This window comes from Xenopus tropicalis, chromosome 3, assembly GCF_000004195.4.
Source record: "Xenopus tropicalis strain Nigerian chromosome 3, UCB_Xtro_10.0, whole genome shotgun sequence".
NCBI classification, from domain to species: Eukaryota; Metazoa; Chordata; class Amphibia; order Anura; family Pipidae; genus Xenopus; species Xenopus tropicalis.
Genome location: NC_030679.2, coordinates 62,184,676 through 62,714,366, shown reverse-complemented (window position 1 = coordinate 62,714,366; position 529,691 = coordinate 62,184,676). Strand labels below are relative to the sequence as shown.

Below are 529,691 nucleotides of genomic sequence, written 5' to 3'. Positions count from 1 at the left end.
TGCTGTACGATAGAAGGGTGCATACACTGAAAGTATAGGTTACATACAAAACTACAGACAAGGGCCCTGTTAAGCATACATTCTACACAACCACCTGCTAATATGTAGCTGCTCTTACATGCAGAAATGAAAGCATTAAGGCTAAGCTTAATCATTTTTATTCATTTCATTCATATTCATTGCAAGAGGTGGATGTAGTAAATGTAACAATTAGGAGGTGGGCGGGCAGGGGGGCTATTGGCCTACTGCATGGAAAGGAGCTGATCACTCACCCTTCCCATTATTTGTGAATTATATTACCATTCCATTATAATTATAGCCTCCTGCTATCATGTCTGTGTCTTTCCAGTGGCTTATCCATAACCAGTCATTGGTTTCATTAGCATTTAAATTTTAAAATTTTTCTTTATATCAGGTAGTTACAATTGTATTGCCCCACGTGACACAAGACAAGACCCGTGGTTGTCACACATGCAGAGGATATTATAGCACATGGGCAGTTTAGAATCTTTCAGTTCATGTGACTGGGAAAAAATGAAACAAGGATTTACTTTTTTGTTGACCACCAGCTGCAGGGTCTGCAATAGTCCATTCAAATGATTGGGAAGCAGCTGTTATTTGGATTGCTGAGGACCATGTTGATTTAAAATGCTTGTATGCCATTGCAATTACAATTAATTTAGAATTCCAGTAATAGGCAGACATTGCCCCTTCTGGTGTCAGGTAAGACATGTTAATTAGCCTTTTCCATTCCGCAGGATTTACTTAAAACCAGATCAGTTATTCATGTTTGATTGCATACAAGTTGTGAGAGCCTTATGCAAAGAACAACATAGATATGATACAGGACTTAGAATAACATGTCCATCTGATTTCTATGTGACTTATTATTGGGGATGCAACTATTGGTCCAACTGCAGGGGTGTTAAAAGAAAACTATACCCCCAGAATAAATATTTAACCAGCAGATTGTTTATACTATAATAATTGGCCTCTTAAAGAATCTCGCCAAACTGTTGTATGTATATCAGTAAATATTGCCTTTTTACATCCTTTTCTGGAACCCCCATTTAGTGATGGGCTGTGTGTTCCCTCAGAGATCACCTAACAGGAAATAATGCAGCTCTAACTGTAACAGGAAAAAGTGTGGAAGCAAAAAGCAGAACTCTGTCCATTAATTGGCTGATGGGGCCTAGCATGTATGTGTGCCTTGGCTTGTTTGTGTGCACTGTGAATCCTGTTTCCAGGAGGCGGCCCTTAATTCTAGAAATGGCAGTTTTCTATTCAGGAGTACCCAATAGCACATACAGGTATGGGATCCCTTATCCGAAAACCCGTTATCCAGGGTTTTTTTTAAATAATTTTTAAAAATAATTTCCTTTTTCTCTGTAACAATAAAACAGTACCTGTACTTGATCCCAACTAAGATATAATTAATCCTTATTGTAAGGAAAACAAGCCTATTGGGTTTATTCAATATTTAAATGATTTTTAGCACACTTAAATTATGGAAATCCAAATTATGGAAAGATCCCTTATCTGTATTCTGCATAACAGGTCCCATAGCTGTACTACTAAAAAAGTACATTTTTATAGGGACCTACATTTTTGGGGGGTATAGTTTACCTTTAATTATCCCCACATTGTTTAGGTGATAATTATCCACTCCATGCATGTTTGAGACCTTATTTCATGGTACCAATTAAAATGAGAGAATTAGGTTTTAAGACATTAGAATTGTATAAACTCTAATGACATCTCTGAAGTTGTTTTGGGTTGGCTGACAGTTCCAATGTGCTGTGACTTGGATCCATATCCACCCTGATTGGCAGCTATATTCAGCACCTTTTATTATATAACCCCCTTATAATCCCTTGGCAAAGTGTGCCTAATAGTACAGTGAGATTCCAAAAGGAAAATGCAGGATGTTTGGGGTATATTGTAGAGGCAACAGAATCAAAGAAAACATACTTTACTACAAGCAAATGGCATAGCTGCCAGTGAATAAATGACTTTTTTTCAGGGAGTGTACACTAACGAATATTTTGGAAGCATGTTGTGGGAAAATTGTTTGCTTTTGTGACACTCGTTGTCCCTTGCATGGCCAAGGGCTTGGGAACTGCACGTGTTTGAGTGTTTATTTATTATGTATCGCTATAAACAGTACACTGGGGAGCAGTAAACTGTATTTGCAGAATATTCAGAAGGAAAGGGTATTGAGGCCACTTCTGGATTTCCTTTTGTTGGATGGGTTGTTTAACCCCTGAAGGGCCACTGCCTCCATGACATTTGTCAATTCCAACCAATTTACCATAATATGTGCTGAACAGCTACTGAATGCTCCTAGAGGGTCAGTATGTTAATATCTTATAGAAATGTATAGATTATATATCTGTTGGACAATCAGCTGTGGCTAAAATATTTCTTGATAGCAATAGTTGTTTATTTTGAATTAGAAAATATTCATCCTATATGTTACAGACTACAGAGCCATGAATAACATTCAACTCCTGCTTGTCATGAATTAGAGGGCAAATATACCCTATACCACTTGCTGCAAATCTTTTCTGTTTGCTCAGCAACAATATTCCCAGATTTATGTTTAAATCAGCTAAGCTGCATTCAGATCTGTGACCTTTGTTTGTTCCATTTGCAACCATTATGTTTTCCTTTACATGGAAATCACGATTCAAGTAATTACATCCCTTGGTCATCTGGGTGGAATGCTTTTTGGACCATGTGTGCTATTAATAAGTCTTTGTTTAGAGCTTTTGATAATAGTATTTTAAAGTCACCTGTTTGGAAATCATTCATCTTGTCTAGGAAAATGCTCTCAGGGATCCCACAGAGCAGATTTTAATCCACCTCAATCGTTTTTTATGTATGGTACAGTTTTACTGATCTGTCAACCTCCTACTGAGCATTTACTAAAACAGGAGTCCCCAACCTTTTTTACCCATGAGCAACTTTCAAATATACAAAGGGTTGAGGACAGGCCCGGATTTGTGGCGAGCATGCATAAAGTTCCTGGAGATGCCAAATAAGGGCTGCAATTGGCTATTTGGTAGCCTCTATATTGATTGGCAGCCTATGGGAGGTTCTGTTTGGCAGTACAAGCATGCATTAAGTTCCTGGAGATGCCAAATAAGGGCTGCTATTGGCAATTTGGTAGCCTCTATATTGATTGGCAGCCTACAGGAGGTTCTGTTTGGCAGTACACCTGGTTTTTGTAAAACCAAAATGTACATCCAGGCCAGGAATAACTTAAATTCCCCACTGGGATCAACAGTGTGTAGATCACTGTACTAGAGCATTGCAAGGCTCTGCAGACTAATACTTTATACGTGAGGTGTGTTTCCCTTGTTCTACAAGTTCATCAAGATCGGTGATTACAACCGTGGTGGGCAAGTGATTTTGAAGGTTTTTTTAAGGGATCACATTCAAGGTTATGTTCTGGAGAATGCCAATATGAGCAGTAATCAGCATGGCTGTATGAAAGACAGGTCATGTCAGACAAATTTGATTCCTTTTTATGATGAGGTGAGTAAGAAGCTGGACAGTGGGGCCGCAGTAAATGTGATCTATTTGGATTTTGCCAAAGCATTTGATACCGTGTCTCATAAGCCACTCTAATTTTTAAGAACATTTCAGCATTCTTCTGTTTAGTTCTCACCAGAAGGGGGCAGCATCCTACCACTTGTGTGCTCCATGTATGAGACATGCATTCATTTTAGTGTTAAGAACTGTGGAACATAAAGTTTGCAAGTAAGCAACCCACTGCCAGAAAGGCAGATGCCTTGATCATTTGATATTTTCTTCTAGTCTGTAAGCTCTTGTGAGCAGCAGGCTCTCTGAACTGATTTTTTATTCTATAGCCATGTTAAGTTAATGTAAGACTCTGTTATAAATTAATAATTATTAAAAAGTGCTGCATAACTTGTTGGCAATGTATAAACAAATGATGAACTTCTGCACAGCAGCATTCATCACAGAGATGTTTTTTCAGTGGGATATATTGGGACTGCATCTCAAATGCTGCCTTCAAATTCAGATTTTCAGTTTGGATCATTAGGGGGCAGTGTTCCATCCCCTACTGTCTAGGGCTATAATCTCCTATTCAAATAAACATTTTCTTACTGACAATAAGGAAAGAAGTGATTTCCTCTGCACTAAATGAAAGACCATGTTTATAAATACAGTTGCAATAATTACTGATGCTTTCTTTCAGCATTGGAAACATTTGTGGACAGAGCTGTTTCATAATGTTACTGAAAACATATGATAATCATAGCATTTGAATTATGGATAGTAAAATACTGACCGATGATATGATGATCAGCACAGTACATGTGTTCAATATTCTGCAATACAGTAAGCAATTGCAGTATAAGGCTAATGTCCCACTCAGAGATAAGTCACTGCGGGCAATTAAATCACTCCTAAATGTCTAAATGACCAGCAGAAAAGGAAATTGCCAGTGGAAAAGCCTACATATCACTTTGGTTTTCCACCAAGTCGCACCAAGTTGCCTGCAGGAGTAAACTTCGCAAAACTTCAGAAAACCAAAACGATGCGTAGGCATTTCCACCAGCAATTCTCTTTGTTAATGGTGGAAAGGCATTTCAGAGAGATTAATGACCAACAATAGCAGAGATCTATTGTGGGCGACTAAACTCTGCATGGGACATTAGCCTTAAACTAGTGTATTTTAACTTCAATATATAGGTATTAAGGCTTTGCTAAATTGTCTGTTAGAATGATGTTTTGGGCCTCTATGTCCACCAGTGTTCCAAAAGTATTTGTTGATCTGGTGGTTCTGGCTGCAATTTGTTCACAATTTCCTGTAGTGGTGCTGTTATTATAGCATTTGAGTTAATGGGGGTGTCAAGTTGAATTTTCAAACATAGGCATTAGAATGTGCCTATAATAGGAAGTAAAAGCTGTTCTTTAATACAGAGGACTGTTAAGCACTTCTTGAAAAAAAAACCTATTAATTTACTATCTGTTAGCTTCATTGTGGTTAGCTGCTAGCAAAATATGTGACCCTGACTAAATGGGCCCCTTCTAGAAGGAGAAACCAAAAATCACTCTGAAAGACCGAAGCAGTTCTGGCAATTACACTCTTTTTGGCCAGAAAGGAAGAATTTCCTTCCGGACAATCTTGCTTTATATACTGGATTATCCAAGAGATCATAGGATTTCCAAGAAAGATTAGCAAGGCCAAATGCCAGGTTATTAACATGGCACCCAAAAACATTTTCTTGCAGTTCAGAGAGCATTCAGTCTCATGGCCATTATGTCTATCTGGGAAGACCCTAGACATGCACAAATTGAAGAAAAAGTTTCTGACTTAGGGACCATTCCCCCTGTTTGAACTTTTACCTGCTTAGTTGGTCTGCCAAGACATTGGTTTTACCTTTCATATGTATTACAGACAGGATCAGACTGGCCTGCATGCCAGAGAATCTCCTGGTGGGCTCAAGTGCTACTGGATGCCTGCCAATGACAATTCCCGTCAGCCATCTTTTATTGCCACCATAGACAAATATGCATCTATTACATTTAGCACTGTCATGGTGTCATGTTTTCTAGTGGACCCTAAGATGCCCAGTCTGACACTGACATCAGATAAGATTGTCAAGGTATTAAAGAGATATCAAATGTGCAGCAACCACTGAAGAGATGTCCAAATTTATCCAGGTAGTTTGAATTTCTGGTCAGTAGTTTTCTTCCATTAGGCAACATTTTTTGTTGTGAAAGTATACGTGCCTGACCTGCATTATGACCCACAGAACATGAGAAAGTAAGCAAAGCTAAAGTCTGCATTTCTTGCCAAACTACCACATAACAAGGAGCTAGAACCAACCCATATCAACTTGTTAGTTTTACATTATGGTAGCTGCCACAGTAATGATAGATTGTAAATACTCTTGTAGCAGATACAATACAGAAGAGGATCCTTGAAGTGGACACAGACCACAGAGTGATTCTTTTAAACAGCTGTTGGGAAAAACTTTCTGCTGCAAAAATGAATAGGAATGTAAACGTAAGCTTTTGAAAGGCCTGTTGTAAATATTATGGGAACATTTCTCAACGTTTGAGGTTTTTAAGTGCAAAAAAACCCAAGTTATGTTTCAAAAACTTGATTGGCTGGTGTTAAGTGTAAAAAAACCTGAAAAACCTAAAAGATTGCGAGTTTCTCTAGAAGTCAATGGGAGTTGTCCTAAACAAAGTCAAGCCATATTTGCAAACTCAAGTTTTTTATGTTTATAAACTTGAAAAATTTGAGTTTTCCTTATTAATGAATAAGCAAGCATACACTATGCGAGTTTACTTAATTTAAAAAATCAAACTCGAAAATTGCTAAATAAGCCCATTAGTGTTGTAGGGTCCAGCTTCATGCTGAAGTTAGGTGTCTAGGATAATCCTCAAACTTCCCCATATTCTAGCCCTAAGAGAGTAAACAATATGGCCCCTTTCTGAAAGTGAAATGTGCCTAAAATTTCCTTCTGTAGCATTGATAATAGAAATGTTCTAACCTGCTGCGTACAGATTCTTGTTGCTTTTAAGTAAGTCTGACTTGGACTGAGATGCAGAGAATCTAGATTTTCTGTTGCATCTTTCAGGCCCTGTCTATATCCCTGAATATCAGTCTTCATCTGTTCTTGTTGGTAGAGCATAGCCTTCTTGATAAGGAACTAAAGGGCAATCTTTTGGATTGTGGGTACAGTAGGTAGGTGGTTGGTAGGTCTTTGTTATGTTGTTGTCTGATGCTTCTTGTTGATTGAAACACCTTTGTGAGTCACCTCAGAAAACTTTTCTAAACTTTGTCTTCATACATAGGGTAAGTACATAGGCAAATAAAAGCGGCAACATTTGCTTCTGCGCCACTAGAGAACAGAGAATGGAAACACCTCTTTGTTCCTTAAATAAATGTTAATTCCTTATTTATTTCAAGAGGAATGAAACATAAGTGGCATCAGAAGCACATAATACAACATAGAGCTCTATAAATATCTTTGCTAGCAGCTTATCTTAGAATGACAGTACATATAAATAGCTCATATTCTCACACCTCTCCTATTTAACTGTCTCAACCCTCCTCGGGAAATTCAATTCGACTGCTCTGTTCTGAGTTATTTTTCAAAGGGATATTTACAGCGTTACACAGCGTTAATAGAAGCTGCAGGTTTTGGACAAGTTTTAATGAGCTCGTGTTGTATCTTTTCTGGTAACCACAACATCAGATCTGCTTCCAACTCCTGGACTTAACCTGTGGCTACAGTTGGCCACAGGTTTTTAAAAATAATTTTGAAAGTTTAAAAATAGCAGAATGTTAAAATTTCAGAATCATTTAACTTATGTTGGTAACTGGAGGATAAAATATTAACAATAAGGATCAGTGGTAGCTACTTGCCATAAAATGATCAGTAGACTTGAGAGCATTGCCAAAACATCAGTGGAAAAATTTAAAAAAGTAAAATACAGGTACAACCTTTAGATTGTAAACTCTTGCTAGTAGGGCCCTCTAATCCAATTTAAATAATGTATAAATTAATGTAAAGTGCTGCATAATTTGTACTATATAAATAATAGATGATGATGATGATGATGATGAATATATGCTTCTCACATTCTTGTACTATATTACATTTAAGTCACTTATAAGTGCACCATTACTGGGCCAGCTCACTCAGGTATGCCCAAGCAAACACCACAAAAGAGGGGATGTGAGGATTTGGGGGAAAAGTTGTATAGGGCAGGTACAATATCTTAATTTAAATTAATTAATTAATTATCTTTAATTTAAAAATAATTGGAATTCAATATGGTTGATCAATTCTTCAGTAAAGTGGTCTGATTTGTAGGTAGACTTTTTCTAAGAGAAACTTGTGTCGCTAAATCAGCAAATGATACAATATTCCAACAGGTTTACTAGGATTCTATCATAATATTGATTTGAAAAGCATACATTTTCTAATAATGTCAGTCTATTGGAAAGTCTAAATCAGGACAAAAATTCAGACAAGGACTTCAGGTTCAGACAATAAGTCTTATGATTGGTTACTTAAATTCAAGTTCTTTGCTTTGAAAAGACTTCATACTGGATATGGGATTCTGTTGTCACTTCCCCTAACCTCAAAGAATATTTAATATGTACATTTGGCTTTATGATAGATATTATGTTTACAATTTCAATTTCTGATTATTACTTTGGAGTTTGCGATATATGTTATAGTACAATACTGAGTGACAGACAGATAAGGCAACTTGAGCTAAAATAGTGAGTAAATAAAACTTTGTATTCCCTTTGCTGTCTAATCTGTGTGATAGAAGAGCTAAAATTAAACTCAGACAACCCTCTGGGATTACTCGGCCTTTGTGTGAGTGGTTGACTGTGATATTCCAGTCTCTAAGGTGTCTAGGAAAGAGAAGATTCCAGATCTCCTAGGTTACACTGAGAGGTCATAGTATGACTTACCTGGTATACTGAACTCCATAGCTGTATCAAGGGACCCTTAAGCATTACATATTCATGATTATATGTGAATGTAGTCATTTAGTGAATTTACCCCCTGAAGCATAAAGACAGGTTAGTGCAAAGCTGCCATTGCTTAGGAAAATGTGATGCTTGTATGATTAATGAAAAAGTGAATGTTTAATGGAAGGTGTACACCTTCCATTAACCATTCACTTTTTCATTAATCAATTTTGCTAAAGTGTTAAAATTGAGATCTGCATTTAAGTAATTGGTTGGCTGATGATTTCTTCTGTTTCCTCAACAGCCTTTTACAAAGGAAAATGCAATGAAATGGCTACCATTTGCTACTGAGGAAAGGATTTGAGCTTAATACTGAGATAGGAAGCCTTATTTAGGTTGTATGACCGCAAGTGAAAAGGTATTTGAACCCAGGGCCACCATCAGTATGTGGCCCCCATACTTCTAGGTTAATTGGATCCTACCCAATGTGGGCCCAGCCACCAGTCACATTGGACCCAGTCAAGCAGAATGGGGTTCCAATGAAAACAAAATGTCCTGGGCATGCACAATTATGTCCCTAATCTAGAAGTGGTTTAATTCCCTCTGTGAAAAGGCTAGATGCAACTCTGCACATGATTCAGGAATTCTAAGAAAAAAATTCTAAGAAAAAAATTATGGGCAAAAAACATGGCAAATTGCATCTGAAAACTGCACATTGCACAAAGCTTCAAGTTTCCCTTTTAAGTAAAATGCATCATACTAATATATGATAGCTATAGTAAGCTATATCGTAAGCCGGATTTACAATTTCGGCGCCCAGTCTGATTTGTTTTTCTTATCTGATCAGCTCTGATCCCAGCAGAATTCTATTCAAATTGCAATGAAACCTCAGCTACTACTAACAGAAAAAATATCACAATTAGGTTTAATGAAACCGTTTAAACCAGTGGAGAAATTCAGTGTAATTTATACTGGTCTAACAATGTTTATTATTATTATTTTGAGTGTCACTCTTTGGAACTCAGCTGAGTATGGATTAATAATGCCGTTTGGTTACTATGGAGGTGGCAAGTTGGGAGCCGTGGAGAAAAGGAATGGAACAGGCTGACTAAACCTAACAGCTGAATATTTGTAATGCTTTATATATAGCCAATTTAATTAATCTTGTGAGGTCAGAATAGACTAGACATATGGAAACATTCTTCAGTATTTTTGTATGGAGCTTTAAATATCAAGGTTTCCTGCAGCCATGAATAATTATTATAAAAAAAAAAATCTAAACGTATCTTTTCTGTGACCAATTTAACACCAGCACTTCAAAGTAAGCAATAAACAGCTAGTTGTGTGCATTTTGCGTAGACAGGCGTATAATGATTCATTCAAATCTGTGCTGAGATTTTTGCAGACTGTTTACTTTGCTGATATCCTAGTCTCCATTGAGAGTCGTTTAATGGGAATCTGCACAGTTTTTCATGATGAAAGAAAATGCAATTCTAAGTAACTTTCAAATTTATATTAATGCAATATGTTTAATAATTTAAAGTAGGGATGCACCGAATCCCGGATTCGGTTCAGGATTCGGCCGAATCCTTCTGGGTGGGTTCGGGGGTTTGGTGCATCCCTACTTTAAATTATTAAACATTATTAAGTTATTTTTGATGTACTTACCATTTAGGATAATTTCCTGAATTGATATTAATGCATGATGTTAGGGCATCAATGTATTTGCTATTTATTAAGTCAAGTTAAAGAACACATGCATATCTTCCAAAAATCCAGTATAAAGAAATAGAGAAATGCCATGTGTTACATTTCCCACACTCTCCCTCTTTATTCTCATCATTATTCTGTGCCCATGCCTCCTCCTTTTCACTTTTTCAAACATTCACTGTCAAATTAAGCATTTAATTTGTACTGTAAGTGGGTGGAAACCTGCTGTGCTCTCACCCACTCACTCCCTTCTGTACAGCACTGAGAAATGGCTTGTACCTGCCCTGTAAAAAAAGGAATAATACATTTTAGGCATGCGTGTACTGTATTGGATTAATGCATTGCTAACAAAAGACGTGTGTACAGAATTTGCCACTGATGTGTGTTGGTATCATTATATGAGAAGTATATTGACCTTTCAATAGGTCAGCATTGATAATTGTAGAGTGTTTGTGTTGATAGGACAGTATTATCCACTGACAAAGATCTCATAAGGGTGCCAGCAGGGACTTTTATGGTATTCTTTATGCATAGCATGAAACATACAAAGCTGACTGAAAGGCTTTCGCATATACTTACTTGGGTCTGTTGCCTTTGTCTTAGCATGAGCCCAGAGGCTACCATCAGTTGTTCTGCTCAGCTATGTGCACTTAAATAGAAAGTAGCAGTAGGGTCACTGCACTTCACTTATCTGGCTTGTGTAATTCTGGCCAGTCCTCCATACTATAAACATTTGCTTCAACTTCTAGATATCATACCATTATGTTGAAAATGTGTCTGTTGTTGTTGTTAGACTACTAAATTAAAGCCTTTTTAATTGCCTTAAACGCATGTTGAAGAGTACTTTGTGCCCATCTTTGAATCCCCTGTGACTAATAAGTAAATCTACGAAAAGTTACCCACACCTGAGTAAATTGTTTGCTAACTGGGAGCAAGAGCTGTGTATAGAACTTAAGTGGAAAAGAAAGGCAGTCTGTGAAACCGTCTTGTGGAATGTCCATAGGTGGATTGTTTCTTTGGAAGAATGACAACCACAATAATATTTTGGCCAGTCTTTACATGTTTTGGTAGATTCTGGTTCAGAAAGACATACAGACTTGTGGAGTTCCAACCTAGAGACCAGCAACCAAAATACCTGCCTTTTTCTAGCTAGGCCAAGATTAGTATAATTCTCCAAAGCTTCACTATGGCCCCAAAGATGTTTCCTTTAAGACACTGGTCTTCATGGACCCATAGGCATGTTATGATCAACAGTACTAAATACATAGAAGTGGAGAGATCTGGATAAATACCTTTCTTGTGGAATCAGGTGCTATCTGGAGGACCCATGCCAGCACAAGGATCATGAATATATGCAGTAATCATACCACCAGCACACCATAGCAGTCGACGTATTGCTAAAGTGTATTTAGTCCAAACACATAAAAGTACGGCCTTTCTCAACCCTTATAACTTAATAAACAGGACTGGCAGAGAAAGACTGGGACTTCAGATAAAGAAAGTTATTGCAAGGTAATAAATGGAGAAGCAAAGGTTCAATCAATGGCGAACAACAATATTGTGTTCTGACTCCCCCCAAAAAAAGGAAAGTTGCATTATGTGTTAAAAGATAAATTGTGGGATCACAGGTTTACCATCTGAACACATTAGTCCATTAGGACGCACTTGAAAAATTTGTGGCCACTAAGAAGAGTGCATGAGAAAAGGTTCCTTTGAAATCAGTGTCTACCTCTGGAATGAGGAGATTTTCATGGTACATTTGTCTACCTTACCTTTTGCCTAGATCTTTTCCCTGTGTGAGTGAGTTCCTCAAAAAGGCCCATGACACCTGCCACAACATGTTCTTGCTACTCCATAAATTTATATACAGTCTCTTTTAATTAAATGCAATGCAAGGTTATCTCTTTCAAACTATTCAGGCAACAAATAAGGTCTATTAAATATTATAGTAGTTTCTTCTAAAGGGTTTCTTCCCTCTGGCTTTTTTTCTAGAGTATCCAGTATTTGTTGGTGCCCACACAAAAGCTTGGAAAAACTGTAGATGCTTACATGTTATAGGAAGCTAATGCCTCAACAAGGACAAGATTTGGAATATCTGACAAATTTTCTATAAAACACAGGACTTGCATGAGAAGCGGAAAGTAAGTGTAAAGTCTAAAAGCGAATGGCACAGCCCAATGGTTTTCATAGAAGGTTTTTACATGACAGAGGAAGAGTTATCGAAGAATTTTACAACCCTCATTTCATTTCAACTGCCAATGGTGTGTTTTCCAATAGGTCAAATTTTCATCACATTCTTAAAAAAAAAATAGTCTTATTTACTTGAACATTTTTCAAGTTTCATTATTATTCTTTACAAAAATTGTTAACCATGTCCAAAAAATCTTCCGGATAACTGCTCACAGTGGGTGCCTATAAGAAATAATTCATACTTGGCAAGAATCTCAAGCACCTTAAGAAAAAAAATGTTACGAATATACAGTAAATCCATACACAATGCATATACAGTTGTGCCCAGTGGAAAAATGCTAAAAACATGGTAGAATTGTTCTCTTTCTTATATCTGCCCCAATGTTATTATATATTGTGACATGCTGACTGCCTGTACACATAGTTTTTGGGGGAATTAGCTATGGTAGGCAGGTATGCAGAGGATCAGGAGCATAAGAGACAGGGACACAACATGTGGAGCAAACTCCTCCCAACATAAACATACCAGTTTACAATTCATCAACAAACAGTTCATCAAACTTGTTCAAAACTTACATCCTCTCTGGGACTTTCACCTTCCAGGGTAACTTCCACACTCTGGAACCTTTTTGGGTTTCTCACTATCCCCAGTGACTTTCACACATCAACAGTGACTCTCACACTCGTAAACACTCAGGCTTCAACTTAAGCCCTGCTGACTCTCCCCTCCTGGGATACCAGCTTACCAGCCTCTGGCACACTTTGGCTTCATACTAAGCCTTGCTGACTCTTCTCAGCTCTCTTACACTGGGTCACGACTCCCTCTGCTCCTTGCAGTGACAGGCATCCTCCCTGCCCTGTACCCTGCTCTGAGAGTGGACACCTTTCTGAGTGACCCCTCACTCTCAATGACTCCTTCACACTGAGCGGGCCCCAGGTGTGGGAGCACACACCTTTTTACCTCTCCAGGCAGCTCCTCTCTCAGCTGCCTCTTAATTAGCCAACTGAGAGGGATTATTAACCCTATCTGCACAAGGAATCCCCCTGCAGTCCCCATCACACACCTCAAATGTACACTTTGGGATTTGGGATTACTGTCATTTAAAGTAAGCACTCTGGAGCACGCTATAGTAGGTGGAACATTGTATAATGATAGTATAATGATTACTGAAAGATGAAGTCCTTACTGCTAAGTTGAAAAGTCAAAGCAGGCAGGTTAAAGGCCAAGTAGTGTTATTCTCTGCATAATGGAAAGTTGAAATACCTAGCTAGTATCATTACAGCTTTAACAGTCCCAACACAAAAAACAGTATCCTTATACTATGTATAAGGATCAGAATAACAGAAAACACAAGGCCTAAAACCACCCAAAACACAGCAACTGAGCATCCATTTTTCTACTAGTACTTTATTCTATATCAAACTTAGGGGCAGATTTATTATGCCTAGGGTTGCCACCCTTTTTCTCTATAATACTGCCTTTGGTTTAGGGGCAGGCTGTGAAGTCATTTGGGGCGGGGGCTATGATGTATGGGTGAGAAAATGGGCAGACCAGGCAGGGAAATGGCCAGAGTGGGTGGGGAAATGGCCAGGGGAAAGTTGTGCCAGTAAGTATAAAGGCTGATCAGCGTGGAGAGGAAAGGGGTGGATTTATAGGTTACTACACATTTACCGGCAAGTACATTGCCGGTAAATTTGTAATATTGGTGCCAGTCCAAGCTGGCGATTTACCAGCTAGGCTGGTTAAATACCAACAAGGTGGCCATGTAAACAATGGTGACAAGATTTGCCAGGCTTCGCTGCGTAAAAACAGCATAATTTTTTTGAATGCTTTTGCTTCGAGCAACTTCTGCTGGAACTTACTTACACAAGCTCTAAAATAGCATAAAATAATAGTGTAAAATCTCGCATTTGGCCATTGTAAAATAAAACACAACTTGATAAATTTGCCATTTATTTTACACAAATTTTTACATTGGCAAATTTTGTTTTACACAGCATAATGCATAGCCCCCTTGCTGTATTCCACTGTGCTAGGTGTTTTCAGGTTGCTGCTAGCTAGTAGAGTTTCCTAATACTCATACACATTGCAGCAGCATACTCTCCTCTTAAACTGCAGATTCTTCTGTCAGTGCAGGGCTGCCATATTCTTTGGGCTGCCCAGCATGTATGTTATGTGTGGTCAATTGATCATGGCTAAGCATGGTTATGGCTATGAAACCATGTGACTCACTAGCAGGGTTTATTTTTTAGCTATAGCAGTCACATTATCTTTGCTAAATATCTGTATCACAATTTATTACTGACTACCTTCTGTGGAGGTAAGGTTTTCCCTCATGGATACCCCTTCCACCAAAAAGTTGGATTCCCTCAGACTTCCTGTTATCTGGTGGAGTGCCCAGATAAAATGAAAAGGCGCTTAACACAAAGTAAAATGTTTTCATATATGCCCTAAAGCTGGATTTAATAATAAGTAAAGTTCAAAAGTGTTGGAGGAATGTATTGTTACCAGAACAGATCTAAGCAGGCCGTGCAATTCCAGGGCAAATCTATTATGGTCACTGGTGTGAAAACTGATCAGTTGTTTTGCATGAAAGTGGTAGCCACCTGCTTCTCCCAGCTGCTGTTGCACTCACAGGCATATTGGTAACCTGGCTCCCAAGGGATAACAAAAGAAATTTACATTGTGAACTTACCCTTCATACAATGAAGAGAAAGAGATAAAAGAAGATAAATATAAAAATATATGGGAAATTCGGTGATGACCATATATATGTATTTAAGCAGAGGAAGTGCCTTAACTGTTTATTCAGTCTGAAATAAGAAAGTGTTCAGGCTAGCTCACATCAAAGAAACATACTGTATGTGATCCAGGGAGCCTTTGATGTTTTTAGGAGATATCATTGGCTATCTTTTACTATAAACTACTAGTAATATTTAAGGGTGAAGACACAAGGGGCGATTAGTCGCAGCAACTTTTTAAAAAGCCTTCTATCCAACTTCTATTCTATGTGAACAGTCCCTGCAACAAATTTACTTAAAAGTCGCGCCAACTAATCACCACGTGTGTGTTCACCCTAAGGGCTCTGGCACACAGGGAGATTAGTCGCCGCGACAAAATGTAAATCGCCGGTGGGATGGCATACGCGGCGGCGCGATTTCATTACATTTTCGCCGGTGGGATGGCAATCCGGGGAGATTAGTCACCCACGAACAGGGAGTTTTGTCGCGGAAGACTAATCTCCCCGTGTACCAGAGCCCTAAGAAATTAGACTATTTGACTAAACACATTTGGCCCCATATCACTGATAAATAGAGGCAGTATATTGGATCAGTCACACATACGTATTACAAAATGGCAACAGGGAATCTCGAACTGGTCACAAAGAGAAAAGGGAATCACCAAGAAAGAAATGAAAGAAAATGTAATTCTAAGCAACGTTTTATATGTTAGTTACATATTTTCAATGGTTTTTAAAATTTGTGAATGTAATTACTACTGAAAGAGATAACTCTTTTTAAGCTCTGGTTCTGACTCACAATGAAGAAGTCAGATTCCCTCCTTTGGTTATTCAAAAAAAAATTTGGGGGCAGAGGTCCCCTTTAAATCATAAAAACAAATATGGCACATATTTTAAATTTTATATACTAAGTTTACTCTACCAGCAAAAAAACATTAAGCAGAACATAAGTGATCTTGTTTGGGGAGTCAGTGACTGTGGCACAAATGAGGCATAAAATATAACGTATAACATTACTAGTCTGTGTAATTGTTGAGCTTTATTTCTTTTTTCATAGAAACACCAGGAACTATGAAATTAAAGAATACGTATAATACAACATTGTTTACCCCACCAGAGGTGTTCGCTAACCAGGCTGAAAACAAATTGTATTTACTCAGTTTTTTATTTGGGAATTATGTGGTACACTTTACATTTTTTCCAACTGAGGCAAGTGGGTGGTAAAGTGGCCTCTACTCCATTTATCTTCATTATAACCTGTACCTGCTCTGCTAAATAGGGACCTTCTTCAATATGTTGCATTTATCATCTTCTCTGGTACCATTGTAACCGCATCATACTTTTATATCTTAGTGGGTCTCACCTAACATTTGCCTGATTAATTCCAATGGAACCACTGTCACTGGATTTTAGTGATTGCATTACTGTTAATGGTTAATAATGCTGGGGAAATCTCTACATCTCAGTTGAACTAAACAAGTTGCTAGGATCAGTGGTGGAACTTTTTTCAACAAGTCCAGTTGGTTTAGACTTATCTCCAGTATATGCTGTATTTCACAACCTAGATGAATGAAAACCTTTATAGACTTGTTGCATTTATTTGGCAATCAACATAATATGCAGATCTGCCTCTGACCTGCCTACATAAAAATGCCTTTAATATACAAAGGCAGCTACAGTATATAAAAGAATGTGCCCTGTAGAAATGTAATGTTCCATTTGAAATGCATGGAAGCTGGTTATGCAATTAGCAAGGCCGTCCTTCTCAGTTTGTAGATGTTTTTATTACATGACTCATATAACTTGGTAGAGATTAGTTCCAAAAGATATGCCGTGAGATACTAATTTATTTGCACTGTATTTTGGTAAAACGCCATGTTCCAGACTTGGCATTGAAACATATCTTAGCTTTGTGTTTACAATGTGGGAGAATAATATCACATCACACAATTTTGTTTTTTTTGGTTAAAACCAAATGTTTTTGTGACATAGCAAAAACAAATAGTGAAAATGATTCTCCATGGACCAGTTCCATATATAGTACATGAGAAAAAAGCAGCAACTCAACCAAGAGGTTAAAGTGCAACTAAAAGCTAAAAAAATATGATAGACAAAAGAGCTCATGTAATAACAACAAACAGCCATATCACTTTATTTCTCAACATATTGGGGCATATACCTTAGAAATTCATCTGTTCCACCAGCCAAATAGGATACAGGCAAAGATCTATGCATGTCTTGCCTAAGTTCCAGCTCCATTTTGATACATAGATGCACATATTGAATTCCAACAATAATAATGGTTTGTGGGCATCCTCACAAATTGTGGGTTTAAAAAACAATGGAAATATCTAATAGGCCTCCTTGGTAATACAGGTATAAAACCTGTTTTCAAGAATGCTTGGGACCTGGGGTTTTCTGGATACAGGGCCTTTCTGTAATTTGTGTCTCCATACCCCAAGTCTACTAAAATATAATTTAAACATTAATTAAACTCATTAAGAATGTTTTGCCTTTAATAACGATTAATTATACATTAGCTGGGATCAAGTACAAGATACAGTTTTATTATTACAGAGAAAATGAAATCATTTTTAATAAGTCTTATAATGGAGATTACATCTTATCACTTTTGGAGATGGCCTTCCTGTAATTTGAAACTTTCTGGATAATGGGTTTTTAGGTAATGGATCCCATACCTGTACATGTGAATTATAAGTATATTAGAAAGGATCAAGGAGTAGCATGAACATAAACAGACGTTGTCTTTTAAAAACTATGAACAATCCTGTTAAGTAAAAACTATAAAACTTAGGGGCTGTTTTATATTTGTGTTTTTTCAAATGTACAGTAGAATGGTTAATGCTTGATAACAAAATAAAAATCCCTTGAGATTGAGCTCTTTACCACACTAGAATGGTTGGTTTCACTGCAGGAAAAATGTTTCAGAATCATTAAATACCCCCATAAACTTGCATTGTGTTTATTTTAACACAGTGCTGATTAATTTCCTGTGGCGTAAAGATTCGGTGGCCACTGCCGCTGATATTTAATACCCCATAGAATACAATGGAGTTAAATATACAGGTATAGGATCTATTTTCTAGAATTCTCGGGACCTGAAGTTTTCCTCATATGGGTTCTTGCTGAAATTTGAATCTACATAACATTAATCTGCTACAAATTACTTAAATATTAACATTACTGTATACAGTGATATATGCATGGTGTTTGTTATTTTGCCACCTGCTGCCTCCTCTTGACAGGTTTAAAGAATAAGTAAATCTTTTTTTTCTATTATTAAAATTACTCTAAACAGCTTCCCAGATTGAGTGGAGAGCCCTACTGAGCATGCCTGGAGGCAGCAGGAGCCTGTGTATGAGCAGGCTTTTTATTCCAGGAAGGTGGGGGCTTCCGCTCCATCTGAAGAACTTTCAAACATGGCACATGTGACTGCAAAACACCAGGGGGAAGTGCTGGACACGGTGGATTAAGGTAGTCTTATATTAAAAATTAAGGTAGTGTAAAGTGTAGAGAATAGTAGTCTAAGGCTAAATATATGATTTGTTTTTTTAACATTTACATCTCCTTTAAGGTGGCAGAAACTGCCTGGTCCTGCTTGCTCTCCGCCCAATTATTTGCCAAGCAAAAGCTCCACTGGGTATACATTAGCACAGTGCTGTCCAACTGGCAGCCCGCGACCCCCCTCTGTGTGGCCCCCCACCTGTCTGGCTGCTTTGATGGCTTACCTTTGAGTAAGCATTAAATGGTATCAGTACTGAGATTAACTGGACCCCTGCATGGTTCTCACCTCAGATTCAGGCTGTAATCCCTCTGTATTGTTTAAATATGTAATTCCCTGTGTTTTTCCACACCTTTTAATACCTGCATTGTTCACCCCCTGCAGTGTTCACACCTCAGGCTCAGACTGTAATCACCCCCATTGTTCACTTCTTCACACCTCAGACATAGGTACTGTAGGCAGAGTATGGCACATACAGCCAGCATAGGGCAGATAGAGTATGGCACACACAGGCAGCATAGGTCAGGGAGGGTATGGCACACACAGGAAGGGTAGGGCAGGCAGAGTATGGCACACACAGTCAGGGTAGGGCAGGCAGAGTATGGCACACACAGGCAGGGTAGGGCAGGCAGAGTATGGTACACAGAGGCAGCATAGGGAAGGCAGAGTATGGCACACACAGGCAGGGTAGGACAGGCAGAGTATGGCACACACAGACAGCATAGGACAGGCAGAGTGCTGCCTGTGTGTGCCATACTCTGCTTGCCCTATGCTGCTTGTGGGAGGTGAACCTGGCAGGGGTTTGTTGTGGGAGTTTGTTAGCAGTTGGAAATAGCCATTAAATGGTCCCTAAGGTGTGTAATTATGTACTGGGGGTTGCTGTGCTATCCACAGGGGAGGAGGAGGCATATGGAATTTAAGGGTATATCTTAATATGACATAATTCTTTCACATATGAATGATGGTTGATATCCCCACAGTAAGGACCAAGCATTTGGGATTTTGCTGTTCTACCACCATTGTGATAAAATAGGTGTAGTATGAAGTGGGTTTGGTTTAAAAAAGGGGAGTGGTCAAAACTGGCTTCCATTAGCGGCCCTCCACCATGTATGCTAGAGAAATTCCAGCCATCGGCACCGTAGAAGTTGGACAGCACTGCATTAGCACTTTCACGATCTGATATTGTCAGGTCATGCAGGAGCTGTAGCTTTAGTAAAGGTCTTCACTTTACTTGGCTACTCATTGCTGTCTCTAAATATTATTCAACTAAAGTTTCTCCTCAGTGCACAAGCCCACATTCTCATTTGGCCAGGCAAATGTTTCCAACATTAGGATTAGAACACCATTTATATTTTATATTATATATATACAGGTATGGGATCTACTATCCAGAATGCTTGAGACCTTGGGTCTTTCTGTAATTTGAATCTCCATACCTTAAAGAAGAAGGAAAGGTAAAAACTAAGTAAGCTTTATCAGAAAGGTCTATGTAAATACAGCCATAAGCACTCACAGAAACGCTGTGCTGAGTCCTCTATCAAAAGAAAAAGGATTTCTTGTCTCTTTTTTTTCCTGTGCCAGAGTCTGCGCAGCTCTCTCCTCTTTTTTACAGAGCTCAGTGGGATTTTTTTCCTATGACACTTATGATCAGCTAAACAGGCAAAATATGGGGAGACTTAAGGGCACTATTGAGAGAACTGAAGGTATGCCTGTATCTTGAGATTAACACTTTATTAGCTTTTCCTTCTCCTTTCAGTCTACTGAAAAATCAGTTAAACAATAAAAACCCAATAGGATGTTTTGCCTCCAGTAAGGATTAATTATATCTTAGTTGGAATTAAATACAAGGTACTGTTTTATTACTACAAAGAAAAATAATATACTGTATGTTTTAACATTTTGAATTATTTGTTTAAAACTCAAGGTCAAGAGGCGAAGACAAGGCCAAGGCAGGAAGAACAGTTTTTAGGCTGGGAGGCAGGCAGACCTCACAACTGGCCTATAAAAGAAAAGGCCTTGCTCAAACATTTAAGAGCAGAAGCGCAGCTTGCACCAACACAGTGATGGTTACAATAGTGTGCTAGCATACAGTGCAAATGCACAGAGCGTTTCACAAAGCCAACTGTGTGTCCATTTTAAAACCAGAGCTCAGGGGTAGAAAGGTGAATTAGTACACAAATATCCCTAATCCCAGGCAATAACATCACAGAGAAACGTCTAAATCCTGGTTACTGCATATATACAGTTGACCACAATCCCTTGTCAGAGTAACCTGATCATCTACTGACTGAGCTACACATGTACTGTTTGGCCTGGACTTTAATATCAAACAACTGAGCCACATCATTCCAAGCTTCTTATCTGCAGAGAATGTAATACAAAATTCACTTTCAACATTGCAATTCAGCATCAGAGATGATTAGATCACTGAATAATGTATATTTCATAAAAGAAGGTTTCAAAAAGTGTTCCTGCATTCAAAATAATTCATTTCAGAATAACCTAAGGGAAGCTAAATTGAACCTGAATTTAAAAAGAAGGTATTTGTGTTTATTTGTGGGGCATATACTATGCATGAGAGCAAAGCAGTGCTACTCAGCACATTGAAAGCAGGGAGAGTGTTACGCCTGTGTTCCAGAAATAAATGTGTGGAAGTGAGTGATAACCTGAGGGAGCTGACAAATGACAGTCTTGTTTTATCTCTTGCCAGATGGCAATTAATTGAGAAACGTGGATAAAAAGTTATTTTTGCTAGGATAGAATTCTATATAAAGTAATCACAACCTTGTTATCTGCAAGAGATCACTGTGCTATGACTACAAATGATTTCTGTAGTGTTTTTAGGAAGGTTCTTCTACACGGTTACAGAGCAGATGAAGATGAAAAAAAAAAGGGCTATCACGTTCAGTTTTTTCTTCAAGAGAAACATGAGACACTTGGGAATGATCCAAATGGGGGTGAAAATCTCACCTGAATTCATCCCCAATTTGTCCCAGAAGAGGAAAAAGTTTTTCTTAACACCAAAAAATGAAATTGCACCCTGCATCAACTCTGTACTAGGATTTATTTCAATAACATTGGGTATCCAACCCTTTATTGAAACTAACCAGAATCTGCCAGTAGAACCCAGGGCTGCCATCAGAAATCATGGGGCCCAACTGGGTCTGGGTTTGTCCCTAAATAAACCGTGGCAAAAGTCAAAAATAATACACGGGAGCACTTACCGGGATGCCACAAAACGCGTAAAGCGTAGGTCCGTGAGATGTACATATGCTCTTTTAATATGATTGAATAAAGACTGTTTTTACTTTTTATCACGTGGTGCTCCGCTTTTTCTGAGGATTCATTCCTAAATAAACCATGGCCTTACTCTGCTTGGCCAACTGGCCAAAATTTATTTATAAGTGACAGCTTCCATGCTCTTTACCAGTTTCACTATCATCTTTAAGTTACAAAAAATAAATATGTGTGATTGATTTACCACTGCCATTCTGGAGGGACATTGTGGATTAATGCAAAACTTTCATTAAAAATACATTTTGTATTTGTGTGTATAAACAGCATGTCTGAAGCACATGTAAAAGTGACAGATAGACTTATGCATGTTGTGTAATTAAATGCACTTTGCAGTAATCCTGCTTTGGCTTTTACTTCAGTGCAAAGTATTGACTGCCACAGTTTAGTGACTGGTGTCCTGTATGGCATTAGTCTTACATTTTGAACAAATTATATTTACATCAAAATTTATCTTCATTTTAAAGTAGAAAAATGGCATGGTCTATATTTGTGGTATAGACTCAGTCTCTTTCCTTGTTTGCATGGCACTGTGTTATGTTGTGTTATGTTGTAGGTGCATTAGTTCTTGTAACTACCATCTTAGCTGCCTATGACAGACTTTTTTCTTCCTTATTAGAAGCCTACTGATGAGCCTTCCCACGTGTTTTATATGTCAACACACAGCTTAGTACTGCAGAAAGCCTTTGGCTTGAAGCAACTGCACATACTCCAAGCTGAGAGCTTAGATGGATAGGAAAATGGCACGAGGCAGCTGATATCACTCTAGACCAAGAGGATTGTGTGGGGGGAAAATCCCATTCTACACTGTGATCTGCATATCACTGACCCACCATCTAATGTCACTGCCCAGCGTTTTCCATCATTGCTCAGCACCCATCAAGGTTAGCCAATAAAAGACCCTAGGAAAGTTGGCAACACTAGTCCCACCCTACCCCTGCTGCCTCCCACTGTGACAAGGGACAGAAACAGGAATGTATTAGAACAGAGTAAAACAACAGTAGTAATTGCATTTTTAGAAAGTAGCATAACAGTAATATACCCATAATTTGGAATGTGTCTGATCATAACCAAATGTTTTAGTTTTATTGGGGGGGAGAGTGGTAAAACATATGAACTGAACTTTGTTATACCCCAACCTAAGGTGACTTTAATGTGAAACTATCACAAGTTAAAATTCTTCTGTTTGACATAGGAAATTTTCCAAATATAATCTATTAACAATCATCATTATCATTTATTTATATAGCGCCAGCAAATTACACAGCGCTTCACAATAAAAAACAAACCGGGATCTTAAAAGGTTTAACACAATGGGTGGAGTCCAGTTTTGATTGACAGTTAGGTCTAATACATCCTTTTGTGGGGCTGCACCCTTTGCCTAAAGGAGGTATTAGAGCTCATTCTTTTAAAATAACTGACTCTGACAGAAATACTGTCTCTCTACATGCAGGATTTGTGCCAGTTATTTTGTTTGTGCTGGAGTTGGTTGGAGTTGACTTTAACACATCTGTTAAGAAAAGATTCCCCCCTAAAACATGTATTAGACTTACCTGTCAAAATCTGACCCACACTCATAAAGATAGAAAGAAGAAAGATAGGTTGCTAAAGGGAATAATTAAAAGTAACTTAGTCATTTCAGAAATGGTGCAGAATTTTCAGTTGATTATATTTAGAAAGTTTCATATTTCCATAAGACAAAGCTTATGTTCGCAAAAGTTCCCCTTTAAAGAATGTGAATTTGAAAACATTGACCTTGCCAGGCAACATTCCTAGCTTAGAAAGTAGCAGATACATTTGAAAAATGTGAGCTACGTAATTCATTTCAAAACATGAAAACTGAGAAGCTCGACCAACAGCAATTTAAACCAAAAATCTACAGCAAATGAGTTAAATGACACTTGTGATTGTGCAAAAGCAGACATCAATAGATACCAGTGAGGCCTTAGCTAACTTACACATTGTACCTGACACCATTAAGGTATACGATTTCTAAGAACTATTCAGCCCCTAAAAGCTTAGGTCCAATGCATGCTTACTCTGTACCCTTTGTGCCACCAGTCATTCACATGGATTTTACCAAAAACACATAATTTTCAAAGAGAAACTACCTCTTTAAGGGCACAAGTACCTTTTTGAATGGCGGCAATAGTGCATGTGCTATTGTAAATAAGCCTTTAATTCTCCAAATCATATGCCCCCTTAAAAATGGGCATCAGAAGACTGCTCCTTGGGCAGTTTGAGTTTGTCAGTTGGTGCCAAAGTTCCTTCTGTAGTTATATTTTAGGCTGAATCGTCACCAGGGCCGCCGCTCCCTATAAGCAGAGTACTCAGTCTGCATAGGGCACCAACTCCCAGGGGGACATCATCCCAGCTGCTCCAAAAAAAACATTTTTATATATTATCACATACCCCCAACACTGTCCCGCCGGGTTTTATAGCGCATCCCGCTGTCCCGGATAGTTAACTCAATCTATGGGGGCTATTGGGGGCACTTACTATGGGGGCATTGTCTATGGGGGCACTGTGTGTGGGGCCCCTATAGTAGGTGTTTTTTTTTATTATTTTACTTCTGTAATATTTGGGGGAGGGGGCACAAAAGTAAATTTCAGCTTAGGGCACCCATTTGGCCAGCAGCGGCCCTGATCGTCACCACAATTTTCACAAATAAAACCAGCAAATAGTGCCAAATTAAATGCAGGGTGTCAGTGGAAGTAAGAGTAGCATATTGTAAAATAAATGAAAAAGATTCAGAAATTATATTTTTACTGTTTTATAAGCAATACATACACATCCATTCTTAAATATCAATATATGACAATGTTTTAATGGATACAGACTTTCCATTCTTGTAATACATTGGATGATCTCATACTTATGGATGCCATAAAAATGTAAATGCCTAAATGTTGCAACAGGTCTCTGCACCCCATTTCCTTCATGTATTCATGATTGGCTGGGGGGGGAGTAGGCAAATAGGCATACCCCCTGCCCATCCCATAACTTGCACACCATTCAGACTAATTCAGTCATATAGTGGTGACAGCTACAGGCCACAATGGGGCACTGCAGTTACCACCTGCACTACAGCAGGCGGTAAGGAAAAGGCTGACTTAATGCATTGCTGCCTGGGGTTGCTATAAATGAGACCAGTCGTGTGGTTGTGAGCCATTTGCAAGATTGTATTGAAGAAAGTGCACATGTAGCATTAAAACATTTTTAATAAAATAGAATTTTATGTAGCTCTATTGCAATGGTATTTTCATTTTTTTGGGGGGGAAGTCATGTTAGAAATTACTCTCCTTACTAACATACTTAGTGTTTTCACTGGATGTCAAGTGACAAAGGACTAATGATAAGTGAGTATCAACATAAGTGGGATATTTTATTGCCTGATGGGCAAGAAACAGTGATCCTAAAAGGGAGCCATTTTTGTGATGTGTGTTGAGCTGATCATGGCAAGTTACACTGAGAAGCTCAGCACCCAGGCTGAAACAGCAAGTAGCATGTCCGTGTTGAGGTGCTACTCAAAATAACTTCTCACAATCAGCACTTCCTCCTGTGCAATCATCATTTCAACACTCTTCCTGCAGCCTGCCTCCCGCAATAGCAAACTTGCTACATGCAGCTAATGTAAGTCTCAAGTTTAGGAACCTGTGGTAAAGTCTGATGCAAAGTGAGAGCTTCTTTGGGCGGCCACAGGCTTTTTAATCATCCTCTGGTCCATATAAGATTCAATGATTTAGGACAAATGCACTCCAATGTGAATTACAACAGTATATCTGCCAAATAATAAAAAAAAACAGGTTTGCAAAGTACCCAGCTGTGAGTGAATGGGTCACTAGCCAACCCAAAACTGTATGGGAATACACTGATAATCCAGATTATCAGCATGCAGGTTACTTTGTCAGATGAGTGCACTCTGGCCGTAGGCATGTGGCTAATATGCATACATCTTACTGGATAGCCTACATTCTAATTAGTCTGATATGCAAAAAAAAATGCCATGTGTGTAATGAGACAAAAGGCATCATTTGCCACGCAGTGTGCAAAGTGCAAAAAAAGTTACATTTGTGCCCTTTAGTGCTCTAGCACTTGCACCTGGTGTAAAGTATATGACCCCTAATGCGTAGAAAAAAAGATCATCTGGCAGATTGTAATAAAGTCAATTTCTTGGCCGTAATTAAAGCATGAGACTGATCAGTTTGCTAGATCCAATCTATGCTAGAATGAGTTAAAACATTTCTAAATTTCAGCATTATTTGTCAGATACTGGCTGTCTTTAGATGGGAATAGTAGTGCAGCCCTAGCTCAAGGATTACCTGCTGCTTTATATGTGTCCTTTAAAAAAGAATATTAATCTACCCACCCTTTCCTCACAGTAAGATGGTGCTTTACATGTCCTATAAATAAAATGCCTGTTCTCAGCCCTATCTAGGATATATACTGTAACTTTTTTAAAACTAATGGCATGGGGGTCAGAAATTGGTTTGATAATATTTTCAATTTTGCCTATGACCTCTCAGTTAAAGGGATGGCTATTCATCAGTCTAATAGGAAACCATAATAGTCTCTATGTGCTCCCTGGCAGTAATTCCTCACCCCCCTTAGGCTTAGAGTGTAATGAAACCAAGACCTCACTTTGCTTCACTGTGAAGTGATGGATTCTGGGACTTGAATTCCCTCTGCTTTTTATGATGCACAGATTCTCTGAAAACCAGAGGGACTTCAAGTCCTCTAATCCATCACTTTACAAAACAACAAGGTAAGGGAAGGATTACATTACACTTGCTCTGGCTCAGAATGAGTGGGAGAAACTGTTACCACAGATAGACTATCATGGTTTCCTTTCAATCTGTGTATTCAGGCATATCTGTGTAAATGTATACTTATCTCTGGCAGGTCAGATTATGTTTATGCACCTCTTATACACAAGCCCAAGTGAATGAGCTTATGTCAAAAAGGAGGGTAAAAATACAGTTTTTAAGTTTTTTTTAAGTTCTTCATCACTTCATATATTTAGCAAAATGTGCCATATCAGCCTGAGTTGAATTGTGCCATTGTAAAATATTGAACAGCAAAATCTTATAAAAGGAGACAATGTAACATTTTGGGTCTGATTTGAATCCTGTCATAGTCCAATCATTTGGATGCCAGAACTGCAACTGTTAAAGCATTCATCCATGAAGTATAGGATGGCAACAATGCTCATGTAAAAACTTGGCTTTCCCTTATTTTTTCTAGTTCTCCATCGAGGCAGCAGTTTGACCATGACATCATTATTTCCAGGAACAAGTCCAAGACACCAGACTGCCTTTTATTCTTTCCAACTGACTTAAACCCTTTTTCGTTCCACAGTAGAGGGATAAAAAAAGAACTCAGCAAAGAAGCAATTGCACATTAATGTTTTCTTCTGCCTAATGTAAGATATCACCATATTCTGTTCAAGAAGTAGTCACTAAATGTTATGAAGGAAGGCTCTTCTAATGTAGCAAATTACCCCAATGTTGTTTAAAACCAGAGCAAGCATATTCAGCATAATTTTTTATATATTTGCACATATTAAAAGCATAAAAAAATATAAACAAGTCTATAAACACTATAAAAGTGGGGAAAGCAATGGGCAGAACTACAACAATTTCAGCAAGCAGTTGACAAATTAGTTTCCCTTAAGGTTGTGATAAGGTTGTGATAAGCCTGATAAAGCCTGAGAGGTAAGGTCCCAGCCTACCTGTACAAATTAAGAAAGCAACAGCACATTGTACATTAGGTCAGGAAGATGTTTTTGTACTCTATTCTACATAATTTGTAAAATTTGCTTTTACTGACAGACCATTTAGTCATTTACTGCTACCTCTGTCTCCTGTAACTTACCGGTATATTTGATCTTTTAACTTCTTATCTAATACATAGAAGGAGCATTGGCAGAAGCTAGCGGCTTCACATTCCGGTTGGCTACTGGCCAGAATAAACAGATCAGTGTTACTTGCCCGTTTATTTTGTTGGCCAAACCTGACAATATCTGACCACAAGCAGACAGTATAATAATCCATATATCCATACAGTATATGGGCACCTTTAAACTTTTTCATCTTTCCCAACTTTAAAACTATAAAAGATAGAGCATTACACCTAATACCATTCAAAAGATAGAGCATTACACCTAATACCATTCAAAGAAAATACCATTCAAACTAGTTATAACTTATTAACTTATAAACCTTATTGAAAACAAACATAAGGCAGTTTTATGAGTACTAATAGCTCCACTTAGACATACAATTATTAGAGAAGTCCACATTTTTGATAAATGCAACCATTCAAGTTTAATTCTTAAATTGTTAAATCAGAAAGTTCATAGTCATGAGATGCAGGGTTGGAATAGGCAGGCTGAGGCCCCGTGAAACCAGAGTGTGATTTTTCTATACTATAGCTATACTAGCTATTCATACTGACCAGGAATCAGAGCATGTGGCATGCAAATAACTAAGTCAATAACACTAGCCAAGATTCAGGGCAGGCAGCAAGATATTAGCAATGTTCAATAGTCAGGCCAAAGGACAGGTACAGGTTTGAAACAAAAATCCACTGAACAGTCAAGATGTCAAACCAGGTAGAATTCAGGCACACATCAAGGTGAGAACCAAATAAATGAAAGGACAAGGCAGGAATTTAGAATCAGGCTACATCTTTGTCAAAGAGCTAAAAACTGCCAAGCCATACAATGAGGAGGGATAAGGAACATCTACTCAGAATCTTCAACTTTTTCAGATTACATTTTAAAGCAAGCTCCAGATTATAAGAAAAGCAAGCTCTTTATTTTATTCCTTTTGTGGCCTGGCCTGAAAAAAGCTATAGGAAGAAGCCTATTTCTTCTGGCTTTACTGAAGGCATATTTAAGATATTTGTTTCCAATTCCTTAAGATATCTGGATAATATAATAGGAATCCACCCTGAAGGTGCATACATGCATCTGCCTAGCTCTATAGAGACTGCTCAGTTTCCTCCCCAGTTTTTAGACATGTTCATCCTGTTGCTATGCCCCGAAACAAGGGTCCTCCAACCTGTTGCTGTTTCACTGAGAGAAGGATATATCTGAATTGGGGGACTTGGGAGAATATGTCTGATGAGGGGGAATGGGAGGACATATGTTATGCGAAAGACTAGAAGTATTCAACAAAAGATTAAAAGATGTCCACTGCTGATATTCCCTACTAAGGATTTTTGCTGAATATGCATAGGAAAACACGGGTTGCCTAATACTAAGACAATGAAGACAGGCAGCACTGTACTCATGGGTGGTGGACATAGGTCTTTGTGCTCAGTTTTGCAGCACAGAGACCAGTGGCAGTTCATTTCATGTGCAGGGCAGGGTGTTGGGTTGCACCCATCTTTTGCACTTTGCACCCTGACTTACATATAAAGTACCCCACAGGTCTTTATAATTTTTGGGACTCGATGCAAAGGGAAAACTAGCGAAAGCAGATCTAGTGACTGGTGGATGCCCAGGAATGTAAAGGTTTCATGTACATTTTTATATGTTTGCAAAAGTGGTCATGTACCAACAGTTTTGAGGAACCTCAAAAACTTATTCTCTGGGGCTCCATAACATTTTTGTGATATCATTTTTTTAAATTGTTTACATATGGCAGGGGGAATGAGGGTGCTCTGTTCTAATCATAGTGCTAAAGGCAGGAAGGATAACACTCTTTGCCCAAGACAGGACACATCTCAGCAATATCATTATTGCCATCCACTGGCATTCTCTGTCAGTAGTAAAGTGGTCTAGAATGTCTATCTCCCTAGTGTGCTAAAAACATTAAAAAAACTGTTTGCATTACTATCTGTTAATAAAAGGTTTTTAGTCTTATCCACTTTTTCAAGCATGCCAGAAAACCCCTAAATAATATTAGCAAAGACAACTGATGTGGTACCCTGACATATAGCACTTTAACATATAACTAGCAACTAAAATGCTTTGTATATAGTATTATATACAACATATATTGTATTATATAGTAGTTTTCATTGCCCTACAGGGTTTCATGCTCCAGACATTGCATAATGCTAGCAGAAGTGTCAGGATGCCTAGAATGTGTTTCTAAAGTTATTTCCAGAGTAAAGTAATAAACTATGCTTGGCTCCTCATACTTTGTTCTGTTTATGGGCGTGAGCAGAGTAGAGCATTTGATTACTCTGTACTGAGAGCCAAAAATTATACAAGCTAGCTGACCCAAAAAGATGGGCTTACCCTGATGCAAGGGCATCTGTTGGTGTAAGGAAACCTTCCAGCTACTGCCACCTCTAAGCAGTAATTCCAGGGTTCCATCTGCTCACAAACTTTTGATGCTATTGTGTATAATTGGATTGTGTTTGTCTTAATGCATCCAGTGCAACTGTGGTGTGAAGAACATGACAAATTGCACCAGAAATTGCACTGTGCAGATTGCACTGGCCTTTGTCAGTGAGCCCTCATATTTCACACCACAGTGATTAAACTGATTGGGACTCCAGTCCTATGCCATTAGTACATTAGGAAAGCTATACCTTTAGAATGAATACTTAGCCAACTGATAGTTTATGTGTAAAAGAATCTTACTAAACTGGAATGTATATATCAGTAAATACTGCCTTTTTACATCACTTTCTTACCGTGAGCCACCATTTAGTGATGGGCTGTGTGCTCCCTCAGAGATCACCAGGAAATAATGCAGCTCTTACTGTAACAGGAAGAAGTGTGGGAGTAAAATGCAGAAATGTCATATGTGCCCCATGAATCATATGATCCCAGAGGGCCACCTAAAATGTATGTACCTGTACCTAAATGGCAATTTTCTATTTAGGATTACCCAGTGGCACATACTACTAAAAAAGAATATTTTTTGATGAAAATGATATACGGTAATTTTATAGAAACCTAAATTGTTTGTGGGGTATAGTTTTCATTTAATAAGGCATTTACAAAGCAAGTGCAGCTTGCAAGGTGAAACATTGTACACATACACATAATGCACAGTTAACTTCCAGAATTTCAGGGTAATTGTGCATGCCTGTAAAGTAGTGGGTGCACAGTTTAGAATAGGGGGATATATTTGCACCCCTACTGATAAACTGAGCGCAAGTTGTAAAACTTGAAAACTTGGCTCTTTTGGCGGAGAGAGCACAACTGTACCTAAAAAATATGAATGAGAAATTGCATTTTGCAATGTTATAATGTTCAAAGGCCATAATTCTAGCAGACAAGTTGGGATGTGCATTTTTAGGTCCTCTTGATTATGTATTTTTTTGAAAAAAAAACTTGTTTTTTTTTAGTACGCTGGTGCAAATAACACAATGTTCATAAAAACATATGGAATATGCACAAAAGAAAATAATGTTTGCATTTCACAAATTTTTGTTCCATTAACACCAAAGCTGTGACAACTTGTAAGCATTAACAATGATATACCAATAAAATATTAGTTACAGAATAAAATAGTATTAAAAATAAATAGCAGGACTAATATATTGTTTGGACAATGTAAGATTATTTTTTTGCTTTTATATGTAAGCCCATCAGTTTTACTTTAACTCTATATTTATCCTGGTGACAGAACTCAGCACAGTTCTTCATAGGGCCGAGGTAAAGTTTTACATGGGTATTTCAGGAAGCCAATCTCGATGACAGAATAAATGATGAGCGGCTTATTCACTAATCTGAAGAAGTGGAATCTAGTTCCTGTGGTGTGTGAGGCTTTTTACACTATATTCAGCTGCCTCCATCAATAGTGAGTGCAATAGGCAGTGAATACTTGTGCTTGAAAAATAATCTGTACACAGTTGCAATGAATAATTAGCTCTGTGTATGAAAAACAATGCATCAGTTTTCCTTCATAGAGAAGAACAAGCCTGAGTTAATTCTACGGGCAAAAAATTAAGCAACACAGAATAAAGCACTGCTGGTTTAGACCTGGTAATAACTAATAATACTGAACTCATCTCTAACATTTGCATGGATGAGCTTTTAGTGAACAGTGATCATAACATGGTCTCCTTTGAGATTTTGTTGCAGAGACAACTCTTTAAGGCAGTATCTATAACACTAAGAAGGCATTTACTAACACTCAATTTTTTTTCAAGCCAAAATATGATTTTGTCATGGAAAAAAACTAATTTTCTTTGCAGTTTATTATGCAACAAAACCACAACAAATACAAAAGCAAAAATACACATACAAAACCTGTTGAGATAGTGTAGAGTCAACGGCAGATGTCCCTTTTACAAGTGGAAGATCTCTCTTTGCTTCATGGTTTTAGAGGTATTTTAAGGTTTTTTGACGCTGTCATTTGTGTGATAATACGAAAAAGTCACGGTTTGCGTCTTTTTTTGTTCATGCTTTTTCAATTCGGATCTTTTGATAAATGATTGACATTAGTGGAAATAAGTTTAGTTGCAAAACAAAAACCATTATTTATCTGAAGAGTTAAGGTGGCCATACACTTTAAGATCTGCTCGTTTGGTGGGGTCGCCAAGCGAGTAGATCTTCTCCCAATATGCCCACGCTAGGGCCAAACAATTGGATTAAATTGGCAGACATAGACACCTTTGGATTAGGGGCCATCAGGTGGTCAGGGGTACTAGTTAGAGACCACTGTTGAATAAGTTAAGCAGGCTACAATACCTGTTGAATTGGGATGCAGGTGTGGTGTGGGTGGGAGTGGAGATAAGCTCCTGAGGGGACAACTGTGATCTGATCAACTTTGGATGAGAAAAGCAGATCCGCTCCTTTCCTCAGCTCTGCTTATCCGTACTTAAAAGCACAGCTTCCACTTGCATGCAGGCACATGCATTATTGGGCCGACCTCTGCTACACTCAGGTGAGGGTAGTGAGGTTGTGGAAAGCCCTGCTGGGTGATGTTGTGGTGGTATTTTCTTTTAATTCTTGTAAGAGTGGCTTCTTGAACAAGCATAATATCAAAGGCTATTGTGATACTAAAATTAGTTTATATATGTGAGTATATAGATATGTCTGTATGGGAGGATTAAACTTGGGCTTTGGTCTTTTTTCAACCCAACTTAACTATGCAACTATATGCATTGCAGGAACTGTACAAAACATGTGAACACCATAAAGATATTGTACTTTAATGAAAATTGCAAGCAAATTGGGTTCATATTCAGCATCTGTCATTAGCATGGCTATACTGAACAATGTAAAAATCCAATTTAGTTCTGTTCTGTGGTTACAAATTGCATCTAGATTAATCCAAGGTCTGGAGAAACTTGGGTATCACATTTCTGAATCTGCAATAAAACTACATGTATGGAGTTGACCAAGCTATGAATTAGGCTAACTGAATGAATCCATATTTGTGGCAAAACAATCCTATTGGGTTTATGTAATGTTTAAATGTTTTCAAAAGGTGATGATTCCAAAAAGAGGTGAGTACCTAAAACACTCATTAGCCATCATTCAGTGTGAAACTTTAAGTAAAATAATACTCTTGACCTTTCTTGCAGGTATGTGCCCCTCTTGTGTTTTTAGACGCTTTCTCTCAGTAGCAGATCTTTCTGGTATTTAAAAAAACCTGCTTCCGTTTCTTCAGGAAATACCTTTAGTGTTTCTGCATTTTAACTATTCAACGTCAAAGGAATGCACACCTAGTGTCCTTGACAACTCATTGCTTGGCTGAAAATCTGTGTCACTATACACAGGAATGCTTCTTTGTTAAAGCAATGTAATTGTTCCAGTAGATAAATAGTCTATGGCAAGCGATGCACAACACATTATATTGGCTTTGTGGTTATTATTAGGCTCTCACATTTGACATCCCTTTTTTATTTTGTGAATACTAGCCTCTGTCCCTTAGCAGAACAGATAAAAACCAGAGTGATTTACATATTTATAGTTTTAATTCCTTATCACGTCTCCTCATAGCTATTTTATAAGTAAAATAGTATATATTGGGGCCGATTCTCTAAAGGTCGATAACTTTTTTGGGTTAAAAAGCATGTGATAAATAATTACCGTTTCATCAATGTTATTTTGCATGCATTATCACTCATATTGCATGCGTTAAAAAGCACATTATCGCAATGCGTTATTTTTATTGCATTCCGGTATTTATCACATAGAAATAATACTAACGCATGATTCACAAACACATATGAAGTGTTAAACGCATGAAATGTGGCGATAAATACTGTGAAACTTATCGCCAGATAATTAACGCCAAGAACATTGCTTTTTTAAATTATGGCAAGTGTCCTTTTAGTGAATCGATTAACTTTAAAAAAATAAGAAGTGATACAATTTTTAATGCATGCTATAAATAGCACTCGTTTTATCGACCTTTAGTGAATTGGCCCCATTGTATTTATATGTTTCACCAAATCTAAAGCTTAAGCTCTAAGAACTTGTGAAACTTTTAAATGCTCATTATCACTCTTGCAGTTATGAAATGCACAGCTCTATGACTTTCTCGCATTAGAAAAGGTCAGTAGAGAATGACAGTGTCCTAAAGGCATTTCAAGATCATATCACAAAACTCTGCTCTCATTGCTCGTGGCATTGTCATATGGCCTTTGGTATTCAGCTTGCTCAGTGGAATGCTCGTGTCTGTCTGACAGGCTAAAAAAGCATTGACATTTCTCAACCAACTATTTATTAAAAATTTCCTCTAATCACTTTTTACATTTTGTTCTTCATCTGTACTTTTGCAAAAAAAAAAAAGTAGTAATAGTAATTGGCTTAATTGTACAATTGAACACAATCATGAGCCAGAGGCACTTACCCTGCATGTGACCCATACAGCTTTCTTCTAATCTATGGAAAGAAAGTTGTGACTCATTTGGGTTTTAGTGCCAAATAGCATGTGTCAAGATAATATGTTCTAATCCCACTGCTTATGGTCGCAACACTAATAGTACGAAATAATTTAGCTGGATACCATTTTAGTTAAAACCACAAAATGCACTTGAGCAACCGCAGCATAATCACAACAGATTTAAATATACAGAAACAGCAGCATAAGGTAAAAATATGAAACACTTTAGACACTAGTAGATTTGCTAAAATTCTAACTCTAATTTCTCATTTTTTTCCTTTTTAAAAATTCAAATAAACTAATTTCCATTAATGTCTGACATTTACTAAAAAGTCTGAACTAAAAAAGTCGCAGAAATGTCACTGCACCCTTTACGTCTGCTGCCCCCTTTAAGTTTAGAAAACACCCATTAGATATATGATGTCTTCATTCTATGGTTGAATACTAGTTCACAGTCCATGTACAATTCAAACTGGCACAATGGCAACCATAGACTACATTAAGGGGCCTATTTATTAAAGTATGACAGGTACGAAATACAAAAAATTCGTATTTGATTGTACTGTGCATATTTTCTGCGACTTTTTCGTGTTTTGCGCGACTTTTCCCTACTTTGCGACAAAAGTTACGCGACAAAATCGTATTGTCGAGTACGAGTATGAAAGTTTCGGATTCATCCAAGCTTCGGTATGGTGACTTTCCTTGGGCCAGGTTGGAGCTGCAGAGTGCCATTGATTCCTATGGGAGGCTTTCCTTGGGCCGGGTTGGAGCTACAGAGTGCCATTGAGCCCTATGGGAGGCTTTCCTTGGGCCGGGTTGGAGCTGCAGAGTGCCATTGAGCCCTATGGGAGACTTTCCTTGGGCCGGGTTGGAGCTGCAGAGTGCCATTGAGCCCTATGGGAGACTTTCCTTGGGCCGGGTTGGAGCTGCAGAGTGCCATTGAGCCCTATGGGAGACTTTCCTTGGGCCAGGTTGGAGCTGCAGAGTGCCATTGAGTCCTATGGGAGACTTTCCTTGGGCCAGGTTGGAGCTGCAGAGTGCCATTGAGCCCTATGGGAGACTTTCCTTGGGCCGGGTTGGAGCTGCAGGGTGCCATTGAGCCCTATGGGAGACTTTCCTTGGGCCAGGTTGGAGCTGCAGAGTGCCATTGAGCCCTATGGGAGACTTTCCTTGGGCCGGGTTGGAGCTGCAGAGTGCCATTGAGCCCTATGGGAGACTTTCCTTGGGCCAGGTTGGAGCTGCAGAGTGCCATTGAGCCCTATGGGAGACTTTCCTTGGGCCAGGTTGGAGCTGCAGAGTGCCATTGAGTCCTATGGGAGGCTTCCAAAAACAAGCACAGAAGGATCAAAGTCAGAAAGGTTTTCCTGCCATTTACGATCGTTTGGATACAAAAATGTTGTGACTTTATACGATATTATCATGACTAATGCGTTTTTTTGTAAGCATTTTCATGATATTTGCGATCATCAGAAATTATCATATTTAATCCAAATTTTTCCCAATTCGGGATTTGAACTCGTACTTTGATGAATAGACCCCTAACTGTGTGAATTCCATCAAGGAAATGTAATTGTGCTGGTTGCATATCTATTTTTCATAAGTAAACTCCTGATTTGATTAACTAGATTGAAACTATCAAGGGATATAGATCTTCAGTTTCCTAATCCCCCAAAAGGAAAAGGAAATTCTAGATTTCTTCTTCTTGGAGGGCACTCTCTTACAACATAAGAGTTGCTTATACTAAAGACATTTAAACCACAAACAGGAATATATGGCAGTCTGGATATTGTTTTCACATACATTTACAGAAAATATAACTAATACAAATTCCATCTAGCAAGATCCTGCATTAATTTCTAATCAATAAGTAAAGTACTTTCTACTTGCTTTACCAGAGCCATTAACCATTAAACTTCTCAGTATGTAGAGGTGTCAGTCTCAAGCCTAGAACATCATTCTTGAAGATACTGTATTAAATCCTTTAGTAATGTTTTTGGAGCTGCCCTTATTTAGCCCACGTGGTATATATAAGTAGGGGTGCACAAATCCCAGATACGGTTTGAAATTTGGCCAAACCTTTTGCAGAATTTGTCCAAAGTACCTGCCAAACCAAACCCTAATTATGATGTGACTTTGGACCGAAAAGAGATGATTTTCCATGTGCTTTTGCTAATTTCATATGCAAATCTTGGTTCAGAGCTAAGTTCTCCTTAATTTCTTTTTTGCAATGTACAAAAACAAAATCTTTGGACCATGCACACTTTGAGAAATTTGCAATCTGTGTTCCCTGCAGAGTAAGAGAAACCAGTGTTGGTGAGAGTCTCCTGCTTTAGCTTAAATTCCCAGAGCAAAGGGAAGCTTTAATTCACTGGGAAGCTGCTGAACTATTTTTTTTGCACGTGACTGAAATACATATATACTAAAGTTCGAAGAAAGGTGTCTTTGCCAACGCTAACACCTGAAATAATAGTCAGATCTTCACAATATACTGTATATATAATTATTTAATATGTTTGCAGTTATTGTATTTATTACTTCAAGACTGGCTACTGCTTTGATAACAGGCCAAGCTAAGAGTTTAAGGGTTTTTTTCAATAAAAGGCACTAAGTTTGCATGTGAGCAGTGTCCCATTGCAATGAATCAACAGGAAGCATTTACTGGTCACCTGTTTAAAAGCAATCATCGTATTGGTTGCTATTGGTTACTGCTCCTGGGCAAACTCAGTGCCTTTTTATTTCATATGGGGGTTTGTGCCTATGACTTTCATTTGTATTCTCCATTACCAGTACTGTTTCTTCTATAATCCAAGGTCTTTTTTCCTATCACTGCATCTCCTATATTTCACCCACAGCCAGCGCTGGAATTCAAATCCTGGCGCCCTGAGGCCACCCCCATTCGCGACCCCCCCCCGCGTGCAAACAATCCTCTAACCCCCCCCACCACCTGCCACGCAGCTGCAAGCTCGCATGCGCGTGCTTTTCAACTCTCATACGGAGCAGTGGGGAGAAGTCCCCATTGCTCCGTATGGGAGCAAGATGGGAATTTTCGTTGTGGCGGGGCGGCATGCCGCCCGTAAATTTGTGTGGCCTTGCCACAAATCCGGGCCTGCCCACAGCTCTAATCGCTAGCACATTTATGGAAAAACTTGATTGCCTTGTTATGGAACTAGAATGTGCAGAATGTGGAACTAGAAGAAGAACTGCAAAGAGTTGATGGTAAGACTAGAGAATGTTGGATTTGAAAGTTTCTATCTGGTAGATATCATTAGGCCGATTCATCAATTTAAGTTTTTTAATGCCCAGTCGTGAAAAAATAACACAAACTCAATCTCTGAAGTGAAATTTGGGAAAGTAGATTACAACAAAAATTGCATTGTCCATAGATTCTAAATTCATTTAAATGTTGGAAATACTGTATACCACCCATTAATTTCTATAGAAGCACACAGGGTTTTTTTTTTATTCTTATTTTTGATATTTTTTTGATTGATAGAATTCAAATTTGAGTTTGAAACCTCAAATAAGAAAAAAATCAAGATTGCTTTAGCTTTGTTTCTCATAATTTTTTTAAAAGCAAAAAATAAAAAAAGCAATCTCAAAATGTAATAGATTTGATCCCATGTGGCAGTAACTAAGAGGTCTGATTTCAAATGTAAAGATGCAACTTAAATATAATATTCTAATTCACTGTATTAATCCATTCATCTTTAACATTCTCTTATATCCCATCGTTGTTATCATTATCTACATTCCTAGTTTTTACCTATGATGAACATCTGCAAAGGAAAATTAATGTAATAGAACTGGGCCTAAACAGAAGACAGCAATTGTCAGAGACAGAATAGACAGGAGTCAAGGCGTTGTAAATAGTTTAAATAAATAGCCTGATGCTGGATACATTCCCATACCATTCCCACTTTAGCAATGGCTCTGGTATGCAAGCAGTTCCTTAATCAATAAACAGTAACTAAATACTTAGAAGCAATTTCATATCTAAAAACATACACAAGGACACTGCTTAACAGCAATAAAACACTAAGGGGCACATTTGCCGTTTGCAATTGCTCAATACGAAAAATCAAGCAAGATACGATAAATTTGTGATGGCAACGGAAAAATTTTGCAAAATACGAAAAAACTGCGACGGCGACGAAAAAGTCCAATCCAATTTTTCCCCATTCAGATTCGTGGATTAGTAAATGTGCCCCTTAGTATCAATTTTAAGTAATGCTCACAGTGCAGAATAAGATATTGTATTAATAAATTATATTAAGATATTTGTCATCCACAGAATAACAGAATGAATCATTGCTGCTTACTGGTTGGCTCAAATCAATACATATAATAAGGCAGTCACTCTGCAACTCTCATGTCTAACTCAGCTTATGCATATTTGGAAGGCATAATACAGCAGTTTATGTTACTATGCATAAGCTTATATTACATATGCTTAATATATTTTCATGTGTTTCTAGAAATCCTCATTATTTCTCTAAGCATGATCACCAGTGCTTGCAGACAAGGCATTGTTTTACTCATCAGTCCAATTCTCTATCATTGCATCACTGCACTGCCTCACATTCTAAGTGACTCCTAACCACAAGATAGATTCAAGCTACAGAAAACCCATTAAAATTTTAAGGTACATACTGTAGGTCCTATCATCCTGCCCACTATCTGCCTATGAGTATGAGCTGCTTCAGTAGAATAATGCACTGAAAGTATACATGAACTGTAACATTATAGATAAGTGAACCAAGCAATCAGGCCCAAAGCCATGTATTTGGCCCCTTTGGCAATGCTAGAGTGGTCCGCAGGTACTAGTATTCAAACTTTCTTGGGCCCAAGGTTGCCTGTGACCTTACAGTGGTTGCTGCACATAACAAAATCTATGCCAAGGGACAAGGCAGACTGCAAACTGCAATCTGAACAACAATCAGAAGTCAGAACTGGTAGAAAACAAGTAAAGTACAAGTTCCTGGCAAATGCCAGCTTGGCTGACAATTTTCTAAATCTTGTTAAAGGCTCTTTGGCACCAGGTAGTAATGCAGGTGGAGTAAGTTTAATACAAAGCACACTCACTTTTTCCTAGCATGATTTTATGCACCATGTGTCTTCTTTCCTTGATACAAAGTATGTTTTATTTTCTAAACAAGGTACTAGGGATAAAAGATTGTATATCATGACTTAGGGGCTGATTTACTAACCCACGAATCCGACCCGAATTGGAAAAGTTCCGACTTGAAAACGAACATTTTGCGACTTTTTCGTATGTTTTGCGATTTTTTCGGATTCTTTACGAATTTTTCGTTACCAATACGATTTTTGCGTAAAAACGCGAGTTTTTCGTATCCATTACGAAAGTTGCGTAAAAAGTTGCGCATTTTTCGTAGCGTTAAAACTTACGCGAAAAGTTGCGCATTTTTCGCGTAAGTTTTAACGCTACGAAAAATGCGCAACTTTTCACGTAAGTTTTAACGCTACGAAAAATGCGCAACTTTTTACGCAACTTTCGTAATGGATACGAAAAACTCGCGTTTTTACGCAAAAATCGTATTGGTAACGAAAAATTCGTAAAGAATCCGAAAAAATCGCAAAACATACGAAAAAATCGCAAAATACCGATCATTACGAAAAAAACGCAATCGGACTCATTTCGACCCGTTCGTGGGTAAGTAAATCAGCCCCTTAGTTTAACAAGAATCCTGGAAAAAACTTTTAAGGTATGAGTTTAGCCAAAAAAAAAAAGAAAAAACAACAGGAATTTCTCTTTAGGCATAGAGTCAGTGGCTTGATCGGTTATAAGGGAATTCACATTGCAAAGTTGTCTACGTTTTGCATCATGCCGCTGTAGGATGTGACTGCCTGATATGTGCTCGGAAGTGTGACTTTTGTAAGTATTTTAGGTTTTAAAACATTTCAGTTTTTCTCCATGAGCACTGTCCCTGAATTTGAACATTTTTACAGAAAGAAAGAGAGAGAAAATCCTGGAGCTACTGGCCTTCAGAGGTAGCGGTAGCACATTTTGATGTAGCACATTTTAATGCAAGTCCTTTTACTCCACTTTTAACATGTTCAACTCAATGAGATCAGGTGATGGATGTAATGATAAATCCTTAAAAGCTCAATTAACATTTATACCGAAACCATGGAAAGATTATTTTGAATGTTCGAATTACAGGCCAATATCTATCATAGTTACATAGGGTTGAAAAAAGATCCATCAAGTTCAACCCTTCCAAGTAAACCCAGCACACACAAACCTATACTGACCTATCTATACACTCACATACATAAACCATATATACCAACATGAATACAAAGGGGCAGATTTATCAAAGCACGATTTTTGGATTGTTAAAAGTACAATTGGAAAAAATTTGGACCAACCAAGATAATTTCTGATGTGCGAAAATTGCACGAAAATTCTTGTCGTACGAAAATATCATGGTTGCGATAAGTAATTTCCGAAATCTTCGTATCCGAACAATTGTAAACGGCGCAAAAACCTTCCCAAACAGCGACTTACATGTTCGCCGGCGGGATGGCGGGTCATGGCAACTCGGGGAGATTAGTCGCCCGTGAACAGGGAGTTTTGTCGCGGGCGACTAATCTCCCCCGTGTGCCAGAGCCCTAAAAGTTGTGTGTTTACTTCAGAAAGTCTACTATAATTTATATAAATAAGCTGCTATGTAGCCATGGAGGCAGCCATTCAAAGGAGAAAAGGCACAGGCACTTAGCAGATAACAGATAAAACACTATTGTATTCTACAGAACTTATCTGTTATCTGCTATGTAACCTGTGCCTTTTCTCCTTTTTTCCAGCTTGAATGGCTGCCCCCATGGCTACACAGCAGCTTATTATATAAATTATAGTAGTGTTACTGTAGCAAACACACCAGTTTTACCAGTGCAGGGCAACAGTGCATTATATTTTTATTACTTGAAAGCTCTTTCATTTTTTGGTGTTACTGTTCCTTTAAGATTCTGAAAACACTATATCGCTTTTCCACAGCAATACCCAAACTGGCTCATATATGGCAAACCCGTTTTTCTCTTTCTTCGGCCTTGTTACCCTGGTGAAAATGGGCTATTGTTTCCTCTCTTCTTTATCTTCCTTTAAAGACTCCAGATAATTACAAAGTTTTATTGTTATCATTGATTATCTGTCTTAAATTTGTTAAGAAAAAGCAAATAAAAATCATTAAAAGAAAGTGATTTTAAGCATAACTCACTGCAGGGAAAAGTGCAGGGGCTGAAGCTGCACTTGCAGATGTAAAGAAGCCCCATTATCTTGATTTGGTGATCCAGTGGAGAAACTGTGAAAAAGATTGACAAAGGATACATTCTGGGGGTTTATATTCCCTTTAATCTTACAATTTTCTGAACCAAATACAAACCCTAATTTTCATATTATTATTTGAATTTACAGATTTACTAAAACTCCATAATTTCTCATTTTTTTATTTTCAAATTTGACTAAATTTGTTTTCCAAATGTCTGATATTTACTAAATACAGTCACAAGGAAAAGTCTTTTTCAAATTGATGCTGCGAAAATTGATTATTGTTTAGACAAATCAAAAAAAGTCGTGATTTTCAGACAAAACCCAGTGAAATCTCTAACGTTTTGAGACAAAAGAATGAACTTCAAGGAAAGGGAAGGGACCTCTGCTATTGACTTCTACATGAACTCGGCAAGTTTTTTTTTTGTACCTTTTATTTTTATTGAGTTTAAAAATGTCGATTATAGATTAGATAATGGTGAAAAATAAACATATATATAACAACAATGCAGTGTAGTAGAGTTATTAAAGATATATGTAAGTTTTCATGGTGGTATATTCAATAATATCCATAGTTTCAGAGAAAGATAGGTAAATAGTAAAACACATGTTAAGTAGGTACATTTCAAAGGTGTATTGGAATTTCAGCCTTCCTTGGCAAACAGTTTCTAGGGTGTCCAAATTTTACGGAAGTGGGGGGTTCTATTGGTTAATCTAGCGATTCCAGCTTCAAATGCCTTATTTGACTCCACTCTTCGCTTAATCTCGACTAGAGTGGGGGGGGGGGGCTGGAAATTTCCAGCATGCAGCTATTGAAATTCAGGTGGCTGTTAAAACATCATTGATCAATGCTTGGTGGTTTACCTAGCAAAAAGGTCGTTATACCAAGTGGTATAGGGTTTTGTAATAACTTGCTCAGTAGTCCTGAGATTTCTGACCATAATGGGGATATCATTGGGCAGAACCAGAAAATATGTGGAAGAGTGCCGATATCCCCACAGTTCCTCCAGCATGATGGGGAATGATTGGGGAACAGAGTATGCAATTTAGCTGGAGTATGGCACCAAAGTATAAGGATCTTATAAATATGTTCTTTCTGTCTTGAACAGGTTATCATTTTTTTTAGCATTTCCCCAAATGAGAGACCAGTCTTCCTCCGGTAGGGACTGGGGGAGGTAGGAGTCGCATTTATTCATATATGAGTGAGTACGCCAGCCTTAGGTTCAGAGAGGATCTGATAGATTTTGGAAATTAGACCCTTCTGTGGGAGGCCCTTCTTAGCGATTGACTCAAATGGGGTGAGAGTATTCAGTTTAGCCTTATCGCTGTAGGGTTTGTCAAAATGTCTCAGTTGGAGATATTCATAGAGTTTTAAGGCATTCTGGTTAGATTTTTGCATAAGTTCTTCCTATGTTTTGACCTCTTTAGTAAATGGGTTTAGTAAATCAGCTACAGTCTGGAATCCCAAGTCTGACAATTTACTAATGAAATGAGAATGCATTCCAGGCTGGAAGTCAGGGTTGCTTAAGAATAATGTTACAAGTGATTTTAGCCGTTTAGATGCATAGTAAATCTCGTAAAAGACACAGCATTTTTTCTCTGCAACCTTTTAAAAAAATTTGAATTGAGTTTGAAATTAAAAATTGATGATTAGTAAATAAGCTCCTAACTTAGGACTTTTCGGAAACAGATATAGAAAAAAAAGTGCTGAGAATCCTGGACTGTTGTATTCCTAATGTTTATCTCGGTTTACTTTAGGTATCTGTTCTTTTAATAATGTCATAAATGTAACGTAAATACAAAAAATGTAGGTAATGTCATAAAACACTTCCCTTTCAACTTGTGTTACACAATGTTTTATTATATTTCTTCGGGCTGGGCATCATCTAGCTGGACAGTGATGGTGCCTATTTAATTGCTATTTATATGCTAGTGCTAAGATGCCTATATATTTCACAGTGGAGAATGATTGATAAAGTCAAAACAACTTTGTCAATAAATATTGAGTGATGCGCACATACCACAAATAGTTGCAGTGATTTAAACGACAATGCCCCAAGTAGGAACAAAAAATGAAAATTGGTTGCAAAGTAAAATAAAAGTATGACCCCCCCCTCAACATAATAGAAAACCTAAAGAAACTACAGATGTCTTATTAGCAAACTACATAAATAAATATGCTGGGATTTGTTTATTTGTGTGTAGTTTCCACAACAGACATACATATACGACATTACATACTGTATATTTATTTATATGCTGCTAATGTAAAACGAGTTTTGTTGAAGCATGAGTTTTACTGCAGTGTGTAAAAAATAAAAATAAAAAAAGCTTTTCATTGCAAAGCAAGGTGCAAGGCTACTAGCTGGTTTCTGTTGCTAGCAACAGAAAGTTCATGGCCAAAGCCCTTCCTTAGATGTGGCAATTACCACTACACTACACACCCAGTCATTTATTGCAGTAAGCAAATGGATGTCATGTTTAAAAGAAAATAATTGTTATAAGAGTTGTTCCCCTGTTTAAAGGGGAAGTATAAAACCCCTTTATCAATGTGAGTTCAATGAATAGGGTTTGTGCCGAATTTACATTTTGTCTTTTGTTTTTTCTTCAGCTACACAGGGCAAAAAGAACTGAAGCTACTCCATGTTTGGTCCTTGCAAGGAGATAATAGATTAGTAGAGCACACATAAAGGTGAAGACACATAAAGCTGGGCAAACATGCACCAATTATTATTGTATTAAACAAAGTTTTGTTCGCTATTTGGTGCATGTATGGTAGATCGACGAGACAACGGATATCGGCAAAAGCCTTGGATTTCAGTCTTCTCACTGATCGGGCGGGACAAAAGATTTTAATCAGGCTCGTAAAAATACTGAAATTTTGTTGTAGACATCTTTTGTAAAAGAGTTCCACAAAAAAATAATTGTCGAAAACTATCTGTTCTCTAAGCTGTAAACATATTAGAATGAGCAGACAAGTAGAATATTAAAATATGATTGACATTGACACTGCACTCTATTATAATCATTGTTTGCATGGAGACACATTTGTTGGGCCTCATTTATCTACAAACAATTCACTGGACTGTCATCACCTGACCTAAAATGTCACTTCTCTCCTTTGCCGAATGCATGCATTGTACTAAACAGTTCTCTGCAACTTGTTTCTTTAATTTCCAAAATTATATTCACAGTCCTCATTTTCAGTAATTAAATTAATATTACCAATATAAAGGTTTTACATTTAATTTTAACTGTATATATAGGATAGATATGGGCAGCCATTACAGGTGATGCCTTATTTAAGGTTTTACCCAGAACTTTACATGGTGCTTTTAATTGGTCAGCCCTGGAATTTCCATCAACTTCCTTATTTCTTTCACAGAGTCATGTAATAAATATACATTAGAACAATTTAGGAAGTCTAATCTGGTAGCACGTGCATAGCTTGCCAAGCTTATATGTCAGCCATTTCTGCTTGCACATCAGGACTCTTTTCATGAACGGGTCCCAATACAAAATAAATATTTAAATAAAACCCTTAATTTCTAAATCTCTTCTCCCAAAGGCAGGATTGTGTTGTGGGTAAGAATGGAGTGACAAACTGAATAAATACATTAATAAAAAAAAACTTAATAAATACATAAATACATTAATAAAAAAAACATGTCCAACTGTTATGATGCCCACCACATAGTCAATTAATGCCTTTGATCCTTTCTTCACCCAACCCTCCCCAAAAGGTTAATTACCAATACAATTATTAAAACTTTTTTTTTTACAGATAAAAGAGAGTTAATTGATTCAAATAACATTATATCAAAGAAATATTGCATGTCATTAGCAGTAATGTTTGAAAATGTTTGCGGCAAAAATGGGAATCAGCTAAATTTCGTTTAATGATAACTTATCCGGAAGGTTCCATTTCTTGCACACAGATTCTACTGTAGAGCTTCTATTGACATGCACTATCCAATAACTGGGAAAAGCCACCCATCAGGTGTATAATCCTTTGCACCTTTCCCATTGTCAGTTGTCTAAAGAACCTAGGTAAACCCTGGGGAAGGGGGCTGAGAAACAATAACTCAATATAGGTAAAAAAGTTAGGCTTAAAACTTGATGGGTCACCCTGTGCCCTTTATATGGTGCTACATAATTTTGATATTGTGCGTTGCTAAGTGAGTTTCAGCACCTTGTAGCATGTAAAAGCAAAGCCAAAAAATGCTTTATTATTAATTTAAACATTTTCACATTGAAAAGGCTTGCTGAAGTAACAGTTTCAGGTCCACTGCCATTTCTAGCACCAGATGAACAGGGTTGCATGTGAAATGTGACTTTTTAACTAAAATCTTTACATTTTATGAAGATAATATTTCCTTTAAGAGTTAATATGCTAATGTTTGCTAATCTACAGTTCATTTTTAATATAGAATCTGAGCCACCAGACAAGTTAGTAATGAAATATCTTTGTTTGTAGCACAGTATCACACAGGCTTTTGAACAGTGTCATCATTCAATCTGTAATAGCAGACAGGATCTGCAAGTAACCACAGCATCAGACTGGGACAGCAGTGGCCCACCAGGCTGCAACTTTAAGGGCCCCAATCACAATCTCCAGGGCCCCATCCCAAGGTACGCTAACCCTCCCCCACAAGCATGCACATGTTGCATAGATAACTTTTGCCTGATTACACCCAAATCTTTGATAGGCAGCTCAAGCAGGGCAGAGGGCTAGGCCGGCAGGCCCTGAGTATGTTACATTATTATTATATGCCAACAATTATATAATAATGATTACAAATACATCAAAATTATATGTATAATTCTTTTCCACCATCATATAAGGAATAACAGCCATATGCACCTAAAATTATTAATGTGAGTACGCACAAAGAATTAATATGTAACAAATAATCCAGCCAAGTCAGTCTTACAAAGTTACTAGTGTCACTAGTATGTGACTAGTTAAAGGATCGATTGTCATCACACTTCTGTTATAGAAACCAAATGACATATAATAACACTTATGAAAAATTCTGTAAGACAAATTAGTCAGCAAAAATATGATTAGATAAATTATGCTTAGAAATCAATCATTTGCAAATGTCCATTTATGGTATCCTTTAAAAGCAGGTATATAAATTCAAAGCACTAACTACTTTCCTACGGCATGTTTACACTTGCACTGCTCATGGCTAATATTTTATAAAAATGATTTGTGCTCTGCTTGCAAAAACAAATCGTAATTTGGACAGTTTTTGCAAAAACAAGAAGACATTGTAAAGGGGAACTCCACCCAAACACAACTTGAGCTTTTTAAAAAGTAAACATTATTACAAGCAACTTTCCAATATACATCAATAAAAAAAAATATTGATGATTTTATTGTAATAATATGGTTTGCCTCCTGTTCTCCAGCTAATCTGGCTATTTTGAGATTTAAAAAAAATGGACAGTAATCTACTGTCCTCAGCCTGCCTTCAGAAAGTATCCTCCAAATCCCACAATTCCCTGCACATGTGATGCCAATAAGGAAAGTAACATCACAGTACAATGCACTGCATTGTGGGTTATGAAATTTCTGTGTGCTGTTTGTAAGCTGTGGAGAATTTGTAACATCAATGTTTTAGTCCCTCCTCCCCTGCCAGCATTTCAAATAATGCAGAAAGAGAAGAACAATTTTACTGCTGGATATCAGCATATAAAAATAGCATTTATTCATACTTTTTAAAGAGACAACCTAGAGCAATGTTTGCACTTCAAGGATTAAAAAGAAATCATCAAATTGCTGATGTTGCTAATTTACAGTTTGGTCACATCACACTGCACAGACCCCTAGGGATTGTTATCTAAACCCTGCCAACATACTGTGGAAGCCCAACTAATCTAACCCCAGTGTTCAGAAAGTTCACTGGAGTTTTTGAGTCATCCCAGAATTCCATATGAAAAATGTATGAAGGCACAGCTTACATCAGCTGCACAGTCAAAGCAATATATACTGTATATACTAAATTGAAGCCATTGTATACCTCAGACTTTGGGAAAGAAAGAAAGATTGTTTTGACAATAGTGCTAGAGAAGAACAAATGAGCCTTTACCCCAGGACATTGGCAAGTTTATTACCCACAAAGCTGCATTTCCCAGAGTTCCAGAGCAATTGCAGGTGCATGCTACATAACAATCATCGCAACTTAGGCACAGTGCACCAGTATGGATACTATACTTGCCATGGATACTACTCCACTTTGTGTTAAAGGGGTGTTACTTCCGCTGTTTTTGTGAATGTCATTACATTAGCATCTGATTTACTTGGCAAAAGTCAGAAACACTGATTGATCCAATGCATCCAATGGATCAATACACACAGCTGTGCGAAATTATCACAACAGGACGGGTGCATCAGTGCTGTCACATGTTTATTGTAGGACCAAGTACCTTGTGAATATTGACAAGTGCTTGGTGGTGAAACAGTAGCAAATTAATATCTAGTATAAATAAATTTAAAGCAACTGGACTTGTTAAGTAATCATTGAAGACGTTTCACTACTCATCCGAGCAAATTAATATTGGTTCCTTGCAAATAAATGACAAAACTGAGTAGAAAAAAATACAAACATGCAATCCTAATAACTCCAGCTATAACAAAATGTAGGCACATGGTACACACCACTACTATTAGGGCCAGTTGCTTGCATTTACTATAATTACTACCATTTTAAAGAACAGCTGCATGCATTTAGTACTAAGATTTGCTCCTTGCGATCAAAATATAATCGAAGAATAGACACAGCACCCACAGGACTTTGTAGTGAAAAAAATGATCCTTTGTGCAAAATTGACGTTTCGGTCCCAACACCTGGACCCTTCTCAAGATTATATATATCTTCCTGATCTGGTATTTTGTTGACTGTCCAAAGATAATATGCAAACAAATATAAATATAGTCAACTTCAATGATACCAAGAAAGTGCATAAAAAGGAGATGGGAATGGGATGTCCATTCCCTACCCCCAAGAAAAAATAGCTTACTGCTGTACAACAAGTGTTTGAATATTATTAACATTTATTTATAAAGCACCAACATATTCCGCATCACTGTGTGTTAAAGAAAAAAAGAGTAATTTATGAATTTGTGGTGTGCAAAGTGGAATTTAGGATGTATTTGTCATATTTTATATCCATAATACAGTATTCTCTCCATAATTCCAGCACAATCAGATTTCTAAGTTGCTTCCACCACAACTGTAGATGATGTGGCAAAGTGGATGTAATTACACTTGCATTTAGAGACAAACTGGAGCATGCTTTCAAAATAGAAATTGCATTTTATTCACTGGGTGCAAGTCTCTGGTGTGCCTATTGATACAACCAGATGTGGGAACACTGGAGCAACCTCCAAGTCAAGGATGGTGGAAGACAAACAGAAGAGGGCCCGAGTACAAAGGTGATTAATAAAGACATTGCTGTCTCATAGAGGAATAGTTTTGGCTGCTGGGGTCATCTGAAATTTTCGAGAAAAATAGAAGAATGCAAATAATAAAAAAAAGAATAAAATAGCAAATAAAAAATTAAGATCAAATGAAAAGTTGCTAAGAAGAGGCCATTTTAAAAGTTAACTTAAATGTGAATTACCTCTTTCACAACTTTACTGAGGCCTGTTTATAAAAGTATGTGGATTAAAATGCGCCAAAAAATATTTTTGCATTTTTATAAAATGTATGTTTTGGCCATATGGGATCCATTATCTGGACCCTATAGACTAATTCTGTGTTTTTTTATCATTTTTATTGAAAAAAGGAATTAACAATATTCTGTACATTTAGGCCTGATGGCCCCTGTAATCAAACAGTTACAGTTTTGTCATGGGATTTTATGTAGAATAAAATATAAAAAGAAGATAACAATAAATCAATGCAGGTACTTTTGTTCGTCATCATTGGATTATATCTAGATGTCATTGAATGTAGCAAAGTAAACATGTTTACTTCAAACGAGGTTGGGTAAAGGTAACATAAAATATGGTCCTCAAGTTTAATTGCATCGAGAGTAAAATATTAGATGATGGATCCAGGTATCTATATTGCATCCAGGGGCCCCGAGTTTTCAGAAATGTGTCATGTTCATTAAGAAAACAGGTTAATTTTTCATTCATTATAATCCAGTCTACTTTACGTTTGAATGCTAGGAACGGTATTGTTTTTATTTTCCATGCCACGCAAGGAAATATTGGTGAGTAGCTTATGTTGGATTTTTCTAACTGCAACTCGTGATCTGAAACAAAGGGAAGATGATGTTGTACACCTAGATTAAAAATCTAGTGACAACAGGGCAGGTCCACCAGATATTATACTGCTTGTAAACATCCTCGAAAACAATTGGGGTTGGCGCTCTCAACATATTTGGATATCCTTTGAATCAAGGCCAGGAATAAAGGAGGAGTACTTGAAAATGGGTGCTGCTGGAAACCATGAGTCATTAGACCCGATAACTACTTCATTCTATCCCATATCTTCAAAGTTCTTTCCAGAAAGGGGCTACATTTACATTTAACTTCATTTGTACCTAGTAAAAGCAAAGATGGGGTGCTAATAGCGTGGAGCATTTTTTATAATACCGATTACTAAATCTGTCGAGCCAGTGGCCTTTACAGATTTCAAATTTGTTATGGCCTTTCGAATGTCTTCAACTGTTATTTCTGAAATTATGGTGGCTTTTTGTTCTGCTGTCAGTGTTGGCAGTGGTAGATCATGAAAAAGGCGCTCATATTGAGAAGTGCTTGGACTGTAGCTATATAGAGGACATAAAATAGACAAGTAAAAGGTATTATTGGCAACTGGAGGAATGGGAACTTCTATAACATGCAGATACAAAAAAATTCCCAGAAGGATTGCTGAAAAATCAGATCTGTGAGCAATTTTGCCACATGTGTGCATGGGCTAATGTGATCACTGGAGTACAAATTTACCAATGCTTGTAGTCAAAATCCATTTAATCTGATCACATACAAAATATTACACTGGGTTTAATGATAATATTGGTCTGTTCATATGGTAATTTTACTTTCATTATACATTTTGTGCTATTTAGTAAACAAGATTTTGTATTGTTTTCAGGGTTTGTGATACATTTTGATGACTTTGTACTTCAGCATCAGGGTGCTGTATAATTATTAGGTTTATTGCAAAGAAACATGTGGATTTAAATATGACTATATGTAAGAGGAAGTTATGCTTTACACCTTCTTATGTAAGGATAAATCACCTATAATCCCAACACATACACAAAAGAAGTAAGTAAACTGCACATGATCCTCCACACTGCTAGAATATTCCTATAAAACATGCTGTATATAATTACACAGTAGTTGTTGAATAAATCATCATAAATGCAATGTTTAATCCATGCTAATAAACATTAGTACTAACACCGAAGTTAAGCTGTTAAGACTGTGGTTACACCAACATGTCCTCCATACCAGAACTAAAGCTTTGGATATTATATATACATATATATATTATATACCAGTGCTGTACAACTGGTGGTCCGCGGCCCCCCCCCTGTGTGGCCCCCCACCTGTCTGGCTGCTGTGACTGCTTACCTTTGTGTAAGCTTTAAACTGTATCAGTACTAGGATTAAGTGTTTTAAAATGTAATCCTCTGTACACACCTTTTAGTCCCTGCATTGTTCACCCACTGCATTGTTCACAACTCAGACAAGGTGTAGGAGCACTGCCTGCATTGTATCACTGTATGTACTATCTGCCCTATGCTGTCTGTGTATGGCACACACACAGGCAGCATAGGGCAGGCAGAGTATGGCACACACAAACAGCATAGGCAGGCATAATATGGCACACACTTTCTGGGCCTCGGCACCACAGAAGTTGGACAGCACTGCTATATATTATACAATATATACACATTCATTGGTAATGTTGCTCGTCCTACAATTCATGGGACAAGTTTGGGTGCACAAGACCTGATTAAATGACATACATTTAAACTTTCTCAGCACTCCTGAAATATAAAATGGCATAAATGCATGCAAAGACAAAAAGTGAATTAACAAACCTACAGGCATCGAGGGGAAATTACCTGCACTCAATTGAAAACAGGACACATTTGGTCACATCATTTTGTGCCTTGAGAGGAAACTTCTGCGATTTTGGGAAATTGTGTCGCCGCATATGCCATCCCACCGGCGATATACATTCACGCCAGTGGGATGGCATATCGGGGAGATTAGTCGCCCGCAACAAGGGAGATTTGTCGCGGGCGACTAATCTCCCCGTCTACCACGGCCCTAAGCTGACACACCGCGTCAAGGCAATGCCCATCGCATCAGTCCTAAACTAGTTTAAAAGCGAAGCATCCACATCTTGCTATTTAACCCTTTTACATGCTGAGCTATTGGACAGTCCTTAAAGGGGTGGGAGTAATGGGAAAGCTAACATTAAAGAAGCAACCACCTCCATAAATTATACTATACAGACAAATTCAATGTTAATGTTGCTCATCCTACAATTCAAGGGACAAGTTTGGGTGCACGAGACCTGGTAGAGTTGTTTATTCACTTTCTTCTTTACATGCATTTATGCCTTTTTATATTTCAGGAGTGCTGAGAAAGTTTAAATGTATATAGTTTAACCAGGTCTTGTGCACCCAAACTTGTCCCTTGAATTGTAGGATGAGAGACATAACATGCTCCGTTCCACCTGCTTTTGGCACTTTAATGCACCTGTGTGAGGAAGAATAGGATGCATTTGTTTCTGTGCTGGGAAACGCAATGGAGGGAAGCCCAGAAGCAAACGTTCGTGAGTACGAACCCTCACAATGTATAACATATTTTTGGGAATAAAGTTTTAGCCAAGGATTTGGGATTCAGTTGCAGATTTGTTGTTCCATATATTAGATGAACGAAGCAGCATACTCACAAAAAATATATGGAGGGGGCCCGTTGTGCACCTGCAGGCCCCCAAGCCCCTACTGCTCCCCACCTTGGGATGGAGAACTACTATACAGCACCCGTGGGGTCTGCTGTATGGAAGTTATCCAATTCTTATTGGAAAACATCACTTTTGTGTTGTTCACTCTAAAGGAATGATCTGTTTTTTTAACAGTTAAAACAATATTATAAATAAATGTAGGTATCTTGTGTCACCAACACATAAATTTTTTGCTAGGGGCCATGTTAAAGGGTCTATCAATTTCTAGGAACATTAATTATTGATTATTCAGATAATTTTAAACAATTCTGAAGTTGACTTTTTTGTCAGTAGGAACTCATTGAGAAAAATTACTTTTTTCATTTAGGATCAAGATTACTTCATTCCTTGCAGGGAAAGATTGACTTTCCTGCCTACAGACCTGCCCTGTAGCCACAGAGAGTGGTAGTAATGGTAGTTATTTTATAGACAATATTCAAAATGTAAAATACTAAAATGATTTCAGTGAACTTAAAGTTTATTCCAGGATACAGTTTGGTTTTCTATAAAGGTCTTATAAAAGGTCTAAAAAGGTCTTATAAAAGTCACGTCAGTATAATTCCTACCGTGACTGAGCAAAACCAAATGTTCAATATTTGGTGGATTATGCCTAATGTTTATATTGAGCCACTCTATTACTTGGCAGTTTAGGTGATCAGATACCTAATTAGTAAATATCTTGCCTTATATATGTCACCTCAGCATAAACGAAAATGAAAAGTAATGTACACAAGGCATACCTGTTATTCCACTGTATGGAGATCAATTTTGCAGAAAAAAGTGTAAGTAGCTGATTAATGCCTGCTTTCTAGTAATGTAGTGCCCTTAAACAATAATGAGAAAAAAACAATCCTCTCAGAACACACATAGGATAATGGATTAATTGGGTGTCAATAATGTAAAAAGGTGATCAAAATGGGCCTGTGATAGATTTCATTGTTTTCCTGTGATGTGAATTTACACATTTAGCATTCTGAAAGAATAACATTTTGAAGAAAATTAACTACTTGCAGTTATGTCACTGGAAATGGGCATTTCATATATTTTTGAAATATGATGCCAATTCACTTAATGAAATCCCACATTAGACGATTTCAAGGTGGAAGAAGAGGTAAAAGGGGCCAGTTGCTTGGCATAAACACATACAGAATAAAGAAGTATATACACAGATACTATAGTTTTTTTATATGAAAATAACCTCTATTTATAGGCTGCCCTAGCTATTTTTTCATTTAAAGGTGTCTGTGGCCAGAAATAAAAAGATTGCTCTGAAAAACCAAAAGGTGCGATAAAAAAGAATATTTTCGATTTCCCAGATGTATAAAATCCAGGTTTTACTGTTGGCACAATACATAGATTGATTCATGCTGTTTGTATATTAAATTTTTTGTAAAGTCCCACTTGTATCCAAAATGTCTTGTGACTTCAAGGATCACTAACCAATACTTATGGTTTAGGGGTTGCAAATGTTGCTTAACAATATTTAATAATTATTATACTACCACTGCCCATGCCTCATTTTCTCCTCTACAGGGTATGACACACCACACCAATACTTATATTGGCTTAAAAATAACACCTTCCCATTACAAAACATATGCATGACATAGACTTAGAAAAGGAAATTTGTGTAGCGTCATGCTAATTCAGTCTGGACATACTGTTACTACTGTTGGATCAAACTGCCTTAAAAATGGAAAGGTTATCTTTTTATGACTTGATGTAAGGAATATATTATATATTAATGTAAGGAATTTAGTAAACTTCAGAAATGTGAAGAGGTTACAATTGCTAAATATGCCTAAAAGTTCAAAGTTCTATAAACATATATGATGAACACAATGCTTTGCACCTTAATAGGTGGATGGTCTACTCTATTGGAACTGTTGAGTGGAGCTACCAAAGGGCATATCATGTTGAACTCTTTCACTGGTGGAATCATGCTGTCGCTGAAAAATAAATTCCAAGGACAGTCAAGCAAAGGTAAAAGGTTCTTTTGGGCACAGAAAAACTCCAGTTTTTCTGACCACTGAAAAACTCCAGTTTTTCTGACCACTACAAATCATTGGATTGCAATGCCTACTAAGAAAGCAAGAATTGAGATGCCTGACTGGACATTTCTCTCTTCCTCTCAACTCTTTCTGCCAGCGTCCAAGTCTCATTCACTCGCTTCCTCCCACAAAGTGCCAAAGCTTTAGTAAAGATGTGATGTAATTTACTGGTGTAAAAAGAGGTGCTTGATCAGTTCCGGGGGCTAATTTACAAGTGTCTACTTTAATTATTCTTTTTTCGCATAGAAGCAGATTTACTGTTGATTGGTATGGAAGATTGCTCAATATTTTTACATTTAAAAGATTCATAGCAAATATAATTTGTTATGGATTTAATGAATTCAAAGAATATTGATTTTTCCTGAAAGTGTGGTCATGCTGCCAGGAAGGGGGTTTTAATTAATATCTTGGGGAGAACAGAACTAATGGATCTATGTTTAAGTTACCAGACATACTATAGAAGACCTGTGTAACAGGCACAGCTCTACAATGTATATCCATCTTTGGTAGGGTTGCCACCTTTTCTGGAAAAAAATACCTCCTTCCTAAGTTTTTATGTTCCTTCCCCATTAATAACAGTGGCAACAAGTGTAAGAATATTGTGAAATTTGTGCAAGGACAGGTATTGCTGTATATGCTCTAAAACAGTGCTGTCCAACTGGTGGCCCGCGACCCCCTCTGTGTGGCCCCCCACCTGTCTGGCTGCTTTGATGGCTTACCTTTGTGTAAAATTTAAATAGTATCAATACTGAGATTAACTGGCCCCCTGCATTGCTCACACCTCAGATTCAGGCTGTAACCCCCTCTGCATTGTTTAAACATGTAATCCCCTGTGTTGTTCACACCTTTTAATCCCTGCATTGTTCACCCCCTGCAGTGTTCACACCTCAGACTCAGGATGTAACACCCCCATTGTTCACCTGTTCAGACATTGTATGTACTGCCTGGACTATGCTGCCTGTGTGTATGGCACACACAGGGACCATAGGGTAGCCAGATTATGGCAGATAGACAGCATAGGGCAGGGAGGGTATGGCACAAACAGGTAGGGCAGGCAGAGTATGGCACACACAGGCAGCATAGGGCAGAGAGGGTATGGCAGGCAGAGCATGACACATACAGGCAGCTAAGGGCAGGCAGAGTATGGCACGCACAAGCAGGGTAGGGCAGGCAGAGTATGGGGCACACAAGCAGGGTAGGGCAGGCAGAGTATGGCACACACAGGCAGCATAGGGCAGGTAGAGTATGGCACACACAGGCAGCATAGGCCAGGTAGAGTATGGCACACACAGGCAGCATAGGGCAGGCAGAGTGCTGCCTGTGTGTGCCATACTCTGCCTGCCCTATGCTGCCTGTGGGAGGTGAACCTGGCAGGGGTTTGTTGTGGGTTTGTTAGCAGTTGGAAATAGCCACTAAATGGTCCCTAAGGTGTGTAATTATGTGCTGGGGGTTGCTGTGCCATCCATGGATTTAGAGGTATATCTTAATATGACATAATATAATTCTTTCACATATGAATGACAGTTGATATCCAAGGACAAGCATTTGGGATTTTGCTGTGCTACCACCATTGTGATAAAATGGGTGTGGTTTGAAGTGGGTGTGGTTTAAAAAAGGGGAGTGGGCAAAACTTTCTTCCATTAGCGGCCCTCCACCATGTATTCTAGAGAAATTCCGGCTCTCGGCACCACAGAAGTTGGACAGCACTGCTCTAAAAGAACAATGCAGAGAGGCCTAGCTAGGATAAGAGGTGTTAGCGTCCTGGTGAAATGCTGCTAGGGATCTGAGGGAGTTGAACAGGTTCAGACTGGCAATCAGTGGATTCTGGCAAATGCCAGAGGGGCTGCTGTAAGATGCCATAGACAGTCACTATTTATTAGGCTGGTGCGGGGAGCTGTTTCGGTATCTGTGTAGTTGAAATGCCAGGGCCTATTTTGAATCCCAGTCTGAACCTGGAAATGAAGAACAAATACACACGAATGTGATACATCTACACCCACAAGTGACCCATGTATGTGTAAGAGGTTTTATTTTCCAGGTTACTCATGGCTTCTGCATACAAAAATATTATTTTGTTTATAACAGGCACATTACCAAGAGAGTGGGTGAACGGGGTCGAGTTTGCATTGTAAAAACTTTTGGATCAAAGCGCCAGAAACAATAATACAATGAAGCATTAAAATTTGACACTTCTATTTATTGGGCCCACACCTACAAATAAAATATCTCTTGGCAGAATCAGCAGTCCTGTTTTATTAGTGAAAAGATGTTCATCCCTAAAGCAGGGTGCGAGCCATGAATACCTCCTCTGAAGGCTTGCAGCTCTCTCTCCCTGTATATACACTCATTGGGTAGATGACAAGAGCAGTTTACAGGCGCCTATGAAACAACTGCTTCCTTACCCCTAAAGTTGCGAACTAAATCTCCCATATTGGACAAACTGTGCCTATGTGACGTAACACGGTCCAATAACCAATTAGATTTCATTCCAGCACCTGGTGCGAGCTCAGCAATGGGCGCGGCAGCGGCTTGTATAGAGCGGCGTCCTCTCGCGAGATTATGCAGTCAAGTAGCGTGAGCGCGCGTTGTGTGTGCGCAGCCGGTCGGGGCCTGCAGCCGTCTGAGTGTCAGTGAGAGAGCAGCAGGCAAAGAGTGGGAGGGAGAAGGGTGTGGGCCCCCGGAGCAGAGTAGGAGCTACGCCGACGACTCTTGTCACTCGAACACCGGAGTGGTGGTTGGGACCAAGAAGCATAAGGGATAGGAAGGTGCCCGGGGCTGGGAGGGGGGAGGGAATGAAGATGGCGGACGCCAAGCAGAAGAGGAACGAGCAGCTGAAGCGCTGGATCGGCTCAGAGACTGACCTGGAGCCGCACGTCATCAAGAGAAAGAAGACTAAGGTGAAGTTCGATGATGGCGCTGTCTTTCTGGCCGCTTGTTCCAGCGGGGACACAGACGAGGTTCTCAAGTTGCTTGACCGTGGAGCTGACATCAACTACGCCAATGTGGACGGGCTCACTGCGCTGCACCAGGTACCTACATTCTGGGCCCGCTCCCCTCTGCCCACACCTTTCCACTCTCCCCAGCATTCTACTGCAGGATTTATACCTTCTCGTCCGAAAGGAATGCTGGGAGCTGTGGCTCAACAACCCTTTGTAGGGCCTGGGTTTGCGCTTTTCTGGTTCCCAGATTCCTACAGCTGATGTAGGGTCACAGCATCCCCTGAGCGACGAAGTTCACCAGCAGCTGAAGGAACACCAGGCTGAAGGCCACACACGGTGGTGTCTTGTTATTTTTGGGATTAAACGTACCTCAGGCTGCTGTCAATTCTGACATACCCAGAGAGACCTAGGTAGTGTGCTGATGGGCAGCTTTTCTGGCTGCTGTGCCCACTCTATTCTTCCTTTCAGCTGCACACCAGGAAGGGCCACACCATCACTCACACAGCCATGCACTTCACTAGCTCCTTTACTTTTGTTGTTTTTATCATGGCAGTAGCAAGTTGAATTCCACAAATACTTTTAGGCTTGTTTCACACTGCAGGCCATCTGATTGCCTCTGTCTAATTCTGGCAGCACAGGCGGTATTCTATTAAGTAACACTCACCCCAAGCAAAATTGTTTCCGCATGTAAATATAGAATTATTTGCATTATTAAATTATTATTATTAAGTTTTTAAGTAGAGGCATCTACTGCAGGAAAGAAAATAGTTTAAAATAAATGTGCACTGATATTTTGACACTTCTTAGAAAGCAGATCCTGCTCTAGGTAGATGGTCCTATCATAATGCTGTATGACTTCAATGTCATTCGGTATAATATGATGTTATGGAACTAGCTGTTGTTAATGGAACAGGTCCATGAGAAAAGTCTACATAAAGCTCCTTAGATATATCTTCTACTAATTGTGGCTTGCAAAAACTGCAGCAACTCCCACCTGGCTATTAAAAGTTGATATGTTAATTATAATATTTGGGTGCTGCTGCAAACTATCATGTTGGTCCAGCTCACTCTTGCTAAATCAGCTAAACTTTAAGCAGTTTAATTTTATTTCTTGCATTAAGATTTTTTCAGGCAAACGACATCGGAAAGATAAAGGCAGTTTAAACCACTTCTACCCTTTGCTAGTGTTTATTCATGGGTTTCCAACTTGTGGTCCTCCGGTTGTAGTATGAACTACAATTATCAGGATCTCAGCTGTCACGGGACATGGACTTCTAGTTCAGCGACAGCTGGGTCGGCTATTCCTTGCAAGTGATTGGGACTAGGCGTAGGTCATTGAAAATATTTGTTTTTATGCCATCACAATGCTTTGTTATAGTTATTTTTCCCAGTGGGCCTAAAGGGGTAGCTCACATTATAATTAACTTTTAGTATGAGGTAGACAGTGGCATTTAAAGACAATTCCTAATTGGGCTATTTATGTTATTTTACATACATTTTATGTTGTGCAGATGTCAGACTTGGTATTTTAAGAGCTATCTGTAGTTGGGAAGGCAAAAAGAAAGATGAATAGCAAAAAAAAAAAAAAACAATGAAACTTTCTTCACTGGCAGTCTTCTGGGTGTAGGGGTCAGTGACCCTAGCAACCAGGAAGCATTTTAATTTGAGGCCGGAAAGAGGCAGATTAGAAAGGCTAATAATTCTAAAATTCTACAAAATGAAGACCAAATGAAAAAATAACTTACATTACATCCATCTTTAAGGCGTTAAAAGTTTGTAGGAACTTCCCTTTTACAACCTTGACAAAAGTGCTGTGGCTTATAGAGGCAGGGAAGTCAAACCTGCTACAGTGGTTGTGTGTGTGAACGCTGTATTTCTGGACCATTGTTGGCAGCTGCCTAAATCATGCACATTAATGTCATTCGATATATATTCTTACAGATTGATGTCATTTTTCTTTGCATTACATATAAAAAATTATCTTTCAAATGCTGTTTGCCAATATTTCGAAAGAATTTATGAAAGCACAATCAAACACAAAGGAGAAATTGTCAGTAAAGTTATTCAGTAGCCCAGATGGCTATTGAAATTTTTTTTTTATTTGATTGCAGGTTTTTTAGAGAAGACAGAACAGAATTCACGGTATCAGACTAGTTTGCAGTGTTTTGTGGCTTAGCTTTTTTCTCTTCATTCTGTCGCTGTTGTCTGTAATGTTCATAGAAACAGTTTCTAGGATGATAAATGACACTGCTGTTGTCATTCAAGTTAAGAATTTTAAGCCATCCCTCTAAAGAATATATTTGTGGAAAGCGTCTTCTGTTGGTCGTTACGTACAAGTTTGTGCATCGCAGCTAATTCTTAGTTTAAAATTTCTGGTTTAATTTGTTGAAGAGAAGATAAAGGAGTGCAGTGGGCTGTTGGCATGCAGTGCTTTTAAAAATGTATGCTTTGTGCATGTTCTGTTTGTAGCCGACTGATTGGAATCTCTGTTGGCCAAATAAGGGCAGGTTAGCAATGGGAGATAATGCAGGCGGTGGTGGCGAGCACCAGCATGAAACAGGCTCTTGCTGCAGTACAACTGCATAGCAAAGTTCAAAGGCTTTTTCTGGAAAACCATTTTATCAGAGCTAAATGCGTGTACATTTAAAGATATTTCTTCCAAAGTAGTAATGTAGCAATGTAAATACTAACTCCCTTTCTAAGAATAAGTATTCCTTTGAGAAAGTTATGAACAAGTTGACAGTTTGTCATTTATAGTCATACTTTTAAGGCTTTTGCCTAACAATGAAATTGACCACAGTGTGTGTTGAATTAGTTTGTAAGCACAGTATTCATGTGTGTATATGAGTTACTTGCATTGCTACTACTGCTCTTTGCTATACACCTTTCTAAGTTATTTTATACCTTGGTTGTGTACTGCACCTTACTTCAAAATATAGTTTGTTTTTAAAACAAAGCAGCATACCTGAATAAAACAATGTGCATCTGCAGCTGCCTCGCTGTGCCACCTTGTTCTTTATAGAAGTTGATGTAAAACTGTTGTACATGGAAAACAACTCATCACTGAGAATTCTGACCAAAACCTTCATTTTTATACAAGATAATTCACAAATGAGAGCTCTGATTACTACTACTATATTGGTCACCTTGCTTTTACATATGGAAATTGTCATTTTGGTTTCTTTATATTACATTGTAATTCAACAAAGAGTTAAAGAAAACACTTAAGTTCTGGTAATCCGTGCTTACTGCTTCCACTGAGGCCAGTGGAAGAAACATTAAAGTGATCAACATGTTGCTCATTAGCCACTGGTTGGGCATCAGCGCACCAAGGTGTCTTTTGACAACTGGAACTCACTGATGAGTTCTAAACTACAATTAACACCAGCACAAGAACTATTTGTCAGGAACATGTTCTGCAATCTTTTCTGCGGCCATTGTTAATGAAAGGCTAACTAAAGAACTAGGCTAGAAATGTTGTGATTATGATTTGGTCTTCTGTACCAGTCCAAGGCAAGCCCAGCTCTTTTAGCAAGGCTGATTATTGGTATTATATTTAGATTCTCATTACATTGCATCCCTGAAAACCTATGCAATTTGCATCAGAACTTGATAATCAGTCCTGTAGCTTCAACAGGCAAACCTTATTTTTTGATTGATATTTTGCTGCAACCTCTGTTAAGCTTCTCAACAGCTGCCCAGAGCACACTGAGCATGCGAGGGTCACTGTCTCTTGTAACAAAATTCAAGATGGTGAGCTCTTGTGACAAGTTTTAAGGCTTGGCTCATTACTGCTATAGAAATGCTAAAACTGGACATTAAGTTTAGTATATAAAATATGGTATTTATAACTATATCCATTTAAGGTTTTTTAGTTTAAATTGGAGTCTCCTCAGCAGCCAAAAAACATGGGGTGATTAGTTGCTGTGACTTTTTCTAAAAAGTCTGTAGCAGTGACTAATTGAGCATGTTTTTTCACTGCGCAGATTAGTGAGTGCAGCTTTATAAAAAGTTGTGCCGACTAATCGTGTGTGTCTTCACCCTAAGGCTGATGCAACACATAGCGTATGGCGTATATTTTCGAAAAACGCTTGCCGAAAATATGCGCCATTCGCTCCTACCTGTGCCTGCACCAGAATGAATGGAATACGCTCCTGTAGCCGAAATATGCAGAAAAAAAGAGACTGCGTTCTCTCGCGTTTTTATGCAGATATCCGCTACATGTGCCTGCACCCGAGCGTATTTCATTCATTCCTGTGCAGGCACAGGTAGGGGACATATGGTGCATATTTTTGGCAAGCGTTTTTCAGCTTGCCGAAGATATACGCAATACGCCTGGTTAACAGTCTGTTCTCCTCTAGGTGATTTAATTAGTTATCAGGCTTGCAACATCCTAAGCCAGAGCCAAGAGAATGCAAACAACCAAATAGATGCTGCTTTTAAAGGAATACTCTTATGGCTAGTATTGCGTATGCTTTAATAATGGTGTGTGGGTTACCATCTTAGTTAATTTTGTATGATCCCTTTGCTTGTAGAAACATCCAACAGTGCACAATGCAAGCAACGTTGGCTGTGTGTTCCTACTGAATACACATTTTGGTTTTTCACTAAAAATCTCTATCGCCCTAAAGGTCGATCGAATTATAACGACAGGTATAGGCAAAGTTACTCCGATTAGATTTTCAAACCTGCCCGATCGAGATCTGGCCGATTTTAGGCCAGATATCGGTCGGGCAGTCCCGTCGGTAGTGCCCATACACGGGCAGATTAGCTGCTGAATCAGTCTAAGGGACCGATATTGGCAGCTAGAATCGGCACGTGTATGGGGACCTTTAGAATAGATGTCAGGGAGCTGTTTGTTATCTTAGCTGCCCATCTGTTGATAGACTGGCCAGATTTGCATGATATTCATTTCTGTGTAGTAAGGGGTGGGTTTAAAGAAGAACGAAACTCTAAAAATGTCATATGAGTCTTTAGGGCAGTGACACATGGGGAGATTAGTCACTGCGCGACAAATCTTCGCTGTTGCGGGGGCGACTAATCTCCCTGCAATGGCATCCCACCGGCTGGAATGTAAATTTGCTGGTGGGATGGCATATTCTGCGCCGCGATTTGTCACCTGAAGTTTCCTCTCAAGGCAACTTCGGCAAATATCGGAGCTGCGTATGATACCCACTGGCGATTTACATTCTAGCTGGTGGGATGGCATTGCAGGGAGATTAGCTGCCCATGGTAATGGAGATTTGTCGCAGCAGAACTAATCTCCCTGTGTACCCCTGCCCTAAGAATACAAGGCTGAGAGGTCTTGGGGAAAAGTAAGAAAATGGCCTGCCATACAAATACACAGGTTGCATTTTGGATAATGCTGTCATCATCTAAAATAGTTGGGATCTGGGGTTATCCACATTTTGGGTTTTTCTTTTCCTATAAAATTGTCAGGAATCGGCGACGCTCCCTACCTGGCGTGCGGCGGCGTCCTTCCTCCCGGCGCGGCGAATCCAAGATGGCGGCGCCCAGGGCTCCACGTGGGCGCAAGGACGCCGGCGCGATGACGTCACGCGCTATGGCGCCAAATTCAAACTTAAAAGAACGCCAGAGACCCAGGTTCAATGCCCGAGTATAGCTCAATTTACCTATTGTGTTCCTGGGCTTCTAATATTCCTATCTGCTTTACTGTTGCTGTCTATTTGCCTGTTCCTGACCTTGAACCTTGCTGCCTGCCTTAAGTGACCTTTGCCTGAACCGGACCTCGCTATTGGGTTATCCTGCATCTGTACTTCGCTCGGACTCGCTGGAAGCGGCCTTCCTCCTTGATCCTGACTTCTCCCCTCCCGTGGGTGCCGGAGGCCCCCGTTGACATTATACTCGGGCCATGGATCCCGAGGAAGCGGTACCGGACGTCGGAAGAGCCCTTCGCGGGCTGGCGTCCCGTATGGAGGCGTATGAATCCCAGCAAGTCAGAATTGGGCAAGTACTTGATTCCATTTTGTCCCGTTTGCCCGTTACCCCCGCTGTCGCGGAAATTCCTCCTGCTGTGGTGGTTCCTCTGCCAGCGATGCCGCCAGCTCGTGAGCCACGAATACCTCCTCCTCCGCGCTACAGTGGCAATCCGCAGGCCTGCAGGGGATTCGTGACTCAATGCCAGATTCAGTTTGAGTTCCAACCTTCCCAATTCTCCTGTGAGCGAGCGAAGGTGGGCTACGTTATGTCTCGTCTGGAGGGCAAACCACTGGAATGGGCAACTTCTCTCTGGGAGAGTCAGTCACCCCTGACATTTGATGTGAAGGAATTTCTTCTGATGTTCAGAACCATCTTTGATGCCCCTGGTCGGGTCGCTACTGCCTCTTCACGCCTGCTGCAAATCCGCCAGGGCACTCTCGGTGCCAGTGAGTATGCCATAGACTTTAGAACCCTCATGGCGGAAACTTCCTGGAATGAGGAGGCTTATAAGGCAGTCTTCTATCAAGGCCTATCGTCCCGTCTGAAGGATGACCTGGTATCCAGAGATCTACCTGACTCCCTTGAAGATTTGATTGCTCTCGCTATTAAGGTAGACACTCGCCTTAAAGAACATCAGGCTGATAAAGAGCGGAGTAAAAAGTCTCATCCAGTCCTGGCTCCGCGCTTCCAGAACCCTATGATGCCACCGTCTTCCCCGCAGTTTACCTCTTCCCCTTCGGAGGAACCCATGCAACTTGGGAAGGCTCGACTATCTGCACAAGAGAAGCTTCGGAGACGCCTTTCCGGCCTATGTCTATACTGCGGCGGACAATCCCACTTAGCAGTTTCCTGCCCTGTCAAGCTGGGGAATACTCCTGCTTCAAGTAAGACTATTGTTTCTTTTGCTGGTAGTATTGTTCCTAAGTCAGCGGAACAATCTCACCAATTTCATGTTCCTGTGCAGATCCGGTTGCCCTCCCAGGCAATTCCAGTCTCAGCTTTCCTTGATTCCGGAGCTGCAGGAAACTTTATGGACTTGGCATTCGCGAAAAAGGTTGGCATTTCCCTCTTTCCAGTGACTCCTCCTATTCGGGTCCTCGCCATCGATGACAGACCTCTCTCCACGGACACCATTACTTTAACCACCGGTGAACTATCTGTCCAGATTGGAGCACTACATCTGGAAAAGATGTCATTCCTGATCATTCCATGTCCTTCGTCTCCTGTTGTGCTGGGGTTGCCATGGCTACGACTCCATAACCCCTCCATTGACTGGTCATCGGGTCAAATCTCCCGTTGGAGTCAGTATTGCCAAAGACATTGTTTAATTCTTCGGCCACTCCAGTGGGTTACAGTCTCCTCTACGAGTCTTTCAGCTCTGCCCTCCGTCTACAGGGACTTCTCTGATGTCTTTTGTAAAAAATCAGCAGAGTTTCTTCCCCCGCATCGGCGGTATGACTGCCCTATTGATCTCCTTCCTGGAATCATGCCACCCCGTGGGCGGACCTATCCCTTATCCCCTGCAGAGACGGCTGCCATGAAGGAGTATATCTCTGAGAATCTCCAGCGTGGATTTATCCGTCCTTCTACCTCTCCAGCAGGAGCTGGCTTCTTTTTTGTCGAAAAGAAGGACGGTGGACTCCGCCCCTGTATTGACTACCGGGGTCTCAATAAAATAACTGTTAAGAACAGATACCCTTTACCCCTTATTTCAGAACTTTTTGACCAACTAAAAGGGGCCAAGATTTTCTCTAAGTTGGATCTCCGTGGGGCCTATAATCTCATCAGGATCCGAGAGGGCGATGAGTGGAAGACGGCTTTCAATACCCGTGATGGGCATTACGAGTACCTCGTGATGCCCTTCGGCCTCTGCAACGCTCCAGCCGTCTTCCAAGAGTTCGTAAACGATATTTTTCGGGACCTCCTGGGGAAGTCTGTTGTCGTGTACCTGGATGACATCCTTATCTTCTCTCAGGATTTGGAGACCCATCGCTCCCAAGTCAAAGAAGCCCTTTCTCGCCTTAGAGAAAATTCTCTTTTCGCCAAGTTGGATAAATGCACTTTTGAAGTACCAAAGATCTCCTTCCTGGGCTACATTATCTCGTCTAGGGGCTTCGAAATGGATCCTGCCAAGGTATCTGCTATCCAGAAGTGGCCACTCCCCCAGAGTACTAAAGCAATCCAGAGGTTTATAGGATTTGCGAACTATTACCGCCAGTTCATTAAAGGCTTTTCTTCACGCATTGCTCCTATCCTTTCCCTCATCCGCAAAGGAGGGAGACCCAATTGTTGGCCTCCTGTGGCCCTTGAAGCCTTTCAGTCCCTGAAGGATGCCTTCATTTCGGCCTCTGTTCTTCGACACCCAGAGCCTCATCTACCCTTCTTTATTGAAGTCGACGCCTCTGATGTAGGAGCAGGTGCTATTCTTTCCCAGAGACATTCTGCAGATGGTAAGCTCCATCCATGTGCATACTTCTCCAAGAAGTTTTCCTCCGCCGAGCAGAATTACGACATTGGGAATCGTGAACTCCTGGCTGTCAAACTCGCCCTCGAGGAATGGCGACACCTCTTAGAGGGAGCATCTCATCCGGTCACGATCTATACCGATCATAAGAACCTAGAATTTCTACAGTCTCTAAAGAGACAGAATCCCCGTCAGGCGAGGTGGTCGCTTTTCTTCTCCCGTTTCCATTTTGTCCTGACGTATCGTCCTGGGACCAAGAATCGGAAGGCAGACGCCCTGTCCCGAAGTTTCTCCCCAGAGGATCGTCTACCTATAGAGCGAGAGCCTATCATTCCTCCATCCAGGATCATTGCCTCTGTATTGCCCCAATTCGCTGAACAAATATTGCTAAGCCAGTCTGCCGCTCCTCCAGATACTCCCATAGGGATGGCATTTGTACCTCCTGAGTTACGCCTTCCCATTCTCCAGCAGACTCATAGCTCCAAACAAGCTGGCCACCCTGGTTCTGAAAAAACTCTTGAACTTCTTCAACGCCTAGTTTGGTGGCCGACCATCCGTAAGGATGTCCGAGACTTTGTCGCAGCTTGTACTGTATGTGCCACCACTAAAGCCAGCCACTCCCGACCCTGCGGTCTTCTGCATCCATTGCCAGTACCCTCTCGCCCATGGACGCATTTGGGTATGGACTTTATTGTGGAGTTGCCGCCCTCCTGTGGTAACACTGTCATTTGGGTAGTGATAGACCGCTTCAGCAAGATGGCACACTTCGTACCCCTGAGGAAACTCCCCTCGGCTGTAGAACTGGCTCAACTCTTCATACAGCATATCTTTCGTTTGCATGGTTTCCCTGTGGAAATTGTCTCCGATAGGGGGTCTCAGTTTGTGTCCAGATTTTGGCGCTCCTTGTGCAAGTCTCTGGGAGTGTCTCTTCAGTTCTCCTCAGCCTATCACCCTCAGACCAATGGGGCAGCAGAGCGTGTAAACCAAGCTCTTGAACAATTTCTGCGAAACCATGTTTCCCTTTGCCAAGACGACTGGTCAGGTTTACTCCCGTGGGCAGAATTCGCTCACAACAATGCCAGTCATTCCTCCACTGGAAGATCTCCTTTTTTGTCAGTGTATGGTCAACATCCTTTGGCCTTCCCTCAAGATTTTCTCCTCTCCAAAGTTCCCGCTGCAGATGACTTGGCGGCTCACATGTCTGTTATCTGGGCTGCCACCAAGTCTAATTTGGAGAAAAGTTCCCTGGTACACAAAACCTTCGCTGATCGTCGGAGGAAGCCTTCCCCTCCATACAAGGTTGGTGAAAAAGTCTGGCTTTCTTCCAAGAACATCCGCTTGAAGGTACCTTCTCCGAAACTGGGTCCCAAGTTCCTGGGTCCCTTCTCCATCTCTGAGGTGATCAATCCCGTGGCAGTCCGGCTACAACTTCCCCCAGAGATGCGGATTCCTAACGTGTTCCACGTCTCCTTGTTGAAACCAGTGGTGCTCAATCACTTCTCTTCTGCTCAGTCCCCTCCTTCTGCCGTCCTCGTGGATGGTCAGCAAGAGTACGAAGTTGAAAAGATTCTGGATTCTAGGCTCTCCAGGGGATCACTTCAATACCTCGTCCAATGGAAGGGATTCGGCCCTGAGGAATGCTCCTGGGAGAAAGACTCTGATGTACATGCTTCTCGTCTTGTGAAGGCATTCCATGGTCAATTTCCTCAGAAGCCTCGGCCTAGTGGTCCAGTGGCCCCCCGTGGGGGGGGGGGTACTGTCAGGAATCGGCGACGCTCCCTACCTGGCGTGCGGCGGCGTCCTTCCTCCCGGCGCGGCGAATCCAAGATGGCGGCGCCCAGGGCTCCACGTGGGCGCAAGGACGCCGGCGCGATGACGTCACGCGCTATGGCGCCAAATTCAAACTTAAAAGAACGCCAGAGACCCAGGTTCAATGCCCGAGTATAGCTCAATTTACCTATTGTGTTCCTGGGCTTCTAATATTCCTATCTGCTTTACTGTTGCTGTCTATTTGCCTGTTCCTGACCTTGAACCTTGCTGCCTGCCTTAAGTGACCTTTGCCTGAACCGGACCTCGCTATTGGGTTATCCTGCATCTGTACTTCGCTCGGACTCGCTGGAAGCGGCCTTCCTCCTTGATCCTGACTTCTCCCCTCCCGTGGGTGCCGGAGGCCCCCGTTGACAAAAATGGATTAACATACCGTATATACTCGAGTATAAGCAGAGTTTTTCAGCACCCAAAATGTGTTGAAAAATTAACCCTCGGCTTATACTTGAATCCCTCCAGCTAGGAACCTCTGCTACCTGATTCCCTGTGCGCCGCTCCTTGCGTGTGACGAAGTGACATCACACGTTCTCTGCTCCGTTATCTATTTGTGCACTGGGGAGAGTGGAGGTAGAGCCCTTAGCCCCGGTGTCTAGTTGGGGATGTAGAAGTGGCTGCAGTTGACACGGAAGTGCAACAGGCAGCCCCCTTGTTGATAGACGGCATCAGCGGTGGGGTGGCGGTCAGGGAGAGGAGCTTGCGCGCCAGGACTTAAATCAGCAACAGCATTGGATTAAGGGTACGTCCCGCATCCTTTGAGTCTCTTCTCTCCTAATGATCGAGTGCACTATGTTTATGTGCACAATTTATCCATGAATTGGCACAGCTCTGCCAAATATTTTTTGTTTTATAACTATGTTAACTGTAAAGTATGAGTTGCTTTCACTGTTTTATTACAGTGAAAAGTGAAATCAAGAAATGCCCATTCAGCTTTACATGTTCCATAGAGCGCAACAAAAATGCAATGAGAGCTGGCAGAGCTTCTTTCTGCTATACCAGGGGTCCCCAGACTTTGTCACACTGTGATCTACTTTTGCTATCTGGCCTTCGTCATGAGATCTACCACAGTTAAAGTAGTGTGACGTCTATCAAGGAAGAAAAAGTATCAATCTGTGTTTAACAAATACACATAGCAATATACAAATTCACTGCCAAATTCACATTATTCAAGTGCCAACTTCAAGTTTAATGTGAAAGGATTGTAGTAGTTTTTACTTCCCTTCTTCATGGCTCACATTGTACTCTGCTCACAGAAACGTATATTAAAAATGGGAACAAAAATATACAGCAGTCCGGTGGGGACAATCTTCTATACTGGGATGAAACTACAAAGACGGATGGCTTGAGCAGCCGCACCCAAAAACTCCAGTATGCTGGGGGGAAAAAAGAAGTCGTGTGATGTCATCCCACTGCATTCCACCTTGAGGTCTACCAAAAACTTTAAAGTGATCTACTGGTAGACCGCGATCTACCTTTTGGGCACCCCTGTGCTATACTTTTACCTGATTTATAGGCCTACCATCTGACCAATAGGATGGCACTATTCCACAGAAGGAGAATGGAGAACTGTTTAATAGCACAAGAAGCACATTGTGGGGGTTTTTAAGGCCGCTAAGCTCGTGGACTATTTGCCCTTAAACCTTATTGGCTTATTTTGGTATGAACTTCTGTATATTGGCACATATTTTTCACCCTTAAATTCTTTTAAGTGTAACATAAGACATTTGTGTGAAATAGAGCTTGGATACAGAAAAGCAAAAGCGCCAGCTGTAACAGCAAACTGAATGTTACCCTGGTAACTAGTGGAGAATATTCATTAAGTGCATCAGACGTCCCTTTTGTGACCTCATTGCGGGGCAGGGAATGCGCGCGTCTATAAAGGGGAAAAGCCAAGTCGGGTAGGGTTAGGATTGGGAGCGGGAGAGGCGGGTCGAGTATTTCTTGACCCATGAACCAAATATGGGGGCTTCCTGAGCCACCAACATCTATTGTAAAAATGTCATAACTCATATAATGCACCCAGCAGAACTGAAGTTGCTGCCACCATCGACATCATTGCACAATGTTTGCTAGTTATAAATCAATCCATTACTAATAAAGAGGTACTTATTTTCACGACAGATTTATAATATTTACTAGCAGCGTAGGCATTCTTGTTTGTATCTTAGGTTGCTTGAGACTTGAAATATTCCTTAGCAGTAACATACATAATCACCTTTTTCAGTTTGTTGTCTTAAATAACCTGTTTTATGATTCTATGACTCATAATATGGTTACTTTCTTTCTGATGCACTTAATGAATATTCTCCACTTGTTACCAGGGTAACATTCAGTTTGCTGTTACAGCTGGTGCTTTTGCTTTTCTGTATGCAAGCTCTATTTCACACAAATGTCTTATGTTACACTTAAAAGAATTTAAGGGTGAAAAATATGTGCCAATATACAGAAGTTCATACCAATAATAAGCCAATCAGGTTTGAGGGCAAATAGTCCACGAGCTTAGCGGCCTTAAAAACCCCCACAATGTGCTTCTTGTGCTATTAAACAGTTCTCCATTCTCCTTCTGTGGAATAGTGCCATCCTATTGGTCAGATGGTAGGCCTATAAATCAGGTAAAAGTATAGCACAGGGGTGCCCAAAAGGTAGATCGCGGTCTACCAGTAGATCACTTTAAAGTTTCTGGTAGACCTCAAGGTGGAATGCAGTGGGATGACATCACACAACTTCTTTTTTTCCCCCCAGCATACTGGAGTTTTTGGGTGCGGCTGCTCAAGCCATCCGTCATCCCAGTATAGAAGATTGTCCCCACCGGGGTATGGTGGGGTAAGGGTATGTTGGGCGCACGCCTATAAATTCTCAATCCGGCAGTGTCGGGTCTCAGAGGGTGAGAAGAAGGGTTCAGCCTGAGCCCACGGGTCCTGCATGGTCCCCAGCCAAACAAATGGCCATAAAGACAGCTCCTAAGACAATGCATGTCTAGGCAGGGTGGCAAAACCTAGATATTCCTCAGTCTTCCAGCATTCTTGACAGGCACAGTATGGCCTCCAAGTTGTCATGACCGAAACAGCACAGCCCTCAGCATTTCAAGACAGAATAAATGATAGATCAATTTATTTGATTTAGCTCAGTGTCAAAAGTTTTGTGTGAGTTCTGACTTATACAGTCTAAAGTGGAGCAGGTACAGTATGGTGCCAATGATGTGATTGGCAGTATACACAGACATACTTTATTCATCCATCCAATACTAATATATATTTTGCTTTTTAACTGTATATGTGTGTAGAACAATGACATAATAGTGTGGCCAATGGCAAAATATAATGCAGACATGTTAATGACTGTACTATAGTTTGGGTAAATACAGACTATATCAGATAAATCACAGCGAGCAAAAAAACCCCTGCAATTGAGGCAAATAAAAATCCAGTTGCACCAAATAATCGCTGCAACGATACATTCTCTCAAATACAAGTCGTTGCACGAAATACTGTGCAGTACAAGTTGACATTACTTTTCAGTGTAACAATTAGTCGCTTCGACTGCATTTTAAGAATCACTGCAACTAAATTGTCCCATCGGTCTTCTCCCTTTCAGTGCCCTGAAACTTTTCTTGAAGTGCCAACCTCTTATTTCTTCTGTAGCCTTCAAACCCCACACTGTCCCCTAATATCATACTCCATAACTTTTTATCTCTAAGGCAAAGAGCTGGAGGAAATGGTTCCCAATGAACAAGTAAAATGAAAGCTATAGAAAATATCACCCAGACTGTGTGTCTGAGATATCACAGCCTGTTCCGGTACAATCTGTGTAACCAATACACAGTCATTGTCAGGGAAACATTTACCTGGCAGGTGACTATAAACACGGGGAAATTTATGTAAGTTGATATTAATAAATGTGTTTTTGTTTTTTTTTTTGTTTTTTCTTTACATATCACTAGAAACACATATGGAAAGTAGATGACATGCAAGAAGATTAGTCGCTCGGCGATTAATCTCCTCTAGCAGTGGCAACTAATCTCGGGATGCTACAATGTAAATCAGTGGTAGGAAAACATAGGTGTTGCTTCGGTTTTCCAAAGTTGTCTGAAATTTTCTCACAAGGCAATTTCAGAAAGCGACATTTTTTCCTTCTGACAATTTGCATTCTTGTAAAAAAAAAAAAAATGGGTGCAGCACCCCAGTTCTTTTTCACTCTCCAAAAGCCATTTACTTGATGCTGACACCCAATAAAGGTCTTAAAACTTAATTTATTTTCTGTACCCATGTGGTTCCCCATGTCTCAATTATGTACCTTCCTTTTCTACTGACCGTGTGTCTTTATCTGCCTCCTTTTTTCTTTACCCTTGACCCCAATTCTTTGAGGTGGTCTGTCTTTTAAAGCTATTTCACTTCTACATGTCTCCATATATCATTTTATGTAGCCAGTTTGAATACCTTTTCAATGCACTATTCACCTTTATTTCCTATTGAGCATCCTCGACCCCTGCTCTTTTCCTACTTATGCCTAACAAAACGCTGCTGTAAAAAAGTTAGTCCAGCTCTTTTGTCTCTCGCATCATGCACCATTGTTCGCAGGAAAGTTCATTTGTTCCCTCCATTGACGTTCAGGGCTGAATTGTCAGATATGGAGGTAGAAACAATAGGGATTCAGCCTAAAATGCAGATTTTGCTCAAAATATTTTGATCCGCCCGATCGTCGAGATGACCAATATCTGAAGCTTTTGCAATATCAGTTATCTTGTCGATCTACCATACACGCACTGAAACCTAGTTTTCTTTGATACTATTGGTGCCTGTATAGCCAGCTTTACTGAGGATGAAATACTTTTCACTACAATGACTTGTTGCAGATTTGTTTTTTCATCTTGTTCTCTGTAGTACATTCCATCCTATATACCTGCATATGAATGGAGCAGGCTTTGAGGCATTATATGTAATAGATTAATATATATATATATATATATATATATATATATATATATATATATATAATATATATATATATATACCAAAGTTGCAAAAGACAGCATATTGAGTTTTAATCACCAGTGTACTGTCACCTTCACAGAAAACTATGATATATCTCTTATTGTTTTTTATGGGAAATTTTTCTTATCTCTGTTTAAAAATGATTTCTGGTAAAGTCATGCTTAGAACCTTGCAGAGATGGCAATCAGTGGGGATCCAGACTGCTGTCATTTTGAAATGGTTGCTAGAATCCTAACCATAAGGCTGATGTCAGACGAGGCGTAGGGCGGATATTTTCGGTTAGGAAAAACGATTGCCGAGAATTCCGCCCTACGCCTCCTACTTGTGCCTACATCTGAATGTATAGAATATGCTTGGGTGCAGGCACATGTAGCAGAAACACGCATAAAAACGCTAGAGTTTGAAAGTCTTGCGTTTTTATGCATATTTCGGCTACATGTGCCTGCACCTGAGCGGTTTCTATTAATTCGGGTGAATGCACAAGTAGGAGGCGTAGGCCGGTATTTTCTGCAAGCTCTTTTCTGCAACCCCCCCACCACTGTTAAGGGCTCTGGCACACGGGGAGATTAGTCGCCCGCGGCAAAACTCCCTGTTCGCGGGCGACTAATCTCCCCGAGTTGCCTACCCCTGCCATCCCACCGGCGAACATGTAAGTTGCCGGCGGGATGGCAGACGCGGCGGGGCGATTTGCCCTAAGTGCTGCCTGGCCATTCTCAGGCAGTGGAAACAGACAATGGTGTAACCATGCAATGAAGGCTTTTGCCTGCTGTCTGTGATTTCCCACACACATCTTGCTGAATGCATATAGAAATCTGTGCAAGTGTGATTACATATATATCAAGTTTGCCACTTTGTGGCACATACCACAATATACACAACAGGGCAATTATGTCTGCCAGTGGCTCCAGATAAAATGTTTGGCTATTTGTGCCACTGTCAGTGGTTAGTATTCTTTTTGCAAGTGTACGGTCACCCCTAAGCTTTGGGGCAGTAAGCATTTTTGTTTCTTTACAATATCCCATTCTGTTAAAAAAAAAATTAAATCTTACATTTTCAGTTTTTGGTACATTTTCCCAAAAGTGATGGTTCCAAGCACAATACTGTATTTTTCTTGATGGCATTATATTGTGTCCCACTGCATGAGACAGAAAATGTCCTCTTGACTACCACCTTTTGTAGCTAAAACATAATTTCTTATTTGCCTTGCAGAGTTGGTGTCCTGAGTTTCATTCCAGCCAGGGCACTATCTTCTTGGAGTTTATATGTTCTCCCCATGCTTGTGTGCGTTTCCTCCAGTTTGTCTGGCTCCTGATAAAATTGACTGCAGTGTGTATGAATGTGATGAGGACCTTAGATTTGTAAGCTCATACTGTAGATATAGTGCTCAAGGAGCATTATTTATGTGCATAAAACATGAAGATGCTTCTTTTATAAGTTGGCTCTGGAAGTTGCTGTGTCGTTTTGTTTCTTGTTCTGTTGGTTCTATGTGGTAGGCTTAATGACGTGCCTAGGTATTTCTTCATACCTCTTTGACACATGTGTCCCTAATGAGTAAAATATAAAAGTCTTGAATCTGTCTCTCAGGGTTTCATGAGATAAGCTCCGTTTTTTTTGGATCTCTGACCAATGTGTTCAAGCACTTGACAGTAGGCCACAATGTCTGCCGCCTAAATCTTCTCTTTTCACGTTATTAAGGCGATTAAGCATTTAAGGTGGTTATGAAGCTGCTTTAAAGTTTTGACAGTCTCCTAGATTAGAGGAAATGTACACGCCAGTTGCAACTTCTACTGCTACTTTGAGCTGCGTGGCCTTGTACTCCACCAATGTCTTCTGGGGTTATTTTAACTGTTTCTAAACAGGAATAGAGTATTTTTCTAGTTCCTAGTTTCACCTTGAGTTTACCTTTAGCTAATCTTGTTTCTGGTATTCTGGGCTCAAAAAACAATGCGTAGGGCAGTAAGCAGTTTTATGAAATCCGTTGTTTCTGAAAGAATTTTTTTAAGAGTGTTTGATATTGGAGCTTTTTAGAGGTAAAGGTAGCTGGGAACCTGTGTTAAACTTTGTGCGTCTTTGAAAAGCTGAAGTGATGCCTAGGCCTTTGTTGCCGGGGGGGGGGGGGGGGGGGGGGGGGGGGGGGGGGAAGGCATTTCAGAGTGATTAGTTGCCTGCGGTAGCAGAGATCTATCACAGGCGACTAATGTGGCTTTAAATCTAGTTCTGCTTTAGAGACTAAATTTGCCCAGTTCTCTGCATCTACCCTCACCTGATAAACAAACAAGCAGCATCAACTGCCTTCTGTAAAGATGCAAACCAGCATGTGGGCTCACTGGGGAGCTAAAGAGAGGAAGTAAGGATGGCACTGAGTGAAATGTCCTGCCCTTTCAGTTGTGGTAAATGTGCCACATCTCTTTATTATAGGTATAAATATCTTTCTACAGCACTACCGTACAATTTTACAGTACTGTCATTAAAAAAAAAAAAATGTTAGTAGTTTACATGGTATCAAAAATAAATATGGACACAGAGGAGAGAATGCCCCTGTCCCATAGGGCTTACATACCAACAGCTCCTTTGCAGCTAAAGCACCTAACGTTTGTCATTGCAAGATAGTTTCATATAAAATGGATTTATGTTAACATTTGGGAAAAGAAACATTCTTCACTTTTTAAATTCTTTTTATATATGAAGTAGTACCAGTATTTTGATAACTTTGTTTGGGTAAAGCATTAGCAAAACAGGTGGGACTGCGCACTAGCTAACAAAAACCAGTCTCTCCAGTTCATCAACAGTATCGGCTCTAGTGATGAAATATAGATCCTGCAGGTTTTTTTTTTTTCCTTAACTGAACAATGGCCACCTAGGCTGATGTTAAAGGACCAGAAACATAAAAGAATTCAAATTGCTTTTTTGCCATCTAAATGTAATGTATATTTTCTTTACCCTTGTGGTAAAGGGAATCTAAAGGCTTGTCTAAAAAATATAATGCAGTAAATTTTACCTTCAACATTTTCCTGGAATTTAGATTTTTTTTTCACAAGCTCATAACGGGCATACTGCGTTTATTTGATCCCTGAAATCTCTCCTGTATTAAGAAAGTGCTCCTCCTACCTTTTTTGCAGCATACTTCCATTTTTTAGAAATACGCTTTAAAGAGGCAACACCTGAACGGGGCATATATTCCCTTTTAGAACTGTAATTTGGCAGCAATGGGTTCTGGAGGTTTTGGGCAGGATCCAGAGCCCAGCATAGTATTTTACAGCTACTGAGACTCTAATGGTCTTCTGTCAAATAAATGATAATGATAAAGTAGCCTGACATTGTCTGTTATTTATATAACACTAGCAAGTTTCTTTGTGCTATACAGTAATTTATTACAGGTTGTTTAAAAAAAAAAAATAATAATAATGAATCGGCATTAAAGGAGAAGGAAAAGCTAAGTCACTGGTGGGGGTGCCAAAATGTTGGGCACCCCCAGTGCCTTTAATTGCTTACCCTTTACCCTGGGCTGGTGCTCCCGTGAGAACAAAACCGCACCAGCCCAGGGTAGCTGTGAGCGAGTGTGTCTTATTTCTTCTGTCTTCCTGCGCTTGCATATGCGCAGTAGAGTGAAAGGCCGAAGTTTAACAAAAAAGCCAGCTTTTTCACTCTAAGGCACATGCGTTGGCCCCGGGATTCAGAAGACAGAACGAAGCGGAAACACTCGCTGCAGGTACCCCAGGCTGGGTGCATTTTTCTCCTAAAAGGAGCACCAGCCCGTGGTAAAAGATGAGCGCTTAAAGTCACTGGGGGGTGTCTAATATTTGCAACCCCCCCAGTGATTTTTACCTTTCATTCTTCTTTAAAGTATGCTACCGGCTGGCATATAGGGTCTGCAACACCTGCATAGTGAATGCTTCCCTGCTGGGAGTTTTGGGTGGGAGTTCTACCAATGGTTATGGTAGAATGAGAAAGGCTTGGAAGTTTTGGGCTGTTATATTTAAGTTTGATAATTCAGGCATAATTTGTTGTCTTTCATTTTAGAGAGCGATATGCTCTGTGTACACAGTTGGCAACAGTGGGGCTCACTAACATTGCCTAGTTTTCATGTCGATTAAGCTTGTTAGCTAAAATACTGGATGCCTGAATTACCTTATTAAGAGAAAGCATGTGCTAGGTTATCCAATGAAACTTTTTTTATTTTATTTTTTTACGAGAAACCACATCTTGTGGTGCTTAAGGTTGTATCACTGAACAGAACCTGGGTGGGGTGTCATGGCCTCTCCACTCATACTGATACGTCTGGGGTCCTTTTATACTGGGTGAAGTGCGGCTAGACCCAGCTGAATGGTTAATTTTCCTTTTATGGGTTTATCCTACAATAATAACAAAGTTGCCCTCGCCCTAATTGCAGCAGAACATTTTACTTGCAGATTTTAAAAACTTTTTCTTCTTGGGGTTGACAGATGCTTGGTGACTTCTTACAAGTAGACAATTCTCCTGTTCTCATCCTTGCATCTGATTTTATTCCAATTAAACATAGCCATCCTCAGTAGCAAGGCCCTCCCATCATTTATTTATTACATGGCTCCAGGGGGATTTCAGATCACTCACCAGTGTAATGCCAAGTTTGTTTGGATAACTCCCACCCCAGCACCTGATGTTCCCTTAATCAAATAAAGTAGAATGTACTAGATAACCAGAAGCGACTGCATGAATAGCAATTTTTTTTTTTCAGGTAGGCCAAGATGCAACTATTTACTTATGTGGGATTCCTTAAACTAATTCCTTAGGGAGACTTTAAATGCTGAAGTCATAGCCTTTAAGAGGCAGTAAAGGGCCGCACAGGTACCACTAGAAAGTAAAACCATCCGCCTAAAACAAGATGTAGCCTCAACTTCCCCCAGGCCCTCTCCCCAAAGGTCTTTCTGACAGAAATAATTGACAATATCAAACCCCAAGAACCATGTTCCTAGCCTTTCTGTTCTATGCGAAGAAACTTATATCTAAAAAGATATGTAATACAACTCCAGTGTAGAGAAACGGTGATGACAGGATTACCCCTGATCAAATTTACCTCTCCAGGAGTTGCCTCCAAAAATCTGAAAATGTTTGGCAGCCAAGGGTGATTTGCTGGAATCGCCTGCGCCTTGCCTGTGGCAACAGCCGTTTGCTCAAGCAGTCAAGAGGAATATCCAGGTATTTCCAATAAACCCATCTCTAGCACCATCTAGAAATGTGAGAGTGTGAAGGGGGCAACACAAAACACAGTGCTTAGCTGCTAAATTGCATTATTTTGGCAAAATGGTTTGGTTCACAAGGACTCGCACTTGAGAACAATAATAATAAAAAATTCTTACCGTATTATATGCAGTTTTGTATATACTGTATGTATGCAACTGGTTATTACTGGACTTGTAGCATTACATGCTGCTTCTTTTTTATGTCACGGACTTGTCTTCCAATTTTTTATTTTTTTTTTACATTTTCAGCTCTTTCTTCCATGTAGTGTAGTACTTGCTTACTTGCAACACATTGGGGGTAATTGACAAAAATGTTGGTAAAGGAAAATGTTGTAAAAATGAGGTAGAAAAATTGTTTGTGTGCCAACTTATTCGCAGACCTTTTTTTCCGCAATTTTTCTAGCTCTACCAAGAATTCATAGACATTTTTACAGACATTTTTTATGCCAAAATGTTTCCACCATAAATAAAAAAATTGACTGGTTAATTTAGCTTCTGTATAAATTTTTTGGCACACACACAACATTTTTACAGTCAACACTTATTTAAAATTTGCCAGCATTACGACATATACCGTATATACTTGAGTATAAGCCGATCCGAATATAAGCCGAGGTACCTAATTTTACCTAAGAAAACTGGAAAAACTTATTGACTCGAGTATAAGCCTAGGGTGGGAAATGCAGCAGCTACTGTTAAGTTATAATAATAAAAATAAATACCAATAAAATGACATTAAATGAGGCATCAGTGGTGGTATATGTTTTTCAATATTTATTTCAAAGAAAAACAGTAAACTAGCTCTGTAAGCGGAGAAGAGGGTCAACAAAAACAACGAGTACTACCCCACGCTCATTGCACATTGGCAAACTGGCAGCAGACCTGGTCCCGGAGGAGATGTAAGGGGAAATAATTGTTGCTAGTGGGAGCCTAGGCCAGGGCACTGGAGGGTCTGGTTGCGGGTGGCCTAATTTGCACACAAAGGAGAGAGGGTGCTAGCCTAGAGGGACCCATGGCACCCTACTAGAGTATAAGCCGAGGGTGACTTTTTCAGCACATTTTGGGTGCTGAAAAACTAGGCTTATACTCGAGTATATACAGTACATAAAACTATAAGATACCTTCTGTGAATTTGTTGTGTTTACAACATTTTTTATCTGTTTTAATTAAAAAATATTTTGGCCCTTATTTCCAGGCCTTTGTCAAGCATCTACAACTTTTATGAGCAAGGCATTGGTATCTAGTTGAAATAAGATAAAGAATGGATGGTGTGAAATACAGGTTTGCGATCTATTATTCATAAAGCTCAGAATTACGGAAGCCCATCTCCCATAGATTCCATTGTTAACAAATAATTCTAATTTTTAAAAAGGGCTTTTCACTGTAATACTAAAACAGTACTGTGTACTTGATCCTACTTTTTTCATAGTCTTGTGGTGTGGAGATCTAAATAAGAGAAAACCCTGTGTCCCTAGCATTCTGCATAATGGGTCCCATATCTGTATTAGAAGATGTGACAGGAGAACCTGTTTGCCCTTCTGAAAAGCATACCATGGCCCAGACAATGATCCTAAACACACGGTCATAGTAACAATAGAGTGGCTCAAACACAATGCAATGTCCTGATATTAAGCCAATTAAGGGTCTGTGGCACTATGTACAGATCAAGGTGCACGAGCATCATCTGATCATCCTGGACAACCTGGAGCAAGTCTGCCTTCCAAAATGGATCAAAATAACTGAACCCTGCAGGTATTCACATGAATTATTTAGCTTTCATCTGAATAATTGGATTGCATAATTAAAAATCTCATCTAAATTTACGCATAATTCTATGGGTACCATTGTTCTTACCTGAACAGTTGCATGTGATTTACACCGCAGACAGTTTCTCTGCTATTGCATCATAGTGTTAATAAACCCTTTGATTAGCTGCATTTGTCCAGGTTGCAATATTACCTGCACTTTAACTTCAAAGGCATAATGTTGTACCATGTTCACCACTGGTCAGAGTAGGGAAAAAAAATGAAAAGGAGTAAACTTACTAAATAGGAGGTAATTGCTTTCAGAAAATTATATTTTCTCAATACATGTAGACTGTGACACAGATTCACAGTTAGTTGAAGGAACCCAAGAAGTCCCCAAAGCCTGTAACTGGAAATCTGATCTTTTTTTGCCTCACATGAGGTGCATACATCCCGATGGTACATACCATAAAGTAATATGTAGCCTCTGTCAAAACTTCTATAATGGCAGGCATTTCATAACCTTTTTGCCATAATTTATATGCTAGATTTCACTTTAACTGTTTTTAAATGTGCCGCTATTTGTTTTTTACTGTTTGTCTATCCTTTTGTGTCCCAGAAGCCTACTGAAACTGAAGGGCAGTGTGTTGTGTAGATTTTGTGCAAAGACCAAACCACAGTTTCCTTATCAGGAGGAAGCTGAACTATTGCAATTCTTCTTGGCTCAATAAAAATTTAAACTATACAAGTTGAGAATGAATGCCTACAAAGAGATATAGCAAGAAATGCATTACTTTATATACTTAGTGCACCAACCCAGAGGCTCTGCAGTAGAAATGACCCATGTCTACAGCAGCTCCTCATCTACTGACGCAAGGCCTGTATGAGAAGGGGGGGAGAGTACAGAGTTGTATTTTTTTTTTTAATTTAAATGCAAATTTATTTTTGAACTGTATAATATGCAATAATTGTTTGCCTAGTCTTACCCTACTGATTTAAATTTCTGAATCTTAAAGAGGACAGTTTACTGAAGAGAAAAAAAAATGGTAGCTTCCATTAAAATAGGAGTACATTTGGATTGGACATCATCTTTAACTTTTTATTCTAATCTGCAAAAGAGTAACATTTTGTTTTCTTTCCTTCTCAGGCCTGCATTGATGATAACATAGATATGGTCAAATTTCTTGTGGAACATGGAGCCGGTATAAATCAACCAGATAATGAAGGCTGGATACCACTACATGCTGCTTCATCCTGTGGATACCTTGACATAGCAGAGTAAGTCTCTTACAGAATTCTAATTCAGCATTGAGAGCTGACTGTTCTTACAAGCTTTCCTTCTTTTTGATACACTATCATGATTCCCAGGAATTAGCCTTTTGTATTACCTACATCACACATTGAACCATTAATCTAACAAAGTAAATAGCACAGCTATAGTTGCCCAAAATGGGCATAAATTCATATTCTACCTCCAAAAGAGCCCTATGACTCCACAGTCTGTTGTTAAGGGTTTCTGGAAGTTATAGTTCAGCTAGCTGTTGAGGATTGCAAGGGCCTTAAGGGGTTGCACATAAAAACAGAATAAATCTCATTATAATACCTGCTGCCAAGCTTTACTCTGCTCCTTTGCATTTTCCCCATTTTTTGTGCTCTTCCCTCTCTTCATTCCTCTTACATTTGTGTTTGCTTTTGTCCTTTCTTCCCTGGTCTCCTTATAATGTATTCCCTTCTTCCTTGTCTTTTGCTTTTACATATGCACTTTTATTTACCTTTGCTGCCTACTTTTAAGAAGTCTTTTCTAAGTTATGTCTTCTGCTTTCTCTGGTGCTTTGGAGTTTCCCACTGCCCTTTAATTCATTCTTCCCTATACTTATGCTTATGTTTTTCCACTTCCCTCCTGGCTCTCCTCAAGATGGGTTCTCAATTCAACCCTCCACCGTCACCAGGGTACACTCCTTGCAGCAGTGTACCCTGGTTAATTAAGTTGTGTGATAGCCTTTACTTGTACCTGCTATTGAGATGATTTTGTGGCACATAGCAACTAGCTAATTACAGCAAAAAATGAATATGGTAGTTTAAAGGAGTAGGAAAGGCTAAGTCACTTGGGGGTGCCAAAATGTTAGGCACCCCCAAGTGACTTTAATCGCTTACCTTGTACCTCAGGCTGGTGCCCCTGTTAAGAGAGAACCGCACCAGCCTGGGGTACCTGCGAGCGCTTCCTTCTTCCACGTTGGCGCGCTTGCGCATGTGAAAAGCCGAACTTTAACAACAAAGTCGGCTTTTGACTCTAATGCGCATGCGCCGGCCCAGGGTTTTAGCCGTGGAAGAAGGAAGTGATCGCTACAGGTACCCCGGGCAGGTGAGGTTTTCTCCTAACAGGGGCACCAGCCCGGGGTACAAGGTAACCGATTAAAGTTACATGGGGGTGCCTAACATTTTGGCACCCTCAAGTAACTTAGCCTTTCCTTCTTCTTTAAAACTAAGTGGTCACTTTTTAGAGGATAATAAAATCTAGTGGTTGCATTTTTTTTAATAGTTAATTTCCCACCATAGTCAACAGAAGTAATCTGATCTGCCTTGCACATAGAGCCAGGCACCCATGGCAAAGCTTAAATTGGTACCCCCATTGTCCCTGCCAAGCCCACACCTGCAACCTTGCAGAACAGCAAGCTGAAAAATCCAAACAGAGGTCTGAGTGAGCAGGGGCAACTCCCTTCCCCACCCTCATCAACCCTGAATAGCCTGTTACCTCTGTAACTCAATGTTGGGCCAGCCAGCTAGAGCCACACCATTTCTTTTCTGCATACTACCACAAGGTGCTTATTTTACCTTTCCCATCTGACTTGTGAGTGGCACAAAATATTGAATGACCGGACAGTTTAAAGGAGAAGGAAAGGCTGTCACTTGGGGTGCCAAAATGTTAGGCACCCCCAAGTGACTTAAATCGCTTACCTTGTACCCTGTGCTGGTGCCCCTGTTAAAACAGAACAGCAGCAGCCCGGGGTAGCTGTGAGCGCTTCCTTCTTCCACGTTGGCACGCTGTGTATGCACATTAGAGTGAAAAGCCGAACTTTAACAGTCGGCTTTTCACTCTAATGCACATGCGCCGGCCCAGGGAATTCGCCGAAGAAGAACACGAAAGAAGGAAGCGGTCACTACAGGTACCCCAGGCTGGTTCAGTTTTCTTCTAACAGGGGCACCAGCCCGGGGTACAAGGTAAGCAATTTAAGTCACTTGGGGGTGCCTAACATTTTGGCACCCCCAAGTGACTTGGCCTTTCCTTCTCCTTTTAAAGTGTAATTCTTGAAGGTATGGTATTGATAGATAATGGTGTGTGTATATTTCTGTTTAATTCCAATTGTGTCCCAGAAACATGCCTCTTCTGCCTACTCGTAGTTTCGGCCCTGCATGCACATAGACTGACTCCTCTATAAATTAATTATTCAGTGGCACGTTTCTTATTTCATCTGATGTATATGACCATACTATTTTCACAAATCCCAACAAACCTTGAGGCAAGAATTTAACTGTAATAGGAAGACGTCTAGGGTCTTACTTTTTGGCCAGTTGCTTCCCATGAAATGAATTATTTGGATGTGATTAGACAAATAAATGGGTTAGTTTCTTTCATGGTGCTATTAGTTTTCAGAAGTATTACATTGAATTTTAATTTATTTTTAATCTAATGAGTGTAAGCATGATAAGTCTGAAAGTCTATTTTTGTTAACTTTTTTTATGTGGTATATTATTGTCGACAAAGCACAATAATATACCAAATAAAAAACTCAAAGAAAAAATAAGACTGGTAAACTCCATTCCCCTCCTGATTTTTTGTTAACATCGGATATTGAACAATCTGAGCAGCTCACCGTCAAATTATCTTTTAGTATGATGTTGACATTTAGTATGATGTCAGACATTTGTCTGAGACAAACTCAGAATTCAACAGTTTTCCAGTTTGGTATTTCAGAAGTTATCTGGTTGTTATGGTCTAGTTTACCATGGCAACCAAGCAGTAAATTGAGTGAGATACTGGAAGATGGAAAAGAGAGACCTTAAATAGAAAGATTAGCAAGAAGATAAGTTAGTGTGTACTGTTCACACCTTTTAATCCTTGCATTGTTCACACCTCAAGCTCAGGCTGTAATGACCCACATTGTTTACTTCTTCACACTTCAGACAGACTATAGTGCCAGCATTGTGTCACTGTATGTACTGTGTATGGCAGGCAGAGTATGGCACACACAGGCAGCATAGGTCAGGCAGAGTACTGCCTGTGTGTGCCATACTCTGCCTGCCCTTAGCTGCCTGTGTGTGCCATGCTCTGTCTGCCCTATGCTGCCTGTAGGAGGTGAACCTGGCAGAGGTTTTCTCTGGGAGTTTGTTAGTAGTCGGAAATAGCCATTAAATGGTCCCTAAGGTGTGTAATTATGTGCTGGGGGTTGCTGTGCTATCCACAGGGGAGGAGGAGACATGTCATATTAAGACACACCCTTAAATCCATAAGATAATTCTTTCACATATGAATGATGGTTGATAGCCCCTCAGTGAGCACCAACCATTTGGGTTTTTGCTGAAGTGGGGACCACTTTAAGGAAAGTGGTCAAAACTTGCTTCCTTTAGTGGCCCTCCACTATATGTTATATAAAATGTACACAAACTGATTGAGTGACACTAATTTGAAAGATACTTTAAGGGTAATGTCCCATGGAGAGTAGTCTCCCATGATATCACAAGGAAAAATGAATCTTAACATATTCTACTGAACTGTAGTAAATGGGTGTATACACTGAACATACAAATTACGTACAAAAATATAACCATTACAAGAGCTGAGGACCCTGCTGAAAAGAGCATACAACCTAAAGTTATTTAGAACAATAATATCACAGATGTCAAATATGTTACATGAGGTTAGGTGATCTTTTAAATGGTGGTATCTCTTCGTTAAATGAAAAACTAAGGCTTGCTGCTCAATCTTAATCCAGTTCTTACTCATAACCTGATGCAGCTAATTACATTTTCTATTTAGAATAGCTGCATTGTACTTTAGTATCATTTTCAATATGGGAGAGCCAATTAATCTTCTTTCATTAACTTTTCCAGTCCACAAGATGCCTTTTAGAAAACTTGACTGAGGCAGCTTGAAATTTGTTAATATATTTCCAAGGTTTGTTATTGATCATTTCACACAGCTATATACAGAAACTTTTAAAAGTTGCTGAATTTTTTGGCCTGATGGATCCAGTTCAAAGGAGTTATGTTTTAAAATTAGGCTATAGCACCTGCTGTGTTTTGCCGCGGCTATAAAATACGAGACAATACATTTCCGTAGGGTATACTGAAAATTGTCATTGCTGAAATACTTAAATTGCATAATTGCTCAAAAATGCCTTGTATGCAGTTTTGAGTGATTACAAAGTTTGAATGGTTTAGGAACAATTTTCAGTATGCTCTATGGAAAGGTGGTTTCTGAAATCCAAACTGATCTGTTGTGACTACAAAATTCCAAACGCGTACACGTGATTCACGGCAAAAAATAGTTTTAAATAGACTTCTTAAAATTAAATTCTTATACAGATTTCTGCTGTACACCAAAAATATTTTATTTATCATGTGTTGTGTAGTCCATCTGTGTAAGGTTCTATTTCATTATGTATACTAAAGTACACACTCTGTATAAAAAAATAACGACATATATTATAACCTTTGATATAATTTGTACTAAAACATTTTTATCTGTTTAAGGTATTTAATTAGTAAAGGAGCCAGCGTAGGAGTAGTAAATAGTGAAGGTGATACTCCACTGGATATTGCAGAGGAAGAAGCCATGGAGGATCTCCTTCAAAATGAAGTTAATCGTCAAGGTAAAATCAAAGTACTTAAGCTTTTAAAATATTTTAATACTCTTATGTTAACTGGGACTTTGTATATTTATTGTATGTTAGTCTTAATTTGTGTTAAATCCATTTGGACCTTTAAGTTTCTTCTTCTTTAAAATTTCTAGATGCATCAGAATAGCATTACATGTTAATTATCAATGTTAAAATGTTGACATTTGAAATATGGTGTTCATTAATAAATATTTTAAAGAAGTGCTTTGAATACAGCATGTTACTTTTCATACACACAGAATAATTTTTATATCGTTTTAAATTTGGCTTTTTTATTTTTCTTCTATTTTCCATTTTCAATGTTGTGTATTTTGCATCTGTCACACAGGTATCGATGTTGAGGCCGCTAGGAAAGAAGAGGAAAGGATAATGCTTCGAGATGCAAGACAATGGCTAAACAGTGGGCAAATAAATGATATCCGGCATTCAAAATCTGGAGGTACAGCACTTCATGTAGCTGCAGCTAAAGGTTATACAGAAGTGTTAAAGTAAGTATTTTAGGGTTAAATCAGAATTCTGACCTATTTTTTGTCTTATCTGATCACCAATACTGCAGATATAGTCTTTTGTATTTCTTATTGTCCATTCCCTCTGGATTGTAAGCAAGATAGATCAACTGTGTATCTATTCCTTTTCTGCTTGGCTGAATAATAAGTTGTCAGTTTAAATGCAAAGCCCCAGACAAAATGCAGAATATAGAAGACAGACTGCTGACAGTTAAATGACTGAAGAGGGAAATTTGCCTGAGCCTATTTGAACATGCTTTAGATATTTGTTTAATCGTATTTTTGAGCAATGTGTATGAATACTTTATTTTTAAGTGAATTTTAAATGGGCAAGAAGACAACATTCTGTAGATTGTGTCACTTAATTCCATAGATTTGAAATCTGCCATTAAAGGTGGTTCACCTTTATGTTAACTTTTAGGGCTGTGATAGATGAGATAAGTCGCCGCGCAACAAATCTCCCCGATATGCCACCCCACTGGCTAGAATTTATATCGTTGGTTGGATGGCATACACGGTGCGGCAATTTTCCGAAATCCCCAAAGTTGCCTTGAGAGGAAACTTCGGAGATGTCGGCACCACGTATGCCATCCCACCGGCGATTTACATTCTAGCTGGTGGGATGGCCTATTGGGGAGTTATGTCGTGATGTGACTAATTTCCCGTCTGTCACAGCCCTTAATGTTGTTAAATGTCCTATGCAACTTTGCAAATGGTCTTCATGACTTTTTATAGTTGTGAATTAGTTCAAAAACTATAAAAACATCTTTCCAGCTTTCAAATGGAGGTCACTGACACACCGGCAGGTTAAAACTTGCTTTGTGAGCTTACAATTTTGTTATTTATTTCCATTCCTTATCTTTCTATTCATGTCTTCTATTCACGTTCCAGTCTGTCATTTAAACTACTGCCTGGTTGCTAATGTAAACAAGACTCTAGCAACCAAATAGCTGCTGAACAAAAAGCCAAATAACAGAAAAAACACAAACAATAAAACATGAATACCAATTGTAAATTCTAAGAAGATTACAATCCTTTTAAAGCAGTAATAAGCCCAAAATTACACTAAAAATTTAATTCTAAGTAACTTTTTAATTTCTTAATTACAGATTGCCAGTTCTGTGAAAATTGTTTGTACATGTAATTGCTGGTGAAAGCAGTATCTGTAATTTGCAATTTTCAGCATTGCTATTTATCACAATTCAATAGAAGAAGTGCTTATTAAAGGAGTGTAACCCCTGTTTTTACAAAATACATTGCGTTTTAAATTTAAGTTTCAAAAATATGTTGCAATATTAAAACATAAAGTAAGTAAGGCTAATAGTAGTAGTACTATTGGAATTTAACAATTTATCCAGTTGCACTGCTGCTGGTTAAAGCAAATGACCAGTTTACTTACTACCCTTGAGGTAAGGAGCAGATCATTATACAAAAGGCTTCTCAGACTGGTAATTATGTTGGGTTGAAAAACCCCAACATACTGTTCTTCGACTTCAGCTTATTCTTCCGCTTTTTCTTCTTATTCTTAGCACCCCCCATTTTCTAAATGCTGCTACTCCTACAGTTTTTTTGTGGCGCCGCTCCGAACGCCCCAATTTTCCCATTGACTTTGACAGGGAAGATTTTCAAACTGCTGCCACTCTTACAGCTTTGAAGCTACACCCTCAAACTTGAATAACATAATAATGGGGTCACCCTGAATGAAACAGCACCATTTGTTGGATGACCCCAAAGGGGGAGGGGCCAACAACAGCCAATCAAATTTCACCCATTATCTTTTATGGGGAAATTGAAACTGCTGGCAATGTTACAGCTTTGAGGCTACACTCCCCAAACTTGAATCACATAGTCATGGGGTCAGCCTGAATGAAAATTTCATGATTGTTGGTTGCCCAAAAGTGGGCAGAGCTGTGAACAGCCAATCATATTTGACCTATTAACTTTGCGGAAATTCAACCTGCTGCCGTTCTCACAGTAACGCCAGGGTAACTGCAGTTCAAGCCAATCGGATTTTCAACCTACTGCCATTCTTACAGAATTAACACCAGGGTCCCCAAATTTTTCACAGTTGGTCACTAGGGGATTGCAATTTTAGTTTTTAAAAAGTGGATGGAGCCACCAACAGCCAATCGGATTTTACCTATTGAATTTTATTGGTTTGATGCCAGGGTTCCCAAACTTTGCACAGTTAGTCACTGGGTGACTTCATACTCAAGCTTAGAAAAGGTGGGGCCACCAAAAACCAATCACATTTCTTTCATTGTTTTCAGTGGGGAAATTTTAACTGCTGCCATTCTCACATGTATGTCAGGGTCCCCAAACTTTGCACAGTTTGTCACTGGGTGACTATGTTCCAAATTTAGAAAAGTGGGCAGGGCCAACAACAGCCAATCGGATTTCACCTATAGACGTCATATGTTTAAATTTAAGTTGCTGCTATTTAAATATTAATACTAAGGTCCCCAAACTTTGCAGAGCTAGTCACCAGGTAACTGCGGTTCAGAGTTAGAAAAGTGGGTGGTGCCACCAACAGCCAATCAGATTTTAACTTGATTTTCAATGGGGAAATTCAACCTGCTGCCATTCTCACAGTATTAACACAAGGGTCACTAGGGGACTGCATTTTTAGGTTTTAAAAAGTGGGTGGAGCCACCAACAGCCAATCAGACATCACCTATTGATTTTTTTTTTTTTTGTTTAAATTTAAAATGCTGCCTTTCTCACACTGTCAAGGTTCCCAAACTTTGCTCAGTAAGTCACTGGCTGACTTCATATTCAGGGTTAGAACAAGTGGGCCTAGGGTCCCTAAACTTTGCAGAGTTAGTCCCTGGGTAACTGCAGTTCCAGGTTAGAAAAAGGATGGGGGGGGGCCTCCAACATCAGATGTCACTCCTTGACTTTCAGTGGGGAAATTTTAATTGCTGCCATTCAGACACTAATAAAACCAGGATCCCCAAACTTTACACAGTGGTTTTTACTATATAACTGTCATCCAAATTTTGAAAATGTGGGCAGGGCCAACAACAGATCAGATTTTATTAAGTAATTTCACTTGTTTGTAAGAACGAGGAAGTTGAAATGTTTAGTGCAAGAAATAACAAACCATATATTTCTTAATTTAAAACAATAGGCTATTCTTTCCCTTTACTAGATCTATGAAGAAGCATGCAAGACTTTGTGGTCATTGGAATCTTTGCTGTACAGAAAGCAATAGAATAAATACAGCTTTCAGTTCCAATTACAAGCCATTAAAACACATTTTGTGACTGTTTGTAATTACGTATGTAATAAGGTGCCTCTAACTTCTGTTCGACACACATGTCCCAGAATGAGAAGCAAAGTACTTGATATTGAGTGGCTTTTCTGTTCTTTTTCTGGTTTTCACTGTTCCCCATCCAGTGTTCAGGTTCTGTTAGCCTGCAACTCCAGTGGAGGAAACAATATATGTGATAAGTGATTGTGAACAAAAATATTGCTTAGGATATGCAAAATCGAATCTACATTGAGTCTAATCTTACAGTGCTTGCCTTAATACACATCTCTTTTTATAGACTTTTACTTCAGGCAGGATATGATGTTAATGTAAAAGATTTTGACGGCTGGACTCCACTACATGCAGCAGCTCACTGGGGTAAAGAAGAAGCTTGTAAAATCCTTGTAGAAAATTTTTGCAACGTTGAGGCTGTCAACAAAGTGGTAAGTTGCTTCTAGAGACACCGTAATAACATGTTGCTTGTTGCAAATGTTTTATTATAACTTTCTAAATATATTACTGTAAAAAGAATTTCCAAACTGTCAGCATTGTTCCCATCCTCATTGGCTTTCCATGTGTATTTTATGTAGTACAACCTGCCTGCTGTCATTTATGGCAGCCTTAAAATGTTTAAAAACACCTTTAAAAGCACTGTTCAATTTTGGGGAGAGTTGTAGTTCACCAATTTTTTATGTTAATTTCATGAAGCACAATAATCACTACAGTATTAAATTCAAATATTTTCTATTGAAGTTGTGATCACATTTTCTAAGTTGCTTGGTACATAATTATTTAAAATAGCACGTTGTCACTTTAATAGCACAGTTAACACTTTGTGAGTTGCAGTTCACCAATACGTATCTAACAAAGGAGTAAACCAATCTAGCATTTTCATTCAGCAATCAGAGAAGGGGTTGTCTTTTATTTATTATAAATCATCTTCTCAGGAACTTGAAATAATAACACTTTATTTAGATGGCTATATCACTGGGCTGTCTTTACAGTATTGCCCCACAGGTTAAACAAATGGATACTGTACACGTGTTTAAATAGATGTATCCATCATGTAACCCATCTTCCCATTGCAGAGAGCCATGTCTATTAGAACAGTTTGCTAATATGACATGCACTTTGCAATATTGCAATAAAAGCGCCACAACCTGGCATACACTCCTACATAGCAGTATGGTTGCAATCTGTGAAATTGTCACAATTCTGGAAATGCATGGCCTAGTGTGCAGTTCTATTTAAAAAAAAAAGGGACATTTGAACTTTTTTTTGCTGTTACCTATGACACCTAAAAAGATTAATATTTTCAACTTTATACCTGTGATCTGGTTCAAAGCAATGTAAAAAAAAAAAAAACAAACAAAAAAAACCCCCATTGTGTTCGAATAAGGGTTTTACCACCACAAAACTTTGCATAATGGAAGAAATTTAATTCTAAGCAATATTCTAATGTACAGTTAAACATTTTTAATGATTTTAATGTTATTCGTGTGTGTATTTACTCTTGAAAGCAGTTAGAAAAGCTTTAAATTCTGTTGGGCAGTGCACATAGGTGTGCCTTCTCTGTTCATGTAGAACATGTGTTTGCAGTCATGCAATTATGTCTGCTAGCAAATGCAGTGTTTATTTCCTGCTTTGGCTGTTCTATGGAGTGGCAGTAATTTGAGAAATTCTCTTAAAGGAGAACAGTCACTATTACACTATAGATGTTGCTTTAATTATTCCTCCTCACAACTAATTGTTTAAAGTTTTTACAGCTGTTCAAGACCCTGCATGGATTTTTGCAAAACAAATTATGAATTATATTGAAACATCTCAAGCAAAGGCATACTATTTGCATGTTTAAGATAGTACATATAAACATCGCTGAAAGTATTTAATTTCACTTCATTCCATCATGTGCAAAGGAAAAGGGATCTTGAAACTCTTCTGAGTGGGACTTTGAACCAGCCTAGACCTTTATAATCCAACTATGCTGTACAATGCTACACAAACTGGCAAAAGTTATTTGTAGTGAGTGTATGAAGAATAAAAGTTCACAGTTGTGGCAGGTGCTTAAAGCCTCTGTCTTGGTGACTATTTTCAGTTCATAGCTCCAGACCTGTAAATCTGGATCACTTTCTGGCCACAAGTATAGTTCTTTGTAATCACCATTGAGCTGTATGGGAGAGGCCTATGCTAACCGCTTTGTGTTTGTCTTTGGTAGACAGTTTATTATAATGACAATTTTTAATCGCTTTTGGCTCACCCCCCACAAATGTGACAGGCCCAGTGGAACAATGCACATAAATGTGCATTAGCTAAGATGCCCTTTTGTGGCTGTATTCCATTGTAATGATGATTTGAAAAGTGATTGCTTTATCAGTCTTGTAAGTTGGCGGATGAAAAAGCAAATTATGCTGCCACTCTGACAATTTCTGGTCTAAAGGTAGTTAAATATTAATAACGGTTACCATTGATTCTCTTGCAGGGTCAAACTGCATTGGATGTTGCAGATGAAGATATCTTAAGCTATTTGGAAGAACTCCAAAAGAAGCAAAATCTGGTTGGTTACATGTGTATAGAATGTTTTACTAGTCATTTTATTTTGCCAGCCATAACTACATCAGTTATCGGTCTTTTTGTCCTTTTGCTGATAGAGGATGCTAAGATGCATCACACTGTATCTTGGCATTTTTTCCCTCATATTAAATAAAAGCCACCAAGTTTGCCCAGGAGCAGTGACCCATAGCAAACCAATAAGATATTTGCTTTTAAACAGGTGACCAGTAAATGATTTCAGCGGGTTGGTTCCTATGGGTTACTGCTCCTGGGCAAACTTAATGCCTTTTATTACATAACCCCATTTGTGCCTTAATACAATTTTTTTCCCTTGAAAGGCAAGAAAAATATGAAAAGAAAATTCATGTCCTAATAAAATTGTCATGGTTAGAAAAAAATGAATTTAGCTTTTAAGTTAAGAGGAATACCCTTTCTTTTTAGAAGGCATTAATGCTTGTTCCTATAGGAAACCCCTGTACTGTTGGTGCATGCACATTGCACCACACTGACTGTTTGTTACTGTCTGCCTTTCCAAGGCTGATTTTTAGTTTTCTTTGATGAACAAGTCACATGGGAGGCCTGCATGTCATCACTTTGCTGGCAATGCCAACCCACTTTTTCTTTCCAATCTTTGCTGCTCTATGCTCTTTTTTTTCCCCATCACTGTTTAGTAGGACCAGCTGCTCAATTATACACTGAAAATCAAAGATGGCCACTATATTGTTGCTCAAAGAAACCATGGATAGCTGTATTTTAAGGGGAATTAATGTGTTGTCTGTGAAGATTAGTGCTGGGGTGTCCATTTAATGCTAGTCAGTAATTTCTTCTGCATCTACCGAAATTTAAAAAGTGTATACTCTACTGCCAATTGTAATTCTACTGTCAAAAACCATGTTACCTGATAAAATGATTTTAATGTTTCTGAATTGTATAATTCTGTCATGCAGTCTATTTCAGTATTTATAATCTTCATTTCCAGCTGCTTAGTGAAAAACAGGAAAAGAAGTCACCATTAATTGAATCTTCAACTACCGAAAACAATCAGTCCTTGAAAACGCTAAAAAAGTAAGTGTTAGGATAAATTCTTCATAAGACTCCTACATGTAGGGGATCTGTTATCTGGAAACACATTGTCCAGTGTCCTATTTAAATAAACTATTTTTCATCAACATTCTTTTTCTCTGTATAAGCAAGATAGTTACCATCATGTTACATTTTTCCACTTACAGAACCTTAATTGGAAAAATAAGTTTCTCATACGTCCTGGGGGGACACAGGGACCATGGGGTTAAATCCCCTCCCATCAGGAGGCAGGACACTTCATAAACAAAGACCTTCCCCCCTTCCATCAACAGATATTCCAGTTTTTAATGTGTCCTCGCAAACTCAGGAGGTAGACAATCAAGGCCTCCAGGAAGGCCCTACGCTAATTCAATCTTCAACGACTGGAGAATAAATCCAGTAACCGGGGTAGGACCTGAACCAGCGTGCTGGGCTCAATGAGTCATCCCCCATCGCGGGACTTGTGCTACGGTCTGGGGTGTCTCCCCTCTAGGGCAACACCACCATGCCAGACCGAACACTTGGTCAAACAGACCAGTAGAGGTGAGCACGAGCTATGCTCTAGTCTCCCTCACAACACTGGGGGGGGGGGGGGACAGAGCTCCAAGATTACTTTTTTCTCGTGCAATAAATGTAAAAATAAACTTAAGACAGGCCAAAAGGAACCACTTTGTCCAACATGCTCTGCAGCAACCGCCACAGATTCCATCCCTCCAGCACTACACACAAATCCTGTATCAGTGGCTGTGGGGAGAAATAACCCGGAGGAAGCTCCCACTCCATCAGGCTCTGGGACTTCTGGAACCTCTGAGGCACCAGCATGGGCAGTGTCCCTTTCAAATTCCCTTCAGGGAATACCAATGCTGGCCTCGTCTCTAGATAAAATTCTAGAAAGATTGAGTTCCCCACCTGAAAGTAGAAAACCGGTAAAACGCAGGGTAACTACACCCTCAGGGCCTACCATCCCAATAGTCTCCCCTTCAGATTCAGAGGATGATCCTCTTAGCGAAGGGGAATTATCCCATCTGGATCTGAAGGAGAAGAATCCTCGTTTCCATCTGATCACTCTAGAAAGGTGGAGGATTTAATTTTGGCAGTACTAGAGGTACTTAAGATTGATGAATCAGCCCCTTCGTCTAAGAAACCAAAGGGTTTATTTCGCAGGGCAACAGAACATTCCATTTCCTTTCCGGTCCATAAGCAACTACGGGCTATTGTCCAGGAGGATTGGAATGCTCCAGAGCACAAATTACAGATAACTAAGAAATTTGCTAAGCTGTATCCATTTCCTAAGGAGGAAATAGAAAAATGGAGCACACCACCGCTGGTGGATGCTCCAGTGTCACGCCTTTCAAAGAAAACTGCCTTACCAGTGCCAGACGCGTCAGCATTTAAAGATGCAGCAGATAAGAAACTGGAAGGCTTTCGTAAAGCCATATTCACTTACACAGGTGCAGCATTCAGGCCCATTCTTGCAACCGCCTGGGTTGGACGGGCTTTAGAGGCATGGTCTGACATCCTTTTAACAGGAAACGGAGAAGAAATGTCCTTTGAAGACATGGAGAGCATCATTTCACGGATTCAAGAGGCAAGCTCCTTTCTTTGTGACGCCTCTTTGGATATCCTAAAAGCCGTAGCTCGCTCATCAGCTCTATCTGTGGCAGCACGCCGAGCATTATGGCTGCGTCTTTGGTCGGTGGATTTAAGCTCCAAGAAGTCCCTTACATCCCTACCATTTAAGGGTTCGCGTTTGTTTGGTGAGGAGCTAGAGAAAATAATTTCACAAGCAACGGGAGGAAAAAGCACACTGCTTCCACAACCTAAAACCAGAGGAAATCAGATTACAAATAAGAAACCAAGATATTTTCTTGGACAAGGATTTCGCCACTCCAAGACATCTTCACCACCGAGACAATCATCCTCTAGGGGACGATATGCCTACAAGAGTAAGAACAGCTGGCAGACCAGAAAGAACCCTCCAACGACAAACAGTCGTCAGCATGACTGGCCGAGGTCAACCCAATTGGACCTTCCGGTGGGCGGCAAACTAAAACACTTTGCACATAGATGGCACGAACACCTGGACGACCCATGGGTAGCCAACACCATCAAGATAGGATACCAGTTAGAATTCCACCACCTTCCCCCACCAAGATTTTTCATGTCCAGAGTACCGAAAGACCCTCAAAAGAGGACAGCCTTTCTTTCCATTGTGGAGGAACTGATTCAGGCAGATGTAATAATTCCGGTGCCTCCAGATCAGCGATTCACAGGATTTTACTCAAACCTATTTGTGGTACCCAAAAAGAATGGATCATTTCGCCCGGTACTAGACCTCAAGTTTCTCAACAAATGGATAATTTACCGACGATTCAAGATGGAATCAGTATGTTCGGTCATTCGGGCCATGGAACCAGGGGAATTTCTGACATCTCTGGACATGAAGGATGCTTACCTTCATGTCCCAATTTTTCCAGCTCATCAAGCCTACCTTCGATTTGCCTTTCAGAACGACTTTCAATTCACAGCGTTGCCCTTCAGGCTATCGTCAGCACCACGCATCTTTAAAAAAATAATGGCAGCTCACCTCCCAGTCCAAGGAGTTTGTATAACTCCATATTTAGACGACCTACTGTTCAAGGCGAGATCGTCACATCAAGCAGTGAAGAATAGATTGCAATCTATACAAACGCTGCAACAGTTCAGTTGGACGATAAACAGACACATCCTCATTAATACCGACCCAGCGGATGCCCTTTCTGGGATTCATCTTCGATACAAAACAGGGAAAGGTGTTTCTACCGGAGGACAAGATTCAGAAACTGATATAATTGGTCAGAAGACTCAAGGCGGAGCGGAATTCATCCATCCGATTTTGTATGAAAGTGCTGGGAATGATGGTATCCTCCACTGAAGCAGTCAGATTTGCACAATTTCATCTCAGACATCTACAGAAGAATATTCTATCAGCATGGAAAAATCACAAGCGACTCTCCAAGAGAATCAAACTATCACACCAGACAATGAGTTCCCTGAATTGGTGGTTAGTGCGACCACACCTGTCTCAAGGACGGTCGTTTGTGGAACCAACGTGGCAGGTGATAGCCACCGATGCAAGTCTCTCGGGTTGGGGAGCAACATTCAAAAATCGGACAGCGCAGGGTCTCTGGTTGGAAGCAGAAACCAAAATGCCGATAAATATACTGGAAATCAGAGCAATATTCAAGGCTCTACTGCATTGGGAGAACCAATTACTAGACCTAGACATTCGAATTCAATCAGACAATGCCACAGCAGTGGCATATATCAATCGGCAAGGGGGGACGAGAAGTCCCACAGCCTCAAGCGAAGTAAGCAGAATCTTGAGCTGGGCGGAGACTCATGTGTATCAGATTTCAGCGATACACATACCAGGAGTAGCAAATTGGGAAGCCGTTTTCCTAAGTCGCCACCAGTTAGATCCAACCGAGTGGGAACTAAACTCCGAAGTCTTCGAGTACATAGTAGCCATCTGGGGTCAACCAGAAATGGACCTCAAGGCATCGTGTCACAACTGGAAGACAGAGAGATTCATTGCAAAGACAAGAGATCCATTAGCGACAGCAGTCGACGCTCTGACAGCAAAATGGGTAGCAACATTGGCGTACGTATTTCCTCCCATAGCTATGCTGCCTCGTATACTCAAGAGAATAAAACAGGAAAGAAGTACGTTTATCGTAATAGCTCCCTGCTGGCCGAGAAGGTCATGGTTCTCGGACCTAAAGGAAATGTCAGTCGAACAACCGTTGAAGCTACCCAGTCGGGTAGACCTTCTACATCAAGGTCCAATAGTGCACTCCAAACCAGAGATGTTCTGTTTGATGGCATGGCTGTTGAGAAGTCCATTTTAATTAGAAAAGGGTTCTCACCTGAAGTGGCTCAAACCATGATCAGAGCTAGGAAGAACGTCTCTTCTAAATCATACAAAAATATGGAAATTATTCATTAACTGGTGTTCATCCCGAAGAATGGACTATGAGGAAGCAGACATTGCTTTAATCCTACAAATTCTTCAGGAAGGCTTAGACAAAGGACTGGGTCTAAGTTCTCTAAAAGTGCAAGTGTCCTCTTTATCGGTCTTGTTACAATCAAGATTAGCATTACAGGAAGATGTAAGGGTATTCCTACAAGGAGTGGCTCATGTAGTTCCTCCTTGGGATCTGAATATTGTTTTGGTAGCACTGACCAATCCTCCTTTAGAACCAATTTCTACCATTGAAATGCAGTGGCTCACTTGGAAAGCGGTTTTCCTAGTCGCGATATCATCGGCACGAAGGGTATCGGAACTAGGAGCATTATCTTGTAATTCTCCTTACTTAATTTTTCATAGGGAAAAAGCAGTCTTAAGGACCAGACCTTCCTTTCTGCCCAAAGTAGTTCACTTAAACGAGGAAATAGTAATTCCTTCTTTTTGTAGCATGCCCAAGAATGCCAAAGAAGAGAAGTTACACAACCTAGATGTGGTACGTGTCCTACACACGTACGTGGAACGAACAGCCTCATTTAGAAAATCGGATGCATTATTCGTAATTCCGTCAGGCAGCTGAAAGGGATTTCCAGCTTCCAAAGCCACCATTGCCAGGTGGATCAGGGAGGCAGTCCGTCGGGCATATATTTCCCTCCAGAAGCCTCCTCCATTTCGAATAAAGGCACACTCCACTAGGGCAATGGGTGCCTCGTGGGCTTGCAGAAACATGGCATCTGCGGAACAGTTGTGCAGAGCAGCAACGTGGGCTTCAGTTCACACTTTCACTAAGCATTACAGGTTTGATACCTTTGCATCTGCAGAAGCGGCATTTGGTCGCAAAGTTTTACAATCAGTAGTATTGTAATAGTTATTAATAGTTAATCTGTTTTCTTCCTCACCCTATCGAGGGACCATGGTCCCTGTGTCCCCCAGGACGTATGAGAAAAAGGGATTTCTTTACTTACCGTAAAATGCTTTTCTCTCTAGTCCTATGGGGGACACAGGGCCTCCCTCCCTGAAAACAATGGGAGGTAGCTCCTTCTACTCAGCCAGTTATGTTACGAGTTAAGTTATCAGTTGGAATAGTTTGCTCAGTTCTTTGAAACAACTGGAATATCTGTTGGTGGAAGGGGGGTTATATAGGGGGGAAGGTCTTTGTTTATGAAGTGTCCTGCCTCCTGATGGGAGGGGATTTAACCCCATGGTCCCTGTGCCCCCCATAGGACTAGAGAGAAAAGGATTTTACGGTAAGTAAAGAAATCCCTTATTTCCAGACAACAGATTCCATACCTGTAGTTTAATTTTTACATTTAACCCTTTAAAGTACTGTTTACTCTTTTTTTAGTTTTTCTTTATCAGAAAAGATAAAAATGCACTATTCAAGCAAATCTATGGTGTGTTCCCTTTGCCTAGACAATGTATTAGAGCTAACTTTTTTAGCTAAATGACCTACACTGACACAAAGATCTGTTTGCACACTCTTTCAAAAATGACCTTTGTGTGCACCTAAAGGTAAGAACAAAGCTAAGAATAAGTACTAAATCATTTGTTATTCGTGCACAACAGTTTGTTGTGTAAGCTGGCTTCAAAATTTGCACAGCTTAAGGGGAACACTGTTGGAGAGACAGATTGCTAAGAGCAGGATAGTGAAGAATAAATTGATAAACTGTACATAAATATTTGGATGTTTTCTGTAAAATCAAGCCAATTTAAATTTTAATCATTTTCCCTTTTAACTGTAAAACCTGTTTTATCACCAAAATCTGTACCCCTCCCAACTGAAATTTAGGCAGGGCTGCTGCTGGATACTAAACTGGTATCCAGCTAAACTGGTGTATAAAAGGCACCAGAGTCACCTTTAACCCCATTTCTGTTTGAGATGATTGTGCTATAGAAATAATATTAATATAAGATATTAATATGCCTGCAAAGTACATCTGGAGAAAGCACAAGATTGCTTTAAAACTTGACGTTGCTTGATTCATAATAATTTGGCCAGCCATGTCATCTGAGTGAGGCTTTCTGCAAATTGTTCTTTATGCTTTTTAATGGATAAAGAATCAAGAATGTGAAGTAACTTTCCAGAACAGGTGCACTTTTGTAAGGTGCACTGTTCCTTGTAATTGCCTTTAACCACCCTGCTAATCAAATTCATAAGTGGTTTTGAAAATAATGTCAAAAGGCTTACGATGGCCCACATATAATTTTCAGATTTAGTAAACCTTCATGAGAGGCACTTAGCGTAAAGTAGAATTTGTTCTTGAATAGTGTTCCATACCCATCTGCAAACTTTTCAGGGCTTGTATGACACTTGCTAAAAGCACAAAGTTGCATGTATGTTTGTGTTTATGCTTTTTAAAAAAAGAAAGCCTTGCAAGGTAGGATTAATCCATTTCTGGATTCAGTAGCCCTGCATGCATAAATAGCTATACAATCTAAATTTCTTTAACAGGTCTGTGGGACACAGAAATGGGGTATAATATACACCCCTAGGAGGCAGGACACTGTAAAAAAGAAGACTCCTCTCTCTGATACTGTATCACCCACAGGGCCGCCATCAGGGGGGCACAGGGGGTACAGTTGTCCCGGGCCCGGACGATCGTCTCTTTAAAGGGGCCCGGCTGTAAAACAGTTTTTAAGGTCGGGCCCCCTTTAAAGAATTACTGGACCTGTCATTGGTGGTCAGCGGGTAATTTGATTGGTTGCGCCCCGTGTGTACGTGTGATGCCAGTACGCACGGGGTGCAAACTTAGAAAAGAGTCTTATGGCTAAAAGTTCTAGTCCTGATCCAACAGCTCAGGATCAGCTGCGGTACGTCCACCACCTCTACTTCCGTAGCCATCTTCCTCAGCAGCCCAAACCAATCGACACCGGTTCTAGGCTTTCCATCACACCAAAGGATTCTGTCTGACATGTTAGCCAACTTCAGCGCTTGTATAACAGGCCAGCGCGGTCACAAGTCCAGCTGCAGTGATACATTGTATTTGGCAGGATGATTGATGTTCGCTTCCGCCTATCATTCAGCTTAGTGTCCTATTCGGCTGTAAGTTAACTTTATGGCTATATTTATATCCTGTCTGCCCCAGGCTATTCTTCTACTTGTTGGGGTTCTGTAATTGGCAGCCATTAGGGAAAATATGTGTAACTGTTGTTATTATAATCATTATTTATATAGTTCAAGTGAGTTACACATCAGTTTATATTAATTTGTAACCTGCTATTTGTTAAATTATTTTAAGTACCTTTGTACTTAAAATAATTTAACAAATATCAGTTACAGAATACAAGTAAGATTATCGGAGTTTTTGATCTAAGATGCCTAATAACCCATAGCAATTGATTAGTCCGCTATTATCAACCAATCAGTATTGATTAGTCGGCTATTATCAACCAATCATCATTTTTCAATGTGTTACTAAATGTAGGTAAGACTTCTTATTATATTTCCTTGTTAAAGACTCATGATTTGAAGGGTCCTGTCATTTGTGGTCAGCGGGGAGCCAGGGGACGTAGCTCGAGGAAGCAGGTGGACGCTGGGGGGGGAGCTGGAGGATGCTGGGGGGGGAGCAGGGGAGCCACAGGAAGCAGGAGGATGCTGGGGGGAGCAGGGGGAGCCACAGGAAGCAGGCGGACACTGGGGTGGGAGCTGGAGGATGCTGGGGGGAGTAGGGGGAGCCACAGGAAGCAGGCGTACGCTGGTGTGGGAGCTGGAGGATGCTGGGGGGAGTAGGGGGAGCCACAGGAAGCAGGTGGATGCTGGAGGGTGCTGGGGGGGAGCAGGGGGAGCCACAGGACGCAGGAGGACGCTGGAGTGGGAGCTGGAGAACGCTGGGGGGGGCAGGGGGAGCCAAAGAAAGCAGGAGAACGCTGGGTGGGAGCTGGAGGACACTAGGGGGAGCAGGGCGATGTAGGGGGAGCTGGATGCAGTGGGGAGTGGGCCATAGTATGAGGACACTGGGGGAGGACCAGCAACATTTTAGTGGGTGCTGGGCTGGCTAGCAACATTTTAGGGGGGCACTGGCTACCAATGTTTTTCGGGGGCCCTGGCTACCAATGTTTTAGGGGTCCCTGGCTGCTAATGTCTGTTTTTCCGTTGTACTGATGGAAGGGACCGCTGGGGGCGGGGCATGGGAGAAGGGGGGCCGAGAAAATGTTGTTGTGAGGGGCCCCGTGATTTCTGATGGCAGCCCTGATCACCCACTGGACACCAGTGAAGCTCATTTTTCCTCCCCCTCGAGATGACCATTATCTGTGGTCAATCCTGGCAGCAAAGGTTGACCCAGAGCTCTCCTCTTTGGAGCTACTCAACGTAGGGCATGTGCTGCTGGGGCTAATACGTTTCACTGAGCAAGTCATAAAGTGCTATCCTGCTACACTATCCAGGGTTTTTGGTCTGTCCAGCAATCATGCACTGCCTCCCTTCTTATGGTAGCTGGGGCCTTCTACTCCAACTGTCCCTTTACAGTAAGTATCGCCAATTCCCAACTTGGTGTCAGACGCTTTCCTGCTTGGAACATCCAGTTCCCCCTGCAAACATTTTTGCACTAACAGGGCAGGATTTCTGTTCCGGGATCTCCTGCCTGCTTGTGTCACCATCCTTCAGGTGACATGAACAGTGGCCACAATTTGTTGTGCTCTCTACATGCCATCCTGTCCTGTACGGCTTCTGAAAGGCACACAACTGATGCAAGCAGCACATATTCCACTTTCTATCCTGAACGCTGAGACTCCTGCTGACCAAACAAAGCACATACTAACTGGGAGGCAGGCACTGGAGACAGGAGATCCACAACTACTCAGACATTAAGGGAGGTAAAAGGGGTTAACCCTCAGTTATATAACTCAGTATATGCCTACTTTAGGCATATACTGTGACTGAGGGTAAGAGAGCCCCTTCGTAGGCCCACACAGTCAAAAGTATATAAAAAAAAAAAAAGGACCCTTTGTACTCCTTTTCCAGGACTTGTTCCCCTACCGCAGGGGGCTCAAACTCAATTTACCTGGGGGCTGCAGGAGGCAAAGTCAGGATGAGGCTGGGCCGCATAAGGGATTTCACAAAAAATTGGCTTTCAAGGGATAATGCGAGGCACGGCGGGCGGGAGCTGCTGATTGCGGAAATGACGTTATGCCATCAGTGAGCAGAGGGATCCCTCTTGCAGCCCTCACTGATGCTCCTGCTCAGCCCTCTAAATCCACCAAGACCCCCCCCCCCCCCCATAAGGGCCTTACACCTGTCCACTAGCACCCATAAATTGACAGCATGCCTGCACAAGTTACTTTATTAGCTCGACCGCGAGACAGACTCCCATTCTAAATCTTCTAAATGCTCTACCCACAAAGAATTATCTGATAAGATCCCCCCTTCACTAAAATATCTGATCATGCTGAAGTTGGCTAAGACTTAATGATTCCTCACAATCTCTTTGCAAGGGACAAAAGAAGTCCTTATGTTTTCATGCTGTGCACCGCAGGATACTATATAATCAACTCTGAATAGGTTTGTCTATAAAAATGAATTCAGGTCAATCCATTATCTCAAGGAGTTCTGGACACATGGTCTGCCCATCCTTCGTTGATGCCCCTGTGTTCCAACTTCCCTAAAATACCACACCATACACTCTGTTTCAGGTGCTTCTTCATTCAAAGGCTCAGTGGACTAGAAATGGCAGGGTTTCCTTTGATGGGGTTTCACTATGCTGGCCAAGTCCGTATGCCCTATTCTAGCTTGGCCTTACAAATCAAGAGACACATAGTCCATTGCAGTCATTTTGGGCTTTCTGCAGTAGGGCCTCACTAAAGGCATCTCTCTACTTTCTCTCAAGTCCCAGGTCTTATCCGTCCTCTTTCAGAGGAAGTTTGCCAACCTTCTGGATATTCATACCTTACTTTAAGTGGTGGCACAGTTTGTTCCCCTTTACAGAGCACGTTACCTCAATGGGACCTTAACATGTTTCTCAAGGCATTGCAGAGTGATCCTTTTGACCTATTGGCCACTGTACTGCTTTTGTGGATTACAGGCGATCACCTCTGAAAGCAGAATTTTAGTGCTTGGTACTCTGTCCTGCCCAATTTTCTTTTCTAGTTTTTTATTCTGATATGGTTGTACTTCTGTTCTGCGCCTCCCCTTTTCCAGAAAATCGTGTTTGACATCAACCAGGATATCATTATTCCAACCTTCTGCCTCCATCCCAATACACCTAAAGAGGTAGCTATTCATTTCAGGTCTGGTCTGGGATTCAAATTATTCCCCAATATTTCAAGTACACAGAAGCCTACACAATAAATGCTTCCTCACCTCTGTTTTACCAACAGGACCTTACAAATGCTCCCCTGTCTCTACTCCCAGGTGGTTTAGGGAAGTTATTTACAGGGCAAACTTGGCCATGGGAAAGTCTCCCCCTTTTTGTGTTTGAGCACATTTGACTAGGGGACTTCAGGACCTGAGCTATTCGGAAAGGTACCTTTTGTGGAGCAGCTGTGTAAGGCCACTACTTAACCCTCTATCTATTTCTTAACCAAATTCTACAAACTTAAGGACTTTGCGGCAGCTGACGCACATTTTGGCAAGAAAGTACTGTAGTTCACAGTTGTTAAATTCAGGGCCTTGCTTCCTTTGTCCCTCGTTATTTGGCAACAGCTTTTGGCCTTTTTCGTCAGGATTTAGATTTAGCCAAATTAATGTGCATGGCTTAACTGAATCATTTAAATCACGTGAGTTTTTGTCACAAAAAAACGGAAGTTGAAAATCTTTCACTGCGTGCTTTGCATGCAGTTCTTTCACCATTCCACGACCCTATTCGCATATGCAGATTAGTATTCATACGAATCTTTCATGTAGGATTCAGGGTTTGGCTAAATCTCAAAATAGTGGATTCAATGCATCCTTATTCCCCATGGTTTCTGTATGTTGCCATTAAATCTTTCCCTCCCTGTAAACTGACGTTTCTAGATTAATCGTATTTCTTTCTCTCTCTCTGTATATAGTTTGTATCACTACTTGGGGTATCACAGTTTGCATTTGTTGGACAAACCGCATACACCTGGTTCTCATATGCCATACCAGAAATTATTTTACAGTTCTCCGTGCCGATTGCCTTGAAGGCGTGTGCAGAGATGTGGCTAGAGTTACCAGTTAAAAAAAAAAAAAAAAAAAAAAAAAAAAGTTACCGGTTAAATGCATTGCAGGGAGTGCCAACAAGGATTGGTCCAGCCTTTGCCTGCAAGCATGGAGATCCTACATGCTTGCATGCAAAGGGTTAAAATAACACTGATGGTGGCCCATACATGTCAGTAGTATATAGGATCCAAGAAATCTGGATTGGATGCTTTTGTCAGGCTTAAGCTATTTGTTGGTGAGTAGGGTTTTAGGCAGCTTGGCAATTGCTGCTTCCTTTTTTAAGGGAGTTCTTATAATAGTTTGCCGGTATCTTTAGAATTTATTGTTTTCTCCTATTTAGTAAAGAAACCCTAATTATTGAGCAAGAGAAGACTGTGTCAGCTATTGATTCTCTTGAAGAAGAGAAGGCTGATGAGGAAGATGAAGGCAAAAAAGATGAATCAAGTTGTTCTAGTGAGGAAGAGGAGGAGGAAGATTCAGAGTCTGAAGCAGAGACAGGTAAGATTTACCCTCTGAGATGACTACACTGAAACCTAAGTTTCTCTTTCAGCAAGTATTTATATCTATTGTACCAGCAGTGATCCCCAACCAGTGGTTCCTGAACATGTTGCTTACCACCCCCTTTAATGTTGCTCCCAGTGGCCTCAAGTGCTATTTTCTTAATTTCTAACTTGGAAGCAAGTTTTGGAGGCATAAAGACTGTACTGTACTGCACTGCCAAACAGAGTCTCCTGTATTCTGCCAGTTTACATTGGGCTACGAAATAACCAATAACCACAGCCCTTATTAGTCACTCCATGGAAACTTTTTTCATGTTTGTGTTGCTCCCCAACTTTTTATATGCTTAAATGTTGCTCATGGGTAAAAAAAGGTTGGGGACCTCTGTTCAAGAGCATGATCAATCTCTGTTGGTGTACAAGGGCAATGTCATGCAGTAAGATTTTGTCAACCACAGTACATCTGCACTACTACACATGAGAAATTCCCTAAAATCCTTTCCTTTTGCCATACATTTAGATCACAGTAAGTTAAACATATTACTTGCAGCGCCCCAGTTTAATCGTGGGGATTGATCATCTTAAGTATTTTCCCACAATTAAGCTGGATCACGGCAAGTAATATGTATAACTTGCTTCAATCTAAATGTTTGGCTATAGGAAGGCATTTCGGGAGACATGTTGCCTGTGGTAGCGCAGATTTATTGTCAGCAGCATTTATTGCTTTGTGCCATTGCTTTAAAAAGTGTTAAAATGACAAGGCAACACAAAATATAATTTTTTGCCTAATATAAGAAAACAAAATTCTAAGCAGCTTTGCAATATACATTTATTACACATTTGTAATGATTTTTGAGTTATTTGTATATATTACTGCTATTAAAAGCAGTGTTTGCCTGTCTTTTTCTATTCTCTGCCCTGGGGGCTCAGATTGTTGAAACACTGTAACACAAGGCAGCAGATTGTTCGTTTTCAAACATGACCACTCTTCCTAACTACTCATACCATTTCAGCCTTGTAAAAAGGAGTATAACAGAAGTGTGCTTGGCATTGTGGGAACTGGAGTTTCAGCTGAACGAGAGTTGATTTCTGTTACTTTGTTTCTATAGTCCCACCTGTAACCTTTCATACCATTTATAATTTACCGTATATACTATGGTATAAGCCGATCCGAATATAAGCCGTGGTACCTAATTTTACCTAAGAAAACTGGAAAATCTTATTGACTTGAGTATAAGCCTAGGGTGGGAAATGCAGCCGCTACTGCTAAGTTTCAATAATCAAATGATTTAATAAAAGGACACTCACAAAAAGTGTGTAAGTAACAGGAATGATACTGAGAGTTCTACAGTGTATTAAAGCTCTCAAAGATATATACATGTTAAATTATAGAGAACCATACACAAAGAAACAGGCATCTTACACTTCTTATTTGTGTATTTACATGACTCCACTACGAATTGCCAGTTGACTCTTTTTGTACACATCGAAAAGCAAAACTGATAGCATAAGAAATTCCAATTATCAAAACTTATTTTCTTATCTCTATGTATTACCGCGCGCAAATCCACCCCCCCCTTCCCCCGCGCGCACGACGAGTATAAGCCGAGGATTCCTTTTTTAGCACATTTTCAGTGCCGGAAAACTCCGCTTATACTCGAGTATATACGGTAACTTCTTAAAGAGATTGTTGTAATTTTAGAATAGCAGTAACATATGATAGAAACCCTGGCCTATTTGATGTACTCAGTCTGAAACTATCTTGAAATGGTAACAGGTGCTGTCATGAACCCCATACCTGATTATAATAATTACAGAATTATATATCTCCTAATATTCTTGACTTACATAGATTATGAGTATATCTTATTTTAAAGCTAATCGGGCAACAGGCTGTTTCTCCACCTACATAGAAACACAAAGCAAAACCCAAGTGGATCCACTTGGATGTCAGGCATATGGAGGGGATTCCAGCAAGAAAGTGAATCTTTCACATTTGCTATCGAACCTGCCCCGTGCATGTTCCTCAGTGATTTTTACAGCAAAGAACGGGGTGGGAGTGGGAGTGGATCTGCTTGGATCGCGTTTTTCTCCATCTCCAGTTCTGTGCAGGTTAAGTAACAGCCTGATGTACCATTGGCTTCAAAATGTGCGTTTTATTTTTTTGCAACCTCCCCAAACAAGCAAATGTTACGGTGTATGGCCATTTTTAGAAAGGCATTTGTTTTTTGCAGTGTAGTAGTTTAGCCTTGTCGGATTCATTGAGTGATTCCTGTGCTGTTTTTTTTTTTTATATAAGTAATCCTTGCAATAATTCAAATTAAATTCATAACATAAAATTATTTTTCATGTTTATTTTAAGTCTCTAAACTTAACTTGATATTTAAACCTGCAGACAAAACGAAATCTTTGTCATCTGTGAACAGCATAAACAGTAACAGTATACCACAGGCAAGTGTTACTGCAGTGTCATCTACAGTGCATTCTGGGCAAGTCACACCTACATCACCAGTCAAAAAGGTAATGGAAATAAATGTGGTGATACATATATTCAAAAACTAGTTTAATTTTATAACCTGGTATCCGTTATCCGGAAATCCAATATCCAGAAAGCTGAGTAATGGGAAGGCCTTCTCTTAGGTTTTAATTAAATTCAAATGAACAGTGCCTTGTACTGATCCCAACTAAGATATAATTAATCTTTATTGGAGGCTAAACAATCTTACTGGGTTTATTTAACGTTTTAACGTTTTGTTTTTTTTTGTTAGACTTAAAAAATTATGGAAAGAAAGATCCCTTATCTGGAAAACCCCAGGCCCCAAGCTTTTTGGATAACAGGTCCCATACCTGTATTTGTATAATATCTTTATACATGCCCTGAACAGATGATGTATTCTATATATTTTACACCTAATATTGGGTGATGCATTACACACCCTACCCTTCTATAGAAGATTTACTAGTTCCTCAGGCTGTCCTGTGTAATTGACCCACCAGTTAACCAAGGCTTATTATTTGTTTACTTATATACTTATTTTTCTTTCTGAAAATAAGAAATTGATATCAAATATACAGTTACTAAAGATTCATTGCCATGGTTTGAAGTGCATGACATAAATTTGTAGAAGTATGATTTCTCAATTTTGTTTACAGAGCTTAGACTGTTTTCTTGTTTGCTTTTCTGCCTTTAGCACACAGTTTTAACAAACTGATTTATGTTTATGTAATCAAATTAGTTTTGTTTTAGTAAATCTTTGCCTGGATTGTACTCCTTAAATTCTGAGTTTTTGTTGCTTGCAAATTTTTCAAGTCTTGGGCTAATTTGCACACTGTGTTTTCTGCTGCAGGGAAACTACAGCTTTGACTTCCTTTCTCCCCAAATGTGTTCACGTTGGTAATTAGTTGGTTGACCTGCAGCCAACAAATTTACCCGCGGGTTGGGCACGTTTGGCTTGAAATTTGGGTGACCATTGCGGATTCGGGTTGGGTGCGGGTCAAAGTGGGGAAGTACACTCCTTCTCTGCTCCTGAAGATTTTCTGTCTTGGAATCAGAGCTGCGTGCGGAAGTGGTGTATTAATTGGACAGATGTGGGTGCTGCTCCTACAGTGGCAACATTTTGTCAGTTGGGTGCGGGTTAAGGTTTTGCAGGTCAGAGTCTTGTGTGTATGGGTTCAGTTTTTCCTAACCCACATATCATTAGTGCATGCAAACTCAGTCAGTGCTCACAAAAATGAAATGCAAGGGGGCAGAGCCTGCCTCTCCTTTGTTAGCTAAGACGTAGCATGTGACGTTAAATGTGCGAGCAGTGTACAAGCATTGTGTTGAAAGGCTGTAGAAATGCTTACAAAAGTAGGTTATATATATGATTCTATGTGGTGGTCCATTTTTTGGTGGCAGCATATATTAACTAATGGAACTTGTTGAACATGTGCGTTTCTCATTTTTCTGTTTTATTTTGTCTTATTCTGCTTGGGTTCAGTATGAATTCATTGCACCTTTTATGCCAGTGGTGGAAACCATGCATCCTACATCATGGAGACAGGGCTTGCGCAAAACTGGCATTGTACTTGTACCAAGTAAAGGTGACAAGTCTCTGGTGAGAAAATGGTGTGCACACTTGTGATTTCAGAATGTAAATTCACAACGCACGTTTTTATTTATTTTTAAAATTTATATTCCAGTGGTGCAGATTTCATATTTTGGGGAGTTTTTCTAACACTGACTGATTATAAACCTTTGCATATTTTTATAATATTAACAATTTTTCTGTGTGCTGATTGTTTTCTACAACTTTAGGATAACCCCATGAAGTTTTACTCTTGGAGCATGTGTTGTAAATTCTACTATACTTAAAGGGTGCTAAGCTAATTGAGATAAATGATTATCATTTGATTCTGTTTGGTTCTGGATATGTGTGAAAAAACTTTCACATAAATTACTAAAACATTTTTTTTTTTTTTTAAATCTTTTTGCAGTTTCCAACTCCACCAGGCAAAACTTCTCCAAAAGAAGAAGACAGAAAAGATGAATCTCCGGCCTCCTGGAGACTAGGTCTTCGTAAGACTGGAAGCTATGGTGCATTATCTGAAATTACAGCTTCAAAAGAGGCACAAAAAGAGAGAGATTTCACTGGTGTTATGCGCTCCGCTTCAAGCCCAAGACTTTCCTCCACCCTAGACAACAAAGAAAAGGTAATATCCATATAACCGAGTTTAAACATAGCATTCAACTAGCCCCAAGCTGGAGCAATTTGGATAGCTGGGACTAACTTTCAAGACCAACATACATTAAAGTCTAAGACTACCTTTGAAGAGAACATTTTGTAATTATTTCTAACCTCCACAGAATAAAATAGAATGCATTTTGGAAGGAGGCTTTTAAAAGTATTTTAAAGTGCTTATTTTCTAAACATTTTAGCAAACACATACTATTTTGGGGCCATGTTTATATAGTTTCTTCATAGATCTAAGAAGGAACCATACCCATACCAGCTGTAAGCAAAACCCCCATGATGTTACTCCATCCCACACATATTCATGTTTTTTTTGCACATATAACAGTTCTCCATCAACTGAGATGTGCCTAAATACCATTCTGTTCCATTCAAATAAATGAGCACAGGCAGGTGGTTTCCATTTATAAAAAAAAAAAAAAGTGCTTTCTGTATCACGGTAAATCAACCATATAAGATTAGTTCCTATCACATGTAACCTTTCTGCTAATATTGTTTAACAGCATCTCAATAATGGAAATTGTGGCATTTCCACTTTTTTCCCCCTTGTATCCAGGAAAAAGATGGTAGAGGAGCCAGACTTGCATATGTTGCTCCAACCATTCCAAGGCGTCTTGCAAGTACTTCAGATATTGAAGAAAAAGAAAATAGGTAACCCCCCTCCCATTTTGTATAAAATTATATTTTTCAGATATGATTAGGTTGGTTGAAAAGTTAAAACTATTGGGAACATTTTAAATTCATTTAGGTATTTTGCCTATCAATCTAATAGGACATTAGTACAGGTATTTTTTTACTTTGGTGTTTATGTAACCAAAAGTCACATGATTTTCATACTCAGTTCAGCCAGGTGCTTGGATCTGGCCGAATCCTGCTGAAAAAGACTTTGCCAAAATCCCAAGCACAGATTTTGAGCAGACCTAGTGGAGTTTTCTGTTGATATTGTCAATGAAGAACCATTAACTGCTGGCCATACATTGAAGTATGTAAGATTATATCCCCTGTCCGTTTCTAAGTCCGTTTTAATATCCTGCAGCTTTCCACACACTATTAAATTCTGTTGGGCTAGCCCTTTTTTTAAGAGAGTTGTAACACTACATGGGCACTGTGGGAGGCTATCAAGAAGGTTTAGGGCGATTAGTCACTGCAACTTCTAAAAACTCTGTTGCTGCAACTAATTGTGGTTATTTAGCTGCCATAGGTTAACACATGAAATGCGGCAACCAATCATGCCCAGTTGTAGCTTGGAAATCTTTAAAAAGCCACAGCTACTAATTGCCTTGTCTGTCTTTGCTCTTAGGCAAGTGGCCTAGATAAAATGCAAACTTAACTGAGACAGTAGCAGGTATAACAAGCAAACACTGTAGCTGAATAAAAGTGATGCTGACACCAACAAAGACACTTAAGGCAGCTCGGCAGCTTATCTGCCCGTGTAGGGGCAGAAACGAGCGGGCTGGCCGACCGATATCTGGCCTGAAATTGGCCAGATATCGATCGGGCAGGTTAAAAGATTCAGTCGGATCGTGGGCCGCATCGGCTCGTTGATGCGGTCCCCGAACCGACTGCCCCATTGCCACCTACATAATGCGGTCGTTTGGCCCCAGGGCCAAACGATCGGATTATTTATTTATTTATTTTTTTTAACTTCAAGCTCCCCGATATCGCCCACCCGTAGGTGGGGATATCGGGAGAAGATCCGCTCACTTGGCGATCTCGCCAAGCGAGTGGATCTTACCGTGTATGGGGAACTTTAGGCCTTGTTTTTGCTCTCTTTGGCTAAAACATCAAAACCATACAAATGCATGCTAAAGCATATAACCATGTCTGCCGAGGTGGAAGTCTGCAGAACTTCACTTACAGGGAATAATGTACCCCCTTGTTGTAAAATACAACATTTCTGGTAAGCCTGACCATTCGAGTCTGTGAGTCTTTATTATCCCACCTAAATAGGTAGAACCTTTTAGTATTTACCATCTCCAAATGTGTCTGTCTTTTTAAATTAAAACTGATATACATTTGAAAGTATGTGTGGTGGTCTTATATTTTGCATACTATACAGATATAAAAGGAGTGCTTTACTGGGATCACTGTTCTGCAGTATTTTAAGAAATGTGACCCTCATTTGCTAACAGTTATTCTGTTGAACCATCCAGTAATACATAGCAATCAGTTTTCATTAGTTGAAATAACAAAAGTCATTTAATGCCTTTTGATTATTAAACTAATGCAAAATGTCACCTAAAATATAAAGGACTTGTGTGGGATTTTCATTGCAGCATTTTAAAATTAAAAATGTTTTTGTTTTAGAGACTCATCTTTGGGCTTTTTACGTGGCAGTAGCTCTTATACAAGAAGAAAATGGGATGAGGACTTCAAGAAAAATACTTCTGTTAATGAACTACTAAACACTAGTTATCAGAGAAGGTACACACAGAAATGTTTGTTTGCCTCTGTTGCTGTCTGTCTGTCTATCTGGCCCAGACTGGGATTTAAAATAGGCATTTCAAGTACAAATTTTTCTGTGGATCTTTCAGTGGTTGTCTGAATCCAAAAACTATGGATTTGGTGCATCCCTTTTTTAATACTTTTTGTAGAACAGAATAATAGCTTGAAAAGGGCATGTTGCCTTATCGAAGCAGAATAAAATATCTGTGTGAAAAATAGTAGTAATAATTAAAACTTCAACAATCACACATGTAAAATTGATTTTGATAAAGAATTGCATTTTTATTTTTATGTGTGACTTTAGTTTACTGATTTTAATCTGATCTTAAACCTAATGGCATACAGTGCCAGTGCTCAGGCTACCCTATATTTTAAATCTGAGTATCTGCAAGTAGTATTGTTTACACAGACCTAAAGGTGGCCATTCATGGGTCGATAATAGGTGCTGATGATAACTGTGCCAATTTTCATCTAGCTATCAGTTGGACCTATTTGATTTTTCCCGTCTGGACAAGGGCTGCATTGGCGACCATTGTTGATGTTTAGGTGTAAGGCCAGCTTAAAGGAAAAGTAACACTAAAAATTTTTAAGTAAAAAAAATCTATTCTACCCTGCCCCAATAATTGCCCTATCCTACAAACCATTTATTATTTTGAATGCTGTAGTACAAAATACCTGTTAAAAGTTGGCTTCCGGTCATTTGAAGAAAGGCGATACGGCGATGCAGAGGAAGTATCAGGGGAAGCGTCCACTATGTGGCGATCGATTGATCGAGCCTAGCCTGCCTTCTGTATAGGAAGGAGTCAGGCTAGGCTCGATCAGTCGATCGCCACATAGTGGACGCTTCCCCTGCATCGCTATATCGCCTTTCTTCAAATGACCGGAAGCCAACTTTTAACAGGTATTTTGTACTATAGCATTCAAAATAATAAATGGTTTTTAGGATAGGGCAATTATTGGGGCAGGGTAGAATAGATGTTTTACTTAAAAATTTTTAGTGTTACTTTTCCTTTAAGGCTCCTGACATATGATGCATTTTCTTTGCTGTGTATCTGTTGCTTTTAGTGTTCAGTCAGCAAAGCACAGAGACAGTTAAAAACTGTAAGTGCATGCCATACTAAGCTAGGAGGTCAAAATGTAAAGTAGTAGTAATTCAACTCTTATCATAAAAATAAATAATAAAAAACTTGTTTTTATTTTTTGGCGAGTGTGCCTTGTCATCAATAGTAGTCTGCAGCTTATTAAAGTTAGGGTAAGCTCATTCCATCTCCTCAACCAACATTTACAACAGATGCGTTTACAATCCCAAACTCTCAAGTATGTATTTCATTCTAACATTTTGATCATGTTGATTCTCAGCTCCTCATTTGGTCGGCGACAAGATGATCTTGTTTCAAGTATACCTCCAGGGTCTACAGCAACTGTTACCTCTAGTGGACTTGCCCGAAGTTACTCTAGCACTATTAATAGTGGCAGATCTACAGTGAGCTCTTCTTCAGGCTTACCTAGCAGGTAGGTAATCTACCTTTCCATATAACCATAGTCACAGTTTCTCATTCATTGTTCTCATTCATCTCTGGGGGACACAGGCACTGAAGGGTTAACACTGTCTTCTGGGAGGATAGGACACTAAAAGAATTAAAATTGTTGGCAGTCCTCCCATGGGCCAGCCTAGGTAGTCCCCTAAACTACATCCCCTCCAGGAGGCTGCCACTACCCAGTTTCTTTAAGTGTCCTCATGGGAGGAGGACAAAGCTTCCCTCATGGAGCTCTATTTTCTACCTTAAACTTTCTTTTTACTTTTATTTTACTTTCATTTTATCTCTTTCCCTTACAGGGGCTGAAAGGAACTCCGGTTCAGATTCAGCCAGACTTCAGAGCACACGCAGGGACAGGAACTTCGGTTCAGCTCCCTATGCTCTACAGACAGATCTGGGCAGGAGGCATGGCTCTGTCCCTGGTAGGCCAGCGCGGCAGCCTACTGCCCACAGACACGCACACTCCAGTTCTCGCAGGGCGCACACTGTGAATTCAGGTGTGCAACGTCTGACGTTCACTGTGCCTGCACTTGGTGTCGTGGAAGCACCTTCTGTCGTGCATTTCTACCCTGCCTTTCGGCTGGATGCACAGATCTCCTGCTTAGACAAGACCATTCTCCTGAGACACCTCCCCCAGGACTCCCCAGGGAGGGCCCTAAACTGCGCTCTGCTCATGTGGCTGCCAAGACCTCCTCCACTTCCCAGGTCTCCTTTTTAGTCTGCACCATTGCTGCACTATACTTGCTCTACACCACAATGAGCCTCTCTGCACCTCCTGCTTGCACCCGCCTTCACAGGCTGCTTATGTCTCCATAGTCACCCCAGGTGCCTCAGCTTCCATACCAGAGTCCCCCTGTGCCTGCAACCTTGCCCATTGCATCTCCTGCCTACAGGGTCTGTCTAGACTGCCTGAATCCTTAGACAAGCTTATTTCTCAGCTTACCAACCAGATTAGTCCTCCAGGGGTACCTTGCAAATGCAAAGCTGGTAGCATGCCTAATATTCCGGACTCCGATGAGGAGTCGGAACTGGCAGAGGTGGGGCAAATCTTCAAGGGTTCCTCCGACGAAGGCCTTTCAGGACTCGGACTCTTCTCCTCCTGCTGACATTGGTGGTTTGATCACACCACCAATGTCAGCAGGAGGAGAAGAGTGTGAGTTCTGAAAGGCCTTTGTCGGAGGAACCCTTGAAGATTTGCCCCACCTCTGCCAGTCCTAGCTTCAATTCTAGCCTTCCATTGTTCTCAAGATGGCTGGATTATCAACTTTAAAGTCAGCCCTGGCACCTGCTTAGAGGATGACCATTCTAGGGACCATCTTTGACACCATTCTCTGCCACACCTTTCTTTTCCTGGACAAGGTCTAGACGCTCCTGGTGCTCCATCGGCCCCTAGCCTCCCACCCACACTCCGCCATCGGGTCTTGCATGCAATTTCTGGGCTCTATTGTCTCCACCATAGACTCAGTCCTGTTTGCTCAGCTGCACATTTGCCCTCTTCAGTGGGCCATTCTGTCTCAATGGGATCAGAGAACACCTCCCTGGACTCCCAGATCCATCTCCCTCTCCAGACGAGATCCTCCCTCTCTTGGTGGATGCACCCTACCCACCTAGCAAAAGGCAAGCCCTTAGCAATCCTCAACTGGACCGTCCTAACCATGGCCATGGACTGGTGTTCCACCCAAATACTCAACTGTTCTGTTTGACGGCCTGGCTGATGTCTGACATGTTCCTTTTCTCCTCATCACTTTAAGACTGCACGCATCCTTGCATTCCTTCAGCAGGGTCTGGACAAGGGCCTCTGACTGGCCTCCCTTAAGACCCAGATCTCTGCCCTCTCTTTGCTGTTTCAATGCCAGATTTCACAGGATCCTCACGTTAGGAAGTTTCTTCAAGGGGTTGCTAACCCCATTCTTCCTCCCGCCCCTAGCTGGGACCTCAACTTGGTGCTCTCTGCCCTCCAGGGACCCCCCCTTCGAGCCCCTGGCAGAGGCTTTTAGACATGCTCTTCACCTGGAAGACCGGTGTCCTCCTAGCGATCACTTCAGCCAGACTGGTCTCTGATCTGGCAGCCCTCACCTACTGTTCCCCCTACCTGGTCTTCCACTAGGACAAAGCTGTCCTGCGCCCACTGCCCTATTTTCTGTTGAATTTGGTCTTGTCATTTCATTTGAACCAGGACATTGCGATTCCTTCCTTTTGTCCTCAGCCTAAGAATCCCAAGGAAACAGCCCTCCATTTATACTACGTTCACAGGTCCCAATCCTTCCAGAGGTCGGAAGTCCTCTTTGTCATCCCAACAGGCCCCCACAAAGGGCTCAAAGCCTCCAAGACCACCCTTGCCAGGTGGATCAGAGGTACAATCTCTAAGGCCTATCGAATTGCTCAGGCTTGAAGTATTTCCACCCTAATTTTATTTTGGGACTGCTTTTGGACGTCCCTCCAGTGCCTGTGTCCCCCTGAGATGAATGAGAGAGGGATTTTTGTCTTACCTGTAAAATCCTTTTCTCTCTATCAAAAGGGGTTCACAGGCATGTCCTCCCTTTTGGTCACTCAAGCCTGGTCGGGCGAGGAAGCCTTCTCTGCTGAAGACCTGCTCGGAGCAGCAGTCTTAGATCATCTTGACGGAATCCACATTTGCCCCCTTCCATTGTAAGGGGAAATTCTACTTCTCTGCCCTTCAGGGAAGAAAGCTATACTTAGCCCAGTGGGGCTCAGTTTGGACAAGTGTTGTCCAGTTGCTTCATAGTTCGTTTTTACTTGGTTACATTCTGGGTAGTGGCAGCCTCCCGGAAGGGGGGGGGGGGGGGGGTAGCCTGGGGGGCTAGCTAGGCCTGCCCCCTGGTAGGACTTGCCAACACCTTTGGTTCTTTTAGTGTCCTATCCTCCCAGAAGGCAGTATTAACCCTCCAGTGCCTGTGTCCCCCCTTTGATGAAGAGAGAAAAGGAGTTTTTAAACCCGTTTTTGCTTCTATCCTTATTTCATATTTTACCTGTGGTGGTATGTTTTTACTTTAACAGTAAATTGCTACATTGGATGATAATTTGCTTGAAAACGAGTTGTTATTTAGGAAAAATTATCTATTGGTTTTCTTATTTTTCTGTGTTTCTTCCTATGATGCTTCAGTACCTCAAATCGTTTTTGGGCAGATGATAGTTCTGAGAAGGATAAGGACACTGTCTCTACTGCAGTCACCATCCCTGTTGCACCAACCATTTTAAATACCACTTCTACTTCTACAACAATGACCACAACCTCTACTGGTACTGTCCCTTCCTCAGCAGAAGTCAGAGAAAGACGAAGGTTTGTAGATTATTTGATAAGTTACTATTTTAATAAAATAGTGCTTCCTTACATACCGGTAACATAAATATTCTGTGGTTATGTTCATTGCTCTGTCCTCTGTATGCTGTGCATTGCATAGAGATTTTTTAGACAATTGCACTAGTCTGGTCAGCAAGTACTTGATATCAGAACCTTAAAAGTATCAGCCACATTCATAGTATCACATAACTGACTAGATGCCATATCACAATTAAAGTATAAGTATGGAACATGTTATCCAGAGTGCTTGGGACCTGGGTTTTTCCAGATGAGGTCTTTTTGTAATTTGGATTTTCACTGAAAATTAATGAATTAATGAATGAACCCAACAGGATTGTTTTGCCTCCAAATTGGATTAATTCTACAAGGTACTGTTTAACTATTACAGAGTAAATACTTTTCAAAACTTGACTTATTTAAAGTGGAGTCTATAGGAGATGTCTTCCCGCAGTTTGGAGCTTTCTTGATAACGAATCCCATAGCAAGTATTAAAGGATCATTAGAGTTAGGCTACAATTATTATTTCTCTGTTATGTCTGTGGGACACAGGGACCATGGGGGTATAGCTTCCACCACTAGGAGGCAGGACACTGTAAGGAAAAAGCTCCTCCCTCTAGTGCTATACCCCTCTGCCTAGGCACCTAAGGCTCAGTTTTTTCAGTGTCCTCAAGGAGACAGGATCTCATCACTATCACACATTGATTGATTACTACAGCCAGCATTACACTGGCACCAGGGGTCGACCCAGAGCTCTCCTACACGGAGTGCCTCTTATGTGGCTTCCACCGACGTGGGATTGCGGTGCAGGGGCTAATAAGTCTCTTAGGAGCCAGCCACACAGCCAAACACCCGCGCCTCACTATGGAACGGGGGGGGGGCTGGCTGCCCAGCACACGCACGCTGCCCGTCTGCTTACTGCAGAGATACCCAGCGCAGACATTGGTGAGTGGCATCTGAAGCCCTAACCCTTCATGCGCCCTGCCTCTCCCCCACTGACCGATTACAAGCGCCATTTCACTAGCGCCAAAGACGCGCGCGCACACAAGGGGGCGGGACCGGCTACCGAGACCCGCACTTCCGCTTCCTCTCTCTCACTTCGCGCCAAGTTGTGTATCTAACAAGGCGCACATCCCGCTATCGCGCGCCAGAGAGAGAGGACACGGGGAAGAGAGCACCGCATACGCTCCGGGTCAGACGATCACGCTGCACTACTGGGAGGCAGGAGCTGGTAATAGCAGCACCTGCTGCACTATAGAGGGAAGCGCTTAAGAGAAGCGCTTAGGTTATTGTTGGGCTAAGTACTGGGCGCACTAAGGGTACTATTATTACTATATTAGGTCCATTTTTACCGCGTCAGGAGAGTCCCTCCGACCAGTCTTAGCATCAGCCTGGGTAAGCAGAGCTGTCCAATCATGGTCGGCATCCCTCCTGGAAGGGATCAGCTCCGGTATGCACAGACAAGACCTCCTTAACTTAGCCTCACAGATTAAGGAGGACAATGACTATATATGCGAGGCGTCACTCGACGCAACCCAGGTAATTAGCCGAACATCAGCTCTTTCGGTAGCCGCTCGCCGCACACTCTGGCTCAAACTCTGGTCCGCAGACCTGTCATCAAAAAAGTCACTAACAACCCTTCCCTTTAAAGGGAAGCTTCTCTTTGGCCCCGAACTTGACAAAATCATAAGTCAGGCCACAGGGGGGAAAAGCACATTGCTCCCACAACCACGGTCGCGCGCCCCCTTCCGCAGAGGCCGTTCCTTTCGTCCCTCCAAGACATCCAAGGCCTCCACTTCCGGCAGAGATTTCTCCTCGCAAAACTCGGGCAAAATACCGCACTCAGAACCGCTTCAAGTCTAATTGGCAAAACCGCCGCTCCCAAACCAAGTCATCGGACAAACCTACTTCCACATGACTATCCTCTTCAGTCATCCACCCCATCCCCAGTGGGCGGTCGACTACGCCTGTTCAGGGAGGCTTGGTTCCATCTTACTCCAGACCCTTGGATACGAGAAATCGTGTCCTCAGGCTACCACCTAGAGTTCGAAACCACTCCCCCACCGCGTTTCTTTATGTCCAGAGTCCCCCAGGAGTACTCCAAACAACTCGCCTTCCTGGATCTGGTACAACACATGCTTGCCGAACGGGTCATCAAGGTTTCGGGGATTTTACTCCAACCTTTCATCAGATTCACTCGCTTCAAGATGGAGTCACTACGGTCGGTTATAGCAGCCATGAATCCATACGAGTACATGACAGCCGTAGACATCAAGGATGCATACTTACACATTCCCATTTTCCAACCGCATCAGAGATTCTTGCGGTTTGCCTTCAAAAATCAACACTGTCAATTCCAGGCCCTTCCCTTTGGCCTGACCACAGCCCCACGCATCTTTACAAAAGTTATGGCAGCAGTCACGGCAGACCTGCGGCAACAGGCTCTATTCGTCACGCCATACCTGGACGACATTCTCATCAAGGCCCCTTCTCGCGCAGTGGCGCAATCCAGCCTAGACACAGTACTAAGAACTCTCTCGGACCTAGGCTGGACCATAAACTATTCAAAGTCCACCCTTTCTCCTACTCAGAGAATCACATTCTTGGGAATGACCTTCGACACGAGAATCCAACGTGTATTTCTCCCACCAGAAAAGATCAGCCCAGTCGCCTCAGCCTTCTGTCAGATTTGCCATGAGGACCCTGGGGTCAATGGTCGCCTCCATAGAGGCAGTCCCATTCTCTCAATTCCACCTCAGAGAACTTCAATGGAATATCCTGGACCAATGGACGTGCAAATCCCTAACGCAGCCAATTGTCCTACGCCCCAGAACCAAAGCGTCCCTCCACTGGTGGCTCAACTATACACATTTATCGACAGGCAAGTCCCTGACCGACCCCCACTGGACTATCTTGACGACGGATGCCAGTCTCCAAGGATGGGGGGCAGTCCTCCAGACACAAACAGCACAAGGCCTTTGGTCTCCTGCGGAGACACAGCTCCCAATAAACATCTTGGAAATCAGGGCGGACAGCCTGGCACTCCAACACTGGCAGAACCAGCTCCGCGGACAGGCGATCAGGGTGCAATCCGACAACGCTACCACGGTAGCGTACCTGAATCACCAGGGGGGCACCAAGAGCCGCGCGGCACTAAAGGAGGTAGGCCTAATACTGTCCTGGGCAGAAGCCCACAGCGTCACCCTGTCCTCAATATACATCCCGGGTCTAGAAAACTGGCAGGCCGACTATCTCAGTCGACAAACTGTCGACCCGGGAGAGTGGTCCTTGAAACACCAAGTCTTTCAGAGCATTACACAAAGGTGGGGTCAACCAAACGTAGACCTCATGGCCTCACGGCACAACCGCAAAGCGGACACCTTCATGGCACGATGCAGGGACCCACTAGCCATAGCAGCGGACGCCATGACAACCCCCTGGGACTTCCCCCTCTCCTACGTGTTCCCACCCTTCCCTCTACTACCCAGGGTCATCAAAAAGATCAAAAGGGAACACTGCACAGCGATACTCATAGCTCCGCACTGGCCCAGACGGGCTTGGTTCTCGGACTTAGTCAGCCTGAGCAAAGGGAACACTTGGCCACTACCACTAACACCGGACCTGCTCTCGCAGGGCCCTATCCTGCACCCCAACCCGGGAGTACTACATTTGGCGGCGTGGCTACTGAATCCCTAATCCTTCTCCGTAAGGGTTTCTCACCAAACGTTATCCACACCATGATCGCGGCACGGAAAACGGTTTCCGCAAAAAGCTACCATAGGATATGGAAACGCTACAAGGAGTGGTGCGATCAAGGGCACCTACCATGGGATCAGTTTTCCCTGGTATCCTTACTCGAGTTCCTGCAATCAGGAATGACTAAGGGTCTCTCCCTTGCCTCCCTTAAATCGCAAATATCCGCACTTTCGGTACTATTCCAAACAAAAATAGCAGAAATTCAGGACGTACGTACGTTCCTTCAGGGAGTAGCACACATAGTACCCCCTTACAGAGCGCCAACACCCTCCTGGGACCTCAACTTGGTCCTCCGTTCACTACAGGAAGCCCCATTTGAACCCCTAGCCACCATCCCATTGCTGTGGCTGACGTGGAAGACCATATTCCTCGTTGCTATCGCATCAGCCAGACGAGTTTCAGAACTCAGCGCTCTATCATGCCAACGACCATTCTTGACCTTCCACAACGACAGGGCGGTCCTCCGCACGGTGCCTACCTTTCTCCTGAAGGTGGTAACCAAGTTTCACCTAAACCAGGAGATCACTCTCCCTACGTTCTGCCCACAACCACAGAACCCCAAGGAGAAAGCACTTCACTCCCTAGACCCAGTCAGAGCTCTAAAGTTCTACCTCGAACGCACAAATCACATCCGCACCACACAGTCCCTGTTCATCCTACCAAGAGGCCCACACAAGGGCTCCCCTGCATCCAAGGTCACAATTTCCAGGTGGATAAAAGAGGCCATACGCAGAGCATACCTAGCCAAGGGAAAGCCATCTCCCCTCCAAGTGAGGGCACACTCTACCAGGGCGGTCAGTACTTCCTGGGCATTTAGGAATCGTGCCTCTGCAGAGCAGCTGTGCAAGGCTGCCACTTGGTCCTCTATCCACTCCTTCACCAAATTTTACAATTTCGAGGTATTTGCGGCAGACAGCGCACATTTTGGAAGGAAGGTATTGCAGGCAGCAGTTGCTCACAAATAAGCCTCGCTTCCTCCCTCCCTATCATACAGGGGACAGCTCTGGTATGTCCCCATGGTCCCTGTGTCCCACAGACATAACAGAGAAAAGGGGATTTTGTATTACTTACCGTAAAATCCCTTTCTCTCTGAAGTCTGTGGGACACAGGGCCTCCCTCCCTGGAAGCGAACTTCTGGTTTTCCTGATTCCAGATATTCTGTATATAGTTACTTCCGTTGAGTTACAGTTACCTCTCGTTGCTAGACAAAACTGAGCCTTAGGTGCCTAGGCAGAGGGGTATAGCACTAGAGGGAGGAGCTTTTTCCTTACAGTGTCCTGCCTCCTAGTGGTGGAAGCTATACCCCCATGGTCCCTGTGTCCCACAGACTTCAGAGAGAAAGGGATTTTACGGTAAGTAATACAAAATCCCCTTTTTTCGGCTCTTATTCCAGACATTTAGCAGTGGAAATGGGGGCATGTTCAGAAGCACCGAATAGTAACGCATCTCCTTTTCTGCTTATTTATAGCACATTCACAATATATATTTCATATACAATGATAAATGTACTAAAATAAGCTTGATTAGTAGTTAGCTCAATTTACATGACAAGCCTAATTTACTACATATACGGGAAAAGTGCAAATATTGGTGGTAAGTTTATTTTTAAACATTATTCAGCCCCTCCAGTAAGAGAAATGGTCCTTTCTAATGAATACAGCAATGCATGCATTTAGCAGTGCTTTATTCATGAGTGGTACAAGGTGGCATGATACCCTCTAGCTTGTGCCTCATTCATGCATGCAACCTAGGGGATGATAAGTGCAAGGTACAGAGCACAGACTGCTAAAACCATTGTCCTAGCTGTGGCAAGTAAGTGCATGGCCCCAAGAGGCCCCTTAGTGTTCATGCCCCTGAGGCAATGGCAAATGATCCCTGATACATAATAGAAAAAAGTGAGCACAGCATCAGATATCTCTACTAAACTAGTTTTGATGATTTCCAATGCCAAAAATCAGCACAGGGCACACTGCCAGTAACACTGCACACATTCAGACAGAATATAACATCAAAAATTGTTGTGCTTTTTTGGACAAATTAAGGTACAAGGTTCCTTGGTACATTAAATAAACCCAATAGATTTGTTTTGTCTCCCATATGGATTAATGCAGCTTAGTTACCCTCAAGTCCAAGATACTGTTTTATTATTACTGGGAATATTTAATTTTTGTAAACATTAGAATCATTTTCTTAAAATGGGCTCTACAAATGAGGACCTTGATGTAATTCTAAATCTTCTGGATAATGGGTTCCTGGATAAGGCATCCCATACCTGTACCACAAAAACAAAATTATAAAAAAAAAATGGTTTGCTTTTCATACTTTGGACCTCTCTGCATAATTTTTTATGTGTAATACCTCCTGTGCTATTGTTGAACCTCTTGGCTGGTACAGTAAGTTCAGTATATAAAATACAGCAATTCTTATATTCTTTCTTAGGGGTTAGTTTTTCGTGATTACTAAAATTTCTAAAAGTTTTACTGTAATTAATATAGAAGATATACTGTTCAGTATTAATTATTTTTTTGTGGTCCTAGGTCATACCTCACTCCAGTTCGTGATGAGGAGTCTGAATCCCAAAGAAAGGCTAGGTCAAGGCAAGCCAGGCAATCAAGAAGATCTACACAGGTAACTGTGTCATGAGAGTACAAATGCAGTTCAAAAATCCTGAATTATTTATTTTTGTATTATTCTGGTCTTCAAACAAAACACTCTCCCCAGATTTGAGGCAGTTTGACATACTTAACTGCCCTTTCCTACTACCCTAAGCCGGCAGCACAATGGCATTATTTATACATCCAGTGATCCTGCCACTACTTTGTATGCATCTTCTCTAACTAGCTCATAACAAGCTGCAGAAACTTGTATATGTTTGCCATTTACTTGCCTGTATTATAAATTTAGATTTATCAGGCAACCAAATCTTCTACTTTGAACTTACTTCCCGTACCTCCTAAGTACAATTTACCTATAATGGCTCAGAATATGCTTACTATTGGCTTGTTAGGAGCGTTGGCATGGTCATGGTCAAGTCAATTTAATGAAATTTAATAGAGGTGATTTCAAGCAATTTGGTGGCCACCCACTGGGCTAGGAATTCTGAAGGAGGCTCGTGCTGCAGCTTGATTTTTCTGCTGGTAAAAAAACAGCTCATTTGACCCCCTACAATACCAATTATTTGTACAATTGGTGATTTTGGAACCCTTTGGATCCCTGAAGGGTTAAGGCCTATGAGGCATTTTGATTAGTTGTGTCTTAGCTGTTGGGGGCCTTTACAATCATTTTTTCTTTTCCATTGACCACAAAGAAAGCTGCCAGAAGTAGCCCTGAACCTTTAGTGAAAGCAAGTCCTAAATAATGCCAAAAACCTCAACACCTAACTGACTTAGAATACTGCCTGTGCAGATCCATTTTTACTGTTGGGAGATGTTTGGCAAGGGGGCACAATGAACCCATTAGATACACTCAAGCAACAATTTCACCTACCTGCTTGGCAATGGCTACAATATGCTCAAGTAAAGAGAAGTCTAACTAAGGAAAACACGCCATCCAATAAGCCCAGTATCCACTGACTTTTTGGTGATTTTTTTTTGTGCAAAATTTTGCCGCTAAAAAGGTGAAGTCGTGTTAAAAAAAGTGTGTGCGTAAAAACAATCATGCAGTAGCTGCATGCAACGGGACAGATTCGCTGGCCACTATTTAGGTTTTCATTACGTGACAGCTGGCAAAGAAATGCAATTAGCATAAGAATTTAATAATCAGCTCTGTGGCATCAGATTGATGGCATAATCACTCCATTTTCTGATTGATAATTTGTGATGCCTCCTAAGCTTATCTTAACTGCCCAGGGCATGTGAGTGTCACTGACACTCCTAACAAAATCCAAGATGAGGAGCTCCTGTGACAACTGTTAAGACCTGGATCATTACTACTGCACCTTAAGGTTGTTGCAGAAAATGCAGTATACAAAATATTGCATTTCAAGCCATATTCGTTTTTGGAAAGAACTCCATTCTGTCTTTCTGAAATGCTATTTAGGAGAAATGTTACATTACAACAGATAAGGTGATTTATGTATATTTACCTTGTTGATTTATTTTATAGGGTGTTACATTAACTGACCTGCAAGAGGCAGAAAAAACGATTGGCAGAAATCGCCCAACGACTAGAGAGCAAGAGAATGAAGAGAAAGAGAAACAGGATAAAGAAAAACAAGAAGACAAGAAAGAATTTGAAAATAGAAATGATGACTTCAGGCAAAGATATGCACGTAGTACAGAAGAGGTAACTTTTGGCATATACCAAGAGTTCTATCCCCTTTTTCTTCTTTGCCATTTTTGTTTACTTTTGTTATCAAACTCAAAAATTTGCGGGGAAACAAGCTAATTTTATTTTATTCTTCTTCAGACTATCCAACGATATAGGCCATCATTTACTACTCCATCAACGATTTCCCTGTCCTCTTCCAGTAGTTCAATTTATACATCAAGTCAATTGAACCGACCGAATAGCCTAACTGGTATATCTTCTTCCTACTCCAATTTGTCGAGGCTTTCATCAAAAGATCCTTTGAAAGACAAGCTGGGTATGTACAAAGAAACTGAACAGAATTTTTACATGATGTGGGATTTAACTACCGCTGTAAATTCTCTTAAGTATATGGCAAATATACTTTTTTTAGGCAGGCTTACACAGGCAGCACTTACTTGGATTGAGCACTGTAATAGTGAAGCTAAGCTCCAGGGAGGAGGTTAGGAGAAAAAAAAAATAGGAGCAGACAGCTAGGGCACAGTATCTGTGGGAACCAGCAATGCCATCTCTTGGTGGCTAGACTGGAGGGGGCATGTTAAGTAATCTAAACACTTATTTAGCTTGTAAGTGAGCATTCCCAGTAGCCAACAAACAAATTACCAAAATTCCCAGCCTTATTATTAACCTTTGAACAACCGGACTGGAAGGTGTTAAAACATTTAAAATACACTGTTTCTGGGTTTTTTTTGTGGGGGTTTACATGTCCTTAAAGGCATTGTGCTAATATTAAGGAAAGGTTCCATAGAATTCTGAATTATCTATTATATACCATTCATACCCTTATATCAAAAGTTCCCCTGTATATTTCACCTTTTAATGTTTTAATTTCATGTTTTTCGGATTATTTAATTTTAATAGATGGAGAAAAGAAAGAAGAGGATAAAGAATCTGAAGATAAATCTCAGCCTAAATCCATCAGAGAAAGGAGGCGACCTAGAGAAAAGAGAAGGTCTACAGGTGTTTCATATTGGACCCAGGATGTAAGTGCAGAACTCAAATTATGTGGAAGTCTTATCTATGAGCTGCTCATGTAGAGATGGAAGATAACAGAATAACTCTGACCTTATTTTAAAGTAGGATGGCTGAGATATCACTGCATATATACTCATAAATTGATAGGTGATTAGTTTAACTATGGAAGATGGAGCTTCCTGATTAAATGCTAATAACGGCTGTTGTCTGGCATGAGTAAGCTGCATTCTGATTAGATCTGCCAACTTCTTCAGTCAGAGCATCTGATATTGTTTGTACCCACAGATCAATGGGAACATCATATGTATGTTTGTGATTGTCACCTGCTGTTGCATTTTACATCTTTTAAATGTAATTTATATCCCCCCTGGTTATTATAACAGAGTGATGAAAATGAGCAAGATCATCAGTCTGACACAGACGAGGGCACAAACAAGAAAGAGAATCAGGTATAAAACCGCTTTATATGGGTATGTGTAGAGAATTTAATATTGCCTAAATGATCTTTGGAACAGGATTTGTTTTTTTGAGGTACATTACTACGATTACCATTTTGAACTCCCATGGTTGGAAACGCTGAATTTCAGATAGGGGTTCCATTTATTATAATGAGCTCCTTTGTTCTTTGTAATACCACACCATCCATCTGCGTGCTTAAAGGGACAGTATAAACCCATGTACACCTTTTTGCAACATAAAATCTTTTAAATATAATGTTTATAGAATATATGTTCTATCAGCTTCCTAAAAATTGTTTGTAACTAAAACTTAAGAGTTCAGTGATTTACATGCACTTATCTAGATAATTTCTTTTCATGTGGACAAACTGTATTGTGCCTGGGTGTGTTCTTGTGTCACAAATCAATTTAAACTGTGACGTCATCGAACATTTGAGTCATTGTCCAATGTGCAAAAACAGGCACTTTTTCAAATCGGGGAAAAAAAATCTACATTGGTCAATATCTAAAGAACATTCAGTGAGAAGATTTGTGCATGCACTGGTATGAAATTGACTGCCTTGGTTAAGGCAGTATGCTTAACATAAATGCTGGGGTATGTTAAGATGGCTAGAAACTGTCAGAGTTTGATTGTTAGCTCTTTATTAATTGTGCAGCCAATAGCTGTAAGGAATGGTGGAAAATTTGTGTACCATATTACCCGTTGTCAATGAATACATGCCCTAAACGCAGATTTTACTCAAATCTTCCGATCGATGAGACGACTGATATCCGAAGATTTTGTTTTATCAGTCAGCTCGTTGCTCTGCAGTACACGCACTGAATATGATACAAAACCTCATTTTGTACAATAATATTGGTGCATGTATGGCCAGCTTAAGTGTCTATATGTCACCTACTGTTTCCATTTAACTGATTATATTCTGTGTCTGTTCTTTTTTAGACTGACTCATTCTCAAGGTAAGCCTATGGTTTGAAGATATGTTTGTATTGCATGTAAACAATTTCTTTAATGGGATTTATTTTTAGCTCATTTTAGTCATTTTGGCTTTTTACTGCCAATAGATTTACCACATCAGTGCCACCTAGAATTCTATATTTATTTATTCTGCAGAAAGCATTACTATACCTGAGTAAACAGTCCTAGAAGCTCCCTCTGATAGCAGCTGCCATTTTAGCTTCGTCTTGGTAGCTTCCTGCTGCAGTTATAGCCATTGGAAGCTCAGATCACACATTCCTAAGGGTGGGGGAAGTGAGCTTCTATGGGAGGGGTAGAGAGGAGAGAACTGAGCAGACTTGTGCGCCAAACCTGAAGGAGCCCTAAAAGAGTCTGATACTGAAGAACATGTTCCCAAAAAAGACAAGAAATCCTGTGTTTTATTTGATAGAGGATAGAGAGCAGCTTTTCTGTGAGTGCTTATGGCTGTATTTACATAGACCATTCTGATAAAGCTTACTTAGTTTTTACCTTTCCTTCTCCTTTAAAAGTCATATTGGAACAAACTGGTAAAAACTCCAAACTCTGAATATAGGGTTCTAATTTAATGACTTTCACATACCAAATTGCCTAATCTTGTAGAAAAAAACTTTATCTGTGTCTCTCCAAATTAAATGACACTGCAAGTACTGGTATAGCATATTTGTATTACTGATGTGCCTAAGGCAATTATTTGTATGCTTTGTTTTTTTTTTTTAATACCAAAAAAAAAAAAACTCCCAACTGTTGTACTTTCTAAAGAGGTTTACCTAGCTAGTGCATTTATTCTTTTGTCAGATCCTTTTCTTTTGTGTGGACCATTTTCTTTTAAGGGCAGGTTTATAAAGCAGTGTATTTAATTTACAATATAAAGAGTTAAAGCTAATGCCGATGTCTGCTTTTGCCGTAAATTTCAAGTTTAAAAGCTCAATCTGTTATTGTGGCATGTAAGCACGCACTGTATTGGCTATGTACAATGTATTGTGGTAATGGTACAATGGTAAAATATACATTGTTTGCTGTTTTTGTTCACACCTTTATGATATGCTCTTATGTTTGCCTGTAGAATCGAACATTTACATTTCTTTATGTTTACAGGTACACAACTGGTCTGTCTTCTGCAATATCGACAGACCGATATGATCCAGTTATTGGCCAGTCTGGAATTTCTAGTTACTTAGAAAGTAGAAGACTTCTCAGTAGGCTAGACAGAGAAGATTCAACAGATTATAAAAAGGTATAATTGTCTGTGGGAATACAGTTGTGCTTTATCGTCCAATCTTATTGCATTGTTCAGCAGTGTGTGCAGGCTTCTGTTTTAGTTTTATTATCTTGACTTTCTATATTTTGTCAGGGTTTTTGTTTTTGGTAAATTAATAAGTCTTGTGCTATACATAATCTTTTAATGAACTATACATTTTTTATTTCATGCATTAAAAAAGGGCAAAATCTGAAACTGAATTTAAATTCATCTTCCACTTTCTTCATAAAAGCATGATCAAAATAAATTCTTACTCCACCGAGAAGCCCTCTGTGTTAACATGCAGCACCTCTCTCAACTGCAGCTTGTTATCTTTTAAGATAAGGAGCACCTTGTTATGCAGAAGGATTCTCCATGGACTGTTGATCTGTGTTGAATCTGCTTGGAGTTCTAATTCTTGATTCTGCTTGGAAGAACCAGATGCAGACTGTGACTTAATTTCAACTCAAGACTTGTTTTGTTAAAAAAAAAACAAAAAAACAAAGCCATAGATATTTTCTTAAAACCACAAGCAAAAAGTTTGTAGCCAGTAAAAGTAACCCATAATAGGCTTTCTTTGTTGGTAGGTTCCAGTTTCCCACCCCCCTATAACCTTACACAGTAATACAGCTCCACCCTTATCTTTTTCCATTGGAAAGTCATGGATTTTGGGACTTGAAGTCCCTCTGCTTTCCATAGTGGGTAGTGCATAGATTCTCTGCAAAGTAGAGGGCCTTCATGTCCCAGAATTTCTCACTTTACAATGGAACAAGGTTTGGATAGGCTTCCATTACATTGTGATTAATGGATGTTGGGAAATTGCTAATGAGTTATCATAGCTTTTTTTCAATTTTTTTTTAGTAGGTATGTGTGTGTAAAATAAAATACCTTTCTTATGTAAGCGCAGCTGCATGTCAAAAAGTGGGTATATTTGCACCTTTAAATGCATAATAACCTAAAGATGCAACATTTTAAAATTAAAGTGACCATTTTAGCACCTGCTTAAAATAGAAGCCAGACCTGGCATTAAGAGCTCAGTTGGTATAAAGAAGTGTGAACCTTAGCGATGCAACATTATCCATCAGGTATGGATTTGTGGTGAAATTTAGCTTTTTGTCATTGGCAAATATTTTTAGGAAACCTGCATTTCCTTTAATGTGAATGCCACAATTAATTTTTTGCCAATTACCAAGTGGGGTGACCAAGGGGAAGGCCACCTTTATATTAACGATTCCAATTGTAGTATTAATTTTATTGCTGCAATTTTGCTGAATTCTAAACCGAATTGTGGATTTAGCGTAGCCATGTTTTATTCTTTTTTTTAACTGTTTTTAAAAAGTTTTTAATAGCCTTACAGTATAGTTACATAGAGTTGAAAAAAGACCATTAAGAGTCTTAAGAAGAACATCCCCATCTGCCTATAATCCCCTTTAATGCAATGGTACTCTATACCATGAAAAGACCATTATGTGGAAATCCACAGGTTCCAAGCATTCTGGTTAACAGATCCTGTACCCCTACTGTGGTGGCCTAATTTGTTAGGGGGTGCTGGATAATTTTCAGTAGCTAACATTGAATTATTAATAACTTTATTGCATTATTTTGGCTTATCTGCAAATATTTTTTCTCATTTTCAAGTTATATGAACAAATCATAGCAGAAAATGAAAAACTAAAAGCCCAGTTGCATGATACCAATCTGGAACTGACAGAACTAAAGCTGCAACTTGAAAAGGCAACTCAGGTAAACAGATTATTTAAACACTGCATGTTTGTGCTGCTCCAATTTAATATCTGTTGGGGACCCTTATAGGACAAGTCAACCCAAAATATTATTTTTTACTTAATAAAAGAAAACAAAATTCTAAGCAACTTTACAATATACATTCATTACAAATTTGTAATGATTTTTGAGTTATTTGTGTATGTAACTGCTATTAAGCAGTGTTTGAGCCGGCAGGGCAGAGAACAAAAAAGGACTGTTGAAACAATGACCTGCCTTGATGGAGGAGACTGACCTTTGCAACATTAAACAACATTTAAAAGTCATAACCAGGAGTTGAACGAATGCTGCAATAGCAACTGCATTTACAAATAATATTTAAAGCAGTACATTTTTTTTGATAAATTCATATTGTAAAGTTCCTTAGAATTATGTTTTCTTTGACAAAAAATAAATATTTTTTGGGGTTGCGCAATGTGCTTCTGCACATTCTAGGGGGGGATGTTGGCCCCACAGCAAGTAGGAACTGGGTGCGTGACTAGGTTAGGGGCCCTTGGGTGACAGCCCCGGTAGGCCCCAGACACCCTAGTTCTACCCTGCTGTTATTTTTATCTCTGTTGTAGTTCCGCAATGAAATAAGTATTATGCTGCTCTCTTTTAATTCTAGCGACAAGAACGATTTGCAGACCGATCGCTGTTAGAGATTGAAAAAAGGGTATGTTTGTAAAACCATTTTAATCCTTTTTCCCCTTGGTAGTCTCCCTTTCTTTAGTATAAATATTTTATTTTTAATGTGTATAAGGAAGGAATTTCATAGAATGATGACTTATTTTATAGATGCAAATAAATCCACATAAAATTAATTTACTTTCAAAATAATGAGTATGCGCAGAAGCAGAGGGGCAAGGCCCCATGAGGCGCATTGTCAGCCTGCGTATAAGTGCCCGTGCGCTTGAAATATCTTCTAATTGTGCCTGAACCCAGAGGTACTTAATCTGCCCTGGTGAAAGCACACTCAACTGATATCCACCAACAAACGCAAGACTTATATTTGTGTTCAAATGATATGGTGACACTTGTCTTTCACAAGCCTTAGTAAATGAACAGAAACAGATGCTTCATTGTGCAGTTACATTATAGTGCCTAAATATTTAGAACCCGATGTAAACTTAATCATCACATATTAGGCAGACATTCCTGCATCCAGGTGCATAACCGAAGGTTACACAAGGTATATAGCTAGAAGGAAAAAAATAAGTATGTATGCAATACAGCCCAATAATACCTTTTCACAGTCCTAGGTTTTGTTTTGTCTTATTGCTTGCGGGTAAAATTCTGGATTTGAATTATAGCATTGTCTAAACTAGCATTGGCCAAAATTCAGATTTGTAAACTGGGTAGAACCACAAGGAATACATGGTAAGCTGTTTAAAGTCACCTATACCTGGTAATCTGCTAAAACCAGTTCCTTGCTCTGTACTACCTACCCATTTAAAGAGCCAGTAATACTGCAAAATATAAGCATCAAATGCAACTTCATCTTTTGGTGGAGCCAGATGGTGTAAGGAAATGTGTGTTCATGACATAGGTTTATACTAAAAACAAATGAGTGGATAAACATTTAACCAAGTATCTTTGTTATAACTTGGATGTAATGTGTTGTGTTGGTTTCTTTTTAAATCAGGAAAGAAGAGCTCTAGAAAGACGGATATCTGAAATGGAAGAAGAACTTAAAGTAAGTACTTAGAGATTCCAAAAGTGTTAATATTGCTGTTAAAATATGTATAAATTCTGGTATAGAAGACTCGCCAACAGTGTTTTCATTCTCGGGCTGTTAAGCTTAGAGAATCTTAACAATATTCACTTCATTGTAGACAGGCTATTCAATAGGTGTTTACTAACTGCAAATGGTGCCCATACATCAACAGTATGGAGTGTCCTACAGTTTCATGCTGTGTAAAACTACTTACTACTACTTGTACTTTGTATATTTAAAGGACCAGTAAATCCATAAATTAGTCAAGAATGTCATCCAGCCTTCACAAATGTCTTGGCTGCTAACATCCAGTTCCTAAATGTTGTTTAGCTCCTATTTATCTCCCTGTGTAAGAATTTAAACCATTGTATTTTACAGAACCAAACACCAGCTTTGTATGGCTGCCCCTATGCTACACAGCAGTTTTTTTTATATGAATGTAGTATTCACTGCCTTCTGCACCTCGTATGTATGTGTGTGATCACTGACATTCACGGGTCAGCCTGGCAGTGAACACACAAAGCAGATTTTGTCACAGAAACGCTGAAGTATGATTTTTCTTGATGTAATCCGCTTGGTGTATTTGTTGAGACTAATCCCTTTCCTGTCTGAACACACAAACAAGGTGCAGATGGTAACAGTTTGACTTTTTATCCTCTGGTGTATACACAATACAATATGCCATTAGCCTTAAGCTAACTATCTTTGAGTGCAGGCTAACTGTGAAATGTACTTGTAATTTTGTGTTACTTGCTCTCTAAACATATTTAGTGTGATTTATAAATATTTTATTTATGAATACATTTTATTCACTAACTTTTTTTGATGGTAGGATTTATTTTTGTATGTATATATTGCTGAATTGTCCACTCCATTTTATTTATAACAGGACATTTTAAAAAGTCTTGATTCTATAACTGTGCAGCAACTTTATTCTGAAGAGAATTTTCTGTAATCAATTAGATGCATTAGATTCCTTTTTCATGGGACATATACCTCCAAATTCCGCAATACTCTTGTGCTTCCCTGGGGCCGCCAGCACATTCCTAGTCAGAAATCTGATATCTTTCATTGAGTGAAGAGAGGGTGGCCAGATGTGGGAGGTGCTCATGATGATGCCAGTTTGGAACACCACTGTGCTCAGTCCTGCACTGCTGATTTACCCTCTGTCCTGCCCTCACTTCCTTCATTCTTGCTTCTCTCACACTGTCTCCTTCCACATAGCCTGTCCTGGTTGTCTCCTATCATGACAATCCATATAAGATGCTGAATTGATGGTTAATAAAAGGGAAAAAATTCAGTTGTGAATCAAAACAGGATTTTGGACCCTAAAACGAGGCCTGTCATATTGAGGATTTTACAAGCATCACTAAGATGAGACTTTAATCCAACTTGAAAGCATTTTGTTACATAATGAGCACAATAGTGCATTGTGCTTGCATTTCATTGGTAAAGAAACAGTATGGGATATGGCTGTCAACCCTGCTCTCATAAAGGGCTTTTACCTACTAGCACCAATGCATTTGGGACGGCGAACAAGAAGTGGGAGGGTGTTCTTCTTAAGTATATAGGGCATAGTCAGTATTTTTGCATTTGACTACAGCTGTCTCTAGAGGACAGAGCAATATATTTGCTTATTTTATGAGAAGTGGTATAGAAGCATCTTCTGTATTGGGAAAAACAGTTGCATGCCATAAAATGTTTTATATAATGAGAAATTGTTTGGTTTTATCCATCTTTATATCTGTCCTGATCCCTGCAGAATCTACATGAAGTAAAGCAGATACAGACTTTGAGGCATTTAAATGAGCGACTGGTGGCTGAGAATAGGGCTTTGACAAGAGTTGTTGGGAAACTCTCTGAGGTCCGCAGACGGCTCCAGTCTGTGGACCTATAATTTCTCTCCTTTGGCTAGCCAGGCAGGTTGTGTTTTTAGCAAATAACTTGGCTTGACATTTGCTTTAATATGTATGTGTGCCTGGAGACTTGTGTGTTTATTGAAGTGTGGCATTTGCATGCTGTGACATATGCTTGGAATAGTGAGTAGAGCGCAGGTTGATAAACCAATGCTCAGATGAAGCTACCTGTGGCAAGGAAAATCCTTAAAGGAAATCTGTACATTGCCCATGAATATAGCTGCAGCATAATTCAAAGTATTTTTGAGGAAAGGAATTTAGATTTTTCTACTTAGTGGCACTTTCGATAGGAACAGGGGCGGGCCAAGCCAACCGGGCGCCCTAGGCAACCCCTCGGCCAACTCGCCCCGGCACCTTCCTCATTCGAATCGCAATGCAAAGCCCCCCCCCCCCCCCGCGTTCAACTGCGCATGCGCGCCAAAGGGGGGGGGGGCGGGGTTCGTGTTGCGATTCGATGGATCATTGCCCCCACCGCGAAAGGACAAGAGGTGGGGGCAATGACTTAAGTGAGCGGACTTGGGGGTAGGCAGGAGAGGCTGCCTGGCGCCCCCCAATCGTTGTGCCCTAGGCAGCTGCCTCTTCTGCCTACCCCTAGTTCCGGCCCTGGATAGGAATATGTCACTGTGGGGGCTACACTGCTGCAGTGGCAGTCAGGGCTTTGTCAGGGAACTTTTATCATAATGCCATTTTCAATATAAATTTAAGCCCAGGCTACAAATACAACAACCATTAAAATAACTTGTCCATCTACACAGTATTTAAACATAGACTCGCCAGATTTTGTATCTTTACTATGCATTTTTATCACATCTGCACAACCGATTAGCCATTAGCTATAATAACACACAATGGAAAGTCAAAATTGGCTTCTGGTAGCCCTCTGAAAATGTTTGTATAGTTTGTATTGCGCAGCCATCAAAACACAATCGTGTTTACATCTCCTGCCTCGTGTGCATCTGCAAGTGTAATGCAAGCACATTTATTTGGTCTGTTAGCACCAAAATCACCTTTTCCAATGGTGTAAGGTGCCTGCATGCTGTTCTTTAACCCTTTCTCTTCCATGCCATAAAATCTACAAAGATGAAAGTTAGATTTTAAGTTTCTGGATTCCATTTAAATAAGACATGATTAAAAAAGATGAATGAGGGTGTGACTCGCACGGGACTGAATGAATCAGACTCAAATTATACTGCAATTCCTTGCAATTTATACAGAATGCAAGAAATTCAAGGGCTTTCTTTGAGTGCTGTAGGAATTAATGGGATTGATCCCAGCCAAACTAGCTGTATTTAAATAGCTGCCAGATCCAGGGAACTTCTTGCCATATGGCAAGCTAAGACCATATTAAAAATGGTGGCAATAAAAATGATGAAAGTCTTAATTACTATTTTTTTTTTTTTTTTTTTTTTGCACAGTTGCTGTGATGTGAAGAAGGCAGGTGGGGGAAGACAAGGCTGCAGCCCTAAAAACTGGTTAGGCTAGTGTGACACTTGGTATTCTCTCCTTCTGGCACAGACGCTGTTGCATTTATTGGTGGATTTGGGCTGTGTTAGAGGTTTTTTTTTCTGCAAGTGGTTTTCCCCCAGAAGAGAAAATGCCAAGTGTGGCAGCCTTATCTGAGGAATGCCTTGATTTAATGCTTTAGGGCTCATGGAATGTTTTGTTGCCTGCAGTAAATCTGCTCTGCTGTGGGCAACAAGACCCTGCATTTTTTTCTTACCACCAGTGGTACTGCGAATCACAGGTGGGAAAACATACACCTTGTGAAGGAGCTTTATTTTCCCGCCAGTTATTCATGTGCCGATGGTAAGGAAACCAGGGACATTTGTCACACATGTTAAATCTGGACAACAGAACATTCCCAACGTGGCACTGCCGGAAATGGCTGCTTTCAATTGCCCCTTAATTACATTTTATGTGCAATACTGCAGACAATGGTTTTATCACAGATTATGTTGTGTTTGCTCCATTGAAAGCATAGGCTGTGCAGGTAATGTACCAAGATGCTTTTAAAGGGAACTCTCTTCCCTGTTAGAAACACAGTCTGCTGTAATGCTTTCCCGTCTTTCTTGAGAAACCATGCAGTTAAACCGATGGCATTGCCACACTTATTCATTCTACAATTAATAAATTAATAATTAATAAAATCACCTTATCTGTTAAAACTCTATATAATATATAGTTGAAGATTTGGCATTTATAGTTTGCATTACTTGTACTAGCCAGTGAAAACTGCATTTATAGGCGTGTCTTGATTTGACAAACTAGGTGATGTTTTCTCATGTGAAATGCTAGCATGGGCTTACTCTGCTCATATGTATGTCTTTTAATTGCTGGGCGCAGCTTTTATTAGCATTAACCCATTTTGCAAAGTGGAATTGCTGTGTACCCACAGTGCAGTTGGTACTGTTTGGTGCTGTTTGGGTTTTTTGTGAAGTGGTTTGCTTTGTTTTCCTTTAAAACTTATCCACCTTTTCTTTTTTTTTTTCTTACAGATGTTACCTGACTTAAAAGCAGACAACCAGAGGCTAAAGGATGAAAATGGGGCCTTAATCAGAGTTATAAGCAAACTTTCCAAATAGTCGAAGGTTCACTGCAGCAGCGATTTAATGAAATTGCACATATACAGTTCCAGTGGACCTTAATGTGGCAGTCACTGGATATTTGGGAGAATATTCCTTGGCAACAATAACGCAGAAATCCTGCCAAACTCCCTCTTACCTGTATTTAGCCCATTTTGTACAAAATAAAAAGCAAAAATAAAAACACTTTTGTATTAAAGCGCAGCTGCTCAGAAGAGAATGACTATGACTTCTTGTTTACAGATACAACGTGCAAGGAAAGTGTTCAAGGCCAGATGCCTCCAATATTTAACCAGTAAGCCTTAGTTGTACATAGACTTTTCGCAATCAAAACGCTTTCTGCTATCACAGAAGACAGTTAACTTTTTTTTTGTGCCACGCATTTTTTCTTTCACCCATACACACTTTTTATTTTTATAGATGTTTGTTGAGCTTTTAACTTATCCCGTCAATGAGTGTGCCAGTGTTTTTCCTATGACACTGTTGTGACAGCTTATTGGTTTCCGGTAGCTACCCATGTTACAGTTAACCTGAAGCTTACTAGGACGCTAGCCTTCCGTTGTTCACTTTGGCTACTCAGATGTTAGGTCGTCAGTTGCATTATTTGTGCAATATGCATAATTTCAGTGTATAAAGCTAGCACTGTATTTTCCTTCTAACAGTCACTGTTTTAAAACCAATTCTATAAAGTACTTATTTCTTTCGCACTCATTTTAGCAGGTACTGAGTGACTTTGTGTGTATGTGTGTGTGTGTATGTGTGTACATATAAATATATATATATATATAAATATTTGTGCGCTTGCATATATATATATAACTATATATAGATATACAAGCCTGTATCTATATATAAGTTAAGATACTGTATTGTGTCCAAACCACTGTGTGGCATGCTCAGATCAACTTTACGCCATGTCTGTTACTCCAGATTAGATTGTTCCTGAATTGTAATCTTAATAAAGTTCAGTAATTTTATGGTATATTGTCTATTTTATGGAGGTGTGACTTTAGAGATATATATGTAAAATATTCTGGTTTGCTATTTTTATTTTAAGTCACCATTATTAAAAATATTACTGTTCACTACATTTCATATTTCTTTGAGTGCTGTCATTTGTGCTAGCCAAGTATTGTCACCCAGTGTATCTCCCATATCCATTCTGTTCCCCCTAATATGCACTGTTGCCAGACCAAGGCTTGTGAACCGCCAGCGCTACGGAGCCTGCTTGTTAATACCAACAGCATCTTTGTTTGTACATTTCAGTGGCCTTTTTGCAGAAAGTGACAGATATTCTATAAATATTTGTGTATACAGCAGAGCAATTGTTTTTGTTAGATGGCTTTTTCTATTTGCGCCAGTCCATGAAAAGTGATAAGTATATTATTGGCAAACGAGCTATCTAATCTACTGAATCAGCATCGCCATGAATTTGAACCTGTAAATTGTATAGCTGTTGTACTGTCAATTATAATGTAAACAATATTAAATGTGAATTTGTACCCCTCTCATTTTAAAGAAAAAAAAAGGTCATTGTGATTTACTGCCTATTTTTGTGGGATTAGTTTTTGGTAAATCCAAACTTGATGTCCTGTTCAGTTCCGCTGTTTCATGGAGATGCACAGCCTCGCTCTTGCTCCCAACCTCAGGATTCTTTCTTTCTTTTAAAGGTACAAAACTAGTCGTGGATTTTTGTTTTAGCCATTCAATATGTATGTGGGACGTATGGGGTCTGTATAAAGCAATGCAAAGGGAAATAAGCGTACAGCCAATTCCAAGATTTGCAAGACAATATGTAAAAAAAGCTATTATGGATTATATTTGGGAAAGCTTGGGTGTCTGAAGAATGATGAACTGTTTCTGACTTAGTATTTTATTTTTAGGTTATTTATTCTTTATATAAAACAGGGTGGTTACTGTGTATCTATGGTTTTATTGGCAGTACAGAGAAAGCTTTTGCATCTGCATGAAACTAGTTTTGAACCTTTTTTTTTCTTGGAGAAAAATGTATTTTGACATATACAAATAAAAATAAATTAAACTATTTTTAATGTGTGCATCGCCATGTCAAGGGGTATTACTAATTGTATTCCAGCCTTTCTTTCTGCATTGTTGGGCATTATAATGTCAGTAGTTGGTAGAAATCTAACGCAAAAAATGTCTCTGCACATTGAATTTGCATGTCATACACTGCTTGTGAAATAAAGGACAACGTCAAAATATGTTTGCAAGCTGTGGGGTTGAATTCTCTCATGCTCCTCCAATATGTATTTTGCAAACAACTATTAAAGGGGCAAATATACTGACCAGTTTATTGTGACCATAGGTTGTGTATGGATTTTCTTTAGTAAAAAAAAATTAAGCCATTCTTTAGTTATAATATGGCCACTCTGGACTATTTGAAGCGTGCGGTTGGAGATTTTTGCCCCAGAAAATTAGATACCATGGCAGCCCCCCTCCTTTTACTGCAGTAGCCAAAGCTGTGGGTGCATGGCAAGCTATGGGAACTAAGCATATATCTTCTGCAATTTGGTCTCCATTCCTTAAAGGAGAAGGAAAGTCTAAAAACAACATGAGCTCAATAACTTAGCCTTAACACAGTCCTTAACATATTTCCTGAACTCACCGTGCTGTTGCTTAATCTGGCTCTGACATGGAAAAGTCTTGTCAGTAAATACAGTACCTGCTCTAAGCCTGTGCAGCTTCCTGTCTCACTGAACACAGATTGTCCAGGACACAGACATGCTCAGTGCGCAGCAGAGAGCTCCGTTTTTTTTGTTTTTTTTTTTCCTTTCAAGATCTGCAGTCTCTGAAGAAATGTTTAACCCCCTTAGCCCCACCCACTTCTCTCTACTGTTCAATCGGAATGCTCCTGTGTTTTTTCTAGTCCTGCACAGTGCCTCTGGCTGCATTTGCTGTGCTGAAATCGAGTTGGATAGAGCAGAAAGCTGCTACCTGCTATCCCACAGCCCCATCCCTTCCCAGAGGCTATTATCCCACTGCTACTATAGGCACCATCTCTCCTTACTATACCTGCTACCCCACAGCCCCATCCCTTCCCAGAGGCTATTATCCCACTGCTACTATAGGCACCATCTCTCCTTACTATACCTGCTATCCCACAGCCCCAGTCCCTTCCCAGAGGCTATTATCCGCCCCCTGTTACTATAGGCACCATCTCTCCCTACTATACCTGTTATCCCACAGCCCCATCCCTTCCCAGAGGCTATTATCCCCCCACTGCTACTATAGGCACCATCTCTCCTTACTATACCGGCTATCCCACAGCCCCATCCCTTCCCAGAGGCTATTATCCGCCCCCTGTTACTATAGGCACCATCTCTCCCTACTATACCTGCTATCCCACAGCCCCATCCCTTCCCAGAGGCTATTATCCCACTGCTACTATAGGCACCATCTCTCCCTACTATACCTGCTATCCCACAGCCCCAGTCCCTTCCCAGAGGCTATTATCCCCCCACTGCTACTATAGGCACCATCTCTCCCTACTATACCTGCTATCCCACAGCCCCAGTCCCTTCCCAGAGGCTATTATCCCCCCACTGCTACTATAGGCACCATCTCTCCCTACTATACCTGCTATCCCACAGCCCCATCCCTTCCCAGAGGCTATTATCCCACTGCTACTATAGGCACCATCTCTCCTTACTATACCTGCTATCCCACAGCCCCAGTCCCTTCCCAGAGGCTATTATCCGCCCCCTGTTACTATAGGCACCATCTCTCCCTACTATACCTGCTATCCCACAGCCCCATCCCTTCCCAGAGGCTATTATCCCCCCACTGCTACTATAGGCACCATCTCTCCTTACTATACCGGCTATCCCACAGCCCCATCCCTTCCCAGAGGCTATTATCCCATTGCTACTATAGGCACCATCTCTCCCTACTATACCTGCTATCCCACAGCCCCATCCCTTCCCAGAGGCTATTATCCCCCCACTGCTACTATAGGCACCATCTCTCCTTACTATACCTGCTATCCCACAGCCCCATCCTTCCAGAGGCTATTATCCCATTGCTACTATAGGCACCATCTCTCCCTACTATACCTGCTATCCCACAGCCCCAGTCCCTTCCCAGAGGCTATTATCCCACTGCTATTATAGGCACCATCTCTCCCTACTATACCGGCTATCCCACAGCCCCATCCCTTCCCAGAGGCTATTATCCCACTGCTACTATAGGCACCATCTCTCCCTACTATACCTGCTATCCCACAGCCCCAGTCCCTTCCCAGAGGCTATTATCCCACTGCTACTATAGGCACCATCTCTCCTTACTATACCTGCTATCCCACAGCCCCATCCCTTCCCAGAGGCTATTATCCCACTGCTACTATAGGCACCATCTCTCCCTACTATACCTGCTATCCCACAGCCCCAGTCCCTTCCCAGAGGCTATTATCCCACTGCTACTATAGGCACCATCTCTCCCTACTATACCTGCTATCCCACAGCCCCAGTCCCTTCCCAGAGGCTATTATCCCCCACTGCTACTATAGGCACCATCTCTCCCTACTATACCTGCTATCCCCCAGTCCCTTCCCAGAGGCTATTATCCCCCCACTGTTACTATAGGCACCATCTCTCCCTACGATACCTGCTATCCCACAGCCCCAGTCCCTTCCCAGAGGCTATTATCCCACTGCTACTATAGGCACCATCTCTCCCTACTATACCTGCTATCCCACAGCCCCAGTCCCTTCCCAGAGGCTATTATCCCACTGCTACTATAGGCACCATCTCTCCCTACTATACCTGCTATCCCACAGCCCCAGTCCCTTCCCAGAGGCTATTATCCTCCCACTGTTACTATAGGCACCATCTCTCCCTACTATACCTGCTATCCCACAGCCCCAGTCCCTTCCCAGAGGCTATTATCCCACTGCTACTATAGGCACCATCTCTCCCTACTATACCTGCTATCCCACAGCCCCAGTCCCTTCCCAGAGGCTATTATCCCCCACTGCTACTATAGGCACCATCTCTCCCTACTATACCTGCTATCCCACAGCCCCAGTCCCTTCCCAGAGGCTATTATCCCCCCACTGTTACTATAGGCACCATCTCTCCCTACGATACCTGCTATCCCACAGCCCCAGTCCCTTCCCAGAGGCTATTATCCCACTGCTACTATAGGCACCATCTCTCCCTACTATACCTGCTATCCCACAGCCCCAGTCCCTTCCCAGAGGCTATTATCCCACTGCTACTATACCTGCTATCCCACAGCCCCAGTCCCTTCCCAGAGGCTATTATCCTCCCACTGTTACTATAGGCACCATCTCTCCCTACTATACCTGCTATCCCACAGCCCCAGTCCCTTCCCAGAGGCTATTATCCCACTGCTACTATAGGCACCATCTCTCCCTACTATACCGGCTATCCCACAGCCCCATCCCTTCCCAGAGGCTATTATCCCACTGCTACTATAGGCACCATCTCTCCCTACTATACCTGCTATCCCACAGTCCCTTCCCAGAGGCTATTATCCCCCCACTGCTACTATAGGCACCATCTCTCCTTACTATACCTGCTATCCCACAGCCCCATCCCTTCCCAGAGGCTATTATCCCACTGCTACTATAGGCACCATCTCTCCCTACTATACCTGCTATCCCACAGCCCCAGTCCCTTCCCAGAGGCTATTATCCCACTGCTACTATAGGCACCATCTCTCCTTACTATACCTGCTATCCCACAGCCCCATCCCTTCCCAGAGGCTATTATCCCACTGCTACTATAGGCACCATTTCTCCCTACTATACCTGCTATCCCACAGCCCCAGTCCCTTCCCAGAGGCTATTATCCCACTGCTACTATAGGCACCATCTCTCCCTACTATACCTGCTATCCCACAGCCCCATCCCTTCCCAGAGGCTATTATCCCACTGCTACTATAGGCACCATCTCTCCTTACTATACCTGCTATCCCACAGCCCCATCCCTTCCCAGAGGCTATTATCCCACTGCTACTATAGGCACCATCTCTCCTTACTATACCTGCTATCCCACAGCCCATCCCTTCCCAGAGGCTATTTATCCCACTGCTACTATAGGCACCATCTCTCCCTACTATACCTGCTATCCCACAGCCCCATCCCTTCCCAGAGGCTATTATCCGCCCCCTGTTACTATAGGCACCATCTCTCCCTACTATACCTGCTATCCCACAGCCCCATCCCTTCCCAGAGGCTATTATCCCCCCACTGCTACTATAGGCACCATCTCTCCTTACTATACCGGCTATCCCACAGCCCCATCCCTTCCCAGAGGCTATTATCCCATTGCTACTATAGGCACCATCTCTCCTTACTATACCTGCTATCCCACAGCCCCATCCCTTCCCAGAGGCTATTATCCCACTGCTACTATAGGCACCATCTCTCCCTACTATACCTGCTATCCCACAGCCCCAGTCCCTTCCCAGAGGCTATTATCCCCCCACTGCTACTATAGGCACCATCTCTCCCTACTATACCTGCTATCCCACAGCCCCAGTCCCTTCCCAGAGGCTATTATCCCACTGCTACTATAGGCCACCATCTCTCCCTACTATACCTGCTATCCCACAGCCCCAGTCCCTTCCCAGAGGCTATTATCCCACTGCTATTATAGGCACCATCTCTCCCTACTATACCGGCTTCCCACAGCCCCATCCCTTCCCAGAGGCTATTATCCCACTGCTACTATAGGCACCATCTCTCCCTACTATACCTGCTATCCCACAGCCCCAGTCCCTTCCCAGAGGCTATTATCCCACTGCTACTATAGGCACCATCTCTCCTTACTATACCTGCTATCCCACAGCCCCATCCCTTCCCAGAGGCTATTATCCCACTGCTACTATAGGCACCATCTCTCCTTACTATACCTGCTACCCCACAGCCCCATCCCTTCCCAGAGGCTATTATCCCACTGCTACTATAGGCACCATCTCTCCTACTATACCTGCTATCCCACAGCCCCAGTCCTTCCCAGAGGCTATTATCCCCCACTGCTACTATAGGCACCATCTCTCCTGACTATACCGGCTATCCCACAGCCCCATCCCTTCCCAGAGGCTATTATCCGCCCCCTGCTACTATAGGCACCATCTCTCCCTACTATACCTGCTATCCCACAGCCCCATCCTTCCAGAGGCTATTATCCCACTGCTACTATAGGCACCATCTCTCCCTACTATACCTGCTATCCCACAGCCCCAGTCCCTTCCCAGAGGCTATTATCCCGCCACTGCTCACTATAGGCACCATCTCTCCCTACTATACCTGCTATCCCACAGCCCCAGTCCCTTCCCAGAGGCTATTATCCCCCCACTGCTACTATAGGCACCATCTCTCCCTACTATACCTGCTATCCCACAGCCCCATCCCTTCCCAGAGGCTATTATCCCACTGCTACTATAGGCACCATCTCTCCTTACTATACCTGCTATCCCACAGCCCCAGTCCCTTCCCAGAGGCTATTATCCGCCCCCTGTTACTATAGGCACCATCTCTCCCTACTATACCTGCTATCCCACAGCCCCATCCCTTCCCAGAGGCTATTATCCCCCCACTGCTACTATAGGCACCATCTCTCCTTACTATACCGGCTATCCCACAGCCCCATCCCTTCCCAGAGGCTATTATCCCATTGCTACTATAGGCACCATCTCTCGCCTACTATACCTGTTATCCCACAGCCCCATCCCTTCCCAGAGGCTATTATCCCCCCACTGCTACTATAGGCACCATCTCTCCTTACTATACCTGCTATCCCACAGCCCCCATCCCCTTCCCAGAGGCTATTATCCATTGCTTACTATAGGCACCATCTCTCCCTACTATACCTGCTATCCCACAGCCCCAGTCCCTTCCCAGAGGCTATTATCCCACTGCTATTATAGGCACCATCTCTCCCTACTATACCGGCTATCCCACAGCCCCATCCCTTCCCAGAGGCTATTATCCCACTGCTACTATAGGCACCCATCTCTCCCTACTATACCTGCTATCCCACAGCCCCAGTCCCTTCCCAGAGGCTATTATCCCACTGCTACTATAGGCACCATCTCTCCTTACTATACCTGCTATCCACAGCCCCATCCCTTCCCAGAGGCTATTATCCCACTGCTACTATAGGCACCATCTCTCCCTACTATACCTGCTATCCCACAGCCCCAGTCCCTTCCCAGAGGCTATTATCCCACTGCTACTATAGGCACCATCTCTCCCTACTATACCTGCTATCCCACAGCCCCAGTCCCTTCCCAGAGGCTATTATCCCCCACTGCTACTATAGGCACCATCTCTCCCTACTATACCTGCTATCCCCCAGTCCCTTCCCAGAGGCTATTATCCCCCCACTGTTTCACTATAGGTCACCATCTCCCCTACGATACCTGCTATCCCACAGCCCCAGTCCCTTCCCAGAGGCTATTATCCCACTGCTAACTATAGGTACCATCTCTCCCATATCTATAACCTGCTATCAGCCCAACAGCCCCAGTCCCTTCCCAGAGGCTAATTATCCTCCACTGCTACTATAGGCACCATCTCTTCCCATCACCTATACCTAGCTATCACACAGCCCCAGTCCCTTCCCAGAGGCTATTATCCCCACTGCTTACTATAGCACCATCTCTCCCTACTATACCTGCTATCCACAGCCCCAGTCCTTCCCCAGAGGCTATTATCCCACTGCTACTATAGGCACCATCTCTCCCTACTATACCTGCTATCCACAGCCCCAGTCCCTTCCCAAGAGGCTATTATCCCCACTGCTACTATAGGCACCATCTCCCTACTTACCTGCTATCCCACAGCCCCAGTCCCTTCCCAGAGGCTATTATCCCCACTGCTACTATAGCACCATCTCTCCTTACTATACCTGCTATCCCACAGCCCCATCCCTTCCCAGAGGCTATTATCCACTGCACTATAGGCACCATCTCTCCCTACTATACCTGCTATCCCACAGCCCCAGGTCCCTTCCCAGAGGCTATTATCCCACTGCTACTATAGGCACCATCTCTCCTCTACTATACCTGCTATCCCACAGCCCCATCCCTTCCCAGAGGCTATTATCCCACTGCCTACTATAGGCCACCATCTCTCCCTACTATACCTGCTATCCCACAGCCCCAGTCCCTTCCCAGAGGCTATTATCCCACTGCTACTATAGGCACCATCTCTCCCTACTATACCTGCTATCCCACAGCCCCATCCCTTCTCAGAGGCTATTATCCCACTGCTACTATAGGCACCATCTCTCCTTACTATACCTGCTATCCCACAGCCCCATCCCTTCCCAGAGGCTATTATCCCACTGCTACTATAGGCACCATCTCTCCCTACTATACCTGCTATCCCACAGCCCCAGTCCCTTCCCAGAGGCTATTATCCCACTGCTACTATAGGCACCATCTCTCCCTACTATACCTGCTATCCCACAGCCCCATCCCTTCCCAGAGGCTATTATCCCCCCACTGCTACTATAGGCACCATCTCTCCCTACTATACCTGCTATCCCACAGCCCCAGTCCCTTCCCAGAGGCTATTATCCCACTGCTACTATAGGCACCATCTCTCCCTACTATACCTGCTATCCCACAGCTCCATCCCTTCCCAGAGGCTATTATCCCCCACTGCTACTATAGGCACCATCTCTCCCTACTATACCTGCTATCCCACAGCCCCATCCCTTCCCAGAGGCTATTATCCCCCACTGCTACTATAGGCACCATCTCTCCCTACTATACCTGCTATCCCACAGCCCCAGTCCCTTCCCAGAGGCTATTATCCCCCCACTGCTACTATAGGTACCATCTCTCCTTACTATACCTGCATTCCCACAGCCACAGTCCCTTCCCAGAGGCTATTATCCCACTGCTACTATAGGCACCATCTCTCCCTACTATACCTGCTATCCCACAGCCCCAGTCCCTTCCCAGAGGCTATTATCCCCCCACTGCTACTATAGGCACCATCTCTCCCTACTATACCTGCTATCCCACAGCCCCAGTCTCTTCCCAGAGGCTATTATCCCCCCACTGTTACTATAGGCACCATCTCTCCCTACTAGACCTGCTATCCCACAGCCCCAGTCCCTTCCCAGAGGCTATTATCCCACTGTTACTATAGGCACCATCTCTCCCTACTATACCTGCTATCCCACAGCCCCAGTCCCTTCCCAGAGGATATTATCCCACTGCTACTATAGGCACCATCTCTCCTTACTATACCTGCTATCCCACAGCCCCATCCCTTCCCAGAGGCTATTATCCCACTGCTACTATAGGCACCATCTCTCCCTACTATACCTGCTATCCCACAGCCCCAGTCCCTTCCCAGAGGCTATTATCCCACTGCTACTATAGGCACCATCTCTCCTTACTATACCTGCTATCCCACAGCCTCATCCCTTCCCAGAGGCTATTATCCCACTGCTACTATAGGCACCATCTCTCCCTACTATACCTGCTATCCCACAGCCCCAGTCCCTTCCCAGAGGCTATTATCCCCACTGCTACTATAGGCACCATCTCTCCTTACTATACCTGCTATCCCACAGCCCCATCCCTTCCCAGAGGCTATTATCCCCCCACTGCTACTATAGGCACCATCTCTCCCTACTATACCTGCTATCCCACAGCCCCATCCCTTCCCAGAGGCTATTATCCCACTGCTACTATAGGCACCATCTCTCCCTACTATACCTGCTATCCCACAGCCCCATCCCTTCCCAGAGGCTATTATCCCACTGCTACTATAGGCACCATCTCTCCCTACTATACCTGCTATCCCACAGCCCCAGTCCCTTCCCAGAGGCTATTATCCCACTGCTACTATAGGCACCATCTCTCCCTACTATACCTGCTATCCCACAGCCCCAGTCCCTTCCCAGAGGCTATTATCCCACTGCTACTATAGGCACCATCTCTCCCTACTATACCTGCTATCCCACAGCCCCAGTCCCTTCCCAGAGGCTATTATCCCACTGCTACTATAGGCACCATCTCTCCCTACTATACCTGCTATCCCACAGCTCCATCCCTTCCCAGAGGCTATTATCCCCCCACTGCTACTATAGGCACCATCTCTCCCTACTATACCTGCTATCCCACAGCCACAGTCCCTTCCAGAGGCTATTATCCCCCCACTGCTACTATAGGCACCATCTCTCCCTACTATACCTGCTATCCCACAGCCCCAGTCCCTTCCCAGAGGCTATTATCCCCCCACTGCTACTATAGGCACCATCTCTCCCTACTATACCTGCTATCCCACAGCTCCATCCCTTCCCAGAGGCTATTATCCCCCCACTGCTACTATAGGCACCATCTCTCCCTACTATACCTGCTATCCCACAGCCCCAGTCCCTTCCCAGAGGCTATTATCCCCCCACTGCTACTATAGGCACCATCTCTCCCTACTATACCTGCTATCCCACAGCCCCAGTCCCTTCCCAGAGGCTATTATCCCCCCACTGCTACTATAGATACTATCTCTCCTTACTATACCTGCATTCTCACAGCCCCAGTCCCTTTCCAGAGGCTATTATCCCCCCACTGCTACTATAGGTACCATCTCTCCCTACTATACCTGCTATCCCACAGCCACAGTCCCTTCCCAGAGGCTATTATCCCCCCACTGCTACTATAGGCACCATCTCTCCCTACTATACCTGCTATCCCACAGCCCCAGTCCCTTCCCAGAGGCTATTATCCCACTGCTACTATAGGCACCATCTCTCCCTACTATACCTGCTATCCCACAGCCACAGTCCCTTCCCAGAGGCTATTATCCCCCCACTGCTACTATAGGCACCATCTCTCCCTACTATACCTGCTATCCCACAGCCCCAGTCCCTTCCCAGAGGCTATTATCCCCCCACTGCTACTATAGGCACCATCTCTCCCTACTATACCTGCTATCCCACAGCCACAGTCCCTCATCCCAAGCCACTGTCCCACAGCCACAGTCCCTCATCCCCAGCCACTGTCCCACAGCCACAGTCCCTCATCCCCAGCCATCCCACAGCCACCAGCCATCCAACACTCCCACATAAAACCAGCACAAATAAAACATTATTTAATAAATTTTTTTTTTTTTTTATCCATATATCCATAAAATACATGTATTAATCAATTTGACACTGAAAGCCCCTCTCCAGCCCCTCCTGGAGAGGGGCTTTCCTGAGCGCTTCTTTCCCCCAACTTACTGAGCAAATGTAGGAAATGTAGGGCTGCTGACAGAGGAGCGCGCCACTCTGCAGCGTTACGTCAGGGGTCACAGAAGCTGCGCATGCACATTAGGAGAAGGCGGAGGGGGAAGTGACATCATCGATTTTGAAAATGTCGGCGCCAAACTTCAAACACGGGCGAATCTTCGGAGGGATTGTGCGCCGATCCAGAAGCAGCAGGTAAGTTTTTAATATAGCGTTTCAAGACAGGGGCTGCTGCCCTTTCCAAATATATTAATTTCAAATTTTTCCTTTCCTTCTCCTTTAAGTCTTATAATACATTAAATAAACCAAATGCATTTTAGTTACCATAAATAGACAAGGTAAAGTTTTATTACAGAGAAAAAGGAAATTTGTTAAAGAGAAAATTTCTACATAGAAAAACACATGGTGCCAGGACATCTCCTTAGACAGGGAAAGGCTAGGAATGGGCTCCAACCTGACTGATGTGGAAAGCAAAGGGGTGCATACAGTCAACAGTTTTTGTGGGGGTTTTACTGTCTGGTAAAACACATGGCGACATTCTAAAAGGGATTTACAAAACTCTACCAGGCAAAAAAGTTGCTTGTCCTAATGATAAGCCATGGAGCTGCTTTGTTTCTCTTTATTATTCTTGCACTTAGAGCAGTGGCATTAAGAAGGCAATGTAGTTTGCTTTAACTATGAGCATAATCCTTTTTGCTGCTTTCTTGGTCTGTCGCTGTCCTGCTGGTTATTCCCAGAGATGGGATTATCTTTATGAGGGAGTATGAGTTAGAGTTAAACACCTAGAAATCCTGTCTGAAAATCCGAATCTCTGGGTATAGCACATGCACTTTAAAATGGCCATATCCACAGCACAACAATTTTTTGCTTTTTCTGTCATTTCTTGTCAAATCATCAGGAAGCACCTCATGTCTCACAACCATCAGGTCACTTTGAAAATACTTTTTTTTTTGGGAAGCTGAAGCCTATGACACAATGTAAACGGTGCCATTTTAAATGAAATATAAGATAGTTAAAAAGGAGGGGGTGTATAAATACTTTATCCCTTTCCCTGCTAGAATAATGATTTGCATATGCTATTTAGCATTCTGTCCAAGGTTCAGCCAAATCCTTCATGGAAGATGTGCTGTTCCAACCATGTCTCAAGATTGCAGTGCTCATCATCCTTATGGCAAACTGGACTGTTACTGCCAAAACTGCAGCCATGTGAAAGCTACACACAATTGAATAGAGAGAATATAATTACAGGTTAGGGTAAGGTGCCATTCATTGGCCAACGTTCAGAAAAACCAAGCTGTCTGCCAATGGGTCAAATAGACATATAATACGATGTGGGAATAAACATCTATGGACAAATACTACTGGCTTGTTCATTTTGCTGCTAGTCTTCATTATCTTAGAAGTGTGATCTGAGGAAATGGTCATCCAATGTGACATTCAAGTCCAATTGGTCAAGCAGAATGCCTAAAATCAAATAACTGGGCAGCCGTAGAGTAGGAACAAGTCTGTTTTTTATTGGACGGATTCTACACATTTCTGTAGCAAGCTGCACAATATACCATAACTGATACTAAATCCATTTGGCTATAGTTGCCTTGTGGCTAACTGCCTTATTCCATGATGGTTGTGAAGCAAGACATTGTCTTGTACAGTCATGTATACTCACTGATAGTACAGCTTGTCATCAATATTTAGTGCATTTATTTGAGCAGGTACCACCAGTGCTGGATATCAATTGTTATTTTTTTTAGAAAAAAAAAAAGGGAAACTTGTGCTCAACCAATAAATTTTACACCCATTAGGCGGGGGTGCAATGAGGCCGTGACCACAAAATACATATAGACAACAACAACAAGAGATTCTCTGCAATCACCCATCATCAATATATTTATATATATATATATATATATAAAGATGCTGCACCCAGGCAGATTTTGTGCTTTACACGTGAGTGCCAGTGGTCTTTGTTCTTGTGTATATATATATATATATTGTATCACTAGGTCCGCACTCCCATTACTCACTTTACTCCATATCCAATTCAAGGGTGCTGCACATGGTTGTAGCTCATATTCATTCCAATTGACAATGCGCACTCCTCATCCTTTATAATTCATTTATTGTTGCATTAAAAACATCAACGTTTCGGTCCAGGTCTAGGACCTTTATCAAGATGTTAAACCATGGTGGTTTAACATCTTGATAAAGGTCCTAGACCTGGACCGAAACGTTGATGTTTTTAATGCAACAATAAATGAATTATAAAGGATGAGGAGTGCGCATTGTCAATTGGAATGTATATATATATATATATATATATATATAGGACATTAAGACATTCTGTGCATTAAGCTACCAACGAATTCCTCCCCTTCCTTAAACAAAATAGGGATTGTTTGTCCATATATTGCAATATACTTCAAGCTGCCCAATTATTAAAAAGTCCTGACTAAGGAATGGTAGATGTAGACACGGAAAGCCCTCCATTAATTTCCATCTTGCCATCTGCAGCACACATTGTGTCTGTTATCTAGTGTTTATATTTTATTATTTACTACTTGTTCCAGAATGTTATGAGAAAATACCACAGAGCAATAACTGAGGAGTCTTGCATCCTCCAAATGATCTATTCTAAACCTTGCTTAAACCATTTCTGTCAGTCACAATCAGGTCAGGTGTTGTGCAGTGAAGTGGTACAGTTATGGGACCTGGGGTTTTCCAGATCAGGGATCTTTCCATAATTTGGATCTCCATACCTTAAGTTTACTAAAAAATCATCTTAACATTACCCAATAGGGTCAATTTGCTTCCAATAAGGATTAATTATACCCTAGTTAGGATCAAGCACAGGGTACTATTTTATTATTACAGAGAAAAAGGAAATTATTTTTGAAAATTTAGATTTCCTGTAATTCAGAACTTTCTAGATAACAGGATTCTGGATAATGGGTCCCATACCTGTACATTGCTAACATTTAATGGCATAATAGGTCCTTCCCATGTTCCTCAAAAAATTGCCGCACCCCTCTTTTGCATGGTGCATAATCCCAAATATATATATATATCTAATTACAGTTGATTCCTTAGGACCTGGGAGTTGGCTTGTATAATCTAAAATACACACTATATAATATAAACTAGAGCTTACTTGATCCCAGTTTAAAAAAAAATACGAACAGTATTTTGGGGGAAGAATCTCTTCTGGATAAGTCATCAGTTTTCAGGCTTCATTCTTATTGCAGTAAAGCAGCGGAGTTTAAGAAATCTGTCTGGATAAAGTGATTGTGTGATTCTTCAATAAAATGAAAGGTTTTTATGAAGAAAGAAGTCTGACAATCCAAGGTAAATGCATCAGAATGCAAGGCCGAGGTTTGGAATTTGTTGTAAAGGTAATTGGGTTTTTACAGTAATACTTGAAATGTTTTTTAGAATGTGACTTGCATGACAAGAATTGATTGTCTTCATTATGTTTATTGGGCCATTTAGGCAAGGGGCCCCCTGCAAGCATAGACTATGAAACCAAGTGGAGGCAATGTAAATGGCTGATAATGAGTGTAAAGTGGCACCAAGTACCCAGTTAAAGTCTGGTAAGTTACATGTGTATAGACACATTGCTTTTATTATTTCAAACCAGGGCAGGGCTGGCGGCCCGAGTACCAAAGGACTTCTCAGTGGGACCCAGCCATCAACACAAATATATAGTGATTCAGCCAACAAGCTTGTAGAGGCAATCTTCTCTAAGCACCAAACCTTTTCTCTTTGTCAGGCTCTTATGGACCTAACTGCCACCAATGTACATTCTGTTGCAGGACTGTGAGGTACCTGGCAGCCTGTAGACCCACTCTCAGAGGATCAGCTGGAACTCAAAGAGTTAACGGGTGTGAAACAACAGCAAAGGAAAATAACACATAAAATTCACTTGGTCTGCCACCATAATATTTTAATGAAAGATCGGTAGTTAATTGGGTAGGCCTCCTGGGAGCAGGTCATGGATACATGTATGTATGTGCATGTAAGTACAAGTACTAATATTATTGTACAAAATTAAAGGGGAACTGCACGCAACTTTTTGAAAAGTAAACATAATTTCAAGCAACTGTGCAATATATATCAATTCAAAAATATGCAGAATTTTCACGATTTTTTATAATAATAATAATAATATGGTTTGTAACAGTTACCCAAGCCTTAGCCCCCTGTTCCCCTGCTGATCTGGCCGACTACTTTGAGACTCAAAATGTAACAGTCGACTGTCCTCAGCCTGCAACCTCCTGATCCCACAATTCCCTACACATGTGATGTCAATAAGGAAAGGAACATCACAGTGCAATGCATTGTGGGTTATGAACTCCTGCGTGCTGTCTGTAAGCTGTGGAGAAGTTGTTACAATTTGTAACAAAAATGTAGTCCCTCCTCTCCTGCGAGGATTTCAAATGATGCAGAAAGGGAAGAACTGTTTTGCTGCTGGATTTTAGCATATAAAATGGTATTTATTCATACTTTTTGAAGGAACACATTACAGTGATAGGTATATTATTGGTTTCTGTGTTGTGTGGAACTCCAACAAATTTTGTTCGGAAGCCGGAGTTCCCCTTTAAGTTTAGTACAATTATTAGTATGTGTATGGTAAGTGGCCAACCCTGATACCCAGGTTCTATGGCTTCTCTTTACCTCTTGCTGATTTGATGGTTTGTGCTCTGCGCCAGAATCCAAACAATAGCAAGGTGGCAATACTGTGTGTCACACCCTTGTACGATCTTTCTCTGGCTCCTGGGATGATTGTTCAGAGATCATATGCCATTGCAAACAGCAGTTTAGATAACAGGACTTGCAAAAAAAATTGCATGGTTATTGTTTATGTTTGCTGTTATACCCCCAGAATGAATATATGAATGAATATAAACTTTACCAATAGACAGTTTATATTATGTTAAGTGCCCTTTTAAAGAACCTCGCCAAACTGGAATATACAGTATATATTGGTAAATATTGCACTTTTACATCCTTTCCCTTGATCTGCCATTTAGTGATGGGCTGTGTGCTCCCTCAGAGATCACCTGACCAGAAATAATGCAGCTCTAACTGTAAAGGTGGCCATACACAGGCCGATTGTAGCTGCCGATATCGGTCCCTTGGACAGATTCGGCAGCTTATCGGCCCGTGTAGGGGCAGGAACAATGGGCATGCCCGACCGATATCTGGCCTGAAATTGGCCAGATATTGATCGGGCAGGTTAAAAGATTCAGTCGGATCAGGGACCATGTTGGCTCGTTGATGCGGTCCCCGAACCAACTGCGCACATTAGCCTACATTTGCCCGATATCGCCCAGCTGTAGGTGGGGATATCGGGAGAAGAATCGCCAAGCAAGCAGATCTTAACATGTATGGCCACCTTAACAGGAAGAAGTGTGGAAGCCAAAGGCAGAACTCTGTCCATTCATTGGCTGATGGGGCCTAGCATGTATGTGTAGTTTATTTGTGTGCACTGTGAAACCTATGATTCCAGGAGGGGGCCCTTAATTCTTAAAATGGCAATTTTCTATTTAGGATTACCCAATAGCACATACTACTAAAAATGTATATTTTTTTATGAAAATGGTTTATTTAGATGAAGCAGGGTTTTACATATGAGCTTGTTTATGCAATATATTTTTTATAGAGACCTACAATATTTGGGGGTATAGTTTCCCTTTTAACTCACCTCATAAATCTGCTTTTATGACTCCTACATATTAGTCAGTGCTTACAGACAATGGATTATTTAAAAAAAAAAAAGCAAAAAAGCATAATTATGTGTGGCTTCTGTAAATGGATATTATTCTTATTAAGATATTAGAACTCCCCATACATATACAGTACACCGCAAATGAGGGTGGTGTCACAATTCCTGCCCATAAGCTGCTACTAGTGAAGTAATAACCCCTCTGTTTACTTACTGGGAGATCACTCTCCTCTTCCTGCTGCTTTGTATAAATAGACATTTTATTATTTGGATTAATAGAAGTCTATGATTCCATTGGCATTAAAGCACAAAGAGCCACAAGCATGGGAAATGACTCACTTGGACACCTAATACCCTTATGATATTTTTGAAACCAGCTGGATGATCATGAGGTACAAGAGCCTTCATGTTTAGAGCTGAAAATGGATATTTGTCTGGAATTTCCAGGTGAGGAAAAGTGATTCCTTTTCTTCCTTTGGGTGTGGCTGCTTTGTTGTATGAAACACTCCTGTGGGCAGGCAGTTATCCAATCAAGCATTCCACTCAGCCAAGTCTTACCAGTTGTTTTATTAGGCATCATGAGATTTTGCAATGCTTTGTGTCATGTGTTAGGTTGTTTGTTAAAACAAAAAACTAATTTTCTAAAAAATATTCCTAAAATAGTTTTTTCTTCATTTGTCTAATGGATTTATTGAAACATCAGGGCTTGAAGAAATTATGTTCATTCCAGTACAATTTTTGGAAGCCTTATTCCATGTCATGCACATCCTATATAAAGGTGGTAAGGATTTGGATTTTAGATTATAATCTCCATTGAGCAGGGACCTGTTAATCTCTTGCATCAGCTGCATTTTTGTATGTAATCTATATATTCCATGAATGCACCAATCAGAGCTTTACACATTCATGTTAATAATGATGAATAGTCTCCTTTCCGAATGCAGTAGCAGCACACAGATGTAGCAAATTTAGCAAAATAGTTGGATCTAATGTCCCATTGTCACAACATTTAATAGTTACATAGTTACATAGTTACATAGGGTTGAAAAAAGACCTGTGTCCATCAAGTTCAACCCATCCAAGTAAACCCAGCACACCTAACCCACACCTACCAATCTATACACTCACATACATAAACTATAAATACAACCACTAATACTAACTGTAGATATTAGTATCACAATAGCCTTGGATATTCTGATTGATCAAGAACTCATCCAGGCCCCTCTTAAAGGCATTAACAGAATCTGCCATTACCACATCACTAGGAAGGGCATTCCACAGCCTCACTGCCCTCACCGTGAAAAACCCCCTACGCTGCTTCAAATGGAAACTCCTTTCCTCTAATCTAAAGGGGTGACCTCTGGTGCGTTGATTGTTTTTATGGGAAAAAAGAACATCCCCCAACTGCCTATAATCCCCCCTAATGTACTTGTACAGAGTAATCATGTCCCCTCGCAAGCGCCTCTTTTCCAGAGAAAACAACCCCAACCTCGACAGTCTCACCTCATAGTTTAAATCTTCCATCCCCTTAATACATTTTTGCTGTGCAAAATTGAGCAGAGAAGCATACTGGCAAAATTCCTAGCTAATATTTATGGCAGGGATCCCCAACCTTTCTTACTCGTGAGCCACAGTCAAATGTAAAAAGACTTGGAGAGCAACACAAGCATCATAAAGGTTCATGGCGGTGCCAAATAAGGGCTAAGATTGGCTATTAGGGGCCTCTATGCATACTATCAGCTTACAGGGGCTTTATTTGGTAGTAAATCTTGTTTTTATTCAACCAAAACTTGCCCCCAAGTCAGGAATTCAAAAATAACTACCTGGTTTGGGGACACTGAGAGCAACATTAAAGGGGTTGGTGAGCAACACGTTGCCCCTGAGCAACTGTTTGGGGAGTGCTGATTTATGGTATTTGCCATTTTATAAATAAGAGTCGGAAGATACAGTACTTTTCATCCTTCAACCTTATGCCCAACTCTGTAGATTTTACTTTTGCTGTGTGTGATTTCTTATCCCACTCACAAGAAAGCAGCTGGCATATAAAGGGTTCAAGCTGAGGTGCTGCAGCTGGAGCATGTTGGGCACCCTTTATGGACCAAAGCATTACAGTGTGCTGGGCATCAATAAACAATTCAGTTTAAGGGTAAACTCCACCCAAACAATAAAAAACATGATTACAATTTTGCTTAAAGAAACAAAATATAATCTGAAGGAATTTTACCATAAAACATGAATTTAAGTGCTTTCAAATGAACTTGTAGACAAAATTCTAATTGAAAGCAGATGTAAGTTACTTTCTATCCCCTGCAGGAGGCATGTACCCTAGAGACAATGTAGCAGTAGCTCTCATCCAGCCAAGACTCCACTTCCCTTGCATGGTGTGTGATGAACAGAAGCAGAGTTATGGAATCCTGTAAGGCATTAACGTATATTGCAAAATTGCTTAGAATTACATTTTCTACCATTATGGAAAACTTGTACAGTATATAGATGCCATTATGGTATCAGTGCACTTTTGTAATGCATCCTATGCTGGAAACGCCTACAGATTCCAAAGGTTTGACTAAACATTTGTATTGCTGTTTCCATTTTAAGAGAGGGAACCGATTATCGAGAAAGTTCCCAATTATAGGAAGGCCATCTCCCATAGAGTCAATTTTATCCAAACAATTCACAATTTTAAAAGTGATTTCCTCTCTGTAATAATAAAGCAGTACCTTATACTTGATCCCAACTAAGCTGCCTGTATGTGCATCAGAACCAGGGGGCTGGGGTGGGTTACTTATGCCCCTGGATCCAGAAGTAAGTTCAGACAGCTGTGTAGGGAGTCGAGCAAATCTATCCCCAGCTCCCCACCAAAAATCATCTTATGAAGCGCCTGGCTGCATGAATCTATATTGGTGGCAAAACAATCCTATTGGGTTTATTTAATGTTTAAATAATTTTTTAGTACACACAATGGAAACAAAATATAACATTCTATTTAAGTAACATTTATACAGCAATGAGCTCTTCTGACAAAGGCCTGAATAGAAGGCAAACTGCACAGTGAATGTTTGTATTTTTAACAAAACAATTCTTTACCACTGATTTTATCCGGTGTGAGGTGCTGTACAGATGAGACCTACACACTTAGTGCTCTTCCACTTGCATCCAGGGTGTCAGTAAATGACCCCTAAAAGCTTTATGGGGTTGAAAAGAGTGTATCAATAAGCTGGTGCTGGAACTGCCGGGCAAGTAACTCATGGCTTCATCCAGAATTGTTAAAACAAAGGATTAAAAAGATTCTAAAGCTGAGGCATGAGTCATGGTCCTGGCATTGCACAAGAATAAAAAGAAAAAAACAACATTTCTTTAATCTTTAAGCCAAAGGGCATTTTTGGGAACTTCTTTGCTACTTGCAGACTGCAGAGTATAGATAAAGCGTTATTGTAAAGTTCCCAGATGTACAGGATCTTATCACATAACTAACCCATACAGGCATCTGGCTTCTACACGCACAACAGAAATAAACAAGATTTTTGCTTCTGGGAAACAGCTCCTTTTCAGTAGTATAACAGTAGTTTAAACTTTAACCAATATTTCTCTATTCCTAGAAAATTATTGTGGGAAATTATCGTGAAAATGAAAAGTTAATAGAGTTAAAAGAAACTTTCCAAAAATAATCAGTTTAAAATTCTGCACCGTTTCTGAAAAATTCAAGTTACTATTCTTTATGTACCCTCTCAGCATCTGTCTTTACATGCAGCATTGGGTCAAAGTTGGTTGATTTGAAAGTAAGCACTAATACATTTTCTAAGCAGACGCAGCACAGGCTTACAGCTGTCCATCAAAATCTGGCTCTGACTTCTGCAGGTAGAAAGACATTGTTGAGAGGTATACTGATGAGTAACTTTATTATTTCACAGAATATTCAGGTGATTATATTTACTTGGTTTAATTTAGGGTGAAAACACACAGAGCTAATAGGAGGGAGCTACTTGTCACAGCTACAAAAATAGACAATGTTAATCATTTACTGATAATTGTCTCTACATGTGTTTTAGCAGAAGCATTTCTCAGTATTGTCTTTGGCTGGGTGACAAGTAGCTGCTACTAAGTAGCTCCGTGTGTTTTCACCCTCACTGTTTATTTCCATTCGAGCAACCTTATAATACATTTTCATTGTGCATTTCATTGTGCAGTACAAAGTTTGCTACAGGTATAGTCATTTATAGTGACCAGCCAACAGTATTACTTGTATTATTTGTTACTATGGGCTTTGTATTCCTTACTGGAACCTCCCAAGTTGCCAAAGGTATTACAACTTGTGTTTGATTCCCTGTGTGACCCTAGATAAATCATTAAACTCCTGGTGTCCTAGCATACCCCTGTCATGGCTGCCTTGATTGTTCTAAAAACCCTGTAGAGTGTTTTGGCCCAAAGTGCTAATATCTGTATGGGGGCTCAAAATTGCAACCCATAGTACCATTCAAAAAGCCCTTGTGCCTGGGTCCTGCTGCTCTCTGCATCTCATGCCATATTAATAGCAGCCCTGTTAGGTCCTTGCACTTCAACTGTGCCTTCGGGCACTCACCGCAGAAAAGCGTGCAACATGAGCAGTGACTTGCGCATTAAATCACTTTCATTAAATCACTTTCATTAAATGTCAATATGCATTTCTCTCTCTTCTGTAGAGTTGCACTTGGTACTTCTCAGTCCTTTCTGCATTTTGTTCTGAAACAGATGCTGCTGCTCTTATTTACAGTGGGAAATTCTGGAGCCATTGCCACCTCCTTACTATACAGTAGCTCCCAGGTTCCCTTTGCTCCCTGCATCAATAGTACAGTTGCTTCTAAAGAATCACGCTGATCACTGGAAATGACACCAAACTTTGGCACCCAATTGGCACCAAAGCACAGGCATAGTTTGGTCAGATGCAATGCAACTATGTCAGACACAATGCCCTTTGGTGACCGCAATAATTCTTGCATTCTGGGAAAAATGCTGCATTTTTGGGAAAAAACATGGCAACTGCTTTCCTAATTGCATCTGCAGACGTAAATGAGTATTAAAGTGGTCAGGATATAAGCTAATGCCACGTGGGATTGATTCTCAGATAAAAATAGGCTAAGAATCACCCCCTATGCTGGCATCAGCATTTTCCTGTGCCTGCTCCCCAGCTATTGCATCGGCTCAGACACATGAAGCAGATTTTGGCATACTCACGCATTTCGGGGCTCACATTTGTGAGTGCAGAAACTGGGAGAGGTTGATACCAGCATTTATCCACAGGCCAAGAATCAGCCCAGTGTGGCATTAACCTTAATGGTTGGTATAATTATTCTAATTTGTATTTATTGAAGTCAATATGTTTACATCATGTTTCTGTTATTTTTAGTTATTTGTAAATAACAGTCCCAGAGACAAAAAGCAGGACCTGTGTTACAGTAGCAAGTTTAGTTGGCAGAAGGCTGGCTATTAAGAATGCTAAAGATAATATTATTACACTGTAAGTCTTTGGCGGTACAAGCCATGAAAAGTGCTTTGTTTGATTCTGCATTTAATCTTTAGTTTGTTATTGTTGTGCAATATCATTGCTAAGATGCCAGAAATGTTTGTTCACTGTGTCTGTATTTTATTTCTGAAATGTAAACAGAATGTAAACAACTCATCCCTGGATAATTAAGGCAGAAGCAAACCCAAATAAATAGTACTAAGTGGAAAAAGAACTCAACGGCCTCAAAATTGATCCAAAGTAAAAAATCAGTGCATCAGTGTAAATTCCAACATCATTGTGCCTGTGGCAAATGGATGCACTAGGGCCATTCCTGTGTGTGTTGCATGCTTGTCATTATGAGTAATACACAGGCAGGGCATGGGAATTCCACTACATACCCTGCAAAAAACAAAGTGTGCAAAGGTATTCTAAAAAGAGGAGTCTGTAAATAAAGGAGACATAATATCTCATCCTCATCTCCTAGTATTATACTCCCCTTTACTTTAAATGTATAATGCCCCAGAAAACATTTGTTTTAAATTGTGTTATAGCTCTTAAAAATGTCATTGTTTCAGAGCTGCAGACCGATCCTCTCTGCTCAGTGTCCAGGCAGAAATAAAAGCCATGAGTGCCCCCAAATGAAGTGCTCAGAACAGTCAGTGACAATCAGAAGTAGCAGCCCAATCCCACCCCTGTCTCTCTGACCCCAGCCTCATCAAACTATGTTCCTGCTTGGGGTGCTAAGTGGACCTAAAACGTTCCGCCAAACTGTAAAGTTTTACTGTACCTCATTATCAGCTGTTAAATTCCCTCGACTTTTATTTGCTCATCTAATGTGTATAGCAGTTTCCATTATATAGACTATGGTGTAGGCTGCACACTGCCTGTAACAACACCCTTTAACCTCAGATTGAGTAAATTATAATTTCATCACAGCTGGTGGCTCTTCAGATGTAATAGAACTGACAATATTTGAATAGAAGAGCTTTTAATTATGTCACGGGGTGGGGGGGGGGGGTAAGTGCTAGTGGATAATTACATGTTTCTCCAAGTTTATCGCTGCTCACTCCCCTGCTGTTATGGAACAAGAAATGTCTGCACCGTTGCCTGGAGGTACTTCATGAGGGACAGCTGGAGGGCCACCTTCTGCTATTGGATCCTGACAAAAAAAAACAAAGTTCTACTAAGAGAGCTGGTGGCCCCTACACAACAAGAACTCTATGCACCCTTGGCTAGAGTTAGGGAACGGTCACACAGAGCATAGATCCGCTTCTCTCAGCCCTGCGTTTTCTCATCAGGCTGAGAGAAGTGGAGCCACTTCCCTTTGCTGCTCCGTGTGCCTGCACTAAAAACTACAGTATCCACCTAAGTGCAGACACACACAGCGGAGCAGATCACAGGTCAGCCTGAAAAAAATGATCACCACTCTGCTGCATGTGCCTGAACAGAGTTAATGTGCAGATAGAAGTGCTGGAAATGAGATCTAATAACTGGCCTTAGGATACAACAGAACTTACATACATGTGAACATCTGGGCAGATATTGGTCAGGCCGCCCATCTGAGTGCCCCAAACACAGGCCAATAAGCTGCCAATCAGACCAGCAGCTTTTGTATGGCCATCTTTAGGCAGGCTGGGAACAGAGAGACTTGGGCTGCTATTGCAGAGTTCTGCTTGTCACTCACTGGCATCACCAGGTTATGAGGAGAGGAAGTGAGGAGGAGGAAGTGAGGAAGAGGATCTGGAGATGATTTTTGGACATTTTGGAGAAAGTGGACTTTTTGCTAAAACCTGTATTACCAATTTTCAATATGTATAATCATATTAGGCTAAGTGAGAAATCATACTATATACCACCTTTAACACTGTAAAGCTGCCATAAAGGACAGAGTTCCCTTGTACCTATAGTACGTCCAGCAAAATCACAATTCACAGTAGCAAGGTGCTAGTGCAGTGATCCCCAACCAGTGGTTCGTGAGCAACATGTTGCTCTCCAACCCCTTGGATGTTGCTCCCAGTGGCCTCAAAGTAGATGCCCATTTTTAAATTTCTGGCTTGGGGGCAAGTTTTGGTTGCATAAAACCCAGTGTAAAGCCAAACAGAGCCTTCTATAGGCTGCCAGTCCACATAGGGGCTAGCAAATAGCCAATTATAGTTCTTATTTGCACCCCCAGGAACTTTTTCCATGCTTGTGTTGCTCCCCAACAATTTTTCCATTTGAATGTGGCTCACGAGTATAAAAGGTTGCGGATCCCTGTGCTAGTGCTTTCTGCACCTGCTTTTGCAATGAAAACTGTGACATTTCATTGTAAATGAGGCCCACGTATCTTTTCAGCTGAAATGCACTGATCATTACATGGTGCATCCCCTTAATCAGAGACATAACATTGCCAGGTCCTTGCCAACCTGTGTGCCATTGATGGCTTGTTAATTCTGTGGTCTATAAAAATCATCCTGTGCCTGGTGTACAAACACATGGACTTTACTGGAAGTATTTTACAGAGCCCATTTCCCAATGACATGCCTGCATGATTAAAGGCTTTTTCTTGTTAACATTTAGTGCTTAATGCAATACAGTGTTTAAAATGCTCAGACTAGATCATACATCTCTCAACATGCAGGAAAGAATACAGAATTAATTAGGCATCCACACATATTGTGAAAGGCATACTTTGGGGACAATTAACCACTGGGAATCTGAAAATATATATAAATGGAAACAGTTAGTAATGCCATTAACCACAAAAGATCACCTTGAAAATTACCAAAGCTGTAAAACTGGATAGATAGCATTCATGCATCCTATGTTTGGGAACAGCCACCTGTGGCTTTATTGCCTTTATTCTTTATGATTCAGTTGGAAAAGGCATGTACTACAGTGAATTTATGGGTCTGACAAACTTCCCTACATATGGTCACATTTTAAAGGGGGACCAAACCTGAATTTATCATTTTTAATAATGAAAGCAACATTAATTCGCTACAATATACAATAATTCAACAATTTTAAAGACATTTGTAATTGCTAGTGACAGCAGTATCTGTCCCTTGCTAGACTCTACCTGAATTAATTCTAAGCAACTTATACAAGTTAATTATACAGTGTGTTATATATAATTATAATGAAATATTTAATTAAATATTTTTAATTATTTTAAAAGAATTTATAAATGTAACTTCAATTGAAAGAAGTATCTGTTTGTCCATTGCTATCACTGCTGGTTCTGACTACATGTATCACAGAATCAAAATTAGCAATAGGCAGGTAGCTCCCAGTTAAGCATCCAAAATGCACAACAAATTACATATTATGCATATAGGGGAATCAGAACAATGCATTATGGAAATTGTCTTGGCTAAAAGAGAGCTGAATACTGTCACAATATTCCTTAGAACATGTAGTCAGGACCAGCAGTATAGAGCATAGCAGATAGATAGCTCTCAATAGCAACTTCATTTATATATATGTAATTAATGTGAAAAATAATAATAAAAATTAGCTAGGCCTCATTTTGTGCCCCATAGTTTTTATTTAATGCTCACTTATTCTGTGGCCTTTAGTGCTCATTGTGCTGCATGCTGTTCCTGGCAGCAGATTAAAAATGTGGCACAGGCGCAGGTAAAGACAGGCCTAGCACTCTCTAACTTTCTGTCTGAATAAAGTGTTAGCTAGGGGGTGGGATAGGTGATGCCTACTTACAACCCCCTGCCTACCGCTTATAAATACAGCAGAAATGGCAGGTTCACCTAGCTAGTAATTCACTGGCCTAGCTGGTAAACCACCTCCTAGGGCTGGGGTCAGGATTACAAATTTACCAGTAATGTAATTACAAATAGGTAAATTAGTAATTCTAATTTTTTTCCCCTGCTGCACTTTTAAGCACTCCAACTCTCCCGGACCAAGACCTCCCTACAAACTCCAATTTGAAAATTCGCTGCCCCCAGCACACCCATTTTTCGCCCTGACCCACCCACTTACGACCCCTGAAACACTGCATTACCTGCTTCCTGTGATGTCACCACTACCCTCCCTCGACGCTGGGTGGTACGTTTGGGTAGAAATAGGTGGCAACCCTAGCAAGGGATGTTTTGTCTTTGGGCCCAGATTCCAGGGCAACTAACCACACTTCCAATGATATTGGGCCAGTACTCTGGGTGGCTTGGGCCTGCTGATTTCTGGTGAGGGCATTTCAATACTACAGAATGGCTTTAGGATGTAATATGTAAATTGTGTCCTGATGGCATAGGAACAATTAAGGCAACTAACTGACTAACAAAAATGCCTTTAAAAAAGGCAGGGAACACAATGCAACAGGCAAACAGTTTTATCTACTAATAAAGGTACATTGGCTCTTTGCATTGTAAAGCATGCTAAATAACTGTTCTTAATTAAATTATCAACTACATACAACCTCTTCCATGTACTGGTCAGATTACTTGTCATATCACATATTACAGGGTCCAATTATATTAAAATAATATTGTAATACAAGAAAGGCCATGGAGGCATAAAAATCCTCTAGAGGGCCACATCTGGCCCAGAGGTCTCCTGTTGGACATTCCTGAAATGCATAAAAGATAGTGGTTATACTTAATGAACCCCCCAACAATTTGACATTATGGAATGTTTAAAAATAATATCTTTGTTTCATGTCATGGGAAATGACAGCCCAGTCTGATGACCAGTCACACTAATTAGTGTCCTTAATATCCAATATCAGCTGCCTATCCATGAATAAATATTATTACAAGTTAATCTACACATATGAATACACTCATTTTATTGAAGTACTGTCATTTTCTGTGCCAAAATATCTTAGCCTTCTCCATGTAAACATGATTTTTCTCAAAAACGGCATAATTCTGCATAATTTCACTGTTAGGTTCTCACACTATCACAAAACATTCCAAACATTGCATATTTATTCATTTTTTGCTTTGCAGCTTCAGAGTTTCAATATAATTGGGTGAAGACCTTGTTTTGATGCCAAGCACTGGAAATGATTCCATCCAGATTCCAAAGACAATTGCTACATAAGTTTTCTTGCAGGGTTTGCTAAAGACTTTCACCAGAACTGTCGCTAAATAAAGACTGTCACCCAAAGAGTGACATTATGTAAGAAAAACACCAGAAACTGTAAAAAGGGACAGATGTAAAGGCAGTTTTTTTTCACATGAGCAGAGAAAATGAGACTGATTAATATAATGTGAAAATAAGTGATTACTGATATTACTTCATCAGCCATAATTATATTTAATAATACATTTATAAATTGCTAATAAATATTACTTTATATAATCTATTTGCTATATGCAGTTAGCCTTAATGAGTGCCAAGAAAACTTGCAATGCACCAGAAATATCACTGAAATGAACTGCTATCCTTGTGTAAATATTTCCAGTTCCCAAAAGACAAATATGCTACATGGGACTTCACCAAAGATTGGAGCAGCGTTCATTTTTTGCAAGAATATTCATTTTTCAGTGGTGAGAGAGTACATTGATAGCATATGCCACTGCAGCAGGTAGCAGTAAGCACAACCCTTGCTAGTTAGCAAAGGCTTTCCTGCTAATGGCCATGTAAGGTTCTAGTTCGGGCTCATTTTTCACTGCCTAAATGGCAACATGAAATGTGGAATTCTACACACAGAGAACACTACAATAGAGAAAATAATATACAGGTATGAGATCCCTTATCCGGAAACCCGTTATCCAGAAGGTTCCAAATTATAAAAGGGCCATCTCCCATAGACTCCATTATAAGCAATGAATTCTATTTTTCTGTAATAATAAAACAGTACCTTGTACTTGATCCTAACTAAGATATAATTAATCCTTACTGGAGGCAAAACAAGAACACTGGGTTTATTCAATATTTGAATGATTTTTAACAGACTTAAGTTATGGAGATCGAAATCGTGGAAAGATCCCTTATCCGGAAAACCCCAGGCCCCAAGCATTCTAAATAACAGGTCCCATACCTGTACTACAGGTGACCACATGTGCCGATTTTCGATCTTTCGTACACCCATCGGTCGCACGAAAGATTTTTCCCACCCTCCACAGACGTTCAGGGCTGAATCATCAAATATGGAGGTAGAAACAATAGGATTTCTACCTCCTTCTGCCAATTCAGTCCTGAAGGTAGATTTTGCTCAGGCCACTTCATTGGCGCCCGATCAAAATCTTTTAACCAGCCCGATCGGTGAGTCAACCGATATCCGCAGTCTTCTGCGATATTGGTCGCCTTGCCAACTTGCCATACACGCACCGAATATTGTACAAAACAAGGTTTCTTACAATATCATCGGTATGGCCAGCTTTAGAATACATGTGGAGCCCTTTGTTTGCACAGCAATAGAAACAGGTGCCAAGTAACCCGTCTGTACTTCCTATTCAAGTGAACGGCAAGCAAATGAGACAAGCAGAAGTGTATAGAATATACGCCTGTAGTGGGTGCAGAAAAACTCAGATAGGGCCATGGCCACAGGGAGATTAGGGGCCAGTAATAACACTTTGATCACAGCCAGATACAGAGTCACTTTGATTAGTACAACAAGGTAAATCATTATGCCATTCCAATAATGTGATAGGAGCATCTGACTCCATTGCAAAGCAAGGTAGGAAGCTACTGCCTTCCACAAAGTATATTTTTGATTGTTCCAGTATTCCCTGACAGCAACACAGCAACTACAATCAGGATACTCCTTGTGCCATTGCCCTAAATGTGTTTTTAAACCTGCTTGCAGGTTCTGACTTTTCTGAAAGAGCCATGGCACTTACTCTTATCAAAAGCTGGCCACACACAAACCAATATTGGTACATATTTGGTGGGCTGCCAGTTCTGACCGATAGCCATGTACTATGAATACCAATAGTTTCAGAAATCAGGTAGGTTTTAAAATGTCATCTCTCAATGCACCCTGTGGGCCTGTGCATAATGCACTGGCAGTGAATAGGAGCCCCGGCTCTTCTTAACCTGCTATTTAGATTTTTCATGCCCTCGGTGCAAACAGTCAAAACAAATGAAAGGTGGGCACACATTTTTTTGCCCCTTCACTCTCTATCCATTTGGCTAAGTTGAAGACAGGGTTGGGTTGCTACTTGGCTAGTATTTTACTGGTCTGGCTGGTGAAGATTATATGTGATGTCAATGCGATGATAATAATAGGGAAGATAGATAACAATGCAGGTATGTTTTTCTAGAAAAGGTAGCAAACCTAGTCAGAGAGCTTAACCCACTGGCCCTTGTATAGCCATCTTATATTAAAGGTTTTTGGCCTTTTTATTCAAGTCTATTTACCATCAAAAATGTAGTGATGCCCCCATGAATTTAGAATTGTTCAAAGTACAGAGTAGTCATTTTTAAAGGCACACATAAGAGCCATTTTATTAAAGTGTGAGAAAAAATGTTGAGTAAATTCAATTTACAGTGCTACATTTGCTGTATTGTGTATAACAATGCATATTTATAAATATTATATTAAAAATTTTATATTAATAAAAATTGGCATGAAAAATCTGTGTAACTGTAAAACTACCTTTTTTGTCACATTTGGGTTATATTTTTAATATCTGTGTCATACATTACTATAGACTAAACCATGTGTAGAGTGGTGTAGAACAGTGCTGTCCAACTTCTGTTGTACCGAGGGCCGGAATTTTTCCGACCTACGTGGTGGAGGGCCGATAATGGAAGCCAGTTTTGACCACTCCCCTTTTTGAAACCGCACCCACTTGAAACCACACCCATGTTATCACATGACCATACCCATATTAATGGTTGTAGTACAGCAAAAACCTGCCATACTCTGCCTGCCCTACCCTGCCTGTGTGTGCCATACTCTGCCTTCACTACCCTGCCTGTGTGTGCCATACTCTGCCTGCCCTACCCTGTCTGTGTGTGCCATACTCTACCTTCCCTACCCTGCCTGTGTGTGCCATACTCTGCCTTCCCTACCCTGCCTGTGTGCCATGCTTTCACTGTGTGTGCCATACTTGGCCTGTGTGTGCCATACTCTGCCTTCCCTACCCTGCTTGTGTGTGCCATACTCTGCTTGCCCTATGATGCCTGTGTGTATGGCACACACAGGCAGCCTACAGTGACACAATGCTGGCACTGCTCCTACAGTCTGCACAATAACTATATATTAAAAAACTTTTTAATTGCAGTACCACCTCAGTATATGTTCTTTTTGTAGTGTGCAGGGATTATTTGTGGGTTTCTACTGCTCCTGAGGTGTGAACAGGGGAACAATGGGGGTGATTACAGCCTGAGCCTGAGGTGTGAACACTACAGGGGGTGAACAATGCAGAGATTAAAAGGTGTGAACAACACAAGCGATTACATATTTAAACAATACAGCCTGATTACAGCCTGAATCTGAGGTGAGAACCATGCAGGGGGGCAGTTAATCACAGTACTGATACCATTTAGAGCTTACACAAGAGTAAGCCATCAAAGCAGCCAGACAGGTGGGGGGCCACACAGAGGGGGGTCGCGGGCCGCCAGTTGGACAGCACTGGTGTAGAATATTTCCATTTTATCTTGTTGGTTATTGGGGTTACTGGGGTACGCCAATATTTTAAAATAATTCAGCTGGAGAGTTTTCATACACAATTAGGCAAATCAAATCTAATATCTGTTAATTTTGTTCCCATTTACTAATATTGGCAGCAAGTGTCTGGCCAGGTGCACAGGGCTGTGGAGTCGGTAGATAAATTCTCCGACTCCGACTGCTCAGTTTCTGATACTTCCGACTCCGACTCCACGACTCCGACTCCTCTGTTTTTAATATGCTAATTTATTTTATACATCCAGGAAGGGGCACTTAAAACACAACTGAACTGATAATAAACTGATAGACAATTTTATCTATACTCCTACTCCTAATGATTTCCCTAGAATCCCAAAGCTGAATTACAGCAGTTTTTCAAATGTTTTAAAGCTTCAGTCTTAAAGGAACAGTAACACCAAAAAATAAAAGAGCTTTAAAGTAATAAAAATATAATGCACTGTTGCCCTGCACTGGTAAAACTGGTGTGTTTGCTACAGTAAAACTACTATAATTTATATAATAAGCTGCTGTGTAGCCACGGGGGCAGCCATTCAAGCTGGAAAAAAGGAGAAAAGGCACAGGTTACATAGCAGATAACAAACAAGTTCCGTAGAATACAATGGTGTTTTATCTGTTATCTGCTATGTGCCTGTGCCTTTTCTCCTTTGAATGGCTGCCCCCGGGGCTACACAGCGGGGTATTAATATAAACTATAGTAGGGTTTCCGTAGCAAACACCCCAGCTGTACCAGTGCAGGAATGGCTGCCCCCATGGCTACACAGCAGCTTATTTATATAAACTATAGTAGGGTTTCTGTAGCAAACACCCCAGCTGTACCAGTGCAGGAATGGCTGCCCCCGGGGCTACACAGCGGGGTATTTATATAAACTATAGTAGGGTTTCTGTAGCAAACACCCCAGCTGTACCAGTGCAGGAATGGCTGCCCCCGGGGCTACACAGCGGGGTATTAATATAAACTATAGTAGGGTTTCCGTAGCAAACACCCCAGCTGTACCAGTGCAGGAATGGCTGCCCCCATGGCTACACAGCGGGGTATTAATATAAACTATAGTAGGGTTTCTGTAGCAAACACCCCAGCTGTACCAGTGCAGGAATGGCTGCCCCCATGGCTACACAGCGGGGTATTTATATAAACTATAGTAGGGTTTCTGTAGCAAACACCCCAGCTGTACCAGTGCAGGAATGGCTGCCCCCGGGGCTACACAGCGGGGTATTTATATAAACTAAATAAAGTAAACACACAGTGCAGGGCAGCAGCACATTATATTTTAGTTACTTTTATACACTTTCATTTTTTGGTGTTACTGTTCCTTTAAACTATTGACTATCCATTCCCTTCACGTATACAAGTATTTCTATTCCTGCAAATTTTTTTTACTTAATTAGTTATCAGTGAGGGTTAGGCTAGGTTCCCAGTGAGCATTGTGTTCCCTGTAACAGAGGAACACGATGCAGTGGAGCTGCCGCACCGTAACTGTGCATTACGTCCCATTTAGTGAAGCATACAGTCAATGAAAAGCTTCATGGTCACTCAACGTGTTTGTTTATGCACTGCGTGCATTGGGCTTTATTCTTATAGCAGAGAAGTAATTAATTATGACTGTTTGTGAATTGGGACATTTAAACTTGCTTTATTTTTTTTTTTTTATTCCCATTTAAATTTAGTAGGAGTCGGAGTCGGTTCATTTTTTGCCGACTCCGACTCCACAGCCCTGCAGGTGCAACTTGAAATGGAAGTGAGATTCTGACTTCCCTGCTTGGTTTGAAAGGCAGATAAATCAAGTATAAAATGACATCATTATTTTATTATGGTGTGCAAAACTATTCATGACAAATAACACAAACTGTAGATTAAATATTAAAATATATACTGGCTCCATTACAAAAGTGGGGCAAGGTGCAAAATTAAAAAATCAGGCGAAAACGATCATGTTATCTTGCCTACAACATACCTTTTTGCTTTGTTTGTGTGAAGCTTTGCATTTCCTGTATAGGATACAGATATTTGCACTGGAATGTAAATAGCGCACAGGCAGGTGCTATTTTTGTCTGGCACGTAAAGGATTGCATGTGAGTGGCATATGGGTGTTCACATGCACAATACTGATACCTAAGAAGATGATCCTGTACAAAGCACATAAGGAGCCCTATAAAGACAGGCTTTAAATACAGGTTACTCTTATCCTAGAAAAAAAGCACAACAGGAATACCATGAAGGACACAGTTTGTACTGCCCAAATTATTTTGCTTACATTAAAAATAGATTGCAGAAAGATTGCAGAGACATGGCACTCATTCCTTGGCAGGTTCGGACTAGGCCGCAGGGATATTGGGAAAAAACCCCAGTGGGGCCCAGAGGCCCAGACCCTATCCCTGTTTTACCCCTCCCCCGGTATCCTCCCCTGATTCGTTTTACATATACGCGTTCAGGGGATGCTGTTGGGTGGGTGGCAGGGGCCCCTGCATGGGGTTAGAGGGGCGCACCTGGTGGGGAATCTTGGTGGGTGCGGGGCTCCTGGGGCAGTACCCCCTGCACTACCCCAGTCCCCAGAGGTCTAAAACAATGAAATCCTGATGTGTTTCATATTTAAAAATCATAGGCACAAATCTCAAACAAATACAAACGCCTATTTTGTTTGAGACACGTGTCAGGACTTCATTGTTTTAGACCTCTGTAACACAAGTTTTAAAGTGGACAAAGGAATGCGTGCCATTTTTCTGCAATCTGGTTCTACATTACACCCCAAGCTAAGGGTTTGGGGGCGCTGCACCTGATCCACTATATCTCTTCGATAAGTGCAGTATTTCCTTTGGTTTTGCCTGAAGTTATTTGAAGTTTTGAGCTGGAGGTGAAGGGTCTGGGGTTTTTTACACCTGGACCAGTCAAGTTACTGTGTGGGCTACTGTTTTATCATTTCCATACAAACTTTGGGGAAGAGTCCAGGGTTTATGCACCTGGGCTAATATTAATAAACAGTGAGCACTTGAAAAGATTTTACCCTCCATTTTGGTTAAAACTGAGCTACTTAAGTTTTATAATGAGTGTTCTTACATTAAAATACATTATTAGCCTTCTTAGCTGCTTTAACATAATTACAGAGCTTTAGAGGTCAGACATGAACACTATAAGGAAAGCCACACAGTGTAGCACAAAATGATGGTTACATTGGAGCTTCTTTTGCATTTCTTGGCTTTTGGAACATATGAATCAGTTTCTGCCCTACAGGGTTAAAAGCATAATATATTTATTATTTAACTCTGAGTTTTATTTGCATCTCCCTTCCATGGTTTTGAGCTGGAGGTGGAGGGTCCAGGGTTTTTTACACCCGGACCTGCCAAGTTACTGGGTGAGCTACCGTTTTATCAGTTCCATACAAACTTTGGGGAAGAGCCCAGGGTTTATGCACCTGGGCTAATATTAATTAACGGTGATCCTTTGAAAGGATTTCCACTTCCATTTTGGCTAAAACTGAGCCACTTAACTTTTATAATGAGTGTTCTTACATTAAAATACATTATTAGCCTTCTTAGCTGCTTTAACATAATTACAGATATTTAGAGGTCAGACATGAACACTATAAGGAAAGCCACACAGTGTAGCACAAAATGATGGTTAAATTGGAGCTTCTTTTGCATTTCTTGGCTGTAGGAACATATGAACCAGTTTCTGCCCTACATGGTTAAAATCATAATATATTTATTATTAAACTCTGTATTTAACTTGCATCTCCCTTCCATGGTTTTAGCTTTTAACCTGGCAATTCTTCTGCATTCCTGCAACTAATTATAGGATAAGCTTTCATCTGAAGATAATGTGTCAGGCATACCATGAATTTAGACAATGAAAGCCACAGTGAAATATCATAGGTTTATTCCCAATGCTTCCCTCAAACCAGGAAGTTGCAAAGGTGCAAAATCCATCTGGTATGCGAGCAGATAAAGAGCAGTGGTGAAAAAACCCATTGTGATAACCCTCCAACAATGACAGACAGCTAACTGACAAGTGTCCTACTGCCAGATGTTGGCACAGGATTTTTATACATTTATACCAGAGTACTATGGTTGCTTATTTATGATGCTGGCAATTTCCCCAAGATAAAAGCCTAAATAGGTAACTTTTTCAATGTTTAAATACCTAAACCTAAACTTCTAAATAACCTTTAATGAGAAGGAATGTTAACAATACAGTTACAGGCAAACTAAACTTAAAAATCACTGGGGGGGGTGCCACAATGTTAGGCTGCCCCAGTGATTAAAATCACTTACCTGATACACAGGGCTGGTGCTACTGTTCAACAAAACTGCACCAACCCAGGTAGAAGCTGTCTTTGCTTTGTTGGTTGACTGTACTTGAGTCCAGTATAGTAGATGATACAGCAAGATGTTGGTTATTGCAAATGTTGGCTTGGTTTGTGCATGCATTACTTTGTTCTATTTGTAGTTGGCTTTGTGCGCAGTTTTACATTTCTTGCCACTTGCCACCTTTTAGGCTGATGCCACACGTGGCGTTTTTACGCTGCGTTTTTTCTCAGCCTAAAAACGCCGCACAAGCCACACATGGCGTTTTTCAGCCTAGTACTGGTGACGTAAGCAAATCCCGTTGCCATGGTGCTAATAGTGTGAAATAGCAAAAAACGCCGCGTATTTCCGCTAGGTCTGGCAGCTGCCTTTGCGTATCCATAGGAATAGCTTGCTTTGCAAGTACTGGCGTATTTCAGCCAACGCTTGAAAAATCCGTGCTTAGGCGTTTTCTAGCGTATTTCTGCTTTGTGTGGTTTGCTGCGCGTCTTTTCAAGCTATTTCTATGGATGATGATATCAGGCGTTTTTCAGCCGCCGAGAGAATTAGAAAATACGCAGCGTAAAAACGCCACGTGTGGCATCAGCCTTAGCAACACTGAATGCAGGGAAGGAAGCAGTGAGTAGCTTGTACTATCAGTAAATATTGCCCTTTTACCTTAATCCACCATTATGTAATGGTCTGTGTGCTATTTTCTGACTGTCAGGGAAAAGTTTAGACATCTATTATGCATGGACATGGGAAATAAATTAATTCTAAAGCTGTTGTTGACTATTTTACAAGCAGCATGCATCAGTACAGCTTGTAAAAAGTTAAAGATCATTAACATATCAGACCTATAGTCTTTATTATGTTTTTCTTACAGTTGTTTATATATGTAACAATTTATTTGCATTCCTCAGCCTAACATTTTCCCAGTGCATAGGGCAGATTGTGTGATAAGTTATGTAGAGTCACAATTAACAGACATACTGTATATACAGGTATTATCAGGATTTTGAGGTGTAGAATAAGTTTTATGTTAAATGGAATACTGGATTTCACATACAGTATTTCAACAAAATGTAGCTGTCTGACATTGCATTTATTGACATTCAATCCTATAGACATAACTAGTCTTCTGGATTAGCCCTAGAAATATTACTTTCTCGAACTGGGTTATGTAATAAAACAGCAGCATTGTGGCCCAGTGATTAGCACTGAAGGGATCCTATCTGCAATGAGTTTGTATGATCTGCTTGACCTGTTTTTTCTAGGTCCTTTCTCTAACCAAAAACATACAGCCAGAGGACCTCTTGTCCTGCATGTATAATGTTTCTAGATTCTGTAAAGGCAAGGTTTTAATATCAATGTATTATAATCTGTTTGTATTTTAAAGGCAGGGATGCACCACGTCAATAATTTTTTGCATTGGCCAAATAGTGGATACTATAGCAAAGGATTCATCTTAACAAAACACTAGATCATTATTTATTCGTCCCACAGTGCATTTGTAGTAGGCATTAGCAATCTGATCATACTAAACTACTATCACAAAGTTCCTGGAGAAGGCATTCAGAGGTGGATATCTTTCCTATAAGGGCCATGCATTTTCTACGCTTGCTTATCTATGCCGAGGGAGAAAACACAGATCTGCTTCCTTCCGCCCAGACATCACTGTGCACTGACATAAGCAGCATGGACCTGTTAGCGACATTCCTATAATGATTTGTTATTAAATCACCATAAACTTAAGTCTACTAAAAAAAAAACACTTAAACATTAAACAATAGGATTTTTTACACACTGACTGTATATTGTACATATATATTTCATGAATCTGCTTTCTTGTGGCTGGTGTCACACTTGGGCAGATTTGTGTAAATAGATGAAATAATATCCCCTGCTGTGCTACCAAACCAGGACACTTTATGCTGCATCCGTTGCCAACGGCTATTTGCCAGCCTAGCAATCATTGCCCAATAAAGCAGGCAGTTCATACAGAATCTTTGGCACCTAAATTACTTTAAGGCAGGTGTGCAAGTGCCCCACGGCCTTACTTTCACATAACAGAGAACCCTTTGAGTTTCTAGGGTTTAATGTATCAGATCATGCACCTAAGCAGAATGTAAAATGCTAACAATTGAATGGCAGTCATATGAAGCACCTGGCACTGTAACAGTTAAACATTTTCTCAAAAAATACCTCCTTTTTATTTTTTTCAGTTAATAACAATGGCACAAAGAATGCTGGGCAAGGGACAACCCAGATCAGATTAGGGGGCCCATTCATGAAAGCACGATAATTTTCCCCAGAAAAAAAAACTTATTTTTTCTAATTTATAAAACTTTTCGTAATGACCATGATAATGTTGTTAAAATTATGCAACTTTTTCACAGTTTGCGTTATCTTCCATGAAAAAGTCGTATTTTTCGCAAAGACTACGACCATTTCGGAATTCATTCAAGCTTCAGTATTGTGACTTTCTTTTGGCCAGGTTGGAGCTGCAGAGTGCCATTGAGTCCTATGGAAGGCTTCTAAAATTATACATGAAGTTACAAAACCAGTAAGGTTTACGAAAATGGATACGAAAATTTAGTGACTTTTGGATAGCAACCACCAATTTTCATACGACCAAGAAAAGAATTTTCTTGCAATTTTCGCACATCAGAAATTATCGTGGTTACTCCGAATTTTTTCCAATAGTGCTTTTAACTAGTGAAAATTTGTGGTTTCATGAATGGGCCCCTAGACGTGTACCCTGCTCCTAGAAATGCAATGTACATCTCCAGAGACATGATTCAGGGTAGCCACTGTTACCTGCCCCAGGCCAGTAATGGTTTATTGTCATGCTGGGGCCACAACTCTAGGCAGAGCAGACCCCCTAAAGTCTCACAGACACCTCTATTTCTCTAGGTCAGACCTCTATTTCTGCACGACCCTAGCCAAGCTGCAAGCTCTAACCCATGTCACTCAGGAATCTCACCGGTACCCCAGTCCCTCCCACTGTGGGTTCAGTTGCACAGGTAATTCCTTCCAAGCAACTCACAGCTTCCTGACCTACTGTCTGACCCACTGTCCAATAAGAAGCCGAAACTACAGCTTCCAGCAGCCCCTGACCAATGCGCAACGCACTGCAAAGTATTCCTACAGCAAACAGGAGTCTCCCATGCCTAACGAAGTTTTTGTCAAAAGCCGTCTGCTTAGTTCGAGGGAGTTTCGATAACATTCGTTACGATTTCTAAGCCCGCCTCCCTGTGCCCGCGGGAGATCGGCCATCTACGGAACTGATCGGAATGTCTCGGCTTCTTCCGGGACGAGGGACTGAGCGAACAAACGAGCGAGAGCTGGAGAGGTGAGTAAAGGAGCGAGAGGCGTCGCACCTTGTCCTGGGAATTCCGAACTCGTGTCACATTGGATTCTCCCCCCGCTCAGCGCAGGTAATGGGCTCGCTCATGCCAACTTGCCGGCCCACCTGGGGCAGCTCACTTCGTGGGGGGATTATTATTTCTACCATAAGTTTGCCTTATCTGCTACTTACTGATGCGCTCCCTTTAAGCGCTGTAGTTAACCTGCGGCGCAGCAGCTGTTGTTGGGTTCCAGCTCCCGGTGTTTGTAGCTGCTGCCGTGCGATGCTAGGGATTGTAGTGTTGGAGCAGCGCAGGGAAGTGCATCAGGTGGGAGAGCAGTTTCTGTAGCGCAGAACTATTTTGTAATCAGGCAAAAGTTTACAAAGAAATTGTTGCTTGAAGGGCAAATCATTGACTATAAACTATTGGTTTGATCTGAAACGTTCAAAGGCCTGGAGCTGAGGTACAAAGTGAGTGGTGGGAGCTCTGGGGCACAGAATCGTGCTTACATTGCTAACCAACCCGCTTAGATTGCAAGCTCTGTGGGGCAGGGACCTTCTTGTCTCTTAATATTCTGTCATTGTGTTTTCGTGGTTATATTTTATGATTGTATTGTTCCCAGTGGGTTCTGTTAATGATTTGTTTTAATGTACAGCTATAAGTAGGACTGTATAAATGCCAATACACACATATATACCAATGCAGTGTTTGTCTCCTTTAGTGGATTGATAGGGAATGTGGCTAATGGCTTGCTCAGTGACGTGCTGCTGCTGTGACAGGCTGCTCTGTGCTGGCTAGCTGTTAATAATCTGTCACTAGGGAGCTTTGTTGTCTGACATTTAACAAGCCACTCCAAATTATTTTTTTCTATGGGGCCGTGGTATGCATTGGCACAGGTACCACAGTCTGGCATTGTATTGTTTCATAAACCTACACCCATTTGGCAGCTTATTAGTGGTCATGTGCTGGCCAGTGTGGTCTGTTTTCAGTCTGGCAATTGCTCCTTACCTGACAAGTGTTACACATAGGATACCCAGACCTTTTTAAGGGTGAAGACACACTGGGCTACTAGTAGCCGCTACTTTTTCAAGGCTACTAAACTGCAGAAAACACCCTGCCATAGACAATACTGAGAATTGCCTCTGCTAAAACACACAGAAAATTATCAGTAAATGATCAGCATTGTCTATTTTAGTAGCCACGACAAGTAGCTGCTACTAGTAGCTCAGTGTGTCTTCAACCTAACTGTGTAATATAGGCATAGCCCTGTCCACCCATAGAATAACCACCATTGACAAAATTGTGATTTGAGGCACAAATGTTTGTGATCGTTTATTAGCATGCAAAGTTGTCATGCTGGGAAATAAACACAGAATTATTGGAAAGAATCAAGGACACAACCTGTTGGTAAATAAGCAGCTGTAGTTGCAAATGTGACTGTAGGGTCATGAAAGAATAGCTAGAAGTGCCCATAGATAGGTCCCAGGAGTTGGCAGCTACATTTGAAGCTTTGTGCAATAGTAGCTGTCATGTGAAACAAGCCACAGCATGTACCTGTTGCTGCCTAGCTAGATGTGACTGACAGAGTAGCCAGTGTTAGCTCAGATGAGAGCGACAGAGCAGCCAATTCAGCAGTGGCCAGAATGCTCTCTCCCGCCCTCCCCGCCCGCAAAACAACAATTACCCCTTTTCTGTAGCTTTGTAAAAAAAAAAATGCTATTGTAAAAAATAAATATTCTGAGAATAAGGAAAATGAAGATGCAGATGCTTTTCAGTTTGACGAAACAAGCAGCACAGCATCAGTACCTTTGTATACCAAATAGCTGCAGTTGTAGTCAGGGTTTTGGATAAGGAAGGGCACATGCAACAGGGCAAAAGATCTGATTGTTGTGATGGCAGCAGAAAATTGAATAGAAACGGCATGTGCTTTGTATTACTGGCACAATTCAGATATGCCCCTTAAGCTGGTAACAAGCTGTGCGTTTGATGTCCAGTTCTCATGATTTTTTTTTGGCTGCTGAGTGGAGGTTTGCTTATCTTTAAATTCTGGGACACCAAAACATTGTTAAGGAAAAGGCTGTTCTTTTCCTTGCTTCCTCCCTGTAAATTTGATTTATTTAATCCTTGTTACTTCAGAGACAAGCAATACATTACTTTGTTTCAGCAGTTAAGGCATTTTTTTTTTTTTACAATAGCCTGATATCCAGCTGTTAAAGGCATAGTTTACCTTTTAGTATGATATGTTATGTCCTATTCTTAGCAACCTTTAAATTGGATTTAATTTTTAATAGTTTTTGAGTTCTGTCTTTTTCCAGCTTGCATATGAGTGATATTGACCCTAGGAGTAAAAAAAACTATTGCTCTGGGATGCTTCAATTGCATTGGTACTTTGTATTGCTTATATCTCTCTTCAGCGACTCACCTATTCATCTTCCTTTCTCTCATTCAAACCACTTCCTGGTGGCTAGGGCAAATTTAGGAAGATGAACATCACACTTAAAGGGGTTGTTCACCTTTGGGTTAACTTTTATTATGATATAGAAAGTGAGATTCTCAGACAATTTGCAATTGGTCTTATTTTTTTATTTGTAGTTTTTTAATTATTTCAGGATTTGTTCTGCAATAATAATGAAGACCAGTTGAAATGTTGCTTATAACTGGCCATTCTATAACATACTAAAAGTTAACTTAAAGGTGAACCACCCCTTTAAACCTGTTATTTGTTCTATTATTTAATTATTTTTTTAAATATTACTAAACAATTACATTAATAACTAGGGCTACTTTCTTTTTTTCCAGTATAGCTAATTTCACTCTGCTTCTTTGCAGAGGCTGGAGCAGTCCTAATGCTTGCCACTGCTTATCAGGTGTCTAAAGAAAACTGAGAGGCACAGAGAATGTCTCATCAGTCAAGCAGTAGACCCACTCCCATTGGCATCTGAACATAGTAAGGGATGCTGTCTAACTTATGGTCTGCATAAAAAGACACAGAGTTCATCCCTTTAACTCTCCAGAGATATTATTATATTGTTGAAACGTAGCAGTTTTATTAAATGATTACTATGAGCAGGACAAAATAGCTGTTATTGACAGATGTGTTTTTTTTTTTCTCTTCAAGGTTACGTTCCCACAGATGCTTATATGTTTGTGCTCTTGTTTTCGTCAAGTGTCCATTTAATGTACTGAAGATTTGTGGACCTGTGTGATCATCATTGACTTGGAGACAACATGGCAAGTGGGGGATACAAGTCACACAACCCATCTTCCTCTAACACAACTGATTTCTTGGAGGAGTGGAAAGCCAAGAGAGAGAAGATGAGAGCCAAAATGCTTGCAAATGAGTTACTGATAGCAGCCACAGGAGGAGGAGGGGGAGGAGAATGTGGAGGCAATGACATTGTCAATAAAGCTAGCAGTGAGTTGAACAACAATGGTAACTGCAATGCAGCACCTACAAACAACCCAGTATCTGCAGCACCCTCAATCAATAAAGGTCCTGCAAATAAGAAGGCAGATGAGGATCCAATAGTTCCATCTACTGTGATGCAGCAAAAGAAAGTGCCTGGTCCTGTGCAAGATGGGGTATCTGCAGGAAACGTGCAGGATGAGTCCACCCCACCAGTTTCACAGGAAACTCACACAAAGGCAAAAGAAAAGAAGAGTTGCAGTGGACCTAGTGCCAGGAAGGGTAAGGGACAGATTGAGAAGAGAAAGCTTCGAGAAAAGAGGAGGTCTACAGGAGTGGTTAACATCCCCTCAGTAGAAGTAAGTTATTTTACTTAATGCAAAACTCTTTTGTGTTTTCATGTAAGGTAGCCATATAAAATTCAAAAGCAGTGAAGGGCTACATTGAGAGGGTTTTGATGTATGGAGGGCTACAAAAGTGCCTTTTACAATAACCAGTAGGTATGCACATTTTATTTTTTTAAAGTCTAATATAGTAGAACCTGATTTTACGCTAAATGGCCACGAAAAATAGTGTAAATTCTATAAAAACATTAAATCCAGGTACTTAAAATCAGGCTCTACTGTATTACACCAGAATACAGAGCTTACCTTTAAATAACAACTTGTTTTTATAAAAAACGTTTTTTTCTCCTATAAAATATAATGATATTAAACGATAACGGAGTGCTGTGGCCTTTATAAAGGAAATCAGCCAAAAACTACTGTTTAGTTAAATAACATACTTGGGAAATGAGAATTCCATTCAGAGCTTTTTGGCTATTGATTTTCTGGATCATAGTTCTCATACTCTTATTTATTTCTGTAATGGAGCTTTTAAAAAGTATTTCATTTTTACAGGTAATATTATTTGATAATAAAATACATACTGCAACACATTAAGCTTGATGGACATGTATCTTTTTTAACTGTATCTACTATGTAAATGTATACTGCTAACAACTACTTAAAGGGAAAGAAAGGCTAAGTCACTTGGGGATGCCAAAATGTTAGGCACCCCCAAGTGACTTTAATCGCCTACCTTTTAACCCTGGCTGGTGCCCCTGTTAGTAGAAAACAGCACCAGCCTGGGGTACCTGTAACGAGCGCTTCCTTCTTCCACGTTTCTTCTGCGGCGAAATCCCTGGGCCACTGTATGCGCATTAGAGTCAAAAGCGACTTTCTTGTTAAAGTTCGGCTTTTCACTGTACTGCGCATGCGCAATGCGCCAACACGGAAGACAGGATCGTTCGCAGCTACCCCGGGCTGGTGCTGTTCTCTCTTAACAGGGGCACCAGCCCAGGGTAAAAGGTAAGCGATTTAAGTCACTTGGGGGTGCCTAACATTTTGACACCACAAGTGACTTAGGCTTTCCTTTTCCTTTAAGATGGTGCCAAACAAACCATGTCTGCTTAAAAAACACATTTGCTTGAAGAGCCTTGATACAGAAAGAGCTACTAAATCCTTTAACGGATACTGCCATTTTGGACAGTTTTGAAAGTGAATTTAAATTTTTGCGGAGTCTATCACATAGCTGCTAATTTGTTTATGTTAATAAAAGACAGTGGGGGAGAAGGGGGACTGACCAGGGAGCAGGCCGCAGACTGTCAGTGTCTTTTTTTTTTTTCCAATATATAATTAAAGATCATAATGGCAAAGTGTCATTCAGAACAAGTCTGTACTTTTCCATTGGTGATTAGTTTTTCTTGTACCTTACATTTATCTGTGTGAGATTTCACACTCGGTTTATTATATAGATATCTGACGGACAGGCCCTTGGGTACTTAGTCTTCAAAAAAAAATGACAGTACGTTTTTTTTTTTTTATTAACCAAGAAACCTTGAGTGTACAGAGGCCACATGTGCCACCACATTTTATTTTTTTCTGTTGCTGTTATACCATCAGATCTTTTCCACCAAGGCCACACATATGTTTTTGCATTGTCTTTACAAAAAAAGTAATAACAAGTGAATACCTCCCAACGTTCCAGTTCCTAAAAACAAGGTGCTTCCTCCATGCCCTGATTCTTCTAGGATCATATTAGGCATACAGTTATCTACCTTAACACCAGTTCACTTTTCTGTAAATCCCACTCATTTGGGGGTCAGCAGTTAGGGACTTTCCAGCAAAAAATGGACCTTTTGGAGATATGCAAGTGCAGCATGAATTCAGTATGTTGATACTTGGAGCTATGTAGAAAATGCAGCAGCTATACATGTTTTAAAGAAATAAGGCGTTTATTGGTGCCTTGCTAGATCTGCAAGGTAAGGCTTTCTCGCTGTTTGTTCAAGTCTCTCTAAAGAGAGTAAGTATGCTTGTGTGGCATAGTGCCATACTCACTAAAAGTTTGAACTACACTTTGCACAATGCTTTTTATTACAGCATAAAGTCATCAGATAAAGGGGAACACATTTGAAATCAGACAGAATTTAAATACATGTACATTTGGTGGGAAAAACCCTGCATCCCTTTTCCTATGTGCATAGATCAGATTACCAGGGGCCCAGCTTACAACCATTGGCATTGTCACTGATAAGAACCCTTCACTCAATATTCCATTTTTTTTTGGAAAACGTGGAAGATTGCCCATAAAACCATGTTGATTCAAACAAATTATCGATTGCAGTATATTGCATAATGTGGCTTATTTGAAATCTTATTGATTTCCCAACTTGATTCACATCTCTAGTATTCAAGTCTTGTAGGCTGTAAGTGGGATTTGATTAGACATAACTCTGAATCAGTGCAATGAACTAGATCACATTCACAACCAAAAAAGGCAGATATGCATGTGGCCTTAGGCTGCATGTTATCAGGCTTGTTGTTGTATGCGTTTTATTGGTCCTGCATGTGGTTAGGCCAGCCCTCAGCCCATAATATTAACAACCCACAACTGCAGTCCAGGAGGTTATTGGTTATGCTCCACTCCAGCTGGGGATATAGATAAAGATGATTCACAGAAAATCTAAGAGGTCTTTTTGTAGTTCTAAATCTCACCCTCAGGTTTTTTAGACTGATGACTATCTTTCCTGCTTGAGGCGTTTTAGTACATCATTTACCTGTGTAAAGCTATGGCACCAGAAGAGAGGCCAATTAGTCCTTTCAGTTGCATCAAGCCTGCTCAGTTTCATATCTTTATAAAGAAGAAATGTGGCACCCTTCCTTTTGCATTGTCTGTTTGTTGCAACTGAAAACACCGTCCATCTTAAAGACCTTCTATTTTATTTAGCTTCTGGAGATCACCTTTCTAGGCCAGACTGTTTCTCTGGAGTTTGGGGAAAAAGTTCATTGAGGTTTGCCCATAATTCCTCCTTATTGGGGTGTACAGACGAATGTGTACGTAAGGTTATATAAAACATTTGTTTTCTTTGTGTTCTTAAGACCCCCATGCTCATCTCATTTGTAGTTAAGATGTTCTTTCCCATATGAAAGGAATGCAAGTTGATTCCTCATTAAAATAAAATGCTTGTTTTCTTCTTGTTAACTGAATAGTAAATACCATTGTAAGTATTTTAATTATATCCTCATTTAAGATATTTTTTTAGGATTGTGGTCAAGAAAGCAGAAACTAAATTTGGTTCAAAACTTTTTTATTGTTGCTAAATTAGCTTCACTGTACCCTCTCACTCTGCTCACATGCCTCATTGTGCAATCCACTTATAATTAATAAAGGACAGTGTGTGCCGGTGAAAGAGAGGGAGAAAGATTTTCTGATTGCTCTAATGGACCAAGTCTGCATTTTTTCTTTAATTATACTGCCTGGCCTAGTATTTAAGGGGCATCTGCCAGGCTTCTCTTTCTCAGTGTTTCACTTTTATTATAAGCCTTTTGGCAGGCTCTATAGATTTCTGTTTGTCTCACCTTTTTTCATAACTGTATTTTAGATGTTCAGAACAATATTTGTAATAAAATGTTCATACTTCCTAAAATGCATATCTACAAGCCTTCTGAGAAAATAGAATTAGATTTAGGTTTTAGATATGGTAATTTCCATTTTGACTTTGTTAACCACATGGTGCAGTCCACTACTCTTTAGCTTTGAAAGAGTATGTTTGAAAATGCACATTAACTGTATATTTGCAAAGTAAACAAACATTAGAGTAAGCTGCTTGATGTAAAAGTGCAGATGTGAATTCCATCTAAATTGATCTAGTTAGTGAGATTTGGGTTTTACGGTTCGTGGAATCCCTGTCCAGACTGTGTTCCCTGCCATTAGGGCTCTGGCACACGGGGGAGATTAGTCGCCCGCGATTAACTCCCTGTTCGCGGGCGACTAATCTCCCCGAGTTGCCTACCCCTGCCATCCCACCGGCGAACATGTAAGTCGCCGGCGGGATGGCAGACGCGGCGGCGCGATTTCGCGCAAATCGCCGGAAAAGACTCGCGAGTCTTTTTCGTCGATTCCCTGAAATTGCCCCGCCGTGTCTGCCATCCCGCCGGCGACTTACATGTTCGCCGGTGGGATGGCAGGGGTAGGCAACTCGGGGAGATTAGTCGCCCGCGAACAGGGAGTTAATCGCGGGCGACTAATCTCCCCCGTGTGCCAGAACCCTTAGTCTTTTGAATCAGGAGCACTGTTGACAGCTTCCCTGTGCACATGTTGGACCATTGTTTCCCTCAGGCACTTTGTAAAGATTAGATCGTTTTTACTTTTGACAATATGTAAATATTAAATTTTTTTTTTAGATCTACACAAGATCTTTTTCTTATGTTCAAATAAACTTACTTACTGTTATTGCAGCTTCCTTAATTCTTTATACCCTTAAATATTGCTTACCTGCAGCTTACCTGATACTTTAAATTATATTAAACCTGCCATTGAATTTGTTCCCTTGCTTTGCTTATTTTTATCACAGTCAGGCAAACCATAAAGCAGGGATCCCCAACTCCCCAACCTTTTATATCCCCGTGAGCCACATTCAAATGGAAAAAGTGTTGGAAAGCAACACAAGCATAGAAAACATTTATGGGAGTGCAAATAAGAGCTATAAGTGGCTATTTGGAAGCCCCTGTGTGGACTGGCGGCCTATAGAAGTCTCTGTTTGGCTTTACACTGGGTTTTATGCAATCAACACTTGCTTCCAAGCCACAAATTCAAGAATAAGCACCTACTTTGAGGCCACTGGGAGCAACATCCATGGGGTTGGTGAGCAACCTGTTGCTCACAAACCATTGGTTGGGGATCACTGCCATAATGGGTATACAGCCTCCAACAACTCTGTTTCAGCATATCAGTCTTTTACAGATAGAAATCATTGGTCACTTGATTTTGTTTTAGAAAGATAGCTGTAACCTCATGCACACAACATGACAGTACTGATGCCTGTCTCTGATATGTGGAGACAAGAAACATATGTTTGAGTAACATGAAATACACTTCCCTATGTACACACAAAAATTCATTTAATTTAAATGTCTGATTTCTTGTTCAACGTTATTTAAACTAGCAAATGTCACCCATTCGTTGAACAGACACTGTAAATAAAACATGAACATTTTTGTTTATTTGTGGTTTTGTGTTAAGACTCTTCTCCCTCCTGTCACAGTTTAATTATATATCTTTGTCAAGAATGTAAACACGGTAGTGGCCTTGGTATAGATCAGTAATTCACAAACCAAATTTTCCTCTATTGAACAGGGCCCTATTTACTTTTCTTGTTTTAGTTATCCGTTTTTATCTAATCTGTCCAATCAATACACCCATCTCTTGGACAGCATTGGGGATTATAAATTTTAAATAAATAAATATTAAATAAATTAATAAATATTTGTTGCTAATGATAATAATAATTGCTTACATGGTAAATTTTCTGCAGGCAAGATTAGGTAGCCATATGGTAAAATTAATCTTTGGACACAGAAGTTGGAAGCTTATGTACACAACACAAATGCTGCATTGGTGCAGGTAGTCCTTTCATGCTGTTTTCATGTGTACAAATTCTGTTTTTAGTGATTTTTATGTCATCTTATAAATCCTAGCCATCACAAGTTGACCTGTTTTTAGCCAAGGCATTTAAGGCATGACCCTTCACTCAAATGGCTATCTCCACAAGTGCATCTACAGTAGTGCTTATATTAATCTATGGACCATTTGCAGAATGTAAAATGTTCCATTTCATGACTGTGACTTTGTGGTCTAAATGCTTTTGAAGACCGTGTTAGTGATATCATTAAGAACAAAAAATCCATTCCTTAAAACTTGACTACAGTCCTGTTTGTCGGGCCTTCTGCCTTACAGTGTATGGTCCAGTACCTAGTTATCTGTGTTGTCTTTATGCACTTATCTGTACTGTCGCTGTACAATAATTTCTGCTTTCTTCTTCTACGTAAGGGTTGTAGGCCCTGTTCTGTAGTTCAGAAACAGCTGGAGAGCCTCAGATTGAAGATCCACGCCAAACTACATATGAAAGCAAATATTATAGTGGTGCTAGACAGAAGTACCCTTTGATCAGCTATTGCACTATAAACAGGTCATATATATTACATTTATTGGCAGTTTGCATATTATGCTCTTATTTTTTACAAGCCTTTAAGGAAGTTATTTAATGTAGTTGTATAACCTGCAGTACTTATTTGTTCTTGCTGTGATGCAGAGGACTCCATTCCCACACCCTCTCTTAAGTATTACCTTGGTGATTTTTATCAATACTACTGGCAAATGTATCTGAAAAAGAAGATGACAGAAGTAGAAGTGAGTAAATACACTGCTTATTATTTGTGCAGGCTCTTCTAATGGTTGCATGTCCTGTCAGATCTGTCACACAAAATGTTCATTGCTAATTTGTGCCGGTAGAGTGGTTTGGCGCCCAGTAACTGGATTACAAATTTGCTGTGGGGACTGGCAGTCTTGGCACTTCCAGGCTTGCTGACCCCACTCTATGAATGCACTGCAGAAGGTTATTGTCTAAACAAGTGAATTGGGGAACCTTTAGAAGAATTACAAACCTTGTCTATTGAAACATCAGTTTACCAACTAGTTATAACTGTATTATAGGGTGGCACTTTTCCATTTAGCTGTTGCAGAATTAGTGTTAGTCTGTCATGTAATCTAGCTGTGCCTGTAGCATTATAATGTGTCTTTTGTATGGATAGGATAGGTTTTACACATTTTACAGTTACAAATAATTGCACCTTTAGCTACCTTTACTGAATTAACACAATAAAAAAAGAGAATTAAAGCTTGCCTTCATTTTGTGAAACATTTTGTATTTCTATCAACTGCTCAGCAGGCTATGGTACAGATATATGTAGCTTTTTCTAACTGTGCCAACTGGAATTGCCTTAGATCACTTAGTATTATGGCCTAAGCCACAAGCCACGTTGGACTGAAGCTCAGGCTGCGAAAAAACATGTACTCATGCATTTTGGCACCAAATTCCACTCCGTGTGCCTGTGCCCAGGGCAATGCAGTGCCTTTGTTTGCAGTCATAGTTATGCTGATTCAAATGTAGGGACGGATAATCAGCACTGCATGGCAATAGCTGTAGCCTACATATAGCACATCGTGAGCAACTATTGCCGCTTGTTTTGGAGATTATTGCTTACTCGTGCCATAAAACAGGTGATTCCCATTAAGCATATACCATATACGTACCATATGATACACATACGAACCACCATGATTATGACACACAGCCACATGCAAGGAATTCTAAGTTTCTAAAGCAGTTTTCTAAAGCTATAACTTTAGTGATTGCCATGCAGTTTTCTCTTAGACCATTGGTTGCCGTTTTGTCTTGGAGTCACAGACACAAAAAGCCAGAGAATGCCTGATGTCCCGTAATTCTTTTAATAGCTTCTCTTATCTATGTTTGTCTGCATCACTCCCAATTTATATGGTGCAGTGCTTTACTATGGAAAATACTGGTGCTTTATAAATGTTCTGTGTAATAAGTAAATGGCATATGTACATGCAATGAAGAACCTTTTATCTTTAGTTTTAAAAGTCAACAAAAATTGTTTCTTTAAACACTTGGTTGTAAATTTCTTTTTAGCTATCATTATGTTGGTTGCAGCAGATAGTGAGGAACACATTTTGTGCAGTGACCTAGAGTTTAATAACTTTACATTTTTTTTAAGAGTTCAACTAGTAGACTTTAAAAAAAAAAAAAAAAAAGAAGACTCCTGCTCCAAATGTACTGCTTTCCCATGTGGGAGGGGGTGTCAGATGAGCGTGACTGAGCATCCATTGTAAGCAGCAGTCTTCGGGAAATCAGGCACAACTCAAGGATTGTCTCTTTCCCCTTCAGTGCATTTCATGTCTCATGCTGGGTATTGACCTTTCATTATCTTTGTTAGTAGATTTGAGACTGAAATCAGCCATGTATATATTGGACAAGCCTGTTGCCTAATGTATTGATTTTGTACTGGCCTTTGAAGAAAAAGGAAAAATGCTATCATTTTGTGATGGGTATGAGAAGAACCCTGAGATAAAGTAGAGCTTAGTACTAAAGGGCAAGATTTTAAACTGATGACATCACTTCTGTAACCCATTACGTGCAATATGGCCTATATATTGCTGAAGGAGAATCCCATTGTAGAGTGATCATTTGCACAGACCAATAACACCAGGAAATTTAAAACTGACACCATTAGCCAATAATGTTCACGGTCATCATGTCACCATTATTTCTAGAAAGCGTAATATTTTTACTTGGGATCCCTGTAGTCCAGTAAATTTATTGGGGGCCAGCTCATGAAGGTGTATTATACAAGGCTCTAAAGCTGAGGGCCATATGCCCTAACATTTATTTGCTGTGGGGCTGACCAATTCGTAGTACATTTACTTCAATCCCCATCTTTTTTTTTTTTTTTCTATTTTTGCCATGCACTCTACATAAATATTAGGCATCCAACAAATATTTGGAGCATTCGCCCCAACTTAAGATAGGGTCCCAAGCTTTCTTTACTCATATTTCTGTTCTTTGTATTCCTTTTCTTTATCATTATTTTTCTCTTTTGTCCTGTGTCTTTCCCCTTCTTCTCGCCTCCTCTTCCACCCTTATTCCCTCACATCCTGCAGTAGACACCTACTTTTTGTTCTAGTTTTTTTTTTTTTTTTTGACACTTCACATCACACATCTTCCCTTAACCTTATTTCTTCTATTTTATCTCTTTGCTGCTCTCCATTTATCAACTTTTTTATGTCCTTATACCCAATTTTTATCCCCTTCCACGTTCTTTAGGCTCCCCACTATTCTGCCACCAATTCTCTCCCTGCTCCGTTCTACTTTTCTCCTTTCTGCTAACCCCTTCCACCTAATCAGAGGCAGTGTTTCTCTTTGTGTAGAGGTTTGGCACAAATCAACATGAAGGGATTGACAGACTGATTTGCAGGGCTGCAGGCTGGCACTCGGACAGCCCCAATCTAACACTTTACTGAACGCAATAGAATGGTTGAACAGATAAAATATGGCAGAACACAGCAAACCCACGGCAATAAAAATAGACTTGCGCTAAGGAAAGCATGTACAGGATGGAGCTAAATAGAAGGGCAATTCAAATGATTATTTTTTAGGTGTTACTAATCCTTTAAAATAACAAGTATTTAAAGCAACTTATTCATTGAATATACCGTAGTGTGTTTTCTACAATTGTGATATTTTTATAGCTCTTTGTGTCGAAGAACAAATTCATTCATTTGCTGTATATACACTGCTGTGTCATTGTTTTTAATTTTATTTTTGTACTAAAATCCTCCTTACAAAGCAGCATAAAGCATTTGTGCAGTGGGCCTGTAAAGCGGTTTTGGATGATGTGCGGCTTATAGTGACCTTTAATGCAATTACAATGCTTTGCATTCCTGGGCCCGCACCTGTGTTTGTGTAGCCTGTACATAAACGTTACATGTTGGTGTTTGGTTTCTCAGCACAGTAAGAAAAAAAAAAAAAAAAGCTTCATATACCTTTTGTACCACCAGACATTCCACGCGAGTACCAGAAGCATTGTTACTTATAAGCACATTGCTAAGCTACAGTGCTGCCATCTATTCTTTGGGCCAACGAAGTGTTTTTTTAGTGTGTTGGTAAAATTATTTTCTGTAGTGACAACAGTACATTATACAGTACACCTCTGCCTTTTTATTATTACTTTTATCATCTATAAAGCTCCGGCATGTTACGCAGTGCTGTTACAGATATTGAACCCTCAGACTGAGGGAGCAGCAAAGGAATTGTCTTCTTTAGCCATCAAATCAAATCTGCATTTCAAAGGGATCACTTTGAAAGGGAAGGTTATCTACAAAACTGAAGCATGTTAAAGCTGGCCATACACGCACCGATGATATTGTACCAAACCTTGTTTCGTATGATATTCGGTGCGTGTATGGCGGCTCAACGAGGCAACCGATATCGCAAAAGGCTGCGGATATCGGTTGACTCGTTGATCGGCCAGGTTAAAAGATTTTGATTCAGCCCTGACCGTAGATTTTGCTTGGGTGCCTTCAATGGGCATGAGCAAAATCTACGTTCAGGGCTGAATTGGCAAATAGAGTTAGAATTCCTATTGTTTCTACCTCCATATCTGACGAAAGATCAAAAATCGCTACGTGTATGGCCACCTTAAGGGCTCTGGCACACGGAGAGATTAGTCGCGCCTTCGCCTGCCATCCCACCGGCGAAAATGTAAGTTGCCAGTGGGATGGCACACGCGGCGGCGCGATTTTGCGCAAATCGCCTAAAAAGCCTCGCGAGGCAACTTCGGCGATTTTCGCGAAATCTCGCCGCCGCATGTGCCATCCCACCGGCGGCTTACATTTTCGCCGGTGGGATGGCAGGTGAAGGCAACTCGGGGAGATTAGTCGCCCTAGAACAGGGAGTTTTGTCGCGGGCGACTAATCTCCCCGTGTGCCAGAGCCCTAAGGGTTATGGCACATGGGGAGATTGCTGCCCACAATTAAAACTGTGCTACTGTGGACGGCAAATCTCCCGAAAATGCTTTTGCTCCAGCAATCATGTAAATGTCTGGTGGGAAAATATGTATGTCGCTTTGTTTTCTGAAGTCGCCTAAAGTTTCCTTGTGAGGCACCTCCGCTGTTTTCCCGCCTGCAGTTTACATTATTGCCGGTGGAAAGTAATTTTAGGAGATTTGTCGCCCACAGTAGTACAGATTTAACTGCGGACGATCAGCCTTACTGGACCTATACTACTTTGAATTTTGAAAATGATAAGGGTGTTGAGTTCCTTAGGTCAGTTCATAGATTTTTATTTTTCATCTAAGCCCTCTCCCAGTATTTTTTGGTTTGTCATTCCACCTGTTTCACTTTTGCAAGGGTTCTTTAATAAATTCAAAAGATGCAGTTATCATGGTCCTACTCGTAATAAATCTAATTTGCAGTAGGATCCTTATTGTATATAATATGTATTGTGTAAAATAATCTTGTTTTGGCTTGTGCCTTCATAAGTTTCTGATTGATCTTTGCTTTGCAGTGGTTTACCATAAAGTTAGGAGTAAAATATTAATTCTAAGTGCTTGCTCCTAAGGAATCTTACATAATCAAATTTAGAAAGGTGTGTTGTGTTTTCTGCCTTAAAAAAGAAAAGCACATTTGTAAATCTCTTTAGAAGACGTTGCCGTTGCAAAAATAATCCATTACAAAGAGGTAATACTTGCTATTTACAAAGGTGTGTGTATTTTCTTTTAAAGCCAGACTAACATTACTTACAACACCTCAGACGTGATATAAACCATTTAAGTCAATGGAATTTGTTCTGGTGGAATACTTCTGCTGTGAATTACACCATGAAGTGAAGTAAACAAGAAGAATCTATTTACTGGTCCCCAATTTAAACACAAATATTTTATTGGTTGTTATAGTCGGCTACACCTGGGCAAACCTAATGTAATTTCATACATATGGGGGTAATTGCCTTTAGGGGGAACTGTTATGATTGTAAGCTCTTTTGGGCAGGGCCCTCTTCACCTCTTGTATCGGTTATTGATTGCTTTATATGTTACTCTGTATGTCCAATGTATGTAACCCACTTATTGTACAGCGCTGCGGAATATGTTGGCGCTTTATAAATAAATGTTAATGTAATGTTAATGTAATGATGCAGAAAATAATTGGCAATTGGTCTTCATTTTATTTAACTTTTTATGTTTTAATTATTCAGCATTTTGTTCAGCATCTCTTCAGTTAGTAATATTAGCAGCATCTTGTTGCCAGGGTCCACTTTACCCTAGTGTGGTATGGTGGTGACTGTGGTATGAATGAAAGCCTGGGGGACAATGAGAGGTCCTGAACAGAAACTTTAGCTGGTGGGGAAAATATGAATAAGAACAGCATATTGTTTAACACACTAAAAGTTAACTTTATGGTGAACTATCTGTTTAAAAATGAGCTAAGGAAGGTTGTTTCATATACACGGTGTAATAGCAGTTTAATAAATATATTTATCTTGGGTGCTGTTTGTTTTCCTTGTGAATAGCTATGGTGAATTTTCTTTATATTTTGAATATTTATCATATTCTATTCCTTAGAAAGTAATTAGAACTAAGACATTAGTTGCCATAGTGCTTTGTTAGTGAGCACTTTCACTTTCTTGCAGGTCTCCTTCATTGTAACTTTACAGAATACTAACCGTTCTGTCCGTTAGTCTGTATTATTCATGGTAAGGCTTTTATTCATCAATAATGAATTGGCCTCTCAGTTCCTTCATCCTGTATTCAATACTGTGAGATGTTTTCTTTTTCTACCTTAGATAGGCTTACAATATATTAAATACTTTGCATGGAGACCTCCTATAGGAAGGATTTTTATAGCATATTTACATGCACAGTATGTACAATACAGTATCATTGCATTCAATAATATCCCTCTGTGTATCTTCATGGTATGAGCAACTACATTTCTTCTGTAGGTTAAGGAATATTTAAATACTTAAAGGAGAAGGAAAGGCTAAGTCACTTGGGGGTGCTAAAATGTTAGGCACCCCCAAGTGACTTTAATCGCATACCTCGTACCCCGGGCTGGTGCCCCTGTTAGGAGAAAACAGCACCAGCCCGGGGTACCTGGAGCGATGTGCTTCCTCCTTCCGGCTTAGTTTCGCTGCAACTAACACAATAGGCGCATGCGCAGTAGAGTGAAAAGCCGACTTCTCTGTTAAAGTTCGGCTTTTCACTCTACTGTGCATGCGCACGCGAGCGATACAGGAAGGAGGAAGCTCTGCAGCTACCCCGGGCTGGTGCTGTTCTCTCTGAACAGGGGCACCATCCCGAGGTAAAAGGTATGCGATTTAATTCACTTGGGGGTGCCTAACATTTTGGCACCCCCAAGGGACTTTGCCTTTCCTTCTCCTTTAAATACTTACAAACATTTGCTATTTTTTATAACGTTAATCTGAATTTGTATTACAGTCATTTTATGCAAATCTTGTAATGATCTTCTGTGTTGGTGCAATGCTTTAACGTCTTTTGTTATAAAAATGTAATAGAAACTATATTAGTAGTACAAATATAGGATATGTCGTTCTGAAACCCATTATGAAAAGCTAGCACTGCAATTCTAATTTTTTTTTCTCTGTAATTTAAAGACAGTACCTTGTACCTAAGGATAATAAAACTGGCATCAATCCAAACTGATGAAAAACAAAACTGTTATTATTAAGGCACCAGTTCTCTATATTATAGATGGACTCTGCATTCAGAAAACCTCAGGGTCAAATCATTATGCATAATAGATACCATAACTGTATGGGGACTAGTAGTATTACACTAACAGGATAATATAGATAAAATAATACTTATAAAGGGTTATATAGTAAAAGGCACTAATTTTTCCCAGGAGCAGTAACTCATAGCAGCCAGTCAACAGGCTACTAGCGTTTTCTGATCACCTGTTTAAACATCCTATTGGTTGTAATATATTATATATTGAGCACTTTTTATTACATATGGGGGATATATTTAATTTGTTCTAGCAATTCTTACTTTGCCACTCAAATTGCCTTAAGTTCACAATACTCTTACTTCCCTGATTGGAAAGTCAGGATGCATACTCTCTTTTACTCATGCACAGCAAATGCTTATTACTGGTGTGCATGAACTTTATAAGGCATATAAGCAATTTGACATGTTATTTCCATCTGGTACAGCCTGAGCCATAGTATATAATTATTATTATAAAATATAAAGATCACTTAAATGCGTAATGGACTAAAATGACTCTGTGAGTCACTGCCCTTTTTTCAGGATATTTTTAAAGGTGTTGTTGTAAGAATAACTTCTTAATTATAATTAACAATTTCTGCTAGTCATGCGTGTCTTTATTATTTCCTCTAGAGGAATTATTGGCAAGTTACAAGATTCCAAAGAGCATTTTAAGTAAAATGCAGCCTATATTCTTTTGAACAATATTTTAAGTGACACACTGTAATTTCTGGGATGCTTTCTGAAAAGTCTTTTTAGTCTTAGTGTTGGTGAATGGCATAGAGACTACAGAATTTAATTGCAAAGGATCTTGCACACATTTAAACAAAGAATGATGATATGCTAAAATAGAATGGCCATTAAAAAGATGATTTTTAGAAACTAATGTTTGCTAAGCATATGTTGGTATTGTGTGATGTGTAGATAGCCAGATTGTAAAAAAATAGAAATGAAAAACTTAAATATACTTATTTTTTGCGTAAGTATTTAAGCCACACTCATAGTGGACCCTGTTGCAGCATTAACAAGGCAACATTGTTTTTGACGTCACTAGTAATGACCGAATCTGTTCCATTTCACTTTGCCGAAAAATTTGTGAAATGTGACTTTTTTTTTTACGTTGCCGCAAACATGTACCATGTTGATGAGTTTTTGGTGCACTGGCAGATGTAGAAGTGAATAGGGACCTCGGCTTCTCTTCATTTCCTACTGTTGCAATCCTTCATACAGTTTAACAATCAGAACAATAGGAAGGAAGCCATGCCATGTCTGGCCCCCAGAAGGCTTTCAGTCCATATGCCCCATGGGAAACATCTTAAAGAAAGCAAGGCTTATAAATAAATAAGTGAATGTGGAGCGAACTTAAATTGTATGAATAGGTGTTACCACACTGCAGAAACATGAATATCAGATGAAAATGAATATCAGATTATAGTAAACATTCATTCTGAAAGGATGATATGACATGTACTTAATGGTAGTATACAGGCAGTTTAACATGCCTGTACCTGTTAGTCCTTTTCTTAATCCTTCTGATGTACATCCTCGGTAAATTGGGTCTTGTGTATTGAAGAGTTATTTATACTAATTGCAGTAAATTATGAAATTATGTTTCCAAGTTTATGCAAATGCTATACCTCATTCCACGCTCCCTTATTTCAATTTCTAGCTTTTGCCTCTGCCTGCTTTTATGAACAAATTGATTATACCCACTCTTTATCTTCCTGTCTTTGTGGCAAGTCATGACGTGCTTCTTATCTTGCCTGGAGAGCTGCCATCATTACTTCACACCGACTCTCCTATGAATATTAGCTTTGGATAACACTTATGAACATTCAGTAAAAGAAAATTGCTTTTTCTCTTTATTTATTTGTATTAAACCTCTTTGATCCTACACTGAGCCAACTTGAGTAAGGGCCATGGCCCACAGGAGATTAGTTGCCCGCGTTTAAATCTTAGCGCAATTTCAGAAAACAAAGTTAGTGATACGTGTGCCTCCCCATAGGCGATTCGCTTTATTGCCGTTAGGAAGCCATTTTGGGGAGATTGGTTTCCTGCAGTAGTAGGGGACCTGTCACCCTATGAAATAATTTCAATTTCTTTTCTATTGTGTTTGTAAAGCAAAATTAACTTCACATCCTATATAAATTATATATATCTTGTTTCCTTCAGAATTGGGAATATACAATCACAGCCAGCAGGCAGCTGCCATTTTGTGGGCACTGTTATTAAGGCAAGCTTTGTATCACCCCAAAATCTTGTGTATGTGCCAGAATAGGGGACCAGATGCCCAGGCCCATGCACTGGCTACACAATTAGAAGGTGAGAAGGTAGGGAGAATCTGAGTGCTGAATGGAAAGTTTAAGTAATTGTCTGCCCCGCCTCTATGCCTAAGGCATAGAGGCGGGGCAGGCAGTATATGATTGACAACGTGGATTTTTAAATGCATTTATAATGAGTTTGAATGTGACTATATAAAAATGAATTCTGGTTTCATGTTTAATTTGAAAAGGACTTTTATTATACAGCTTTTCATGTCTGGGTGACAGGTCCACTTTAACCGTGGCAACTGACCTCCCTATGGACCATGGCCCTTAGGGTAGAGTTGGATTGTGGGTGTGCTCTATCACCTTTTTAAATATGGTCAATGTAAACAAAGCTCTCATTGCAAAAACGTGCAAAAATTCCTCAGTTTATTTTTATCTGTAAATAAAAACTTTATTATAGAAACAGATGATCATTTAACACATTTTCTTAAGGATCTACAATTTTAGCACCTAGAACTAATGCAACAAAGGAGAACTGTCAAAAACTTACAGCACTAAAAGTTTCAGCAGATCAAATGCAGGTGAAGTACGCGGTGCAGATAAGCACTTCATGTGACTGGCATATTTCTGCCAACAGAGCAACAAACCCATTAACGGTGATGCAATGGTTAGCATTTACTGCTGGTTCGCATTGGGATTTAAAATAGGCCCTGGCATTTCAAGTACACAGAGGCACACAGTCTTCCACCAGCCCAATAAATAGTGACCGTCTGTGGCATCTTACAGCAGCCCCTCGCCAAAATTTGCCAAAATCCACAGATTGTCAGTCTGGACCTGCATTCCCAATAAGCAGTGCTGGAGTCCCAAAGTTTGATTCCAGCTTAAACATTATCTGCAAAGAGTTTGTATGTTTTTCCCTTGCTTGCATGTGTTTCCTCCCTGACTCCGGTTGCCTCCCATACTCTAAATACCCATAAGCAACTTAGTTGGCTCCTAATAAAATTGACCAAAGTGAGTGAGTTTATATGGAGTTTGACTGGAGCAGGGACTGATGTGAATTAATAAATTTTCCACTGTTTTTGCAGGGGCTCTTAGATGTGTATATGGTCGGTAAGGACAAAACTGATCAGTCTGTCCAAGCATACCTGTATATGTATAACTATCTTAAGAGGAATTTCTTCTCCTCTGGTTGATGAGGTAGGTGATAATGGCTGAATCGTTAGATATGCAGGTAGAGACAAAAGAATTTTACCTCTTGACAATTCAGCGTTAACATTTTGCCCATGTTAAAAATAAAAAATGTTCCATCTTGTCCAATCAGCGAGCCAATATACAAAGCTTTTGCAGATATCAGTCGTTTCATCTCTCACCATATACGCACTGAATATTTTATGAAGCCTTGTTTCATACAATAATATAAGTGTATGTAAGGCCACCTTATATAATATGTCAGCGGTCATCATCCAATTGCCGGCAATATCAGCTTTAAGGCTGCATTTGAATGTTGCGTCAGGTCTCGAGTTAGTTAATTTGTGGCATGTTACCTTGCTTAGGGAGGTTCCCTAACCAATGGAAATTTGGCCACTGACAATAGAAAAAAATACACTATTGCATGGCATTGTAGTTTTGTATCCCCATACAGACTTCCTTTGTTTCTTTATCTAAACTGACTCTTTATGCTAATTATAAGTCTGGACCTTGTTCCATCAGGTGAACTTCCAGGTGCAAGCTGTATGTGTATGTTACATACCATACACACCCTTTATGTTGCCAAAACAGATAGGAATCCAGCATTACTCACTGCCACTTCTGTAACAGGAGTAACGTTAAAATGGAAATCTTAAATTATAGAATGCCACAGAAATAATTGTTATTATTAAAATATTTTGTTTTGGGACAAATTGTTGATATAGGCCAGATATTCCACCACTATACAAGGCTTTATCCAGCAAGCTTAGGATACTCATTGTTTTAAAGTACTGTAGAGCAACATCTTCTTCTATACATAAATAATACAATTTTATTAAGAACCACAAAAAATAAAAAATTAAATAACTTTAACCCATAAAAAGCATAGCATGACGGAGTCATGAGGTGCCCTTCAGCGTAACCTGTGTATAAGGTGGGGTAAGTTCTGACCCAATGATTCTGATTTACTGTGCTAGTAATCAGTTAGGGTTAACACCCCCCCCCCCCCCCCCCCCCCCCCCCAATGCCTAGTTCCCTTCTCATTGCTGAGATACACTGTAAGTAAAGTCCAATCTCTCCTATAATGGTGCGTACAAAATTTTTCACAGTGGCGAACCTGCAAAATCAGTATATATTTATGCAAGGGCCTTCTTTAGATTTCTGTTCTGCAGTCCCCCTGATGACCATTTTGTCATAGTGTGACTTTTTATTAATATAATCGTATTATTTTTATGTACAATAAAATGTTGCAATTTATTTTATTAACACAGTGAGTACTCTCAGCTTGATGGATAAAGCCTTGTATGTTGGAATATTGTTGATTGCATTCAGACACCATGCAAATGAGGAGTGAATAAGTGTAGTGCTACTATGGTTGTAGTCCAGATTAAATAGTGACAGTGGCAACGTTCTTGTTTTTTTGCTCTAGTTTTTACTATAGCAAGACAAGACATAGCATGATGTTAGGGAGGAGTGTTAACCACAGAGATTCTCATAGGTTTTTCTCAGAGACAGACAGTTCTTTCTGTACCTTAATGGGAGTTAACCCTTTAAGTGCCATGTAATTTTCTGTTAGTGGAATAGTAAATGGTAATTTATGAAGACCCTAAACACTAAGAGAAGCAAGAGTGGCCTCTTAGTTATGCAGAGAACACTTCTGTCCAGGCTCTGGCTTCTCTCTGCACTTTGCTCTGGTTAAAAAGTCTGCCACGAGGTTCAGTGTATTTTTCACATGTCATAGGGCTGGTGGTAAGTACAAGGCCCATTGCAACCTGTGTCTGCAAGTTAACGGGAAGAAGGTGAGTGTCATGCACGGTATCCCAAACCCAGAACAAAAGCCAAGATCCCAGTCAGAGCCCACTCTTCTGCCTATAACAGCCACCTTTCGCTTTGGGAGGAGCCCTCCGCTACTCGGGTGCCACCAAGACTTATTGTGAGAGGACCAGGGCAAATGTTCTGGGCAGGCAAGGGAACCTAGCATTAACGCAAAGTTAGGGAGATGAGACAAAGTGGAACAGGCCGAAGTCAAAACCGTGCAGGCAGCGAGGTACAGAGTTGAAATCCAGAAGCGTAGTCAGTAAACGGGCAACAGGGTCAGTACAGGCACCAAACTGTGCGCAAGACATCTTAACTGTACAACAGAAATTTTCTGTAGGGGTTGATAATCCTCGATCCATCAGTATTACAGAATTACCAGTCTAATGTGCCCTATGATTAGCCAAACTGCCTAAACAAAGCTGAGCATATGTTTGTGTAATAAACATGTTTTCTGCACTTTTCTGGTTCTGCTCCATACAACTGGTCATTTGATAGAAAATCTTCCTCGCTTTTCCCTTATCTGGGGATAAAGTTGCATTGCATAATTTTAGTGACATGTTGATGCTCCGCAGAAGTTGCCACAACTGGAATTATAAGCAAGCATCTTAGATGACACTTAGCCACATAGTAGGCAACTAAAAGGACATAGTCCTTATTTCATACTGTTGTTTCACTTTGACATCTACTTGCCATTAATTCCCTTCTCCCAACATAAAACTTCTTAAAACCCCTCTCCATTCTCCTTGCCTACTTTCCACTTTAGATGTTTATCCCAGTACAGTTCTCACATTACCACTTCTCTGTGTCTTTTGTTTACAGTTGTTGGTACTTAATATAGACAGGCGTGTTTTCATGGATCATTCAGGTCTTGTTTGCAGTAGTGCTTGGGCGGCTGAGAGTAGGCAAGTGATTGGCTAGAGTCTCTAGACAGTCAGTGCTAATGCCCATTGTGTATAGGCAAGCTGCCATGGATTTTTCATTGTTTGTTAAAGTGATCATGGAGACATCACCTCATACACACCCACTAAACTAAATAGCAAATATATTCTGTGTTGGAGACGCCCAAATAAACAGTTGTAAAGTGAAAGTGTGATTAAGCGATATACACCTAGAGTAATATTACCTAAACCTGAAAGAAGGTCACAAGGCTTACTTATCAAGGAATATCAACCAGTTTCAGCCAAATAAATTCACCATTATGTGGAAGGTATTTTTTTATTTTTTTTTAGACAGACATTTCTAGAATTAAAAAAGGTATGCTAAACAAAGTTTTTCTTGGCAGTATGCAGTTCTTGTTTTATGAACCTTTAAATAGTATGGTCATTTGAATGATAAAAAAATGTTCAAGTCATGTGTTAGTCAGGTGTGTGCAGGTCATGTGGACAATAATCGTCATTTCTGTTGCCACAGCAAAATTACCTTTGTGACATTACTAACAAAAAGATGATTTATTTATTACATATCTCTCAGTTGCTGGTACTTCATAGAGATAGTATATACTGCTGAGAATTTTTGCTCTTCCAATAAATAGAACTTTTAACTATTTTTTGAACATCATGGTTTTGTATTTTTTTTTTTTTGTTATACTGTGGCTCATGTTCACATACTTTTATGGGTGCGCTAGGGTGTAGTATACTCAACTGCCGTGACCAAGGTTTTTTTCTCGGTTTTCTTACAACCCCTATGGCATAATGTTAGGTTTTACCTTCTATTCATTTTTCTTCTGTGGAAAAGGTACTAGGTAGCTAAAGATGATGCAGCCAACCTTCTGTGATATATGCTATCACTTGGCCTACATGTCTTAAATATTTATTCCAGGCTGGTAAATGTTGAGAAATGATGGCAATTTTAGGCTAATGTTTTTGTTTGGCAGATGTTGTCCTGTGTAGCGCTTTTGTTTCCTTTCATTCAGTTGAATATTTTCTCCATCTAAGGAAGAATGCGTGCTGGGGCCAATGATATTCCCTTTCTGTGCCTATGAAAACATTCCTCTTCAGCCTCAGTTGTTCACTCAGCCTTCTCTTTTACACACACCATCATTATGGCTTTAGCAACATGCCCAGGAATTAAAAGCACATTTTTTCGTACAGAACATGCAGTAAATTAGTAGCATGCTGGATTCTCAGGCATTATTATGAAATACAGAGGGAGTCTGAGAAAGGCCTGGCAAATTCTTCCTTCACCCTTTTAATCAACTTAGTCTAGCATTTTTAGATTTGTAGAGAGTTCCATTTATTATTAAAAAAACACAGTTAAAGCTGCTACATGTTCTGTATTCTTTTAAAAAAAAATTTTTTACTTAAGTTTTACAGACATTTGAGCCTGTATTCATTTTAGATACCCTTTTAACTAAGGCAAATGCAACCTTAGAAATGAAACAAAGCGATTTCAGTGGTCAGCACTTACCCTGCTTTCCTCAGGACCAAGTTGAAGATGACTAGCTTGATTACGTACATTTTCATAGACAACATAAAGGACAATATAGAAACACTATTCTGGCAACTGCAAGCTTGTTCTCTAAGAGCTGACTGCACTACCACAGAGGAGGCAGGGAGTTTAGTAGCCATGAAAGAAAAAAAGTAGCTGCTACTAGTATCACCATGTGTCTTCACCCTTAATGTGGCCTTGGCCCCAAGTGTTCTATTGTCTCAATTTGATGCCCCCCTAGCTGGCCAGATCTCACAAAGATGTGCTCATTTGCCTACATAGCCAAAGCTAGTGCTTGACCTGCATTATAGATGGGTACAATATTTTCTCCCCTTCTCTCACATGTCAATTTTTTTTTAATCAAATTAAACCATTTCTAAATATTAAGTACATTTTTTTTTGTTATGTTGGTTTGAAAAACCCAACAAACTGTTCTTCAACTTCAGCTTATTCTTCCGATTCTTCCTTTTCTTTTTCTTTTTCTCCGTGCCCCCCATTTCCTAAAAGCTACTTCTCCTTCAGTTTTAGGGGTACAATACCCAGACTCTTCACGCTTCTTTGTTCTATAGCGGAGCAGGTTGCTTGTGCTTTTCTAAGCGATCCTGGCACCTGTCTTTTTGTGGCGCTCCGAACACCCCAATTTTCCCATTGACTTTTTTTCAAACTGCTGCCACTCTTACAGCTTTCAAGCTACTCTCCCAAACCTGAATAGCATAATCATGGGGTCACCCTGAATAAAACAGCAACATTTGTTGTATGACCCAATGTGGGAGGAACCAACAAAAGCCAATCAAATTTCACCCCTTGGCTTTAATGGGGACATTTAAACTGCTGCCACTCTTAAAGCTTTGAGGCTACACTCACCAAACCTGAATCACATAGTCATGGGGTCAGCCTGTATGAGATTTTGTATTTGCTGGATGCCTAAAAGTGGGTGGAGCTACGAACAGCCAACCAGATTTTACAGTTCACCTAGGAAATTCAACGTGCAGCCATTCTCGCAGTAATGACACCCGGGTCCCCAAACTTTGCAGAGTTAGACACCAGGTAACTGCAGTTCAAGGTGAGAAAAAGTGGGCGGAGGCAGCAACAGTCAATCGAATTTTATTGACATTCAATGGGGAAATTCAACCTGCTGCCATTCTCACAGTATTAACACCAGGGTCTCCAAACTCTTCACAGTTGGTCACTAGGGGACTGCAGTTTTGGGTTTGAAAAAATGGGTGGAGCCACCAACAGCCAATCAGACTTCACCTATTGAATTTTATTGGTTTGATGCCAGGCTTCCCAAACTTTGCCATCAGTTACTGAGTGACTACATATTTAAGGTTAGAAAAAGTTGGTGGAGCTGCCAAAAGCCAGTCACATTTCTTTTATTGTTTTCAGTGGGGAAATTTTAACTGCTGCCTTTTTCACATGTTAAATGTCAGGGTTCCCAAACTGCACAGTTTGTAACTGGCTGACTGCGTTACAGTTTAGAAAAGTGGGTGGTGCCAACAACAGCCAATCAGATTTCACCTATAGACTTACATTGGTTTAAAGTCAAACTGCTGCCATTCTTTAAATATTAATACTAAGGTCCCCAAACTTTTAACCGAACACGATTGTTCGGTTAAAAAGCATTTTCAGAGATCAATAAGGATTGTTAAAATTTGATTTATTTGATAAAATGCACTCTCATTATATGGGAGAAGGCCTTTCTGTAATTTGGAGCTTTCTAGATTATATATCCTATACCTGTAAGTTTATTACACATTTTCAGTGTTTTTAAAGTTATTTGTAAATATAACAAATATACCCAAGGCATTTTTGTACAGTTTTAATTGCCCGTTGCCCTCAAGTGTATCTCAGTTGGAGTGCTACTCATACAAGTTAATGCTTTCTCTTTACAGACCAGACCTGTAGTATGTCCTTTCTGGGTCCTTTATGCTAGCATATGATTGGTGATACTGCTTCCAGCACATTCAGACTGACCCAGTGACATTTTGTCCAAAACATGTGGCCTGCTGTTCCTTGAAGATAATTGTATGTCCACATTTCTCCTAGCACTGATACTGATCCCAAAAAAATGTTGGCTCATTGACATTCATTCCAGCACGTACTGACCCAGATGCACTGATCCCCAGCATATTTTGGATATTGATGTAGTTTCTTGAAATGCAAAACATATTGGCCATTAGCGTGGATCTCTGCCAATGCTGTCCCAGTTGCAGTGACCAAAAATAAAATACCATACTGGAGCCAACGTTGGCTCCCAGCTTTTACACATGGATTATTTGCCAGTTTAGTGGCTGAGTATGGGGCCACAATAGTAGCCTTCAGTACCACTGGCTGATGAGAGCTCAGTCAGATGTCCATCAGCCCTATGTCTTCCTCACTCAACAAGTGATCCACATCAGCACACCACTTTTATATGGCCTGCTTTATACATCTTCTTCAGTCCTACTGTTAGGAACGCATGCAGAAACTGCATGCAGAATTTTCTTTGAAAATAAAAAATTAAGACCAATTGCAACTGGTATAAGAATAGCCTGCCTACATCATGCAAATTTAATTGTAAGCCTCTTTATTAAGGTTCGTATTTAATAATGTTTAAATTGTGCTTGTTTTTTAAATGTTTTGTTTCCATGCGTAGAAAAAAAACACTTGCTACCTTTTAATTTACTTTAAACAAGGGCACTTTCTAATGGGTCCCCATGTTTGCAATTGTATGTATGATACTGAAAAATATGCATTGTATCAGAACTATTATAGAATGAAATGTAATGTGGCATGAAATCTAAGTCTTCAAAGTTTTTTGTTTTTTTGATAGAGAAAGCAAAGTATGGTGCAGTTAAAAAAAAAAAAAACAGCAACTCTCTACAGCTTCTCCTTGCTGGGATAATGTTGCACCTCTCCTTCCTGGGATAATGAATACTTTTTTTTTTTAATAAACAATAGTCAATGAACTTCAGCATTTCTACATGCTTTCTAATTTAGAGAATGCCAAGCAAAACCTGCCATCCTGTTATGGTTCAGCTGGTGGGTTGCACGTTACAGTATAACTTTTCACTTCTGCACACAGAGTTTTAGGACCCTTTAATATAACATAGCAATGATATACCAGTGCCAGCTTTTGCAAAATTGCCTAACTCACTCATCCCTGTAAAACCATTGGGTTTATTATTCCACAGATGCTTATTTGAGCAGTTTTTCTGAGCTGAGGTCTGGAAGCTGGACAGCTACTTCTAATGTATAAAGTGATTATGCTGCACCACTTTGTGCAGCATAGATTTAGCAACAGATATCGATGCCACAAATGAACACCTAGTGATTGTTGTTTTGAGTTAAGCCATTTGTCGTATTTGGTGTCTTCTGCCTTGACAGTGGGATACATTATTAAAAATTTTTTTTATTGTAATCAATAGCTGATTTCCTAGACTGTTTTCAGTACTGAGTTATTAGTACAGACATTCTGTTATCCAGAATGTGCGGGACCTGGGGATAAGGGATCTTTCCGTAATTTAGATCTCCATACCTTAAAGAATAAATAAACCTTTTTTTTCTATCCGTAAAATTACTCTAAACAGCCTCCGGAATTACCTACCTTTGTCCCAGCATTCTCTCTAACCTGGTTCCTCAGAAGTTGATAGTTTTTCTTTGCTTACTTGTGCAGAGTGAAACCCCGCCCCCACTTCCTGTTCAGGTCTCTCATAAAAAAAAAAAACTCTGCTAATGCACAGACTGGCTCCTGCTGCCTCCAGGCATGCCCAGAAGGCTCTCCAGGTTGACTACAAGTAGTTGAATTGAAGAGAGAACTGAACAGGAAGTAGGGGCAGAGCTTCACTCTGCACAAGGAAGCAAAGAAAAATGATCAGCTTCTAACTGAGGAACCAGGTCAGAGAGAATGCTGGGACAAAGGTAGGTAATTCTGGAGGCTGTTTAGAGTAATTTTACTGATAGAAAAAAAAGGTTTACTTATTCTTTAAGTCTGTTAAAATCATTTAAACATCAAATAAACCCAATATGATTGTTTTGCCTCCAATAAGGATTAATTATAACTTAGTTGGGATCAAGTAAAGCGTACTGTTTTATTATTACAGAGAAAAAGGAGATAATTTTTAAAAGTTAGAATTATTTGCTTTTAATGGAGTCTATGGGAGATGGCCTTTCTGTAATTCGGAACATTCTGGATAAAGGGTTTCCAGATAAGGGATCCCATACCTGTACTAAGATATTCGTTTTTCTTGGATTGTAGTTATTCGTTTTGCTTTGGAACTGTGGTAGGACTGGACAGTACTGCACTCTGAGCTATTATTAATATTTCCAAGTATTTGTAAAGGATTTTTATAGTTGTGAGATGACCATTTTCTGTACTGCCTTTGAGTGGCAGTGGTAGCTGAGTAAAGAAAAAAGATAATCCACCACATTGCACAGTTTTTCTAGTGAATCATATTTTTTTTTTTTTTTATCCTTACTCCAGTATTCCTTTTGCCAATTAACTCTTAACTCTTGAAATCTAGAAGTACTCTAAAATGGATCTTCAATTAAAACCCTTAATTTAGCTGGCACCTTTCATGGAGAGTCAGTTGGTTTGTGGTGCTTGTATATAAAAGAATATACTTGGGTTACTGGGTCCAGGTGTGGTGAAAGTTTTCCCAACTAGGCCTGTACTGCTGTACCAGTCTCTACCTTATATGTCTAAATAAGTGGACTTTGTTTACAGAGAAACATCTATTTGTTGGCATCATTTTTAAAACAAACTCCCTAAAAGTTGGCATTTGGTTAAAGCGTACCTGGTCAAATATTGTTATTGAATAGCTTAGGTTAGAGCTTAGAGAGTTTATGATGTGGTGTAAGAAATAAAAATTTAAAATATTCGGTCTTATACTAAAACCAAGCCTTCTTTTATTGTAAGATATTTCAATTTAAGTTAGATGGATTTCATGGAATGTAGAACAAAACAGAAGCAACCAAGCAATATAATGTAGAATAACTCCTTGACGTAGGCAAGAACACTTTTAATAACAAAGTGTGTAAAGCTTTTACCTTATATGGATTCTATTTATCTAGCGAACATTCTTTCAATAAACTTTTAAGGAATGTTTATCCTTTTTTACTGTATTAAAATCCCTCTGCTACTGCTCCTTAAATTTGATCAAGTAGAGAGGAAAAGAGTATTAGCCTGTGCACTGTTTCTGCAAAGTAAGGGAGGGGTGTCTAATGGCTGGAACAAATTTTAGCCTGAATATTTTTATTCGCAGTAAGTTATATTGTGAAATTATTTAGCTTAGTATTGTTTACCATTGTGGCCAATAATAGTTGTTTCTTATTAAAGGTTGATGGCACTGTTGAATGGGAAGTTGCTTTGCGAAGAGATGATTGATCAGTTATGTCATTTCTGCTTCCTTTGTCTTTTAACACATTCTTCATGACTATGTCAGCAACATTAAAGTTGTAATACACTAAAAGCAAGATATTTGTGGATGTCTTTGTTTGCTGCATCAGGTTTGAAACATTAGGATGAAATGAAACGGCAAATCATTCTATTATGCACTTACACACAATATCACCATATTCTACATATTATACATTATAAACAACAAATTAACCTATTAAAGGTTAGCACAAAGTGAGTCTCTATATGCTACATGTCATGGTCTTCTGTACCTGTTCAAGACTGCAGCAGCCCTTCAGCAATGCCTCTGAATATGTCCACCATTTCTTTTTTGCTGAACTCACAGTGTATGTTAGATGGCCTAACAAGATCCCACATGGAATGCTGCTATGGACAAATTTATAGGCACAAATCATTCAAAAGCCTACCTCCAATGGCCTCCTTCCCTGCTCTACCAGTCAGTCCTTATGTAGCACACTTGGGCATGATCCCAAAAGGAATCACTAGGTGACAAGGCCAGTTACTTAATTTAATTTATTGGCAGGACATCAAGTCATAGTCAAAGCCTAGAACTCTCTGTATATTAATATTGATCTAGTAAAGGTAAAACATGATTGGATCTTCTGTAATGAGGAATTCACTAGTATGGTATCAGATAAACATCAGTCCTTTTGTGCAATCTGGCAAATCTGAATTGATTATAGCTATTCCTTTCCAAAGCACTTAGTGGGGAGTTTACTAACGTATCTATTTCTTTCTTTTTTTTTTTTCCCACAATTTGTTGGGGGGGGGGGGGGTGGGTTACGCTAAAACTCAAATATTTAGTAAAAAAAAAAGTTGTTATATTTTAAGCAAAAAAAACATGAAAAACACAAAACTTTGCTATCTAAAAGCTGTCAAGGTCATGTAGAAGTCAGTGGGAGCTGCCCTAGGCAAATTGTAACAATCTTTATTTAATTTGTGGGTTTATAGGTTTTTGGGGGTTTCATTCATAAGTTCACAAAGATTTGTGAAAAAAAACATATAAACCTCGAAAAATTTGGTTTTCACGATCTTTTCGTTTTTGTTCCGCTTGTCAATTTGGATCTTTTAAAGGGGACCTGTCACCCTAAGAAATGATTACAAATTATTTTATATTCTGTTTGTCAAGCCAAATAAACTTCATTTACACTATATAAATAACATACATCTTTTTTCCTCCCATCTTGGAATTGCATAATTAAAGCAAGAAGGCAGGTGCCATTTTGTGGGCACTGTTATTAAAGGAGACATATTGGATAAATGGGAAAAACCCTAATTTTGTAGGCAGTTATGAATAATATACAGTGCTGGTTTCATTTTGGGCTAAACATTAATCCTATCTGTAAAAATGGTCCCTTTGTTGGGGCCCCCTATAGATCCTATCACTTCTCTGTCCCTGTTTGAAATGATGAGTGGGCGTGTCCTAACGGTCCCTGCCAGAAGCACAGCAGGAGGGGTAGAGCCAATCACAGCCCTGCAGTCACACAAGCAAAGACAGGCTTCAGTTCCCTATCAGGTCAGCCTAATTGCTGATTAGTTCCTATCCTACAGTGCAGTGTCCTGAGAGCCGGCCCCAGCACATCAGAGAATTCAGCCAGCAAAAAGTGGAACATATGGGTGGGACTAGTGGGGTTTTGGTGGAATTTCTCAATAAATCGGTCTGAAACACAACTTTTTTAAGCACATTCCTTCTATATCTAGAGGAGTATAATTCACTGGAACATTCTTAATTTTTATATGATATGTCTCCTTTAAGGCAAGGTTTGCATCATGTCAAAATCTAGTTTATGTGGGTGATAGGTCCCCTTTAATAAAGGACTAGACATTTGTGGTTTAGTGGAAATGAAATTAGTTGTGGTTTCAAGAACCTTTTAAAACCATGGATAATAGTTTGTTAAAAAATCTGCCCTTTAGTGTCCTTGTAATAACAAAATGGAACTTGAGCTTATGGTGAATAGGGGGCTTTAATTGACCCATAGAGTGTGTCAAGAAGGGACATAGTAATTTGTAATTGTTACTTTATGCAGTATCCATTTATTCTGAAATGTTTACCTTATTTTTTTAGATAAATGTCTAATTAGGTTCCAGTGTTATTGAAGATATAATTATGTGATGACTAACCTATAGTTCTTCTTACTAAGTGTGCAATTAAACAGCAACATTATTATAATATACTGCAAAATGCATGTATTTGATGTTACTTCTCCTGCAATGGAACTGAAATTGCTTTGAAATTATTTTTGAATAAAAACTTATTGAAACAAGTATGCAAACTGGCGGAATCCAAAAGAAGAGGGCCCAAAGTGGCTTAGGGCTGTTACACATGGGGAGATTAGTCGCTGCTCAACAAATCTCCCTTGTCATGGGCGACTAATCTCCCCGAAATGCCATCCCACCGGCATTTTACATTCTAGCCGGTGGGATGGCATTTCGGGGAGATTAGTCACGAGGTGACTAATGTCCCCGTGTGTCACAGCCATAAGCCACTTTGGGCCCTCTTCTGTTCCTCTCAAGGCAACTTCCGCAAATCACGGTGCCGCGTATACCATCCCACCGGCGATTTACATTCCCGTGTGTCACAGCCCTTAAAATGCAGTTGGACAATTCTGCTGTGTGGATTTTACTGATGTATACTCAGGGACAGATTTATCTATATTTGAATATGCACTTTTAAATTGCATACAAGAGTTTTCAAAATTTGAATTTTCTTGATTTATTAAGCAGTTCACATGTATTAGTTTTTTTTTGTGTTTATTTAAATTCTTAAAAATTTGTAAACTATTCCAACTTTAAAATTAGGGACACTTTTCAGACTAACTGGTGGATTCTGGGATGAGAAAGGAGGCTTTGGTTTTTTTAATCATTACATCGCTGCTAAACCATTGGGGCTTTTGCTGTAGGTTTAATGTGTAAAATACAGTATTTCTAGCTTTCTTTTTTAAGGGCTCTGGCACACGGGGAGAATAGTTGCCCGCAACAAATTGCGGTGCCGCGATTTCCACGAAATTGCGGAAGTTTCCTCTCAAGGCAACTTCCGCGATTTTTGGGACACATCAGTGTGTAAGACTAAGAGGAAGATTCCTGCTGATTGGCTCAGATGACACATTCCTAAGGGGGGGGGGGGGACAGGCGAGAGGAGAGAGCTGCGTGTCTGGCACAGGAAAACAAAGAGACAACAAATCCTGTTTCTTTTGAAAGAGAAGTCAGTGCAGTGTTTCTGTGAGTGCTTATGGCTGTATTTACATAGACCTTTCTGATAAAGTTTACTTAGTTTTTACCTTTCCTTCTCCTTTAAGTTTTTATTTATTTATCTTTTTAACTACAGGCGGTGTTCTTGCAAATCATCTTTAAAAGCTGGATGTGCAGAGTAACAGATCTATAGGAAATTGTGTGTAAGCTTGCAAAATCTTATTACATGTACTGGTGTCATAACTTCATGTGCACACAAGCAAAATTTTAAGGGATCATTGGTTAACACTTAATAATTAAAACAATTAAGACAATAGTTAATAAATAAAACAATTTGAAACAATAACCTTTTTCCTTTACTGCGACACTAATGTGCCTATTAGGTATTCACCGAATCCACTTTTATTGCTGCATGCCTGCTCTTCCGAGATTTGGGCAAATATCAAAATAAATCCTAATTTCAGTCACATGGTTTAAAGTCACATTATTTTGAGAGTTTGGATTCCATTCAGGAAAGAATTTACATGCTCCAGAATCCGAATGCTGCATCCAAATGGTTCATCTGTCTATCATAGCTTTCTTTCATGCACTCCTCAGGGCTTCAGGAAAGGTTACTCCTGATTGACTGCACCATTCATAATGACAGTTTCAGTTTTTTTTGTATTAACTGTCAGAAGAATGAGAATCACTTTCCTGAATATAATTTGGATTTTGTCCTTCCTGTAACTGAGATACATCAGCATTTAGTTCCCCCAAACATTAACTATCATGTTCATTTCTCCCACATTCCTGGTATTAAAACAGCCTTGTTTTCAGGGACATCCACACATGTATGTCATACCCAGGGCATTTCTCATTTCCTATACAGAAGACAGTGGGAAAAAGAGATATATCTCAGACATATGCTCTGATTTGTTCATTGGGTAGAGAAGAATTTAATAAGGAATTTTTTAGTTGGAATTATTGGTTTGGGCCCTAAGGGAATATTATGAAATCAATCATTTGTTCTTACTGTGTTTCAACAGAATAACAATATGTACTTAATTACAGAATAAGTGACAATTCATTCTTACTAATGCTTGCTTGTGTGCTTTAAAATATTTATAGTTAAGTACGTGCTTGAAAGGACCCTAGTCATTGTGTAATCACTGAAATCATTGGAAAATAGCTCTTCTAATTCTGTTTTTCCACTTGTTTGAATTGTTTAACCCCCTGCCACCAAACACATGTTTTTATTACTGGAACATGTTGGGCTCCCACAAATGTCTTCATTTTTTCATATCACAATACAATGTTCAATTTTTGGGTTCTCCATATAGGATGGGTGCTCTGGAACTAAATGTTTATTACATGTCTTTTATAATTAACTTATTCTCAGAAGATCATTCAACAAATATGTTTTCTAAAAGTAGTCAAAGCTACATGTAGAAAGATAGAATAGGATATACAGTTGCATGTAAAGTATCGGTATTTTATATTCATATTTGACTACATGTCTTTATTGGCTTTTTCTAAAACTTGTGAACTGGCTTCTGCATAGTAGAGGTAAGTTATACTTACAGTTTCGAGGGGGTTATGGACTTTTGAAAATGTAAAAGCATCTATCACTGTAATAAAGGCAGGAAACCAGAGACAAAAATCCAGAAAATACTTAAAATGGCAGACTATTTAATGTCAGGCACAAGCAAAATATGGCATCTTAGCCCCTTTGTTAACAGCTAAAGGGGCTAAGATGTTGGTGTTTTGTTTAGCAATGTTATAAGACACAGAGTTGATGCAGCTGGCCTGAGTGAAGTTCTTTCCTTGTGTATCTGAAGGAGTCCATATAGGCATGAAGTGGATTTCCCTGGGTAGAGGCAGCGATACAAAGCTTGGTTGATGACCTTATCCTTTTTAAGCTGTTGCAGTTCAGGGGAATTCCCTATGGGCCGATTCTAGCTGGCGATATTGGTCCTTTAGACCGACCTCACCAAGTGAGCGGATTGTGTATGGCCACCTTTAATTGAAATGAAGAAGCTGCTTGATAAGTGATGAAACATTTCAGGAATACTCAGCCTGGTTGCTTTAGACTTATCACCAGTAGATACTGTATATCATGACTTGGATGAATGAACATCTTTTTAAATAAGCTTTAGACTCGTCTCAATTATATATCATGGCCTGGATGAATGAAAACCCTCAAAAAGCCATTTTTCGGTGTGTTCACCACTATGTATGTTTCAACAAAATGTGCTTTTAAATAATGCACAGAAAGGTGAGTGCCAGTTGCTACTACATGCATGGTTGCATACTGACCACAGTGCACTTGTAGCCCTGTATTGGTTTTGAGACATATCCCAGAACTTGAAAATTAGAATTTTGATACACCCCAGTATTTTGGGTAAATTGTCATTTGTTTCAGCAGTCAACTGTTGGAACCCATCAGTTGGTTGGAGATCAGATTGTTTGACGTATACTGTAGCGTATTAGGGTTACTAGGTAAAAATAATAACTTGTAATTCAAAATAATAAGGATGTCAGTGTTAAGGTGAGTTTAACTGCTTTCCTGCTATAAAACCTTAATTCTACAACCCCAAGCACAGCTGTTGTGAACCTGACTGCTAAGGCAATAGAATTTTTAGGCATGACATTGGGGTGCAAGATCAAGCCTTCCGACATCCAAAGAGTTAATTTGAGCTCCAATTAGATTTCCAGATTCAAATGCATCAACATTTGTGCATAGATCCATGCTGTAACAATAAGCTTCCACTGTATTTGTTTATAACAAGGTTAAGGTACCCCCAATCAAGGTTCAATAAAAAATGGGATTGGTAGCTTGTTAAAGTGTGCAGGACTGGAATCCTGTGTCTGCTTGGGTTTCCTTCCAGCATATAAGCAAGTATACTGAATGCTGATGAGAGCTGACATTTTTTTGTGACTGTGCATGTAAGCGTCATGTGTCAGGTGATGAAAATCAGAACCAATTTTTGAAAAGAGCTGTTTGAGTCAGTGCTATGTCAATAAAAGATTTTATTATTAACCTTAAAAAAACATAATATATGGTAGAGCTTCATATGCAAGCACTTTCCAGGCCTCTGATCTCTGATCCACAATACTTTTTTTTTTACAATTTATTACAGAGTCCTGATGAGTATGAAGATGATGAAGCAGGACAAAAAGAAAGAAAAGGCGATGATGTAGTTACCAAGCAAAACACTCTACAAAATGAATCTTTTTCCCTGGATCCAAGTGAATCCTACTTGCCGCAGGTGAGATTGCTGTAAAAGTTGTATATACTAATCATCTAATGCATATTTGGCATGGATTTAAGTATTTAGGTCTGTATAAAAAACGCATTAAGCTATTTCAAAATGTTCTTTTCTATATGTCAAGTAGGTCTGAAGTCCTAAGTCAGAGGTGAACTTTAAAAGAGGAAGGAAAAGGTTTATCATTGGGGGGTGCCAGTTTGTTTGGTACCCCATAATGATTATAATCTCTTACTTTAGGCCACAAACTGGTGCTCCTCTTTGCTGAAAAACGTGCTGGTGTGGAGTACTATTGTAGGGAGTGCTGCACTGCCATCCTCTTGTCTTTACTAGAGATCCTTTGCAGTTGGTCTAGGCTGTGCTCATGGGCAGTAGAATAAAATCAAAACTTAGAGGAAAAAAGCCAAACTTCTGCTCTATTATAAATGGCTTAGGGCTGCAACAAAGATCCCAGGACAGGAAAGAAGATGGGGGTATGATTCCTATAGAACACTACTACTCAGGAGAGGTGCATTAGTCATTGAATTGGAGCACGATCCCAGGGTCTGAGGTAACCTGTTATAGTCAGTGGGGGATAATTAACAAATTGGAACCCGCCATTTATTTAACTTTTTGATAAGTTTGGCCTATTCTAAGCAACTTTCTGTGTACCCACCCAACCATACACCTTACTATGCTGAGCTTATACCTTTGGCAATTGGTATAGATTTGTGCCTGCATGCTCTGCTCCTTCATTGACATCAGAGAAGGGGGGCATGGGTCTATAAATACTAAGGCTCAGTGGGTTAGGCATAAGTGAGGGTATAAAGCATACAGGTTAAGATTGGATACGGTTTGATTTTTTTGTGGACTTTCAGGAAAAAAAAATGTGACTTTATTTAACTCACTGATTGGCCCTAGTACTTCAAATGGAAGTTTTTCTATTTACAAATAAAAGTATAAAAGGAGAAGGAAAGGTGGAATCACTGGGTGTCCCAAAACCTTAGGCACCTCCCCATTGATTAAGATTGCTTACCTTATACCCTGGGCTGGTGCTCCTATTGGCAGAAAATCGCACCAGCCCAGGGTACATGCAGGCAAGGCATCCTCTTCCTTTCTTCTCTTTTTGCAGCAATCCCAGGGTCTGCGCATGTGCAGTAAAGTCCAAAAGATGATTCTTTTTTTGTTAAAGAGTGGCTTTTCACTCTACTGCACATGCACAGCTGGCACAAATAAAGAAGACTGAGGAAGATTGCTGGCCTGCATGTGCCCAGGCTGGTGCGGTGGGAGCGCCAGCCTGGGGTATTAGGTAAGTGAATACAATCACTGGGGGGGTTCAAACAGAACACCACAAATAGTGGCTTTTTGAATTGTTTACAATTTTTCACAATTTTTCCAAAATGTAGGTTTTAAAAATTATTTTATTTCACTCCCCTCTCATATAAGAACTTAAAGCTAGGTCACAGACCTTAAAAGTTGTTTAATTGTTGTTTAATTGTCCCCAAAAGCAACTCCTATATCGATTGTTACAATTCTCTGTTACAGACTTTAGTAAAGCCCCCGCTCAGAAGTTCTAAACACAAAAGAGGAATTGTTGTAAAAGCAAAAGTGCTAATTGCTGCACCCACTGTGACTTTAGTCTTTTACCATAGGCCTACCTTTTTTTAGCATGCGTGCTGCTAATACATTTATATTTGTGCATTCTTTTTTGGGCTGTGTATGTTGTTGACTGGTTGCAAACTTTGCGATTTGTGCATATGATTAAGCATGTATCCTGTAAAGTGTTTTTAATTGTGAATGCATGGCATGTGTGGAATGCAGAGAACTGAGGTAGAACATAACTTCCTGTTAGTAAGCAAAAGACGTCCATGCAAGCAGCCTCCCCAGACCCATGCACTCTTTACTTATTGCCAGGAATTCCCAGAAAATAAACTACTTCCAGCAAAACTGGCTGCTTACTTATCGTCTGTGTATTTCTTTTAACAAATGCATAGAAACAAAAGCCATGTAACACTAAAGTGCGTATCCTTCTGGAGTCTACAAATATTAACATGTGTAGTTTTATCAACACTGCCTGTAAAGTACATATTTCACAGTATATCCTGAAGTTCAAGAAACTTACACTGTAAACAGTCACTAAAATAGGAAGAACAGTTTGAAGAATAAACTGCCTAAATGACTGTTCGGATTCTTGGGCATTTAGAAATGGTAAACACTGGTTTCTGCAGCTTGTTTCCAGACAGTTGCAGTATATAGGAGAGCGTGACGCCTTTTCTGAAAATGTATTGTCCATAACAGGACAGATTTATCAAATTGTCAGGTTAGAGCTCACCACAGGAAAAAATCACTTTCTCCTCATTCATAGGGGATTTTTAGAAGCATATTTATCAATTTTCTGATGAGTTCTAATCTCACATTTTGCTAAATCTGTCCCAATCTCTCTTGTTTTAGTGCATTTTTTAGTTTATAAACACCACATCTTTTTGCTTTCCAAGATTCTGCTAAGGTACAGTTGTAGTTCGCTGTTATCATTTATATAAAAATATGGGTGTAACATCTGTCACCGGCACAAATCCTAAATATTTTGTTTCTGAATCAGAAACAATAGCAGCTAAATAATCATCTCCCATTAAAGAGCAACTGTCACCAGCACATAAAAACAGATACTACTTTCACTTTCCATTTAACATGTGTAAAGTGCAAAACATTTGTTGTATTCACAGCCTGCGGCAACTTCACACTGTCTGTGTGGGGAAGGCACATAGACACTCCCACTTACACTCCCATGTCAGGCAGAAAAAACAGTGCTGGCCTGTGCTCCCTGATGCTGTGCTGTAATACAATGTGCTGGATTTTGTGTCCAGTGTGAGGTGCACAACACTGCCATTCCCCTAGGCAGGAATGTTCCATAGTTGTCTCTAAGGGGCACTCTCTTACCAAATTCATTACATTAATGTCATACCTCCCAACATTTTGAAAATGGAAAGAGGGACAAAAAGAAAGGCTGCGTGCGCTGCGGTGAAATTTTTGACCACGCCCATTTTTCTGCGACCACACCCCCTAAATACGACTGCAAGTCTCAGATCCCCCAAGAGACCCGTTTAACTTATTAGTTACAATTGTATCTAAGTGCAGGTGTAACTTTCTGGGCTCTCTGCCAAAAGCTACATTTTAATTAAATGTGAGAAACAATGTATCTAAGTGCAGGTGAAGATTGTTAACTTTCTGGGCTCTCTGCCAAAAGCTACTTTTTAATTAAATTTGTATCTTTTGTAGCATTCAGTGCAGGAGATCAAAGGGAAATGAGGGCCTTTTCAGTAAGAATCCGGAACTGTGAGTTGAGCTGTCAAAAGAGGGACTGTCCCGCGAAAATCGGAACAGTTTGGAGCTATGTAATGTAGAAGCAGTGTTTTGAATTCTTGGCTCGACTTCTTAGAGAAAGAGGACAAGCAACCCACTTTTAGCACTCTTTAGTGAGTTGGGTCTGCATGTTTGGGGGCTTTCTGCCCAAACATGTTATGCCTGGGAAATCATGACCCAGGCATGGCATACCAATAAAAAGTGTCTGTATCCTCTAAAAATGCTATGTTATGGGATGTTCATTTATTAAGAGCATATCACTCTTTCAACAGTTAATTTGCAGTGAATATTGATCTTCAAAATTGTGCAAATGCTCTTGGTTACTTAGTATGACGTGCTATTTAAACACAGTTTAGTATAAGTGAGACTTCCATTAATAATCCAGCAAGGCCAGCAGATCAGTCAAGTCAGAGCTTTTTTTTTTTTTTTTTTCCTTATTAAAATATATTTACTGTCAGATGTAGATGCATGAATAAAATACATCCTCCAACTATCTGATCAGATTTTACACTGGCGTATAGAGGATAATATTGTGCTGTTGCATGTTTACTTTTATTGCAGCCATTTTATTTATTGCTTTCTTCATTTTTTTCCCAAATCATGTTCAAATAGTACATTTTAATGTGAAATTTGTGATGATTTTTTTTTTTGCATTTAGTACCACATGTATTGAAGTTAAAGGAAAATGTTTGTATAGGGGTATCTGGAGTCTTATACTCTTGTTCTGTTGTGTACTCAGATGTGCAGTCTCCCCCCCCTTTTTTTTTTTTATAAGAGCCACAATTCTAACTTTCATTCTTTGTATCATGCCTGTGTTACTATGGAGTCTCGTGCTCCCTTACTGAGTTTTCTAGCAGAGAGAGAAGAGCTTGCTATTTATTTCTTGGCATGCCATTCAGATACTTTTGTTAAGAAAATCTAAAGAGGCTTAACAAACGGCATCTTTTCAGACTTCCTCTGAATGTATCTACTTTCCTTTCCTTAAAGGTACACTGTCATCAAAAAATAAAGCTCAGGATATCACATAAAGCAAAGGGCCATTTATAAGAAATACAGATTTATTCTAAATACCCTAATACAGGGGTCCCCAACCTTTCTTACTATTCAGCCACAGTCAAATGTAAAAAGACTTGGAGAGCAACACAAGCATCATAAAAGTTCATGGCGTTGCCAAATAAGGGCTAAGATTGGCTATTAGGCAGCCTCTATGCTCACTATCTGCTTCCAGGAGGCTTTATTTGGTAGTAAATCTTGTTTTTATTCAACCAAAACTTGCCACCAAGTCAGGAATTCAGAAGCAACTACCTGGTTTGGGGACACAGAGAGCAACATCCAAGGGGTTGGTGAGCAAAATGTTGCTCACGAGCCACTGGCTGGGGATCACTGCCCTAATACAGCACATGGGCAAGCTTACACAATAATTAAAGTACAATTTAAACTGCACTACCTATTGTTTTCAGTTTATTTAGGGTTTCCCAACTAGCAAGCTAAGCATACTTAAAGTGTGCGACTCACAATAAAATTCCTTCCCCCACCAAAGGGGCAGACTAAGAGAGCCCACACTCCAGCTGGGGGAAAAATAGTTTTTTGTTTTTTTAAAAACAGCCCCTACTAGCACTAGGCCACCCACACTTGGAGGGAGCTCCCAGTGTGGAGGGCCATGTTACATAGTGTGGTGGGTGCAACTTGTGGCACTCGCTCCTTATGTGCATGTCTGTGCCACAACTTGTCTGCCTGCCCTGGGAGCTCCCTCCCAGTGTGGGCAGCCTAACGCTGTAGGGGGCTATTTAAAAAAAAAAAAAAAAAACCAGGGTGCAGGCTGTATTAGCCTACACCTTTGATGGTGGGTGTAGTAATTTAAGGGTAATAGGTGCCCTTTAACCCCATAAAACTCGAGTTTACAATTAATGTATATGGTTATGTAAACCATTTAACACACAGATGTTTGCATGCACCCTTAAAAATACATGCGCTTAAGTGCTAGAAGTAACCTCAAATTGTGGGTACACTTTGATTGTAAGTGGACAAGTATTTGTCAGCAGTCAGTGTTTTTTAAGCAATGGCCTCCTTACAGACAAGTACATCTGAAGTTACACCCAGTTGCCATTCAGATCAATGGGGGGCAAGTCTAAAGCTTTTGACATGCTGAAATCACTAAATGTGCCATTGCGCTAAAATCGTATTTAATATCACATACAGTTGAACATACATGATACAATGCATTCAAGCCTTTGCAGACAGATTACAAAATACCATACCAAAAAAACCAATATAGCATTGCAGTTAAGGAAAGATGAAAACTAAGTAAGCTCTATCAGAAAGGTCCATGTAAATACATAGAGAACTGCTGCTCTGAGTCCTCAGTGAAAAGAAACATCACATTTCTTTTCTTCTATTCTGTGCACATGATCTTCTGTGTCAGACTTCCTTCTCTCAGCAAAATCCATCAGGACACAGCAGGAGCCAACTCAGTTTGCTTCTCTACCCCCCCTCCTCCCCCTTCCCCTTTCTGTTGCAGGCAGGGTAGTGAAGTCAGACCAAGCTAAAATGGCTGCAGCAATCTTAAACAAACATAGGGAACTTCTATGTCTGTTTACTCATGTATGGTAAAGCATTCTGCAGAATAATATAGCGTTCTCACTTGTACTATTGTGACTAATCTATTGGCAATAACATGCTTCAGTAGCTTTTCTTCTCCTTTAATCATCTTTAAAGATTTAATTTAATTTAATTTTACTCTTTGCATTTTCTATTTTCAAACAGAAATATTAATTTTTTTTTTCTTCAACCTTTAAAGGAGACGGAAAGGTAAAAACTAAGTAACCTTTATCAGAAAGGTCTATGTAAATACAGCCATACAGCACTCACAGAAACGCTGCACTGAGTTCTCTGTCAAAAGAAACAGGATTTGTTGTCTCTTTGTTTTCCTGTGCCAGAGACACGCAGCTCTCTCCTCTCTCCTACTCCCCTTTCCCTCAAGAATGCTGAGAACTCCCTCCTCCCCCCTTAGGAATGTGTGATATGAGCCAATCGGCAGGAAGCTTCCTCATAGTCTTACAAACTGCACATGTACACTGGTCTTGGTCTTGGTTCAGGAGCGAGGCATTATGGGAACTTTCTTTACAGAGCTCAGCGTTTTTTTTCCTATGAGGCTTCTGGTCCTCTTAACGGGAGAAATATGGGGAGACTTAAGGACACTATTGAGACAACTGAAGGTATGCCTGCAGCTTGAGAGTAACTCTTTATTAGCCTTTCCTTCTCCTTTAATGCTTTCTATCACTAGCTCCTATCCTAACCTACATAGCGAACAACACACTATGTAAAAGTCAGCAGCAAGTTGTTTTTTGTTTTTTTTTTTTTTTTAAATATGTCCAGATTGATAGGTCATATGAACTGCTCCAGTTTTAAATCACTTAGGTGATTTGATGCTAAAGGATTGGTGTGTGCTCAGTAGTGGGAGGGCCATGCACAATCTTTGTTGGTGAGCGCTCCTGCTCTGGTGTGGAAAGCACACTCACAAATATTCTCTAATGCGCAAACGCTTCCCACTGGTCTCTGCAAGTGCACATGTATGCCGGTTTTGGAGTAGGAGCATGGCATGATGGGTATTTCCATTAAAGAACTCTGCTTCTGATCTTGAAATTGCAAGCTTTGCATCATATTCCTGAGGTTAAAACGTGCATGATTCAGCATTTCACCAAGAAATACTTTTGGAAGACATTAGCTTACTTTGTGGGATTTTTGGTTTCTGTGCATTTTTAAGTTCTTTTAGTTTCATTCAGCATTTTTCAATTATCCTTCCTATTTCAGAGTTTTTCCCTAAGATAGGCTGAATAGGCTGTTTTGTTTTCTGCAATAAAGTTTGAGCTACCAGGAATGTTGCAAATGGCACACACAGCCAGGCCTTTTTGTTTGCTGTTGGAATGAATGCGGTTCAGAGTATACAGATACACAAAACGTAGTGGTGGGCTTTTTTAGGGTGAAGACACACTGAGCTACTAGTAGAGGCAATACTCATTATTGTCTATGGCAGGCTATTTTCTGGCCTTTAGAAGCCAAGACAAGTAGCTAGTACTAGTAGCTCAGTGTGTCTTCACCCTTAAGAGGAGGACTATCCAACTGTCCTTGGGCCTGATGTGGTAACCTAAGGGATTATTATGTCCTATGGTTTTCTCAAGGGCTCCATGAAATGTATATGACATCATCTTTTTTTTTTTATATAATATGCCCTTTAATATGTGGTAAAACAAACAATAGTTTGCAAGAATATTTTTTTTTTTTTTTTTTGTATTTCAGCAAAACTTTATTGAAGTTGCATAATAATTGAATATTTATTTTCAAATGTAATTCATTTATTTTCTGCCATCCTGCTAGGTTCTCTGACATTAAGAGTAATTACCATAAATGTATCCTGCCATGCTTTATTTTAGGGGTTTGCCCTGTTGGTTAAATACTGGATCTACACCAAACATTAAAGAATAAGTAAGTTTTTTCTATCAGTAAAATTACTCTAAACAGCCAGAATTACCTACCTTTGTCCCAGCATTCTCTCTGACCTGTTTCCTCAGTCAGAAGGTGTTTCTTTTTCTTTCCTTCCTAGTGCAGAGTGAAGCCCCGCCCCCACTTCCTGTTCATTTCTCTGCTAATGCACAGACTGGCTCCTGCTGCCACCAGGCATGCGCAAAATGCTCTCCAGGTCGACAACAGTAGTCGAATTGAAGAGAGAACTGAACAGGAAGTGGGGGCGGGGCTTCACTCTGCACAAGGAAGCAAAGAAAAACAAACACCTTCTGACTGAGGAACCAGGTCAGAGAGAATGCTGGGACAAAGGTAGGTAATTCTGGAGGCTGTTTAGAGTAACTTTACTGATAGAAAAAAAGGTTTTCTTATTCTTTAAGGAATACTAATACTGAGTAAAATAAATGTTTTACTGAGTAGTAACATACCAGGGCGTAAATCACAGATCACAGTAGAATACTATACAGATTTTTTTGTGCTTTGCTGTTTTACTTTTCATTATACTCTATTTGATCATTTCAATGTGAAAATATTCTAACAAAGGATACATATCTACTCCCTTCCATACCTTCAAAAAAAACATTATTAGTAACAGTTTGGTTCTATTAATCAAGGGAAATTACTGATACATGTGATTCTTTAATAAGGACTAATAATTTTGTTACATCTAGATGCTCTGCTGGTTCCTCCTGTCTAGCTATGCAGATAAATATTATGTGGGTTGCAATGACACATTGTAGAATCTGGGATCTGAATTACTTGTCAACAACCATGTTTATCTTTAAACCAATACTAAAATCTATTCTATTTTGTGTTTTCTTTAGGAAACTGCGAGAACTGCAGGATCCAACCGATATAAAAGGTAAGAAGGATATCATTCCATACATCTGAGGTGTTCGAATGCAAGCTTCTTGATGCAAAAAGGGAACATATTAAATACTTAAAGGAGAAGGAAAGCCTAAGTCACTTGGGGGTGCCAAAATGTTAGGCACCCCCAAGTGACTTTATTCACTTACCTTGTACTCTGGGCTGGTGCCGCTGTTAGGAGAAAACAGCACCAGCCCTGGGTACCTGTAGCGAGCGCTTCCTTCTTCCACGTTTCTTCTGCCGACAAAATCCCTGGACCGGCGCATGCACAGTAGAGTGAAAAGCCGACTTTGTTGTTAAAGTTTGGCTTTTCACTCTAATGCGCATGTGCAAGGACACCAACGCGGAAGAAGGAAGCGCTCGCAGCTACCCCAGGCTGGTTCGATTCTCTCTTAACAGGGGCACCAGCCTGGGGTACAAGGTAAGCGATTAAAGTCACTGGGGGGTGTCTCACATTTTGGCACCCCCAAGTGACTTAGGCTTTCCTTCTCCTTTTTCTGGTTTCAAGGTCATTTTCTTTCCAATAAATGTACACTAGTGTCTTTTTATTTCATATCACTTTTGATAAGCTTTTTTTAATCAAAGTTTATATTCATCAAACAATCCTTCATTACACCAAATCTTACTTTTCAGACATTTGGCGTTGTAGCTGTCTGTTTTTGAAGATATTTAGGGAAAGATGCACACCCTTTCTGGAGCTCTTTCTAGGGGTGGCATTTTTCTTTGACCTTTTAAGCTCTATGCACAGGACACCAACCATAGAGTAAAGTTGTTGCCTAAAGATATGGGCATTGTCAGACTGGATGGTCAGGAGCCCACTGGGCCAGCACCTCAAGGGCCCAGAAACTACCCCCATGCCTGACTTGCGTACCTTCTGTCCCACCTAGTACCTCCTTCCTCTAGCCATTTTGCGGCCACAGCAAAGTAATTATGGGAGGTCTCAGATTCCAGACTGCTGGGTAGGCTGGGTCTATGAGGAATGGGGCCTACTGGGTTTTTTCCCGGTGCCCCACTGGCCCATTCAGACCCTGGATAAGGTTTTTTAAGGGATAAGCTTAAAATAAAGGACCTTCTCTGTAACTTTGCCACAGAGAGTCCTTGCCCAAGTTTTCAAATTCTTTGAAAAGTTGTGTGTTGCAACTCTGGTGCCAGTATATGCTCTGCAAGTGAATTGGGGTCTTTGTAGGTGTACAGATAGTCTTTTTTTTATTTTATCACAAAAATTGCCCACCTTCTTCGTGCAAGCTTTAAAGGAGAACAGCACCCTGCTCTCTCCATCAGCCATGCACTACCCGGTCAAGTGAAAAAGTATCTTTGCACCTACTATAAAAATGTGCAACGGAATTGGCAGGCATCATCGTGCACTGATTTGGATGCATTTCTTTCAGATTGCAAGTGCAAGAGCATGTGCAGTTGACCCGAATGGGAACTAGCATCAACTGCTCCTATTCCAGCTGGAGGGCCAAGAAGGCCCTTTTATACTAGTCACCTTTATACTAGCAGCCAGGCAGTAGTTTGAATGTTGGAATGGAAGATAAGAGTGCTTCTATTTGAATATATATTTTTTTTTTATAAAAATGTATCATTTTTATTGCATCTGCTGCAATAAAAAAATTAAAGTAAAGATTTTTTTTGGTTGACAAATAATTAACTGAAAAATGAAGAACAGTTAAAAAAAAAAATGAATTAGACTAACAAATGGAGACTCAAAGAGGGTGGAGAGCTTGCCATATTTCCAGTTTTGCTATCTATTTTACTGTTAAACACTTGTGGTCAGTTTAGTAATGGCAGTATACAAAAAAACGATGCGTTTTTGATAAAGCAGTTGTTTGCACATTTGGCATCTGCTTGCATATTTTTAACATTTTATAAAAGCTAAAAGAGAAAAATAAACAGAGCTAAATATGGGCAAATGTATCTCAGAGCCATCTCTTGTAATAATGTGGTTGGAAATCCTATTGCAGCTGAAAAGAATTTGGAATTCCAATTTTCTGCCAAGCTCTGCTTCTGATTATTTATCTAGCATTATTTGGTTTCAGCAAGTAATGTAACCCTCTTACTGAACTATGGAGTCCCTCAAGCTGGAAAGTTTTGTGACTAATGTTTTCTACTTAGTGCCTGATTGTTAATTACTTCTGGCATGTAACTTGTATAATACTTCATTTTAACAGCTTCTGACAAAGCTTACTGCTCAAATACATATTCATTCATGATTTCAAGGTTTCTACTCCTTTGTTTGATTGTCAGCTTTCAGGACAGGCATCCTTCCACTTCTTGTTATCCTTTCCATGTATATTTATGTTTAACTCTTTACATGCAAAACTGTTTTATAACTGTAGTGTACAGGTGTGGGATGTATTATATAAAAATACTTGGGACCAGGGTTTTCCAGATAAGCTTAGTTACCAAGGCACTGTTGTATTATTACAGAAAAAAAGGAAACTATAAAAAATAAAAGTGGATTCTATGGTAGATGGCGTTCCTGTAATTCTGAGCTTTTTGGACATATGATTTTGGATTAAAGTCTCCATACCTATATATTTCATTAATGTTTATGCGATATTAGGATAATCTATAATATAAAGGGAAACTATCACTCCCGTTTGAGACCAACAGTTAGGACTTGCAGGATATCCTCCCCTTTAGTTTGTAGTTTTCCTATGTGACATGAAATGCAAAACACCTTTTTTGCATTTTAGCTTTGTAAATTAGTGTTGTGATTTTTAAAACTTAAGAATTGTTTAAAGGAGAAGGAAATGTGAAATCACTGGGGAGGTGCCAAATGTTAGAATCACCTGCCCAGGGTATGAGGTAACATTTATCACCCTCCCAGGGATTTCACCTTTTCTTCTCCTTTAAGAGTGTGGTTAAAACCAGGGACACTGCTGCTCATGCAGAGAGTGCAATAGCGCTTTCAGTTTTTTAGTTTCTCAACTCGCCTCATGGCAGCAGTGAGGCGAGTGCTTCTTACATTATCCTCCGACACTAAAACCCTAAGCATTCTCTAGGTCTCCGTAAGGCAGCACTAAGGGCAGAAATGCCCTCAAGTAAAAGAAATGAGGCGCACTAGCTATAGTTAAGAACAGGGAGCCAATGTTCATGCATAGTAATGCCCACATATATTTTATATTAGACATACTTTTCAGAGAGTTATACATGGTAAATAGAGAGATGTAATTTTTATAGTATAAAAAAAGTAATATTATTGTATTGTTGTTGTTTACTATAAATTGATATCTGAAATTCAAATAAATATGTATATATGCGCGTTTCATCAATAAATGGGCACTTTTCCAGAGCTCTTTTATAAGTTCCTCCTCCTCTTAAAGGATCAGTAACACCAAAAAATGAAAGTGTATAAAAGTAATTACAGTATAATGTACTGTTGCCCTGCATTGCTACAACTGGTGTGTTTGACTCAGAAAGACTACTATAGTTTATATATAAGTTGCTGTGTAGCTGTGAAGGCAGCCATTCAAGCTGGAAAAAAGGAGAAAAGGCACAGGTTACATAGCAGATAACTAGTAGATAAGCCCCATATAATGGGGGGTTTATCCGTTATCTGCTAAGTAACCTGTGCCTTTTCCCCTTTGAATGGCTGCCCCCATGGCTACACAGCAGCTTTATTTATATAAACTATAGTAGTCTTTCTGAGGAAAACACACCAGTTGTAGCAAGTGTACACAGTGCTTTACAAGGAAACAACACAAAACGGGTATAGTTATTAGAAATTAAACAGTAAGAATAGATAAATACATGTTAAGTTCCATGTACACAGGTTGGATGGACACAGGCACTATTTTGTCTGAACGTTTAATGTCTTCTCTGAAAATGTAAAATAATTTAATAGACACTGAGATATGGAGAGAACAACATGTTCATTTGATACATTTAGTTTATAGAACTTATACCTCTCATAAACTTACCGTATATACTCTAGTATAAGCCGATCCGAATATAAGCCGAGGTACCTAATTTTACCTAAGAAAACTGGAAAAACTTATTGACTCAAGTATAAGCCTAGGGTGGGAAATGCAGCCACTACTGCTAAGTTTCAATATCAATCAAATAACAGATAAATAAATAATAGATAACTTTAGGGAAAGAAAAATGCTACAGCAGCAGACAAAAGCAAGTTTGGGAAGGCTAAGGAAGCTTCCATACTAATTGTCAAGTACTTGCCATCCTGCTGTGTGCTTTGCATGACTAGAGGATTACAGAATAGAAAGAAAGCAACCACTTTACCTTCGTTACATATCATATCTAGAGTTGTTCCCATTTTCCCAACTATTGCAGCGACTTAATCTCGAACTTCCAGGTTTGCCAGAAATAATGCGCATATATCAGAAGCACTGACAGTGAATGGCCGCCCCATTTAGGCGCACCGCGGCGCCGCGCTTGATGCCCGTCCCATTGGTTCCTCAATCAGAAGCTCTAAAAGTGCTTGTGTGCGTCCCTTAAGGGTACAGCGCCGCGCATGATGTCCTGCGCACTGCGCGTCAGGTCATCCACGGGGGGGGGGGGGGGTTACTTTTTCAGCACATTTTTAGTGCTGAAAAACTCGGTTTATACTCGAGTATATACGGTACTTGTCAAACTGGGGTTGTTGTTAAATGTAAAAACCCAGCTCCTGATATATTTCATTTTATGTGGTTATGCCCTACAATAACTCACCTGTGGTCAGATATTGGTAAGATAATTTCATCTAAACTGAACAGTACATTGAAACTAAATCCCCTAATTTGTTTATTAAGCCTGCCAAAAATAGAACAGCCAAATCCAATAGAATTCCTCTAATTTCTTTTTTCGGCAGTAAGAAGGTCAATTTTTAAATATTGGATTAGCCCACTGACTCCTAAAAACAGGATATATTCAGTTATTGATCTCAGTTATGTTAATATGAGAGCATTAACGTTAGATATAGTAACAAGAAATTTAGAAACAATTACCTGACAAAATGGTCTCCTTACTTTAAAATAGGAAAATATTTGTTAAGATTTAACTGCTGATATGTAATTCATACTCTTGGGTCATGGCAGAGCTTTATCGTTATTTTATTGTTATCATGCTTTAGTTTATTTTGTATTTTCTTCTTGATTATTATGGTTACGTATAACGTATGCACTGTGTTACAAAACTTTACACTGTTGAAATGAACAGCTACATGTAATAACATCTTGTTAGCATGTATTGTTCACATTTTATTGTGGTTTCATACAAATACCAATAAAACTTAATGCAAAAGAACGGAAGAGAAGACTGACAGAAACAAAAGGGGTGGGGGGCTTATACTAGCCAATGTGCAATAATCCCAAGTGCTGTAGAATAGGAGAATGGTTATAGCAACCTGAAACTTGTATTCAACAGTAAATGCACTCTCAAATTCCTTTAGTGGGAACCAGTAGCAAAGAAAGGCATTCCACAGATATTGCTTTTGTAGCAAAGGGAACATTACAGGGAATTCACTTCACCTAAGGTGTACTTCTTGGGTGGTCTAAGTTACTGAATCCATACATCTGCACAATACCATCTCTCTACATAAATACCGTATGTAGTGAAGGAATGTTTTCCGTGTAATCCGTTCTATGTCCTCTGATCTTGTCTAAACTGTACATACTGTGAGATGAATGAATATAAATTGGAGTCTTCATTACAGACCTGTGTACATTTGCGAATTATGTTTCTTGGCAAATGTACATGGAGATAATTTATCATGGATTCTTTTTAAACAGTAATGATGGTTGCCATTAAAATAATGTGTATAAAATAACACCAATTCATTAAGATTAATAGACTTGAGTTAAATTAAAATTGACACAATGTTTTTGTCAAGGGTACCATAGGGTGTTGTAACTGAGCCCTGTTTATTAAAAATATGCAGCTCAATATCTGATATAAACTTACTCCAGATGGCTAATGACCACATTAGAAGAAGGAATGCCAATTGCTAATTGATGGACTCAAGAAGAGCACCCAACATAATCAATAGAAAACTGAATTTGATTTCTTAAAACTACCAAGCCAATTGGAATGCGTAAAAAAAAACAAAACTGAAAATGCTTTGATAAATGTGCTAAATTTTGAAACATTTGAGGAAAATTTTCTACCATTCAAAAATCTAGATAGTTAGGAATCCTTTAGAAATCCCCAGTTCAAGTTTTAGGCATCCTAATAGTTGGGCTTGATAAAGCTTGATAAAAGGCCATACAAGGCCTGGAATGTTGCTGTAATGCAATAGTGTGCAAAAAGCGGTTCTGTTCAGATTGTTCTGCAGTTTTTTTTTATGATAGCTAACATTTCCTGAAATGAAAAAACGTAACCAGTTTGGGTGCATAATCAATGACATGCAGCTTGACTGGGTTTGGCTGTGTGCCACTTGTGCCATGGTCTTTTAGCACAATTACAATTTCAGCTTGAATGGCTGACTCCATGCCTATACAGTAGCTTATTTATATAAAGTATAGCAGTGCACGGTAACTGTATATTATTTTTAAAAGCATGAAAAAAGTGATGGACTAACCTAACTCGATTACACTGATTTCTTCCAAAAACAACTGTTGTGGTTCATTGGATAGAATGGTTATCTTCATGTCTGACCCCCCAGATTATTTAGGAGAGAAAATACTAACTACAAACTAAACTAAACTAAAAGTCTGGAAATTGGTTGAAAGGGAAGTTCAAGCATACATATTTTAGTTTTGAATGTAAAATAACATGCCAGGCACAAAAAAGGGTCAAAGCCTAAGCATAAAGCAAGTGCCAGCACTCTTTGAGCCCAGAATGTACATACAGTTGCCAGCTGGCTGGTAAAAATGATGTAGTAATAGGTAGTGCATGTGGTATCCTGAAGTGTGCAAGGAAAGACCACTAACCAATACTATATGCTCTGGTAGATTCTGTTGAAATATTTGCAACTTTTGAAGAAGCAGTGTTTTTTAATCAAAGTGGTAGGAGGCATAGCGCAGGATGTGAAGGATTTCCAGCAGTTTGAATGCGGGGGCCAGTGTTTTGCCCTAGGCAGGTGCCTCTTCTGCATACCCCAAGTTCCGGCCCCGTGATGCAGAAAAAAATGTTTTGAATATATTTTACCTGCTAAAAATGTGATTATATCAAAGCTTCAGAAATTGAAATGAGGGGTGGGTGTGTCCTTTTATTCTCCCACAGAATTACTATTGTTGTAAAAAGGATGTTCATTAAAATATTCTCAATTGTTATTTGTTAGACTGTGTATATTTTATTGCACCATATAAAATCATATGATAATCATACCTATATTTTATTATTTCACAGCAGCAATAATGCTTTTGATGATGACGCCTTAAATCGCTATTCTCGAAATGATCGAACAGCCTGTAATCATTTAAACCGAGAGACAAGTTCCTCAGGAAATTCTGGCCAGGACAGTGCTCTGGAAAAAAGAATTGAGGAACTTGAAAGAGTAAGTTCAGTTTTCTTCTATACTGTTTTGTGTGTACATTGTGCAACAAATGAATTTTATTGTTTAACATTAAATATTTGCTTCACTCCCATGTTTCTGGATGCTTCCCCTTTTCATACCGCCTAACCCTTTCACTGTTGAGTTTCCCTACCTCTGGAGTTCCTCCAAAAGACCCCCCCACCCCAGGTCCTTCAGTACTAAAATAATGTTTTATTTCCTGGGCCACTAGCTCAGCATCCGATTTGGCACCTACGTGATTGCACGTATTACCTTCTTGTTTATGTTGGAAAGTTACCTGCCCTCTTAGATGTAGGGCTTCATTTTTGTAATTGTATATATTTATTGAACTGTATGTTCCTCCATCTATTAATGTATTGTAAAATGCCTAACTTAGTGTGATGTAATTAAAGTTATACACATACATTCTCTCTTTGTAGGATCTAGCAATAGAGAGGCAAGAACATTCGAGATTAACAAAGCTAATGCAAGACAAAGAAGAATTAATTCACAAAATGAAGGAAGAAATAGACTTATTGAACAGAGTAAGTTTCGTTTTTTTTTTTTTGTGTGAAATTGTATTTTCAGATGATGCCAAACAAATGGATCTCTTGTGCAGTTCCACAAGTGCTCAAATAATAAATGGAGATACTAACCAACAACTACAGTTCTGCTACTAAGGAATTACTTTAAAGATCAGGCTTGATTGACTGTGATGATCTACTAGTTGAACAACTAATAGACTATCCCTATAATCATATCCTGGATTTAGGAGAAGTTGGATACTCCTCTTCTGTATCTTTATAAAGAATTGTTTTCCTGTTTAAAGCTAAATAATAAGAAAGATTGTTTTACCCTAAAGCTTCCTTCTTTTAATTACTGTTGTCCATCATATTAGATAGTAGAAAATAGTTCTAGAAATAGTTTTAATACCCATTTAATTACATATAATAATAGGGAAACAAAACAGCCCTTTCTTTTAGAAGCTCAAAAGGGTTTCCTGCAGAAATGTGTACTGACTTAAAGATGAAATAGCTTTCTGTTTCATATGTTATCAAAGTTATTTTACAGAATAATCATATGGAAGCAAACTTATAATCTTACCAATGAAGCTTTAAAATCTATTCCTTTATTATTATTATTATTATTATTATTATTATTATTAGTATCATCATAGTTAAAACAAATCCGTTGTTTTATACTCCACAGCAGCATGTCATGCTACTTTTTTTTTTGTTGTTATTTAAGATGGCGAACTTAGTGATCAACAATTCTCTTGTTGCAGAACTCGTGAGTCTAATGTTAGGCAGAGAGCAGTGTGTTGATACAGAAAGACATGAATTATTTTCACATATGATACATAGTTTATATTAAATAGTTGTTGGCATTGGAGTGCATATATATATATATGTATATGTATATATGTATATATGTATATATGTATATATATGTGTGTGTGTGTGTGTACCAACTATGTCTTGTTCTGTTGGGATGACATTGTATAGTAGTTACTTAGGCCAGTGGAACATGAACCATTTTCTCTGCTGGTGTATAGAGGTCAGGCCAATCTATCTGGTTGCTAGGGTACAATTGGCAACATTTAGTGCATTTTACATCATTTTATTTAATCACTGTTCAATTTCTGTGTGTTCTTTACATTTGGCAACTAGCTTAATTTGGTGCCTTTTTAAAAAGAAAGGAGGCTATAAAGTGAATTTGCTGACCAAAATGTTGGATTAATTTAAATATACATATTTTGAAGCCCTGTTTAATATGCATGTATACAGGGAAACTTTGGTTCCGAACCAAAATTTGTTAAAGAGCCCCACACAACAAAGAAACCCCTAATATAGCTACCACTGTAATCTGTTCCTTCAAAAAGTATGAATACATTTTTATATGCTGAAATCCAGCTGCAAAACATTTCTTCTCTTTCTGCATCATTTGAAATCCTGACAGAGGAGGAGGGGCTAAAACAGCCCAACAGTTTACAAAAGCTTGCTGGCATCATGAGTACAAGAGATTGAGGGATTTGGAGGATGCAGGCTATAGCCAACTACTGTTACATTGTATTTGAGACTCAAAGTAGTCAGCCAGATCAGCAGGGGAACAGGGGGCCAGGCTTATGTAACTGTTCCAAACCATATTATTACATTAAAGGAGACATATTGGATAAATGGGAAAAACGCTAATTTTGTAGGCAATTATGAATAATATACGGTGCTGGTTTCACTTTGTGCTAAAATCTGTGCTATTAATCCTCTCTGTAAAAATGGCCCCTTTATTGGAGCTCCCTATAGATCGTATCACTTCTCTGTCCAGTGTGAAATGAAGAGTAGGTGTGTCCTAACGGTCCCTGCCAGAAGCACAGTAGGAGGGGGAGAGCCAATCACAGCCCTGCACTCACACAAGCAAAGACAGGCTTCAATTCCCTATCAGGTCAGCCTAGCTGCTGATTGGTTCCTATCCTACAGTGCAGTGTACGGAGGGCCGCCGGCTCCCCAGCTCATCCAGAGAATTCAGCCAGCAGGAAGTGGAACTGATGGGCGGGGCTAGTGGGGTTTTTGTGAAATTTCTCAATAAATCAGTCACAACTTTTTAAGCACAATCCTTCTATATCTAGAGGAGTATAATTCACTGGTACATTCATAATTTTTATAGGATATGTCTCCTTTAAATATAATGAAAAGGCTGTATATTTTTTAATGTATTTTGCAAAGTTGCTTGAACTTGTGTTTTGGGTATTTGGGTGAAATTCCCCTTTAAACATATTTATTTATTATAAAAAATATTTAATATCCAAAACATAGTAAAACATTTTTTGTGTAAATGTGCATTTGCAGCACATTCATTTTCACCCCTTGTCCATAACTGTTAAATAACTTTTTTTCTATTTGCTGTCTCCAAAGGATTTGGATGATTTAGAAGATGAAAACAAGCAACTAAAGCAGGAAAACAAGACCCTGCTAAAAGTGGTTGGACAACTAACAAGATAGAAGGTTGATTGTAGCTGTGCTGCTCACTACTGATTTTTACCTTTTGAGAAGAGAAAGGGTGGCATAGGGCAATTTGGTTAAGGGATTAGGGAAAACTTGAGCAAGAGCAACCTCTTCAGTGAAGGGGAATTCCAGTTCTTTACAAAGGTTTCATAGAATTGTATGCTGCAAGCTTGCATATTTATTACTGTGGACTTCACCTTTGGGAGGAATAATATTTGCACCAGCTATTTTTAAGGTATGCATTTTTTTTAACCCACAGAAAAATAGATTTTGCTTTTAAGGGAAAAAAATCCCAAACGCAGACCACTATTGACAACCTTGTCACTTATTTGCATCTGTTTCCATTGCAAAGACATTCTTCCATTTTTTTCGATATTTTGACTTGCTCAGTGATATTACGCTCTCCTCCCCTGACATATGCCACAAGCGGAAAAACTAGTCTTTCTAGATTTTTACACATCAGGCAGATTAACTAACAAAAGAAGAAAAGAAGGACCGCCAGACAAAATTGTCACAGCACATGTGAAATCAGTGTCTAGAAATCTCCCTATGGACAAAGGGCAAGGAAGAAAGATTTAAACTGAGTCACTGGAAAGGAATGTGTCTTGTCTGTAGTGGCCTGATCTCTGCATATTTTTAGAAAGACCTAAAGAATATTTTGATGTTCCTTCAGATTCATCCTTTAACATCATGTTTCTATTGATGTATTTCTGTTTATGCTGGTTTTGAAATGTATTCACAGAAAGCCGTTGCACATAGCATTGAAGGAGGTAGGCTTCACAGTGGAATATTTTTCTTTAGTATATATTATATTGCTGATCAATTCTCCGCTTTGGTTTACAGCTAAATTGACATAAGCCTTGTTTATATTTAACCACATAGTCTTGTAAAGGCTTGTTTTTCTCTTCAGGTTTTATTGGACCAAAACAAAGTGCAGGGACCAGAAGGTGTTTACTATAGGGTACATTTAAAAAAAAAAAAAAAAAAATCAGGTTCTCATATGCAGAAATTACTTTCTTAAATTCTACCGATCATATTCTCTGATTAAACAAACAAATGGATTTATTAGGGGTGACTGCTAAACTGAAGTTAGAAAAGTTTCACTGTGGAACAAAGTTTACAATTACTGTCCAGTTTCATTTTATACTCTAAATATATTTGTATGCTAGCTTTATTTGCTGTGCACAAATATAATATTGCCTTTACAAATGTGTTTCTATGTGTGTTTCATCCACTTTAAATATTAACCTCTTTCAAAGAGAATAGAACTGCTGTACAAAATCACATCATTAACACTAGCTGCTTGCTGCACTTCACCTGGCCAAGAACTCCAATGACTTATTTGTATTACATCTTCTGGCTCCCAGAGTATAGTGGATCATGGGGTCCAGCATGGAAATGGTTGGGCCGCATTGTCAAGCAGTTCTCCCATAAAATAATTTCTTTTGCAAACACAGCTTTATGGCAAAGGAAGCCATATATGTATCAAACTTATGTTGATTAAGGCCACATTACCTGAAAGAACCTTTAAATACTCAGCTGTGCAACCTTGAACATTGACAAATTGCCTTGAGGAGCAAGGTAGGCACTTGTAAGGTCCAGTCATCTGTATCTGTCTTATTTTTCAGAAGGGCACATGCCTGCTCAGGCATGAACTAATTAGCTGCTCATGATTCATTAATATTTAGTCAGTTGTAATGAGCCCTGAGAAATTATAGACATAACACCAATTTGCCTATATCAGATCAAGCCATTGTTGTTATTCCAGTCCAGGGATCTGATGCCAAATTTTAGGATATCAAACTTAAAAAGAAAAGTATATTCTGTGTTGGCAAATGAAGCATAAAATCTGCCTTTTGTAGCCAAAAGCATATGGTATTATATGTTTTTTCTGGGCAGACTGAAAAGAGGTGTTTCTTTCTTATGCCTATTTGCAGTAATTTTTTCTTGGCTCTGTCCTAGCCAATGATTGCAGACTTTGCTTTTCCTGTAGTACTGTATTAGCCATTGTCAAAAATAATTAAAAAAAAAACACAAATGCAAAAGTATTGTAGAAATGATACCTATATTAGCTAACAATAGAAATACATTGCAAGCTTTAAGGCCCCTTTGTCAGGCAAAATACAAATGAAGGCTGGAATGGCGCAACATATATACTGTTGGATCAGAGAGAAGTTTTCATGAGCAATGAATTAGGAATGTTGTGCCATTCCAGCTTTCATTTGTATTTTGCCTGACTAAGGGGCCTTAGAGTTCTGAAAGCTTGAAATGTATTTCTACTGTTAGCCAATAAAGCTTTCATTTCTACAATACTTTTGTATTTGTGTTTTTTTATTACTTTTTCACAGTAGACATTCATTCCAACTTTATGGGAGGATTCACATTATTGGCAAGAAATAAAGGTATGGTTATGGAACCAAAGCGCAAGCAGTGGCTTACTTGTACAATATAGAATCTGGCTTACAAACATTAACACTTATGTGGTATCTAGGGAAACGGTAATGTTATAAGACAAAGAAGAAATGAAGAGAGTAAATGTTAGGGGCAGATTTTAGGGAACAAGACTTCCCCCCTAGCTCCATCTCCTGTAGATTGAGATTTTTCTGATATTTAACGATTTTCTTGTTTTTTGTTCCATGCTTGAGTTTTTCTCACCAGAACATCTCAAGAGTTATGAGATTTTTAGTGTTGGCTTAGTAAATCCATTCAGTGTATGCCGTTATGTAAATCTATTCAATGTAAGCACAACTCAAGAAGCCCTTTTTGTAGGTGTCTTCTCTTCTGAGAGCATTGGTGCAAGTAATAAGATCGAAAAAATAAAGTGGATTTCTCACTGGGGAAACCAGTTCAGAAAAACTGACATTGTTGATTGAATTGTGTAAAATCTGCCCATTAGTGTCCTCTTAACATTTTGGTTTGCATGCTTTGAACAAAGTAGATTCTCATCAAATCTATTTATCTATACCATTGGATGAAATTCTTTCTTTACTGGTCTAGGTAGGATAGAGCCTGAAATAATGTGTGATAATGCCTCAACTCTCAAAACTTTAGGCTATTAAGGAAATTCCTACCAGTATTTATGCTCCTTTTATTTTAGTGCAGAATGATCAGACTAGTAGATATACTGTCCTGACACACATAATCACTTAGTAGCCATTAAAGGGCTAAAACACACATAGCTACTCATAGCCAGCTACTTTTCACAGCTACATAATAGACAAATTACTGCTAACTGTTACTATGTGTGTTTTAGCAGAGGCAATTCTCAGTATTGTCTATGGCAGGGAATTTTTTGGCGCAGCATTGTTTAGACAATGTCTATTTGCTTTTAAAAAACAAATACACACAGAAGTTAATACTTCAGTCAATTTTTTTAACAGTGCGTGGCATGTATGCAAATGTCCAGTATTATGTATTAGTGGTAGCTATCATATTTCTAGCCTCAGCTGAACCCTTCTCCATAGATTACAGTAGAAAAGTACAATTTGCTTATGCAAGGTCTTTTAACCCCCCCCCCCCCACACACACAAGACATTCTCTTTTGTTACCTCCCACTTATCTGTATAATTACAAATAATTTGAGCTCCCTGTTTACAATAGGGCCTTGGGCATATGGATCATTGGTTTCTCTGCTCTCAGCTTGCATTTTTTTTGCAAAAATATATTTTCAATTATATATATCTTATATATAATAATAAATATTTCAATATATTTTCCCTATTTACGGAACAAAAATTTGAATTTCACCACTGGTTTCTTGTCATATATTTCACCGGTAGTGATGGGCAAAACTATCCCGTTTCACTTTGCTGATCATGTTGCAAAAATGTAAAATGGGTGTTTCTTGTGGCGACTATTTTTTTAAAAAAAAAAGAAATGTTTGTGGACCCAGGCCAGATGCACCACCCTGCCCAACCCATCTCTGCTCGATAGTGATCTCACAGTAGATGTTACTAGAGCTTTTTTTCTGGGGTGTTTTTAAACAAGAAGAATATTATTGCCAATAATAGTAAAAATGTAAAAGACTAATTTAAAATAAATCTGCCCTAGTGTGTTTGTTTGCACCACAAAACATACTCTCATACCAATAAGATTGCCACTTACAATAGTTGTATTAGATTATAATAGTTTTTTTTATATACATGCCTTCATAATTCCCTTGTTAAAGTAATAAATTAGTGGTTTGCAAGACAAACAGTTGGATTCTGTCTAGCTGAATGGCAGTATGGCATTCATGGGTAGGTTCAGGCCCAAATATGCGGAATGAAGAGGGGGCTGCAGCTGAAGTGGTTGGGCAGAAGGCTAAAATAGGCCAAAACTGCTTAAGCAAATCTGTATGTGTATGGTCTCCTGAATGCTGTAGTTGCACTGTGCTTTTATTGCTGTCACATAAGGGCAAATTTGTCTTAGTTCAGGACATCTCCCTAATCTTGTTCTCGGCAGATAAAACACTGCAGATCTCAATCTCTTTTTTGAGATTTATTTTATCAACTGTATCAGATTTTTCACCATAATTTTCTAAATAACTCAGGAGTTCACATGTGCCGGGAACCATTCTATCAAATAGAAAACACCATTGTTTTATTTATGAAAGAGTCAGTGGACGTCCTCAAGGATTACCTTAATAAATCCATTAAAAAGACATCCATGGGAATTTCATTTAACTTGAGAACACATTTCATTGGGGACCTTCATGTTCGAGAAAATTGTTCTTGTGGTAACTGTTAGAACTGAGGAAAAAATGTGGTACTCAGGGTTTCTTATATATGAGCCCCATATTGACAGGACAAAGGTGAATGCAGCACAAGTTGTGGATTTTGTTATATATTTGTATGTATATATTATTGGAGAGTGACATTGCAGACATCAGTTTTCAAATCACAGTGATCAGATCATTCGCTTTCACATGATAAGTTGAATTATACAAATGCAGTAGGTGTGTAATTACATACAAAGCTAATCACATACATCTTATAGGGGACCTGTCACCCATCAACATAAAAGCATGTAAATACTTTTCAAATTAAACATGAAATCTCAGCTGTCAGTCATATTTTGCATGTCACACCTCTATGCCTAGGCATAGGGGCAGGGCAGGCAATTACTTTCCAATCAGCACTTCCTAGATGCCACTGACCTCATTTCCCCTCCCTCCTAACCATCTAATTGTGTAGCCCGTGCATGAGTATGTGCATCAAGTCCCCCATTCTGGCACATATTGCTTTGATAACTGTACCCACAAAATGGTGCCTGCCCGCTTGCTGTGATTGTGAATTCCAAGACTGAAGGAAACACAATTTAAATAATTTATATAGTGTAATAAAATTATTTTTGGGTCACAGGTCCCCTTTAAGACTTCCTGTTTAGTTTGCATGTTTGCCACCTGGTTAAAACACAGGCCAATGCTGGTGACATTACATAGATAGATTACTGAACTCTTATTATATAATACTTTTGTTATTTAACTGGTTAGTCCTGGTGGTCCTATCCAGGGCATGATGGAGAACGAGGGAGAATCTTATATGAAATCTTTAGTGCTGCTGGCTTTTTAGTAACACTGACAGCGTTAATGGATATTCAGAACCCCATTGGGAATCAGTAGCTGTTATTGACTGACACTTATCAGGCAAATTGGGGTTTCCATTTGAGTTTAGCACTCCAAGCTGACTGATGCCAAACCTTTGAAAGGACAGTTCTGTACTTGCTATTCATGCATACAATTATTGTTAATGCAATTAATTAGAGCTTTGTTTCTGTATAAAGGCAAAACCACTCATTTGCAATACGTATACAACCAGTAGATGCACATATTGTGTTCAGCATATGCACTTTAAATCATGAAATTAGGTTTGTGCATGCTTTTTAATTTAAAATGTATTCCATACCAATAAATTTCATTTGAACAAAAAATTGCTTGTTTACCTGGTCATTATTAAAGGTTTTTTTTAATATCATCCTTTATATAAAAACACGATTCTGGGCGGTGCTTCTGCAGTAAACTGAATTGCATCCTAAAGTGCATAAGGTATTAATAATGCTCCAAGATTACTTTCAGAAAATGTTTTGCCAAGTCCCCCTAGGTGCCAACATCACTGAGCTGCCGTGACTAAACTACCTTCTGATAGGCTGCCTCTTTAATATTGTACTGTAGCAATGCTAAAGCATTGTTTGTAATGTACAACTTTTTTTTGGTAAACCCTAAAGGGGTCTCCACCCAAAAACTTTCTTTTACATAGTAACATAAAATGTAATTCTAAGTAACTGTCCAGCATACATTATTCAAAGATTTTTCAGTTGTTTTAAAGCTTTTGGTAGGTTTATCATTTTGTTTCTTTTCATTATACAAAGAAAAAAGGTTTTTGGGTGGAGAGCTCCATAAGCTCCATACTTGGGAAAGTGCCCAAGTCTTATCCTAGGGGAAGGGTTGTTATTAAATAGGCATTATAAAGGATCCTTTAAAAGGAAATGATCAGCTACCGATTTAAAAACTTATTCAATAAAATGCTCAAAATAAATGGTAATTGTGTGCTGAGGTGCTTGGAGATTTAGAAATGCTTATATTTAATTATACTTAATCCATAATAAGTAATAAAAATGAGCAGCCCTATACACAGGGATACTGTTATGATAAAGCTTAAAACTATAATGTTATTTTTGCCCTGTAGACTGGCAGTATTGTTCTGGGACTTGTTCTTTCCAGACAAACTATTTTTTCAGCATCTCTTCAAACCTCATTGAGCCCTTCTGAGCTGGCTATGCTATGTATTTTAAACAAATCAGCCTTAATTGTCCTATGATCCTTCCGGTGCCTTGTGCAACCACTGGAGATCTTCAGCAGTTTATTGTGATATTTTCTCATGACAACTCTATATGGCCCAGCCATAGAATAGACACTTAAGGTATACAGTATGTTTCTGGAAACTCATTACCCAGAATGCTCCAAAATCCAGCCTAGCATTTTGCCTGTTTAAGCAATCAACTGTTCATTTGTGTCTAATAACATTACTGTACTTTGTACTTGATGAAAACTAAGCATAAACACATGTTAATGGTTTTTATATACCCCACATTATTACCCCCCCAGTCCCAAATACAATGCATAATGGATCCTACACCTATACCGATTATATGCATACATATGCATCTTGCCAGCACAACTTCATTCGCTCTTTGGATTATAAGGAAAAGTTAGTGAGCATGCATACCAACATCATATCCTGGTGGAGGCAACTTTAGCTTTAACCATTTAGTATAGTCCATACATTTGCAGAATGTTTAAAATTTACCACCCTCTAATAGTTCTAGAAGACATTTCTACTGGTTCAGGAGTAAGTTTCCTGACATCTCATTTGACACTTATTGGGTGCTGGCTAAGTAACTGAATTAAAATCTGGGTAGTGAGAACTCGTTGCTTTGGCTGGAGGTCCCCCAGAAGCACCATTAGCTGGGCAGTCAGTGTAGGTCATATGAATGTAACACATGGTCACCTGTAGTGCCAGTTTTAATATTACAGCAGGCACCCATGAACTGCACAGAACTAAATAAAATGATAAATTAAACAATTCCTCTTTACCTCAGTGATCTGAATTGTAATCCAGGTTTAGAATATTAGTTCTATTTTTAAGTCTCTATGTTTGTAAGTACCTTGCATTATAGGGTGAGCTTCTTCTTTGCTCGCCATGACATTTATTTCTCTATCAGGCCATTGTACTAAAAAAAAACATTTTCCCAGATCTAGTAGCCCATAGCAACCAACCAGCAGTTGACCAGTAAATATTGGGGGCAAAAAAAAACATTAAAATGCTAAGTTCTCTATTTGCAGTTAAATACATTATGGGGGAGATTTTTTAAGACTCGAACACTCCGAGCATATTTTCGCCGATTTTTTCACACTTGCGTGACTTTTTCATACGCTTGCGTGACAAATTCAGAAAGATTCTGCTGCTGTTTACACTCGTCCGGTACGAAAATTTCATGACTTTTGAATCGCCAATATGATATTATTGTGACTAATCTGATTTTTTCGTAAGCATTTTTGTGATATTTGCGATCTTCAGAAATTATCGTATCCAATCCGAATTCTTCCCATTCGGGATTCAAACTCTTGTTTTAATGAATCGGCCCCTACATGTACAAATCTGTAAAATTGTGGCTGGCCAGCCTACGCTTAACATAGAAGGAAAGTTACAATCACTGGGGGTGCCAAAATGTTAGGTTATGTAAGATTGCTTACCTGAAACCCCAGGCCCTGGCGCTCCTGTCTGCAGAAATCACACCAGTCTGGGAAACATGAAGGCAAGGTATCCTCTTCCTTCCTTCTCCTGTCGCTGAAATCCCGGGGCCCATGCCTACTGAACACACACAGCCGGAGCAAAGAAAAAAATACTGAAAAGGATCAGTTGGACCCATAAACCCCAGGCCAGTGCAGTTTTCTGCTAATAGGAGCACCAGCCTGGGGTACCAGGTAAGTGATTACAATGACTGGCGGGCGGCTAACATTTTGGCACCCCCCCCCCCCAAGATTCCACCTTTTCTTCTCCTTTAAGGGTGAAGGAAAGGTTCCATATGACACTGCTAATAAATATAAAGCTAGTTTTCCTGAACTGAACTGATCTATTGGTTTTTCTAAATTCTATTGCTTACTAAACAAGATATGAAAGAAAAAAACTTTTTATTTTACTTTTACAGATATATATAGGCAGCTGAGGGCCTGTGCCTAGAGCAGCAGCCATAGGGGGACGGCCCTTGGGTGCCTATATAATCAATAAAGTTTAAAGAATGAAAAAAATTAAAAAAAACCCTCCCCACCGCTGGCAGACCTACCAGCGGCAGAGCTGGGGGGTAAGGAGTCCAGCGCAATTTTCCCCCAAGCATGACATCACTTGTAGTGGAAGTGACATCACACACAGGAAGTAATATGACTATGGTACCTAGGGTGGTACCATACCTAAATACTTCACTGATCTCAGGCATGGTTTCCCTTTCACATTTTGTTCTTCTTTTATTTTTCCACCACTGCCCATCACATACCCCAGTCAGAGGGAGAACAGCTATTGTGCATCCCTAACTGACAGTTTGATAGAAAGAAGTTCACAATGTGTCACATGGCTTTAGTGGGGGTAATGTGACAGCCACCCTGTATATTCTCAAATGCAGTGCATTGCACACTACAGCATCATAGCAACTTGGTAAATTTATAGGATCTGTTATCCAAAATGCTTGGGACCTGGGGTTTTCTGGAGTAGGGATCTTTCTGCAAGTCTGCTAAAAATAATTTAAACAGTAAATAAACTCAATAGGATTGTTTTGCCTCCAATAAGGATTCATTGAATCTTAGTTGGGATCGAGTACAAGGTACTGTTTTATTAATACAGAGAAAGTACAAACCACGTCCTAGAATTTACTTAGTACCCCATTAAAGGGGATATATAACATAAATTTTTACAATGCACTAAACCATGTAAAAAACTGTAAAATAGAAGTAAGTGCTTTTATTTTAATACCTTTGGGTTCAAATATATCCATAACTGCTTGAAAACTGTGCTCTACCCAGACCTTATGCCGCTTCTGGTTTAGACTGGTTTAGTATATGGCTCAGAGCCTGGCCCTCATAGACTTCAATGACACCACCTCACCTACTTAAAGTGAAGTGAATATTCATAGGGTGGGCGGGGCTTAGTGATGTCACAGGCCGTCTGTTCCTGCTCTACTTGCTCCTCTCCCCCCCCCCCCCCGCAGCAGCAGCACAAGCAGAGAGACACAGAAGGAGGGAGGGGTTTTCCCTGCTGCTGCTGTGTCAGCCTGTCAGTCAGTGCTGTGACCACTTCCTGTGGGAGACTGAAGGACACTCCCATGTCTCATTTTGCTCTGGCTTCAGACTTGAGTGATTGTCTCTGCAGCTCTCATATAATGGCAGTTTTAGGAGGTAAAATGCTTTCAAAACATCTTTCTTTCTGCATCATTTCACATTTTGAGGGAGGATGAATATTATAACTGAATATGAACTTTATATAAAATGTCTCCTTTAAGGTTATACACTTGGCCATGTTGTTCATTTGACCTATTTCACATTTTAATGTTCCTTATGTCTATAAATAATAGTTATTATAAAACAACAAATCTCTTATCTTTTCATAAAAAAATCAAAACAACACAGATCTGAGAATCTGAATTTCCTTCTTCCATCACAGCCTGCAGTGATTTCCCTTACAAAGCTTGATCGAGTTACATTATCAAAGCACATGTGTTGGCTCAGCGCGTAGGGCAATCACTCTGTATACACCAGTCGCGACCACATCCAAGCAAAGCCAGACTGTGTTGCATTTTTGGAATATAAAGAATTCCAAGCAGACGTTTCAGAGTGATTTAATTCTCAGATTACTGAATGTGCCCGACAACCTGTTTCATATTCCATGATCATATATAGTTACAGACGCATGCTAGAGCAATCTAACACGTTCCAATTACATTTCAGCTAGAGGAGAAAATCACTATGGTTTCTATGGGCAGTTAAAGTATTTCACTGTACATGTTTGTGCAGTTGGTTTATGGACATTTTATTGCTGCATTACTTTGTCCTGTAAATACCTTTGTGTTGTTTGTAACATAGTTTAACTATTTTGGCTGATACATTTAGAGATTCAAGTTTAGGTTTAGGTACTGTAAAACTTTATTCTAATAGGTTTCTCTATCCAACAGTATTTTCAGTATTTATGTATTTAGCTAAAAGGCTTTTCAGACTTATTCTCAGCCTTATATGGACATGTTGCTTGGTAGTCCTTCAGTCACTGACCAAGAGATACATTTAAAGGTATCTTTGCTGTTATCCCAAGGTGAATAATGCATGCCAGATCGTGAAGAAACAAGACATACGAGAAATGCCCTCGAATTTTACCTTTGCACTGAATTGGCCTCTCCACCACCCCTATAGGTGCTCATACATACGCTAATAATATTGTACGAAACAAGGTTTCTTACGATATTCTGTGTGCGTATGGTGGGTAAATGAGCCGACTGATATTGGCAAAATCTTTGGATATCGGTCATCTTGTCGACAGGACAGGGCAGAAAATTTTGATCGGGCACCTCTGAAGGCGCCCAAACATGAGCAGTGGGTAAGCGCATAATCATCAGATAGGGGTTTAATTCTATTGTTTCTACCTGCATATCTCAGGATTCAGCTCTTCATTAGTGGAGTGTACAAACAATCATTCCTGCAACCATTGGTCGTTATTGTAATGTGTATAGCCTCCTTATCATTTGCCCAGAAGCTAATAGCATTTCTATAAATAAGCTCCTTGTCAGTAGTGGAAGAAGCCATGCCTGTAGGGCTTTAGGACTTAAAAGTAGATAACAGGTTATTTCAATTACAAAGGTTTAATCGCGTAGGTGGTGATAAACGGGGGTCAAATGTCACTCACACTCATTTCTTATGCAGCATGCAGCTTTTCATGCCAACTTGCAGTTGCTGGACCAGAAAGAAACTAATAAACAATGAAACTAAATGGTAGTATTTTCCATTATTCTATGATAGCATGGACTAAACTGCAAAAATAAATAGGTAAAAATGTACATATATGTATGTATATATTTATATAGTGCTACATATGTGTGCAGCTCTGTATAGCATTAGAATAATAAATACAAATAACTACAAAGTACAGTTACATTAAAGATTTCACAGAGATAAGTATAAAAGAGACAAGAGGAAGGAGGTCCCTGCTCTGTAGAGTGAAAATGAATTCTTAGGGGAAAATATTTACATGAGTATAACTAAAATTCTGTCAAGAATATCACAGTCTAACCAGTCTGTTTCTGTTTGTGTATTCGATCTAGATTTTTACCTTTTTTGTCTAGGAATTCTTTAAATAGTTTCTCTGTGATCACATCCCTTTTATCTGATAAACTGAGCTATTTCCTTCCATCTATAGTTCACTGCTGCCCCCTCCTGGTGAAGAGCATTTAATACACACTTCTCTAGCTGGTTCCTGGAATGGTGCATATAGGGTTTTTTTCATTATGGTTACTCTGCTGGGTTTGGTTCTTGCATCAGTACTTGCAAAGGTCACTTACAATCCCTGTTACTCAGAGATTAGGGCAAAGTTTGTACATTTTGCAGGGCAGGCCAGGTAGTCCGAGAACCTGAAAAATGATGCTATTTTAAAGACATTATAAATGTAGATACGTAATAAGACAGGTAGTCTGAGAGTCTAAAAAAATGATGTTATTTTAATGACATTTATAAATGTATATACTTAATAAGATGCATGCTGCCAGGAGATAGTTAAAGGGGATGTTCACATTTTGCAAGCACATTCTCAGATACTTTTATTAAGCAGAAATTGTTTGTTTTCTCTTAATAAATAATCAAGTGTACACTCACCCTGTCACTGACCTTCTCCTTTGCCATAAATGCAGAGATATAGGCAGCGGTTTACTACTCAGAAAGGACAGCGTTTTGCCCCACTGCGCATGCCCTGACCCCACCTCCTAAGAGATCAACACTGCAGAAGTGAATGAATGTGGTTGGGGATCTATACCCACTGCCAATATCTGCATATGTGTGTAGGGACCCATAGGGTTAAGCTCCCTATGGTGTTATCCCCTATCTTTTCCTTATCTGTGCTGTAATAGGGCAGAGCCCTCTACACTCAGATTACAGTTATTAGGCTACCCCCTATAGGTTTAGCCCAGGTTGACCACTCCCCTTGGCAGACTATATAGTGTCTTGCACAAGGAAGTGGCTTCCTCTTTGGCTGCTGTTGTCCTAAGGCTGCATGTCATCGAGCCTGAGGCATTCGGCCCCAGTAAGGAGAACCTGCCAATTATAAGTCGGGGACAGGGCCCCGTGAATGAGATAAAGCCAGCACAGTCAGATATATGTAATAGCACCCTCTAGGAGTGGTGAGCATAGATAGCTTATTTAGTAAGGGCAGCACTAGCCCCATCAAAGGAGACTGTAAGGGTTTAGTCTAACCCAGGCTTTGTATGCCTTGCTGTAGGGGCCACAGTTAAGACGCAGGATTCAGGCAGTTCCTTACCCTGAACCATAGTTGGCTGGAGGGGATCCGTTCCAGTAAAGGGCATCCATTCCTGGGCTTACAGCTAACATTCTGCATAATCCTTCAAGTGGGTTGTACTGTGCCTTAAGGGTCACATCTGCTGTTATCTCTGTGACCATCCACTGCTGTGTCTGTGAGTATAACCCTGCTGCACTACCACATTGTGCCTCTGTTCAATAAATATTGTACTATAGTTGATCAGCAAGAATCCTCTGGCGTCCATCATTTACTATCTGCACAACACACCTCAGCTAGTTGTAGTTCAACTACACCCTAGCTCCAATCTGATTCTCCCATATAGCGGAGGCTCACCCCTTTGTATTAAGTGTCGCAAATGTAGCCCATGCTCTCTATTTACTACTAGCCTGGGTTTATTCCTAATTGGGTCAGAAAAGCGTTACATGTGCTTTAAGGCCCGCCTTGGCCAATTGGATCTATTGGGTCTAATAGGGCCCCGCACCAGCAGGAATAAGCACATAAAGCAGTCTAGCCCGCCCCCAACAATGATTGCCCAATAATGTTACTTTGTGTTCTGGGACATAAAACACAAATTGAGCACTGCATTCATACTGCTACCCCAGGGTACACACACTGCCACTACTGTACTGTGCTTGAGGGGCCAGTAATTACACTGTATGCTTAGTGTGTCAGTGCCCAGGGCTTTATGTATACACAAGATGCCATAGATGGGTTGTATACCTACAGTACATGTAGCCTATTTGTGTGTTTATGAACTGTATTAATATAGCACTACTAGTATATGTAGCAAAGTACATTTTAACAATACAAAAAAGTAAAAATAGGGAGGACAAACATTACAATCTGGATATTCTTTGCATACATACTCCGAAATGGCTTGGGCCAACTATTCACTTTCTTATATGAACTTCCTAGGGCAGCCCCATCCCTAAGGAAAATTGCATGTCCCATCAGGTGACTGAAACCAGCAAAAGCAATAAAGCAATATAAAATTATAAAGTTTACCAACCAAATAATATCTACTCCTTATAAATGTCTCTATCACCTTGCTTCTTAATCATGGGTCCTAAAACGTTGCTGAAGTACAACTTCCAACATGCTATTTCCCTTAAAGGAGTTGTCTCCCTTTGAGTTAACTTTTAGTATCATGTAGAGAACAATATTCTGAGACAATTTGCAGTTGGACTTCATTTTTTATTAATTGTAGTATTTTATTTATTTTACTTTTTGTTTCACAGCTCTCCAGTTTGGAATTTCAGCAGTTATCTGGTTGCTAGGGTCAAAATTACCTTAGTTACCAGGGAGTGGTTGGAGAGATTGACAAATATATGAATAGTAGGGGGCTGAATAGAAAGATAAGTAATAAAAAGTACAGTAACAATAAAACGATAGATTCACAGAGCAATAGTTTTTTGGCTGATGGGGATTTGAAATCTGGAAAGAGTCAAAAGAAGAAGACAAATAATTAAAAAACTATAAAAAAAAAAAAAAAAATAATAATGAAGACCATTCTATAACATATTAAAAGTTAATTTAAAGGTGAAGCACCCCTTTAACAATAGGTTGGAAAATGCTGGGAAGTACAATAACATTTAAGGACTCCAGGTAAACAGACAGGGCTATATAAAAAGTACACAGTAGAAAATGATAGATTTTATTCTCTTTTTCCCCTTCCTGTGTTTCTCATAACCCAAGCACTGGCGACTTCTGTGTAGCTCCAAAACTTTTGAAGTTGTTTTGCAGAAAAAAGACAATAAATTGTAATAAATCACAAACAAATTGTGTGAGTAATCCGGATAATCAGTCGCTGTGATTAAATCTTCATATAATATGCATGCAACAATAAAAGCATTCACTGCAGTAGCGCTTCACAATCTGTGCTTAGGGAAACACTTTGGAAGTCTATTAAAAATTTAGATTACATTTAGCAGCTTGGTGCACATCCATTCTTGTGCAAAATCAAAATATGTTAGTTAGCATGCTGAACTGACTGAAATGTTTGCCTTAGACTGCACCAATGTATACAGTATTTATTCTCTTAATGGATCTTGGATGCACAGACCCTCAATTCTCTTAAAATTACAGAAACTCTTTAGAATTCCTGCCACAATCTTCCTTGGGTAGTGAATTAAGTTTTGTAAAGACTTCATTGTGTTCCTAAATAGCTTTATAGGAAAAAACATTCTAACCTGAAAATAATCCTCTATTTTCTACTTTATTTGTTACTTCCATGGCTGAGTTAACATCTGAAGATAAGGCAAGGGATTATTTGGTGAATTATATGAGCGGTGCAGCTCCCTGGCAGCTTCAGGGCTTCTTTCTGGTTTATAAGCCCCATGACACAAAGCTGTGAAATTTCATAATCTGCATTTCCCTAAGTAAAGTTTAAATGCTAACCTTTCCTGCGTGCTTGTGTGCTTTCATCTGGGAGTAGTGTGTCTTTTCTTTTTAGGCAGACTTGTGAGTCTCGATAAAAAAATCTTTTTTAATTAAAAGGAAGCATTGCTTCTGCATTCCTGATCAAGAATTCTCATCTATATTATGTCTGCATTCCGCATGTCAAACTCTTACACCTTCCTGCATGAACTTGCTGCTTGCAGACAATTTGTACATGGTATGCAGTAAGCTACCTTTATCCTTCAAAGGCTACAAAACTCGTGTAAAAATTGTGTCTAAATCAATTACACACAAATTACTGTCCTAGTTTTGCAGAGATTGTTTAATATTAGTGGAGCATCTTATATAGCATCCTACCCTAGCACATATTCCTGATTGTATTATTGGAAATGATTTGTGATTCAACTGCAGGTATCAGAAAACATGATCATTTCTATATAAGGGCTTATGTAATAAATGACATTAATGACATATTTTTATTATGCTGTGTAAAAAGCAGCAACAAAAACAGCATAATTTTGAATGCACTTTTTCTTCCACCAGAACTTAAAAACCATAAAACCTGCCACTGGGGTGGCAAAATTCATCATTTATTTTACACAGATTTTTTACACAGTTTTTTTGGCGAATTCCATTTTACACAGCATAATAAATATGCCCCTTAGTTTGCCCATGAGCAGTGTAACCCATAGCAACCAACCAGCAAGAAGCATTTACTGGTTGACTGTTTAAAAGCAACCATCTTATTGGATGCTATTTGTTACTGCTTATGGGGGTTAGTGTTTTTCGTAAAGAACCTAGAACCTGATAACCATCTTGACAAACATATTGCATATGAGTAATTTAATGATGTTAGACAGTCTGAAATGTTAAGCCCTGACTCAGGCCTGGACTAGAATTTAAAAAAGGACCTGACATGTTAAGTTTACAGAGGCCCAGACAGCCTTCCACCAGCCTAATAAATAGTGACTGTCTATGGCATCTTACAGCAGCCCAAAATCCACAGGTTGCCTGTCCAGGTCTGCCCTTACTCCCAACAGTACTAGTTTACATAGGGAAATGATCCTTATCCAAGGAAAGTCTAAAAAAAAAATCTAGTAAGAGTATTTAAAATTAAATCAGTGGAATCAGTGTAATAATCTTGAGATCTCCAGTTAGTTAGAATAGGTATTGGTATATATAGTTTATATATGTAAGTATATAGATAAGTATGTATATATTTGTGCACTGGGGTTATTTGAAGGGGTTGAACTTGATGGGTGTTGGTCTTTTTCAACTTGACTATGTAACTATGCAACTTAGGCCTCTAGTCTTTCTAGTCTAAGGCCTCTAGGCTTTCTAGCACAGTATAGTTTTTGTGTTACCAATACTGGCAAAGGTCTAACATCGGTTTGGGCAAAAATGTAGGTAAATATGTACATTTTAATAGCTTGCTTGCTAGAATTGCTTCTTTAGAATTGTGTCTAGGACTCTTGCACAAAGCATGTCAACAAAGGGGTCTGTGGGAACCTGAGCAGTGGAAATGGAACCAATGGGCATTTTTTTTAATGAATAAGCACTTACTGTGGTTGGTAGGGAATACACATTTGAAGCTTTGAGGAAAATAAATAGAAATAGCTGCAAGATGAGGCAAACAGAGAATCGCTGATAATTGTATGAGCTCAATTAGAATACACCAGATATTAAGTTTGCACCAACTGAATGTTAGGGGAAACTGCTTTGAGAGAACTACAAACTGCTAAAATCTAGAACTGATCTTTGATCAAACTCCTTATACAGTATTCCTCAAGGAATAGAATTGTATATCTTTTTTCAAGTTGGATGGTTTTAGTCTCCTTTTCACATAGTTCTTTTACTTGATCAAAGTAGGGAGCACAACCACATTTTACACACTTAAGGAGCATTACTTTTGTGTAATAAAAGATCAGCTACACCTTTATGTATGGAAACGGCCAAGGTATTATTATATAATTATTTGTTATTCACAAGAGAGTTGTAATAAGCACTGCATTTGACTACAGTTTGAAAATATCTGCTCTCATTGGAGGTTGGAGAAGAAGGGCAGTTGATTCACCTTTTGTTGCTTAAGGAGCTCTCACACTGAGTAAAATGTCATCAGACTGCAGGATTTTTAGTATTCCAGCAATGTCACTCACTGCTGTCATATTTAGCCCTCAGAAAAGTACAAGTGACTGCCTCCGAAGGTCCCCATTGAGAACACATTTGGGCTCAAAGAAGCATAGGCTTTGTCTTGACTTTGACTGTGCTTTGACTGAAGTCAGTGGGTCCTGTTGTATGCAGCAATGGGTGCTTTTGAGCCACCGAAAAACACAGACAAAATGCGTCATAATGCATGTATGGCAGCCATTTAGAGGAATACAGAAGTACATCGGCCAGTACATGGCAACAAGTGACTGAATTCAGTTGGATCAGATCAAAAGTCAAGCACACAGAGCCAACACAGAGCCAACTAGTGTTGATCAAATCCCTGATGAAGGGGTGTGCCCCACAAAATGTTGTGTTTTCACTATATCAACCACTTAGGGGTTCTCCGCAATTGCTCTGCTGTGCTGATTTTTTTATACTGAGTCTGAATATTGGGAGACTGACAATCCTCAGGAACAAATACCGAGCTTTATCTATTGGAGAGTTTGGGTGTGCTGGTGAATAAGTCAAAGACTAATTGTACCATTCTAGTCATGACCACAAAACATATTAGCACCATAAGAAGCACAAGGTTTCCCTTTTATTATGATGGTAAAAGGGATCCTGCTAAGGTTCACCGATGACTGCCATAAAGGCATTAACAAGGACACAGTAAAATAACATGAATATAATACAGAAATGTGATAATCCTGCTTAGTAAAGGAGTCCAACGATGTTTCTGTCCTGGCACTACTCCCATGTGTGGCTTCTCAAAATGCACATCTTTTCCCTTAATTATCAACTATTCAGGTTCAGAAGATTAGCTGTTCATGGTTGTTTATTTTCTGTGGTCTTTGCTGACTTCACACAAAATAAAATATTCATTTATTCCATTGGCAAGAATTTAAGCTTCACCTTTTGATGACTGAAATGTTAATTCTAAATGTTTATTAATTGCTTATCTCAGTTTCAAATTCCATTTCCTATGCTGACAGCTTTCCCCTCAGGTACTGAAAGCTATGGAATGGAAATTGTTAAATAAAAATAGAACACTTTTATACTGCTCCGCTGTTTATTTACTGTTTACTTCAACATGCTGATTGCATCTCTCGGGATACTGGGGAAAATGTGATTATTCTGTTTTAATAAATGGGCAAAAGGGCATTTGCCTAGGGCCAAACAGGACAGATCAATAGATCTTATCTGCTATAGCTTTGACTGGTATCCCCCATAAATGACAGACCCCTTATTTTAATTCACAGGACTAGCTCTATTTATTTGTAAAATAATGACATTTTCATGAACATCTTGGTCCTATCTTACTTTAGCTCTCAGTTCATAAACTTACTTTTGAGTCTCTCTCTCTGTCCCCTTTTTGGTTGTACACCCTAGCGCCTATGGGGTAGAAAGAGATGCTGTAAACTCTCTCATGTTTAACTGTTAACTCTCTTATAGTAAGCACAACTATAAGCAGGTGGGCTAGGAATGTAACAGAAAGATGGACTGCAATGGGTAGCGTCCTCATCTAAACAAGGAAAGAAAGAGTGGTTACTATACTGAATGACTGCATGGTACAGCTCGGCCATATTGGTCACAGATTCAAGTATACTTTCTGGATAAAGCAGATCTGACATATTCATTCTGTGATATCCACTGTGCAATGTAAGCATATGTAAACTATGAAGAATATGATGATATGCCTGTGCTGATATTTCTAAACTTGAAGGTAAGAATAAAGCCTTTTATAGACGAAAACAGAAAAAAATGGCATTTATCTCAGGATAAATTTCTTTTCTGCAGAAATGATTTGGTTTTACAGATAACTTTTTACTTTAGGCGTATTCTTCTCCTCTTATGGCTTTGTGGTATATGACAAATAATAGAACTCCACATATTCTTTATACTGAATTTGACAGATGTGCCTTCAGATGCTTATAGGGAAGCTTAACAACAAGGAAATATTTTCTCACTAAATACTTGTTACACTTGAAAAAGCACTGCTTTAAAATGGAAAAGAAAGGTGTACAAGGTCAGCGCAAAGACAATACTGAACAGAGGACTTTATGGTCCAGTGCTCATTATAGGTATATCAAGCAGTGTATATTGTCTGCGTATTTCCTGTTGTACAGTTCCTGTATATACAATATTTACCATTGCAGATAATGGACAATTAAAAACCCAGAAATATCAGCAGAACAACCAACTAAAAAAAGGCAAGGGGCTTCCATGGCAATGCCTCACATAACATGGTGGTTTTCTGTGTGGCCTTTCATAGCAATATAATTATACATAGCAATACCAGACCACGTGGCATATTTTTCCATTAAGTGGATATTTCTGAATATGTTTACAAAGAAGGCAGTCCTGTTGGGCTGCTAGTAATGCTGTCCATGATATGGATGAAAGGCAAAATATGTTTCAAAATATTAGACAGAAAAATTTGTAATAAGCTGTGGTAACAGAAATAGTCATTATTATTTTCAAACTGACAATAGGCCCCTGTCACCTGGTCCCCTGTACTGTATACTGAAGAGTAGGCCAATTTGTGCCTTCTCACTTTCGCTCTAAGGGATTTCAAACATGATGCACAGGGAGACTGTGACTCGCCCCAAGGCCTGGAGAACAGCAAGTAAACGATGCAGAGGATCAGTATGCTTTCTTCATAAACACGTCCAATAAACTTCACAGTCTATGGAAACAAGGGAAAATGTTCCCCATACTAAGTAGCAACAAACTCTAACATTATGGATTAATCAGCTTTCAGTATGAATATCAGTTTTTCTTTGCTTTTTCCTATCCTTAAAGATGACTGGAATGCAGGATGAGCAGGTGAGCAAGTCTCATAAAATATGCTATAAATGTCAATCATTTGCCCAAGTAGGGCACAAAAGGGCTTTTCTAAGAAAGATCCGTGTGGAGCCGTGAAATTGTGTCTCATCTGCTTATAACTCATTAGAATATCCTGTAGTCTATGTTGTTACTAAATATACATTCATTATTCTGTTAATTATTGCACTTATGTTTGGGAAAAATCAGCCTTTAGGTTTATGTGTCAGTTTGTCAAGATACCCTTTTATTCTTGTTATTCACATGTGCTGATATGTGCTTACCCAGCATACAGTAGATGAATTATTGTACTAATATTAAGGGTCAGTTTAGTATTGAGCTATTTATCCAGTATTTAGCTGCAGTTAATTTCGACCTTTGCTGGTAGCAAACAAAATGCAGAAAGCACCTTCAGAAGGGAATGATTCCATATCAGCTTTGGTCAGGATGTGGCAGCATAACATAAGGCATGACACAAAGGCCACTAGGACTAATGTTTTATATTAAGAGAATAAAGGCGTATGAGATATGAAAAGCTCAAAGCAGCTGCTTTAACTTATTGGAATAAAACTGTTGTAGTAAATTAAATGTTGGTTAACACTAGCATTATATGGATGACAAAAATGACCCTTGGGTGCTTGTAACTATAAAGTACAAGGCTACACCAATACTTAAAGGCATACATATATATATATATCTATATATATATATATATACATATCCTGAAAGGCAAATTTATCATTCTTGAGGACTCTGCTACTGCTAGAGAGTACAATAGCAGCAACCTTTACACCACTCCAGCCAAAATGTGGCATCGAACATATTGAAGTTTGCCTCTCACCACTTAGGAAAAGCCCTGGCTCCCGTGAATAGTTCTTGTACTGACATTGCTGGAACTCAGCAGTCAGTGTTTCAACTGACATTTATGAGAGTGTCCAGATACTTTTGGCCATAAATAGGGTTGCCCCTTTCAGGTTTCTTCTTATGGGTCAGGGTAGGGGGTGGGTCAATGGGGGCAGGTCCATGATGTCATGGGAGGAGCAGTTATATTAATGAGGCGGGGCATGAAGTCAGTGGGGCACAATCTCAGGGAAATAGTTTAAGGGCAGACTAGAAAGGGAGCTGGGAGAGGGGATAAAAAGGGGCTGTGGGCGGATCAGAGGCGAGCTGCAAGGTATGACAAATTTACTGGCGACTCCGTTGCTGGTAAATTTGTAATACTGGCCCTGTTCCTGGCTGATATTTTACCAGCTATACCAGTGAAATCCCGGCCAGATGGCAACCCTAGCCATAAAGTGTATTTATACAGTACATGTTACACAGCCTCCAGTGTGTCATCTCATTTCTGGTTTTGTAATCAAGTCACCAGCTCAAACAAACTAGCTTGATCTAAGCATTTAAGCTAGCGATAATAGTGGCATCTGTCAATGCCAAGCAGCTATAAAAAGAATCCTAAAAAAATCTACAGCTGTTTGCTTTTAGATCTATATCTTCAAAGGGATACATCTTGCATTATTTTTCACTTGACAAGACCGTACCGAAAAGAAAATCCCCATAGGGAGCAGTTTGAAACTGTAATCAGAACACATAATCACACCATTCTTGCTTTGCATAAACGATAAGCAATTAGTTGTATTTCTTTGCATCACAATCTGCAAGACTTGAGTTGGGCAATGCATTCACTCCCTGGCTGAAACTGTCACTCACAAACGCATTGCCTTGACAGCTGATTTGAAGGAAATGAACTGAAAAGAATGGCCATTTTTTTCCTCTTTTTTGTCAGATTTTGTAAATGCAATCATATATGTGTTATGTCAGCATGGAAGGATTATCGTTGGTGGAAAATAGCTTCTGAATTGCAACGAAACAGAAAAAAAATAAATAAAAGGATGAGTGTAACTGTGTATTTTCTGTTTTTATCCTATGGACCCTGTGCTCTTGGAATATCTCATGCTTGGCAATGAGAGGAGCTTCAAAGAAAACAGGGAGCTACTTCTGTTTGCCGCAGGCATTTGTAAACATGCTTGGGAAAAAATAATCTGCATGAATAAATGTGCATTAATATGCAGACTGGTGGCATGATCACGGGGCTGGCAACCTTTTATGCATGTTATAAATAGGATTTCAGGGTTATTTTTGGTAACACAGTACTGCAAAACCAAATCCTTGGATTTGGGACTTTGGAAAAGAGAGACACTACTGACTGGGCATACTGTATACAATTTATTAGTTGTCAGTTCTACTGACTGTAATACTTGGATTGTAAATTGACTATGGAGCAGGATACTTTATAGTCTCTGTCGGGTGGAATTTCCAAAACTGGAGATGTAATTCATGTAAATCAGTAATAAGTTTGATTTCATTAGTCTTTTTACTGTCAACTAGTCAAAGCTAATTGCTGATTGGTTGCTATGGCTTACAACTCCAGAGTAAAATGTACTTCACTTTGGTAATCCACCCACCCCCTGAAGTTGCTAAACCCAGTACATACAAACCAGTGTAGTCCATGTACCTATAAAATAAGATGTGCAGAACAATCCAACCCCTGTTTACTCCCATGTACAGTGTGCATTCTTCTTTGCTGGAGGTAGGGCTCACTGTTTGTGAATGTAGGGTAACATGTCTGGGGAATGAAGATAAAAATGATAATTTTCTTTATTATGATTTGGACCTTTTACTGCAACTATATTATATTTCCTTATTTAAAGATGTATGTGGTGCTATTGGATACAGTTGAGTGAGGCATATGTTTTTCCTTTGAAATGCTAACTGTAGATGTACTTTTGATGAAGGGCAAATTTCTATCATGATTATACTGTGCCTGGCATCAGATGTGTAAATCATGGGTGGTTGGACAGTGGGCAGCCAAATCTCAATGGTTACTGCAAAGGGTGTTGGGATGATATTAATTAACTACACTAAAGCTGTTTAATCATACTGACATACTAATTAATCAAGCTGCAAAGAAACCTGAGTGGCTTTCATAGAGGAAATGCCAATTTACCTTGTCAAATGTCTTCTTTCCTAAACCCAACATACAAGAAAGAACTTTCTTCGCCTGATGGATGGCAGTTAGACATACTTGTTTGGGCTCTCAAGTAAATATTTAAAATTTACACTAGATTTAGAGTTTTGAGATTAGAGTTCCATGTCTGGGTGTACATGGGCAATATTTTCACTTGGTATGGTGCCCTACCTGTTAGAGAATAAATAGTGATGAGTGCAATTAACATATAATGCTACTATATAGCTTTTTCTTTATTAGAAAGAAAGAAAATGATTTTATTTAGTGTTTTAAATTGTAATATATTGTTTGTACTTGACTAAATGTATCTGCTTTGTTCTTCTAGTATTCTCTGTAAAAACTAAGACCCATTTTGGTTACTGTGTTTAGCGGTCTAATGGCGGCTATACATGGGCTGATCTATTATGTTCTCTGACAGATAAGTCCATGGGCCAAATGAATAGAGAGACTAGCAGGGGCAAAACACAGTAAGGCTACCTTTGTATTGTACAATTATTAGTCAAAAGTATCAAAAATGATCAAAATAGCAGGAAGTAAATAGGAGCCATGAACATGTGTCAGCTAATTCACGGCGCATTGGCAGGTAAGAATTTGACCTCAAACCAAAAAGTTTCCATAGTGCATGAATATCAGTTGGGATTTGAACAACCTGTGTATGGCCACCTTTACATAATACAAATTTTAAAAAGCTTAGCTTTCTGGAGGTGATTTAACGAAATACAGTAAATTCTTTTTCAAGTCATAAAGCCTCTAGATACCTTGATTTGTGTTAATCTGAATGCAATATTTTCTGGACTTAATGATTCAGTTGTGTGCCAGAACTGAGCGCAGCCATTTACCTCTAACACTCTATAGCATAGAACAGAGACTGACTACTCAAATTCATTGGGGTTTCCCAGTTTTAATACTACCTTTTACTGCTTATGATACAAATATTGTATGTTCTAGAGAGGTGAGTCCTCTCATGCATGGATACATATAAGCCTACAATCTTCAATGAAATCTGCAATTTTATTGCATGGCAGAAGCTCAGATTTGGCCTTCTTGGACTTGTTACTTCATCTTGTTCTGAAAATATCCATTATCCCAACTCCACCCTATGGTAGTGGCTGCAGGCAGTCCTTACTTAGCAATCACTGCTCTCTCAGAGCGCTCCTTGTAAACGCCGGGCAAACCTTTGCGACTTTGCATGATTTTGGAAGCCTCCCATAGGACTCAATGGCACTCTGCAGCTCCAACCTGGCCCAAGGAAAGTCACGATACTGACGCTTGAATGAATCCGAAACCTTCATACTCGGCACGACAAAAAAGTCGCGACAATTCGCGAAAAAGTCATGCCGGCGACGAAAAAAATGCAAAAATACCGATCATAATGAACAAAACGCATTTGGATGCTTTTCGGACGTTCGTGGATTAGTAAATGTCCCCCTAAGGCTAAACTGAATAAAGTGATAATATTATTGTCTTATATTAATGTCTTATATTTATTAAGCACAAAAAATCGATAACTTTGAATTTAAATCTTTCTAAAAGCTTTCAAGTTCATGGCAGTTGTCCTAAGCAAAATGTATGTGGTTTTTCAGATTAAGAGGGTACAATAAAGCCATTAACTGCACCATATTATTTATTTGAATAAATAAGCCATTAACTGCACCATATTATTTATTTGAAGCCACAACTACATATCCTCAGTAAACAGGTCTAAGGCTAATGCCAGACGAGGCGTAGGGGGGAATTTTCAGCAAACGCTTTTCCGCTTACCGAAAATATCCGCCCTATCCTCTGTAATACAGCTAGTATATCTTTTAAAAACAGACAAAAGTCTGTTAGGCACCAAACACCTTACATGTCAACTGTAATACTGTATACTCTGTAGTTTTTAATTAAATAATCCTTTACAACTTAATCTCAGCCTTAGGGTGAGTTTGTATACGTGGAAGTGTGAGACCACAATCTTATTTCTAAGACAACCTAATTAACATCTTTTCCCTAGGAAATGCAGGTAATAAGTTTAGTATTTCACAAGGAACTACATTAAATAAAGTAAAAATTAATCCCAAGTAACTATAAATAACATATATAAATTATAACAGCTCTATTAAAAGGAAAAAAAAACACATACAGATGCACACATATAAGCATACACTCAAACACAGAAATCTCCACATTGCTCTTAGTGGTATACTAAATATTCTGTGTATGCTTTTAGTCTGAGGAAAGAATTTACAATGAAGGGGTAGAATTAAGGTGGCCCTATTACCCCAATTAGTCCCATATGTGTATCAGCTTCTTTCAACAAGGCATAATTGAATTATTGTCTCTTTTTAAATGTTAGACAGATAGTCCTATTGAGATCATAATTCATAATTGAGATCATAATTCAAGGCCAGGTCTGGGAGCGAGCAGGATTGTAAGAAACCATCTGGAAGTCAGAAACTGAAAACAAATATGGTGGACCTACAATCAAACATTGAACTTTCTTCTTTAGTATCTTTTTACTGTGAATTTGGTGCCCATCCATGGTGTGATGATATCATACATTGGTCCATTATTATGTTGGGCCAGAGAGGGTGGTCAGGTAAATGTGTGGAACTGAGACGAGAGCACCTAAGTTGTTTTGAAATGGATGGGAGAAAGGCAAAAAAAAACCTTGGGGCATAGTGACCAAGATACACCTGAAATACAAAACTGCCATGTTGGTCTTGATGTAACTTGTGTGAGCACAATGTCTCATACAAGCCAGAAACATGCATTTTTAGTACTTAACAGTGTTTCAGCATGGAGTCATCCAATGCAAATACTATGATTACTTTCACAAAAAGTTTTTATTTGAAGCAGCACCTTAAATATGGGCTTAGATATGGGATCTAATTTCCCTCTAAATACTAAAATATGGTGTCTGAAATTTCAACCTGTTTTGATGGTGTAAGGTTTGTAAAGAATTGTGCTTTGAAAAATGCTGATTTTTTTGAAAGAATGAATTGGTCTATAACTGGTTAGTCCTTAGCCTATGTTCTACCTTGTCAAACAACAGGGAATATTTGCAAGGGAAAATCCTCTCTCTTAAGAATATCTTGCCCTTAATGCACATCCATATCATAACTCACAATGGTCCACTTTTGTACAGATTTAAATAGTAGACCTGAGAAAGGGCCGGCCTTGGAAAAAGTTACTTTTAGGGTTAATCTGGGACATATGAGGCCTTCATTTCTGGAGGTATGCCATATCTGCAAGATAGGAAATATACACTGATCAATTAGAAGTGGTATACATGAAATCTTCAAAATTAACACTTCCAAATTGATTATATATTTCCACAGCATATTGTAAATAACAAATAAATTATGTTGGCAATGGACACTTTTATCATATTATCTTTCCATGCATATATTAACTAGTAAGATATAATTTACTGTTTTGTTGGACTTCTTAGATCCCCCCTCCCATTTAAATTGGTATATATTAAGCCCCTATGCATGCATGCAGTAAATGTGCATATACTCTGTGTTTAAAATGAGTTGAAGCTTTAAGACGCAAACCGGAAATAAAATATTTTTATTGAATATTTGTTGAATATGTTTAGATTTTTTAACAACAATCAGAAAACTCTACAGTGGGATTCACTACACAAAGTGAAACTAAATTGTAACCACTTCATCAAAAATGAAGGTATACACAGCAAACGTTGTCAGCCCGTGGGACACGAGCATTATGGCAAGAGTAAACACCTGAACGTTTCTACGAGATACAAGAGAAAAACTCACACATAAAAACACTCAAGCAGGCAGTAAGTATACACAAAGGCAACTAGGATTTCTACAGCATCAGATTCTAAGACTTTACACAGCGTTGTCCAAAAGGTAGATGTGGCTTTTCATTATAGAGAATAAATTATACCGGGCAAAAAGCAGTGTAGCACATAACATTCAACTTTAAATAGTGATTCTAAGGGATAATAATAATGAATTGTGTCAAGCGGTGCTAAAATCTGTGCAACCCTTCATTAAAGTGGTCATGGTACAGATACTCTGGACACAAGTGCACTAAGGGGCTTACGTGCCTCCCCCTAACCCCCATAAATAGAGAGCTCACAAATGCAGTCTATGTACTCTGTTTAGAAGGGCAGAGACCTGCATCAGTGTTTTAAGGTGCAGAGCATAAAGCAAAGTACAAAATGCATAGCCAGATTTTGCCTGTTGTTTTGCACTTTGCACCTGACCCCATGGGTGTACTTCATTAGTCTAGTCTTACATGCCCAGATTAGGTTGGGAAGTTTACCTGATATTGACCATGCTGCCCTGCCGTCTGGACAAGTATAGCTGGTTAAGGGACAGGATAGACACAACATCATGTGATCCTTTTGGATTGTGGTTGATCTGTCCAGTATCTGCCAATTACTCAAGTTGATAGGTGTATAACACATTGATAGTTCCACTTTACTTCCTGCAGTTCTGATTGCTAAGAACGTTGGCCCAGAATGGCAAAAACAGGGGAAAGAGAAAAAAGGGGGAATTTTTGGTGTATGTTCACAGTTATAAGTAGAAAAGCTCACCAATATATACGTGTGGTCTGGGTGCACATGCTCGTGGGATCTGTCAGCTAATGTATGGCCAACTTTAATTTCTCCATTTCAAATGCAAATAGAAGAAGGAAAAAAATGGGGGGTTGTAGAGATTTCTGCACCACATCGCCACAATGTGTTATACCTAAATACTCCAATTTAAAGAGGAATGTTACAAAATATTTGGCATGTATTTGGCATGTTTAAAAAATCGCATAAATGCATCTCCAGCAGCTGGGACCTGCATTTTGTGCATGTTATTCACACACATATATAGTGAGAGAGGGAAACATAATCTGAAATAGTATGATGCATTTGGGTCAGTTACAATGTATATTCATTTCACCCCACTATTTCAGATTAAGCTGCCTGTGTTCTACATTACTTGTGCCCTAGAGGGCTGGAGATACCAGGGGCTAATAATGCTATTAGAGCTTGGCATGAGTCCATCCTTGACAAAGATCCAGTTATAACAGTTGCTGCTAGAATAACATTTATGAACTTTTTTTACAAACATTTGTTTTATTGAACATTTCCAATTTATGAACACTGGCAAAGTTACTGGTTTACTGATTTTGATACAACAAGATATGTCGACTCTACATACAGTAACTTGGGAGTATAATGCCCTTGTTTGTTGCTCATTTTAACAGCGTCATTGAAATAATAATTACATATACAGATAAACATTCTTCATGGTTAAAATTTCTGGTGCTGCTAAAGGTCTGACCAACACATGATATGGATATTCTGGGCCATACATGAACTGTATGACCCTACAACTGGATTCTCATAATAGAGGGAATTGTTGGACTACATTGCACAGTGCTAAAAATGCTGTGTGATCTACCTATTTTCTATCCAAGTTCCAGCATAGCTCCCAGATTCAAATTGGTCCATAGTAACCTGTTTGTGCTATGCTCTCCTTCAGCAGTGCAGTAGAAAGAGATGGCAGTATATCAGTACAATATCACTAAAGAATTGATTGCTATTCACTGAGAGAACTACGTTTTATCTAAGCACACACGGCAGTCACAGTGATACACAGAGCAGTCCTTAAATCCATTGTATGCCATGATGGTACCCAATTCATTTGGGATTCTCCGGGTTGGATCTCACTCTGACACCCAATGGATGAAGAGCCTTATGGAATGACTAATAGCTTCATAATAGTGCCATTTACTACATAATAACATTGAAAACATTTAAAAACTCCTCCTGAAATAAGCATCTAGTATACACAAGAGGGTGCTCCAGTATGCTAGCACTTGTTCTTTGTTTATACCATTTTTAAAGGACAAATTAAAACTCTTTATACAAATAGTATATAAAAAAAGTTCACTAGCTGTTTTGGCTTTACTTGAAGTGCATTCAGAATTATGGCTAAGTCAGTTTCGTCTTTATATATTGGGTCACAATACTGTTTGTCAACTATGAAAATGGTATGCGTGTAATAATTGCACAATGCTTTGCTAGCTCAGTATGCCTCACAAGTGGTATTTTGTACCCCAAAGTACAACATACCCACGTACATAAAACATGTGGATTTACACAGACAAATCACGAGACATACATTATACTGAAAGCTAAAATTTACAGAGATGACTGTGTAATGAAAGGTGACTGTTGTCTTACATGTGACACAGAGAGAAAAGCTGGAAACCCCTCTCCCCCTTTCCATTTATTATGTATATTATTAAAGGTTTATTCCCCTTTACTACCCCTCTCTTCCTCAACTCTAAAAATACATATTTGAGCATTTAAGTTAACACTTATATACATTTGCCATATACGTGGCAACTAGTGGCTATGTTGGACTGAGGGCCCGCTGCCGACAGAGCTGCTCACATCTGATTGGTTGCTTCTGACAGAACTCTACAAACGTGAACCATTTTACTCATAATGAGGAATGTATGCATCTCTACAAATCTAATGTACCTGGTGGAGCTCAGATTTAAGTTGTCCTTTAAGACGTCAGTGCAACTGTACTAGTGCCTTACAAGTTGGAATTTCTTCTGGAATGCGGACGATACAATAGATAACCTGTAATATATTATTTACTCTTTTCTATTTAGTCAATTTACATAATTTAAAATAGAACATCTTATTAAAAACATCTAAGTATACACATATTAAGAAACGCTTACAACATACAAATACACAGACTAGAAATAAATGTTGGCATACTGGTATATACAGGAGTGTGATAATAAATTGAGTCATGCTCTATCTACACATAATATTGCTTAAAAGAAGATTAAGAGGGCATTTGTGGGATACACATTATGTCATTCTTGAGGGAAGTAAGGACATTTCAATTTGTGCAAAGAAAAATGGCTAGGAATGTATGATCTGGAAAAGGAATGTATGGTAAGACATGAGACGACCCATACTACTGAGGTATTTACATATACTGGCTAAAGAGCACTATGTGGGCAACTGCAGAAAGGACTGTTTTGTTCTTCATTTCTTGACTCCAAGCATTGCATCCACCTCTTCTTCAGGTGTTAAGGTGTGCCATTGTGCAATTGGTCGTCTTGGATTGGCCAGCATATCTGACCAATGTCGGAGCTCCGCACCTGTGCTGTTGTAGCCCACAAACACTTTTCCAATAGCATCATTTTTTCCAATCTTGTCATAGTCCAAAACAGTGACGACAACTTGGACTTTCTAAAAAAAGAAGAAAAAATACAATATATTATAGCATCAAAAGTGGTTCTTTTTGATGATATCACCATTGCTTTTAAATCAATTGAGCAAATTGTTTTGCCTTAAATCTATATTAATATTCTGCATAAATCAAAGAAATAACTCAGTTGTAAAACAGCAGGGCACATGGAGAAATAGGCCCAGAGCTGCTTTCAAAAAAATCTTGGGGTCCATACACCCACCTAGTTATGAGCAGCTCAAACCATAATTGTTGCCTTGCCCAGTGTATACACTACAATTCTATCTTTGATTCCTTAATTGTTACCTTGTTTTTCCATATATTATATTTACTAGGTCACATGAGAAACAGGTGCATTTTCCCCAACCTTTTTTATCCATGAGTAACATTTATGGGCTTATTTATCAATTTTCAAATTCAAGTCTGTTTTTCTAAATCAAACAAAGGCACATATCGAATGCTCGGATATTTATGTGTTAATGTGGTAACATTAATACCTCAAATTTTCACGTTTACAAACTCGAATACTTTGAATTGAAAATATGTCTTGACTTTGCCTAGGACAACTCCCATTGACTTCTATAGAAACTTGTAAGCTTTTAGATGACAAAGTTTTACATTTGAGTTTGCACTTAATAAATAAACTTAAATAATTCAAGTTTTTGAATCATTACTAGAATTTGAGGTTTTTTTTAGTGCAAAAAGCTCAAAACAAAAAGCATGAAACAAAGTTCCCAGGGGGTGATTAATAAAGGCTGTGATTGGTTAACCCACCAGACTACCCCCTGACTACTGGAGGTTCTGTCTGACAATACACAAGTTTAAAACAACTGGACTTTTCTGAGTTTTTCTTGAAAACGTTTCACCACTCATTCAGATATGTGGATGACACCTGGGTCAAAATTAAAGAACACGAGGTTCCAGCCTTCACCAAACACATAAACTCGGTGGACAAAAACATCACGTTCACAAGGGAATATGTGAAAGACAGCAAACTGGCTTTTTTGGACTGTGCTATAGTTATCAAAGAGGGGAGGGACCTGGATATTGAAGTATACAGGAAACCCACCCACACAGACCAGTACTTGCTGTTTGATTCCCACCACCCTTTGGAACATAAACTGGGTGTAATTAGGACTCTACATCATCGGGCTGAAACTGTGGCATCCAATACAGAGGCTAAGGAGAAAGAATATAAACATCTAAAAGGAGCTCTGAAAACTTGTGGGTACCCAGACTGGGCCTTCATCAAAACCAAATCAAAGACCAACAGAAAGACCAGACCTACAAACAGAAGGGAGGAACACAGCAGGCGAAACAACATAGTCATCCCATATGTTGCTGGAACATCGGAAAAACTTAGGCGAATTTTCAACAAACATCGCATTCCTGTGTTTTTCAAACCCAGCAACACCCTGAGACAAAAGCTGGTGCACCCGAAAGACCCAACACCCAAGCACATGAAAAGTAATGTGGTCTATGCTGTCCAGTGTAGTGAAGAGTGCTCTGACTTATACATTGGGGAGACAAAACAACCTCTCTGTAAGAGAATGGCCCAACATAGGCGGGCAAACTCCTCAGGACAAGACTCAACGGTCTATCTACACCTCAAAGAAAAAGGTCACTCTTTTGAGGACAGTAACGTGCATATTTTGGACCGAGAGGACAGATGGTTTGAAAGAGGTGTGAAAGAGGCCATTTATGCCAGCCTGGAAAAAACCATCCCTGAACAGAGGAGGGGGCCTGAGACACCGCTTGTCACCAACATACAATGGCGCGTTGACATCCTTACCCCAGCAGTTTCACAACAGTTCACACTTCCAGTCATGTACTTTGAAGGATTAACACCTTCATCAATGAGAATCTTGGTACCATTATGATTGGATCATACCTTCTTACACCTGTCAGTTTCAGCTAACACCTAACTGAACAAGTTCAATGGAACCATTGTGATTGGATTTCTGTGACTCTACTACCATCAAGAGTTTAAATACCGGGGAATTCCCTACCAGTCATTTGAACTGAAGAAGCCACTTGGATGAGTGGTGAAACGTTTTCAAGAAAAACTCAGAAAAGTCCAGTTGTTTTAGACTTAATTCTACTAGATACTGTATATCATGACCTGGATGAATGAGAATCTTCATAGACAATACACAAGTTCTTTATGCCTCCAAGTCAGAAATTCAAAAAACAGCTTAACACCTGCTTTGGGGCCACTGGGAGCACCATCAAAGGGATTTGAGACAAACATGTTGTTTCCGAGCCACTGGCTGAGGATCATTGGTGTAGATACACCAAAAGAACTAGAAAATGCACCTGTTTCCATGTCTACCACAACTCATTGAAGAAAGTCTGTGTGTTAAATAGAACTTAGTGGTCTTGTTTATCTTTCCAGGGATAATTTACACATGGGAAGTAACCCATAGCAACCAATCAGTCAGCTGCAGGTAGAACAATGAAAGCAATCATTTGATTGGTTGACATGGGTTACTGTCTAGTGTTAATGAATGAGACTCAAAATATTTTCTATTTATACAGCGTACAATTTGTCATGGTGCTATTCTACAGGCATTGAAAGACATATTTTATGTAAATGGGTGAGTAATCCCTGACTAAATGTCTAGGAAGCAACATTAAATATTAGCTAAAGCTCTTTTTTCTATCTCATTCTTGATGTAGTTCCTGTAGGCTTGCATGGGGCTGCTATACAATATTCTTTGGTGTAGCAAAAATTCTACCCATCCCATCTTCCTAGTTCTTACCAGTCAACTTTTCTAGCCCTCCCCTCCATTTCTTATATCTCAAAAATAAATAAAAAGAGAGTGTGCTGGGGTCTCTGTGCTCTCTGGCATAGTTATGTTGGTGTCCCTGCATTGCTCTTTCTACACATTGAACAAGATCCTAGAGTAGATATATTATAGCCCTTGCCCCCTTTTGTTTATAATGTATCAGATATACTGACTATATGACAATCTTCTGCAAAGACGTTAGAGTGAGCCAACTATAAGCAAACAAAACAGCATAAAAGGCTTGAACAACAGTGCACTAATTTATAGTGAATACAACATACAGTCATCATATCTACAGAGAGTATAGAAATTCACGTCACATCTTTATTCGCTTGCAGGCAGCTTATGATAAGGCAAATTAGCTGTCAAATATGATGCGCAGAAGAGTGGTAAAATCTCATTTACTCTTATCCATATAACCTTTTTCATGGCACTTCTCACGTTTACTCTGGATTTTTTTTGCTAGAACTATTACTGTATCCACATAATATGCCAATTGCAAGTTTCTCCACACAGATTTTACAGTTTTTAGTGTATAGCGCCAAATACTAAAGAACAGATCTTTGTGTTTTCTGGGGTGGATAAATATGCTAAATGTTATCCAAAAGTCTTTTGAGTGTATAGAATATTTAGAGGCAGACTTCTCAACAATTTTTAAATCTATCAATCTATTCTATATCATTTTATAACATAATATATATATATATATATAGTAATATGGTAACATAATATCAGCCATTTCCTATTTAACAATTTCTCTGAAAACGCTAGATGCAAATTGAACCTAACTTGCATCAAATACAAGCCCAATTATGTCTGTTTTAATGCACTGGGCACAATTGCAGCAGGCACAACATTGTGCTTGAATTATGAGGAAACACTGCATTATGGGTAAAAACAGCGATTTGCATCCAAAATTGCACTTTGAACACTACTGCCAGTTTCTGACTGAATCTGCAAAGTGCTGGGAATCCTATGATTCTGAATGATGGGTTCAGCACATGCCCACTACACAGTAGCTACAACTAGCACAAATATTAACTTCAGAATCACACTGAACCTGCATTAGGCATTTGAACAACTGATCATGTAGGGCTTTTCCTGATGAACATCTGGCTTAAATGGAATGTTACTTACCTGTATTTGTTCAAATGGTACTTCAAAGCTAAAAGATTCATTGTAATATGGATTGAGGGTATTCTTTTTGATTGTTGTCTTCTTTTTCTTCAGTCTCTTGCCATTCTGCATTAGGTGAATTTTCACATAAGGATCTGAAAAGCAAATTTCAGCAAATATTATAAATCTTTTATCAATTACAGCAAACAGGCAGGCACCATTTTGTGGAAACTGTTATTAAGGCAAGTTTATTATCACCCTAAAATCTTGTTTATGTGCCAGAACAGGGGACCTGATACTCATGCCCATACACTGGCCGCACAATTAGATGGTGAGGAGGGAGTGGGAATGTGTGGAGTGCAGTGACATCTAGAAAGTGCTGAATGGAAAGTGAAAGTAACTGTCTGCAGGGCAGGCAGTTTGGATTTTTAAATGCCTTTATAATGGGTATGGATGTAGTGATAAAAAAAGGAAATTTGGGTTTCATGTTTAATTTAAAAAGGACTTTATTATACAGCTTTTTATGTCTGGGTGACAGGCCCCCCCTTAATGTGTGTGAATCTTACCGATTACTAGGATTTTACCATAAGCATAAAACAACATGCTGCATGCGCTTCCTAAGCTAATGTAGAGTAAATGAAAGGAAAATAAAAGCAGAGGAATATATTCCCCATACAAAATTAGGCTTTGAAAATGACTAGTATAGTGAAGGGTGACGAAAATGAACCATTTTTGATTTACCGGAACTAAATACTGGCAAGAACAAATTCAATCAAAAGTAATGATTAAAACGCTAAGTTTAAATTACATTTCATTGTCCTCAAACACCTGGAAGCTCACAATTTAAGCTTTAAAATATACAGCATTTTAGCCAAGTAAAATATACTGCCCATCAAGATAACCAATGCAGCATGAGGAAGTCTATTAAATGCATGGCATAAAGCATCCCAGCAGACATTGTTCTCTTGGGACTAACAAAGCTAAAATGCACAGTGGAACAGATGGCTTGCCATCATCATAAAAGATAAAAGGAAGCAGGACACTCGCTGGATTAAAAATGCTGCAAAAAAAGCTTCTTTTTTCCCTGCCTCTTTTACCTCTTTTATATACTGTATATTCTGAGCTATTACAAAAAGCATTTGATAGAATGAGTATCTGTATCCAAGGTGTAGAGAATACTCATCGTTCCTCTGCTGCAAACTGTTACTGTGGCGTTTGCATTCAGTTAGCACACACATCAGGACTGACAAAGGGGAAATCTTAGAACAACATAAATGCCTCCTAGATTTCTGTCTTGTGTCAGCAATAAGTAAAGGGCAAAATAATTCCCTGTTATTTCTTAGTTACTAAAAGCTGCCATTGATTCTTATGGAAATGTGAGGGCATAGCCATATGGAAGCAAATTACAAAATTCCCAACTGATTTTTTTCAGTGATAAAGTGAATCTAGTGTCCCATGTAGCCATACTGGATGTATATGAGGCAGGGATTTCAATCATTCTCTTGATTGCTCCAATGAAGGGTGTTGGTTATTGATTGTGTTGCACTGATATATGTCCTCCTTGCAAGGGTGCTCAATGAATTATTTGTCAATGTTTAAGAACCATTGACATGCAACAACATTTTCACTCTAAATGAAATAAAGTGTGATATATTGTTTTATTGCTACATCCTCCATTATATTTGGGCAGATACAAAGGAAAAGATGGTAGAAAGTAAAGGTAGCCTATAAATAAATTGTATGTATTACAATCCTTTGAATTACAATATAAATACATGGTATGTACTAAATGAGTTCCAGCATTTCCACCAGTTTAATTTTCTAAACTAAATATATATCTATCTATATATAGATATAGCAATTCAATACAGTCTTTGCTAGAATCATGCAGGGCAACTTATATATTTCTCAAGAAATGAGAGTTAAGTTATTAAAAAACAAAAAGAAAAGCCAACATTTTAGCATTCTACACAACTTCTCTACAGGCCCATAATTATATGAAGGTACTAATTTAAAAAGCCTCCATTTCACGTACAATTAGAGGGCTATATCAGGCAATTATCTCAGAATGAACAGCCAGCCTGCTTATCAGTAGAATAAAATTAGAGATGGTATTGTATAGACAACAAAATGCAAGAACCAAGAATCGTATAAATAGCTAACTGCAAAAATCTTATTCAGGAACTGATCAAGTAACTTCTGCAATGTTCTCAGAATACAGCAGTTACTGCCAGTTGGAAATATTTTGCATTTGGAAACATTTTCTATCACTGTTTTTTCAAAGTCAAATCTATTGGGCTTATATGTGAGCTCCAGCCACTAGAAGGTAATTTGTAAATGCATTAGCAAGGGGATTCTGCAAAGTGACTGAAAATGAAAAGGCCTTCAGGAGAAATGGAAAAAGTTAAAAGATCGTAGCATTAAACTGTTTAGCTATTCTGTATTGGCAGGTGTTTTAGCCCATTTAAGGGTAAAAGGAGGCAGTAAATAAAAAAGTAAAATGTTTTATCATTATTATCATTACACTTATGCCAATAAAATTAGAACTGATGGTCAACAAGTGTACTATGGTGAACACTGTTGAATAATGTTGTTTTATACAAATAGAATAGGGCACAAATTGGGGCCCGGTATCACTATGCTGACTTTCCGGGGGTGCAGGACAAAAGTGGCCTGGGGTGGCATTTTGAATATTGCTTGCCAACTTGGTCCATTCAGCTCGCCAAAATGACATCCAGCCTGACTAATATCTTGTAAGAACCTGGCAAGATTTCACAGGGGCTGACTGAAAAATGCTGTCGGGCATGGAGGTCACTGGGTTGTTGCGATCCTTTTCCAGTAGGTCTGCACGGATCCCTAAGGACATCCATTAGGCAGGGGCCAAGTGATTGTATAGGTCTGATGGAGGTGGTGGTCCAAATAGATCTTAGCACAATATGGCCATGATGTCTTATTCTCCATACGGAAACTTGAGCTGTATAGTATAATAGGGATAGGGATATAGGGATAGGGATCCCCAACCTTTCTTACTCATCATAAAAGTTCATGGAGGTGCCAAATAAGGGCTAAGTTTGGCTATTACATAGCCTCTATGCACACTATCAGCTTTCAGGAGGCTTTATTTGGTAGTAAATCTTGTTTTTATTCAACCAAAACTTGCCACCAAGTCAGGAATTCAAAAATAACTACCTGGTTTGGGGGCACTGAGAGCAACATCCAAGGGGTTGCTCACGAGCCACTGGTTGGAGATCACTGCTTTACTTTATGCTTGAAAACCTTCATATGATTCAGATTATTTAGGGTTCCTTTCGTGCACACCAAAAAGGGTGTTGAAGGAGATTTGCCAAATAGAGAGGCACTGTACCCTTTGTACCTATGGGGAAAGTTAAATATAACCATAGTCAAATATTTTCTGTAAATGTGCCAATTATTTTCTTAAGTATCACTGAATCAATCCATGTGTGGTCCCAAAATGACCTAATATTTGTTCTACAAGCTTTAGTCTACAAGGAAGAAACAGGGTAAGCCTCCTTAAATATCAGTATTCTTTAGCTGTTGGAAAATATCAGCACAATAATTTTGGAGGAAATACAAAAAGCTTCTTATACGCTGATAGCACCCTATGGTAAAAGATACCAAATTATGAACACAGTTCAGGAGTAGAAGAGATAAGGATATGCATGTAAAGTGAAATTTCAAAAAAAGCTATATAAGAAAAACTGCAGACTATAACTGCGGAGGGGGTGATTACTACTGCTTGAGCTCGGCAAACGCTCTTCATGGGGAAAAAACAGCTAATAGTACTGTAATGCTCTAAAGCAGAGCCAAATATCAGTATAAAAATATGTTTCCGTTAAACCTTGGAAATTAATATATATATATATATATATATAAATATGTTATTTTAAGAATATCTGTTGGAAAGCACAGTACTTCTAATTACGTATATTAAGATTTCCATTGCTTCATATAAACAACATACACTTGTCTGCAGCTTATTCTGAGTGGTTTGTAATATAAGATACCGTTATTGACAAATTCATATAAGCAGATCTATTTACATCTACTAGCAATTAGCAATCAAAAAGTTATCTGAAGTGCAAGGCAGGAAAGTAGAATGCAAAATGCAGCTCTGATTTGATGAAACAATTTCAGTGTTGAGCACTTTAATCAAAGAAGCCACATCGCTCCCTGTTACACAAGTAGGAGTCAAAATAAAGGAAGTCATTTGTCCTGATTACATTTTTCAGCTGCAAAATCTTAGAGCTTGAGCATGAATAAAAAATGAGATCTGCACTGGCTTCTTTCAGTGAGACATCTATAGCGGAATACAGGATTCTAAGTAGTTGAACCCATTCTGATGAATTGACACATGTATCTGCATTAAAGTTGATCTAAATTAAAAAAAAAACAAAATCCACAGTTTCAGGCTGCTAATCTTAGGATTTTGGCTCAACAGCTCTCTTTTAAGGTCAGAATAACCTTAACAGTGAGCCTAACAGTCCATGTACTTTGTGGGCACCAGTATACTCATCAAGATAATGTAAATCTCGGTTGACTCTTTGCCTTGAACAGATAGCTGTTCAGACAAGAGTTTGGTATTAGCAGTTAAAAACTGCAAATACCGATATCTCAGAAACAGCTAAAAGTAGAAAATTAGTAATTTATGGGCTTAAATCCCCTTTAATAATAATAATCAATTTGTCTGGCACACAAAAGTGTTTAATATGTAAAATTTCAAACAAAATTCCCCATTATGAGTTTTCGGGATATTTGCCCCTTATCCCAACGTGTTTCCACTTGATTCAGACTTCATCGGGGGCATGACTGGTGAAGTCTGAAGTCTTAATTAAGAAGAAACACGTTGGGCTGTTGATCTGGACTGATTACCTGATTGTACTACTGAAATTTGCAATACTTTTTATTTAATAAAAGTTTATCATTGATTTTATACTATGGGATCATGCCCATATTGTGTTTTATTGTAACACAAACCAGTCGACTGACAGACCTGTCTTGCTGGAGGGTTTTTTTAATTATAAATAGTTAAAAATAGACCTCATTGTCTTTATGCAACATATAAATTTTACTACTGACAGCATTCTTGTAAAATGGACTACAGTCAGAACATCAGGTTAGCTAGATAACTTTAATCAAATTTAATTTTCCTTTTTTATTGCTTTGGAAGTCAGCTAGACAAACAACCTTTTATACCTTGTTAACACAGAAGTCTCACCTAATCCTGGAACTACACACAGCCTAAATGGACACGGCTGGAAAATAAAATATACCAGTGAAAAGCTTAACATTGGTAGCACAGTGGCATTGTGGCATCTACAACTCTGGAAGAGGTCTAAAATAACTATTAAAAGTCCATGATCTATCTCTCAAGTCTTGAACATACAACAACTCTCTACAAAAGGACTTTAAACCTGGAAACTGGTGCTAATGTGCTCTGAAAGCATGTATTGCAAGAAGCAAGTGCAAGAATGATATTACTCATCCTCTCATTCTAGGCAACACTAGCAATAATTGCAGCCAAGTACGAACTCCTATTAGATCCCTACAACTGATATGGCAATAACAAAATAATGATTTGGGATGCTGTGATAATAGTTAAAGTCACTCTTTATGAAATAAGTAGTTTCATAGCATTAGAGACTCACTGCTCAATTACCCAATGCTTGTCTAATGTATGTGAAAGAAATCTGAAACAATCTATTTCCTTTACCCAGAGAGCCATACAGTTTTTTAGTTGTAAAATCTATACCATGAAGAACGAAATAAGGACAACTGTAAGTCTATTACATTATTCACAAAAGGCACCACAATATTCCAAACAAAGGTAAAAGTCTAGTGTGGCTCTTACAGATTATTTGGCTTTTCTTGGCAATTTAAATGTGGCTGATTTAGTATATTATGCATCTCGTAATATTAATGCTAACTATGGCACACGTGTTGTTATTATTACATTAATATTTCAACTTCTTTAATTGCCAGTTTGTGCAGAAAAAGCAATATACAGCAGCAGAAAATGTCACAGTTTTCTAAAATGTGCTGAAATTGTTTTGATCCATCAAATCTTTATAGCATACACAAAAGCAGACACATCTTTCATGTTTGCTACGCTAAACCTTGTTATATTTCTCTATGAAGTGAGATAGAAAAAAATAATGAATAGCACTTTTGAAAGATCAGCCAACACTAGTGTTTATGAGCTAACCAGGTTTCAGCCAGCTGGAATCATCGTGCTGAGGCTTGTTCTAACCCCAAGGTAAATGTGAGTGTTTGAATTTCTTTGTGCTTTATTAAGACAAGCCATTACCCGTAAAAAGAAAAAAAAAACCAAAGGGGAAAATATGCAAACAAAATGTGGCAGAAATATGAATTTAGAAATTTGTTAGGCAGCATCCAGGGAATCAAATTGTTTTCTTTTTTGCAGTTTGTTTCTGCCCCCTCTTTAAGAGAGGTATTTTCTAGCAACTCACCACCATCTTCGTTCATTTAACCAAGTAACCATTGCTGAAAACATGTGCAGTACAACTAAAAAAACTAATTTATTAAGCATGCATCCACCCATGACAGCACAAGGAATACCTGGGAAAAAGGAGGAAGATGGCAGTGTGAAGCTTTCCTGGAACTTACCCCAGGCCAATGCAATTTATAAACATGAGAACTGCCAACCTAGAAAAGAAACTAAGCGACTGTAGTCACCTGGGGTGGGGTGCCAAGCAAACTGGTACCCTAAGTGATTTTGAATTTCCTTCTTCTTTAATTAGTTTGATCAAATAAGGGCACATGTGGTAGTTACAGAAAAGGCACAATTAAAAGGATCACTAATCATGCTTGCTTTAAAGCAGCAGAGCAGCACTAAGAAAGGGTAACCTGATGTCAATTCCATCACTTATTTGCTGATGGATATCATGCGTGCCAGTTGCAATATACCATTTAATTATGCTGCAGTTGTAATTTGTAAAGGTGGCTGATTCAGTTTGACTTGGGAATTGATTTGCCTAAATCAAACAATGAAAGTGAATGATAAATCTTCAGCACCTGCATCACTGGCAATCAATTTATACTTTCAGACTATATGCACACTGTATATAGATTTATAGAAATATAAAGATACACTATACTGGTCCGTGTTGCACCATGGTATCTTCATAACTGTATTTTTCTGACTTTTATTTATATCATTTATATCAGTGCTAACTCCACATTTGGGCTGATTCAATGGATAACCTGGACATTAGCTTGTGTAACTGCTGCCTTTAGCCGAGACCATTGTCTTTTCTTTGTGTATAAATGGAAAAACATTAACTGGATACAATGGATAAGGAAGTTTATTAGCAGATATAGAAAAGCTGCAGTGGAGTCATAATGTATACGAAGAGTATGGGTACTTACTACCAATTTCCACTACTTTGTGGCAACTACCTAAGAAAGGCCCTTTCAGATTTGAGCACTATAATGCCCTATGCATGAAGCAAGGCCTATACTAGGGATGCACTGAATCCAGGATTCAGTTCGGGATTCGGCAAAGATTCTGCCTTTTTCGGCAGGATTTGGATTTGCCCAAATCCACGCTTGGTGCATCCCTAGTCTGTACTGATTTGGTTTGGGAGGAAAAGAATTTGCCTTGTGTACAGAAAGTCCTGAACATAACCACTGCAATCCAATTCTGGGAATTAGTAAAGGATTGCTTTTAGTGAATTTTCATTTCATGCTGTTAGTGTACTCTATATAATATATGTAAACCCAAACCAGAAAAGGATATCACAGTGCTATCTCAGTATGGGTACCAAGAATATCCTCATACAATTTATAAACATTAAAAAATACTAGAGATAACTCATTGGCGGGACTCAGAAGGTGGGGTAATATTATTTTGCACAACATTGGCTTTAGTTAAATATTTTAACCCTTAAAGCTGTAATTTTTGTAGACTGGGCTTGCATACACAGAACTAATCCAAGCACAGTATCCCAGCACAGAGTCCAACACTCTAGTTATAAATATTAATACTCAATGTAGCAGCATGCAAATATGCATTCTATCCACTGCCACTGATTCATTTCCTCTTTGCATTCATCTGGCAGAGTTATATTTGGCTGAAACGTGACAAAACATTACCGCATTATGACACGCCTCATTGTCATAGCATGCAACCGCAACGAATGTAGAATTACACTATTATCACAGTCATACTGACATGCAACTGCAAGGTTAGACTGATTCCATACTGATATATACGTACACACACATCATTTTCATAAATAATGTATGACACCCAACAGGTTGCTAGAGTCACTGCTATATGTGGCAGTGTGTGTCTTTGTGTGAATATAGATTTGTATATATGTATACCATGTAGTAAGGTACATTGCTAGTTTATAGATGTAATAATCCCAACAATGCTTTTTATAAATAAAGCAGACAAGAGAGAATCCCTTCAATTCAGAGCACATTATTTCACCAGTGCTAAAAATAATAATAGTAAAAAAAGGTAACAAAGTATACGACATTTTGCATCCTATATATAACACTATCATGTATCAGCACCATGTTTTAAACTGTTGTCATGGGAGAACTTGTAACTATTTTACCACAGCACACAATAATCCAAATGTGTATTTTTATAATAGAAAACACAGTTCAGATGAACCACAATGTAATCACTCTCACAGCAGCACAAAACACTACTCATTTACACCTTGCATATTATTTAGACAATACAATGAAACGGAATTTAAATTTAGCCGAATATGTTTGAAGTCTTATCATTTCCAACAGTTCCTTTTAAATTCTCTGTGGTGGAGTGGGAAACTATTGTCTTAATGACTCCAGAGGAAACAAAGTCTGCGGTGATTTCTTTCTCTCCCATTCTGAATGCCAAGCACTGCTCCAAACAAAGGTTTCTAATAAGCAGGGAATTTGACATACATTATTCAAGTTGCAGAAATGAAGCATTCAAACTGAAAGTGCATAATGCGTAATTATCCTTGTCCAAGGTATTTCAGACAATTAATAATAACACCTTGAAGGAAGGGGATGCATTTGGCATAATAACTATACCACATCTATATTTCTTTTGCAGACGGAGAGTTCAGTGGCAGTCCGTTACATCATTATATCAGTATATCCGTTATATCATTTTTAAGTCATTGAGACATGCACAAACAGTATCGATTCCTTGTGTGGTACTGATACTAAAGAATCTATTATAAGATTTTTTTGTCAAGTTACCAGTGATACCACTCAAGATGCACAGGTCCAGGCTCATAATTCTGTTTCCTAAACTTGTAGGTTCCCAACAAAACACATTTTATTCTTCATACAAAATACTCATTACCTGCTTGAGACTTAGAGAGGCTCAGTGGCAGCAGTTGGACAATAATCAAAGAATTAACTTGTAGTATATTATAGAATTGCCAGATCTTTTTCATTTGGTCTTCATTTTTTATTTGTTATCATTTTTTTAATTATTTGCTTTCCTATTCTGACTCTTTCCAGACTTCAAAAGAGGGTCACTGACCCCGGCAGCCAAAGAACTATATCTTGTTGAGACTACAATTTCATTGTTATTGTTACTTTTTATTATTTATCTTTCTATTCAAAATCACTCTAATTCATATTCCAGTTTCTTATTTGCACCACTGCCTTGTTGCTAATTTAACTATTCCTTTTAAAGGGCTGTAGTCCACATAGCATTAGTGCTACTATATAGTAGTACTCTATAGTAGCAATTATCAACACATCTTCTTTCTTATTGACAACAAGAAACACAACAAGAAACACTGAATAGCAACTAGTAGATGACCAATTACCAGCAGTTCAGTCTGAATGGCAAATGGCCTGCACCAATACACCATGAGCGGTGAATAGCAGATACTGTTATCTGGCAGAATAACAATTTTATAAATTGCATTTAAACGTAAAGAAAAAAATAAAAATTATTTTATATATAACTGAAATTGGTAGACCTGTCCTTCATAAGCATTCCATTTACTCTCTGCCAATCCTAGATATGTAGTACTTCATCAGTTTGGATAGCAATGATGTCTACAAGCTCTGTGTAAAGATTATTTGTCTACATTTCAACTCATTACATATCAATCTAAATGGAAAAGAACATCCACAACACAGACTGAGTTTACACTATTGTATTGAAAACATTTTAAAATCTATAGATGATAACAGAACTAGCAGATTAGGACAGTTGTAACGAACCAATAATGAATTTATGGAACCAGAATTATAACACATATAAAGATTTGCAAAAATCCATTGGCAACATGAGAAGGCTGATTTATGAATTTTTTAACTAATTTTTTCCCCTCTTGGCCATGATTCTCTTTTTTAATGTGAAACTGAAAGGTTTTCAATAATCAAAAAATACAAATTAAAATTTTTTTTTCTGCATCAGTTTTCTCAAACTGTAGAAAAAAATGATCATAAATTTTAATAAATTTGCCCCTAAATGTATGGTTATGTTTCCCAGAATAGCCCTAGGAGTAGAAGTGGCATGCTAAAGTCACTTGAGAAAATATTTACAGTACAACATTTCAGCAATAACTCAGCGGATAGACTATTATGAGAAGATAATAGTCTGTAAGGTTTTAAGGTGGCCTAGGTGAACTAGATGATATTGTACGATATTCGGTGCATGTATGGCGGATCGACAAGATGACTGATATTGCAAAAGCTTTGGATATCAGTCGTTTCGTCAGTCGGGCTGGACGAAAGATTTTGCTCAGGCAACAAAATCTGCATTTAGGGCTGAATTGTCAGGTGGAGGTAGAATCCAATGGTCGCAGGAAAGATCGTAATTGTAAGGTGTATGGCCACCTTAAGTGCTGCATATTTCAGGGTGACCATAAACCTGCTAAAACATATTTAAATCTGAAGCATTTTTTAATTTAAGCTGCTTACTAATGTAGTGCCTGTTACTGCAAGTGCATTCTGTGCAGAAGGAGTGCAGATCTTAGCTCATTGTTAATAATGAATTGAGATCTGCCAAAACATTTTGTCATGGGATTTGGAATTCCATATGTATGAGTTACTCAGTAGTTCACTAATTGCAATTGAACTTGCTGAGTTGGAAGCTCCTATCCTATCACAGAGATGCAGCCGAAAACCAGTGAAACTAATATATAATGGTATTCATGTGATATAATGTGCCTCCAAATTGTATGTCCAGTTCCCCAGTCCTAAATGCAGGCAAGTAGTCAGTACAGCACACAGTGCTCTGCCTTTTGGTCTACATTGTTAGTTGTCAGACTCTCATGTATATGTAATGTAGAAAATTAACTACCTATCTAATAATTATAACACACTAAGATCTTTTTATCCCTAGTAATGATAATTTTTCTAGTAACAGGGATGAAACGTATGTATATCTTTATTTATAAAGCCCTACTTATGTACGCAGTGCTGTACAGTAGAATACATTAATACAAACAGGGGATTACATATTTAGTTACATATTTTTCTGTACAGTACATATAATCATTTTCTTCTTATCTTGCTAGATCTTTAAATAAGAAACTGCTATGAGTACTAGCAAGTCCCAACAGCTAATGAGCTGGTATCCATTTAGCTATTCTAAAATTTGTATTGATTCCTAGGATGAGCACTAACAATTCTCTCTGACCTACTTTTTTTCCAGTGAATTATTTTCACTTTTCCTACTCTTTTTTTTCCAATAACTGGCTCATATCCTATAGGTTTTCATATGGAAAGACAAACCAAGATTGAAAATGTCAATATCTTTTCTCACCAGACATCTATCTAGATGCCCTAAGAGGATAAGACCAAAATTAGCAGGCAGAAAAGATTCAGTGTTGAATAATAGATGGCACATTCAGTGATAGACTATCAATAGGCAAAGGATTAAGGAATTTAATACCTGGTATGGGAACAAATGTAAAATGTGTAGGGATTATTAAACACTAGAATAATTACAATTTACTTGCAGTTCTTTATAATAATGCCTTTCATGTGAATGTTAAATGGAGATATTTGTAAATTGCTATGACTGTGTTAAAATGTTTCATTCCTGTGTAAAATATGGCATATCAACATAAAGTGGTAGGCTATTAGGCTATCCTTCCCATTAATATTTTACTATAGCTCAGGGAGGCAGTATTATATGTAATTCACTCCAGTAAACAAGGAATACCAAACTAGAAGATGAGATTTATCTAATTCAAGAACTAGCATTAGATGTTCTGGAAACCAAATTGTCACCTATCGTTCCCCTCTAAATTGTAACATGTAGCAGTTATTCTGTAATTATTTAGTACTACAATAGAAAGAATGGATACCTTTACACTTTCATAGTACTGAGCTGCAAGCCATTTGCACATTACAATTAATATAATAAGAGGATATATGCTTTTGCAGCTTGACATGCTAATTGCAGTTAAAATGACATTGTAGGTAATTATTTCATTGAATATTTTCACCTGCTTCATGCTGCACCCAATTGTAGCCTCATTGCAAATTGAGTAGGATAATAAGTTAACCGGCGCACAAATCACTCTGCCTGGAGGTGATTATAGATACTTTACTTTGTGCACTCATGCTAATCATCTGGACAAATCCATTGACAGCTTTCTCACAAATTGAGGGAAAACATATATCTACTTGTAAAACAAAGGTTTTTCACAGACATATTTGATAGACAAATGCAGGTAATCCAAACTGTTTTGACTGAACTCACAAAAAAACCCTTCAGGAGCAACAAAATAGTATATTGTACTTTTTAGACAATCTCATTAGTCAGATGTGACATCTGTATGGGTTATAACTAGACTATAGATTGTGAAGTGGGTTGGTACAACTATTTCTATTCTTATATTTTGCTTTTTAATTTCCTACAGTACATCCCCCTTCTTGTTATGTAAGAGTTTCACATTGCATACTATGACTGACTGCCTTTCTTATCTCCTTTTGAGAGATGAGGCATCTGATTGGATTTAATAGATAGACAAGAGCAGTGTCGGATTGAGATGCCAGGGGCCAAGCAGAAAACCTTAGAAAATAATTACACTCCAAACTTTATTTTCTCCTCTCCTCCCTCAACCTCTTTATTCTCCTATTCTATTTTTTTTACATAATATAATCTGCCCTTCCATTTATTTTGCCTCTTTTTCCTTTACAGAAATAGGGAATGGCCATGGTTAGGACAGGAGAGCCTACTGACACCTGGGTCCATTGGGAGTTTTGCTGGTACCCCGGTGAGCCAGTCAGACACTGAACAGGAGAAGTGATGAGTGATGAAAACGCCCATTAACTTTAATGCTTTTTACAATTTTTTGGCAAAGTGAAACAGGACAGATTCACTTATTACTAAAGAGGCATTATCATTTATGAAAGAAGTATAACTAGAGAGGTTGAAGAGATTTTAACCACTGATATACCACCCACGGGTATTACGTATGGGTTTCACTTTGATGTTTCTGGTCCCAAAGCTATGTACATATCCTGGTCCAGTTTTAAAGCAGTAGTTTACCTCTAAGATAACTTATATTAGGTTGTAGAATAGCAAATGTTTGCTATATGTCTTTGCCCTTACAGTTTGCCAAATTCAAGAATTACTTGCTTACAAACTACTTGTTTAATGTGTGCACAAAGACTTTTTCACTTTTATGTTTTGAACAAAGATGCAAAGGGGGTGTTTAAATGATTTTTCTGTAAGCTGATGTAATGTAGACAATTATTACCTCCAAAATAGCTTCATCACTTAATGACATGCCATTTCCTCACCATAATAGAACACAATTTGGAAATGAAGAACAGCTTAGTTATAATATACACTGTTTCAGTGAAACCTGACATTTGTAGATACCAACAAAAAAGATTTGTTGAATTAAATCTCCACAACTTGGCTTTAATTGTTAAGGGCTGATAACCTGAGTCATGGTAACATTTTTTAGTTAGTGTCAAGCTAAAAGCAAGATCTGAATTATATCTGGTTTTCCAACACACACTTTATATAGGAAGAGAATTTCACATAAAAATGTGTGTGACAAATTTGTTAAATGTAACTAAAGTCTAAACAAAAGTAGGTATAATGATCACTATAACATGTTAAAAGCACTTCATTAATAAGCAAAGCAGCCATTTAGTGTACCTCAGCTCTAAGCACGTTGTTTCCTGGTACAACTGTTAGACCAAAGCTAATGTAATCAAACCATTAGTAGTTGTTAAATATGCCAGCAGTGTAAGCTATGCCTGATTTCACCTGAAGTATGCCACTATTAATTGTCAAAAACGATTAAAGGTGTCATAAATTACAGTGCCATTTTCAGGTTAGGATTTTAAATTGAATTGCCCCTGAAAAAAAAAATACAAAAACAGAAATTCTGTTATATCATTTATATACATGTATATATTGTATGAGCAGCAAGCTCAATTATTTGATGTGCAAGTAAGGAGAAGACTACCGCCAACTGCTTACACTACGTGAGTGAGAGTTAGCAGGATTTCAGTCAAGCTGTGCTTGGAACCATGCTGCCATATTCATCAGCAGAAATGTATTCTATCATTAGGGTAATTGCTCAAAAACAATGCTTGCTTGCTTTCCTTTGCTTTCCATATCAAATTAGAACCATTCTTCTCAATCTAGCTCCCAAAGAGAACAAGGGCATAAAATATAATCTCCGGTATAGTGTATGTATTTTTCCTAAATATGGGGTTTTTGACTTAATATCAACTCTAACAACAACCTGCACTACTGTGCAATTAACATAAAACAGCTAAGAGTTAATAACAACACATTTGCTATTTGCATTTCCATGGGTTCTTAAGTAAGCAGTCTAACTACCTTAAAGGGATTGTTCAACTTTGAATAAACTTTTAGTATGGTGTAGAGAGTGCTATTCTGAGACAATTTGCAATTGGTTTAGAATCTCAGCAGTTATCTGATTGCTAGGGGCCGATTTACCTTAATTACTAGGGAGTGGTTTGGGAGAGTGACTGATATATGAATAGTGGAGGGGCTGAATGGAAAGATGAGTAATACAAAGTAACAATAAAAATAAAATTGTAGTGTCACAGAGCAACAGTTTTTGTGGCTGCTGGGGTCAGTGACACCCATTTCAAAAACTATAAAAAAGACCAATTAAAAAGTTACTTAGAATTGGCCATTCTCTAACATATTAAAGGTTAACTTAAAGGTGAACTACCTCTTTAAGTGTCACCTGGCTGCAAGTGTTGTGCCCCAACAGTCCCAATAAATAGCGACTGCCTATAGCAGTGTTTTTCAACCTTTTTTGGGCAAAGGCACACTTGTTTCATGAAAAAAATCACAAGGCACACCACCATTAGAAAATGTTAAAAAATTTAACTCTGTGCCCAGCAGCAGTGCCCCCCTAGTACATTGGTGCCAAGCAGGGTCGGACTGGGCCGCCGGGACACCGGGAAAAATCCCGGTGGGCCCCGGCCCTAGTGGGCCCCAGCGGCCCAGTCCGACCTTTGCCGGCGCTCCCCGCTACTGACTGTTCCTCCCCGACGCGTTCAATTTATACGCGCTCGGGGAGGACGTCAGGCGGGGGCCCTTCGGGGGGGTTAGGGGGGCCCTTCGGGGGGGTTAGGGGGGCCCTTGGGGGGGTTAGGGGACGCGGCTGGGGCACCTGCAGGGCCCCTGGGGCGGGAGCCCCGGTGGGCCCTACACCCCCCAGTCCGACCCTGGTGCCAAGAGCAGTGCCCCCCTAGTACATTGGTGCCCTGCCTACGGCACACCAGGCAACATCTCGCGGCACACTAGTGTGCCACGGAACAGTGGTTGAAAAACGCTGGCCTATAGCATCTTACAGCAGCCCCTCTGGTATTTGGCAGAAGCAATGTCATTCTTGGCATGGTGAGTATCACTCAGTGGAGGACAATTTCTGGGGCATAATGCATTTGACCATCAAGGTCTGTCTTGGTGCAGTGGGTGCAGATTCAGATGTTTACTAGCATGGAGGAATAAAATATTAATTCAGTACCTCTGTACCTAACGTGCAACTGGGATCTTAGTCAAATTTCCATTTACTGCAAACAATTCTGCTCTACGGCTGTTTGGCTAAAGGCTCAAGTCATACGACTATATGAAGCAACCTTATAATGGGATTGCAGTGTACAATGCTTTACAGTATCCCAATTCCACGTGTTGTTACATTAACAGATCACTATAAGGTACAGTACATATTTAGATACAAAGCAAGTGGGGTATATAAAACAGCAGCTATATTTTAGCAAACTTTGTAATAATGTACATGATACTCTTTAAGATGAGTCTGCAACAGATATGATGTCCATTATGGAAATCAAATGTTGTGCCACTGTTCTACACAGTCATATTGTGTTCATAATAAGTCTATATAAATGAAACACTTTTATTATTGTTACTTTTGCAGCCAGTCTTCTTAAGATAGTTTGGGATAAAGTTCTATGCCTTACTTTGCAAAATATGCGTCTTTCACTGCCATGCAGCAGTCACAACCAGTGCTACTATGTGGCAGAATATCCAAGATCTATATACATTCAGTTCATGCCGAGAAACTTCAATTATTTGTCCTCTCTATTTTCTGAGTCATTGGTTTCTGTTGTTTGGCTTAGAAGTTGAAATGTTCTACACACTTGAGTTCCAATCTTAAGCCTCTGCAATTTGTTGATTCATCCAGGATTTCCCTCAGATGACCTTTTCTTCTGTGAAGCAATATATATGGTTTCTTAGGGTTGTGTTTTCATTGTCTACAAATGCTGCCATGAAAAGTGATTAGTGTATAAATGAAAATCTCCAATTTCCCATAGAAATATATTTACTTTATATGGACAATGAAAAACCTCTTATACTTCAAAATATTTTACACTCTTAGTTGATTTGTGCCTACCTGTGAATTATTTAGGTATAACAAAAGGCACAAACTTGCTGGTCTGACAGCTTATACAGCATATTTATGTGGTTTTGTAATAAAAGGCACTAAGTTTGCACAGGTGCAGTGACCCATAGCAACCAACTAGTAGGTAGCATTTACAGGGGAGTTGCCCAGGTGTAGTAACACATGCACAGGAGCTAGGTGTTTATTCTCAACATATCTTTAGTGGGGGTGTTATCATCTTTATTCTACTCTACTCTGTTCTACTTTATTCACTCTCTTTCCATACCAACCTGTAAAACATCCCTCACATCACTCATGTATCATAGCCCATATAATTTATGGCACCAGCTCAATATTTATGTTTTTCTGGGATATTGTTCTCCCTATGGGTAAATACATTGTTAGGATAAACATGGTGCATGGTATGGCTTCTGTGGATGAAACTGGAATTTTACTAGTTAACTGCTGTAGAAATATAGGAGCTATGCGATTCTTAATGGAAGCTTGGAATTTTGAATTAGGAGAGGGTGTAGACCCTTACCTTACCCTTAACTTACCACAACTTTTATTAGCTTGTCTTCCAAAACTTTTATCTACTGTTATTTTAACCTTCTGCTTAAAGCATAACTAAGATAATAAGTATGAATTGGTGATTGTATCAGGCAATTTTGTGTTTTTCTTATAATTAACATCACATCATGTGGCATAGATTTGGCCGACAGTTTGTATAGTCCTTTTCAAAGTCTTATCTTCTACCTGGTAATTTGCATATCATTACCCTCTCTAATCCTTCTTTAAGCTACACTCTGCTTCAAATCTCTAATTAATTTTTTAAAGTGTTAGAGGCTTCTTAAAAATTGTACATGTTTCTTGCATTTCATATGAAACGTAAAGCTGTACATATCATAAGTATTAGATAAAAAGGAAAATTTGCTCAGGTTGATTTTTTTTTTACCTATATTATATTTACATACAACAGACATGCGTTTATACTGCAACCATTAACTAAACATATGCTGTGTTTATATATACTTGCAGTTTTGCCAGTTTTCTGTTGCATGTACAAGGGGCAACACACTATAACACAGGGGAGCCTTGCACCTACCATTTGTTGTAACAATGTGCTAAGTTCAGGGAGCCCTTTGTGTATTGTGCTAGTTGAAATGTAAGCAATTCAAGGCCTGTGTCCCACTCACATTGCATCCTTACCTGCAGGCCTGTGTTCCACTCACATTGCATCCTTACCTGCAGGCCTGTGTCCCACTCACATTGCATCCTTACCTGCAGGCCTGTGTCCCACTCACATTGCATCCTTACCTGCAGGCCTGTGTCCCACTCACATTGCATGCTTACCTGCAGGCCTGTGTCCCACTCACACTGCATCCTTACCTGCAGGCCTGTGTCCCACTCACACTGCATCCTTACCTGAAGGCCTGTGTCCCACTCACATTGCATCCTTACCTGCAGGCCTGTGTCCCACTCACATTGCATCCTTACCTGCAGGCCTGTGTCCCACTCACATTGCATCCTTACCTGCAGGCCTGTGTCCCACTCACATTGCATCCTTACCTGCAGGCCTGTGTCCCACTCACATTGCATCCTTACCTGCAGGCCTGTGTCCCACTCACATTGCATCCTTACCTGCAGGCCTGTGTCCCACTCACATTGCATCCTTACCTGCAGGCCTGTGTCCCACTCACACTGCATCCTTACCTGCAGGCCTGTGTCCCACTCACACTGCATCCTTACCTGCAGGCCTGTGTCCCACTCACATTGCATCCTTACCTGCAGGCCTGTGTCCCACTCACACTGCATCCTTACCTGCAGGCCTGTGTCCCACTCACATTGCATCCTTACCTGCAGGCCTGTGTCCCACTCACATTGCATCCTTACCTGCAGGCCTGTGTCCCACTCACATTGCATCCTTACCTTGCAGGCACCAGTTGTCCGGTTAAAGCTGTTGCATGCTGGAATTTTTTTTCCAGTTTTTTATAGTTTGCACTACTTTAGTAAATGAGCCTTATCTGCCTAAAATCTGTACACCTAAGTTTACAGCTACTATCTTCCGAATCACAGGTGAAAGAACAACATCTGGTAGTATTTAATTTACAATTTACCTTTAATCATGAACTGAAGACAAACACTTGCTGGCTTATGGGCACTTTATATTTGCAAAAAAGGTATAATGTTTTAATTTGAAATGTTTGATTTGATAAAAGGAAAATGTATCATCTCTCAGGGGTAGCTTGCATTGGAAAAGCAACTTGGTTTTAGAACCTGTATTGAGGTTACAATCTGTTCTCTCAGATGTGGTGTCTCTCGCATGCTATTATTCAGGGATGGAGTGATGCCAAGACAGATTTCAATAGACTCCAGGACATTCTGGGAACAGACTCAGAGAAGATATGTGGATGCGAAGCTCAGGCAGTGATACTGTGGGTCAGTGCTGAATTGTTTTACCTACACTTAAATGGCATACCTGTCAGAAATATACACCAATGAGACAAATGTAGACATAAAAAGATTTACAATAAAGCCCAAGAGCAAACTAAACTGCAAATTAAATAGCAAGCAAGTTGGCCATCTGTCAAATATAGTTTTTTTTTTCTTTGAATTAAATGCTAATATAATTACTGATACTTATTCTAAAAGCTCTTATAATCTGAATGATTCAGGCTGAACACTCTCCTCATGTTTTTCACTCCAGGAAGCCAGCATCACACTGTGAGCCCTGTTAGTTCTTCTGATAGAAATCTGTTAAGCAGAATTAGTTCATCGTGGGATTATGTTTTCTTCCCTAAAACGTCAGTTTTTCAAATATAGACTCGAGTTTCCTTGCTTTCATGAGGAAAGCAAAAATAAGCAAAGATAACTCATAAGCACCTCTTGCTGCATCTTCCTCATCTAATTTAAAGACTGCAATAGCAGAAACCTTTATAGCAGAAACCTACATATCTTTATAACCTTTATTGGCTTTAAGTGCAGTTGTCTGACCCTTTCAGCACATTCTACTGCTCACAAAAAAACATTCTCTCCTTAGCAGATCTCTGATATTTACAGTAGATGCTAACAAATACAAAGAGCTCAGGGACCACCCACAGCAATCAAACTGACTACTTTAGGTTATGAATCAGGACCAGGCAGCTTGAATTGTGATCAACCACAAAACTTGTCAGGAGCTGAGATGCTAAAAAGAGCAGTACCAGGTCATGGTTGGCATTATTTAGCAATACCAGTATTCCAGGCAGGGGTCAATCACATGGAAACACAGATTTTACCAAACTAAGAAGCAGGGTTTACTAGCAGCATTGACATTGTTAATTTGTGTGTTCTCTTCAGGCAACAGTGATGCCCAATGCTTGATCGCATCAGTTTCCAGACTGATTGAATGAAGAGTACCATCTGGACCACTACTCAGGCTACCAGTATTATACCAGTGTACCAATACAGGTGATATTTCTGTCACTATATACCACCCCACCCAACTTTGACCAAAGGTTTGGGCACTCTTCTTTACTGGGGCCTAATGTAATTTTAGGTCTGAGCATATATACATTGCACAAATGGTCAATTGTTATAAACCACATGATTGTATTTATTTAAGAGATTTAGGGCAATGACACACAAGAAGATTTGTCACCCATGTTATGGGCATCAGACCACACCGACTTGATGACCACAGTAGCGTTTTGTGGAAGACAAGTCTCCCCATGTTTTATTGCCCTTAGGAAGGTTTTATTCTGGGTAAATGATTGCAGCACAACTACCTAGTATACTAGATGTCCTTTGCTATTTTCCTAATTTTCCAAAAATCCAATCTTATAAATAAAGTAGTTTTTCTCTTATTATACTTACAGTCTGTGTTCAGATTTGATTAGAAGAAGCCGATTTTATCTGTTACTTTCAATATCCTATGCTTGAATAGATATACTCGTTCTCATATCCTTATCTCTGTCTAGCCACACAGAGTGACTTCCAGTTCAGAACTTTATCTTTTTTCAGATCATCATCTGCTTGCATCTTCTACACATAAAATGTGTCTTGTCTTGTGGGCAATAAGCCTTGTAACCTCATTCATAGTGCAGTGCCGGGGTTATTTGCTCTACTTCTGATAAAATAAATATTGGTGGCCGTACAGACTCATTTAACAAGGGTTAACAACACAACTGCAAGATATCGGTTTGAATTGAGTTTGCAGTGAGAAATTCTTCTTTAGATAGCAATAAAATCAATACTAATTTGCATGCTAATATTAAGCATTTAAAAGTACTGCCTAGAGCAGAAATGATGTATTTAGAACAGATGGATCTGCACAGAAACATATTCCTTTATAATGATATTACATAATGCATTATTTATATATTTCAAAAAATGTTAAATGGCAGAATATTGCTTGTCTGTATGTTTGATTATAAGTTCTCCAGCAACAGTACAGTACAGCATGTCTGTGAGTTTTAATTTTAATCTTTATTCTTGCAAAGGTCTAATTTTTTCTTTTGTGCTGTGTACTGACATTTTCAGACTCAATGACCCCATGCCCTGTACAGCTTGAAAACTAGTTTTTATTGCATGAGGAGCAGTGAAAATGTATGACATATTTCTGGTTACAAAGATGTGAATGAGAATGCATGACACATTTCCGGTCACAAGAATTAAACCCAAAAATACCTGAACCTGGCACGTGCACATCTGGCACATGTAAAATATGTTTGCCTTGTGCATCTGACGAATTTGTTCTTTGCTATAACATTTCATTGTTAGATGTTTGTAATGGCACAAGGCAGGTTGTCTTCTAATGAAAGTTACTACATTCCGTATTAAAATGAAATCTATAAAATAATGCAAATGAATGTTTTTGCTATTTTGCTACTGATTTTAGTATGTTATGCAAACCACACTCATTTAAAAATACAGGTATCGGACCCCTTATCCGGAAACCCGTTATCCAGAAAGCTCCGAATTACGGAAAGCCCGTCTCCCATAGACTCCATTATAAACAAATAATTCATAATTTTAAAACTGATTTTCTTTTTTTATGTAGAAATAAAACAGTACCTTGTAATTGATCCTAACTAAGATATAAATAATCCTTATTGGATGCAAAACAATCCTATTGGGTTTAATTAATGTTTTATTAATTTTTTAGCAGACTTAAGGTGTGGAGATCCAAATTATGGAAAGACCCCTTATCCGGAATACCCTTGGTCCCGAGCATTCTGGATAATGGGTCCTATACCTGTATTATGAAGTAAATTTCCATAATTACAAGATTACATATATGAAGGACAAACACCCTTTAAAGACAATCAATATGAGGAAAAAAAAACCCTGTCAAGAAGAGAAATGGGACTTTTTTGATTTTAACTTTAAGCAGGCCAGGACTTGTAGGAAGGCCACAAAGGCCCTGGCCTAGGGCAGCACAAAATATGCTGCCCAGCTGCATCTGTCTCTGAAGCACTGAACGTGCAAGAGTCCCTAGTCCCCAGCATCTGGAAGAACTAATAAGGTATTGGGTGGGTCCACATGTGTGGGGGGGGGCAAGAACCATCAGGTTGTCAAATCACAAAGCAGGGGGGCTGTCAGGCAGGTGGGTAGCATGGTTGAGGCTGGCCTAGGGTAGCCTAGTTTAGAAATCTGACCCTGGCTTTCAGATCTGAAATATTAATGCTATATTAATTTGTATAAAAAAGAGGAGCAGGAATTGGTAAGTGACATGAGAAATAATGGGAGATAAATGACTTCATTTTAGGAATTCTTTATTTAAAAAGGAACACATTTTATTACAGTTTTGATATATGGAGGATTAAAGTATATGACCAAGTCAGTAGGAATCTGGAGCTAGGTGTACAGTGGTATGACAAAAAAATTTCAAAATAATAAAAAATGCTATTTGAGAACATATATTTGAGAATACCAAAAATTGGACAGAGGAGACCAAGCTTTTTTGTTAAAAATCTGATGTATTATCAACTACAATGTTCATTTTGCCCACACAGAGCAAATATTTAAAATGTGATGTGACTGCGTATAAAAATAGTGAAGTGGTTTCCAGGCTGAACGTTAGTGAAGGCTGGTGAGATGAGAGGGACACCAGTGGGTGTCCGTGTCAGCAGTTTGTGGTTGCAGAAAGAACAATTATTAAGATCATAATTTGAATACTCTTAGCTTTGTGTGTGTTATTTGATATTTTTGTCATGGTTTTGGCTTAACGTAAAGAGCAGAAGCCAGACTTTGAGGGATGCAGTGGATAATTAACATAAATACATGACTATAATTAAGTGAAGGTAAGAGTTCAGAGGCATAATTTGAGCATTTCTAGAATGTATATGTTAGAGGTACATGATACTACATGATAGTATTATTAGATTTGTTACACAGTATATAATAATTTCCCTGTGCATTTGACCTATATTGCGTTTTAATGTATTGTTATCTCATATTTGGCGCCCTGTGCTTGAACTATTCTCCAGTCTGATGAATTGCTATTATTATGAATCGGCAGCAGATGATGTCTTAACATGCTTATTGTACAAAAAGATATGTATGTTATATACTTTTGCAAAGAATAACACCCAGCAATGAGAACGAGAAGTTGCTGCACTATAAAGCTTGTTAATGGGGCTGAAAAGATGCTGATCTCAAATCAACAAGATAGCAATTTATGATATTGCTTATGCATCAGATTGGTGAGACAAACATATACTGTCTCCACATGTCTACTGGACTAGGGAACTGATTTATAAAGGCATGAATACATATCAGTTTTAATTAGTTAGTCCCTGGAATTATATAGATTACATAAAACAAAATGTACTGTATATATCTAAAATGTCTCTAGGTACTCATGCTTTTTTTCTAGGGAAAAGATATTTTGGACAATGCTAAACACTGCTGTTCAAATTAAGTAGTGTATTATTTCATTTACATGAAACCATAAAAACAGTTTTTGGCAAGGTATATAACAATAGCTACTTTATATACCCTAAAAGACAAATCAATGGCTCTGTATATAAACCCTCAATATGTTTATATTATAAAGCCCAGTAGAGAAAAATGCCTTGTTAGTAAGGTTAACTGTTTCATATTTAAACTGAAGTAGTAATAATTATTCTGTTTATATTACTTTCAGTTGTTTTTTGCATATCACACAAAGATTTAAATAAAACAGATTTAATTATACATAAATGTATTCTATTTACCTGATAAACCACCAACATCCATCTTCTTTAGGTTCTTTGCCTCGAGAATAACAACTGTTAGCTTGCCAGCCGTAGGTACGTAGCGGAGGGAAAAGCAGATGTCACCCAGTTTTTCTTGCTGTGAAAACAAATCAAGCAATAAATTAGAGCAGGATGCGGAAAATAATATTGTTTTCTACCATAATTCTGAATATATGTGAATCCAATTGTATCATGTTACAGTGATAAGTTAACTAGGTAGCTTGAGGGACAATAAATTTGACACATTTTTAAATTCATTGTACAGGTGTATATAGAAAACTTCATTATCTTTGCCACTCTGTCTTTGGGTGCTTTTATTATTTGGCACCACTAACAGTGAGTGACCTTGTGAATGTAGCCAATGACGGTATAGCTACAGGAAGTGCCATTTACCGCGTTTGGCATCTGTAACTAGCTCATAAGGTGCCTATCAACTGTTAGTATTTGTTTACCCGCTGATTACTTTGAACATACCTACCCCAAGATCCTGAAGTTCCAGGGCCAAATTTCCAATATTATTTAGAAATCTAGAGAGTTTTAAATAATATTAAAAGGCCAAAATAAAATCCAGTTTGTACTTAAACTTGCATTTGTAAACAAGTCCTCTGATCTTCAACATAAATATATGATATCAGTAAACACTTCATTAAATATAGTATATATTTAATAAAGTGGGCGGTAAACATGCTAATGTCTTATTGCTTTGAAAGGGTTGATCTGATTTAATAGAGAGTTTTGGGACAGCAGAGAGCTGTATCATGAGTTTAAACAAACCATTTATTGTGCCATTCTTGCTGAGCTGTTTTTTAATTATATTTTTGTTGTCCTTTCAGTTATCTGCCATTAAATACTCTTATTTAGAAACATAGTCTGCACTTAAATTAAATGCCCACCTAAAGTGTTTTTAAATGAGAAGGAAAGGTAAAAGCTAAGTAAGCTTTATCAGAAAGGTCTATGTAAATACAGCCATGAGCACTTACAGAAAAGCTGTGACAGAGTCCTCTATCACAAGAAACACAGGATTTCTTGTCTTCTTTTTTGTAAATTTGTTCTTAGGGTATCTGACTTCCTCTCTCAGAAAAATCCTTCATTTCCACGGCCAGAGTCTGCGCAGCTCTCTTCTCTCTCCTTTCTCCTGCCCCCCCCCATAAGAATTTATAAAACTCATTCCCCCACCCTTAGGAATGTGTAGTCTATAATAAAGGCTAGAGCTGCAGCAGGAAGCTATGAACACCAAGCTAAAATGGCAGCTGCAATCTTAAACAAACAGGGGGAGCTTCTAGGCTGTTTACTCATATATGATAAAGCTTTCTGCAGAATAAATATAGTGACTATGTGACACTAATGTGGCAAAATTTATTGGTAGTAAAATGCCAAAATGACTCTCCTTCTCCTTTAAATAAAGAAGTATATGTAATTCTAAATAACTTTTCAGATATATTTATTACGAGTTAACTAAACGTTAACTCAAAACAAGCAGTGGAGGTAATGGTATCACGCAGACATTGTTTGAATAGTGATTATATTTATAAATAATTTGAAAATAAGTAAAATTAATATATTTTGGAAAGTTTGTTAGAATGGCATATCTTTACTATGCAAAAATAAAAAATCCCCTTGGCATCCCTTTTCATTTTGAATCAGAAGTTAGAAAAGTAAAAAACTTTTCAGAGAACAACTGGGGATATTTGTCAAAATTTTCAGAAAAAAGTAACCTGATGGTGTTTTCTGAGCTTTTTCAATCTGTCAAGTGGCACATAAGGGGATATAAAGGTGGTTTAGAGAACAGTAAATTGGAATTCCTACCACTTTCATGTGTTCAAAATATCAGCTGTCAACTGCCTTATCATTACACAATCGTAAATCTTGTAAGTTACAGTTATTATAAGCTATAAGGCAATTATACAGCGTCAGTGAAAAATCAGAAATGTTTTATTTGATTTTATTTGACAACCAGCAACGGAAACATCCAGTACTTAGTCAGCACTTTGTGATCAGTATCAGCTACATGTCACAGAGAATAGATTCAATAGGAATTATCCTATAGAAAAATGACTATTGAGTTAAGAATATTATATTTGTTCTTTGTAATTTTGGGGAATGAAAAGTTAGGGATATGAAGTTAGGAAAGCCCTGCAGAATGTTAGTACTATGTTTTAAGTCATCCAAATTGCATGTTTATTTACATCTTGTGAAAATCAAACATATTCAGATGGGAGTCTGAACAAAGCCTAACATGGTGGTTGGAGAATAACATAAGATCCTGGTAGCAGCATGAACATGAAAATCCTGTTGTAGCATTAAAAATTGAAATATATAATAATAGAAAAACAATAATATACACGGTATAAGAAAGGCAGAACTCCATTAGTTTGACTGATAATATAGTCAATAGAGGGCAGTGTGTTAGCAAAATCTATAGGTGAATTTCAATTATTGTCCACCAACAAAAACTCCAACTCTCTTTGGATAAAATATAATATTGTAGCATGTACTAAGTACAGATTGCAAATGTATTAAACATTTATACAACAGAAAGGTACCGTTAACTACATTTAGAAACGGAAATATTTTCTGTCAACCAAATAATGTATTTGTTTTGTGAATTCTTTTACATGTTTAGTTTGCCTCTTCTCTACCTATATAAAACAGACACAACATGCAACATACAAAGCACTGCTTTTTCTCTTTCAAAAGAAAAATGATGTAGATAGTTTATTCAAGTATGCTCCTTCTGTATATTTCACCTTCTATGAACTAGAATATCTCCCTTGGGATCCTGAGAATGATTATGTTTCAGGAGGTTAGCAGCATTTAATGCTCGCCTAGCAACAAAGGGAGTAAGTAGCTGGGTGATGGTGCATTCAAAGGCAACAAAGGGAGGTTGAAGTAAATAAACTAAACATTAATGGGTGATCAGGTAATATGCAGAATTGCACAAAAGGCATATTTTATGGTGATCCTTGTGCTGACGTTTCTACTGGTGTTAAACAGCATGAGATGCTATACATTCAGTTTGGTTCTTTTGTAAAACTGATTCTTATTTAGGTTGACATTAAATATGTATGCGTTATTCCTAATTATGTCATACAGCAATAGAAAATTAAATGTTCAGAAAGGTTTGTTGGTATAGCTGCTGTTTATACAGTTTTACCTGATCATATGTAGGGTTGGAATTGCCTAACCAGCAGAGCACCTAGTGATTTCCATGTTGAACCCCAGCCCTTTTGGGCCGCAGTCTAGGAAATTCCTATTAGCACTTTAACACCTAGTACATATTTCACTTCCTGCATCCAACTGTGCAATAATTATGACTTAAATGGTTCTCTTGTAGGCCTTAGGATGCCCAAGGCCCCTGCTGGGATTTAAATGGCTTGCAGAGCAAAGATTGGGTATACTATCCATAGTACACATGTTATATAGAAATAAAGCATTTTCCGTTTTTTTTCTATAGTAACACATATAGAATAACTATTTTGAGCTGTTATAAAAGAATAGCAACCAATCAGACCTCTACTTTCATTTTCTAGCTGTAGTACTCTGATCAAAGGTAATTGCTGATTTGTTGGCAAATTAGCTTTTTAATGTGTGGATAGTGAGCAGGTCCTGTTGGTATTGCTGAAAGGAGCAGTTAACTTTGTGTTGTAATCTTTCTATATTGCTACAGTAAAAAAATGATGTTGCCTGGAAACATATTTGTATTTGCATTACAAAATATCCACTTTTTTTTAACATGAATTCAATGAATAATGTTTGCACTGTACTTTTCAGTGTCTCCATTTTTAGTCCTTATGGAGTACATCATTAGATTCAATGACAGACTGGGGGTGTCTGGGGCTCATCGGAGCTGTCACCTCAGGGGCGCCCCACCCCAGGCATAAACCTTCCCCCGAGTGGGGCCCTGCAGTGCTGCACTTACTTGATTAGCTGGGCCCCCTGTGGTCAGTGAGCTGCAGACTTGGAAAGGGAGGGCAGGAGCTCCTGTGCTTGCATGTTCTTTACCCTACACAGGCTTCTGTACTGCTCCTTTTCTCACTGAAGTCTAAGTCCCAGTAGTGCTGCACAGGGATTGGATTGGTGAAGTTTGAACAGCAGGGGGGCCCAGCTAATCAAGTAAGTGCAGCATGTCGGGTCCCCCTAACACCCAAAAACCCACTAAGCCTGGGACTGTCCCCCCTATGGTGGCCCTGGGAGCTGGATATGGTTGGAGTGGCCCACAAGGACTGGGGCCCACCAGATTTTTTTCCAGGTGTTTCACAAGCCCAGTCCAAAACTGACATAGATTATCAATAGTGATGAACGAATCTGTCCCATTCTGCCGAAAAATTAAAGAAACAACGAAAAGTTTGTTGCGCAACTTTTGTGTTGCACGTGGCTTTTTTTTTAACGCGATCGTGCCTATTTTGACAAGACTGTACCCAAGTTGACGTGATTGCACCTATTTTGACATGCCTGAGACTAATTTTGGCGCACAACAAATTTTTCGGCTGTGAATTTTTGCAGAAATTTCGGGAAACAATTCATCAATGGCGAAATTCAGAAATTTACTGCAAATCCATGCCTGGCGAAAAAAAATCACTCATCACTAAATATCAAAGTATAGACAGTACTTCTGTAAACTCTACCTGCACAGTTGAAGACAAAATATGAATTTCACTAAATCAGTTATATCAAACAAATGCACTCCATGCATGTTAGTTAAGAAATTTGACATTCTAAACAACCAGTAAAAATTTTGTGCATTTATCATAGGGGGAGCTGTTGGTGGGACCCTATCATGGGCACTATTCTGCCAACTAAAATATGCCAGGCTAAAAAAATCCCCGTACTTGTCTTAGGCTTATGTCAGCAATATGCAAGCCATCACCCATTAGAAAACTAAAAATGAAAAATGAAACAAAAAAACCCCATAATTTTAGGACTTGCCAATGATAGTACTGTAACCATTAAATTCTTTTGATACAACTTTTATTAGTTAAGCTAGTGGGTCTCTAACTTTTCAACTCTAGACAGTGAAAGAGGCTCCAGAATGTACAGATTTTTAGCCCCAGGGAGTTATACAACCCTACCATATGAAGTGACAAAGATCTATACAGAAGAAAGTTACATTCCTCTCTAGTTTCCTAAGCGATGTGATTTGCAGAAGATGGTCTCTTGTGGCCTAATTATTATATAGGTAACCATGCGGCTCCTTTGGAATATTTTTTATCTTCTGCTCAAATAAATAATGTATTGGAGAAAATGACTTTGATCATTACATGAAAACTGTGAAAGAATGTTGGAAGCTCCACTCATGTAGCTCTCGAATTCAGTATTAGTACTTTCTATTAGAAGAGTAGACTGACAGAGAGCTTAGCACTTATATAGCGTGCCATGCATGCTTTCTTTAATTGAAACATATCTCATGAACAGCAAATTTAAACAGCACCCCCATCTTGTACTTGTTTTACCAGTCTATAACATCTTGAGAGTTAAATATGGCAATATCTAGGTTTTATAACATTTATTAACACCAATGGCACAACCTGAAAGTTACTCATAATTTGAGCACTCTGGCTCAAGCTTTACTCTACATATAAACCTTCCAACACTTTGCAGCATAGATATCTGCAGGTTATATTTACTCACCTCCATTGTATTTATACATGTATGTGCTGGCAACAGGCAAAGAAAGGAATATCTTCAATATATTTGCCAATATAACAAAAGCAGTAACAGTAACTTTTGATACGCTTTCAAACTAAAAATATTATCTTGAAACACAATAAATTTAAATAATACTATGGAAAGATCCCTTATCCAGAAGAGCATAGGTCCAGAGCATTCTGGATAACTGACCCCATACCTGTATTTCCTTAACAAATTTAAACAGATATATACTGTAAATTGTGGTTTGAAATGCAACAGCATTAAGGGGTGCAAGGCCATGCCCCTTAGGGCTCATTCAGTGAGCACTTTTTCTTACCTTATGGGCAACAAAAAATCTTCAATGGGGTGCATTGGTGGCGCAGGCCAGTATTGCTTTCTGCCTGCCTATGTGTCTCCCTCTGACCACCCCTCATAAACACATGGCTATATTCATGGTGTTGGTTGTAGGTCTCTGTGCTTCAAAATGGATTGCGGTCAATTACCAGGTAGATGGCAGATTTTGAACCCTGCCTTCTTCATAGTAAATGGCTCCTCATAGCTTCATGCTCTTGTGTATTTTACTGACTATACACTCAGTAACTTCACATACTAAATTTTAGGCTGCTAGATCATGCCCCCAGTGTATCTGTATGATTTACACTAGCACTAAAGACAGCTATAAGGAAAGTTGTGGTTAGACAGCCCAGTGAATAATGAAAGCTTAAACAAGGCAGGCTGTAAGTCACATTTTCACAGAAGGTAGGAAATACAAAGCAGGGGGTGAAACTGTTAAAATCCTTAATATTAGATATAGTGACATTTTAATTACATTTCCCTTCATCCAAAGAACCGCTGAAGCAGTTAACAGGAATGGAAGCTAATATCTTGCATGCAGATCACACACACCTGAAAGCACTGACTATTTTGCTTCATATAATTTCTACTCTGTAGTATCTAGAAAATATGCATATAACACGACAGGATATCACATTCACATTTGTCTCGGGCAGGTCACAAATGAGAAACTAATTGAGTTCATCAGCTAGGTATTCCAAATGTCCTTAATCATGCAAATTAAATTGAAGCCCCAGAAATGTCAGAAGAACTGGGAGACTTACAATCTGTCATCACTAAAATATTGTATTGAAAAATTGCACACTATGCATTTAACATATTTATGCCATTGTTACACAAAAATAAATGGGAAACTGCTTGCTTGCAAAGTATAGATTTCATTCTATAAGAATATAGGCTGTACCTTTCTGACGGCTGCTTATTGCTGCTTTTGTTCTTCTTATCTCTCAAGATATGATAAATGCCTTATGTAATGATGTCTCAGAAAACATAAAACAGCCATTTCCTAGAGTTATTTTAACAGGCATATGGTTATTAATATTTTATGTTATTTATTTTTATCTTCTGTTTTGCTTTGTTGTTTTTTTTTTTGGGGGGGGGGCATATATTTAATTGAAAAACAAAACATCCTGCATAATTGTGCTTAGAACAGGGATATCTCCTGTACAGGCTGTGAGACAACATAGTGGTTTGTCCTTGCTTTGAACAATATCATTTATGGCCTTGTTTGTCTGATCATCACCAACACCATTCATCACCCACTGGCAGCTTGGTCATAGTTCTACCTGGCTTGATGAAAGGTGATGTAGAACAAAAGGAGGGCAATGGGAGGTTATAAAAAAACTTGTGGCTTGAAAACCTGAGAGACAATGGTAGCTTAGGCGAGGTTAAAATCTGATAAAGTAACATATTTATGGAATAATAAATACATACTCAGCTCAAGGATTCCAAATGGCAAATAAAAAACAAATGAATCGAGTCACGTTACATACAGAGTTGGACTAGGGTACCTGTGGCCCACCGGGCACTCAACTCAAGGGCACACCACCAAGCCACCGCCGCACACCATCCCCCAGCCCCCGCTGCTCTACTTACTTGGTTGTTACAAATTTAAATGGCCCTGCTTTTCACAGTGGAACACATGAAAGCAGAGCGGGATGCAGTGGTGACTGGGGGCAGCTGGCTTGTGGTAAGGTGGCAGGGCCCAACAGGTTTGGGCCCCACTAAGATTTTTTATGGTGTCCCGATAGGCCAACTCTGTTTACAGACAGGGTCCAACCCTATTTCCATATACTAGAGTATAATGTTTGAGGGAACAACCTACTCTGAGACAAACTGCAGACTTTAGAAAACACAATGAAGATAATGTGCTGCTTTGTTGCCCTGTCAATATGGCTTCAGTATAGAAGTTGACACACACACACACATATATATACACACACAAACACAATGAGGAAAGGTTCATTGCCCATAATGAGCTATGCTTTTAAACTTTGCTTTCAGTACATAGAGATGGTGCATTTAACCTATGCATATGCATTATTCCTACATGCATTTTATTTTAAAAACCTAAAGTATACTAATACAATATACATATCATCTTAATCATGAACCATGTAAGCCTGTCTGCTATGTGTCTGAGTGTGGGGTTCGGGGTTAGAATAGATTATGCTCCTCTCTTTTTACTGTATGATTTTCTAGCTCTGAGCAAAGGAATATAAGCTTTACAATTCTTTTCCAAGATGTTAGCACTTCAAAATATTTTGTTAACTGTGTACATGAGGAGTGTTGCTCTTCTGCAGAAATGTGAAGATGCTTCACAAGTAAACACTATTATTTGGGCTTTATGAAAATGCTACTTGATTGTCATTAGCTGAAAAGCCTGCGCAATCATCTGTCTCTTACACACTCTAAAAGGCTATGGTTGAAAGCACTTTAAATCAGAGATTAGACAGAGGAAATGCTCTTCTGTTTCTAAATAGGGGTCACAGTGTCAACTCTCACGTGTCTCAGTTCAAGGGAAATACTTAAAAAGGAAAAAAAAAAGGAAAAAAGTCTAAAGATTTTTCTTTGAAGCGAAACTAAAAGGAAGTCTCACAGCAATGACATTTCTTTGCACTTTGCCTCTTACCACTAATGCCTACAGATGGGTGCCGTGCTCTGCTGGTTGCATCTCATTCTGTTTTGCAACTTGGCTTCTTCTTAGCTTCTGCCTGATTATATTTCTAAATGTCACTCACATTTATGTGGGCCATTGCACAAAACAAAATTAATTTAACGCAGAACAGAATCGTAATATTATTACTTTTGACAGCATGGAAAACTTATTAACTATAGCTTGTCACAAAGCTTTTCCATGAATGAATTAAACATTAAATGGAAACATAATATATGCTGAAGCTGTTTTCTTTTATACATGACAAGATGTTGCAAGATGTTAAACTGCACAATTCTACCATAATTACAGTAAAATGATGTGGCAATTGTATGGCATGGAGTGGTAATCTTTATCCTATTATGACAGGAAATAGGAAGACACCATGCAATTGCTTCCATGGAAAATAAGCTGACTTGCACAGGAAGCCTTGCAGTAAGAGTTACAAGAAATCGAGTGCTCAAAAGATTGGATTATAATGAGCACTCATTTTCCTTCAGTGCCAAGAAGCAAATGATAAGATCTGGGAATAAGTGGAAGTGATAAGAAACTTGGCAAAATACAGTTTCAGATTTATGAAATCCATTGTTACAGAACATGAGCAGAAGCAAGGAGCTTGTGCTTGGTGTTTTCACTTTCATGTGACTTTGGATTTACTCTGGGATTTTTTTCCCCTAAAGTATATATGAGAAGTGTTTAGGCACTGACTATTATGCTTCTTATGCATATGCACAATATGGAGGTATTACATGATGTATGTATATATATATATACATACATCATGTAAAAGGTAATATTTTCTTCTTCAGCTTGATACTGATTATTTTTAGTCAACTGACTGTGAAATATAAGGGTTTCCCATGTTACTCCTATACACATCCTGATTACTGCTTTGAATGGAATGGGAAATAAATGGTCTTCTGGAAGATCAATCTGTGCTTTGCATATCAAATACCATTTGCTTTCCTTAAACATTTCCCTTTCTGTCTCAGTAGGGTAGCATTTTGTTTTACTTTCAATTAGAGAATTGTCAAGAAATATGGGAAAAACACGTAAAAACAAATAAACATATATAATAATGAATTCAGTTTATTGATGAGATGGTGAGGAGAGAACACTATAAAAGCATATAGGTATATACTGTATATACATACATACAAGCATATTTATATACATACATACAAACATCTCAGGACAATGGAGAAAACATTTCAAATAATTTTAAAAATAATGATTTATCTTTCTTGTGGGTTAAATATGTAACAAATGTTGCAGATATATTTTGGAGAGCTGGTCATTTAATATACAATGTACTGTATATTAATGTGACATACAGGGCTGATATCCCAGGAGTAGTTATATTTAGATTTATGCAGGAGGCTTCTCTAAGCAGAAACCTCTTGCATTCTACTCTCTGCTGACATTTCTCTGGGCCCTGAATGAAAAGAAACCTATTCAGAGGGCAAGATACAGCTAATTCCCAGAAAATTAATTCTAAAATAATCTATTATGTTTTTAGTATTTATTAGAAACAAAAAATAAAATAAAAAAGATAGGTATAAAAAGATAGAATAAGGGCATTTAAAAGAGAAATTAAACATTTAGTAACAAGGTATTAAAGATAACTAATTATTCTCTACAGGAAGTGGTTTTCAGTAGAATATATAGCATAATGTTGAAGCAACCTGCAGACAACAACAACTATATTGCACTCCTGTTTGAGCATATGGCCTTTTCGCTCTTTATTCTCTTTTCAAGGAACTTTTATTTTTTTACTATTAAGCGGTGCATTTCGGTGCATGTCTTTTTTCTAACACTCTCTTTTTTTGGCTCCAACCAACCATTTATCTATAATTTCCTTATTTATCTGTGATATCCTCTTTCTTACGCAGCATACCTTACAACATTTTAATGTAACTGCACCTTTCTCACTTAGATACACGGCCTATATGTTTCCTATACCTGTGGCAAGCTGAATCAATATGTGCATAATCTAGAATGCATTAAAAAAAGATATAAATACATACATACATACATACATACATACAGCAGAAAGAATGTCCCAAGAGCTCTGAAGTCAGTGACATTTTTTATGGTCTTCATTTCTAATGGACTGACAATTGATGGCTCAATGACCCAGAGACTACCAGAGAAGCATATTTTTACATGCAGCAGCAAAACTGGATTTTATAATTTTTATAATTTTCCCTTGACATAAAAATACTATTTAACTCACCTATTTAAAGTATAATTAAAAATACATATCTCAGTGCACTTGCACCTGAAGAGTCAGGAGCAGAATTTTATGTCTGATACTTAGGCTACTTAGGACTGATACTGTATCAGTATGATAACCTTTAAGTGAATAAGGTAAATGAAACTCCATAAAGAGATTCTAAAAGGGAATATAAAATATATGCTCTTATGCTAGATTGGAAAATAATCCCTTAAATGCAAAAGTACAAGAACTTTTGTGTATTGCACAGTAAAAGAAATAAGATTCAAATGTTAAGAACTCCAACACAACTGTAAAAAGTTCAACCCGTGCTTTACAATATGGAGAGAATCAAAGAAAAGTCAAATAAGTTCTATTGACTTTCTCCTTGCTTTTAAAATAAATGTCCCCTGGATTTAATAATAACAGCAGACTTAACATTAAGAATTTGCTTCTAAGCCAACAATGCCAGGATATAAAGCTTGGAACTGGGGTGCTGTACTGAAAACAAATATATAAATAAAAAAAGACCATACGTGAAGACCATAATAGCTCCCCTGAAGTGGAAACCAAATGACTGTATGATGTTGTGGTACAATTTATTATTTAAGGGAATATTATTTTGAAATAAAGGAAAACTTCCCTCCAAGATCCCAGAGAGGTACCATACTGTTAAATTATGAATATGTATTTTGACTATATATTTGGAAACCTTAATCATTCATTAAAACAATAATAAAGTCTTCTTAGCCATTCCTATTCATTGTATTTTATTGTTTACTACTGTTATGTCAGTGCTTTATATAGCTGTTATAGCAATAATTGTGAGCTTTTGTAGGTAACATGATAGGCTTGTTAAATACTTGTTGTAAGGCACAGTATATTAAAATGTATTTTATTTCTCCTTTTAGAAATCAGACAAGTACCCTAAGTAGTTTCACATATAAATCCTTTACATAACTAGGACTGGCTTATTGCAATATACAACCAGTAGGTTTAGAAAGCCGAATAAACAACATAGAGGCATACACTGTGACTTAACCATGAAACACTGTTTAATTTAGTCTCCTGGGGCCCAATGAACCGGAACGCAGTATAGGGAAGCAGGGCATGACGGGGCTAGGAGGGCAGCCCTTCCCCCCTTCCCCCCTCCTGTTTGGGTTTTTGTTTGATCTGGCCAATGAGACTACTGGATGTTTCCCGGGCTTAGCAAGGGGAGGAGCGAGCGAGGACAGCTTACCTGCCATTCGGTTCCAGGCAGCAGGAGGATCAACAGCTCGCAACGTCCCACCCTCCCTATAATAGGGGGTTGTTGTCGTCGCAGTTAGCGGAGGGTACCTTACTCCGTGCCCCCAGGGGGAAGTTTAAAGGGTGGTACTTGTCAAGCAAGGAGAGTGTAGCCCGATTGGCCTGGGGTCCTGAGCGGCAGTTAGCCTCGGTTTAGGTCGGGCGAAAAGGAGGCAGGAACCAGGCGTTAAATTCGGGCGCAGGGCCAGCCCCTTGGAGGCGAGTAAGGGATTGTTGTTAATGTAAATTGTTGGTTACTTAAAATGTTTGTTATACAAACGGTTTTGTCAAGTTAATAATGTTACAAATGTTAACTGATGTTAAGTTATTGTTAATAAATAAATAACTGCGGCCTTCTCTTCCCAGCTACGGTGTCCGAGTGTGTTGTTAGGGAAAAGGTTAGGGGGTTAAGATGGGGGGAGGGGTAAGGGTTGCAGATTTGACGCTGCACCTGTCATGCCCGGGGGCCTTGACCCTCATATATAAAGGACAGACCTAAATAGCTGCAAGTGGCAGCTCTTTAGCCCTGTTATTATTTATGTTATATTTATGTTTAGCCTGTTATTTAATCCTAACTTTCCAAACTTTTACAAAGTCCTGTGTAACCAGTCAATTAACTATATATGTAGTTCAATTGGTTAAAGGAACAGTAACAACAAAAAAGAAAGTAATTAAAAATTAAGGTATATTACACTGTTGCCCAGTACTGGTAAAACTGCTGTGTTTGCTTCAGAAACGCTACTACAGTTTATACATATATATTTATATTATATATATATATATATACTGCTTGCAATTGTTATTCCTTTAACATACACCTCCTCCATCACATGTACTCAAAGTATGAGTAAAGGTGGTCAATAAAAGCTGCCGAATTGGTCCTTTTGGTCCTCATAGTTTTATTACATTTATTTGAACATTCTTAAGGGTTCATTTACTAAAGGTTGATAAGCGTTATCGCATGCTTTTTTGCGTTAAAATTGCCGTGAAAAAAAAACCCGCGTGATTCACTAAAGTATTACGCATGCGTTAAGTCGCATATCGCGTATGTTGTATAGCACGCAACCAAATGCGTTAATTAGTGAATAGAAATAGTATTAACGCATGATTCACAAATACATATGAAGCATTAAATGCGCTAAATATCGCATTAGTCTGTGCGAAAATTAACACCTACTTTGGGCAGGCGGTAATTATAGAAAAGTACAGTTCATGAGCATTTGGCAACACAATATGGACTTTGCAGTGTTATTTATTCAAGTATGTGTTGGCCCTAGAGTGATGCAGCCTCCAGTTTGCAGGGAAATGTTCATTTTCAGAACAGTAGTTTTCCGAAAGTAATGGCGTGTATGGCTAATATGGCGTGGGTTTTTTTGCACGCGGTGACAATTTATGTGCGCTTCTTTAATTAGCGTGCGTTGCATCAAATACCGCACAAAAATAGTCTTTGTGACTTAAATAACGCAAACAGCATCGCATCTAAATTAACGCAAGTATCCTTTTAGTGAATCGTGCGTTAAAGGAGACATATCCTATAAAAATTAAGAATGTACCAGTGAATTATACTCCTCTAGATATAGAAGGATTGTGCTTAAAAAAGTTGTGTTTCAGATTTATTGAGAAATTCCACCAAAACCCCACTAGCCACGCCCACCTGTTCCACTTCCTGCTGGCTGAATTCTCTGGATGAGCTGGGGAGCCGGCGGCCCTCCGTACACTGCACTGTAGGACAGGAACCAATCAGCAGCTAGGCTGACCTGATAGGGAACTGAAGCCTGTCTTTGCTTGTGTGAGTGCAGGGCTGTGATTGGCTCTCCCCCTCCTACTGTGCTTCTGGCAGGGACCGTTAGGACACGCCCACTCTTCATTTCAAACTCGGACAGAGAAGTGATAGGATCTATAGGGAGCTCCAATAAAGGGGCCATTGTTACAGATAGGATGAATTTTTAGCACAAAGTGAAACCAGAACCATATATTATTCATAATTGCCTACAAAATTAGGGTTTTCCCATTTATCCTATATGTCTCCTTTAAGTCGCGTAAAATAAGACATAATAAAATTTTTAATGCATGCTATAAATAGTGCTCGTTTTAACGCACCTTAGTGAATCAACCCTTTAATGTCTTAACTGATTGACTGTATACTGAAATCAATCCGGACCCTAATTTTCATATTCAGATGTGTTAAAAGTACAAAAAAGTACATCAGGTAAAAATGAATGTCACCTTTAGCTGTTCAGTATTTTTAAGTAGTTTTACGATGGGTACTTTACACGAATTAAATATAATACACGGATAACTATACATCTGTATGACGCAAATAGGTTGAAACTAGACCTGATACATGCCACTGCCTTTGCCAATATACTGTTCTCTGAATCCTCCCGTGAGTCAGCCCTCTGATTAGTTTTTTCCATTATAGGAGAGAGCACTGATGTATATGCTGTCCCCTTAGCAATCTGTCTGGGATGTTGCATTAGCTTGCAATAACATTAGAGAACATTGCCAGAAACATCCCTTATCTCTAATCCACTGTCCCCAAATGTATTATTATTAAACTCAATTTGTTGTTTGTTTCTTTGCTTCTTGGCACTCTCTCTTGTGCTTTTTGCAAATGGGCCAAGCACTGCTCCTCCTGATAAAAAGTAAATCTTTGGCTTTGCTCTTCTTCAATAAAAGCTTTTTAAAGCATTAACTTGATGTGAAACGTTCTGCTATTATTTTCAGAATTTGAGTTATGCTCTTTTTATTTACTGCCAAATGTACTACTCTACTATACTCTAAAAGTACTATACTCTATACTCATTGTGCATATGCTGAAATGGAACTGCATAGCTGGATGCTTGGTAACATCACTATACATAAGGTAAAATGTTAAGACGCCTTCATAGCTTTATATAAGGTACATTTAACCCCCTCACCTCTGGAATAAATAGACATTTTGGCCAAAAACTTTACTTCCCATCAAACTTTGGGTCCCTGCAGAATAGGAAGACCTGTCTTTTACAAACCATTAAAGACAATGAGTGCAGCATCTGTTATATACAAGAGTCATGTGTTAAAAGTTTCTGTAACCCTTCATTAAAGATTCCTGTTTATCTGTCCACTGGTAAACCACACAAGGATCAAAAATGGAGTAGGTTCAATTCCCTGTTTGCTCTATTTAGCTCATGAAATAGCAAAACAATATACATTTTTGAGTAAAACAATAGGCCAAAAGTATGCTAAGTCAAGTCTAAATAACTAAAAGCATGCTGTACAAGGGGGCATACTGCCCCTTTAATGAAGAAGCTTTGCAAAGGGGCTTACGTGTTCACTTTTCTAATATAACAGAACTGGGAATTGATTTAGTAGAAGGACGTTTGGTAAGTAATCTGCAGAAGACAGAACTGAAAGACAGACTGTAATGTGACCACTTGTCTTTTATCTTTCTTGTAATTCTCCTTTATAACAATTAGTTAAAGACAATACTAGCTATAAACTACTAGCTGCTAGCATGAGAAAGCCCTCATGGCACTGTGTACACAGTGCTACTGTTTCACCTTTGCTGTTTATCATACAGAGTCTACACTGAAACAGTGTTGGATCTTCCCAGATATGAACAACATTTCATGCTGAATGAAAATAAAAGACAGCTGCAATGACATAATATGCTTTTTCCATAGAAGAAAACAATGGTTTGGTGATATCTTTGGGAAAGAGCTGATAGTTGCCAGGAAGAGTTTATTAGCTTCTGTGTGTGAAAGGGTCAGATATACAGACTAAACCTATCACTGTAACATGTAGAAAACCCAAACCTGCAATAAATATATGTTCTATGCTTTTAATATGTTAGCAATAAAATCTCTGCCTATTTGTTGTGGTTTAAGGAACCTGTATACTGTATGTATATCATGCAGAAAATTGTCACATGCTACAGTACAAAGGCAAACATATCTAACATCAGCAACAATTCAAATACATCTATGTGACATATTGAGGTGGTAATATTTGATTGCTGTACCTTATTTAAGTATTAATACCAGTAGGTCTTTCCTGAAAGTGTATGGAACCAATAAGTAAATTATGTAATTTTTTTTTACCAATGTGTTTTACAATATTTTTATCTGGATTTTCACAAGATGGGTGAAAAGTACTGTGTGTAAAGTACTTTCTGAAGGAAGGAGGTTGGAAATACTCCCGTGTCTGTAAAAACCTGATATATGGACTATCTGCCTAAATGGGAATAGGACTTTGTTGCAGGAAGCAAGAGCTGTGTAGGCAGTCTGCCAGTGAACCAGGCTGTTCTGGTTAATGGATACAAACTGAATTGCTGTTACTTTTGTTATGTACTGTTACCATTAATTTCTCTCTTGCAAATCTCAGTTGTAAGTAAAACAATGGATTTCTGTTTAAAGTTACCCTGGATGAGAAGTTAAAGCTACCATTTAAGTAAAACCACACAAGGGGATAAATACATATCACTATTTTGGGAAATCCACAGTTTTTCTTCAGCTACAGCCATCAGATGTTACTTTTCTCCCAGTTTTCAGTTGCATTTGTTGAGTTTGGGGCTGGCGTAGAGCTCCCTATTCTTTTAGCCATTTTCATGTCAGCAAGAAGAATATTCACATATACTATATGAGTGACTACACTGAAGGATGTTTGCACGGTATCCTGACAGCTTTTTTTCTTTGCAGTCTGTCATGATGGTTAAAACTCTGCCACTTTCTATCCTCTTAATAGCATTCCTGTACGCACAGTTGGCAGTTATTGTAAATAAACAGAGAGTAGATGTTTTATATGAAGCTAAATGCTTGTCATATTATTTCTGGGGGAAAGGGAATGTGTATGACCTGTTATATATTCCCTAATGAGAAAATGGTGGCCAAGTTCAGGTTCTGTGAAAAGGCTTTATTATAATTATAATGTTAAAGCAGTATAATCCCCAATATGCTTTAACGCTATAGAATGCAACAGATACATACTACATATCTATTGAACCTAGGATGAAAGCAAAACAACTACCCCCTCTCTAAATTATTTCCTGTATGACATGGTATGCAGCATCCCTATGCTAAATACATTTTGCCACATAAGGGGATCAAAAAGAACTGCTTGGTTATTAAACTAAGAATGCAGAGTGCTGCTGTATGTGGAAATCAGCTATATGCATATTTTCAGTATGTGGTCAAAATACTTTATCACTTTAGTTGTCCTTATAATATAATTTTGCATAATATAATAATTACATTTACTAAATAACCTGGTTGTCTATTACCATTAGATTTTTTGGACTCAAAACATTCAAATAAAATCTTACAAAATAAATTTGGAAAACCATACAAACATATGTGAGACAATATTAAAAAGACACATCTTGAAGAACCTCCATATTAATCCTATAAAAATGTAGATATTTTTAGAGCATTCATAGTTAAAGAGCAGATGATGTGCTTGACTAGGCTTTTTATCCGGCTCACTGCCAAATTGGATAACTGCTTAAGAACTTTCTACCTAGATATAGTTGGCATGCTGAACAAGTGAGCATTGGTGGAAAGAATAAAAAGAGGAGATATTAAATACAATTCAGTGTGTGACAGGAAGCAGTGGCCTGAGTCAGACTTAATGTAGAGCATCACAACAGGAAAATGGTGGAATAATGGTAAACTGGCAATCCTGAATGGTGCACATAATACAATATTACTGACTAAAGGGCTACATGAACGTGTATTATCTGATATAAGAGATCAGTGCTATGGAATCTCTATAGTCATGTGAATAAAAGTAAGGTGAATCAGTGATTTCAAATCTTCATTATTTGCATATAAGAAAAAAATATGAAGGAATGAAGGTTATAAGTTTTACATATTTTTTACTGTATACAGTGTTTTATACTTTTTTTTTTTTTTATCAAAAATGGATTCAAATGGATTAAGCTATCAGTGTCAAGATGCTGAATTAATTGTAGCAATTAACCAGCTGTCTGTCATTAACTGTCAACCTCACAATCAACACTAATACAGCATCAGGGTGACAGTTAATAGCTGGAAGAATGGCACTACTTTGAGAAAAATAGCTGAAACTGGTAGTTATTAAATACAGTATGATATATAAATATATATATATATATATACAAATAATGTTTTTCAGACTGACACACCCTTAATTAAAATTCAACTTTTTTATTGTGAGCACATTGCACAAAATTCCAATGTTTCAGTCCTTACTAGGACCTTTCTCAAGGAAAAATATATATATACTGTATATATGTGGGTGTGTTTATTTAAGTATAAATATGGAATATGTATATATCACATTAAAAACTTTTGTTGATAAAAATGTGTCAGCATCAGCATTAATTTATAGATCTCACTGGTTTATGTTGCAGTAATTACTTTTTATCTAAAAACAAAGTTATAAAAACAAAAAACATGACCCATTTGCTTAAAGGAAAACTATACCCCCAGAATGAGTACGTTTTACTCAAGGGGGTTAATTATTAGCACTACATCCACTAGGTCCACCCATGTGAACTGACCCACCAGTTGTAAACTGTATCATCTAGCTAGGTTTAATGGAGTGCTATTAAGCTTGTGTTGCAGAGTAAGAGAATAGCAGAACTGTCACCCAACCCTATAATGATGGCGGCTTGTCTAAGAACTGCATTAGTTCTAAGCAAAAAGGCCAATTTTATGACTCATCCCAAAGCATCCCAAAGTGAACATCATAGTGTAATGATAAGCTTCCTGGAACAAACCATCATTTAGTGGATGAGACAAGGACCTTGATAATATAGTAAATGTACTTTAACATGTTGGACTCACACAGAGTTGAATGTTCTTGCCAGAATAAAGTAAGATCACAATGGACATATATAAACTTTCAATAAAATACATGAGAGTACATTTACGCCTGTAAGTGCTGTGAGCAAAGTGCAATTTCAGGTGCAATCACCACGTTTTTTCCCCACAAAACAGCATTTTATCTCAGAATTCCAGCATCACCAGAGTCATAAGGGGGTGAACCTCTTACCAATTTAGAAAAAATCCAGCAATTTAATGCACCAATTTGGCACAAATCAATTGCAACTGTGCAGAAGTCTGCTTGGTTTCATTTTTTGGGGTTCAGTGTAAGAGTGACACCTGTGCCCAATTCTTTAGGTGCAAGTGTGCTGCATCTATTGATGCTGGTCAACTCTACTGATGCTGGGGAACTCTGGAGCTTGGTCAGGAAGTGGTGGTTGCGCCAGGGTTCCTATGTGTGAATAGGCACGGCAGCACTCAGAATATAAGGCATAAAGGACCATGTGCAACTATACGAAAGTGCAAGGAGCACTTTTTGATGCAAGTACCTTCAATAAAAGTGGGTTTTATGTGCAACTGACTGTGGGCAAATTGTGAAGACTGCAGCTGCACTTGTAGACATATATGAGCATTTAATAAAATGTAATAAAGTTCTAAACTTTCCTAGAGTCTTTAAATAACCACTGTAAGCGGTACAAACCATGATTTTGAGGTAATTAGAGACCTGATATTGATTGCCTGATCTGTAACTTCCTGCATACAGATGTGATAGTTCAGACCACATTTGGCAGCCTTTAATTTGCTGAATCAGTGTTTTGCATTGACCTGTTCTGTACCTGCAAACCCATCATATCCTCCACCCCCAACAGGCATTTTCCCCAGCTCCTATCTAAAAATCACTGGAGGGTACTTGTTGCACCTATGATCATTTGGGGGTAAGTATGAATCTCACAGAAAAAAAATCACCAACTACATTACAGGTGGTACACCTTCCAGTTAAATATATAGAATTTTCATGATACAGTTTATCATTGGGTAAAAAATCTTTGGCTTGATAAAATATTGCCAAGAGTGTTTTTATAACTCCAATAAATTCAGCCAATGTGAGTGCCGCACTTGTGATTTGGTATACTCCAACAGTGATTCATGGGAGTGTGCATCTGTGTGAACTAACATCTGTTCATGATGAAAGTAAACAGTTATTAAAAGGCATATATCACAATTCATACACTGCAATTAAAAGGAGTGCACAACCTTTATATATCCCCTACAATCAATGACAATATCAAAAAGAAGCAACTGTTCCATTAAAAAAATACAACTTACCTCTTCTTTTTCAGCACTAACTAAATCCCGCCATTCTTCAGTCACATGACCAAAATCCACTGTGTTCATGGGAACTTTTACATCCCCGATAACGTCATGCTTGGAAAAACGATCAAAGTCGTACACTGTCAAAACCAATGTTTTTCCTCCCAGTTCAGCATAGGGCACCTAGAGCACAGACAGAAAATATGGGTTAAAAATGAGGACATTAGATGACAGAATTATTTTGTATACGCAGAACCCAGAGAATAAAAGAATGTACAAATGCATTTGCTATTCGTGTTTCTGCGTACTGCATATTTATTAAATGCCCTGTAGGTTTTAGTATTTTACACTGGATCAATTTACATATTATATTACATATTTTCCCCATAGGAAATACCACAAAATAAGTATTTTCTGGGTTGGGTTGTATAGATAGTTATTTATCAGCATATTACATGAGCAGGAGCTGGCATGCTGTTTCCTCTACCAAGCTCTCATCTACACACCCCAATAAAAACTAGCTCCCAGGAGGTAACTGAACTTTAAAAATGGTGCAATATGAGATTTCACAAAGCAATAACATTTGACCTGCCTGTCCCTCAGAGATTGTCCCAGTTTCAATTACCAAGGAAAACTATACTATATACTTCTTTGTAAGTTCTCAGTGCAATTATACAGTACAAGTAGAATAACTCCATGTGAAAGCATTAGAATCTCACATGACCATAGTTTATTTTTGGAGGTATGTACCTAGAATAGCTTTATGTTTATCCCCATATTTATTGTGCAAAGCTGTACTATTTATGTAAACTGGAGCTACGCACTATAGAACAGTATATATACATAACTCCGAGTGCATACATTACAGAAAAATGTAAGTGTAAGTTATAATTACAATGTATGCATCCACATGTATCATTCACAAAAGGTCACACTGGTATAGCGGTAATTAAATTACAAGTGCAATTGCACCAATGCACTCTCTACTAATCCCTAACATTTATACAGTGTATCTATTAATAACAGATTGATCTTACAAACAATTTTTAAATTCCGTAGGTTGCAAGTTTATTCATCATTATTGAAGGGTTGTATGCCATTAGTATTACTAGATTAAATGCTACATCTGCATATCCATCAGTCTCTCCTATTGCCTGTAGGATCATGATCTAATGGGAATTTTAGATGTGATGAAGTATGGATGTGTTCATAGGTGTATTGATTAGTGGTATGTTTTTCTGATTTATTATAGTTACAATTTTCATTCAGTGTTTGAATAAGTGTTCAGCACAGACTGAACTACTCAGTGCAATATTTGTGTTTCTATTGGGCTTTGTTTTTCATATTACATAACTTAACTTGTATTTGCATCTACTCAAAATGTGTTTATGTCTTTTTAATGTTCCTCTAACAAAGTAATTCATACAACTTAAATAAATAAGGACTTACCTACAGTGAATATGATTAAAAGAATATAATGAAACAAAATATGTAAAGGGCCACTACAGCACATAAACAAAACATTCTGTGTGTAAAGCTGCTATATGGCCTTCATTTTACACCTGTAGTTTAAGCACCCTATCTGGTCTTGTTGTCTCACTCCAACCCTACTCCTTTGCACTTGACAGAAGACCTGCATATTATTCACCCAGTTAGACAGGGTGTACAGTTTATTTTAGTGGAATGTCTCAGCCATGTTTCAGCCTTTTCCAACTGCGTCATTTTACATACACATGGTAAAATTTACAAACACGTGGTAAAAGCTGTACAGTCACTGAGATTGATACAGGGATCTAGTATATTCAAGGACATATTTAAAAAATGAGTGTAATTAAGGAGTGTGATTAAAATGCCCTTGTTAAGGTTTTGAGGAACTTACTATGGTTATGTAACTGTTTAATTGGAGCTTAATTGGAGGTTGAGATCTCATCTTATTAGCAAAGAAACAATCATAAGTAGATGCAAATACACAGATAATTCAAGCTCTCTGAGTAATATAACCAAGGTCAGCAGGGTTACATGGCATTATAGATGAAAGCAGTAGACACACATGTTATTTCAGGTAAAGATTTGTTTCCCTTAGGTTAAGCCCTTGAATGCTGTATGCAGAAAAGAATACATCAAAAAATGCCACTAAGAATTTCAAACGTGTCAGTGCCGTTAGACTGAATGCATCCGAAAAGCCTTGAATTTGTGTTAACATATAGAGTAGCTGTCTGATGGCTTGGATATTGGACCTTGGGGGGATCCATTGTGATTAACAAGAAATATGCTGCTGTGATTTTTTTTATATTTTAGTACAACTTATTAAACTTAGGATTTACTTTTGAGGAAAAAATGGATAGAAGAGTTACTCTGGGTGCTTCAGTTATATTAAAGGAGAACTAAACCCCCCTAGGTACAAAAGTCCCCTTAACTGCCCTCTATCAACCCCACTCACCTCTCCATTATCGCACAGCCACTGATAAATGGCCCTATTTAAAAACCTAGGTGCCATCATCCGTCCATTAGAAAATGCTTTGGGTCTCACCGCTGACATGGACCCTGCGTAAACATGGGCAGTTGGGGCTAGTCGGGAATCAGCTTCAACTGCACATGCTGATGCAGGGTCCGTGTCGGCAATGAGACCCAAAGCATTTTCTAATGGACTGAAGATGGCGTGACCAAGTAACATCCAACAGACAGAATCCACATATTCTGGTTCTGAGTTAGATACAGGTGGTTGGTAAAAATAAGCCACACAAATCAACCAAATGCACTACAAGTGTCTTGGCTACTAGTATCTCCCTTTCAGGCTTACTGGCAGTGCATGTTTATGGATCAGGCAGTCTCCTGTTTTACTAAGGGGCAGATTTACGAAATTGTGAAATTAGAGTGCACTCTAGATAAACTCACCCCATTTCATTGGTTTCTATGGGATTTTTAGAAGCATATTTTTAAAATGGTGAACTCTAACTTTCACCCATTGATAAATACGCTTCCAAAAATCCCATAGGAATCAATAGAGGTGGGGTTAGTGGGTGAGGTTTTCTGTAGTGAGCTTTAATTTCACACTTTCATAAATCTGCCCCAAAGAATTGGCAAGCAAACTCTGAGTTTGCTCCCAATTTTATATTAGCTGTGCCTCCTGTGTTAGGTATCTAATACGTTATATTGCAGTTAAGTAACTGGTCATTTTATTTAAAATTTGGTTTACAATCTAAATGTAAAACTTATTCAATCAGTTCAATTTATTATATTCTTAAAGGGCAAGGTCACCTTTAAATGAACTTTAAGAATATTGTGAATAAGAACAAGTGAACCATTTCTAAGCACCGTCTCAGTTAGTTTTCATTATTGATTTGGTGTGGATTTCAAATTACTATTTTTATTCTGCCTATTTCCAGCATGCAAGAGAAAAGGTGTTTTTTGGGGTCAATGAGCCTGAAAAGCAAAGCAAAACAGATCAATTGTGAAGGTAAAGTTTTATTATTATTCTCATTATTCTATTTCTTATCTTTCTTTTTAGACCTTGTCCTATGCATGTTTTATTTTGACTTTAAATATTTGGAGGCACAGATCTTCACTGCTAAAGGCCTGTGGATGACTTGGGCTGTTATAGAATCATAAAATATAATGTGCAGCTTTTCTAGCCTACTGCTGTGTTAAACTTTAGTTCTTCTTTAATTAAACCCTCCATGATGCTAAAGTTTTACATTTATAACTTAATGACTTTTGCCTTAAAAGGGAAACTAAACCATAAAAATGGATAAGGGAAGAAATGCCATATTTAATATACTGAACTTACTGCCTAAAGGTTCAGCATCTGTATAGTAGTAATGATCCAGGCCTTCAAAATTGTTATAGGAGCATCCTGTAGGGCTGATATTTACATTCTGATGCTAATAGGACTGGTTTTAGAGCTGCCATGTAGACATTAATATGAATTATTTATTAAATGGGCTTATAATTGTGACAATTATATTCTATATATACAGTATATTGTGTGTCGGCCCCTAAGCTCGGTAAGTGACAGCAGCACAGAGCATGAGCAAGGAATCAGCAGAAAAGAAGATGGGGAGCTACTGGGGCATCTTTGGGGGCACAGATCTTCCTGCTAAAGGGCAGTGATTGCCTTTGGCCCTACTTTACTTGAGCAAAATTCAAAATGGTGAAATATATTCTTGACAATATTGTGATGTATTTTAATGTATATTCCTACTAAATATTTGCTGAATTCAGTGTTCCTTTTTGCAGCACTGTCGTCATTGATTCATAGCTTAATGTTTGTCCCAGACACTTAATATGGCTCTTGTGGCTTATTGTGTGTGACACAGTTAAAATCACATCAAGCAGACTGATTAAACCATCACTGTGCTCAATTTAGAGTTATGACATTCAAGGTGTTCTGATCGATCAAAATGTCTGGGGAATTGCTGTGGATTGCTTCCAAATGCCAAAGTTAGAAGGCATAAAAGTAGCTTAGAATTGGCAACTGTCACTTAAAAGCATGCACTGTTATCAAAGGGAAGTGATTTCCCATGAACCTTCTCATGTACCATAGTCGTAAAAAAGGGATCAAGGGTGGCACTGAAGATAAGAATAAATAGAATTATTAACATTACTATATTTAACAGAGAAGTTCAAAAATATTGCCCAGCAATGCACAATCCACAGGCATATACATCAACAAAAAAGAAATACAAACATTGACTAATATTCCATTCTAAAAGGAGGAGAATGTATTGGATGGAATTATCTTGGGTGTTTAATTACTCAAAAGTGAGAACTCAAGTAAGTATCAGCTGAGACGCTGAATCTTCAAACTAGGTGCCTACATTTATGAAGCAGACATGTGAGGGGCTTTTTTTATACCAGTGTCAATCAGCCAATGTCCCAAGAAATGTATAGAAAATAGCCCTTATTATTCCTCCTTAGAATATTAGACAACAATGTTTGGTTTGTGATACTAGCCTAAATTAACAACAATATCTTGAACTATCAGCCTCAAGTGTAAATCAAAGGTGGGTTTAGTCTATATACTGTATATAAGTGTATATAATAAGGCATCTTTGATTATTTATAAATCAAATTTATAAGCAGGTTTATATGTTTATAATAGGAATGAAAATAAACACTAATAAGGGTCAAGAAACTTTTGGAATTTTGAAGCTCTGTAAATCTCTAATCCTGGACTATGCAAGTGAGGGCCCTTTAAAAAAACCCAGTCCTGTAAAACCTATGCTTTGCTGGATGTAGATAAGTACAGCCACGATAGTGTTACAAATAAATAATTTTTTTCTATAGAAAAAATACCTTAACACCTATAACACAAAATGTACTGTCTAACTTTAAAGGAAAACAGGGGTGGCCAAAACACTCCTCACTGTCTGCCATGGCTTCAGTACTACTGAAACAACAAGCAGGCCAGGGTTTGGGGTGCCAAAAGGCCACCCAGTCAAATCCGGGCCTGACAGCAAGCACCATACTGAATGTGCATGGAAGTATAACTAAAGTGCCCCATTTTGGCACCAAATTCTGCCTGTTCTCTCTCTATGTGCACCAGAATGGGGTAAGTTTTAGTCTGCAGTACTGACAGGAGATTTTTCCTGCCACCATTCTCCATTTGAGGGCAGCAGTGAACAAGATACTGCCTTAGGAACAGTCCTAAGGGTAATGGCAATTTGTTAGTGTTTTGTCACACCATATGAAGGTTAAACAACACTAGAAACTGCACAGAACAGGCATTTCTGAGAAACTGGACTCATCATACCATAAGTCTATGTAAAAAAAAACATTTAAAGGAATAGGATTGTTTGTTCTAGATAATGGATCCCATATCTGTACATAATTATAATATTAATATGTCTTGATATTGTGATTTAATTAAAACAGAATACAGGCCATTAATTAAAATAAAATATATTTTTTTCAGTTTATATCACTGAAGCATTAGTGGAAAAACATTTCAATATAGTACACTTCAGAAATATTCCAATAGGTGGGTAACAGTAACATAATGCATACATATTTTTTCCATCTTGTTTCAGTTCTCCTTCAGCTTGGATTCAGCAGGACATAAACAGAGTTATTGTGAAGAAACATTACCAGAGGGGTCAAAAAGACTTCAGTATTCAGTAAATTATAAAGCCTGTGGGGGCATCTATCTTCCTGAGTGATTACTAAGCCAAAATATTTTATTGTTTCTATGAACTAGAGCTGTCACCATAAGACTAAGCATGCAGTAAAAATGAAAACTGCCTAAAGAAAAAACAAAATTGATTTACATTAAAACGATATATTCTTTAGCCAACTAAATAGAAGTTCTTTCTAATACATATGGCACTTGTCTGACACAGAGTCAAATGCTTTTACACTTTTCTTGGGAATTGCAGCTTGATGAGAATTGAAAATACTAAGGGTAAAATGCAGGAAAATACCCCAGTCTGCTAAATCTATAGCCGAAATGTCAATGTTTAAAGAGGACCTGTTACCCAGACAAAAAAAGCTGTATACTAAAAGTCATTTTCAAACCCAAATTCTTTTTTTAAAAAAAACATCTTTATCTGTTATCAATGCATTTACAAACTTAGCTGTCAATCATATTTTGCCATCTCTACCTCTATGCCTGGGGAACAGCAATTACTTTAATTTCTGCATTTTCCAGATGTCACAGACCTTCTCACATGCCCCCTTCCTTCTCACTGTCTATAATTATTTAGCATGGGCATCAGGTCCTCCTTTCTGGTGTATACAGAAAACTCTATAGAAATTTTACTTGATGATTAGTCAGTGAAACAAACAGACGTTGACAAGAAATGAGGTTAGCTAAAAAAATTAATGTGCTTTAAGCGAATATGTTACAGGCCTATGTTCAAAAGCATTTATCTATCACTTCACACATCTCAGCAAATATCTCTGGAGAGCAAAAACATGATGCTCTTTTCATAACCTAACAACTTATGTTCTTGGTAAACTCTTTTCATCCAATGAAATCTTTGTCTTTATAAAAAAACAAAACTCTTCACTCTCTTAAAGTTTCTATAAGTATCGTATACTTTAGAAGAAGGTTCTGTTTAAATACTCAGAAAGGATTTTTTACAGTGAGAGCTGTGAAGTGGTGGAATTCCCTCCCCGAATCAGTCGTGCTGGCTGATACATTATATAGCTTTAAGAAGGGGCTGGATGGATTCTTAGCAAGTGAGGGAATACAGGGTTATGGGAGATAGCTCTTAGTACAAGTGAGGGAATACATGGTTATGGGAGATAGCTCTCAGTACAAGTGAGGGAATACAGGGTTATGGGAGATAGCTCTCAGTACAAGTGAGGGAATACAGGGTTATGGGAGATAGCTCTTAGTACAAGTTGATCCAGGGACAGGTCCAATTGCCATCTTGGAGTCAGGAAGGAATTTTTTCCCTTCTGCGGCAAATTAGAGAGGCTTCAGATGGGGTTTTTTGCCTTCCTCTGGATCAACTAGAAGTTAGACAGATTATATATAGGCATTATGGTTGAACGTAATGGACTTATGTCTTTTTTCAACCTAACTTACTATGTTACTGTGTTACTATATAAGAGGAATTATAAAGAAGGGTTGCTGAAGCAGCAGTGGGATACTTTATTCCCATTACCTCTTCCCTTTGAGAGTTGGGGGCTATAGATTGGATTTCTTCACTATAAATTGGATTTCATTTGAAATCCTCATAAACACAAGACAAAAAAACACTAATCTAAGATATTTTTTCTAGAAGATATGACATGAGACACTGTAAATAAAAGGCTTCCCAAAATAGCTAACTTTCCCAAAAGGTCCATCTTAATAATACCTAAAGTCTCTTCTTTATATTTGAGCTTCTAGGGCTTATTTAGTTCCCTTTTGAAATCCATCTGCAATCCTTTTGACCTTTTGTAAGATAAAAAAGAATCCTTGAAGATTTAAAAATATTGTAGGTGCCACTAATCTAAGTGGTCAGTGGGGCATGCCATGTGCTCTTGCTGCTATATTTAAGTTACCTTTATCTGTCCTCTTGTGAACCTTAGTAAGCAGGCTAAATTCAAAACAATTCTAAAATGCAATCCAGAAGCTTTTGGATATAATTAGTTAATCCACTAAATGAAACATGATCTTAACTAAAAACATACAGTATATAGTATGTCATATACTGCATATATTTACCAGTCAATAAAACTAAGAAAAATTGGAAGGCTGTTTAGCCTTCAACAACTTATTTTATACGACTCTGGGATTTTCCTCTCAGAAAGTCCATGGATTTAAGTTTATAGCTAGTACACATCGCTGGAACATTTGGAATGATATAAAGGTATGGGGTCCCTTATCCCTAGACTCAGTTTTAAGCATTTCATTCTAATTCTTAATAATGATCTCCTTTTTCATCACTGTTAAAAGCACAATGTTGTATTTTTAACAGTGATGAATTTAAATTGGTTGCTTAAGTGGTATGTGGATTTTTTGTGAACCTGAGATGAATTGCCAGACAGATGAATTTTGAATATGAATTGTCCCTATCAAAAAGATTTCAATTAAGATTTTCACCATTTTTTCTAAAAGGACATGTCAACCCCAAAAATAATGTTTTGCCTAATAAAAGAAATCATCATTATAAGCAACTTTCCAATATGAATTCATTAAACATTTTTGGTGCTTTAAAAGTCATTAGTAAATGTAATTGCTATTGACAGCAGGATTTGCTGTACTTCTGGTAATGATTTTTTAAACAATGTTGCAAAAACCAATCTCCGCCAGCAAAACAGGTCTGTCAGCCTGGTGCCTTGTGTTACATTGCTCCCAATAGCAGAGCCACCAGAGCAGAGAATAGAAAAGGACAGACAGACACTGCTGTTAATAGCAGTTATATATACAAATAACATGAAAACTATTACAAATTTGTAATGAATGTATATTGCAAAATTTTAGTTTTTGAGTTGACATGTCCTTTAATATTTTGCAAATATTGTATTATATGTATTAGACTGGCCAGTTACTAGTTGATGAATCTATGAATTACAGTACACTTTTTATCAAATGAAAAGTGAGGAGAAATAGCAAATATCTGCTAAATATCACAGAAGTAATTATATGTAGTCAGATTGGGTGTAGGACACAGCAGATGTACATACTCTTTTGAGCTTCTGTACATTGGATTCCGATCTTGGTTGATTAATTTTTATTTCATATGGTGTACATACAAAATCTTTGCCAAGTCTGCAAAGCATCTAGCTGCTGTTCTGCTTGAACTGTAAAGCACTTGTTATAAAAAGATTCATCCATCTGGCATAGAAAACAAAAACAATCTGAGATGTGCATATAACTGCAAATTTCAGGAATGTTATCTGTACTCTTCAGTTATTCTAAAGAATATATAAAAGAAGCTGCTTAGAGTCCATCTTTAAATTGATAACCCAAACTGTACTGCTACAATGTGCTTTGGCATTTTTCATAAATCCGTCTGTTTTACTTACCTGCCATAAACCTTTTGCAGCTTTTCATTCCTAGTTGACCACTAACTACAATATTTGCAGTCTCTTCATTTCCCCACACTAGTCTATTTTTTTGTTTTGGAACTGAAAGATTTATTGCTGAAAACCAAGATTTATTTACCAAAACCCCAGAACTAATACTTTTTATTGCCCTTATAATTATTTAAAAAAGAATAAATAAAATACCTTGAAAGTGAACTGTTCATTGAAGACAGGATTAAGGGTTTTTCTGTGGACCTTTGTTTCAAATTTCTTCTTTTTATCTGGCATCAAGAACAATTTCACATATGGATCTGAAGTACCTCCCATATCTAAAGCAGGAAGCTCAGCAGCTTGAATTATCCCAACCATCAGCTAAAAATAGAAGCATTGAAATAAAAGAGAGATGACAGTTAACTTTCTGCATTTAACAATGCATATCAAATTTTTATTTCTCCTCTGCAGGATTTATATCTCAACTGAATATACCTTGGTATGATATACAGGAATGTTCCACAAACCTATATAAATATATACTTAAGTGTATTAAAGATATGTATGTAAACCTGTTTTGTTGATTTATATCTTAATATCTTAATTTATACTGAGCCTTGAGCTAAAATAAAAATGTAACACCTTAGTTTTTCAATGCAGTGAATGCTCCTGGTTCTTGAGTTCTTGATTGTCAGAAATCAAGTTTAAAATAATGAAAGTGCAGTGTTCATTTCCAGTTCTCAAGTGGCTCTCTGACAAAAATATTTGGGAACCAAAATGATGTAAGGAGGCTATAGGAAAGTTTTGTCCTCTACTCTTCTATAGCTGATTTCATATTTTGTAGACTATGGGGCACATTCATAAAAACACGAGTTTGAATCCTGAATGGGAGAAATTCGGATTGGATATGAAAATTTCAGATCGCAAATATCATGAAAATGCTTATGGAAAAATCGTATTAGTCACGATAATATCGTATTGGTGATCCGAAAGTCACGAAATTTTTGTACCGAACGATTGTAAACAGCGGGAAAACCTTTCTGATCTTTTTGCGCAAGCGTACGAAACTCTACATACTATATCTATGATTTATTTACCCCTTTATGCATAAGTCAGTAAGATAGCTTAATATAATAAACCAAATCTGGTACACCTTTATAGTACTAAGATGTTATTAGCATTTGCAGTCTTCCTTTATACAGAGTTAAGGCCATACACGTTAAAATCCTCTCATTTGGCGAGGTCAATAAGCGAGCAGATCTTCTCCTGTTATGCCCACCTACGGGTGGGCAACATCGGGCTATTTCAGGCTAATTCAGTCATTTGGCCCTGGGGCCAAACGATTGAATTACAATGACGGGTATAGACACAGTCGGTTTGGGGACCGCATCGGTCGGTCCATTCTGACTAAATTTTTAAACCTGCCTTATCAATATCGTAGGGCAGGCCCGTCGTTAGTGCCCATACACGGGCCGATAAGTTGCCGAGTAGGTCTAAGGGACCAATATCGGCAGCTAGAATTGGCCCATGTATGGCAACCTTTAGCACTTATAGTGTCTTACATAGTGCTTTACATAAACTGTTCAACCTTTACATTAGTCCCTGCTCCAGTGGAAGTGTAAGAACCGTATCAATTACACATGTATCAGTTTCATCAGGAGCCAGCTGTCTGTATGTTTCTGGAGAGATGGAGAAAACCAGACCACACAGAGGAAACCCACCCAGACACAAAGATAACATAACAACTCTTTGCAGGCAGAGTCCTGGTTGGAAGGCAGCAGTTCTAACCGCTGAGAAAATTTCATTTACATTAATGGAATCTGATAAAGATACAAAAAAGTGTTTTTTAATGTGAAAAGACGCAGCTTACATCAATACAGTTGCCAAAGCAATGTAAGGTATAAAGTATCCATCTTGCCTTGCTTTTCACAGCAGGTATAGAAATGCCCTAGTTGTAAAGCACCTTTTTATTCTCTACTAGGGCACAGAAAAAAGCTTTACTATATTATTGACACGAGGCAAAGTTTCTGCAATCCATCTCTTAAATATACCAGGATTGTTCTCCACACACTTTACACAGTAGGAACATTCAATGAGTTTTCATTAGCCTTTGCAACACTGAAAGCCTGAACAGTTGATTTCTTTCAATAAACTTCACAAGTTTGTTTTCATCTGAAGAGAAAGCAAAATGTGTTTGTAAGGGCCAATTCCTTCCACTTATTATTCTTTGGAGGGGTTATAAAGTCCCCTATTGATTTAATGGTATTCTAGCAGTATTGAGTGGCCAGTTACAAAAGAAGAGAACAGACAATTTGTGCCTCTGCATTTGCTATGAACATTATGATGAAGTCTCTTTGATCCACGGGCTTCTGAAATGCTTTTTATTTTTTTCTTTTATTAAAAATATACTGATGTTAAATCAAAATGAAATGCTTTATTCTTTTAAATGCCACCTTTAGTTTTGGAAAATTCATGTAAGTTTCAAAACCATCTGTGAATGTGATGACATGTTATTAATGAGGCATTGTTTATGGCTACATGAAGCTGTTCTAAAAACATCCAGTGAATATTCAGCTGTTTCATTCAAAATATACTTAAAACAAATCAGTGCTTTTTATCTCAAGCCTTATGTTTTAGATATATGCATTCCATACTAAAAGATTTAAAATAATTATTAAATCATTTCTATAGGCTAAAGTAAGGGACCAAGATATTTTCCCCTGGACACAGTGTATATGCTGCTACTCTGATATGTTTGTATACAGTACCTTTACAATTTCAAGATCTGCCAGTAAACAACCAGTTCTAATAAGGCATTCAGGTTTATTGGGTGCAGACAGCACAGAAGCCATTAAAAAAGAAGTATATTTAGTAAACTGACTTCTAATTAGTGATTTTAATTTACTTAATGAATACCCAGACGTTCACACATTGCTTTTGTTCTAATCAGTAGTCCACTGGCGACAATCCCTAAATGCCTATTCTTGTCCTACAGCAAGTGGTTGGGTAAAAATATGGCATAATAAACATAAGCAAAGGATGTTTTGCTTTATCTCATTTAGAAAATGTTTTGACCTTCACCATTTTATTAAATTTAATGCTTCTACCTTTCGGAAACAAAATTGCAGTTCTTGAATTTTATTACAGAAACCAGCCTACCAACCTGATTGTTTTGGAAATCATAATCCAGTGAATACTGAAGCTTCCCTAGCTTTTCCACTTCTTTGGGTTGCTCTTTGTCTTCTCCATCAGTCAAACCAGTTTCTGCATCATCATCATCATCCTTTAAGGCCTAGTAAAAGAGTACAAGGCACGCTTGAGTTTATGAATGTTATCAGTGAGCTTCCAGACTTATACGTGCCGGGAAGTCATTACAAGCAAGGGCCTGATGAATTCAGTATTACTACTATGGCATTGAGCCGTCAAACATATGCACTGAACACGTGCACTTAGCAAGCAATATTCCAACGACAAAGGGAGATGTGAAAGAAGTAAATCCGCTTTAGAAAAAGCAGGCAGATTATTAAACATTCTAATAAGCTTCTGTTAAGAATGCTTTTATACATTTTAATAATCTGATTTATATTGTTTTAATTAACAAATTATTTCATAAACATGCAAATAAAGTTGACAAAATGCTATAAACTATCATACCATAATGTAACAATAACTGAGCATGACATGCATAAACTTGAAGTACAGCGCTAGAAATATAATTCAAAGTTTCTTATAAAAGTCAAAGGTGCCATCTTTTGCTACATATGTACAGTAATTCAACAAGGAAATCATGCCATCAGTAAATGCAGGGTCATGGAGTACACAGTAATATAGGCCAGCAATGTCAGACCTGCCCACTCCAGTTATCACTCTCAGTATTCCCATCTACCTGCTAGCTAAACATTGTTAGACTTTTATTTTATGGCAGCTGGAGGGCACAGATTTGGCATTCCTGCACAATATTAGCTACATTTACATTTTACTTGGAGTATAATGACAAGCTGAACTAAATTAATTAACAAATGATTGTCTTTTGTCAAATGTCATTTTTTTCAGAGAGCAGCTCCAGGTTTGCATTGGCATTGCTTTATCTTGAGATGCAACATTACTTTTTAAATTAAAGAGTTGCTTAGATTTCTTTAAGCTGTTTCAAAATAGCATTTTGGAAATTCATTTTCTTCTACATGTATTTGTGACAGGTGAAATATTAAAAACTTGACTTCATATATAGCTTTAAACTATTGTCACAGTGTTTAATAATTGTGTTTTTAGCCACTGGCTGCAGTCTTATGGGTGAAACTAGCAAATATCAGCACTAAGATGCTGTTGAGGTGGCTTTGAATTTTGGAATCAGAATTGCTCAGGTAATTAGATATATTTACCATATTTAAACATGTGACTAAAATTGACTAATATTGGCAACATAATAAAATATGAGGTCAATCAGTTAAAAGGAAAACAGATTCAAAATAGGAAAATAGCAGATGGATAGCTGATGTCAGGGATGCTTTTGGAGGTTTCCTTGTCTGTGTTATTTAAGGATGGAGAAGGGTTAAAAGAGTTTCATTTTGAGGAAATCAATTTAGTTCAGCCTCTTGATGTATTAAGCAGTGCTAAGCAGTAAATTAATCTAAACTGAGAAGCCCCAGCTGTCAAGACTAATCACAAAATGTTTTTGCTGTCTGTGGTATATCCAAAAAGGAAAATAAACCTACCGCAAGTGACAATCCAGACAGTCATGAGATACAACACAGAGAGGGAGGACACAGAAGGAAGAAATCAAATTAAGACAGCCACACATAAACATTTGTAAAAACCATGGAAAAATGACTATTAGCTATGCATATTATTTACAGTTCATCTGCTATGAACAATCATCATTATTTGCAGAGTACACATAATTGTAGGTCATTGGTGAATAAAAACACTTTGTTATCTATATGCTTCAGTCATAATGGAGCTTCTTGGTTTAGACCATGATTAGACCTGGGAAACTCAGGATTACCCCAAAGTGGAGCAGCTGGTTTATGAGGTCATCTGTTTAATACCCCATTTGACCGGGTCCCAAATAGAACAGATATGTGGCATAAACATGGACAATGTTTGGGCCATTGTTCCATTGCTTAAGACTATTCTGATATATCGAATTTGAATCATTTTGCACTGATATCACTGAATCTGTGGCAGGTGGTTATTAGTTTGAAAAAGTGAATCCATAGGTTATAGAATTTAATCCCAGTGTACTGCCATGCCATACACATAATCCTTTCTCTAAACCTTCATTACTATATGAATAAAATGCTGTATAAGCAGGCTTAATACAACACATATTACAATTAATTAATATTATTATTTATACAATAATAATGTTTATATTGGCTTATTTTGGTTAAAAGTAAGTTATTGCATGGTGGCAATGCATTATACTGTATATATGGTATGGAACTGCATTTTCTTTCAATAACCAAAAATCAAAAATATTGTAGTTTACAACAATAGTTTAATAATTTTAACTAGACAGTAAGACAAATATAGTCAAGAATCATTATGCTTTTTTTTAAAGAATATAAATAGTCAAAAATCTTTGCAGAGTAGATGGTCTTTAGCTGATAAAAATTCCACGTAACCTGATCACTACCTGAACGAGTGGCAAGGGAAAAGTCTTGGGCTCACATATACTGTAGCTCTACAAGCTGCCAACTCAATCAAGAAAAGCAGGATAGGAGGCAGCACACCATGCCTGCTGTTTAGACCAATAGAACAATTATTAAAATTACAACAAACAACTACATGTCTATGCAAATAATGCTTTTTATAACTAAATTGTTACTTGTATCTTCAGATTGTAGTAGTTTAGATAAACCTTCTTACCAAATGTATTTTACATTCCAGCATATAATATCATTTTTAGAAAAATGTCATGTAATATTCTGTCTACAAATTAAGGAATCATTTTTCCAGGTAACAGATTAATAATGCTGCTAAACAAAACCAATCGACATAATACAGGACAGATCCAAAATAAATCAAATATACAGAAAACATTGTTAGTAACTTACATTGACACAAGCCTTGTTATATCACAGAAAATGTTAAATGACCATGTTTAATAAAAAATGCTTGACCGTTAAGAATAAAGGCATGCAAAGAAAAATTTCATGAAATACTTTTTCATGTTCTTATTAATAAAAAACAAAAAGACATATTAACACTGGCACCAAAACAATTTTAACACTTAAATAATCATTAAAGGGTAATTTTATTAACATTATATGTTTTCACAAGAGAAAAACACATTTATTACCAAAATGTTAGATTTATTCACCATAACAGATAATTCTGAACATGGTGAGGTAGATTGATTTTTCAGATTTGAAAAAAACTTGAAAATCTCGAATGTGTACTTATTAATGAAAACCTTTCAATTGGGAATCTCTGTTGCTTAAGAATGTAAGAAAATAACTTGATTGCAGTAAAATGCCAATCTGCCCTTCATATCAAATGAGTCTGCAAAATGTCAAATTTATCTTGAGAATGTGATTTGAACAATAGCTTGAATTCTAAAAATATTGCTCCCTTACACATGAACTTTTAGATGCAAATATTTTCACATTTGAGCTATCAAATCATAATTTGTGATTTTTGCCACAAAAAAAAAATGTGGTAAAAACCTGAATTGATAAATCTGCCACATAATGCATTTAATGCAAAAAACATTCCTGTGAGACATTTACACATTTGAATGGTCTTGTGGCAATGCCACAGCCAAGGTATAAAGTATAATAAACATGAATACAGATATAGAACAGTTTAATCTTGGCAGTATATGGCACACTGGTCATTTTATTTGTAAATGGCCGGTGGCAGCCAATAACAAGTACCATCCATTTGCAGAGAAGGAATGTTCTTAGCACAGTTATGTTAGAGTAGTCTAACTCTACATTCTACCTTATATGAAGAAATATACATGGATTTAGGATTTTTTCAGATAATAAAAATGGATTCTTTTAATTTAGTACTGTGTTTGTTAATGTGCTGCATGAACAGCTTAAATAAAAGATTACAACAATTTAACGCAAAATTTATATTTTAGAATATATGGAAAAAACAGGACAGGGAGACAGAACAGGCTAACATGTAGTTTAAAGTCTAGCCTGCACATAACTAGGCAGATGGCAGATGATCAGGATCAAGTAAACCTGGCAATCTGTGCAAGAGGTATAATAAGTACTAGAGACTAAAGGGCTCATTTTTTAACTTTTGAAAGTACAAAATTGGGACGTAAATCACCAACAATGGAGACTTTTCTCCAGAACTCCAGTGTAATTGTCAATTTATGCTAGGTTGCATTCACTGCGAATGCACAGATATGGATCCAAATTAGTGTCTATTTTGGAAAACTTTACCAAAGTCACTAAATGTTTCTCCCTGCATTAGTGTTCAGATGGCTTTGCTTGCATTGTGTGGTGTTAATAACAGCATTACCTCTGGTTCATTTGCTCCAAGTCATTTGCTGCAGCCCGTAAGGGAGGTTCATCCCAGCAGGATAAAGAAGTGCATTGGTGCTGGCTGCAAGTTGCAAATGCAAATGTACATGTATAGACACAGGAACCTTTCTGATTTGCATCAAAGCACAAATGTCAATTTCCGTTTCAATGCTTTGCACTTGCACTTGCTTTCGTAAATGAGCCATTAAGGTTGAAGCGGAAAATAGCAAATAACACATGGACATTTTCCATCAGAGCACAGGATTTAGTTTACATTTTTCATGGGACTGCTGCAATTAATGTATCCTAACATTCTGCTAAATTTCTGTGAAATCTAAGTTAGACCCTAAACTATATTCTGCAGATTTATTTTCCATTAACATTATTTATTTGGTTATTTTCTTTGAGTCCAAATATATCATCTTTTTTATACACAAAAACACACACACACACAAAAAGTTCTAGACACGCACACAAACATCTCTTGCACATAACCATAAATAAAAGTGATTCAGAATTATTAAACTTTTGTAATTCAAATATACCTAATGTATGCTAGCACTTAAGGAAAACAGATACAAAAATAGGAAAAGGCTACAAGGCTTATCAAGGGATAATTGGAGATATGTTTAAGATGGTGCCAAAACTGCATTTATTTATATTAATGTATGAAATCACCTAGATCCATTTTAGCTTGGGGCTGAAATGCATAATGAAAATTTCCTTTGGCAGACACAGTATGATACATTCGTATGGGACATCTTTTTAAACTCCTTTAGTTTATAAATGGTCCTCAGTGGAATGATGAATGAATATATAATGTACTATGGATGATTTAGTATAGTATGTGTGCATGTAGCACAGGGCAGCAGTAATGGAAAATGGAACACTCAAGATGTGTGATGTTTGTTATATATATAGTATACTATGTAGTTGATTAACTCCAAGCATTGGAATACAGAGTAAGAATTTCCATACTAAATATAAAAAAATGGACATTTGAAAGCTTTGACATGCCATGGTCTGTGCCATCCATGCATTTGATATTAAAGGAGAATGAAAGGCTGAATTACTGGGAGACCGGCAAAATGTTAGGCACCCCCCAGTGAATATATTCACTTACCTGATACCCTGGGTTGTGCTCCTGTTAGCAAAAAAAACCACACCATCTCAGGGTACATGCAGGCTCTTCCGTCTTCTTTCTTTGTGCCGGTTGTTCATGCAGAGTAGAGTGAAGCAACACTTAACAAAAAGGTCAGCATTTTGACTCTACTGGGCATGCACGGGCCCTGGGATCACAAGGAACAGAGAAGAAAGGAAGAGGATCTCTCACCGGCATGTACCACAGGCTGGTGCAGTTTCTCCTAACAGGAGCACCAGACCGGGGTATCAGGTAAGTGAATACAATCACTGGGTGGGGTGCCTAACATTTTGGCACCCGCCAGTGATTCCACTTATCCTTCTCCTTTAAGGGGGTAGTTTGCATGACTTTTTAAAATAGTTTCTGATTTATTGCCCTTCCTCTTCTACATCTTTCCAGTTTTTAAATGAGAGGGTCACTGACCCAGGCAGTCAAAAAACAATTGCTCTGTGAGCTTACAATTTCTTTATTGTTGTAACTTTTTATTCCTTATCTTTCTATTCTATTTCTATTCAATCCCTTGTGTATTCATATTCAAGGCTCTAATTCACACCACTGCCCGGTTGCTAAGCTAAAGACTCTAACAACCAGATAGCTGCTAAAATTCCAATCTAAACAAAAAGGTAAATGAATGAAAAACTACAAAAAAATTAAAAAATGGAAACCAATCGAAAATTGTCAAATTGTATTGCACTTAACCAGGCCACTTTCAAAGGTCTCTTGTATATATCATCATTTTTCTACATTATGTGAATAAATAGCATTGAATCATAGGACTATTTATGGGCAGAAAAAACACAAACATTACTTCCTTACCTGATCTTTCATTGTCTTTCCTAAATCTTTTACATCTTTCATATTAATAGCATTCTTTCCTCCCTTTTCTTTACCCTTCTTCTTGTTCTTCTTTTTGAATAAACATTTCTTGCAGACGCAAAAGCAGCAGGTAAGAATGAGAAGTACTGCAACTATGGCTATTGCTATTAAGGCCCATGGTGGCACTACAAAACAAAAGCATGGCAGCAAAAGTAGTTATTATACATACCATCTAAACAAGAAAAAAAAGTAGAGAATTTTATCCAAAATGTCAGGTTAAATATTGGCCAAATAAATAAGAAATATTATAAAATTCATAAGATAACAAATAGCACATCAACATGTCAAATTTGTGTGTTTAAAGCATCAGTTTTATAATCGATCTATTTGTACAATACTAATAAAATCCATCATCGATTTGGACAAATATAAATTTAATCTAAATTGGTCTATAAAAATGGGTGTGGTTCTCCTAAAGAACACAATGTCTGCTTGACAGTTTTTGCAATCGGGTAATCCTAAACAGAAAGTTACCATTTTGAGTACTAAGGGCCGCCCCCAGGATCATAAGACTCACAGTGCGCACAAACACACCAAGGGCACATACACATGCTAGGTAACATCAGCTAATATATGGACAAAGTTCTGTCTTTTGCTCCCACGCCTCTTCCTGTTACAGTTAAAGCTCCATTATTTCTGGTCAGGTGATCTCTGAGGGAGCACAGAGCCCATCACTAAATCGTGGTGCACGGTAAAACATGTAAAAGGGCAATATTTACAGATAAATATTTCAGTTTGGTACACTTCTTTACTAAGCCATTTATTATGATATAAACTGTTGGTTAAGTATTCATTTTGAAGATATAGCTAACTGGTAATTGCCCAGTTCAGTAACAATACAGTTCAGTAAGTAATAAGGTCATCAAAATTGCTTCATAATGACATAAATCTGCCAAAAAAAAAATAAATCTTGTATTTGTCAGCACCCCAAGTCAAATATTGTATTCTGTGAACCCCTATTTTAAACATTAAATAATTTAGGGCAAATGACAGTTTACTTATACCTACCTTACCAGATTTACTATCCATTAAATCTGCTTTTGTTAACATTTTTAATAAATTTGGGATTTAGGCACTGATGAAAGACATTATAATAGATTTCTCAAATGATCTACCTATCTATATCTAAAGAGTTGGCACCTTTTTGACCAAGGAAGTCCCGGAGGGGGCAGGGCAAATGATGTCAGGGGTATAGCGTGGGTATACAATTCTAGCTCTGCTTAGCTTGGGCCTACATTTTCTCTTATTTCAGGTTTTTATGCCTAAACAAAAGTCTTTAATTATAGCCCCATGCTAAATAGAGGTGGGCTAAATTACTCCTTGATGAATTATTACACTGGTTATTAACAGAATATATTTCCTCTTAATATATATAACTGATGTGATATGGAAGCATGGTTGAAAGGCATAATTTTACTTGGCTGTAACTGCTTTCTAAGCACTACCAATGCACCTTCATAGTAGAGAAAGTGCCAAGAATGTGAAGAGTTCAAAGAAAATTGATTCCATTAATGTTGAAATATTCAGTACAAGAAAGAGTTTAAACTACCTTAATCCGCCACTGCTAAAGTGTAAAACAAAATTCCTGCTAGGCTTGAAAATGGCGATTAAACTAATCCTCAGATCAATGTACTATGTAATAATTAAATCTAGTAGCCTTTTAGTTTCAGGTTCCTAAACTGTTTTCCATTCTTTACTTAAAGGGAAAACATAACCATGAACAATGGAGCTCTCTTAAAAAAATATATCAAATAAAAGAACCCACTTCTAAAACACTTTCTCATAAACATATTTTTCCAGCATACGCCATTGGAAAGTTCCTTAATAAAACAAGGTCAAGGTTATGGTAAATTTAAAGGAAAAGTATACCCCCAAGATGAATACTTAACGAACAGATAGTTTCTATTATATTAAGTGACCTATTAAAGAATCTCACCAAACTGAAATATATATATAAATATATAATATATATTATATATATATATATATATATATATAAAAATAATAAAAAAAAATATATTATATATATATGAAGAAGTGTGGAAGCAAAAGACAGAACTCTGTCCATTAATTGGCTGATGGGGCCTAGCATGTATGTGGGCCTTGGCTTGTTAGTGTGCACTGTGAAACCTATGATCCCAGGAGGTGGCCCTTAGTTTTTAATATGGCAATTATTTGGTTTACCAAATGGCATATACTACTAAAATAGTATATAAAAAGTATATTTATATGAAAATGGTTTATTAAGATTAAGATCTATCACATAAAGCAACCCACATCGAAAACACTTCAGACCGATTCAGCAATTTATCTGACCATTTATGGGGACTGCTGACAGCCTACCCGACTGATATCTTGCCAAAAATTTTCCTGTCAGGGACCACATAGGCTCATTGATGCCATCCTTGCTCCAATGGCTCCTGTTACTGTTGTTGTAATATGATCATTTGGCCCCAGAGTGGGCCTTAGGTGGGCATATTGGTGGAAAGATACACTTGTTTGGCAACCCCGCCAAATTAGCGAATCTTACCGTGTATGGCCAGCTTTAGGCAGTGCTCCATTCAAGATGGGCAGGTGGGGGAGGCACATAGAATTCCACAGAATGCCTGCCTTTGGGACAGGACTAGCTTCACCCCCTGACCCTGTGCTCATGACTGAGTGCACTTTTTAAGTATATGTATATAAGTTCAAGTATACATATTTTTATCACGTGAAATCATAAAACATACAGCACATAAAAAAACAAAACATAGCGAACCTTTACATGTAAATGCTACATTTTTTCAGAGAGTTAGTTCCATGAAGATTTTAGTTGATTTAAATGAAACCTTAATTTTCTCACAAGCACCAAAGATCTATTAAGAAGTCATATAGCTTTTTTGACCTATAATGGATTACTCTTCCTAAAACATGAGAACCTATTTTAAATAGCAGTATTCAAGTTGCACAGGGTTACATTGCAATCTTTTAGGGACACTATTTTGAAATGCCTATTGCCTGATGTGCAAGCTTTCATTCGGAATTAATAGTGCCTCTAATATCTTCCACTCAGATGCAATCTCTGTATCCATTTTTGCTTTAGCTTGAAAAAATAAATACATGGTATTTAATAGGATGAACTCAGCATAGAAAGGGTAATGGAATCCTCCAAAAACATATTTGAGAACTGGTAAGTAATAGAGAACATTAAAAACAGAAGAATTCAAGGAAGGATGGGAAGCTATTACAAAGGATAAGAAATACCCAAGCAGTTGGGTTATTAATTAACAAACTTGTAGACATGGTTCTGAATGAGATCATAAAGGTGCAAGACTAAGGGGCTGATTTACTTACCCACGAACGGGTCGAATGGAGTCCGATTGCGTTTTTTTCGTAATGATCGGTATTTTGCGATTTTTTCGTATGTTTTGCGATTTTTTCGGATTCTTTACGAATTTTTCGTTACCAATATGATTTTTGCGTAAAAACGCGAGTTTTCCTATCCATTACGAAAGTTACGTAAAAAGTTGCGCATTTTTCGTAGCGTTAAAACTTACGCGAAATGTTGCGCATTTTTCGTAGCGTTAAGTTTTAACGCTACGAAAAATGCGCAACTTTTTACGCAACTTTCGTAATGGATACGAAAAACTCGCGTTTTTACGCAAAAATCGTATTGGTAACGAAAAATTCGTACAGAATCCGAAAAAACATACGAAAAAGTCGCAAAATGTTCGTTTTCAAGTCGGAACTTTTCCAATTCGGGTCGGATTCGTGGGTTAGTAAATCAGCCCCTAAGTGATGCCGAACTTACATTCTGAAGTGATTCTTAACTGGTTATATTAAAGCAACGCCTAAAAATTAACTAGGTAATCAGCACAATAATGATATCTGCCATTTGTGGAACAAGTGTACAACAGGAACGTTCACTATGGGAGGCACTAAGATATATGTTCCAAAATGTGATCCTTTCTATTACTTGGGTAAAACCTTTTCCCCCCCATATGTAATAAAAGGCACTAAGTTTGCCCAGAAGCAGTAACCCATGGCAATCTATAACATGTTTTCTTAAATACAGGTGACCAGAAAATTCTACCTGCTGATTAGTTGTTATGGGTTACTGCTTCTGGGCAAACTTAGTGACTTTTATTACATAACTCTCTTAGATAGTGATGAGTGAATCTGTCCCATTTTGCTTCACCATAAAATTCGCGAAAATGCAAGACAATTTGCGAAACGCATTTGTTGCGCAATTTTTTTGTCGCCCGCCTCTATTTTTTGTCGCCCACGTCTATTTTTTTTTTTTGTCGCCCGAGCTTTTTTGATGCAACTGCGCCCTATTTTGATGCACGACAAAAAAATTTTCCAGACAGCGAAATTTTAAGGAAACAATTCACCAATGGTGAAATGCGGAAATTTGCTGCAAATCCATGCCTGGCGAAAAAATTTAGTCATCACTACTCTTAGATACTTGAAATACTCAACTGACACCTAAAGATGAAAAAGCCTGTGGAGAACCTCTCAGAGGCAGTTTTGCCCACATGCTACAAATATATAAACATGTTATGCCTACTGCACTAAATTTACTTTTGCAGGCAAGCAAACAGGGTTTAAAACTATTCAGAAGATTGGTCAATATCCCCAGAAAACTGACTTGCAGATTTCAGTATCTGTAGTTCAGCAACACCTGGATAGCCCCAGAGGTGGATATTATTTGTGTAGTGTATAAAAACATATGTTACAGTTAAAGATCTGTGGCTAACAATATCATAACCAGGGAGTTTATAAATGAGAATATACACTATAATTGAAAAACCAAGAGGAATACTATAGAGTTGTCAGAGAACAGTATTATTATGGATCACCTAAAGAAAAGGAAATATTTCACCTTCCAAGACGTTTTTTAATCATAAAGCTTTGGGCAGAAATGATCAGATGACAATGCGTTTAGGATACAGAAGATGATAAAGAATATTAGAAGCTTTGAGCTCCTGCTTTAATACAGGTTATGGAACTATCCTTATACTTTACAATAGTGGGGGTACATCATTCCATATACACTTTCTAAAAACTGAAGGCAATCAGTTCATCACTGTACCGAAAATACATTTTAAAGTCTATTCTCATTGTATATTATATCCATAGGGAATATTCCAGATATATTTCTGATAGATTAATCAAGGAACTTACCTTTTTATAATACTAACATATACAATAAATATTTAACAAATATTCAATACTAATCATTTTATTTGCGCTAATATAATTCACTTTAATTCAAGTGTTCTCACAAACAATTACTGTTCTCTCACTCTTTTAGTACTTTGCTGTAAAGACTGATTCTTTGCTTTACTGACATCCAGCCCACTGTCATGGGGTACAGCCTGAGGTAGAATGGAAGGACTTGCAGTAGTTACTGCTGTGCTAGATTTACATTTATATTTTTATAAGATTTCTTTTTTTATTCCCTTGCATCACTAAATGCGTTTTAGGGCACAAACATATGCACTTAACTAGTGTGTCAATTTTACCTAATATTTCACTACAGTAAAGCAGTCACACATTGCACATTACAGATATGCAAAAGATAATGCATCATTTTCAACAGTGGTCTATTCATAAAATAATACACCACCTACTTCTATAAGGCATAAAACATCCACATGTGGAATCTCAATCAAGATCATTTATCGAATTCTCTTAAATGAACATTATCATTATAGAATACTTTATTCTTTAACACCAGTATTTTTTCCTTCATATTGTTTCAAATAAATCAGTACTTGCAAAGCTTGCCTTAGCCATATTAGTAATGTTGTTATGTAAATTGCTTTTTGCAGTATCGGATTTGTCACCATATCTCAGACAGCACACCTTAAGGATCATATCTTCCCAGTGTAATAGAAAAAAATGTGCACAAGTAAGAATAAAAATTAAATATTGTTCAGTAGACTGAAATATTGTTAATTTTAATTGCGGATTGTGGATTTTTTTAAGGCGTGCTTGAAGGTGGTGTAATCTTTTGGAGCAAACTTTTTCATTAAGAAGTTTTATAACATACACTGCATACTGCTGCAAACAATAATATTTGCAAACTTTCTTCCACTGTCAAAAGTGGTTGTTAAACAGTTTCCGCAATTACAAAGTCCATATTAAATTCACACAAAGGCAAATTTGTTCACCCAGAGGTATACATTTTCTCAAAATTTTTCCGTCACCGACTTTTATTACATTCCCTGAAGTTAAACATCCCAGTTTTTGCTGGAAACATTCCAGGATTTGACTCTGGGCCAAGCTTTTGTTCCACCAATCTTGTCCCATGGTCCAACCATGGCAGGCTTGTTGAAGTCACTGGTGTGTAGGTCACTGGGAAGGCCAGTTAACATCCAATTACCGAGCCATGATGACTTGCAAACTTTCCCAGTGACAGGAATAAATAACAAACCAGGCATGCATGTTTGATGGTATCTGGCATTATGGTGGTCCTAAATCTACAGGGGACAAAAGTTTGCCAACAACATATTTAGCCTCATGGCACAAACTAATTTGCAAAGCAAAATTAAGTTTCTAAACTTATATTCTATTTTGTTTGCCAGGCTCTGCCTCTCCACCAACACATATAATCATGTGGCCACTATGAGCATGTTACTAAGCATACAAACCGTAGCATTAGGTGAACTGAAGGTACAAAATTACAAGAATAATTCAGGAACCAATCATTGTTCTTAATGCCTACATTTTCTAAGCTAACAAAACTAAGATGCTATCAATTCATCCATTCCAGCATCATTTGCACTACTAAGAGAAAGTATTATACAGGGTTTAAAAATAAATCAGCGGCTATAAAAAAGAAAAGCTGCACAAATGATATTTTAGTGTCCTTTCAAGCCTTTCTCACTTGACATTAGCAAATGCAGTTTTAATTCCTAAAGGACTTTGCAACCTTAAATATGAAACTGACCTCGTGTTCTGAACCAAGGATTGAAATTACCCACATAGGGTCAAGTCATCAGCATTGCATAGCATTGCATGGCATACTCAGATTTGCATGCAGATTTACCAAAGGCACTTTTACAGAACAGGAATTCTAAACAGTATGTAATGCCCTACAATATCTAATAATCTTCAAATGTAGCTTTCTCTCTGCTACATAATATTGGTAATATATAAACAAAATAACACTTAGGGAGCCATTTAATAACGCTCAGATATTTTTTTTTCCTGATTTGGATTTTTTTGCACTGAAAGGAAAAAAAGCTAAAAACTGTTACCCCTGTGTTTCCACAGGTTTCCTCCCACACCCCAAGAACATACAGGAAGGTTAACTTACTCTTAATAAAACTGACCATTAACGTGATAGGGACCTTAAAATGGTAAACTCCACTGGGACAGGTACTGATGGGAATGATGTATATAATCTCTGTAAAGCACTGTGGAATATGTTGCCACTATATAAATAAAGTATAACAATTACATTTCAAATTTGACTAATCCTAGAACAGAGTCTGTTATGAAAGGTAAGATTAGAGATGAGTTTAGTTCAGAGATGGACACCATCTTGCTGCAGGACTAGAGCAGGGGAAAAGAATGAGGGCAATTGCCTATTTGAACCTTTGTTTTGATTGAAATAAGTAGCTCATATACAATACACATGCAGCTTTAGCTGTTAAAAGCTATTTTTAAATGTATATTTAAAATCAACACCTATGGAACTAAGCTTAACTATAAAAGAATTCTAAATTTCTAATTTGGCAATTGTTATGGCTGCATGGACATTAATGCCCTGCTTAATTACAGCCTTTTCCTCCAGATGCATGAGAAATAAAGCACATTTTTTTCCAGTTTAGCTTGCTTTTGTGCTGAACATTTTCAATAAATCCAAATCAAATGGCTGCTTTGTTGGAATGATTACATGCTGGAACAATGCTAAAAGTCAAAGTCTGAAAAAAATATCTACCGAGGAAGACAATTCTAACAATGCCTGTTACTTTGTGCCTTGTAATTTTCCATGTCGATCATACCTTTCAGATAGCTCCGAGATAGTCTTTTTTTTGCTGAGATTATACATACTAAAAAGAATGAAGAATCAAGCTTGACATGCCAGTGCCAGTAATTCACAATAGAAACTAGATGATGAAAACAGGAAAATAGCTCTCTCTGAGTAGCCAAATGGAGTGGAAATTATGATTGCAAGAAACCGTATAGACTATTGCTGCTTGAAGCTATAATTGAAGCCTTTAGAAAGAAAATGAACACCTTCCATAGCTTGCTGCAGCTTTTTACCTTACAAAGAAAAAGTGATGTTTACACTCATCAAGATTTAACATCCTTCTTGGACATAAGATGCCATACACATTTGCTTAATTCTTATTATACAAACAAATTCCTCCAGTCATTTGCTCAAATCAGCAGCATTTCTGGACAATTATTAAACTGTCACTTATAATTTTCTGCTTAGTAAGAGGTGAGCATGGAATTATATAGAAATGAAATGCAAACAGTTTTCTGTAGAATTTCTGTAGAGTTTTATGTGTGACATACCATTTCTTTACTAAATAGCAAGGTAGCAAGGTGTACAGTATTACCATTATTATTTACATCTATTTATATTATTAACATTGGCACATTTTTATAAAGCACTAACATTTTCCACCATGCTGTACAATAAATGGGTGTATACACTTAGGGGCCTCTATATTATGCTGTGGAAAAAAATGGCGATAAAATTTGCCACACATTGCCAGGCTTCAACATGTAAAAAACGGTGTAATTTTTTAATGAGTGTTTTCTTCTGCCGGAACTTACGTAAGATAACGGCACAAAATATGTTGTTCAGATGGCAAGATTTACCATTTATTTTACACAGCTTGTTTTTTTTAGCTAATTTTGTTTTACACAACATAATAAATAGACCCTTTAATAAAGAGCAAAGGACAATGCAGGAATTAAAGCGTGCTCTACCTAATTATGCTGACAATCTAAAATTCTGAACATAACCCCCCCCCCCATAGAAAGGTAAAGAAGACACCAAAAGGAAATGGAAGATATTCATTATATGCTATACCCATACTTGCCTTTACCCAGTCAAATGTTAGTATAAAATGCCAATGCCCTGTTCTCTCTGATATAATGTCTCATATTCTATTGATTAGAAATAGTCATCATCTGGTATAAGCCAAAATCCTGTAAATGGATGACTGTGTAGAAAGAAGAAAAGCCAAAATGTATGCTGCAGCTATTTTCTGTCATTTGAACTATCAAATGTAATGCAACATAATGCAGACACTCTCACTGTGGATTCATACAAGAGAATAGCTCCACTGATAACTGACCATCAAACTTTGTGCAATTTGCCAGGGTCAACTGCATCAGGACACAGCAATTTAGTTGCAGGCGTAGGTATAACAAACTTTAGAATGAAAATTGTTTTTTTCAAGCAGTTATTTTGGGCTCTCTCTTTTATTATATATTTGACAAAATCTCCAACGCAGTCAAGGCTGTATGTAGGTCCAGTGCCACCCATAGGCATCAGATCTAAATACGCTCCCCCTGCCAGATTGTGAAAGTGATGTCACACTCAATGAAAATAGAAGTTGCAAGCAAGAAATTTTGGCTTCAATTAAATGTGTTACTTTTTTCTCACCTTAAATTCTCTACTCATTTTCAAATTTTTGGGATAGTATTTCTTAAAGATTTACTCGAGTAATGATATCCTGTGAGGAACATAGAGCTAAGACCTATAATAAAACTGTATTCTTATTCAATGTAGCCTGTACATAATAATAAATACATAATAGTTAGATATTGGTAAATTCTGCATTGACAATTTTGATTCAATTCTGAAATGCCCGTAAAAGGCTTTGTGTCCATTAAAGGTATTGTTCCATGAGACATTCTGGACAGTCACTTTATTTGTAAAGTAAAAATGTTAAAAGAAGCAGAGTTGGGCCCATGTCATCTATTATCTACATGACAACCAAAGAGTTATTCAGTTGGATCACATTCACCTATTTTTCCTTTAGATTTCAGTCTCAGCTGGCTGGATCAACATGATTGCACAACTGCCTGGAAGCAATTCCTCCTGTCTTTTGAATTTATTTACTGCTGTCAAAACAGTTTTTTGTCACAGTGCTTTTAAAAGTATCTTTACAGAGTACTGTTATTTCAGAATACTGGTCAGAAGTTCATATCAGGTATGCAGATATCTGTGCAACATGTTTAGAACCCTGATACACTGGGAGGCAGATTTTTCAATTTTTAAGAGGAGAAAAAATCCACGAAAAAAAAATAGAACAAACTCTTTTTTTTGTTTTTGAACACTTATCATATTTAAGAAAAACCTAGGCAGAATAGTCATGCTCAGTGATAAGTGAATCTGTCCCATTTCGCCGGCGCGACTGCGCCAACTTTGATGCAACCGTGCCCATTTTTACATGACAGTGTCACAGAAGTTTCGCAAAACAATTCACCAATGGCAAAATGCGGGAATTCTCTGCGAATCCACGTCTGCCAAAAAAATTTGCTCATCACTAGTCATGCTTCCTTTTTGTTGTGATGAAACAAACGCAATTCAAATCATTTCATTTAGAAAGGCAAAAAATCTTGAATGTATAAAAAATATTTTAGTATATTTGTGTTTTCCTTGAATACAATCTTGAATTTTAATAAATGCAAAACGAGGTGGTTTTTAAATCTGTTCTGGATTTTGTGGGGGTTTTTTTGTATGTGTGTAAATGCCTTATTGTTGTTCTTACTAAAGTTGGCAAATTTAAGCTTCCAGTTTGGTTGCTTCAGTCCTTGTCAGCAGCTTACCTGCCCCTGATCAACCTGATTTGGCCCAGAAGATCACCAAATGAGTGAATCTTCAAAGGTATGACCAGCTTAAGGTTTTTTGGTTGAATACAATAAGACTGTTGGAAGGCAATGGCAATTTATTAAATCAACAGCAATTTACCACTAGCTCCATAGCCCTACCCCTGACCTTCAGCAGAAGGAGCTATAAATCTACTCTGTAGTGTAAATGCTCTCACTGAGGATCATAATTGAATTCTGACAGGAAAGCTGATAATTGTCTTTGAGACTCTTTCTGCAATAACCACTTCATAATAATGATCAAAGTAACATGTTCATGCAGTGCAAAGTATCCAATTAAATCATTTTGTGTTCAGTGAAAACAAATTAGGTTACATTTTCCATGTATTCAAATCCAATGCTTAGTAGTAGTTTTGATGTATTAGGTAAATGGAGATGTTAATGGCTTCAACAAAACATATTATTGGGCCAAAAAGTACATAAACTAGCTAAGAAAGACATATTACCTAGGATAAGCATTTAACAAAAAAAGTATACTATAAACTGCATAATTTAGCCAGGCATGTAAAAGTATTATTAAATACTTAATTGCAAGGTTGTTATCTTCATTTGCAAACATCCCTTTTACTTGAGTTTTATTTACTTTTCTTTAAATTAATTTGAAACAGTCATTTCAGAAAAGTCATGTTTGCTTTATTTTCCTGTTATGCAAAAATCCTCTTGTTTTATGACATGACAAAGCACAAAGCATATTTGTACTTGCCCAAAAAATCTGTAGTGATCACGGTCACAATGACCAAGTGTAATATATTTTAATATCATATCATTTATGGATTGAAGGAGATAGACATGGAGAGATATAGATATAAAGGTGATTCTTGGGGGCAGATGTGTTATTGATTGAAGGTCAGACTAAGGCATATCAGCGTAAGAAAATGCTTTTTCTACCCTGTAGCTACAATCTGGCCTTTGACTAACAATAAATCTGTCTCTTGGAGTGCAGCAAGAAGTCAGTGAAGATTAGTATAGATGCTACAGGACAGTAACAAATTCAGGACATTTTTAACTCCAACTTATTTAGGAAGATGTCCTGCAAATAGCCCATCAGTCAGAACCCTACAAGGCACATTGGAGTGAGGTACACTCTATTGCATTTTTAGATGTTTCGCAGAGATGGGTGAAAGGATCCATGTTATTTTTAACTGTAACTGGACAAGAGAATCAACTGACATTCTCGATCTATTGTTAATAAGTTACCAGCTGGTTGCACTTGTGGTACTGTGATATTTTGATATTGTGACAGTATTTATTTATGGTGGTCAGTGAGAGTTTTGTTACAAGTGAATTTTGCAATTAAAAAGCTTTCTTCACATTTGTTATACCCAAGACAATGTAATAATATTTATGTGAAGCATATATATTTTAAAAAAAAGGCATTTATCAAAACAAAGTCAAAGCAAAAAGACCAGACAAACACAAAGAGGGGAAGGCCATAACAGGCAAAGTAACATAATCATCCCATATGTTTTCAACAAACATCAGATTTCTGTGTATTTCAAACCCAGCAACACCTTGAGACAGAAGTTGGTGCACCCTAAAGCCCCAACACCAAAGCACATGAAGAGTAATGTGGTCTATACTGTCCAGTGTAGTGAAGAGTGCTCAGCCTTATACACTGGGCAGGCAAAACAACCTCTCTGTAAGAGAATGGCCCAACATAGGAGGGCTAACTCCTCAGGACAAGACTCAGCAGTCTATCTACATCTGAAGGAAAAGGATCATACTTTCACCCTTCTGTGAATTTCAGCCAACACCTAACTGAGTTCAATATTCAATAGAACCATTGCGATTGGATGTCTGTGACTATAATGCCCTTAAGGGTTTAAATGCTGGGAAATTCTCTACCACTCAGTTGAACTGAAGAAGCCACTTGGAGTGGTGAAACCTTTTCAAGAAAACTGAGAAAGCCCAGTTGCTTTAGACTTATTTCTACTAGATACTTTATTATTATCAATGCATTGTTTAATTTAGCTCAGCCAGATCAAAGTCATATATGCAGACACTTGTTGTAAATGAATTACATCCCAAAATGCCAAAAAAGTCAAACGAAAGCTGAAGATTATTTAAATTGAGTAAATCATTATTTAAAGCAAGCCTTTGTGTAATGGCTGATTTGTTTCCCAATGGCATTTTATCACTTGATGTTTGTTTACATTTACTTGCTGTGCTGAAGGCCTGAAATCAAAAGATGTTCTATTACAAGAACAGATAAGACAGGCTAAGATGCTGTCATCTCATGTAATGAAAATACTTCTAGCTAAATCCTGCTTCTTTACTTTACTAGAACAGATTCAATCTATCTTGGGTTTCACCCTAAACGCCCTTTTACACATTGTGTACCCTTCACATTTTTATTATTTTAATCATTTCTGGCTGATTTTCTTCATTTTTTAATTTGTGATTGCATTTGCATTTGTGATTGATCTCACACAGCAATGAATTCATAAACAAGAACCCTGACATACAGATGTTGACAAAAATAATGTAAATGGAATCAGTCACTGACCAGTGAGTTTTAGCAAAAACATGTTGAATATGCATGTAGGTAAAAATTTCATTTGTCTACAAATTATTATCCATTATTATCAAATATATAAAAAAACTAAGAAGTTTCTGTAAAAGGCCTCCTATAAGGTATGTATTTGTGAGGCCCAATGAGAAAGCAAATTCATGTTTTCCTTCTATTAAGAAAGCAAAAATGTTATAGGGTAAAACTTTGGATAGGAAGCCTAACACAAATTGTGTAAAGGTGATACCGTTATTGGCTGACTAAGATGATAATTACAGCAACCTACCTGTCTGTCTGTCTATACAGCATTTGAACACAAAACACTGGGAGAAACAAAAGTAAAAACACAAGCAAAATGTGACTGCGAAGAAACAGACACATGGGGTGGTGGGTTATGCAAAGGGGTTCAAATCAGGCACAAGTCAGGCACAAATAGGTTACAGATTACTCTAGTGGTTTGTTATCTTAACACATTTTTGTTTTTTTAATTTGTAAAACAGTTCCTAGTGTTGATAGTTAGCCATAAATCTATAGCCTAAATTCAATCCTGTCTGTCTTAAAAGTTAGAATACGTTTGTATTCCCACACTTTTTGTTTGTTTTCTGCTTTGAAACTGCCTTTGACAACACAGATTGTTTACATTTCATTTTCAGCATTACTTTAAAACTTTTCACTGGTTGACCATTAGACTGGTATAGGCAGAATGCAGTAACATATGCAGACAATGTTAACATCTATAAATAGGCGCCATAATTGGTTAATGTAGGTAAAAATTAATAAATGCCAACATCCTAAGCAGTAGTTGATGGATTACTTTTGTGTTCCTTGAGGATAACTAATTGTATAAATACATACAAATAAATAACACTAATAACCACAGATGACACTGATTATTCAAACGCAACATCATAGGTTCCAAGACTGTGATGAAGGTCTAACTAGGGAAGCTCTAAGCAGTTGATTTATTAATTTTTTATATGTCTTCTGCTGTTATGAGCTTAAGTAGGTCTGATATAAATGTTTAGCTGAAAAGAAGATCTGAACATGTAAGGTCTATAATCCTCAGCCCTAGCCTTTTATATAACTAACTGAAGTTGTCTATATTGCCTTTCATGTTGATTTAATGCACAGCATCATGCCCTTGTATCCACAGTTGACCTCTGTATTACCTTTAAGTTTGCCTTGGTTTCAATATGATAAGCAGTCTTCCTTACTGTATGTCAAATAAATATATGGTCTCTTCACATACATAACTAATATACAGGTATTATAAAAATGTAATATACAGTATTATACAAAAATGACATAACCCTACATTTTAGTTTTATCAAATATGTTAAGAGGAATTCTTTTAGACACAATTTTGTTTTTCTTCATACTGCAGAATTAATTTGTAACACTAATGAAACATCAAAATCTGACACATCCAAATTGCTATACTAATTTTTTAAATGTATTGTTCTCACTATGAAATAACTAGCACTCTTGAAGATTACACATTACTTTGACAGCTTAAAACTGGCAGCCATCCTCATCCCACATATTTTTCTTTCATTTTTTTAATCAACTTACTTGATGGAAAAACTCAGTGTACTGCCTCCATATGTGTGCAACATCAAGAACAAAAGTATGCCTTTCACACTGCAAATTAATCACTGCTTCATAATATTACACCTCCACAAAAATCAAAGAATAAACAGCAACATGGAACAAATGCTAACTTATTTGCTATATTTTCCAATATTGTTTACTTTGAGCAAATGTAATTGCAAATGCAAAATGTAACAGTTTCAGGTTTCAAATTTTTGGCATACATGGTAAGCGGCACATTGTGATGCACTGTACCTCTCCGGAATCAAAGTAATGCCCATTTACTGTATCTCCCCGGAATGAAAGTAATGCCCGTTTACTGTATATACAATGTCTGTTTAACTGTTATTCTTGTTTAAAAGCTATCAGTATATTGCAGCTATAGTAAGTTCAATGCAATAATACAGTTGGATGTTAATTACAGGCACCACAGTGATTAGGGATTGATAGGCTAAAAAGAGCCCTTCTCAAATATAAGACAGAAGGTATTCACATGCCTCCTGCTACACACATACTGTAGGACACACACAGCTCTGAACTCTTGGACTGTATTTGTGCTATCAATCCTGCCTATAATATAATATAATATAATTCCTGAAGTGAAGGTTAAAGCATCTATTTTTTGGTTTTAAGATGTAAACACATGTAATAAAGCACCTTTTTGCATAGTGAAGAGTTAATATGGCAGCCCTTTGTGTGAAAAGCAGGGCTCACTGACCCAGAATTTATTGATTATAAGGTGCCTAACAAAAGGGAATGCGCAAGTAGTTTGTTTCATCTTCAGTGATCTTGAAACTAGAATGGCTAGAAAAAAATTCAGCAAGTGATAAATGAAGCAATTCCAAATCTCACAAGTCACTTTGATTTCCTATTTATCTCATGCAAACCATTATTAGTCTGCATTTGGGTTATAAAATGCATTGTTCTTGCTACTCACTGTACATGTCCAATTTAATGACATGTTACCAACTGCTATTACAGCTACTTTTTGTTAGCATGTGGGAATATTATATGACAGAGAAAAGCTGCTTGCTTTCATTTCTGCAAACACGGCATCTGCCAGATTGCCAAGATCTATCTCAGGGATGAAAATCAATTAATATTCTAATTTATCTGTCATTATTGGTCACAGTGCATTATTCATCCCAATTTATGAGAGCCCTACATGGTAATCTTTGAATGACATATGCTAAAACTTGTTTCTATCAAACATGATAGAGAAAACTATTGTGACTAAAAAGCGGCAAAATTTGGCTGAGCCCTTAGGAAATCAAAGTTATTTTAGTTAATAATCATTTCAGTGGAGAAAGAAAGAGTAAGGATTATTTTGCAAATCACCTAACCTGTCTCACCTCTTGGTGAATTATCCTCTAGAATCCCAAAGTATGGGATGTTAATATCTTTTGTCATTTTACATTATCTTCGTAATCCATAAGCCCCAGTCTAATTTGCCACTCAAGATAGGTTTGAGAGACATAGTGAATAATCAAAAAAAAATAAAGTTGACATTTATGGCTAATAAATATCTGATAATAATCTGAAAAAAAACCCCCAACAACATAAGGTATTTATGCTACAACTATGTTAAATGGGACATATGGGGGCTGATTTATCAAAGATCAACCTGGGTAATCCAGAAGGACTCCTGGCAATTCAATCTGTTTTGTATTTATTAAAACATTCCTGACTGTCAAAAAAATTATCAAAACTTATAAAGATGTTAATTTATTGCTGAGCAATAACACACATTAATTTCCCATGAGGTATTCGTGCAATGTGCAGTTCAGCATTGTCCTAATACACATCTGAATCCTTGCACCTCTATATGTATTCATTTTGGGCACATTTTACCTCTTATAGTGTCAGGTGTCCATGATAGATGCCTATATATAATGTATAGCATTAAAATACACATTTCTATTTTTCAGCCACCTAGTAATCAGTCTTAATGGATACCCAGTTAGGTGATTTTAAGGTAGTAGGTGCTAGATACTTCTGCCCAGGGTTCTTTAACTGCTTATTTTTGTACATTGTATGTTTTGTTTATCCCATGTTATACCATAATTTTTGTATATTTAAACTGAGTTAAATTAACTACTACTAATATATAAGATTAAGTCAAATGCTTTTCATCATGACATGAAAGTTTTAGATCCTCTGTAAAGTAACATTGTTCCAGATTATCTGTGAATGTTTTTATATAAGAAGGTATCAGTGATGATAGGCTACATAGAATAATCCATAATGATTGCACTGAATTAAGAATTAATATGACGGATATCGTAGCAGGTATTTTATTTCCTTTTAATAAAAAGTAAGAAGTTAATATTTTACTAGCCCATACTGGCTTTGACTGGTAGTGATCAAAGTGGAGCATGTATTGAGAGATTGAATTTAAAATACAGACAATAATAAAAGCTCATACCAACTGTAGTTCAATATACATTTGTTAAGCAGTGAATAGCTCGGTAAAAGACAATCATCAGAATAAAGCGGCAAATAAACAAATGTCCAGGGTTTTTCCTGTGCTTTTCCTTTCTCTATAAACACAAACAAAACAAAAAAAAATTGCAGGTCAAGCCCTGAAGCTTTCTCATTCAGACTTCCAGTCTGTATATGATCAAATAATTGGCTGACATTAAAGTCTACAGATGTTGTGGCAGTTGACATAAGTGAAATAATTTTCAATGCCTTCCTAATCACAGGAAGCAAATATGAAATCTGAAGTATGGCCCATAGACAGAGCCTCATAAAATGTATTGGGATAACAGAAATTGACATACTAACAACAAATATTCCTGCTCATATCTATCTATTTTGAAATGTGTAAGTTTGGTTTCTACTATTTTAACAGCATTAGTTGAAAAATTGCTGCTTAAGAAGACAATTTCATGTGTCGCAAACACAAATGTAGAAGTCTACATAACAGGTAAGAAACTGGCCTGCAGTATAACAGGCTAATGGCAAAAATATCAAAGAGATTTTTTTAGAGATATGCTTAGCAGCTCTGGTTTTAACATTTTAAATGAGATGCACTTCTCAGGCATCTGAGGGAAAAAATTGCCACTATAATTTAGATGTGAAATTGGTGCCAACAGAAACAGTTGGGTGTCATGGGGATAACTAAACAACCAATTAAATCAAGCTCTAATTTGTCACTATGCATTTGATGCATAATGTTTAGCTGTCAGTGCCATCCTATGAAATTTGCTCCAGGTAGTTTGTGCTCTCAGTAACCGTGCAATCATAGCTTTGAAGATGTCATAGAGAATTCAAAAATGTTCAGCGAAATACCAAAGCAGTACCTTAGCCAATTCTGCAGTCATTTTCTGTCTACAAATATCTGAAATGTTCAACAAAGGAATTTTCCATTTCCAAAGTTCAGTTTCTCAGGTGACCAATCACAGACAAGATTCGGATAAAATGCTTTGAGCTGTTTCCGTAAAGTCTGTATTTTAGGATTTATGATTTCAAACCAACAATAATAACAAAACGTCTGCAAACTCTCAACGCATAAAAACAAGGTCAAGCTGAAAAAACATATCTAGAGCAGTTATGTGCTGCACAAGATACGGTTGTTGTCCTAACAGACAAACCAAAGATGGAGAGTCAGTGTCTGAAAAATAACTAATTCAGTAATTTATAATGTATTTCTAATTGTTAAAGTTGCAATTCATTTATAGTACAATATATGGGGGAGCTAGGAAACAGAGATAGATTGTTAAATTAAATCAGTGCAATAACATTACATTTTGACTTTATGCATGTTCTAGTTTAATTAGAACAACATGACTTCTTAAACAAATCAGTTCAATACACACAAGTTCAATGATGTAAGCATAGGATTCATTTTACAAAGGGTAAGCAGTTTCCTAACTATGCAAACAGGCCTGAATTCAGGGAAGATGATAAAGCTCTTGTCACTGCAGATGACCAAAATTAATTTTATCAAATATAGATACTGTCACTTTTTCACTCATCATTTTATAGTGTTCAATTTGATGTGGAAGTACAGTAATGGAATTCAACTTTGCAAATCTTTTGAAATGATTCCAGGAGGATTCCAAGAGGATACACCCAAAATAAAAGACCAAATTCTTAAAACAGGGCACAATAACATTACTCTAGTTAGGCTTTTATATGTATGTGTGAGATAATGCAGTTTGGGAAGGGAAATTCCATCTACTGGGTAATAACCCTCATTATTAAGTTTTTTACCCACAAATTATTGGTTTTGCCACCTTATCTGCTCCTCTGTCACACCATCCAAACACTGTTTCTCCCTAAAATATCACAATCCTGGGCTCCTGTAATATCTGATCAGTGGGTTATTAAAAGAAGCTATAACAGTAAAGGTGGCCACACACATGGCAATCTGCGATCTCCGATGGTCGCACGAAAGATCGTCAGACCCGCCACTAACCTTCAGGGCTGAAACGGCAGATAAGGAGGTAGAAACAATAGGATTTCTACCTCCTTCTGCCGATTCAGCCCTGACAGCAGATTTTGCTCAGGCGCCTTCTATGGCGAGTCGACCGATATCAGCAGCCTCCTGCGATACCGGTTGACTCGCCGACTTGCCATACACGCACCGAATATCATACAAATTATCGGTGCGTGTATGGCCAGCTTAACACCCTTATTTTCTACAACTACATCTTATTTCTATCTGTGGATCTACTATTCAGATTTATAATTTGGTGAATAAGGATTCATTTTTCCCTTTTGTTTGAATGAGCCAGTCCCCATACCCATAAGACAAACCTATCTTAAAGGAACAGTAACACAATTTTTAAAAATGCTTTTTTAATCCCCCCAAAACTGCCATTGTGATTAAGGCTTACTTTCTCTTGGATTTTTTTAAATCGTCAGATGACTTGCAAAGTGCCCCACAGGACAAAGGCGAAAAGGCAATGGCAGTTTGAATTCCGCTGTGAACCGGAAGTCAGCTTCGCACTGACCTAAAGCACACAAACTTTTTTTTTCAGCGTCTGCAGCTAAAATGTATGTTTCTATTCCTTTGGACAGCTTTGGGTGTAATGATGTGAGCATATATTTAAGCTACATGCGCTGAAAATAGCTTTAAGTGCATAAATAAAAGTACATTGAAAAGCCTTGAAAAAGGCTGTGGACACAGCCGAAACGTCAGTTTGATGTTTGAACAATAAATGAACTTTTTTCTTCACCATAAGTCCTGTGAGTGCGGTATTTATATTGCTGTAAAAGTACATATATATATATATGTGTGTATATAAAGGTACAGATACCTTATTAGCCATCTAGGTGCAACTTCAAGGTGAATTTCTCTCTTTTTTGGAACTGTTAAAAGTATTGTATGTAGTTAATCTATTCAATCTAAGCTGTATGAATCTAATATCATTGATTAGCATTGTTATATCTGCAAAGAGAATTGTGCAGCATTTGGCAGTACCTATATTATTCCAAATGTAGATCACCACTAATCACTTATATTCTGCACTAATCTAATGCACCATTAGCTACACAATTTCTATGAGATGCTCTTAAACATGCCTGAATGAGAAGTACTGAAAATAAAGTAATTCCTGATACAGCTGAAAGCTCTTTTAGAATATATTAACACCATGAAACATTACATTCCCGCTATTAATATAATGGAGAAGGCTTATGTTTCCATTTACTTACATGGAATTTTATTCAGTTCATTCATGAACTTTTCTCGCAGCTTAGAAAAGTGATTATCTTTGCCTCCTCCAGGTGCGACGGTTTCAGTGGCATTGTTCGGCAATGCAGGTGCAGCTACAGTTGTTTGTAGTTCTTCCAACACCTCCCGGCGACTTTCACTTAATTTCATGTTGGCCCCAAAGACCTGCAATAAAAAAAAATGTGTCAAATTATATTGAAGAATGCCGAATATCAGCTAAATTCTGTCATGGCTTTAACACATAACTACACAATGCACCTGTAGAAACACCTGTTTGCTTCCCAAGTATAATTTTCATTAGAATAGTCATTTTTGCTGCTTCGTATCAGGGTCTATTTATAAATCTGTGTTGCCTTGGCTAAAGGGGAGCCAACTACTCATATTTTGTTGGTTTAGGTAGTCAGCACTAGTGATGCTGGGGCCAAGCTTTTCCTGCCTCCCTGCCTGCCCACGACCTGTACCCCACTTCCGCTCCTGGCAGCGTCTGTTTATAGGGATACGCCACTCCGCCCCAGAGATGGGGTGGGCTGGGCACAGGTATATGAGAAGACGTGGATCCATGGGCCATGTCAGGTGCGAGTTGACTACTTGTAGATCCACACATCACTAGTCAGCACTAGCAGTGTAGGAAATACCAACAGTAAAGGACAGATGCTGCTTTCCATAACAGTCAGATTTACAGACAGCAATAAAATCATTTTACCAGTTTTAAAGAATATTGTAATACTGCTTAAAACTAAATTTGCATTCATTATACGAAACTTTATTTTTGGATTCAATAATCATGAAACTCATTTTCATGTTTTTTTCTGTATATTTTTTTATATGGTAAAACAGGCACCAAGATTCTACAAAAGATATTGAATACTGTATATAAACCATTTAAAATGCAGATGCAGTAGTGTTCAGGTGAAAAATGTTCAGGTTTTTAGCTCTTATTGGATAATCATCAAGAGTGTAATACTAGCCCCATGAGGACTAAAATATCTACTAAAAAACAGCAAGGTTCTTGTTTAATCATGAATTACTCACAAATAGTACTGTGCTTACAAAGTGTTACTGTTTAGGTTTGACTGAGGTTTATTCTCCTTTATTTGTAATAGACAAAAGAAGACAAAAGAAGTGAAAAATTGGCATGGATCTCATGAGAGACACTGAATAAAAGCTACTTTTATGTGCAATTTTAATAAAATATAGATGCTTGCTTATTAAAGAATAGTGACATTTCAGGGTGGAACACAAAAAATACTCACTAGTACATTTGACCTCAGTATCCATTCATTTTAGTAAAGCAGAAGAGAAGAAATTATTTAAAAATAAACAATACAAAATCTTCAGAAACGCAATTCTAAAAAGATGATTAAGTGGAAAAGTATGTGATGATAGGCTTGAATCATAAAAAATGAGTGATAAGCTAATTTTTGTGCCAGGCATAGATACGCCATGAAATTCCGCATTTCCCCATCAGCAAAAAAAAATCAGCGGTTGCATCAAATTGGGCAAATTTGTCAAAATAGGTGCAGGCATGTCAAATTGGGCACTGTCACGTCAAAATGGGCATGGCCGTGTCAAAAAATCAGTGTGTCAAAAAAAAAGTCGGGCTTCATGAATTTTTCGCCGTTTTGATCATTTTTTGTGAAGTTTCGCTAGTTTTTAGAAATAGATTCGTTCATCACTATAAAAAATAAAGATACAATTAAAAAATGAGGCCTACTTAAATGCCATTTTAGGGAGCTTTCCAGCCATGGGTGGCCCATTTATATACTGTTTTGTAACTACACAAATTTTATTTTTACCCCTAGTTTGCTTAAATAGCTATTTCTAATATGACATTTTTTGGTATAAATTGCATTCACTCACTAAATAAATACTTATTTACAAGCTACCCATCTGCAAATGAATGCAAATGGAGTACACAGCTTTAAGCCATTGTGCCCATATCACGGATTTTCCATATTTAAAATGTAAAATATGTGAAACATAACAAATATGTGGGGACATAAAAGGACATTGAAATATGTAATGGGAACACTCATACATATTTATAAAACATGTCTGCATAATTTGTACTATATTCAACAAATGTATAATTGGGGGCATTTTTTCCCTTAAGCTCTTAAAGTTTCTTCGTAAAAGTAAAGGCAAAAGCTATGGTTACCTGGGATGGAATCCTGACCAGCAAATTAATAAAATGAAGACCTCTTTCACTTCAATAAGCACTTTGGAACATGTTAACTTCAAGTGGAACTGAGCAATTATTGCCAGACTTCTTCAATTAATATGAAGTGTATGCTAATTTATTTGAGCCAAAAAGAACCCACAGTGACAAATACTGAGTTCTAATAGATCAACCAATATGTAAACCAGTTTAATGAGATGCTATGAAATGTAAATATTATATATTTATATCTACAACTATTATTCACAGTTCTGCAGATTTATTTGGTAAATGTATTTTAAAAGGTAAGGTTATCATGTGAGTACAGTTTATTTTAATGTATAGTGTATCTTTTCAATACGACCTTCAAACTGGCTGTGAGGCAGCACTGTGGTTCAATGGGTAGCACTGCTGCACTGGGGTCCTGAGTTCAATACCAGCCAGGGCACTATCTGTAAGGAGTTTGTATTTCAATGTGTCTCCATGGGTTTCCTTCCACATTCCAGAAACATACAGGCAGGTTAAGTGGCTTCTGACTAAACTGACCCTAGTGTGTATGTGATAGGGACCTTAGTTTGTAAGCTCCTTTGGGGCAGGGACTGATGTGAATGATGTATAATCTCTGTAAAGTGCTGCAGAAAGATGTCAGTGTTATATAAATAGTAAATAACAGGAAATAAATAAATAATACCTTCTCTCAGCATCAGCAAATAAATCTGCTATACCAAATAAACATGGCAACATTTATCCAAGTGGCTTCCTTAGTTCAGTATATGCTGACATATTTTTATGACATCTCCCTTTACAAGGTAAAAGGAAATATTACTGAACTTGTGCCCATGGTAGGTGTTGTTTAATGGCACAGGGGGTACAGCTTGGTAATACTCATCACTTTATTTTCTTTTTAATGTTTATAAAAATTAAAAAATAGTCACTTTACCAAAAACAATTATAACATCTGCAAAATCTGTCTGATGATATCAAAGGGGGAATAAAATATGCAATAACTAATAAGTAAACAGATGTATCAGTCACATTTTTTACTTTTGGTAAAGAAAAACACAACTTGCCTTTTATCAGCAACCAAGGAATTTAGACAATTATGTAGAATTCCATGTGCTTCTTGCTGCTTTTTTTAACATAATACCTGACCTATGTAAATAATCCACAGGAGAAGCTCAATTGTAGATAGGGTTTTAAAAAAACAAAAAAAAAACAAGAAGAATAAAACAGCTTAAAAGACAGGGAAAGGGACATTTACTGGGGGTGTCAATTTGTGCTCCTGAAGTCACCAGGAGTGGCATTTTGTGTCTCTGGTAACTTGAGGGGTGCTGCCTCCCAAAGGAGCATTAAGGGGCAGGAGCACCCCTGCAGGAAACTATAATTATTTATATTTGTATTGACAGATGTTTGGCACTCATTACTTTAGAGGAGGCAAATTGCCTTACATCTTAATACTCAGTATCAAATACCTTATTCGTCTCAGAAAAGAACTAAGTGTAAAGTTAAGTCCCACTTTAAATGGAACATTGAATTTTAACCACATTTTGCACCCCTCTGATAGCCAATGGCGTTTCTGTGACTGCTGCCACCTCCCCTTTACCTGCTCCAAGCTTACCTCTTCCACATCAAAGTGGGTCCTTGGGGACTGGGTCGCTAGTGTGCTATTGTGCTTTCTGCACTAGAAGAGCCAAATTTCCATTTCAAAAAATGGAAATTCATCTCTTAAAGTTACCAGAGGTAGCTTTTTGCCACCCCTGGTAACTGGCCACTCTCTGCCCCTGAGGGCAAGGTTCTCACCTTGATGGGGTACAAAGATGTGGAAAAATGAGGCTACTGTAGGTTGTTAATCAGATCTCTGTATACTCCAACTGTAAACCAAAATATCTCCAAAATAAGAACAAGGCACTATAGGAAAGTGTATCAAGCAATGCAAGTAAAGTTTAGTTATTTCTTTTTATAGTATTTATTGTATGTGTCTTATCATACAACAGGATAATATAGTGTAACAATAGACAAAAACTTCCTATTCGGCCCTGTGAATTTTCAGACGTTTATAATATAAGTATTTTCTGGTCCAATAAACAACTATTCAGTCTGAATAGAGATGTTTTTTTCCAACAAATGAAATTAAATGGACTTGTCACACTAAAATCAAGCATTTTTCTAGACGTGACAAAAGCATTGAAACCAATTAGAACAAAAAAGATTCTCTTTAGCAAGGAACCATTTTTCATTATGTTTAATTGTGTTTTGCAAGTATCGGCCTGTAGAACTCTAATGAACATATCGGTGTAACAAAAAGATAAAGAGACTACTTTTAAGCAGCTACAATGAAGCACATTTACATGAATATAACCTTTAAATACAATATGAAAAGGTGTTTAATGCATTATACAAAATCTTTTTTTTAATTAAAGTTCTAAATATGAAATACAAATTTTTTTAAACAATGTATTGATTGTAATAATGGATATTTACTTCAAAGCAAACTAGTTTGCTTTGAAAAACACCAAAAACAGTAAAAAATGCAGACAAGGGCAATTTATCAAATACAGGTATCGGACCCCTTATCTGGAAACCCATTATCCAGAAAGTTCCAAATTATGAAAAGGCAACCATTTTAATCAAATAATTCAAATTTTTAAAAATGCCTTCCTTTTTCTCTGTAATAATAAAACAGAACCTTGTACTTGATCCCAACTAAGATATAATTAATCCTTATTGGAACCAAAACCATCCTATTGGGTTACAGTTCCTCAGACTAACTTTTCTGCTCTGGCTGCAACCTACACCCCCTGCAACCCCTACAACCCCATGCTGTGAGTCAGTTCCAGATTTCACAGTTCCAGTTCCAGGAGGAACAATGCATTTGACAACCAGCATTGTTGGGATGTTTGTAGTAATAGTTGTTAGGCTGAGGAAGCATACCAAACTATTTATATCCCAAAAAGGAAAAAATAATGAAAACTATTTGTGAAAAAATAATTACAGTGGATTAAAATATAAATATATATGAAAAATATAAGTGTCTAATTAGGGTTGGATGAGGGTGTACAAGGCCCATCAGGGCTGCTACCTCAGGGGTCCTCGACCGCTTATTAACTCGCCGCCCACTCATTTACTGCCAGCCCTTCCCCCCCACATGTATAACTTATATACCACAATTGGGATCCCAGCAGCCCAGTCCAACCCTGGGTCTAAGAAGAGATACAACTATTTTTACAGTTGTTTATAAATATAGTTATATTTCTGAAATGATGGTAGCATCCCTTTAATTAAACAATAATATCTAAAGGTACTACATATTGCATATATCTGCTTTTATATTATTATACATGTGAGCTGGGGCTTAATTAGCATAGAGTGCGATAGAAAGTTGTCATCAATAGATGACACTTAATTTAATCCTAATATTTAATATTACACTTACTTAAAAACAGGAAATACTTGCCTTTAATGAAATTAAAAGGCTGAGCCATTGCAAAAAACACTGTGAAAAATAACACATTTGTAGCCAAAACCATACAATGATGTGTTACTAAGGCCCTGTTTAAGTAAATGTACGGAAAAGATGCAAGTTATGAACAGTAGATATAAAACAAACTTCATACTATACATATAAATAGCTAGTCTGTCTGCACATGGGTTTTTATTTTGTCTCTGCTATATAAATCTAGCCCTCAATTCACATACTCTGCAGCAACTGCATAGTCTGATGCTTCTTTTCCTACTGGAAAAAAAAACCTGACATGGTAAAAAAAAAAAAACAGAGGTGCAGAGCAAATAATTTAAGGTGCAGGCCAGCCCTTACCTTGCATTATGACAGATGGTAAGTACAAGGCCCTGTTACGGCTTGTATCCTATGCTGTTCCCTAATGTGTAAGCTTGAATGAAGTTTGGGGATGGGTAGGTGATTGTTAGTTGACTGGTTGGAGGTGAAGGGAAGTCACCTAGATGCCTGCTCTCTCAGTCTAGGGAAGAATGCACATATGGGGGAGAGAAGTGACATTGTGAAAAGTGCAAAAAATGGTGTTGATTGTTTGGGCTCTGTACACTGCCTTCCCAATCTTTATTAATTTGTTTATATTGCCCAGTCATTTTCCCAATACGATCCACTTGTCCGGCCAGCTGATCATAATTGAGATCACAGGGGAATCAACTTGTGTGTGATCAACACTTTGTAAGATTAATTTATGACCATGCTGTCCAAAGACCATTCTTAATGGTCTGCATTTGTCAAAGAACAATGATTAGATGTACTATAACCTTGTTGGTGTATGCATTTATGTTTGGCATTTCTTATGGAATATGCAGCGCAGTACTCTTTCAATAGAAAAAATAAAGAGAAAAGCAACTAGGGTAATAAGGGTAAGGGTATTGAAAGGGACCTCAGTCAGTTCAAAGAGAAGACACGCTGGTACTTTATCTAAGTAGTGTAGGGGTTTACCAAAAATGGGCCCTTAGGACAGGAACCCCTAGGACAGGCCACAGGGTGGTGCTGGGAAACAGGGACACTGGGATGACTGGGTTGTTAAACAGTTAACAGGGTGTATACCTGCAGTTCGGGATTTGGCCACAGGGTGGTGCATAGGCCCATATAAGGGGATGCAGCCATGTGCTGAAGGTCAGACATTTTGGGGACTGCTCCAGTAAGGAGTACCCCAGGCACAGTTTAGATAGTAGTTCTCTAATAGGTCGCTCTAGGAGTGATATGTAGGACACCAGGAGTTTAGAATGGGCGGACATTGCCCCTCCAGGAGTGGAAGTGAGGTTAAGACCTCCCGGCATTACATCAGCCGGAGTGCAGGGCCATAAGTGGTTAGGTAGGTGGACAAGGTCACCGCTAGCCCAGGAGGCTGTATCTGAGGGGGCTTAGGCGTGAGTACCGGGGTGGGCTGCCTGTGGTGATGCTGCCTAGCGTGAGTACCGGGAAGGACCCCAAGAGGGGGTGCCTTCTGGCGTGAGTACCGGGGAGATCACCTAGAAGGAGACACTTGGCGTGAGTACCGTGAGTTGCCCAACAGGAGAAAGCACTCAATGAGTAGTGAGGAGATAAAGCCCTGCATGCTGTGTGAATTAATATGTGCCACTCCTGGAGAGGTCCTGCCCTAATAAACGATTCATCTTATTCATCATACTCCGTGTGTATCTGACTATTTCCTGCACAAGGATCACCTACCTGCCGGTAAGCTACTACCCCAGGGAGGGGCAAGGTACTGGGGGCTGTGTGTGGATCCCAAGCAGAGGTACTAGAGACTGTTAAGTTCCCAGGGGGTGGATTATAGTTCCACAACATCATCCCTGGGTGGAGGCACGCCTTTAAGGGAGAAATCCTTATTAACCCCCATAGTAAGCGGGGGCTCAGGACTCCTGTAGCGCCAAGAACCAGTAATCAGCAGGTAGCAGCACAGAATAACCAAAAAAGTGGGCTACAGTAGTTTAACAGGAAATAAATTGTGTAGAGAGAAAGAAAGAGAGAGAGAGAGAGAGAGAGAGAGAGAGAGAGATAGAAAGATAGATATATAGATTAGATAGATAGATAGATAGATAGATAGATAGATAGATAGATAGATGTAAGACACTCAGTTATACAGGTATAAGTGTTGATTAATATGCCAATACAAATCATGTATACTCTGTAATTTATTTATTTAACCAATTAAGCTTTTATTAAAACAGCAACAGTTCTTCACATTGTAGGATTGCATATTTCAATTGGATAGAGCCATATTAATTTATTTTGTGCACCTATGTCTCAATGGCACACATACTACAGTCCTTAATAAGCTGCAATTTTATTTAAAAAAAATGGAACCATACAAATTGTTTAAAAAAAGGCAAAATAAAGGCAAAAATAAGCCATAAAATGTTGTCAAATAAAATGTTTATAGTATTTCTATTAAATAAAGCTTTTCTATATTTATTGTTTTTACTTTTTTTGTTTTATCCAAAATGTAAGTTATTTTGTTAACAGAAACTTTATTTCATCAAGACAGCTGATTTTCAAGGCTTCAATTGCTACCTGAGAAAAGGTTGTTGGAATAATCTTCTAATTTCAGAAATGACTCAAATGCAATTAAAATAAAATTATCAGTGCTCAGCATCACTAAGAGGAATGATTAACTGTGATTACATGATACCTCTGCCAGCCAAGTGCCTCAGATGATACTAGAAACGTGAGCATTTGATAATGTAGCTATATATTTAGGCTTGTTAGTATGTATAACACTTGATAAAACAATTTACATTGTTGTATTATGAGATGAAAATACCAGCAGCTACCATTAATTTGCAAAGGGTGATTCATCTTTTTCTATAAGTAGTTTTCCTACAATAAAACCTGCCTCTCTCTATATATCTACGTGTATTTGCAAACTTCTCTATTGGTTGAAACATGTTTTATTAAGAAAGTCTTCATTCATTTATTCTCAGCTAAAGACTAAATCCTTATGTTTTTTAAATATCATTTACTTATAAACTACTCATTCACTCATTTAGAATAGCTTAGAATAAAAGCTACTTTTTACCCAATGATGGTGCCATTACCAACTGAACTAAGCATGAAGTATACACAGTGTGCAAGGGCTTTCTTTTTTCTTTTCTAATGAGTTTATTCACTCCAGAACACCCATTTCAGGTTGATTTTTATGACATGTGACAATGTCTGACAAGTGGCTATCGATTTGGCATGCTAGCAGAAAACATAAACAGAACTTCTATACTTAAACTGGATCATGGGAAACAAGCATATGTTAAAATGGAAAATGAAGTCGCTGAAATGGAAAAATCATCTTACAGTGGGTAAATTGTTAGCTGTAAATTATAAAGAGGACATTAAAGGATTAGCAAAGGTTTTGATGGTTTCTGCTTATTCTTCATCAAGTATTCTACAGGAAAGGATCAGTGAAACCATGAGTAAGGGCTCAATTAAAAAATTAATTACGGGTACATCTCTGTGATTCTCCATTATTACCACTGCAAAATAACCCATATATTTCCTACAAGATTTAACAAAATGGACATCAGATTATAGAAAAACCTCATATAGATATTCCCCTTTTTGTCAGTGTACCAGAGCGCATACTACATATGGATAGGGATAATTCCTTTATTTTCATTCATTTTGTGCTTTTTGTATTAATACACCTGGGTAAAAGTAAATTGCTTTTTAGTTATGTTCCTTTCTTATGTACTGCATGTTTTTCTTTCGGCTAATCAGATATATTTTTTAGAATTGAGAACAGATACATTTTAAGAAACAGCAGCCATTTCTTAAACTATTGCTTTTTTATAAGGCAAATTACACATTTGAAAGACTGCCCTTCATGCTTTTTTTTAAGGACAGGCATTTCAAAAACTTTCTTTTTTTTTTAAACATATGGCTGCTTCAGTAGTTTATTTTCAAATGTAGCTTTCTACGGCTTAAAATGTCAAGTGAATGAGATGCCCATGTTCTCTGCTAGCCATGAATTTTATTTGTCACAGTTCACTTGCCAGTATAATGCAAAATAGCGAGACAGCATCCTACAAGCATTATTATTAATATCATAAAAACTTCTTCTGGGCCAAATATAATTTCTTTTGAAAATATTCTGCATTCTATTCATAATTTCAATGAACAAAACTAATTTTATGCATAAACCTTGTCAACGCAATGAAATGGAAGCAGGACTATCAACTACTCTAACTGGAGCAGATTTTAATATGCTATGGGCTTAGCTGTTATCTCTACTGTGAACAAATATGCAACAAAATGACCTTTAATTTGCCACTAAAGTGTATTTACAGTTTGTCAGCTGGACCATAAAAGAGAACAAAGCAATCATATTTCAGGTCCTGTAAGATGGTACAGCAGTTAACTATTCATTATTTAAATGGTAATTATTGAACAGGCGAAACCGAATTTTTGCAAAAAAGCAGGTTCATTTCAGGAGTATAAATGAAGCAAATGGTTGGCACTGAAGTATTACCAAATTGCTAGTGGGGTTATGCTAATATGCTCATAAATATGAGAATGAAGTCTGGAGGTGGCTGTCAGCAAGACTTTTACTGCTTATGTAGTTTGGAGAATGCAGAATACGGAATGTCAAGATTTGCAAATCATTTATTATTACTGTGACTGGTTGTCAAAAAGTGTGTAGCAGTCTGTTAACCAACAGCTGGAGAAGGTGGGAAGTGTGTCTTGCAGGTATGGTGTATTTTTATTATAGTAGAATCATGTTGTTCTCAAATATCTGCTCTTTTTTAAAGTGACTAAAATTCACAGATTTATACTTTTACATTTATAAATTGAACCACTTACAGGCGATTCTTAGTGCTTTCGGTGTGTGTGGTGTGATTTTGTGTATTGCATTGCCACAGGATGCAGCCGGTTATACCTAGCCATGCAGCTCCGTGGGTACAGGTACAGGGACAGAGACAAATACTGAAACCAGAAGATTGTTTTGTTAGCATTCACTTATGGAATTCCTTATGGATACTGAGGACTGAAGCCCAGCTGGACCAATATTTTCCATTGATCCCATCTGTTTGATCCCCATAAAATGTACTGGAACCTCAAACTTCAAACTTTGCCTTTCTAATAGACTGCCCTGAACTACTGAAGAATATGTTCCCCAGAAGTTATAAGCTGCCATTATGTAGTTATGTCATAAAATATGCAGCATGTGCTCCAGTTATAGTAAACCCCTCACAACTAATAAACCACAGGGTGGGTTCACTTTCACAGACACAAGGGCTTAGCTATGTCCACATATGGAGTGGGTAATTTGAGTTTTTCCCCACAATGAGTTTTATCTAAAACCACTTTCATTGAAGGCACTTGCATCCAAATGTGCTCATTCCATATAGTTGTGCTCAGTAGTGATCAGTCCTTACGACCCTCCATTCCAAATTGAGTGCTGTGTCTGTTGACTCAGAACGCTGTGCAAACTTTGAAGCTGTCACCTTCTGACCAGGTGGTAGCTCCAGGGTTCCCTCAGTGCCCTGTGCATTTAACACCATTATATTGAAGTGTATATGGAAGAGTCCATATTGATGCAAGTACCTTTAATGAAACCCACTGTGCAGAAAAGCACAAGTTGCCCATTGTGCTTGCCCTCATGAACGGACAGCTTGACACTGACATCAGTACAAATACTTTGTAGACTAGAGAAACTAGTCAAAGCTATGCACCTTATCATCTGTTTGCGCTGCTACTAACCTTAGCAAGGTACTGAGTAACAGGAGAGATAAAAAAATGAACATAAAAAACCCTAAGGCCACTCTAATTACCTAGAGTCATGCAAAATTAGCAATCCTCTATCTATAAAACATTAGGCTATTACTGTTTTACACCTCTGCAGCTTAAGGAAAGAAGAAGTATTAAGCATGCACCATCATCATGTGGTTTCACAAATTAATCTTAGTTAATTGGAAAACAAAATAACCCTAGAGCTTATTACAAATCCAAATGTACAGTGATTTGTTAAAACAAATTAGCTAAACACTAAACTCCAAGTCAGTTTGTGCACCCTGCATTATACACATAAATACAGACTATGGTCATCTTCAACATACAAATATTAAAATGAGTTCATAAAAAGATATTAAATATAATAATATAATGAGACATTGCACTACAAGTCAGTTATAACTCATTATAACACAATATCGATGGCAATCAATATATACTAATGCTTAATCGATTTTACATTTTAGATCATGACATGCAACAGTCATATCATACAAGTACTGTAGGGATTAGTAATTTGCAACCTGAACACAGTGTGCAAAGTGGAAAAAAGGCAGCAATCTGACATCTGCAGGATTTTATTCAAAAGAAGTGGGTGACAGGAGGCATGCAGGCATCCTTCCCACCTGTCCCTACCTGAATCTACCTTGCATGTCATTATGAGGCACAAGGTAGGAGTGCAGTATCCAAGGGGGCCAAGTGCTTCGGAAATGAGTAAGGGGCATATTGTTACAACCCCCGGGGGTCATCAACCCCTTGTGTCTTCCAGCGCTATAGAATATGTTGGTGCTTTATAAATACATGTTAAAGAGGGAAATCCTTTCAGAATGAATACTTAGCCAACGGATAATTTATATCACATTAAGTGACCAATTTTTGGTTCTGATTTTTCCAGGTTTCAATATAACTGAAAGGCTGCAAGGCTAGAAGGCCAGTTCAACCATTGCCATGCATTAAGAACCATAGTTACAGTGTCTGGGGTGCCAATTAATTGTATTATATACACAAGAGTGGATTATTTTCCATTTGGCAGGATTATGCGTGGTCTAGTGGAAAAGTAACACATGCAACATTAGCTTGTCTTCAAGTCAATTGTTTTGTTGCATTGGAAGTAGACAAATAATGACATGCAAAGTTGGGTCATGTAAGAGAAATCTCTAATTGCAGGCTAGAATGCACAGTATTAAGGTAATCAGTTTTTCTGTTGTCTTATTAAATTGTTGTAGAGTGCCTAATATGCAGCAACGCTACATTTAATTTCTCCTTTTGCATCTGAAAAGAAGATTTGTGGGCCTGGAGAAAAGTAACAATCAAATTACTTTTGCAGAACATGTGTTACATGACCTGCAGTTATTGGGGATTACAAAATTAAATGGCTTGTTTTTTTGTTCTTAAAGCAGTTATATGCCTGCACTGTAACAACACTCGGACCAGCTCAATACCCAGTGTGCTAAATTGCCATCAGCTGCTTTTCAGCTAAGAAAGCAATTCTCCTGTGATTACCAGATGGCAACTTACATTTTTTCAATGCATGCTGTGCTATATTTTTCAATGTATCGACTACCAAAACTAGAAAATGAATAATTGAATATATACTTATACTTTATGTGCACTTTTAAAAATTCAGTATAATTTCTAGAAGTCTCACACACATATATCTGTGTGTATATATGTATATATAGATATATATATATAGATATATATATAAGATTCGAATAGACAAGAAGCCGCTCTCACAGGTCTTACATACAAAAAATAAAGTCTTTTTTATTGTATGGTGAACTGACGTTTCGGCTGAACACCTCAGCCTTTCTCAAAGTTAACACACACTGTGCAAACAAGTCATAAATACATCGAGAGGCGGGAAAATACAGAACCAAGACATGTAGTGGTGACGTCACAACGCTTCTATACACACACAAAAAAACTCTTAAAAGTGCAAATGTAAAATATCATAAAAACTACTACTAACAAAAGCAATCCGGTATCCTTACATAACCTTATAGAAGATACCCGTGTATAAACATTTTACTAAAGGAAGTTATTACCAAGCCGTATAGCATAATATTCACGGTTTCAGTCTATCAAAAAGAGGTCATACTGTGCATACCATCTTAGAACAAAATTTGAAAAATATATAAACATAAATATGAATATAGACATAGACGCTCAAGGCAGAACCCTAGCAGTAAGCACCCGATCGAACATTAAATTAGAATATTGAACGCACCAGTCCCGTGGTCAGATAGTTACGTGGTCAGATGGTACCAGGTAGGGGGCCTCATAGAAGCACATTCATATGTGGGTAAAAAGTATAAGAATTGGTTAACCGTAAGTAAAGAGCAGCCTACCGCGTTGTTCCAGCATGGTGAACCTTTGTAAAGTCGTCTGACAGGTAACTGTCAGCGCCGCGTAGGTCCTTGGGAGACGCTTCGCAGGGGGTAATGATCAGTTAGGCGCTGTTCTGTGGGTTGGCCTTATTGTCAGCTCCGTTAATCGCCAACTGGCGAACAGGGTAGGGCGACCTTGTACTGGCATATCATGAGTGTAGCACTTACCGCATCTACCCAAGCCCACGTGGTGGTGCTATTAATGCTCGATCGATGTGTGGTAACAGGCAGCATATGCTTGTAACACATCACATCTGTGGAGCAACTGTTAGTACTAGCCAGATGGAGGGCAAGAATGAGGATGCCAGCTTTTGGGTATTCAAAATTAGTATTACAGTTGAGCTGTGGCTAACCCGCCCGAGGGCAGAGACTGGTCCGCACAAGTGGTTATAGTACCCCTGTACAAAAGGGGACATGAGCCAACTCGGCATTCCTGGTGATGTCTCACCCCAGTTATAAGCACAAGGCATAATCAAAGGGGCTGGAGTAACTTATTGAACAAATATATTGAGCAAGTATGTGGTAGGCGGAAGTGTTATATCCACACCATCAGAACGGGAATATAGAAAACCATTAACAATGCTAGGCTGAGAGCTTTTAAGTAACAAGGTAACCAGGTGCTCATGTAAAATTTGCAACATAGTTTCATAATGTTATATTGGATACATTAGAGGATTCAGGCTGCTTACTGCTATGGTCCAAGAGCAAAAAAGAGAAACCCAACATCCACCCAGAGAAGGTTAGTGTATAGACATGTGTTACAAATAGAAATACAGACCTTATTGTGTAACAACATATAAGAACAATGTGACATAAAGGTAAGCAAATAAGTCAATGTTCCTATGCTGCATTGAAATAAAAACACCTTACAACATGACTATGACAGATAGAATGGGGCATATGATACTAGTTCATTCAGTCCAGCAGGATTCAGGGTATTGAGTCTATGGATCCACCGAAGTTCGGCTTTTAATAATAGCTTTTCGCGGTCACCCCCCCGAATAGGGGGTGGGATATGATCAATAATCATGGAGCGCATACTTGCCAATGAATGGTAGTGTGTTAAGAAGTGTAGAGCCACCGGGGTATCGGCTTTGCCGGTGTCTAATGCACCACGGATGGCGGATCTATGATTAGCCATGCGGTCTCGGTATGTGGTAATAGTTTTGCCTATGTAATAAAGGCCACATGGACATCTGATAAAGTATATTACATACTTCGTTGTGCACGTCACGTGGTGTTTAATGAGTATAGGCTTACCAGTGTGGGGATGTTGGAATGCTGGCCCAGTCAGTAAATAACCACAAGTAGTGCACGATGGACATTTGAAGCATCCAGGTTTGTTGTCGCTGAGCCACATAGTCGGTTTCTCCAATTTATAGCAATGCACTGGGTCTGTTTTCATCAGTAAATCCTTCAGGCTCCGATTTCTCCTATAGGCAACACGAGGTGGAGTTCTGAATATTGGGGGCAATGTTTTATCTTTGGACATTACCGACCAATGATTGTAGAGTGCATCCACGATAGGTTTCTTATCGTAGCTGAAAGTCGTAAGAAAGGTCAATCTCTCTGGTACGGGTTCTGGTGTAGTTTTAGCAGTTCTGAGTACCTCCTCTTGTTGGCTAATGAGAGCCTTGTCCATACACTTACTCAGATCTTGGAAATTGTATCCCCTTGCGAGAAATCTATCAACCAGGTCCTTAAGTTGTTCATCCCTTTGTGCTGGATGTGAATTATTTCTCACCATACGTAACATCTGTGAGTATGGTATACTGTTGAGGAGATGAGGTGGATGGCAAGAGGAATGATGTAGCAGGGTGTTCCGATCCGTGGGCTTCCTGTATGTAGTTGTGTGTATGCCCGTTGGAGTAATTGTAATGGTGAGATCCAAAAATGATATTTGATGCGCATCAATTGATGCAGTGAAACGTATTGGTGAGGGCAGAGAGTTCAATTCTTGTACCATGGAGGTGAATTGTTCATTCGTGCCAGTCCATATGATGAATAAATCGTCGATGAACCGGTATAGTTTGTAGATGTGTGTGCCAAAATTGGGTATAATATGGGTTTGTTCATACTCGGACATGTATAGGTTTGCGAAAGATGGTGCCACGTTAGAACCCATACTTGTTCCGCTGGTTTGCAGGAAATATGACCTTTCAAATTTGAAATAATTCATAGTGAGACAAAATTGTAGCAACTGGATCAGGAATTCCGTTGGAGGTCTGTTTGGAGCTGGATGTCTCACAAGTGTGTTTCTAACCACTTCAAGCCCATGATTCGTAGGAATTACCGTATAAAGTGAAGATACATCCATAGTTGCTAAGTGAGCCATGGGTGGCAGCGGTTGTGATTGTAGTAACTTCATCAAGAAGTCACCTGAGTCTTTTATATAGGTGGGCATCTCCTGCACTACCGGTTGGAGGTAGTGGTCCACAAAAGTTGCAATGGGTTGAAGTAATGATCCTCGTGCGCTCACTATCGGACGGCCTGGGGGCTTCACGCTGTCCTTGTGGATTTTTGGTAACGTATAAAGAATTGGACAAATGGGGTGTATTTGTGTTAGATAATTAAGTGTATTCTGTGATACTAGTCCACTGGAGAAACTCATATGTAGAAAGGAATCAATCAGTTTTTTGTATTTGACAGTAGGATCTGTCGGTACTTGTAGGTAGGTGTCCTTGTCACTTAACTGTCGCAAGATCTCTGAGCGATAGTCTGTGTAATCTTGTATAACGATCGATCCTCCTTTGTCCGCTGGCCTGATTACAATCCCGGGGTTGTTGGCAAGGCTAGATATAGCATCTCTCTCACTTCTTGTGAGATTGGCAAACTTGGCATGTTGAAACGGACCTTTTCTGGTTTCATCAATCATTAATCGTGTAAATGCCTCTATGGACTTAGGGGTATTTGTAGGCTCAAATGTACTCGGTGCCTTGAATTCAATGTGTGGTGAAGAGGGGAGTCTGAAATGTTCCTTGAGCTTAAGGGTACGCTGAAATCTATGTATATCAATCAGGATATCAAGGGGCTGGGTAGTTGAGGAAGGAACAAATGACAAGCCTTTTTGAAGCAGGCTTTTCTCAGCATCAGATAAATGAGTAGAGCTTAGGTTGAATACTACTTCCTCATTCCCCTGGTCCCTCTTGTTGAACGGGTGTTTGCGCCCACCCCTTCTCTTGTGCGGGCGCCCCCGTTTCTGGGTAATGATGTTAGCCCTAAAAAAGGCTGAGAGGGGTTCAAGCTGGAAACTGGAGGAGACATACCCGGGTTACTTGCTGGTGTCGTGGTGTTAGGAGGTACTCTCCTTGTTCTGCCCCTTCCCCTAGCTCTGTAGAGATTAAAAGCTCTCAGCCTAGCTTTGTTAATGGTTTTCTATATTCCCGTTCTGATGGTGTGGATATAACACTTCCGCCTACCACATACTTGCTCAATATATTTGTTCAATAAGTTACTCCAGCCCCTTTGATTATGCCTTGTGCTTATAACTGGGGTGAGACATCACCAGGAATGCCGAGTTGGCTCATGTCCCCTTTTGTACAGGGGTACTATAACCACTTGTGCGGACCAGTCTCTGCCCTCGGGCGGGTTAGCCACAGCTCAACTGTAATACTAATTTTGAATACCCAAAAGCTGGCATCCTCATTCTTGCCCTCCATCTGGCTAGTACTAACAGTTGCTCCACAGATGTGATGTGTTACAAGCATATGCTGCCTGTTACCACACATCGATCGAGCATTAATAGCACCACCACGTGGGCTTGGGTAGATGCGGTAAGTGCTACACTCATGATATGCCAGTACAAGGTCGCCCTACCCTGTTCGCCAGTTGGCGATTAACGGAGCTGACAATAAGGCCAACCCACAGAACAGCGCCTAACTGATCATTACCCCCTGCGAAGCGTCTCCCAAGGACCTACGCGGCGCTGACAGTTACCTGTCAGACGACTTTACAAAGGTTCACCATGCTGGAACAACGCGGTAGGCTGCTCTTTACTTACGGTTAACCAATTCTTATACTTTTTACCCACATATGAATGTGCTTCTATGAGGCCCCCTACCTGGTACCATCTGACCACGTAACTATCTGACCACGGGACTGGTGCGTTCAATATTCTAATTTAATGTTCGATCGGGTGCTTACTGCTAGGGTTCTGCCTTGAGCGTCTATGTCTATATTCATATTTATGTTTATATATTTTTCAAATTTTGTTCTAAGATGGTATGCACAGTATGACCTCTTTTTGATAGACTGAAACCGTGAATATTATGCTATACGGCTTGGTAATAACTTCCTTTAGTAAAATGTTTATACACGGGTATCTTCTATAAGGTTATGTAAGGATACCGGATTGCTTTTGTTAGTAGTAGTTTTTATGATATTTTACATTTGCACTTTTAAGAGTTTTTTTGTGTGTGTATAGAAGCGTTGTGACGTCACCACTACATGTCTTGGTTCTGTATTTTCCCGCCTCTCGATGTATTTATGACTTGTTTGCACAGTGTGTGTTAACTTTGAGAAAGGCTGAGGTGTTCAGCCGAAACGTCAGTTCACCATACAATAAAAAAGACTTTATTTTTTGTATGTAAGACCTGTGAGAGCGGCTTCTTGTCTATTCGAATCTTGTTTCCTGTTCTGAGGACTGCACCCAGGCAACTTTAACCTATTGACGTGAGTGCCGGTGGTTTCTAGTTTTTGTTAGATATATATATATAGATATATATACACATAGGTTGTTTTCATTATTGGTATTGGCGTTACTATGTCACCAGAGAAAAGATAATCTGCCTTTTGCCTTTTAAAAGTGTGTGTGCAGACAGGCATGGGTTCAGCCCATCAGCAGTCACACACCAGAATGGTGTCGGAATGTTTGTGACTACAGGTTGAACAACATTTTACAGGCTAATATACTGATGAGTGGCAAGTTTGGCCTGGCTTTATAAACCTTCACCTCTCATATTTAATCATCTCCAGGAACTCACAAAATCGATTGTTACACTCTCTTACTTTTCTACTCCTCACAAATGACCTTTTGTCATAAATGCATTTAAGACATTGCTAGAGCTGCAAACTTTCTCTGGAATTCCCTCCCTCGTCCCATCAACTAGCCTAGTATTCCTTCAGTATACATAGAAGTAAGGTGTTGAACCTTGTTAGCCATTAAAAAACCTAAAGCTTAAAGCCTGAAGAAGAGATGGTAATATTACATCTCAAAAGCTTGCAATTTTAACTTACTCAGTTAGCCAATAAAAGGTATCACCCAACCCTACATTTTCTTCAGTATACATACTATGGGACGCCTGCTAAATGCAATTCTCATTACCAAATGTTTCATTTTGCTAGCTCTTGATCTTGCCCATTCCTTCACCGTATCTGTAATCTGTATATACAAAGCCAGCTACTGTACAGTGCTGCAGAATATACTGATGCCTTTTAAATAAGTGTCATTCACACTAATAATAATTAGGAAATAATCTAATTTTGGACTTGACTTGAAAAATTGTATATATTTTAAAGGAAAATAATACCTCCACAGGTATATATTGCACAAAACAGCCCATAGGTAAATACCCTGCTTTGTCCATTTTCAAACAAATATTCCAGTACTATGTACCATTCCTAAAATCCTAAAAAGAAAATTGTCATATTAAGTACTAAGGCCTGTCCCCTGGGATTGTATGATTCATTGGGGTCACACACAAACCAAGGGCACAGATAAATTTTAGTTTACCAATGAATGGACAGAGCTCTGTTTTTTACTCCCACACTACTTCCTGTTACAGTTAGAGCTGCATTATTTCCTGTCAGGTGATCTCTGAGGGAGCACACAGCCCATCACTAAATGGTGGATCAAGGGAAAGGATGTAAAAGGGCAATATTTACTGCCAATTATCTGTTGGTTAAGTATTCATTCTGGGGATTTAGTTTTCCTTTAATTAACACTACATAATGTTGGTCTATTTTAAATTATTTAAATATTATTCAAATTATTATTCCGATACTTCAGTCTATACTTGGTCAAAGTAGTTAATGCAGTAGACTTTTGCTATCACTTTTTGTTAGTTAAGAGAGAGAGACAGAGAAAAAACATTTAGCTTTGTCATATATCCCAACTAGTGATGAGCAAAATTTTTCGACAGTCATGGATTCACGGCAAATTTCCGTGCTTCACCGTTGGCAGATTATTTTACAAAACGGGCGCACAAATTCGGTGTGGAAACATTTGCGCAAAATGACGCTGAAAATTTTTTCCTAGCCTTTTCACAAATCTTTTCAAAGGTTTGCGCATTTTACAACAAAGCCAAATGGGACAGATTTGCTCATTACTAATCCCAACAAATAATATGACTCTCACGAGAACTATTGCTGTAAATCATTTCATTATACATAAATTTGCCCTTTTTTGAACAACAGCCTTGAACAATTATTTTATCTCTCTCTAATCTTATATACTTTGTGTCCGCTTGTATCTTTACATTTATGATACGCCATTTGCAATAGCAAGGTGGATAAGGTAATATGAACCACAGCTTTGATCATAAAGAAAAACTTGTGAAGCATGTAAATGTCTTCTGTTAAAAAATGTTTTGATAATAATTGTAAGGAAACAACTCCTTTACATAATAATATAATTTATATGCAAAAAATGTATAATAAGCCTGATTTAATATGCTTGTCAATCCTTGTTCTAATTAATGTGAAATTATCTTCCATGAGCAGTTCAGCTTAATTATATTCATTTTAAAAGAAATGAACTTGGTGTCAAACTAATCTCTAAACCATCATCAGAGGAAAACAAACTTCCTAATCCATCACAAAGCCCACAAAGTGATTGAATTATTAAGCATGGGATAATAAAGGGAAATTTGCCCAACCTGTAGTCTGTAGAAAAATTTCTATTTCCTTTAATTGCATTAAAATTTTAGTGCACAGCTTACTGCACGCACTGACCATCTCTACGTAGGACTGACACACTTATTTCCTTAGTAAAGATAAAAGCTAGTATGTTATCTGCAGTAAGAAATATGGATGCCATTACCCATAGAAGTTGTGATTGGTTTCCAGACCCATTGCAACATGCAAATTGTGTAATATTATCTCTAGTATGTTGCTGTAGTAATTAAATAAACCAAAATATCTCTAGCTTTACCTACGGTCACTTTAGAAGCCAAAAGTGTAGTTCCTAAGAGGTGACATGATAACTATGTATAAATATATAAAGGGATCATATAATAACCTTTCTAATGTTTTATTTACCAGTAGGTCCTTCCAACGGACACGAGGGCACCCACTTCGTTTAGAAGAAGGGAGGTTCCATTTAAACATTCGGAAAGGATTTTTTACAGTGAGAGCTGTGAAGTTGTGGAATTCCCTCCCCAAATCAGTCGTGCTGGCTGATACATTATATAACTTTAAGAAGGGGCTGGGTGGATTCTTAGCAAGTGAGGGAATACAGGGTTATGGGAGATAGCTCTTAGTACTAGTTGATCCAGGGACTGGTCCGATTGCCATCTTGGAGTCAGGAAGGAATTTTTTCCCCTCTGCAGCAAATTAGAGAGGCTTCAGATGGGGTTTTTTGCCTTCCTCTGGATCAACTAGTAGTTAGGCAGGTTATATATAGGCATTATGGTTGAACTTGATGGACGTATGTCTTTTTTCAACCCAACTTACTATGTTACTATGTTACCACCAAAAAGGGGAAATGCTAAATATCAAAGTTGTAGGAACAGAGATAGGCTCAACAGCAGGATTTTCCTTGCAGAAGTGCGTTTATTGTGCCATTGTCCACAACATGTTTCTGGGATAACCCCTTTATCAAGTGCTTTAGTAATTATACTGATAAAATGCATGAATATTCTATACAGTGATTAAGGGGCAAATGTATCAAAATGTGAGATTAGAGTCATTCCTAAAAAGATGTTTGATATAGATAGATGCCAAAGGCTTGTACTGGCATGTCAGCTGGAATTACAAATGCAAGGACAGCAGAGTGTGATTGCAGACTCAATGTGCAATATTTATAATGATAATACAGTATTTTGCATGCAATCCCAGCAGCATACTGAGTGCTGAAATGTGCTTGGAGCAATTGCATCCTATGTAAAACCTGGAGGATGCAATGACAAATACCTTTAATGATTGTGTCCATTTTTACATCAGCACAGTTATTCTATAGGCCTATCATTTCTACAGTTTCCAGAGTCCGAGGATAGCTCACATTTCAAATGGAAGGGCCAGCAGAAGATATTCTATTATTTTTTAATAAGGTGCCTGTGTATGTGGCTGCACCGTGTTCATTATTACAATGCTTTTTAAGTTTATGCACAGCTGCTGTGAACAATACAGTTTAATTATAGAAATATTTATAACTCTACTGGGCCTGAGATTTGCAGGGGTTTATCTATGTGCTGCATTTACCACTCATTACATACTTTCTAATGTTTTGCTTAATTTGCTTAATAAAGTACAGGAAAAATTATAAATGACAAACAAATTGCATTATTACTTAAAATTTGTCAAATGTATCATGCTGGTGCAACATAGTGAAACAAAGTGATTACAACCTTGTTCTACCAGAGGAGGTAAGTAGATTTTGTGGTTTTCACCTCTTATGACTCCATAGCTGTCAGGACTAATTGTTTCAAAGGGAATTATCAGAAATAAAATAAGAAGATCTGCTTAAAGTCTCAAAGAGAATTAGTCTAAAGGATCAAATCCAATCTCAAGAGTCAGAAGTTCACCTTTGCTTTTGTTCCCTAAAATATATTAAATGAAACATTTTTGATGGATTTAAATCATAATTAATTTGCTATCTGCATACGAAAGTAGTTCAGAGTTTGTTGTGTTTACTTGTTACATTACAATAATATAATATAAATATCAACTCCAGTCAACTAAAGTATCTGTATTACCTTAAAGCAGTCTTGTTATCACAGTAAACTCCTTTGGAGAAGGGCTCTTGCTCCTTATAGATGGTCCTGGTAAACAAAAATGTAGTTAGGTTACTATGGTGAAGTCAGTCATAACTAAAGTACTTATTGTTAACATGCACAGTGCGTTACTTGCAAACAAATATTGTGCTGTTACATTTAACACATCTGTCTATTTAATGACCTCATAAAGATTTCAGTAATGTAAAGTACTGTATTTATTTAAATCAGAAGCACTAGGAAGGCTTTCCGCTAGATGCTGAACCAATGCTGGTGAAATATGTTCCATTCATATGTAAGAGGTAATGTTGGACCATAAGGCTAAGCTTACATCAGTGTGTCAATTTATTCCATGGATATCCAGTTGGGTTGTGGTCAGCGCTCTTTGCAGGCCAATCAAGTTCTTTCACTCCTATTTCTGCAACCCAATTCTGTATGGACCTTACTTTGTACATAGGCTTATAATTCTGCTTAAACAAGAAAGGACCTTCTCTAAACTGCATTTTCCACCAAGTAGGAAGCACAGAGTGTCATTTTTGTCAGTATAATACCGATGGCCCAAAAAACGAATTTCAATAAATACCTTTGGCTCCGTATTGTATATTAACGGCTTGAATAAATCAAAGAATCTTTCAATTACCTTTCAGGTACCTTTCTGATATACAAGTAATGCAGAACTGAAGAACAAATAGATTACTATTTTGATTTACTTTGTTGTGTACGTTAAAACAGAACGTTAAAACAGTCCTGTTCTAGTATTTTGTCTTGGATATGGATCAATACACATATTATATATAACATTTAAGAAAAGGTTGAAATCAATGAACACATGTCTTTTCTCAGCCTCTAGTATTTTTCTGGCTATATTATTAAGTTTAAATAACAGGCCATTTGATAGTTAGCTGTAAGTGAGTGACTCAAGTATTATTGTCAAATAAATTGTAAAAGGGGACAAATCATAGACTGTTTTCCATCATCAAATTTCTTTACTTGTATAAAGATAGTGTACATCTCTCTCACTTCTATACTGTTGTTGTTCTTTGCTTGCTATGTTCTGGTCACAGCCACATATGCAATGCATTTATGTTATTGCAATGCATTCATGCTATTAAGAAGGTTTCAGTGTTTTTCATAGTGTGTATCAGAACATTGATAGTTACTTACTGATTGGTTCTGTACAAAAACGTTAGAAAAAGTATTCTTATATGAGTGAAAGTTTCCATAAATGGCCATTGCAAAGAGCACATATAAAAAAGAAACTAATGTATATTGGTATAAGGTAACATTAAAGCAGTGCAATTGTTAGTACATATATGTATATTAAAAAGTAAATAAATAAAAAAAATAATATATATATATATAAGGAAAACATGAGCGCATTTCATCAATAACTATAGCAAATTCAGTGTGGTGCATGTAATGATTCCACCCCTAGGGTTTAAACAGAGCAATTTTTACAAGCACCAAGCTTATCATGGCACATTCAGGATGCAGATGAAGTTGCTGTAAGTGTAAGTAATGTTGGCTAGCACCAAATGATAGCTATAAAGTAAGTTAACCATGCATAAATGAATACATTTTTATTTAATATAACAATTTGGAAAACCAACAGATTAATTTAACTTTAGTAACATACTATGTATCACTGGTCTCATAGCAGGTATAAGGGAACTTTTTTTTACCCAGTACAGTACTGAAATTTGTGGTTTCGCCAGCGGTTAAAAAAGAGGCAGAATGATATCAGCTGATGCCAGTTGGTTGCTTTGGGTTACTACAGATCACAAATCAAACTCTGACCTATTATTGCATTACCCACTGTGATTTCTGGTAGTTCTGACTAATATTGCTATGATGCTATCCATGAGCATGCTGGCTCATCTCTGTTGTACTTTGTTGCTTGTGGTTACCAACCGCGAGGATACTAAGTGTGATGCATCAGTTCTCTTGGTTCCAGGTCAATAGAAAGGTCAGTTTCAAAATTATAAATAAAAGGCCCAACACAAATGTCAGCTCAAGGGTCAGATATTGTAAATAGAGACAAGCCAGTTGCTGGGGAGGAAAAATCAAGTGAGGCAGTCATATTTCAAGGTCATAAAATAGATAGAATAGTTGGATAAGCCAAACAGACTGCAGACTGCTGCAGACATTCAAGCACACTGGCATGTCAAGAAAAAGCACAACTTCAGGTCTTATTTAATGCACACACCACAATTGTTTTAGTTCTTAACATTTGAGCCAAATTTACTGTTGAGATTGGGGATTATGAATGCCCTAAATTTCTGCAGTTCTGTATTGTGAATCTAAATGCACATTTCTCATTCCAAGACAACAAGACAGTAATAAAAGGCTTTATTTTGCCCGCGTGCAGTAGCCCATAACAAGCAATAAGACAGTTTCTTTTAAACAATAAGACATGAAAAATATGTTTATATATTTCTTCCTTACAGGAACCCTGACTATCATGAAAAAAAATAACTATGTTGCTTGTTTATTGGATGCCCACACACATGTATATCAATCTTTTTATTTGAACACAAAAAAGAAAAATAACATGCAGACAGTAACTGAAATCAATTTTTCTGTTATTCTGAAGACTTTTCAATTGCAGATTTATGTATCTCTGCTGATAACCATTTGCCCCACAGCAAAGGACAGGGTGACAGCACAGTAATATACAAAATTCCCTTTTGCCAGCATAACATTGCATTCTAGACAAAAGTCAAAACGTGCTCGCAAATGTCAGAATTTGTCCTTTAATATAGAATGAACTAAAGATGCAAACAAGAAACACAGATTGGTTCAGTGCAATTCTAAACAAGCAGCAGGCCCTTACAACATACTGTACAGTCAGCCTATTTGCTGCTTGGGAAACCACCAGTGAATAACAAATAGAAACCAATAATAATAAAAGTTTGCAAAAACTGGTGAAATACTGTATAATTTTTTTTAAATAAAAAAGTGTTTGGAAAAGTATTGCAAAAGGTCAGTCCTAAAAGCAAATTACTGTTTGCTTCAGCCGCTAAAAATGAAAATAATCTGAAAGTTGCTTCAGGCAAGAGGTTTAATTCAAACCGCAATCAGCTGTTGTTTACCAAAATGGAAAAGATGAAATTAAATATATAACCAAACCTAACATTCTGCACAATGCTGAAAAAAAGCATTTCTTTAGGAATCGGAATGTTAAAGACTCAAAGATTTAGGTAAGTTAGGATTAACTTGAAGCACCACAGAAGTTCCTGAACTAGGCCTCCCAGGGGGTATGGCCTGAGGAGCAAAACAACCAATGCCCACCCTCCAACAGGAATGTTTGCTTTAAACCTGGGCATATGCATCATTTTTACTTGTTTTACATCTATCTATCATAGCAACATCAGGAATCATCAAAAATCCCTTCTCATTAGAGATAGTGGTATTGTACTTATGGCACATGTGAACAGCTACTGTCAGGAAATGCAGACCTCCATATTTTAGTTGGATAGATAGGATATTATGTGTGCCAATTTATATCATTTTATGTCTATATTTTCTCTTGGGAAATGAAAATGTTATGGCCGCTAGTCTATCCCCACTGCTGTTACAGCCCATATTTATTTATCTTCCAGCCTGCAGGCAGCTCTGTGGGCAAGGCAGTCTGATTACTTTCTTATCCTGCATTTTAAATGATATATTCACTAGAACACATATTTGTAAATGTATCAATATGTATAATACTTTTTAGAATTTGTCAGACAATTTCACATGCAACTGCCTAAGTACTGATGTACTAAACCACTGTTGCTTTCAAGTCTTTACACTCAATTCATTTTGTTGCCTTATGAAGATAAATGAAGATTTCCTATTTGTACATTTTCTGCATTTACGCTGTTTCTGCAATTTTCATGCTTCATTATGTAATGTGAAGTTAAACAATTTCGACATCTCGGTAACAGGAGGCTAGATTACAAGCTCTTGTGAGTAGTTCTTTCTCATTTTCCTATTTCATTCTGAAACCTTTGTTTAATGTATTGTTAAGCCCTCTGTTTGTTATAACATTTTTTAAAAGTGCTGCAAAACTTTTACATAAATGATGACGGAATGAAGTTCAGGTTTCTAATAAAAAGGTTATAAAAATACCGTACATAAAAGGGTTCATTTATGTTCTTTAAGGCAGTTTGCAAAAGTGCAAAAAGCAGGCGCAATGCATCTGTTTTATGAATTTGCACACTGACTTCATCAACTGGCAAACTGCCCAGGATTCTGCTATTTGTTTTGGAGCTCAGAGACCTGTGGCTGCCCCAAAAATACAAAACTGCCTTTGTTAGGCAGCATTGTATTCATGAGAGGCGGGAAGGGGGAAGCCCATTGGTGCTCTTGCAGCCCTTACTGCTCTAGTACTTCTGCCCAGGGGGAAAGTGTTTGCACCTACATCTTATTATATTAGAGTTGTGCACTGATTTGCCAGTAGGTGCTACTTTGGTACATAAAGTGCATGATGCAAGGACTTAACACCTGTCTACTGATCTAAAGTTGTCTTTGCATGTCATACCAACCCTTGGATATCACAGAGGAAGTTATGCAGATGCCATAGCTGATGGTGTGCTTATTTGAGAACTCTACACAAGCAAATTCAGTTTCCGTTTCATTAGCAAGTCTTTGTCCATTAAGCTCTAGCATTTCAAAAACATCAATGTTCTCAGGAAGATATTTTCTTCTAGTCATGGTAGTCAAGATGCTAAACTGAAAAATATATTTTTAGTTATTTCTAAAGGTCAGCAATATATGTCTTGGAGATTAGTGATGAGTGAAAAATTAGCAGGGAAAATGAAGCACGTCAAAAAAAAAATTGCCGTAGGCGACAATACGTGCAACAATACGTTTGATGAGTGACAATTCTTTTGCTGAAAGACAATTCTTTTTGGCGCGAGACAGTCCTTTTGATGAGGGAATTTTTTTGATGCTTGAGACAATTCTTTTTGACGCAGGAGACAATTCTTTTGATGAGGGAGACTATTCTTTTTGGCGCAATTTTTTTGACAAGCGAGGCAATTCTCTTTTGATGCTTGCGACAATTCTTTTGGTGCTCGCGACAATTTTTGAATGTGCAGCGAAATTTCTGTGGCGAATTTTGTTGACCGAAATGTGGAAATTCGCCATGTATCCATGCCTGGCGAATTTTTTCACCCATCACTATTGGAGACCTATTAACAATGAATTAGTTTGGCAAAGCAAGATGTGATCAATAGGTTTATATCAATATGAAAATGTGAAAATATTCAGGGTCTGTATTTTCCAGCATAATGTAATTTCTTGTCAACAGACACAGAGCTCTTTACATTAATTCTAACATGTTTCTTTTGTAATAGAGTTTCAAGGACTCATTCTCTTTAGAGTTAAAATCTGCTGTACTGTAGTCATTCCAGAATCAAGGCTCAAGTCACTGTATGCTGTTTCTCTCAATACTTTTGAATCGTGAGGAGAAATGATATAAGGCTTAACAACACAAAGCATGGTAATGAATATCATCAAAATCTATTTTAGAGCTTTAAAAAAAACTAAACAAGGCAGCTCAAAGGTCAAGACGATTGAACAAGACCTTGAGAAAGGAAGCAGGTGATCACCCTATGTGTGTTTCAACTGATATCCTTTGATTGTTTGGACTGGATGAGTTTCTATGCAGGAGCCTGCAGAACAAATGTTGTATTCGTAAAATCATGTCAATAAAATGACTTCGAAATTGATCAAAGGCTGTTTCTCCTCTGTTCTTTCCATCCAATTTCCCATTTTCTCTTACAGTTTTACCCTTTAATATGGTTGTGATTGCAATTCAACTTGCTCATAAAGATTTCAAAAAAGACATTTAATTTTTTTACAAAATGCATTCAATTATGGTACCTCAGATATTTCTTACCCCTTAGAATGTATTTCATTAGTGTTTGCAGTTACTATCTGTAATTAATACCAGTGGTGGATTTTCAAGAAAGATTATATTTTAACAAAAAAGTGCTATTATATTTGTTTAATTTCTTTAGATGTTTCCATAGATACAGTGATAAAATAATGCCTGTTCTTTTCTTCGAAAAAGAAAATATATATTAAGTACCTATTAGAATTAAGAGAAATTATGGTTTCAATTTATCATCCTAGCATTTTTTTTCCCAAGTGGAACAATGGCTACTGCTTGATAAAAAAATATATTAGGCCTTTCAAATGTAACAATTTACTTAGCACTCTAAATAATCATGAATTACACATTTCAGCAAAGAAGAGATTAGAGCTTCAGAGGAGTGTTAGCAGAGTCTAGTGATTGTGCTGAACTCTAACACTCAAAGCACTCAACACATTCTGATGACTTTGATAAATATGTTCATTTAATCAAACTTTTTTCTCTTTTTAAGAGAAAACGTTTTCTGACAATCAAGAAAATGTTGATACATTTTAAAAATATCAAACTGCTTAAATTGTTCAGGATTACCAGGTTTGACATTTGATAAAGTAAGTGCCCCATTTATCTCAAGAAGGTATACCTGCCATATACCAAACACTATGAATAAAATCATACTTTTAAGACATATCATAGTAATGCAAATACCTACTGACAGTGGTGTCCCAGCTGCCTGTATTGTGCACAATATTGGTCCATGATAGGATAGAATTTGCATAGCATTGGTCCATGATAGGATAGAATTTGTATAGCATTGGTCCATGATAGGATAGGATTTGCACAGCATTGGTTTATAATAGGATAGAACACAGCAAAGTCCAACTTGATACTGCTTGCCATACTCTCTCACAGTAGAAACAAAGTGTGCAGAGTGAAGTGTAAATTTGCATGCTTTTGTGATAAAAAAAAACCTGATTGCATTTAATTCATATTATACTCACTATTTTCAATTGGTCTACAAACTCTTTGAAAAATTCAAAAAAGTAAAATTGAAAAAATCATTTTGCCTTGGACAACTTCCATTGACTTCTACATCAATGTGCATTCTATAGTGATAAAAAACTCAAATATTCATTGTTCTGTTTAACAGGGACTTTAGTATGGTTGAATAATATATGAATTTTATGAACTTCTGCCAGTCTGTTTCTGGCAAATAAAATTGTAAATATTTTTTATGAATATTGAAAAGTTGTTTGAAACTACATTTTTATTATGCAAAAAAAATTGAATGGAATATTCTTCTATTTTAATCAGTCCCTATATAATATCAAAGCAAAAGGTAACTAACTTTCCTTACGCTTTACATTGGATGAGAGTTCTATGCATATGTAGAATGTTTTAACCAAATATAATACATAAATAGCATTTTCACCAAAACCATTATAACTAGCCGACCAAATTACATTTTCAAAGACACCAACAGACATCAAACAATACTTAGAACAATAACTTGAGAAGTAGATTGTATCTGAACCATTTAACATTTTTAAAGGTTCAATAATAAGATAGACGTTTCATTAAAGCAAGCTATATCTTTTTTCTTTGGGGTTAATTTATTTAGATCAGTGAGTCAATTACTCAAACAGCTCAATACAATAAATCAATTACTGAGAACCAATTATAGTTTTGTAGGAAAATATTTTTATTTAGCACCAAACAGGTACCAAAATATTAATCAAAGCACACACACATCCACCCTCTTTCAGTGCACATTACAACCAGATCAATAATTATTGGTGTTCTTAGCATACTGGTGCTATAGTTTTATTAAATAAATAAAACTGATGAGGCCCAATCATTGACAGAAGCTCAGTGACCAAGCTTTGCCTAGTATGGTCTGCAAAAATACACCTCAGAGTCAGTTAAGATTAATGTTACATTAAGAGTTCCCAAAAAGTCAACATTTTTTGAAGTTACTCCAAGGCTGTGATTGGCTACCCCTTTCTTTCTGTGTTTCTGTTAGTAGAAAGCTGCACTGTCCCGGGGTACCTGTGGGTGATCCTCTTCCTTCTTCAGTAGTGAGCAGTGAAAAGCCAAACTTTAACAAAAAAGCCCGATTTTTTTACTGTACTGCACATGCATTGGCCCCAGGATTTTGAAGAAAGAAGGCAGAAGAAAGAGGATCATTTGCACAAAGTTACCCCAAGCCGGTGCAATTTTCTGATGACAGGACCACCAGCCCAGGGTATCAGGTAAGTGATTACAATCACTTTGGGGTGCCTAACAACCAGTGGTCGCAGGAAAGATCGTTAACATGTATGACCACCTTTAGATTCAATCTTGATTTTTTTCAACAAGGATTTTGTGAATCCTCTAAACTCATTTTAACCAGATATGTCTTTTAATCATATCTTCTTTTACAGGTCTATTTCCTTTAGACCCTGCTTCAGAAAGATTTTAAAAAATGGTTTGATCTTACTCTTAAAAGTATCCATTGTTATTCTGAAATATTGAGTAATATTTTTACATTACAGAACTTCAATGTTCAGCTAGCAAAATATCTGTAACACCTCTGTTACAAATTGTATGCATTAAAGCTAAAAACACATTGCAAATTTTAATGAACCAATTAGATTTGCAGGTTCTACTTCTCTGGGTGGTACATCTCAGTTTATTGCCTGAAGAAATTTTGTTGTTGTCAAACACTATTATTCTAGAACATTTTTTTATTTGACACCACCTGATTATGGTTTCTTGAGATGGCCATTTTGTTTAGATCTGAGACACAACCTTCAGCCTTTCAGGACATGGGGCATGAATTATTGGATCCTTCTCTTTGATTGTTAAAAAATGAGGGAATAGGCTTTACCTGATAAGAACAGAAAGCATGGAACACTAGGAAAAACAATGCTACTAGTAATTCTGATTAGAACACATGTTTAAAATCCAATAGATTTTTATTACAAGAGGATGGATAAGATTTCCAACTTTGAACTCACGTTGAGATTGTTCCATGAGTGATATTAATAATAATTCTTATAATATATTATAAATAGTGATTTTATTGTGAAAAATTCCCATAGCCTTCAATGGTTGAACAAAAAATGTTGTGCACTAAAAAAAAAAAAAAGAATGAAAAACACCCATTGACTTTAATGCATTTGGGGAATTTTTGCAAATTTTTTGTCGAAGTGAAATGGAACTGATTAGCTCATCCCTAATTATAAATATAATACACAAGAGCAATGAATATCTTGTAAATGATATCCCTATAAACAGTGCTTAGTGATTGCATCACTGAGCACTGATAAGACTCACAGAAACCTACTGTATTATAATAAAGTACCCCTAATTTAAAATATAAAGATATTAGAAGTCAACTCAGAGTTCCTTGACCTGTATAAAACCACCTGGCCTTTAGCCTCATACCTTTATATGGCCATGGAACTACTAGGTGACTTATAATACCCTTCCATTTTACAATAGGGTGTACGATATTCAATATATATTCCCACGTCAATATGACTTAAATGCCATGTAATAACAAAAAAAGGCAATTATTAAATTCACAAATAAAAATGTTGGAAAAATGTTGATCTTTTCCCACTCATGCATTTTACGCTTCAAAGCTTTGTGCACTGTTATATTCTTCTTGTACTTATTTTTAAAAGGGCAAATGTATTACTTTATTAGCATGCTGTCTGTTTCCCACTCTCCCATGGCTGACTTGATTACCATAAACAGATACACTAAGGCCAGTGCATTACCGACAAGCACAGACATTTTCAGAGTAGAGAAGTGAAAAATACTGAATAAAACTAATCTTACATGCAACCTTGCACAGTATAAAATTCAGTTCAATTGCTTATCAGAAAATATTATATATGTGTGTTTGTGTGTGTTATAGCATACAGCATTATGACTGGTTTATGTCCAGGGTATATGCCACCATATATACAGTTGTTCATAACACAAACTATACAATGTCTGATTGAGTTAATGAAATTATGTTAGGATGGTGGATTAAATACGCACAGAATGAGCATTGTTACATGAAGTTACAGAATATTTTAATAAATGAAATCCTAAATGACAGGTCAGGTGTAACTTGGCCATGTTTGCCTCTCTGCTAAATAAATCAAGTTTTAATTTGAACTATTCTAAATATAGAATAGAAATGATAACAAATGGCAATTGGTACTAAACTAGTCCCTGATGAGCTGCAAATCCCTGCTTTAAAAATAACTAGGTAATCTGAGGTCAAATAGACCAGTTAATGTCTGTCTATAGATACATATACAGGCGTATATATAAAACATACAGGTATGCGCTTGGGTGCACACACAAGCATTCTGCAGACAACTGAGACTGAAGATTAAGTCCTCACCTGCTGCCAAATAGAACGCTGGGAAAGTATGAAGCAAAGTGAGCTCCTGATCCCACAGTGCAAACCCCAGTCCAGTACTTGATGTTCATTAATCACTGAACAATGCTTCTGACATTTCTGTTGAGCTTTTCTGAGCCTTAAAAGAAGTTACATGCACACAGGATTTATTCACAGCGCCTGAAACACACACACATTTCCTCTCTCTTTGCAAATGCAGCTCACGTCTAATAGAAGACAGCTACTCAAGCACATTCAAGGGCATTCCCTGAGAAACAATATGCTAATTCCATATCTCAAGCTGCTGGAAGCAAAACTGGGTCCAGATGTACATCAGAGCTCACTAAAGGTAGAAAGGGAGTCAATGAGATCCAATGAGATGTTTAATCTAGTGAATAATACAGCTATATATTATGTTTTCTTACTTCTATATCATTAGTCTCTAAAAAAGGAAGCAACTGTAATCAAGAACATATTAGAGCTCATTAGTTTGGCAAAATCACTGAGTTGTATGCCTCGGAGAGGAGATTTCCCTTTTTAGCAAAATGCTTGTTTGATTTTAAACCTTACAAAGGCAACTTTTGCCCTTCTTTTAAATGAATAATAACATTCAGTTATCAGACAGTGCTAACATTTCTCTTATTGCTGTTGGACAAAGACCCTGTGCGTAAACCATAGACCTTCGGACTATGGAACCTCTTCAAACTGGTTGCTGTTACAATGTGTAATTGCAAATCTGGAATCACAAAATGCCTTTGAATTTTTAAATAAAATATCTCCTTTTGCTTAAATTGTACAAATCTCTTTAGCTAGCAGGTAAAAAAAATAATCTTGATCTGTAATATGGTTTAACACACCCCCGAGATGGCTTTAAATTGTGACAACACACATCCAATTGACCAAGGAAAAACGGCTTCATGCACATAAAAGCTTTTCCCATTTTTCTCCTCAGAATGACAATGCTGTTTCCACAGGGAAAACTGCTAAAGTACTGTCAACAGAGGGGAGAGACAGGAACTCTTTCATGTGTACATGTGTGTACAAATCACTCATTATTCAATGAATAATGCCATAGATAAAAGCAGTCAAAAATATTTTAACAAGGGCAAAGGGGGCTTATACTGAACTAAATGTTTACTTCTATACCCCCAAATACTCAATAAAAACAGACACATAATCCTAGATAACTAACAAACAAGGCCAGGTTTGCTACATAAAAGTCATTATGCATTCTCAGGATTCCCTTAGGTAGGGACAGAGCTTTTGGCTGTTGACAATGTAGTTTACCTCACTGAATTCTAACCAAATACTTTAACAAATGAACACCATATAAATGTGAGAAAATAAGACATGTTGATTTTAAGTTTAAATTCTTACAAGACCTTTATTTTATGTATTTATTTATTTTAAATGAACAGTATGCTATGATGAGATAGCATGTTTGTGTCTAAGATCAGTCTCTATTCTGTTAATTTGTGGGATGGTAACCAATTGCAGGTCTACAATAGACACTAGTAAAACCTTGTTCACTGCGGATTCTGTTTCCTGCATGCCTGATCTCTGGCTTTCTTTGAGACTAAACTTTTTGATACTGACCAAGGTTAGGTTTTTTGTGTGGAAGGACAACACATGCCAAGAGTTTACTCTGCATATACTGTCCATCTTGTGTGCATATTTGTATAGATAAGATGATATTATATATATATATATATATATATATATATATATCCAGTACATATAGAAGGCTTTAATAAATATTATGCTTTAATAAATGGCCATTGCCTTTTGTATTGGTGAGTGCCAATTTTTGCAAAAAAAAAAAAAAATTGCATTTACTACAAGGGGGATGGGGGGGGGGGGGCCTAACTTGGAGTCCCAGCTTGGATACCCACAGCTTACTGTAAAGTCCAGCCTCTTCCCGGACACAGGTCATAATAATGAAAGGACTCATGTCTTGGCAACACCTGACAAGCAGTGATGACATTCCTGATTTGTCAACAAGGGTAACAAACTCTCAAAGGGTAACATCCTGATTTCCTTCTTTCTGAACACTTAGCACATAATGTGATGCAGTTGCACATTAATACGTATTTGTTTACTTGCATGGGCTCCCCTCTGTCCTATGAATGTAGCTGACGAAATGTACAGTATAGAATAGAAGCAGCACTAAATGTACTCACATAAGCTGTAGCAAGGTTTAGTGATTATCTGTAGGGATTAGATTGTATCACAGCCCCCATAGGCACCTTTCCTTAATACAGACATGTCAACTCACCATGACTTGACCCCCTCTCCCCCTGTCACCGTAGCAGCTCAGTAAACCTCTGTCAGAATTTTCACCCAAATTTTACTTAACTGTTCCCATTAAAATGCATTGAAATGCACCCTAAAGCATATGAAACAGTGAGGTCAGACGGTGTAGCCTGGTTTGAACTGGGGTGTGTCTTTGGGCAGAACAGGGCATGGCTAAGGCACACCCAATTTATAATACAACCAGATTGGAATCTCTATTAATATTGTGTTTATGGGCAAGTAAATGTGTCATTTCCTATAAAACAGCAAACAGCCCTTGTTTCAGAATAATTCAGTGATTTCACATAGAATAGGGCATGTGTATTGGGAGGGATTTTCTCATTTCACATCATTCAGTGGTACTTTCAGCTTTGTTACAAAGTAGCACAGCAGCAGGTATGTAGGTGAGTGTGTGTATGTCTGTCTTATGTTTCTTTGCTCCTTTACCTCGGTATTGGCACCAATCTGTTTGTTTGGCAGACAGTTACCTGGAATAAAAGGACAGAGTCATGAAAGTGGGGTGGGACTCTGACCAAATCTATCTTCCCTCCTTAACACTAAACCCAAATTATCACATGCTCATTAAATCTTTGGGGCTGAGAAATTGGTAGTACCATTACAGCTCCATTTATACTAGCTTAAACATGGTAGTTTTTGTGTCTGGCATTTAATGCTGTATGTGTATCAACCAATTAATATCTAGCTTTAGACTGCTTTTCCCAGAAGACTTTGTGATGTCCTGACTCATCACCTTGCTTTCCTTTTGTCATTCAGAATAAAGGATACACTGGAAGTTTTGGCTTGAGCCTTTGGATCAGGCAGCTTTTGAAGCTTTTCTAATCATACTTTTCTCTGAGGAGTGAATCCCTGTGCAGTGACCATTTGAAAGTGAGTCCTGTTAGATTTCAGGTTAGATTTATGTCTTCTTTTGTAAGGAAAACTGTTATTATAGCATTTGACTTTGTTTATTTAAATAAAACACCTTTGCAATAAATGTATAAACAATGCTTAGTGATATCCTTTGTGTTAGTTTGACACTTCCATATAATATGTGTCCATCAGGGGGGGTTCCATCACACCGGCAGCACCTAATGAGAGGTCAGCAGTCTAGAGGTTACACTTAAAATACTATGGGAGTTAGGTGTTTTTGCTGCTGCAAAATGAGGTTGAATTTTGATGTTGGACAATTTCCACATCATTTAAAACTAAACCACATTTGTGCACATTACTGTTGAAATGAATGAGATTTCCTATTTGGTTCTAACAGTTGCTCCATATACAGTATGTAGGTATATATGCTTTTAATCTGATTCTCTAATAACATATGGCACAGTCAAACAGAATTGTGTGGATTTGAGGGGATTTGTCCTGTTTCCTTACTGACCGCAATATGTGGCTCAAGCATTTGGAATACACTAAGATGGTTTAAGAATTCATGAATGAGTTGTGTTAGCACTGCACTATCCTACACAAACTAAAGTTTACTATACATGGGTCCTGTGCTGTATTTCACCAATCAGCCTCTAGGCCAAATGAATGGATACTGCATCTGGAGCCCTACATGGTATAAACACCCCTCTATTATTCTGTTCATTCAGACTGACATCCAGAATGACAGGAACAGCAGGTACTTAAGAGGAGCTGCAGTTCATATTCTATTTCTCATTATGCTCTGGCTGACATGGTCATTCAGTAGATAGTAGTAGATATTTATAAAGGTGTGTAAAACATTTTATGCCAAAAAAGGTCCAACATTTCGGTAAAATTCATGGCCTATAAACAGAGCTATGTGTGTATAAATACAAGGATATGCATTACTGTCCAATCTTACAATATACAGAATTACACACAGGGAGGACAAGTGTTATAATAAATACAATAAATAAGCATAAATACACAGAGATTAAGTGCCATGTGGTAAGAGACACAGTAGGAAGGAGGTCCCTGTCCCTTAGAGCTTACAATCTAAGTGTGGTCGTTCTTACAAATGAATTAAGACATCACAATTAAATAATAATTAAATACCAAGTTCCATATATAAAGCTGAAAATGACACAATTATTTTACAGCACCTTTGACTGGCGTAAACCAATAAAACAAATTAAGGCGACAAAGAATTTTATGCATTAAAAGTGTAAAAATCAGTGTTATTTTTACGCAGCTTTAAAACTGTGTGATTTTACACTTTGTGCAGTAACATTAAAGTGGTGTTGATTTGTGTATTATATACATTTTTCTAAATATGCCCCAAAGGGTTCATAAATAATTTGATAGAAAATATGGCTCCAATATAACTGGTTCTCTCTTAAATTTTGTATGCCTTAATAAAGATAATCTTTATAAGTCTTCTCCATTGAGGGCAAGGATAAAATACCCCTTTTTCATTCTAGATTTTGTTGTTGTATTAAATATATATGCGATTTTTTATTAAAAAATCATTTCTCCTTGAAGGGATAAATTTGCACACATACATATGTAGCATATCTCATTGCTCCCACAAGCATATCCTTATTTTCTTCGTTTACTTTTAAATAAAATGCATGGCTATGACTCTATAATAACTGCACTGAACTGATGCCTGTGACAGAGAAAAAAGCACCTGAACCCTGGGTCTTACTAAAGGCAAATGTAAAAATTGCAGAGAATTCAAGTTCTTAAATCAGTAAGGTTTGTTATCATACAAGCAAACACAAATTAAATTAAAAAAAAAACAAAAAAAAACCCAACAACTTACTATCAAAGGTCTATGGTACATGAACTTTTAGGAAAAAATAAAAGTCCATCCTCTTCTGCTCTGGCTGCACATTCAAATGTATGGGGCATACTCTCCAGATGCTGGCAGTATCAGGACTGCTGTGGAAAGCACATTTTTCATTCATTTGAAAGGGAAATGACTTTAAGAGAAGAAGAACATTCTGATTAAAGCAGTTTTTTTCCTTAGAGAACTGAAGCAGTCAAAACCCTTGTGTGCCAAAGGCCTTAAGTTTATGTCACATGGGAAGATTAGTTGCCACTATTCCTATTTTGCTAGACACCGTTTGAATTGTTTTATTAGAGGCAAGTATTGTATGCTCCTGTGGGAAGCAATAAAACCTAATTCATGCCTCCTACAACAATCACTTTCGTGATATAAGTCTAGGTGGTTGGGGCAATAGAAAAGAAAAAACACAAGCAGCACAATTTCTATGTGTAATGAAAGTTGCTGCATGCAAGAATGAATCAATAAGGGATTAAGTTATGCTAAAATCACAATGTATTCCCCATGGCCAGAGTTATACAGGGTTCCAGTGCAGTGGAGGAAGGATGGGTGTCCAACCTTAATATAACACAGGGTCTGTAATCTCCAGTTGATGTCAAACTACAATCTGCAGAATCAGCAGCATCCCCCGATCCCCCAAGAACTTTAATACACAACGATTAAAATGCCACAAGCTTTATATACCTAAAGTGAACTGTAAAATATGCAACAGTCATTATATAATGCAAATCTGTAATGTCACAATGGTACTTGTCTGGCTGAATAAAATCCCTTTTGAGACTGTGAGTCTAGGGCAAATAGCCAGCCATAAAACCATGCCTGACCCTGATTAAAGGGTGTTTTGTGAAGATTTAGCAACAGCTAGTAGAACAATGCCTTAGTCTGGTAAGCCATCTAGGAGATAAACAGGCAGTATATTTATTTTTACAACAAAAATAGCACTGTTGTTCCTCTGGGGTGCTAATATATTCCTGTTCACAGGAAACATGGCTTTGCTCATACATACTCTATGCACAGTGTTATAAAATGACTCAAGCAAGACTAAATCATTTTCCCTGAGTGCACATCTATACAAGGACTTTTTCCTAGAAGTCATGTGCAGCAATGGAAATTAGAGCTGGGCCTCTGCAATCAATTGCTCTATCATTTTTTTCTTTATATGTATATATATATATATATATACACACACATATACATATATATATATATATATATATATATATACAACACTCACAGTGTGGTATAGGACAAGGTCTTTACTCCATCAAGGACGAAAGCTATAAATATATACACAATATATACAAAATACATATATATATATATACACACAATGACTTTCATGGATGTTTATTTAAAGATGAAATTACTGATTGTTGCCTTACAAAGTGGTTTCTTGGAATATGAAGGCTGGAGGCTACATAAAGCTTTATCATTTGGAATATGCATTTAGAGAAGATGCAGTGGTTTGTGCATTAACAATATTTATTTGGTTCAAATATACAAAGTTAAATGATTAGAAAGCTCAGATAAGCACCTGTTTACCTTTAAAGATACTTTTGTGCCAATCAAATAAGTGGCATTTAAAAAGCAGAATATTAAGATGTAAAAGCATCACAACATTAAAAATCTATAGTGAGACAACATGTTTGTATACAAAGTGTTGAGTGAGATGGCAATCTATGGTTACATTCCAAACTTTTCATTTAAGGGGGCCCAGTTAGATTACAGTCTTATCTGAATATAAATGGAAATATCCACTGAGTTTAGTTTGATATAAACATCCAGATACAGGCCCAAATTAGACTAATGCAATAATTTGGGCCCCAGGCCAACTTTCCAAGGCATGAATTACTAGAAAGCTTGGATAACATCTTTACTAGATTTCCTTTCCAATATCTGATCAAGCCCCATTGAAATCTGTGAATCATTTCTGGCAAATAATCGGTGCAATGTGATTCCAACTCACTCAAGTGCATCCAGATTAGCAACCAATATCATTTTCATAACAGCTCCTGAAATCAGATTCTAATTAATAATTTACATTTTTAAAGTAAAACTATTTTTTTGATGTCCATTTTATTATGAATATTATGAAAATTAAATCAATATTGTTTGCATCCCCAGTTATGTTTAATGAAGTATAGTTGCAAGGTATAGGTACCTGAATTTTGCCATATGTTATAAAGTGTTTCTGATAAATCATATGCCCATGCCATCGTCCTTGCTTTTAAAAAGCAGCACTGCTACAATGATTTTCATTTAGATTCTACCATTCTATATAAAAGATATTGAGGACACAGGATTCACTAATTCCATATTTGCAACCCATTTTTGTATAACATTAATAAACATGCATTTTAATCAACATATTTTGTTTGTTGCTGTAATAAAAACTGGTAAGATATACAGTATGTCTGGGCATCATATTTCCGTGCTTGTATATGTTGCATTATGCAGATTCTTAGGCACTTGGGGGGTTATTTGCAGATATTAAAAGTTTCACTATTACTAATACAATATATAAACTACATACAAAAGCTTTTATGTTGCCATACAATAAGAGTAGCTTGGGGATCAAATATTAAAAAGTAATAGATATTTTATGATTGCACTCTGTTGGCCATAAATCAAAAGCTCTTACCTGCATGTGAAGCAGAGCTTTCATTTTCTATTTATCTTCATCTGCAGGTGTTTTCGTTTTATCTGAAATCTATACATTTTTTAAGCTGTGTTTTGTTATCCAGAGTAGACTATATCAGTACCAGCACAGACTGACCCACTTAGCAGCAAGAGACTTTAAAAGATCTGATCGCAATGATAAAACAATGGCAGCAAAGTACGTATTATTATAGTCATTACTGAGGAAGAACTGTATCATTTATTTTCAGCATTAATGACTCTGGCTAGAAGTCTTACTTATGCACGCTTATCTTTTTTCTCTGATGGACAAAGATAACTAAACTGCGATTATGGCAAATTCAAAGTTACCAATGCATTCCGAACATCAAAGCAAGCACTGCATCCAAGGTCATCCTTATCAAGACAGCCACACACACTCACATTTAAAAATCAGTACATGTAGGCACTCAAAGTCTACATTGCAAAGTGCAACGCAGTGTCACCACTAAGTATGCACTGTTTTCACTCAATATGGCAAAATGCTTGCTTAGATTTCCCAAGTGATAACTTGAACACAGAATCTCTCACACACACTTTTTTTAAAAGCTATATTCGGTCAAAACTATTTTCAACATTTAAAGGGGAAGATTTATCAAAATGTGAGTTTAGCGCATAATACATAAAAACTCACCCGCGTTCTTTTCATTCCTATGGGATTTTTAGAAGCATATGTATCAATGGGTGAAAGTTAGAACTCACCATTTGATAAATACACTTCTAAAAATGTTTTTATGTATTAAGAGTTTTTATGTATTAGGCTCTAAACTCACATTTTGATAAATCTGCCCCTTAGAATTGACCAGTATAATCATCATTACCATTTATTTATAAAGCACAACCAAGTTACAAAGTGCTTTACATTCTTTTATAACAAACAGGGATCTTCTAAAGGGTTGTCTCTTTGAGTTTATTTCAGTCTGTAACATCTGGCCCTTATCTTCCAATAAGATGGGTAGAAGCATCAAATATAGTAAGCTGTGAATGTTTTAGAATAATTCAACATATAAATGTGCATATGTTTCTTTTTTTAGCACTTCACAGCGTTGTAAGTCAGCTGTAAATCAATTTGACTCACTATGGCAGATTCAATCTATGACACAAGGTGCTGCAGTTTGTGGTGATCAATAGGTCAAGAGAAGGAATGTCATTGTTTTTTCCACGTAATTCCTATCATACTATGTGCAAACAAAGACCTGTTCATTGCCGATTAGCTTTGTAATTCATTCCACTTTCTAACCTCAGTTGATACCATTGATGAAGAAGTTATCTTTCATTTAAAATTTTCATATCCATGTCATTGCATTTCCAGAGGGCAAACTGATTTTTTGATAACAATAGTTAGATGTGGAAAAAATCTAGTGTGCCTATTCATTAAAGGTTAAAAGAGACCAATTTAATAATCCTGCATTTCCTTTTGCCTAAAGGACAAAGACACTGAGGTCATTTAATGGTTTTATCTTTTGCTTGTCAAATGTTGCCATCAACAGAACATAAATAGTATACTAATTAGGTATCATCTGAAAATCATTAAATGTCACACTTCATACATAATAACCAAGTTATTTTTAAGAGGGCACTTGTTTTTCTGTCAGTAGCAGTAAGCAGAAAAGGCAGACAGCATCTTTTCCCTCCTAGTGAAAAACTATGCCCAAAACACATGAATAAATGTTTCATGCCTATACTGTTTGAACTAATTGAGTGGGAACAGCCTTCGTATGCAATGAAAAATTTATAATGGCATGCTGGGTTTAACAAAAGCTTTGAAACTAAACGTGAAGCGCAGCTCTGTGTTCAGAAGAATCAGAAGTGACAACGTTTTCCATAATAGCCATGTACCTACAGTATAATTCAAAAACAAAAATTCCAGGAAAGGATTCCAGGAAAGGGAATGCATATAAACACAATAGGGTTGACTTACTAAAGGTAGATATTTCGAGCGCTATTTATAGCATGCGTTAAAATTTTTATTGTGTCTTATTTTTCGCGTCTTAACGCACGATTCACTAAAAGGATACTTGCGTTAATTGAGACGCGATGCTGTTTGCATTATTTAAGTCACAAAGACTATTTTTGCGCGGTATTTGGTGCAATGCGTGCTAATTAATGCAGCGCGCACAAATTGTCACCGCATGCAAAAAAACGCACGCCATATTAGCCATACATGCGATTACTTTTGGAAAACTACTGTTCTGAAAATGACCATTTCCCTGCAAACTGGAGGCTACATCACTCTAGGGCCAACACATACTTGAATAAATCCCACTGCAAAGTCCATATTGTGTTGCCAAAAGCTCATGAACTGTACTTTTCTATAATTACCGCCTGCCCCAAGTAGGTGTTAATTTTCACACAGACTAATGCGATATTTAGAGCATCTAAGTGTTTGTGAATCATGCGTTAGTATTATTTCTGCGCGCTAATTAACGCAATACGTTAAAATTAACGCATTTGGTTGCACGCTATTTAATGCATGTGATATGCGACTTAACGCATGTGATAATACTTTAGCGAATCACGCTTCTTTTGCGTCAATTTTAACGCAAAAAAGCATGTGATAAGCGTTATCGCACTTTAGTGAATTAACCCTAATCTCCTAACTGATCAATTTTCATTGGAACTAAGATTCTTTTAGAAAATATTGGAACTGTTAAGTCAAAAACCTATACCTGTAAAATAAAGAGGGACTCATATTGCTGGTATATACTGTATTCCTACTCATCACTAGTCAGCCAATCGGGGGCTAATGATACAGTGCCTTGCACCCGAACTGCAATTTAACATATACAGTATAAATGGCTAGAGATAGGCACTATGAAAAATGTGGCTGATCCACATTTACAATAAAAATGCCTTACCTGGAACCACCATTAAAACTGTATTACAGACATGGGTTCCACAGTATTATCCAGAATACCTTCAGTTTCCATACAATACTATATGATATAGTGTTAATTTAAGTATAAAACTGCAATGTCAGCGATGAAACACCGAAAGCAATGAAAAATTACTTTAAAATCACAATACAAAAATGTAAAATACATAATATTCTGATTCTTGCAATTTGCAAAATGGAAACTATTTCCACTTGAAATGAGATTTACTGCCTTATTTTTATGCATTTGCTTTTGACAAAAGCTGATTTGCTCCCATTTACTAAATGCTATTCTCTGGTTTCAACAGATTAAATGCCACATCTGTGTAATCCCTGTCATTCTGTCTACAGATTGAAATTCTAGTTCCGTCCTTCTCAGGATGGATCCTTCCTCATTTTGGGGGCTCTATGAACTGCTTCAGAGCTAATGAAGGTTTGCAACCTGTAATTGTTTCAGCCAAATTCTTATTCACTCTCTTTCTAACATCTTCAATTCAATTACAAAGCTCACAGCATTTTTTACTACAGACTTAATCTTTTTTGACTCCTTAAAAAGTGTCATACTGAAGACAATATTTATCTTAGTCAAAAGATTTGCCTCATTTGCCTCAAATTTTATCTAAGAACTAATTCCCAAACAGAGTATTTAGTTATTGGTTCTGTATGTGCTCGCTGAAAAATAGGCTCTTGAACCCCCAGGTCAAATCTGCCTTATTGTCCAAACAGCATTTCCTTTGAAGCCCCTTATCTCTGAAACTCAGATTTCAGACTTTCAAAACTCTTTAGCACTGACACATTTAGAGCAACATTTCAATAACATTTCAAATCACTATTGTGTGTTGTGGCTTATTTGCTATGGCAGTAGACTGTGCATTTTACTTTTGTGAACCCAATTTAATTAGCATTTAGGTTTTATGATGCATAGATGACTTTAATGTAGCAATGAAAACCATGCAAATTATCACCCCAAATGTGAACAATTCTATTATATGACCATAAGCTCTTTTCTGCTGTGTCCCTCCATGGCAAGTCCAGGATTCTGGAACATTGTCTTGACACTCCCTAGATATAGCTGCTTAGTCTGTAATGTGGGCTGCTCTTCAAGCACAAAGTACACTGTGTCGGCTATAGTGCATATTACAGCAGTGAATATACTGGGAATATACTGAAAGTGCATACTGCAAATTTGTAGCACTTTTATAGCACATCATATTAGAACTTCTAAGAGATCATTCACTGAAAATGGGGGTCAGGTAGTAGGTTTGGTGCAAAAGAGTAGATTATTTGTCTCCAGAAAGCCTAACTGGCCATTTCCACTCATACCCAAGTATCCATCTGCTAAGCCCTCATTTGCATCAGCCAACAGAAAGCTGCATCTCATAATATGGGCAGTAAATATGGATCACATGACTGCTTCTTTTACTATGCACAGAGCAATCTGGAGATTGAGACCTGAATATTTGGCCCATATTCATTGTTCACAATGAAGGGATTCATGCAAAAGTAAAGGTAGCCTGTTATTTTATTCTTTATTACCATATTTTTCCAGCTGATATTTATGATATGTATATTTATATTTGTGTAGTGAAGACAGTTCTAATTATACGTTACAACACATAAAGCATTTTATCTCTATACATAATGTAACAGATTTATTTGAATCCTGCAAGACCAATACAGAACACATATATTGCTCATTCTGTTATTAATCTAAAGGTCTCATGTGATGGGATTTTTCTTTGTATTACATTTTTTTAAACTAGTGAACCTAACTTAGAACAGCACTTGAAACTGGCAGTGTTCACAGGGTGAAATTAAATATGCCCTTTCTTTCAATAAGGGAACATGTTTCCCACCTGTAATTTGGCTAAATTAAATACACAGAACGCTGCATTCATCACGAATGAGGTGCAATTTCCATAGCAATTTATCCATTACATTTGAAAAGAAAATGGCTTAGAATAGCTAAGACCATTTGCATTGAGATTTAAATGTCACATTAGGCTATACTGCCATAACATTAGGATGGGGAAATAGAATAATTTATTAGGACCTATACTTTGCTGGAAAGTTTCTAACATTTTTTATTCTATGAATACCTTGACATAGAGTAACTGTGCAATTTCTCCATTTAGCCGAGTTTCATTTACATATATAGTGATATTGCTCATTAATGTATTCCAGTAATAGTACCTATACATGTAATGAGTGAAGATGTGGCCTAGGAGATTCACTTTGTTAGACAGCCATATTCAGGGACCTGTATGACTAACAGTAAGTGAATACCACTAATAGATTTTTCCTTTAGCTTATTCTATTTGCTAATACTGGAAAGGTCTCTAACAAAGGATTAATGCCAATTGACTTGACTTTTTTCAGCCTCACTATATATTAGTTATTTAATAGATCACTGTACAATTATTATATTAATTTAAACATATATTGAATGATCATTGCATATTCCCAGGCTTCCAGGTTTATTATAATCACCCATTATGCAATAAATTAACATTTTATAAAAGTCTGCCAAGAGAACTCAATCTACTTTACAATACATATATTGTTACGCAGATTGTAGAGTAACTTCAAACTATCCCCCATATGTAATAAAAGGTACTAAGTTTGCCAAGGAGCAGTAATCAGTAGCAACCAATAAGATGTTTGCTTTTAAACAAGTGAGCAGTAAATGCTTCCTGCTGATTGGTTGCTATGGGATACTGCAACTGAGCAAACTTTTATTACATAACCCCAAATAAGTCCAGTTAAAGGTTGGCTTACAACCTAATTTCAGCCTAACAACATATTGCATAGAACCAAAATAAACTATGTGTTTGTTTGAAAAGAGAGAAATAATTAAATGGAAAAGTATGAAAAGCTCATATAGCCCTCTAACTCATTGCTAGCTAACTAACAGATCCTGGCATTGCATGGCCATTCCCCTTTGGTATTTTTGTAGACTATTAACTGTATAGAGGGGAAATTATAAATGTTTAGAATAATACAAAATAAGTAGAAGATAACGTTTAGGGGAAAATCTATTAATTTACGAGTTGTGTTTTTGCTGTCATTAACTGCAACATCAGGGCTGTGGTTTTTTATTCCTAATCATGTTTTATATTCACATTTTTATTTATTTTTTAAACTCTGTCAGGAAAACTTATCATGATTAAAAAACATGATCATGATTGTGGCAGGATTGAGGGCACAATCGCAAAATGAATAAATTTGTCCCTAAGAAGAAGAATATAAAAGGATACAAAACCAATTGGGCAGATAAAATTCAAGTTTGCAGCAGATGTAGTAACCCATAGCAAAAGCATATGTAGCATTTAGTCTGATGTGTGGAAACAAACATCTGATTGGCTGCTATGGGTTAATAGACCTGGTGCCAACGTAACTACTTTAATTACATAACCCATGGCATGCTTGTATGTAAGCACAACAACAAAACTGAAACCATGAATCTCATTAGCCAAATTGCATCTCACTTTTACATACTTGCTTCATTTCTGTTTCACTCCTGCTTTGCTTCTTTACTTCCTGTCTTTTGGAAGTCAAGTTGCTCCTCACTTTTTTCCTAAGTGAACTCATATTAAGAGAATAGATGAAGCTATTTTTCAGCTGTCCATGAATTATTAGGTTTTATTTATTCCACAAATGTGTTGGTTCTTTTGAACTGATCTAGAAAAACTCTTTCATTTGTCTAATTTCTGAGCTTTCCCCTTCCTGCATTCTACTAGTTCAGATGTGTCACCAGCAATAACTATGAAAAATTGCACTGTGCCTCCTGCTCTACTTTTTTCCAATCAGCGTCTAAGGTGACTCTAGCTGCTAAAGTGAGACCAGTTTCAAATAGTAACAAACCTAATTCAACCCCACTGAGCTTCAATTTTTGTCCCTAATTGCTATTTGGTAAAGCCTGGATGTTCTGTAAAAGCAATGAATGATTTATTATCAAAACATACAAGCAATTTGGGTAAATATACAGACCTGTGCAAAGTAAACCATACTTCAAAACAAAAACAGCTATGGAAATGCAGACGTTTCTTTTTATTGATGGCTTCTGGAGCCTTGTATTTCGAAGCAGTGTAGTTTAAAAATGCGTCTTTGTCTAGCAGGGCCTTCATATATTCCTTTTTGAATTCAAATCAACTTCAATTTCCTGTACTGTCACCTAGGGTGAATTTAATATGTTCCTCTGCTTATCAGTAGGATGTGGTGGCATGATTTTTCATCAATACTAGACTGCAATATCTCAGATTGACTTTAACAGTGAAATTGTTCTGTACTCATAAAATACTCAATTAACATATTTAATTTATCTGTAGCAGTATATGATAAAAATAGTTACTTTTTCTGTAACTTAAAAAAAGCATAACAAGTTAAAACTAACTGTTTACTATAAAAGTAATCATGTCCTGGTTGTGTTTTAAGGTCTCTGTTTGATAATAGTTAACTGCTGATCTCAAGTAGGAATTGTGCTAATTGGTTATGCAAGTGAGGCTACCAAATTAGTGGCTAATATACTGTAAATGGCCTCAGTAAAGGTGCATATGCCACATATGCTAGTTTGCATTGCTAAAAGAATGTATGATCTTTATTTCATACAGTGGCATGTTTGGTATTTTTTTTCCTGTTGCTCACACTCCCTTTTCCTATATCTCTCCCTCTATATTCCCCACCCTTTCTCATACTCTCATTTATAACTGAACCTTTCCTAATGGTTCCCTTTTTTTATATATCAACACCCTAGCTGAGACTTCTCTTGAAACAGGGTGAAATAGAATTAATTTCCCCTTGAAACTATGTGAAATAGAAAACAATGATTGGATTATCTTCAACTTGAAAGTTTATAGCAAAAGGACAGGTTGGGAATGAATATCCACTTTTTTAACCATTTTCAAGTTACACTCAAACATTTCTAGAATTAGAAGCCTTCCATAGGACTCAATGGTACTCAAAAGATCAAACCTGCCAAATTTTCTTTTCTGAGAAAAAAGTAACCTAAGCATTAATAAATCTCGAATTATATGAGTTATTTTCAAAAAATATTAACTTTTATGGGAAAATTTCTGAATTTTTTTTTGGAGAAACAAATATAAAAAAAATCAAGTACTGGCGAAAACCCATTCGTAAATCTCGAAAATATCTAGAAGTAAAAAAAAAAAAATCATCTTTTTCTCAAAATTATTTAATTAATGTGAACCCTAGGGGCCCATTCATTAAAGCATGATGACCACGATTAGAGAAAATTTGTATTTTTTCTAACGTTTAGAACTTTTCGTACTGTTAATGATAATATCATTAAAGTACAATCTTTTTGTGATACATTCATTATTCCACAAAAAAGTCATACTTTTCGCACTTTGTGCAACAACAACGAAAATTTCGAAATTCATTCAAGCTTTGGTATCGTGAGTATCTTTTGGCCAGGTTGGAGCTGCAGAGTGCCATTGAGTCCTATGGAAGGCTTCCAAAAAGGTTCAGATACAAAAATTTCGTAACTTTCGGATCGCAACCACAATATTTTTGTATGACCATGGCACAACATTTTGTGCAATTTACGCACATCAGAAATTATCATGGTTACTACGAAATTTTTCCAATCGTGCTTTTAACAATCTGAAATTCGTGCTTTAATGAATGTGCCCCTTAGTGTGTTTGCCTCAGAAAGACTAGTATAGTTTATATAAAAAAGCTGCTGTGTACCCACAGGGGCAGCCATTTAAAGGAGAAAAGGCACAGGGTACATAGCGGATAACAGATAACCTCTGTAGAATACAATAGTTTTATCTGTTATCCGCTATGTTTCAGTGCCTTTTCTCCTTTGAATGGCTGCCCCCATGGCTACACACCAGCTTATTTATATAGTGTTACTGTAGAAAACACACTAGTTTTACCAGTGCAGGACAACAGTAAATATATTTCAATTACTTTTCAAATCTTTCATTTGTTCTGTGGAGGTCTAAAGATTTATAGTATACATTTGTAAATGAGATTTAATACTAATTAGATAATTCTTCAGTTTCACTTCCTCATCAAATTTGCAATTTTATGTAGATTTATTTTCCATGTTTGCATTTTATTATTTATTCCAACAAACTACTGTGTGAATCTGGTTGTGGATAGAAGACATGTGTGGATAACTGATTAACCTGAGTATGCTCGAAGCAGCTATTTAGATACAGTAGTTGGCTGATACTGACTCCTTCCAGCTACATCTCTGCTGCTCTCAGAAGGATTTAAACCTACAGCTGCCAAGATAAAAATTACTTCAATGACAATTTTTTCTTTGTTGAGACAGAAAAAGTCACCAACTTAACTGACAAAAAATGAATGTTGAGCTAATGGTGTTCTGTTATGTAATTGTTACTATATCATCTCTAACATAAACAGGGACTATACTTTCTTTCCAGACAATAATTATACATTCAAGCATATTTTTTGACCCCCTATATACAGAATCAAACTGTCCAAACTATATATATATATATATATATATATATATATTTGTTCTACCTAGAATCCAGTTATTTTTTAAACTGAAAAGAAGCTTTAGTGCTGGTCATGTCATAGAACATTTTGCAATATGTATCAGCATATGTATTATAAGATAAATCTCACTTTTTATTATACAAGCCAAGTGGATGCATTTACTGCATGCTGATGTGATTCAATTTATTATTTTTCAACTTGAAAACACATTCACCAGCAGGTATATATGAAATGGAATGGAGGAAGCACTGGAAATGGGCTAAACTTTAATGAATTACTAGGAAAATAGATGCATCAACATACCTAATAATAATCCTTAATCTAATAATGGGATTAATCCTTTATGTAATTTGAAGTGCACCATTTGTGTTCTGGGATGGAAACTGAGTGATTTTCCTCTACCCTGTTTTCCCTAATAAATTAGATTGGGGGGTAATTATTCTTATTTCTAATTTAGTACAACCATTTTACCTACTTTAACATGGCTTAGAACATTCCTAGAAATGGAGGCAAATTTATTTATATTTTCTTACATTTTATGGGTTTACTAGGGTTAGGGAAATGGGAGCATCAGAGGCATAATTCTGTTTCTAAATTGCAACTACTGACCCCAGACCCATAGCCATCACCCTTGGATATTGGGTAAGGCAGGATGAAAGAATTCCTCCACAAATGCAAATGTACAGCCTGTATAGTGCAGTAGATACATTCATTTATTTAAATGAACATAGAATCATTGCCTTTTTAAAAGGAGTTAAACTAACTGTATGCTAAATGTACAATTATACTAAATTTATAATTAGATATTTTGATAAATATAAGACATATTTAGTACACTTTAGCTAACTATCCCCCAAAGAGTATGATAATGTGTGTGAGTCCATTTTTACCAATTTCTCATCAGTGTCCAAATTTTGGAGGCTTGCCCTAATGAATTATTGTGGTCAATAGTGATGAGTGAATCTGTCCCATTTTGCTTCAGCGGAAAATTGACCAGCACAACAATTTTTTTAACATGTGTCATTTTTTGGTAGTGCACGTCAACTTTGTTTTGTCACGCAGCAATTTTTTTCGACTATTTTGCAAAACAACTAGTTATATTTGTTGTCATGAAGACTGCTTGCTTATCTGGATTTGACATGGTCTTTCTTTGTTACCAATGATGGATTATCATCTCCCTTTTTATAGAGACTAAACTTTTTCCCCACTAAACAACTTAAATTAGGGTTGCTGATGGATGTGCTTATTAGTTGTTAGGGATCTTTTGGTTAGCCTTCAAACTTATTAACTCAATTTAGTCTTTTTAATGGGATCGCCACGCAAAAATTGTTCCTCTAATAATCTCTTCTAAGCAACTTTGTTTCAAAAGTCCAAACCAAAGAACAGATAAATATGCTGCTTTTAACTTTTAAATATATTGCAATTTAACTCATAAATAGCTTCAAGACTACTGAACACGTGCAATTACTGTAGATATTAAAGTTGGTTAAAATGACTTCTATTTACACGACACAATTCTTTGGTGAAGTTCACATTTAATACTTGTTGCACTGCTAGAGTTATTGCAGATAGAACAGATAGAGGATGTTGCCTGCCTTTTTCTTCATAGGATAAAATATACATTATAATATAATACATTATAATAAACATGTTTGTGAGTCTTACCATTTTCAATATATTGTATCATATTTTCTTTCCACTCATTATGTCTTTTCTGTCTTTACTTACTTTTCCTTCTTGAACAGTCCAACTAACTGGAAAAACTATCCATGAAACAACTAATGTTTTGGCCAAGAGACACCGTTTTAAGGCTAGGATAAATTTAAAACTATAAGGATAATTACTGTATTATTACATCTATTTTTGGTCATAATAGTTTTGATATTGTGCCAGTATTATATTTCTTATACAATACACATATTGTATCAAACATATTACTCAGGTTATAAAACAACCATATATTATTGTAGTAAAAACAGATATGTAAAATACTGCATATCTTCCATAAAGACTTGCACACATCATTTTCCATAGATATCATTGTGTTTAGAATTTTGTGCTAATATGTATTCTATGCAGAAAATCTAGTTCCTTATATATATATATATATATATATATATGACAAATCCTGTAATCAATAAGCTTGCAGGTTACACAGCAGTAATACAGACACAACTGAACAAGATTAAACAAGATTTAATACTGATAATCAGGAAGAGGGAAATGCTAGCAGACAAATCATGGTCTATCCTGTCTTTTGGTGCTACTCTCAACTCTGGAACCTTCTCTGATCCCAGCAGCAAATAAGTCACATATTTAATGCATTTAATTAACTCAATACTAGTTTTGAATCTTATTATTTTAACTCTTAGCCATGAAACTAAGTAGAAAAAACAAACTAGAAAACTTTCCTTCTAGCTGTATATCATACAGTACCACTTATTGGTTAGCTCCAATATAGCAACATAGCCAATGTAGGGTCTCTTCTATTAAAATGTTACATATAATGAAATAATGATTGTAGGAGCATTCACATAAAAAGATTTCTTCCATGGCCCATTCAGTAAGTCATTACTTAGGTCATAATATATGAATCAATATATCTGTCATTTCTGGTGCTGTAATGGGTCATTTATTTATTTAATAATGTCGATGCAGGAAAACAAATGTATAAATCATCCTCCTTTTTAACTATATTCAGTTTTACTTTATTCCTTCCACCTATCCAATCTCTTTTTTCCTGTTTTTGTGTCTTGCACTAAAATATTGGCTGTCTGTATTGTTGCATAAAGTGCAGTGGCCTTAAGGACATATTTTATTCAATGGTACCACTTGTATCTACATACACAACAGCCTTGCACCTAATGAATTGCATGCTAATCGATTTCCTTGGCTGCAATAATCAACATGACAGGAATTGCTCAATATGCACTGGCACTAACAATAGGGCTTGAATAAATGCTTACAAGTTCTGAATTCCACAAATTCGGAGCACCCATACCTTAACTGAAATTCAGAGAAATAACTCCTTAGCGCAGATAAAAAAAAACCCATCATGGATTTTATGCAAATGTTGCAACTTTGCACTTGCTTCGTAAATGAGTCTGACAAGGAGAGACCTAGTTTTAGGCTAAGGTTAAGCTCTATACGATATGCAATTTATATACCATTATTGTGAATGTCTTACCTAGTGGCAATTTTACTGTGACTGGATAATCTTCATGAAATGTTTATTCGCTACCAAAGTCCAGAGAAGCTTATTATCTTTATAATGCAATTCTCAAGTCACATCATGCTAAGTCTCTGCTGCCTTCTCATGAAGAAAGATATATATATTTTTTTAGTTTTTGTCCTGTATAACGCTGTATAATCACTAGATAAATATATATTTTTCTTAGATCTAGATTACATTATTTCTTTTAAGTATCTACTTTCTTGCAAGTTTTTATTTTTTCCTAAATTGTTTAACAAAAGAAGACATTACAGTTCACAATATAAGTGCCAGTAGTACTTCAGTCTGTCCTATATGTGGTTACACATAATTTTCTCATAGTCTGCATCTATTCTAAAAAATGTAACATGTAGTTTCCGTTAGTAGGAGTTATGGGTAAAGTAATTTAATAAACATAGCCAAACGTAACTGAGTTGATACCGACTACAATAAAACCCAGGATATTTGTTTTAATGAAAACTTCAATATGTACTGGATGGAAATAAATTATCAACTTAGTAATCAACAAACAAACAAGTAATCATTTTTATTATTAGCATTACTTATTCATTAAGATTTTAATGACAAAGGAAATAATCTTATTTTGCATTTCTTTTAAATGTATATCAATTTCAATCATATAAGGGAAACCAATTGTATTCTATGCTAAAATCAATGGCAATTATACTTACTTCCTAATGTGAGGTTGCAAATTTGAGTCAGTTTTTGCTTAGTGCCCCAGGTAGTTAATGGATACTGAGTACTCTCTTTTTCAGTTAATGACAAGAAAAATATTAAGAGAAAAATGTTGATGCTCTATTACTTGATAATATGCTACTGCCCATTATCACCTGAGGTCTGACCAGGGAGGAGCTCAAGTGAATGGCTACTTTGAAGCCAATTAACACAAAGAGCATGAGACCGGAGACTGTACCCTCTTTTGTCAAATACCCATGGCAAAATTATCTGTGGATGAAATCTTAATACACTTTCCTAATACACTTTTTTTTAGAACAATTATGGTTGATATGCATCATAATATGGACAGTCATCTTAAAGAGGCATTTGATATAATTATTGTTTCCTTGTGATGTACCTATATTTAAAGATGATAATGTTTAAACTGCTAAACAAAAGTGTTGGCATGAACACCAGAAGTATGATCCCTACATAGGCCTTTCCTGTCAATAGACCCAAACATCATCAAGCCTTTGAGAAGGTTTAAAGTAGATTTCCACCCCCTTCATCCCTCAAAGTACAAGTGGAGGCTTTTCTAACAATGGTCAGTTTTCATTACAAACAGTTCAGAACTCGTATGATAGCATTTCAGGGACTGAAGCTGCTCTAAAGGCAAAGGATGGCTCTACAACTTAACATTTATATATCCATTAATATATCTGTTTCGAATATATAGATGATAAATAGATAGATATTTATTTCAGGCAGATTGTATAGGTTATTGCAAGATTATGCCATATTTCTGTTCATAAAGCAGCAAAAACCCTGCAATATGTTGTCAATTTTAGCCAAGGCAATAATCCTACAAAATGCAATTTAATTCTATTCTAATTCTATTTTAATTGGAACTCAGAAAAAATAATATTGGATGAAACAAGGCTTATGTGAAACCAGAAACTGATATGTCAGTATATATATATATATATATATATATATATACGAATTGGGAAAAGAAGCCGCACTCACAGGACTTAAGTACAAAAATAAAAAACTTTTAATGGTAAATCAGTGAACTGACGTTTCGGCTGAACACCTCAGCCTTTCTCAACTTTGAGAAAGGCTGAGGTGTTCAGCCGAAACGTCAGTTCACTGATTTACCATTAAAAGTTTTTTATTTTTGTACTTAAGTCCTGTGAGTGCGGCTTCTTTTCCCAATTCGTGTTCATTCTAATTTTGAGGATTGCACCCAGGCCAAGCTGTGGATTATACGTGAGTGCCAGTATTTCATTTTGTGTTTATATATATATATATATATATATAAATATATACAAAAATACAGCTCTATCCCATTAATCAATCAAAACTAATTGGGTGCACGTAGGTGAGTGGCTTGTATAATGGAGTGCTGGGGGTAATGTGTATAGTATATATATATATATATATATGTATAAGAGCAATACAGGCCAGCACTCACGGGTCTTTGAGAAATAACATGTCAAAATAAAAATTAAACAATAAAAACCATGTAGCCATATATTTTTTGTTTAATTTTTATTTTGACATGTTATTTCTCAAAGACCCGTGAGTGCTGGCCTGTATTGCTCTTATATTTGTATTTTTTTGCATAAGCACCCGGGCAATTACCACTCTGTATGTGGTGTGCTTCCAGTACTGGAACTATATATATATATGTATATATATATATATATATAAACGTGGGTAGAAAGCAGGCACTCACGTATTTAAATCGAAGTATGTCTGGGTGCAGTATATAAAGTAAATGTGGTATAGTAGAAACGAATGCCGCACTCACAGGTCTTAGTGAAAAAATAAAGAATACTTTTATTGTGAAAAAACGTCAATCTAACATTTCGGCCGTATCCACAGCCTTTCTCAAGTTTTTTTTTTAGAACAGTAAGCTAAGGGCCCCCTTTACTAACATTGTTTTTTTTAATGCAATTTATGTTTTTTGCGCAAAAAAAAATTGTGCTGAAAAATGTGCAATTTTTCACCATTTATAATCAAAACCACAAAAAAAAACAAATGTCAAAATATGGCATCTAAAAGCTGTCTAGGTCATGTAGAAGTAGAATGGGTCATGTAGAACGGGAACTGTCCTAGGCAAATTCTAACAATGTTTATTTAATTTTTGGTTTTAGAGGTTTTCAGGGATTTTTTCATTTGAAAGCACACAAAAATTCTTATGGAAAAGGAAAATTTTAGGTTTTTGTATTCTTTTAGTTTTTGTTCTGCATTTCAATATGTTTGTGCTTTTTATATTCATATCTTTTAATAAATAACTAGACATTCAAGGTTTTAGTGGAAATTAGTTTTTGATTTGTGAGGTTTTTTTTAAAAAAAAACAAAAACAAGTGTATTTCAATAAATTCATAAATTGTGACTTCTGCAAAATTGGAAAAAATGAAGATACACATCTTAGGTGTACTCATTTTGATTTTTGGCTTTCAAATTTTAATGTTTTCAAATGTTTAACAGCCCTAAGGCATAGTGATCCACATCTGAAAACCCCAGCTCCCAAGCGTTCTCCAAACTAGATACCATATTAGATTTACAAAAATAAAGGTAAAGGCCATTTAGTAAACTCATGTAATTCAAGTTCTGTATAGCAAACTCCATTGTTAAAATATTGCCCGTTTTCTATGTTTATTTGAGTGCCTTAGAAGTGAGAATATTTGGCATTCTGAATCCACACATATTTCTTACTCCACAAGGGTTCTTTTTATTATGTGGAAACTGCCATTGGACACATGTTTCAGTATCCCCGATTATATACAGAGGAACTCATTTGAAACAGGCTAAGCTCTATGAAATTCCTCAAAGGTTTATCCTTTTACTAATATTTCCCATCTATCAAAGTGTAGTGATTATAGAACTCTGAAGGACAAAATCAATACTTATATGGTTCTTGAGTTCATGACTTCAGCTGTAATATTTACTGTTTAGCTTCAGAGCTTTGGAATAGATTGTGCTGAGGCAACACTTCTGGCAACATGAGACTTTGAAAGTCAGTCTTAAAACTGATTAGCCAGAAACTGGCTATTTTTTCTATTGCCTACAGGTCAAAAGGAAATATGGCAAAATACACTTACAGTTTCCTACAGAAATACATAGTTTCGTCTGTACTTCTTCAAGTATATTCTTAATATTCATTCAGTTCAGATCTATTTTGTAGTCTGTCCCATAATATAGCAGGAAATTTAGCAGGTATCTGATATTTTCATGGAAGATATCTATGAAAGTATGTATAATTACATTAAGGGTTGAAGTCCATTATTTGGTTATAACCTGGGCACTTCAAGGTGTTTGTATGTTCTTACTGGTTAATTGGGTTTTCACCATCACTAACAAAACATACAGACAGACTAAATACAGTAGGCATTGATAAAATTGACCCTAGTATGAGGAAATGTGATATGGAAAGTAGACTGAAGACTCCACTTGAGCAGAAGCTTCCAAAATGGTGAGCAATATCTGTGAAGAATAGGGAACTAGGAATTGTGGAAGATGGACAGTAAGGGGCTGATTTACTAACCCACGAATCCGACCCGAATTGGAAAAGTTCCGACTTGAAAACGAACATTTTGCGACTTTTTCGTATGTTTTGCGATTTTTTCGGATTCTGTACGAATTTTTCGGATCCAATACGATTTTTGCGTAAAAACGCGAGTTTTTCGTATCCATTACGAAAGTTGCGTAAAAAGTTGCGCATTTTGCGTAGCGTTAAAACTTACGCGAAAAGTTGCGCATTTTTCACGTAAGTTTTAACGCTACGCAAAATGCGCAACTTTTTACGCAACTTTCGTAATGGATAGGAAAACTCGCGTTTTTACGCAAAAATCGTATTGGATCCGAAAAATTCGTAAAGAATCCGAAAAAATCGCAAAACATACGAAAAAATCGCAAAGTACCGATCATTACGAAAAAAACGCAATCGGACTCCATTCGACCCGTTCGTGGGTAAGTAAATCAGCCCCTAAGTATCACTGCTTTCATCTTTGGTGATAAAATATCAAGAATAAAAAAGTCACAATCAATTATGACAGAAAGCACAGGAAAAAGACCATTATCTCTAATTATAAACTAAACAATCATACTAAAGGAACCTGTAAAAGTTACCCTGCATTTTTTATTTTTCCAGAAAGGCACTGAATATGCTCTGTGAGCAGTATTATCACTTTGCCAAAAAGCATTTATGAATTTTGATTCAAATACCCCCTACCAGTCCAACAATGATGATTTTCAGAACAATTTATTGGATTTATCAAAACTAGAACACACAATTGTGCATGTTTTGACACATCAAGCATCACTGCATAAAGTCTTTTTGGGGGCTTTTATAATGAAATACTTGCTCTTTAAAATGTTAGTTTCATAAAACCAACAAAAAAATATACGTGATAAATATGCCTATATCGTGTGCTTTTTTGTGTGTGTTTTTATAAAAAGAACATTGTCCCATACACAGTTAATTAGAACTTAATAGTGTTAGAAGCTTAACCACTACCTTATAGTGTGAAATTTGCCTTTTCACATTGAAAGGGGGTAATTGGGCTATAATCAGAACCCTTATACTATTGTTTTTTAGAATTAGGACTACAGAATTTAGTTACTAAAGGTTCTCATTACATCGATTGTGATGCCATATCCCACCCCCTTGCTTCTGGGGTTATTATTTCACCAGGTGCATATTAACTAAGCAGTCTTCCTCAGCATAATTGTTTTGAGATTGGGTTAAAACAAGAGCAGAAATAGCTCCATATATGATAGTTTGTTCACAGAGGCTAGTGTAATCACGTGCATACCACCTTAATGTTATACCTTGGCACACAATTAAACTTCCTTCAATTAAGCCAACTTTATTTTACCAAGTGCCTTCCACATTATACAGTTTACCTTTGCACATTGGTATGGGTATTAAGTTAATACTTGGCACATTGGTATGGGTATTAAGTTAATACTTGGCACATTGGTATGAGTATTAAGTTAATACTTGGCACATTGGAATGGGTATTAAGATAAAACTTGGTACACTGGTATGGGTATTTAGTTAGAACAGGAGCAGTTATTACTCTGTATATGATAGTTGACAGAAACATATGATAAAATTGTGTGCCTTCCACTATAGCATTATACCTTGGCCGGATATGTTTGTTTTGTTTGCAGAGGTTCTGATGCCCATTCCCTGTCTCCTTTATTTGCTGTGCTAACCTCAAACAGATGAACCTACAACTGATATATAACTTGGGGCATCATATAGTGTTCTTAGCTCCTTCCCTGTCTACTTGACTACTTGATGTGCTAACCTCAAACACATGCGCCTATAACTTGGGGCATTATATAGTGGGGCTATTTAGCATTATAATAGAAAAAGTGAGATTTTAATAGCTAATAATAAGTTATGTTTTAGAGTCAAATCTGAAGGGGAACTGCAAGTATGTTCTATTGGTTCTCTAATGTGGTATAATTTGAATTAACACACATGGTGCACTCCCAATACCTAGTGCTTGAGCTTTTTTTCCCTATTAATAAAATAAAGGCAATGTGTTTTGCAACATTATTTGACATAAAAAACAAAGTGTTTTTGTGCACCTTTGCATGGTTAACCACAGTTATCTCAACATAAATTAGTACAGCATTCAGCTTGGCATACCCTTCTGTACTGTAATTAAAAAGACACATCAAGTGGCTTAAAATGCCTTTTCTGTAGTGTACTTGTCCTTTTTTAACATTTTCTTTTTTTTTTCTTAAGCAAAACACATCTTCTCCTGTGTACGCTTGCAGTTTTAATGGCATAAGAAGATGAATTGCTTGCAAGAGAAAGAACACAATGTCTCAGCTATGATTTGTCTATTGCTTGCATTTCCTTTTCCGAAGAGATTTCCATTCCAAAGAAAAGTGCTTATGAAATGCATATTTTGGCACAGTACTGGAGATCATAATGTAACACACATTGTGCATTTTAAATATTACATGTATCTTTGCTTGGCATGGTTATCTGGGTACAATGAGGTCAATTTCTTACTGAACCAGGGGTGAGGGGGTGAATAGTAGGGATGGTAATTCAAAGGGCATTACAATATTACACAGAGAGATTAGTTGAATGAGTCCTATCTGCAATACATATATATTTTAAATGCTGGCCCAAAATATTCTTTAACATATAATACTAAATCCATTCTAATGTGTAATACTAAATCCAGTGGACTATAAGTTTATATTAAAAATGTTGGGCAATTTTCAAGAAGCTTATATAAGCTTATAAGGGTATGGAAAGTCTCAGTTATGTAGAAAGTCTGGCAAAGTTGGGGTTGTTTACACTGGAGATGGGGAGCTTAAGGGGTGATATGATAACTATGTATAAATATATAAAGGGATCATGTAATAACCTCTGTAATGCTTTTATTTCCTTTCAACTGACACAAGGGCACCCACTCTGTTTAGAAGAAAGTAGGTTTTTTTAAATATTATATTATTATTTTTTACCGTGAGAGCTGTGAAGTTGTGGAATTCCCTCCCTGAATCAGCCGTACTGGCTGATACATTATATAGGTTCAAGAAAGGGTTGAATGGCTTTTTAGCAAGAGAGGGAATACAGGGTTATGGGAGCTCTTAGAACAAGTTGATTCAGGGACTGGCCTGATTGCAAATTAGAGGCTTCAGATAGGGTTTTTTTTGCCTTCCTCTGGATCAACTAGCAGTTAGGCAGGTTATATATAGGTGTTGAGGTTGAACGTGATGGATGTATGTCTTTTTTAAACCTAACTTACTATGTTACTATGATATACCTGCTCATTATTAGACAAACCAGATAATATTGGACTAAGCAATACAGACATAACATGAAATGGATTATGTAAATTTGCTCTATTACTTTTGCCATTTAATTCTCACTCCTCAGGGTACAGATGCTTAGTTTTATGTACTAGCATATAGCTGAAACCTCATATTTCAAATGTGTCAAAATCTGAATAAAACCAACAAAAAGCCCTGCTAAATTATTTTTATACTTTCACACATCAAATAGGAAAAAAAACAAAGGTTTTTGAAATGAGTGCAAACAAAAACCAATGAACAGTTCCAGTGTTGTAAAGGTGTATAATTGTAAGTAAAGTGCTTTTTTAAATACGAGATTAACTAGATTGCAGTTAGGTAAGTTTATCAGAAAGTGAAAGTTAGCAGCATGCAGAGAACAAGGAACACTCTGATCTAACAGGTTTTAGTATGAAAGAACCTTTTCCTGTGTGAGCCCCTGTTAAATAAGGTAAACAGGTTACAGTCAATTACTATTTCCCAAACTTTTCTTCTATTTAGCAACATTGTAGGAGAAAAAAGAAAAGAAAAAAAGAAAGAAAAAAGGCTGCCTCTGAAAGACATGTCTAAAGTGCAAAGCAGCGGTAAGGCTGCAACTATTTGTCCTTCACACTGGGGAGTTATCTCATGCAAGACTAGCCATGGAGAACATTTTCGCCCCAAAGTTGTTTCACAGCCAGTATCGGTATAATCCCTGCAGGCTGCAATCAATGAAACGAAAACCATTTGGTATGGATCATGGTTTCCATCATATCTCTTGTACAAAGGAGTGTGACCATTAAAAAGTAACCCAAGGACTGCAAGCTAAAAATCCATTTCTGTGCTTACAAAAACATTGTTTGGAAAAAAACACAAATGAGCATTATCCATATCTGTAAGAAATCATTTAGCTAAAATAAGCAAAATATACTGCAATAATCTTTATGTGACAACATCAAAAAGCTTTGTTATCAATTAGCTGTATGCATTAATTAGGCATAATTATGAAACGCAGGGAGGGAGAAGGGAAAATAGTAATAGAACTTAAAGAAAATAGTTAAATATCATCAAAAGAACTGAGCAAAATGAACTGCTGGTGAAACAACTGCTGCCATGATATTTTGCTATGTATAGCATACTACAGCACCTATACAAAACCTACTTGAGTAACGGATACACTACATTTCCTGTCTATGGCATAGTAAGCTGCTTTTATTTCTAATGTAAGGGTCTAACCATTCCCATTTTTAATGAATGTAAGGCATTAGGTGAGTAATGGAAGACCTGTTTGTCAAGCTTATAAATGTGGAATGTAAATAAGCGTGAAACATAAAAGGTACCAGTATGTTTTTCTAAAGCATTGTCATGTGTGACAGTTACGTAGTGATTGTACATTTATATAGTAGTCATCTTTTTAACTGTATGTGTTTGCTCACTGCTTTGCATGGTGCATAAACAATTTCATATAATTAACATGACCACAATACTGTAAAAGCAATAGAAATAATTACACTTTCCTTCACCAGATTTTATGAGCCAGTTCTTCTGCAAACTGTAGGTGGTGTGAATGGGTGTCCATCTTGATTTCAAGTGCAGACCTTTCCAAACTTTTGTGTACCTTGTTTCTATTTTTTTCCCACTCCACTCCAATATTTGTACATGCACCTGCACCTGTTTCTTTAGATTGTTAAACAAAAGGAATTCTGGGAATGAATTCCACACAAGCTCCAAGAAAATCCCATTTACATGGGTTTATCCTACAGGCTAAAGCTCACCCACTGGGTTTTTAAAGCAGAAGCCAGGATAATAGCTGATCAGATTCCCAACTACAGACCGGTTTCACCCTTCTTTAGCCTATAGGAGAAACCCATGTAAATTGGATTTCCTTAGAGCTTGTTTAGAATTAATTCCCAGAATTCCTTTTGTTTATTTGTATCTGTATGAGGCAGTTTTCTTAGCACCAATGATTTGTTTTTAGATTGTTAACAAATACATGCAACAATGGTACCTGTTTCTAAATGGCATATATCCGTACCCTATCATTATTTTGTACATTTTCCAAAATAACTGTACATTTCAAAAGGCATATTCTGTGTGGTCAATTCCTCACTAATCACTGCTTTCAACTAAGGCAGCCCTCTGGTGCTTATATATCATATCCCCTTAGGTCAAAGGGCTACTATTCTCATTTTGAGAGTGGAATATCTGTCCAGCAAATGCTGAGCTTGCAGGATTATAATCTCATCCTACTGTACCCAAAGATGATAGAAGTATTAGCTCTCCATGAACACTTAAATGGCTCTTTCTTTTGTTAGCATGTTTCTCTTGAAGCCATGCTAAAACTATTTTCTGTTAAAAAGGTAAAAGAAAATCATTAGATTAGTACAGTTCTACTATCTCCTAAAAAATGAAAATTGATATGAATGGCTTACATCCTCATCACCTTTCCCAGAGCAATGTTACAAGTATGTGCTTTAGGGAATAAATCTGTCCACGATCATCAAATGTTAAACTAGTGACTAATTAAGACCCATTTTGGTAATCCAGAAATGTAATTAATAGAGAGAACTTAAAATGTATCCCTTAACTAAGAAACATACACAAAACACACACATATATATTTATGTTTGTTCAAGTTATTTATTAGTATTTGCTTTGTAAAGTACTTAAAATTTGCAAAACAAGCCAAACAACAGTACTAAAACAAAATGTCTCCCTAATAGTATCTGAAAATATATGTTTGTTATTTCACTTATGTCCACTGATATATTTTCAAACATGCAGTTTTGTCCTTTTGTGAAATAAAAAAATGTTTCAGTAAATTTTTCAATATATCTATAGGAAGAATACTATGGGGAGCTAAAGACTGATTTCTGCTGTCGATTATTGTTCAATGGGGTGTTAGGGCTCAGTGGCAGCACTGAGCTTTAACAACCCTTCAAGTTGTGATCCCCCCAAAATTATGAGTATTACATTAAAATAATGCAATTCTAGTTAATGGGGGAGGGAGGATATGATCTAGATAATCTACTTTTCAAGATAAAAATTAATTGTTCTAGCACTGAAAAGACCTTGGCAAATCTGACAGCATCAGTATATTTATTTTATTGAGCAGTCAGCTGTATTACCATTTGGTAAATAATACAGACACATGATAATTCTGAGAAAAGAAAAAACCTTGACCTTTAATAAATCTGTCACTGACTGTACTGAGGTAGCTCAGCAAAGTCATATTTCCCCATTACATTTATACTGAATATACAATCAAAGATATATACAATCTAAATGTTGTATAATTCTTCCACTAGACATCCAATAATAATAAGTGTCAAATCAAGCAGCCAATAAAAATCATTTTGGAAGGATCTGGAAATTATAAGTAAGACACCTACCTACTAACTCTCTGCAGATACTGACAGAACAGAATATGTTAGGAAAACCCTTGCAAGGAACCATGTAAGAGATAGCAGCAAAGTGAACTGGAAAGTTAATCAATACAGTGTACTAATACCATACTCACTATAACAGCAGGTGTCAGGAACTTCACGGAAGAAACTGATATTTAAGTGGAAGGTAAACTGGAAGCCTGTAAGGAACAAGCTCATCGGCAATAGTCAAAAACAATCTAATTTTGCAGGTGCGTCTTCCTGAGCATAAGCAGCAGATAAAAGTCACTTATAGGTAAGTGTTTCTGCTAACTGGTTGTGCTAAGAACTTTAAGTAGCATGCATTGATAGACTACAAGCATAAAGTAATGGGAAGCTGCTGGAAAACACAGGCAGCAAGCAATGGAAGTCACTGGGGCTGCTAAAAACCATAGGTAGCAAGCAGTCAGAGAAACTGGGGCTGCTAGGAACCATGGGAATCAAATAGTGAGTTATCTACAACATAGTAGCCAAACAAGCAGAGGTCTAAAAGTCAGAAAAGCTGTATTGACAAATGCAAGATTAATCCATAAGCAGGAGTGTGGTCAAGTCAAAAGCCAATGAAGGAACAAAGGAGCAAGCAGATCAGAGATCAGATCAGAGCAGCAACAAGCAGTCAAGACAAGCACAAAAACCATGGAATACCAAGTCATACAAGAGACTGAATGACATTCATGAACTAAACCTGTCAGGGCTGAAATGGTTTCCTAACAATAAGTAATGTTTTATTAATCTTTCATATTGTTTATATTAGGTTTCTAACTATTTATATACTTTAAATAGCATTGGCAACTTTGCTAATTAACATGGGTAATGATACACAATGATACACAATGGAATATGTATTATTCCCTGCAAGGGGTTAAGAATATTCCAAACTTTAAAGTGCTAATAATCATTTTCATTTAGCCAACCAATTTTCCTAGCAATTAAGTGCTTAGGGGGGAAATGAATTTAAATGGTTGAAGAATACAGAGGGTTAAAATTATAGGACATTTAATATGAATGCATAGCATATGCGATCCTCTGGTTTCCTTAAAAATGGGCTTTACCTTATTCCCACCCTTTCTCGTGCCACAAAAACCGGTTTGTCTCTCTAATCCCCATATCTATACTTACATCTTTAAAGTGCTTGTCATTAATTTTTTTCGATTGTCTCCACTGGAAAATTTCTTGCCAACAAATACAGACGCAATGAATGTCACAGGTTAGTTGAGAAATGCCCCTGAGATTCTAAGCAATATGATGACAAGCTATTATCAAACATTCATTATCAAGCCATTACCAAACGATGCATTAACTTACAGCGACTTGAATGGATGTTAATTCATTGCTAACAGCATGTTAATGGCTACACAAGTTCTGTACTAATCTCGCAGTGCCATAGTTCAAAAATCTATTTCGGGGAAGAAATATTCTTATTTGAGCAAAGCCAGCTCATAGCACACACACGTAGCCCTGACGTTGAACTGACTTGGTGGTTTAGACCTTTAGTCATAAAATTTGCATTTAATGTTCTGTTAGCTTACCTTTTAAAGGGCTCTGCGCTTGAAATGAAGTGCATGAATAATTAATATATCAGTCTTTCTAAGGGACAGGAAAATAATTGCATGCATGCTCCTTCTTTCTCTGCTGAGACAAGGACAAATATGTTGTAGTCCTTTCTGCATGTGTATTCCATGTCTCTGTCCTCAAATAAAGGCTAGAACATGTAACCAGTCTCAACCGATTCATGCCCTTAACTGTGGCATGTGATGATGAACCTGCCTCCATTCTTGCTTCCTTTTTATTGAATATACTTGGCAACCTGGGTTTGAGAGGTGAACTGAAGGTGGTACACTTTGCAAATGCCAGTAGTAATCCTGTTTCCCAAAGTGCAATAATTACATTATGTTGATCGCTAATCAGAGATGTTATAACGTCCAGGCCCAACCATTGTGGATTTTCACCACTAATTTGCTTATGTTAGAGAAGTGCTGTCTAAGGTTTCCATTGCCATAAGCCAGTTTTCCATTTTTTTTTACACATTTACACATTTGTGGCCAAAATAAAACAACGATGTAATATAAACAGGGCTAGAGCCATCCAGATAGACTGGCCTACCTTAGAGTAAACTGCCTTACAACATTCTGACATTTATAAAATTGTAGCAGAAAATGAATGAAACAAGCAAAGACGAATTAGCTGTAAGAATGCATGGGGGAATACTCATATAAAAAGTGTTTATCCTCTGCTTCCAACATTTGTCTGTTTCAGCCATTTGTTCCATTCAATACATGTAAAAAGCCATGTAAAAAAAAAATAAACATAAGATGGCGTAATACAAACTAAATACCATTATACCAAACATGCAGCAAATGCCTTATTTTGCATGAAGAAATATTTCTCTGCATGGAAAATGTCATATGTTTCATATTTGGCATTTGCTTTCCATGAGGTATGGACAGATACAACAAAACTCTTTTAAAGTGCAAAGCACTTTTGAAAACTGGTTTTCTTGGCTGTTTTTTTGAAGATATTTTCGGACACTTGCTCATTGGCTTTTGCTGTTTATATGATTATATTTCAAAAGAGCAAGATCAGTCTCTCCATATGCAGAATTCATGTCACAAGCACATATTCATTGCATGAGTACCCAGTGTTTATTTATGATAAAGTTTCAAATTACATAAATCAAGGGTGTAACTGGAGAAGGCATAGATGCCTCCATGAAAATATGAAAAGGGTACAGCTGTAATTCTATACACATGTATTATTTAGAGGTGGTATTAGAAAAATACTGACAGTGGTTCTTTGAGTTTGTATTTGGTTTCTACAATCTCCTGATATTCCAAAAGCAGAAGCATCCATTTCATGGGAACTAAATTCAGTCAGTTTTGGCCATTCCCACTGCTTGACCTGACCACACACTGTATAGCTTTGCCCAGTTAAGCTCTAATCACTCCAACTGCTCAGCCCTTGCTGAGGTATAAAGACAGGCACATTATATAAATGTGGGTGCTCAACTTTAGAAACAGATAATGTTCCATCTGAATTGGCATTTTTGTTAGAATTGAGAGGCTCCCTGACAAATCTTGAAATTTGATGGTTAAACATCTTGTAAAGAGGTTTTAAGGCTCTTGAGTGACTCAATTCTCATTTTAAAGATGTTAACTCAACTTACTGAGTTGGTCATTGGTCAGCAGTCCCAGGAGGGGATTCCTGATTTTAGTTTACAGGGGAAAATTTAGATTATAATTAGAAATTATGATAGTCAGTGCAAAGTTAGATAAAAAGGGCTCTCATGTATATATTAAGAGATGAGATTTGGGTGGCTGCTTACAGGTATTTCTAAATATAATTAAACACAGTATTTGTTGATCCTTTTTTGTTTTCTGGTTCTGACTCTTCAAACAGTGTAGCAGAAGACAGTTTCCTTCCAGGTGTGTTCAACAACTGGTGTCTGCTTTATTGTTTTAGGAGACAGAACTAGTGCAGAGTACAGAGTATATAGCAATCACATTTACAAATAAGTGTAATATTTTTAATTTAGCTATATCTGAAAGTTGCTAAGAATTAGATTTTTTTTTATTATGCAAGGGGGTGTGAGGGGTCTATAAATTGAAAAAACAAATGCAAACATAATAGCAATTGCCAGATATGATACATTTTAAAATATGTTTATTGCGATTCTTGCAGTATTTAATGTTCTAGTCTGGTTATGTTTTGTGGTTAATATTTAAAGTAGTAACAGTAAATGTTCAGAAAAAACACATATGCATTTCACCATTTAAGTATAATGAGCATGATAATATTCTGAAAGGAAGTGACAGCAAAAATGTGAAATGATTTTCACCTGCTGGAAATAATAAACATTTCTATCAAATCCCTCATAGTGAGATGTTCTTAGGCATCCTGCACATGAAAACTTTTCATTAATATTTATAATGCTTTTTAACTTTAGGTTATGGAGGTTTTGCTAGCCATAGGAAGCCGCTTCATGCCGAGTCATTTTAATTCTGCAACTGGCTTTCACCTTTAAGAGCTGAAATGCAAATCTGTCTGTCAGTAGGCTTAAAGGACTGGTGAACTTCAATTAACTTTAAGCTTTGTCTACCTAGGTGTAAAGGAACAGAGATTTTACAAGAAACAAGAATATAGCAAAAGATGAAAATATGTTCCATGTATATGTACATAGATAACATATATACGCCAAGGTACCTAAAACTGGAAAAACGTATTGACTCGTGTATAAGCCTAGGGTGGGAAATGTTTCATTAAATAATAAAAGTTTCAATAATCAAAATAAATACCAATAAAATTACATTAACTGAGGCTGATCATATACTGTATATTATTTACTGTACTGTATGTGTTTAACTTCAAATTAATTAATAATAATTAACAGTATTCACCTGTATTAGCAACACTGATCCCATAATATGGATATACCTGATCAGCATTGCTACTACTGGTAGGTAATTATTGATTGATTGAGGTTAAACACATATGATATGTGTTTAACTTCAATCAATTATGATTATCGGTAACTATAATTAGGCCCTACCGTAGCTCTGTGTTGGAAGCCAGGATTCACATGCAGGGGCACGTGACGTCACTTCTGGGGCGGAACAAGGCGTGAAGAAGGAGCTAATGTAGCATGCAGAAGAGCGCACTAACAGCCGCAGGTACTACTGGAGGGGTCTGGGGTTGATGGGGGCAGCGGGAATCAGGTAGCAAGGGGTACTAGAGGGTGCTCTTGAGGGACTCGACTATAAGCCTATGGTGACTTTTTCAGCACATTTTGGGTGCTTGAGTACTTGAGTATGAGTAAAGCCTTCCACAAGAATATGCTTCTGTCATTCAAGATCTTTATAATGTCTATAAGGTATATCTGTCTCTCTGTTTGCTGTTTAAGCTTCTTATTTATCAAATCATATGGAATAGAAATCTCTGTTGAAAAGGTATCAGCACAAAATGAGTAAAAGTAACAGAAAAAGTTGGCCTATCTGTAAAAAATATCTGTTGTTCTATCCTTTACATCCTTCTTCTATCCTTCTATCCTTTTATTACATTTTCTGAAAATGCCAATACAATAGAGAAGCAATTTTACAAAATATAAATTAATACTATGGGCCTAATAACATTTGAGGTCTAATAAGTGCCAATCTATATAATGCATGAATGCATCAAAGGTGAAAACCTACTAATAATGCAAGCACTTCTGATACAATAAAAGTCAGTCTATAAAAACATCTCCTAAAGGGCAGAGTTACAAACATAGACTAGAATATTTGCTTTTTTATTGCTGTAATATCATCTCATCATGTAGCACAATGTCATAATTACATCAGTCTATCTTTAGCCAAGTAGCTGCATATAGGCTCTTAAAATAAAAGACAATCAATCTTTTTTGCCAGATTGAGATTATTTTACAATCAATAATGCACAAAACGAGAGCATAATTTCAGAGTCATTAAGAATCACAAAAGAACATCTCAAATTTCCCTTAGTGGCTAATATTAAATTCTTGTAAATGTTATAACCTCAAAAGAGAGTGTTACGTTGAAAAAACAAAATCATTGCTTGGTAGCTGTTAATATATTTTTGTATTCCACTTGCTAAGTGCAATTGCTCATAATGGAGGTCACCATTTTAACATAAGACAATAGTTTTTATACAGGATATCTACAGTATTTACAGGGCAGTGCTCGTTAATAAAAATACAATTTGTTTTCATCAAAATCCAATTTTAGCTTGATTTGCTATGACAACTGCGTTTTTTCCAGTCTACACACTGATTTCTTCCATTACTTCCTTATATCATTATTTTTACCTTTCATAATAACCTTGCCATGGAAGAGAGTTGACCTCTTCATGGATGATCAGACCACAATCAACACTGTAGGTGTCAGAGGTGTCCAACACAATACACTGCAAAGCTCTCATGTGTAAAGAGTGATTGTCCTGTTAGCATGTAAAATGTCATTCTTGCAAATCAGAAAATGGAGTCAGGAGAAGATGGAAATCAATGACATATTCATCATAACCACTATAAATACTACTGATGAATCCCAGGGAGCTACAGTAAAATACAATCTTGATTATTAGTGTTTAGCATTTTACAAAAATCCATAAGAATAATTGTTTCTTTTTAATATCAGCTTAGTGCTTTATCTTGGAAACTCTAAAACCAAAGCAACAGCCATACCACATCTGATACAGCAACCTAGCTTTAAATTTTATTTTTAAACAAGAATTTTTATTCACATTTCTGCACTATGATGCTGATTTATTATTAACAATGTGTTGATTGAGCGAGATAAAAACCCCACTCATCTTTTTTCCTTTTTACCTGATTTACATGATCCTACCCTCAATAATAAATCAGCCCCTTAATGTCACATAGGCATTTTGCACATGAGATTGTTCTCTGATATTTATTAGTAATGATGGTAATAAGCAATATCTTGCAGAATGTAAGGTGCAATATACGTTAATCATTGACTGAAGTACTAAAGTACATCTCCTGAACTAAATGTATGAGAAACATATCAATAACAAGTAATATCAATAACATATCAATAATCAGTAACAATGTAACTGGTGACAAGGACAAATTCTAAAAATGAGAACCATCAGCAGGAAAATAGGGATTTTGGAAATGTGTAAAATATTCATTTAAGTTTGTTATGCTTTCTTGCTTTGATTGATTGATGCAGTTCATATGTGTATAGCAGCAGACAACTTTACCATGTAGTAGTGGACTCTTGTTATGGATGCTGGCACAACAACACACATGCTTAAGGATGGGCAAGAAGTGTAATTAGTGCAGACACTGAAACTGCAAAACCTTGTGTTAATTTACTAATAATATGTCTTAGGTTTAAGAAACGTTATCAAGACATCCAATAGGGCTGAATCAAAACAAATGGTTATTCAACCATAACAAATGTACAGTGTCCTGCTTCTCAGACACGTTATGAAAGTTTTAAAAATTGTTCTTTAACTTTCTTTGCACCTGATTGCCTTACCTAATTTCTAATTTTTCTTTTTGCATGCTTCCACCACTCTTTAAAAAGTTTTCACTCTAGACAAATTCTTTTCTAGTTTGATGGGTCCTTGACATGAATGATTTCATGTATGGTTATTTTTTTGTTTTTACTATAATTTTCATTCAAATAACAAAAAAGAAACATACAAGAACCCTGGTGAAGACCCTATCTAATGGTTTTTACATGCATATTTTTAATTAATGAAAATTCCTTTTGAGTGTATCATATGAAGACTTCTTTTTGTAATTAAACATATTTAGTCATTACCTTTAGCTGTAGACAGAATAATATTTTCACTGCGAAATAAATGAATGCTAAAAGACATTTTATAAAAAAAAATGTTTATTTCCCAAAATAGTGAATCTGAGGTATAATTGTACAGTATCTGAACACTTAAATACTTACCTATTTTATAGTTTTATAGTTAAATACCCATTTTATAGCCCATTAATTCACAGATATATCAGAGATTACAGGCTAAGAGCATGCTTTAAAAAAATTCAATCAAAATTGCTGAATAGGTTGCATCAATGCAGCCAAGGAACTTGCATTTATTAATAGTTTATTTTGTTTTTTTTTTTCAAATGATCTAGCAACATTAGTACAGACTGGCTCAATTCAATTAAACACACAAAAACAACCTTAATACCAGTTACATGACCTTTAATGCAGTAAAAATGTATGTGATATCAAACTATTATTTAAAGCAATGAAAGTCCTCTGTTCCTACTATCGAAATGATGTTGTGAAATTTTTCCATAATCATTTTACAACAAAAATGAGACTAATATTTACATTTTTCATGTATAATTTCCTTTTTAAAGTCTGTTGAAAGTTTCACAATACATTTTACTTCATTGTCCAAAAATGTGTACTGACAGTATATGATTATTTTGCTGATGAACTCAAAAAATGAGTTAAGTTAAGTGTACCCTGTCTGACCTGCATCAATTCTAGTACTCAGTAATCAGCTGAAACAAAGATCTCCACTTGTTTTATAATCAAACCTTTTGGCAATAAACATAATAACAAATTGTTATTTTTATTGTACATAATTTTGCTAAGCCTCTACTGGATGAATAGACCAAAGGTTGACATTTTCTTTGAGAATTTTTTGATATTTCTTGTTACTTTTGTAATTTTGTTTCTTGAAACACACTTTGGCGGTCTTTGGATGGGATAATACAAAGCCTTACTTAAGGCTGTCGTTATTTGCAGAATTAAGAACAGTACTACAATTGACAGCAAGCAAAATGGTTCTGGAGAGTAGAAGCACTGGCTTTTATATCGATTTTTGATAAGGACACAGTATTATATATTTCAATAGCATATTACTGGAACCTGTTCCTGGACAATTAATGTCATGCTTTCTATATCGTCTGCAAGGTATATTCTGAAAGGTATGTTCTTAGTTTGTTGTGTTTCCTTCCTTCTTTCATTTAACATTCATGAAAGAAAGAGCCAATACAGTTGCCAGTTCTACAAATAAGTCATTTAACACATATTTCTTACATTAAAAAATATATAGCTAAACCCAGTAAATTCATTTGATGTTCCTGTGAAAAATTTTATGACATAATAACAGTAGATATTGGAAAGAATGTTTATAATGCATGCATACACAAGGTGCAATCAAGTTCAAACCAGGCACAATACCATTCAAATCTTGTGAACTGCCATATGTGAAAAATTTGTGATCTTTGTAAAAAAGTTGCATACGCTTGGATTTAACGCTGATTCAGTAAAAAAAGAAATATACAGATAATATAAAAGATAAGTTTTTATAAACTTGTAGTGATGCAGCTCTGTTATTGATGCAAAATTGCCATTATGAGCATGCACAATACCTGCATCAAGAACAGCTGATGTTAATATGATTAAAGTTTTAGTTTGCCATGCATTGTGTTGCTTTAGTTGATGCAGCATCGCAAGGTAAGCAACAGTCAGAAAATCTCAAATAAGTCAATTCTGTGTATTTCATTGGGGCACGTAGAAAGAGCAATAGAAAATTATAGTCTTTATACAGATTTTCTGTTCTACTCGTTTCCACCATCCATGTTTTTATGCTTTTGTTTATTTGATCTAATTTGGAAACAAGATTAGCAAGATTTCTGACTGTAACCTTAGGCGCAGTATGTAATCTCAGTCCTTTTTATATAACCCCCAAAATAGCCCCTGGGTTTAAGGACCCACTTCTGGAAACAGCACAAAAGCTGTAAGACAACAGCTTTTACAACTGATATTTCTAAACCAGCAATGAATTACGGGAAATGTAATTTAAAGTATATATTGATGCTTTCAATTGGCCTAAACTATGCATACAATGTTTTAAGACATGCATCAAATATGTTTACATTTCACTATAGGTTTAAGTAAACTGTTTCTATAAATATTAGAAGAGAATTTTACTGTGATATGTATACTGAACAATCATAAAGATATATTGGTATGGTATGCTAATGATGGCCCAACAAATAGCATTGTTAACAAAACCATTTGCTGGAGACTAACTGTGTCTGCATTATGGGTAAACACCAGAGCCTCATTCATGCTAAGCAAGCTTTGGCATGCTGTACATAGAGAAATCATGTCGCCCCTGAAAACCTAAAGTGCAACCAATCTATTGTACTGCCTCTTTAAGATATATGGGGTCGAAGTGTTACCTAGTACAGTAATACACATCAACCAATCATTTGTTAGCTTTTGCTAATGTAAGGTAGAATAAGAGACAGAGATTTCTTTGTTTAATACTTGTAACAGATCTATGGCAAATTTTGTTTATGTCACTAAATAATCCTTGCTAAATTGTATTTGTAAAATTTTAGCAAACCTAATCAAAGCATATTCCTCCACTACCTATGTCTCTTTATATGGTAGGCTATCCAGTCTCTCTGGCATGGTACCATAAGTGTAAGGTATCATGCAGGACCTGTTGCAATCTGTCATGGCCATTTGTATAGGGAACAAATGACTTTGAGGGAAATGTAACTTTTCATTGGCTTTATAATTTCAACATGCTTTCAATACCTCGACTACATCTGTAAAAGAAGTGGCTAAAATCAAAGCCTTTTTAAATGTGTTAAAGCAGACAAACAGTAATCTTTTCCTGGCACATACCAAATCGCCAGCATAACAGTTTTACCTTGTGAGTAGTTATCTTTTGAGTTGCTTAGAACAGCCAGTTGGATTGTATCAATGAGTGTTTTTTCTGTAAAGACTAAAAAATATTATTTTCTGGGTTATTTTATTGGACTTTATTTGAAAAAGGAAATGTGCTACAAGTGGTCATTACTTTCAATCTCCATCGTAGCTCTTGCTGTCAGTTGCAAGTAGTAAGGAAACAAATTAAGTGCTATTAATATCCTTTCTATTTCATATACCTGCAAATTTTTAGTTTGAAAACTAAAACCACTAAATTAATGTCATGCTTTATCTTTAATTTATGCTCCTGGAATCAGATGGTATCAAGCACAAAGTTAATGTAAAAAAATGCATCTATATGCAAGCATGCTGCATTGGTAGCGCATGTCCAATTAGCAGGAGTAAAATATATAAACTAATGGTGATACTTATCCCTGGAGACAGTGTGTTGGTGTTCCCTGTCATCGTTGTCACCTTACTGCCACTGCCTGTAGCTGGTAAGGCATACAAAAAGAAAAAAATGATTAATTCTGCACAATAAATTAGCCTACTGAAAGTGCAAATCAATGGGCATCGTGCCTTGTACCTTTTTGATAAAGAAAATCCTTAATGTGAAGTTATATCAGTTTATTCCAAACAATAAAACATAGACAGCAGAATACATATATATTACCTGCTGTATATCTCTCAGCATGGTACACAAACACTGCAAGAATATATTTTCCCTGAAAAGTGTGAAGCAAAGAAATAAATCTACGCTTTTCCACCATTCCTATGTTGCCAAGCTTTTTCATATACACAGTAATACGCACCTAAGTAGCAGCAAATAAAACACTTAATCCCATGGAGACAGAAATCCCTGTGAACCCCTAAGTTAATAGAAATCGCTGCGTACATGGAAAGTTGAACAAAACAAAATGATTGCCACTTTTACATTTTGATATTTGATATTCCAAAGGTATGGAACTAGAACCCAAAAGTTAAGAGAATGACAACAAATCCTAGTACTTCTTTTGATCATGGGTGAATCTTCATTTTTATTACCATTCTTTAGGAGAGGCTAAAAGAGTTTGTAAAGTTATCCAGTATTCTCAATCATATACACCAAACAATACATAGTAAAAAAGGAACAAATGAATTAACATGGAATGAAAATTATTACCGTAAACCTGACATTTTTTTTATTTTATAGACGGTTCATTTGGAAGAATAATCTATATCATATATTCTTGTCTTGCCCACACTGAATATTCTGATATTTGCTGTACGTTTTATAAACATCTACATTGTTAGAACAAGAAAGGGTGGAAATTTAATGGCGATAGCGTGGTGTGCATACAATTTTAAATACCAGACAATTACACATTCTACTAGGATGAATCTATTCAGGTGAGTGATTGAGACTAGTTTTGTTTCTATGTAACTATTTAATATACAAATGATGTCATATAATATACAAATGACCTTCCAATCCATTCTATAGCAAGTGCATTTCATTGGTTGTTGTTTTATTAGATTGACTTGGCAACCTTAACTGTAGCCAGTTTGGGCTGTTACTCATATACATTACAGAAGTGAAATAAAACAGTGCTCTGCTGAGGAATGTTGGCATGTTAGTTACTTTTAGCAATTTCAATCCATAGCTAGAAAGAATGTCTTGAAAATGTTAACTTAGTTACCTTAAAGAATGATACTAAAAATATCACAATCAATAATGAAAAGTATTTTTGAATTTACTATAAGTACATGTTGAAGGCATTTAACACTCTCCTCCTTTTGGGAATCATAGGCAACACATTTCTGTCTTGCTTATATCATCTATTGCCCCTTTTAGCAAAATACATTTAGTGACCAATGACCTAGAAGGACACATCGATTTAATCTGTCTGTTTATTAAGGGTCCTATCTATTGACATATGTTAAAGAATAAAAACTGCAGGGGACAGTGGGGGATCATGTTTAACCACACAATATTGGCCCTATTTATGAAGGTCAAAATTAAAAAATCTAGATGAAACCAATAACATCCTACAGGACATTTAGTGGCAGAGTTATTAAAATGTAAATTTAGAGCTTAATAAATCTGCCCCTCATCAGGTATATTTATCCAAGCTTCCTTTTTATGCCCCAATCATTGCACAGGATTGGAGAACCTCACAAGGATAGGGGAGACAGTTATCAGCCACTATTAACTCCCATGACCTTTTTCATTATCTTACATGCTAATATTCTCATTTTGAAAAAGGGGACTGGCACTGTGGTGAGATTGTTCACACAAGGCGCAGATATAGCCAGTGCTCAGTTCCCAGTGTGGGCGGGCATTGTTAGCTGGGAGAAGCCGTCAAAATGCAATATAATTTTTAAAATTGCCTTGTTGTATGGCACAGTAAGGTTGTATCAACATCTTTATGTATCTCCATTTCCTATGTTGTGGTACATAATTTTGCCTCTGTAAGAAATTGACATGTTAAGATCAATGCCCCTAACTATAAAGAGACTTATATTTGAGATATTAGATGTTTTTTAAGTAGTAGCTGCCCATCATGAAAACTATTTTTTTACAATTTGATAGATGAACCTTTGTGGAGGCAACTTCTTAAAAAGTAGGAAGTAAAATCTATGGCCCTTTAGCTACTGATGAATTTTGACACAGCTATCCCTCAGCAGATATTAGTTCAACAAAGAATGGAGAAGCAAAAAGTTTGAAGTTAACCACTCACTGTGGAACACAATCCTGCTTCTTAGGGAATCACTGTCTTTCTTTTTTTTCCAAAACTCCTTTTTTAAGCCTTACCCTGCCACTTTCTACCATGTATTTTAAATGGGTTCTGCATTCTATGAGTAATCATGGAATTGTCAAACTGTTTTAGCTCTATATGTACATTACGTATTTGTGTATAATATAATTTTTGGTATTATAGCTGCAATCCCTTTATAATTATGTAAAGCAGAAAAAAGTATAATCCACTTTAAAAATAACATTATTGCATAAAATTTAAACAAATTGTAAATTATGTGGGAGTAAATGTAATGTCAACTTTTCATTGCTTCTGAAAATGAAGTGACATTTTAAATGATTCATACTTGATTATATACTAGAGGTTTTGCTGTTTCTTATACCATGCAAATGAAGACTGCTCGCATGTATTATATTGTTAACTGTTAATGTACTTGGCTAAAGGGATGAGTAAATAATCATATCAAAGTGTCAGTCACATATAAGTTAAATCATTTGCAGGACCAACTACTGATTTAAACAGCTAAAGCCACACTAAGGAATCATTTTTTTTAATTTTCTCCATGTTTGTATTTTTTTGTACTGGTAGTGTTTTTAAAATATTTTTTAAAATAAAATGATAGTACAGGAATTATCCAGAAACCTGTTATCCAGAAATCTCTGAATTACAGAAAGGCCATATCCCATGGACTCCATTTTAATTAAATAATTTACATTTTAAAAAATGTCCCTTTTCTCTGTAGTAATAAAACAGTACCTTGTACTTGATCCTAACTAATATATTATTAATCCTTATTGAAGGCAAAACAATCCTATAAGACAGCGCTGTATTTAGGTCCAGTGCCCCACCCCCTAAGGCGGCTGAATTGACGTCATGCATATGGCTACACATGATATCACATCCAGCTGTCATCGGCTTGTGACCTTTCACCCCACATTCTGCTCTGCCGCTGAATTTACAGAGGGGGAATTCTTTATTTTTCTTAAAAAAAAACATTTACTAATTATGTAGCCGCCATAGGCACAGGTCCATGTGTGCCTATATATATATATATATATATATATATATATATAAAATTGCAGAATGGAGAGTACACCAAAATTTAAGTGCGATACCTGGGTGCCAGAGCAGCAAAAAATGGAATAGACGGGAAAGTGTCGGCACTCACAGGATTCTCATGATGAATACTCACGGACAACAGAGCATAGTAGGATGCAATAAAGTGAGATTTATTGGTCCAACGTTTCGGTTCTTTACTAGAACCTTCTAGTAAAGAACCGAAACGTTGGACCAATAAATCTCACTTTCCCGTCTATATATATATATATATATATATAGTACACAGGGAGGAGCACACCCTATACAAGTCCAAATGCCCTTGGTGCAGGTCAAAAACAAAAATATAATAAAAAGAGTGCTGCACACACAGGGACTTGATACAAAAGAAAAGAGGTTCAAGCACAACCAGTGCTCTTCCTCAGGATAGCTTGGGCTGGTTTGTCCCTGAGACACAGCTCTGGTTATATATATATATATATATATATATATATATAATATACCCCCGCCTAATGGTTTAAAATTTAGTGGTTGAGCACAACTTTCCCTTTTTTTGCTATAGCTTATACAGGAGCAGTGGCCAGCTCCTTGTTGTAGCTCCCACCCTTCCCAGCTGCAGTCAGGTGATCCCAGTGGAGCCAATAAAAGGGCAACCATATGGGGGTTTTAAACTTGAAAGCAAGAAAGTTGCAGGTAAAACTTAGTCCCTTGGCTAAATGTATATTGAAGCAGTAGAATTCTTAATGAATCGCATAAGTCAGTGTAGGAACTGGTCAAAAGGGATGACTTTGACGCAGTTGGCCAGCTTGAAGTATATTGCAATATATGGACAAACAATCCCTGTTTTGCTTAAAGGGAAGGGCATTTCTTAGTAGCTTAAATGCACCGAATGTCTTAATGTCCTATATATTGATAATGGGTGAGTGCAGAGGATCTCTTGTTGTTGTTTCTATATATATATATATATATACCGCCCCAGTATTTAATGGTGAACTAATTTTTTAGCAGACTTAAGATAACAGGTCCCATACCAGCCCTATTCAAATCAGTTTTACACATTCCTACATTCCTATCCCAGAATATGTTTTTACTTTAAAGATATAAATTACCTTCTGTAGTTTACCAAGAACAAATGACAGTGCATACATTATTTTAAGTAATTATATGTCACTAAAAGATGTACATTACATCTTGTGACATCAATAAATAATTAACTAAACAAAATATCTGCCTAAAGAAACCACAGGCTTGTGATTAAGTACCAGTAGCTGCTGATTAATTAATTTTACATAACTAATGCAAGATTTTTTTAAATATATCTTTGTTAGCTAAGATTAATTTAATAAAAAAAATGCATAGAGGGTTGAACCCTGAGGAATTTCATACAAGAAGCAATTTCCCCTGGTAGGAAAGTAGGTCAGAGAATGAGTAGAACTGGAATTTCAGTTTAAGCACATTCCAGGTTAGAAATAGAAAAGGCAGAGATATTTATTGAAAACACTGCTCTAGATTATTCTCTGAACACATTCTGCCCCTCCGGCTTGAAAGATGATTTCTACCTTATTACAGACAAGGTTACTATCTTTTTTTTGGAGGAAAAACAAACTCTACTTTCCAATTAAGCCACAAGCTGTCAATAAAATATTTTTTAACTGCATGTGCCTATTAAAAAGTAGAAATTTGGGTGTCAGTACAATTCCACAGCAGCCATTTACAACAGCAAATTAAAGAAACTATTATTTAATGTATTAATTACATTTGTTTTGCCTTCTTTTAGGACTAATTTTGTTGTAGCAATGAATTATAAAAGTGAAAAATAAAAGGCAATAGTGTTGCAGTATAACAAAAGAAAGGGTGCTGCTTTTCTAAACATAAATTGATTCCTGAGTTTCACGTAACTTGCAACTCAAATTCAGTGTACGAAACAACTTTTTTTTAAGGAAATGCTTTGGTCAAAGTGACTTTGGCCATGTTTATATCTTTGGAAGTCATAATTTTAATAAATCATGAATCACTCAGCATAAGATTCTGTAATAAACTAGAGTTTATATGTGATCTAAAGCTTATAAGTTAGTAGGGTTGGAGAATTTGCTATTTTCTACTAAACTTGTGTAAAGCTCCAAGCATAACTGTTCTTATCAATGGATTTGACTTGAAATGTAGTGGCCTCCAGCATGTGCAAGCTTATTGGCTGGCACACAATAGGATGGGACATGACCTCTCTGTGCTTTTACAGCAATCATTTGATATGAGGTCTAAAAGACTGGATCACTACAGATCTTCACCCAATTAAACCCTAAATGAATACTCAGTCTATATTTCTCTAAGATATTAATTTTTTTTAAACTACATGTCCTCTGGTAAGAAAATCAGGACCTTGAAGGTTGGGAAATTAGCAACTTTTTACTCTTTTTTCCTTAAACTCTAGATTTACTTATAAAAGAAATCAAACTAAACTTGTTGCATGCCAGCAGGAGTCTATTGTTCAATTTATTTTCAATGAGCGTGAAAATCTCAAATGTTTTAATAAACTGGGAAAATAAATAAAACTGTTCAATTCCCAATGACTTTTACTTGCCGAGTTTTTATGGCAACTTTTCAAAAACATTTTTTAATAAATCCTTAATATCTGAGGTTTCAGAAAATACTCACATGAATCTTCACATTTGTGTTTTTTCTTGAATTAATTTTGATAACCTTCCTAGTGTTTTTTCTTGTCAACTTTTACTTCTACATGTATATACTACCTTCTCTAGATTTTTTTTAAATTTTTTTTATTGTATTAACAACAAGTATAAACCAGTATATTTAAATGTATTCAAATCATTGACATGCTGACAAATGGGAATTCATCATTAACACATAACTGTGACTGATCTTTGATTTGACACCTTGAAGAAAATATTAAGGCAAATTGTCTTCCAGCTTCTCCACGGTCATAGAAACAATATATAATTTCAAACGCAAAGCTATTTTTCATAAAAAGGAGACTGTGCTGAATCCCTGGGGTAAAGATCACATCAACAAAGTAATCTGAAGTGTACAGACACTGCCATTATATATCTTATTTATAGATTACAATTCTGCCTAGTTTAGCATGCAAACAGAATGAATTGTGCTGTTATCTCTTTATGAATATGATTACTGCAAAATGCAGAAAAAAATTTTTTCATTCATTCATTTCAAAGAATGTTTTTCATTTTTCACTTACTATTCATTCAGATTTTCTGCCTCTTTAGTGATATACACCTTATACACCACAGTTTATTCTGTACTTTTATGACGTTAAAAAGAGATACTTTAGGAGACAAAATAATCTTAAATACTGTTACAGGCAATGCATTTAAATTATTGGAGAACTCCCTCCACTATTACAAAGGCTCTGAAACTCTCTCCAAATTGCAGCCATGTCAAGCTAAAGGATGCATATAGGCCTTCATTTTCGTTTAAAAAAAACAGAAATGATGGAGGGAATTTTCATTTTTAGAGCCCCTTTGGTTTGATTGCAAAATGGATACAGATAACTAATTGGGTAAGAGTCGCATATCTAAGCCCCCCCCCCCACTAGATAGTAGGGCAGTGGTTCTCAATCTGTGGGTCGTGACCCCTTTGGGGGTTGAACAACCCATTCACAGGGGTCACCTAAGACCATCGGAAAACACATATTTCCAATGGTCTTAGGAATAATTCTATGGTTGGGGGTCACCACAACATGAGGAACTGTATTAAAGGGTCACGGCATTAGGAAGGTTAAGAACCACTATAGTAGGGGATAAGGAGATGTATAATGGGGTTGGACTGATATATTTACATAGTTTTTAGGAAGGAGGCAGTTGTTTTTACATCTGAGGCCATCCAACATGTATTAACCCTTTTATTGGTTTTTGGTGGATTTGTGACACATGGTTATTTAAACAGCATCAAACATCATAGATCAAAGAGAAAATGGCCTGCAATGAAGCAGTTAAGGTTTTTAGGGGTCTTTATTTATATTTTAGGGCTACTCACATCAACAATTCTGGCACATATCATTTTTTATTACAATAATAAAAGTAGGGGACAGGGCAACTTGTTTAGTTAATTATGTTTTCAAACAGCTAGACACAAAATTTGGAAAGAAAGTATATTCATCTCCACCACCCTGATTAGTATGCTGTCTGTTGAGACACCTGACTGTTTTCACAGCATAAAGTCATTAAGAATTCACTTTCTTGCCTGCTAGCGAATAATCCCCAATAAAACAACTTATTTAAGCAAAAGAATATTTTATTTTGGCATGGCAAATATATTTGGCCCTTTATTTCTACACATATGAATGAAAATATAAAAAATTTAAAATGCAAGCAAAGAAACAAGATTTCAGACATATAAGAGTGCTGTCATCTATTAGAGGCTCTGCTTACAAAAATCAATGTTGTGCATTAACAAATATCTAGCTATTAAGATATGTTTTGCCAAGTGTTTTAATGCACTTCTTGGGAACATTGTGCCTGTATGTCTCAAGAAGGCATAATGAAAGTGTTACAGATCAATAAAGGTATATGGAGCACATTCTGAATTACAGCCATATTCTATATTCCAAAGTATCTGTAAACTAATCATCTGAATAAGGAATATTTGATCATTCCCCATGTCTTTTTGTGTTTGAGCTTGCAGCAAAAAACTGCTGAAGGCGGGCATTAACAGCAAATTACTCTGTTCTAAAATCTATTTGAATAATCATTCATAATATTCCCAACTTGTTTTACATTAAGAACTCACAAAATGTTTCTGGACTGATATTCACATAATTTCATTTGCTTTAATGAATGCAAATATGACTACACAGGGCCAAAAACACATTATGTGAATAAATCTTTCCTGATTAATTTACTTTCAGTTCTAAAAAAAATCTAACCAGTATACATAAATAATTATAGAGAAAAACTGAAACAGAACTTTATGTTTGTACTAAGATTTTCTATGGAAATGGGTTGCAATCACACTAGTCTTTGAATTATTTAGGAGGATTATCAGGGATAAATAGAACCAAAATCCACAGAGCTGAAATTCAATGGCATCTTTGAACTATATCAGCTGTATTTTAGAACTTTTTCACACCGACATTAATGGAAATAACTATCATAAGTCTCTGCACTACCTTTAAGAGTTGTTACTGCAGGTACTTATTTATTTAATCTAGAAATAAGCAACCAGTAATGCTTTAAGATATACTTACTGTGTCTTTTTTTAATCTATCGCTGTTCAATTTCTCTGCCTGCAAAATAAAAAAAATAAAGCTACATTTAGTTATAAAGTTACAGTATAAAACCATAATTGAGAATATAGCTAATATGTGGGATTTTGCAGTGATCAACCTTACAGATAAGACAAGCTTTCTCTTTAGGTTTTCTATAACAATTGCCATCACATAGCATTTCAAAATATTGAAAACAATTTAAAATATATAAAAATACATATAAAAATGAAGATAAATACATTACATTATGCCTATCAAAATCCTTAATCTATCACATGCAAGAACTATCAAACTGGTAGGGAATACTGTATTTTTTTACTACCTCTTTTATCCTTTGACAAGAGTAATCAGATGTATGGGGTTATGTAATTCATAGCAACCAATCAGCAGGTAGAATTTACTGTTTAACTGTTTAAAGGCAAACATATTATTGGTTGCTATAGGTTACTCCTCTTCAGCAACCTTAGTGCCTTTTATTAAATATGAGGGAATATGTAATATGTCACAGATTCGCTCATCACTAATAATTATCATCAAGATTTTGCCCATAGCAACCAATCAGAGCTTTGCTTTTGTTTTCTAACTTGTAGGTGATTGTTCAAATCTAATCACTGATTGGTTGCTATGGACAACATCCCTGGTAATTTTTATCTTCAGTGTTAGTAGACACATCCCCAAAGTATGGTGGCTTATTATTATTAACATTTATTTATAAAGCGCCAACATATTCCGTACATTTTCCGTGTAATTAAACCAGACAAACTATTCACTACAGACTATTTCATGTACAGATTATACATAAATTAAAATGAAAATACTGATTAAAGGAAATTTTTGCACTAAATTAAAAATCGAAGGATTAATATAGGAAGAGAATATTATCATAGTAGGCATGCAGACACACAGCAAAGCAAGCCAAAGGAAAAAAATAGTGAATTATCAGAAAGGAGATTTAAGTTTAGAGATAAGAGGAATTTCTCATTTGAACAAAACTTCAAAAAAACAGAATTTATCCAGTGCTTGAAAGTCATAATACATAAAGTGAGCTGGCTGTGAGTAGACATAAAAGAGGATAAGAGAAATAAGTTGAGTATCATTAGCAGAAATATAACTTTAACATAATGGTGAAGCTGTCCCCTGTTGAAAAGCTGATTCTAACCAGTGACATAAAATAAATCTGAGCAGAACAGGTGCAAGAAATACCAATGCGTGCAATCACGTAAAGCAAAACAAATGCTAATGATATATGACCACAGTCATAGGTAAGAGAATCGATAAACAATGTAAAATCATTTGCTTGACAATATATTTTAAAGCATGTGGGATACTTTTGTTCATTTAGACAAGGGAAGAGATCATTTTAATGCATATACGACAATAAAGAAACTGGTGAAATGAAACCAAGAATTAAAGGATAAGGAAAGTTAAAATCACTGGGATGTACTACATTTTAGGCAACCCTCAGTGATTAAGATCGCCTACCTGATATCCCAGGCTGGGGTTCCTGGGGATTTCTGCTAACAGGGGCACTAGCCGGGGGAATCAGGTAAGTGAATACAATCACCGGGGGTACTGATGGGCTTAATTTATGCACTGTATAGTTCTAGTTTTATTTGTTGCAATATGTGTCCCCCTGTTTGTTCTATCACTATATTATAAAAAAAGAATTAAATGCAATGAGTACCAGTAGCACTGTATAATACATATTTATTTATAGATCATTTGCTAGCACCATGATTTAAATTAATAAATTTTCTTCCTGTTTTGCTTTTTCACTAACAAATGTTTGTATTCACATGATGTTATTGGATATACCAAGGCCTGAACAAGTAGAATCTCTATATGCACCGAAACGACTCTGCACTTAGGATCTTGTCTTGTTATTCATAGCCATTCTGCCAGGGGTGATTTATTGTTTGATTTCAAGGCTGCTTGTAGTTAATCCAAACAATTTGAAGTTCTCTACAATTTCTATTTCTTCTCTATCAAGAATTATATCACTGATAATGTCTTCTTCACATTAAATGGAAGCTAAACTTAAAATAGGTAGCTTGTGTTAAACATAGAGCTAATTGTTAACTCTTTCTCCTGTCTCTCCTCAGCAGATGTTTGATTCTCCTTTTGACTGCAGGAAGTTCCAGGTATTGAGCAGAATGATTAGGTGTTAAATTTCACAGCGGGTTTAATCATCTTACATTGCCTCAACACTTAAACATAAATGCTGTCAAATGCTATGTACTTTGTTCTTTTCAATTATTTCAAAGCTTTCAATTCTGCCTCTTTAACCACCAACAGTTTTGAAGCTGTCCAGCTACAGATTAAAATGGTTGTTGATCTGGTGACCTAGATGCAGATTTATGAACCCTCAAGCCTCAGATTTGTGGGGTAATTGCCAAAAATAAAAAGCTTACCATCTAAAACCTTCCCAATATTTTTTTTATATTTGGCAAAAACCCCCTTGTGGAAAAAAAACCTGTTCAGAAGCAAATCAAAACAATTAATTGCAAAAAATGTGAATGAGTTCCTCAACTGTACTCGTTTCTCATGAATCCATGGCTCAATGGCTCATAAATCTGTCCCTTAAATGTATTCTTCCCATCCTTTCCTGACTTTCTCAGCATTGTTTAACATAGAGTTTGAGTATATTTTAGAACCAATTAGTTTCTTTTACTCTCTGCGTCTTTATAGCCACTAAGCAAGGTACAGACCTTACCTCTGGCAGATCTTTGCCGGTTGTGGCTAAAAGCAAATGCACTCTCTATACCACTAAATCTGCCCTCTTTCCCTTACTCCCCTGCACACCATAAGCAAGAACAAAGGGGTTGGGAGAAGGGGTTGGAATCTGGTCTGCTATCAGGTGGCAACAGACCTCTTTCGGACTCTAAATAAGAGTTTTCCTGCACACATTACTGAAATAATTCTCTCTATGTGGTCATGTTGGAACTGACTCTCTTTATGATCTGGTTTTATTTTTTTCTAACTTTCCAAGCACTTTTAAGAGTTTCTTGAGCCATCCAGTTTGGCTATTTTTGCTTTTTTAGGTTTTGCAGCAATTTTTCCCATTCTTCAAGTACAAATCTCTTCATCTTTTTTTCTACAATTGTTCTAAGAATTCGGTATCAAATGTGAAACACTGCTTTAACAGGAGGTCTTTGAATTTTCATGGTATATGTTTAACATACCTTGGCATACTAGATATGGTGAACTGTATGAAGCTGGATCTGTGCTTTGTCTTTGTTGATATAATTGGGCTTTACCATAGATATATTTCATAGATGTAAAATAGTATTGATGCCTGCTCCTAGCAAAAGACTAGAAATTAAAAGTGCACTGACTGCATTGAACTTCATGACTTCCTGTTTTGGGAAGCTATGCAACACCATTTTGTATTTGTCTTTTAATTAGTATAGTATGCCACATGATCATTAGAGTCAAAGTGCCCAAATATCAGTCTGTTTTAGTTCACTAACATAACAGTAACATAACAGATCAAGTTTCTTTATGTTTTCTATTATTCATATCTCAATATATAAGACAGACTAATTTTCAGACTAATTTTCACCTTAGCTCTAACTGTCCTTTAGCTAATGTAAGCATCAGAGGAAGAAGTAGTAATCTCCGCTGCATGCTGGCTAATGCGCGTAGCTTGTCGGGAAAAATAGGGGAGCTGCAGGCTATTGCATGTATTGAAAATTATGACTTAATTGGTATCACTGAGACCTGGTGGGATGGGGGATGCGACTGGGCTGTGAATTTGGATGGGTAGAGTCAGATTTAAAGCCATGTAATAAAGACATTACAAATGAAAACGTTGAATCTCTTTGGGTAGAAATTTCAGTAGGGCTGAAGGTCACAAAGAAAATGATCATTGGTGTATGCTATAAACAACCCCGTATAGATGAGGGGGATGAGTCCCAGCTACTTTTGCAAATGGAGGAGGCTTCAAAATTGGGTCAAGTTGTTATTATGGGGGACTTTAATTATCCGGACATTGACTGGAGTAATGGGGTGGCTAAGTCAGAAAAAGCTAGTAGGTTTGTAAATATGCTAAATGACAACTTTTTATTTCAGGTGGTTCAAGAACCTACTCGGAATGAGTCTATTTTGGACCTGGTAATATCTAATAATACTGAACTTATCTCTAACATTTGTGTGGGTGAGCATTTGGGTAACAGTGATCACAACATGGTCTCCTTTGAGATAATGCTGCAGAGACAGCTCTATAAGGGAGTAACTAAAACGCTCAATTTTAGACGTGCAGACTTTGCCAGTTTAAGGGCATCTCTGCAATGTGTCAACTGGGAAAGGCTTTTCATGGGGTTAGACACAGAAGGAAAATGGAACATCTTTAAAACATTGCTTTGCAAGTATACACAACAGTATATTCCCCTTGTAAGCAAGGAGAGGCATTGCAAAGCAAAACCTTTATGGCTGAATAAAAGAGTTAAGGTCGAGGTTGGTAATAAAAAACGTGCTTTTAAAGCATTCAAGTTAGCTGGGACAGTGGAAACTTTCATCAGGTACAAGGAAGCAAATAAAGCATGCAAAAAAGCTATCAAGCAAGCTAAAATAGAGATGGAAAGGGATATTGCAGCAAGGAGTAAAAAGAATCCAAAATTATTTTTTAATTATGTGAATAGTAAAAAAATGAAGCAAGAAGGGGTGGGAACTTTATTATCACGGGGGGGTACGTTGTTTGATGAGAACGGGGAAAAAGCAGAAATTTTGAACTCTTATTTTTCATCGGTCTATACATCTGAGGAGCCAGATAATGAAGGCTTCCCTTTTAATATACCCAGTGCTAGTAATTTAGCTACTGACGCGTGGGTCACTCAGGAGGAAATTCAAAAGAGACTTGAACATGTAAAGGTAAACAAAGGTCCAGGACCGGATGGGATTCATCCCAGGGTATTAAATGAGCTGAGCGCTGTGATTGCCAAGCCTCTTCACATAATTTTTCAGGATTCGTTGAGGTTTGGCATGGTGCCGAGAGACTGGTGGATTACTAATGTGGTGCCATTATTTAAAAAGGGATCTCGTTCTCAGCCTGAAAACTATAGGCCTGTTAGTCTGACATCAGTAGTAGGAAAGCTTCTGGAAGGGGTAATAAGGGATAGGATAGTTGAATACATTGCAGTTCACAATACTATTAGTTTGTGCCAGCATGGTTTTATGCGTAACAGATCTTGCCAGACTAATTTAGTTGCCTTTTATGAGGAGGTGAGCAGGAACCTTGATGCTGGAATGGCAGTTGATGTCATCTACTTAGATTTTGCTAAAGCGTTTGATACAGTACCTCACAGAAGGTTAATGATCAAATTGAGGAATATTGGCCTAGAACATAATATTTGTAATTGGATAGAAAACTGGCTGAAGGATAGAGTACAAAGAGTGGTGGTAAATGGAACATTTTCTAATTGGGCCAGTGTGGTTAGTGGAGTACCGCAGGGGTCAGTCCTTGGTCCTTTGCTTTTTAACTTGTTTATTAATGACCTGGAGGTGGGCATAGAGAGTACTGTTTCTATTTTTGCTGATGACACTAAATTGTGCAAAACTATAAGTTCCATGCAGGATGCTGCCGCTTTGCAGAGCGATTTGACAAAATTGGAAAACTGGGCAGCAAACTGGAAAATGAGGTTCAATGTTGACAAGTGCAAAGTTATGCACTTTGGTAGGAATAATATAAACGCGAACTATCTACTGAATGGTAGTGTGTTGGGGGTTTCCTTAATGGAGAAGGATCTAGGGGTTTTTGTAGATCACAAGTTGTCCAATTCCAGGCAGTGTCATTCTGTGGCTACTATAGCAAATAAAGTGCTGTCTTGTATAAAAAAGGGCATTGACTCAAGGGATGAGAACATATTTTTGCCACTTTATAGGTCCCTGGTAAGGCCTCACCTTGAGTATGCAGTGCAGTTTTGGGCTCCAGTCCTTAAGAAGGATATTAATGAGCTGGAGAGAGTGAAGAGACGTGCAACTAAACTGGTTAAGGGGATGGAAGATTTAAGCTATGAGGTTAGACTGTCGAGGTTGGGGTTGTTTTCTCTGGAAAAGAGGCGCTTGCGAGGGGACATGATTACTCTGTACAAGTACATTAGAGGGGATTATAGGCAGTTGGGGGATGTTCTTTTTTCCCATAAAAACAATCAGCGCACCAGAGGTCACCCCTATAGATTAGAGGAACGGAGCTTCCATTTGAAGCAGCGTAGGTGGTTTTTCACGGTGAGGGCAGTGAGGTTGTGGAATGCCCTTCCTAGTGATGTGGTAATGGCAGACTCTGTTAATGCCTTTAAGAGGGGCCTGGATGAGTTTTTGAACAAGCAGAATATCCAAGGCTATTGTGATACTAATATCTACAGTTAGTATTACTGGTTGTATATATATAGTTTATGTATGTGAGTGTATAGATTGGTTAGTATAGGTTGTGTGCTGGGTTTACTCGGATGGGTTGAACTTGATGGACAATGGTCTTTTTTCAACCCTATGTAACTATGTAACTATGTAACTATGTAATAGGCAAACAATCCAATGGCTTTTTTTCCAACTACATCATAAATCATTTATTTTTTATAATATTAATACATTTCCTGTTATTTATATAATGCCAACACATTTATGCAGGTCTTTACAGAGATTATATTTTAATCACTGCCCCAGAGTAGCTTACAACCATGGTCCAAATCACATTCACACACATCAAGGTCAATTTAGTCAGACGCCAATTAACCACCCTGTATGTTTTTAGAGTGTTGAAGGAAAGTGGAGTCCCAAAACCCACACAGACACAGGGAGAACATACAAACATCTTTCAGATAGTGCCCTGGCTGGTATTGAACTCAGGAACCCAGTGCTGCAAAGCAGAAATTCTATCCACTGAGCCACTATACAGAAGTACTTTGAATTCCTTTTGCACTGATATCTACTCTGTGTGTCTGCACACAGGCTAATGCCATACCTTTTTGTGCACAGATATGTAGCAGGGGAGGGGATTGTGTTAGATAAAAAGCTAAGGTCCAGCCCAGTGTGCCATTGGCCCTTTGATTGAAGAAAGAGTCTGTGCGGTTTTATTATCCTATCTTGTAAAATGAAAACAGGCATGAATCCAGTAACAAGCTTTCATCACTGACAAGTTTCAAAGGGAACATGATATGAGAGAGAGGGTCAGATGGAAGGTCAAGGGTAGATAGTAGAGAAGTTTACAAATAGAACAGAGTCTTGGTGTATAATACTTTTTTCCATATAGAATGATACCTCAAATATTTTTACTTAGGTAAGGAAATAATAATTACAAGCTGTAATGGTAGTCCATAGATCTCATGGTACTCTCACTATGATAAGTCTGAAATCTGGAGATTTGTTAATAATAATAATTGCAATTTATTCCTTAGATAATTGGCCATAGAGGCATTTATTTACAGAAAGCAACTGTTATTTCAACTGTAACTTTTAACCTCGCTCATTTTGATGTGTATACAAATTTTCATATAATATATTCTAATGCCTAAGCTTGCATATCTATATGTCACCCCATGCCCCAGAAATACTATGCAGACAAAATACATAAAACAGTTACATACAGACATACATAAAATAAATAAACACTTCAGGTCTGTTTTGATATTTCCTTGTTGCTTCATTTTTTCTTTTGACAGTTTGACAGACTTAGTGGCAGAGCTGTCAGATGTTTTGTAAAGTGCTCGCTAGAGTGACAATACAGACAATTTCCCAGCACTGCTACATTCTGTATACTCCCCAAGTTCATCAGGGCTTCAAACAATACCATTAAAACAGTAACTTTTTAAAGTCTGGTATTGATAGTTCAAGTTTTTTTACTGCAGTTCCTGTTGCAAAATAACCATTTCTACCTAAACAGAGAAATACATTTTTAAGAGAATGTTGCTACTTTCTTCGTGTAAAATAAAAATCATTTTAAATGGTTACAGATTGTGTTAAATTAATATAATTATTGCCTAGACACTTATCTGTCGCTTTTGCCCCTATATTTTTATACTACCATTATAATATGATAATTTAAAATAAGGTATGGGGTAGTGATATAATTAATCCTTATTGGAGGCAAAAAATCCAAATGATATATTTAATGTTTAAATGATTTTTAGTAGACATGTAGACAAGTATGACAATTTAAATTACGGAAAACCCCTTATCTGGAAAACCCCAGGTCCTGAGCATTCTGGATAATAGATCCTATACCTGTATCTAAAACTGATGCATTTTTCTTTATAAAGAACTAAATTATTATAAAACAAATATAATTCCAAAAGACCTGTAATCGGTTGATTACATTGAACCCAGGTACTGAGTATCCTTTTATTTTTAATTTGGTGTTGAAGCACAATGTGATGACTTCATGCGTTAGTGAACGTTTGTGTTCCGATGCTGGGAAACCACGTGGCGCCTATGGGCACTGCTAACTTGGAAAACGCTCATTACAGCCATTTGCAGCATATGCCATATCACTGATATTTCTTAGAAGGAGTATTAAGATTTGTTATTGCTATTAACAAAAAGCATATTAAAATAAGAAGAAAGTTTAATATAGATATGGATTACTGTATTACCTCCTTTTTTTGGTTTTTCCCCCAAACCCAAGCAAAATATATTTTAGTTTATGAAATTCATTTCAATTGTAATATCATGGCTTTATTTAATTTGTAAGAAGCATAAGATTTAAGTAATACTGACCAAACTGACTGCTTAAGAAAGTCACAGAAAAGATCTAAGAATTAGCTTAGCATAAGATATACAACACATGCTGTGAATCCCTTTGCAACCGTCACTTAATACATCTCAGCACTCAAGCCCAGATAGTTTACCATGGCAATAACATTTAGAAGACTAGGTTTGTAAGCAGAAAACAGTGATGTATACTATTGATAAAATCCACACTGACTCTGTTTGACACCATCCCATTAGGTCGCCAGCCTTAATGTATATTGATGCAAGAAAGAAACACTGAATGTGAATTAGGTTTATCAGTGTCAAGTGAAATATACCTGTTTTATTAAGACTTTACATTTGTAAGAAACTAAACAACATAGATAAAAGTGTTACAAAGGTCTTATTTAAGTTATCAATGAAATGTAGTTGCTTAGCCTGAGCAAAAATAATTACTGACCCCAAGAATTAAGTTTAAAGGGAGTTTGATTTTTTTTTTTTCGATTTGAGTATTTTTGCAACTCAAATTTGAGTTATGGATTTAAAAACTCGAACGTCTGGTATTTATTAAGTTCTAAAAACTTGCAAGTTTCTATAGAAGTCAATGGGCAAAGTCAAGCCCTAGTTTTAAACTCAAATTTTTGATGTGAGTTTCTTTGATTTAGAAAAACAAACTCAACTTTCCAAATGTGAAAACTGACAAATAAGCCCATTAATATGGTCTTCAGTAATTATGTGATCAAGTTTCCAAATAAATCAGAGCAAAATGTCATAAATGGTGCATAGATGTGTGATTACTGTAATGTGTAGACAATAGCAACTGTAAGGTTCTCTAGAGACCAAAGCAGCAAACATAAATAAAATAAATACAATAAAACATTAAAGCAAAAATTCCAGTGTGCCAGGTAAAGCGAGGAGAGAAAAGCTTAGACACTGATACCATACTCTAAGGTCAATGATCATTAGTGCTTCATTGAAATTACATTGCTTAATTTAATTAAATGTTGTATTATACCTAATTGATTCTATATAAATACATAGGGTTAATTCTCTATTGAGCACATGCAAAAGAAATTCAAAAAAGCAAAACATTGCACACACATATAAGATCTTATCAAATGTGCACATTTATGTAAATACAAAAGTGAGATGCAACTTGATAGGGGTCACTGACACAAGGGAAGTCAGTGTGAAAATGCAAAAATGTTTTCTCTGTCCTTGAAGATAAAGACTGGCAACTTCTTGCATAAAAACAGTGCAGCTTGCATTCAGCAAGTAAGTTCTCTTGCACTTCTGCTCATAATAAAGTTTTAAAAGAATAGCGAGGGTACTTCTTGATCAGATCCCAAAAATACATGATTAGTTAAATTTGGATAAAATTATACACAGTAACAATAATATTAATGACAAAGTTTTCAAAATTATGTTTTATTATGTTCATTATGTTGTACCTAAGCAACAAAAAAGATATATTCAAATGAATGCAAAATTATAAATTGGCAAAAAGCAATTCCAGTTTGTATTTGTAAGGAATACATTTCACTATCCAGAGATCACATATTTATTAAATTTAACCAGCGAGAACTAATATTTGCAGGCTATTACGATGCAAATTGAGTGCTCTATAAATTATGTGAAATAATTTTCCACTGTTATTAATGAAATGTCAGGTCAATCATATTTTCTAACCTAGTTATTAAAATAAAATAATTAATTCTATTTCAACCACTTATTCTCTTCCTCAAACACAGAACTAAGTTAACTAAAGACTTTTCATCTACTCTTTTTAATTACATTATTTTCTTAGCAACAACATAAGTGAAATACAGTGCCTACAGCAAACTTTGCACCTTTTATTACATAAACCAATCGCCTTATGCCAGACAATTTAGGATCCAGCGGTTAGCTGATATCACTTAACATAGCAGTATTGAGGTGGCCATTGTAATGCATTTATTGACTGCTAAATGTAGGCATTTGCAAGATGCAAACATTTTAATGGAAAAAATTGCAAGATTCTAGATTTCAACTGCATTTTTTTGCACTTAATAAATATCAAGTATTTAAATTTTAGAAACCCATTTATATTGCGGCATAAATGTGAATTTGAACATTGATAAATCAGCCCCATAGAGTTGGATACTTGAAGGATTAGCATTTAGCTTGAAGTATGTATATGCATTTTAATACAATTTAGATGGCCACAGTCTTGTAGAAACCAGGGGTAATTCGGTTTCTTTGTTGAAGACTCTTCAGGAAAGGGAGATTATTTTTTAAAGCTAACCCCTGCAAATTTAACTTGAAGTTTTTTTTATAAATTGACAAGAAACACTTATAGATGCAAAAAACGTCAAACTGTAGCCTTCATTTTTTTTAAAAATGTCAGGAGATTTCCCCTAGAAGGAAGCAATTTACCCCAAATAGGTACAGGGTAATGGAATGTTTACAACAGGGGTGGCGATGCAGCGTACATACCATTCACCCCACACTTCCGCACCCCCGGCTTTGTCCACCAGAAATCCACGGGGGGAAATTTCAGGAGTTTTGTCACCTTGGCATTTAATAGTTCAGCTGTAGGGCTGCTTCTGGATTTGTTCCACAAGGATTTGAATTGCATATGCCTGAAATCATGGGTGCATCTGCATGCCTGGTGATTGTCACTCAGAAACATAGCAGCCAGCTGTTTCAATCAATGCAGAGGATTTCAAAGTATTACCTAATTATTACCTAGTGATATTACCTACCTGAGTTAAAACTTGCATATACTTCATTTCTTACATTTCCCCAACGTATCACAAGGCACAATTCCTTCTTTATTATAATTACATTATAATAAAGACTCCATCAAGACCCATGCTTATAGAAAGTTGAAAGAGTCTTTAGAGCTCATTTGTTTGTATTTGGTGGTGTTTCCTGTTAATCAATAAATGCACTGTTTTAGTATGTGAATTAAAATGCTTTTTCTATTAATAGCATACTGTATTTCAGCAAAACAACAAGCATTAAGTCATTTGTGTCAGAATATGATTGAGAATGTGACAGCGTTCTTTCTTGCGTGGGATGAAAAGCTTGGAATTTTCTCTGTTGGTAATTTCTAAGCAAAAGTACCTGAAATGTTTCAGAGGACTGACAGAGATATTTACTATATAATAAGTTGCTATAAGTTACTGTACGTTTTATCCTCTGTTAAAGTAAATAAGTGTACATTTTCAGTTGTTTTGTTTTTAGCAACTTTTCTAAAGATATGATTTAAGTTCAAAGTTCAAAAGCTCCAAAGTCTTTTTTTTCACTCCACACTTGCATGTGTTTGTGTCCCGTGCCATCCCAGTCTATCCTGATGAAAAGTGTGCATAGTGATGTAGGGGAACCCTGAAGATACAGTGGCCTTGAATGCACAGCTGACTTGCACCTCAAGAATCTAGTAAAGCTGTAATTTTAATAATATGCTTCCTCTTCACAAATTGAATGCACTTGCTTTCAAATTTGTCAATCAGGCGCAACTATGTGTGGTTTACCACACTGAATGCAACTGTGCTAAATGCTAAATCATGAATGGATGCAATGGCTCTAATATTGTGGGTCAAAAACATGGTGAACTCCACACTTTGCGCTTGCATTTATAAATGTAATGTAAATACATGCCATTCGGTAATAACATATAACCACCTTTCTCTGTGCTCAACTGAATACATGAATACGAATTATTATCCTAATGGAATAATTAGTTGTGATGTTGAGTCCATTTTGGAGTGGAATTCTTCATTGTTTAATAATGATTTTGTCTACATATTATAAAATTAATAAGAAGTAATTCAATAAAATAACAATTTGCTTGGCTACCGCCGTTTAAAAAAATTATGGGCAGCACGGCTTTTAATGTGAGGCAATTACACATATTCACTTAGAATATATTACTAAGAACCTGTTTAGTAGAAAAAATGTTGGTAAAGGTGGGATGTGTACTAATCGTACCTTTGAATCAGTGTTTTCAAACTACTGTGCAGCCATGGATTTGGGTTATATTCTGTCCTTGGTAGAAAGTTGGTGCATATAATGCATATTTAAATCTATGCAAAGGCTTATGTTGGTCCAATATTTGGTGAACTACATGCCTAAGAATCCTTAGACCAAGCAAATGTATATGTTCTATAAATTCTTTTATCCTTTAAACCTATAGACATTACTATATAAAGGGGTTCATTATTTTAGACAAAAAAGGGTATTTTATTTACAGTACTATTCAATCGTACTGAAAAAAAGTATAGCATAAAGGTAAAATGTTTGCAATTTGAAATAATTTTTATGCTTTCTCAGACTGTAATCCAACCAGAAACCCTTCCCTTCATGTTCTTTTCTTGGCAGGTTATTTGTCACAAAGGGCTGTTCATGCTAGTAGCTCCTGCCAGTTAATTGGAAAAGGGATTGAAAGCTTTAAACCTTAGGGAAAAGGTAATAATCGGGCCGGTGGCAGAGATATCATTTCCCATGACTTAGGACTTGGATTTTTGGCTATACCCACTGAGCATAATAAAATCTTTATATATAAAGAACAGATTCTGCCTCTAAATGCCAAGATGCCAGGTTGGAAAATGAGAGTAAACTAAGGGGCACATTCATGAAAACACGAGTTTGAATCCCGAATGGAATAAATTCGGATTGAATATGATAATTTCTTAAGACTGCAAATATCATGAATATGCTTACGAAAAAATCATATTAGTCACGATAATATCGTATTGGCGATCCGAAAGTCACACAATTTTCGTACCGAACGATCGTAAAATGCAGGAAAACCTTTCCGACTTTGATCCTTCTGTGCATGATTTTGGAAGCCTCCCATAGGAATTAATGGCACTCTGCAGTTCCAACCTGGCCCAAGGAAAGTCACGATACCGAAGCTTGAATGAATCCGAAACTTTCATACTCGGCGCGACAATACGATTTTGTCACAAAGCACGAAAAAGTTGCGTAAAATATGAAAAAGTCACATAAAATATGAAAAAGTTGTGCACGGTACGAAAAAGTCGCCGAAAACATGCCCGGAGCGGTCGTGGATTAGTAAATGTCCCCCTAAATCTCACATGCATATTATTAAGAATTTAGTGTTTTCTAAAGTTGAACTTGTTAGACATCACTGTCCTTGGATGAACTTACTATGACACTACACAACTTATTTACTATGGAACACTATTTGGAACAGTTTTGCATTAAATATAGGGATGCAGCGAATCCAGGATTTGGTTTGGTATTCGGCCAGGATTTGGAAGGGTTCTGATTCGGCCGAATCCACGGTCCTGGACGAACTGAATTCTAATTAGCACATGCTAATTAGGATTTGATGGGTTAAAATGGGAAATTTTCACTCTTCCATATCCTTATTAGCATATGCTAATTAGGATTTGGATTTGGTTCGGTATTCAGCCAATTCCCTAACAATGGATTCGGGGGTTCGGCTGAACCCGAAAAACTGGGTTCAGTGCATCCCTAATTAAATAGGACACCATTTACAAAGTGCTGGTATCTATTTAGGATCTTTTTAACTTGGTTGGTGACCATATAGTTACATAGGGTTAAAAAAAGACCATCAAGAGTCCATCAAAGAGTCCATCAAGTTCAACCCTTCCAAATAAACCCAGCACACACAAACCTAAACTGACCTATCTATACACTCACATACATAAACTATATATACAAACATTAATACTAACTGTAGATATCAGCCTTGGATACAATAGCCTTGGATACATGCTTGTCAAAGCATGCTTTGGCGCTTATGGTAGCTCCAGTGCTATTTTGTGTATTATGTCAAATAAAAGCAGTTGAATTAAGCACAAACATTGTTATGGATGCCCACTATCTGGCATGCAAATTAAGCCCACTGCAACTGGCATCTGATTTATTAAACATCTTGGCGAATCAGCCGCAATTTACATTGCTATAAATTGTTTGGTACATGCAATTACTCTGGAATTTTGTGTTGGAGGATAATGGAAATAGTTATTCTACAACTAGGTGAGACAGGTTCTGTAGATCACACATGGTTTTCATATTTCTGCTCTGTGACTGGATGTTTACTTTGCTGTCCTTGACATTTCCATTATGCAGAGCGGGATCTGGACAAAAGCTCACTGAGAAACAAATATCAATGTTGCGTGTTACTCAAAATGCTAAAAGTTAGGCTTGCAATTTAATTTTTAGATTTTTGCTATTTAAACTTGAGTCAAAGACAGGGACTGTCAAATCTAGCAAATAAAGTCATGAATTTCATAAATATATTTTACTAAAAAATGCATGAATCTTCCAAAAGCTGAGGCTATTCCCAATCATATTTCTAGTTAATATTTAAATTGATTCAGGTTTTATGAAGTATCTGTGCATTCACTTTAAAAGGTATGCTTCAACTGTAAGTCTGTATTTAGCACAAACAAAGAAAAAAGTTAGTACAGATACTGTGTTTGCTTTATGTGCATCCGTTGATTCTGTGTCTTTCTGCCTTCATTTCATACTCATGACATTACATGCAGATGTTAGTGATATAAAGCATGTCTGTAGAATCTAAATTAACTGGAATATTGAAATAATAGGTCAGTGATCCTGTCCCACTAATATAATATAACAGTGCATACCCATATGGAACCACAGGTAATCAATAAATGGAGGTATAATACACATATACAGCATTGCTGTTTGGCTATTCAATATTCAAGTATCTCCAGGGTTTCAGGAATAAACCATTTTTACCTTCTAGCTTAACAATGTAAAGGCATATTTATGTTTTAGGTAACATTCTGAAAAATAAATCTTAAAGAAATATACTAAGCTCTAATTGGGTTATGTGATACTTCTGAGAATCATTTGCATTTTAACTATTTGATAAATTAGGCCTTTGTCACAGCATGATTACCATTACAGAAGCCAGTCGCTATCTATATGTGTCTGAAATATTAGTAGTCAGTAAACTGTAACTAAATAACGGTCATAATAGGCATTTGATTTAGCCATATCAGATAATGGATTTAAGGGGTTATGTAATAAAAAACACTAGGGCTTATTTATCAAGACAAATTTACCCATAGCAACCGATCAGTGATTCTTTTTCAGTCAGCTACAGGTAGAAAAATAAATGCAAAAATGTGATTGGTTTCCATGAGTTACTATCCATGTGTAAATTTGTCCAGTCTTCATAAATGAAAGCAATTGAGTTTGCCCAGGAGCATTAACTTATAGCAACCAATCAGCAGATAGCATTTATTGGTCACCTGTTTAAAAGCAACTTCTTTGTGGTTGCATTTGGTTACTGCACCTGAGCAAATGTACTGCCTTTTATTACATGAGGGGGTAAGCATTTTCAGACTCTGATTTGTTTTTTAGCCTGTAACTACTCCCTGCCATAACCAAGAATTACTGCACACCCTACAGAGCTCCTTCTGCTCTAAGTGAGCTGCGGCCTTTCCGAAATCTACAGGGTTAGGTGACCCACACTGCAATAGGGTATTTTATCAAAGAGTGAAACTAGAGGACATCATATTCCAACAGAGTGAAATTTCTATTTCTATTTTGAAAGACCTATTTATCAAACTGAGAGATCACCTTGCCTTTAAAAATCCTATTAAAATGTACAGAGAGGTGGAATGTCACTCAGGAGTAAGCTTTATTTTTTTCCACTAAGCTATCTATCCACTAACATGCTGAGGCCACAGTGCCTTAACATACTGGGTTAACCACAGGGCATAGGTAAAAAGAACAAAATTTACCCATTGTGCAGTCCACCTTGCATAGCTTCAGTAAAACAAAATATATATTCTATACAAAGGAATCATCAGTTGTGAGTGGTTTGACACTGGACCATTAGTGCTATTTTTGGCATACATTAAATGACTGTGTTTTACACAGTAAGGCATCAACTTTCAATAGCATTAAAAATAGCTTCAACAACATTAAATTTCTTGGTGGAAATGGCAGCTTTTAGGGGCTAAATGGAAGCTGTCATAACTGTACTTTGTCTGGAAGCACTCAAGCTGAGGACCATTTTATCACAATGCACTAGTAGGTCTCAGACTGGTGAGATCTATCTCACAGCTGAATGCACAAGCCATTATTTGAACACATATTTTATATCTCTTTTTCTTTTTCAGCTTGTCAAATATAACATGGTTTGCAGGAACTCCTTGGGGTAACAGTAGAGGTCTCTCCAGCTACTTTACCACTGGTGTGATTGTACATTTTAAAGTCAAAATGGGAAAGAAGGCATGTAATGCTACACTGTTTATATTACATAACTTAATACATACTTTTTTGTATAATAAGTTGATCTGAGTGAATGCATGTCTTTCAACAAATTTGTTATTAAGTTAAGTGACAAGTACAGATTCTAACAAAAGTGCACAGACATGGCTAATATCCACATCAAATGCAATTGCTGTCATTTGGTGCACCAGGCTTGCATTTAGTAAGTCAGATGAAATTGTTGTTTTGTACAAGGCTCCATACTAAAGATGCTAGACACAACTTGCACCAAGGGTTGCCACCTTTCTAAATTGTTTTTACTGGCCAGTGGGGGAAAAGAAAGAAATTACATAAAAGGGGTGGATTTATGATGTATGGGTGGATAGAGGGCAGGGTATGGCGAGGATTGTGGAAGAAAAAACATAATACTGGGCCAGAAAACATGGTGACTTGGATCTGAAATTGCACTTTGCACACTGAACTTTAATTTGTGAATGCGTTCGTTTTTCCTAAGCTACAATAGGTATTACTTTGTATTAAGCATAATTCTGCAGGAAAATTTGGAGTACATAATTTGGAGTATGAGCCATTTGCTTTGACTGGTGATTCCAAACCAGAATCTTTTATCTGTTATCCTGCATGCTTTGTATAGGATAATATGAACCACAATGATGTTATCCAAGTTAAAATCAAATTGTATTTTATGTTATTATTGCAGAAAAAAGCAAATAGCAGGGAAACGGCATTACTATATTTGGGGACTTTCTGGTAAATAGGGTTCTGGAAGACAGATCTGCATTTAATTATGTCACATTAGGAAAACTATATTTTTTATAGTCATAAATGCTTTCTAAAATAAAACTTAAAAAAAGAAAGTTACTTCAAGGACTCCTTTTACAGCACAGTCTCCACAATCTCGTGACAAATGGTCACCACTGCGAGAAAAGACATCTTGTCAGCACAAGAGCTTAATAAGCAGGCACAGTAACCTGCATTCCATCTGATATATACAGCGTAGGGATATTACCAGACGAATAGACAATACAGTACATTTTTTTTTTACATTTGTGAATTTGTGCTATATAAAGACATAATTAGAAATTAGTTTATGAAAACACAATTGCACTAAATAGGCGAAACAGACAAAACACATTATGAACAAAATTCCATTATAAGGATGTTCAGTAAACTATTTTAGATACCCCATTGTACTGGCTTGCAATGAAAAGCAGAATAAATGGCATAATGTTGCGATGACTCTAAAGTAACACTGAGCAGAAGCTTCTGAATATAATGTGACAATTATTGATTCAATTGACAGCATAATAGACAACAGAAAAGAAAACACAAGAATATGCTTTAGAGCAGACATGACAACACAACAATTTATATTTCAAGGATGCACAAGTTTGCCCGCTATGAAAGGTCATAAATTGCAGCACAAACCCAGAAAAGCAATTTCAAAGCAATAGACTTCCTACTGAGAAGATTTTCTAAGTGGAAAAAAAGGCAGACTACAAATACTTACTTGGTGAAACTTTGCAGACTATCAAAGGTATGCTCAAATCATTCAAGAATTAAGAGAATTCTCGAAGAGAGAGATAATAAAAAATACTACAGTGTAACATACTGATTTGATCACCCATTAAACATTTCTCTTAAACATTACAAAGGGGTTTAATTTATAAAAAAAATGTTTTCCTCACTGGAAATAACAGAATCCCTTCTCCCCAACTGCTATACATATTGTGGAGTCAAGATTCGGATGGGTGAGAGGCACCAAGGACTGTCATACTATAGAAAAGGATAGTATCTGACTGCTCAAAGCAGTCAAACACATACTGACAAACTGAATATGTATTAGATTTAATAAATGTGGCAATTCGATCAAACGTTTTGATTAATGGGGAAACCATATGGAACTGCTGGGAACCCTGAATATTTGATAAAATAGCTCCATATATTTGCAATGTTGAAAGTTAAAACTTCAGTACTTTTTGTACTTCTCGAGTACAGGGCAGGATTAGTGTATTTGTGGTGTCCCAACAATGCAAAACTAACAAATAATACAGTATACAAGAAATAATTACAGTGTGGTTGATTTATTATCATTTACTATAATTTACAGACACATATTTTTTACATATCATTTATGAAACTTTTGTCCAATTCCTGTCTCCCTGCATGTGATTTCCATTGGGGAGCAAGGTCTGGGACAGTTAAAGGAGAAGGAAAGTCATTTTGGCATTTTACTGCCAATAGATTCGTCACATTAGTGCCACCGAGAACATTATATTTATTCAGCAGAAAACTTGGCTATACCTGAGTAAAGAGTTCTAGAAGCTCCCCCTGCCATTTTAGTTTGGTCTTGGTACCTTCCGGCTGCAGCTATAGCCATTGGAAGATCAGATCACACATTCCTAAGGAAGGGGGAAGTGAGTTCTTATGCATTCTTATGGGAGGGGGGAGCAGGAGAAGGGGGGGGAGGGAGAGAGGAGAGAACTAAGCAGACTCAAGCACCAAATATTAAGGAGTCCTAAAAAAGAGGAAGTCTGATACCAAAGAACATGTTCACCAAAAAATGCGACAATAAATCTTGTGTTTCTTTTGAGAGAGGACTCAGTACAGCATTTCTGTGAGTGCTTATGGCTATATTTACATAGACCTTTCCGATAAAGCTTACTTAGGTTTTACCTTCCCTTCTTTAATAATTCTAAGCGCTGCTACTGATACCCCTACCACTCCTTAGGGCAGAATGGCAATCAACTGCTCAGAAGTACATCCTTAATTCATTGCATTTGGATTCCCCAGTTGGATCTATAATAAATATGCCCACTAATACAGTTAAAACTATCTTAACATTCACTGCCACTTTCCAAACTGTCTCCGGGAGTAATGCACACATGCCTAAAATGGTCAATGCACAATACCACTTATAAGGTGGCAAAGGTCACTACTATGATACTGTGATTTGGTCAGTAAAACACTAAATCAGTCTCCTAAGAAGAGCCATGGTTATATTTTAAAACAAACGTCTGTATACAGATTTTAAGTAAATAAACTATAATGATCATATATGGCTTTGCAGTATTTATTCAAAATAATACATATATACATACAATACAAAAATATTTAAAATATTAACTGGCTGCTGGCTCCCAGTATTTACCTGCAGCCTTTGGCAGTAAAGCACATTTCAGGTTTCAGAATACAAATGTGTCCAAGTGCAAACTACAGAAAATTGAGTTCTTGAATGCATCTTTTATCTCAAGTCACAAAATATGCTTTTACAGAAATAGAATATCCTAATTCAATTTGCAAGTTGCACTCTAGCTGTGCCCTACTTCACCGCAGTCTCATTTATTTCACATGAAAGCTCACACTTCATGGATTCATAAGGAACTGTGGCAGTAGAGTAATGTTGATTTACTGTTCAATAAACCCATAAAACCAAGGTTTACAAAGTATAGTCTAGGAAGAGAAAGCTACAAAGGCATTGATTTAATATTTCCCTTAAAGAGAACAACAATCTCATTTGGCTTATAGTACCAGCAGTTTTCTTTATTTGTCACATGCCCTACTGTAGAACTAATTCATAAACCACACAGAAATATATGGGTACTACAAATAGTGAACTTATTTTTTTCCTGGTATATAAAGGAATTCTTTTTCTTCAGCATTCTAGCAGGAGTAAAAAAATTTATAGACTTAACAAAATCAATCCAATAATATATATTATTAGATATTTATATATCATATTATATCATATTATATATTATATATTAATATATAATTAAATTAACAATTGAAACAAAAAATAAAACAAGACCAACTGAAAATTGTCTAACTATATCACTGACTTAATTATACCAAAATTTAATTTTTAAAGGATCATTAAGATTCTGTATCACAAATAAGATTCTGTATCACAAGAGGTCACAAGCAGCTCTCTCACCTACTTCCTAGTCTAGTGTGAAGCCCCACCACCTTTCTTTGCTGAGCTCTCCTCTCTCTCTCTCTGTGCAGACGGTCAAAGAGATGCCTGCTGCGCATGCTTGCTGCCTCTGCTCCAATGAAAATCAATCAGGCATGCACAGTTAACACCTCTTTCACTTTACGCACAGTCAAGTAGCAGGGAGAGTTGAAGTTGAGCTGCTTGTGATACAGAATCTGCATGAGACTAAGTGCTGGGAGGAGGGTATATTATTCTGGGCACTATTTAGAATCATTTTAGAGATTTACTTATTCTTTAAGAGAAACAACCCAATTTAATGGTGATAGCTTTGCTTCAGGATATTAAAGAGGAATTAATCATAGGCGGTAATCAAATTATGAGACTAGACTTGTCATGAATATTTTATTAAACCCTTCAATACTATTTTTACATGTAAAACCTATATAAGAAATCTCTGCTTTCAAAATAATGTATTTTTTACAGATACATTTGTTCTTAAATCAGCAGAATTAGTAAGTTATCAGCCATGGAATGCAACCAATTTTCCGCCTCTTATGCCTGATGGCTTGGTAGCATAGATCACACAAAGCTTCTATCTAAAATATTTATATTCTTCAGTACTACCACATGTAAGTCTTATTCTACTTGTGATTGGCCTGTGTCATGCTGTAGAGCCAGCAAAACAAATCACTGGCAAGGGCTTCTGACTAGCAAATAGCTATTAGCCTACACAGGAGCCACTGCTAAATTGCCAAGTAAGTGGTAGCCTTGGTAACAGGTAATTATAGCACCTCTGCAGTCTACCTACAGTACTAGTGCATGGAATTTAGACTACATGAAGAAAATTTGCTTTTAAAATCAAATAATGATATATTTTTATTAAATAAAAATGTTTCAAGCCTTCAATATGCTTTCTGGTCCTTGAAGTAAAATATTTTAATGTTTTCAACCAGCAGACAATTACAGCAAGAGATGCACTTTAAGTAGAACTACAAAACCTTGAAATTACCTAGAGCAAGATTCTAAGTTAATCCATCCTCTCATGTTAAACCATGCAATAAAAGTATTCCCAAGATTTTTGGTTTTCCGAAACAGCCTGCCGTTATATTGAAATTAAGTGAAGAAAGACATATGCACATGATGAAGTTCTAACTACGCTTAGCAAATGTGAGAATAGGTTAACAAACCATGAAACATATTGCATATACAGTGAATACATTACAATTCCCAATTTTAAAACAAACAATTATTAAAAGAAATCCGTTGGGCATCAGCTGATTCAAATGACTGGTTTATTTTACATTTTAGTACACATCTAAAAGACGTTTTAATAGTATTTTAAACTCTAAATTCTAAACACTGACTTTCTACAAGAACAGTAATTATATCAGAATAGATCAATCATCTTATACAATTTATGATCTTGTCCAGCTTCCATCCTAAAGCATCTTAAAGAAGTTTCATGGCTACCCCCCTGCAGTACATGTGTATCCTCAAACTGCCTTGCAAAACATCAGAAACAGGCTTGTGTTTCAAGATAATGAATCAGACCATGGCTGAAGATGTGCCAGTTAGAAACACAAAGCACAGGGGAATGAATGTTCATCCACTGATTCTATAAAGCAAGTTAAGCTCAACACTTACTTCTCTACTCATCTGGTATTATATAGCATTGCCCTTAACATTTTCATGAAGACCGCCCTTGTATGTATCTTGGTATGGAAATGACCTCCATTACATTTCCTTAGTTGAATTCTCATTGACCCTCAAATACAAGCATTTTACATCACAGGAGTCTTAAAATTGTTTTTGTTTTTTTCCTATTGATCTTGTCGGTTGTAATTGTAGAATTCTAGACACGTCTTTCTTGTCTTTTTCCCCTATAGTCCTATAAACAAATATATGATACAATAGCTTTAGTGATGTATGGCCCACCTTTTCTCAGCTTAGATTTGATTATATATGAAAACCTTTTCAAATTAAACATGCAAATTAAAAACTGAGAAATCTTAACAACATACCATGCTTATGGTGGCAGAGATGCAAATGGTGAGAAGCCGAAAACAAAGCAGAGGTAGAGAAACAAAGGACTTTTTCCAGGATCTTATTAAACTAAGGCATGGTTCCCACGTTACTTGCAAAAAAGCACGGACACTTATAATGCATGTATGTTGCTGGGTTGCAACAATCATTGCCACATGATTTAGCAATGTTAAGTTACACAGAACGATAGATAGATATATAGATAGCTAGACAGACAGATAGATAGATAGATAGATAGATAGATAGATAGATAGATAGATAGATAGATAGATAGATAGATAGATAGATAGATAGAGGCTGTATGAATAATTACAGGCATACAAAATAGATTTCTTCTTTAACTATGTTTCAGCAAATCTTATTAATAATAATGGCTTAAAAAATACAAAATAATATTTTTCTTATGCAGTTTTTCTGCTCCTTTGAAGTAGATAAGTATATTTCCATTACATTCCTTACTTTGATGTATGCATACAGATCCTTAATTTTCAGAACACTGCTTGTTTTCTAGAAGCTTTTAAATCAGAAACATATTTATTGGGCATGAACCATAAAGTTTAATGTGATATAGAACATGACTCAGGCACTGTGCATAGATAATTAAAGAGAAGGAAGTTATTGTAAAATTTCAAGCACAGCGATAATTGACTGGCAACACCAGTGTTTTCATATTTATCCTATATTTGATATCTGCACTATGCACACCAGTGAGACAATACACAAAAGGATTTGTATGATGAGATACCTGCTCTGGAGTTCCACTGGCCAATGGATTTTATCAGTAAAATGTATTGACTGAATGCAACTACAATGCGGTTTACAGCTTATCAATCAAGACTGTCACAGTGATACCCCTGCTTGCCTACTATAATGAGCTTAATGGGTTTCATTAGGTACGTTTCACAGACTCATTCTTTGCTAGTCTGGGAGAAACTTTAGGCAAAGCATCTGAACTTTAAACTTAGATGGAAAATACTACTATGCATGTAAAACTATAAATGCTTAACCGGCAAAAGTATGTAGTTAGGCAGTTGCAGATGAAAGAAAAATGTCAAAAACATTCTGCAGTATTAACAATGGTTACATGAACAATACAACTTCCTTGTGAATAATTTATTTGCTATGGAAATGCAAATCATCACTGAGATAGCAACTGAAGGTTTCTTTTTGTGCATAGCTAACAATGTTCTTCATGGCTTTGCAGTTTTTATTCACAGATTTGGCTCCTTCAAAACTAGATTTTGGAGCCTCAAACTATAAAATATCCATAGAGAAAACAGTGTGATGCTGATGGCCTTGTGGGAATATATGAAACTGTAAGCTTAGATGCAAAGTTAACCATTGTTAAAAAAAGCATCATATAAAAAAGAGAGTGCTTTTTTATTTTAAAAAAATTGCTCGAATATTACACTTCGAGATCTGTTGAACAAATTATTTATCATGGAATTATAGACACCATTGTCTTGCTTTGAAATATGACACATGGACTTCTATGGACTTCCCTAGTAACTATGATCAGCTATTAATACATTATGTAAAATTAATAACAGGTTCTTTCATCTCAGCTTTATTTGTGGATGTTTCCAGATAAAAATTACATGGTTAAAATAAAATATCTAACAGTTGCCCTAGAAATTAATGCAGAAAATCATGAGCACTCTATTTTGGAACAGCTCAAAATGATACGATAAGTTTTCCCATTAGACTGTGCAGAACAAATTGGTTCTAAAGTGTGAATGAGCCTAATCTGACCATCTTATGATTCTGAAACAGACAAAGCTATTTGCACACAGCTTTCCAAAGCATTAGTTACACAACTACTTACTGATTCCTTGCAAACTGTGATCTATCTAACGTGGATCAGAAGGGATTAGTCAAAGTGGAAAAAAAGGTCTCACACACACAAAAGCACATCTGCATGCTTATGACAATCTTGGTTCAAGTAATTTGGAGGGTGTTTTGATGCAAAATTAAATTTATTTCTCCCAAATTAAACATCAAGGCTTTAAACATTTAAGTCATTAAAATAGGTGAGAAAACTTTGAGGAACTCTAGTCTATACAATATGCAAAACCAGTCCCAATTTTGGTATGTTCCCCTGTTGGCTTGACCAAGTTTCCCACATACTGTATCAGTCTAACCACAGTAATGCCCAAGTCAACTAGTTAGGCTAAGAATCACTACATGAATAAGATATATTCAGAATATTTTAAATTTAAAAATATACTGAGGTATATTTATATAAACATATAAATTGTTGTAAATGCCACACAGTTCAATCCACCAAAATAACCTGGCTTGTAATTTCTTTTTTATTTACTACATTTCAGAGCATCATCAAAATGAATGGATCTTTTTAAAGGCACAGATAAGTTAGTCCTGCAACTGAATTCACTTATTTTCCCTTTTTTTTTGTATCTTAAATATACAATAATTAAATAAACAACAATTAAGCAGTGCTACAAACAGAACATTTATTGGATATTTACATTAAAAATTCAACAAAAATTAATACCATACCAAACAACCAAGGTACTTCCTAGTGCCATATGACCCCATGCTCTGCCCTCCTTGCACATTTTGTCCATTGGTTGCTTCATCAGAGGAGGTGTGGCATTAAGGAGTCATTGTCGTAAACGCAATATTATTGTTAATTCCACAAAGTTTAATCCACCAAAAAAAAAATTTTGTTTTTTTAATCACTACATTCCAGAGCCTCATCAAAATCAACAGAATTTCATAAAGGAACATATATCTTTGTCCTGGTACTAAATTTATTGATCTTTCATAATGTTTCATACCAAATTCCCCATTTTTCTATTTCTCTCTTTCTCTTTGCTTTGCTTTTTCCATCCTACATTCTGCATCTCTCTCCATGCAACATGACTTTTGGCATTATCATTATTCTATTCTGTCCTGGCTAATTAAGTATACAGATAGTGGCAGGTCAAGCGACTGGGCACCCTAGGCAACCTGGTATGCCACCTCGCCCCTGCGGGGGGGGTCATTGCCCCCACCATGTTATGATAACCGGGGGGGGTAATGACAAGGGAGCACAGTATAAAGGTAGACAGGAGAGGTTCCTGCCTGGCACCCCCCAATTGTTGCGCCCCAGGCAGGTGCCTCTTCTGCCTACCCCTAATTCCGGCCCTGTCTACAGATAATTTTAAAATAAGGTTACTTCCCATCTAATGGAAATAGTTACTTAATTTTGGTTTATTTCATTTATTACATTTTGGAATCAGATAGACATAAACCCTAAGCGATTGTTATCAATATTACCATTCAAAAAAGGATATGAGCAAAATGAAATCCACATGCCTATAGCTGCCAGACTGCAGTTAAAAAGTGTCAGATAATTAAATAAAAAGAAGAGAAGCCTAGACCTTTCATAGTGATTAGATCTGTCAGGCAAACCAGTGTTTGATAAGGATGTGCAGTCAGAGAAGTCGGTTTAATCATATTGCTAGCTTTGTAATTTAACATGAGGAATTGGTTGAAGGAGGGAACCACTTCATTTGTCATTAAAGACACACACATTTGTCAGGGTAATTAGGACAACTTACATGCAACAATGGTATTGGCTAACCAATATGTTAACCATAAAGCCTTCAACCATCAAAGCCATAAGAATCATATTGCATATCACTAGGCTATATGTACCGGGTAAGTGAATAGTGAACTGTTTGGACCACAATAAAAAAGTGGGGCACATTTACTAACTGGCCAGTTTTCCCTAGTGCAGAAAGCTAGGGCAACCAAACATTTGCTTTGTTTCTGTAGCTGGCTGAACATAGTTAATCATTGACTGGTTGCAGAGGGATACTGCTCAAATGTAAATATGGCCAGTGTCAGTAAATGCAATAGAATAAGCTTTCTCTCTCTTTTTTATTTTGTGTTACTTCTTCATGCCTTGCTCTTTCTCTCTCTCTCTTAACATACCTTCTGCCAGTCTCTATAGAAAATGTCTTCATCTCTCCGACTGCTATTATTACAGGATAATACACTATATGGAAAATGTAATAAGAGCAGAATAACATTTGCCTAAAAAAACTCAGTGCAACATACTTTTATTCAACAGCATTGTAAGTATTGTACATATCACATTTTGTACAACCTGCTTAAAGGTGGTGTATTTTTGTGGGTAAAATAATAAGAGCATTTTCAGAAACACCTTTTTTTCTGTACAAAATGTGCAGTTTTCAAGTGGTTAATGGTTGGACCAGAGGTGTAACTACAGAGGAAGCAGACCCCGCACTTGCAGGGGGGCAGGAGTGTAGAAGGTCTAGTGAGGCCCTAATTAATTACCAGTTTCAATATATTGTGATAGAATAGGTGAACTTACCACTACACACTACTCAGCTTTGCAAAACTAACGTAGATTTGTTCAATGGAAAACTTACTGGTACCATGCATATATTTCTGTTATCCTTGAGATAAAGTACCTGTAGAGTTAGAGTATGTGCTGGGATATAAAACCACCGTGAAAGGTTTGGGGACATGGGAAGTAAATGTATTTCTCTATATTTTGTTAAACTTTGTACTTTAACCAGTAAAGCAGATCTATGCCAACTTTTGACAGAGATTTTTTTTCTAGTCCTTGGTTAAACAAAGCATACTTTTTTTTTTTTCTTTCTTTTAAGATAGAACTGGGATTTACTTGTTTTCTATTAAGAAAAACGTGTGGTTCATCAATTCCAGACTTGTCACGGCTCATTATCTATAGATCATCATGAGCATCTTTGCGTTTAAAAAAAATATGTCACTGCATCTGCCTGTGTGCTTTCCTGCACCAAAGCACATAAACTTTTTAAACAAGACATATCTTCTCCTAGACCATTTTAGTTCTATATAGTATAGTTCTACACTGATATTTTATAAAAAATAATAAAATGAAGGTTTATTCATTTATTATAGGATGTCTTTTATAGAGTATAATGTCTTTACAAAAAATATGTGCAAAACTAATATTAATCCTCCCTTTGCTTGCAAACTTTGAACAGTTCATAGCATTATACATGTGTCTGCACATGAATGTATTTTGCTCAGCTAGCAAGTACAGGGAAAAAAGTCAACTGACTAATAACATTTTCTTTTAAGACTGCCACTGATAACTGATAACATTCTCATAAAATGATCTGTGACAACTACTTCTGACTCAACTGCTAATCCCGTAGTGGGAGAATTCAGCAATGAGGTGATGCTGATGTTTCTTTCTTTATAAACTCAGACCTGAACTAACACAAATAGGATGACTGTCAGTCACCTAACACCTCCAGGTACTGTGTATTTCTTGGCTTATTCACTGCAACATACATTATACTCTTGTACTGTATGAGCATGTCCACTTTATGATTTAGATTTGAAATGCAAGCATTCTGTTAGACCAGACTTAGTTGCTCAATGTTTTTGTAGTTCTGGGGAATTGGTGTTCATTTATGCCATTAATTGATGCTCTATATTGACTAGAACTTCTTTGATTTATTTTCAGACTCCAACTTAATCTTAGAAATACATACAATGTTGTGATTACAAGGACTACTATACATTGTTTCTTTTTTTTTAACTTGTATTTTTATTATGTATTGAAAATATTAATGTCAGGAGAGATAGAGTGCAGCCAACATTCATGTGCACCTAAATATCTGTTTAGTCCTATTGCTGTGGCTAAAAATTGAGAACATGTAAAAAAGATCATAAAAAGATATTATTTGAAAATACCCTAGTTATATTATACAATATTATCGTGACTAATATGATTTTTTCGTAAGCAGTTTCATGATATTTGCAATCTTCAGAAATTATTGTATCCAATCCGAATTTTTCCCATTTGGGATTCGAACTCATGTTTTAATGAATCGGCCCCTATGTGTGTAAACTAAATCTAAACTATGTTCAGATCTTTAAGATCCCCTCTACTTGGTTACTAATATTTGGCTTCCTTAAATCTATTTGTTCATTTTAAGTAAAAGTAAACTTGAAAAGAACTGCAAGATGTAAATCAATGAATACCTTCTTTCCCAATCTGATCTAAATGTCACAGAAGATAGAATGGAGAATAACATAAACCCTAAGATAATATTTCATGTTCATATTGTTCTGCACTAAACCATTGTTTACTCTAACAAAATGTCAAAATGTAGCTGAATAAAAAAATGTTTTTTTTTTATTCTACCAATTACTACAGGAAAGAATAGAAAAAGACTGTAGAGAAGATGAAAGGAGAAAAGAAAGCTTGGGTATTGTGTATTAGAGGGAAATCAAGATAATCTAGGTTATTATTATAGTTACTGAAGGAATAATTTTGTAGATATGGAAATAGATAATCTGTGACATATTATATTAAATAAAGCCACTTAAGGCCATAATGTGTAAGTTGTTTAATTTAACCCATTAAAAAAAGTTTGGACACCTTTAATCATTCCCTTTTATATTGTTAATACAATCTTTGTGCATCACTACTATGTTCAATTTCAAGTTGCCTCTGTTGCTGTCTTTTTATATAGTCTTTGGATGTTCAAAAATAATTGAATGAGGTTTTTTTTTCTAATTTTTCTACATATCTTCATACTTTAGCCTTTAGCAATCATTTGATAAGTAGGTGTTGACCCTAAACGTAAAATGTCAGCACAGCTGCTAAGCACTGCAGAATTAAGTACATCCAGTGGATTAACTTTACAATTCTGAAAATGTGACAGATTAGCGAGCCAGATTTCAAGATTTGTATGCCTTATTTTAATGATGCTATTAAATTACTTAATACAAACTTGAAATTTTCTGTAAGAATTTGCATGTGACACATCACACAAGCCAGGGAACAGATGAAGAATATAAATTAAGTGTAGGAAATAATTAGCATTATATCCCCCATATGTAATAAAAATCACTTAGGTTGCCCAGAAGCAGTAATCCATAGCAACCAATAAGATGTTTTCTTTTAAGCAGTAAATTCTACTTGCTACTTTCTATGGGTTACTGTCCTGGGCAAATTTATATTACATAACCCCATATATATCTTATAAACATTTATTGCAATCCCTTCCTCTACATTACATTCCCAAATACATTATACCAGCACAATACTCAACTTTTTGCATTAAGGCCTAATTTGCATACCTTACACAACACTAAAAACTGTCCATTTAAAAGGTGACTACCAAAATCACAGTCATAGGTATTTTTATATAGTAACAGCAATAAAAAAAAACTCCTCAAAACCAAAATGATTTGCATGTAATATATTGGCACTTTTAACAAACAGTAACAGCTGCTACTGCCATTATCTGGGGACCACACAGCCCACTGGACTCTCATCAAGGATGCATCGCAGGTTGCCAATTAAACAATTCTTTAATATTTATCTTAACGGAATTCTAAATAACTGTGCTAGCAGCTTGACTAATGTCACTAACAAAAGCACATTTTCAGCTTTTTTATTAAAAGTTATACATATCCTATAAACACTTGATTAGCATTACAATACTAAAAACAACGCTATCCCAACCACACAGCAGAATGTGTGATGATCCCTATAGCAGCATCTGATGTAAAGATCTAAAGTCCAAGTAATCCAAACTAAATTACCAGTGTGTCTTTGAAATACATCTACACTATAACATGGATATCATGGTATCAACTCACATACACCTGATATACCATAGGGATTGCAGCCAAGCATCTGCCTCTGCTTCTCAGCACAGAGATAGTAGAAGCAATCATGTATGCTTTTGGACCCTTCTGGCCTTTTCAAAGAGGCAGTGTGGGGCTTCTACCTGAAGTTTATACAAAGTTCCATCATCTAGTAAAAACAACTTTAAGGGACTGTCATGTCAAATCCCCTAGTCATAGATTCATAAATTAAAAATGCTCCATGAAAACATTACAAACCAATTATACACAAAACACCTTATCAGGGTCATATTGCCACCACCATTCAGGATCACATAATTATACATTTAATTTTATTCATAAAGAGATGGGCAGCCACAATAGCTGAAATACAACAAAGGATTCCATATACAAATTGCTTGCATCCATGTGAGCTCAACTGTACTTCAGAATGTAAAAAAGCCCCAATATTTCTTAATAAAAACAAAAGGCAAAACATATGTTTGGCACAAACTCTATTCATTGAACTAATGTTGCAAAGCAGGGTATGCTGCCAGGGACTTGTATATAAAATAAATGATAAATATAGAAGCAATATGATCTCTTTAACCATACAAGATTTCTACACAATTACTTCCCCAAATGGCTTAAAAGGCCCCCAATAGTTCTCTTTAGCCTCACCAAAATGTAGTACATGGATCTGCTCCAAGGTTTAACCAGAATTAAATAGGCAACTGTTTGTAGAGAAAATCTATAGCATGATCTTGTGTCAGACATGATTTATCCCTATCTCTGTAGGCCATGCATAGCAATCTCTGTTTGCAGAACACTTGACTAGTCGTGCAGGATTCTACCTTTCGTACAGTTAATAGTAAGGGAGACAGGGCTTGCATACAGATCTAATATTGTTAAGGCTCTGAAAGTCAGTTCAAAATAGTGGTAGTGAAATCTATATATTTTTAAAAACTTCACATTAATGATTGCTCTCCTTTCCATGAATACTGAGTTTTGCAAAAGGTATTTGAATGTATTACATATATTATTCAAGGTTACCTCCACATGCTGATAACTCTCTCTCTCACTCTATGGAGTGTCAAGCTGCAGACAGCCTTGCTACTCTAATGATCATTTGCAGCCCAACACTAACTATGAGAAAGAGATAGGCTTAAAGAAGCTTTATACAAAAGCAATGGTACATCTAAAGGCAGTTATTCATCCAAAATGGAGACACAATTTTTCTATGACCAGTATCCCTTTAAAAGGTGCAACTGGCTTTGAAAGAAAGCTAATACATACAATCTAAATATTAAGTATGCATTAAATTAAATATTTCATTTTCACTGAGCTGTTAACGCTACAATACAATGTCCTTTCATTTTTTTTCCCTTTGATTATTCCAGTTCACTTATTTCTGCTCAGTAACTGGGGCATGATTTTCTGGGAAGGCCAGCATCTGCGTAGCGAACTGTAAGAGCTGTCTAGCAGTTGTGACCTAAATTCATGAAATAATATGCATAGATTTAGATGATGCTTAATTCTATGCGCAGCTTGAGAACCTTTCATTTTCTAATGCTGAATGAAGGCACAGAATCAAGGCAGATTTATATTTGAGTATTATCAGTATGCCCTATACACACACAAGCAAATATGTAAGCACACACATATAGAGTATGGATACTGATTATTTCATACATTTTATTTTTACAGGTATAAAGCCATGGCAACAATATGCATCATGCCTTATCCCTATGCATGTTTACAGTTTATATATCAAGTTGGAAGCCTGGCCTAAAAAATGGCAATGTTTTGTTCAATAAAATAGTTTTCCGTTACTCTTTTATAGTTCATTCAACAAAATCAAGGTATTGTAAGCGGTTTGTAGTGATGAGTGAATCTGTCCTCAAAAATTTCAGAAACTGCACGAGACACAGGTACCATGCAACTTTTTGTGCTGCATGACTTTTTTACGCAAACTTGCTCTTTTTTATTAAACTGCACACCTTTTTTTATGCTGCCGCAAATCTTTACTGTGAAATTCTGAAGCAATTTTGCAAAACAATTCGCCAGTGACGAAATGCGAAATTTCATTGCAAATCCATGCTTGCCAAAAAAATTTTCTCGCCACTAGTGGTATGTTTTCCAACCTTATCAAAACAGCTGTGCCATATAGGCATACTTTTACAATTATTTAAATGAGTATTTTATATAAATGAAAAACATGTTTTCTTCTAGGAACTCGCATAGACAAAGTTAAAAAGATGTTAAATGCCATATAATCTATACACATTATTTACTACAGTGTCTGTCTCGGGATGTACATATCACCATTCTTGGAGAGTTTCATGGCTGCACCACCTGCAGTATGACTCCAATTAATTATTGTGAAAAATGATTTGCAGCATTCTGATGCCAGGAAAAAGTTCTGCCAAGAAATCACTAGAATTGATGACAAAATATTTTATTTCATCCATCTTTTTCCGTTTCTTGCTCTTCAAATGCCAGAACTTGCCTGCTGAGTATGTAGGAGGGGAGAGTTAGGTATAGCTATGCCAACTCTAAGCATTATAATGTAATGAATATGGCAGATGCATTTACAAATTAGATTGTATGTAATCTACAGTATATTTCACAACACAAATAACAATAAATTATATATATATATATATATATATATATATATATATATCACTACAAACAATATCATAATTACCAGTTCTGTGTAAATAGGCTGAGGCAGACAAATTCAATAATTATAGGGAAAGAACCATATACATGAAATCAATACAGGTATAATGTTAGGTTCATTAGCAAACTATAATGTGAACACAATTATTCTCTCTGTAAAAGAAATGAATCAAGCAACAGGTATATGCCATAATAACAAAATTAACCATTTTAAAATCAGAATTCACCTTTCAAATGTGGAATGTTTGCAGAAAAATAGCCCTGTATTGAGAATACTTTATGCAGGTAGATATGGTTGCAATGACTTTCACCAAAACAAGAATGACTATATAATTTTTTTTTAAAAAAATATTTGCAATCAGCAGTACTACGTACACAAGCTAGCCAAGTCACTAAATAGAAACACATCAATGACTTTAGTTTCTGTCACCGCACATCCTTCCCACAGACAGTCTTTGACCTCTGTCAGTAACCCAAAGCAAGAAGAAGCTCATTCGTTTATTTGATGCTAAAATACAATCTAAAAGCCTAAACTATGACTGTGACCTTCAATTTATATGAGATAACAGAAAACATGATCAAGTCTATGGAAGGAGACCAGAGTGCAGATGGAAGCAAAACATGCTATCTTTACTGCAACATGGTAAAAATACTAACAAGCTGTCAAGCAAAGGCCAGATTGTGATTCTTGGTAGTCAAATACATTTATAGGGAATCATTCTAGAATACAAAGGTTTTCTTAATGTCAGCCATTTCCTGTTTTGTACTTCAATATATATAAATACAAATATCTTGTACAATTTCTGTAGCATAAGCCACCATACTTAATAAAGCAATAAGACAAACATGATGTTTCTCCTTTTTGTACAGTACTTTACCCTAAAAATCTAAATTTAGTATTAACAATTAGTGATGAGCGAATCTGTCCCGTTTTGCTTTGCCATAAAATCCGCGAAACGGCAAGAAAATTTGTGAAACGGCGAAAAATTAGCGAAACGCATTTGGTGCGCAATTTTTTTGGGTCATCCGCGGCTATTTTTTTGTTGTCTGCATCTATTTTTTGTCGTTGCGGCTATTTTTTTGCCACCCTTTTTCTTGACGAGACCGTGCCCATTTTGACAAGGCCGCGCGGCAAATTTTCACTGAAGTTTCGCAAGACAATTCGCCAGTGGTGAAATGCGGCAATTCGCTGTGAGTCCATTCCTAGCAAAAAAAATCGCTCATCACTATTAACAATTTCTATATATGACACTCTTTATAAGCACCCTTTACATTAATTTCAATGCATGTCTAGCAAAATGAATATGATGTTTCAGTTTAATAGTCAATTTAAAACATCTAACCTTATCTTTAAAAGAAAAAATCTATTGTTAGGGGATATTACTTTCAATAGTATTTGCTGCAAAATAAATCCATGGTCTCCCACATAAGGCAGGTGCCAGGTAGTTCATTTGAAATGTTAGGCACAGAAATCAGTTTTAATTAGCTCCCGAGAACATATTCACACTAAAAAGCAATGGAATCATCACTTCCCTTTCACATCTCTCTCCTTGTCAGAGAAAGATGTATTAATATACATTTTGTTGAAGGAATATACATTAAGATGTTTGCCTAAATTTAGAACTTTAGAAAACCTAATGCAGTAATTTTATTTACACCATTACAATGATTTTAACCATCTCATGGACAGATGTAGCCTATGACAAAAAGTCAGCCACTGTAAACACAAGGGATCAAAGGGCCAACTGAATTGCGTGTTCCATATTAACCACTAAGCTTCAGTGGTCATGTGACTTACCAATAAGCCATTGTAAAGGGCACAGTAAGGTTTGCACTTAAAAACAGAATAATTCAGTATAATTTATGCATAATATTTATTTCAGTTGGTGGAATAGACCACTTCATTATTTTAATAGATCTCCAGTCTCAACAAGTGAATTTGTTCTGGTGTCATAAAAAGAACTGCTAGTAATTGTAAAAAACAAGTAAATAGTGAACAAGAACCACCCTAAACATTTGCTTATAGTCAGCACAAAGATCCATCTTAAACCTATGTCTAGCCATGCGAAGGAAACAGTTCAGCATGACAATTTTAGTATCCCTTTATTACACATTGCTCTATTTTTTTGCGTATTGCTTGTCACTTTAAATGAAAATTAATTTGAAAGCTAACTCGGACATTATGTTCTTTTTAATTTGATATGACACATTCATGTTAGCATTTTTCTTTCTGTAGCTGGAGCTTTTCATAAAGATTTTTCCAATGTGTCCCTCTTTGGCCACATAAATGCTGGGATGAATGTCATATTACCTATCTGGGAATAGTCCAATGTATATTCCATAATACTACTCAAAAACTGTTCTTCACGGCAACAACATGAAGACAGAATTAAATTATGCAGAAATAGATGAGTCATTGTTACAATTACAATGACAGTCTGTGTGAAATCCAAAATAAATTGGGGATGTAATTTGCAGCATAAAAGAACTGCCGACATTGACGTGCCGTTCCAATGCTTCAAAAATGTCCCTGCAAATAACAGCTAGGATTGCTACAACTGGCACTATACATGAAATGAATGATTAATTGTCACACAGTTTAGGTAACATTTAGCCAAGAAAATAGCTTTGTTTTTAAAGCCAAATCTGCATTGTGCTGTGGGACAGATTCCATTGTTCAGATGGTATTAGTGATGATAACTGTCATTATAATATAAAGGTAATGCCAAAATAGAGTGCAGTGGATTCTTTAATTTAAGCTACCTTCTTTTCAGAATAAAAACCTCCTGACCATCATTTATTATCCAGGATATATCAATCCAAACTAATGTCTTGGCAGGCACTTTGCATTTAAGCTGTATTTATTAAATTCCAGTTTAAAGCTAACAGAAACTGACTATATTTTTGACCCCAGTAAATGGCAATAAATGTAAAAAACAAATACAGTTGAATACGCAAGAACAAGAAAAGTCACTTTTTGCACCCCCACCTAAAATGTTGTAGTCTTAAAACACTTGCAAAAAACAACTCCAATGTTTCATAAAAGTATAGTATACAGTATAAGTATAAAAATTTTATAATTGATCTGTGTCAGATCAGGGTTTTTTTGTAAAATATTTATTCTAGCTGTTTACCCCTTTAATAAATAAGCAACCTTGAAAGTTGCTAGCTTCTACAAAAAGGCCACAAGACCAGCAGTCACAGTGACTGTAACAACATTGCATATAGCTCCAAATTCCATGATGGCAAACTATTGCATTAGCATTATAAGCCCCTTGGGGTCTGAAATGTGTTTAGATCCTCTTTTCTACAGAGAAATCTGTGCACTACAAACTCTCTGTGTAAGAAAATGATTATTGATCAGTCGATCATCATTAACTGACTTATACACCAGGACTAAAATGGCTAGCATGAGAATGAGAATGATCCCTTGACACAGACACAATGAAGTCATTTCTCTTGTGTGAGAAGCTAAATTGATCCAGCAGAACGTAATGATTCATTGACCTCTTTTTAGAGTCAGTACTTCATAAGGACCTCAGAAAGCTGAGGTTTTTTTTATATCTTTCGTAATTTCTTATGTTGTACAGTGCCTTTAAAATTGTACTAGAAATGCATAAGCAATTTTAAAGGCAGAACAAAAGTAAAAATGTGTATTCCACAAAGGAAGGAAGGTGTAGTGTATGATAAAAAAAAGCCAATCTATACTTCTATGTTCTTATTTAAAAATGTCTATACACTTACAGGGGATGAGTTAAAGGGGTATTCAAAGAAGGTTGTGTGGGGATCCAGTTGCTGGCAGGACTGATTTTCCAATAATACATACTTTTATTTTTTTTATTTTTTCTTTATTTATATAAAAGTTTATATATATGAAGATTTGTTTGCAATCAGCTATATTTGTGACTAATAGTGACTAATTGTGAATAGTCTCCGGTCTCTTTAGTCATGTATGTTTTCTCTTTGATTAGGTGTGTTATATTTTTTACGACATCACACATACCTCACAACTGTCCCACCTACTGCGGGACAGTCCCAATTTTCATTACAGAACTAGCAGTCCTGAAATACAATTTAAATGTCCCACTTAGTACCCACCTACGGTTTGAAGCCACTTGCAACTTGCTGATTACCACTGGACAAGGTTTTTCTCATTTGAAAGAAAGGGGGAAAATTAAAGATGGATGTGCATTTCTCAATTAAATGCTCTGCCATCTTTGATTTCCCCCCTCTCTTTTGATTTTTTAGTAAAATTTCAGCTAGGAAAAGAGAAGCAGAGCATGCATGGAAGCACTGGGAAAGAAGAATAAGTTTGTGGTATTCTGCTTGTGCAAGTGTAGGTAAGGCAAAGCTTTCAATCTATCCATTTCTGCAATGATCTTAATGACATGTGTGGGTTAATGTAGTGTTCATTGCCCATTTCTGCAGTGGTCCTAATGGCATGTCTGGGGGGGGTATGATCTTGGTTTTTTTATGGTCATTTAGGGGTGTGGCTTAAACATGGTTGTAGTCAAAATTTTTAAATGTTGGCAGGTATGCATCATACCCAATGGGAGCAGATGTTGTTAAGAGGCAAACTATAGTTACATTTTCTTTATTTAAATACGTAAACTTCATCGTAGAGAGTTGAGCCTAGAGTTCAAAAATCATGCTTATTTTCTGTCTTCTAAGAACACAGTTACACACTGATGCATGCACATATGAGCTGACACATATATACAAACTTACAAAATTGTTTATTTCACTTTTTAGTCAGGAATCAAGAGTAAGATCAATTAAATAATTTTCTTAGAAGAGTCACCTGGTAATCAAAACATGGTTTGATATCAATGAAGAAAAGGAAAGACAAGCTTGAGAGTTTATGTAGAAGTCAATGGGAGTTGTCCTAGACAAAGTCAAGCCATATCTTTAATTTGAGTTTCGAGTTTTATTTGAGTTTGTAAACTCGTAAATTTGAGTTATTTTATTCAAACGAGTTTTCCATATTAATAAATAAGCAAGCAATCACTTATTTTTAAATGTGAGTTTATTTGAATTACAAAAATAAAACTCAAAACATGATAAATAAGCCACACGACTTGTATGCTGCAGTTTAATTTTGTATTTTGGTAGTTACCCAGTAAGCCTAGAGTTCTTACAGGACAAAATGAAGAAGTCAATATTTTATTTTGTTCCAATTATTCACCAGCACTAATAAAATGTTCTTAAGCAAAGTTTTACAAATGGCAAAATTTGTTTCAGTGTATTTACAGGGAGTTATGGACTGCAGTTTGGGATTCAAAGACATTCATCAAAATGTTGCCACATTTAGGCAAAAGTAGTAACATTCATTTTACCAAGTAACTGGGCCTCAACATGATAACTAAGGCTTACTTTACAAGGGAAATGTTCTAAGATAATGTGTAAGAGGGAAAAGATAAGATGAAGGATCAATTAATTGATGTAGTACTAGCCTATAATAAAATAATGTTCAGTATAAAGTGAAGATTACACAGATTACAGGTTATTGTCTGCAACTTGATCTAAAGCAGTAACACAGAGTCATTAATAGCTCCTAGGATATCTTCCTTATGTCGCTTAATACCAGCATGCTTTTTTCCCTTAGGTAATCAAGCATGCTACTTCCAGAATTTGCTTTAAAGGAAAGAAATTATTTTAGAAAATAGAATTACAGTAATATCAATTAGTCCCTAGCATCAGTATCAAACAATAAAGTACTGTCATTTTATATTCCTATAAATATAGTGGATAGGAATGTCTTGTCTGATTTATTATAAACATAATTGTTTTGGATAGTTCACAGTGCAGTTAGCAGTTTAGAAGATGTTGAGGAAACTACAACTACAGCTACAAGATAAATTGTATAATTTAAAGCATTATTAAGAGGTCCTACTCTTAAATGGCATCTTTAATAGTGCAGCAAGAGAATGTGATTTGTTGTGTTTTACAGTTGTACCTTACTAAAACATTTTAATTTGCTTTAATAATAACTACTTCATATAGAAATTATTTCTTGAAAAATGGAACACTTTGCTATATATTTTTGCAAGATTCTTAAGGGATCAACAACTGGATCCTTCCGGTAATTTTTAAACATCAACCCACAATGTAGGATGTACCACTACTTATTAATATTGGTAACTGTTAAAATGTCTATTGTTCAGCTTCACATTATTTTAATTTTTATGGACCAACTTCCCAGTTTCTGAAGGTCAAATTTGCTAAGCAGACACAATGAACCTTCTAGCATTTTCCCTTGTCTTTGTCCTTTGCTTCAAACTTGTATCTGTCCTCGTGCTTCTCTTGAACCCATTACCTACCTGCTAACTTCCCAGTGTTGTTGAAACACAACCCTGAACATTTGCCAAAAACTGCTAATTAGCACTGGGAGTTTAAATAATAGCTGGTTACAAGATGGAAATTCTGGGATTCTAATGCCATGATACCATGTCTGAATGCACACTGGAACCAGGAAGCAAGTTTCAATGGTTAATTGTAGAACAAATACTCGACAATGTTACTCATTCTAATAAAAAAAAGGTTGCTATCAACTGGCCCATCTCTGCATCTTTGTATATTGTCATAAATTAGAGAGGTTACAAAGTTTCTAGAATAAATGTGAAAGAGTTGGCCCTCACTCTAAATGCAGTGCTGTCCATATTCACATGTGCTGCATCCATAGGCACCCCAGCACCTTTCTGTTATTCAGTATATACTGTTTAACAAGGCTCCAGATTCTGTATTCTGTATATTAAGTATGGGTAAGTCCTTGTGCTCCAGCCCAAAGGCAATTATGGTAGGTAATGGTTCATGATATAAAAACATTGGGGCTATTTTGTTTTACTTTGCCACTTTTGTAAATGAGCCCTGGTTCATTTTGCGTTCAAGTTTTTACCTCAACGACTCAACAAACCAGTTTCACCATAGCCTTGTGGCAAGCAGGAATGAAAACAACATCTACCTTCTAACAGCTCTGGAGATCATCAGGAAAACTTGACCTTCCATTATATAATCCATCTATTGATTTCAATTACGTATAGTGATGGGCGAAATGTTTCGCCAGGCATGGATTTGCGGCGAATTTCCGCACGTCCAAAAATTGTCGCAGGCGTCAAAAAAGAATAGTCACAGGCGTCAAAAGAATAGCCGCGCGACTAAATAATAGCCGTGGGCGACAAAATAATAGCCGCGGGCGTCAAAATAATAGCCGTGCAACAAAATAATAGCCGCACAACATTTTCGTCGTTTTGCAAATTTTTCGCCGTTTCGCGGATCTTTTGAAAGATTCGCTAATTTTTCGGCGAAGGGAAACAGAACAGATTCGCTCATCACTAATTACCTATTAAATCATCTAATATCAGTTATGTGATCATACTATTCATTAGAAATGATGATGTTTCCTTTACTATTGACATAGCAGAGATTGTTAGAAGCTTTAAAGGTGTGTATTATTAGGCTCTGTTGGTTTTTCACACATTAATGAAACTAATAAAACCTAAATGCTGAAATAGTTGATAATGTCTCTGCCCTATTTGAATATTGTAATTGGCATTAATGCACACTGAGGGAGTAAGAGAAAATTGGTGCCTTAGGCTTGTTTGTTGTGCTCAGAAGACCATTGTATTGAATTGTTGTTTTTCCTACTGAGCATCTTTTCATGTGAAAAGAACATCTAGAAACGTCTGGAGAGCGGACTATAATTATTTTGATCTTTGGCTTTATATATGAATCTGGCTGTGAACTTTTATTTGCAAAAAGATTTTAAAGTCTGTTATACACAGTTGAATCTCTGGGAAACAGAAGGAGGGAAAAATGAATGAACTACCAAATGAAAATTATTTTTTAATTTCTTATTGAAGAATTTAAGAAATAATGTTAGTATTACATGCACGTTAGTTATGCTATTTGTATATATATATATATATATTTATATACTGCTTCATAATTATATCCGGAAAATAGTATTAGAATTTAAAGAAACTCAGTCTAAATTCAGACGATTACCTACACATCCCAGAGGGATGTCTGGTTGGATGCTACAAGGTGCAGTAGATTAAAGCCATAGAGTAAGTTTGCTGTCCTTACCCTAGGGAAACTCTGTTGGCTTTAATATATAATTGATAAGAAGAGGCTGCTTTGTTGCATAATTGTCCTGTTGAACTTATGGGCCAAATGAGTTGCAGTGTTCATGCATGTTCATTTTTGGCCTCTCAATGCCTTATAAAGTATCTTTAGATGTAAAACAAAAACAATAACTAAGCCAAAAAGACAAATGGCACACAAAGGATTTAGAATTCTTCCAGTTAATGACAAATGCATTTTCTAAGTCTTGTTGCCCTTATCTTGTACATACATATATCTATTTTCAAAACATGTAAAAGAAAATTAATTTGTCAACAGGTCAAGCAACAAGTAAAATGCTAATGCAAGTCAGAGAGATATTGTGAGCTAGGTTATCTGGTTCATGCATCGATATGTATGCATAACACTCACATAATTTCTCCCTTATGTAACATAACACTAATAGTTTTAAAGTACATTTAGGAAAAAGAAGCAAGATAAATCATTAACTTTTGCTGGTGTTTATTAAAGCAAATAAATCTCTACAGCAAATCCTGTGTAACATTCTGCACTGTTTAATCCAAATATAGAGGAGAGCACCATAAAGCAGAATTCTGCTAAAATGCTATTTATTTCAGACCAAAACACACAACATGTTTCAGGCAATGTGACGCCCTTTATCAAGAGGAATTATATGCTAAGTCCTTGAATACACCCACACAGGTGTCACAAAGCTTCTTGTATTTACATGAGATTTAAGAAAGCACGCAAGATATTGTAAAACATATTTACTGCACAAAGAAATATTCCAAACAAACTACTGCAACGTGTGGATTAAAATACTAAAGGAAACGAATGAATACCTCACAGAAATGAAAAAAAATGATGATGACATGACCAATCATGTGACATACCATGTGACAATCATAGCCAGGGGTATTTTATTTTCTTTAGAATAGTATTAGCTGATGTAACCATACTGCTTACAGTACTGTTACAAATAACAAACATTTAAGTACAGTATATATATATATATATATATATATACACTGCTATTGCTATTGTTATGAAAGAAGATTGGACTACTAAATTCCCCTTGCACATCTAATGACTTGAGCAGGAATGTAGTTTACAGTATGTGATGCAATGAAAAAAGTGTTGTAGCTTTAAATTCTACTAAAGTATTTTAATAAACTCATTTTTTTCTGTGAGATTTTCCTAGTACAATGATAGAGAGAAAAAGACAGAAAAACAAATTCCTTACTTTATTTTTCTTCTACCAGTGTTATTGGAAACCACTTCTTTGCCCTCTGCCTTACAAAGTGTCTGTAGACTCTAGGAGCACAAACATCTCTCTTTCAAGTTATCAAATAGGTCCAGTTCACTAGAAACAGAAAAAACATTTTATTAAATGTTGTACCATTTGTAGCATATTTACACAGTTATTTATTATTTATTGCTTTAAATTATAGGACAATGAAGTATAATACACAGTCTAGGTCAAGGTTCCTGGGCTTTACAGCATCCTTTAGCTATACAGTTAGTAAAACATCTTTGGAGTTAGGCATAGGCTTAAGAAATGTAGGGGGCATGTAATATAAGGTGCAACTTTTCTACTGTTCTAGCTACCTACAGCAACCAATCAGCAGGGAGAATTTACTGGTCGCCTGTTTAGAAGCAAGCATATTATTGGTTCCTAAGGGTTAGTGCACCTGGGCAAATGTAATGCCTTTTATTACATATGGGGGTATCATAGGCTGGTCTTTGGTCCTTTATTTTAGATTCAGCAATGGTATGGATGCTGTATTCATATTTTTCTCCTGAGACAGATGTTACCACACATTGGTAAATGAAATTATTTTCCCCGGTAGTTCTTAGTCTGACTGCAAATTCTGCAGAGTAATTTTATCTGACAAAATGTGTGCATTTTTAAAGGTTACTAGCTGCTAAAGGCTGAATAATTCTGCTCTACTAATCTAATTCTGCTGTGGATCTGCCTCCTTACATTCAACATTTCATAAAAACATTTCATTTTCTACAAAAACTATTGCATAAAATATGAATTTACGGCAAATGCAGCTAATATATTTATCTAATAAGCAATAGGAAAGGGTGCTGTAGAATATAGGTAGGTAGACAGAGGCTAACGTAAACGTTCGGTCAACATAAGACCATGGGGAAGATTTTCTTGCATGGTGAACTCTGCCCTAGCTATTTTATTGTTATCCACTGATGGCAGATGGCAGCTCTTTTTGCTGTCTGTTTGGCTGACCATCAGATGACCTCTAAATGAACAGCCTTTTTAACAAAATGCTACCTTTAGTGAGTTTAGGAATACTGAAAGCTCTCTAGAAAATGTAACAGTAACAAGAAGAGTCCAAAATGGACCTTTCAGAATCTCATCTTAGAGCAAGCAGCATGCATAACGGGAAGAGGGATCTGCGCTGCTTTATTGATGTCTAACATTGTAAAACTCTCTGCCTAAATCACAATGATAAAAAAATCCTTTCCTAGATGACATTATTTTTTAATCCAATCCAAAAAAAAGATAGAAATGTTTTTATCAGTCCAAAACAATTAATTTGCATGTCCCTTTCCCAGAGCTTCTGATATTTTTTTTTAAAGAATGTAAATTAACTGAATCCGACACATAGATTAACTCACATGTTTTTGTAGCAGTGCTCTTAGTGATCCTCATTTGTTGCCATTTGTAATGAACTGACTGCTTTTCAACCAAAGCAATGATAAAAAGAAACAAAAAAAGCTAATAGAAGATGGTGTAGAGAGAAAGACACATTAAGAGCATCTGTTTCCCCATTATTAGAACACACCACTGCACTTCCTGGGCAGGCTGGGTTTATGCTTCTGGCCCAATCTGTCATCTCGTTTGCAATGAAATCTTTTGTTTACCATAAAAATGCATGAACACAAGATGCTAACAAGCTCAGAAAATGTAATGAAAGCCACACAATTGGCAAAGAGGAAAGACTGCCTTCTTTAGCTGATGTTTTTACATCTGCTTTTGTATCGGCACATCAATAATTTCAGCAGGCATTGTTATGAACAGAGGTTCAGCCTTAAATAGGATTTTTCATGTGCAGTCTAACCAACATGCTGATGTAAGTCAAATATCTGCAATAAATAATAATGTCAGCAGAACCATTTCATTTATAGAAAAGGAGAGAGTAGGTGAGTCCAAAATGTATTTTTATTCCTTTGCTTTACGGGCCATGGCACGTCGCAGGAAAGATTGTTCCCACCTTCCACTGATGTTCAGAGCTGAAACGGCAGACATGGAGGTAGAAACAATAGGGATTCTACTTCCACCTGACGCTTCAGCCCTAAAAGCAGATTTTGCTCGGGCAACAGCGCCCCATCAAAATCATTTATCCCTCCTGATCGTCGAGACGACCAATATCCGGCGCTCTTACGTTATCGGTTGCCTCATCGATCTGCCACACAAACACCAAATATCGGATGAAACAAGATTTTGTATGATACTATCACTGCGTGTATGGCCAGCTTTATACCCCAGGGACACCCTGCACACCTTACAGGTAACTGTCCTTGTGCTGACCTAACTAGTTATGCGCTTAATTATACTCTTAATTTTTGTTCTGTACCTTTATGATAACATACAACTAAACATACATTTACATATTTTTACTTTCATATATATATGAACGAACACAATACAGTGATTATTAACAGGCTTTATACAGTATGAAGGCATGCAATTGCTTGTTGCTGTATAACTATGACATACAACTAAACATACATTTACATATTTTTACTTTTATATATATATATATATATATATATATGAACGAACACAATACAGTGATTATTAACAGGCTATATACAGTATGAAGGCATGCTATTGCTTGTTGCTGTATAACTATGACTTGTTCTTTCCATCTGTTCTGCAGCTAAGTGGGAGTCCCTGTGCTGCTTGCGTCTGCAGAACTCAAGCATTTATGTGTGATTGTATGTTCTATATGTTTGTGTAAAAAAAAGAAGTACAGGTATGGGATCCCTTATACGGAAACCGGATATCAAGAAAGCTCTGAATTACAGAAAGCCTGTCGCCCATAGACCCCATTTTAATCAAATAATTCTGATTTTGAAAATTGATTTCCTTTTACTCTGTTAAAATAAAACCGTGCTTTGTATTTGATCCCAACTAAGATTTAAGTAATCCTTACTAGATGTAAAATAATCCTATTGGGTTTAATGAATGTATTATTGATTTCTTAGTAGACTTAAGGTATGAAGATTACGGAAAGACCCCTTATCCGGAATACCCTTGGTCCCAAGCATTCTGGATAACAGATCCTATACCTGTACAGGCATTAAGATGCAACACACAAATAATGTAATGTCAGTCTATAAATAGCTCTCTGTGAAATAACAGTAGGTAAAGAATTTCTTGTGGCAAATATGTGTACAAAATTTTCCTGACAGAGTTTATACATATATAAAAATCTTTCTATCTAGGTAAAAACCATGGATGAAAACTTTGAACATGGCAGCATCAAGGCATGTAGTCATCCAGACCACTTAGTAAACTTTTGCCACTTGCCGTTTTCCCTATTCGTCCAAGAAAATACACACAACAGTCGAGGATGGTTATGGAAAGGCCACAGCTTTATTAACAGCGTAATCAAACTAACAAGTTACAGCTTAATAACTAATGATGATCTATACTTGCCGGGGATTTTTTGTGAACAGGCCCATCTGCCATGCTGGCCAGCCAGCTTCACCGCGCTAAGGTGGGCAAGTAGAGGCATAAGTAGGCCTCACCCCGAACTCCTTCCTCCTGGGACCATTACCCATGAGGTTAAACCAAACACCATTACACCAGGGGGTACTAGCCCCTTCCCACTCTGGCAAGCATCCCCCCGCCCCAAGCTGTGATTTACAAGAAACCCCACCAGGAGAAGCCAAACTCCATTGAATTCCACCATTGAATTCCCCTTCCTTCTCTCTGAACCATTTTAAGGCAGATGGGTGTCTAACAATTGTGCACTGACTCAAAACTGCTCTGGTCTCCAAGCAACCCAAAGTACTTTTTCCGCCTCCTCCCCACTATGACCTTAGTCTGGCCCTTCTGCCTTCCTAGCCCTGTCATGTCTACTCTTCTAAAATATGGTATAATACCCAGCAATGCAGTCTGCATATTATACAGAGAAGGAAATTCAAAAGGGGAATTTCTAATTGGGCAGTAATTCAAGCACACAGATTTTTTTTTTCAGGTTAATTATTACAAATGTACTTTCTTTTAAAATGGCTTCTTTTTATGATGTAATGAGCTGTGCAAATTTGCCAAAGATTTTCATTTTCTGGCTGAAAAAAGAAGGGTAAGTAATGTATGTAAAGTCTAAAGTTTGCCCACATGTATTAACAAATGGCAACCAAGCTCTTCAGTACATGCTACCTGCTTACTGACTGCTATCAGTTACTAGACTAGTTACAATCTTTACAGTGCAAACACTCAGTGCCAAAATTTTCATCCGGGTGCCCCGAGGCTGCCCCCCTTCGTTCGAGAGGTCCCCATTGCTCCACATGGGAGCAAAATTTCACTGCGGCAAGGTCGCATGCCGCCCCTAAATTTGTGCCGCCCTAGACCTGGGCCTGATAACACTGGTGCAGCAAGGCTGAAAATGCTATTTTACTATGGATCCCCAGCTTCCAGAGATGTAAAGTCTCATGTATCTGTTCAGGTATGCTTTTCCTTTAGGTGGCACACCTTTTTTAATTAACATAAAGATAGCAGATATAAGATAATTTACATTGTAGATGTATTTATTTGTAGCCTTGTATGTAGAAATAAGCTTGACATTATCCTTTCCGCTCTAGCCAAGTCATAATTAAATCATTCTCATTTGAATATTTGTACAGGACTCAATAAGCAGCAAAGCTTTATGAACCTTACTAGAAGTATATATAAACAACAAAATCACTTCTCACACTATGTGACAAAGATGGATACATTTCTTTATAAAACTGATTTTTTGTTCAATATGCTTAAAATCATTAACCTGCCATCTGTATTTTATCTCAGATACCACATTTATACTATCTTTTATGTGATACACAATTATTTTTCAGCAGCTCAGTTCAATCTTCTATTATAAACCTTTCTAGGAGTTCATTTTCTTCCCGTCTACATAGTCAGTTGTCTTACAAAGAAAAACTTCAATAGCAAACTCTCGACTAAAGGGAGAAAGGGAAAAATGGAAAGATAACAGTTCTGCCTTTCTGTCAGATAAGAATAAGTCATGTCAAAATAGTCCTGTCTGCAAAATCCTGATAGTGCATGGTTAATATTTCTAAAGGTAACCTGGCTGTTCCAATTTACCAAGGACATAAAACACATAGACAAGGTCAAATACAAGGACATAAACACCACCCATTAAACTGCACCTAACATGTTTAAATAAATATACTGTTTCTACAAGGAGATATAAAATGTGCTTCCTTGGATTTGTAGTTTAACTCTAACAACTAAAACATCTGGGTAAACAGTTTAGTATAAAAACTAACAATAAAGGACCATATTTTGGTATTTTATTCACATATAAAAAATAATCTTTTTTTTTCTAATCTTTTTTTTCTTTTTTAATCTAATTCTTTTTGTGTGCTCCTGGATTTTCTTCTGATACCTCAAGTTTCTCAAATAACTACACTAGTATGAAAAAAATTCATACCTTTTTATACCTTTTGGTATAAAAAGTCTTTAACCCTGTAGATTAGGTCTACAGGACGATGTTGCAGCATTGTTTTCCTCTCAATAAAGCAACTACCCTATCTTGGTTAATCAGCCAAGTACAGGTCACTGAAACATGCATCATTTCAGAAAAACATCAATCATGAACATGGGCAGAAAGTCTTTGAATATAACTATGATTCTTTAGCTTCTCATTACATAAATCACCAGCCTAAATAAACATGCAGTTCCACAGCTAGACTTGCAGTCATGATGCAAATATATGTTCATGGATTAGACTAATCCTTGCATGCAAAAAAACAAAAACGATGTAAATTACACATATGCTGCTGAAGTGCTCCTGTAGCAGTGCTTATACTTCCATTTGCAAATCCAACCATACCTCAAGAATCCTTGTTATCTCTAATACATACAATTATGTCAATAAAAGGCTGATTAAAAAGGTCCTACAGATCCTGGCTGAACTACAGATCTGTTTTGAATGTAGTTATATATTTAGGGTTTAAAATATATGTAACTGTGTATACCTCTGTAGTTGTCTTCAGTTATGTTAAACATTAAAAGTATGTGAAAGAGCCTTTTTCCGGTACAGTATCCCTTATCCAGAAACACATTATCTATAAATCTCTAAATTAAGGGAAGGCCATCTCCCATAGTCAATTTTAGGCAAATAGTTTGTAAATAAATAATTTCCTTTTTTCTGTGTAATAATTAAACTTTTTTCTTCTTGATTCTAACAAGATGCTTGAATCCATATTGGTGGCAAAACAATCCTATTTGATTTATTTAATGTTTAAATGTTTAATGTAAGGAGATCTAAATTATGAAAAGTTTACAGGTCCCAAGCATTCTGGATAATAGATCCATACCTGTATACATGACTGTATGTTAGTGCACAGGTTCTACAAAAAATCTGACAGCAAAATCGCTATATTTGATGCTGCAGAATTAGTGTAAAAATATTTACTCTTTGTTCCACTAAATTTCTAATATCTACAGTTTTCTTTCTATTATCAGTTCAAAGAGACAGTGTGACAAATTAAAAAGACAGTTATAAGTGTAATTGGATTTTTAAGAAAAAAAAATATATTACCAATCCTGCCCAATAGGCTGAACCATTTCACTCCCTGGTTCTTACTTCCTGGATAGAAAGATCACTCCTTGCTAGTGATGAGAGAAACATTTGGGAAACGGTTAAAAATTTGTGAAATGCAGCTTTTTTTAATGCGTGTCTTTTTTTGACACAATTGCAATCGCCCATTTCACGCAAAGATTTGCTGATGCTGAAATGTGGAATTTTGCTGCAAATCCATGCCTGCCGAAAAAATTAGCTCATTACTACTTCTTGCACTATTTTACAAAGATGGCAAGTAAAAAGTCCCAACACCTGTTCTGGTTTTTCCAGCATCAGTAAACATATGCTTTGTATTCTGGGAGAGATATACCTTTCTTACAGAGCCTTCTCAGCTTCAATACTTGGTTATTATTAGATTAATATATATATTAGATTATATGGCAATATCTATGATAATAGTCTTATGTTATGTTTCTGAGGAAAGAGAACACACCCTCTGGTATTCACCACAATTGCTCTGTCTCATGGAGTATTCTGGGAGAGACAGACCTTACCTCCAGAGCCTTCACAGCTACTGTGCCACAAGACTATATAAGGTTATTTATGCGTCTTTTTTTACTTTGCTACCAGCTAACAAGATAAACATTCTGCAGAAATGCATAGGTGTACATTAGCAATAACTATGCTGTTGGATTCTTAGAAGGCAATAATAACAAGTGGGAATTTTGGGAAGTGAGATCCAATAAAATGTTTTGTAGGAATTGAAATCTCATTAAAAAATACAGTTTGTCAGAAAAAAAGGGGTACAGAATTGGGGTCTTTATAATTTAAATTCTGTTCTAGAGTATGGTTTCCGCAACTCATATATAGTCAAGTATTACTTGCAAGCAGTGTGAACAAGAAATTGTCTTTCCCTTTCTATTGGAAATCCTATCTACCAGACTTTGTAGATATAAGTATGGTAATAGTATTCCCTGTCTAGGTTAGGCATTCCCTGTGGCAGATGGAAGGCATCCATCACCATCAAAGTGACTTAGACAGATACACTCAGGTGTAGATCGGGCCGGATTTCTCTTCTGTGCGCCCAGAGGCCGGCTTCCTCCAGTGCTTGCAATCATAAGATCACTTACAAGCCTTCAGAGCTGAATCGGCAGAAGGAGATAGAAATCCTATTGTTTCTACCTCCATATCTGCCGTTTCAGCTCTGAACATTAGTGGACGATTGGAACGATCTTTCGTGCGACCGATGGCTTGAAAGATTGAAAATTGCCATGTGTGTGGCCAACTTAAAGCCTCATTCACATTAATACAAGCAATGAGTGCATTGGTACTTAGTGCAAGAACAGTCAAGTTTGGGTTGTTTTTTTCATGATTCAAGTTTTTTTTTGCGCTAAAAAAACTCATATTCGAATTATTGTTCAAAAACTTGAATGTCTTGTATTGATTAAGTGCAAAACCCCCCAAAAATTTGCCATCTAAAAGCTTGTGAGTTTCTATACATATATTTTTTTCAAGTGTGTAAATTCAAAAATTCAAGTTATTCGAGTACTTTTATTTGAACAAGTTTAACTTACAATAAATAAGTGAGCATTCGATATGCAAGTTTATTTGTTTAGAAAAACAAACTTGAATTCACAAACTCAAAAATTGATAAATAATTAAATGAAAACTATACCCTCAGAATAAATACTTAACCAACAGATAGTTTACATTATACTAAGTGGTCTATTAAAGAATCTTACCAAACTGCTCTCTCTCTCTTTCTAAATATATATATATATATATATATATATATATATATTTATTTATTTGTTATGGTCTGTGTCCTCCCTCAGAGATCACCTGACCAAAAATAAACCTAACTTGTATGTGTCCCTTTGGTTTGTATGTGTGCACTGTAAATTGTATGATCCCAGGGCACTGTCTACTATTCAGGGTTACCCAATAGCACACACTTCTAAAAAATAGATTTTTATGAAAATGGTTTATATAGATAAAGCAGGGTTTTTATGTATGAACTGTTTTATGTGATATATTTTTTTATAGACCTATACTGTTTGGGGGTATAGTTTTCCTTTAAGAGCAGAATGAAATGTGAGACAATGTGCTCACATGTCTGTGTCTAGCTAGTGTGCTAGTGTGTCAAAATAATACCCTTCAGCCTACAGCACATATTGCCGGCAAACAAAATTCTCTGTTTGAAGAACAAAATGCACAGAGAGGACACAAACATCTGCTCCAATTGTTCCATGACAGGTGGATTACCTGGTCTGAAAATATATTCATATAGAGGCTCTATATAAGGCTAGATCAGATCTGCCTCAGGCACCATGTCATCACACATATTACATTTACCATGCCCTCAATATGAGCATATGAAAGACTATTAAGCCGATACAATACATCTATTAAATGTTAGATTATATTTCTCCTTCCAGATTTTGCAAATAAAAGTATTTTTATAATTTGTAATTTTGTATTTGGTAACATCACAAGAAGAACACTGTGCATCACATTTGTTCATACTGTGCAAGGGTGCTCCTTAAACACAGTAAATGTCAATGGAAGACGCCCTGTTTTTATGATGTTTTTTACTAACTAGTGATGAGCGAATCTGTCCCGTTTCGCTTTGCCATAAAATTAGCGAAACGGCAAGAAAATTCGCAAAACGGCGCAAAACTCGCGAAACGTATTTGTCGAGTGTTGTTTTTGTCGCCTGCGTCTATTTTTTGTCGCCCGCAGTTTTAGACGCAAACGCGCCCAGTTTTGCCACCACCACGCCTTTTTTGCCGTGACTGCATCCAATTTGACGCGCAACTAATTTTTCTGTGGCTAATTATCCCGGAAGTTTCGTGAAACAATTCTCCGATGACGAAATTCTGAAATTTGCTGTGAATCCATGCCTGGCGAAAAAATTAGCTCATCACTAATCTAATTACTAACCTTTTTACCCACCAAATTAAAGCATTTGATTTTATCTTTGAGTTGCCACTCAAGATAAAATGTTACTTAACCAACTACAATATTGCAATACAATAGCTAATCATTACTATATAGTTATTTTTACTTTAATAAAATACATTGTACAGATAATGTAATTTTATGATTATTCACACTTCTCATATACCACCATTCTTCAATTCTCTCCCCCTTTATTTCTTCTTAAGTCCTCCAAAATGATTATTGCATTATTCAGGCACGCAACACATTTGCACTGCTTAACAATGCAATATATCATCTGTGCTGAAAGCAACAGCCCTTTCTCAAGTTATAGGCCCATCTTAATAATCACCCTCTGTCTTTGGAAAATATTATCATAGACAATTCCCTTGATTTCAACTATTACTATCTCAAACCTATTTTAAGGCCCATCTGCTCATCTAGGAACTGATGAATATTTGTACAAATGCAATTAGATTGTGTTCCACTTCATAATAATCTCACCCCTTACTTACACCTGAATGAGATAAATTATTCTTTTGATGTAATTTAAATTACTTAAAAGTGTATTGTTAGCTTATTTGGGCTGGATTCCTTTCCTCGTGGTTGCCTTATGAATAATACAATCTGCTTACTTATTGTAATGCTTAAACACATCTCTACCACTAACATATATTGTAATATTTAATGATAAAGTATTCTGTACATTGTAGAAAACAGCTTTATAGCACCTTCATAATAGTCATTTGACATTTTCAGTTAAAAAAAAAGGTAATACCTGAATATCTTGAAGGCAGATTACAAATCTTCAAATTCTACAAAAAGATGCAACCACTTTTTTTTATTCTCTTAATATATTAATATTTAAAAAAAAGACTTGGAGAGAATAGTTGCGGTCTCATTTGTCACAGGAAAATGTCATACATAAACAGAAATGACATTGCTCCACTTTAATAAACTGGGGAAAAAATTAAATAAAGTTGCTTTAAATCTATTTACTTCTATAGAAACATGGCAGCCTTTAACCCTTTTACTGCCAGCCATTTTGGTCAAAGCGGAACTTGTATTGCCAGACAGTTTTTGAACATTTTGCACTGTTTCACTTTAGGGGCCTTTCCTCGGGGGGACTTTTAGTTTACCAAGGAAAACAATATATCGTTTTTTTCAGAACAACCTAAGCTTTCAAAATATGGTAGAATTTTTGTGTAATTCCAATTCTGTAACAAGATATAGGCTTCTAAATGTCTAAAAATGCAAAAAAAATCAAATTTTCCATAATATAATCACACATACTAGAAACAAAAATTATTTTATGCACGAATATACAACTGATTTGGAAAGTCCCATGTCTCCTGAACGTGCCAATACCAAATATATATAGTTTTATGGAGATTTCTCACTTGTATAGGTCAAAAACTCCCAGCAGTACACTACCAAATTCCCAAAGCACTGCTCCAAAAAAACTGCATACTTTGGATTTCAAGGCCAAAATTCCACTAACAGAAGGTTTATCCCAGAAAATTGTACATTTTTGGAAAGAACAGATTCTGGGGAATACAGAATAGGCACAACTGTCTGTCTACTCCAAACTATCAAGTCGCAATGCTTTCCTAAAGTTATTGGTTTTTATCAAAATTTGTGATTTTTTTTAAAAATCGCTTCAAAGCTTCTAGTCTATAGTATCTTATCTCCTACAGGTCATAAAGTAACCAAATAAAACACCCTAAATATGAATGCCTGGGGTCCACTGAACAGTTTGATGCCCAATATGTATAGGTTTACCTAAGTATGTGGCATGTAGGGGCCCCAATGTGAACATACCCCATATATACTGTCATTTCTGTCATTTCAGCTTCTGCAAAATCAACACATTTACATCATTATATGTGGGATAAAGCTAGTAAAAAGTACGCTCACCCCAGAAAGTCATATATTTTTGGAAAGTACACATTCCCCCGAATCTAAAATGGGTACCCATGTCTTTCTACTCCAAAGTACCAAGCCGCACAGCTTTTCTAAAGTTAGCAATTTTGATGACATTTCCAAAAATCCCCTCAAAGCTTCCACTTTGAAGCATCTTATCTCCCACATAGCATTAGGTACCAAGATAAAACACCCTGAATTTGAACGCCAGGGGTCCACTAAACAGTTTGATGCCCAATATGTATAGGTTTACCTAAGTATGTGGCATGTAGGGGCCCCAATGTGAACATACCCCCATATGAACTGTCATTTCTGTCATTTCAGCTCCTGCAAAATCAACACATTTACATTATTATATGTGGGATAAAGCTACAAAAAAGTACGCTCACCCCAGAAAGTCATATATTTTTGGAAAGTACACATTCCCCCGAATCTAAAATGGGTACCCATGTCTTTCTACTCCAAAGTACCAAGCCGCACAGCTTTTCTAAAGTTAGCAATTTTGATGACATTTCCAAAAATCCCCTCAAAGCTTCCACTTTGAAGCATCTTATCTCCCACATAGCATTAGGTACCAAGATAAAACACCCTGAATTTGAACACCAGGGGTCCACTGAACAGTTTGATGCCCAATATGTATAGGTTTACCCAAGTATGTGGCATGTAGGGGCCCGAATGTGAACATACCCCCATATATACTGTCATTTCTGTCATTTCAGCTCCTGCAAAATCAACACATTTACATCATTATATGTGAGATAAAGCTACAAAAAAGTACGCTCACCCCAGAAAGCCATATATTTTTGGAAAGTACACATTCCCCCGAATCTAAAATGGGTACCCATGTCTTTCTACTCCAAAGTACCAAGCCGCACAGCTTTTCTAAAGTTAGCAATTTTGATGACATTTCCAAAAATCCCCTCAAAGCTTCCATTTTGAAGCATCTTATCTCCCACATAGCATTAGGTACCAAGATAAAACACCCTGAATTTGAACGCCAGGGGTCCACTGAACAGTTTGATGCCCAATATGTATAGGTTTACCTAAGTATGTGGCATGTAGGGGCCCCAATGTGAACATACCCCCATATATACTGTCATTTCTGTCATTTCAGCTCCTGCAAAATCAACACATTTACATCATTATATGTGGGATAAAGCTACAAAAAAGTACGCTCACCCCAGAAAGTCATATATTTTTGGAAAGTACACATTCCCCCGAATCTAAAATGGGTACCCATGTCTTTCTACTCCAAAGTACCAAGCCGCACAGCTTTTCTAAAGTTAGCAATTTTGATGACATTTCCAAAAATCCCCTCAAAGCTTCCACTTTGCAGCATCTTATCTCCCACATAGCATTAGGTACCAAGATAAAACACCCTGAATTTGAACACCAGGGGTCCACTGAACAGTTTGATGCCCAATATGTATAGGTTTACCCAAGTATGTGGCATGTAGGGGCCCGAATGTGAACATACCCCCATATATACTGTCATTTCTGTCATTTCAGCTCCTGCAAAATCAACACATTTACATCATTATATGTGAGATAAAGCTACAAAAAAGTACGCTCACCCCAGAAAGCCATATATTTTTGGAAAGTACACATTCCCCCGAATCTAAAATGGGTACCCATGTCTTTCTACTCCAAAGTACCAAGCCGCACAGCTTTTCTAAAATTAGCAATTTTGATGACATTTCCAAAAATCCCCTCAAAGCTTCCATTTTGAAGCATCTTATCTCCCACATAGCATTAGGTACCAAGATAAAACACCCTGAATTTGAACGCCAGGGGTCCACTGAACAGTTTGATGCCCAATATGTATAGGTTTACCTAAGTATGTGGCATGTAGGGGCCCCAATGTGAACATACCCCCATATATACTGTCATTTCTGTCATTTCAGCTCATGCAAAATCAACACATTTACATCATTATATGTGGGATAAAGCTACAAAAAAGTACGCTCACCCCAGAAAGTCATATATTTTTGGAAAGTACACATTCCCCCGAATCTAAAATGGGTACCCATGTCTTTCTACTCCAAAGTACCAAGCCGCACAGCTTTTCTAAAGTTAGCAATTTTGATGACATTTCCAAAAATCCCCTCAAAGCTTCCACTTTGCAGCATCTTATCTCCCACATAGTGTTAGGTACCAAGATAAAACACCCTAAATTTGAATGCCAGGGGTCCACTGAACAGTTTGATGCCCAATATGTATAGGTTTACCTAAGTATGTGGCATGTAGGGGCCCCAATGGGAACATACCCCCATATGATCTATCATTTCAGCTCCTGCAAAATCAACACATTTACATCCTTTATGTGGGATAATGCTACAAAAAAAGTACATTCACCCCAGAAAGCCATATATTTTTGGAAAATACACATCCCCCCGAATCTATAATGGGTAAATATTTCTTATTGCTACAAAGTACCAAGCTGTAAAGCTTTCCTAAGTTTGCAGATTTATATGACATTTTCGAAAATCGCATAAAAATGTTGCAATTTGCCGCATTTATTTCTCACAATTTCTTGATAAAGATCAGATAAAGACAAATCACCCCAAAAAGGAACACCGGAGGTCTACTGAACAGTTTGATGCCCAATATGCATAGATATACCAAAGTCTGCGGTATGTACTGAACCCAAAATGAAAATAGCGCATAAGGATTTCTCGCCTGCCAGCTCAGCTTTTGCACACAGAGCCCCCTGTCAGTGTATTATGTGCCAAAACTTCCCCTAACCATACAGTGACCCCCACAAAACCATATATTTTTGGAAAGTACACATTCTGACAAATCCAACAAGGGTAAAGAGTCCTTTCTACACCAAAGTACCAATCTGCAGAGCTTTCCTAAAGTTATTGGTTTTTATGACATTTCAGAAAATCGCCTAAAAATGTTGCAATTTGTCGCATTTATCTCACACAATTTCTTGCGTACAAAGGCAAGTCACCCCAAATAGGAACACCAGAGGCCTACTGAACAGTTTGATGCCCAATATGCATAGATATACCAAAGTCTGCAGTATGTACTGAACCCTAAATGAAAATAGCGCATAAGGATTTCTCGCCTGCCAGCTCAGCTTTTGCACACAGAGCCCCCTGTCAGTGTATTATGTGCCAAAACTTCCCCTAACTATACAGAGACCCCCACAAAACCATATATTTTTGGAAAGTACACATTCTGACAAATCCAACAAAGGTAAAGAGTCCTTTCTACACCAAAGTACCAAGCCGCAAAGCTTTCCTAAAGTTATCGGTTTTTATGACATTTCAGAAAATCGCCTAAAAATGTTGCAATTTGCCGCATTTATCTCACACAATTTCTTGCGTACAAAGGCAAGTCACCCCAAATAGGAACACCAGAGGCCTACTGAACAGTTTGATGCCCAATATGCATAGATATACCAAAGTCTGCGGTATGTACTGAACCCTAAATGAAAATAGCGCATAAGGATTTCTCGCCTGCCAGCTCAGCTTTTGCACACAGAGCCCCCTGTCAGTGTATTATGTGCCAAAACTTCCCCTAACTATACAGATCCCCCACAAAACCATATATTTTTGGAAAGTACACATTCTGACAAATCCAACAAGGGTAAAGAGTCCTTTCTACACCAAAGTACCAATCTGCAGAGCTTTCCTAAAGTTATTGGTTTTTATGACATTTCAGAAAATTGCCTAAAAATGTTGCAATTTGTCACATTTATCTCACACAATTTCTTGCGTACAAAGGCAAATCACCCCCAATAGGAACACCAGAGGCCTACTGAACAGTTTGATGCCCAATATGCATAGATATACCAAAGTCTGCGGTATGTACTGAACCCTAAATGAAAATAGCGCATAAGGATTTCTCGCCTGCCAGCTCAGCTTTTGCACACAGAGCCCCCTGTCAGTGTATTATGTGCCAAAACTTCCCCTAACCATACAGATCCCCCACAAAACCATATATTTTTGGAAAGTACACATTCTGACAAATCCAACAAGGGTAAAGAGTCCTTTCTACACCAAAGTACCAATCTGCAGAGCTTTCCTAAAGTTATTGGTTTTTATGACATTTCAGAAAATTGCCTAAAAATGTTGCAATTTGTCGTATTTATCTCACACAATTTCTTGCGTACAAAGGCAAGTCACCCCAAATAGGAACACCAGAGGCCTACTGAACAGTTTGATGCCCAATATGCATAGATATACCAAAGTCTGCAGTATGTACTGAACCCTAAATGAAAATAGCGCATAAGGATTTCTCGCCTGCCAGCTCAGCTTTTGCACACAGAGCCCCCTGTCAGTGTATTATGTGCCAAAACTTCCCCTAACTATACAGAGACCCCCACAAAACCATATATTTTTGGAAAGTACACATTCTGACAAATCCAACAAGGGTAAAGAGTCCTTTCTACACCAAAGTACCAAGCCGCAAAGCTTTCCTAAAGTTATCGGTTTTTATGAGATTTCAGAAAATCGCCTAAAAATGTTGCAATTTGCCGCATTTATCTCACACAATTTCTTGCGTACAAAGGCAAGTCACCCCAAATAGGAACACCAGAGGCCTACTGAACAGTTTGATGCCCAATATGCATAGATATACCAAAGTCTGCGGTATGTACTGAACCCTAAATGAAAATAGCGCATAAGGATTTCTCGCCTGCCAGCTCAGCTTTTGCACACAGAGCCCCGTCAGTGTATTATGTGCAGTAACCCCCCCCTAACTATACAGTGACCCCCAGAAAACCATATATTTTTGGAAAGTACACATTCTGATGAATTCAAAATAGGTAAAGTTATTTTTGTACACCAAAGTTACACCTGGCAAAGCTACGCTAAAAACAGATCAGGAACACTTATATAGGGATAAAATGTGATAAAACCACAAAAATTGTGCAAATCAGTGAAACAACAAAATAAGTTACATGACAGTGTAATTAGTGGCCAGAATATCTGATCCAATAGTTACGCTGTCAAAATAAACAGTTTTTAGGTAAAAGAAAATAAAAACAAAGTGGTAATATGAAAAAAAAAAAAAAAAAAAGCAAAACAAAAAAAAACCAAAGTGTTTGTGTATACATGTGTGTACATGTGTAAAAGTTGTGTGATAGTGTGTAAGTGTGTATATGAGTGTAAATAAGTGTATAAAAGTGTGAAAAATGAAAAAAAAAAAAAAAAAAAATAAAATAAAAAAATGCTAAAATGTGTGCTGTAAGTGTGTGTAAATGTATGTAAGTGTGTATAAATGTATGTAAATGTGTGTATAAGTGTGTAAAAGTGTGTAAATGCAATAAAAAAAAAAAGTCCTTACCTGTTCCTGAAGACCGATCGCCTCCTTCGTCATTTGGGCCGGCGCTGGGGGAGAGGGAGGAAGCAGGAAGCAGCAGATGCGATGCGATCGCATCTGCTGCTTCCTGGAGGGTCCTGCGAGCGATCGGTTCGCAGGACCCTGATGACAGCCCCCCTGGCACATTGCCCAGGGGGGCTGTCATTGTTAGAAGCCCTCTGCAGCGGCGGCACATGCCGCCGCTGCAGAGGGCAGCGCTTAAACGCCAACGACGTATGAGACACGTCGTTGGCGTTTAAGCCCTTTTACTGCCAGCACGTATGCCATACGTGCTTGGCAGTAAAAGAGTTAATTGCAAAGTTTCTTCATGTAACTATTTAACGTTGTTTTCTTTCTAACAACTATTTGTTCTATTTGAAAAAGTCATGCAGGCGTTCGAAAAAGTCGCGTGGGTGCGAAAAAATCTGCGAAAATACGCTTGGAGCATTCGGATGAACGCTCTGAGCATTCGTGTCTTGATGAATCTCCCCCCTAGTCTTTAATTTTGCTACCCTTTAGTGTGTATCATATATCAAATACACCTTTTAATATTCCACATGTCTTTTGAAATATGTGTTTCCTGCAGTTTCCCTTACCCAAAACACCTGCATATTTTGTCCCTCTGTCTTCACAAGGTACTGTCAATGATGACTGAGCTGTAGTCTTTAAGAATGTTTTCTTAGCCAGTCTGAGCATGCCATTAGTACTTTATTACATTTACTAGTAAATAAAAGAATGCCAACATCAATAGCTCTAAGCAGCTAATTATATTCATCAATGTTTTATAATTACACTAATACTATTCAGTCTATGAATTAATTTACTCACCTTCAACAAATCTCTTGACAACTATGAAAACCAGATTTTTTAATATAATGTAAATTTATATATATGATATATATAATTTTTTTTCTTGAGGGTAGACAAATATTTGCATTGGTACAGCAATCCAAAAGTGAGTGCACATTATTTTTCTAAAACGTTTTACAGTATGTATATATATATATATATATATATATATATATGTGTATATATATATATATATATATCCAAAAAAGGCCAGCAACACCGAGTTATATTCCAAAAACAATCAATTGTGTATTAAAAACGCATGAACAGCCAACGTTACGTTTCGGTCCCCATCGGGACCTTTCTCAAGGCAACCATGCTAACCAACCCCATGTTCTATTTATCCATGATGAACCAGCAAATAGGTCCAAGCTCAGCAATACACAAAATCAAAAATACAGATGCACCCCAGGTATTTTTAGTAAGAAAAAAACGTAACTTTTATTTAGCGTTTAGACCTGTTTACTTTTTAAGGATGCTAATTAAAAGTTAAGTTTTTTTCTTACTAAAAATACCTGGGGTGCATCTGTATTTTCGATTTTGTATATATATATATATATATATATATATGTATAAAATGACTTTTGGACTTTTAGTCTGTTCAGTCATCCTGCCTTACCTCTATATGTAGAGCAATGTATTGATTATATTGATTTTAAAAAGATGAGGAACATTCTCATCTCCAGTCTCCTCACACATTTATGCTCTTATCATAATAATCTATTGCCATGAAAAAGTAATTTGTAATCTAATCGGAAAAAAAAAAAAATATATATATATATATAGTAATATAGTTACCAGGGGACAAAAAGCAAGACTTTTCTACTTTGTGTTTAGCAGCTATAATACTTTCCAGTCTTTTTGTGTTATTGGTAAGTTGCCCTTTTAATGCAGGCATTATGACATTGACTGATATAAAGAAGGATAGATCAGTTACTTGATATACAGTTTCTGGTATTGATGAATATATGGATTAGTTCAATTATATTTCTTACTGCCTGACAAATGAGTGGCAATAATTATCAGCATAAACGAAGCATAACTGAGGTTTGCTTAACGAGGAGCTATTAATCTGATGACATCTTCTATATCCAGAATGATTTAAATAATTGCTAGAAAACAAGCTATAATTGGACTACAAATTTAAGAAAAGGATAGTACAATCTTAAAACAAAGATCTAATTTACCTTGTCAGGTACGTTCAGTTTATTGACTTATCATAAAGTGCAGCTTATTCACTTCTTATTAAAGTCTATCATAAACAAAACTATTCATTACCTAGTACATTAATATATAACCTTTTCCCATTATTAAATAGCTTTCCAGTGCCTGAGGCCTTGGACATGAATTCCATGTTTTATTGAGTGTCGGTAATAACTGACACCAGCACAACTAACATGAAGCAAAGGACCTCAAGTACAAAATAAAAATGTATTGGAAACGGCAGGCACAAAAGTAAAGCACCTGAAAAAAAATGTTGTTGACGGTCAACCACTTTGTGTTTGTGGAACAAACACTAACTAACTAACACTAACAGACATTAACAAATTAATACACAACTGCCAAACTGGGAGCGTCTGAGGGCTAGACTGGATAATATTTTATGAATTGCGATAGAGAATTCTGATGGCATGTATTAAATATGCAAATAAATTATTATAAATTCATCGCTTTAACAGAGTAATGGTATACAGTATAAAGGTACTGACAAACATGCTAGTTACAGTATGTACTTTAATTTAAAACATTTATTTGATTACTTAAATTGTTTGAACATTTTGCAATGGGTTGTTTTTTCCCCCACCCACACAAATTAATTACACAATGCAAAAAATTAAAGTATTTGCCTTTGAATAAATATCCTCAGTCTGTAAATATATGTCTGTATTTATATATCTGTAATATTCATTCTGTAACTATATATGCCTAAACATTATGCATTGTAACATCTTATCCTTCAATTTAAGCTACTGTACCAATACTGTAAACTAAACAAATAACCCACTTTCAAATAGGGTCACATTGACACTCATTGCTGCATTTATTATTGTTTACCTGAAGAAAGCAATAGCACATTGTTTATGGCCAACTCCAAGTGCAAATATGAGTTTGGCCTTCCTGAGCCCTCTCATTACTCTGTCCATTCCATTGTTATGAGCAAGATCACCAGTGATGTTGGCTTACACAATATTATAAATATGCCCCTATGTCTTAGTCACAAAATAAACCTCTCTGGTTGGCAGGGTGGCCATAAGCATACCCTTTGAACTCTTGCAGGCTATAGACACAGAAATAATCTTTTATGTACAATTTTTTCAAAAGCTGTGTGGGACGAACAATGAGTATGTTCAACCAAACTTTGTGTACACTTCACATTTGCTTTGGCTAGCACTTGAGTGTGTGCAAACGCATACAACATCAGGTAAAAACATTTGTCAGAACCCATTCAAACCAAAATTAAAGGGTAGAAGAGGGTGCAGTCCAAGTATCACTCCCTATTGACTCCTACCCTTGCTGCAATGTGTCCTGCAAAAATTTGTATTGTTTCATCACAGCAATACATTGTCAATACCAGATAGCACAGAGGGGTATCAAGCATTTTTACATTGCCTAAAAAATACCAATATAGAAATGATAAATCTTCCATTAAGCACCTGATCATTCTGTTTAAGGTTTTGTTCAAGATGTGTGTTAGATTACTTTAAGATGATTGAGTTTAAGATGCCAGGCTAGTTATTCGTTCGCTCTTTTCTCTCTCATGGTCCTTATTCTGTACATCAACATCAACAAAACTAGCTTGTCTTTAGTAAAGCATGTGTAGGGACCCATAGGGTTAAATGCCCTATCGAGTGATATCCCTACCTCTTCCCATAGATCCCTTGATACTGGGCAGAAGTCTTTGTAACAGTTTATAGTTATACCTCACACTTTATTGGTCCATATGGTTGTTCACACCCCTTGCAGCCTCATATAGTGTCTAGCAAGGCGGTGTGGCCTCCTCTTTGGCTGCCTGTCTGCTTTCCAACAACAGCTCCACTGAGCCTGGAGGCAGAAACAGGCCCCAGTACAGCCATTTCACCCCAGATAACAACATTCTATATGGAGAAGTCAGGGACAGGGACCCGTGAACGAGGCTTAGACAGAATAGCAGTCCTTGTTATAGCATCCTTTAGGAGGAGTGAGTTCAGTCAGATTATATAGTAAGGGCAGCTCAGCGCCAACTAGAAGTCAGCGGAAGTATTCCTTCCATCCGGCAATGTTGCCTTAGCTTAGGGCCACGGACTAGTGACAGGATACAGGCTAGGATAACCCCTGATCTCTGCCTAGCCGTAGGACCCATAAAGAGTTAAAGGTTATCAACCTGAGGATTGGAATAACTATCCAGACTGCCTTCCAAAGTGGTGCCAAGCTGACAGGTTCTTTACTCTGCCCAGACTCTACCAAGAGGTGGGATAAACTGGTGGTACCCTCCTTTACTATCCTCAGTGGGTCCTGCTATATCTGCATGTCTGTGAGTATTGATTGATCCCTGTACCATTAACATCTGTCTTGGACAATAAAGAGTTAACCAGTTCATTTGCAAGAGCTCCTGGCATCCTATTACTTTAACACATTACACAGTACCAGTGGGAGTTGTAGTACAACAACATCATTCAGCCCAAAACCTTCCACTTGGCGAAGGCCCATTCCTTTGAAAGAGAGTCCCAATGTGCCCCATGCTCTGTCCATAGCCGTGGTTTGTCTGATTTCAGCCACAAAGGGGTTACACATGCTTTTAGTATGTTTGAAATGATTGGTCTATGATGGATTAAAAAAATCCTTTGAATAAAATGAATCATGTATACCCATACCCATGTTAGGATAAGGAAAGTAAAATAGCACACACTATCTGAACAAAAAAAATAATCAACTCCCTTTACTTTAGGTTGGAACAATTTATAGCCACGGGGTTTAGCTCTGAGACGTGAGCATATCGGTTAAAAAATAAAATATATAAATAAAAGAATGAAAGGAAAAGTTTGTTGAAAAGTCATAGTTAATTGTTTGGAACATTGATGGGAAAGCAGACACTCTTGCAGAGTATAATAAAAAGACATGTGCATTGAATGGCTTTACAATTCATCTCTGCTTCACCACAGTGTGATAACTACAGTGAGAAGAAGTGCATCAAGCAATAATTGCATGCCCTATTACACCGCATGAGGCAGACAATTTGGGAATAATAATGTTCTTCCTAGCTAAGAAATTCTTTTATGATCACATAAATGCCCACCAAAAAGATAATAATGCATTCATTTTAAAAATATTTTCTGAAATATTTTTGTTTTCTTCAAACACCAAAAGAATCTAAATCATACACGTTTGTTTTCAACATAATGTGCATTAATTTATATCACAAACTGAAATCTAACAAAATACTGGCATTTAAACTAAGGGATCTGCAAAATCATTTTTGGCATATGAAAAGCTATTTTTTTTAAGATTCTTAGCAAAACAACATTTAGCAAGGAGAAGAGGCTATGAACAGCTATTTATTTGCTGGTGACATGACTTGTGGGGCCTACTAATCACACATAAAACTCAGCAATCGAGATGCTTAATAACTGGAGGCGGGTTTGCAGTACAAGTATCGTGGTGATACTTCCACAGTGAATGTGGATATAAAGCCAAATGGCTTGCAGACATAAGGGGCCGACAGAAATGATGTTTTATTCCAGGTAATAGACTTTTGCAGCTGCTTCTGATTTGCTGCACAGTTTCTTCAGAATCTTGCATGTGGTTGGATCATTCCCAGCACATCAAACAACAGTGTAAGAGTAAATGTAGCATTTGCTAATAGTGTTAGCAAGACCTTCAATAAACAAAACTATAGGAATACTATTAAATGCAACTGTCTTGCAGGGTTGCTGTATGAATCTGCAGATTTGTATAAATTATGCCCCTGTTGATTTATTTATCTCCATTACAGTCCAATGTTTTCTGTGTAATAGACCAGTTTGCTGGCACGCTATATGGTCATAGATGATTTGTATTAAAATTACTGTATCATTCAGAGTAGCATACAGAAGCTACTTTATCCGATCCCTGAACTTCATGCTGTATATCCTTGATAGGAATCACTTTTTTAAAGTCTTTTCATAAAATAAATAAGTTATCCCATATTTAATTGCATTTGAAAGGGATGCCTTTAAATACAAAAATGCTACATCATGGTTCAGTCATTAATAATAACAATACAGACTACATATGTGTATGAATATGTAAACACCATCAATATATTGATATAATATTGATATTAAATTCTAACCCACTCCCCATGTATGCATGTATTTTAATATTAAAGTGCAAAGAAGTCTGTATGATTTACCATTAATATAAAGTCCCTGTCTGCTCCATTTCACAGTGTAAACTACCCCATGAAATTGGTCCAAATTCCATGTAGTAGCAACCGTCATCTTTGTTTACCTAATGTCTGGACACACCATTGGATCTCTTGGTTGTCACTCACATATATTTATCTTAGTAGCAGCAAAGGAGTATACTACAATCACTACCCAGAGACAGCAGATGGGGAGGACGTGGGCTGTTAGATCATCCTACTTATTTGTACTGAAAATTTCTAGCAATGTTTCTAGGCTTCGGAGAGCTTAAAGGTATAAAAAAAAAGATTGGTGCTGCTTAAAGAGGTTTTTACTCTTTTATAACAACTTAAACAGGATTTTGCATTGCATTTGAGTTCCAAATTAAAAGATGTGTTTTTTAAAAAGCAGAACATAATACTTTTCAGCACTACAAGACGTGATGCCCTATTCTATGAGTTTAAATATAAAATCAATTACAATGGTCAAGGAAGATAAGTCCTGCTCCTAATGCATGTATAATCCATTCTTAGTGCGATCAGAAAACAAAATGCCTTTGTGAGTCAAACAGACAGATAAATCCCCTTGTTTTTGTTCTGTGTAATGAGAATGTATTGTGTAAAAGTTATATTTAATGAAGTAAGCCAGACTTTTTGGTTATGGTCTAATAACTCATCTGTAAAGTCTTAAGCACTGCAGATGAAAGGTGGTACAATTATTTATGGATTTAATGTGCTGTGCTTGTGCATTTGCAAGCACATTTTCTGCAGCTCTTTTCTTATTTACTTTAAATAGATCTATTCTATGCTTGATTTCCAAGGTACCAGGTCTGGTCTGTAATATATAGGAATATGAGAAAACAAAGAGTTTCAATTTATAATATCTTATAAATGTTAATACAATATTTTCTACAGTATCTACTATAATTCACAAGGTACTACTCTAAAAAACATACATTGTCCCCATGTGATACCTTTCTAATACAAAAAGATCTGTTCCACTAGCAATGTCACCACGTACTAGTATGGAGAGTTGCTGTTTTCCAAGGCTGCCATTTTTTTAGTATTGGTATTGGATACAAATCTGATGATTTCTATCCAATGATTGTTGGGTGGATTCTATTCATCCAGTTACATGCTGAGTTTCCATTCTAAACTCAGCCTTTGTACAATTGCTGCATGCTCCTTGTAGTTTTGAAACACAGCAAGCTGTTTATTTTCATTTGTAGTTATGCCCCAAGTGACCTTCATGGAAGATGTCCTTTCCTTTTCAAACAGTAGCCAAACACATTTGTTTCATATTGTGCTGCTGACCACACTGCATGAACCTTGGCACTAAATTAAAAAAAAAAAATACCACTGGAGATAATACTATGAATCATTACTCCTAGGGTCTCACTCCTTACGCCTTACTCCAGTGGAATGTAGGGTGGTATGGGTCAATGCAAATGTTGGGGGGGGGGGGTATAGTTTTTTTACTTGTATGATGTTCCAACCCATCTACATTAGATGTAGGGGTTTCTGCTGGTGATGTCACAGATGGGGACCTTGTGCCCTTAGCGGCTAGAGTTGGTTATGCATATGCTCCACATTATTCTTTAATTTTTATGGTAACAAATCTTTTCATCATTCATAAGAGATATGGAACTTGCACAACAATATCTTACAATGTATGGTCTGTATCACTTAACGGATTCATGCAAAAAATTGGATTATTTGTTAAATATATTTTTGGAATGAACTCATTTAATACTAATAATAGTAAAACTGATCCTATGTTAACAAATCTTCAAAAATAAAACTGTTGTATTATTTGTTGATTTAACATATTTTTCTGAGTTGTCTGTTAAAAAACAAAATTGTATATGGTAAGAACCGCTGCTTAGGCAAGTGCAATGGAATGGACAAACAAGGCTACATCTATCCACCCAACAACTTCCACATAAACAATGGCTGGATGCATAGGGGCAGAGCTACATTTTACATTTGAATAATCTCAAGAGGCAACATAACTCAAGAAGCACCAAGACTGTGCATTGTCCCCTGGAGTCCTCAGCTAATGTGACACTTACATCCTGGTGATCTATTCAATATTTGACCTTCTTTGCTCATTTCTCTAATGATTATGTATCACTTGAATACACACTACACTAATATGGTAAGATGTGTTCTTTCCTGCAGGTACTGGGCATTCACATGCTCTTCTAGGGAAAAACTAAAAAAAAAAACTAAAAAAAAAAAATATTACTTGAAAAGGGCTCATATTATATTGATTGATAGACGTGTTTTTTTTTTCCAAAGAAAAGTCGTGTTTAAGAGAATGGGTTTAATAAGGTTTGAATCTTCTGAAACAGCCTACATTATCAATTACAATAACCAAAGCTAATCTTTGCAAATGGAGTTGCTCATGATGAATGTCTTTTAGATCAATGTTTTGTCCTCGTGCAGCCTACTTACAGTGCTGTTCTCTATCACACTGTCACTTCCCCTGAACACAGCAAACTTGCACTATTTATCTGTGTCACTGGTCTACCTCTCCTCCAATGTGAAATGCTGCAGTGCATTAAAAGACACTTGAGGGAAAATTGTTGCTCAAGTGCAAATTGTTATAGTCCGATCAATACTAGACTTGCTTCTTTAGGGAGAGATGTCCTGAAATAATAGGAAAACAAACCCTTCTGAGCTTTCAAATAAAGTATATGATTCTATGGTGCAGAAATAGTTCTTATAAATTAGCATAAACTAAATGAAGGGATAAATTAAAACAGACTATTGCATTGTACACTTTTGCTGGAAATTTCATTTGTTATTTAAAGTTTTTTTCAAAGAGTTATGCTTTAAAAAATGGTTTGAGATTAATGTTTTAACATTTACATAGACACACACACATATCAATAAACACTTTTTACTTTGCATTAAGTCCCTGTGTGTGCAGTGTGCAGTACCCTTTCTATATATATAAATATATATATATACAGTATATTTGTTTACACATTATTTCCATTTCTTTCCTTCAGTTAACAACAATGCAATTCTCAATGTCGCTTGATGTCTCTTGTTACTATAAATAATATTTCTATAATGTTGTATAAATTTTAACATAATTCGAGAACAGGCTCAAAAATTCATTCCTGCCGAACACCTGGTATTTACTACCTCAATATAACATATTTACAAAAAGTGAGATTTCATTTGGTGCCTTTGGCAATTAAAATATAACTTTTAATTTCAACTAATTAAAAAGATAATCTCTTATTAAAACTTGGGATCCACCAATATTCAGAAAAAATCAATGATTTATTAAAAACAATTCATTATAAGGGGTGCGGAGAATTTCAGTTTTGTATTCACATGATTCTATACCCAATCACCACAGTAGGTCTAGCAGTTCATTTTACAATAAAACAGGATACATTAGTGATTTTAGATACAAACTGAATCCGCTACTCAGGAGCGCCTCTGCTCAATTCATTAGTAAATTTCCAGCTATTCATGATTAGGGAAATAATAATTCATTAAATGATTCAATAGTCAAAGCCACACAGCACTAGAGAGGTGAGCTTATACAAAAGGTGGGAAGCAGTATTACATGAGGACAAACAACGATTATTTTCTTCGGGCAACACTACAAACTCACACAGCCTGGTTCCTGTCCCCCAAATTCGCTGCCCTACAGCTTTTCTCCCACCCCCAGGCTGTGTTCCCAAGCCAAATTAAGTTTCAGGGACCGGGGTAGTGGTATATGCTTAAGGAGTTTACTACTAAATCAGCAGCCAACTCGCTTCATTAGGCACAAACATCCGTGTCCATGTGGTATATATATATCTCTCTCATTCGCTTAGTTCAATTCACTATATACTCGTTTCGTTATTCAGTCATTACCAGCAAGTTCGCATTACAGCCCACTTCCCCGCGTTTCCCCTGCTCACTACTCTCAGAGCCACTCTCCCTCAACCGGTTAGCATGAAATCGGCGCACCTAGTTTAACGTCACTAAGCGACGCGCATCTAAGCTTCAACAGACGCTCCCCCTCCTATGACCCGCCCAACGCGCTTCGTCACTCACATGTGACTTCATCAGGGGCTATCATGTATAAATTTTAACCCAGAGACATATATATATGTATTTACATTTGTATTTTCTCTTTGTTTTTAAAGTCCTTCCCCCTTTTTTTTCCTGATCTGATTGGCTAATGAGCCTGTGCTTGTGATTGGTGAATATGGGGTATATATTGTGCATTCTGTATCCTGTTTTCTAGCCTATGATTAAGTGCTAAGTGCACGAAACGCGTAAGGCTACAATGCGGTCTAATTTCTACAATAAAGCTTCTTTATTGCCTGCTCATGGGATCTGTGAGTACCTGCCATATGTTTTAAAGTATATCTTCTCCTCAAGCTGTAGGTCTGGGGCATGTGCACCCAGACCACACATATATATTGGTGAGCTCTTCCACTTTATAACTGTGAACATACCCCAAAAATTCCCCCCCATTTTTTCTTTTTCCCTTCCTGGTTTTTGTTATATTTTAGACACTATCTGCAAAGAGTTTGTATGTTCTTCCTGTGTCTGCATGTATTTTTTTCTGGGTACTTAGGTTTCCCCCCACACTCAAAAATTATAAAGGCAGGTTAACTGGAACCCAAAAACCTAAAAATTGCCCCCTCTGTGCATGAATGTGATGCTCCACTGGGGCAGGGACTGATGTGATTGTTGTATAATCTCTGTAAAGCACTGCAGAAATGTGTTGCTCCTATATAAATACGGGAAATAAATAAAAACAAATGTCTACATGGGGAAAACCACAATACAAATAAAAACCACTATATATATATATATATATATATATATAGCGAACCCAGGGTGGCACTCTGCTTCAGCTCTTAGCTCGGGTGCAAGGTAAATGATTTAAATATCCAAAAAAGACCAGCAACACCGAGTTATATTCCAAAAACAATCAATTGTGTATTAAAAACGCATGAACAGCCAACGTTACGTTTCGGTCCCCATCGGGACCTTTCTCAAGGTCCCGATGAGAAAGGTCCCGATGGGGACCGAAACGTAACGTTGGCTGTTCATGCGTTTTTAATACACAATTGATTGTTTTTGGAATATAACTCGGTGTTGCTGGTCTTTTTTGGATATATATATATATATATACACACAAACATACACTTATAGATATATAGGACATTGTGATTCTGGTCAAGGCTGGAGAGTGGGTTGAGAAAAAGACCCGCATCTATCATTTATTCCCTGTGGCATTGCTTACTTAATGTGTGTGCGTGTGTACCAGAGAGAGACAGAAAATGCCTACATTTTGTTCATTATGTTGACCCAACAAGACAATCTAGTCATGCAGAAATCTTATAAGACTTAAATTCAAAATGCAAAAGCAGAATAGTGGTTTTGTGACCTAATTTTCGTAGTAATAAAGCAGGATAATGATTGTCATTACAAAGAGCTGAGTAACTTCACTGTGTTGGAAAAAGTAATTTGTGGAAGACTGATATGTTTTTTTTTGTCAGCTATCCTGCTAAATATAAACACTTTTAAAATAAGCACATGAAAAATACCTAATGAGAGAAAAAAAAAAATAACCAGGAGAATCAATTCATTTTTGTTTTAACATTTGACTTTCTACATAGTTTGCTTTATGTTAAACATATTTATTAAATAAGCTTTATCAAACAGAATAAATTCCTTAAAATACCTATAAAAGGCCTAAAAACATACTCAAGCAAGCTGCAGTCATTTTCAACAAAATGCACTGTTTGCAATGTCTTGCAAATGCAATATGATTCATCTTTCTTATCCCTTTCAAGCTTAAAAACAGTCAACATTTTGCCATACACATGACGGTAACAACAGTGCTGCAAATAGACACTGCAATTTATGCCATTATTAAGGCAAGTACTAGGCTGATACAGACCCTTCAGGTTAGGGGTAATGCAATCAAAGAATAATCTCAAATTCTTGCTTAGAGACACTCCAAAATACATTTCAGTACTCAGATGACATGATGAATATATGGGTGTTACTGCCATATTTTTAAAGTGACTATTGTGCAACCCAGCTGCAGGCTACAATAGTGTCTACAGGAACATTAGACACTTCTATTGGCTTGCAAATAACTGTGGATGTGCACACACGTTGCCATAAAAATGCTGGCAATCAGTGCAATCATAATAATTATCCTACTTGTATCCTTGTTTCCAAAGAATCCCATAAGTAGACACAATGCCTGCAAATTGCATGTTTTTTTTTACCCACAAGATAGAGTTTTCCCCCCATAATTCTAGAATCATTGCATCCACCAATGGGCATTGTGCTTAGCACAACTGCATTGATGCATTGATTCTAGTGTTGGAATCATTTTCATCAAAATGACATAAACATGAGTCTAGGCCCAAGTGCACTGCTTCTTCTATTACAGGCTGTTGTGTGAACCCTGGAGCCAACTCCAACTGTACTTTGTAAATCAAGAGAGAAATACATTTTGAAACAGGGACTATAAAGCTTTGTTAAAGGAAAAAAAGAAGTACATAATAAATCTTGAAAAAAAAATCAGTTTCCCCTTATCTCTGCCTCTAAAGCTGACAAGCTATAAATTATAGGGTTACTTACTACTAAAGTCAGGCACTAGAAGGTGTGTGAAACCAACTCTAGTCATTAGATGGTTTAGTTGTCCTTTTGTTAATTCTAAAAACTAAAGCTGAGGAGAACAGAAAGAAATACTAACTATGTAATAAAAAAGCTGGGCTAGGCCTGTGGGCACCCTAGGCAACCCGGCCAGACATCTCACTCCACCTCCCTCCCCACCCCCCAGCTCAAGTGTGAATGCTCACACATGGTGATGACGAAGGGGTGGAGAGAAGAGTGTGCAACGGAGGAACTCAGGTTGCTGGTAGGACAGAGATCATGAGCAGGACTGGAAAGCATAGACTAGCAGTAAGCAGACAAGTGATAGGTGCCTGGTGCCCTCCCAACCATTGCACACCAAGGCATGGGCCTCTTCTGCCTACCGCTAGTTCTGGCCCTGCCACCTGTGAACAGGATATGTAGAAATGTTACCACAAGGTTATTAAGCATACTAATACTTAATTTTATAACAATGTACCGTCCTACTAAAGTATTTGTAAATTAGCTATGGTAAAAAATTATATAGAAGGTTTATGATTGTTTTATAAAGTTAGAAAGAATTAAAAGAATTACCATGTGCCAGTGTGGCAAATAATTAAGGCAACAGCTGGGTATGAGCACCTGTACAATTCCCTTTATTATTAATTAGAGTTATTGCGTGATACTTCTGGATTGAAGAAATCATATGCAGGCTTTTATGAGGCATATGGTGCACTGGTCTCAGCATTCATGTCAGTGTGGATGTGTGCTACAGATGCTTAAATAAAGCCTTCTCCACAGTATATGTTAAAAGTAGTGATAAAACATTAACTTCTCCTAAAGGAGGCATCTGGGTTTTACAAAAGAAAGCTCCATTACTAAAACTCTTTTGTTGAAACATCAGACTCTTTAAAAACTGCAGACACTGGATGACTGTCATTATTATTACCTGTCCATCATTCTTGCACCCTTTATTACACACCTGCACTCCTAGTTATAATATATAAGTCCTATCTCATGCAGTAGTGATAATAGCCAGTCTAAAGTTATATATATATATAACAACAACCCTCAAAATTCAACAGTTTGTGCTTTATACACAGTAGAGATTACTTAAAAAAGTCTATAAATACTAGCTGATCTACCACAAATATACTGTATGTATATATATATATATATATATATATTATATATATATATATATATTATATATATATATATATATATATATATATATATTATATATATATATATATATATAATTGTCTTGAAGTCTGCCTCTGACTCACAAGGATCATAAATGCTGGTCAGGCTATGTGAGGATATAATTTAAAGGGGACCTGTCCCTCTGAGGCTAAATTGTACATATTTTTCTATCATATTACTTTAGCAAAATTAACTTTACACTATATAAATTATTAATATTGTTTGCTTCAGTCTTGGAATTCATAATCATAGGCAGACGCCAAGACTTTTACTAAGGCAAGCTGTGCATCATCCCAAAATCTTGTACAGGTATAGGATCCGTTATCCAGAATGTTCAGGACCAAGGGTATTCCGGATAAGGGGTCTTTACGTAATTTGGATCTCCATACCTTAAGCCTACTAAAAAATCAATAAAACATTATTTAAACCCAACAGGATTATTTTGCATCCAATAAGGATTATTTATATCTTAGTTGGGATCAATTACAAGGTACTGTTTTATTATTACAGAGAAAAAGGAAATCAGTTTTAAAATTCTCAATTATTTGATTATAATGGAGTCTATGGGAGACAGGCTTTCCGTAATTCGGAGCTTTCTGGATAATGGGTTTCCGGATAAGGGATCCCATACCTGTAGTAGGAAAGAGAATTTGGGTTTCATATTTAATTTGAAAAGGACTTTTATTAAATGGTATTTAATGTCCGGTTGATAATTGCCCTTTAATTTCACATACCACACTTCTACTAGTGTTTCTCTGCATTTTAATTGTGTTTTCAAATGTTTGTTTTTATTTTGCAGCAGTGCCTGTTTTTTGTTGCTGGTTCCCAATGAACCAAAAAGAGGTGAAAGGGTATTTTCAGTACAGTGGAGATACAAATAGTGGATCTAATAGTGTTTTAAAGCGTGTCTTGCTTTCTTTTCAATAGAAAGAAACTTTGCAACGTTTGGATTTCTTTTCCACAGCATGAAGTTACTATGATGGAACATCTTTTATAACAAAATTCAAGGTTTATCAAAAAAGTAATTTTAATTTTCTCATTTTAGTCATGTCTATTTTCATTCAATGAATAATTTATATGCAAGTTTGGTAAGCAGCCATTTGGCACTCATTCACAGTTCCCCAACATTATTTACTATGCAGGATTTATTAAGTATTTGCTTTCATTTGCTAGCTACTGTGATATGAGAAATCACAGAAAACAAATAATACAGATAATTGATTTGTAAAGCTCAGAAGAGAACTACAGGATTGTTTATCATTGCATGATTTGGCAGTTCCATTTCACTTGCACATCAGTTTTCACATGAGGGCTGGATTATAAATAAAAAAAACTATTTATATCAGCATATACTCAAAATCTTAATGTGCTCACGCATTCTCTAGTCAGAGTGTTTAAACAAAGTTTACATACATAGCATAAATACACTGATCTGTGGGTGGCGTATCTTTTCTAGGTCACATGGGCACATGCTGACATCAACACCAACTGCTTAAAAGTACTACATTCTTTTTTAATTCTAATGGTAAATTTTTTGTGCTGTTAAAACATTAAATGAACTTTGCTGGTACCTGTAATAGCCATTTTTTACTGGGACAGCCTGTTTTTTTAGTGGTTCAAGGTTGCAATCTCACAGAGAAATGGGGGTGTTTTCATTAAAGTGACTGCTTCTTTGGCTAATCCTTTGGCTGATTCTCAACACACCTTCATGCAAAAGCTCTTAGACAGTAGTGTTGTGTAACACTTTTTCTATTTCATAGAACTGAATACTTTCTTTACAGTACTAATTTAAAAGAGATACTGACAGCTGAAATTAAACTTTTACATCATAACATCCATAGAAGTACTTGCCTGTTGCTTTTCATAACCTAACATAGTCAGGTTGGCAAAACAGTTAGGTTTAAGAACTTCAAGTAACAATTACTTAGAAATAGTGATGAGTGAATCTGTCCCATTTTGCTTTGCCATAAAATTGGCGAAACAGCAAGAAAATTTGCGAAACACGCAATTTTTTTTGTCACCCACGTCTTCTTTAGGTCACCCATTTTTTTACGCGACCACGCCCAATTTGCAGCAACCTCGCCCAATTTGACGCACGACTTAATTTTTTTATGCACAACAAATTATTACTGAAGTTTCCCAAAACAATTCGCCAATGGCGAAATGCGGAAATTCGCTGCAAATCCATGCCTGGCGAAAAAAATTTGCAACGTGACCTATAGGTAACTGTTCTTGTACATTTATATTTTGAAGTGTAGTTTTTTTTAGAGTCAGTAACATTTTAACTTTTCCATAACAAAGAACATGGAGTCAGATTAACAAAGATTATATATCACTGCAGGATTTTGCAATTTAATGTAGAAACTGGGAAAATCAAGCAAAACTGCTGGAATTTCTAGTCTTAGTAACACAGTAACATAGCTAGTTTAGCAAGAGAAGAATTGTAGTAACAATGTTAAAATCCACTTTAACTTTAATGTCTTACTTTCTAAAAGTTCTGATTTTAACCAAAACCTTTAATGGTTTTTTTTGCATACTATATTTCAAATTGATGTCCTAAAAAGGTTGTATCAAGAAGTAGAAAGTTACAAAAATGCAACATTGAGGCTATAAAGCCATAGCTTTACATTACATTAATTACATTAGGTTTACATATTACATTAACATCAGCTTTTCGTATTTTATATATATGGACCCCAAAGCAAATTTTGAGTTGATTGTCATTATTTATATTGTATTGTTATTCAGTTATTAGTCTTCCTTGTCTGGCTCTGTACAGTCTTTAGCTGCAAATGATTTCTGATTATTGGGGTCAAAAAAACAGACTGACTGTGAGAAGCCAATTTTATTGTTACTCTTACCTTTTATTTTCCAGTCAGAACCTAAACTTTTTCAAATCTACATTCTTTTACAATAATTAACTTTTTGCAACCAGAAACCAGTTTAAATTCCAAGCTTAAAAGGTGCAGACAACAAGATCCAAATAATTTAAAACTCACCAATTTAAAAATGAAAACCAATTACATATTGCCTTAGAATTCTGCTGCCCACGTCCTAATGAAGGTTTATTTTAACCAACAAAACCCTTTGATGTTGTTACAGGGGGTTCATAATTTGGGAGTTTTCTTTACTTGAATGGGGTGGGGGTTTGCTGTACTTGTTTGGGGGGGCATTTTGAATATTATAGACATTACAATTTTTTTTACCTTTGCTTTTTCTCATTTTTTTGTATTTTATTTCTTTTTTTTCTAAACATGTCCTAAAGGACACTTTAATTTCACTAATTTAATTTACTGTAATTCAGATAAAAGGTAATCTGCCCAATAAAATATTGCACCAGTAGAAAGAAAATGCACACAAACATTTACAAATGATAAGTTATGGCACTGGTATGTTTGCTGTAATAATACCAGTAAACAAAGGAGTAGAATTGTCTGTCTTATGCAAACAAGAGCCACTTTTATATGTTTTTCTCTAAAAAGCCACCCAGATAAAAAACTGATTTGCCTGATATGGATGTATGTGATACATACTCTTCAATTAACTTTTTTTTTTTATATTCACAAACATAAATGACACTGTCCTTCTCCAGTTTGTTACTTTATACATTGTATGATACATTGGCATAGTCTGAGAAAATACTTTCAACTTCTAGTCTTATATGAGCAGCTACAAATAAATATTCCTTTTGTGTGAATTTTAAGTTATTCCATGTATATGATGATACAATGTTAGCCAAGAAGATATGGTAGATCGACTCAGGGCTGGGCTCAGCCTCTTTGAACACATTCTTATTACTACAAATATAGATAAACAAGATAAACATTATCTTATGTCACAAAATTAAAAATCCATTTATTAGACACTCATACTTTTTGTTGATCCTGCTGTTACAGATTTCTAGACATTTGCCAAAGGTCTAGTTTATTGCGAATTTTAAAGTCAATATATCTAGACTTTGCCTTAAAACACTTATGACTTTGTAGAAGGGTCAAGTACTTCCTTAGGGGTGCAATGATGTTGTGTGTACAAAGCCTAAAAACATAATTTTAAACTCTGGCTGTAATCTTTTTTTTCCAAAATTGTAGCTGAAGGCAGCATATAAAATATATAAAGATATTTACTGTTATACCAGAGGAGTTTAAGAACACACACGGAGCCTATTGCTATCTCTTTCTACAGACAATTACCAATCATGCTATTTTGTTCAGCTGTGAAATGAAATGCTTATGCTTAAAATTGCCTGTTTACTCAATTTACTGGTCCCCATTAAATCTACATAAGTTAAAAAAGATGCAATTATGCCAGTCTGCAAAAAGGGCATGGACAATAAACCGAAGAATCATGTGTACATTCAAAATGAAACCACACTATAGTCATTAAAGGGACATTCTACATATAAAAATTTTGCGTGGCAACATGATCAACATGGACTTTGAAGGCAGAAAAGAACCAGTTAGTCCATCTTGTCTGTCCATTAAATCTTTAATTCTGCTGCCACTGAGCTCAGGAAACCATTGAACTGAGTGGTGTTCAGCTCAAAGCAGTCAAACACATTCTGACAAATTGACATATTCATCTACTGTTATAATTGTGCCAGTTCTTTAACACTTTCCTAAATGTCAGAGAAGTCAGAAAAGTCTTAAATGTGAAAACATTTGAGCTGCTTGAAAGCTTTCAGGGTTCTGCAGATCAAATATGATATTAAAGGAACAGTACCACTAAAAAACTAAAGTGCATAAACGTAATTACAGTGCAATTATGATGTTCTGTTGCCCTGCACTGCTTCATAAACACTATTATAGTTTACATTAACAAAGTTGCTGTGTAGCCACAGGGACAGACATTAAAGCTGGAAAAAGGAGAAAAGGCACAGGTTACATTGCAGATAATAGATAAAACACCATTATACGCTACAAAGCTTATCTGTTATCTGCTATGTAACCTGTGCCTTTTCTCCTTTTTCCAGCTTGAATGGCTGCCCCCGTCGCTACGCAGCAGCTTATTTATGTAAAGTATAGTAGTCTTTCTATAGCAAACACACAACTTTGACCAGTGCAGGGCAGCAGTACATTAAATTTTAACCACTGTTCCTTTAACTGCCCACATGATGTGTTATAGCCTTTGCCTGTCATCCAATCTCACTTCTGGCTTGCTTCATTATGATCCCCCATTACAACCTTTTAGCTGATTATGGTCAGCAGTTAGATATACATAAGATTTACATAATATGTGATATGTGATATGCACCAATAAAAGGTGAATTGCAAACTGAAGTACTGCTGTTTTCTGCTTCGTTTCTACATTACGTTGTGCAATTGCTATCACACTGTGGATTGTGTGTGTTGAAACAGTGGAAAGAAGGAAATATTTTGGGATTCACTTTTACTTTTACTAAAGATTTCCATATCATATCCATCCCCATATGTCACAAGGTGTCACAGGGATTTCCCCATGAGAAGCTTGTATGGTCTGACAAATACTCCCTTAGCTTCCATAAACTGTAGTCACTGAAGGCCGAGCAAACTACTTTTGGTGATTTAATGTTGCAGGAAATTCACAACTGTGGCCTCAATCAATGTGATTTACAAGTCACTAATCTGCAGACACAGCATTACAAATATGTCCCAATGCGTTCACTGTAAAAAATGTTCTGAGAACCACATTTTACTATCATGTCCAGTTTTGCTCATATTCACTCTTTCACAGAAGAGCATTTCCTTCAGTGAGAACTACTGGCTATGTAATCAAATCTGCTTATGCCTACATTACTGAATTCTATATAGGCACTGATTAATGGTTGCTCCACTTAAAATAAATATATAAATATTAGAGGGCAATTGAAAGCGGTCAGAAAGTCAGTAATTCTATGTGCTTAATTTTAATTATGCTACAGCTTGAAGTAAGTGGAAGTGACTGTTGACTTTCAGAGTCCAGGAATATAACGTTCCATGAGCTTTCTGATTTTACTTATCTCTGCATTAAGCTTTCTGTGCTTGGTCCGTGGCGCTCTCTCTGTTCTGTTCTGTCTATTACAGATATTCATCTGAAAAACATGTCCCCTAAGTTACTAGAGCCTTTATCATTCGGCAAACTTAATTTACATTTTGGCAGTAACTAATCGTTTCCTAATCCATTGAGTGATAGAGAGGGGATTGGAAAAAGTCTGTACATTACTGATAAAACAAATGCAAGCTGCAAGAACACTCTGTAATAACTATTACTGCTTAGGAATTTGGATGAAATAAAATGTGAAGAAAAAAATGTATACTGCTTTACAAATACATCCTGTGCAAGCAGTCAAAATATAGCAATGCCATACCAAGCTATATGTAATATAGAGTTTTATCTAATATTACTGTATTGTGGACACACTCAGCTTATGCTATGTGGTGCTTTGCAAGTATTCTGGGCTGGTTGATTTTTATAGAAGAGGAGTGCTGGGTAGAAGGCCATCGATTTTGGTGGGTGCAAGCTGTAATCGCTGTTCTGTGAACACCAGATTATGTAAAATGCAAACTCCCACCTTTTGTACCCTACTGATCCCTTTTTGTCATGCTGTAAAGATGCCCCAGGACACAGCAAGGAACAGGTCGAGGGGGCCATGAAAAGGCTAGGAAAAGATTTGATGGTTAAGAGGCAGGAGTAAAAGGTAGCCAATAATCTGATTGTCTAAAGAGTGAAGGGGGGAAGGTTTGTGCTAACTTAGGCTGTACTATGGGAGAAGCCACCATTTTACCTTGCAGATCCTGCCCTCCCTCCCTACATTAATTGTTGGCAGTTTAGGGAAAAGGAGGTGAAGAAGGAGGGATACTCAAGCAGCTAGGACACAAGCAGCTGGATGGGGAATGCATGAGCAGAAGGTTAGTCCTGAGGCTAGGGATTTCGGCCACAGGCTGGGGTAAATGGGGGTGCGGTTTGCCTGATTAAAGGGGATGGCAAGACTCAGACCAAATGTGAGTGGGGCAGGAATGGGTCCCACTAAATTGCAGCCTTCAGCGGCTAGTGTTATTATGTTATTAAGTTGTGATGTGGTTCAATGATGTTGATGTTTTGGTTAAATGATAATGATGTCAATGTTTTATGGTTTGTGAGTAAACTGGCTGTGGCCTTTTCAACCCAGCAAAAATCTGGAGTTTGTATTCTGGGGTAGTGGGGGGAATTTTTGCAAAGTGCACAACATTGACGCTGCCATTGCCAAGGGCTAGATATGGGTAGAGTACTTAGGTTCTGCTTTATCAAAAAAATAACCTGAAATACATTCAATTTTTTCAATGAGCATTTTGTTGTCATGGTGAACAAAGGCTGTAACTTATGAAGTCAAAACTATTTTAACTGCACATTTGCCAAATAATTTAAAAATACAATGTTAAAAAAATTGTGTTGAAATCTAAAATGTGCCAACTATTTATATTAAACATGGGCAACACAATACATGGTTACTGTATCAAAAGATTTAATATTCTATAAAATGGAATATAATATATATTTATAACAGATTGTGTGCCAAGCTTGCATCATACATGGTATAAAAGAGAGGTGCATATTAATATACAGCAATCACTGAAATATGTGTATGTATATATATATATATATATATATTCAGATTTAACTTACAACAACATCCTCTATATTGTTGTTTTATAGGTTTCTGTGTCCATCTGCAGAACATGTTTTGGCTTTGATTGCCATCACTTTATTTGCTTTGGATTTGTTTACTTTACCTTTCTCTCCCACTCTGCTAATTAAATCTATTAAGGTCTGAACTTGCTGTACTGATGCAAACAATAGAATGCTTAGGTTATTCCCATAGAGATACACTGTCAATAGGCAAAACACATAGAAACTCACACTGATTAAAGTCTTGTGAATGAACAGAACCAGCACACAGTGATTTTCCCAGTTGATACTTGTAGACCATGTAGTTGCAAAACCATGGTTCAATATAAGCAATTTATGATCATTGGCCTATCACAGTGTTGATTTTAAAGGATCCTTTAGAGGTGGAAATACAGAATATTAATGATATTTAAGAACATGCAGAAATGGCACCAGGTGATTTTTCCAAGCTGATATGTTGAAGTTTTTGTAGCTACAAACATGAAGTCAGCATTTTAATTTGTGGTTTAACCCAGTTTTGATTTTAAATTAACCCTTTAAAAAACTAGAATATAGTAAAACTATAAATGATGCACTAAAATGGTGACCTAAATGCCCTAAATAGTAAATATTCTAAATAAATTGCACAGAATCAGATTGTACTGGATAAGTTACCTTTCAATTTAAAATTAAAGGCAATGGTAAAACCGGCTTATTTCAGTATGACCCAAGAGACATATTGTATGAGTTTAGCAATGAAGGTTTGTAATTCTTTCCTAAATTCTTTTGATATTTATGTTCTCTACAGTTGGCATTAGAGCAGTTCCGACCATGCAGGGCCCAACGCATTGGATATGAGTGTTCAGTCTGAATGATAAATAGGGTAAGACTTGGTGTAAATATTTATCGTTTATGTTTAATATACAGTATAACTGATAAAGCATGTTCTGTAACCTTGTTATTAGGAAAGGAGGGGACTCATCACATGATAAATACAAACCAGGGTTTGAAGCCACAAAAGTCTGAAAACCATTGGATTAAAGTAATAAATAAGGATCCTTAGTACTAATATACATTAATGTTATACTGTATATTGTTACTAATATACATTAATGTCTTGTGTATTATATTGTTCTGATATTACAGTCCTGATGTTATTTTATCCTTATTGTCCTTACCACCATTTTATAAGCTTTTTATAAACATGATTTGAAAACATAATTCTGCCTGCTATTTTGAAGTGGAAATAATACAAGGGTAGGATTTAAGAAGGTTGATCCTGTGTTGCCGTAAAAACTCTGACGCTGACAACATTTCCCATATTTGTGCCATAAAGCATGCATAAACTTCTGCTGAAATATCCTCATGAGTACCAGGAAAAAGATTACAGCACAAATAGCACATCCCATCAAACATAGTGCATAAACTGTTTTATTATAAAAGTGTGTGTTTCCACTGCCCCAAGATGTCTAGATGTTTCACACTGATCTTAGTCCAGTGAACCTAGAGTTTTAGGTTTGGTTTGAAAAGGGAATTTGAGAAGATTTGATATTGTCCTCCTTTGTTCCAAAACATTCTGTACTAAAAGACTAACTGGCTGTTGACAAACTGACCTATATGTGACATGCAAATTAGATTGTCTGTAAGGTTGTTTTTAACATGCCAACTACAGGACACTTACAAACTCCTCCATTTTATCGTTAAGTAAACCAGCTGTTTTCCAGAAATATGTCTCCAGTTGGTGGCATACAACCCATATTTCTTTAAAAAAAAAAATAATACTGGCAAGAACTTAGAAAGGCTGTACAAAAAATTCTAAGCAGGTCTTCCCCAATCCTCTAACAGAGTGTCAACAGTGCCTTGTTGGTTGTTTATCTATATGGAATGTCACTGACAGTAGCAAATTTAAATTTTTAAAATGGAGGGCACACACTGGTCTAAGACTTTCAAGGAGAATGGGAGATATGAAGACAACCACTGTTGCAGAACCAAGTGTTTTTGTCATTGTAAAATACACAAATAAATGAGATAAACATATTCTTAGCTTCTGAAAGTATCATCTGAATTGTTTGGATAATCATTTTTATCAGTGGTAATAACAAATACATTGCATAACTGTAAACTAAAATAAACCACCATTTCTGCAAGCACAAATTCAGACAAGGAATATAAAATCTTTCCAGGCATCTGTACTAAAATATTCCAGCATCTGCTAATGCCAAGCACACATTTGTCTCCTCCTCCTCCTGTTCTCATCTAGAAAAGTATTCAAGTAAATAAATATTCATTTTCTAAATAATTAAGTTTATTATGATTGAGTTAAGTTATAATGGGTAAAAACCTAGCAATCATATCAAACAGCACTCTTCATATTCTCCCCTGATGAAAGTTTAAAAGCAGTCAGTCTATATTAGAATTGTGTCATGCCCACATTATAGCAAGCTTAATTTGTTTTCATCATACCAGCTCTTATAAAATACATAGTAAAGATACATAAAAAATATTTCCTGAGTTCATATTTGAGTTAGGCAACTGTACAATTTCTTATAATTAATACTGTACTGTATATGTTTAGATTGGAAACTAAAGTACTATTCCATTAACGTGAAATCAGGCATCCAAATGAATAAGATTCTAGGCGAACTATATTTATTCTATTTAGTATGTCCTAAAGGTGCAAATGAAATTAACATGTAGTAATAATGTGAATGCAGACTTGGCAATATAATGCTGAAACATACTACTGATGAGATATTTTTAGTGTCTAAAGATGTAAAACAAAAATGCTGATTATCCATGGTTCTCTTTAAATGTATTGTATAGAACATTTTAGTTCTATAGTCCAAAGTGGTGTAGAATTATAAAACTATTTGGGAGTTGCTTCAACCTGCAGCATTCTATACTGTGTGGTATATTCAATTGTAGGTGCTTAGTAGCTTGAAAGTTGGGGTAGATGTGTCCAGAAGATGACCAAAAGCTTGCCTTCCTGTCTTTATATAAAAGAATCCAAGTGAAGACACTGCAAGTAATATGTAACTAACTATACTGCTTTGCATTGCTCTTATTAAAAAAATTTTTTTATTTAAACAATTAAGTCTGGGAATAGGAAAGGACTGTAAGAAACAAAAAAGTTGAAAATTATGGTGTATTGGAATAAGCAGATTTCACAACCTCAAATCTGATGTAACTTTTTAGTTAAGAGGTTTGGATAAAAGAGTTATTTAATGCCATGGCAGTAGTTTGATGTCTCTGAGATTTGTTTACTTCACTGACAAGTAATACAACACATCACAGGTCAAGAACAAAAAGAATACACAGCTAGTTGAAAGGAGTTTAGCCATTGGAAGAAGCCCTCTAATTTCATCAAGGTTTTGCAGAGCCCATGTTTTATTTGGCCAAAGAAAGTGAACAACATTTTCTTTGCAAATTCATTTGAATCCCCTATAGACATTCTTTCTATAGAGACATTTTAACTTAGAACTCTTTAAGGTTGAAACAAAAAGATCAAAACACCATTTTATGCATTTTGCAGAGTATAGTTTGCTAGTAATTTGCATTTTATATGAATTCTTCATTTTACATTATTATTTAAAGCAATATTGTTTGCAACATACTTTTATCCATCTTGCCCACCATCTGCCATATTTTATCTAATAGAAAAATACTTTTAAAAATACATGTAGCTGTTAATCACATTCTAATGTGATTTTATTAAAAATTCTGACTCTATCCTATGATTAAGTTATTTCTTCATTACAGCAAGAAGATTGAGGTGAGGGTTAAGTTAGAACTGAAGTACCTAATCACTGCCCACTGGACCAAGATAGTCAATGACAACCTGCAAGGAACCCAGCAAATGGATATGTGATTTCAGGAAAACTATAAATACTAATCCTAACTCAAGATTATGTTCAGGTCCAGTGATGATTTTTTAAAGATACTGCCAAGTCTGCAAGCATACCTTACAAGAAACATAGAACCATGCAAGTATGGGTTGTTTACACTGGAAAAGAGGTACAGAGAGAAAAGACTAAAGCTAATAAAGTATATTGATGGTCTCAAGTATGAAGTAAGGCTGGTCAAACCGATATTGTTTACACTGTTAAAAAGGCACTTAATGGTGGATATGGTTACTATGTATAAATATACAAGGGAGCCATACTAACAAAAACCCTTTCTTGCCTTATTCATGTTCTAATGTATTTTCCAGAAAACACGGGAAATCCCTTGAGATTTGTAGAAAGGAGGTTTGATTTTAGGATGTAAATTATGGAATTCTTGGAAGTTTGTACAGAAGGATACAATATGTGGTTTCAAGAAAGGGTTAGATGACTTTTTGCAAATAGAGTAACTTTTGTCCTTTTGATGTTGTGATGGACCTTTTTTCCTTTTCCCTGTGGCATGTTGTAGATGGATTCAGAGGGGTTTCTTATTACCTTCTTAGGTAAAATTTACTTGGGCACAACACCTACAGGGCAGGTATTAATAGATTCTTAGATTCAACAAACAATAGGAAGATCATTGACCAGTCAAAACAAATCAGCAGACTGCTGAAAAAGTCCTTGGTATAATAAGTTGCTGCTTATCACAAAGTGTAAAAAAGACAGCAGCTGGAGAAAGGAAAGAGTTTGTTTATACAGAGGGTTGTAAGTGGGCTGATCATTTGCATTTGGTATTGCAGAATATGAGTTATAAAAAGGCAACCATACTGTATTGCATTTTAAAAATTATGTTTATTGTCAAGCTTTACTTATACCTTGTAAAAGCACTATCATATTTCCCAGCACTATTCTATATGCAGATGGTAATTACATAAAGAAGACAGCACTCTACATTTACAAACAATAAAAGAGAAAGAATTGGTTTCCATCACAGTGCCAACAAATGAACGCCTCAAATAAATTGCCAAAAAGCCAAGAAAATGGCCTTTGGCCTTAACCACTGAATTGCTGTGACTGTGTTCCTATGTAATGTAATATTAATATAACAGGGGCTGGCTCTGGGTTTTTTACTCACAGGCCAAGAATTAAAATTTACAAGAATATATATCTGTAGATCTAAATGATCAAGCTGTACTATACATGAATAATGATACATGCAGTATAACTAATTTTAGACACATGCAATAGAATGCAGCCTCTCTAATTCTTACATACCGCTTGGAAGAAGGATAGTTCCCATAATTAACTTGTACATTTTAGCTTTAATCAATTATGCATTACATTTTTTGTTTTAATCTGAATTACCATTGGTTCTCCTTATGGAGTGTGAGATTAATCAAAAATGTATAACATCCTTCTGCATTTATTTTGAGAATTGCTATTTCAAAATGTAAAAAAATCAAGGCAATTTAATGGTTAGCATCACTCTATATTTTACCCCATATGCATCAAAGGAATTAAATCAGAAAATTAAATTTGAAAAAATATTACTGCAATTACAAACCTCAAGATAATCATATTGCAACAATGTAATTCACAGTTTGAATGGCTAATTTGTGTTGCATTTTGGATTAAGTAACATGAATTGAATATTTATTCTGCTACTTTGATCTCTGGGTAGTAACAATTAACAAATTCCACTTTTTAATTTACAAAAAAAATCTAAGCATTATTTCTGTATATAAAAGTTAAATGTATCTGTTTTACTTCAAAAACATTCCCTGCTTTACTTTGAAAACAAGCATAATTTCGGCGGTAGGGGATAAAAACATCCCAATCTGGTAGAAGTCTATGATCCAAATATTTAAATTCTGCATATTTAGCAATTTTTTTATCCACACTGCATAGTTATTTCTCAAAAGTCTAACAGAATTACAGGCAGTCACAAAACGGCATGCATTGGATGATTTATCTAAGTAGATTCTAATTTGTATCTGTGATGGTAAATCACACACAAGTTTGTACTCAATACTAGTATCAATGAATCACATGGTGGTAAAATGGTGTGTGCATGTAATTCATCAGCTAAAATGTGTGTATAGGTGCAACATGAAAAGGGTCTCTTGTAAATAACACATCCTCAAGGCAGGTGTTTATTCCAGGGAAACCTTGACATGGCACCTTACTCAAAAAAAACATGCATCAGCCATTTTGGTGCAATGTATCATTTTAAAAGAGCAGGTATGGGTGCAAGTACCTATGCCAACAAATGTAGCAGCTGCATTAGAAAATGCAATCAGAAATCTTTTTGAAAAAATACTGATTCTTCCACTCCAAATAATTGCTCCCTGGTACCATGCTGATAAAGGCAAAGAAATAATCAAAATCCACTCCAAATGTCCATGCTGTCTGGGGTCTTGATTGTTTGGGGATGGCCACAATATTAATGATGTACTTGGCTATAACTAAGCAAGCATAAATTCATGCTGCTGGCTCCTTGTATCGTTTTAAATGCTTAAATGTGTTTTTCGTAACCTTTAGAAATGGTGCTCCAAATTGGAAAACCCCAGGTCCCAAGCTTTCTAGATAGTAGATCTTATATCTGTACTAGTGAAGTTGGTCAAGTCCCTTTTCATTTCTCTTCATAGAAGACAATCTGAAAATTACTGTGACAGAAAAACAATACTATCATTTGTAGCATTTCCCTGTCCCCACAATAATGCCTGGATCCCTGAAAAGATGTTTCAGTCCTACAGATGTCCCTTCCCTGTTCTCAGAGTAACCTCAGGAGTTACAGGCTGATAACCATGGTGACCTAAATAAGTCAGATTAATTACATGTATAGCTCTATATGGAGCTGTCATATGTTAGATACAAACTGGCTAGAACTTAGTAGTAGGTTATAATGTAGACAGTTGCTAATTTTGGTGTAGAACAGGTATTTAACTTTAAGAATAATATTTGGTAGTATGTCGACAATTAGATTGCAGTTCAGTTGCTGGACATAAGGAGGAAGAATAGGAATGCTAATAATTAAAAAACCATAAATATTTTAAAATTAGAGATGATTTAAATAGGTCCATTTTTAACACACTGAAAGATAATTTCAAGATGGAAGAATTCATCTTTTACAAGAATTTTCTATTTTAGAGCTCTCTGACCAGCCAGCTAATTATCAGGAACAGATAAAAAGTGACACAGTGGTACAAATAATAACTGATTACCAACAAAATTATTTTTATCTATTGCAGTAAATACTGAACAGGGGACTCACAGAAACTGCAGACCCCCCTCAAAAGCTAACCTACCAAGAGCAGAATGTGGGTGTGGTCTTCATTAACGTGATCATTAAACTGATTCAGAATGAGCTTAACCCTGGCACTAGAGACAATATGTTGTTGTAATAAATTAGCCAGCATTATTACTTTGCATCTCCAATACCAAAATTGCCATACAAACAGTAAATTTTGCATGAATGTTATATACTACAGACAAATTATTTTACACATCAATAACGTGTAAGTAGCCCTTGTTCAATAACTTTTATAATCCCGCAAACTGTTGTTGGTAAAGGATGTATTTCTATAACCTGAATACATTTAAAATTTTTAATTAAACTTGTATTTGTATAATAACTACATTAAAAAGAGGATTCACTGGGTTGAATGGCACATACTTTTCTATGACCTCTAGTGATATATTAATATTCTTTAGGTATTTGAATATTATTGTACCAGTAATAAAAAATGTCATGAGCATTTAAACATAACCCTTTCAAGGAATTTCTTGCCCTCTGTTTAAAAGTCACGTTTTGACCTTTTCTGAGCTATGTAAGCTTGTAGCATATACGAATATGTCATTGGGCCTTGTGGCTGTAAATGGATTAAAGAGTTTCCTAAAAGGATTATAAACATTGTACTAAAGGAAGCTTGCTGTCACTGTTACAAACTCTCAATCTATCTCATTCCCTCTCTCTCTATATATATACATATATATCTGTGTGTTTGTTTAACCTGAATCCTTTAGTTCAGTAAAAACTCCTCTACAGCTTAGTAATACTTTGTCATGATAAATGACTTTCTTGGAGAAAATGATATAGTGGCAAGCTGGCTAAAAATGGCAAAGTTCAGTATGTCAAAGATTATTTCATCATGTCTCTGAAAGCGACTCTGTAGGTGGACATTTTGAGATAGAATTATGGTTTCATGTGATTCATTTTCTCCTTCATTCCACTGCTACAGTGCCAAGGTCAAATGGCCATCATGACTCTTGTTTACGAAGGAGAAAGTAACCAGATATGCTTCCTTTACATCTGCCATATTATATTTGATTACCTCATACTGAGTCAGCATTTATTCATCCTGCTTGCACTAACAATATGGAACGGAAAGGATTTGTTTCTTGTATCATTATACAAAAGCAATATCTTTGTCTATGGTAATATAATTATACTTTTAGAATACTAAACTTTTTTGAAACACCACAATAGTTAGCAAACAAATATTTAATTAAGAATGGTATGTAAAAATTAATATTTTGCAAATTATCATCTTTCCCCTAAAATGAACCAAACTTCTGTACTTTAGTATTGTCAGGCAAGTGCTGAAGTTTTGCCTAAGCTGATATATAAGAGATGCAGCTTATTTTTGAAACCTGGATCAGTTAGCTGTATACATGACTTATTGCAGCTAGAATGATATCCCCATGGTTAAGGAATGAATACATGGACCATCTCAACCATCCAAAACTTTATTGTGTTGGTACTGAGTTAGGATGTTGGACCAGTGGCTTAAGGGCATAATGCAGTAGAAGTGGATATGACAACACAGAGGGCTTGCCTAGACTCAAAGAAATGAGAGACTGGGAATAAAAAAGACACGTAATCACAGCTACTCCAGGTATGCATCTCTGGTTTACCTGTAGCTTGGGTACAGGAAAATATTTAACTGTATGTTAAGCAAATACAACTGCAAATACACCTGCTTCTGAATTTTAAAGAGTACGTAAAAATGACAGTCAGCAAGTAAAATGAGAGCTGATAGCAATAATGACTCATGAAGACCGATCACACTTCCAAAATTCATCAAGAGTTGTCATAAATGTGTAACATATGCTATTAAATTAGCATAGGTAAATTTAAATCAAAACTATACCATTTTCCATGTACAATTTTGCTGACTTACAAGGAAAATTAATTTCCAATAACACCTTGCTGTACACACAATCTACACAAGGGAATGTGCAACACACCTCTGGTGAGTTGAATGCTGCTAACAGCTTCAAGTTACAACTTGAAGTTTGGTGGTAAACAAATAATCAGAGGTGTGTAGTATATTCCCCTGAGTATATTAAGGAATGGCCTCTCTTACACACAGAAATATGTATATAAGCCTTACAGATGCTTGGCTTGCTGGATGATGAACACATAGCACAAATTCTATATTAATATCCATGAATTAGGTATGATGACCCTAGCATGTAACAGAATTGTTATAAATAAATATATATATCAGATGGCACATGACCCTGACCTCAAACAGGTTATAACCCTGGGTTCCTTATTCAAGTCAGCAGGAAGATATTCACTGTAAGTTTATTATATACCACTACTAGAGGTCACAGCAATCAAAATACCTCCTGACCCATACACCATACAGCAGAGAAGTAAAGCTAAAAAAGTATGAATACTTCAAAATTATATAAAATAACTAATAATACAGTAGCTTTAATAGGAGGGGCAACAATCAACAAGAACTGCCACTTCCCTACATTACATAGGCGGCAGCTGATATAGGAATGATGGGAACTATCAATCTTCGGTATCTGTAGTGCTTAACGCTGTCTGTGCCTCAGCTGTTACATTTGATATTGATAGGCAAAGGTGGAACTGAGAATTTGCAACAAAATATCAAAAATATCAAATGTGTATTTGAAATGAACATTTATTGACATAATACAGAGTTAGAATTTAGGATAATAGAGGACACTCCGGGCTAACTATAATACCTCCCTAAGGAAGTTTTTTCTGGTGTGCAGGGTTTATATGGGGTTTTAATTATACAGAGTTAGACTGTGTGTGATTCTAAAACAGACAAAAAGCAAAACCTTTTTGTTATGTCAAAACACAAAAACACAAACTGATTGTGTGACGTAGTTCTATACAGCAGGTCTTTGACTTTTAGCATGACTTTTAGTTCATCAGAAAAGGCAAATACTGAAGGAGATCATTTCTTCAGCCATGTCAGCATACTTTACCACAATGTAAAAGACAGTTATCCATTTATTATTGCACATACAGTAGCTGTTGCAGAAACACCATCTTAATGTAAAAAGCTATAGGTAATATATTAACTGGGGCTTTAATGTGCATCTGCCTGTGTTAAGCTGCTTCTCTGTTCAGCTGCTTCAGTCATTTTGGGATAACCTAAATTACATGTACTAAAATAAGTTTATTAAGCCACTACACGACTTTGCAAGTGCAATAATGTTCCAAGTTGTTACCCTATGCCCTGTGGCAATTATCGCTGCTCTCTGACAAACACTTAGAACAATATTCTCACAATGACAAGAACCATGGATTTATGCTCTTAAATATAACTCAAATTGGTTTCCCATGGAGTTTAACATTTTACACCTACATTAAAATTGTTGGATTATAACCAGAGACTGCACATAAAATAAAGATTTTTTCAAGTAAGTGGAATTTAAATTACAGAGATTTGTGATGAAAAAGAATGTGCAGCTCAGTGATGGTGTCCTTTCTTCTGTCTGCTCCAGCATGACTAATGACTTCTAATTCTAACATACAGTACACACACATGTCATTAACACACATAAAGCTATTGAATCACTGTCCTTTTGTCCTTGTTGTTAAGCCAACAAAAGATTTATACAGCTTAAGGGAGACTTGCTAACAAAAGTAGAAGGCTAAATGCAATGTGGTTTAGAGAAGAAAATATAAAATTGTTACAAAAATCCTGTTTTTTTTGTCGTTTCAAATCAAACTTTAATTAAAACGGACTAATGTGCCATGTGCAGACCTCCCTAAGTCATTTTTATTGCCCTCAGTCTGCCCATGGGCTTCACAGAGCTCATCTTATGACATCACAACTTGACCAGAACTGATTTACATCATTATCTAAAATTCTGAAAAAATTAACACACATTTAGTAAGAAATATAATTCTATTCATTAAACACGGGAAATAAGACACAATATCCTCAGTGACAATCAAAGGAAGAAATTGATTTGTGAGCTAACATCTGCTTGCATATTCCAGCCAACTGTTGTGTGTGTGTGTGTGTGTGTGTGTGTGAGCAGTCATTTAGGACTACACTTGGAAAGCTTTCCAGCTACAGATCTTGCCCTAGTGCATCCCATCTGACACAATCATTCAGCTGGGTCTAAGGAATAATAGACAGAGGCAGCTTGTATCAGTAATGGGGGGATTACAAAGTGCTGAAATGCCCCTAGAAAATCTTTCTGATGAGTACATGTTATTTACATGGTCTGTGTTATGCTAGATCTGGTTATTGATCTATTTATTTTGAATAATACAAAGCAAGAATTGTATTCTATACAATCAGTGTTTATATTTGAAATAACAGTGACCTGGAAACATGATATGGAAAACATCTACTGGATGCTCAGCCCATTGTGAGACTCTTGGGCTTCCGCACTGTGTTCATATTATATGGACTCTTTCATGTCTCACAGCACTTTAATTTGGCATTTTAACACACCAAGCTACAGGCAGATAAAATCTTTCATTGCTATCTGTAAAACTTTTAGCATTAAGTGTGGCATAGGATTGGTATCTGCATTTACCCAAGCACAAGGGCACTTACAGTGTAAGGTCAGCTTGTGACATATGCTATTCCTTGCCTCATTACTGTAAGGGGAGGGGCCACAATGGGACATTCTCTGATAATATATGCAGTTCAGTATAGATTTGTGGAAATTTTGGATTTCTTCCACCTGTTCAGGAGTACACATAAACACACTGTTTTACTTGCCAACAATTTTGGAAAACACAGAAAACAATCTTAGCATAATGCTGTGATGTAGCCAGTATCAGTATTTTTGCTCCACTGACCCAGAAAAAGTTACATTTAGCCATACTGCCACACAAAGGTATAAGGAGATTTATTTCTTGTACTGGCCAAATAGGGCTAAAAATATCTAGATTCCAGAACACCCCCAGCCCCTTTTTTCAGATAATTCATTTCATATTTCATAGCAGTGTAATGCCCTCTAGAGATCTACAGAACATTGTCCTGCTTTCCCTCTTCTTCAGCACATGCATATCATTATTATTTTGCTGACTTAGAAACCAAGAATAGCCCCAGACAGATTTATTATGACCCATTTTTATAGAAGGTCTGTAGCAGTTAAGGTAGCCCTGTACCCACAAACCATTCCTTGCCAGTTTCGTTCATTTGCACAAATCCTGCCCCAGGACCCATGCACATAACAATGCATTTTTCCAACCAAGGATTTAGGAGCTACATTCTGTTTTAGGGTGTTAGCAACTCAGCATTTAAAGCCATTAAGTGCACAGAGCTGAAGAGGCAGCAGATGTCAGATGGTTGACACTTGCAATCAACAGCAATTAAGTAATCACCGGGCTTTTTAACCAAGCATGTCAAGTAAAAGAGAAACTCAGAGCAGTTGTATGGAAAGCCAAGTTGCCTGGTGATTATATTGCTTTCCCAATCCAAGGAGCTTGCATGATTTGGTACCTTGCTCATTATATTAATCAGTAGGGGATATCAGATTGGGGAATGTGAAAGAGGTACTTGAGTATGTAAATCCCACTGACATTTTGACCTTTCCTGTGCATGTTTAATCTGCTAATGAAAAAGGGGATCCAGGCAGGGTAGAGCAGAAACTGGCATTGATCAGCTGATCACAGTAGTAACTTGTGCTGCATGTATTGCCTACTTCACTAGCAATCTTTGTTGCCACAAAATGGTAATAGATATAATGTCAGTGGCAATGTCGAACCTGCCATACCTCCCTTAACTGTTGTTGGACTATAGCTTCAAGCACACCTAATAGCCTATAGCTGCCAAAAGGATGCTGGGAGCTGTAGTACAGAAGCAGTTGAAGATTAAAAATTGATATGCCAAAGACAATAGAGCTATTAAGTGCTTACCTGGCAAAGAGCTATCTTTCCTTTAGTCTTGCTGCCTCGTAGCCTAGAAGTGGTCCCTCTCTTCTTTCCTCACATATGGAGAAGCTGCAGCACAGACCCCTATGTGCAGTGACAGGAGATGGGCAATGTGCACAGTCTTTCAGCTGATCCTTATTCCCCACTGTACCTATACACAGGGTGGCACGGCTCCGCTCACCCAGCAACAATGGCTCATGTGCCCAAGTTTGTGCTCTCGGTACAGGGGAGACTGGGATGAGATGACACTAGATTGTTAGGACTGGAGCATCACACACTGCAGCCTCTCCGGCATCCCTCCAGTGAGAAGGCGGGGCATAGCCTGACTCTAGCAACCCATTGGCTCCCAGCTCAGGATGCTGCCCTGAATATCCAATCTAGCAGCACAAATAGGAGGTGGACCTGCACATCCCATCCATTACTATCCCCCAGATGGGCAGGGGCAAGGGAGGAAGGAGATCCCGGCGAATGACAATCAAGGACACCGTGTGAGTCCTTTGGACCAGCAAAGTGACCCCCGGCTGTTACTTTGCAACTGTGCGCAGAAATTGGAAGGGGCGGAAATACAAAAATGGCATCTGGCTGTGACCCGAATATGCCCTGCCACACCTCAGTCTCCCGGGACAGGCTGCGATTTATCATCCAAAACAAACCTTGTAGTACAGGGAGGCACAGCTGGGGGGATGGGAGGGAAGGCAAGGATGCTGCTCATGCCACTAATCACACAGCAACCTCCATGCCCTGCTGCAAGCATAATACAGTCATATATATATTTATATACAGTATCATGGCAGCAGGTTCGGCCAAGGTCTGTGTGGGGAAACACGAAATCGAATTGGCTGCTTTCGTTTCATTGCGTTTGTTTTATTGCTAAAGCTTCTATATAATAAGGTTATATCGTTTAGCTCGGTAAGTGACAGATGGGGAAAGTGAGTCCTAACAAGTTGTGGAAGGCTGAGCCGCCCTCTGTTTTAGCGCTGAGCCCACTGAGCCTGGCACAGCAGCCCGGGCAGAGCGGTGTTTCAAGCGGACGCTCAGTGGGTAGTGATGCTGCGGGCTGTGCGCTCTCTCCCGGGTACTGCTGCCTGTGACTGACACACAAGCTAATGTGGGAGTAGGGAGGGGGAGTAGGGAGGGGGAGAATCAGAACAAGCCTTTAACACTTTCATTGCCAACTGAGATGCTCAAGGAACAGCTGGCTCCATTCTTATATTCTGCCATTTTAACCTAGATTCACTCACTGGCTAGGGAATATGAACTCCTGAGCTGGAGGGGTTGCAGAGAGTGAGCTTGTGAGGGGAGTGAATTAAATGTTCAACAGAAAACAGATTGTGCTATTTATAATTACATTATCGGAGCCTCATTTGGGGAAAATGAGGGAATATGTTGATCACCTCTTTTTTAGTACTACAAGGTGCATAATGCAAGATACTGTTCAAATATCTGCAGGGTTGTGGACCATGTATGTACAGATCACTTAATGTAGTTTCACTCTATACAGTTTCACAAGTGCTCCATGCTGGTATCTTCTTATTTTATGTAAAACTGATAAAACGTTTGGGCAAATATTTACAAAACCAGTATATATATATATTTTTCATAATATTCCCATATTAAGATGCAACTAAAGCCCTGTCGGGGATGGGTAATAATGGGGATCTGTAATTCCCAGAATGTAGAA

At 37.6% G+C, this 529,691-nt stretch overlaps 3 protein-coding genes across 13 annotated transcripts; 2 read left to right on the top strand and 1 right to left on the bottom strand.

Annotated features, from left to right (window-relative positions):
• The first annotated feature begins 57,612 nt into the window (after positions 1-57,612).
• Positions 57,613-139,023, top strand: ppp1r12a (protein phosphatase 1 regulatory subunit 12A). Of its 2 annotated transcripts, XM_031898949.1 has the most exons (26): positions 57,613-58,096; positions 81,337-81,467; positions 85,941-86,059; positions 86,415-86,574; positions 90,144-90,288; positions 92,325-92,399; positions 93,375-93,460; positions 104,921-105,078; positions 107,473-107,597; positions 109,058-109,174; positions 109,554-109,769; positions 110,367-110,461; positions 112,118-112,234; positions 113,615-113,767; positions 116,918-117,094; positions 123,406-123,496; positions 124,973-125,152; positions 125,276-125,453; positions 126,038-126,159; positions 126,535-126,600; positions 127,553-127,569; positions 128,684-128,822; positions 130,464-130,568; positions 131,215-131,262; positions 132,232-132,282; positions 136,715-139,023. In XM_031898949.1, exons 1-26 carry the CDS (start codon positions 57,860-57,862, stop codon positions 136,799-136,801), a joined length of 3,195 nt encoding a protein of 1,064 aa, XP_031754809.1. In that variant the 5' UTR covers positions 57,613-57,859; the 3' UTR covers positions 136,802-139,023. The 2 variants fall into 2 exon arrangements, with proteins under 2 accessions (XP_031754809.1, XP_031754810.1); XM_031898950.1 differs by lacking the exon at positions 109,058-109,174 and having other exon boundaries at positions 57,614-58,096.
• Positions 139,024-176,162: 37,139 nt separating this feature from the next.
• pawr (PRKC, apoptosis, WT1, regulator) lies at positions 176,163-235,756 on the top strand. Of its 7 annotated transcripts, none has more exons than XM_031898948.1 (7): positions 176,163-176,540; positions 179,569-180,215; positions 212,948-213,076; positions 221,755-221,792; positions 229,091-229,235; positions 229,673-229,777; positions 232,142-235,756. In XM_031898948.1, exons 2-7 carry the CDS (start codon positions 179,679-179,681, stop codon positions 232,226-232,228), a joined length of 1,041 nt encoding a protein of 346 aa, XP_031754808.1. In that variant the 5' UTR covers positions 176,163-176,540; positions 179,569-179,678; the 3' UTR covers positions 232,229-235,756. The 7 variants fall into 7 exon arrangements, with proteins under 7 accessions (XP_031754808.1, XP_031754807.1, XP_031754805.1 ...); XM_031898947.1 differs by having other exon boundaries at positions 176,166-176,455; positions 179,618-180,215; positions 229,088-229,235; XM_031898945.1 differs by having other exon boundaries at positions 176,166-176,455; positions 229,088-229,235.
• A 23,446-nt stretch (positions 235,757-259,202) lies between these two features.
• Positions 259,203-529,025, bottom strand: syt1 (synaptotagmin 1). Of its 4 annotated transcripts, none has more exons than XM_018092261.2 (12): positions 527,996-529,025; positions 476,610-476,729; positions 434,068-434,106; positions 373,399-373,464; positions 350,685-350,868; positions 330,014-330,198; positions 323,736-323,864; positions 320,786-320,953; positions 311,138-311,305; positions 290,866-290,983; positions 266,820-266,953; positions 259,203-262,895 (listed from the first exon to the last, which is right to left on the bottom strand). In XM_018092261.2, the coding sequence occupies exons 5-12, from the start codon at positions 350,851-350,853 to the stop codon at positions 262,689-262,691; spliced, it is 1,278 nt and encodes a 425-aa protein (XP_017947750.1). In that variant the 5' UTR covers positions 350,854-350,868; positions 373,399-373,464; positions 434,068-434,106; positions 476,610-476,729; positions 527,996-529,025; the 3' UTR covers positions 259,203-262,688. The 4 variants fall into 4 exon arrangements, with proteins under 4 accessions (XP_017947750.1, XP_017947752.1, XP_017947751.1 ...); XM_018092263.2 differs by having other exon boundaries at positions 323,736-323,855; XM_018092262.2 differs by lacking the exon at positions 476,610-476,729.
• Between the last annotated feature and the right edge of the window lie 666 nt (positions 529,026-529,691).

Coding starts and splice junctions, on each gene's coding strand:
- pawr (XM_031898947.1), top strand. CDS start 179,679: ATGGCAAGTGGGGGATACAAGTCACACAACCCATCTTCCTCTAACACA. Junction 221,793..229,087: donor GGATCCAACCGATATAAAAG/GTAAGAAGGATA, acceptor ATTATTTCACAG/CAGCAATAATGCTTTTGATG. Junction 229,236..229,672: donor GAATTGAGGAACTTGAAAGA/GTAAGTTCAGTT, acceptor CTCTCTTTGTAG/GATCTAGCAATAGAGAGGCA.
- ppp1r12a (XM_031898949.1), top strand. CDS start 57,860: ATGAAGATGGCGGACGCCAAGCAGAAGAGGAACGAGCAGCTGAAGCGC. Junction 117,095..123,405: donor GAAGTCAGAGAAAGACGAAG/GTTTGTAGATTA, acceptor TTGTGGTCCTAG/GTCATACCTCACTCCAGTTC. Junction 125,153..125,275: donor ATGCACGTAGTACAGAAGAG/GTAACTTTTGGC, acceptor ATTCTTCTTCAG/ACTATCCAACGATATAGGCC.
- syt1 (XM_018092261.2), bottom strand. CDS start 350,853: ATGAAATTAAGTGAAAGTCGCCGGGAGGTGTTGGAAGAACTACAAACA. Junction 330,199..350,684: donor TGAACTGAATAAAATTCCAT/GTAAGTAAATGG, acceptor TTTGTTTTGTAG/TGCCACCATGGGCCTTAATA. Junction 320,954..323,735: donor ATGATTTCCAAAACAATCAG/GTTGGTAGGCTG, acceptor TTCTATTTTTAG/CTGATGGTTGGGATAATTCA.